At 40.5% G+C, this 576,716-nt stretch overlaps 3 protein-coding genes across 6 annotated transcripts; 1 reads left to right on the top strand and 2 right to left on the bottom strand.

Annotated features, from left to right (window-relative positions):
• Positions 1-10,387: 10,387 nt before the first annotated feature.
• LOC126345465 (CCR4-NOT transcription complex subunit 3) lies at positions 10,388-109,248 on the bottom strand. The gene is made up of 12 exons (XM_050002104.1): positions 105,716-109,248; positions 104,989-105,221; positions 103,262-103,417; positions 102,979-103,158; positions 102,782-102,901; positions 102,509-102,691; positions 102,267-102,387; positions 102,066-102,179; positions 92,095-92,660; positions 30,864-31,178; positions 26,855-27,064; positions 10,388-13,299 (listed from the first exon to the last, which is right to left on the bottom strand). The coding sequence occupies exons 1-12, from the start codon at positions 105,738-105,740 to the stop codon at positions 13,201-13,203; spliced, it is 2,322 nt and encodes a 773-aa protein (XP_049858061.1). The 5' UTR covers positions 105,741-109,248; the 3' UTR covers positions 10,388-13,200.
• Positions 109,249-233,593: 124,345 nt separating this feature from the next.
• LOC126345439 (centrosomal protein of 131 kDa) lies at positions 233,594-356,164 on the top strand. 2 transcript variants are annotated; one of them, XM_050002103.1, is made up of 13 exons: positions 233,594-233,688; positions 241,730-242,431; positions 242,534-242,663; positions 264,506-264,596; positions 275,620-275,745; positions 277,957-278,197; positions 310,925-311,128; positions 322,304-322,521; positions 327,565-327,790; positions 327,867-328,090; positions 330,355-330,526; positions 353,756-353,973; positions 354,066-356,164. In XM_050002103.1, exons 2-13 carry the CDS (start codon positions 241,871-241,873, stop codon positions 354,196-354,198), a joined length of 2,544 nt encoding a protein of 847 aa, XP_049858060.1. In that variant the 5' UTR covers positions 233,594-233,688; positions 241,730-241,870; the 3' UTR covers positions 354,199-356,164. The 2 variants fall into 2 exon arrangements, with proteins under 2 accessions (XP_049858060.1, XP_049858059.1); XM_050002102.1 differs by having other exon boundaries at positions 233,607-233,688; positions 241,730-242,663.
• A 1,724-nt stretch (positions 356,165-357,888) lies between these two features.
• LOC126345402 (uncharacterized) lies at positions 357,889-575,810 on the bottom strand. 3 transcript variants are annotated; one of them, XM_050002099.1, is made up of 10 exons: positions 575,611-575,810; positions 413,491-413,676; positions 406,506-406,577; positions 403,739-403,936; positions 403,337-403,477; positions 392,511-393,494; positions 390,287-390,362; positions 380,697-381,481; positions 360,134-360,240; positions 357,889-358,164 (listed from the first exon to the last, which is right to left on the bottom strand). In XM_050002099.1, exons 3-10 carry the CDS (start codon positions 406,566-406,568, stop codon positions 358,056-358,058), a joined length of 2,463 nt encoding a protein of 820 aa, XP_049858056.1. In that variant the 5' UTR covers positions 406,569-406,577; positions 413,491-413,676; positions 575,611-575,810; the 3' UTR covers positions 357,889-358,055. The 3 variants fall into 3 exon arrangements, with proteins under 3 accessions (XP_049858056.1, XP_049858057.1, XP_049858058.1); XM_050002100.1 differs by lacking the exon at positions 575,611-575,810 and adding an exon at positions 515,499-515,649; XM_050002101.1 differs by lacking the exons at positions 413,491-413,676; positions 575,611-575,810 and adding an exon at positions 412,895-413,274.
• Between the last annotated feature and the right edge of the window lie 906 nt (positions 575,811-576,716).

The raw sequence follows: 576,716 nt of genomic DNA, 5'->3' as shown, positions 1-576,716 counted from the left end.
AGAGGAAGCCTTCTTGTTTACCCAGGCCTGCCAACCCAAAGTTTGGTACAGATTTATTGATGACATCTTCATGATCTGGACTCACAGTGAAGAAGAACTCCAGAATTTCCTTTCCAACCTCAACTCCTTTGGTTCCATCAGATTCACCTGGTCCTACTCCAAAACCCATGCCACTTTCCTTGACGTTGACCTCCATCTGTCCAATGGCCAGCTTCACACGTCCGTCCACATCAAACCCACCAACAAGCAACAGTACCTCCATTATGACAGCTGCCACCCATTCCATATCAAACGGTTCCTTCCCTACAGCCTAGGTCTTCGTGGCAAACGAATCTGCTCCAGTCCGGAATCCTTGAACCACTACACCAATAACCTGAAAACAGCTTTCACATCCCGCAACTACCCTCCAGACCTGGTACAGAAGCAAATAACCAGAGCCACTTCCTCATCCCCTCAAACCCAGAACCTCCCACAGAAGAACCACAAAAGTGCCCCACTTGTGACAGGATACTTCCCATGACTAGATCAGACTCTGAATGTGGCTCTCCAGCAGGGATACGACTTCCTCAAATCCTGCCCTGAAATGAGATCCATCCTTCATGAAATCCTCCCCACTCCACCAAGAGTGTCTTTCCGCCCTCCTTCGTAACCTCTTAGTTCATCCCTATGAAATCCCCAAACCACCTTCCCTACCCTCAGCCTCCTATCCTTGTAACTGCCCCCGGTGTAAAACCTGTTCCATGCACCCTCCCACCACCACCTACTCCAGTCCTGTAACCCGGAAGGTGTACATGATCAAAGGCAGAGCCACGTGTGAAAGCACCCACGTGATTTACCAACTGACCTGCCTACACTGTGAAGCTTTCTATGTGGGAATGACCAGCAACAAACTGTCCATTTGCATGAATGGACACAGGCAGACAGTGTTTGTTGATAATGAGGAGCACCCTGTGGCTAAACAAGCCTTGGTGCATGGTCAGCACATCTTGGCACAGTGTTACACAGTTCGAGTTATCTGGATACTGCCCACTAACCCCAACCTGTCAGAACTCTGGAGATGGGAACTTGCCCTTCAGTATATCCTCTCTTCTCGATATCCGCCAGGCCCCAACCACCGCTAATTTCAAGTTGCCTCTGCTCATACCTCACCTGTCTTTCAACAACTGCTTTGCCTCTGTACTTCCGCCTCGACTGACATCTCTGCCCAAACTCTTTGCCTTTACAAATGTCTGCATGTGTGTGTGTGTGTGTGTGTGTGTGTGTGTGTGTGTGTAAGTAAATGTGTGTGCGCGCGCGCGCGCGAGTATATACCTATCCTTTTTCCCCTCTAAGGTAAGTCTTTCCGCTCCCGGGATTGGAATGACTCCTTACCCTCTCCCTTAAAACCCACATCCTTTCATCTTTCCTTTCCTTTCCTTCCCTCTTTCCTGATGAAGCAGCCGCCGGTTGCGAAAGCTCGAAATTTTGTGTGTGTGTGTGTGTGTGTGTGTGTGTGTGTGTGTGTGTGTGTGTGTTGTTTTATTGTGCCTGTCTACCGGCGCTTTCCCGCTTGGTAAGTCTTGTTTTGTTGAATCCAGGAGAAGTTTCCCCAAGTTAAATTAACTGTAATGATTACTATTTCACTAACCAGCCCACATTGTTTACAGCAAAATGGGGTAACAACCTTTTAATCTAAGGATGCACTTCAATTATGGTTGCATGTACTATAGATCAGTACCAGACAAAAAGACTCAAAAAGCTCAGCACTATGCAATAAGATTCTTGCATTCAGTTACAGGGGCTATTACGCCCACTCTAAGCAACAGATTGCAAGTTGAAGCATGACATGCTCCATGAAAGCACCACAGAATATCTGGTACAAGAAATTCCTTCTAGAGCTCCATTTCAATGAGTACCCTATGTACCTGGATAATAAAATTTAAGGATTCATGTCTTAGTGTATGTTTGGAAGATATTAGATAAATAAACAACTTCAACAAGAAGTGATCAAATACAAGGGGAAGCAGAAATTAAGAAATATGTTTTGAAGACACCACTCATACTAAACTATAACAAGACATACAGAACAATAAATTAGCAAATTGGTGTTAGGATGAGCTTAAAAGTTTCAAAACCATGTTCACAACAACACAAAGAAAAGATATTCATCCACTACTGTAGTGGAACATATGTAATATACCCTGATGGGCTACATGAAGTGATGGCTCGGGACTGTTGGTCTCAGTTAAAAAAAGAACATGCAAATAATGACAGGCAACAATTGTTGGAATCTTTGTGTACGTAAAAATATCGGTACATGAAGCATGTAACAAGTACCACAGTCATACCTTAGCAAAAGCTCTTCCTGCAAAATTCTGGTCCTAAGAGTCACTAAGCAGGTCAAAGGCCTCTATCAAGTCATTCATTGATCTGTCTTGTGTTGCAACAGAATACAGCAAAAGGAGAACTGAAGTTTTAAATTCTGCAGAAGTATTGCACAAACATACTGCTCTTTAACCATCGCAGAGACTCCTGCGTGTATGAAATTGAAATAGGCATCCCTGGCATAGAGAAGCAACTGACAGAGTTGAAAACAAAGAAGTCATCAGATCTGCATGGAATCCCAATTTGGTTTCATGGAAAGTACTCTACAGCACTGGCCCATTACTTATCTTGCACTTATCACAAATCTCTCGCTCAGTACAAAGTTCCAAGCAACTGGAAAAAGGTGTAGGTGACTAGAAGGGTAAAAGACCAGACCTGCAAAATTACAGACCAATATCCTTAACATTGGTTTACTGCAGAATTCTTGAACATTTCCTCAGTTTGAGTATAGTAAATTTCCTCAAGACAGAAAAGCTTCTGTCCACAAATCAGCATCGACCTAGCTTTCCATTTTCTCACACAATATCCTGCGACCATAGATGAAGGCCAATTGGCATATTCCATGTTCCTAGATTTCCAGACAGTGTTCCAAATGGTGGTGCAAACCGTCCGGTGGATGGTTCTATGCAAAACCTCAGGAACAACATTGCAGAGCTCACTGAGAGTGATCCGCAGATCTTTAAGCATGATTTGTTCAATCTTTGGGATATTCTCTTCAGGAATTCTACATCTACATCTACGTGATTACTCTGCAATTCACATTTAAGTGCTTGGCAGAGGGTTCATCGAACCACAATCATACTATCTCTCTACCATTCCACTCCAGAAAAGCGCGCGGGAAAAACAAACACCTAAACCTTTTTGTTGGAGCTCCGATTTCTCTTATTTTATTTTGATGATCATTCCTACCTATGTAGGTTGGGCTCAACAAAATATTTTCGCATTCGGAAGAGAAAGTTGGCGACTGAAATTTCGTAAATAGATCTCACCCCGACGAAAAACGTCTTTGCTTTAATGACTTCCATCCCACATCTTGTATCATATCTGTCATACTCTCTCCCCTATTATGTGATAATACAAAACGAGCTGCCTTTTTTGCACCCTTTTGATGTCCTCCGTCAATCCCACCTGGTAAGGATCCCACACCGCGCAGCAATATTCTAACACAGGACGAACGAGTGTAGTGTAAGCTGTCTCTTTAGTGGACTTATTGCATCTTGTAAGTGTCCTGCCATTGAAACGCAACCTTTGGCTCGCCTTCCCCACAATATTATCTATGTGATCTTTCCATCTGAAGTTTTTCGTAATTTTAACACCTAGGTACTTAGTTGAATTGACAGCCTTGAGAATTGTACTACTTATCGAGTAATCGAATTCCAACGAATTTCTTTTGGAACTCATGTGGATCACCTCACACTTTTCGTTATTTAGCGTCAAATGCCACCTGCCACACCGTACAGCAATCTTTTCTAAATCACTTTGCAACTGATACTGGTCTTCGGATGACCTTACTAGACGGTAAATTACAGCATCATCTGCGAACAACCTAAGAGAACTGCTCAGATTGTCACCCAGGTCATTTATATAGATCAGGAACAGTACAGGTCCCAAGACGCTTCCCTGGGAACACCTGATATCACTTCAATTTTACTCAATGATTTGCCATCTATTACTACGAACTGCAACCTTCCTGACAGGAAATCACGAATCCGGTCGCACAACTGAGACGATACCCCATAAGCCCACAGCTTGATTAGAAGTCGCTTCTGAGGAACGGCGTCAAAAGCTTTCCAGAAATCTAGAAATACAGAATCAAATTGAGATCCACTGTCGATAGCGGTCATTACTTCGTGCGAATAAAGAGCTAGCTGCGTTGCACAAGAACGATGTTTTGTGAAACCATGCTGATTACTTATCAATAGATGGTTCCCTTCGAGGTGATTCATAATGTTTGAATACAATATATGCTCCAAAACCCTACTGCAAACCGACGTCAATGATATAGGTCTGTAGTTCGATGGATTACTCCTACTACCCTTCTTAAATACTGGTGTGACCTGCGCAATTTTCCAATCTGTAGGTACAGATCTATAAGTGAGCAAGCAGTTGTATATGATTGCTAAGTAGGGAGCTATTTTATCAGCGTAATCTGAAAGGAACCTAATCAGTATACCATCTGGACCCGAAGACTTGCCCGTATCAAGCGATATGAGTTGCTTCGCAACCCCTAAGGTATCTACTTCTAAGAAACTCATGTTAGCAGCTGTTCGTGTTTCAAATTCTGGAATATTCCATTCATCTTCCCTGGTGAAGGAATTGCGGAAAACTGCGTTCAATAACTCCGCTTTAGTGGCACAGTCGTTGGTAACAGTACCATCGGCAGTGCGCAGCAAAGGTAGTGACTGCGTATTACCGCTTGTGTACTTTACATACGACCAGAATTTCTTCAGATTTTCTAACAAATTTCGAGACAATGTTTCGTTGTGGAACCTATTAAAGGCATCTTGCATTGAAGTCCGTGCCAAATTTCGCGTGTCTGTACATTTTAGGCAATCTTCGGGATTTCGAGTTCTTCTGAACTTCGCATGCTTTTTCTGTTGCCTCTGCAACAGCGTTTGGACCTGTTTTGTGTACCATGGGGGATCAGTTCCAACTCTTACCAATTTATGAGGTGTGAATCTCTCAATTGCTGTTGCTAATATATCTTTGAATTCAAGCCACATCTCGTCTACAGTTGCATAGTCAGTTCGGAAGGAATGGAGATTGTCTCTTAGGAAGGCTTCTAGTGACGCTTAGTTGGTGGTTTCCTGCTTGTTTCCTCATCACAAATTTCAGTACGACCACCTACAAACACACTATGCCACTCGCAAACATTTTTGACATCCATACACAACTCTCCAACACTTCCGTCAACTATTGATTGATTTAACAACTTTTGTACTCAGAAACCAAATAACTTCGCACATGGCGGTAGTGACTAATGGGAACTCCATTACAACTGGCTGCTAAGCTAAGACCGAAAGCCCCAGTCGATGTGTGGTGGTTTCTGTAGAGTGAGCAAGGAAACAAACAATGTTGCTTACAGCCACGGAGTTTCCCTGTGGCACCAGCACTTTGGAGATCTTACGTTTGGGATTACCCTTATAAAAACTAAGAGTTGCACAGATACAACAGCTAACACAAACACTGACATAATGTATGGTATGAAGAGAAAACATCTCAAAATTGTAATTAATGAAATTCCACAAAATAGAAAGGTAGATGCCTTCGCTAAGCAAGTGTCTGCAAATGGGACTCGGTGAAGTTAGTTGGAACCTGTGCTGTTCAGGTTGTATATTAATGACCTATCAGACAATAAAAATGCTAACCTCGGGCAACTTGCACACGATGTAGTTATCTATGAAGAAGTACTATCTGAAAACAGCTGCACAAATATTCAGTCTGTTGTTCATACAATTTGAACCGATGAAAAGATTGGGAACTTGTTTCAGATGTCCAGAAGTGCAAAACTGGGCACTTCACAAAATGTAAAAATGTAGTATCCCATTACTACAGTATTAGTGGGTCACTGTTGGAATCAGTTATCCTATATGAATACTGTCTGTAACAATTTGAGGACATTTGAAATTATCACATACGCAAGTGGCAGACTTCTGTTCACTGGCAGGATACTGAGAAAATGCAGGGCAACAACAGAGATTGTTTATGGAACATCCACTGTGAATTGTCATACATAAATGCTCTAGTGTGTGGGACCTGTACTAAATAGCACTAACAAGGACATTGAATAAATAGGAAGAGCAGCAGCACGAACTATCTCAGGTTTGTTTAACAAGTGGGAGGTTGTCACAGAAAGGCTGAGGAACCGTAACTGGAAGAAGCTTGATGATAGATGTCAACATCACATGAAAGCTTACCTACAAAATTTCAAGAAAACTTTGGTATGTGGAACCATCTGCCACATACTTCACAGTGGTTTGCAGAGTAAGAATGCAGATTTACCCGTAATCAGAAAATAGTTGACAGAGAACTGGCAAGATGCATGGCTGAGACCATCTCAAACAAAAGGTAGTCATATGAATTTATCCAAGGCTTCCAGCTTTACCATAGTTTGATAAGACAAAAACATTAAGAAACACTTCCACCGTACTCACTTGAGTGCCACCCCGCTTGACCTGCAATAGAGACGAGTCAAATCACATTTTTTGACAATATGTTAGAATATGGAGAACGTAAAAATAATTTAATGTATCTTAAGGAAATAGGTCATTAGTTCCCAATGAGTTTCCAGACCCTGTTAGCTACTAATGACACAGCAACACAAACTACTGTACAAGGTTTTAATCAAACAAACTTCTTACTATAGAAAATTGAGCTGTTAAACTAATAGAACTTGTGCTGCACCTTCAACATTTGTAATACCTTTAGACTGAGAATCAAAATATTTGTTTCCGTATTATGGGTATGTGAATAATATGCGTTTAATGTCGACAGAGATGAAATGAAGATGTGTGTGTGTGTGTGTGTGTGTGTGTGTGTGTGTGTGTGTTTTGTACTGCCAATCGGAATACTCTGGTACCCTATTTGCTGTTCATCATCTCATCCTCTCTTTATGTTAAATACTGCACTGAAAATATGAACTTTTATAAGTTTATGTAGATTTCTATCCGAAAGTCCATTATATTGTGTAGTTTCAAAATGTTTAATATCAAAGAATAACAAAACCAGTTGTGAGAAAGACATTAATAATAACTGCAACAACCTGCAGATCAATATGTAGATGCTGTTGTCCACCCATTTCACCAACAGGGTGCTAGATATTGCAGCAAGCACTGATCAGGTAGTCAACTACATTATGTAATAATATATTAAAAACAAAGATTCCAAGACTTACCAAGCGGGAAAGTGCCGGCAGACAGGCACATGAACAAACACACACACAGAATTACTAGCTTTCGCAACCGATGGTTGCTTCTTCAGGAAGGAGAGGGAAAGACGAAAGGATGTGGGTTTTAAGGGAGAGGGTAAGGAGTCATTCCAATCCCGGGAGCGGAAAGACTTCCCTTAGGGGGAAAAAAGGACAGGTGTACACTCGCGCGCCCACACACACACACACACACACACACACACACACACACACACACATCCATCCGCACATACACAGACACAAGCAGACATATTTAAAGGTACACCTGGCCTTTTTTTCCCCTAAGGGAAGTCTTTCCGCTCCCGGGATTGGAATGACTCCTTACCCTCTCCCTTAAAACCCACATCCTTTCGTCTTTCCCTCTCCTTCCTGAAGAAGCAACCATCGGTTGCGAAAGCTAGTAATTCTGTGTGTGTGTGTGTGTTTGTTCATGTGCCTGTCTGCCGGCGCTTTTCCGCTTGGTAAGTCTTGGAATCTTTGTTTTTAATATATTTTTCCCATGTGGAAGTTTCTTTCTATTTTATTTACACTATGTAATAATGCATTCTTGGGAGCTTGAATAACTGCAAACACCACCTGAATGTTGTGTGCAGTTACAGCTCATATTTTTGCTGGGCACAAAATCTGAATGTTGTGTGCAGTTATTCCACACATTTTTGTTGGGGAGAGACCGGGTGACACTGTGCCGCATCATATCTATGTTCAATTGATAGGAAAAAAAAAACCAACTGGACAAATGACTAGATAATCTTCTAAGCTTAAACAGCACTTTCTGAAATTAAGCATGATCCATTTCTGGCAATCGTACACTACACTCATCCAAGTCTGACATCAAAACTTCTCGCACTTTGTTCAGGGTGATAATATTATGAATAGGACAAATTTCTACTCACCATATAGTGAAGATGCTGATTCGCAAATAATTACAACAAAAAGACTGTCAAACAAGTAAGCTCACAGTCAAGAATGCCTTCATCTATATTAGACAAAACACACACACACACACACACACACACACACACACACACACACACACACACACACACAAATGCTGAAGCAACTCTCACACATGTGGCCACAATCTCTGGCTGCTGAAGATGTGACTCAGCATCCATGCTACATGATCAGTAGCAAACTAACATTTAATAATACTGTCATTATTCCATCCTGGATTTTCAATTTTTTGCTTTTGTTGAGGGACAACAATTCAATGGCAACAATATAGAGGAATAAATCCAGCAGGGTGAATTTGTTGGTGGCTGGCTGCGGTACGGTTCACCTCACATTAAGCATGGTAGATCATTCAGAACCCATCTGACAGTCCTCCCAATTTCTCTTAGGACACTCTGGGTCTTCCATACCATTCTCATTTATGGCAAGTGCCTTCTCATTCTTTACTTTAAACACTGTGCAATAATGTCAACCACATGACACAGCCCTTAACACAACAGTGTTCATAGACTCACAATAATCTCTTTTTTTTTTCCCCCTATACGTCCTGTTGCTGGAAGAACACACACAATTTCCCTTCAAGACGTACACCTTTACCAAAGCTGCTCTCATGGCCAGTTGAAGCACAGACCATAGGATTTTCTTTCACTGCCACATACTTGCTGAGAAGCACACCTGTAATTGAATATGATGTGAGGCCAGCAAGATGACAGACTAATTCAGAAGTTGTTTGACACTGAACCTACTTGCAAATTGAAATAACCCAATTGATTTATTTGGACTGTAACTATTTCCATGTATGTACAATGCACTTTGCAAGGAACTGTTGGCTTTACCATTATTTTCCATTTAACCTTTCAGGTGTAGCATTTATTTTCATAATTTCAGAGACTTATATTCTCAGCCTACTTCTCTTTCACCTAATCCTATTTGTATTGCCACAAACTCCTTTTTCATAAAATGTTTGACATTTTCGCAGATTGTTCTTTTCTGCATGTTAACTATACTTATTTATTTCTCACTCGAAAACATGGGTATAATCTACCCATTTTGGCTCTAGATTACTCAGATGCTGCGGAACCTTGTCTGTAGTTTTGCTTTCCAGATGTATATGCCATTTATACAAACTTCATGGGTCCCCTGCACCTTTATATATTGTGTGGGGCAAAGCAGATAACATTTTCATAAAAATTTTACTGGAACAGCAAATGAGATCAAAACGTGTTATCCTCTACAAAAAAAATCTAGAAGCTATTTTCCCTACTATGGAAGGTTACACAATGCCAATAGCATCCTTATTTATCATACACAGCAAACTTCACTTAATGTGACTAACTAAATCATCCATTTTCATGACTTATTTTTGTAGGTTGTGACTCATTTCATCTGATTCATACAACCTTTTTTTGTGTGCAGTTGTTCCCATACTTTCATCACTAATGGAACAACCAATTCATTTCATGTAGCTGCTCCAGTCATTTCATATCATTATATATTTATGCAAATGGTATGTTAAGACAAAATTCAAATCATAATTCTAAGCACAAAACCACCAGCAACTACTACAATAATCCAAAATTTTTGCAGTACAGAAAAAGAAAGAACTTTCTGAAATGTACATGAATGTAATGTTTAGAATAGCTTCTCCTCTCCTCTCAGACTTTTATTTGTACTCATTCAGTATTCTTGCATATTCCACAACCAAAGATGTAAGGCAGTGCTCAAATAGTTAGTTTCTGGGTACCAAATGTCACTTTTGACATAATTAGATATTAATATTATGCCACCAAAGATGAATCTCTCTAAGTGTGCAGAAATCTCATTTCAAGATTTGTTTACACACAACTGATGAGTATTTTAACTAGGAACAACAAAACAGAGTGCCAGAATATTTTTACCCACTGATAAAAGCGAGAATTCCAAACTAGGTTATAGGAAGCTCCAATATTTACCCCGAGTGTCACTGACCAACACATTATTTACCAAAGTCACGCATGCAGAGAGGAATGAAAGTGAAAGAGAGAGAGAGAGAGAGAGAGAGAGAGAGAGAGAGAGATAGAGAGAGAGAGACTATTAAGAAAACTACGTACAATTAACAGGTATAAGGAACAAATGGGAGTATCACTTTACAATGAAAGCTCTTAGTACACTGACAAAAATCACTGTATTTTGTATCAGGTTATCATTTTCTTGTATTCCTTCAGTTTTCTCTCTCAATGATTTCTTGTCCTATCACTTTTTGTAGCAGACTTATTTTGAAAGTTCATTGTTATTATGACCAAAAGAAGCTCTGCTCTTTACAGTCTTTGGCATTATCTATATATAAAAGAATGACATCACTGGGTTTAATGTTACTGTAAACTGTAATAATTTCACATACTGTATCAGTCTTGAAAGTGAAACTCAGTCTTTCACCTACAGACAAATAATGAGATCTAATGACCACTGTATTACAACCACAATTCTACCAAGGTCATTTGGGACATAACCTTACAGTCAAATTTTTGATATTCTGTTCAAAAGTGGTATTCAAATACTGGTCTTCTAACACACCATTGATATTTCAAGTTCAAAATAGTCTTAACAATTCTGAGCATGTAAGGATAGCTCCCAAAATAAACAGCCTTGATGAATTAGTATTCAAAAATAATCATTTCAGGGATATTATGAAATGACAGCTAACATCAGATTAAGTCACAATATACAAAAATAATTTCCGAATTATTGCACTGCAAGAGCAGTACTTCTTTTGCAGTTTACTGCTGGAGCAGCCAGCAAACATTAAACATGTGCACAACACAATAACACGTATCTTTCCAAAGTAGAATGACTGACATCAGATTTTATGAACTACAAGTATGGGCAAACATATTTTTTTATCCAGTTAAAAGCCTTTTAAATTCTATTAAGACACAGTGGTTTTATATACGAATATATACTGCATATATATGAACTGTTGTGTATCTCTTTGCAACACAATACATAGAGACAAAGTAATCTAAGAACAACTTTTAGAATACTCTTTATAAATATTTAATAACAACTGGCTCCTCCAACAGTAATGTAGTTATGTCTTGTTCCACATTGCAGCTACGAAAGAATTCAGTACCCTGGGATCCCATAAAAAAAAGTGGTGAATGGAACATTGTAAAAGAAAGGGAAGCTTTAGAAGGTAATAAACCCACTGTGATATTAATCTGCTTTGAAATTAAAAATATAATTTAATACTTGCACAGAAATGCCGTCATCAGCATTGTAATATTTTTTTCAGTAGGATTTTACTTTTAACAAATAAAAACATTTCATATATATATATATATATGTATATATACATATACAAGACATCTGCATACATCACATTGGCTTTTATATTACAGTGTTTGAAGATCCGAGTAAGATTTTTAAAATTGCAAAAAGCTGTGAAACATTTAATCTGATATAGCAGGTCGACATAAATAAAACGAAACTAAATGTGTTGAAGTGGAACCAAGAAAGCAGCCTGAGATCATGCCATTCTCTTCTAATTGGCAGTATCTCCTGGCACAAACTCCAGATGCATTCTGAAAAAATGTTTCAAAGCTTATAGTTGAAAATGCTCATTAAAATTTTATCTGTCTCTTGAAGAGCTTCAAGGACACACAAAAACAGTATTGTTTTATGGACTGCACACTGGGGTTTGGCCAGAATTGAGAGCATGGCAACTGCTAGTACAATGAAACAACACACATAGAAACTAGACATACTATTACAACTCGACCATTATCTATATCAGTTTGTATAAACAAGCATTTCACAGAAATGTATACTGCAGAAACATAAATGCTATTTGACAGCAGATGACATCTACTGGGGAAAATGCCTCAAATTAAAGTACAAAAGTAAATGCAACTGACATTGTGACAGCAGTGGGTATAGGCTGTAAGGTAGAAAATCAAACTGGAGTTGTCTACTTATACTGCAGAACTAGAATACACTCAAAACCACCTAACATTGCTTGCACATAATTTTCAGAGACCCAAAAAATTTGGAGGGGTACAGTTATAATTTGATGATAGGCATGTACATATGAAAGTGATTTGAAAGTAAATCATTTCTGAAAATAATTCTAGGATTTGGGTCCCAGGTAGCAGCAAACAAAATACCTCAATTTTTGTAGTTCTGGGTTCCTTCTTGTCTGTAGTATAGGCGTTTGCTGTACAGACTTTTTTTGTGGTATTTTCATTTTATTAACAATAACCTCCTATACGAAATTCCCTGAACATCCAGCTGCATATAGACTGATAACCACTTTTACTGAGCAAGCACCTTCTAACCACAAGCCATGGCCTCTTGCATTCTACTCAGCTTCAAGTAGCTATAGACGTGCAAAACAATAAATGTAACATATTTTCATTTGTAATAATTATTATTCAATATTCTACACAAAATGTTCTGTACATAAGTATTTTATATCATTTCATGTACTTTTTACAAAAGTTAAGATCAACACAACAAGTACTTTGCACGGATATGAAGGCTCCATGCAGAATGCTGAGGCCATATGCTCCACATAATACTCCATTCTAGTCATTTATTTGTACTGGGGATTCATAACTTGGAAAGTGATACTGTTTAAGATGCACCATCACAAGATCTTAGGAAAAGAATCACGAACTAAAACACAGTTTCACAGTCACTTTTTTCCACTTAGGAATATTTCAACAACACACTGAGAGATCTTCATAGCATCACCGGAAAATGCACTTCCGACTGGATGCCAAGAACAGCTGAAAGAACTTAAAATAACGATAACCTGTACCAAAAAACAATGTCTTTTCTCTCCACAAAAGATTCATGAGTGTATTCACAAATCCAATTCCAGCCAAAAGTGAGAAAAAAAAAGTTGTTCTATACAATATCACTGTGGATGGCTCCACTGGGGTAAAAACCGGCATCCATATCCGGTGGAGTCTGATGTTTCAGTTCAGGTCACGATCTTCTAAGTACTTGTATTCAAAAGTAAAACCCTCTTTCTTCCTTTGGCCCCATTTCTCATAATCGAAGTAAATGTAAGTGCCCTGAAACAAAAGACAATGCATACTTAGTAATCGCTGAATAAAGCATACAAGACAAAAAATGTGTTTTCTAAAATTTGGTTAACTTACTGCCATAATGAATGCTGTAACTAATCAATGTCGTACTAAATACACTACAATATTGGTAATAATCAAAAAATCATGCGGCTACGAAAACAAGACATTGTACTACACAATACTACTCGAAACAATGCAAAAGTGGCACCCTCTATCCAAGTTTACCACTTCTTTGTCTTATCACACTATGTCAATAACTTGCAATTTTAAACGCTGAATTGAACTGCAGCTTTGCTGAAGTTCTGAGACATTTAGAAACAATTAATGGAATGCAAAGAATGGAAGAAAGAAAAATATTACTAAAAAGCAGGTGGAATAGAAATAAAGTGACAAATAATGAGAGACTGAGAAACAGAGAATGGTGAGAGTGGGTGGATGAGGGAGGGAAGGGAATAGAGTGAAACCCCGCTTTTACACTTGTCAAGGGACTTCAAAAACCAGTGTAAAATTCAGAAAAATATAAAATGTAGGAAATAACATTTTAAGCTGTAAAAGTTATGTACTACCCTTGCTTTTTCGCACTTTATGTGTGGTATATGTACGTAACAACAGGCTTCAAGAGACTTGTTTATCATCTAATCAAGGTTTATTATTAAATAAAAACTGCTGATTGAAGTGGAAAAGATAACACTCTGGGAAGTAGGAGCGTCTGACTCAATTTCATACAACACAATTGATGTTTTTGAAGGACTGCAGTTGTCGTTTGCTATTTAAATACTGAAATACTGCACTAGTTATGTATTTTCTCATGCTTAGGAAGGTGCACTTCAAGAATTTTTTCTTGTTATCAAGGGCAAAAAAGTATTTTGTGTTGCATTTGCATGTGTTGTTTTGCGTCTATCCTGTAGTCATCTTTCTGAGGTTATCAGGTAGTGTGCCTCCTCAGTTGTGTAGAAAACCACACACTCGCAAACTACCACTCACATTGTTTGTGCAAAATAAATAAATAAATATACATACATAAATACTGCTCTTGACAACAAGAATATATTCTCGAAACACATTTTGCTCTGCATGAAAAACTTGCATAACCAGTGCTGTGTTATACTAAAATGTACAAACATTTGAGCAATGCAAAAGTGAATGACTGTGTCAACTAGCACTACAAGTGGCCAAACGCCGAAACGTGCTAAATACGATTCGACAAAGGAGACATGATGATCAAAACAATCACAAAAATGAGTTTGCGCAGTAGAGACAGTTTGGAAATGGTTTTTGTGATTGGTCATAATATATTTATTCGAACAATCCTAATTACCTCCATCAACCACATTGCTAAGTAGAGCTTGGCAGTGGTAGGAGATTTGGTACAAATTGTTGCAATTGTTACATGTTTACAGGTTCAAATCCATTGAGTAAGGCACTCTGGTGTAAAGAAACTTAATCATGTACTATTCATAAACACTACTGGAGGCCAACATCATGCCAGCAACATTTTTTTTCTCCACAAACACTTTTTCGTAATGCATAAATTGCAGGAAAATTATACATATCTTGATGCAAAATCTGGCGCAAATTAACATTGTGGACGTACGAAATTTGAACGGGAACCGTAAAAAAATGTAAACAGTGGGAAAACGTTAATTCCAAGAAAGTAAAATAAGGGCTATACTGTATAAGTCTCCATATATTCTAAAGTAATTGATTATTACTGTGGATCTTCAGGGTAGTATTGAGATCACTGTAGGCAGGTCACAATGGTGAAAGAGTGGCTGTGGAAAACCTCATCTGAGAGAGGGAGGAGGGGTGTTGGTAACTGTCAAAATGGCCGTTTAGTGCTATTTTGCAAGATAGTATGGGTCAGCATAGAACACAGAGACAGCAACATATAGTGCAGTAAAAAAAAAAAATAAAATAAAATAAAAATAAAAAAATAAAAAAAATACATATAGTGTCCCACTAGAGTGCCTAGTTAGAATCTGATGGCTACAGGAGACTATTTTATACCAGAAAATACAATACACCTGCTGCAAAATAGATGAGAAAGAATGACGGTGAACACTTACATACTGTATCTTGGATTATTTAGAACTCAGGTTATACAGAAGATCTATCTAAGCAATAATGCAGCTATATATTTGGTCTCTTATGTATAATACTTCTGACTTTGGACATTGATTCTGTATCTGTACTGCATACGGATGCTCCTGTAGAAGTTAGCCTATGGCTGACATTGCTTTCTACATGTGCAAAACAAATTCAAAACATATAAATAATTGAGTAGGATTTCACTTCTAAAAATAAGATGATTTCAGCAGATTCAAAATCTCGTGAGTATACAGTCACATTATTTTAACTCAAAATCTCCACAATGAATAAAGTTGTGGAAAGCTGTCCCTGTGGACACACAGAATGAACAATTTTAGTAACCTGTGTTTTATGTTCATATAATTCACTTATTGTTCTTCAATACATTTAACACATTTCACAGTTCGATAGCCAGAACTGATTCCCTGGGGATTATTTCCCTGATACAATTAAACCACTAAAATGATCCCTCACACAATGTTAAAATCACACTGCTTTTGCCTCATTTGGTAACATTCTCAAAGAAAAATAGAAAGTATTAAGCAGCAAATTCATGAAGGTGATCAACCACAGGTGCACTGCTTATCAGAGAAAGATGTATTTGTAGTGAGCAGGCCATCATGCATACCAGATTGCACGTCAATAGAAAACTATCCCCTTCTTGGATGATTCTCATTTTCGACTGTAAATTGAAAGCACAGATTTTTTAATCTGCAGGAAGTTACACATGCTATAATTCACCAAATGTCAGTAAAAAGGATGATTTTGGATGATTATCTGTGAGCTGGTGTATCATATGTTTATTTGGATACAAAAGAAACGTGGAATTGTGATTGCTCATGTCTGCAGAGGCTATATAGTTGCATGATTATTTAGAGCCTTATGCAGGTGTAATGGATGGTGTTTTCATCTTACACTATGTCAACAATCAAAAACACTTACACTACACCAGCAAACAACAACACAATGCTTATGAATGAAAAACCTTTACCAGCAAACAATTCAATGCATGGAGCAGTCAGCTTGACTCATCAACCTGAATCAAACGGTACAACTGTGGGATAAAAATAAATAGCTAAATAAATATACTGTGTAGCACAACAGCCTGGGGCAAGTCTTTCAATTGGATGTCACTAGGACGAATTGCATGTCCTTAAAACCAAATGGCACCAATTTTTCCCAGACGATCTCCCATCCAAATACCAGGTGGGTGGGATGCTCCTGGGAGTTGAATTACTGCTCATAGTTTTTAGATGACAGCAACTTTGTGAGAAGAATGACAATTTCTTCCTTTGGAGGTCATTAACAGAATTCCTCATCACCACATGTGTTGTATTGTTTTCTCACAGTACTCATATTTCACATAAGTATTATTTTTTATATACCAACATTGCTCAAATATTTTAACTTCAAATATAAATTATCTGCCTCCAACTAACATGTATTCAAAATTTGGCAAAGTTGTTTCACAAATGTGTTTCATCACATTTGTGAAGTAACTTTTTAGTAGCCATATTAGTTGCATTTTTGATTTTTCCTTGGGTTACAGGGACCTGGTACTTTTATAGTTTCCCTCATACTCAGTACTGCGTTGAGAAGAAAACTGATAATTGTGAAGTAACTTTTTAATAGTTCCTCTTCTGATTTTTTCTTGTGTTACAGGGACCAGTTTATTCATGTAGTTTCTGTCACACTAAATATAGCTTTAAAACAAAACTGTATCACTACTCATAATTCTGCACTACAATTCATGACATAGCCAGCCAGATTTCACACCACAAATCTAAATGACCACTGAAACCAAATGACAGCAGTTTGATGAAAGGTTGAGACGTAACCCTACCTGTACATATAGACACCAATCAAATTGTATCACAATTTTAAAAGTAACACACACTACTAAAGTAATTATAGATATTGTACCAGCTCAAATGGACAAAGATGGAGAAGAAAATCAGCCATTGCCTTGCTGAGAGTGTAACTTGACATTTTCCCAAGTTGATATCGGGGAATGATAGAAAACATAAATAAAGACAATGTTTTCATCCATATCCCTCCATAACTGAATACATGTATAGAATCTTAAACACCACAACATCTCATTCATTCAATGTTTACTATGAATGGCACTGTTGACAACAGGGTAATTTCCATGGATAAACATGTGTTGGAATGTTAACATGAAATAAGAAACTTTAAGAAACACTGGGCGGTATTGTTTCACAAATTCAAACAAATATTTCATCGGAGTTAATACTTTGAAATAAGGGCGACAGCTCACCAAAAAGCAGAAGCATTCAATCAGGCACACACACAAAGAAAGGAAACTTGCTGGCTTTCAGACTAATCCTATTATGAGCTAAAATGTGCGCGCATACACATGCACCCCCGACAGTAGACAACATTCTGTTGGAGCTACTGATAGCCTTGGAAGAACCAGCCATGGCAAAAAATACCCTCTTACTTCAATAAAAATATTATAATTCGAATTCCAAAGAAAGTAGGCGCTGGAAATTGTGAAAATTACCAAATTATCAGTTTAGTAAGCCACAGTTGTAATAAGCTAACACGAATCCTTTACAGAAGAGTGGAAAAACTGGTAGAAGCTGACCTTGAGGAAGATCACTTTGGGTTTAGGAGAAATGCAGGTGTGTGGGAGGCAATACTGATCCTACGACTTCTCATAGAAGATAGGTTAAGGAAAGGGAAAGCTACATTTTTAGAATTTGTAGACTTAGAGAAAGCTTTTAACAATGTTGACTGGAATACTCTCTTTCAAGTTCTAAAGGTAAGCAGCAGTATAACACATGGAGCAAAAGGCTATTTACAATTTGTACAGAAACCATCCACACAGCACTTATGAAAGTCGAGGGGCACGAAATGGAGGCAGTGGTTGAGAAGAGAGTGAGATAAGGTTATTCAATCTGTATATTGAGCATGCAGTAAAGACAACAAAATAAAAATTTGTAGTATGAATTAAAGTTCAGAGAGAAGAAACAAAAACTATGAGGTTTGCCGAGGACTTTGTAATTCTGTCAGAGACAGCAAAGGACTTGGAAGAGCATCTGAATGGAACGGACAGTGTCTTAAAAGAGGATATAAGATGAACATCAAGAAAAGCAAACCGAGGTTAATGGAATGTAATTGAATTAAACCAGGTATTGCTGAGTGAGACAGATCACAAAACGAGACACTTAAAGTAGCAGATGAGTTCTGCTATTTGGCAGGCAAAATAAAATTGATGATGGTTGAAGTAGAGAGGATATAAAATGTAGACTGGCAATTACAAGAAAAGTGTTTCTGAAGAAGAGAAATTTGTTAACATAGAGTATAGGTTTAAGTGTCAGTAAGTCCTTTCTGAAAGTATTTGTATTGAGTGTAGCCATGCATGGAAGTGAAACATGGATGATAGTTTAGACAAGAAGAGGATAGAAGCTTTTGAAATGTGGTGCTACATAAGAATGTTGTATACTAGATGGGTAGACCACATAACTAATGAGTATGTACTGAGCAGAATCGGAGAGAAAAGAAATTTTTGATACAACCTGCCTAGAAGACGGGACTGGTAGGTACGACACATTCTGAGGCATCAAGGAATCACCAATTTAGTACTGGAGGGAAGTGTTGGGGGGGGGGGGGGGGGGGGTTAAAAATCATACAGGGAGACCAAGAGATGAATACAGTAAGCAGATTAAAAAGGATGTAGGTTGCAGTAGTTACTCTGAGATGAAGAGGCTTGCACAGGATAGAGTAGCATGGAGAGCTGCAACTTACCAGTCTTTGGACTGAAGATCACAATACAGTTCTTACAGGTGTCTGAAGAAAGTAGATTGGTTGTTACTGTTGTAATTTATGCTTTAGAAGAATACTGAAGTAATCATGCAGAATTAGCTTAGTACTAAATTGAGTTTTACAGCAAGTAAATAGTCTTAAAAAAGTTGTGAGTGAGTCTTCATTTTTATATGAATCGTTGAATTACAGAATTTACACATCAACATAAATTGGAAAGAAAAATGATTTTGCTTTTCTTATTAAAAAGCTTTCAGGATAAATGAAAGATGAATTTGCACAAAATGGGTTGATTTCAAAGACACGTCTATCAAAGTGGGGGGAGGGGAGGGGGTTGGTGAAGCATCATGGACATGATAAAGAAATGATTACTAAAAGGTTTTAACATTACAACAAGTTTGTAGCAATATGGTAATGAGGAGGCATAAAAAATGACAGGAGCTGAGACAGAATTCATTTAGATAAGTAAGAGAACAATAAGGACAGTAGAAAAAGAGTGGTTCGCTTAATGACAAAAGACTACTTGACAGAACTTCTGTCAATCTACATGGTTTTAATATCGAGAGGCAAGAATGTAGCCAAAATACAAACACATTTAAAAATATGGTTCTCTAGATGGTGCAATGTTAAATTTTAGGGTTAAATATTTAGCTGCTTGCTTGTGGCAAATATGTAAACTATCAAGTGTTAAGATTTTCATGTGCTGTTAAGAAGGGGACTAATGGTAATAATATCTATTCTTAATTGGAGGCAAGGGGGCTCACTGACCCAACAACGATCTTTACAGGCTGTGTATATCATGTTTAATGTGAAGTTTTGGGTATGACATAGCTTACTGTTAGAATGTTACTGCATCAGTTAACTGTCTACTAAACACACATTCAAACAAATAACATGTGAGGCAGATTTTAACTGTTTAAATGCTAATTCCAGAGAGTTACAATGAGCCCAAATTTTCCAATAGTTTAAAAATGGCTGGGAGGAATTAAAATTCACCACAAACGAGAGAGAGAGAGAGAGAGAGAGAGAGGAGAGAGAGAGAGAGAGAGAGAGAGAGAGAGAGAGAGAGAGAGACATTTTCTATAGGTTGAGCACATCTTATTTCACTGAAGCAATTCACAAAGTAGTAAAGTACTGAAATCTGAAGTAAAAACAATAGCCTGTTAAAATATTACACGATTCATCTTTTGTGAGAAAACAACAGATGAAGTGTTTCACATGCCCACACTTGGTTGGCAGCTATGTACAACGAAGATAATCATTCTAAACACCAAGCAATAAAATAGTACAAAGAAAGACAGGCATGTTATCCATTAACAATACTATGAGTCCAAACAAATGATGTGTGGTACATTTGAAACTGGTAGTGTGATGTTACTTGAATTATGAGTGGCGAGATTGGTGAATTGAGAGCCACTGATCTATTTAGTGACCAACAACACTTCTGATTTCAATAAGACAGATTACTTCCCGTGGAGCCAATGAAGTTAACAGCAGTCCCCTATGCAACGACAACTACAACTAGTGCTGACACATGACAAAATATTGAAACTTGTATTAGACAGCCTTCAGAAGCTTGCACTGAAACCAACAAACTGTTTTGCATATCACTAACAAATTAATGCAACTACTTTCATTGGGTTTTACTGTACCGTGATGTGCTTATTGTTATAGTTATAACTCCTTCAAACTTTGTGTGGTACTGTTTGTTTATTTGTCATGAATAAAAAGTGAGGTATAGTTGGGTAAAGTTCTATGCCAAAAACAATGCTAGTGTAGTATCAGCTAAACTTATATCAAAAAACATTAATCAATATTTTTCATGAACTAACAAGGTTCCAGCTCAAGGCAGTAGGAACCACAACTTCAAAATGTTTTGTAGCTGTAAGGTGTAATTTAACCATGGTCCCATTCCACAGTGCTGCCACATATACTTTATTAGATAGTTTATTAAAAACAAAGATTTCAAGACTTACCAAGCGGGAAAGCGACGGTAGATAAGCACAATGAATAAAACAGACAAACACACGTCCAGAATTTCGAGCTTTCGCAACCGGCGGCTGCTTCGTCAGGAAAGAGGGAAGGAATAGGAAAGATGAAAGAATGTGGGTTTTAAGGGAGAAGGTAAGGAGTCATTCCAATCCCGGGAGCGGAAAGACTTACCTTGGGGAAAAAAGGATAGGTATATACTCGCGTGTGCCCCCCCCCCCCCCCCCCCCACACACACATATATACAGACACAAGGAGACATGATGTCTGCTTGTGTCTGTGTATGTATGTATGGATGGATGGGTGGGTGGATGGATGGATGGATGTGTGTGTGTGTGAGCGAGCGCGCGCGTCTACCTATCCTTTTTTCCCCCTAAGGTAAGTCTTTCCGCTCCCGGGATTGGAATGACTCCTTACCCTCTCCTCTAAAACCCACATCCTTTCATCTTTCCTTTTCCTTCCCTCTTTCCTGACGAAGCAGCCGCCGGTTGCGAAAGCTCGAAATTCTGTGTGTGTGTTTGTGTGTTTTATTCATTGTGCCTATCTACTGGCACTTTCCCGCTTGGTAAGTCTTGGAATCTTTGTTTTTAATATATTTTTCCCATGTGGAAGTTTCTTTCTATTTTATTTACATCATCATTTATTAGATAGTTTCTCATAAAACTGGACCTTTGACATATTACTAGGGAAAGTCAATAAGTGGAATGCCATTTTCTGCTGATCCACATGTTTACAGGGCTGACTCACCAATGGCATGCCTTATTTTTATTGTCATTCTTGTGCGTTAGCTGTTTTGGTTCACTGAATAGTTCTATTCATAATGATTTCAAAGCATTTCATTAGAGTGCCCTGCTCTCTGGCACAAAAGGTTTAACTGAGGGAACTTCTGCTTTCTGTAGTCTGGAGGGACTAAAGCTGTGCAGTCTATTCAGAGAATGCAGCTGCAGTATGGTGATAGCTGCCTAGGTCAATAAAAATTTATGGTTGGATAAATTACTTAATAAGTAGACAAGTATCTGTCGGCAAAGAAGAGCACTCAAGTAAGCTACTCACTATTGGAAACAGAGAGGTGAGCAAAACAATTGGTGATTATTGTAATCCTACAATTGATGATATTGCACATTAGTTGAACACTAGCCACAGTTTAGAATCTGCAATTGTCCACGAAACTCTGCCACATACCACAAGATGACTTGCAGAATAAAGATGTAGAATCTTTACACTATTGGAAAAATGGGCTCATTGAGTACCATGTCAAGTGAAACACACATACAAAAAGATTAATCACTGCATTGGTGGGATAGAAGGCTGTGTAGTGCTGGAGCGGGAGCAAGAAATGGGGCAGGTAGACAACACAGCCACTAGTTTCTTTTTTCCTCCTCCTCTATTTGTTTCCTTATCATGAGCAGTGGAATCGACTTCAATGGGTACTCCACCACTGACCAAATATACGCACATATATGGTGACTTGCGCGGTAGAGTTGTAGATATATTTGGCGAGTACAGAAGTGTGTAGCATCTTTCTCCTTTTTTGTGTTATACCATATACTTAACATTTTCTGATGGATTGCAAGGACGTTCATTGATCAATCTGATTAAACTTATCAAAGTGAACAGGCACATTTCAGGGTCAGTAGAAAAGGAAAGAAGGTTATAACTGTGCAAATATAATTTGTTCTAATTAATCCGCAGGGGAAGTCTTATGGTTCACAGGGGGAGGAGGGGGGGGCAATCATAGCATTCTTTAGCTAGTGCCATAGCGTAATAGAAATATCAAAACAATCTACTAAAGCAAGTGCTATGAAAAAGAAATGCATGTCACATAAAGGCTTGTTTTGAAGTCTGAAGAACACATTTTCAAAAACGACTGAAGGAACATGCTAACTACTTCAACAACGATGACAGTAAAACTGCTCCCAAGCACCACTTGTAAATAGAATAAGAAGGTAGTAATGTGATATTTGTACATTACGAACTGGTTGATGTGGTTCAAATGGTGGTTTATGGAGTGTGGAATGATGTCACATCGAGGACAAATTTTAAGGTATCATAACTGTGAGTGGAGCCAAGTACAATTTTCGAAATGCAAGCAGTGACCTCTATAAAAACATTTTATACAGGAGACATTCTTCCATCTTAGTGACAGTAGCGATAACAACTAACCAAAAAATAGATTCATGGCATACAATGCACGTCCATAAGCTAAGATACACTCGGAATCAATTAAAAATGGCTGAATGTAACAACTTTGTGCATATTAAAGTGTTTTGAACACGAAACAACAGGCATACGTGGTACACGAATACATGACAACTTAGTGTGTTCCCTTAAGTTGATGCTTGCAGAGATGTTGGATATAGTGGTTCCACTTGACTGTTGTGAGCATTTGGCACCACTTGTTTGAGTCCTATGGAAGCAGATGATTTGAGGCAGACCAGTAATATAAAGTTGGCTGCAGCTTCAGTTTATGTCCGACATGAAGATTCCAAATGGCAGAAACATATGATGACAGTATGGGAAAGGATAACTACAGACTGATTAAAATTACTTGACGGTTTACATCTGTCACATGCTGCTACAGTTTTGCTTGGTTATAGATGACACATAAACATGGCAGGTCACTTCACAAATGCTGCTAATGTGTAAGAAGGAGCAATGTTGCAATTGACCACCACAAGGTACAATGGAAACGGAAATGCCAACGGCTAATTTTACCTGATTAATGACTTAACCACAAACTCGTGAAGTGTAATGTATTCGAGAAATGGTGAGCACCAACCTGCAGGAGAACAAGAATCACAATTGCTTTGCCCACAGCACTTAAAGCTAACCTCTACGGCCAAACTCAAAACAGAAAACTTCCAGTTTCAGTTGTAAAAGCAAACTGAAATTTATCACTGCCAATAGTTACCTGGCACACAATGGCTACCCAAGCTGCTACATTACCAACCAATGAGCAGTCCTGCTTGGCAAATGGTTGCAGATTATACTTGACACAAGCAGGTTCCAAATGGAAAAATAAGGGTGAATAAAACAGTCAATACAATGATGAAAATGATGTGGAAAAATGTCAGAAATATGACCTTTCACAAATCTGGTTGATACACTAACCCCTTTCCTATGCCAGCGCACTGCAGAAAATTGCTGTATTTACGACTCTGGAGACCCAGTTGCAACAATTCTTTGCACCTTTCCGAAAAATTTGGCTTCACGCTAAGTCATGTAAAACTTATCTAGTGTCAGCTGACCTCTGGGATTAGAATAACTGTATACGTCATGCTGAATCGCATCCTGTGCGAAAGGATTCAGTATGTGTGTATGTGTATGTGTGTGTGTGTGTGTGTGTGTGTGTGTGTGTGTGTGTGTGTGTGTGTGTGTGGTGTTTTTTTTTTTTTTTTTTTTTTTTTTTTTGGGTGTGGCTGTCATGTGTGATGATGATGAAGTATGAAGTAACAAAGCCCACCCAGGATTTGGAATCAAAACACATCAAGAAAGTGACAGTGAACTGACACATTGATTGTGGCAGTTTGGCACTGCCAATTTAGTCATGACATAAGCATTATGATTGGACAAAACCAGCTACAATGAGTGAACTGTCAATATCAATTAATTTTCATCATCAGCGCACAAGTTGCCCAATGTGGTGTCGACTAAAATAAGACTTCCACTTGGTGGCCAAACTTCCCCAGATGAGGCCTCCTGGCCAACGATGCCATTCACTCATTTTCATTTTTTTAAAAAAATTCTAATTGGACTGCACTTGCCACAATCCTGTATCAAATTTTATCGATTTATCCAAAGTGCCAAAAGACACACAACATGCACAGGAAAAATGACCACTTTACAAATATGACATTTCACATATTTCATCAAGAATGATGTTGAATATTGTAAAATAATTAGTGTGGCATTCATAGAGCTCTCCACTACCTATGATACTGTACCCTCACACTCCTGACACATAATATCTATCTATATTGCAACAAAAGACTACAATTTGACTGTGGCTACTGGAGGCCAGCTTGAGAAAACCATGTGGTATTTGTGGATTCCCATGAAGACAGAAAAATAACCTAGATCAGGGCAGTGTACTGGCTCAACACTTTTTAATATTTATACCAAATAACAACCACTACTGAATGACAGCACAAACTTAATATACATTAATGACCAAGCTTTGGGTATCCAAAGTGGTGTGGTTCATAAGGCTGAAGCGATACTCACTATAACACCGACAGGCTTGAAGAATAGTATATCTGGAACCAACTTGAGCCTAACCCACACTTCAGTTTGCACATTGCATCTCTACATCAAGCTAGTGTCAAAAGCACTCCAGGTTACGTGAAGGCAAACACTGTTGGAGCACTGACCTCATGTCAGATATTTGGGTATTACCTTACACAGGGGCCTGACATACAAACAGCACTACATCAACACAGAAATGAAAATCAGCAGAAACCAGTAGCCTCACTCTGGGCTGCTAAACCATGCACCCATTAAGCAAGCTATGCCACATTCAACAAATCCTGCTGCCCTGTACAGTCTGTCTGAAAACTACTCCAAGAGATAAGATCTACCATATGGCTGGGATAACTGCATTTACAATTTGATAGAGGACAACTACCTACAAACAAAACCCACTATCTGGCATCTGACACATGGGTTACGCATAGTTACAATTTCACATCATCAAATCAATAACTAGTTTCCTCAGAGCAATGGAGGACTACAAACACCAAAGTCAACCTGAAGAGGATATGTGGTTGCCTTTTAAGGATGAAAATTGGATTGAACCATTAGAAGAATTAGCCCTTGGCCATCATGAAAATTGGGAAGTCTCGGAATCCATTAAAAGGCTTTGGAATAGGAATAACAAGATGCAAAGCAAATCTTGTGAAATGGTGATGTACAATATTATCTAACGCATGCAATTTTAGGGAGGTCCAGGCAAGCCAACACACATTCCTGTCCTTATTGCCTCACCAAGTGCAGCCTAGATGACCTCATGTCAGAAACTCATAAAGCAATTGATGTTCCACACTTCGGGGGGCAAAACTAGTTCAAGTTACACTGTGTGCTTTGTAATTTGTAATTTCTGTTACACTATTCTTCGTTTTCTTTCTCTGAATTTGTAATCTGATTCTACTGACACAAATAAAAAAATTTAGATTTACTGTTACAATTTCACATTATCATTTGTCATTTGATTTTCATTTTAAAGATAAAAAAGAAAGACTGGTTACAGGAAGCCACAAAGAAACTGCCTGACACAAGTTAGAGGGGGAAAAAAAAACAGAGAGAGAGAGAGAGAGAGAGAGAGAGAGAGAGAGAGAGAGAGAGAGAGAGAGAGAGAGAGAGAGAGAGAGAGAAGTTCAAATGCGTGTGAAATCTTATGGGACTTAACTGCTAAGGTCATCAGTCCCTAAGCTTACACATCCTAATGACAAACTCACACACCAATGCCCGAGGGAGGACTTGAACCTCCGCCGGGACCAGCCACACAGTCCATGACTGCAGCGCCTTAGACCGCTCGGCTAATCCCGCACGGCGACACAAGTTAGAAGTGATGTTATTAATGAATACTAATTTTTCACTAAATAATTTGTATACTGAAACAAAACAAGTGTTGTCAACACATTTTAATATTTCATACAGGCGAGAGATTCAGTCATACCTGTTCATACTCTTCATTGATTATCTTGGGCTCTTCATGTCGCTGGAACCACATCATGTACTTTGTATGGAACCTCCAGCTCTGTTTTTTAAGGGCCTTCGCTGCTAGGTACTGTGCCTTTGTTCCCTCCATATAATAAAAAATAAAGAAGAGCGTTTCCGTCGACAGCCGCTGGAAGAATTCCACAGTGTCCGAATGTGGCAACGGAGTCTGCAGTAATAAAAAACAGTATTGTTAGTAGTTGTTTTTGCATACAGTATATTGAAAAGTGCATGTACTTGCCCTTGGCCTAACACAGAATAGGTTATGAAACTGGTCTTTAAATAAATTACTTAAAAGAGTGCTCAACCAGTTATTATTCAAGACAGAATAAAATGATGACAATGAGGTAAATATTAATGAAACAGTGGGTGCATGAAACTGTGAATTTAAATGTTGAAATTTTTACAGTGTTTATCAACAAAATTACACCTTAATTTAACATTTTTGCAATGATACATACAAATATTTAAAGAATTACTTGCTATACACACACAAATTAATGAACTGCAGTTTAATCTTACATTAATCCACAAGATTATGAAAGCAATATATGTTTTTTCTTTCTTTGACAGGCAGAACAAACCAAGCAAAATGGCTAATAAGGGCACACTGGCTCTCAAGATACAGTGAAATCTGGGCTGATGGGCAACAACCCATTACTGACATTGTATCTTCAAATATGCTCTACAAGTACACTATAATCAAATGTTTTTGGTAAAATGATAGGAGTTTTTTTACATAGGAAAAAAGAAATTACATTCTGCTGAAGTTAATAGTGTATAAATAACCAATATACCAATCACACAAACTGTGAGAGGTTTCAAGATTAAAACTTAAAAGTTGAAACTTAAACGGTCAGTTGCATGCAAGGAACTACGCAAAATGAGGTCTTACTGCATAACAGGCTGGGATTGTTGGCAATAGGCTGTCAATTTTATTCAACTTTGAACAATTGTGATTAAATTTATATAATCTATTGCTTGTGGAACACCATTTCTTCTTTTTAAAGCAAGTGAAAAAACTATGTAGCAGAAAACTCTTCCACAGTATACATATTTTGTGATTTGAATAATCTGTACATTTTTCCAGTTTTTCTTATTACTGTCATCAGTTTTACACTGATTGAGACCTCAATACCACTTTTGTTGCCATCACCATAAGATCATAGTCACTACGTTGAAAATATTCAGGTAAACATGACTAAAAATGATATTTTATAGAACTGAACTGAAGTGTAACCTGTTTGGAGAAGATTATGCACGCTACGGTTCCTCACATTATTATTTACCAAGTGAGAAGACCGCAACACACACCAAATTTCAAGTGTAATTTCTGAAAGTGGCTTTTCTGCACTGTAATTGCATTCATGGTAGAATTGATAACTCCCAAGAGTGTCCTTTGCAAGCACTTAATGAAAACAAAATAATTATCTCATCTTGTGTATGCGCCCTTTAGTAAATACTATGACTATTGTAATTGGAAAATGATACAAGCATCTTCTTGTGAAGAAAGCAGTACTATAATGCGCATAATGCTGAATGTGTTGGAGGGGCACATCATGCCCCTCCAATGTCCCCACACACAGTTTCAAGGGGGGGAGCCCTATTCATGTTACAGCTACCACTGGATTTGGATGTATGAAAGATTTCCCCATGTACAATACTCACTACTTATATTACATTTCCAAAACACTCTGCAGTAGGAATCACAGTTTTTATTAAAATTAATGCGATACATTCAGATTTCTGTCACTTCTGAAATAATTACGCCTAGTAGGTCAATGGGTGCTCTTGTAAATTTCATGTTATTTAATATTTCACTTTCTTTTGTTGTTAGTAATCTGACATACAGTAATATTAAACAAAGCTGTCAGATCAAGGTTTTACGTTGAAGATATCCAAATTAATCTGTGCACATTCATTTTTTACTTCCTTCCAGTAATTACATTGCCTTCCAAATCTATTTTCCCCCTGTATTCCTTGTTAGTCCAATGCTACATGTATCAGTCTCCAACGTGAACACAGTTGTCAAACACATCAGACTGACACCTAAATTCTTATATCTGGAAATGTATGATTACAGATGATAATGAAAACCGCAAAACTGGGATGTGTCATATGTGTACTGATTGACAAATAGTGTTGTAGTAGGATCTTAATTATGAACACAGTGTCACTTCACCTTTTTTAAATGCATTTCAACCAAAATAAGTCACTTGGTCTGAAACTTTGAGAGCTATCTGCTACTCCTTGACTGCCAAACAACTGTGGTAAACATGCTCACAATCTTTGTTAACATGATTGAATTACTTCATTCTTCTCACCTTTCAACTCATAGACCTCTCTTTCTTATTTTTTTCTCCCATTTATTATTTATGACTCCCTTTCTTAACTTTTTACAAGGTGCGTTTGGAACGCAATGCAGTTTTTCCCAAGCATTCCTATTTGTACCAGTTTCACATCATTTGAGGTATATGGGGCAGACACTAACTTTACATCCCTGCCTACATCAGTTTGATACAAGCACCGGAAGTATCTGCACCGCTGTGGCTGTGAACTTTTCGATAGTGCACACAGTATGATGCACAATGCAGTCAACACTCTGACACAGTACATGAATAATTTTTGTGCCATACTCATAAAATGTTATGATGACAAGTAGTTGAAGAGTCAGCAAGCCTAATGGGACTCTGCTTTGTCATATTCTCAAGTTTCAAGATAGCTGACGTCATTTAAGGAGGACTGGGAAAAGATGGACAATGAATTCCATTCAGGATGGCCATCAACCAGTAAAAGTCATGAAAATGTGTGTCATATTTGGGATCTTGAGAACACTGACAATGGAATATATATGCAGGTGCTAACAGAGTGTCTCCATGTTCCAAAAACAACTGTATACAACACCATTAGTGACAATTTGACAATGTGGAAAGTGCAAGCTGAGCTAGTTCCCAAACTGATGACTGTCGAGCACAAGAACAACTGAGTCGTGATCATGAGAGAACTTTCAGATGCACGCAAACCAAACCTCACTTTTTTTGGATAATATCATTATCAGTGACACAACACATGCAATACAGGTGTATGGTTACAAACCTAAGAAGGAACTCTAATGTTCTGACAAGAACATTTTGGAGTTCCATTGTCCATCAGACAGCAAGAATGAGAAAGTTGAAAATGAAAACCACACTAACTGACCTATTCAACACCAAGAGTTTGGTTTACATGATTTTGTAGATTGCATGGACAAAGAAGGAAACGGTTGATATCTGCCAGTCACACCTCAACAACAATCCTAGCCACATCTCTTTGCTTTCAGGAGTTTCTGGCGAAACCCATGTTAGCAACCTACTCCGCCCCCTGCAGTCATCATGTGGCTCCTGCAGCTTTTTTTCCTGCTTCTACAAGTCAAGCCTGAAAGGTGTTCATTTAGTGACCACGAAATACAGTCAGCACAACACACCAGCTACAAAATTTATTTCTGTCAACAGTGTCCAGGATGCATACACTGCATGGCCGAGTTGTTGGAAAATTGTATAGATGTCTCAGCTGTCTTTCGCTCTTTACCTCAAACAAATTTCTTTATGATTATCAAGCCAAATTCAAAGTAACTGAAAAGATTCAACAAACTGGCCATGCTACAAACAGTTCTCACATTGTTGTTGTCTCTCTCTCTCTCTCTCTCTCTCTCTTTCTTTTTCCTTCTTAATGAAAAGACAAATAAACAAACTGCATAATTAAATAATGAACAACTTTCTTGTACAACATTTACAATTATCAGGTGGTACTTTAACAGTCCCATCCGTGATACACCACCCTAATAAACATTTTAATATTCAAGTTGGATAACTTCTTTCAATACTTTCACCAACAGATATATTAATGTTAATGAATGAAGATGTGTCTCATTTAGGTGACATCAAATAGCATAACAAGTTTATCAATATGTCTAACTGCAGTTTTCATACCTGGTTGTAATACGCAGGTGTTGGGCATGGATTTCTTGGCAAATATGGCCTTAACCGCTCTGAATCTGATGGATGAGGCATATGGTAATATGCAGCTTCCATCATCTGGAACTGGCACTGGTGTTCTTTCTGCAAAGGTACTGGACCAAGAGGAGCGACACCCAGCAATGGTGGTATGTGTGCCTCAGATGTTTCCGAAACTTGCGATTTACTATCAAACAATCCCCTGCTAGGTTCAGATGGTGGAATTTCCAGACCTGCTCGATCAATCACCTGCTGCGCAATTGACTTTAGGGATGACATACCTTCAGGAACCTAGAATACATTAAAACAGTATAATAATGAATACATACATATTTGATCACACACAACACAACAGTGATGGAAAAATTTATTAAATTCACGAATAAGACTGAATGGATAGAGTCTTAGCTTGTTGGTTTCAATCCAATTGCATAATGATTTTGCTATAATGGATGTTCAAAACACAAGGATACACATTTTCTTCGTGTTACATTGCAAATGTTCATCTTTCAACAGAAGCAAGTTAGGTCAATGGTGCTACCTCTTTTGTAAACTATTGCTTGGTTGATTTTACAAACCAAAATGGTCTCAATGATCTTATTTTAAACTATGTATCAGTTATATTATGGTAAAAAACTTTCAACACCCAAGATTGCATAAATTAGTCTTTATTTTTGACAACCAGTTTTGAGAGACATAACAGTCATCTTTCAGTCTTCAAAAAAACTTATGTTACCATCATTCTGTATGTCAAAACCGGTTGTCAAAGATATGACTGAATATATGTTATCTCTGATATGGAAAGTTTTTTATCCAGTAAAACAGATCACTGCTCCAAATTTCTTAACAGGAGAAAATTCAGTGTATTATTATGTCATACATAAATTATAGTTTAACAGATGAATGAAATATTTTGAGTCTAATACAAACAATAACTGAAAAGACCACCACTCACTGCATATACGAAAGGAAGAGTAATTCCTGTTTGGTATATTTGAGTCACAGTCAACTTCCTAAACTGAACTTCTCTTGGCAGCAGTATAAACTTCAATCTAAACTACATAGTAAATAAGTGAAGCACAGTGAAATAAGGAATGTATCTCCTCTCCTCTTTTTCAAATGACATCATTGCCCTTATCTGACTAGCAAAAATTATCAATAATAATATACACACAGGCATTTTCATTTTTAGGATATATGAATAGACTAAATATTTAACACAAAACAGGAGAGTTCAGTGCTGACTTAAATAATTAAAATATAATATTGTGTTGGTACAGAGGGGTGGGGGATAGGATCCAAATGGTCTCAGTTGTGCAGTAGCCACTGTCGCCAATCCCACTACAGGCTTCCACTGCCGCACTGCCACAAGGTGATCAACTTTGCTTCTCGCCGTAGTTTGGGTGTGGCCATTGATTTGGGTCAACAGTTCTGATTTCGCATGTACCTGCCTCTGATGGGGGAGGACTGGTCTCTGAACTATACAGACGAGTCTGTCTTTACAACATAACCTTCAATTCCACAAACCTACTGGCCTCATCCTCCGTTAACCATTGTTAAACCACCACCTCCATCTACCCCTGTCCCATTGAACCCCCCCCCCCCCCTTCCACTCTATTTTGAGCCAACTATCCATTAACTTACTGTCACATTGTGCTCTCTGTGTTCTACCTCTTCCTATGTTCTTTCTTGCATCACTATACTTTCTGTCCATTTTTCTACTACATTGCATGTCACACACAGCTTCCTCAGCCTGCACCCTAACAATCTTACTGGAGCTACATCCCTATCACATTCCCTTGCTGGTTCTCTGTAGCTGTCACTGTCCATTCCCTTCCTCTTCCCTTGTTCCTCTCAATTACTGCACCCAAAACAACCCCTCACCTCAACCAGTCTACAGGACTAATGCAAGGAAGGGGGGGGGGGGGGAGAGAGGGAGGGAGGGAGGGAGAGAGAGAGAGAGAGAGAGAGAGAGAGAGAGAGAGAGAGAGAGAGAGAGAGAGAGAGAGAGAAAATCTGTTTGTAAACTTGAAATTACATGTACCAAATTTTAGTGCAGTGTATTCTGTACAATAACATCCAGTACCCAGTTTCGAGTCATAGTCGACATACAGTTTAAATCTGGAATGAAGTTTCAACGTGGAGAATAACATTTTTATTGTGTACCAGAAAGTTACGAGAAACTGAAGAACAATAATGCAAAGCACGCAGGTCACACCCCACAAACATTAACTATGTAGGTATCTCCATTTTAATTTCAGACTAATATACTATGCTATGTTCCTAAAACAAATTAATGTTTATATTAATTAGAACACAAACAGAAGAAACATTAAATTTAGGCATGGGGGACAGCTGTAACATTTGAATTATCACCACCAAAAGATAAAATTATGTGAACTGTATTTTGTTTGTTTTCTGGTGCATGTCTGCAGTCCTGGCACACACTGAAAACCCCATGCTGCACTAACGCACAGCATGCCACTAGAGGGAAAGCCCACTGATACAATGGAGTGGAGTGTGCCATTTTGTTTTGGCTCCTCTGGTGGCATGCTACAGAGAAACGGTGTAAGGATTTCAATGCGTACCATGATTGAAGACGTTTACCTGGGAGAAAAATCTTTATGACTACACCTCAAACATTGTGACTATAAATGCTGTCTGTAATGATTTTCAAGTAACCACATACATACATACATACATGAAAAAGGAAGAAAGAGAGAGAAAGAAAGAAAGACAGAAAGAGAGAGAGAGAGAGAGAGAGAGAGAGAGAGAGAGTGTTCCCGTCTCCTACTGAGACACTGGATTGATTTCAGCCATGTTTGGTGTACATACTACTTACTATCTTGGAATTAATAAGATCCAGCTAGCTCCCACAAGGCTGAAACACAACAACTGGTTCCCCCAACATCTAGGATTTCCCCACACAACAAGCATTTTATGTGAGTAGTGTCAGATTGCATTCCAGGGGGTGCATATGTGGTTGGATATAGATGAGCAGACAAGGGACAAGGAGGGGGGATGAGGTGGACAGAGAGACAGGGGGAGAGGGACATGGTCAGAGAGAGATTGAGTGAGAAGCAGGGGTAGGGCTAGGGGTAGGGGTAGGGGTAGCAGGCATGTAGAAAGTGGAGAGGTATAGTGAGTAGGTGGAAAAGGAAAAGGGTGGTGGAAATGGGCTAGGGGGGAGGGAAAGGTGAGGCGGCAGAAAGGGGGAAGAGGAAGGGAAAGACGGGCAGGGGCAGGGGCAGGGGCAGGGGGTGAGGGCCAGGTCGGTGGGATGAGGACCAGACTGGCTGGGTGAGGACCAGGCCAGCAGGGGGACGACCAGACCGGAAGGGGGAATGGGGCAGTCTGGAAGAGTGTGGGGGGGGGGGGGGGGGGGGCCCAGTCAGGCTGTGAGAGTCGGGGGGGGGGGGCTAAATGACGGGCAGGAGGGGGAGGGAGAGGTAGGGAGGAGGAGCCAGCTCATTGGGGGGGGGTTGGCTGGGTGGGTGGGGGTCAGGGTCAGCTGGGTAGGGGGAGAAGTTAGTTGGGTGTAGGGGGGTTGGGCCAGCTGGGTGGCAGGTTGGGCAGGTGATGGTCTGGATGGAGGGGGAGGGACTAGATGGAAGGAGAGAGACAGGGTGGATGGGGAGGCAGGGGAAGGGGAAGGGGAAGGATTAAGTGATCATGGGGAGGGGATGGGCAGAGAGGGATGGCAGGGGGTGATGGGGAGGGAGTGGTGGCAGAAGGAGTCTGGCAATGTGGGGTGGGAGGAAGAGACGGACAGAGTGAGATTTAGGAGGAGGAGATGGACAGAGGGAGGTGGGAGGAGATGGAGAAAGATAGGAAGGAGGAGAAAACAGAGAGAGTGGTAAATGTGTGCTATGTATGTGCTGTTTGCAGTAACAGGTGACATCCCATGTGTATAAGGCTAGCGCGCACACTCGCCCGTGGCCCCCCCCCCACACACACACACACAAAACGTACGTACGTACACTTGAGTGTGTGTGTGTGGGGGCGGGGGGTCACATAAACGTCTAAACTGATTTCAACCTAATTTTGTACACTTATTACTCATTATACAGAAAGAAGAACTAAGGGGGTTACTACCACCTAGTTCCCATGGGGTGGAGCTGAGGTTAAAAATAGTTGGTAATGTCCGACGTGTACAGTGCCCTGTATGACTGGCATGTTGTGCAGGCAGTATTAAAATGTGTTGCAGGGAAATACTTGCAGATAGGAATGGATGAACAGAAAGAGATGGGAGGAGGAGATGGGTAGTGAGGGAGGAGGACGAGATGGAAAGAAAACGGGGGCGTAAGAGATGGACACAGAGAGGGGACAGGATCAGAGAGAGAGAGAGAGAGAGAGAGAGAGAGAGAGAGAGAGAGAGAGAGAAGGGGGGGAGGGGGGGGAGGGAGGAGGTGGAGACGTTTGCAATATATGTGCTGTCTGTAGGTGAAGTTGTGGGTAAAAGGCCAGCAATAAATAATCTGCAAAGTGTTATATCATGTATAAAGAGTAGATGGAATTTCAATGCCAATGGTCTTATAAGCAAGTAATTAATCTTCCTACATTAAGATACCATTGAGATATTTGGTATGGCACAGTCATATCTTATGAGAGTGTAGTAACACTGTTACTGTTTACAGCTTATAATCATGGTCTACAGGGTAACACTAAAGACTCTTTGAGACTATTCAAAGATGATGCTATTGTCTACGGGAAGATTGAAATGCCAGAAGAGGGTAGTAAAATGGCAGACTTGCAGAGAATTCATGATCTGTACAGGGACTGGTGATTGACTTTGAATGTAACACAAATAAATAAAATATGATGTGTATAAATTGGCAATGAGGTCCACAACTCTTTGATTGTATGAGGGTCATTCAATAATTGAAGAGACGAATTGGTCTGGGGAAAAAACTGCTAGTAGGGCAAGTTTGGTACTTTTATGGCTGTAAATTGGCATCACTGGGAGGACCTCTGGTCAGCTGATGTATCAACATTGTTTTGTTTATAACCTCAAAAATACATTTCAAGATGGCGAGTCCACTTGAAATGTCCACATTAGTAGAACAATGTTCTGTTATTTAGTTTTTACTTGCTGAAGGTGAGAAACCAGTGAATATACAGGGTGTACATAAAGTCCGGGAACACTTCCATTTATTTATTGCACAAGAACTAAACATTGTACAGATGTCATACATATTGCATTTTGAAGAGAAACTCTGAAAGTTATTTTACAAACATTTGATATGCAAACCATGAGTGACCCGGCAGACATTAACATGGTAATCGAATTCTTGACACACCCGTCCCAGCATGGCATTGTCGACTGTGGCAGTCACTTCCTGTATTCTCTCCTGGAGCTCTGTTATGCCACGTGGTAGAGGCAGTTCATACACCAGATCTTTAATGAGTCCTCACAGAAAAAAGTCACACGGAGTGAGATCTTATGATCGGGGAGGCCATTTCATGAAACATGTTGTTACCTTCTGTGGCATGGCAGATCCATTGATGCGGCTCCAATTGGAATGGTTTCATAGGCAGCTTTTGTCAAAGGTCTTTACACACTGTCATTGGAGCCATTTCGAGTTCACGGGATGCACAATGCACCAAGTTCTTTGGACTCCTTATGCGTGTCTCTCATATGCACTCCACATTCACTTCACTCACACTGGGACGTCTGCTTCTCTTTGCGAGGCACAAGTAACCCGTCTTAACAAATTTGTTGTGCCAGTGGTAAATGGCCTTACTTGTTGGTGGATTCTTTCTGTACTTGGTTCTAAACATCCACTGAATAGCTGTAGCACACTTGTTTCTATCGAACTCCAACAAACAGAAAGCTCGCTCTGCACCTGAACTTGCCATGTTTGTGACTAGCTCTGACTATCGGCAAATTACCAAACTACGCTGTGACGCTATACATGAAAAAAATAAATAAATAAATAAATAAATAAATAAATAAAAAAAGAAAAGTTTCAGGGTTTCTCTTCAAAATGTCGTATGTATCATGTCTGTATAATGTTTGGTTCTAGTTAAAATATCATTGTAAGCGTTCCCGAACTTTATGTACACTCCGTTTACTGCAGAATGTCTTATAGAAGGTGAAGGTTGTATGAATCATGGAAATTTTTTCAAGTGGATAGAGCACTTCAAAAATGGTCGCGATTCAGTGACTGGCCGACTAGTTGCTGTTTCATCTCCCTCACTTGAAAGTCGAATTGATGACATAATTTGTGCCTACCACTGTATGGCTGTGGAAATGATAATTGATAAGGTTCATGTTAGTACTGGTACAGTTCATAACATTACCTGTAACAAGCTGAAGTACCACAAAACATGTGCAAGATGGATCCCAAAGGAGTTGACACGGCTACACAAAGAAACGAGGTTGAGAGTGTGCACAGAGCAAAAGGATTGTTATGAAAGTGAAGGTGTGCACTTCCTCAATAAAATTTTAACTTGTTACAAAACTTGGGTTCACTATTATGAGCCAGAATCAAAAAGACAAAGCATGTAGTGGAAGCACACCAACTCACGTGTCAAGAAAAAAGTCAAACCCAAGCATCAGCAGAAAAAGTAATGTTGACAGTGTTTTGGGATGCTGAAGGTCCAGTTTTTTGTGATTATTTCAAAGAGCAGTGTACAATGAACAGCCAATACTACTCAGATTTGCTTTTAAACAAGGTAAAGCCAGCCATGAGATAATGACATCGTGGATCTCAGAGGAATGGTGCGATTGTCCAGCAAGACAACGCACACCCTCATATTGCTCAACTAACCAATGGAACCAATGATAAATGGGCTGGGAAGTACTGCCTCAGCCTCCCTACAGTCCTGATTTAGCACCTAGTGATTTCCATTTGTTTGGTGCACTGAAGGAGGCATTGTGTGTGAAGAGGTTCCAGGACAAGGAGTACGTGAAAAAGTTTGTGGGAAATTGGTTCAAACATAAAGAGTTCTTTGCAGCCAGAATAAGAAAGCTTGCAGTCCGTTGGGAGTGCATATATGTTCAAGGGGATTATGTTGAATAGTAGAAAAGCATTGTTTTGTAAAAATAAACACTTTTTTCTCCAGACCAATTTGTCTCTTTAATTATTGAATGACCCTCGTACTACTGGAAACAAATCACTAGAAACAATAACTAACATAAAACACAAGGAGAAAACATTACACACCACATAAAATAAATAGTAGAAAAGCATATGAGAGTCTGTGATTCATTTGTAAAATCTTAAGGAAATGTAATTCAGTTATGAAAAAAGTCACCTAAGAAACATTTGTTTGACCAGTTCTTAAATACATTTCATTGGTAGCATTTCTTCATTCTAATCTGTTAGCCCTACAGTTAGTTTGTGTGATTAACACCTCAGAAGTGCAAATGAATGAACTAAACCTATTCTTGGAAAACCACGAGTTGGATAAATAGAAAGGATACAGAAGACCCAATGAAGAGCTGCATGTTTCGTCATGGGATTGTTCACTCAGTTTGAGAGTGTTATGGAGACACTAAATATGCTGCAGTGAAAGGTGCAACAAGTGAGGTGCTATGCTTCAAGAAAGTGCACGCGCCAAGAAGATGTGAACAACATAATACTTCCTCCCACATGTCTTATATAAGCAGTTAATTCTTGCCATGTGCAGTGCCACATACCATAAGGTGTCTTACAGAGTGTAGGCCTACATGTATTTGTAGAAACTTCACCAACACACTATAAATAGTACATCGCCCTTGTATAAACCTTCTATATACTCCTTCCACCTTCATCTACATCTACATCTACATCCATACTCTGCAAGCCACCTGACGGTGTGTGGCAGAGGGTACCCTGAGTACCTCTATTGGTTCTCCCTTCTATTCCAGTCTCATATTGTTCGTGGAAAGAAGGATTGTCGGTATGCTTCTGTGTGGGCTCTAATCTCTCTGATTTTATCCTCATGATCTCTTCGCGAGATATACGTAGGAGGGAGCAATATCCTGCTTGACTCTTCGGTGAAGGTATGTTCTCGAAAGCCCGTACCGAGCTACTGAGCGTCTCTCCTGCAGAGTCTTCCACTGGAGTTTCTCTATCATCTCTGTAATGCTTTCGTGATTACTAAATGATCCTGTTATGATGCACGCTGCTCTCTGTTGGATCTTCTCTATCTCTTCTATCAACCCTATCTGGTACGGATACCACACTGCTGAGCAGTATTCAAGCAGTGGGCGAACAAGCGTACTGTAACCTACTTCCTTTGTTTTCGGATTGCATTTCCTTAGGATTCTTCCAATGAATCTCAGTTTGGTATCTGCTTTACTGACGATCAACTTTATATGATCATTCCATTTTAAATCATACTAATGTGTACTCCCAGATAATTTATGGAATTAACTGCTTCCAGTTGCTGACTTGCTATTTTGTAGCTATATGATATGGGATCTATCTTTCTATGTATTAGCAGCACATTACACTTGTCTACATTGAGATTCAATGGCCATTCCCTGCACCATGCGTCAATTCACTGCAGATCCTCCTGCATTTCAGTACAATTTTCCATTGTTACAACCTCTCAATACACCACAGCATCATCGGCAAAAAGCCTCAGTGAACTTCCGATGTCATCCACCAGGTCATTTATGTACATTGTGAATAGCAACGGTCCTATGACACTCCCCTGCGGCACACCTGAAATCACTCTTACTTCGGAGGACTTCTCTCCATTGAGAATGACATGCTGTGTTCTGTTATCTAGGAACTCCTCAATCCAATCACACAATTGGTCTGATAGTCCATATGTTCTTACTTTGTTCATTAAACGACTGTGAGGAACTGTATCGAAAGCCTTGTGGAAGTCAAGAAACACGGCATCTACCTGTGAACCCGTGTCTATGGCCCTCTGAGTTTCGTGGACGAATAGCGTGAGCTGGGTTTCACACTACCATCTTTTTCAAAACCCATGCTGATTCCGACAAGAGTAGATTTCTAGTCTCCAGAAAAGTCATTATACTCGAACATAATATGTGTTCCAAAATTCTACAACTGATCGACATTGGAGATGTAGGTCTATAGTTCTGCACATCTGTTCGACGTCCCTTCTTGAAAATGGGGATGACCTGTGCCCTTTTCCAATCCTTTGGAACGCTACATTCTTCTAGAGACCTACAATACACCGCTGCAAGAAGGGGGGCAAGTTCCTTCGTGTACTCTGTGTAAAATCGAACTGGTATCTCATCAGCTCCAGTGGCCTATTCCTCTTTTGAGCGATTTTAATTGTTTCTTTATCCCTCTGTCGTCTATTTTCGATATCTACCATTTTGTCATCTGTACGACAATCTAGAGAAGGAACTACAGTGCAGTCTTCCTCTGTGAAACAGCTTTGGAAAAAGACATTTAGTAGTTCGCCCTTTAGTCTGTCATCCTCTGTTTCAGTACCATTTTGGTCACAGAGTGTATGGACTTTTTGTTTTGATCCACCTACCGCTTCGACATAAGACCAAAATTTCCTAGGATTTTCTGCCAAGTCAGTACATAGAACTTTACTTTCGAATTCACTGAACGCCTCTCTCATAGCCCTCTTCACACTACATTTTGCTTCACGTAATTTTTGTTTGTCTGCAAGGCTTTGGCTATGTTTATGTTTGCTGTGAAGTTCCGTTTGCTTCCGCAGCAGTTTTCTAACTCGGTTGTTGTACCATGGCGCCTCTTTTCCATCTCTCATGATCTTGCTTGGCACATACTCATTTAACACATATCGTATGATGGTTTTGAACTTTGTCCACTGATCCTCAACACTATCTGTACTTGAGGCAAAACTTTTGTGTTGAGCTGTCAGGTACTTTGTAATCTACTATTTTGTCACTTTTGCTAAACAGAAAAATCTTCCAACCTTTTTTAATACTTCTATTTACGGCTGAAATCATCGATGCCGTAACTGCTTTATGATCACTGATTCCCTGTTCTGCGTTAACTGTTCCAAATAGTTCGGGTCTGTTTGTCACCAGAAGATCTAATATGTTATCGCCACAAGTCGGTTCTCTGTTTAACTGCTCAAGGTAGTTTTCAGATAAAGCACTTAAAAAAATTTCATTGGTTCTTTGTCCCTGCCACCCGTTACGAACTTTTGAGACTCCCAGTCTATATCCAGCAAATTAAAATCTCCACCAAGAACTATAACATGGTGGGGAAATCTAGTCGAAATATTTTCCAAATTATCCTTCAGGTGCTCAGCCACAATAGCTGCCCGGCCAGGGGGCCTATAGAGACATCCAATTACCATGTCTGAGCCTGCTTTAACCGTGACCTTCACCCAAATCATTTCCCATTTCGTATCTCCGTCAATTTCCTTCGATACTATTGAACTTCTTATCGCTATAAACACGCCTCCCCTTTCACTGTCCAGCCTGTCTCTGCAGTATACATTCCAATCTGAGATTAGGATTTCATTACTGTTTACGTCTGATTTCAGCCAACTTTCTGTCCCTAGTACTATATGGGCTTTGTGACCGTTTACTAATGAGAGCAGTTCTGGGCCCTTTCTATAGACGCTCCTGCAGTTTACTATTAGCACATTAATATTGTTATTCCTTGTTGCATTTTGCCCACTCCTACCTTGCCGCGTCTCAGGAGGCGTCTTGTCAGGCCTAGGGAGGGAATTCTCTAACCCAAAAAAACCCCATGTTAGGTTAAAATGTATCATATTTTCCATCTCAATGCTCAGCTGTTGGTTGCCAAGAAAGCAATTTCTCTGTAATAAGAATTTTATCACCTTTGAAGAATACTGGGAACAGAAATTGGCATTAGTAGAGTAACATAACCTGCCAATGCAGTTGTCTTCTGGATTCAACATAGTGCCAAAGCATTCCAAAGAACTGTTTTTAATTTAGATAAGATAGCATTCCCAAGACCAGAAACAAACTAGGCTACTAGAGAAATACTACATTGCACATCTTGTACACAGTGGTGTATAACAAAATACAGTATAAAGACATTTTTATGTAATAAGATTTGTCACTGGAAGTACAACCATATTTTCACACTGAACTACAGATGATTAGTTTCATCCTGAGAAGACCAGGTCAAGAAATTGGACATGACTTTGTTTCAATATGGTTACAGCAGCATGCAACTACTGTGATTAAATGTTGAAGCCTGTCTTGTCAATAATTGTAAATTGTTATTGAAATTTATGATCTGAAAGTACCACAGCTAGGAAACGTGAAATGGTTCTGTTACTAGATATCGCCTGCTTCCTATTATTTCTAGTGATGGTGTTATAACTGCACACCGACACATACCTAACTGAAGATCTACAAGAACTTAAGAATCTGAGACACACTACACATCGGACATACAAACTGCGCAGCACACCTGAAAAGCACACTGCTTGCATGCATAAGCAAAACAGAGTCATTCAAGCCATGAGAAACGCAAAACTCACGCGTTCCCATACTCTAAATGGCAACAAAAATAGACCAGCTGTCCTATGGAAAAACCGGCGTGAACTTTGTATAGGTAAAGTAAAAGCTGCAGCTGTTCTCATTGTCCTAGCCAAAGAAATAAACCAGTACTTCACATTACCTACAACCACAAATGAGACAAGAGACTCACTAACTATTTCAAGGAGGTAAATGACTAGCCATGAAAAATTCTATCTACAGCATGTTACATGCAATATTGTCAAAAAAGCCATCATGTGTATTGGTCAACAAGATGGTATCACAATCCAAATGATGAAGCTTATTACTGAGATACTACTGCCTGCTGTAACAGATATCTTCAACCACTCCTTAACCACAAGTGTTTTCCCTGAGGCTTGGAAACAGGGGCTAGTTAAGCCACTACCTAAAAAGGATGCTGTCACAGCAGTCTCAGATTATGGACCTATTTGCATTCTTCCTTCACTGTCCATGGACTAAGAATATATAGTTCATGACCAACTAACAAACTACCTAACTACAAACAACCTACTAGAGGAATACCAGTCATGTTTCCATTAATACCGAAGCACAACATCTGCCTTAATAAAAAGGTATCAGATGACCTGAAGCTTGCCATGGATGCTTTAGAGGGGACTATCATGTGCTTCATAGCTTGCAGCAAAGCCTTTGACACTGTTGACTTTGACATTTTCTTGCCAAGTGCAATGCAATGATTTTGCTCATACCTGACGTCTTACCAGCAATATGTCATGTCTGGCACCATCTTGTCACAGTGGAGACAGGTGCTCCCCAGGCTTCGATATCATATCCTATACTCTTTCATTGTACGGCAATGATGCGTCCTCAGTTTTTTCCTACCAAAAATACCACATCTACGCTGATGACCTCCAGTTGTGTGTAAATGCAAAACCAATAAACTTGAAGACAACTACTGAGACTCTCAATACGGACCTGTGTCCACTAACAAAGTCAGTGCAGGATATAGGGTTAAAGCTCAACCCATCCAGTACCTAAGCTGTACTCGTTGGTCACTCGAGGCTCATTAGCCCAAAATATTAGGAATCTCTACCAAGTTTAACCCTAAATTGGACAAATATCAGCTTCTCTCTTTCAGCAAAGAGTGTGGGAGTAATAATGGATGAAAATAAAAATTGGACTGAGCATGTAACTGCAATGTGCAAGAAGGCATCAATATCTCTCCGTGCCCTACAAAAATATGTAAAGTTCTTCCCTATTGACCCAAAAAGAAAGTTCTACAAACACTTATATTTCCAATTATTGATTACACTGATATTCTCCTCCATGACCTTTCTCAGGAGAGCTCATGGCACTCCTGGAACTAGTTATGAATGTTTGTGTTCAGTATAATCAACAATGTAGGAAAAGACGGATTGCTACTTACCATACAGATGACGCATTCAACTGCAGACAGCCACAATTAAAGACACACAAAGCTTTTGGCCACAGCCTTGTTCGCATCTTAAAGTGTCATCTTTACCATAAGTAACAACCTATCTTTTCTACACTGTTTATATTTCTACCTGGAGTTTCCACTGTTTGATTCTGTGTTCAGTATATCTGTGTTGGTCGACTCTTTGATCATATTTCGCCATCATACGCACAGCTCTGTTGAGGTTGAGGTTTGCCGATGACATCGTAATTCTGTCAGAGACAGCAAAGGACTTGGAAGAGCAGTTGAACGAAATGGATAGTGTCTTGAAAGGAGAATATAAGATGAACATCAACTAAAGCAAAACGATGATAATGAAATGTAGTTGAGTTAAGTCGGGTGATGCTGAGGGAATTAGATTAGGAAATGAGACACTTAAAGTAGTAAAGGAGTTTTGCTATTTGGGGAGCAAAATAACTGATGATGGTCGAAGTAGAGACGATATAAAATGAAAACTGGCAATGGCAAGGAAAGCGTTTCTGAAGAAGAGAAATTTGTTAACATCGAGTATAGATTTAAGTGTCAGGAAGTCATTTCTGAAAGTATTTGTATGGAGTGTAGCCAGGTATGGAAGCGAAACATGGACGATAAATAGTTTGGACAAGAGAATAGAAGCTTTCGAAATGTGGTGCTACAGAAGATTCGATGGGTAGATCACATAACTAATGAGGAAGTATTGAATAGGATTGGGGAGATAGATCACATAACTAATGAGGAAGTATTGAATAGGATTGGGGAGAAGAGAAGTTTGTGGCACAACTTGACCAGCAGAAGGGATCGGTTGGTAGGACATGTTCTGAGGCATCAAGGGATCACCAATTTAGTACTGGAGGGCAGCAAGGAGGGTAAAAATCGTAGAGGGAGACCAAGAGATGACTACACTAAGCAGATTCAGAAGGATGTAGGTTGCAGTAGGTATGGGGAGATGAAGAAGCTTGCATTAGATAGAGTAGCATGGAGAGCTGCATCAAACCAGTCTCAGGACTGAAGACCGCAACAACAACAAACGCACAGCTACTCTGACTGTGTGCAGACAAGTGCAGAGATTTTCATACCCTCTATCTTCTCTACCGTTTTATCAATGCACACTGTCACTCACATCTCTCCTCGACCTTAACACACTTGGCTGAACAACATGGTAGAAACTCCTGTTCCCATCAGAGCAAAATCCTTTCTGCACCATTCCATGACTCAGTCACTTTCTCGAAGTCCTTTGACTCTGCTATAATCTCACACATTATATTACAGAACTGAATAACATCTGCAGCTTCAGTAGACAGAGAATGACATACCTACTAAAGCAACAATAATGATTACCATTGTCCCTTTACATCTTTCTTTCTTTCTCTGTATTCTTTGCTGGCGCTGTATCCTTAAATTTCCTTTCCCCAAGACTCACTATAGCAGAAAACAACTATTTTGTACACTATAAAGTCTTTCTATATCTGACACTAACACTATTGTTACTATTGTCGTCATATTATTATTATTATTATTATTATTATTGTATTAGTGACAGCAGCAGTAGTAGTACAAGTACTGCCAGTATTGACGTTAGTAGTTCATAGGCAGTATTATTTACTTACATTGCCACTTAAATCATTTTAACATTATTTATCATATTAAGACTGTTATTTTGCTAACTATGACATAGAAAAGTTACTGTATGTGTGAAATTCTGGTCCAATGTAAGAAGGGGCCCGGTGGTCCTACTCAGATCAGGTTAAATAAACAAATACTTATTTAGCAATCTTATGATTTTGGTCTCTCTTGTTTGTTTTGAGATAATGCCCTTTCATGATACATTTAATTTCAGCCAGAGCAAATTTAATGCATCTTGTAATCTTACTCTTTTGTTCATTAAATGAATGCTCTGGCTTCAATACATGTACTAAATCCAAACCTCCCGCCCCTTTTCTTAAAATAATTTAAATGTGAGGAAAGCTATAACAGCAATTAACATAAAAATTGAAAGATTGTAATAAATAGTCAATTGGTGTAATTATAATTGAAAATTCACAATCATGAAACAGAAGTCTTTGTCTAACATTACCATTTGCTAGTAATGACCAGACGTAAATTGAGTGAAGTGTGTGTGTCCCACTATGCAACAGCTGAATGAAAACCATAGAAACATATATTTAAAAAGGATCTATAACTGCTCTCAAAATAAAATAATTTACAATACATAACTGAACAGAAATGTCCCTGTTGAAATAAGGGGAGTATGCAGGACATCACATTCTCCATTTCATTATTTATAATTAATTCTTATGTTTACTGCCACACTAATGAAGTAATCACTGAATTTATGGGGCAGTGATTAGTGTCAATGGCATCATTTGTTCTCTGTTTAATAATGCTTCAAAATGTTTCTACTACCTTCTTGGAGTATTTCATATTTTTACCTACACTGTATGGGTTTTCTTTTTTTAGATAAAACAGAGTGATTTTACCACAGTATTGGTAATGTAGAAAAACCCTTGACTACCAGTTATTTAAGTCTGAATGTTGCTCCTTTTCCCTCATTGCTTCTGCCTAAATTATACCCTTAATATTATGGAAAGAAGATTCATAGTCGTGTACTAATCAATGCATGACAGAGCAAAGTACCAATATGTTTCAGAAAGCTGCACGCAAAAATGTGATTTTTATACCTTGGTTCTATTGACCACAGAGATAAGCAGTCAAATGTTTTGCTTAGTCCTTGGCCTATTGGAAGAACAGGTATACTGTTAGCTATCCTACAGCACAGGGTCAAACGTTAACCATTACACACTTCTGTCAGCCCAGGCAAATTAAGTGAATTGGTTGGTTCTTTTGCATCAGGTGTGGTCTACGGTGGACATTAGAGGGCTTATCAAAGCATCATTTGTTCATGGGTAGTTCCTGAGAAGACCCCAAACACCAGGATTTTTGGATACCAATAGCATCAATTGTAGGGATGGTCACTTTTAGAATTTGTATTCATCGTAAATTGCTGACATTTTTACAATATTTTTTAAGATGATGTTCATGAGAAGCCTCAATTCTTTTTCAGGTATCATTAGCAGTTACCTAGATCCAAAGGTTCAAAGTTACCGTACTTATGCACATAGTAGCTGGTCTGGGGAATATATATAATTTTTAACTGTTGCAGTGAACAAAGCAAGGGTTCTGGGGTAATTGCATGGGTTCTGAGTCATCAGCCTACATTTTTATTTGCCATGTTTTCATCAATAAAACTTTTATAATGTGCTGTCTCTGTATAATGGACACCTCATTGCTATAATGGATGCCTCGGCCTGGAAATAATTAGGTAGTACCACCTGGCGGCATAAGCACCTTACAAAAACTTATTTTGTCATACGAAATTCTTTGTACTTGCAAGCACATGCCACTTTTTTGTTTATCGTAGAAGTAGCCTAAAAATATTGTGTATTTTTATGTAAAGCGAACATGCATTGAATGGGAGAAAATTTTGTGTTAACTTACATTATGCATACTTATTCATGCAGTATGTAAATGTGTCAAAGTATATAAATAAACTGACAAAACTTTACAAACCTACAGCATTCATTTTGTTTGAGCAGCACACCCTGCTTTAACATGGAAATGAAGGGAACCAACTGAAAAATGCATCTGTCTGAGCACAAAAAAGACAAATATGCTTCTCTCTAAAAGACTGTCAGAAAAATGGGGAACTGGTTGCCTTAATTCTCATTCCACCATCCTCACCAAAATTTTCTCATCCAAACATATCCAGAGTTTTTTGTCTTGAGAGAGATTAGCAGAGACACACTGATAGTGGAAGAGAGGTGACAGAGCCAGTGAGAGAGAAAGACAGACGAGACAGTGATGACGGGAATGACAAGGTGACAATGAAGGAGAGAGAGAGATGGGTGAAGACAATAGCGATGAGAGCCAAAGAGACAGGAGATAGTGATGGTTACTGAGGGATAGTGACACTGAAAGAGAAAGATGAATGGAAACAGTAGAGAGAGGAGGCAATTTAAATGATGAAGAGAGATGAGTGGATACCATACACAAACTTGGGGGATCTGGACCATTCCAAACCAGTGAACTTCAAAATACAAAAATTCGCCTTCTTTATCCCATCCACTACACCCATGCATTAAAAGCTTCTTGGTCTAACAGTCAAAACAGTTAGCAACCATCCCCAAGGACGTGTGGAGAGGAGACAATGGTGGTTGAAGAGAAAGACAGAAGGCGGTAAGCAAGAAAGCGACAGTAGCAATGGGAGACAAAAAGACTGGGACAAAAACAATGGCAGTGAGTCATAGAGACAAAGTGACAGAGAAGGTGGCAGTGGTAAGGGAGAGTGAATGTATGGAGTGAAGATAGTGACTGTGGGAGAAACAGATAGGAGAAAATACCAATACAAGAAAAAGGATACAGTGGGACACACACACACACACACACACACACACACACACACACACACAGTGGCGATAAAAGGGAGCTGCTGAGTACAAGGCTTTCCTACAAACTGAGAGGCTAATAGGATTTAGAATGTTGTGTGTTAAAAGAGTGTGAATATGTTTGCATGCCATAATTTTTGGTGAGGAAGATGACATGAGGATTGAGGCAGCTGGTTTTCCATTTTTCTGAGTCTTTTGGAGTGGAGCATATTCAGTTTTTTTGCAGCTAGTCAGCAATTTATCTAAGAAAGCATGAAGATTAGGGGTTAATTCCCAAGTGAAGAAGTTCACTGGAGACATGGTCTTTAGAATGGAACCATTTGCACTAAGTCACTTAAGGAAACAATGGAAAAATCACATCTGGATAGCATGATGGAGATTTCAAACCTGTTCCTCCCTAATGTGCGTCCAGTGGCAAGCCGTTCACAGTCAATTCATGTCATAAATTTAATGTTCAATACCATATAAAGAAAATGTTTTCAAATGACATAGTTTATTTACAAGGGAAGCTATGCTACCAGACATATAAATCACTGTTCAAGAATAGTGCAATGACATTAGTTGGGAGAAATTCATAAGCTGAAAGACAACAGTGCCTGTCACTTCGAAAAGAGTAGCCTCCAGCAGCAGATTAGTAGTTTTGTTATACGGTTTTCAGAACTGAATAGCAATGGTTTGTTGATCTGTTTTCAGTAGAGTTATTAATTTTGTTCCAAGAGTGTGTATTTTGTTATTGTTAGTGGCACATGATCTGACTTCATAGTGCAATCTAAGTACTACTGTACTTAGATTGTATTTAGTAGGTACACTGTTAATAGTATATATATCTTGATTTATTGCTCAGTGTGGATTAACAATGATGGTGACTGCACGTGTTGTGTGCAGATGCCATTTTCAGAAACAGACAGAAGCTGTGTTGGAAGGTTTCAGGCTGTTGTTAGTGTGGAGGCACCTATGGCGAAAGTTGTGGCACATTCCTGAAGCCATTGCACCTTCCAAATACACTCAACCTGACTTGGCCTGGGAAATGTTCACACACATAAGAGGGAATTATGAATAATGGTGTGATTTCATCTCACAGGGAAGAAGGAGAAAATGGGTCCTGGGGAGCGCCAGTCATGGCTCATGTTGGTACAAACGATGCCTGCCGCCTGGGTTCAAAGGCCATCCTTGGTTCCTACAGGCTGCCTTGCATGTGGGGGTGGAACCTGAGCTAATGTTTCTGCAGTATCATTTTGAGAACTGATCCTAGTTCTATGGCTCAGAGGGTTAAATCAAAGGCTCAGATGATTCTGTGATGATCTTTGGTACAGATTTCTCAACTGCTGCTGCTGCTGGGTGGACATTTATAAATCGCATACTACTTTGATGGATATGAACTCTACGCAGGAAGCAGCTACTAGGGTAGTGAAGTAAAAATGGCAAGCACATATTTTTATAGGTTAAAGAAAGTTTGTCAACTGGTCTGATAAATTATGTACTGAGAGAAAGCAACCGGTATTGTAATTGTAAACTGTCGAAGCTGCGTTGGTAAAGTACCGGAACTTCAAGCGCTGATAGAAAGCACCGAAGCTTAAATCGTTATAGGTACAGAAAGCTGGCTGAAGCCAGAGATAAATTCAGCCGAAATTTTTACAAAGGTACAGACGGTGTTTAGAAAGGATAGATTGCATGCAACCGGTGGTGGAGTGTTCGTCGCTGTTAGTAGTAGTTTATCCTGTAGTGAAGTAGAAGTGGATAGTTCCTGTGAATTATTATGGGTGGAGGTTACACTCAACAACCGAGTTAGGTTAATAATTGGCTCCTTTTACCAACCTCCCGACTCAGCAGAATTGGTGGCAGAACAACTGAGAGAAAATTTGGAATAAATTTCACATAAATTTTCTCAGCATGTTACAGACTTAGGTGAAGATTTCAATTTACCAGATATGGACTGGGACACTCAGATGTTTAGGACGGGGGGTAGGAACAGAGCAGCGAGTGACATTATACTGAGTGCACTATCTGAAAATTACCTCGAGCAATTAAACAGAGAACCGACTCATGGAGATAACACCTTGTACCTACTGATAACAAACAGACCCGAACTTTACGACTCTGTATGTGCAGAACAGGGAATCGGTGATCATAAGGCCGTTGCAGCATCCCTGAATATGGAAGTTAATAGGAATATAAAAAAAGGGAGGAAGGTTTATCTGTTTGGCACGAGTAATAGAAGGCAGATTTCAGACTACCTAACAGATCAAAACGAAAATTTCTGTTCCACAACTGACAATGTTGAGTGTTTATGGAAAAAGTTCAAGGCAATCGTAAAATGCGTTTTAGACAGGTACGTGCCGAGTAAAACTGTGAGGGACGCGAAAAACCCACCATGGTTCAACAACAAAGTTAGAAAACTACTGCGAAAGCAAAGAGAGCTTCACTGCAAGTTTAAACACAGCCGAAACCTCTCAGACAAACAGAACCTAAACGATGTCAAAGTTAGCACAAGGAGAGCTACGCGTGAAGCGTTCAGTGAATTTGAAAGTAAAATTCTATGTACTGACTTGACAGAAAATCCTAGGAAGTTCTGGTCTTACGTTAAATCAGTGAGTGGCAAGAAACAGCATATCCAGACACTCCGGGATGATGATGGCATTGAAACAGAGGATGACACGCGTAAAGCTGAAATACTAAACACCTTTTTCCAAAGCTGTTTCACAGAGGAAGACTGCACTGCAGTTCCTTTTCTAAATCCTCGCACAAACGAAAAAATGGCTGACATCGAAATAAGTGTCAAAGGAATAGAAAAGCAAATGGAATCACTCAACAGAGGAAAGTCCACTGGGCCTGACGGGATACCAATTCGATTGTACACAGAGTACGCGAAAGAACTTGCCCCCGTTCTAACAGCCGTGTACCACAAGTCCCTAGAGGAACGGAAGGTTCCAAACGATTGGAAAAGAGCACAAGTAGTCCCAGTCTTCAAGAATGGTCGTCGAGCAGATGCGCAAAACTATAGACCTGTATCTCTGATGTCGATCTGTTGCAGAATTTTAGAACATGTTTTTTGCTCGAATATCATGTCATTTTTCGAAACCCAGAATCTACTCTGTAGGAATCAACAGGGATTCTGGAAACAGCGATCGTGTGAGACCCAACTCGCTTTATTTGTTCATGAGACCCAGAAAATATTAGATACAAGCTCCCAGGTAGATGCTGTTTTCCTTGACTTCCAGAAGGCGTTCAATACAGTTCCGCACTGTCGCCTGATAAACAAAGTAAGAGCCTACGGAATATCAGACCAGCTGTGTGGCTGGATTGAACAGTTTTTAGCAAACAGAACACAGCATGTTGTTATCAATGGAGAGACGTCTACAGACGTTAAAGTAACCTCTGGCGTGCCACAGGGGAGTGTTATGGGACCATTGCTTTTCACAATATATATAAGTGACCTAGTAGATAGTGTCGGAAGTTCCATGCGGCTTTTCACAGATGATGCTGTAGTATACAGAGAAGTTGCAGCATTAGAAAATTGTAGCGAAATGTAGGAAGATCTGCAGATGATAGGCACTTGGTGCAGGGAGTGGCAACTGACCCTTAACATAGACAAATGTACTGTATTGCGAATACATAGAAAGAAGGATCCTTTATTATATGATTATATGATAGCGGAACAAACACTGGTAGCAGTTACTTCTGTAAAATACCTGGGAGTATGCGTGCGGAACGATTTGAAGTGGAATGATCATATAAAATGAATTGTTGGTAAGGCGGGTACCAGGTTGAGATTCATTGGGAGAGACCTTAGAAAATGTAGTCCATCAACAAAGGAGGTGGCTTACAAAACACTCGTTCGACCTATACTTGAGTATTGCTCATCAGTGTGGGATCCATACCAGATCGGGTTGACGGAGGTGATAGAGAAGATCCAAAGAAGAGCGGCTCGTTTTGTCACAGGGTTATTTGGTAACCGTGATAGCGTTACGGAGATGTTTAACAAACTCAAGTGGCAGACTCTGCAAGAGAGGCGCTCTGCTTCGTGGTGTAGCTTGTTCGCTAGGTTTCGAGAGGGTGCGTTTCTGGATGAGGTATCGAATATATTGCTTCCCCCTACTTATACCTTCCGAGGAGATCACGAATGTAAAATTAGAGAGATTTGAGCGCGCATGGAGGCTTTCAGACAGTCGTTCTTCCCGCGAACCATACGCGACTGGAACAGGAAAGGGAGGAAATGACAGTGGCACATAAAGTGCCCTCCGTCACACATCGTTGGGTGGCTTGCGGAGTATTAAAGTAGATATAGATGTAGATGAAGAAGTGGGGAGAATAACAGCCCTGTTATTTACAAAAGATAGCATTCATCACGGTAGATCAGAGAAAGAAAATGTTAATACAGTATTGATTAATTGCACGACTGTCAATGGTGAGGTCGCAGAACTAGTATCACTTATGAACAGTAATAATGTCCACATAGTGCTAGAAACAGGAAGCTGTCTGCAATCAGAAGGGAACAGCAATGAAACTTTTAGTCCAATTGGTACGTATATTAGAGAAGTCCAACAAGGACCAACTGGACAGAAAGAAAAACCAATGAAGATGTTTAAAAAGAGAACACTGGGCAGAGAATCCTCTCAGCAAAAATAATAAAAATTGCCAAAATTATCAAGAAATGAAGAATACAGCACAAAATAGGGGAGAATAGTTTCAGCTACAAGACATGGCCTTAGAAGAACAAGAGAACAAAAGGAAATGAAATGTATATCAGATAGCTAGGCTGACTGTCAGTAGTGGTGGTGTCATCAAGTGAGGACTGTTTCAAGTGTCTTGACCAAAAGAAAGTTGCTCTGAAAACAAACAGAACTTAATCCAGACTTAAATACAGCAAAAACTTTCTTCACAAACAAAAGCTGAATAAGCCAAAAAGATCACAAGGAGAGCAATGCAGGTGGTGGTCAATGAATTCAAAAGCAAAATTCTATTTACCAAACTGATAGAAAATCCTATGAAATTTTGTTCTTAAAGTTAATTAATTAAATGGATCAAAGTCATTAATCCAGTTTCTTAGGTGTCAAAACCGACGGCGATAGAGAGAAGGCCAATATACTAAATTTCTCCTCACAATTGTCACACTAACACCAAAACAACTTACTTGAGATGAGTGCTCCATAATAAAAATTAACTGAAACTGCTCCACAGAACGAAGGAAACTGGGTATTATGGGATACCTGTATACAATATAGAGAATGTGGAAGAATTTGCTCCAATTCTAGCAGCAATCTATCACAGGTCGACAGAGAAACAGAGTATTCCAATTGAAGGTGTTTGTAGAATGTATATTATGAAAGCACTAATCTGGAACCAGTTGCAGGTTACCTTTCTAACAGCTTCCAGGACACCCCCCCCACCTTCCTGTCCACGCGTGCGCACGCACGCACGCAGTCATAACCTACTCATTAAGAGGTATAATCTTGTGTTAAATCTTTACCACACTAAGGCAAGCATTACAGTTGTAGACTATCGGTCTGTCTTGAGGAATGACGGCATGCAAATTACACTAAGTACATTCATCCACTACTTGAGAATGAGAGTACTTCGTGATTTCCAGAAAAATTTAAACATAATTTTGAACCTTTCGCTCATTTACATGGTTAATGTCAAATATTTAACACATTGACTCATTTGTAAAGTAAACAGATGTTTGAAGCTGATTTATAAATGGATGATCAACTTTTTAAAGAACTGGGAGTTTACTTGTAAAGCACTAACGCACAAGGCTGTATTTTGAGGTATTTCATGTTGAATGCTAGGCTAAATTAAAAAACAAGGACATAAATAGAATAACACAATACAATTTATATAGTAGACAGTGCTGGTCATCTAACAGATACAGAAAACTACAAGGTCTACATTGCTGACATCAATCTATTGTAGAATCTTGGAACATGTTTTACACTCTCGTATTGTGACCTTTCTGAAGACCAAAAATCTCCTCTGGAGGAATCAAAATGGATTCCACACAAAATTATTGCTAAACCCAGCTCACTCTGTCCACAAAAACCCAAACACCCAGAGGTCAAAGTTGATGCAGTGTTCTTCGCCTTCTAGAAGGCACTTCACAGTTCCACAGTGTCTCCTAATGAACAAAATACGGGTGTTCAGAACAGGAGACCAGCTTTAAGATTGAACTAAACAGTTCCTAGCAAATAAAACATTGTGCTATTTTTAATGAAGAAAAATCTTTAGCCATCAATGTTAACATCCGCAACACTCACTCAAAGGAGCGTTAAAGTAACATCATTGTTCATTACATATGTTACAGCCAAAGCGGGAACTGGCTGGCTAAGTCATGAAGAGGCCAATGTTGCTTTAAATTGGCCAGCCAGTTTGTGAAGGGGCTGGGACCGATCGGCCAAACTCTGAAAAAAGAAGCAGAGCTGATATGATTGAACAATTTCAAATTGTATAAGTCAGGAAATGGCCAACATCACTGTAAATTGACCTGCCAGTGTCTGATCTTTTCTTGAGTTCGTGATCCAGCCGGCCAGTTTGCAAAGTGGCGCAGACAGATCGGTCAGAGTCTGAAGATAGATAAAGAGATAAGCCAGAGTTGGAAGATAAATAGAGTGTGGATGAATGTGTATAATTTCAAGTTGTATGTAATCGATTTATTTTATCAAACTCACTTATAAAAACATAAACTTTATAAAAATTTTTAATACAATTGACATTCACTTATTAAAAGTTAACTGTTTTCAGACGTTTGGATTACACAATATTTTCGTATTTCTGCATTTGCAGTGACTTCTGGCACATTTAGTAGAGCAACTGCATTGATTGTATCCTTGATCTCTGGTCAGTGGCTGCAAAGATGATATGGATCGTAATGATTTTTCTTCTCTGGCCATGAATTCCAACATGAGCAGTTTCTCGTGCAAAATAGAGAATTCATTTCTGGAGTACAGTTGCTTGCAAATACCATGTTCTGTTCCCAGCTTGTAGGAAGTGCCTTCGATGTTCATGACAACTGCAAGAACACTTTTGGGATCTCTGCGACCTCTGTCAAAATCTGGTATACAGAGGTGAATATTGTCTACAACTTTTGCAGTTGTGAATTTTGCATCTGAATTTTTAAGAATCTTTGCACCTTGTGCTTGCAAATTGTTGTGAGCTCCTGTCCTCTTCTTCCTGATTTATTGTTTATTATAACATAATTTGCAAATAATTTTCCCTCCACATCCTTCCTCTGCTTTATTACTTCTTCCACGCACATCTTTGCTGCAGTATATACAACAATGAGATAAATTACATTCTTCTTCATTAACCACATAGAATATTTTCAGCTTATTATTGTAAGGTAACTGGTCTCGACTTTCCCATGATTCGACTTACACAGCAGCAATTTCATTGCTGGAACAGTACTAACATTTATAGCATGCTCCATTTCTTGTTTGAGTCTCTCAAGGTCTTCCCCTGTCACTATGTTGTCAATCATTTCTTCAGACAGATTTGAAGTACTCAGCCACTTTTTCTTTACAGCCAAATATTGCCTCATATGGCGATTTCTGAATTCCTTGATGAACAGAATGTTTTTTCATGAACTGGATGAACTGAAGACTCTCAGCCCATTGTGCTGAATTATTTGTATGCATCCATGACAATGTGGTACTCTGTATATCCTGACTGGCCCGTTTGATGGGACCTTCGCTATGCCTGGGTTGATAGTGGCAAACAGATGGAACAGCCTGGGTTCGCCACTATCACCATCAATAGCGAATTTTTCCATGGAGGATTTTGAAGAACAAGCGGTGACCAGTGCTCACTTCCGCCCATCATGCTTCTACAGATACGTCAACGACACCTTTTTAATCTGGCCACATGGCAATGACACGCTGTAGCAGTTCGTCAAACATTTGAATGGTGTAGATCTAAACATAAAATTTACAATGGAGGTAGAGAAGGAAGGGAAGTCACCTTTTTTAGATAGCGAAAACCGGATGGATGACTGGGCCATTCTGTGTACAGGAAGCCCACACATACAGACTTATATCTGCATAGCCACAACTTCCATCATCTGTCTCAGCAGATAGCTATGCTGAATACTTTAGTACACAGAGCCAGGACTATTTCTGACAAGGACCACCTCAGTCCTGAGATTAACCATTTGACGGCTGTTTTCAAGAGGAATGGTTATTCTGCCGGTGAAATTAAATCAGTATTGCCCAAGAAAGTAAGACACGATGCCGTCCATAAACAAGAAGAGGACCAACACATAGCACGGCTTCCATTATGCGGTGCTACAACAAGCAGGATAGGCAGAGTCCTATAGAGGCAAGGAATAAAACCAGTTTTCCGACCACCTAGGAAAATGAAAGAAATGTTGAGACCAGTCAAAAACAGTCTTGGCTTAAGGGTGCCGGGAATTTATAGTATTCCTTGTGAATGCGGCAAGAATTACGTGGGCCAGTCAGTAAGAACAGTTGCCGACCGTTGCATCGAGCACCAGCGCCACCTGAAATACAGGTATTTGGAGAAATCAGCGGTGGCTGGGCATAGCCTGCTTAACAAGCGTGAGATTTTATTTGAAGAAACGAGAGTAATAGCCCATGCATCGAATTACTGGGACTCTGTGATCCGGGAAGCAGTCAAAATTAAGACTTAGCGATAGTAACTTTAACAGAGATAATGGTTATGCACTTAGCAACACCTGGAAGAGTGCACTGGATAAAGAAAAATCGCACAGGAAAACTTCCCGCACTTTACCTCCTGATTCAAGGGATGGCGCTGCAAGCAACGCGTGATAGAAACTACATCTATGGAAGTAGAGGGCACCACTCCACTACACCCTATATCGCTGTTGCTATGACTTATTCCAGCCAATCAGAAGCCGTCCTTCGCATATGAAAGTGGGAGCCTCGCCAGTTTACGACAGTCAGTTTTAGCCCTGACGACGATCATGGCGGTAGTCGTCGAAAGCTTGGAGTTTTATCCTAAATCGACGCGGCATGTACACCGAGATACTTTTATTCTAGTCTGACAAAGTTTGCATAAGCAAACATAGAAAGTAATGACCTTATTGGTGACATTTTTGTACATAAACTGCAGGTCCTTTTCCATCCATGCGCGACGTCCGTGTCTTATTTTCAAGTGATTACCATGCTATACTTCAAACAGTTCTTCTGCATGGACAAGTACAAAATGGTGATATTGTCTCCTGTTACTGCAGCAATAAGTTTTTTTTTTTCCATCAACTTCAATAATAATGCATTTTCTTAGTTGACAATAGTTAACATTCTTTTTTCTCTGCTTTTCTTTGACTCATTTGATGTCCTTTTCTTGCAGCAGTATATTCAAAGTGCCCTGAAGAATGCATTTCATATCAAATGTTGTTTCCTCATGTGCGTGTATCTCATTTTCATCATGAATATAGTTCCCATGTGAAGTAGCCAGGGGAAAGCCTACAGAACAATGATCCGAACAAGTTAAATTGAATACCATTACATGTGATATGCCTAGATTCTCCTGTCAAATAATTAGTACTGGCATGCTTAATTGCTGATTTAGGGCACTTCCATTAATTACATGGGTCCAAAATGGAGGAAATTAGTCTGGCAAAACCTCACCAATTATCATTTAAAATGGGGAAGTCAATTACAATCTCATGTTGACTTTTTAATTCAGAAAACCTCCATTATTATAAAAGACAACATTTTGTTTTATAAAATTAATCCCGAGCATAGACAATATTAAAGTACACACCGGTCTTCCTATGTAGACTGTGATTTGAACTGAATGCATTACGTGTGTGCATGCCCAGGATTCCCCAATCTGCAAGGAGTGCCACACAAGTGCCAGATTTCATTTGCGAAGTTCCCTACCAGAGAGACCGAGTTCAAGCATGTCAGTTGAGAAAGAGTCATGATAATCTGCAACTGACAAATGTATGTTATTGTGTTTGAGGTGAATTTTTGCCAACTGTGTGTTAACTGACCTGCTGACAAGTCGAAATGAACATCCCACAGAGAGGTTAATCTTTCGTGAAAGGAAGCTAGGCTCAAGTTCATTGAGAAGAATTCTCTTAGTGTTCACATAAATTTAGAAATTGAGAAGGTATGTAACAATAAGTCTCGGAACACGGTACAAGCAATATTGTTTTTCATATGTATAGTAAGGTTCAATCCCATCAGTCTATATCAGTAGATCATTTTTTTAGTGATCTGTTAACAGTTAGGCCTACTATTTTCAGGAACCATTTTGTCGGTCTGTCTGATGGTTCTATGACGCCTGCTCTGGTTCTGCACTTGAGACTGCGGCCCACACCTGGCCGCTTTCAGCTCTACATTACCTCTTCAGGGGAAAGGCATTTAGTATCCCTTCCAGTGGACATCATAATTGAGGCAGATATGCTCGCTTGGGTAGAACTGTGTAGTAGTCCAGAAATTTTGCATGGGTAGAGCAGCGAAGTAGTTTGGACACCTGCCACAGAAGGTGCATGCATAGTATTGTATGGGCAGACATGCCGGTGTAAGTGTTTACTTGCTACAAGCGGTAAGCAGAGCAAGTAAGTTCTCATGTGGAGCTAACCCACCATGGACATCACTTTGTGCTTCATGCAGAGTGTTGTTATGTGCCCAGTTGCTAGCTGTTCACACCAGCTGTGTGCTGAGTATATTGCCATGGGCATATCTAGGTGACTTTGGACACACTTCTACCAGTTTATAAATTCACACACCGAGTTTGTTCCTCTCATAGGGTACTATTTCTCCGTTGTTACTGAGCCACTATCGGCTCGTGAAGTACTCATGCCGACAATTGTTGAACAGCGGCATTGTCACGCCTTCTGCAGATACTAAATATCACTTACAGGGAATATTGTCCACTAATGCACAATGTGAACAAAAGTGTGAACTGAATGATCATGACAGTCACTTAAGAGGACTGCAACAAAAATTAGAGGATAACAGTAGCAAAAGTCACTGTAGAGTAGAATTTTGCACTCGCAAACCTTATCAGAACTAAAATACAACAAAGGGGGCTCCATAAGTAGCGTACTGCACAGTAAGTCGTAATTTCAAACCAACTTATTTATGATGCTAATGACCATAACAGGAAAATGTGCTGCCGAGACATAAAACCCGGACTATGCAGCAGTGGATAAAAGTCATTTGGTTGGGCGAGTCTTGATGCACATTGTTTCCAACTTCTGACCACATTTATGTCACAGGAGTGAAAATGTGGGGGGTTCGGTAATGATTTGGGCAACAGTATTGTGGTATTCCATGGGTACTCTACAGGGTCGCATTATTGCAAGGATTATGTGATAATTTTGGTTGATCAGGACCATCCCTTGGTACAATGTTTGTTGCCAATGGTGACATGTTCCAAGACAACAAGGGCCCTGACCACAAAGCTCACATCAGTAAGACTAAGTTTTGAAGGCATGAAGATGAATTGTTGCATTTGCCCTATCATAGTCACCAGATCTCAATGTTATTGATCCTTTGATGGGAAAGGTGGGTGGTAAGCTACCACCTCCATCATAATTACCTACATTTGTCACTATTTTGCAGAAAGAATGGTGTAAAAGTCCCTAGAAAACCATACAGGATCTGCATTCATCCATTATGACATGAGTGGAAATGGATTTAAATGGCAACGGTTATACAACACCATATTAGGCATGGTGTTTCCATATTTTTTTCCATCTCCATATTTAAATTGGAAAGCCACTTCCCTTGTTCGACCAATACTTTAGCATCACCCCTCAGCGTGGGACCCTTATCAGGTTGGTTTGCTCACAGGAAATAGAGAATATCCAAAGACGATTAACACATTTTGACATGGTTCATTTAGTGTCGCCAAGATGATCGTCCAACTCCTGTGGCAGAAGTTAGGGAAGAGCTGTTGTGTCCCAAGGTATGTTTTACTATTAAATTCCAACACTCTACAGTGTAGAAGAGTTAACCACCATCTCGTTTCCTTCTAAATACCTCTCACAAAAAGAACATGAAGGTAAATTAGAGACTGAGTTCACACTGAAGCTTGCTTGGTTAGCAACTGGGACACGTAGTAGTACACAAAGTATCTTCCGTCGCATACCGTAGGGCGTCTTGCAGAATATATTTGGGTAATTGACAGCACAAAGAGTGATAGCAATTTTGCAATACACTACTGACCTAAACTAATCGGAACAAGCTATTTTTCTGGGTTATGTTGAGAACACACAGAAGAGGGATTAATACTTGAAATGTTACTCAAAACTGTTACTGTCTGGTTTTTAGACCCACATATTCTAAGAATTTATAGAAATTTTTCTCCACATGAAATACACTTTACTTGTTACACAAGATGTTTCTCTTAAGAGTCATCGGGAGCATTTTCTCTGGCGTTTCAGCAGTTATTTGCAATATAGTTTTTGTGTTGTGTAGCTGGAGTTGGCCCAAACAATTACTGCTCACCATGTCTTTCATGCAACACCCATATCAGTCCTTTTCCCTTTACAAGAAAAATTATTTTTAAATCAGAATTTTACATTCCCATTATATAGAGCATCCCAAATTAGCCTAGTGAGATATTCGTTTTACCAGTATTGTAGTAAAACATGAAGAATAAATAGCATTCCAGCAGTGACCAAACAGCACTGCACGCTTGGCAGTAGCAGTCATCTCAGGCCAGTGTGGCAGTGTCGCTGCTCAAGTACTGGTTAGTCTACAAGTGTTATTGTCCCTTTTAACACATATTGAAAAGACAAATATTGCACTGGACTTATCTGGGAACACTCTATCGGATACACACATAAAATTCTGCTTTAAAAATAATTTTATTTGTAAAAGGAAATAACTGATGCTTTCCACTGACACTGGGCATCGTGTGAAAAGAGTCATGAGCACTATTCATTTTGACTGGCTCCAGACAGAGAAAATGTGCCTCACATCTTTTAGATAAAATGCAAAGACATTATCCAGGAAAAAAATTTATCAGATCCAATTGCAACTTTTTTTTTTGTCATGGAAGACGCATACTGTATCACTACTCACCACACAGAGGAGCCTCCAAGTCGCAGACAGACACAATGAAAAGACTGCAAAATGTTTAACTTTCATACAAAAAAGTTTTTCTTCAGAACACACACACACACACACACACACACACACACACACACACACACACACACACAGTTACTATCTACAGCCACTCAGGCTGTAGACAGCAAGTGTGTGTGTTTTTTTCCCAAAACTCTATCAGTCTTTTCACTGTGTCTGCTTGTGACTCAATGGTTCCTCCATGTTGTGAGCAGCAATCCATATTTTTCATATTTTTATTTTTCGATCCCAGACTTTCCATTATTTGAAGGAAGTAGTAGTAGTAGTAGTAGTAGTAGTAGTAGTAGAAGAAGAAATGAATTGATTATACCATAGGCCAAAAGAAGATTATCAAAATCTTATTATTCATCAGTTATTATAGGTTATCTGTCTTGAGCTGACTGCAATGTAATTAAAAAGAATTCCACTATATGCATTTCACTTTTATTTACAAAGCCATCTTCTGTGGTATTGGTGTTTCTTTTCACAGCCTGCACCCTCCCCTCTTGCTAGCAGTGGTTGATGTCAGCAGGTTTCATTTTACATCTGCAGCTTTTGGCATTTTGCGTTATTTCCTGCACTGCACTATTTGTAATTGACTTTCTTAACTGTTTTTCATTCATCACCGATGGATGAAAATGAAAAACGGTTAAGAAAGTCAATTATAAATAGTGCAGTGCAGGAAAAAATAAAATAATTCATCATGCATATTGAATTATAGGGTACTTTGCTGCATGCCCATTTCTTTCACCTAGTAGCTGCAAGAAAAGAAATGACAATTAAACTAATCAAGATGTGTGACAATTAAACTAATCAAGATGTGTCTGTGCCTAATCAGTAAATGGTAAGAGTACTTTGATATTAATGTGAAACAATGTGTTGTTATTACCTACAACTGTGTTATTATTACCTATATTATTGTATCATCCTTTAATTATTGCACAAAGTGAAGTTAATCTTCAGTTTATCATATCAGGTTACTTCCATTCGGAAAGTGGGTGCACTCGGTGACTTCGGCTTATAAATTATAGAGAGCAGCAATCAGCCGAAATTTGAATTTGCTTAATAAAATCTAAAATTGGACGACTGACTGCCGCACTCTATAATTTATAAGTTTTGTTATACTTTCAATTATCCATATGAAAAACAAAAAGGTGACTGAACGCATTTTAACCTTTGAGTCCTAGTCGATATGTAATTACTCTACTGGCTGTGGCACCTTTCCAACTGAAAGTACTTAAGTGTTCAAATGTGCTACCTGCTGACATCAATTATTTCAATCTACTCTCTGGTGAATGAAACAATGTTCCTTTTCTGGGGGTGAAGTGAGGTGAGGGGTGAGCAAGACATCAGATGGTCGGGGAGGGAGAGTTGGAGCAGCGAGGGGGAAGGGGTGCTGGCCAGCCGTCAGTCTTCGGACTGATTTGATGAAGGCCACAAATTCCTCTGATGTTGCAACCTCTTTATATCAGATCAGCATTTGCACCTAAATAAATTGTTGGGTGTACAGGGTATGTCTAGGAAAGTACTGTGTTGCGACTGGTAGGGGAAAAGTTGGTTGGGGGAGGGGCCTGGGAAAGTAATGCGTTCCTCACCAGTTGCATGCTGCCCAATGCCCACTGCATATTTCCTTGTGGTGTTCAAGTGACATATTAGGGGATCAAATACCACAATTCACTAAACGGTGACATGCCATTAAATTTTAAGCTAAGTAAGTGACATCAGGCTCCAAGACTATCACAATGCTTAAATGAGCTTATTTGGAATAATGTGACCACAACCAAGTTCCAATCTGGCACAAGCGGACTTTCATCGAATAAGGTGAAGCTTAAAGGGCTATCATTTTGTGTCCGTAGATGCCGTGAAAACCGCCGTGACGTGGTGTCTGAAGGAGGTTCCCATCAACGTGTTCCAGGAAGCTTATAAGAGCTGCCATAACAGCTAGAAAAAACGCACTGATGCCCAAGGGTTCTATTTTGAAGACTACTACACATTTGTACTTTTTATTTCCAATAAATTATTTTTTACCGATTCATTCAGCCTATTTTCTACACGCACCCTGTATTCCAAGCTCTACCTTTCTTGACAGTTTTTACCCTCTATAGCTCCCAGAAGTACCATGATGTCTTAAAACATCTTAACAGCCTGTCCCTTGTCAGAGTTGTCCACATGTTTCTCTTTTAGCCTTGTCTTTTGCAGTATTTGGTGGGATTTACTGCTGACCATATTTGAATGCTGAAAATGAAACCTTATTTTTCATACACACTACCTTTATTACACCATGCATATCACACTTGTTTACATTACACTGACTTGAAAAAGAAAAAAAAAATGTAGGCCAACCGAAACGTATGGTACCGAGCCTTGGCTTTTACTCATGATGCAGCAATGTTTTGTTGACTGGGCAGAGTAATTAAAAAGGGTGTTTCATAGGTTGTGGTGGAACACCCTAGTGTTGAATTTCAATGTTCTGAAACTTGTTTGTCATACAGTTTTAGGCGAGTGGTTGCAACCAAAGATAGATAGCGGCGAGTGCTTTGTTTTTAAGTTTGTAATCATTAGCAGTTTGTCAAATCATAGCCCAAGGCCTACATTAGGTTTGAATGTGGCAGTCTGGGCATCAACTAACGGCAATAACTGTTAAAATGCTCAAAAAGCTGGTAGGGTACTTTCAGAAAATTCTGATTTCTGAGCTCGTGCTTAGGCAAGAACCTGCGAGTACACATTAAATTTTACAGAACATTCAGTTCTATATTACAACATTTTGCACAACTATACTTCATTGTGCCATCACATATTTTAAGTCACTTGTCATGATGGCATTTATTGAATTATCCACCATCTTGGGTAATCAGAGGACACTAGCAGTTGCTCAACAGCTCTCCACATTTTGTGTAGTTCTCTTAAAATATAATTTTCAGTGCACTGTATGGCAATTTTTACTATTTACATTAGCAGGTGTACTTTTTACCTATATTTTAGTAACATATATATGATTTGTTTGTTTGTTTCACTAGCCCAGATTTCCTTTGTGTGATGCTGGATTTTGACTTTTAATTTTTTGTTTATATTAAGAAGTATGTTGTTTATAAGGTGCCACAGCTTGCGATTTAGATGCACACACAAATAAATGTTAGAAAATATCTGTGCACTTGTAGGTTGCTTTCTTCGGTCTGTCAGTTAATAATGTTTACTTATGGTTGATGGGTATCATGAAGTTCATTCTAGTTATATGGGTCAATTGAAGTTTTTTATACCGGTTTTTGCAGTGTGTTTTGGTTTCTTGGTAATGATGACTATGTTCTAGCTATATGGGACAAGCGAAGTCTTTGGTACTAGTTATTTTGCAGCGAGTTTTGGTGTCTCAGACTACGCACTTTGTTATAGCTATGTAGATCAATTGAAGTTTTCGATAACACAACTTAATGCAAAGTTTGTTTTTGGTTAGTGGCTTTTTCAATAACCTTTTCTGCAGTTTTACTCATTCATTGGTAGCAAGTAGCTCAGTTTCTCCCCACCCAGGACCTCTAATTTCGATGGGTGTCCTGTTGGTGTAATATTGTTCTACAATTTATTAAGATCAAACTTTGTATTTGTTTTAATTTGTTAATTTTATGTGACTGTCACCATACTGGACTGAGGTGATATGGCTGTGTCCTCCATCTTTAAGATGTCTAGTACAAAGCTGACTGCAGGTATCTTACGTTTCGGTATTTTAAACAAATGTATTACTTTATAATTCCAGTAAAATATAAAACTTTAAGAGAAGTATATTTACAGTCAAATACTACAGAAAGTTTTTCAAATGACAGCATTGTTGATTTCCAGAGCATCTTCTGATGGATTTTGCTGGCTAATCTGTCAACATTTCACGGTAGTTAGGAAATAACCTCGCACTGACTATATTGGGACACGGAATCCAAATAACCTTCAGTGTCACAACCGCAAACTGCTGATAATCAACTCCTACAGTCCGCAGACATCCCTTCAGAATACCTGTACTACTGAGACACGCCATTCCAGGTACAGGTACAGACTGCAACAGCCTTGTCATGTTTACATTAATGGGATTCAAGCTTGTTGCCCATGTGTTTAAACATGACTCTAAAGCTTAGAAGTCTGATCTGCAAGGATGTGTGACCATGGGACTTGACAACCTCGTCTTAAGATGAAACAAGTTTGCATCAATCCCTCCTTATCTTCTGCATGAAGCACTTGCAACTTTAAATTTTTTAGTATTAAATTTGTTTCATCACCAAAAATTTTCTTGCACTGAAACATTCTTTAAGCTGTTTTAGCTTTCAATAAAACTGCAGCAAAATGAGATACTTTTATGTCACTAAGAAGGGAGTCATAAGTTTTTAACGAACATGGCCTTCACCAAGAATCAAGTTCAATTCATCATCTGACAATGATTTGACATACTCATTGTATTCATTATACTGTTCCCAGGAACAGCCTCTGAGGAAGAGTTACATCAGTTCTTCAAAATGTACCACAAACAGAAGTAGCTGTGGAGAGCCACGAGTTTCAGCATTTTAAAACTGAAAGAAGGAAATCTTTGCATTCTGTTCTTTTCTTTCAGAAGATGCAAATACAACTGACACTCTTCCTGAAGTTCAACAAAGCACTTTTTAAAATTGGTTATCACAGTGTTCAACTTCGTAAGTTTCTTTGAAGGAATAAATAAATAAAGAGTTCACAATAAGATTCAATTTATGTACCCTGGGACAAATATGGTTTAAATTACCACCTTTGATTGTTTCCAAAGAGTTGATACATTTATTCATGTATCTGGCACTGTCATTCACTACTGCACATTAGTCTTCATGGAGTTCCCTGCAGCCTTCGAGTTCTAACACTCCACCAGCCTCATAGGTCTTTTGAATCCCACACTTGTTGGATGCAGTTATAGTATCTCTCTTTGACTGTCCTCTGGTTTGAAACTTTTGGGATGGTTTCTTTTCTAGCATCGGCACAGCAGGTGATGGTCAGCAGGACGACTGACTGTGTGTGTGTGTGTGTGTGTGTGTGTGTGTGTGTGTGTGTTTTTGTCCTCTGTTCGATCTTGACCACCACGCGGTAGAACATTCTTGAGAGGACGGCAAGCGGGCTGCCGATGTTGCAACTTCTCGCTGAATCCGTAGCTGGGAGCTGCGTTGTTGCGTAACTGCTGTTACTGCCTTCCACAATGTCTGTGTCCCACCTGGTCTTCTTCTCTGCTGTGGGCAGGGCATGTGCCTCTTATTTCGCCTCCACTGTGGCGGGTGGTGCATCCTTCATTTCCACTTTGTGTGGACTGCCCATCAGTGGATACAAAGTGCACTTTTTTGCACCATCTTCTCCAGTGGTGTCATTCACTATGGCTTCCACATTATCGTGCAGTATTTCTATCCCTGAAGAGCCCCCAAAACTGCATGAGCATGTTGCGTTGAGTTTGCCTGAGAACCCATATACTTGCAACAAAAACCTTCAGCATGGTCTCAACAACACTGCGAAAACACAACAGCTTCTTCTGTCAGTGGTCTTGTTGGCTAACATGATGACTCTCTTTCAGTCGGCTGCTCCATTACATCATTTTACACCATTGTTGTATTGAACGCACAATAGTCTCCCCATGTTTACACATGTGGAATTGGCATGTCACCAGCACCTAAAAAGGAATAATTAGTTATTTGATCTTTCAAAACAACTTGATACCATACTAGAGTAATACATTACTTTATTAAATATTAAGTTTTACCTTTCAATAGCATGAAGGCCAAACTATATAATTACTGTTTAAAAAAAATGCTGCTCACCTTCAATGAATTTGTTCATCCTCTGCTGAAAATCTTTATTTTCCAATTCGCTGAGTGCTGTTGGGCTTCAAAACTCGTTCCATAATCCCCTCGCGCAGATATCCACAGTCACTTTTTTGCAGCTTTAAAATGCTGCAGCTAACTGGAGACTGCCGCTTTATTGGCAAATTCCACTGCTTCATCCTTTTTGTCCTTACTTCTTTTCACTCCACACACATTTCAAAATTGTATCTTTATGCTACGATGAAGTCTGTTATTGCACCGGAGGGAGAAGAAAAAAAAAGGAACAGACACACACACGAATCCACGCTTATTTTTTGGAACTGTAAAATCGTTCAGTTTCAAATTCCCATGTCCTGTTGGCAGCAGTCACTGCAGGCTTTAGCATTTTCACAGCACACGCGTTCATCACTGGGACACCATAGTGAGATGAAATGTGACTTGATAAATAGTTTTATAGATTTTTCATGCAGAAAATCTTCCAATGGCTTTTGAAAAAAATATCGAAACAATTATAGAGCTACTAATAATATTTTTGTATGTTAGTATGCTTTACATGCATGCCGAGTTTAAATTGCGATGGATACAGTTTGTTCTGCTTTTACCCCCCATGACAAATGCCCCCCCCCCCCCCCATGACAAATGCTGAAACGTTTTGTCCAATGAAAATTTAAATGATATATTTAGAAGTTCAATAATGGTACCTTTCTTACGAAGATATCCATTAGCAGCAATGGAAAACACAATTAACCAAGACTAACACATTGCTACTGTGCACAATACTGTTTAATCATTAAGGTTGGCAGTACAATGCTGTACTCCAAATCTCATTTTCAGAAATTTCTTCCTTAAATTAAGGCTGACATCTGATACTAGAAGACATCTTTTGAGCTGTTTTTTATGCCTTCTTTGCTCTGTACCTCGTGTGTTATTTTGTTTCCACTTTGTGGTTTCCAATATTTAGGCAAAGTTTATGGCTGATTTCAATTCTCTTATTCCTCATTAGTTTCGTCTTACTTTCAATCCATGCTGTATGCTCACTATACTGTTTCTTCCTCTGAACAGGTCCTGCAACTTTTCCCTGCTTTCAATGAGGATAGTAATGTCATCAGCAACTCTTACCACTGATAGCCTTTCACCACTAATCTTTCTTTTATTTCCATTTTGACGTATAGGTAGATTGAACAAGAGGAGCAAATGGCGTCAATCATGTCTTACACCCTTATTGTTCTTTCCCCTCCATTTTTAATGTTTCCTGCTCGTTCTTGTACACATTGTATATTACCAAATGTTAAAAAATAGATTGCACCTATTTTCCTAAGCATTTTTAACATCTTGCTTCATTTTACATTTGCAGAAACTTTTTCTATGTTGACAACTTCTATGAATTTGAGATTTTTCTCAAGACTTGCTTCCATTATGAAGCACAACATCATAATTATTCCTCTCTTCCCAAAGCCAAAGTAATCAGCATGTAACATATCCTCAACTTTTTTTCCCAATCTTCTGTACACTATTCTTGCTAGCAACTTGGAGGTACCAGATGTGAAGTTGGTTGTATGATAGTTTTTGCACTTATCTGTCATTCCCACTTTTGGGATTGTGAATGATATTTTTTCTCAACTCTTATGGTAAGTCTCCAGAACCATAACTTCTACAACCCAACTTATATCGTTTGGTTGTCAGTTCCCCAAAGAAATGTTATTTATACTTCCTGCTTTTCTTGATCTCAAGTCTTCTAAAATTCTTTTAAACTCAGACTCTAATACTGGATCCCCTATGTCTTCCATATCGACTCCTCTTTCTTCTTTTATCGATTCATCAGACAGTTTCTCCCCTTTGTAGAGGCTGTCAGTACACTCTTTCCACCGACCTACTCTCTCCTCTGCACTTAACAGTGGAATTCCTCTTGCACTCTTAATGTTGAGGCATTTGCTATTAATTTCACCTAAGACTTCCGACCTTTTTATATGCAGAATGAATCCTTCTGACAACTATTTCTTTTTGCACTTCCTTTTTATTTCACGTTTAAGTGACATGTTGCTGTATTCTTGGCTTGTCCTGAACATTTTTCTACTTCCACCGTTTGACAATCAACTGAATTACTTAAAGAAATCATGAACATATACATCAATAGACATCCTCCCTAATAAGAGTCCACTGTCCTATTTCAGAACTTTAAACCCTAGATCGGCTGACTAGTACATGTCACCAAACACATGCAATACTCTCATAGTTACCCTATCCCATCAGAGGCCACACTATCCATCTTGTCAGATACCAACTCTGCTGCAAACACTGTACAGCCTTTTACATTAATATGACTACCAACTAGCTGTCCACCAGGATGAACGACCACTGCCAGACTGTTTTCAAGAACAAAGTTGACCATCTGGTGGCACAATATTAAACTGAGCATAACATGATCAATTTCAATGGCTGCTTTATAACCCACGCCATCTCGATTCTTCCCTCCACCACCAACTTCACCGAAGTACAGAGATGGGAATTATCATTGCAACACATCCTCTGCTCCCGTAACCGTCCTGGTCTCAATCTGCCCCCACATCGTCCACCCAATAATTTCCCCTCTCTTGCATCCTGCCACCACCTCCCAATTCACAGCCACACATTACCATCAGCACGCACTGCTCTGACACCTGTGATCACGTGTCCAGTCTGTGTACCTGCCATACTTGCCTCCTGCATTCCTAGCCAGAGAACCAACTGCCTCGCTCTGAGCTGCTGGCCACCCACACCAAACCTCACTCTCTGCCTCCTGTGTCTTTTCTCTGTGTGTCCATCAATTACTGAATGCATCTGATTTTTTATGATTGGCCTCCTTTAGTCCTAAAGTATTTACATTTCTGCAATGTGTCTCACATGCAGTCATTTAAAGGCCCAACTGATGCAAGCTGCTACTTGAATCAATAAGCTAGAGGGATGTCACAGATGCCACAACAGTAAGATCTCTATACAGGACATATCACAACTAGTAGTGAGCCCTTGGGGTGCCAAGATGAGAGGGGTGCTCAAATGCAACATTTCTGCGAAAAGTATAGAGAGAGCACCAGATGATAAGTCACTTGTGTGAAAAAAAAAAAAAAAAAATTCAAACTGGCCCTGGTCACATGGCACATATTAAGACAAAATAATTTATCTTTTTCTTTAAATTCATCTACCTTACAATGCTGAGCAGTGTTGCAATCCAAAGCAACACAAAAATTAAAAAGTGTAAAGGAAAAGGAAAGGGTGTGAGTGTTGGTTAACAAGTTCCTGAGATTTTCACATTTTCATAACAATGGCAAAGCACAGCAGTTTCATCATAATTTGTAAGTGCGGGTGATGGGAGGAACAGAATATAGATGATACATATTGAAGGGGATTGGAATGAATCACAAATATCTTCCCATTACCCAAACTGTCAACCAATTTTCTCCGTTGTGGACAGTGGAGGCTCTTAGCACTGAAGGAACTTTAAATATCAGGCTCTCTTGTCAATTCGTTACACTAACATTTCTAGCTCCTCCGTTTCCACCTTTTAGTAATGATGTTGATCTTCCAAATTTCTTTCTGAGAAAGTGGTGAGCAAGAAGCAGCACAACAGTTTCCAACAGACCTTAGGATACAGTCAAAATACAATTTTTTCCAGTAGGATTTGAGTTTAAAAAAGTGGCAGAAACAGGTCTGTGGCATCTAAGTGAAAGTGCCCACATGGAGCCAAAATTTGTGCCACAGCTGCAGCACAAGCGGGTTGTCTCTTCAATGTTGCACACAGTACACTGTGCCCTGGCTTATTTCTGTGCAGGAATTCTAGTTGCCTGAGCAACCACACAAGCAGTTTTTCACATAAATTTCAGTGCACTACATGTTTCTGATCACATTTCAGTGTTGGTGTACAATACAGATTATGTAGGCAGGGAGATGTTAATTCTGGGGCTACAAAACTGTTTATTTACAATATAAAGTGCTCCAATTATAAAAACAAGGGTACAAAAACGAGTCTTGGCTAGCAAGTACTGCAAGACTTATTGTGGGAGAATGGAACTGGGAAAAAGAAAGAAAGTTGACACATATGGACTCCATAAAAGGTTTTACATTTTACCTCACATATATTAAAAAGCAAGTTTATCTTAATAGTGCAATTAGAACTATGATTTAAGTTTATTCCTTGCAGTAGTTTTACCACGACACTAACGCATAGAATAGGAGCAGACTGAAAAGCTGAAATTTTCTACATCTACATCTACGTGATTACTCTGCTATTCACCATAAAGTGCCTGGCAGAGAGTTCAATGAACCGCTTTCGAGCTGTCTCTCTACCGCTCCCCTCTCGAACGGCATGCGGGAAAAACGAGCACTTAAATTTTTCTGTGCGAGCCATGATTTCTCTTATTTTATAGTGACGATCGTTTCTCCCTATGTAGATGGGTGCCAGCAGAATGTTTTCACAATCAGAGGAGAAAACTGGTGATTGAAATTTCATGAGAAAATCCCGTCACAACGAAAAACGCCTTTGTTTTAATGATTGCCACTCCAATTGACGTATCATGTCTGTGACACTATCTCCTCTATTTCACGATAATACAAAAGAGCTGCCCTTCTTTGTACTTTTTCGATGTCATCCGTCAGTTCCACCAGATGCAGATCCCACACCGCACAGCAATACTCCAGAATAGGGGGACAAGCATGGTGTACGCACTGTCTTTAGTAGACCTGTCGCATCTTCTAAGTGTTCTGCCAACGAATTGCAGTCTTTGGTTTGCTCTACCCACAATATTATCTATGTGATCATTCCAATTTAGGTTATTTGTAATTGTAATCCCTACGTATTTAGTTGAATTTACAGCCTTCAGGTTTGTGCGACTTATCGCGTAATCGAAATGTAGCCAATTTCTTTTAGTACTCATGTGAATAACTTCACACTTTTTCTTATTCAAGGTCAACTGTCACTTTTCGCACCATACAGGTATCTTATCTAAATCATTTTGCAAGTCGTTTTGATCAACTGATGACTTTACTAGATGGTAAATGACAGCATCATCTGCAAACAATCTAAGACAGCTACTCAGATTGTCTCCTATGTTGTTAATATAGATCAGGAACAATAGAGGGCCTATAACACTTCCTTGCAGAATGACGGATATTACTTCTGTTTTACTCGATGACTTTCCGTCTATTGCTACGGTGTCGAAAGCCTTCTGGAAATCTAAATATATGGAATCAATTTGACATCCCCTGTCGATAACACTTATTACTTCATGAGTATAAGGAGCTAGTTGTGCTTCACAAGAATGACATTTTCTGAATCCGCGCTGACTATGTGTCAACAAATCTTTTTTCTTCGAGGTACTTCATAATGTTTGAATACAGTATATGTTCCAAAATACTACTGCAAATCGACGTTAGTGATATAGGCCTGTAATTCAGCGGATTACTCCTACTTCCCTTTTTGGGTATTGATGTGACTTCAGCAATTCTCCAGTCTTTATGTATGGATCTTTCTGTGAGCGAGTGGTTGTATATAACTGCTAAATATGGAGCTATTTTATCAGCATACTCTGAGAGGAACCTGACTAGTATACAGTCTGGACCGGAGGCCTTGCCTTTATTAAGTGATTTAAGCTGCTTCATTACTCTGATGATATCTACTTCTATGTTTCTCATCTTGGCAGTTATTCTTGATTGGAATGCAGGAATATGTACTTTGTCTTCTTTGGTGAAGGAGTTTCGGAAAACCGTGTTTAATAACTCTGCTTTAGTGGCACTGTCATCAGTCACTCCACCATTGTTATCTCGCACTGAAGGTATTGATTGCGTCTTGTCACTGGTGTGCTTTAAGTATGACCAAAATTCCTTTGGGTTTTCTGCCATGTTTCGAGAAAGAATTTCATTGTGGAAATTATTACAAGCACCTTGCATTGAAGTACACGCCATATTTCAAACTTATGTAAAACTTTACCAATCTTGGGGATATTGTGCACCTTTAAATTTGGCATGCTTTTTTCGTTGCTTCTGCAACAACAATCTGACCCGTTTTGTGTACCATAGGGGATCAGTACCATCACTTATTAATTTATGTGGTATATACATCTCTCAATTGCTGTCAATACTATCTCTTTGAAAACATTCAACAACTTTTCTACACTTACATGATAAGATCGGAAGGAGTGAAGACTGTCTCTTAAAAAGGCGTTAAAAGCATTTTTATCAGCTTTTTTAAATAGATATACTTTGCGTTTCTTTTCTTATGGTTGTAGGTGTTACGGTATTCAGCCTAGCAGCAACTGCCTTGTGGTCGCTAATCCGTGTATTCGTTACAATACTCACTATTTGGCCAGGATTATTTGTTGCTAAAAGGTCAAGTACGCTTTCGCAACCATTTACGCTTCGAGTCTGCTCATGAACTAATTGTTCAAAATAATTTTCTGAGAAAGTATTCAGTACAATTTCGGAAAGCGTTTTATGCCTGCCGCCGGCTTTAAACGTATAATTTTTCCAGCATATCGAGGGTAGATTGAAGTCACCACTGACTGTAATTGTATGAGTGGGGTACTTATTTGAAATGAGACTCAAGTTTTCTTTGAACTGTTCAGCAACTATATCCTCTGATTCGGGGGGGTCGGTAACATGATCCTGTTGGTGTTGCCTTTAGTTTCAGTATGAAAACATATTTATAAGTGTCGATTGTACCTGTCAACAATCCTCCCATAATTGTGAAGTACACAACATATTGTAACTACAATGTCAATAAATTCAACAATCATATTTATCAGCTGCTGCAAAATCTACCATTTACTTGCTAAAATGCTAAAACACCTTCAACAGAACACCAAAGTCTTGATGATCTGTGATTGAAAACTTTTTTTTTGAAGTGTGAAGCTTTTGTATCGAAACGTAGGGCAAATGCTTCATTGGTCACAAACACACACAGAAGAGTTGTACGGGTAGGGAAGTTTGAAAGAGATTTGAATTAAGGAAAATTTAATAATTCTACTAAAATTCCTTTGTCTAAATCACTTGCTTTGAATAAATTTGAATTTCATTCATACATAGTTTTCCACACAGTAATTGCTATTTGTCACAGCTACCAGCAGAAAAGAAAAGAACAATTCCTGTTCGTTATGGTGCAGTGTTGAGTGCATTGATAGAGGGCTTATTAGATGCTGAAATAGATAATTGCAAGACAGTTACTAAAATAATGGAACAACCCAGTCAGAAAAAAGACAAATTTTTGAACATCCATTTAAATTGGAGTGGCAATGTTCTTATTTTTTTGTTAGTTGTGACAATAAAGCCAAATGTCTAATCTGCAGTACAGTAATTACATGTGTAAGAAAATCATCTACTGAAAAACACGACAGCAAATTGCTTTCACAAAAGTATAGTGAAATCATCTCCATCTACACTGATACTCCACAACCCACAATACAGTGTGTGGCAGAGGTTACACTGTACCACTAATTTCATTTCCCCTCCTGTTCCACTTGTAAACAGAGCGAGGGCAAAACAACTTTACGTACACCTCTGTATCTTATCTTCATGGTCCTTATGCGCGAACTAAATTTTCATAATAGTGTTTCCTGAAAAGAATGTCGCCTTCCTTCCAGGGATTTGCATTTCAGTTCCCAAAGCATCTCTGTAACACTTAAGTTTTGTTCAAACCTACCAGTAATAAATCTAGCAGGCCTCCTCTGAATTGCTTCGATGTCTTCCTTCAATCCAACCTGGTAAGGATCCCAAACACTCCAGCAGTATTGAAGAACAGGTTGCACCAGTGTCCTATAAGCAGTCTCCTGAACCACTCTTTCTTAAAATTCTCCCAGTAAACTGAAGTCTACCATCTGCCTTCCCTCCCAGTTTTCACACGCTCATTCCACCTTGTATTGCTGTGCAATGTTACACCCAGATATTTAAATGACTTGACTGTGTGAAGATGCACATTAGTAATACTGTATCTGAACATTGCAGGTTTGCTCTTCCTACTCATCTGCGTTTTTCCACATTTAGGGCTAGTTGCCATTCACCAGACCAACTGGAAATTTCATCTGAGTCATCTTGTATCCTCCTACAGTCACTCAAATTCAGCACCCTACGGTACACCACAGCATATCAGCAAACAACTACAGACTGCTGCCCACCCTGTCTACCAAATAACTTATGCATATAGAGAACAACAGTGGTCCTATCTCACTTCTCTGGAGTACTCCTGGTGATACGCTTGTCTCTAATGAACACTCGCCATCGAGGACAACATACTGAGTTCTATTATGTAAGAAGTCTTCGAACCACTCGCATATCTGTGAACTTCTTCCACATGCTTGTACCTTTGTTAACAGCCTACAATGGGACACTATATCAAATGCTTTCCAGAAATCTAGAAATATGAAACCTGCCTGTTGCCATTCATCCATAGTTCTCAGTACATCAGATGAGAAAAGGGCAAGCTGAGTTTCACATGAGCAATGCTTTCTAAAACAAGGCCGATTCATAAACATTATATTTATATTCAAACTGAGAATATGTTGCAGGATTCTCAAGCAAATTGAAGTTAGGCATACTGGTCTGTAACTTTGTGGGTCTGTTCTTTTTCCCCTTCTTATATACTGGAGTCATCTGCATTTTTTTCCACTTGCTTGGAACTCTGTGCTGGGTTGGAGGCTCATGATTCTCCTGTGTGAACACTTTCTTGAATGTGAAATTTAAAACTCTGTCTTTCGTATTGCTATCTTCAACTGGCACACCAGACTGGTCAACAAGGAACTGAATGGAAGCCTTAGAACAGCTTAGCGATTTTACATCACATTATTATAGAAGACACCAGAGACAAGGAACTACAGAAGTTGCAAACTCTTGCAGAAGAGACTTCTGTAGCCAGGAATGAGATTACTACCAGTACTATAGCATGTTTATTTTGGTTAACAGACGTGCAAAATGAACTGAAGTTTATTTACATTCCTCTCAAATGTATATTTTTTTTTTATTTCAAACACAATCTTTCTTCACTAATTTAGGGTGAAGAAGTCCACCTCGGTAGCATAGCACTAGCATTACCGCCTACCACGCAGGCGGCCCAGGTTTGAGTCCCGGCAGGGGACTGGGTTTTGTGAGTCCATCATCATTGACTTGCAAGTTGCTGAAGTGGTATCAACTAAAAAGGACTTGCAATACAGCGGCCGAACCCCCCCGAATGGGGCCTCCCGGCCAACAATGCCATACAATCATTTTCATTTTAGGGTGAAGAAGATAAAGGATGCTGCAAAATGACTCTTAGAGCTAGTTAGTTCCCCTATATTTAGCAAGAGCTGGGAAGCCGTTTATGGAAGAACCATTAATAAAGAAGACTTTGCTGCACAACAAACCACACAATAGCTCTCGCATATAGCAGAAGACCACTTTTCCCAGTATGACACTGTGCGAATCAGCGAAACTGATGGCAATTTGTGTGAACAATTAGCATGCAAAATTGAAATCTTCCTAACGTACTCTGTAGCACTTGAGAAATTCAAGGATATTAATGACATGGATCAGTTAGCCATTCTTTTGCATCGTGGGGACGATGATTTACATATAACGGTAGAGTTCCTGTATATGCTTTCGATGAAGTACACTGCTACAGGGGCAGATATCTTAGAAGCGGCTGAAATGGTAGCTGAAGGAGTACGACTCACTTGGAAAAAGTTGTTTTGCACACTCACGCAAAGGGTGTCAGCAAGGAGTGGTAAGGTTAAAAAATGGTTCAAATGGCTCTGAGCACTATGGGACTTAACATTTGTGGTCATCAGCCCCCTAGAACTTAGAACTACTTAAACCTAACTAACCTAAGGACATCACACACATCCATGCCCGAGGCAGGATTCGAACCTGCGACCGTAGCAGTCGCGCGGTTCCGGACTGAGCGCCTAGAACCGCTAGACCACTGCGGCCGGCGAGTGGCAAGGTAAAAGGTTTTATTGGTCCGCTACAGAAAAAGCTTAACATGCCAAATTTACCTTCCGTTCACTGTTTGGCACTCCAAGAGACACTCTGTGCAAAAGTTACTGGTCTCCAAAATGCCGTGGTGTGTAACATGACCTACGTTCATTCTCACAGGCTCATTTACCGTCACTTCAAAGAGTTTTTGATTTTATTTGAAGAGGAATATCCAGATATTCCCTACCACACTCAGGTACGCTGGTTAAGCAAAGGGAAAGTGATATCAAAAGTTTCTTGACTACACCCTGCGAAGGCTCAGTTTTTGTATGACAAAGGATGTCTGGGGCCAATTCTGCATTACCCTGAATGGGTAGTTGATTTAGGATTTTTAGCAGACATCACAGCTCATCTAAATTGAGTCTGAAACTTTAAAAATAACCTCATGAATGTGGACTGGTGCCAACATTCTGAGAGACTCAGGCTTACACTATAGATAATAATTTTTCGAATGGACTGACATTCATTAATAAAGACAAATATCATGATATTCCTTCTGTTCCTAAATTATATGGTGTTGTTGTTGTTGTTGTTGTTGTTGTCATCAGTCCTGAGCTGGTTTGATGCAGCTCTCCATGCTACTCTATCCTTTGCAAGCTTCTTCATCTCTCAGTACCTACTGCAACCTACATCCTTGTGAATCTGCTTAGTGTATTCATCTCTTGGTCTCCCTCTACGATTTTTACCCTCCACTCTGCCCTCCAATGCTAAATTTGTGATCCCTTGATGCCTCAAAACATGTCCTACCAACCGACCCCTTCTTCTAGTCAAGTTGTGCCACAAACTTATCTTCTCCCCAACCCTATTCAGTATCCCTCATTAGTTATGTGATCTACCCATCTAATCTTCAGCATTCTTCTGTAGCACCACATTTCGAAAGCTTCTATTCTCTTCTTGTTCAAACTAGTTATCGTCCATGTTTCACTTCCATAGATGGCTACACTCCAAACAAATACTTTCAGAAACGACTTCCTGATACATAAATCTATATTCGATGTTAACAAATTTCTCTTCTTCAGAAACGCTTTCCTTGCCATTGCCAGTTTACATTTTATACCCTCTCTACTTCGACCATCATCAATTATTTTACTTCCTAAATAGCAAAACTCCTTTACTACTTTAAGTGTCTCATTTCCTAATCTAATTCCCACAGCATTACTCGATTTAATTTGACTACATTCCATTATCCTCGTTTTGCTTTTGTTCATGTTCATCTTATATCCTCCTTTCAAGACACTGTCCATTCCGTTCAACTGCTCTTCCAAGTCCTTTGCCCTCTCTGATAGAATTACAATGTCATCGGCGAACCTCAAAGTTTTTACTTCTTCTCCATGAATTTTAATACCTACTCCGAATTTTTCTTTTGTTTCCTTTACTGCTTGCTCAATATACAGATTGAATAACATCGGGGAGAGGCTACAACCCTGTCTCACTCCTTTCCCAACCACTGCTTCCCTTTCATGCCCCTCGACTCTTATGACTGCCATCTGGTTTCTGTACAAATTGTAAATAGCCTTTCGCTCCCTGTATTTTACCCCTGCCACCTTCAGAATTTGAAAGAGAGTATTCCAGTCAACATTGTCAAAAGCTTTCTCTAAGTCTACAAATGCTAGAAATGTAGGTTTGCCTTTCTTTAATCTTTCGTCTAAGATAAGTCGTAAGGTTAGTATTGCCTCACGTGTTCCAATATTTCTACAGAATCCAAACTGATCTTCCCCGAGGTTGGCTTCTACCAGCTTTCCCAACTGTCTGTAAAGAATTTGCATTAGTATTTTGCAGCTGTGACTTATTAAACTGATAGTTCCGTAATTTTCACATGTCAACATCTGCTTTCTTTGGGATTGGAATTATTATATTCTTCTTGAAGTCTGAGGGTATTTCGCCTGTCTCATACATCTTGCTCACCAGCTGGTAGAGTTTTGTCACGACTGGCTCTCCCAAGGCCGTCAGTAGTTCTAATGGAATGTTGTCTACTCCGGGGGCCTTGTTTCGACTCAGGTCTTTCAGTGCTCTGTCAAACTCTTCATGCAGTATCTTATCTCCCATTTCGTCTTCATCTACATCCTCTTCCATTTCCATAATATTGTCCTCAAGTACATCGCCCTTGTATAAACCTTCTATATACTCCTTCCACCTTCATCTACATCTACATCTACATCCATACTCCGCAAGCCACCTGACGGTGTGTGGCGGAGGGTACCCTGAGTACCTCTATTGGTTCTCTCTTCTATTCCAGTCTCGTATTGTACGTGGAAAGAAGGATTGTCGGTATGCTTCTGTGTGGGCTCTAATCTCTCCGATTTTATCCTCATGGTCTCTTCGCGAGATATACGTAGGAGGGAGCAATATACTGCTTGACTCTTCGGTGAAGGTATGTTCTCGGAACTTTAACAAAAGCCCGTACCGAGCTACTGAGCGTCTCTCCTGCAGAGTCTTCCACTGGAGTTCACCTATCATTTCCGTAACGCTTTCACGATTACTAAATGATCCTGTAACGAAGCGCGCTGCCTTCCCTTCTTTGCTTAGAACTGGGTTGCCATCTAAGCTCTTCATATTCATACACGTGGTTCTCTTCTCTCCATAGGTCTCTTTAATTTTCCTGTAGGCAGTATCTATCTTACCCCTAGTGAGATAAGCTTCTACATCCTTACATTTGTTCTCTAGCCATCCCTGCTTAGCCATTTTGCACTTCCTGTCATCTCATTTTTGAGACGTTTGTATTCCTTTTTGCCTGCTTCATTTACTGCATTTTTATATTTTCTCCTTTCATCAATTAAATTCAATATTTCTTCTGTTACCCAAGGATTTCTACTAGCCCTCTTCGTTTTACCTACTTGATCCTCTGCTGCCTTCACTACTTCATCCCTGAGCTACCCATTCTTCTTCTACTGTATTTCTTTCCCCCATTCCTGTCAATTGTTCCCTTATGCTCTCCCTGAAACTTTCTACAACCTCTGGTTCAGTCAGTTTATCCAGGTCCCATCTCCTTAAATTCCCAACTTTTTGCAGTTTCTTCAGTTTTAATATACAGGTCATAACCAATAGATTGTGGTCAGAGTCCACATCTGCCCCTGGAAATGACCTACAATTTAAAACCTGATTCCTCTGTCTTACCATTATATAATCTATCGGATACCTTTTAGTATCTCCAGGATTCTTCCATGTATACAACCTTCTTTTATGATTCTTGAACTAAGTGTTAGCTATGATTAAGTTATGCTCTCTGCAAAATTCTACCAGACGGCTTCCTCTTTCATTTCTTAGCCCCAATTCATAATCACCTACTATGTTTTCTTCTCTCCCTTTTCCTACTTACGAATTCCAGTCACCCATGACTATTAAATTTTCGTCTCCCTTCACTACCTGAATAATTTCTTTTATCTCATCATACATTTCATCAATTTCTTCATCATCTGCAGAGCTAGTTGGTATATAAACTTGTACTACTGTTGTAGGCATGGGCTTTGTGTCTATCTTGGCCACAATAATGCGTTCAGTATGCTGTTTATAGTAGCTTACCCGCACTCCTATTTTTTCCTATTCATTATTAAACCTACTCCTGCATTACCCCTATTTGATTTTGTATTTATAACCCTGTATTCACCTGACCAAAAGTCTTGTTCCTCCTGCCACCGATCTTCACTAATACCCACTATACCTAGCTTTAACCTATCCATTTCCGTTTTTAAATTTTCTAATCTACCTGCTCGATTAAGGGATCTGTCATTCCACGCTCCGATCCGTAGAATGCCAGTTTTCTTTCTTCTGATAACGACATCCTCCTGAGAAGTCCCCACCCGGAGATCCGAATGGGGACTATTTTACCTCCGGAATATTTTACCCAAGAGGACGCCATCATCATTTAATCATACAGTAAAGCTGCATGTCCTCGGGAAAAATTACGGCTGTAGTTTTCCCTTGCTTTAGGTCGTTTGCAGTACCAGCACAGCAAGGCCGTTTTGGTTAATATTGCAGGGCCAGATCAGTCAATCATCCAGACTATTGCCCCTGCAACTACTGAAAAGGCTGCTGCCCCTCTCCAGGAACCACATGTTTGTCTGGCCTCTCAACAGATACCCCTCCATTGTGGTTGCACCTATGGTATGGCCATCTGTATCGCCGAGGGACGGAAGCCTCCCCACCAACGGCAAGGTCCATGGTTCATGAGGGTGGGTGGGGGTGGGGTGGGGGGATATATGGTGGGCTCACCATTTTTGCTGCTGTCTTTGACTTCAATGATGCTGGTAATAAGCACAGCGTGAAAACAGAATTTTTGCCTAACAAAATACTGACCATCACAGTTCCTGAGAAGTTGATCCTCCAGCATGTGTACCAAGCTATATGACTGCCAATGCTCAGCAGTTCTTCCTGCTCTATGAAGCTGGGCCACTTGCAAAAATTCCTGCTGCATTTTTTCTAACTTGAATTCCACTAAAAAAAAATCAGGTGTGGTGGTAACCTTGCAGTGTTGCTCTCTAGCAGAAGTCATACATGAATCATGTATGTTTATAATTATAGGTAATGAATTCAGTTTTTGGATTTACTTTCAATTCTTATTGCATGTACATTTTTCATTATCAGAAAAACAAAGGTAACAAGGAAATGGAGAAACATTGTTTAACTTTCATACCTGTCAATAGCTATGCTGTATTTTGGAGGAGGGGTTTATATGCAGTAATTGTTACTTTTATTTGTGGAGAAGTGTTAGTATTTCTTGGAATGCCTTTGCAAGCATTAAGTAAAAAGACAGCAACACTTGTTGTGGCACTTTTAGTGTTTTTTGTCTTACGGACTGAATGAGACGACAATTATTTTTTCACAAAAGAAGCAAATAAAATGGCAATACTAACATTTTCTAAGTTTCAAGAGCTACTCTGTCTCCGGAGGTGGTACCATTCATATTTTTCAGTTAGAGTTTTACTATTTTGTTCAACACAAACTACACAGTCCTGGCTGTTTAAGCTGGGCCTAACTGTAGACACTTTAAGCAACACAAGTTATACTGCGAGTGTAAAATCTACATCAACACTCCTGACTTGTGCATTAAACATCATAATGACAGATTTCCTCTATTTCTGTACCACCATCATATGACAAACATTAAATGAAACAAGTCTGTTGACATAATTATCATAGTGCTGTCACTGAGTTTGTCTAATTACATCACACATGTAGCTGCATGTTGCAGCGGAGTGTCATTTAAGTTTCTTTTCCAATTACGTAAAAGTAATGAAGCTTTCCAAGGTTTTATCTGTTAAAAAAAAACAATTATTCTTTTTTAACAGATGCCGTCTTATCAATAATTTACAATCTTTACAATCCTCATATCTAATATTAATTAATTTTACAGTCTCTCGGTGGTGTGGGTGTTCATACTCACTAAGTGCCCATACCATTTACTGTGACGTTGACTGTTTTGCAGAGATGTCTCTGCTGTCTCATTTGAAATTATGAAATCAAATTACTTGCCCTGAAATAGCTTCACACAACTTGCTAGACTGATATCTGCAACATACCCCAGAAGTCTCTCAAAACTGTGTGTTCTGCCTTAATTCCCATTTATATCACTGATTTGTTATGAGTCATTATGGTGACTGCCTTTTATGAAGATCCTCATAGTTTACAAACAGTCAATACCTCCAACTCTACATAATATGTGACTTATAGATGACGAACAATGGAAAATACAGGATGGAATAAAGGCAATAGTATGAGGAGGATACATTGCTACATGTATTTAGCCTACTTTAAAAGAAGGCCTTTTTACTGGAAGCCCACACATTTAGCAGTTTTTTTTATTGTACCTGTCAGTGACTCAACATCGCCTCCATATGGTAAGTAGCAATCTATCCTTTTAACGTATAGAAGTCGTGTTGAAAGAGGATGTAGGTTTGTACGTAGTGTGTGTGCTCCAAAAGTAATATCACACAAAAAATATTTTATGTAAATCAAGATCAAACATACTTTGTAGTTATCAAAGAGGACCCCACTGAAGTTTATGCACTGAATCTTCATAACAATGTTAGTCGTCTTCAGTAGAGACAATGTTCATAGTTTTTTGTCACAATTAATTTGATATTATCCACAGATCACAAATGGTTTTTCATGCATTTGTTATTAAGGAATGAAACAAAGTATTTTGACAAATCATGTCCAAGTAGTAGGGTGTCTGTGGAAGTTTTGAAATGTTCTACATCAAGTATTGGGATGTTAAATGATATAATTACTGATACTCTAGGCAGTACAAACATTTCGTGGATGCATCCTTTAAAACCATGTCAATGACAATGGAACTTTGACCTCCATACTTTTTTATTGCAGTGGAGTAGTGCATTTTTTGGTTAGGATGCATTTATACCAAGGTCCTTTGCTTGTAATTACATGCTATAGAAAAGTATGTTAACTTATAAAATGATGAGCAAGTTTGATGAAACTGATGGGCAGTGGGGGCTGAATTTTGGACTTTCAAACTGTAGTTCTATAATTTTCTTACCTACAACACTAACTGAAACAGAGGTTGCACAACATTATGGTGACTGAAGGGGAAAACAATCTCTCTCATTTTTGGAGCAGGGAATTTTATAAGTCAGCGCTTTGAGATATACACTTGCTAGATTTGAACTCTGTCATTCTGACCTAGCCACAGGAATGCTCTACATTCTTTAGTATCTGTGGAAAATGAATGGATGGAAAAATACTTTTACTATGACATGGACAGGATTATCACAGAAATATTCAAATATTACGGGAAGAAGCTATCAGAAAATTACATGGAGTTTATACATGAATATCGGGGTTTTAACACTTCATAATATTTACTACATTAAACTTACAGTTATAACTGATATGTCAAATGAAAGAGCAACTCAAACAGTTGTGCTTCGCACCAGTGCGCATGTGCAGTGCACAATGTTTCCACCGCAATCCACTAGACTTCACTGTATCCAAGTGCTGGATAGGCCGCAAGGGGCCCAATGACAGAGCTTGTTTTGCATGGCCTCCACGTTCACCCGACCTAACGCCATGTGATTTTTGTCCTTTTGGGTTTCCATCAAGGATTGTGTGTACGTGCCTCCGCTACCAGCAGATCTCCTTGAATTAAGAAACTGGATTGAAGCAGCTGTTGCTACAATCACTGAAGACACACTTACCAACGTTTGGGAAGAACTTGGCTATAGACTTGATGTGTGACTGTCACAAATGGTGCTCACATTGAACATTTATATGGTTCATGGTAAAACTGTTTGAGTTGCTCTTTCCTTTGACATATCATTTATAACTGTAAGTTTAATATAATAAATATTATAAAATGTTAAAACCCCGTTATTCATTTATAAACACCCTGTATTCTCTGACACTTCAAGTTACCACAAATACCTCCTTTAGAAAGTGTCACACTATTAATTCTATGAATGAAGAAAAAAAGCATTAATGGAATACTTTCGCCATTGAAAATTTTTGCCATTTAATGTTATTGGTTATAATACTTGAAATTAAATTTAACGGTATGTCTTCATAGGCCAGCAATCTCCAGTTAATATACATTACAGATTCCGATCCGAAAGAAAGCAGGTGTTGACAGATGTGAAAATTACCAAACTATCAGTTTCATAAGACGCAGGTGCAAAATACTAATGCAAATTCTTTACAGACAAATGGGAAAACTGGTAGAAGCCGACCTCGGGGAAGATTAGTTTGGATTCTGTAGAAATATTGGAACACGTGAGGCAATACTAACCTTACGACTTATCTTAGACGAAAGATTAAAGAAAGGCAAACCTACATTTCTAGCATTTGTAGACTTAGAGAAAGCTTTTGACAATGTTGACTGGAATACTCTCTTTCAAATTCTGAAGGTGGCAGGGGTAAAATACAGGGAGCGAAAGGCTATTTACAATTTGTACAGAAACCAGATGGCAGTCATAAGAGTCGAGGGGCATGAAAGGGAAGCAGTGGTTGGGAAAGGAGTGAGACAGGGTTGTAGCCTCTCCCCGATGTTATTCAATCTGTATATTGAGCAAGCAGTAAAGGAAACAAAAGAAAAATTCGGAGTAGGTATTAAAATTCATGGAGAAGAAGTAAAAACTTTGAGGTTCGCCGATGACATTGTAATTCTGTCAGAGAAGGCAAAGGACTTGGAAGAGCAGTTGAAAGGAATGGACAGTATCTTGAAAGGAGGATATAAGATGAACATGAACAAAAGCAAAATGAGGATAATGGAATGTAGTCAAATTAAATCGAGTAATGCTATGGGAATTAGATTAGGAAATGAGACACTTAAAGTAGTAAAGGAGTTTTGCTACTTAGGAAGTATAATAACTGATGATGGTCGAAGTAGAGAGGATATAAAATGTAGACTGGCAATGGCAAGGAAAGCGTTTCTGAAGAAGAGAAATTTGTTAACATCGAATATAGATTTATGTATCAGGAAGTCGTTTCTGAAAGTATTTGTTTGGAGTGTAGCCATCTATGGAAGTGAAACATGGACGATAACTAGTTTGAACAAGAAGAGAATAGAAGCTTTCGAAATGTGGTGCTACAGAAGAATGCTGAAGATTAGATGGGTAGATCACATAACTAATGAGGGATACTGAATAGGGTTGGGGAGAAGATAAGTTTGTGGCACAACTTGACTAGAAGAAGGGGTCGGTTGGTAGGACATGTTTTGAGGCATCAAGGGATCACAAATTTAGCATTGGAGGGCAGCGTGGAGAGTAAAAATAGTAGAGGGAGACCAAGAGATGAATACACTAAGCAGATTCAGAAGGATGTAGGTTGCAGTAAGTACTGGGAGATGATGAAATTCGCACAGGATAGAGTAGCATGGAGAGCTGCATCAAACCAGTCTCAAGACTGAAGACAACAACAACAACAACAACAACAACAACAACAACAGATATTTCCCCCACCGTAGTCTCTTCCAATTGTTTATTTCATTATTACCAATTATTAACATCCATCTTTTCACTGCCCACTGAAAAACCTCTCAGGTTGTCTATAAAAGGCCACATATTACTGCTTCAAGTCAAATGACTGTAAACTTTCTATTTCAGACCTACATGAAGCTTGGTTTAAAAAACTCTGTTTAGTTTATTGAAAGCACCTTAGGAATTTTTTTACACTATTTATTTATTTTGCTGTTCCATCCAGTCATTATCTTCAACTGCCATGTATACAACAAAACTCATTAACTTGTTATGTGACATCACTGTTTACTTGCACAGTTTTCTTTTCAATGCACTGATTAGACTTTATTTTCATCCAAAGATAATTGATATAAACACCTACCATCAAATTGGTTCTGCCACATTCTTTCATTAGTTGTTAAGCTAATCGGTACTAGAGAAACACAACACAACATCAACAAAGTTTTGTGCCATTAACAGTAACTTGTTCTCCTTTTTCAATGAAGAATAGATAGCTTGTTTTTCACGGGTTGTTGTCACATACTTAGTTGAAATTAAGTCAAAAGCTTTTTCAAAATCTATAAATCCCAGGAAAAAGGGCACTTCATACTCTATGGTCCTTGCTACAATTTCAGTATTAGGCAAGCACAATTAAAAGATAGCTATATATTTAAGCTTTTGGCCAAAAGGCCTCCTTCTGAAATAGTAAACATACATAGACATGCAAGACCACTGTCTCTGGCCATAGTGGCCGTGTGTGCGTGAGAGAGAGAGAGAGAGAGAGAGAGAGAGAGAGAGAGAGAGAGAGAGTGTGAGTGTTGTGCTTGCGTGAATGTGGGTATGTTTTCTACTTTGGAAGAAAGCCTTTTGGCTGAAAGCTTAAATGTGCAGCAGGCTTTTCATTGTGCCAATCTGCAATTCAACATTTCATGTATATTGTGGGTAGCACTGTATTATTACCATAATATTGTTGTCATTCCGCCCTGGGCTTTTCACTGATCCATTCTGTTATTTTGTTCACGACTTGCAAATTATCCATCATCTGTTTCTAAATCCAGCCTTACATTAATTAAAATCTAACATTCTTTGCTATGCAGTTGGGTTAATTTTAGTGAACATTTAGAAAATTACAGATCAGAGGCTGATAGCCCTATGTTTTCTTGCGTCATCTGTACCCTCTCTTGTTAAGTATAATAATTACAGCATTGCTACAGTTAAAGTATATTATCTTTCTCTGCAGATATTCTGTAACAGTTTTTATAAGTTCATTTTACATCAATTTACTTCTGGCTTTAATCATTTCTACAGAAACAGTGCCATATCCTGAGACCTTTTCTTTCTTCACAGCTCAAATGGTTTAATATACATCACATGACATTAATTTTATTATGACCCCTTTTCTATGTTCTACTACACAAAACATTTAAAGAAATCTTTTAATGCTTCTGTAGTTTTCTGTTTATTGGTATTTACTGTGCTGTCTGAAGCTTTAATTAGTGAAGTGTTACTTCTATCCAAATTAAGTTTCTGTTTTGGTAGTCAGCGGTTGCAATTTTTTATGGTTGTACCTCGAACAAATCTGTAAACCCTAGTGAAGTCAACTGAGGAATTGCTTGAATGAAGAAGCAACTTTTTTGGGATGTTTAACAACCCAAGGGTACTTCTCTCTTTTCCAAATTGATTCTACTGATGCTAGTCTCACTCTTAATGAATCACCCGATATCACTTTTCGTCGATAATTGAGCAGAGCAGTTGTCAGTGTTTGTCGGAGAGCCCCCCCCCCCCCCCCTTTTTTTTTTTTTTTTTTTTTTTTTTTTTTTTTTTTTTTTTTTGCTGTAGTTATCAATTATTCCCAATTCTTTACACTAATGGATTCTTACAAAACATTTGTTATTTTTTTAAATAAACAATATACTCAGAAAAAACTAGTCATCCAGATATTTTGCATTTAACTTCAACAAAATTGGTGTAATGCAAATTATATTTTAGAATAATGCATGAATCTCTACTTTTTTTAATGTACAAAATTATTGTCACAGTATAGATCAATATCGATTCTTTGACAATTATTTGTGGTGTATTATGATTTTTGGTCACTTGTTGATACCACGTCAAGCAGTCTGCGTAGAAAGGTGGTTGTGGTTATCACACTGCTTGATTAACTCACATATCATATCTGTCTTGTGAAGTTATGGCGTACGTATGTTGTCGGTTGTGACTGTTACAGACATGAAGAGCTATGCAAATGCAAAAATTACTATGTGATAGAAATTGTGACAAAAATGTGTTTCCAATCTAGAAAATGGTGAAATAAATCAGCAATAGCAAATACTTAGCATTCAATTAGTTACAAAGTAAAACACAGATCTCATATTCCAAAGTTTCGATAAATGTATTTTAGCCCCAGGACCACTGAAGCATTTAAAAGATAAGTACAGGTCGACTTTTATACTACCTCTCATGGACTATTTTTATTCTGCAGGAATCTGATGACTCACTGAAGTAAAAGATGCACATTTTTCTGATTATTGTCAGTTACACCACTTTGAAAAGTACTTATAGGTGGGGGTGGCGGCACAATGAAATGCATCACAGCCTCACTCAAAATTTCAGCTGCGATCGAGTAAGAACTGTGCTCTGTCAGTTCATATGAACTTGCTATTTTGACAGACTTATCTATATAATCAATTGATGACTACTTCTATACAACAATTAAAAAATTGAAAAATCAACTCTCGCAGCAGAATTATACAGCATATCAGTTCTCTCTCACATTTTAGCTCATCATTATTATTACCAATTTTTTTTTCCAAGATTAAAATTAGTTTGCCTGTAATGAGTCATTATAGAACTGATTTTCTCCAGTCAATAATCTCATCACCATCACGAACGGTTCACCACTGTTAATGCCTCACAGTGAAGCATCAGTTTACTTTCATAGCTTTCTAGTGTGGTGTACACACCGGTACTGTCTTCTAATCATTTGGTTTGCTTTTCATACAATACCTTATTTTTAATGTTGTTTGTAGCGTGTCTATTACATCTGATGTAACACAAAATTGTAGAAGAGGAAGAGTGAGGATTTTGCATCAAGACATAACAAGGAAGAAAGCTGGACAAGGAATTGGCCTTCAGGAACTGTTGCACCAATTCTGCAATTAGTGCAAATACTTTGAGAGAGAAAGAGAACATGTGAGACCGCTCAAGTTAGCCATGCAATCAGTGTTTACAACTGATGTGTGTAAAAAGCTGAGGGAGGTAGGTAGGAGGGTGGAAATAATAATAATAATAATAATAATAATAATAATAATATGCTGGCTATTAGATATGCTACTTAATAAGAGAAATTTATTCAGAAGCTTATATGCATTCCTCCTCACAAGAGACTATGCTCAATAATCATCAAAGAGAGCACTCACTTCAGGTAAGCCCACATGACACTGTAAAATTCTGAACTTTCTGAAGTCAGTACAGAATTGTTGTGGCTGTTTCTCACTAGTCTCTATTTAGAGTACCAAAGTATTTAAGGCCGGACAATGTCAATACAGTGAGATGTTCTTTTAACTGTACTCAAGGCAAAGTCTTAAATGAAGCACAAAACATTAATTTTAAGGATACAGTCTGAATTAACAATACGTTTGTAAAAGTACGACAACATGTGAAAAAATGTTGGACTGATGACAGAGTATGCTACTCCCCAGTAGCACAGGTGGTAGAATTATTCTTTTGCATCTTGATACGTCTCATGACTTTATTCCCAGCTGTCAATCTTGACAATTTATAGATCAGTTTATAAATTCTTTGCTACCAAGTTTAGGAATTTCTTGGCACTGATGAAAAGCCCTCAACTTCCCAGTAAGGTGGCAGTGTTAAGATACTATGATGTTTTGATGAATGTCAAACACCTTCACCAGAAGACATTTTGACAAATGACGTATTCATCATCTTTACGAGAAGATATTTTGATTTGTAATGCTCACTAACCAGAAAAAATAATGTGGTATCTCAACATTGTCATCTGGACAGAAACCCAAGCACTTCACATCAGAAGCACACACCAGTGAAATGTATGTACATTTACACAATTCCTAATGACGTTTCATCTCTTCTGAGGATATGCTGTTCAGTTATAACAACACCGACTAACTGCTGACAACATACTGAAAAGAGTACAGGTACTAACTAAACTCTTTTTCACTTCAAAGTCATAATTCCTTAAGCAGAGTTCTTGTGATGCCGCTTACAAATACATACAATATGTCATATAGGCCTAACTGTCTCCTTATTAATTAATCTTTAATAAAACGGTACTCTTTGGCACAAATGAAAGGATATGTTGCAAGTGAAACAAAAAGTTTAAAGCTCAGTAAAATAGTGTGTGAGCTTTTCATGCAAGCAGAATGTGCTTTTGCCCATTACGGCCAGCAGGGCCAAAGACAGTGTGGGTAGGGTCCAGTGTTCCAGTTACCAAATGGTGCTTGTCGTGACTGAGTCAGCTGCTGTGCAAGAAACATGAGCAACAGATGATGATCTGTTGCTTTCATTTGCACTCTCTTCACGGAAACAAAGTGGTTATATTATATTTATAGTAAATGAGGAAACTATGGCAATTTCCAGCAGTTTTGCAAGGACTTGTATTCTTGTGAAGACATTTCTCCAGTTACTTTCATATGTCTCATGAACAATCCAAAGCATTACGCAAGCTCACTGGACAAAAATCTTGACTAACTTAGTAGTGCATCATTAAGCATCTAGTTAAAAGATAGAAAGGATAAATAATTAGACATCCAAGAATTTTATTAAAAGATCCTCCAGAATGGTATTCTTACTATTAAGGCTAATCTGTGCATAGGAATAACTATGATATAGAATTATTGGCTTTAAGTTCATGCAAGCAATACGCCAACTACCCGCCACAGAAAAGAGCAGTCTATCACTGGTGCCTGCCTTTTGCTTGACCAGGATGATGCCACAGTGTGGAATGGAGAACTATGGCAGGCACCTCACTGTCTGATTAACTGATCCTTTATATCAGCAAAGCTGAAAAAATAATGTCACTGAAACGGAATGGAGGCCTTCTGTAATGCACACAAAGGAAACAACTGACAAAGTACAGAATTACAAAAGTTTCCTTGAAGCCAGAATTGCTTCCAGCAGCTCAGCTACGTTTTCAAGCCCAAGTGATTCGGAGTTGAGGAGTGTGTGTCCATTTCAGGGCAATGTTCATGAATGTATGTATGTGTACAACATATGTTTCTTTTAATTTAAATAGTATTTCCTTACATTTTGATCTTGTTGTCTACCTCCATAAGACACGCCATAGTCGCAACACTGTACTTGCCGACATCAATTAACATGCAATTTCAGGTAACCTATAGTAACAGAGAATCTGCAGAATCAGAAAGTATGCGAGAGATGATGGCAGATGTAAGTTCTGTTTCGGGATGTAATGAAGACTAGAAAAAACAATTGCCACAGAAAACAAGATTGAAGGTTTAAATAAAGTCTACTGACCACTGTAATTCAACGATTCATTTCAAAGTTGATCCAGTGGTTGTATGTGAGAAATGACTGATGTCTTTTAAAGGAGTCTCCAATTTATAAAATGTGTAAATTTCTAGTTTTATTTTATTTGTAAAACAAGTTTCAGCATTACATTATGCCATCTTCAGATTCCGTGACCGACACGTAGGAGGAATACCACCTCTTGTCCAGTCGAAATAGGGGCCAGCATTCAGTAACTGGTATCCGCAAATGTCTTCTAAGCACAGCAATCTCTTCAGTGACAGGGATTGTTGTGCTACTAAGAAATTTACGGATACCAGTGACTGAAGGTAGGATTCTTCCTACACACCAGTCAGAGGGCCCGACGATGGTGTAATGTAATGCTGAAACTCGTTGCACACATAAAATAAAACTGGCAATTTAGATGGCTAAATGTGTTTTCATTTGACATTTTATAATAAATAGCCAAAATGGACTTAACAGTGTCTCTAATTTATCTTCTCAAGTCACTACTATATACACAACAGTGACAGTACCATGCGGAAAATCTGGAATATACTAATATACTTAAAATTTTTCATGTGCCGGTGAAGGGTGAAGTGATTACCTGTATTCCACAGACCTGAGCATTAAGAAAAGTTGCCAAACAGTAACAAGAGAAAGCGTATCCATTGAACGTACCTTTGCAGAAATGGGTCCATTGAGCGTCGGCACCTGATGCGATGGTGCTGGGGAGGGAGTCGAGGTTCCTGGAGCTGGCAGCGGAGATGGAGCACTGCTCACCGATGATGGTGGGGATGATGAGTTATTGTTATTGACGTTACTGCTACAACTGCTGACATTGTGCTGGTGCTGGTCCAGAGAGTTAACAAGGCTTTGCTGTTGTTGTTGCTGCTGCTGCTGTACAGCTTGCTGCTGCTGTTGCTGTTGCTGTTGTGACTGTGGTTGTTGCTGTTGTTGTGGTGGCTGTTGTTGCTGCTGCTGGGGTTGCTGCTGCTGTTGCTGTGGCAGTTGCTGCTGTGACTGCTTGCCACTCGTGACAGTTGTCGAGGATGAGGACGGTTGCTGCTGTTGCTGCAGTGTAGGCGGCGGGACAGACTGGGATGCCTGACTCCCAACAGCTCCACTGCTGCTTGCCGCGCCTGCTGTGTGGTTGTGATGATGGTGGTGATGATGGTGGTGGTGATGTGTTGGAGGAGAGCTGCCCAGTGAAGACTGGCTGACACTGCCATTTTCAGAATTATGCGCTATAAGTGGAGAAAAAATAGAATTTGTCAGAAGATACCAAAGAGGCAAATGAGGCCAAATTCAGAATGTGTCCATATAAGGATAATAGTGGGTCAATGTAACAAAAAACTACCTATAATTTAGGATGCCATATGCACATAGCCAGTAGTTTCTTCTGCAAAACAACATTTTATTTTGAAGCTTTAAATAATAAATGAAACTTCTCCGACATAAAGCAGTATACCTTTTCCTTTCTTTATATGCTGTCATTTTACAGTGGCAATACATGGTACAGGTGTATCTTATTATGTAAATATCATGAACTTGACATATCATCAAATAAAAACCTGACAACTTTTGCAGACATAGTGACCCGTGTTCATTCTACTTACTGATGTAAATCCGCGAAGAAACTTGGCAAACATGGTACCTAGATTACTACTGACAATGCTCTTTAGAATTGGTTTGTACATGCCTCACCCAATGAAAGTCATATTGTACAGTCAGAACAACACACACTTTGAAGTATGTGAATGGCATACAACATGGTAAAGGTCTACCAGCAGCCTTTCCGTAGTGCGCATTATTAGGAAAGCTACTAAGTGATTGCCAGTCAAGCACGGGATGGGGAGCACAATCTGATTGTGGCAACAACATCTGGGTGCTTCTGTTGTGGATACATCCAAACACTGTCAGTTAATGTGCTGCACTGGATTTACTTAGCAGGATGATAATAAGCAGCACTGTTCTGTGCGTTTTTGGAACTAGTTTAGGAGATTCTCTCCAATGAAATAAATATCTGCATAGAGAAACAATGCAAATGAATCACAACTGTTATGTTACCAGTTGCAAGCACAATGTGCAACTGGCTAGGCAACAGGTACCCGATGTAGGAGAGAGAATGATAACAGTGAAAAGAATAGAAGGCACCAAAGCTCACTCACTGATAGGCTGTTGCAAAGGTAGCTGTAAACAACATGCTGTCAGTAACTTTTTTAAATTCTGAACCAAATGTACTTAAAATGGTATTCCTCTAACCCTTTTCCTCTAACTAGTGTTAAATGTCAAGAAGGAAGACAACAAAACTGTGATATCATACAATTGGCATGAAGGTGCACTGAAATTAACACTTCCAAATTTTTTTACCATGTCCTCAATAACAGTTGAGGTATTACTTGACACGCATATTACTTGGTCATCTTTCACGTAACTAATTATATCTGCGCATGAGAAAAGTGTGCTACAATCGAGGTTCTAATCTCAGAAAACGTGTCTCCAACTGAAATCCACAGACGAATGAAAGTTGTGTACAGCGATAATTGTATTAGCGACAGTAATGTTCAACACTGGGTTGTCCGTGCTCGTAATGAAGGAAACAACATGCTAACCTCAAAGTATATGACAGAGCTAAAGTTTCCAGAACTTAAAGAACACTTTTGGAAGATTCACTTTGATATATTTGAAGCGGTGCAAGCAGAGCTGAAATTATGGCTCCATCAACGAAACATTCTTTGTGCTAGTGTCAACATACCAGTTTCTCACTGGGAAAAATGTTGAGAAATAAATATACAGACATGAAGAATAAAGACGTAGAATGCTATTAAAATTTGTTTTGCTTAAAAAGCTCTAAGAATTTTCACATAAAAAATTAAGAGGCATTACTTTTCAGTACACACTCATAGTTTTGGTGTTAAATTCTGGGGTAACATGAACTAGTATAACTTATCCCCTGAAGATGATTCTTGCTTGTTGTCCGTCAATGGTATTTTTTCCTATTTGTAAAGCTTTTACAGCTGCAGTCCTCAATTATTAAGTATGACTGAACTACAACAGAGAAACACAGAACTAAAAATGTGGATAAGTGAATAAAGAATTTCTCACCTGCTCAACTGTAAAATTTAATTGCACCACACAATTTTTGAGAGCTTTCAGCTGTTTTCTGTGCGTTTATTTACAAGCCTACAGAGCAATATTTTCCAGAATTATCACCTTTAATTGCCACAACTGCCCCTCAGATTTTTATTTGAAATCTGTCAGAGCCTGAATCCAGGATGATTTTATGCCGTTGATTTTATGATAGCTTTTCTGCTACATAACAGATGTTGAAATCCAATGTCAATTGAAACGCATCTAAAACTTTACTCTTACAGCAACTCTAGAGTAAATAGTTATCATGTACTGGCATTAAGTAAACTTAAAAATCTTATGTTTTACTATTGATTTCAGTTAGCTAGCTCTGTAGTTTTCTGCAGTTATTAATTCAGTCTCAGATACCTAACTCAGCTGCAGACTCCCAAAAAAGCTAATTAATCAACTGTTTAAATAGCTGTTTCCACATTAAGTTTGTCACAATACTGATTCACACTTTACTTGATAACATAACATCTCTGTTATAAATGTTCTAGTTGGTATTCAATTCATAGGTGTTCCTAAAGACACTAAATTGGAGTATAATAGTGTGGACACATTACAATTTTGTAACTGTTAATTACAGCATGTTCTTTCAGTAGTAATTTCTTGGCCCTACAAACCTCTACAAAGAAGGGCTGATCCATCATGTAAATCTCTATGGTTACTGGTAGATGCAATTCTTATAGCAGATTTCTTAATACTTTGAAGCAGCAGCTATCAACTAACTGTGCATATTTACCAAAAGGAAAGTTGCTACTCACCACAGAGCGGAGATGCTTAGTCTCAGCATCTCCGCTATATGGTGCGTAGCAACTTTTCTTTTCAAATAATATTGTTACATTCCATCCTGGATTTTCCATCGTTTGAACTGTGCATATTTCACAGAAATGAATAATGGTAAGTACTGCAAAGTGAGAAAAGCTTTTTAAGTGGCCATAATATAAACAGTTGGAGAAATTTAAAATTTGTTGGGGGTTCTGGTGCAGCACTCATGGCTGTTCATTACAGGACAGGGTCAAGCTGTAGTGTCAGAACAATGTAGTTGGCTAGGACAATGAAGTCCTCCAGGTGTGTGCACCTGGCCTGTGTTCTGATGGATGATGGACCTGAAAGCTAATAAAGTTCTCAGTGCTATTTATGTGCCTGAAGACAACTATATAGTGAGTTGCTATCCCTACCTTTTTCAGTACTTATTACTGGATAAATGAAGCGGGGCACTTAAGTGTAGCAGAATGCCTTTGCTGTGTGTCAGATACCTCCACCATCAAATCTTACAACAGTGATCTCACACAATAAAAGACACCAATTATCTCAAAACAATGCCCAAATCTCACCAACCACTACTAAAACCTTTAACCCACAATTGCCAATCACTTCAATCCCACTATTCATCACACCCCAACTTTCACAAGTTTTCTAAAATTGAAAAATCCAGTACAGCTAATTGCTATCAGTCAGTTCACTCTCACTCAAGGGACTTCAGCCTTCGTGGACTAGAATCTTCAGCCATTTGCTGCTGCCTACCATCTCATATTAAAGGCACCAATCACTCCCTCCCAAGCAAATCCGCAGTGCCCATCTCAACACCTGTTCACCACTGTGCGGCTCCCTTGTCAGACACAAAGGTATTTGAATCTTTGCTGCCACGGAACACAAACTTTAATTTCAAACCCAAACTCTTCATATAAACAAGACTACTTATCTACTAATTATTACTTTTTCTTTGCACACCATGTGTATAAAAAAACTCAACAGCACAGCCAGACTCTAGTGCAGTATCTACATATGTGCTCTTGTTTGAGGGCTAACAAGAATTATTGTTAACCAGCTAAATTCCTGCTGGAGATTCAATGATCAATAACTAGATCTAGACTCTTGGTACAGACTCAGACTCTCTCTCTTCATCCCTTGAGAGACTTACTACCTTCTCCCAAATCCATTTCTGTATGTTACACCCTGACAAAAAAAAACAGCTTTCCCATGGCTGATAAACATATCTCTTATATTTCCATAAAGATCAAGTTTCCACATTAAAACTGGTAACAATATCAACTCTCACCCCGTCCATACCTGCAACTTTTATACCCGTGAGTGTTGCAACGTAAAAAGTAATTCCTTTTCATATATGCTGAAGATCTAAAAAAGGTTTTTACTGACAGTACCATCTTTAGCTGGTCCTCCACCATCATATTTGCAGCACCATTGTCAACCAGCCACAAACAGCATCCTGCATTACACATTGCCATCACATTTTTACAGGCCTATTGAGGAGATGATTATGTGAGCAAGAGCAGCCACACTTGCTCACCACTTAGACAGTGAGCACTTTCATCAAAATGAGGTTTAGCACAGGAGGAATACAGGCAATGGGCTGTCTTCAGACAAATGACAATAGTTATTTATGTCTGTTGTAGCATTAGAGGTGAGTGTATATACTTATGATGCATTTCTTAAAGTGGCGGGTAGCTCCTTTTAAGTTGGAACAAAGTAACGTGATCAAGTCAGGAACTTCAAAGAGAAGATCAGACACGCCAACATCAATGTACAACATGTCAGTTTTACATATGTTTATGATATACAACATTGTCTTGAAATGCTTAGAGTGCTTCAAACCTCTGAACACAATGAAAAAATTCAGTTTACAATGACATTACGATATCTTCCATACAAAAGATTATGACATCTGGACGGCAAAGAATGAGAAATGCACGTGCAAAAATTGAAGAAAGTACTGTTAAGCAATGTGACTGAAGTAAATATTTATCAACGGGAGCAGGGGAATACATGTCTGAATTTTCCCCAACATTTGCATGATGAAAATATACATTTGTTTTCAGGTAAATTACTCAAAAATTGCATCTGTAGTTCATTCAAGTTACCATATTACTTTTGCCAAAGAATTGTGTAGTTTCACTGAAGCAAGTTTATAAAGACATCTTTAGTATCTGAAGCTGAGCATCTCCTCGAGAGACTTCAGGAGTTTCGGGCGCTTAGTCTCTCATTCACTGATTTGATGTATAATTAAAGGAATAGCAAATAATGTAAGGTGATTGTTCTTGCAAAAGTACTCAAATGAGCGTACAGATGTTTCTGACACTGCTCAGTTAGAATTTTGCATTTGTTGAGTACATAATATCCTCACTATCACAGAATAGTTACTGGACTTGATTGCAGGAAAGACACTATAACAGGGGCAGATATAATCACAAGGTAGTGTTGATAATATGGGTCTGCAACGCAAGGATTTTGCTTCTCCAAAAGCACAACATCCTTGTGGTTGGCTGAAACATTGGTTTCGTGGCCCTTTTAAGAGGGATGCTAAGGCTGTTACTCATTCCACATGACATTTCTGCAATACACTGCAGTCTCCATCAAGAGTATTATTGTGTAAGACAGTTAATATGAGAAAGTGATGAGCGTGATGATTCGCACAACAAAATTTCATCCATAGTTATGCTCTCAAACAACACAAATTCAGAGCCTTTTTGGAAAAACTGGAAAGCAGTTATGGAAATGTGCAATATCACAGTGAAACATACTGGCCAAGTTGAGGTGAAGTCCTTGACAGATTTTTTTTTTCAACTACAGAGTGATATATACATATTTATAGAGTGGTAAGCCTGTTGTAAAATTGAAAAATTAATGGTGAAGAGCAGATTTGATCTTCCTTAGTGAAACTGTGCACCATATATATGTTTGGAATTTAGCATTGTAGGGTAAAAACTTGTTAGTTTAACAGACGTACAACTGCCTTCAGGGCTTTGAGATGAAACACTGTGTAGAACAGTCAGCTAGGTTATGAACAATGCCACTGCTCCAAGGAGAGCGCCAATTTTCAACAGTATCAAAAGAAATTCACTGATCATCTCCACAAATCTGAGACTCACCCCAGGATTTTGAAAAGTTAAATGTCTTTTCACTTTTGCAACTGAAGTTGACAAAATGGAAACAGAGCTACAATTCGAACTTATAGATCTGTAGTGTGTAAGTTTCGTAATGAATTTGGTCTCGCAAAGTTGTACAAGAAGTTTCCTGAACATAAATGCCCTTCATTTTACATTTCTGCTGCTATGATTATGTCAGTGTTCAGATCTACACACATGTGAAAGCTTTTCTGCAATAATGAAACACAATATTCTCACAGAGGCTACTGGTAGAATTCAACTTAAAAGCTTGTCCTCAAAATAGCAGTGCTCAAAAATTGATGCCAAACACTGATGCTTTTTACTTAATTAAAATAAGTAATATCCATTGACATCCTGTGTTTTTATGTATAATGTTCACATAAAATTGTCACAAAATACAAGTTTACGTCAATGTAAATTTCATCCTAAAACGGTACTCATCATGTGGCGCATCAATCATACGGAATATAATGTTTTGTGCTTAGCTGCCCCTTGTTCTCCATTTCATCAAAATATTAAGAGAGATGCAAATTTAATTTCGTTGTCATTTCTTATTAATACAACTGTCTTACAAATTGCCACAACATGCATTAATGAGCTACCTTGCAGCAATACATCTCCATATAATGTGACACTATTTGCTGTAGAATCTGACTCCTTGACAATTATTTCTTTTGCTGAGATGTCTTGTTCTGATTTGCCCTCCCCTCCTTTCCCCACTATTAGTTTGCACCAGCTGTGTCATGACTGCGAGCCAGGTCACAAAAAGGAGAACAACATACAGGTTTGGTTTAGCAGATAAATATATTATCTGTGACAGAAAAGACCAACTTTAAGGTGTGCTTGAAATAAGGAATAATTTGCTCGAGATCATTCCCACACTTCCAAAACTGAGTCGATGCACACAAAAGTAATCACAGGGAACTGCCTTCCTGCAAGCAAAGGCACATTATTGACAGGTTATCTTATGCGATGCCTTGGCTGCATGCTGTTTTGAATCAAGTGACTAGCCATCATTGATACAGAAGCAACCGACTGATTAGAGTGTCAATTCTTTTGCTTCACATAAATGTAGAAATTTATGAAAACAGGCACTTAGACTTAACTGATGCTTCAATGTGAATGACTCTTGGTAAACTGATTTAAAACAGTGTGGTGTAGAACTCAATAAAGGAACCTGTCACCACTGCTGCCCCCCCCCCCCCCCCCCCCCGGCCACCATAATATTACTCATCTGTTAGCCTAATCTGTTATTTTTTAACCATCCCGGCACCCCTCCTGGTAGCAATGGGTAACAATCAATGTGAATGATGCAGTTTTTTGACTCAGTTCCTGGAGCCAAACACTGTTTCCATATGGAACGCACCTCTAATGGCTCCAGAGGCAAGCAGCTTCTAATAGCGACAATGACTTTCCCATTATACTGTACTACATTCTATATGGGAACTGCAATGGACCAGTTCACCAATCTAATTAATGACAACTGACAATCACCGAGGGTAAAGCAGGCTACGACAGTCAAATATAAGTTTTTTTGTTTTATGTACAGATAACAATACTTTAACTTGCACTTTGCACAGTGTAGAATTCACTTTAAAGTTCTAACACAGCATTCAATTAATCTGTAATATGCATCTGTGCGATTGTTAAGAAGCCTGCGGGGGAGGGGGGGGGGGGGTTAATTATACAGGCAAATGGTAGATAACTGATCCTGAATTGAAAACTTTCATTGGCACTTCACTTTTCCCCCTTCTGCTTTGTGCTAATGCAAAAGAGTGAATATATTGTGTTTCAGAAAGAACTGGCTGGTTGAACTGCACGCAAGCATACCACCTCCAACAGATCAATCCTGCCTAAATACTATTATATTAAAATTGACTTTCAATTTGCTCACTGCCTTGCTTTTACGAGATGTAAGCGATGTATATGCAGCTACAAAGAAGACACTTGGATTCAGGGACAGGAAAAAGGCATGAACATTCACAAATAATAAGAGAAAAAATAAAAGGGTTTCAAGGAGACAGACTATGTGGAACTCTATATGAAGATTCAGACTAAACTTCAAAATGGCTTTCTGAAGGCCATTTGGATACATGTCTAGATCAGGGCCAAGCATTTTGTGCAACAATGCTGTCAGCGCTCACCATGATGTACAATGGGAAGGAAATACAGGATGTTTTTACTTCTGGGTCTCCACAGCCAATTAGAGAGCGGCGAACAGGTGATGTGTTGTTTTGGAGGACTCCTGTCACATACTCACATCAACATATCGCAACCTCCGAAATCGTAACACATTTAGAAGAAACAGGCAAATATTTTGACAACAAAGATTATTCACTTAATGTAAACTGTACTATTAGCTCCGAACCTAACCACAACCTTGTAAATTATGAAATATTTGGGATAAACAGACATAGGTGGCAACAAAGATTAATAATTTAATTTCTCTGAGTAAACCTTTCATTTATTTTTAAAAGAATGTCATCATCTTGCTTCCACCTTTTAGAATTTTATTTTACAATTGCAATTTTAGCAGAAACTTTGGCATTAAGCCATTTTAAAGCTTCTACTCAACATAGACAACATAATGAGGATGATTTAAAGTGGGATTAACAGCATGCACAAGCAATTTTGTAGTTAGTTGACATATGTATACTGTAATTACAAATTTTGATATGTAGGTTTACATTAGGCAGAGAGAACAACATAATACGCACATCAAAGAACAACTAGTTAGTGATACTAGTCAATGTTCCATTGTATGTACTGTGATTCCGAGGAGACTACACACCACACTTCTAAGAGTGTGCTCTTACAATATGTAGAGTAAATGTCTAAAACAACCAAGAAAATTTTTATTTGTGAGATTTTCTTGTTCATCAAGTGTATACTGCAGTTGTTCTCTGCAGGTACTATACATTTCAATTTCTTCTAAAGCACCCATTAATCTGCCTTTTACTACCCTATGCAGTACCTTCAAAGATTCCTTGATGCTGAAAAAAAGGTGATGTCATTTAAAAAATTTATAGAGGCTGTGGCCCATATTACAAGAAACTAATTAAAATTATTGTGTTTCAATCTAGACCTTGAGCTAATCCCCAGATTAGTTTGTCACTAAAATCAACTTTATTAGCTTTCACATGCAGTGAACTGCCATACTCTAAACTAACCACAACCTTGCAATTCATGACCTATTTGGGAAAAAAAAAGGTCAAATATTTTGAGACATCAGTGAAGACGAGAATGGTTTCTAATTTGGTGCTAGAAATTCATTTTCTCACCTTTCACCATTATGTGAAGGTATTGTTCCATTGGCTACATGAAACTGACACATTATCAAACTTTGAACACTAGAGAAGCTATGTCATCACCTCCACCGGCCCTAATCTAGACTTCCACTGACAATCCAGGTTTTCTAGTTTTAATAGCTTTTTTTATAAATTACAAAAGAAGATGTGATAAACAGAACTTTTCAAAAGGGCAGCTTATTATTAACCAAAGATTCAAGCAAAGTGAGTGCTACATAGGAACAATAGAAGAACTGTGTGTCAATATGCAGCCAGTCATTTAGAGATGTGGTAAATTCCCATAAATAATTGCAAAACTTACATGAAACTTTGCTGGTACCGGAGGATGACTGGGTATTTGCTGCAGCCACTGCAGCAAAGTTGCTAACATGATTACTCAACCCAGAACTTGGAGAACTGTTGTTAGGTGTTGAACCTGGAACACAAAAAGAAAGTAACAAAAATATGATTTGCCTTTCAATATTCTGCCCTTACTTGACGATATTAATTGCACTGTGCATACCTGATACAGGTTTACTAGGTGTACTAGAGTTTAGGACTGGTTTTAATGCAACTTGTGAACAGTTGCTGGAACTAATTAAGGAATTATTGTTGCTGGCTCTAACTGCTGTTGGTTTCAGAGGCTGTAAAAATTCATCAGTGACTCAGGAACTCAAATTGACAGATATCCACAGTTTACAATCATAAAGAACACATACACACACACACAAAACAAATAAATACATATATATGTTGTTGCAATACCTTTGCAGAAACCTCATCCTTAACCCTTTTCTTGTCTTCATTAGAACTATCACTGGAATGATTGTGCAATGTACTAAGAGGAGGAGAAGGTGCTGGTGAATTGCCTGATGTGGTGGAAGTTGGAGTGCCTCCAGTGTCATTGCTGTTGTTGCTATCAGTCGTCGCGGAAGACGGCAGTCCCGCCTTTTATAACAAACAAATTGAAAGATGTGAGACACTTTACATTACTTGAAAGAAAAGTAAGGAATAAATGCGAATTTCTTAAATACATACTCCAGTCAGTTCAACTTCATCTAGACCACTAATGTCATCATAAATATATTCATTTTCTTCAAAATCTGGCTCCTGGGAAGATTCAATGTAATATTCTATGTCATCCTTTATTCTCCTTATCTGAAATTATACAAGGCACAATGTGAATGGCAATTTAATTATAATAAACTTATACGTGTCACAGATAGTCTATTTACCTGATTAACCTCCACAGACATATTATCAAGCATTCGTAACAACGTCTCAAGTTTCCGGATATGATACCGGTGCTTTTCTACTTTGCTTTTCAACTCTTCTACCCTATCTTGTTTATCCTTGTCAAGCCTCTTTTTTTTGCCAGCTAAGAGAGACTCGATTTCACATTCATACTGATCCAACTATGAAAAGAAAAGTTATACAAATGAATGGTAAGTCAGAATTTCCATATGGGAACAAAAGTATTCTTTATCTGTAACTGGAATGTGTAACTGATATGTTTACCTGAAGGTTAAGAGCAGCAATTGAAGTTGCTAACCATGCAGCTGTCTCATCCCGTTCCTTTTGTGCAGGATCCAACTTCTGTGCTGCTCCCAAACCTTCTTTGGAATACGCTTTGGTCTTTGTTTCTCGTTCCACAACCTTGAACCTTTCCATTTGCTGTGAGAGCCAAACGTAAAAATGTTATTTCAGCTCAAAATTGACATCCGAAATATAAAACTGTCATATAAACTTGCAAATGACAAGGGCCACTTAAAGAATGTTCAAAAATGCATGCAAATTGCCTTTATTTGTTCCTTGAAAAGGAGTCTGCAATACATAGGTAACGAGGAATTCCAAATGCATCACCTACCAAGAAGAAGAGAGATAAGGGGTCAATGTCCTGACAATGATGAACTGATTAGCAATGAAGTACAAGCAAGAATCATGGGCAATGGTGAAAATCTCCAGCCCCTTTCAAAGGAATCGTTCCAGCATTTGCCTTACACATGATTTGCATTTGTATTGTGAGCCATTTAAATAAATTATGGGAAATCTCAATTAGATCTTCCCGAACACGAGGCCAGTGTCTTACCGCTGCCCCATGTTGTTCAATCTAATTGTCTAACAAATGTATTTATGAATCAAGAGCTGTCAAATTGAAATATTGTTCACACACACAAAAATCTCCTGGTGAAATAGTATAAGGCAAAGGAACAACTTCCAACTAGCCTACAAAGAATCTGCCCCATTAATGATATTTTCCTTATACAACACAAAGCTCACTGGATGTTACATTTATGAACTGCGAAACCATCATAAGCAGTCCGATAAAGTAGCCGACAGTTAAAATAAATGAAAGTCACTGCAGCAAGTGAAGTAAAGGCATTTCCTATTAAGTGTGTATTAGTGAGGTAAACAATAACATCTGATCATAAGTAGATGAAGACTGTTTTACTTCAAATTTTTAGTCTATTTTTCAATGAATTTGAAAATTGTGACAAATTCAACCAATTGTTTGAAACTGCTTTGGTGTATTCCTGTAAGGTCAGTTTGTATTACCCAAAATTCACACCAATGTGAAAAAATCAATGCCATGCTTAAATTGCATAATATTTCATGTGTATGATGAAAATGTTGAAGATTACAAAAACTATTTGATTTCATACTTATACTTATTGTGGCAAAGGCTCAATGCAACTTGTGTTTTGCAAGATGAAATTGGAATAATATACATGGTGAAACAGCAGCATTTATGCTAAGAATACAGAGATGCGAAGAATATACGGATGTGCTAAGAAAGTTGATGAACGAGAGATAGAATCAGTAGCATACATATGCTTCATAATATACTTGGGAAGATGCTTTAGTTACGAAATTTGTTGTAAGTAGTTGAATAGACGGTGAAAAACGAAATTGTATGAAATAGAGTTATATGCAACTGACTAACATGTGAACATAAGGAACTGATATTTAACAATTCCTTCTGGATCTACTGTAGAATTCACAAAAGCTATTCTGTCAACACAAAATCTCTTAATTTTGCACCACAATAAAATTTGAAATAAAATTTTAGAACTCACCAAACAGCATTTTGATTCCTCTTAATTTACAAATGCAGCTGTCAAAACACTGCAATTATTTCAGCCACTGAAAGCCATCACTCATGGATAACTTGGGAGAGCTCTTTGATGTGAATGCACGCTAGTGAAATAACTAAATAATTTCCACTACACTCAGATATCACTAACCGTTTCTATCAGTTTGCGAAACTCCAGAAGTGTGCTTTTATCCTTAATTTCTCCCGAGGCAATCCAACTCTTAATCTGGTCACGTAGCCGCTGTAACTTCTTAATCTCTTTCTTAAGATCTGCCTCATACTTCTCCTTCTGATTGCTGTTGGTGGCATTGTGAACCTTCTGCCAAATGTCTTCAAAGGTTTCAACTCCTTCTGTCACTTTTTTGAGACACCTATCAATTTCTCCTGAAAAATGTTTCATTCAGCTTTAATGTATGTAAACATGCTGTTGCCACAGTATCAAAACATTTACTTATAATGAAATCTCATGTAATAGTTGTAATGACATTCTATGACAGATAAACACTTCCAATAACCTCATGCGAATAAACAAACAACCTGCCAGGAACACGCAGTTTGACCGTGTATCACGTTTAGCACATATATTTCCTTAAAACTCCACAATAGAATACGACGCCAACTCCTGTCCACAGCATACACATTAATAACATCACGGGGAACCCCACATAAACAACAATCAAAACAAACCACAGTCCGGCGTCTGTAAAACATTCGCCTGTAAACATTATGTGATGCTATCGGTCACAAGAGTCTTGTAAGCCTGGTACGACAACCTAATGAGTTTTTCTGGTGAAAACAACGCTATACATACGTTAAGAAACTGTAAACAGGTCGGGAAGAGGTCATATATTTAGCAATAAAGGAGGTTTATCCCTTACCTTGAAGCTTTCTTGTAGCAGCCATAGCTAAGTAAACATCTGGGACAATAATTCGTGCATAGTCTAAATATACAAGTGAATAACACAAGGCGAAAATGTACAACAAATATTTTAATAAATTCTATACAGCTGAGGCTTTGTTCATTTGCAAGATGGCCGCCGCACTATCCTACAGTCGATGAGCAGAGCCCAATTTCATGTCCTTCCGCTCGAAAAACAAGTATAATTTTTAAGTATCGACATAAATGAGAAGGTTGGTATGAGAAAACTATCCGAGGGTTTCCAAAACCTTCAGAAGATGTGAAATGACTTCTTCATTGGGTACATGTCATTCAAAATTTCGTAAATCGCGTCATATCTTCGGGATACCACATCCCCGATTGAATGTGTCTACATACGCTCGGCCACGAAACTGCGCAGACTCCACATTTTTTTCCATCGTTTTGAAAAATAAACAAATGAGTATCGCGAAAATCAGCTGATCGAAATGCGCAAAACCAGCAGACGAAAATAAAATCCATAACTGTGAAATTCTGAAGTTATGTTTTGTGTATATTTTTTAACATACATTGTTTTGCATCATAGCTACAATGTGTTTTGATTATAGTGGCTTTAGGTACATGGTAATGATGAGTTTGACGGCGTGTTTTGGGTATTGATTTTCACCATTATTTTGCGCGCTGTGTATAACCTTTCAAAGTTTTAACGAAAAATGTATTGTCTTTGTTTACAAACGTTGACAGTCTTTGATGCTCAGTAGAAAACGTACAGATTATGTGTTTTAAAAACTGTTTAGCAATAGAATGAGTTGTTTTATTCATGTAGGTAGTAGCAAGACGTAAGTTACATGAAATTAAGCGTTTATTTCTACTCCTCAAGTGTGTCATATAACATATCGCAATGAATGTAAGACGATTTTAGCAAGGAGAGAGAAAAAGAGATTAATTTTTGCTGACACCTGTGGAAATTGGGCAAGGAATATGCGAACTACAGCTAAGTGTGCTTCAGTTCTGTTGTGCTTCATTATTTTCATCGTGTTCTGCAGTTACAACCCCATTGTGGCTGGGCCACTGGTGACGACTTAATTGATTGCTTGATTTATAATTTTATTTCTATTATAGGTTTACACGGCAGGCCACAATCACAAGTCAGACAATCTTCATCTGTCGTTGCTCACATAAGACTCGTGTTCAAACACCCCAGAAGCTTCTTTATGTCATTCATGTAGGCACTGAAATATTGCCCTACCTGTATCTATTTTAGCATACAGTATATTTTACCTATTATTAAACTGGGAAAAAATAGAGATTTGGGTAGAAAAATGATCAATATCCTGTTACACGTATTTCCGTTCTTTCACTCTTTTCAACTGTTTCACATGGCAGGCAGTACTTATACTAAAGTGTGATGCAGACTAATGAAAACTAAGCTGCACTCCCACTTATTGAGTTTCATTCACTGCAAAGGTGAATGAAACTGAGATTAGTGCCGATTCTGCTGAAAGATAGTGCATTTGTTTGGTTAAAAGAATTAAAACAAAACTATATTGTGTATAGTCAGCAATTTTTCATATGGAATTTTTAATTAAGTCCTGTCCTCACGTGTAACTTTCTTAGATGTGACACTGTGGTTTGAGAGCATGACAGAATGGATGTCACACTAGTCTGCAGAATGATATGTATCACACTCACTGCATTATTGACAGGAGACAGAACTATAAACAGAAATCTATTTCAAATACAATAGCCTAATCTGTTTTCAATAACAGAAACCAGGGAGGATCATGCCTATGAAACTTAGTTTTCCAATCACTACTAAGTCAAAATACAAAATTGACAGTCACTATTTCAATTTCTTGAGAACAGATGATGCAGAAATTGCTCCGTTGTTACTTAAGCTCCAAAAGCACATTTCTGTTACAAGTTAGTTAGATCTTGGTTGAACCTGGCAACACTGAGGTTTCTGCATCCTCTGGGGAACTTCTGTCACCCTTGATGCCTTCCAACCTTCATTCGGTCACATAGTCCCTCCGTTTGGAAGCTTACCCCCTTGTCACATACTGCCAGCTGTGGTTTCTTCTAATCCATTAGTTTTGTAACTGCATTGTGTTTGGAGGATTTCCAGGTCTCCAAAGGACACAACTCTAGCCAGCGGCAACTTCCACCACTATGTTACAATATTTCAGCTTTGTGTAGCACGACGAGTGCTTGATCTGTATCGTACTGCATTTTATTCATGACATACTGGTTTTGTAGCAAGATTTGGAACATATGTTTTTAAGAGAGTTGATAACACTGAAAAATTCTTTTGGAGATGCACAATGTTGTTGAATTTTATCAAACACTGTTTTGGAACACTCTCTTTGAAACTATAAGTAATGAAATGTTCTGAAGTAAATTATCTGCTACTGACAGAAAAAAATCTTTTCACATCTTCTTGTGAGGTCCTCCATTTCTCTCACAAAACTAGCATCATATTAACATGTCTTCACTGTTCAGACTACATGACTGGAAACAACATTCATTTAAATCTGTGGCAACGACTCATCCCAAAGTGATGAAAATAATATCACCATAGGGGCTTTATTCTTAAGAAAACAGATACTTCCAAATTCCTAAGTGTTGTGCGTTGCAGTCTCGCACTGTAATTGCACGAACAGAAGTAAAATTTCTCAAGACTAAGAACAACCATAGTAGCTAGAAGTCCGTTATTAAAATAGCTTCATTAAGTCTGTCACCTTGTAGCAACCACTGAGCAATAAAGTCACTTCAAAACAGAAAAAGACTATTTATAGGTTGACAGTTACATATTTTCGAACAATAAAAATATTTTTCACAAATTTGTTAGATTTTGATTCACTTACTGTGGCTTCACATATTTTTAAAGACTGTTGTATATTTTCTGTAAAAATAATTTGAAAATTACTATTTCTATTTTATTCAACTCATTCTTTGACCACCTGTCACATCACCATAGCTCCTGTCAAATACAGTGCAGAAATAATATCATATATAAAACATAAACATATTAGTATCAGTTTAGGTGAGAAAAGGCTAGGAAGTCAGCTGTAGTCTTTTTGATGGTATCGTCCCAGCAGTCACCTTAGCAACTTGAGGAAACAATGAAAAACCAAAATCAGGATGGCCAGATGGGTGTTTGAACCCCACTCTTCCCAAATATGAGTCCAGTGTCTAATACTGCTGTAGAGATTCATTTGGTAAATGATTTGGAAAAAAAAAAAAAACCACTTGTGCCTAGTCTACAAGTAGCATGCATCAAACACAAGATGTATAATCAATGATAATCATTAGTACACGACACTTTGTTATATTATCCTTCTGAAAATGTAGACATTTGACATGTCTCAATACTATGTCCTTCGCAACTATTCTTGCAACAGTTTCCCTTTGCGAAGGTGGTGGTGTCCACTTCATTGGAAACAGAAAACAGGAAACCAATAACCAAAACATTCACGTGTAAAGATGTACATTACATAGATGGTACATCTGTTAACAGATTAAAGACTCTCTTAAACATCCCTCAGCAAGAAGTATTTCAACTCTCCTCTTTTTCCATTTCTTTTCCAACTTCTTTATATATGCTAGCAGTGTGTTATAAAGTATGACACTAATGTGATTCACACGTCTTCGAGTATGAGGTGTTCGTGCCCACACTACATGGAGTTGCGTGTGTTTTAACTATTGTGGTCACAATTAGTTTGCAGATCTTAACGTTTATCCCTTGTCTTCAACACACATTTTTATAAGTAAGGAAACACAACTTTTTAAATAGGTGCTTGCCATTTGCCCTTGAGAATTTTGTACCAAGGTTCAAATAGACTTTTTTTGTAATGTAAGATTTTCATGTAATAGATTATTAGTTTTACCCAGAGAAACAATCCATAAGCTACAAGGGCTGGAAGTGTCCAAAGTATCCATTATAGCACCTTCTAAAGAGCATACTTTGGAAATGATTCTCAGAGCGATAAATGCCGAAATGAGCCTCTGTGGGAGTTTTTTCACAGGATATTGCCAGGTTAAGTTTGATCAACAAACATTTCTGTTTTTTGTACAGTGTACACTTTCTAAGTCATTTCTGCCCCAGCAGTGGGTGGAGATCTCTTGGTTTCGGTTCATTTTTCAAATTGCTTATGCTGTGAACTGGTGTAACCAATATTGGAGTACAAGTATAGTCTTAAGACAAATAATAAACACATCACTGGTTCCAGTACGTATTCTACATGCCACAACTATGTTGTTTGTGTAATTATGCACCCTATGAAATAATTCTATCTCAATATACATCCTTATTGTTGGCCTTTTGTAAATTAATAATACTATTGGCATAGCAAGCAGTGGAGTTCCTATCATAAATTGTAGAATTTTGTATTTATGTAAGGATTAATCAAATAATTACAGTTTTAACTATAAATATTATATATTTATGTACTGTACTGACCTAGGGTTTGGTATTGCCTTGTGATCAGGAGCTCAAGTGAAGGGAGAGAGAGTGAATGGTCCAGTGCCTGCCTGGAGATATCAGCGATACAGCATTATTTGTAACAAAATTTATTAGTCAAACAGAGTTTACAAAGGTATAACTGACATCAGACCTGCAAGTGATGGATGGGCGTAGGCACACGTGCTGTGAAGGAATGGTGATGACTCATTAGTGAATCATGATGCCACTGCTACAGATCAGTGCCACAGCTGTATCCTGTACTGGCAACAGTAGCTGTGTGAGGAATGTGTTCTGCACAAACATACTGCAATGACCCAGTGCGGCATCCACTTTATTGCTCTCAATAACAGCTTGTCATGCACCAAGGTGGAGACTGCTGACTGTGGTCTAGGATGCCAATTGTCATGAAGACAAGGACCTAGTCACCCATCAGGGATCGGCCAAGACTGTAACAGATGCTCACGAGTTGGCCACGAAGCTGTGTGGTCACTTCTCACTTAGTTGGTGTGGGGATGGCAGCTTGCAGATCATCTGTGATGGCCCAGTAGTGGTGGAGGGCTGGCTGCTAACCAGTCTCCTCCATCCACGATGTCCTAGTAGACAGCAGTGGCAGACCACAGCTGTAGTATGCATCAGGTTAGTAGCCCCTCAGTGTTGAAGTCAACAAGCAAGTAGCAGGTTGGCCATCATTGATCAGTGTGTTGTAGTTTCATTGAAACTCAACTCAGTCTCTCTGGTTCTAGCGTCACGGATGGAATGGAGGCATGACAGAATGTGCTCTTGAGCTCCAAAAGCCTCTCTGTTTATTTGGTTGAGCCTGCACCTATGCCGTAGTAGCTCTGCTTGTATGAGTGTATTTGTCCCCATTTATCAGACCCATCTGTGCTCCATGCCTCACTGTGTTAATTTCAATAACTCATCAGGGTCACTGAGTTTGGTGCTTTCTGTCTATATTTGACTTTGTAGCAGCCCTCAGTCGGTGAAGTTACATGATGGTACCTCAGTGCCTCATTAAGTAGCATAGCCATGCTTATGTTTCTGTGTTACACGGTCTGTTGCATCGGTGGTACGATGCGTTGACATAACGATTGTCATACCAGCCCTGTAGTAACCTACTCTGTCCAATAAAATTATTCTGATGTGCAACATTCTTCTCTATTTCAAAAAATTCGTGCTGAATTTTGCCTCTGCTTATCTTCTACACTATTTTTTAGATCTACTTATATAATTGTGCAAAACTTTGTTGTGTGTGGGAGCTGACTTACATCCATTGTTTCCTAATTCCATATTATCATTCTGAAGCTTTTGCTTGCTGAGCCTTTTTTTACAGTGGCAGCCCACTGTCCCTTATTCCCTTTCTTACCAGCTATAATAAATTTACATCCTATGAAGTGGTTTCTTAACACTCTGTTTTTTATATCATTTGGACACAGAAGTTTCCATTACATTTTCTGAAAACACACAGTCTTAAAACAAACTGAACAAAATAATTACTTGCAATACTATGACAGTGACTGGTAGCTCCAGGTACGTCTCTTATTTTACAGTTACTTGCAGATTGACTATGCCTTGCCATTCCGTGCTCCTATACATTTCTTTTTTGAAACCAACTTTCTTGTGCTCTTCAGCACTTTACCATGTGCACTAAATCTTAGTGATGCCATAAGCGGTTATGTATGTGACTTCCATGATAATAGAGCCTCGTGTCTGTGCTGCACTTGCAGCTTTCTCTTTTGGCTGAATAAATGTCTCCTCTGTTTTGACTGTGCTTTTAAGAACATTGCACAATGATTTCTCTTACCTATTTTTCATATAACATTGCAAGTATCATCAAATTTACTCTGATCGTCAGACACACGTTCCTGAAAGGATTCAGTCTTGTCAGCTCAGCCTTCAGCCTTGCAAGCATTTTGCCCTTTACCTCTCATCTTCCTTCATCTCTTTGGAGACAGTGGTGCCACCGCAAGTGGTGATGAATCTGTGTACTTTGGAAATAAATGTCTCTGTACTACTTCATTATCCAGAACATTCACAATACAATTAAATTATCAATAGTTTCCTGTGAATTCACCTTATTATCTACCTTAAAATCACCATCAGCAGTTTCTCTCTGCTCAACACAAAAATCAGTGGTACATGTATGAGGGGTATACAATAAGTAATGCAACACATTTTGTTCCTCTGCCACTTTCAGTTGAAATAATGTCACTTTCAGTTGAAATAATGTGGACTTTTTCGTGAAGCATTGTGGTATATTCCTGCTTCAGCCCCTACAGGTTCATGAAGTTCTGATAGGTGGTGACATTATACATAGCCTTCAAATTGGCACATGTAAAAGAGGTGTGTTCAAAGTAGAAAGCTGTGATTGAATTTCTTTTGACGGAAAATTAGAGAATCACAGATATTCATAGGAACTTGCCAAATGTCTACAGAGGCCTGGCAGTGAACAAAAGCATGGCGATTCATTGGGCAATGATTTTGTCATCATTGCAACAAGGTCATGCAAACCTGTCAAGTCCCATGCATTGTGGCTGGTCACACACAACTGTGACTCCAGCAATGTTGGAATGTGTGACACTCTCATTTGACGTGATCCTGAATCACAGTCAAACATCTCACTGCATAGCTGGGCATCTCTGTTGGTAGTGCTGACACACTCATTCAACAAAGGTTTGTGCCCACTTGATTCCTAACTGCTCAATAGAAGACCATAAAGAGAAACAAAGGACCATCTGCGCAGAATTGCTTGTGCATTACAAGGTGGACTGTGACAATTTTTTCTGAATGTAATCACAGGCAGTGAAATGTGGGTTTATCACTTTGAACTGGAAACAAAATGGCAATCCATGGAGTGGCGCCACACCACCTCTTCTCCAAATGAAAGTTCAAAGCCACATCCTCAGCTATTAAAATCATGGCGATGGTCTTGTGGAACTCTGAAGGCATTATTCTGTTCGTGTCCTCCCTCATAGTGCAACAACTCGGAAGTGTGTTGTGCTATCCACAGATAATTGAAAAACAACTTTGGCGTGTTTGTTGGCACAAAAATGCAAATGAACTTCTCCTTCTCCATGACAATGCGAGGCCTCACATAAGTCTGCACACCCAAGAGGAGCTCAAAGAACTTCATTGGACTGTCATTCCTCATCCACTCAACAGCCCTGATCTCACACCTTCCAAGTTCCATTTGTTTGGACCAATGAACTCTGCAGAAAGCAGTACATGAATGATGGGGAGGTTATTGATGTGGCATGCCGTTGGTGCCAACATTGACCAGTAGAGTGATACCATGTGGTCATGCAGACCCTTCCAGTAAGGTGGAATAAGACCATTACATTGAATGCTGATTATGTTGGAAAATAGGGTTTTGTAGCCAAAGGAGTAGGGAATAATATGTTGTATTGGAATTGTGGATAAAAACAACCTGCTTCCAGAAAAAAGTTGTTGCATTATTTATTGAACATTCCTGTACATCTGGCCCAGGCTCCAAAGCCTCAGAACAATAGCCATTATCGATGAGGCTCACAGCCAGCCACAGTGGCCGAGGGGTTCTATGTGTTTCACTCTGGAACCGTGCGACTGCTACGGTCGCAGGTTCAAATCCTGCCTTGATCATGGATGTGTGTGATGTCCTCAGGTTAGTTAGGTTTAAGTAGTTCTAAGTTCTAGGGGACTGATGACCTCAGATGTTAAGTCCCATAGTGCTCAGAACCATTTGAGGCTTACAAGAAAGACAGACCATGGCAAGTAATTTACAGCATGTGGCACTACAGGTCTTAAGAGAGCCAGCAGCTGTATCCGGGAGGGAGTGAGTCAATATTTCAGATAATTTAGTAATTCTTGACTGTGTGTTTAAGTGCTTGGAAGTTCTCAATAGCACACGACAAAGTGAAGGTCTTTATCGGGTACTGTTTCAATTAAATATTGATTTCCTGTGGGCCCTGCTTGGAGCTGAACATTCAAGAAGTGTGGCAGACAAGCCAACTAGTGTGACATCACAAGTTCATTGTAGAGCCCTTATAACTCGGTGTCCCCAATTATCACACATTAATGTAGATATTACTTCACCTGAATCAGTATCACCTATATTGCTATTCACAGATCTTTTACTTCCATACAGCACACACTTTTCCATATGGTGCATCAGATATTTCAGACACTACATTTTCACAAGAAATTGGCATGGATACCTTTTCACTACCCTCTCTTACATCACAATCGTAGTACTTTGCATCACAAGTAAAATTACAAGAATTTACGAACATGTCTTGTCTAATACTAGCACTTTTCATCTGTAATTCCTGCTTCCTGCTCTCTGCTTCCTCTCTATGCCTTCTTTCCCTCCTTGTGTTCCTTACATTTCTAGGCCTGTTTTTGATCAATCAGTACTCACAATTTCTCTGCTAACTCTGGAGTCTTATAGTAAACTGTTTTCATTTTCCTCTTTTCTTTGATTGTGTTTTCCTCCTCTACAGCTGTGCAATCTGTAGCTGTAGTCTTTACTTTGCTAAGCATATTCCTAGTGCTCGCAAATTACTCTGCACTACTTCCATTAAAAGTGCTCTTGCAGCTGACAAAATTCTCAATGTTTCCTCCAGAGTAGCATCCTTTTGAATCAATGATGACATTTTTGACCTACTAAGAATTATACAAAACTAAACACAAGAGAAAAACCTAAAACAATGATGCAGACATTTAAATACGCTTATTTCATCTTAGCATTCTGCCAGAAGGGCTACCAATGAATATCACTACCACATACTTTGAAACAATGAGTGAACTAGGCTCACAAGAAAATACAGTACTCTTTGAAACCTGTAGCAATTACTAAAACACATGGTAAAAAAAACTCATCAACTCCCTACAAACCTCACAGTCAAACAAAAACTCAAAAATAAATACTGCCATCCCATGCCTCTTGTTGACGAAATTACAACTCTGTAACAGTCAAGCCATCTTCCCATGAAGGACAGCAGGCTTGGCTCCACTATCACCAAACTCTTGACGTGACAATCAATTCAAACATCAGTTGAAGTGTGTCACATCATCAGAGGACTATTTCTGATACCAATTGCTGCCACTCAGTGGTCAAATAGAGTGGGAAAAAGCAGTAGTAGGTCAGAACACAAACACAAGGGTGGAAATGAGGATGAACTATTTTGAACATCTTTCTGGAATGAGTGATGAATGGTTAATGAACTAAAATGTTTAAAAAAAGACAGTTCCTTTGCTAGTTGCACTCTTTAGTTGTTGCTAATTTACTAGTTCTTGTCTTCCATTTACATGGGTATACTGCTAACACTTGAACGCCAATAGTAATGCCACATGGAGTGGCAGTTAGCATTGCTGGTTGGCATGCTATGAGTTGTCAGTTCACATCCTATTACCGGCAGACATTTCTTATTTAATACTGTTGCACCATGGCATCACCTCAAGTAACAAAAGGTTATTGTGTTGCTACAGCAGAATGATTTCATGAGGATGGAAGCACATCTTCTTGATAAGTAAGCGCAACGGCATAATATGGTGTCTTCAGTATGCAAGGCCATGTGTTCAGTATGCTGGTGACACAGAAGACATCAGTAAACTTTGCTGAAAGTGAAAGTTGTAGCACCTCACTGCCCCAGCAGCTCTTTTGGAAGAGCTGGCCAGATGGTAAAACCAGAACAGATGAGGACATAGTCTGCCAAAGATCACATCTGGCCACCCCAGCTTGTTGTGACTTACATGCCAGAGCCCAATTTAGAGCCTCAGTCTACTGAACAGTTGTGCTCAATAGTGTTCGGTTGTGCACAATATGCCCAGCTATGCAACAAGTGCCAGCTGCTAGTCACAAGACAAAGTCTGAGTGCAGTCTGAGATGGAGATGCCAGCAGACTTTTCTGCCAGTAGCTGCAGGCCTGTGACTGATGTGAGTCCATATGGAGCTTGCCTGATGCATTCCCACTTTCGAGTCACCAGATAGGTGACTGCTATTTGCTTATGGCCACCTTCCCAGAGGGCCATGGGTTCAAGTCTGGGCCATCCAGTTGATCATGTGCCACCATCCTGTGCAGACACATTTCATCGCTGGTTCATCACCCAGAGTTGGCACATGCCATTATCATAAGTCATGCTGTTGTCTGCAACTAAACCCCACCTGCTGCAATGTTTTTGGGTGAGCTACAAAAGTGGGCCAGCAGCTGAGGCTGCATCATGCTGTTCTTAGTCAGTAGCCTCCATTGCCTTGCATCAGTGTTCTACTGCTATGCTGATTGCAGCATGGTGCTGTCAGCCACCATCGTTTTACACAACCACCTTTTGGCAGACAATTGCTGATGCCACAATAGGCCTATGTCTCAGCAGACATCTGCTGACTCCCACCATATGTATACATCACAGAGAACAGCTTCTTCATTTCTGATTCCATCACTGTCACCATAATAAAGGAGTTTCTCAACAGGAAACTTTATCTGACCAGTCACTGTTCTACATCTGCCGCCACCGTCACCTTGCGTGATTGATTGAGCTCCTACTACGTCAGTTACCAAGAGATTTGGGTCATACACCGAAGCACCAAACGAACTGGTATAGGCATGTTTATTCAGATACAGAGATACATAAACAGGAAAATAAGGTACTGCTGTCAGCATCACCTGTATAAGATGTCAAGTGTTTGGTGCAGTTGTTAGATCAGTACTGCTGCTACAGTGGTAGGTTATCAAGATTTAAGTGAATTTGAACATGGTGCTGTAGCTGGCACAGGGAGCGATGGGACACAGCGTCTCTGAGCTAATGATGAAGTGCGGATTTTCCCATGTGACCATTTCACAAGTGTACTGTGAATATCAGAAATCCCATTGAACATCAAATCTCCAACATTGCTGCGGCCAGAAGAAAGATCCTGCAAGAACGGGACCAGTGACAACTGAAGGTAATCATTCAGTGTGACAGAAGTGCAACCCTTATGCAAATTTCAATGTTGGGCCATCATCAAGTGTCAGCTTGTGAACCATTCAATGAAACATCATCAATATGGGATTTTTGAGTTGAAGGCCCAGTCATGTACCCTTGATGACTGCACGATACAAAACTTTATGCCTTGCTTGGGCTCGTCAACACCGACAATGGACTCTTGATGACTGGAAACATGTTGCTTGGTCGGATGATTATCATTTCAAATTGTATAGAGCAGATGGAGTTGTATGGGTATGGAGACAAACACATGAATTCATGGAGCCTGCATGTCAGCAGGGGACTGTTCAAGCTGTTGGAGGCTCTGTAATAGTGTGAGGCGTGTGCAGTTGGAGTGATATAGGACCTCTCACATGTGTAGATACGACTCTTGACAGCTGACTCATACATAAGCATCCTGTCTGATCGCCTGCATCCATTCATGCCTATTGTGCACTCTGACAGACTTGTACAATTCCAGCAGGACAATGCGACACTCGACATGTCCTGAATTGTTACAGAGTGTCTCCAGGAGCACTCTTCTGAGTTTAAACATCTCCGCTGGCCACTAGACTCCCCAGACATGAGCATTATTGAGCCTACCTAGGATGCCTTGCAACATGCTGTTCAGAAAATATCTCAACCCCCTCCTTATACTCTTACGGATTTATGGACAGCCCTGAAGTATTCATGGTGTCAGATTCCTCCATCACTACTTCAGACATTAGTTGAGTCCTAGCCACATTGTGTTGCAGCATTTCTGGGTGCTCGCGGGGGCCCTACACAGCATTAGGCAGGCTCTTCAGTGTATTAGGGAATAGTGCTTAATCAGTAAACAGCTAATGAAAAATGAGTTTGTGCTGAACTAGAGAAGAGAGAAGTGGAGAACATTCTATAGATATGAAATAAGTATTGGAATTTTCTTTAGAATTATAAACAGATCACAATCTGAAGACTGGATTTATCAAAGGGGAAAGAAGTGTAGCACCACAGAGTCACCTGGTGTAACAAACAGAATCTGTGTCAACTCAGCAGGATGACATCATGAGGAGGGAGGTCCACATCAGTTTGATGTATGGACATGTTTTCAGTACACTGGCAATGCAGACAACACCAGCCAGCATCTCTGAAAGCCAAAGTTGTGTTGTCTCACAGCTCTGACAGGGCTATCTGAGGAGCTGACCAGACAGAAAAAAAGGGGGGGGGGGGCGAATGAAGTTTTATTTCCCAATGATTATGTCTGGCCAACATAACCTGTTGTGACCCAAAGGCCAGGAGTGCTGCCATTTGAAAAAAAAAAACACTAACAAGCCTGGTTTGTATATAAATCATTTAATTCAGACCCTCAGTCTCAATAGTGTTCAGTTAAGCACTATACGCTGAATTATACAGTCATTGTCAGTCACTAGTCATGAGAAGAAGTCTGCTTCCATTCTGAGGTGAAGCAGCCAGTTACTGTCATCAAACTTTGCTGCCATTGGCTGCATGCATCTACCTGAGCAGTGTCTGTGTGCCGTCTACTTGGCACTTTTGTGCCTTCAAGACACGTGCTTGATGACTACCACCTGCTGATGACTGTCTGTTCGTTTGTGGGCTCAAGTTTATGCCATCCAACTGCTCGACATCCACTGCCCCATGCGGACATGCTTCATTGCTGTTCATCACCCAGAGCAGGTGCACGTCATTGTTTTCAACCATGTCTCACACGAGAGCTTAAACCCAGCTTTTCCATATTTTTTTGTCCATGCTATGAACGCAAACTAGCAGCCGCAGCCACTTTATATTGCTCATTACCAGTAGTCACCCATGCCTTGCATGAGCACTCTGCTGTTGTGCTGATTGCAGCACAATGTTGCCAGTTATCATTGCACCACAAGCCACCCTCCTGGCAGACAACTGCTAATGCCATCATGTTTCAGCAGCTATGACCACCTGTCATGGAGGCCAACTATTGCCTTTCCAGATTTGATTCCATCACTATAATTAAGAAATTTCTTTGGACCTGCCAACACAACTATGACAGACAAACCTGGCTATTACACTAGCAACATAATTCTCCCACCACCATGGGGATTATCCTCCTGACCCGTAGAGCATTTATTGTTTGTGGAACAACCTCAGAACTTCTTTTGTTTGTAATATTTGCATATTTTTGAATATTCTGTGGTTGGTATATAGCAGCACTCTATGTCTAAGAATTCAGTTGTGTTCTTGCTGTAGTTGTTTGTATTAAATGTGCTGTCAGTGTGAAGTGTTGTAGTTCATTTACTACCCTGCTTTCAGATTCGAACTCTGTTGTGACTATACTGTGACATTGTTTGGCAGACATGCTAGTTACTTCAGAGCATATACTTCTCAACATAAAAGCCATTGCCTACAGATGCAGGAATTGGAGTAAAAGCAGATCTGTATGTCCAGGAGACCAGTGGATTCCAAACCAGCAGTAAGTCAGCTGCACATGGGCATCCATCGGTGTTTTCTGCAGAAGCTGATCAGGACCTGACAAAATTACTGAAAGGATCTTCCTGAATCACCATATACCACAGGTAGTGTTATATGATGTTTTTGCCAAATGTGTACTTCTGCTTGGATGACACAGCCCAACAGAGGTTTGAGCGCAACAAAGAGAAGTTCAATCATGGAGGCAAATTTTAGATTGAACTGAAGAAATTTTTTTTTTCAGTATCTACAGAAAGTAACAGAAGAACAAATGAGGAATGGCCCAGCATCACAGTGAAACAACACAGTTGTACATGTGGAATGTTTTGTTCCTCAGTAGCATTGTAAATTCAAATATGATTGAAGCTGACAAAATCCCAAGTTTGATTAAAGGTGTGGCAGAAGATGTACCAAACTCGTGTTGTAAAAGATGGCACAACATCAGAATAATTCAGCAAGTGTGCCAGGGCACAAAGAGTCAGATGAAAGTGATGTGACTGATTCCCAAAAGTAGTCTTTATGGCAGTTGCGGAAGACCACTATTTCCTCACCTCTCTCATACACCAGATAATAAGAGAAGAGTTACAGAAGCTAGAAAGATGAGACTGAGTACACCAGAGATAGTGGCTATGAATGCTTATGCCATACATCAGGGAGTAAAAGAGAATGTCGATGAAGGTGTGTGTTGATGTTTAGCACCAGTTGAACATGCCAACAAGATCTACACAGACTTATGACACAGCTGTCAAATGACAAACCAACATCTGATCTGCAAAGGTACAACTACCTCCTTTGCCAATTATAAATCCACCCAGAAGAACTGACATTTAGAGGATGAAGTACATTATGTCAGCCTGTTTCCACTGTAGATTCCTTGCACATGTACATTGCTGCACAGTAAGAAAATGAGTTTTCGATGACTACTACACCATAAGTAGCCAATCATCATGACAGTCATCATACAGAGGTGCCATCCACATGCCTCTCTGCTGAATTTAGGAAAACTGTGGAAAGCAACTATCTATGGAAGTGAAGCCATCACCGATGGGTGGCAGTTACTAAGATGTCAGGAAATCTCATCAACAACCAAATTGCCCAGCACTAGTCTACTCAGAGGCTTCTTTTTATATAATGTCAAATGCTTATTGCCACCAGCTAAAGAAGATACATAAGTGATTATACTGAAGGTCACAAATGTGGGAAATATGTCCAGCCAACTAGGACATGTATTGCAAGAATAACATTTAGTAACAGAATGCAGTCATTCGAATTTGTTGTTCAAAGTGAATGTAGGTATGGTGTTATTCTCAGATGAGACTTCTCACAGGCGTCACAAACAGTTTTAGGCTATGGAAGATCACAGCTCCAAATCTACAAAATTGTTCCAAAGAACACATATATCGAAGACTGTTAAGGTGATTGGTTACCCCTGAAGAGTTGTTGCCCCTTTGGTGTCATAGATATGAGACCCAGTCGTAAATTTAGATGCTCAGTTAAACTTTGATGCTTTTATTGATTGCAAAAAGCTAGTCATGCTCACAAAAACTGTATCAGTAGTTGAGGTGGCCAATAAATTTTGTCAGGCATCTACAAAAATGTAACATAATAGTAAATTTATTTACTCCATGCACACTTAATAATTGAATTATGACTCTGGATGCTGTAGGTTCTTCTGTGGTGCTGAGTTACATACAAATGATAGTAATGTTCTTTATACAAGTAAATAAAGCTAATACATAAGTCTCTGAATATTAGTAATGCTTATAGAGCATTATGCTGTGAAGAGGTGTTGTCCTTACTGCAGTCTCACACTAATGTGGATAAGAATATAGATGCACTAGATCTAAGAGTGAGCTCTGAACAGCAGATGTTTTGAAAGATGCACCAGCCAGTCGGAGTTGCGTGAAATGTGGCCATGCGATATTAATGTCCTGTGATGGCATGTATGCGTGGTGCCACCTGACAGAGAACAGCGAGCCATAGATAAATGATGCTTGCCCAACAGCACACTAGCAGGGGTTCAAAGGTGCCGTCACTTGTGTAACTGTGAATGAAATGCTGGATACTGCTGATGAAGATGCCTTTGATACCACATTCCTCACCTTCAATACTGTAAACTGGCATTGCATAGTGAGGGTGCAGGTGACTGGTGGGAGGTCTATGCCATGGTGTTGTTGATGGGGTCAGATGTGATAGTATGGCAGTTGGCACCAGCCAATCCATTAAATGACATTTGTCTTGTGAAATTCTGGGAACACCTGCCGAGGAGCAGAGGTAGAACCGCCATCCAATAGTACAGGAGGATGCTGTTATGGTCACAAAAGGCTGGGCAGCAGGTGCAGGCTTGATATCCATAACTACCATCACTGTGAATGGCGACTGGTGTGGCAGCTGCAGGAGTGGTTGTGGAGGTGGCAGCAGCTGTGGAGGCAGCTATGGAGTGCCCAGGGGTCAGATACCAACAGTGGCTGCTCTGAGGCAGCAGGCCAGATTGCAGGCGATGTGCCTGAGAATGTGAAATATACAACAGGACCACAATAATCATGGAAACAAAGTTTGTTTTACTACCAGATTAGCTACGAGTGGTATAATTAGCATGGCTAGATGTGTGAGTGATACCACTGGAATCATAGTTGTGAGACTTGTCGGAGACATGATAGAAATCTTTCCTTTTTATGTGAAACTTTGCTGTGCTCTTAGCATTGGAAACAGAGTGCCGAGAGAAAAAGAGGTCCTGCGTGGTTTGGTGGTGGTGATCATGTCAGAATTCTGCCAAAGCATAGTGAGCAAGCATAGTGCAATAGCAGCCCGCTGTTCAAGTAAAGAGAGATTGATGCCATTCAGATATGTTGAATTCCATTTTTCTGGCAAAATTATTGAAATTCTGACAAAGAAAATTGTGGACCATTGTCCAAAACAATTGTATGTGGCAAACCTTCTAAGCAAAAGATAGAAACCAGTGCCATGATGGTGTTAGCATTAGTAGTTGAAAGCAGTGGAAAGACCATAGGATATTCGGTGTATGTCTCAATGTTAGTCACCTTGTGATTCAGAAAGCTCAAGCAAAATCAGTATGAATGTGTTGCCAAGGACTGTCCAGTGAAAGTTTAAAAATACTAGGCATGCCACTGCCTGGAAGGCCATGCATGCAGGGCAACAGGTGGTTATAACTTCTATTTGTTTATCTAGCTGTGGTCATGTGCAGCTCTGGTGCCATAGCTGCTGAGTTCTAGCAATTCCCCAGTGTCCTCTGTGTTATAGTTTCACTACATGTTGTTGCAAAGATGTGAGCATCAGGACTCATGTTTGTTCTTTAGGAGAATACAATAAAATTGCACCATTCTGAAGAGAAAGTCTGTTTGGTTGAAAGGGTTTTGGTTTGTGCACGGTATTTGTGAACCACTGCATCTGAATCTGAATTTAATTGTTATATTGTGGATGTACTTGAAAACATTAATAAACAATAAGATAAAGATACAGACCAGAAAGAGGTTAAGGAGAAACAGATTGATTAAGACAACATTGCAGTTAGGCAGGTTTATTTTGGTGAAAGATGATATTTTGTGTAAGAAAACTTTGTGAAACATGTTACTTTCTTAATACAGTGGAGCACTTTAAAAGGTTTTGAATTCATGTATCCCTTTCACAAGACATCAGTGGGTCATATCATGCATCTTTATTTCCAGTTATTCCGTCAAGATTGAAAGAGTTCTCTGTAGTTGACCTCTGTGGTCCTCTCCCAAGAACTGCTCAAGGTTATTCCTACGTTTTGTTGTTTTGTAGTTATCTGCTACACTTGTTTCACTAACACTGCTAAGGAAAGCCACCAGTTGGTATGCTGTATGAGCATTTCTGTCCCATTTTCGATTCAAAGTTGGTGATATCTGACAATCATCCACAATTCAGATCAGTAGTTTGGAAGCAAACTTTGCACAGTAGGTGAATACAAACAATTTTTATTTCATCTCATCGTCCACTGTCTAATCCTTCTGAGAGCATTGTGAAGGAGCACGGCAAAATGTGTAGGCTGCATTGCCGATGGTGTCATAGATGTTGGGACTCATATCAGTATATGTGTGAGGAAGTAATCAATGAATTGCTAAATGATTCAGTGTGTTGCAAGATGGGCTGTATAAATCATTAACACCCAGGTACATGATGTAACTTGGATTGGCAGATGTTTTTTTTGAACATCTCACTTATGGACACATTGGCAAAGTCTTCCACAAATTCTGCACCGAAAAAACATTTTGTTTACAGTGGTCAGAAGTTAGAATTCGACAGCTGTTACTATAAGCATAAAATGAATCATAAAATGTGGGATCCATCTAGCATGTCCCAAGTGTACATTATGGAACTGTTCTAACACTTCTGCTTGGAGCCATACAATCATGCCCATATAAAGGCTTGCATACCCCCCTAATTAGGAATAGTGAAGTCCCACCAAACACACACTGATTTGCCTATATATTAAATTCGTTGTAGCATCTTCTGTAAAGTTACTGGAGAATGTAGAGATATTTCTGTTGAATTCAGATGTTCATACATTAACACTCATTTCTTCATATGAGCTGAAACTGTCATCACTTCAGCAACATATGTGGCTTGGGTGAGATGCATATCCTCCTGACACATGGGTTCAACAATTCCTGAAGTGGTGCTTGCATGAACTGTAAAGACTCCAGGAAATGCAGTGTTATATTTTTGGTACCTCTCCTGGAAAATAAACTGTATTTCTCTGTGATCTCAGCTGGGATACCAATCTAGTTGTTTAACAAACTAAAACCAGCTAAGTTCTCAATAAAGAAATTAACAACATACCCTATTAAGATGTGAAAAAACGGGTATATGACATTATAGTTTATAATTAAGGTGTGCTGCGCCACGGAATTTGCTGGTCAGATGATTCCAATGTAGCTCTGTAGCTTTATTAACTAATGGCAGTCCACAAATAGAGCAACCAGCTGCTTTCTCATACAATGATCCTGTGTGTCTGTTATACAAATGTTGGTGTGATAATTCACATTTTTTCCAAAAGTTCTTGCATTTCAGTGAGCAACTATTTCACAGAGTCTTCCTCATCATACAATGTAAAGTAATTAGAGCTTGAGTTGTATGAACGCATAACCTGATATGCTGCCACACTGGTGTGCATAGTTCTGTTTGTGAGTGAGGCAGTGGGGTCTCCCTCACAGCCTACCACAGGAACCAGAAGACATTGAAAGTCAGCATAGGCTACTAAGGGCACTCTCTCCTTATGTAGATAATTGTTGAACTATAATAAATTTTTATACTCAGTAGTCATCTATAAGTGCACCGGTGGATATTTTATGAACCAGCTGTAATTCCATGACATTCTTACAACGATGTTGTACCATTTGGTGAGATTGCTCAGGAATTCCTTTGCCCATAAACGCTCAAAAACGTGACGGTGACTTTCTAACAATTGTGAAACCACATTCAGTGACATGCATTTATTTGTATATGACACAATAAGTACTGTGGTTGCGCTCCTTTCAAAGATATGCTCTGACTTTCTCAAAAACATCAATAGATGTCTCTGTTATCAAGGTAGTGTCATGACTTTGGCAGCCATTCTCACAGGCGAATGTGTTCAGGTGGTTCATTCATTGCCTACTTCACACTTGTTAATTACATAGCGGTATATAGCTTGCAAAGTACTTAAGAGTCTCCCTTAATCCTATATAAGTGTGCTTGTTGTGTGAAGTTGGTTTAATTTGTGTGAAAAATAACAACTGTTGCTGTATTTTCTTGCTTTGGAAGTGAGAAACTGTCAACTACGTTCTAGCTATTTAGATAGTGGTATGTATTATGGAAAGTACTGAAGGTGAAGCTCCCCCACTGCTAAATAAATATGCTGGTTGTGTGAAGTATGTTCTGATTTGTGCGAAAAATTACAATTCACCGCCAGGAACGTAAACTTCCTTTGCTCTTGAAAGTGACTGAAACGCCAGCAGAAAAATGCCTGAACTAGTAACAGAATATATTAGTCTGCATATGTTTTTAATTGGAAGACATTGTTGTTTGGGAAAGAAGTCACCTAAAATAATTAGCTTTTAAATTTTCTGTTATACTTCATAGGCAACTGGCAGTGAGAATAAGTCAGCTTTTAATTCTTTCTCACATGTGTCAGTCTTTTTTATGTTTCTTGTTCTGATGATGGGTCGATGTTTGCTTTTAGCAGAAAAATTAACTTGTTTTGAAAATTCACTTGCATTTCCATTATTCAGTATTAATTTGTAAATTTTTGATAGTGACAAGTCCAAGAAGATCTCAGAATTGTAAGTGTGTGCAAATGAATTGGCAGGACTCCAACTATAACAATCAAACATGTAATTCAACCACTTTCTTTGCTATTACAGACGTTATCAACTACATCACAGTGATCAGCAGCAATTTAAAACTTTGACATGTTTTACACATCTTCTGAAACTTTTAAATGCCAATAACTAATTATCTGATATTTAATACCAGTAGATTGTACCTTTTTGATAGATTCTGAATATATTAGTTTTTTGAAACAGCATTTGTACTTTTAGGACATAAGTTTATAATGTAATAATACAAACACACCAAATACACACTTGATGAAATCTAATATGGCATCACACAGGTCTGCTTCAGCAAAGTACATCTTCGAAAAGTACAAAGCCACAGTACCTCTTGTAATGTATATACAAATAAAGGCATATAATTTTTAGGTAGGCCAACCAGTGGCCCTATTCTGTATTATTCAACCCATAGTGCTCAGAGCCAAATTCTGCATTGTCCATACTGGTTGCTGTGGTATGGTACTCTCGGTTGTGACGTCATTTATGGTGGTTAGTTTTTGGTATGGCCACTCGTTCAGTTTGGCATGATTTATTTACAGCTAGAATTTGTTATTTTAGAATTATTGGGTAGTTTTAGTTTTGGATTTAGTGATTATATTTTACTAAAGAATGACCAGGACTCATCTGAGTGGAAAGTGAGTTTATATTAGATCATTTTCCTTGGTTAGAAATATTTTTGTGTTGTTGTTACTGTGAATGATTATAAAAAACATTTTCAGTCAATATTTTCACAAAATATCTGTTATTTTTATGTAATTAAGAGTTTAAAAAAATCATTAAATCTCAAGATGTCAGCTCTGCTTACGTATATTACAAGAGTGTTAGCTGAAATTACTGTTGACTTTGCGTACTTTTTCCCGCAAATAGTTTAGTTATTAACTATCGAAACTATGTTTACAACTTTTAAGTGAAAATGGAAAGGAAATTTGTGAAGGTTGATAGTGGAAACCTTTCAAAAATTTTCATGCATTTACAGCTTACGCTCGTATCATTCAGCAAATAAAATCAGTCTGTGTCCTTCTCCATTAGAATAAGTAGGAATAATGTAATCAAAGCATACGAGTCATTGTGGCCAAGCAGCAGTTTGGCTTGTGCAGCCTTGATGTGCAGACATCTTCTGCGCTCTGCCTTTTGTAGAGCTCGAGCGTGTGTTGTTTACTTCTTGCCATCGTTTTGTGTATTGAGTCCCTCATTTTGAGAGAGCCATAGCACACTCTTACCATTGAACAATGATCAAGATCGCATTCCAAGCTGAATATGCGCGACTAAGATCATACGAAATTGAGAACTTCATCTCCACGTGGATCCACAGGATGTCATTGGCATTCACTTTTCCATGACTGGAAACATTATATGAGGCGTGTTTTCTAAGTAAGTACCGTTTTGAAATTTAAAAAAAGACATGCTAAGATATCTCAATAATTTTATTTTTACATGAAAGCCTGTACCTTAATCTTCTTTGCCACATAATTTCTGTCAATATTGAGGCACTTTTCATAATGTTGTACCAGTTTTTGAATACCCTCCTCAAGTTCGATGATTCTCAATAACATCTACATATATGTGATTACTCTGCTATTCACAATAAAGTGCCTGGCAGAGGGTTCAGTGAGCCACCTTCATACTATCTCTCTACTGTTCCACTCTCGATTGGCACGCGGGAAAAACGAGCACTTAAATTTTTCTGTGCGAGCCCTGATTTCTCTTATTTTATCGTGATGATCATTTCTCCCTATGAAGGTGGGGGTCAACCGGATGTTTTTGCAATCGGAGGAGAAAACTGGTGATTGAAATCTTATGAGAAGATCCCGTCGCAATGAAAAACGCCTTTGTTTTAATGATTTCCACTCCAATTCACGTATAATGTCTTTGACACTGTCTCCCCTATTTCGCGATAATACAAAACGAGCTGCTCTTCTTTGTACTTTTTCGATGTCATCCATTAGTCCCACTTGATGCGGATCCCACACCGCACAGCAGTACTCCAGAATAGAGCGGACAAGTGTAGTGTAAGCAGTCTCCTTGGTAGATCTGTTGCAGCTTCTAAGTGTACTGCCAATGAATCACAGTTTTTGGTTTGCTCTTCCCACAATATTATCTATGTGATCGTTCCAATTTAGGTTATTTGTAACTGTTATCCCTAAGTGTTTAGTTGAATTTACAGCCCTCAGATTTGTGTGACATACCGCGTAATCAAAATTTAGCTGAATTCTTTCAGTACTCATGTGAATAACTACGCAATTTTCTTTATTCAGGGTCAACTGCCACCTTTCACACCATACAGATATCTTATCTAAATCATTTTGCAAATCGTTTTGATCATCTGTTGACTGTAAATGACGGTAAGTGACAGCATCATCTGCAAACAATATAAGACAGCTGCTCAGTTTGTCTCCTATGTCGTTAATATACACTCCTGGAAATGGAAAAAAGAACACATTGACACCGGTGTGTCAGACCCACCATACTTGCTCTGGACACTGCGAGAGGGCTGTACAAGCAATGATCACACGCACGGCACAGCGGACACACCAGGAACCGCGGTATTGGCCGTCGAATGGCGCTAGCTGCGCAGCATTTGTGCACCGCCGCCGTCAGTGTCAGCCAGTTTGCCGTGGCATATGGAGCTCCATCGCAGTCTTTAACACTGGTAGCATGCCGCGACAGTGTGGACGTGAACCGTATGTGCAGTTGAGGGACTTTGAGCAAGGGCGTATAGTGGGCATGCGGGAGGCCGGGTGGACGTACCGCCGAATTGCTCAACACGTGGAGCGTGAGGTCTCCACAGTACATCGATGTTGTCGGCAGTGGTCGGCGGAAGGTGCACGTGCCCGTTGACCTGGGACTGGACCGCCGCGACGCACGTATGCACGCCAAGACCGTAGGATCCTACGCAGTGCAGTAGGGGACCGCACCGCCACTTCCCAGCAAATTAGGGACACTGTTGCTCCTGGGGTATCAGCGAGGACCATTCGCAACCGTCTCCATGAAGCTGGGCTACGGTCCCGCACACCGTTAGGCCGTCTTCCGCTCACGCCCCAACAACGTGCCAGCCCGCCTCCAGTGGTGTCGCGACAGGCGTGAATGGAGGGACGAATGAAGACGTGTCATCTTCAGCGATGAGAGTCGCTTCTGCCTTGGTGCCAATGATGGTCGTATGCGTGTTTGGCTCCGTGCAGGTGAGCGCCACAATCAGGACTGCATACGACCGAGGCACACAGTGCCAACACCCAGCATCATGGTGTGGGGAGCGATCTCCTACACTGGCCGTACACCTCTGGTGATCGTCGAGGAGACACTGAATAGTGCACGGTACATCCAAAGCCTCATCGAACCCATCGTTCTACCATTCCTAGATCGGCAAGGGAACTTGCTGTTCCAACAGGACAATGCACGTCCGCATGTATCCTGTGCCACCCAATGTGCTCTAGAAGGTGTAAGTCAACTACCCTGGCCAGCAAGATCTCCGGATCTGTCCCCCATTGAGCATGTTTGGGACTGGATGAAGTGTCGTCTCATGCGGTCTGCACGTCCAGCACGAACGCTGGTCCAACTGAGGCGCCAGGTGGAAATGGCATGGCAAGCCGTTCCACAGGACTACATCCAGCATCTCTACAATCGTCTCCATGGGAGAATAGCAGCCTGCATTGCTGCGAAAGGTGGATATACACTGTACTAGTGCCGACATTGTGCATGCTCTGTTGCCTGTGTCTATGTGCCTGTGGTTCTGTCAGTGTGATCATGTGATGTATCTGACCCCAGGAATGTGTCAATAAAGTTTCCCCTTCCTGGGACAATGAATTCACGGTGTTCTTATTTCAATTTCCAGGAGTGTAGATCAGGAACAATAGAGGGCCTATAACACTTCCTTGGGGAATGCCGGATATTACTTCTCTTTTACTCGATTACTTTTCGTCTATTACTAAGAACTGTGACCTTTCTGACAGGAAATCACGAATCCAGTCGCACAACTGAGGCGATACTCCGTAGGCACGCCATTTGATTATAAGACGTTTGTGAGGAACGGTGTCGAAATCCTTCTGTAAATCTAAAAATATGGAATCAAGTTGACATCCCCTGTCGATAGCAATTGTTACTGCATGAGTCTAAAGAGCTAGTTGTGTTTCGCAAGAATGTCATTTTCTGAATCCGTGCTGGCTATGTGTCAACAAATCGTTTTCTTTGAGGTACTGAATAATATTTGAATACAGTATATGTTCCAAAACACTACTGCAAATCGACGTTAGTGATATAGGCCTGTAATTGAGCGTGTTACTCCTACTTCCCTTTTTGGGTACTTGTGTGACTTCAGCAATTTGCCAGTCTTTATGAACGGATCTGTCTGTGAGCGAGTGGTTGTATATAATTGCTAAATATGGAGCTATTTTATCAGCATACTCTGAGAGTAACCTGACTAGTATACAATCTGGACTGGAGGCCTTACCTTTATTAAGTGATTTAACTGCTTTGTTACACCGAGGATATCTACTTCTGTTTTTCTCATTTTGCCAGTTGTTCTTGATTGGAATCCAGGAATATGTACTTTGTCGTCTTTGGTGAAGAAGTTTCGGAAAACCATGTTTAATAACTCTGCTTTAGTGACACTGTCATCAGTGACTTCACTGTTGTTATCGCGCAGTGAAGGTATTGACTGCGTCTTGCTGCTGGTGTGCTTTATGTATGACCAGAATCTATTTGGGTTTTCTGCCAGATTTCGAGACAGAATTTCGTTGTGGAAATTATTAAAAGCATCTCGCATTGAAGTACGCGCCATATTTCGAACTTCTGTAAAACTTTGCCAATCTTGGGGATTTTGCGTTCTTTTAAATTTGGCATGCTTTTTTCGTTGCTTCTGCAACAACGATCTGACCCGTTTTCTGTACTATGGGGGATCAGGTCCTCTGTTGCTCCTATGATTTTCTGGTGTCTTGTATGTTCCATCCTTGCGGAGTTCCAGAGTGCCACCATCTCGTACACTGATGGTTCTAAGTCGATCGATAAGGCAGGATACATTTTCATGTCTCCTACTGGCTTAGAACATCATTTATTGCCAGGATCATGTAGTGTGTTCACAGCAGAGCTCCTAGCGATTCTCAGAGCCATCCATTTTGTTTCTCAGGCCTCCGATAGCAGTGTTTTAATAGAATGAGATTTTCACTCTGCAGCGGAGTGTGCGCTGATATGAAACTTCCTGGCAGATTAAAACTGTGTGCCCGACCGAGACTCGAACTCGGGATCTCTGCCTTTCGTGGGCAAGTGCTCTACCAACTGAGCTACCGAAGCACGACTCACGCCCGGTACTCACAGCTTTACTTCTGCCAGTACCTCGTCTCCTACCTTCCAAACTTTACAGAAGCTCTCCTGTGAGACATGCAGAACTAGCACTCCTGAAAGAAAGGATATTGCGGAGACATGGCTTAGCCACAGCCTGGGGGATGTTTCCAGAATGAGATTTTCACTCTGCAGCGGAGTGTGCGCTGATATGAAACTTCCTGGCAGATTAAAACTGTGTGCCCGACCGAGACTCGAACTCGGGCGTGAGTCGTGCTTCGGTAGCTCAGTTGGTACAGCACTTGCCCGCGAAAGGCAAAGGTCCCGAGTTCGAGTCTCGGTCGGGCACACAGTTTTAATCTGCCAGGAAGTTTCAGTGTTTTAATAGATACTGACTCAATGAGCAGCCTGCAGACTATCGAATGATGCTACTCCTTCACCCTTTGGTCTCTGATATCCATGACCTTCTCTCTGCCCTTGGCTTTGCCACCTGCTCAGTTGTTTTTCTCTGGGTCCAAGTCAGGTGGGCATCCCGGGGAATGAACTAGAGAATGTTTGGCTAGAGAAGCAGGTACTTACCCCATTTCATTTCATTTCATGATTCTAGCTGCAGAAATGCGGATCTATATCAATTCTCTATCTGCTCAAAAGTGGTTGCACTACTGCTCTCAGTAATAAACTCTGCACAATCAAGGAGTCTGCTGCAATTTGTTGTGCTTCCTTCAGCACGTTTCGAAAGGAGTCAACTATCTTATGCCATCTATGCATTGTTCATACTAGGCTCACTCATTGTTTCCTCTTGTGACACTAACCACTTCCACAATGTGGTTGTGAAGCCAGACTGATGGTAACCCATATATTGGTGGAATGTCCCCTTCTTTTGGCTCTTCACACTAAGTCTAGTCTTCCACATTCCTTAAATTTGATATTAGCAGACGATTCATGGATGTTGAACTGGTCCTCAGTTTCCTCCACGAAAGTGGTTTTCATTTTCACATATAAGGTTTTGCTTTACACCTGGAGTAAGAGCAGGATGGTTGTGGTTGGCGCCTCTATTTATGCTTTCTCAGCCTGGAACCCATGACCACTCTCACTTGCAAAGACCCCTCTTTTATCCCTCTGTTTTCCCAGCTTTTAGAATTGGGCTGCACTTTTATATATTCTATTGTGTGTTTTAGCTTCCTTGTTTTATAGTTTGATTCCTCTCCACTTTTAGCGGACCGTCTGTCATGCGGGGCCCAAGCAACAATCGATATTGTAATTGTAAACTGTCGAAGCTGCATTGGTAAAGTACCGGAACTTCAAGCGCTGACAGAAAGCACTGAAGCTTAAACCGTTATAGGTACAGAAAGCTGGCTGAAGCCAGAGATAAATTCTGCCGAAATTTTTACAAAGGGACAGTCGGTGTTTAGAAAGGATGGATGGCATGCAACCGGTGGTGGCGTGTTTGTCGCTGTTAGTAGTAGTTTATCCTGTAGTGAAGCAGAAGTGGATAGTTCCTGTGAATTATTATGGGTGGAGGTTACACTCAACAACCGAGCTAGGTTAATAGTTGGCTCCTTTTACCGACCTCGCGACTCAGCAGCATTAGTGGCAGAACAACTGAGACAAAATTTTGAATACATTTCACATAAATTTTCTCAGCATGTTATAGTCTTAGGTGGAGATTTCAATTTACCAGATATAGACTGGGACACTCAGATGTTTAGGACGGGTAGTAGGGACAAAGCATCGAGTGACATTATACTGAGTGCACTATCCGAAAATTACCTCAAGCAATTAAACAGACAACCGACTTGTGGAGATAAAATCTTGGACCTACTGATAACAAACAGACCCGAACTTTTCGACTATGTAAGTGCAGAACAGGGAATCAGTGATCATAAGGCCGTTGCAGCATCCCTGAATATGGAAATTAATAGGAATATAAAAAAAGGGAGGAAGGTTTATCTGTTTAGCATGAGTAATAGAAGGCAGATTTCAGACTACCTAACAGATCAAAACGAAAATTTCTGTTCAGACACCGACAATGTTGAGTGTTTATGGAAAAAGTTCATGGCAATCGTAAAATGCGTTTGAGACAGGTACGTGCCGAGTAAAACTGTGAGGGACGCGAAAAACCCAACGTGATTCAACAACAAAGTTAGAAAACTACTGCGAAAGCAAAGAGAGCTTCACTCCAAGTGTAAATGCAGCCAAAACCTCTCAGACAAACAGAAGCTAAACAATGTCAAAGTTAGCATAATCCTAGGAAGTTCTGGTCTTAGTTAAATCAGTAAGTGGCTCAAAACAGCGTATCCAGATACTCCGGGAAGCTGATGGCATTGAAACAGAGGATGACACGTGTAAAGCTGAAATACTAAAACACCTTTTTCCAAAGTTGTTTCACAGAGGAAGACCGCACTGCAGTTCCTTCTATAAATCCTTGCACAAACGAAAAAATGGCTGACATCTAAATAAGTGTCCAAGGAATAGAAAAGCAACTGGAATTACTCAACAGAGGAAAGTCCACTGGACCTGACAGGATACCCATTCGATTTTACACAGAGTACGCGAAAGAACTTGTCCGCCTTCTAACAGCCATGTACCACAAGTCTCTACAGGAACGGAAGGTTCCAAATGATTGGAAAAGAACACAGGTAGTCCCAGTCTTCAAGAAGATGCGAAAAACCTTAGACCTATACCTCTGATATCGATCTGTTGTAGAATTTTAGAACATGTTTTTTGCTCGCGTATCATGTCGTTTTTGGAAACCCAGAATCTACTCTGTAGGAATCAACATAGATTCTGGAAACAGCGATCGTGTGAGATCGAACTCGCTTTATTTGTTCATGGGACCCAGAAAATATTAGATACAGGCTCCCAGGTAGATGCTATTTTCCTTGACTTCCAGAACACAGCATGTTGTTATCAATGGAGAGACGTCTACAGACGTTAAAGTAACCTCTGGCGTGCCACAGGGGAGTGTTATGGGACCATTGCTTTTCACAATATATATAAATGACCTAGTAGATAGTGTTGGAAGTTCCACACGGCTTTTCGCGGATGATGCTGTAGTATACAGAGAAGTTGCAGCATTAGAAAATTGTAGCGAAATGCAGGAAGATCTGTAGCGGATAGACACTTGGTGCAGGGAGTGGCAACTGACCATCAACATAGACAAATGTAATGTATTGCAAATACATAGAAAGAAGGATCCTTTATTGTATGATTATACGATAGCGGAACAAACACTGGTAGCAGTTACTTCTGTAAAATATCTGGAAGTATGTGTGCGGAATGATTTGAAGTGGAATGATCATATAAAATGAATTGTTGGTAAGGCGGGTACAAGGTTGAGATTCATTGGGAGTGTCCTTAGAAAATGTAGTCCATCAACAAAGGAGGTGGCTTACAAAACACTCGTTCGACCTATACCTGAGTATTGCTCATCAGTGTGGGGTCCGTACCAGATCAGGTTGACGGAGGAGATAGAAAAGATCCAAAGAAGAGCGGCGCGTTTTGTCACAGGGTTATTTGGTAACCGTGATAGCATTACGGAGATGTTTAGCAAACTCAAGTGGCAGACTCTGCAAGAGAGGTGCTCTGCATCGCGGTGTAGCTTGCTGTCCAGGTTTTGAGAGGGTGCGTTTCTGGATGAGGTATCGAATATATTTTTTCCCCCTACTTATACCTCCCGAGGAGATCACGAATGTAAAATTAGAGAGATTCGAGCACACACGGAGGCTTTCAGACAGTTCTTCCTGCGAACCATACGCGACTGGAACAGAAAAGGGAGGTAATAACAGTGGCACGTAAAGTGCCCTCCGCCACACACCGTTGGGTGGCTTTCGGAGTATAAATGTAGATGTAGATCTCTCTGCCACAACTAATCAATGCCTTCCTATGAGCTGGCTTGGTGCATAGCAGCCGCCCTGTGAGTGTGATAGGGTAAGCCCCTCACCAATGGGCACATGATATTCACGTTGCCTCCATGAGCAGTCGACATTCAGGCGAGTGTGTGTGTCGTTCAATTTCCAGGGGCCTTTCCCGTGCCATACCATCTGCCGGTGCAAGGTGACTGTGCGTATATAGGCCACGAGGTTAGAAACAGCAAGTAGCCATATTACAGTGGCCTGTCTGCCACAAACAATAGTGCATAAGGGATAGACATAGTCATACGACTGGAGGAGTGGCTGGTACAGTGTGTGAAACGAACCTTTATCCATGTATGTACTCCCATGTGTCCACGAGGTGAAGGTCAATTGATTAATGAATTGAGGGGGTTATGAGACAAAACAGTGAGGTCATCAGTCCCACAGTTTCACATCGAAGACAGACGGTTCGCAAAAAGTGGAGAGGAATCAAACTATAAAACAAGGAAGCAAAAACACACAATAGAATATATAAAAGTGCAGCCCAATTCTAAAAGCTGGGAAAACAGAGGGATAAAAGAGGGGTCTTTGCAAGTGAGAGTGGTCATGGGTTCCAGGCTGAGAAAGCATAAATAGAGGCGCCAACCACAACCATCCTGCTCTTACTCCAGGTGTAAAGCAAAACCTTATATGTGAAAATGAAAACCACTTTCGTGGAGGAAACTGAGGACCAGTTCAACATCCATGAATCGTCTGCTAATATCAAATTTAAGGAATGTGGAAGACTAGACTTAGTGTGAAGAGCCAAAAGAAGGGGACATTCCACCAATATATGGGTTACCATCAGTCTGGCTTCACAACCACATTGTGGAAGTGGTTAGTTTCACAAGAGGAAACAATGAGTGAGCCTAGTATGAACAATGCATAGATGGCATAAGGAAGCACAACAAATTGCAGCAGACTCCTTGATTGTGCAGAGTTTATTACTGAGAGCAGTAGTGCAACCACTTTTGAGCAGATAGAGATTTGATATAGACCCGCATATCTGCAGCTGGAATCATGAAATGAAATGGGGTAAGTACCTGCTTCTCTAGCCAAAGAGCCAGCTCAGTTCATTCCCCGGGATGCCCACCTGACTTGGACCCAGAGAAAAACAACTGAGTAGGTGGCAAAGCCAAGGGCAGAGAGAAGGTCATGGATGTCATGGGCAAAGGGACCTCTTGCAGACTCCTTGGCACTGACTGGCAATAAGTTTCAGGTGGGAACCACTGCTTTGTTTCGCCACATTCTCTCCTCAACATATTTTATGTTCAACAAAGAATATTTTGAACAGATTGGCGGCGGCGCCATGGGTAGCCCCTTGTCTCCCTTGGTGGCCAACCTTTTCATGGAGGATTTTGAGGAGAGAGCACTTGAATAAGCAGCCCTCAAACCAACTGTTTCTTGGAGGTTCGTGGATGACACTTTCGTAGTGTGGCCTCATGGAGGGGGAGAATTAATGGTGTTTTTAGATCACCTCAACTCCATTCATGAGAACATTCGGTTTACCATGGAATTAGAGAAAAATGGTTGCCTCCCTTTCTTGGATGTGCTAGTTACATGGAAGAGTGATGGCTCTCTGGGGCATTCAGTTTATCGAAAGCCCACACATACTGATTTGTATTTAAATTCATCCAGCTGCCATCACCCATCGCAAACAATGAGTGTACTTAAAACACTTGTACACAGAGCTCATGTAGTGTCAGATGTATATAGTTTGCCTGAAGAGCTTGCCCATCTGAAGAGGGTTTTAAAAGAGAATGGATATTCTACCTGGCAAATTAGCAAGGCACCTGCAATTAAGCCAAAGAAACATGGAGTGGAGAAAAAGATAGCACGCCTACTACATCTTTCACTTTTCTTCCCTTTGTTGGTAACATTTCCTTCAAAATTGCAAGAATCCTCCACGGTTTCGAAGAGAAAGTAATTTTCCGTCCACCATCGAAGATTTCCGACCTGCTGGGATCAGTGAAAGACGATCTGGTATTGCGGAAGGCGGGAATTTCTAAAATATTTTGTCAGTGTGGCATGTCATATATAGGACGAACATTGCGAACAGTAGAAGAACGTTACACTGAACATCAACGCTGTACTCGCCTTTTGTGACCTAGCAAGTCAGCAATTACTGAGCATTGCATTTCCACTGGACACTCAAGGGAGTATGACAAGACAACAATTTTTGCCAGAGCAACATCCTTTTTGGGACTCTGTCATAAAAGAATCAGTGGAAATTCGCATAACAGACAATCTTATCGACCGTGACAATGGCTACCAGCTAGATAATGCGTGGAACCCCGTCATCTCTAAGATCTACTCCAGACAAAGACGTCAGAGTACTCCGATGGCAATGGCAATTGACAACGCCGAAGACAGCTGAGTTCTGCAGTTCCACCAGCGAGGGCGCTGCTGGCAGGAAGTGTGGTTCGTCTTTCCATATGATTTTGAAGCATGCGCGGAATACTCGCTGCAAACTATATATTATAGAACGGAGGGCGTCTTCGTCAGTCTTCGATGGCTCACCTGAGGATGGCTGGCAGCTGTCGAGTCGAAATCTAATGGATGGAAGCTAACAACGACCGGCTGCAAGCCCAAAATATTTTTGAATATGACCAGACACATGTTTGCTGCATTGGGTTGTTTTGTGAGTCAAAGCCTGTTATTTAAAATCAGCAATGAGTCCCTCACCCTTCCAAAGGACAAATGAGACTTCAGTCTCTGTCACATCTACCATTGGGCAACAAACAGTCCTGTTTGTAAGCATGCATGTCAAGATGAGGTAACACAGTCTGATATGCCTCACCAGCCTCCTGATGAGAGTCCATAACCCTAGCTCACTTATTGCCCCAGTGCTCTTTTTCTGCTTGAGCTATTTCTCTCTTGAATATAGCTACATCAATTCCATGCTTCTCACTCCACTTCTACTGACAACTAAGGTAGTGTATGCCTTGCTGCTTTAGATGCATCAAGATCAAAGGATCATGGGCGAAGCCAGTCATTGTTTGGTTCTTCAGTTGTGATACTGCGATGTGGAAATATTATCTTGTGGACATACTATTATGTGTCCTGAATGTCGGAAGATGAATAATAATGATGGCCTTTCCTGGAGTAGAAAATTTTGGAGGTAAACTTCTCCCCCATTAGGATCTCCAGGTGAGCAGTACTTCAGCGGATCTTATCAAAAGAAGTGGACATATGTGAAGTGATCATAATAGATTTAAATGAAATGAGGTGGGTAGATAGTGGTGAAATGGTGTCAGGTAACTGCAGAACACACTATTTTGTTGGAAAGAGTTTTGAATGTGGTGTAGCAATAGTGATGGGAAATCAGATAGTGAAAATTATAACTAACATAGTGTGCCACAGTGGTCATTTAATGTATGTGAAAATAAGTGAAGAACCAGTGGACGTTCTGATAACTCAAATGTACATGACAACACAGACCATGACGATGGAAAAGTGGGGACAATGTACAATTCAAAAAATTTTCAAATGTGTGTGAAATCTTATGGGACTTCACTGCTAAGGTCATCAGTCCCTAAACTTACACACTACGTAACCTAAATTATCCTAAGGACGAACACACACACACACACACACACACACACACACACACACACACACACACACACACACACACACACAAGCCCGAGGGAGGGCCCAAACCTCCGCCAGGACCAGCTGTACACAGTCCATGACTGCAGCGCCTTAGATCGCTCAGCTAATCCCGCACGGCAAAATGTACAGTGAAATAAAAGACATAATCTGCTCTGCAGACAGGGAGCAGTAAATACCGTAATCATAGGCGACTGGAATAGTTTGGCTATATAAGATAGTGATGCAAAGATTGTGGGACAGTAAGGGTTAGGAGAAATAATCGACAGAGCATGGATGCTACTGGAATTCTGTCAGAGAAACAACATGGTGGGGATGAACACCTGGTTTAAGAAAAGGATGTGTGAATTGTACACATGTAAGAGCCCCGGAGATATTAACAGATGTCAGATAGACTACATATTCCTCAAACAGAGTTTTGTGGACTGTGTGAAATACATCAGGACTATGCCAGCTGCTGATGTCAACTCGGATCACAACCTTTTGGTTGCAGACATCAGTACAAGGCTGAAGAGGATCTGGCAGTGTTGGAGGAGAAAGCAGAGATGGCACCTGGAAGAGCTAAGAGAGAAGACTGGGGCAGTAAGAAAATTCTTGGAGCAACCATTTACCGAAGTGAGATGTAAAAATGCAAGCATGGAAGTGCAATGGTGTAATAAACTTGTTATCTTGAATACTTTAAAGAGTGAAGTTGGTAGGAAAGCAAGGAGAGTGAGAAAACCCTGGACCACCAATGATGTGCTAGACAGTATAGAGTAAAGAGGGAAGTGTTAGTGAAGAATAATACAGAAGACTTAACAATGCACTGAGGAGGGAAGCAGACAAAGCAAAGGAAAAGAAGTAGAAGAAAAGTGCAATGAAGTAGGGGAACTACAAAGAAGAGGAAGGTTCGACCTCCTGTACCAGAATATCATGGAGCTGGGAGTGAGTGAGAATAAAGGTGTAAGTACTTTCAGAATAGAAGACTCAAGAGGGTAAATGGTTACTGATCAAGAGGAGGTTCCGAAAATATGGGAAGAATACACAAAGGTTATTTCTTGTTGATGTAATGTCACCTATGTACCATTTTCGAAGTGCAAATAAACTGTTATCACAAATAGTGTGTTCTTCGTTACTTCATAAACCTCTTATTGTAACATAGCTCAGTCGATAATATGATTGCAGTATAGTGACTAAAAATATTATTGAAAGTGTTGTTTTCCTGTAGAAGCTCATTGCACATCAATACCCGATCTAAAGAATATGAGATTTATGGGATTCAAGTGATTGGGAACACAGTGCTTTAAGCCAAATGACAGATACAATGTTGTGATAGTCCTATAGTGGTGAAGAAGTAGAATATGTGGCCGTAAAATTTCAGCACAAACGATAAACTATGAGTGGAGTAGTTGGTGTTGCTAGATACACAGACCGCTCAGACTGACCTAGCAAAACAGAGATGTTATATGTAGAATTCATGCGCCAACAAGGTCTGACATTGAAACACATTTATATTTATTTCCAACTGGATCCATAAATACCAAAAACATGTTAAACATCGATGATAGAAAAAGGACTCATTTTTCGAGAGTATTAACACAGTGCAAAATTGCTAAATGACAGAACGTTATTTTCCCTGTAAAATCTTTCCCACTCCTTATGGCATTCGATGTACTGACATCATGATTTCCCAGGTCAGATCCATACCTCCCTTACAAGAGAACGTAGCTCCACCAATTTCATTTTCATTGCACATGTCAGAACACTGACCACAGTAACTTGACATCCCAACACATAATTTATAAGCCTGGGGTTTACAGTGAATCTAACGCACAACCTCTACCAAGTATAATAGATCGTCAATAACTGAATGCTGCTGGCACCAAACAGTGGAGAGCGAAAATTCTGGGGTGGATGGACATGCTCCACTTCCTTTTTTTCCGAGTGATATCAGTGTGTGTTGGGAAGAGAGACTATCTTTTAAAGATACGATCGCTGCAATGATTTTACTGTCATCCAGCATAAAAAGTAGTCTTGATTCTACAGGCACACACGAGTATCATTAACAATATCCATGTCAAAAACTATACATTCTTTATAAATCACTGACTGCCCTACATACATACACATAGAAACTGTGCACACAGATTACCAGTCACGAAATCTCGACTTCAACCATTTGTACATTATCTTCAACAGTGCTACAGCCTTACTAATAGCGAAATATCTACGAAAAGCGGTTCTACAATGGTTGTAAGCACATTTAGATTCATCCTGCTACAGAAAATGACATTTTCGATGTAATTTATATTACCAATATTTGTAACAAGACTGTCTAATGTTAACAACCATCCAAGTCATTCCGCTGTGTCATGACATCGCCTTTTAATGTCTACAGATCCATAATGATGGTACATGATTATCCCAGTCACACTATTTTGTGTGCTAGATGTCTGTTGGATGGAGGGACATAGTCCTTCATGAGTATGCTTCTTAAGTATGAGATGTAACAGCACACTAGTCATATGGTGTAGTATAACACTATAATCAAATGCATCCAGTCACTTCCAACAAAATGTGTACTGCTGCAGTGCATTTGCTCTATTTTCTGCATATCTGTGTCTGTATGTGAGTCACAGATGGCTTTCACAACTCAGAGTAGACCCGAGTTAGTGTACAAGTGTGGATCTGCCATGTGTTATTTATGGAGTGATGTTTGCAGGCAATTCCACAATATGCTATATCTGGGTTTGAAGTTGGATCCACCATGTGTTATATCTGAAGCAATATTCAGAGATGGATTCACAACACACTACATCTGGGATATGGTTTGAAGTTGGGTCCATTACATGTTATATGCGGAATGGTGTGTAGAGGTGTATCTACAATGTGTTAAGTCTGTTATAGGGTTCAAAGGAGGCTCCACCATGCATTACATCCAGAGATGTGTTCTATGTCCAAAGGTGGATCCACCAGCAGGGGCACTGGGTCACGTTTATTGGAGACTTATATGACACACACACACACAGACAGACATACAGAAAATAGAACAAATGCAGAGCAACTGTAGAATATGTGATTGCAAGTGACTATACACTTTTGAATACAGTTCTATATTACACTGTCTGACTAATGTGCTGTTCTATCTTTTACATAAGAATGGTACTTAGGACTGTCTCCCTTCATCAAATAGACATCTAGCACACAAAGTAGCCTGACTGGAATTATCATGTACCATCATTGAGGATCTTCTGCGTGTAAAAGGAGGTGCTATGGACGCAGTGGAATGCCTTGGATGGTTGTTATTGCTGAAGAATCTAGACAATCTTATTACATATACTGATAATAAGAATGATATCTAAGACGCTATGTTCTTTAGCATGATGAATGCAAATGTGCTTACACCCACTGCAGAACCGTTTTGCATAGAGCATTTCGCTATTTGTAGGGCTGTAACACTGTCGAAAATAACGTACAAATAGTTGAAATCGAGACTCCACAACTGGTAATATGCGTAAATCATCGAGAAGACAAGAAGTCTTAAGATTTTTTGGTAGGTTGGTGTAGAAGACACGCAAATATTTATGTAGAAAATCAAACAACATGTGGCTATGTCAGCAATATGGCCATATGCATAAAGAAATCTGTCGAAAAATATGAAAAATGACATAAAATCGTTAAAATTCAAAGAAAAGAAGATATAATAATGTAAAATTGATGTGAAATACACAAAACTGAGGGAAATATTATGGAATATGTAAAATTGTGAAAACCTGCCAAAATTATTGAACCAGAATGAGAATACGTGAAATTGGAGAGAAAATACGATGACATGAGTATTGACTGAAATCAATAAAATTCCATGTCCTGGAGGAGAGTGGACTAATGCTGCATACACACATTTTAGTAGTGGAAAAAAGAGGCATTCTAGAAACGTGTCAAGACGAAACGTCCATAGTAACCCAGACATGAGCAATACAACAAAACATCAGATCTTGACTTCTGTGTGCAATAGGAAGATTAGCAAGGACTGTGGTAAACAGCGATAAGACTGATACATTTCTTTTGACTACTGATCATGCTGTTTATTTCCTCTTAAAATGTCATTGTTTCTTGGTATGCATTTTCAGTTGCAGGCAATCATTTTATAGGACTCTTGTGAACATATCATAATTCATGAACCATAATTGGGCTTGAAATTCGTCAATAGCAGGTGTCATGCAATCTGGAAACATATGTAATGTTTTTGTTACAAAGAATTGATGTTTTCTTTGGTGTGCAAGGTAGCTGTTTTATCACCTTACGGTTTGACAGTTTATTGGAGAGAAACTTGCAGGCAGACTGTATGTCATGTGCTGGAAAAATATTTCCTACATTTGAATATTTACAGCGTTGTATTCCACATGACTAATAGGTCAGAAACCACACAGCTCTAGCATTATAGTGTGTTTAAGTGCAGAACCGTGTAGTCATTGGCTTATAAACTGTAGCTGTTTCATGAATTTTACGCTGATGACAATCAATTTATAGGACCGCTTTGAGCATAGCATAATTCCTGAACTGTAATCTGATCTCAAAGGACAGCCACTACAACTTGCGGCAAGTTATATAGTGCAAAAAGCGGGTAGTAGTGAGTGAGGTACAAAACTTGTGGGGTGAATGTATTCGATGTGTTTGATATGTATTCCCATTGAGCATTAGATCAAAAAACTACACAGCTTTAAGATTATAGTGTGTTTAAGTGCAGAACCCTGTAGCCTTAAGAATGTGTGTTTATGCTCTAAAATCATTTCTCTCTTTCCAGTACCTTCTTGGCATAGTCTCCAGATATACTCGAGAATTGATAGGATAAGTGATTTATGTAAAGTGTTTCGAACTCCATCCATTTGGAACCCCATTATGAGTAAATCAACAGTCACACCACCTCAAAACTCTCAAATGTTACAGGCTCACATCTGTTATGCATGATAAAGAGTGCTAACCTCCTTATTAAGCACACATGTAGAGAGATTGTGCATACCTGGATTTGTGCTGTGAGTAGGACTGGCACAGAACACTCTTCGCTGGATGATGGTTATGGTACTGGGATGAGAATGCCAGTTTGTATCACTGGTGTCAATCAGTTGTGCCAGTGTGGAACATGCGTTATGCTCTTTTGAAAGCAGAGTATCAGAATGTTTGATTATATCTTCCCAGTTACCATACGTTGCAGTGTCTTCCACATTTTGTCAATAAGAAACATCACCTCTGTCTTTTTTTCTATCTCCCTGTGTGCATTGTGGGAGCAGCTCGCCTTTTGCTGTGCAATGTCCAGCTTTCTGTGATTGCGAATGGATGAAACCGTATTACTGTCAGTTTAACACCTGACACCCATCTCAGTGTCATGGCAGGAAAGACAAAATGTATGGCACAGTACAAAGCTGTTGTCATTCACTGCTTGGCTGTGCTACAAAGAAAAAATAAAGTGTGAAACTGCTTAGAAAGCTATAACACAACAAACCTCTGTAACGAATGATACTCTGTGGGATATGGTCTTCCAGTAAAGGCGATGAAATACAGATCTGTGGAAGCAACTTAGATCACTTGCTTCCTGGTCCAGTGAAGCAGTATGTGTGCATTTAATGGGATTACCACATACGCTAGATGCCAACATGCAGACAGTGTTTGTTTTCGATGTTCGGAAGAGAGAGGCATGGTAAAATCTCATTGAGTTCACTACCATGCAATGTCAGCAAAGTACTATTACAGGGCACCGTATGGAGCAATGAAGTAGCAAAATCCATGTGTAAGCGTATTGTAATATCGCTGGCTTAGTTGTGGACTATCTTTGCAGGCAACCGCGTCTGTAGAGAGTTGAGCATGGGACACGGAACTGGTATGTTGTGTTGTGGGTAGCTCTGCATGTAAGAAGCATTGTTATTATGGAATTTAAAGTGTTGCTGCAAGTGCTATTACAGTAAAGTGCGTCAAGATGTAATTAAAAATAAGCAGTGCCACCGATAACGTATTTGTGCATCCTCTCGTTGCGTGTCGCACAGCATCAATCATCTGCGCCGTGTTCGGTCTTCCAGAATGAACTGATGTGAATCAGTAGAAATTAGTTACCATAGAAGAGTGCAGTCAAGTGCCAGTGTTTTGTAGCGAATGTGAGAACGTGCGTTCGATCATCGTGTTTCCACATTATCAACAATCAGCCGCGCCGCGACGGTTACTCACACACTCGTACAAGTGAGAAATGAAAAATTAACTTTACAGACAGTGTTATATCATTATTAGTGTCAAGGACGACTGGTACCAAAAGAAATCAGTGTATGTGTGATGAGCGTAAGAACTTTTGTTTGATTATTTGGCTGTCGCAGCATCAACAATCACCCGCATCGTGTCGGTTACGCGTATGCTCGTCTGAGTGATATTGTGGACTTTTAATCACTCATCAATTGGGATAGACACTTCACAGTGCAACCTGTGACTTTCTTTTATCGTCTCAGAATATAATTGTTCGCACCAGACGTAGAACAGTGTTGTGTTTTGATGTTGAGTGGCTCCCCTAACTCGCTTGGGTATTTCGATAGATAATTTCAGGCAAGCCAGCAGCAGTGTGGAGCAGAACAATATGACCGCCGCCGGATTACCAGGTACTTGGTGTGGACAGGTCACATGGTCGAAATGACAACCAGTTTAAAGTTCCGCCACTCATCGGTACTCCCAGGCGTGTTACACATGTCCTTCCAGTTCCTGTACGATGTGAAGTCTTCATGATTTTACCTATAAGAAACACCGCCATAACTGCTCATACTGTCTGCATTAGCTCAGCTCACCCTACTTCCTCACAGGATGCAGAAGGAAGTAGATATAGCACTCCCCAACTCCCACTGAGTTCCGACTTACATTGGCATGCTCTCATGGACAAAGCTGCAGAGAGGGCAGAGCAGAGACTGAGGAGCCACACTTATAAGATGCAGAGAGACTGTCTAAAACCATGCTGGAGTTTTGTTGTATGGGATCCTTGACAGGTACGTTCGGAAAAGATTACTCGTTTCGAGAGTGCCATGACTATGATTCACCCATGACTGCATTCATTAAAAAGTGTAATACTGTACATACGAAAATCCATTAAACCTATTAGTCATACGACTTCAATTTAGCGATGCATTTTTGAGTGATACACAGTACACCATTTACTGTATGTAATCACTCTCAATCAACCATCATCATCTCTCTATAACGCCATGGATATATCGCAGAACCTCTGTTACACTGCCTAGATGGCAACATGATAGACTGCATTAAAAATAACTGTTTGTTAGCGTGAGAAATATCTAACAGCGGCATTAGGGAGTTGCTAGTATCGCCTCAATACCACGTTTATTAGCCGAAAAATCACTTTCGGTGAGAAGGATGATTTTGTCACAAGCTGACACCGCTGGCGGCATGCACCCACACTTTCGGTCTGTTAATACACACCCCAGCGACCAGTGCATATGTTCAATGTTGTGGTATTTGTGCAGAAGAGCACTTCATTCGGAAGCAGTACCATAATTCGATTTATGAGGCATGTATAGTTTTTAACACTGATAACGTTAGCAATACTTGTTTGTGCCTGTAGAACCAAGACCGCTTTTTATGTAGGGTAACAGTAACATCGTCATAGCGTTCGTGTTTTTCATAGATGGTCACTTATAAGACGGTTATGTCTCTTTTCCTACACACTGGTATCACTCGCGGAAAAAAGGAAAGGAGCACGTCCTTCCATCCTGGAATTTTGTCTCTCTACTGTATGGCGCCAGCAGTATTTAGTTATTGACGATCTGTTATACTTAGTGGGGGTTGTGTGATAGATTCTCTGTGATCAGCAGGTTTATAAAGTGAGTGTTGGAATGTCAAGTTAATGTGGTCAGTGTTCCAACATGTACAAAGAAAATGACGTGGGTGGAGCTGTGTCCTCTCATAAGGGAGGTATGAATTTGATGTTGGTAATCACGATGTCAGCACGTCGATAGCCATAAGGAGTAGGAGAGATTGTATGTGGAAAATTACGTTCTGTCACAAGGAACTTATAAATTTACGTGAGGAATTGCTGTCCCCAGAGCTACAGCCGCCATGAGGGAGTATTTGATCCTAACGAGACTCTTGCATTGGTAATATTTTGTTGTAAGTACGTAGCGTTTCATTGGTGTATCACATCATGCAGGGACAGTTTCAGGTGCGTGACGGAGGGTGCGGTGGAGGATTATACCTGGCAATGGCTGGTTGGTTGGGAGGGGAGGGGTAATGCGTTCATTGTGGTCTCGTGCGATTTCCATTTTACCCGCTAGGATTCGCGAGGAAACAGTTCCCTACCTGTCCTACAGATTGCGTTCTTGTTAGTGGATATAGAACAGATGGCTGTTTTCGTGCTGAAAATATTAATACATTTATGCAGTGAGTTAATACTCTGGAAAAATGTGTTTCTTTTTCTATCAGCGATATTTAGCATGTTTTGACATTCAGTCGTCGTCGCTATCGCCGCAGCCTTCCATCGCCACCTTCCTGCATCTGTCTCTGTTAGCATCGCTGCCGCCGCCACAGTCGCCACTGCCCTCTTGCCGCCTCCATCTCCTCGCCTTCATGATCACCGTAGCCGCCGCCACCGAGGCTCCTCTTTCGTCGTCATCACATCATCTTGGTCATCGTAGCAGCCATCGTCCAACATCTTGGTGACACTCTGTCGCCAGTACGTATCAGTACCCATAATTCACACCTCAACCCACATTGGACATCCCAAACACACCGTCATTTGCTCCACCCTTTCCCCTGCTCCCATCGCTACCACTTGGAGTGCTTCCTTAGCCGACCATCATTTGTTCATCCTCTTTTTCCTACAGCTATCTCCCCATCAACAGTGACATGTACCACCTACCCTCCCTTTCCCATGACACTCTCTCCAGCCCCCACATTTTCGTTTGGCTATCCTCCACTCCCACCCTTTCTCACGCTCACCACTGCCTCTGCAACACTGCCACAGATTACTTCCCACTTTGCCACCATTGCTACGACAGATACCGCAACATCATCTACCAGGAGCCACAAGGGCTCCAGCCTGATGCAAGGCCCTGCCCAGTGCCATATTCTACCCTCTTTAATTCCTCGACGTCCCCAATGCTACAGATGCCAAAAATGCAAATTGTAAGAATCATCCCACCTTTCCCCACTGTAAGCAGTCCCACTTCCTTAAGCAACACCTGGCCAGTTGCAACACCTGTATTGATGCACACCTTATGTACACTACCAAGTGCAAGGCCAAACCCTCACTAATCAAACTGTGCCTGTCTGTCCTACTGATCATCCCATCCATCCTAACAACTCTGCCCCCCACCTCGCCTCCCCCCTCCCACTGCTGAGGACATCATTCATTTTCTTACTAATGTTCTCCAAAATATCCACGCCTTCCAACACCCACACGTGCTTCAGCAAATCTCTCTTTCGTCATGCTCAATACTCCACCTCAACACCCAAGCCACATACTCCTGAAAACAAGTCCACTTTGTATTCACCCACCCTCGTATAAACCTCTCTACCCCTAACCCACACAACTAGCTCCCCCGCCTCTCATCATGGCACAACAGCACTACAGCATCCTATATAATAACATCTGCTCCCTCCCCACCAACAAGCCCCTCTTATGCATACACTTTCCCAGCACAATATTGATACTTTCATCCCCAATGAAACGTTCCTCCGACCACACCACACCATCTGTACACCTCCCTGTCTCCTCCACCCCAAAGATAACCCCTTTCCCTTGGCCTGAGGTAGAGTAGCGATTGACCATCACAGAAATATCCCCATTTGGCCACAACCTTTACTCAATAATCCCACTAAATATTTGATCCTCAGCCTCTTTTCCAAAATCTTAAGCATTACCTGCACTACCATCTACATCTGAGCTAATAATTTCAAAAACAGACATAATGTCTTATGGGATAACAGTAATCAGTGGTTTTATAATGTTACTTAAAAACTGTCTTCATTGCAATTTTTTTTATTCATATGACCGGTTTCGGTTCATTCAGAACCATCTTCAGATTTGTAAAAATAATGATACTAATTTACTATTTCACCGAAGCAAATCTTTTTCATCCTATCTAATCAACATCAAATGTACCAGAGCGTACCTGATGTTTCAGTTACAGTAGTAACCCCTCCAAATCCAGCAATTTTCACATGCTAAGTCACATAAAATTGGTTGGCAGAGTGCACGTCATTTATATTAATTATAACATTATTACCAACAGGTGGCGTCTTGTACATTTGTTACATTCCATTTGCCCATACTGTATTCAGTAGATCTTTTTTTTAATTAAAATACTTAATTAAAATATGTAGATGTCAAGGTTAAAATCTGTACTTGTCAGCATTAAAAAACAGTAAAATTATCATTTTTATACAATCTAAAAAACATAGGGCGATTTATATATCTATGGTGATGGTGTGAACTCGTTTTCCTCTACGGTCTGCTTCCGTAGTTCCCGCCATTTCGGTGTTGTGCCGCGGTCCGCTCAGTCGTCTAATGTCTATCGCCGTGGGCAAGAGGGCCGCACAGGAGGGCCCCGTCAACGACACCAGGCACTGCATGCGTCTTCCGGCTTCTCCACCGCGCACCATCTCTCATCCCTCGGCCTGGATCTCCACACGCAACAGTTGTCATCTTAGTAGGTCGTCATAAATGCTAAAATAGGCGTTATGATTGAATTCGCTTTGCTCATTAAGGATTAAATCCGGATCTTTATTTTAGTGGGTGTATATTTCAAATTCTTCTAAAATGTTAAGAAACCATTCCTTATGAGCTCTATGCAGGATGTCTAAATTGTGCTCAATGTTCGTCACTGAGTGCTTTGTCGCAGCCATATGTGCCCCAAAAGCTGTTTTGTTTTGAGAGGAGGTGTGCTCCCTGAATCTGGTTTCAAAGTTCCTACAAGTCTGCCCTATATATTGTTTACAGCAGTCATTACATTTGATCTTATATACACCTGAATCCTGAAATTTATTCCTACTATTACATATTCTATGCCGGAGCTTCAATTTTAACATGTTATTTGCAGATCTGAAGATGGTTCTGAATGAACCAAAACCGGTCATATGAATAAAAAAAATGTTGCAAACAAGACGGTTTTTAAGTAACATTAACTAATAATTTCATCCGCTATGATTTCCTCTCCCACACTGACAGCACCTTTTCCACCTGTATTATTGCTGATTACTTCAACATCCATAGTCGATCCACAGCAGAATTCCATTGGTGGTCTAAGTTTATTGACTCCCTCCAAGGTGATGTTGCCCACTGTCCCAGAGCACACTCGTCCTGAAAGCAACACCGTGCCAGATACCATAGTGTCTTCCAACCATGTTGGATGCCTCACTGCAGAAGTGTATAACCCAATTGGAAATGACCATCTATCTGTTCTCCTCACCATATCCCACACCTACCGCAACCCATACACCCCATCCCAAACTTGTCCATGGCTGTGCCCATGCCAACCGGAATGCCTACTGGGAATCCATAGATATCCATATATGAAGTCACTGCTAACTATCTGGCAACCCATGCCTCAGCCTTCCTGCAGAAGACCTTGTCAGATACTATCTCCACCCATATCCCCACTAAATCCATATGTCTTCATCACCCATCTCTCTCACCACAGCCTGTACTCCTTCTCTGTGGATCCCGTCACATATATGCTCCTTCCTATAGACTTGAGACTGGGACACACTCACACGCCACAGGTAGATACAGTGACACATTAAAAATTAACTCAATGTCAAGAGTCTCCAAAACTGTGTAAGGTATCCATGATCCCACAAACATAGATTCTAGTATCCGACGCCCAGGTCGATAGTAGACAGGAGTCGATTGTCAAGTGCTGCAGGAGGCACTGAGACCTATTGTAGAGTGGGCAGTACTATTAGAGAGTGTTGAGTGCGGAGTAGCACTGGAGTGTGTTGAGTGAAAAGTAGTGCGGGAGAGACAGGCAAGAATGGTGGTCAAGTAAATTCACAGAAGTGTGACAGATGAGTGCGGCACCCCTAATCGTCTTGGTGTGAACCCTCATTGATACCGATTCGCGAGTGATATGACACCAAAAGCGACAAGTGCCGAATTACGTGTTTCGCGTCAACCGCGTCGGCCGGCAACAACCATGGATTGCAGTGAGGATTATTGTGAATGTTAACCATAATCATTGTGTGTGACGAAGTAATTAAAGTCAGCAACCAATAAAAGATATAACTGTGATTAGATGTGTAAGGCGAAGGTAGCAACTGCCTCAGAATTTGTGTATTATTATAGAAAATACAATGCAGTTTGTACATCACAACCTTCGTGGTCCTTAATAATGGACAAACTTTCAATCATTCCACTATTCAGTCTCAGAATAGCTGCACTCGGTTGGAATATCCCCAAAACAACAGCAGGAAAATCGATAGCCTTTCATCCATTAAGTACACGGTCATTTAATCATAATAATTAACTGTTTGGCGGCTTCGGTAAATTACACAAAACCCAATAAAGCAATTTAAAACGAGGGTGTTTCAACTGGCAACAGACATGCACCAGCCTCTATGCTACACTCCCCTTTAACTCCTTGAAGTACTGGAAAGCATTTCACTGCCTTACTGTCACCCATCCCGTCCTTCACTACCTGATCCTGCACAACAATCTTCCCTTACCTGATGACCTTCGCAAAGCCAGTCACTTTGCATCCCACCTTTCTGACATCTTCTCCATCCCTGTAGATCCTACTGTCCATGAACATACAGATAACACCGTCCCACCCTTGGTCCCCAGGATCCAGTACTTGAACAACTTACCAGATACAGAATTAGACACCCCAATCACAGCAAGGACACAAAACGAGTGTTTTACTGAAAGCTCAATCCTGTGGTCACGACTATATAACCTATGGCCACCTCAAACAATCCCCTCTCTCCTTTGTCATCGCCCTTGCCAACCCGTGTGCCACCTCCTCACACCACCCTATGTGCCTCACCTCAGTCTTCAGCAAGGTATTTGGATCCATTCCCTCCCAACACATCCACTGCCATTTGCACCCACACTATCTGGTTCCTGCTACCCAGGGTGGCTTCCATCCCTCCTTCTCGACTAATGATTAACCCCTAGCCTCACCCATCTATTCCAACAGCTCAACAATCGTAAATCCACCATCTTTGTTTCCCTTGGCCTAGAGAAGGCATAACCACATATGGTACACTGGTAACCTTTTCAAACTTCCGACACATGGACTCCCAGTCATCTATGTCTACCTTATTGCATCCTTTCTCTCCAGTTGTCTGTCCTTTGTAATTGTTAATAATAACATTTCCTGCACCTTCCACCCCACTGCAGGAGTGCCCCAAGGTTCCATTCTCTCCTCTCTCCTTTACCTCTTATACACTGCACAACATGACCAAACCATCTCCTCCCATCTACCTCTTTTGGTGATTTGCTGATACCAATTTAATTGTCCTGTATCTTACACTCCAGAAGTCCCAAAGATTCCTCCAACTCCACCTCAATCAGTTTATCTCCTGGCTCCTCAAGATTAACCCCTTACAAACTTAGGAAATACACTCCTGGAATGGAAAAAAGAACACATTGACACCGGTGTGTCAGACCCACCATACTTGCTCCAGACACTGCGAGAGGGCTGTACAAGCAATGATCACACGCACGGCACAGCGGACACACCAGGAACCGCAGTGTTGGCCATCGAATGGCGCTAGCTGCGCAGCATTTGTGCACCGCCGCCGTCAGTGTCAGCCAGTTTGCCGTGGCATACGGAGCTCCATCACAGTCTTTAACACTGGTAGCATGCCGCGACAGCGTAGACGTGAACCGTATGTGCAGTTGACGGACTTTGAGCGAGGGCGTATAGTGGGCATGCGGGAGGCCGGGTGGATGTACTGCCGAATTGCTCAACACGTGGGGCGTGAGGTCTCCACAGTACGTCAATGTTGTCGCCAGTGGTCGGTGGAAGGTGCACGTGCCCGTCGACCTGGGACCGGACCGCAGTGACGCACGGATGCACGCCAAGACCGTAGGATCCTACGCAGTGCCGTAGGGGACCCCACCGCCACTTCCCAGCAAATTAGGGACACTGTTGCTCCTGGGGTATCGGCGAGGACCATTCGCAACCGTCTCCATGAAGCTGGGCTACAGTCCCGCACACCGTTAGGCCGTCTTCCGCTCACGCCCCAACATCGTGCAGCCCGCCTCCAGTGGTGTCGCGACAGGCGTGAATGGAGGGACGAATGGAGACGTGTCGTCTTCAGCGATGAGAGTCGCTAATGCCTTGGTGCCAATTATGGTCGTATGCGTGTTTGGCGCCGTGCAGGTGAGCGCCACAATCAGGACTGCATACGACCGAGGCACACAGGGCCAACACCCGGCATCATGGTGTGGGGAGCGATCTCCTACACTGGCCGTACACCTCTGGTGATCGTCGAGGGGACACTGAATAGTGCACGGTACATCCAAACCGTCATCGAACCCATCGTTCTACCATTCCTAGACCGGCAAGGGAACTTGCTGTTCCAACAGGACAATGCACGTTCGCATGTATCCCGTGCCACCCAACGTGCTCTAGAAGGTGTAAGTCAACTACCCTGGCCAGCAAGATCTCCGGATCTGTCCCCCATTGAGCATGTTTGGGACTGGATGAAGCGTCGTCTCACGCGGTCTGCACGTCCAGCACGAACGCTGGTCCAACTGAGGCGCCAGGTGGAAATGGCATGGCAAGCCATTTCACAGGACTACATCTAGCATCTCTACGATCGTCTCCATGGGAGAATAGCAGCCTGCATTGCTGCGAAAGGTGGATATACACTGTACTAGTGCCGACATTGTGTATGCTCTGTTGCCTGTGTCTATGTGCCTGTGGTTCTGTCAGTGTGATCATGTGATGTATCTGACCCCAGGAATGAGTCAATGAAGTTTCCCCTTCCTGGGACAATGAATTCACGGTGTTCTTATTTCAATTTCCAGGAGTGTAGTTATAGGACACACCACCTGCACCTTCCGTCTCCTTGATTTCTAACTCACCATTTCCAACTGTCCTATGCAGCTCACTAGCACATTACAATATCTTGGACTAATCTTTGACCAGCAACTGTCATGGAAATCTCACTTACTAACCCTCTAACAGGAAGCCCACAGTAGTTTGAAACTACTAAAATTACTAACTGGCGAAACATGGGGACTACACCCCTCCACTATCCTTCACACATACAAATCACTGATCCACCCCAACCTATGCTATGCCAATGCTGCGTGGATATCTGCCCCATTCAAGTCCTATAAGACCTCCTGATCCTCGAACACCATGCTTTCTGCCTCATTTTCCGCATCTGCTTATCTTCCCCCATAAGGATCCTTTACCAATTCATCACATACCTGCCTATCCTCACTCACATAGAACACCTCCGGATAATCTACCCCACCCACAAACTCAACTCCAAATATCCTATTGTGTCCACATTCCTCTCCAATTCTACAGTGCTGCAGTGCCTCTACCAACACATCCCACCAACACTTGACCTGCACACACTCCACATCCTTACCCAAAGAAATTTCAACCATCTCCATCTCTCAGATCATGAACTCTATTCCAAAATGAACCCCTCCTACCAGCTCTGAATCCACTCCACCCTCACAACCCCCTGTTAGCTCCCTCCTCCTTCTCTCCTCCTTCCACACCACCTCGATTTCCCCCTCCAATCGCACCTCATTCTCTTTTCCTTTCAAATTGACAGAACCAAATGCCAGCACCCCTCTCTCCCTGCCTCCCCACGGCCATTCCCATCGCTTACCTCCCTCAGTTCCCATGCCCATCACTCTCCTCTCTCCCTCTGCAACTACTTTTTATTTCGCCTACCACCCCACGGCAGGACCTTTAAGTTTTAGTGGAAGTGTGCTGTTCATTTTTATCCCAGTGTTTCTTTGAGTGTTTTTAGTGTTATAAATGCGTTTTTTAAACTGTTCTGTTTGACCATATTTTTATTCAGCCAGCCTTATTGCTTAGACTTCCACAATCTCACATTTCGCCACTATTTTAAAATCATTGTAATTACGTCTTAATGCTTATATATTAGTTCCTATGTGTGTGTTATACCCTGGCTGAAGGGCCAGCTCAGTGTACTGCTGCCAGCCCACTCCCCACACATGGGAGTGAAAGGAGATGAAATTACAACAAAGGAAAAACAAAAACAGGTATGTCTGAGCTTCCTTTGAGCTTAGCAGCACCATCGTTTTAGGTCATTCCAATGTAAGTCGGAACTGGGTAGAAGTTGGAAAGCTCTACCACCTTCACAATCTGTGTAGAAACAGGATAAGCTGAGTTAGCGCGACAGGGCTGTGTTTTGACCATTCGATGGAAACGGGAACATATTGCCATAGCTCCGCCAACAGTGCACGTTGTTTAAGGTTAGTGCCAAATAAATCCCACTCCTGCAACACGAAGTGGTATACAAGACATTGCGGGAACTGGGAGACGGATGAGGATTTTGCTACTGCATTGTGGTGCGTCCCCAAACTACATCAGATCCGCGCCCCTCAGAGCCCATTCACGTCTATCATTCCAACATGCTATCTTCGTTATTCTGTACCATCCAACAGAGAAAAATTACGAACTATAAGAGCTCCACTATATTCATGCGATAGAGAAATCGATAAGATTTTTACCGCATCTCTCTCCTCCCATAAATCGAAGGTGCATCGCCTGTCTGTAGGAGGATGGGGGACATAATATGCTATAAGTCGAAGAGACTCTCCCTGTGAATCTGTATGACTGTTTGACGCATTGTTTTTTTCTGCTGTAACACGCTTTGTACACTGCCATACATTTTGTTTTTTTCCGCCACGACTTCGAGGTTTGTGTCAGGTTTTAAACTGACATTAACACATCGTGACCTACTGCTTCTCACGGAAATCAAGATGTCGTATGGTGTAAGTCATGTTGTTACTGCTGCTACCATAACACACCACACACACTGAATAAATACAGTTACAACATAAGGAAACTGGAAGAGTTTGGCAGCGTTGTGGAGAGTTTCCAAACTGCTTTCCGAAGGTGATTGACGACCTCTACATTTAAACACATCTGTCACAGTGATGGAATAGCTGATGGCTCTGCATTCCATTTCGACTGATTCCTCATATGGCAGTAATGTACGCGATCACTGTTTCGGTGCTAGCCATCCCCAGAAGGTGTTGATTCTCCACCAAAACTCTTTCTCCAACTCAAACAAGCGATGTCGGTCAATCATTATGTGGTAGCCAACAGCGTACCAGTGGACATATGGGGTGGAAAAGACACCGTCGATGTACTGAAATAATAAGCATCACAGTTGGTAGTGCGAACAATTTCAGCAATTTTGCAGTAATTTCAACACCGACCAATGATGTGACAGCATGTTTCCCAATTTCAGTGTCATAGCTAAACCGTCCTTTCTCTAGTTTGCGAGTATTATTGTGAATGTAGATAGACGACTGTGCAGTACATCCATTTCTTGTTACTTCTCGAACATATACTTCATCAAAGTATCCCACAGAGTGTTGTACATATTTCCAGTACCTCAAGCATAGTGCTTAATTTACGATCTATCTCTGTGCGGATGGGAGTCACAGAGCATTCTCACAGTCTTATGATAAAATTAGAGACTGAAAGACCCTCTCGCAGTGTCTCTGACCAACCCGCCCTGCGCCACCTTTACCGATTTAATGTGCAGCTGACCAGACGTAGACCGCTACATTCCATTTCTCGTGAATGAATGGAGCTTGCCGAGTCCTCACCCATCCAAATGTACAAGATTTCTCCAGATGCGCCCATGTCGAGAAGGTTTGCACTCCTTATCGATGTATAGTAACATATTTGAAAGTGTTGTGATGTACTAGAAGACGATTAAGAAGAACAAGAAACAGGTGATTTTTGCGCATCATGGAGCTCCAGACGGATGGAGTTCGAAGCATTTTATGTAAATCAAATACGCTATCAATTTAAAGTGTTGTTCTAGTGCCTGGGCTCAGTACCAGGAGGATATTGGTAAGAGAGAGCATAAACACACGCTCTCCTAAGGCTACACAGTTCTGCACTTAAAACAGGCTATAATATTAGACCGCTTGAGTTACTGACCTATCATTCATGTGGAATGCAGCGCTGTTAATAGTACAATGTAAGAAATATATTTCCAGCACATGACATATATCGTTCTTGCAGGTTTCTCTACTATAAGCTGGTAAAACTAAAAAATCTACTTCCTTAAAGCAGTGGCTCTGTGTGATACATGCACAATATAGCTTTCCAGAGATGTATAGAGTGCACTGTTCACATCCCATCACAATTCAGAAATTATAATAAGCCTACATCAGTCCTATATAAAATGATCGTTATTAACGGAGAATACCTCTTATAAGGAAACAGATAAACATATCGCAGCAGCGTCCGCCATGTGAAATTACAAGTCATGCCTCCACTAACTCTGTAAACAGCACATCTGTTAAACAGATGTATACACGGGGATTTCAGTGTCTCACAAACACCTATCGCTAACTTAGTTATGATACTGAAGTGTCGATTTCACACCCAAGATACTACAGGATAATGGAGTACATCGCATAAATCTTCGTTCGTTTAGAGGAATGTGTCACGTTTCATCACAAATGAGGTGGAACTCTTCTGATGACCGAGAGGTTTACTGTTAACGACCGCAAGTAGGCACTGCTCTAATACCCACACAGAATACACGGTTGTATACGAGTTGAACGGAGGCTATGTCTCACAGCTTATGCATCCTGACAGAACTTCAGGAAAATTATCAAATGACCTGCAGCAACTTCTCCCTCTCCCTCCTTCTCTCCCTCCCTCCCTCTCTCTCTCTCTCTCTCTCTCTCTCTCTCTCTCTCTCTCTCTCTCTCTCTCTCTCTCTCTCTCTCTCTCTCTCTCTCTACAGTGCATCATCATTCTACCATTAAATCGTATATCATTACAACCGCATCTCAACCGACCACTTGATCGACTCTGTGCCATCCTTTAACGCAGATGCAAGTAAGTTTAGATGCAGATGGCTCTCTGTCTTCCTGAAAAGCGTCAAATACAGTAGTCATCTCACGTGTATCACTATTATCTCAATAGACATACAGTAGAATGCTCCCTTGACGGAATAAAAGCGACTGTTTCCCTGGTTCCCTTCGCTTGCATGTTGATGTTTTCTCAGATTCCTCTTGCTGTCACATACTTGTTACCATGTACATACTATTCTGCGCCAACCAGAAGACATGCAAGTACTTCCCCATTTCCCTACATTTCGGTGTATATTCCCTCAATTTATACGATTTTCCGCAATTCTATCGACTTTCTTATGTCAGTTCTACCCATGCGATCTCGTTCCATGTTCTAAAATTGCCTTTGAACATAGTACAGCTGCCAACACGTAGCGAAAATGCACTGATCAGGAGGTATAATATAGCACAGCACTCGATTGCATCCAGTTGCCTCCACCCCACATATTCCACATTTGAAGACCATTTGTTCTGTTTTCTGTATGCCTGCGTATGTGCATGTGTTGTGGATGGCTCCCAGGACCCACGGTAGACCTGTAAAATTGCTAAAATTGTTCGCACTATCAACTGTGATGCTTATAATTTCAGTACATTGATGGTGTCTTTTCCATCCCATGTGTCCACTGGTACGCTGTTGGCTACCACATAATGATTGAGTGACATCGCTTGTTTGTGTTGGAGAAAGAGTTTTTGTGGAGGATCAACAACTTCTGGTGATGGCTAGCACCGAAAAAGTGATCGCATACATGACTGCAAGATGAGGACTCAGTCGAAACGGAACACAGAGCCATCAGCTATTCTGTCACTATGACAGATGAGTTTAAGTGTATAGGTCATCAATCACCTTCGGGCAGCAGTTTGGAAACTCTCCACAACGCCGCCAAACTCTTCCAGTTTCCTTATGTTGTAACTGTATTTTATTTAAAATCATTCATTGTGTGTGGTATGTTATGGTTGCAGCAGTAACAACATGACTTATACCATTCGACATCTAGTTTTCCATGAGAAGCAATGGATCAGAATGTGCTAATGTCAGGTTAGAACCTCACGCAGACCTCGAAGGAGTGGAGGAAAAAAAACAAAATGGCTGGCAGTGTACAAAGGGCATTATAGCAGAAAAAAAATGTTTTAACCAACGACACAGGGAAGGTCTCTTCGACTTACAGTATGGTTTGTGGGATACGGTCATGCTTCTACAGTACAGGCGATGCACGTTTACACTGATACATGCACTGGATCAATAGTTGTATATTTAATAGGATCGTCACATATGCTCGATGCTAGCACGCAAGCCGTATATGTTTTCGATGTATGGGAGGAGTTCTCTATCTGATGAAGTTAGTGGAGCTTTTATAGTCCGTAATTTTTCTCTGTTGGATGGCACAGAATAACGAAGATAACATGTTGGAGTGATGGACATGAATGGGCCCTGAGGAACACGTACCTGCTTTGAACAGCAGTACTTGTATGTAGTTTGGGGACGCACCACAATGCAGTAGCAAAATCCTCATCCCTCTCCCAGTTCCTGCAATGTCTTGTATACTACTTCATGTTGCAGGAGTGGGCTTTGTTTGGCACTGACCTTAAACATCGTGAATTGTTGGCGGAGCTAGGGCAAAATGTTCCCGTTTTCCATCAAATGGTCAAAACACAGTCGTGTCGCACTAACGCAGCTTAACCTGTTTCTACACAGGTTGTGGAAGGTGGTAGATATAGCTTTCTCCGGTTTCTACTAAGTTCCGACTTAAATTGGAATGATCAGATGCGTAAAGCTGCAGAAATGGCAGCGGTTTAAAGATGCATAGGGACTACCCAAAACGACATTGGAATTTTACTGTAGCAGATAGGTTTGAGAAAGGTGACTCGTTTCGAGATATGAGAGTGCCAAAAATATGATTTACTAGTGGTTGTATTAGTTAAAGGACTTCTCCACTGGATCCAATGCAGGTATGTGGTTGAATGGAGAGACTTGATTCCAAATCCCAGAAAGCATTTCTAGTGGATAGCGTAACACTAGAGATCTGAAAAGCTAGTGTACATTCCTTATGACCTCAATCAGCACACTATCTATTGTCTGTGATCCTACTCAATCAACCAGCGCCTATAACCCAGTCGATATATCACCGAACCTCGAACAGAAAGGTTTAGGTGTTCGTTTTTCCCGCTCGCTGTTCGGGAGTGGAATAGTAGAGAGATAGTATGATTGTGGTTCGATGAACCCTCTGCCAAGCACTTAAATGTGAATTGCAGAGTAGTCATGTAGATGTAGATGTAGATGGCATCGAGGGAGAATGTGTTACAAATACTCGAGAATTATCTAGCGGCAGCAGCGTGAGTAAGGTGCAAATACTGGTTTCATACCACGTTCCTTAGCTGAATCACTTTCTCAATTCGGTAATTTTATTACAAGGTTGCACCGTCGGCGACGTGTAGCTGTCGATCTGATGCTACACACTCCGACGATCACCGTCTATGTTCAGTGTCATGGTATTTGTCTGGAAAAACCACTTCATTCAGAGATAATGCCATATCTCGATATACAAAGCCAGTATAGCTTTTAACATGGACACTTGTATGCACCTGTAGAACCAAGACCACTTGTGACAGTAACATACAGTTGTTGTTGTGATTGGGTTTTTTTAATATCTGGCAGTTTGTAAGACGATTACGCCTCTCTTTGTAAGACACAGTGGTGCCACTCGCAAGAAAAACTTATAACACATGTCAACCCACCACTGAATTTCGGTCTGTATTATTTCGAATCGCCAGCAATCAGTTATTGACGAAGTATTATACTTGGTAGTAGGGGATGCATGATAGGTTCACCTTGAGCATCAGGCTTATGAACTCGGTGTTTGTGTTCTGACATGTGCAAAGGAAATGACTACGTCCAGTCGTAAGGAAGGAGTGGTTTAGACATGGAATACTGTGATAGCAAAGTATGTCAAGTCATAAGGATGGTACAGATATTTCTAATTCCAGAGCCACAGCCGGGTGTATTACCAATACTTCCCTCATTGTCGAATGTCATTCAACTGAGACCGCAATTTTAACATTTAATGTTAAGTATAGTGATCAAATAGGTTGTTGTTGTTGTTGTTGTTGTTGTTGTCTTCAGTCCTGAGACTGGTTTGATGCAGCTCTCCATGCTACTCTATCCTGTGCAAGCTTCTTCAGTACATACTGCAACCTACATCCTTCTGAATCTGCTTAGTGTATTCATCTCTTGGTCTCCCTCTACGATTTTTACCCTCCTTGCTGCCCTCCAGTACTAAATTGGTGATCCCTTGATGCCTCAGAACATGTCCTACCAACCGATCCCTTCTGCTGGTCAAGTTGTGCCACAAACTTCTCTTCTCCCCAATCCTATTCAATACTTCCTCATTAGTTATGTGATCTACCCATCTAATCTTCAGCATTCTTCTGTAGCACCACATTTCGAAAACTTCTATTCTTTTCTTGTCCAAACTATTTATCGTCCACGTTTCACTTTCATACGTGGCTACACTCCACACAAATACTTTCAGGAATCACTTCCTGACACTTAAACCTATACTCGATGTTAACAAATTTCTCTCCTTCAGAAACGCATTCCTTGCCATTGTCAGTCTACAATTTATATCGTCTCTACTTCGACCATCATCATTTATTTTGCTCCCCAAATAGCAAAACTCCTTTACTACTTTAAGTGTCTCATTTCCTAATGTAATTCCCTCAGCATAACTCGACTTAATTCGACTACATTCCATTATCCTAGTTTGGCTTTTGTTGATGTTCATCTTATATCCTCTTTTCAAGACACTATCCATTCCATTCAACTGCTCTTCCAAGTCCTTTGCTGTCTCTGACAGAATTACAATGTCATCGGCGAACCTCAAAGTTTTTATTTCTTCTCCATGGATTTTAATACCTACTCCAAATTTTTCTTTTGTTTCCTTTACTGATTGCTCAATATACAGATTGAATAACATCGGGGAGACGCTACAACCCAGTGTTACTCCCTTCCCAACCACTGCTTCCCTTTCATGTCCCTCGACTCTTATAACTGCCATTTGGTTTCTGTACAAATTGTGAATAGCATTTCGCTCCCTGTATTTTACCCCTGCCACCTTCAGAATTTGAAAGAGAGTATTCCAGTCAACATTGTCAAAAAGTTTCTCTAAGTCTACAAGTGCTAGAAACGTAGGTTTGCCCTTCCTTAATCTAGCTTCTAAGATAAGTCGTAGGGTCAGTACTGCCTCAAGTGTTCCAACATTTCTACGGAATCCAAACTGATCTTCCTCGAAGTCGACTTCTAGGAGTTTTCCATTCGTCTGTAAAGAATTCGCTTTAGTATTTTGCAGCTGTGACTTATTAAACTGATAGTTTGGTAATTTTCACATCTGTCAACACTTTCTTTCTTTGGGATTGTTATTATTATATTCTTCTTGAACTCTGAGGGTATTTCGCCTGTTTCATACATCTTGCTCACCAGATGGTAGAGTTTTGTCATGGCTGGCTCTCCCAAGGCTGTCAGTAGTTCCAAAGGAATGTTGTCTACTCCAGGGGCCTTGTTTCGACTCAGGTCTTTCAGTGCTCTGTCAAACTCTTCACGCAGTATCGTGTCTCCCAATTCATCTTCATCTACATCCTCTTCCATTTCCATAATATTGTCCTCAAGTACATCGCCCTTGTATAGATCCTCTATATACTCCTTCCACCTTTCTGCTTTCCCTTCTGTGCTTAGAACTGGGTTTCCATCTGAGTTCTTGATGTTCATACAAGTGGTTCTCTTTTCTCCAAAGGTCTCTTTAATTTTCCTGTAGGCAGTATCTATCTTACCCCTAGTGATATAAGCCTCTACATCCTTACATTTGTCCTCTCGACATCCCTGCTTAGCCATTTTGCACTTCCTGTCGATCTCATTTTTGAGACGTTTGTATTCCTTTTTGCCTGCTTCATTTACTGCATTTTTATATTTTCTCCTTTCATTAATTAAATTGAATATTTCTTCCGTTACCCAAGGATTTCTAATAGCCGTCGTCTTTTTACCTACTTGATCCTCTAGTGCCTTCAATATTTCACCTCTCAAAGTTACCCATTCTTCTTCTACTGTATTTATTTCCCCCATTCCTGTCAATTGTTCCCTTATCCTCTCCCTGAAACTCTGTACAACCTCTGGTTCTTTCACGTTATCCAGGTCCCATCTCCTTAAATTGCCTCCTTTTTGCAGTTTCTTCAGTTTTAATCTACAGGTCATAACCAATAGATTGTGGTCAGAGTCCACATCTGCTCCTGGAAATGTCTTACAATTTAAAACCTGGTTCCTAAATCTCTGTCTTACCATTATATAATCTATCTGAAACCTGTCAATATCTCCAGGCTTCTTCCATGTATACAACCTTCTTTTATGATTCTCGAACCAAGTGTTAGCTATGATTAAGTTGTGCTCTGTGCAAAATTCTACCAGACGGCTTCCTCTTTCATTTCTCTCCCCCAATCCATATTCACCTACTACGTTTCCTTCTCTCCCTTTTCCTACTACCGCATTCCAGTCACCCATGACTATTAAATTTTCGTCACCCTTCAATATCTGAATAATTTCTTTTATTTCATCATACATTTCTTCATTTTCTTCGTCATCCGCAGAGCTAGATGGCATATAAACTTGTACTACTGTAGTAGGTGTGGCCTTCGTATCTATCTTGGCCACAATAATGCGTTCAGTATGCTGTTTGTAGTAGCTTACCCGCACTCCTATTTTTTCCTATTCATTATTAAACCTACTCCTGCATTACCCCTATTTGATTTTGTGTTTATAACCCCGTAGTCACCTGACCAAAAGTCTTGTTCCTCCTGACACCGAATTTCACTAATTCCCACTATATCTAACTTTATCCTATCTATATCTCTTTTTAAATTTTCTAACCTACCTGCCCGATTAAGGGATGTGCCATTCCATACTCCAATCCGTAGAACGCCAGTTTTCTTTCTCCTGATAACGACGTCCTCCTGAGTAGTCCCCACCCGGTGATCCGAATGGGGACTATTTTACCTCCGGAATATTTTACCCAAGAGGACGCCATGATCATTTAATCATACAGTAAAGCTACATGCCCTCGGGAAAAATTACGGCCGTAGTTTCCCCTTGCTTTCAGCCGTTCGCAGTACCAGCACAACATTGCCGTTTTGGTTTTTGTTACAAGGCCAGGTCAGTCAATCATCCAGACTGTTGCCCTTGCAACTACTGAAAAGGCTGCTGCTCTTCTTCAGGAACCACACGTTTGTCTGGCCTCTCAACAGGTACCTCTCCATTGTGGTTGCACCTACGGTACGACTATCTGTATCGCTGAGGCACGCAAGCCTCCCCACCAACGGCAAGGTCCATGGTTCATGGGAGGAAGATCAAATACGTATGTGACCAATTTCCTAGGACGATTCTCTCTAGGGGTGCGTGGCACGCTGGTCTTGGCCTGTGGCGGGAATGATTCACGTTCCCCAATAACGGCAGGATCTGTCCAAATGGAGAGGCCTGTTGGGATGCAGGAATGTAGCTGACTTAACCGTGTCGTCCTCTAGACGGCCGAATAGCGAAGTAATACTTAGTATGGGTTGGACAGCTTTCGTGATCGCGTTGAAATTTGAGAAGATTCAATATGGACATGTGTTTTCGCTGGGCCATTATTCCCTCCCATGTAAACTGTCTGATTGACTGCTCCTTTACATGTCCCGTCTTTATTTGGTTGAAAGAACATCGATTGTGGTATGTGCTGAGTGCATCTAGCACATGAAAGACAGGTGGAGGACACGTTTGCTGGTTTTCTACCGACTTTGTAAGTTATAAGGACGATTTGGAATCTGTTATATCACCGACATCGGTACACGCTCCACCTCGCTAAAGTTTTGGGTCTGTAGAGAAATAATTTCCAATCTATATGTTCACAATTACACTGTGCAAGCAATTGGTAGGGTACTGTTATGTGCTTGATATCGGAAAGTATTGTGAAAAAAATGCGATGATATTCTGACAAACCATGTGAAATTACATGTGTTTTTGTAATTCCAGAGTCTGGAGACTGGTGTAGAAAGCAAGCAACCAAGCAGGTCGGGACCTGAAATGGTGACATCTTTGTGCCAAGGGGAACTGACCCAGCCTTTGTACAACGGTTTTCACGGTATATGTGAGAGTGTTTGGTGGTCGTTACTGTGTGTCCTATCGTGAGAGAAGTATAGATTAAGCACATCGATAAGCATAAGGGGACTGAACTATTTTTTTTCATATGGAAAATTATGTGCGCTATACAGGGTGTTCCATTGATAGTGAACAGACCAAATATCTCACGAAATAAGCATCAAACGAAAAACTACAAAGAACGAAACTAGTCTAGCTTGAAGGGAGAAACCAGATGGCGCTATGGTTGGCCCGCTAGATGGAGCTGCCAAAGGTCAACCGGATATCAACTGCGTTTTCTTAAAATAGGAACCCCCATTTTTATAACATATTCGTGTAGTATGTAAAGAAATATGAATGTTTTAGTTGGGACACTTTTTTCGCTTTGTGATAGATGGCGCTGTAATAGTCACAAACGTATAAGTACGTGGTATCATGTAACGTTTCGCCAGTGCGGACGGTATTTGCTTCGTGAAACATTTCCTGTCTTAAAATGGACCGTTTACCAATAGCGGAAAAGGTCGATATCGTGCTATTGTGATCAAAATGCTCAATGGGCGTGTGCTATGTATGCTGCTCGGTATCCTGACGACATCATCCAAGTGTCCGGACCGTTCACCGGATAGTTACGTTATTTAATGAAACAGGAAGTGTTGTGCCACATGTGAGACGTCAACCACGATCTGCAACAAATGGTGATGCCCAAGTAGGTGTTTTAGCTGCTGTCACGGCTAATCCGCACATCAGCAGCAGACAAACTGCGCGAGAATCGGGTATCTCAAAAACGTCGGTGTTGAGAATGCTATATCAACATCGATTGCACCTGTACCATGTTTCTATGCACCAGGAATTGCATGGCGACGTCTTTGAACGTCGTGTAAACTTCTGCCAATGGGCACAAGAGAAATTACGGGATGATGACAGATTTTTTGCACGCGTTCTATTTAGCGACGAAGCGTCATTCACCAACAGCGGTAACGTAAACTGGCATAATATGCACTATTGGGCAACGGAAAATCCACGATGGCTGCGACAAGTGTAACATCAGCGATCTTGGCGGGTTATTGTATGGCGCGGCATTATGGGAGGAAGGATAATTGGCCCCCATTTTATTAAATGGTGCAATGTAAGCTGATTTCTTACGTAATGTTCTGGCGAAGTTACTACAAGATGTTTCACTGTATGACAGAATGGCGATTTACTTCCAACATGATGGATGTCCGGCACATAGCTCGCGTGCAGTTGAAGCGGTATTGAATAGCATATTTCATGACAGTTGGATTGGTCGTCGAAGCACCATAACATGGCCCGCACATTCACCGGATCTGACGTCCCCGGGTTTCTTTCTGTGGGGAAAGTTGAAGGATATTTGCTATCGTGATCCACTGACAACGCCTGACAACATGCGTCAGCGCACTGTCAACGCACGGGCGAACATTACGGAAGGCGAACTACTCGCTGTTGAGAGGAATGTCATTACATGCATTACCAAATGCATTGAGTTGACGGACATCATTTTGAGCATTTATTGCATTAATGTGTTATTTACAAGTAATCACGCTGAAACAGCATGCGTTCTCAGAAATCATGAGTTCACAAAGGTACATGTATCACATTGGAACAACCGAAATAAAATGTTCAAAAGTACCTACATTCTGTATTTTAATTTAAAGAACCATTTGAAAAAAAAAACGTTGTTGATATCCGTTTCACCTATGGCAGAGCCATCTAGCAGGCCAACCATAGCGCCATCTGGTTTCTCCCTCCAAGTTAGACAAGTTTCGTTCTTTGTAATTTTTTCGTTTGACGCTTATTTCGTGAGATATTTGGCCCGCTCACGATCAATGGATCACCCTATAGATACTGAGATTCGTTCCAGAACCACAGTCGTAAAGAGGAGACATATCCAGTTTATTCCTCGGTGTCAGACTGCGACAGCAATCCTAAAATTTAATTGTAGTTACATTGATAAAAATGTGTCTGGTCCCCAATATTCTTGTGAGTCTGGAGATGGCTGTAGAAAGCGTAGCAGCAAGGAAGCGTGCCACACTTTGTACGCCTGTTGAGAGAGTTCAAAATAGCTTTTGACTTATGATGCTTATCCACGCAGCTCCCCCTGGATGGATAAATAGTGAACAAATACCCAGTTTGCGTTGAGTTGCCTTTGGGACCATGTGTGTCGCATGTAAGCTCTGCGGAAATATGAGAAAATTCAATACGACGAGTGTTTGCACTCGGAGTATTGACAGCGTTCAAACTCCTACTACTCACATCCTCCTGAGGTAAGGGGTCGTTCACAGCCAGCTGGCCTCTCTCAGGCTGACACGCCCTTCTGCGGCTGTGGTAATGGGCTGCGAATACGGTGGGAGTTTCCTCCGTCGGCACTGCACTGTGGCAAAGTGAGTACATGGGATGTATTTGACGATCTTTTCAGGGCTTAACTTTCAGTGCAATATGGCGATCTCTACAAAATAGTTTAGCCACTGAACGTCTTTTCTGCAGAAAGAAAAATGCGGACAGTGCTTCCACACCAGCAGCATCAGTAATTTGGTGCGTAAATTAAGTAAGAGCCCATCAAAATGCTCCATTCATTCACAAGAAATCCCTTGTGCCGGTACGTAGGAGCCTCTACATAGCGGTGAGCACATTTGCGTTTCGGAGACATATGTTGAAAGCAGGACTTGACGATTTCTAGGAATGGGAACACATGATGGACAGGAGGTGCCACATTAGGACCATCAGGAGGAATGCATTCGGCGTTATTCTTGGCTACTTTAAGACAAGAATTTCCATGCAGATAAACTTCTACAAAAGCGACCGTTAACTATTTCTGGGACACTTTATGATTTCCGTGAGAGGCTGTTGTGCGATGGATGGGTTATGCTGTTAGGAGGATCAGGAAGAATTCAATTGGTGTTATTCTCCACTATTTTCGTTAACAGTTTCTGAAAGCATTGCAGAAGATTTCTATGGCTCGTCCAGAGGGGGGCTTAGCTGTTATTTACATAGACATAAGACATTAGTATAACACTGAGAGCATTTAACTGTGCCTGTGCAGGTGAGTCACTATGCAGACATCTCTCACTTGGCAATCAGGCCTGCACTGGACCAGCAGGTTAGTGCAGGTAGCCCAATTGATCTATCTTCTCATCAGAATTCGAACTTCTCTCCATGACGTCATTGCCACGTTGCCGTATCTATCTCCGCCGTCTTGGATTCACCATCTCGAATAAATTTGGCAGTAATGGAGAGTGAGGTGACATGAACTTAGTTCCACTACTAACATGCACTCTTCGTACACTTCCTGTTTGTAAAAGTATAACCAAGGTGGAAATGCTTATCTCAGTAGCAAGGATAACGTCAAATAGTATCTGGAGATGGGAGGGTAGTGCTCTAGATAGTCGCCTGGAAACCACATTGAATCTATCCAGCAGAACCAACGTAGAACGACCTGGGTCGAATAGAGATAACGTTTGTCTCCCGTGATCTGATTGTCTTGGCAGTTAGGACATAGTCGCTTCAGCAAGTCGAAAATTTACTTATTGCGAATTGTCACTAAATACAGAATGGCTTCTATTTACTTGACTTCATTTCCTTGCCATTTGAATATAGATATGAAAAGTCAACTGAGAAAAGTTTGTTTTCATGTCTGGGTTAAAGTTCATTATGATGATCAAATTCCTGTTAAAAATCAAAGATCGTAGCGTCTTCTAGTGCATAAATAAGTAAAATTAAGCTTTATCACACGTAGTATCACATATAATATGAAATTAAGACAGTAAATTTATAAAATATGAGTATTGTCATGCTCAAAAGTATCCGAACGACCTGAATTGCGTTGCGCCTGATTTGCATTCAGGTCACATAATGTAACTGCCTTGCATGTTCTCCAGTTTCTTCCCGGTACAGTCGTTTGAATATGCGGAATGGTTACCACAGTTGCCCACTAGAGAAGACCTCTCCCTACGGCAATAACTCCATATGCAAACAAATACCCCGATACAGCAAATATCGAGGAGTCGTTATTAGAGATGTGATAGTTCCTAACACTTGTAAGTGTTACCATTGTCATTAATATCTGAGACAACCAGTGCCCTTAACTTAGCCACATACTTCTGTAATCTTTTTCCAAAACTTTTTTTTGCGTTAAGAAATTTTTGAAGAAAGGCTGGACTCTCAGAGTTGGGTATAATCAGAAGTATTCCCCCCTCTATGGGTTGAAGGTTTTCCACCCACTGTCGTGTGCATAAACCGGTTAATGAACTAATCAGTTAGAAAACCGCGATCAACAGCGCCAAGTACTCCTAGGAAACCTCACCTGCTCTCGTTATCTAATACAAACTGACATTAAGAACCATGAGCAGCTAGTTGTGTTGGACGAAAGTTCGAACCCAGCATATAATAGCACAATCAAATGTTACATACAGAATTTTTCAGCAGAACCAGATATTTGAAATTGAAATGAAGAGATTAATTAATTATTTTTGACTTCCCAGGGTACGAACCCAGCATCTATTGCCGTTGTTTTGTTGCGAAAATGGACGTTTAATATAGAAATCTTACAGCAACAAGATGAGAGTGTGCTTGAACTAGAAATAACTTGAATAAGAGTTCTGTGTTGGCTGTGAATCGAACACCACACATGAAGAGACGTTAAATATCGAGTGAACATAAAGCGATGTGACGAAAAGTTCTGCGTCTTACTGGGAGTAGCCAACGAGTGAAGGAACTTAAAAATCAAAATTATTTTCCACCAACAGTAAGGTGTGCACGTGAAAAGACATGAAATTTTCTGTTCTGAAATACGATTTTAACCCAGACTTCCGTGGAGACACTGAGGAGATTGGAATCTTGAGCAGACAAAGAAAAGATGGGACTCTATCGCCACGAACCGATCAAATCCTGCGAAAGGGAAAATCCGCGATTGAATCCCAGTCCAGAAACAATAAATCAACATCTGAAGCTCAGACAAAAGGTGGAATACGTGTCCTGTGACTTTACATATTTTGGTAAATTAACTAAAATAAAGTGACAAGTGTAAGAAAGGTTGATGGTGGCAGAGTTTCTACACAGTGACACTTCTTCTTGTGTTCGGTTGTATTTTATATGTAGTCAATAGTATCGAAGAAATAACGCCAGAAAATAGTTTTCTCACTCCACGTAGTACCATTTTGAAATGAATTACAAAGGCCAACGATGGAAAAACTTTTTACTGAAAATACCTTATTCTTTTGTTTTTTAGGGTGGAAAATCAAAACATGATATTTAAAAAACTGTATCACCTATCATTTCTTCACATTTTACAGTTTAATTAAGCGATTTTTTAAAGAATTTAACGGCTTTGCTATAGTTAAAATAATTTTAAAAGGAGGTGTAATGAATGTAGATGACATTGGTAGCACTACTGAAAAACATTTGCTGGTAAAAAACGTTCGATTCAATTTTAATGTTAACAGATGGTGTTTTGTTTGCTGTCAACCTAACCTCACTTTCCCATTTCCTGTACATGTGCTCAGTACAATGTCTGATTGTGGTTGTAAAAACTCTGCTGACAGTTTTTGTTATATCTGTGGTGAATTTGTGATTAAAATACACCAAAGGAACATTACAGACTTTTTCAAAAAGGTTTATCTATCATACTTTGCATCTAAACTTGGTGATCAAGATAAATCTTGGGTGCCACATAAGGTACGTTGTGTGTGTGTTGAAGATCTGAGAAAATGGTCCAAAAAGGAGAAAAAGCCTTTAGATTTGCTGTTCCTATGATATGGAGAGAGCCAAGAAATCATTCTGGTGATTGCTACTTTTGCAGTGTTGATATTACTGGTCATAATTCGAAAAACAAAAAGGTAATAAACTACCCTAACCTTCCGTCCGCCATCCGACCAGTAGGGCATGGTGTAGATTTGCCGGTTCCTCCACCAGACGATTTAAATTCTATTGTAACAGAAGTATTTTCTGATGTACAATCTGATTTATATGAACCAGATGATGATGAATTCCATTGTAATACAGAAAGTCTAGATCTCAAATTGTTTACACAAACCAAGCTTTACAATTTGATTTGGGATCTGGGTTTAACGAAACAAGAAGCTGAACTGCTTGGCTCTAGATTAAAAGAAAAGAACTTATTGGCAGTTAGAGACAGTATGAACAAGAAAGTGATTTAGTGTACTGCTCAGACATTCCCAGTCTGTTGAGTGATTTTGGTACTGAATACAAAAAGGAAGACTGGAAGCTGTTTATTGATTCATCCAAAACTAGTTTTAAGGCTGTTTGATTAAACAATGGTAAAATGTATGCATCTATACCTGTTGGACATTCTGTACATATGAAAGAAAGCTACGAAATTTCTGGTGAAATAGTGCTTAATAAAATAGGCTATTCTGCTCATGGTTGGGTGGTATGTGGCGATCTAAAAGTAACATGCATGCTCCTTGGTCAGCAAGGTGGCTTTACCAAATTTCCATGTTTCTTGTGTGAATGGGACAATAGGGCTAGGGATCAACACTGGTGCAGAAAGAACTGGCCAATGAGGAAGTCTTTAAAACCTGGCGAGAAGAACATTCTACACAAAAACCTTTTAGATCCAAAAAACCCACTCCTACCACCTCTACATACAAAGTTAGGCCTAATGAAACATTTTGTAAAGGCTTTGCCTAAACATGGACCATGTTTTAAGTATCCCTGCTAAAAGTTTCCACTCCTTTCAGAAGCTAAACTAAAAGAAGGCGTCTTTGTCGGAGCTGACATTAGGAAATTGATGTTTGATGTTAACTTTGAATCCATAATGACCTTAAATGAGAAAGAAGCATGGATATCATTCAAGCAAGTCGTTACAAAGTTCTTAGGACATGAAAAAGACCCAGAATATGTTTCTACTATAGCTACAATGTTAAAGAAGTTTAAAACTTTAGGATGTTTAATGAGCCTGAAAGTTCACTTTAAGAAGAGTCACCTTTATTATTTCCTGGACAATATGGGAGATGTTAGTGAGGAGCAAGGAGACCGTTTTCACCAGGACATTAAAGTGATAGAAAAACGCTACCAAGGGTGCTGGAACACCAACATGATGGGGGATTACTATTGGTCACTTCACCGAGAATTTCAGCAAGCGACTCATCGTAGAAAAAGCTACAAGAAGCTACAATGAAAAAAGAGAAATAAAATACGAATCAATTCCAGCTGACAAGAGAAACCTCTATTAACACAAATTATTGTTTTAAGTAGTTTACTGTAAATGCAAACCATGCTTATGTTGTAACAAAGTGTTTCGTTAATTTCTTCTTCTACTGTATAGGATAGGATTTGTATGCTATATGATAAAAAGCACTTCGCTCTAAGACTAATGGTGATATAAAAAAAATTAAGGCTAGATTTGGATTCAGCTCATAAAAATCTATAAGGATCAGCTACAAAAGTAAAAAAAGGTTTTAAATAATTTTTTTTTCGTTGGCCTGTGTTATTCACCATCTTCAGGAAGTCCAGCGAGTGTAGCTCTGTCTCTTACGAGATAAAAGGCTGTCTCGTGCAAAGACTTCAACTTAGAACCAACGCAACCTCCACTTACAGTGCAATGAACTAGCGAGCAGCTGGGGTATTCATTGCTCCCTCATTGTCCTAGAACTGGCTAAGAGAGATAATTCGCTACGAAAAAGATAAAAATAACTGTAGTTTCTACATGAAATGATCTTCCTGAACAAAACAGATGCATTTGGTAGATGACACACCATAAATGAAAGTAGTTTATAATGTAGGGTGTTTATGAATGAATATTGGGGTTTTAAGGCTTTATAATATTTATTACATTAAACTTACATGTATAAATGATATGTCAAATGGATGAGCAACTCGAACAGTTTTACCAAGAACCTTAAAAATGTTCAATGTGAGCACCATTTGCCACACGGCAGACATCGAGTCTATAGCTGAGCGCTGGATAGGCTGCAAGGGACCCAATGACCGGGCTTGCTTTGTATGGCCTCCATGTTCACCCGACCTAACGCCAAGCGATTGTTCCTTTGGGGCTTCATCAAGGATCGTGTGTATGTGCCTCCACTACCAGCAGACCTCCCTGAATTAAGAAACTGGATTGAAGCAGCTCTTGCTACAACCACTGAAGACACATTTATCAACGTTTGGGAAGAACTCGGCTATAGACCTGATGTGTGCCGCGTGACAAATGGTGCTCACATTGAACATTTATAATGTTCTTGGTAAAACTGTTTGAGTTGCTCTTTCATTTGACATATCAATTGGCTCTGAGCACTATGGGACTTAACATCTTAGGTCATCAGTCCCCTAGACTTAGAACTACTTAAACCTGTCTAACCTAAGGACATCACACACACCCATGTCCAAGGCAGGATTCGAACCTGCGACCGTACCAGCAGCGCGGTTCCAGATTGAAGCACCTAGAGCCGCTCGGCCACAACAGCCAGCATTTGACATATCATTTATAACTGTAAGTTTAATATAATAAATATTATAAAGCGTTAAAACCCGATAATCATTTATGAACTCCCTGTATTTAATTGATATACGAAGAAAATATCAAATGAATTAAGTAGAATAATTCTACTACACGTCAGGTAGTACCTCGACCATCACAGGGTAACCAGACATATTCTACAATGTTCCAAAGTACCATTTATACTTGTAGTAGAAAGAAATATGTTTCCACAGCCAATGCGTTTCTTGAATGGTGTAGTAATCCGGGAGTGAAGACTGTGCCTCAAAGACATGGGGGAACAGCCACCGAATTGACATATACCTAAAAATGGCAGTTTAAGCAAATGTGTGTAAGTAAACTGAAACACTGTAAACTAAAGGCAGGGGAAATTAATTGGACATAGCTTTCAATATTTCAATTTAGTTTTAGTCTCTAAGTTATCAGAATATTCAAATGTGAAGTATCGAAGAACAGTAGTTAGAATCGACTTCTGTATTAAGTGCAGATAAGAGGATAAGTAATCACCTAAATGAAGAGCTCAATGAGAGCAAGTCCTTCAATAAAAATTTTAAAAAACTAGCCTGGAGTGGCGTTTACACTCAGTATCCCACAACAACACTTGGAGATACAGTGTTTGCGCGTGGTGCACTGTCAGTGCTTACTGGCACACACTGGCACTTAATTTAATAAGGAAAGTAGTCGGGAGTGCATTGGAACAGAACGCATATTTAAGAAATTTGCACGAGGTTAGAAACTGGGCCACACGTTATTTATTTATGCACAAACAACACATAACCAAAATACTTAATAATTGTTTAACCATCTGTTTACTTACTGACACCATACTTGAATTGGGGCCTATAATGACAAGGTGTTTGCATTAAAATAGGTAGCTGCACATTCGAGCCATGTCAGCGAGTATGCCACTGATCCTGTTTGGTAAATGAGGTGTCTGCAAGCTATTTGCATAAATACGATGCAAGGCTGACTCACCTAAATATTCACTGCCGTCGAGAAGCCATCACGCTGCAGCAATCACAAGCCTTTGTGCCGTGCCCAGATCCTCACTAAAAAACACTGCCCATTCACTGAATTTGCAACCGATACCCATGTGTATCTACTATTACTTCTGGTCAGCGCGCACACGCACGCGACAATGACGGAAAATCCAGCGGATCCCACGTGGTGGTGGAGGAAAAGACACCCCCGTCGACAGCTGCCTATCGCACATGGACTCTCTGGAGAATGTCCAGGTGGAGCTACATGAATAGAGTCGTCTGTTGGGGCAGATGTTAGCGGTATCGAAATTTGGAATTTAGAGGCACCACACAGTACCCCCCTCCTGAAACGCAGATGTTGGGGTGGTGACGTATGAATGCCACTCTGGGACGTAGGTCACTGATGATATAAGCGTCGCCAATAGAGGTGCACAGAGAGGCTAATCTGATAATGGACTGTATGGGCGACATCCACCACACTGGCATAGGGGCGAGGCGCTGTGGTGTGCAGTGAGGAGAAGCAGCTGGGCTGCTGCCACTGACGACCATGGTGATGGGGCGGTGGCATTGGGGAGGTGGTCACAGCTGGTCTGTGATCACGGCAGCTGCCAAGCCGATGCCCAGTTGTGCTGGCACGGTGTGCCGTGAGGGAAGGCAGCTGGTAGCTACTGCCAGCTGGTGTGGTGGGGCGGCAGTGGTGGGGAAATGCTCGCAACTGGTCTGTGGCCTTGGCATCCACTCCATTGATGTCCAGGAGTGCCAGTGCAGCGTGCAATGGGGGAAGGTTGCTGGTTGCTATTGTTGGCTGTGGTGGCATGGTGACAGCTTACGATGGGATCGATGGTGAACACATAAGCTGGCTTTAGTCTATCAATGGACACCACTGATGGAGTTCCATAGAGGCATCCAGTGACTGTTTTGTCACTTTGCTGTAGAATGCGGTGAGGACTTGAGTAATTTGGTTGGACTGGGCGCTGATAGGCATCAGCACATAGCATCATGTGATTGCACGATGTGAGGTCACAGTGCATGAAAATTTTGTGCTCGCCATGGTGTCATGGAGGCATCAGCTGCAGCTGGAGCATGTAGTTTTGCAGCTGTTGAATGTAAGCTGGGACATACAACACAGTGGGGAAAGGCGGCGACTTGATAAATGCATCTGTCCATGTACAAAGTCGGTGGGGGATGCCTTCAAGTCAACCTCATGCCTGAAAATCTAATAAGCCAAGTGAAAAAGCAGTGGACCATTTTCCACCACAGTAGGTTACAGCAGATTTCAATATGTGGTGGAAGTGTTCCACCACACCGTTTGCTGTAGGATGATAGCTAGTGGTAGTACGGAAAAGAGTGCCACAGGCCTCAGTCAGGGCTTTGAACAAATGGGAAGTGAATTGGCGCCCACAGTCGGGCGTTATGTGATGGGGCAAACCGAAACATGAAACCTATGTGTTGATGAATGCAGCAGTGACTGTTTCGGTTGAAATGTCTGGGACAGGTATGGCTTCCAGCTAGTGTGTGAACTGGTCTGTCATGGTGAGAAGAAAGTGGTAGCCCTATGAAGAGGAGAAGGGGCCACAAGGTCGAGGTGGACATGAAGAATGGGTCTTCAATAGGGGGAAAAGAGATTGTCAGTGCATGAATGTGACAGCCCACTTTGACGTACTGGCATGGAATGGAGATGCAAGCCCGTGTGCGCCAGTCTTGTTGGATGCCTTGCCGAAAAAACGTTCCTGGATGAGAGTAGTGGGCACGCAGATGCCAGAATGTGTTAAACCATGCAAGCTGTTGAAAACTGGTTTGCAAAGAGCTGGGGGAAGCTAGTGGCAAACACAGTCTTTGGTGCCAGTGGTGTGCATAGGGTCAGACATGAGCTCACACCAGACCTGCTTTTGCGAAGGCCTCATAGTCTAGCGAAGGGATGATAGTACAGGAGCAGCTGAGGCAATCAGTGACAATCTTGTAAATGCTGGCTATGTGCTGAGTTGCCAAGGCGAAATTTAATCACCGTCTTTCTGATAAAAACCTGTCGTGAGTTGCTGGTGGTCTGTAAAAATGTGAAATTGCGCCCCTCAATGGAGGAGCACAAATACTTCCCTGCCACATACACTGCAAGCAGGCTCCTGACTGTACACAGCCTGTTTGCATTACAGTTCTGACAGCTTGCCTGAAAAGAAAAGCAGCAGCTGCCAAGCATCCCCAACACAATGTGCGGGATCATGCCAGTCATGGACTGACTCACATCAGTGACGATAGTGAGGAGGTGGAGGGTTGCTTCGGCAAAGTCCCATTTTGTACACTCAAAACTGGCTGTTATACTCGGCGTCCATGGTACGAGTCTGTTATCTTTTGATCAGCTGCCTCGCAGTGCAGCTGTGAAGGGTTCCAGAATGGAGACTGGTTCTTTTAGGAAACAGCGAAAAAAATTTGCCATCCTCAAAAATCTGCGTTGTTCCTTGTGTTGTGGCACGCGGAAACTCGGTGACTGCACAGACTTTTGCAGTTAGGGGGTGCAAGCCAAATGCGGAAATGATGTGTCAATGGAACTCAATCTCAGCTACCCCCGAACACACATTTGTTCCCATTGAGGATGATCCGTGTTGTTCAAGGAGGGTTAAAACCTCCTTGAGGTGTTTGTGGTGTTTGGCCAAGTTCTGGAAGTAAATAAGGATGTTGTCCAGATTGGCAAAACATCCCTGTTCGGCGCAGAGGACGTTGTCCAGAAAATGCTGCCACATTTTAGCAGCGTTACAGAGGCTGAAAGGCATAAAGGGACTTTCTAAGAGACCAGAGGTGTAGAAATGGCCATCTTCTCTGTGTCGTCCACTGCGACTGTGATCTGCGTAAAAGCTTTTGCTTACTGAATATGGTAAGCCCGAAATGTCGTTACTATAGCTTCGCAAAAGGGGGATGGGATAATGGTCGAGAATTGTTCGTTTATTCAAATGCCGATAGTCAACACAAGGGGGCCAGGTGCCATTCTACATGGCAGCTAAATGGTGCGCGGAGAATCGTGGTCTTTTTGAAGGGTGCAGGATTTTGGCGGCAGTGGAGGCTTCAATCTCTGCCTGCGCCAACTTTCTTTTGGCGTGCAAGTGTACCGCGAGCCCTGTGTGGTAACGATAAAGTGCACTGTGTCGTGGTGTGCCATGCGTGGGAGAGGTGGGGCGCCGGGGGAGCGAGTGAGGAGAGGAAATTTGGAGAGGAGATCGGCGTGCAGGGTGCCATCAGGTTGCAGTAATCCCAAGACTTCATACAGCGCTCGGGTCCTCATTAAGAAACAGTGCACATTCGCTGAATTTGCAACCGACAGCCAGGCGCAGCTACTGCCATTACTGCTCAGCACACGCACACACACGAGAATGGTGTCGTCTCCAGCTAGCAGAAAATCCGGCGGAAGCATCTGTTTTCGCATGTGGTATTAAGGGAAAAGATACTCCTATCGGCAGTTGCCTATCGCGCACGGGCTCTTTGGAGAAAGTTCAGGCCTGGATGTGCAGATTGAGTCGTCTGGTTGGATAGACTGTAGGGGTCTCAGAATTTGAAATGCAGAGCCACCACAATATGAATGCAAATATATAGTAGACAGATGGGGCTGAAATGTGTGGAGACTTTCATGAATAATAATTCTACGTAATGAATGATACAATTGCTCACACAGAAGTTAAGTCTTTTACTGCTGTTTGCAAAACACCACGCAATGTGCAATTCAAAGGACGTTTCTTGAAATTAGCATCAGATACAATCAGATAGAATACTCTGACTTAAGGAACGTAAATCTCAGCTGTTGTGCTGTAAATGCGATTAAAATGGCAACAGGATCCACTGTGTGCTACGTAACTTAAATCTTGTAGATATTTGCAGACCCAATCGCAGCCTCTGCTGTCAACTGACATAAGAGATACTATTCCGTTCTTACGGTTAGCTTAATAATCAGATCATTGCAATATTTATTTCACTCTTCTGAATTTTACTGGGTGGTAAGGTACCTGAGTAGATAGGCAGTTCATTGCAATATTTCTTTCATAGCTCTGAATTTTACTGACCAGTAGTTGTACATACGCATAATCAATTCATTTCATCATTTCTTTCACTGTTCTGAATTTTAGTTACCAATACTTATTTGAATGAAAGGTGTTTCTCTTTGACTCATGCCCATTTTCATGTCAGACAGTGCTGTCACAAAACAATTACTGAGGGTAGAACGACGTAAGAGATTTCAAAATTAATGTTTCTAAATCACTCGTATTGTACCAAAGGAGAAATAATGAAATGAGCCACTTGGTGGATTGCATTTTCTGCTTTTCCAAAGGAGGCAACTTACATCTAATACAGTAGCTGTACTGTCTCAAAAAGAAAAAAACCGAGCCATTTGGCATGTTACAATTCCATTCGCTTCTGCTGAAATGACGAACTCTTATTTGCTATAGTAAGATGGTAGCGGCCAGTACTTTAAAACGGACATGTCTGCAGTGACTGACAGTTGGTGCATACTTTCTACTATTACCTCATACTACTTGAACTTTTTCCAATAACATGATACAGTTTGTAAGATTTCTTTCTGCTTGCCTTACAACTGTGAATCACTGCCTCTACCACACATGATACATTTCTTAGCAAAGAAGTTCTGAATGCTGAGATGCTAGCCACCATCGATGTTCTACAATCCTAGAAATAGGCCTATACTGTCTTTACCATAGGATTGGCACTTTCCAAAAATTTTACATAAGGTCTTTCAGCTTACAAAATTTTAAACTTGGCTCAAGCAGCAATTGTTGAAAATCTTCATGGCAAATTACAACAGCCAAACAGTTGCAGAATAAAGATTTATTGATATCCTTGACCACGGCTCCGGTATATCTACATATACCTTCATCAGAAGCAAAAAGACACCTTCATTAGCACAAAACCTAGCACCATAACTGAGATAGAAGGAAAAAAAAACACTTGTAGCTGTAAGAAACCATGAAAAATACCAAAGTATTACAAGCACAAAAACATTAGTCACTTACTGAAAACACATCCTGCAGTGGAGATGCATAAAACAATCGTACCAAAGGCGTCATCAGTAATTACAATTAAAATATCACCTCCATCTGTACAGCATAATTAAAAAGAGATGGTCGATACAAACATGGCATACAATCGGTACTTAGCCTCTGAACTAGCTTAAAGAGGGTATGGGAGCACTAGGGCAGACAATTACAATTAAAATATCACCTCCATCTGTACAGCATAATTAAAAAGAGATGGTCGACACGAACACGTTTTTTTTTCTTTATTGTGATTTCATCCCCTGCCCCATATGGGCAGGGAAGGGCTGTCAGCGGCACAATCCGCCGCTCTTCAGCCTAGTGACACTACAACTAAAACAAGAATAAGATGATTCATACATAAGGAGATAAAAAAGGGGAACATAAAACAGAGTAAGGAGAGAAAATGGAGGTAAAATATACACTGACATAGAGGCGTTCATGGGGGACAGTTAAAAAAGTCACCAGAAAGTTAAGAACACAGTTGGCGATTCTTAAAACACAGAGAAGACACTGAATGCGCAGGCACAGGTTAAAAGTCGGCCACAGTAGTAAAAACACTCCAGAACAACACACTTCAAACCCACTTGGAGCACACAAAAAAAATGGTTCAAATGGCTCTGAGCACGATGGGACTCAACTGCTGTGGTCATCAGTCCCCTAGAACTTAGAACTACTTAAACCTAACTAACCTAAGGACATCACACACATCCATGCCCGAGGCAGGATTTGAACCTGCGACCGTAGCAGTCGCACGGTTCCGGACTGCGCGCCTAGAACCGTGAGACCACCGCGGCCGGCTTGGAGCACACACGACCAAGAATAAAACTGCCAGGTGGGACCTGACGAGGGAAAAGGTCAGAGAGGATGGAAAAGGAGGGGAGAGCATGGGGCAGCTGGGGAAGCGGTGGGATGAAGAGAGGAGGGGCACCAGTGGGTTCACGAAGAGGCAGGAGTGGAAGAGGGAAGACAGGGCAGGAGGAAGCGCAGAGACACTGAAAGGAGGCACAAGAGATGGAAGGGGAGTACTAGGGGGAAGCCACTCAGGAGGAGGGAAGGGGAGGAGAGGGAGCCCTGAGGAGGAGGCAGGAAGATGGGGTTAGAGTTGGTAGGAAGGGTAGATGTCAGGATGAAGCTCATGATCTGGGAGGTGTAGACATTGGAAGTTGTGTTGGGAAAGGAGATGGAGGGTGTGGAGATGGAGAGAGGGTGGGACACAACGGTAAAGGCGCGGCAACTGGTTGGGGAGGACAGGATGGGAGAAACCAGGGGGTGAGGGGGATCAAGGCGTCTGACAATATATAGAGTGCGGATGTGTTCAAGGAAAAGGAGAAGGTGGGGGAAGGAGATTACGTCATAGAGGATGCGCATGGGGGTTGGAAGGCGGGTGCAGAAGGCGAGGCGGAGTGCATGGCGTTCGAGGATTTGGAGTGCTTGATGGAACCGGGGAGGGTAGGAAATCCAAGCGACACTGGCATAACAGAGGATGGGGCGGATCAAGGATTTGTAGGTGTGAAGGATGGTGGAAGGATGCAGACCCCACGTCCGGCTGGACAGGAGTTTCAGGAGGCGGAGGCGGTTGTGAGCTTTGTTTTGGATGGTAAGGAGATGGGGAGTCCAGGTGAGGTGTCGGTCGAGTGTGAGGCCAAGGTATTTGAGGGTAGGAGTGAGGTGGATAGGGCGGCCATAAATGGTGAGGCAGAAATCAAGGAGGCGGAAGGAGCGTGTGGTGTGGCCTATGATGATTGCCTGGGTCTTGGAGGAATTAACACGGAGGAATCACTGGTTGCACCAAGTGGTGAATTGGTTGGTGAATTGGTCAAGGTGAGTTTGGAGGGTACGTTGGGACCATTGAAGGGTAGGATAAAGGGCTAGGAAGGCGGTGTCATCAGCGAACTGAAGGAGATGAACAGGAGGGGGAGGTTTGGGCATATCAGCAGTGTAAAGGAGATAGAGGAGAGGGGAAAGGACAGAACCTTGGGGCATGCCGGCAGAGAGGTAGAAAGTGCGGGAATTGGAATTGTGGATAGTCACATAGGAGGGACGATGGGAGAGGAAGGAAGCAACGAGACGGACGAAGTTGATGGGGAGAGCATAGGTCTGGAGTTTGAAGAGGAGCCCGGGATGCCAGACACAGTCATAGGCGTTCTGGAGATCAAGGGAAACAAAGATAGCGGACCGACGGGAGTTAAGTTGGAGGGAAAGCAGATTGGTAAGGTTAAGGAGCTGGTTGTCGGCAGAGAAGGAAGGCTGGAAGCCACATTGGGTAAGAGGAAGGAGGTGGTGCTGGTTAAAGTGGCGGTGAATACGGCGAGAGAGGATGGCCTCAAAGACCTTACTGAACACGGAGGTGAGGCAGATTGGACGATAGGAAGAGGTATCAGAGGGGGGGTTTGTTAGGTTTAGGGAACAGCAGGACACGGGAAGTCTTCCACAGGTTGGGGTAAAATCTAGTGGAGAGGAGGATGTTGTACAGGGTAGCAAGGACAGACAGGAAGGATGGAGGAGATTCCTTGAGGTGACGCCATCCTGGCCAGGGGCAGTGTTGCGTTTGGAGCAGAGGACAAGTGTGATGTCTTGTGCAGTGATGGGAACGTTGATGTCTGAGGGGGGTAACCGATCCAAGTACTGGAAGCTAGGGGCGAGCGGGGGGACAGAGGTGTCAGTGCAGTCAAGGACAGTGGGGAAGAGGGAGTAATCAAAAGGGGGATCCTCGGGAATGGAGAAGACCTCGGATAGGTGGGAAGCAAAATGGTTAGCCTTACTGAGGTTGTCAGGAAAGGGTCGATCGTCATGGAGGATGGGGTAATGCAGGGTGGGATGGCTACCAGTAAGGCGATGGAAGGCTGACCAGTACTTGGAGGAGTTGACAGGGAGGGTGGAGTTGAGGTGTGTGCATCTCTGGCGCCAGTACCGGCGTTTCTTTGCTGTAAGGAGGGTCCGGAGATGTCACTGTAATTGCCAGTGGCGGGTGAGAGTATCCCGGTCACGAGTGCGGAGGAAGGAGCGGTAGAGCCTGTGGAATTCACGCAGAAGAAGGACGGCGTGTGGATGTGCTTGGTAGGGACATGAGCCTCCACAGCGTCAGTGATGGTCTTCTGAAGGAAGGAAGAGGCATGGGTGATGTCATCAGGGTGGTGAAAGGAGAGGGGGTGGCTTTCGACCTGTAAGGCAATGGATTCCTGGTAGGCATCCCAATTGGTAGTCATGGACAGACTTCGGAGGGGCAGCTGGGCAGGTGACTGCAGTGGCGGGACGGGTAGAAAAGATGGTGAGAAGGACAGGAAGATGGTCTCTACCAAGAAGATCGAGGACATCAACGGCGATGCGACCAAGGAGGTTGGGGGAAGCGAGGATAGCATCGGGGGTGGAGTTACTTTCAGGACGGGTGTGCTGTGAGAGACGAACAAGGTCATCATGGAGGGTGGCAAGGAACTGATGCCACCGCCGAAGGGTGGCAGGGTCACGGCTGTGGATGTTGAGGTCAGCGGCGATCACATAGGTAGAGAAGGGGGAGAGGAGCTGCAGGGCGGATATAGATAGTGGCACAGGTGACGGTGAGGGAGGGAAAAAATAGGCTGAGGAGAAGGTGTTCAGTCGGGTCATTGAGGAGGGGTTGTGGCCGGACAGGGAGATGCTGGAGGTGGCCTATAGCGACCCCGACTCGGGCTAGGGGAAGGGGATTGTCATGCGGTGAAGGAGATAAGGGGAGGTGTGGACAACATGGGGGGGTTGGAGGAAGGTTTAATTAAGGATGAAGGAGTCAACCTAGTGCTGGGAGAGGGTATGCATGAAGAGGTATTTGTTTTTCAGGGAGGGAGCGAATGTTAAGGTAGAGGAGACGATACTGTTGATGCGCCAGGAGGTTGGAGGTAGGAAGGGTGCGGGAAGGGGAGAGAGGGGCTTAAACGAGGGTGTCTAGACGGGTGAAGGTAAAGTGGGCCTGGTTGTGGGAGTATGTGGCGAAGGTGATTAAGTGGAAAATAGAGCTGGCTGCAAGGGAAATCTGCTAGAGTGTGTGGGGGCACAGACATGGCATACGATCGGTACTTAGCCTCTGCACTAGCGTAAAGAGGATATGGGAGCACTAGGGCAGACAATTTTACCGAGAGAGGGCACTTGCACACATTAAAACACCGGTATACATACTCATGTGCATCAAGATTTTAAAGGTTGTGCTAATTTGAACTCTCTGTCTTACGGTTTCGATTTACAACATTTCGTTTGTTTTCGCTAGTACGTATCCTAGCCTTCAATTTGCGCGAGATCCTCGCGCATAACACTAGTGGCCTCTCTCTTGGGATAATGTCCCTCAGTGCTTCCCACTAGGACACAGGCAAACTGGTGTTCAGATTTTCTATTGTAAGCAGGTGTTTAAATGGTGCTGATATGTTCTATTTATTAAGACAGACGGTTTTCTCAGCAATTTTGTAGTAATTTTGCATCATTCTGATTAATTCTCTTTTGGAACTACTTATTAGTGCTACATCAGCTGCATAGGAAAGTCTTGTAATGTTCACATCCTATAGCTGGATCCTTTTTGGACTCGTTTTGGAAAATTCTCTATCAGTCTTCTCTAGGACAAGGTTAAATAAAATAGGTGAAATGGCATCACCTTCTCTCAGTCCACTGTACACCTTAAAATCTTCAGTTTCTCCTACCGGTGTCTTTATGCGACATAAAGTTTCATCGATACATACACTCCTGGAAATGGAAAAAAGAACACATTGACACCGGTGTGTCAGACCCATCATACTTGCTCCGGACACTGCGAGAGGGCTGCACAAGCAATGATCACACGCACGGCACAGTGGACACACCAGGAACCGCGGTGTTGGCCGTCGAATGGCGCTAGCTGCGCAGCATTTGTGCACCGCCGCCGTCAGTGTCAGCCAGTTTGCCATGGCATACGGAGCTCCATCGCAGTCTTTTAACACTGGTAGCATGCCGCGACAGCGTGGACGTGAACCGTATGTGCAGTTGACGGACTTTGAGCGAGGGCGTATAGTGGGCATGCGGGAGGCCGGGTGGATGTACTGCCGAATTGCTCAACACGTGGGGCGTGAGGTCTCCACAGTACATCGATGTTGTCGGCAGTGGTCGGCGGAAGGTGCACGTGCCCGTTGACCTGGGACTGGACCGCAGCGACGCATGTATGCAGGCCAAGACCGTAGGATCCTACGCAGTGCCGTAGGGGACCGCACTGCCACTTCCCAGCAAATTAGGGACACTGTTGCTCCTGGGGTATCGGCGAGGACCATTCGCAACCGTCTCCATGAAGCTGGGCTACGGTCCCGCATACCGTTAGGCCGTCTTCCGCTCACGCCCCAACATCGTGCAGCCCGCCTCCAGTGGTGTCGCGACAGGCGTGAATGGAGGGACGAATGGAGACGTGTCGTCTTCAGCGATGAGAGTCGCTTCTGCCTTGGTGCCAATGATGGTCGTATGCGTGTTTGGCGCCGTGCAGGTGAGCGCCACAATCAGGACTGCATACGACCGAGGCACACAGGGCCAACACCCGGCATCATGGTGTGGGGAGCGATCTCCTACACTGGCCGTACACCTCTGGTGATCGTCGAGTGGACACTGAATAGTGCACGGTACATCCAAACCGTCATCGAACCCATCGTTCTACCATTCCTAGACCGGCAAGGGAACTTGCTGTTCCAACAGGACAATGCACGTCGGCATGTATTCCGTGCCACCCAACGTGCTCTAGAAGGTGTAAGTCAACTACCCTGGCCAGCAAGATCTCCGGATCTGTCCCCCATTGAGCATGTTTGGGACTGGATGAAGCGTCGTCTCACGCGGTCTGCACGTCCAGCACGAACGCTGGTCCAACTGAGGCGCCAGGTGGAAATGGCATGGCAAGCCGTTCCACAGGACTACACTCAGCATCTCTACGATCGTCTCCATGGGAGAATAGCAGCCTGCATTGCTGCGAAAGGTGGATATACACTGTACTAGTGCCGACATTGTGCATGCTCTGTTGCCTGTATCTATGTGCCTGTGGTTCTGTCAGTGTGATCATGTGATGTATCTGATCCCAGGAATGTGTCAATAAAGTTTCCCCTTCCTGGGACAATGAATTCACGGTGTTCTTATTTCAATTTCCAGGAGTGTATTTTAACTAATCTGATTAATTTTGATGGTATTTTAAATTCCTTCATTATATTTAGGAGTGTCCGTCTGTGTATGCTATCGGAGGCCTTTTCAAAATCTACGCATAATATGTGGACATCTACACTGAATTCCCACGCGTTCTCAGTTACTTGTCTTTGGGCGAATAAATGATCTAATGTGGATCTGTTTCTGCGGAAACCGCATTGGTAGTCCCCAATCAGTTCTTCTGTTATTGGTATCAGCCTGTTTAATAGACAGCTTGATAAGATTTTGTAGGTGACATCCAGTAAGGCAATTCCTCTGTAGCTATCACAAACTAGTGGATCATTCTTCTTAAATATTGCATTTTTCTAATCTGCAGGAATGGTTTCCATCTCGCAAATTGTTTCTATTAACGCCTGTATTTCTAATTCCAGTTGTGGGCCTCCATTCTTTAATAAGTCAGCGTATATCTTATCCTCACCACAAGCCTTGTTATTCCTTAATTTCTTTATTGCTTGCTGTATTTCATTTACTGATGGGGTAGTAACTGTATCAGCTGTATCAACTGTATCAGGTTCTTCCCATTTAAAGTAAGAGTTTGGGTCATTGCAGTTGAGAAGTCGTGAAAAGTATGTCTTCCATCTGTTTTGTATATCACTTTTGTTGGTTAATATTTTCCCATACTGATCCTTTATAAACTGTTTCCTTTTATTGAATTTAGCAAAGGACTTTTTTTATATTTTGATCATCTGCCTTGTGCTGTGATGTTGGAAATCGTCCTCTGCTGCTCTGATCACATTGTCATAGTATTCCCTTTTCTCTTATCTTAGGGTTCTTTTCGTTTGTTGGCGGAGTTTATAGTATTTTTCCTTCAATGTCGTATTGTCCCTTTCTTTAATCCATGCATTCCTCGCATTTCTTCTTTTCAGCACTTTTTCTTGACACTTTGTGTTAAACCAAATTTTATTAGGTCGTTTTCTTTTACCTACGAATTCGGAAGCTGCTTCAAGAATACAGCCCTTAAGGTGTCTCCATCTTTTTTCGACATCCTGTGTTTCTGCACTGGTCAGTCTCGGTTTTGTTAGGTTGCTTCTAATTTATTTTGTAAAATTTTCTTTTATATCTACTTTCGGCAGATTTCCTATGTTATATCTTGTAATTTTTTCTCTATTTCTATTTACTTTCCTTTTGAGTTTCATTTTCATTTTTGATATTATTAAAATGTGGTCTGTGTCACAATCCGCTCCCCTAAAGATTCTGACATCTTTAATGCTGGTTTGGAATCGTTTCTGGATAGCTACATGATCTATTTGATTGACTACCTTTCCATCCAGTGATATCCATGTCCCGACCTTTAGCCAGAAAAAAAAAAAACTGGCTTAGCTGGAGCATTGGACACATAATCACCCTCAAAGTAGCTCCCTCAGGACCCCACACGCTTCTCCCAGCGGTGCCCCAATAGTTGGAAGCATGCCGAAGAAGTCTCTTTCGGAATGGACTATAGATCGGATGTCGTTGTTGCCATAATGTCTTCTCTTGTCTGAAATTGCGTTCCCTTCACTAGCTTCTTGTGTCAGCCAGGAGTCGCAGAGGGCCATATCAGGAGAGTAAGGACCATGTCGAAGCACAAGAATCTGGTTTGTCGCCAAGAAGGTCTGAAACAAGAGCGAGGAATGTTTGGAGCATTGTCATGATGAAGGCGCCAATTTCCTGGTGACCGCAAGCCTTTGCTGTTACGCCGCACAGCATCACATAGGAGATGGAGGACAACTCTTTGGTGAGTGTTTGACTCTGTGATGCGAAATTGAGGTGTACCACACCACGGAAGTCAAAGAAGGCAGTCCCCTTCACTTTGATATTGCTGTGCACTTTGTGTACCTTCTTCGGTCTTCGTGAAGAGGAATGCTTCCACTGTGATGATTGGGATTTGGTTTCCAGGTTGTATCCATACACCCAGGACTCGCTGTTTGTGGAGTCCAGCGTGTCTTTCGAAACACTCAACAAGAAGTTGCTTTTACTCCACCGTCAGCAGCTGAGGCACGAATTTCGCCAACACTCTCTACATGGCCATCTTCGGTCACATTGCAGTGTGCTGAAAAAGTGCTGCCCCTACCTCTTCCGCAATTTCTCTGATAGTCACACGACGGTCCCACACCTATACAGCGTTCACTTTGGAAATGATCTGGGCATGTTGAGCGTGGTTCGCTCTCCAGCGATGTGCAGCCCTCTTTAAACCGGATATGCCACTCCTTAATCTGTGTGAAGCCCATATCTTCGTCATCGAAACCCATCTGAATCTTCCCTATGGTTTCCACGTACATGTCGCCCAGTTTCTGGAAAAATTTGATGCAATAGCGTGCTCCAGCCGTTCCGTCGTTTTCCTTGCAATAAAAAACGGACGCGAGCACTATTCACTATCTAACTCATCTGCTGCTTGCCATCAACTGACGCTATCGGCAGGCGCGCATGCACCCGAAGGTTCAAGGTCGGCTCATGCAGGCGTGCTAGATTCATATTCATCAGGTGTTAGCAAAAAAATATAAAGTTGGATATTTTTCTAACAGATCTCGTACTAACGCAGTCACATGAATCACAGGATGTTTTATTTAGATTTGTAATGTTTCTCTGACATTATACATTTCAGATAATTTAATTATCAGGTAGAATCGACGTAAAACGTGTTTTTTAGGGAAGCCTGCCCTGAAAATGGTGTCCGGTAGCCCAGAGATCCAGAGTGAGATTTTGAGATCATTACAAAAGTATATTCCTGCTGTTGGAAAGGTTGGGACTTGCAATCATCACAAAGTTGTTTGACAAATCTGTGATCTTCGACTTATTTTCGAGACTGGAGCTGAATTACCCTTCCAAATTCAATGGACTTTTTCTATAATTTTCATGAATTATTCTGAACAGTTCTAATGTAATAAGTGACAATGAGAAAATTTAATTTTTCGGCTGCAAGAAGGTCATTCCACTCTTACATTACAGTAATTTCTCTAATTTCTCACTTTGTGAGTTATCTGTAATTCTTTCTGTCTTAGCAGTTACTACAGCAATGAGAGAATGTTCCCGATCGGCGCCTCAGTAGCTCTGTGTATCACACTCGTTTACTAAAAGTAATTCACAATGGGCGTCACAGCACCGCCACATCACGGCAGCATCACATCATGCTGTATTCGCACTGTCCGTGACGTTACAGCATTTCAGTTCAAGTCACGTGATCTCAACTCGCATGGGGGGGGGGGGGGGTCTTCAACTGTTTCATTCGTAGACCTGCAATCTTCGCAACATGATTATTAACTATCTACGCGTGAACTGCTTGTACACAATGTGGTAACTAATATACGTGGATGCTGGAGTCCACATTTGTAAAATAAATAAAAAAAGATATTTATTCGACTCAAATGGTTTGCAAAAAAAAAAAAAAAACGGCTCTGAGCACTATGGGACTTAACTTCTGAGGTCATCAGTCCCCTAGAACTTAGAACTACTTAAACCTAACTAAACTAAAGGCATCACACACATCCATTCCCGAGGCAGGACTCGAACCTGCGACCGTAGCAGTCGCGCAGCTTCAGACTGTAGCGCCTAGAACCGCTCGGCCACTCCAGCCAGCAAATGATTCGCAGCTTGCAGGGATAGATTTTTTATTAGAGAAGGAGGACAAAAGTGCACAACATTGCAAAGGTGTGTGCCTGAAAAATGTCATTACGTGGTACCGAAGGGGAATTTCACACACTATACAAGGAGCTTGAGGAAGAGGAAACTGCACTTTATAAGCATTTTAGAAAATCGGAGCACCAGTTTCTTTCATTTGTTTCGTCACATTGCACCCAGAATTACTAAAAGAAACATAATGTTACGAACTACCGTCATGTCTCGTGAAAAACTGATTTGTTAAAGGTTAAGTTTAGTTGCCAATCCAGTGCAAACTTTTGTGCAATAGTCATACCTCCTTCAATACATTTCGCTTCAGGATTTGCAGGCTTTCTACACATCTTGTATTTTGCGTCTAGTAGTATATGCGCCTTATTTGTATTGAGGTTAGCTAGTGAAACAACATAAATATTGACCACTAATGCTTGAAAAACTGCTTCACACACAATCAAGAGAGCTGCTTAAAAATAAACAAGCCCGTCGCGAACTCATATTTAAACAAACATTACCTGATGCGTACTTCACAAAATAAAGCAATTTGTCACTGTTTCAGTGTCTGAAGGTTTGTTCACTTCTTTTTGAAACATTACAAATGTCTGACAACATACAACCAAATTCAACCTACTAATGAATCTGGTTCTAGCCACAATACTTTTTTTACTTCAAGTTGCAGTCACATTGCAATCCATTTCATTGTAAAATATTAAATACCGTACCGGCATGCAGTAGATAACAAGTAATTTAGGACGCTCAAGTGGTACAATTAAAACTGTTGCCTCATTGCTTCCATTAACCATGTATCAATTATTATAAAATTATGAATTTTAACAAAAGAAATAACGACACGAAACAATTTATAACAAATAACAAAAAAACACAACACGAAATATGGAGATGTGCACATTGCCGTGTAGAGGAGGGAAGTGAACGTGGAAGTTACATGATCAGCAACAGATGGACAATAACTTTCAAAACTTCCCGAGGGACCGTGATGGTGCTGTGTTGGGCTGGAACAGCCAACGTGGCTGCCACCGTTTGAATTGGATTCCAGAATGTTTTGACAGGATGTAACAGACGTGACTTAATGGCCTGTGAGAATTCAGGTGCTGCCGTAGAGCCGAGCATAGCTGGAACAGTGGTATATGTAAAATCAGCTGTTTTTTTTCGATTTTGTAATGCAACTGAAAAAGACTAGAACGATGAATGGAATCTTAACAAAATCTCTGAGTTCGTACTGCAGGATTCATACAGGCTGAACAGGCAACTTTCGATAGTCATCAGCTGAATGATGGAATGCGCCAAACTTCTTTAATTATAACTATAATAGTATTGTTACTGTTATTTATTCGTTCTTAGAATCTTTTATGTCGCTTATTGACATTATTTTTTAATGATGAGTTGGAAAGGGTAAGCACTGTATGTTCGCCAAACGCAATATTGTCCTTTACCATTGCTGTTCACTTAATTTTCAGAATATATGGAGACGATCCAGTCAGAAAAGCTGATAACAGAAAGTAGGTACGGTAGGCATAAATGTAGTATCACTTTTATGATTTATTATCACTTTTATGATTTATCAATTTGACGATTAAGCAGTTCACGTCGTAGTTTGTTAGCCAACTAGAGAATGAGCAAATGCTCTAAATCTACCAGCAGGACACGACTGCGTGGCCCTAATTAATATGTAGTGGTTTTCTGTTGTTTCATCTGTTGGTTCCATTGAATTAACTTGAAATGGAAGAATTGTTTCGTGATACTGGGATTCTGATACATTTGTAACAAAGCATGAAAAGGTAAAAATACTGAGTACGTTCTCCTTTTGGGTAAAAAAATCACTGTTATCGGTTAATAGTTGCACGTGTTGGGCGTGATACTGAAGACAGTTCATAGGTGCCTTAGCAACCACGATTCAGACTATTTAGCGAGTAACCATAGTTGACTGCTTTGAGAATACCGAGTTACTCTGTAAAATTTAATTTAGAAGCCTATAAGAACGAGTTGGTGGAGGAGGGACTCTTCCTGATCAGCGTATTATTTGTAGCTGAAAAGTGATTTCTCTTAACAACGGAAAAAGGTTCGAGAGCTTAAGTGAGTTAAACTGAAGCTGAGGGAACGCAAGTTGGATGCATCCATTTGTATACAGCCCTTTTGTTGCCTGTCCTCTAGTTGATGTAAGGGTTTCTCATGATGTCAATATATATTCACAGTGAGTTACTTAAGCTTTGTAGAGTAGTGGTTTTAGGGCCAAAGACACAGATGCCAATAAAACTGTACCTACTGCGCCGACTGACGAAAATGTATAGATCATAAAAAAAATTTAGTGACTGTTCTGAACTTCCGGAATCTAGGAGACGGTGGTTACGCTTCGTCGAGGGTAGAAGAGGGGCCGTGACTCCCACGGGGAGGCAAAAATGTAAATTATTTTCGGTAGTATACCAGTTTCATACGACAGACATTTGAGATCCATACGAAATTACCGAGCTTCAAGTTGTTGCTGTTGTTGTTGTGGTCTTCAGTCCTGAAACTGGTTTCATGCAGCTTTCCATGCTACTCTGTCCTGTGCAAGATTCTTCATCTCCTAGTACCTACTGCAACCTACATCCTTCTGAATCTGCTCAGTGTATTCATCTCTTTGTCTCCCTCTACGACTTTTACCCTCCACGCTGCCCTCCAATGCCAAATTTGCGATCCCTTGATGCCTTAGAACATATCCTACCAAACCGGTCCCTTCTTCTTGTCAAGTTGTGCCACAAACTCCTCTTCTCCCCAATCCGATTCAATACCTCCTCATTAGTTATGTGATCTACCCATCTAACCTTCAACATTGTTCTGTAGCACCACATTTCAAAAGTTTCTATTCTCTTCTTGTCCAAACTATTTATCGTCCGTGTTTCACTTCCATACAGGGCTACACTCCATACAAATACTTTCAGAAACGACTTCCTGACACTTAAATCTGTATTCGATGTTAACAAATTTTTCTTCTTCAGATACGCTTTCCTTGCCATTGCCAGTCTACATTTTATATCTTCTCTACTTCGACCATCATCAGTTATTTTGCTCCCCAAATAGCTAAACTCCTTTACTACTTTAGGTGTCTCATTTCCTACTCTAATTCCCTCAGCATCACCCGACTTAATTCAACTACATTCCATTATCATCGTTTTGCTTTTGTTGATGTTCATCTTATACCCTCCTTTCAAGACACTGTCCATTCCGTTCAGCTGCTCTTCCAAGTCCTTTGCTGTCTCTGACAGAATTACAATGTCATCGGCGAACCTCGAAGTTTTTATTTCTTCTCCATGGATTTTAATACCTACTCCGAATTTTTCTTTTGTTTCCTTTACTGCTTGCTCAATATACAGATTGAATAACTTCGGGGAGAGGTTACAACAACGTCTCACTCCCTTCCCAACCACTGCTTCCCTTTCATGTCCCTCGACTCTTATAACTGCCATCTGTTTTTTGTACAAATTGTAAATAGCCTTTCGCTCCCTGCATTTTACCCCTGCCACCTTTAGAATTTGAAAGAGAGTATTCCAGTCAATATTGTCAAAAGCTTTCTCTATTTCTACAAATGCTAGAAACGTAGGTTTGCCTTTCCTTAATCTTTCTTCTAAGATAAGTCGGAAGGTCAGTACTGCCTCACGTGTCCCCATATTTCTACGGAATCCAAACTGATCTTCGCCGAGGTCGGCTTCTACCAGTTTTTCCATTCGCCTATAAAGAATTCGTGTTAGTATTTTGCAGCTGTGACTTATTAAACCAATAGTTCGGTAATTTTTACATCTGTCACCACCTGATTTCTTTGGGATTATTATATTCTTCTTGTAGTCTGAGGGTATTTCGCCTGTCTCATATATCTTGCTCACCAGATGGTAGAGTTTCGTCAGGACTGGCTTCCCAAGGGCGTCAGTAGTTGTAATGGAATGTTGTCTACTCCCAGGCCTTGTTTCGACTCAGGTCTTTCAGTGCTCTGTCAAACTCTTCACTCAGTATCGTATCTTCCATTTCATCTTCATCTACATTATCTTCCATTTCCATAATATTGTACTCAAGTACATCTACCTTATACAGACCCTCTATATACTCCTTCCACCTTTCTGCTTTCCATTCTTTGGTTAGAACTGGGTTTCCACCTGAGCTCTTGATATTCATACAAGTGGCTCTCTTTTCTCCAAAGGTCTCTTTAATTTTCCTGTAGGCAGTATCTATCTTACCCCTAGTGAGATAAGCCTCTACATCCTTACATTTGTCCTCTAGCCATCCCCGCTTAGCCATTTTGCACTTCCTGTCGATATCATTTTTGAGACGTTTGTATTCCTTTTTGCATGCTTCATTTATTGCATTTTTATGTTTTCTCCTTTAATCAGTTAAATTCGATATTTCTTCTGTTGCCCAAGGATTTCTACTAGTCCTCGTCTTTTTACCTACTTGATCCTCCGCTGCCTTCACTACTTCATCCCTCAGAGCTACCCGTTCTTCTTCTATTGTGTTTCTTTCCCACATTCGTGTCAATTGTTCCCTTATGCTCTCCCTGAAACTCTGTACAACCTCTGGTTTAGTTAGTTTATCCAGGTCCCATCTCCTTAAATTCCCATCTTTTTGCAGTTTCTTCAGTTTTAGTCTACAGTTCATAACCAATAGATTGTGGTCAGAGTCCACATCTGCTCCTGGAAATGTCTTACAATTTAAAACCTGGTTCCTAAATCTCTGTCTTACCATTATATAATCTATCGGATACCTTTTAGTATCTCCAGGATTCTTCCATGTATACAACCTTCTTTTATGATTCTTGAACCAAGTGTTAGCTATGATTAAGTTATGCTCTGTGCAACATTCTATCAGACGACTTCCTCTTTCATTTCTTACCCCCAATCCATATTCACCTACTACATTTCCCTCTCTCCCTTTTCCTACTCTCGAATTCCAGTCACTCATGACTATTACATTTTCGTCTCCCTTCACTACCTGAATAATTTCTTTTATCTCATCATACATTTCATCAATTTCTTCATCATCTGCAGAGCTAGTTGGCATATAAACTTGTACTACTGTAGTAGGTGTGGGCTTCGTGTCAATCTTGGCCACAATAATGCGTTCACTATGCTGTTTGTTGTAGCTTACCCGCACTCCTATTTTTTTATTCATTATTAAACTTACTCCTGCATTACCCCTATTTCATTTTATATTTATAACCCTGTATTCACCTGACCAAAAGTCTTGTTCCTCCTGACACCGAATTTCACTAATTCCCACTATATCTAACTTTATCCTATCTATATCTCTTTTTAAATTTTCTAACCTACCTGCCCGATTAAGGGATGTGCCATTCCACACTCCGATCCGTAGAACGGCAGTTTTCTTTCTCCTGATAACGACGTCCTCCTGAGTAGTCCCCACCCGGTGATCCGAATGGGGACTATTTTACCTCCGGAATATTTTACCCAAGACGACGCCGTCATCATTTAACCATACAAGAAAGCTGCATGCCCTCGGGAAAAATTACGGCTGTAGTTTCCCCTTTCTTTCAGCCATTCGCAGTACCAGCACAGCAAGGCCGTTTTGGTTAATATTGCAAGGCCAGATCAGTCAATCATCCAGACTGTTGCCCTCGCAACTACTGAAAAGGCTGCTGCCCCTCTTCAGGAACCACACGTTTGTCTGGCATCTCAACAGATACCCCTCCGTTGTGGTTGCACCTACGGTATGGCCATCTGCATCGCTGAGGCACGCAAGCCTCCCCACCAACGGCCAGGTCCATGGTTCATGGGGTGGACTTCAAGTTACGTTTTTGTTTGTGGCATCACAATTTGTGAGAAATCCAATATAGAGTATTGGGTGGGAAGAGTAGAGGGGATGTATCGCTTCCAAATGAGGTGACTGTCTGCTACGAAGAAGTTAAATTGTCTACAGAAAGGTGTAAACTTTGGGCGTGTACTGTGATTAACTAGAATGTGATGGGGTTGTGTTGTGTGTGCGATACAAAAGTGCTGACGATCTTCACACACTACTGAGCAAATATTTGCACAGCAGAAATTAAATTTGAGTTAGAATCTGGCTAACAACGAGCTCTGTTAAAGAACCTTGGTAGTTTGTCATAACGAGTCAGCAGCATCTGCATGTACTTCACACATCCCAACATTGTCTGCCCATCTGTACCATACAGTCGTATTCACATCCACAGGAACTGTTGTGAACTACTGTGTGTAAACGCCACTCCAGGCTAATTTTGGAACTTTTTTTTTAATTTAAAGACTTGCTATCATTAAGCTCTTCGATGGAAAGATTAGTTATTTTCTTATTAATACTTAATGTAGAAGTCTATACTAGGAACTATTCGTCGATAATTGATTGGTGAATATTGTGATATCTTATAGACTAAAACAAAAATAAAATAATGACAACTACGTCAAGGGGACTGTCCACTTAATTTTCCCAGCCCTTAATTTATGGAATGTTCGATCTGACAACGCTGCTATCCATTCTTTACGTTGGTCGGTTGCTGAGGACAGAAGGCAGATCGCTATGTGCGTTTGTGAGATACATGTAAAAGTAATGTGGGATCTGCCTTGCAGCAGTTATCGCCACTTATTCAAGTGTCCATTCGGCCGAATAGTTTATTGAATTTTAGTATCGGTAATTTAAAACATTTTCACCTGCCGATTTCAGCACACACTCGACCAACATCAAGCATAGCTGGAGTTTAATTAGTGTGGTTAGCCATAAAATGGTGTAGCAAGGTCAAACTATAGCAAGAAGTGTTTTATATAACTCGTGCCTACCTCTTCCTTCACAATATTCCATCCAGTCCTACATTTTTACCCATTTATTGCCTGTGTGTAATTATACCATCAGTAAAACAGAATCTGTTTTCAGCTGTGTGCCAGTTTTTGTCTTTTTCAGTTCACATCACATTATTCATTGCTATTAATGTCGTAGAATATAAGCATTGCAATGCCACTTAACCAAGGTTGTCAGTTTTCGGTATAAAAAAGTAGAATGCTGAGAAATTCTTAAAATTAACAAGACAGTGTATGCCTATTGGAGTAATACAGTAGTTACAAAGTGAGAGTCTCCAGCACTTTTTATGCACTTGCACGCATTGGAATGATCATTTTTTCCAAGAAAAATATTTCAAAATTTCCTGCTCTGGTATTTTGGAAAACAAGTTCTTTATTCTACTTTGACTTTAAGATGATGCTTCAGTAACTTATACTCAATAAAGCACGTATAAGAATTTCATTCTTTTATATCAGTTGTGAAAGAGAATGAAATGGCAGAAATTCTAGCAATGCCAAAATCTACCAGACTATAGATTTCTTTGTTACTTAAGTTTACCTCCAACAACATAACGTAATGACGTCTGAATTAATAATGTTATGAGAAAAAACGTCTTGAAATTTTCCTATGTAAGAGACTGCTGCTGGGAGAGATAAAAGATGAAACAGCTCAGCATTACCGAAATAAGCACAGAATCTAGAAATTTGACAATCAAAATTTGTTTGTCAATTGTAAAATACTCAAATTCTTGAATAGAGAAACGTTATGTGCCTACAGCAGCGACTACAGCTGGCAAAAATCAATACAGTTATGTGCCTACAGCAGCGACTACAGCTGGCAAAAATCAATACACATCAGCTCTAAATTACAGCAACGGTCAGATAAGATTAAGGTAACAGTACAGAGGATATATTTAAATAACGAAATGGTAGTGGTTACGTTTGTCTTTATTTTAGCACTGTACACCAAGAACATTGTACATTACGTTAGAGTGGGAAGCTTTATTTACCAAGCTTCTGTTATACAACTGTCATTCCTTAACTTAATGTAATTTGAGATACGAATATTGGCAAGTTTGGTATCATCACGTTGAGAACACTGAAAAATGAGGTAGAGCAAACCCTAACGGTTAATTTTTTACATATCGGTATCAAACTTTGGGGTACTATAGCACAACAAAGCGACAGAAAAAAGGGGGAGAAGTCTCTGAATAGATCATTAATGCGCTGTAGCATTAAGATTACGTATTTGCGCAATAAGGAACAATAAATACTAAATCCACCGAATACGGAATAATAGCTTCGGAAACTGTGAAAACCAAGATTGCGGTGTACGACGCGCTTTTGTTACACAATCTGTGCACAGTACACTTGATCTAGTTACTCAATCCAGCGAGCACGGCAGATCCGATCTGTTCAGCCCACAGCAATGTGACTATTTCGGCGAGCCAGCACACTTAATATACGTACAGAGTAGAAAAAAGTAGAGCTATGGCTTCGCAGATAATTTTGATTGTCAGAAATATTGACTGCTTGTTTTTCGTCATAGTTGCGAGAAATGTATGGGTCATTTTTCCCGAATTCGTCGTGGTCTTCATGCCGTGATATCCGAGAGTATGGTACAGCTTGGACGTAAGAACAGAATTTAATCCTAGAACACTAAAGGGGAGGGGGGACAAGGTGACTTCGGTACTAAACCATCGTCAGTTTCACTACTCCATGATTTATTCAAAAGAAGTCATAATTTATAGTTTACGCACTATTTAATTACAGTTATAAGGTCTCCAACGGTATGTCACATGCAAATTAAATACAAAATGCACCGTTTTCCACCCTATACTGACTATTATACTGCTCAAATTATTGATAGGAACCCCAAGAAGTGGTACCAACTCCAATCGTAAATTTTTGGAGGTTTTAGTATTCTAAGCTCAAACAGCTGGGATTGAAACAGTGGCGTTTATATTCTTCGTTGTTACAACGATTTAGTTATTGTTCTAAGAATAGGCCGCGATTTCCACGAGTGTGGTTAAGATGTTTTCGGCTGTATTTTCAAATATTTCGCGATTTCCGATGGTGTGTCTACGCTGGGAGGTGTGAGGAACAGTCTCAATCGGCACAAAAAGACAACCTGACTGTGGTGACAAAATTACGATTAGATTGCGTCACAGCAGTGAAATGTATAACCTGGTGTCGTGAATAATCAGCTATTTTCGCGAAGATGTCGAGATTTCCAGTAGCGTGAGTAGGCAGGAAAGTAAGAGCATAACTTAAATTTAAGTACGCAACTATTCGTTATAACCTAGATTACAAAGTTCCTATTTCAGGGAAGTGTGAATTTTTCACCAGCTATATAGGGTGGTCCATTGATAGAGATCGGGCATATATCTCACGAAATAAGCATCAATCGAAAAAACTACAAAGAACGAAACTCGTCTAGCTTGAAGGGGGAAACCAGATGGCGCTAAGGTTGGACCGCTAGATGGCGCTGCCATAGGTCAAACGGATATCAACTGCGTTTTCTTAAAATAGGAACCCCCATTTTTATAACATATTCGTGTAGTATGTAAAGAAATATGAATGTTATAGTTGGGCCACTTTTTTCGCTTTGTGATAGATGGCGCTGTAATAGTCACAAACATGTAAGTACGTGGTACCACGTAACATTCCGACAGTGCGGACGGTATTTGCTTCGTGATACATTACCCGTGTTAAAATGGACCGTTTACCAATTGCGGAAAAGGTCGATATCGTGTTGATGTATGGCTATTGTGATCAAAATGCCCAACGGGCGTGTGCTGTGTACGCCGCTCGGTATCCTGGACGACATCATCCAAGCGTCCGGACCGTTCACCGGATAGTTGTGTTATTTAAGGACATAGGAAGTGTTCAGCCACATGTGAAACGTCAAACACGACCTGCAACAAATGGTGACGCCCAAGTAGGTGTTTTAGCTGCTGTCACGGCTAATCCGTTCATCAGTAGCACACAAACTGCGCGAGAATCGGGTATCTCAAAAACGTCGGTGTTGAGAATGCTACATCAACCCGTACCATATTTCTAAGCACCAGGAATTGCATGGCGACGACTTTGAACGTTGTGTACAGTCCTGCCACTGGGCACAAGAGAAATTACGGGACGATGACAGATTTTTTGCACGCGTTCTATTTAGCGACGAAGCGTCACTTACCAACAGCGGTAACGTAAACCGGCATAATATGCTCTATTGGGCAACGGAAAATCTACGATGGCTGCGACAGGTAGAACATCAGCGATCTTGGTGGGTAATGTATGGTGTGGCATTATGGGAGGAAGGATAATTGTCCCCCATTTTGTCGTTGGCAATCTAAATGGTGCAATGTATGCTGATTTCATATGTAATATTCTACCGATGTTACTAAAAGATGTTTCACTGCATGACAGAATGGCGATGTACTTCCAGCATGATGGATGTCCGGCACATAACTCGCATGAGGTTGAAGCAGTATTGAATACTACATTTCATGACAGGTGGACTGATCGTCGAAGCACGTTGACCGGAAATGACGTCCCCGGATTTCTATCTGTGGGGAAAGTTGAAGAATATTTACTATCGTGATGCACCGACAACGCCTGACAACATGCGTCAGCGCATTGTCTGTGCATGCGGGAAGGCTGTTGAGAGGAATGTCGGTACATGTATTGCCAAATGCATTGAGATTGACGGACATCATTTTGAGCATTTATTGCATTAATGTGGTATTTACAGGTAATCGCGCTGTAACAGAATGCGATCTCAGAAATGTTAAGTTCACAAAGGTACACGTATTATATTGGAACAACTGAAATAAAATGTTCAAACGTACCTATGTTCTGTATTTTAATTTAAAAAACCTACCTGTTACCAACTGCTCGTCTAAAATTGTGAGCCATATGTTCGTGACTATTACAGCGCCATCTATCACAAAGCGAAAAAAGTGGCCCAACTAAAACATTCATATTTCTTTACATACTACACGAATATGTTATAAAAATGGGGGTTCCTATTTTAAGAAAACGCAGTTGATATCCGGTTGACCTATGGCAGCGCCATCTAGCGGGCGAACCATAGCGCCGTCTGGTTTCCCCCTTCAAGCAAGACAAGTTTCGTTCTTTGTAGTTTTTTCGTTTGACGCTTATTTCGTGAGATATTTGGCCCAGTCACGATCAGTGGACCACCCTGTATTGTCGTGCGACCAGTGTCGATACCGTATCAAGTACTCTGACGTATTATGAAATTTAGTCCCATTCGAAGGCGACTATCATTGTCTAGTCGTAGTACAGGCTTCAAGATGGAGTGCAACGGTAGCCCTCTCGGTGAGGTTGCGTTTTACGGATTGAGTAAAGCCGAACTGTGTCGTGATTGGTCACTCGCTCATAATGTGCTTCCACGGTCGTTAAGAGTACCCCAAACGCAAGGTATCTAGCAATTTCTTGCTGAACAAGGATTCGTTTCGTTGCTGGCATTGGCGGAAGGTGCAGAAGGGTAGTAGCATCGTCAATGTGCAGTGCACATTCAAGCGCAGTGCCTGGAGCGGTGCTTGTTATTCGGTGATTCGCAAATGACGCTGCGAAAAATCTCCGACTCCTGTGCCATGGGTCTCCATGTGTTATCCGAAGATAGGGAGACGTCTCACAAATTTAAGCTTGTCTACACGTACGGTGACTGACTGGGCTTCCTTCTGTCGTGAAGTGTGTCGAGTGGATGATAAACAATTCACAAGAGTTAGGGGGACCAGGAGTTATCGTTGAAATAGACGAGTCGAAATTTGGGAAAAGGAAACACAACAAAGGTTGTATAAAAAAATAATTGGGTGTTCATTGGAATTCGGCGAAATCGAAAAAAAAATGCTTTCTTGAGCCTGTTGAACTTCGGAGCAAGGAAGTGTTGTTCAGAATGGTAAAAGAAAACATCCTTCCTGGGAAACAATCATTAGTGACTGCTTCAGTTCATACATCATTCAAGGTACTGAAGGTTTTCAGCACCTTAGAGTGAGCGGTAGTCTGAACTTTGTAGATCCCAAAGATCGTTCCGTTCACACATAATGTGGTGGGACGTCAGAAGCGCCGTCCCACGATATGGCAGAAAGATCAAACATTTCGCGGGTTGCGTAGCTGGGAACATGTTCCGTCGAGCACATCGCCAGAATGAAATATTTCATCACCTTTTTGTTGAAGCAGGTAAACATTACCCGCCTGTCGGAACAGCGATGCAGTAATAATTCTTTTAAACAATGTTGCAAGCTCGGCTAGCGACTACAGTTCCTTGCCTTTCAGGGAAACCGGTGTCCTCAGTTTCCTCAAAATTAGAAATGTGTTACAGAATCGCTTTGCTTGGTACTGTACATTTTGTACATTACTTTAAAATATCTACGTTATTCATATTTCATGCTTAATATTTTGAAGTTGTTTGTGTGTTCGCGCCTTGAAAATTCAGTTGCCTGATTACCAGTGATCTGATTGCATATCGTTTAATGCGCTCTGATTATGTGTTCTAATCGACTGAGGAAATCACGTGTCCTGTGCCCAGATAGTGTAACAAAAGGACATCTCTCAACAAAATTTCTGTTTTACAGTTTCCGAAGCTATCGTCCCGTACCGGTATTTGGTGGATTTCGCATTTATACTCGCTTAGTACACAAATTTGCAGTTTCAGTGCTACAGCACAATAAAGGTCTATCCAAGAGACGTCCCTTTTTTCTCGGTTTGTTGTGCTAAAGTGCCAGGAAGTCCGAATCCGGCACATAAAAATTCTACCACACAAACAGTTTCGTTTTGTAGAGCTGGTACCACTTTTTTAAGCTCACAACACATTCTCAGATAGAACAGTTTGTGATAATTTTGCTGTAGAAATGAGTGTTCAAAATGTGGGCTGATCTATAGTTGGAGTACTTTAAACATACATAACTCCACCCTCAACGTCACTTTTGATGGAACACAGGAACCACCTCTATTAAGATCATTGAAATAGCTGTCTGTAGTTGTATCACTAGTAATGTACAAGGAGCACCAACAAGTCAACAAATTTGTGCAATATGTGCAACATAACCACCTAACATAAATATCATCATCGAAATCTATTGTGAAATATGCAGTTGCAACTGAATCCGAAAAATCTTGCTCTGTGGTCACAACTTCAGTAGGTTCCCTCGCATTTACAAATTCTAGTGAGGTGACTTCAAACTTCATTCACCCATGCTTTGCAGAATGAATTCCTATATGCTTTTAGATCCTAATTTTCTTTTCAGAGTCCAAAATCTGTTCCACTGAAACAATGGGATTCCCACCTGACAGCTTCCGATGTGAATTTATGCGGTTTTCTATCCCATCAGTTTCAAATTTGGCAGGTAGAATAAATGGCACCTTCAGTTCAGCTAACCTGCGTACAGTTATTTCTATTATTGTTTTAGTTGTGTGATGCACTGCACTGCAAATAATGTGTCCTTTGTCAAGAAACCTCCAGAGCCATTACGGTACATGCGACACACATTTTGTTCCACACTTCTAACCACCTGAGAAAATTCCTGATGAAGTTGAAATGCTCGTCATCTGCAGATGAAAATGACAGTTCCAACAGGTTACTCTTTAATGTTGCTTTCATTGGACTGAGAATTTTAACAATTTTCTACCTTTTGTGAATGATATCAAGGAATGTCAGAGTACCTGAGTCACTATTACTTAATTTCAGAGCGAAGATAGTGGTTTCATGAAAAATATTATGAACTACACCAGCTTTCCGTCTCTATATGTCATTGGGACACACAGTCTTATGACTGAGTTTTGATGTGGTTCTAACTAACTTATTTCTTTCCCGTTTGGACAGGTCTCTAATCACAGAAAATTTTGCTTGTAGACGTGCACTTTCTACTGGATCATAAACGTCATGTATAGTTAAATGTTTTGTCGACATCTTTCACGTTCAACCAGTTGTTACTGATACACTTGAATATATATATATATATATATATATATATATATATATATATATATATATATATATATATATATATATATAAACAGGAGTGTTAAAGTTAACTGAGGGTTCATTGCTCAACAAAGCAGACGTATTTTGTTCAAGAGATTATTATCATAAATGGCTATGAGTACTTTGAAACTACACGTAGAAAATCATGTCAGTACTTTTGAAGTAAGCTCCAATAACTCTGAATGTGTAAGATTTCTTACTGCAAATAAATTGACAATTTCTTTCAAATGAGCAAAATGCAGATGAAATCATGAAAGCCAGCATAGTTCTTGCACTATAAAAGCTTGATTTTAAGCAAACCCCATTACAGTGCCATTACGAAATGAAAGCTTCTCATTAACGTAAATTTCGTTTATCTGAACAACAATATACTTCTCTCTGTCACTTACCCTATCGCAAACTGATTCCAAATAATCCCTGTTTTCACTTGCAACGTTAGGAGGCAAACAGAGCTTTTTTGGCACATTTCACATGTATTTGGGATAGAAAATTGTTTCACAACTGTAATTTCTCTTCTTTTTGAGGATAAGCACTATTTGTTCCAGTAGAAAACCAGTTGCTTATTAGTTTCCCTTCTGTTTGTTCACTAGACAGAAGGTTCATGTATGAAAATGTCATTCTTTTTAAGTCAGTTTACTAGAATCAAAATTTTCTGTCAACATACCTAGCCAACAAGTTCTGCAACTGAGATTATCTCTGCAGTTTCTGATCAGGAAGTACCCATGGCAGCTGTGGTGCACTATAAATTTGATATTTAATACAAACTTGAACTTTTAAATCCTTTTATACAACACTATCCGGAATTATGGATATACTTTTATATTGTGAAACAGAAACACACTGAAGAATTTTCTACACACAGTTTCCACTTGGAGCTGTAGTCACTTTCGTCATTGATCTTACTCAAAAAGTCTTTGCATGATTTAATTGAAACTTATTCCAAACACTGGTTCTGTATTTCTTCAAATATATTGTGTCTCTCTTCTCACAGCAGAATCAATACGAGATGAAGTGCTGGGATTGTTAAAACGTTTTGGTAAACCTGGGAATTGGGTTTCAACAAGTTTCCATTCCTAGCGAATTCTGGAATATTTCCTCCCTTGTTGCAAGAAACGTCTGTATTACGTATATAACTGTCTTCAAAACGTTTGACGCAAGTAGCTGCATATTTTGAAGATTTCAAGTCTTTCGTGGGATACGAAAGTGTATGGGGATAATGCAACTGGACAGAGCAAGGCAAGAAAATGGTTTTCTGATTCGGAACGATCTGCACGGTTTCATGAAGATCGTTTAAAAGCATTGATCCTCAATGATCCACGTCAGTGTACTCGAGAACAAGCAAATGTGATGAACGATGATCATTCCACCATCATACAGCATCTGCATGCAATGGCGAAGGTTCAAAAATAGGGAGTATTGGTACTATATGCCCACAAAAATCAGCAGATGGCCATATATTTATTTCTGCTCGGTCGTCATCAATTGCCTCTTGAACGACACCAATCATTCATATCCTGTATTGTTACAGGCGACGAGGAATGGAATCTTTATGCTAACATGAGCCCAAAAAAAGCAGCAGCTCCTCGTACATAGACTGTCACCCATCGACAAAAGATAATGTTATGTTTATGGTGGAACAGTGGCGGTGCGGTGAACTACGAATTGCTTCCCCGAAGTGTAACTATCATTGCTGACATTTATCTTTAACAACTGAGCTCTACTGCAGACACAGTTCAGGAACAAGACTAGGAAGACTGCATGAAGTGATGCTATAGTACAATAACGCCCGCCCACATTTTTCTAGGACTGTCCATAAACGCTGTACAAAATTTGGATTGAGAAGTCATTCCGCACCGACCTTATTTCACCTGATCTTGCGCTCTCAGATTTTCAACTTTTACGCTCTCTACCGAACTTCAAACAACTTGCTTTCCAGATGAAATTGTGCACCGAATGTAGCTCGACGAGTTCTTCGCCTCAAAAGCAAGTAATTTCCACTGTCGCTGTAGAAATAGCACCATTGGTCAGAATAACGTCACACTGCAACGGAATATTATCTGAGAAGGGGAAAGTGGATGACAGAAGAAAAAAATAGTGTGAAAATTCATAAACAGAGGGTGTGTCAGAATTCGTAAATGAAAACATCTGTCATGCGCCGGCCGTTGTGACCGAGCTGTTCTAGGCGCTTCAGTCCGGAACCACGCTGCTGCTATGGTCGCAGGTTCGAATCCTGCATCGGACACGGAAGTGTGTGATGTCCTTAGGTTAGTTAGGTTTAAGTAAATCTAAGTTCTGGGGGACTAATGATCACAGCTGTTAAGTCCCATAGTGCTCAGAGCCATTTGAACCTGTCATGCGCACGACCCATTGAAGTTGGTAACACGCCGGGTACACGGCTTTTCCGCCTTTCGCGTCCGTGACGTTCGCCATGACTGTCTCAACGCAGGATTGCGCTCTGCTTGTAAAGTTGTATTACAAGAATGATGACTGTCCACACGTAGCTCTGCAGAAGTTCTGAAGGGTCTGGAAAAAAGCGTTGGTCCGATGACTGCCGTAGGTGTGGAGAAAATGATTCGGAAATTCGAAAAGACGGGTTCCTTTGGTGTGCAACCGGGTAGAGTGAGGAAACGAATTGATTCGACGTCAGTGGAAGCAGTGGCCACAGCAATGCAGAGGGAGACGAGTGGTGTTGTACAAACGTGCAGTGCACGGAGAATTGCCCGAACATTAGACGTATCCGTGAGCATGGTCGTAAAATCCTACGAAACATCTTTCTTTGGCATCCATTCAAAATCACCCACGTGCATGAATTGTTTCCTGTTGACCTGCCAGCAAGAGAGACCTTTGCTTTACAATTTCTTTCTCGCATGAAAGTGGATAATGATTGGCCGTGGTAAATTTTGTGCACAGACGAAGCCCGCTTCTATCTGACAGGCTATGTCAATGCACAGAATTGTCGAATATGGCCAACGGAAAATCCACACGCAAATCAACCAGTACCACTTAATTCTCAATAGGTTATTGTGTGGTGTGGGTTACTGCATCATTTATATAGGGCCATATTTCTTCGAAGAGACAGGTGCTTCCTATCCTGTTACCTTCTATACCGTCACCGGTAAGCGCTATGAGAGTCTTTCCACAAAAGAAAAAAGATGGCCGCCGAGTGAGATCACAAGTATTTTATCCGTCCGCTAAAAGAACTTATTTAAGAGGAAATAGAGTCAAATTTAAATTTTCTTAGTTTTGTATACTTGCTGAAGTGTCTGTTCTTGTCACACAACTGAATATTAGCGTCCCAGCAGCGCTTGTTCTTGAAAAAACTTGTTCCTTAACTGAAGTCCCGATAATCATGACATAACCCGAAATTTTTTGCGTGACATAAACACAAAAAAATTTATTTAAGTTTTCTTTATAGTGAAAAATTGGTTTAAAAAAGACAGCCACTAGTTTCATCAGTGTCTATTGTCGCAATAAAATTGTAATTAAACGTTTCTAAATCGCATTTAACTAACATATTTTGTATTGTTTACTAGATAGACGTGATCTAGACCAAAATTTTCAGAGTTATAAACGTTCAAAAACGTGACAAACCACGCCTGATAACGTAAATTTTCTACAAGCAAATTAATTACAAATTCATTCTTCAGTCGTTGTATCTCTACATCAGTACTAAAACAACAACCACCGCACATAAGGCCTTTGTGTCGTTCTTTGTTTACACACAGCCAATCTCGCGTCCTTGAACTTAATTATTCTTTCGAAACTGACCATGAATGAGAAATGTGGGAGCTGTTATAGGGTAGTGAGTAGAGGGATTTGTTGAAAATCTTGTAGGAAATATTTTCACTGGGGGGAGGGGGGGGGGGGTGCAGAGGGGGGAATGTTGGGAGAACAGAAGAGACTCTCTCCTGGAACTGCAGGGTATGAACATTTTGACTGGGGAACAGGAAAGGAAAATCTGCGCCTGAAGGAAGCAAGGAAGGAACTCATAAAGATCAAGGGGGATAGGGTGGAGAAGGGTGGTTGGGAACTGGCAGTTGGTAGGAGGATAGAAAGAGAGCGCGATCTGATCGTTTTATCATCGGCATGAAAAACAGGTATTTACGACTGCCAGAGTTAAGTGGAGAAGACCCTCATGTAGAACGAGGAGCAGGAAATGGGCAGCAGACTTCAACCAAGGCCAAGGAGCCTGTACAAAGTCTTAAGAAGAAGAAAGTGCTGCTATTAGGTAGTAGCCATGGGCGAGGTGTAAGCCCTCAGTTATAGGAAAGTTTAGGGGCGGTGTACCACGCCACCAGTACCTTCAAGACAAATGCAGGAATAATTCATGTGATAGAGGACCGAGGGTCTTTATGTAAGTACTTTACAAAAGAGGACGATGTAGTGATAGTGGGTGGACCGGGAAACAGTTTGGACATGGATGGGGCACATGACATAGGTGGTGACCTGGACAAGATAGCTTCCCTGACTCATAGCACCAATGAACACTTTGTTGAGCTGTTCCGGCGTCATGGTCGACCACACCTTGATGGAGCTGTGAGACAAATCAATGTGGGGTTAGGGATGGCCCTGAGAACAGCCAATTTTGCTCATGTTTCTCTGGTGCCCATTGGGGTTTCACTAGGCATGGTCTACACCTAAACAGGACTGGGAAGGGAAGATTGGTATAGCTGATTCATGAAAGTATAGGGGGTGGATCTCGGGCCACACACGGTCAAATAGCTGTTGTTATAGATAGGAAAAGTAGGTCTTTTTTTTAGGATAAATCAAGACAACAGGTTCTCCTGCCTAAAGAGTACCTCCAGCACTTTAAAAAAAATACTGAAACAATCACTCACAAGACAGATTTTAACGCCTCAAATATCACATATACCGGATGTCACAAAGAAAAACAAACCATTGAAAAGAGTAACATGGGGCATTTCACAGACTTAATAGTCCTCCATCAAAACATGCAGTCAATAAAAAATAATATACAGATATTAGAAGCTGAGCTCCAATCTTTGAAATGCACAGTAGTTTGTATTATTGAGCAATGGTGTGGAGACACAGAAATCCAACATGTAGTATTATCATTGTGTGAACAAGTAAACTCTTACTGCAGAAATTCTTCTAGGGGTGGAGGATCATGCATTTATATAAAAAAAGGAACACAATTCAAATCAAGACGTGACCTCATTATATTAAGTGAACACAAACACTTTGAAATATCAACTGTTGATTTAACAGGGCTTGATGTCACCAAGAAATTAATCATTTTGTGTGTGTATAGATCTCCCAGTGGTAGTGTGGACACTTTTTTCAATAAGTTAACAGAAGTTCTAGATAAAGTCTCAAGTACAAAGGTCAACATAATTCTGCGTGTGGAAATTAACATCAACACTAATATCATAAACGAATGCAACAGCAGCTTCATAAACATCCTTCAAAGTTTTGGCATGTCTCTATTGGTCAATAATGCAACAAGGATTACTACAAGGATTGCATCAGTAATTGACCATGTGGCCACAAATATGGACAGAGAAAATGTGATGTAGCTGTAAAGGATCTTGGACTATCAGACCATCTGTGTCAAATGACAATAGTAAAATCAGGCATCGAATCATTCCCTACACTACAAGCCTACAAGCGACATCCATCAGAAATCAAAATAAAAGGTTTTTCAAAAGAACTAGAATAACAAAGGTGGGATTAAGTGTATAAGTAAACCAATGTGAATACGAAATTCTCTAAATTCTCCACATTGTTCAAATTGATCTTTTAAAGGGCATTTCCAAAAGTATCTATGCCTGTATCAACATCTCACAAAAACAGATGGATAACAGCACGTATTAAGAAGTCCTCTTAAACACTTAAGCACCTCAGTTCTATGAAAAAGATTTGCAATGATCCAGAATTCTTAAATTTCTATCATAGATACAAAAAGATCTACAGGAAGGTTCTGACTGCTGCAAAAAAGTCATTTAATGACAAAATAATATATAACGCAGAAAATAAAAGCAAAGCAGTCTGGGATGCTATAAAAAAGGAAAGGGGGAGAGGCAAACAAATGCAGAATAATATACTGCTGATGGAGGAGGATATGGTAATAAATGATAAATGACCCACAACACTTAGCAAACTATGTAAACGAGCATTTTTCAAGTATTGCGGAGAAGTTACAGCAAAAATTCCCCCATATAAATATAATACCTGTTACTACTGTTGCACTAAATACAGTGATGTTACTTCCAACCACAGAGAATGAAGTCAATAAAACTGTTCAAAAACTAAAAAATAAAAAAGGCCCATAAGCAAATATAAGTAATGAATCCTTCACATCATGGATATTTCCAGAGCAATTAAAACAGGCAAGAGCTGTACCCTTGCTTAAGGAAGGTAATGCAAAAGACATAGAAAATTACTGGCCCATTTCCCTGCTGTCAGCATTCTCAAAGATAATAGAAGCAATTATGAAAGATTAATGAATTACCTGAATAAATACAATCTTTTAAGCGAATCACAGTTTGTTTTCTGAAGTGGCAAAAATACAGAGTCATCCATAGTAGATTTCACAAAAGTTGTACTTGATGCTCTTGATAAAGATGAGTGTTTCACAGGAATATTTTTGGATCTTTCTTAGGCGTTTGATACTGCTGACCACAAGATTTTATTAAATAATTTAGAAGCGTTAGGAAAAAGAGGAGTAGCTAATGACTGGTTTTGATCATACCTAACAGATAGGGTACAAAGAGTAGAGGTAACACATACTTCAAATAGATTTAAACATTTACTAAAGCAATTATCAGAACCAAAATACATTAATGTAGGGGTTCCCCAAGGTATCGTGTTAGGACCAATACTGTTCCTGATATATGTCAATGACTTACCCAGTAGTGTTACTCATGGTGAAAAAATTCTCTTCGCTGATGACAGTTATATTATAGTCACTGGGAAAACAAGTGAACTCTTTGCTGAGAAAGCAATTGAAACTCTCAAAGGAGTTTGTGATTGGTCAAAAAGCAATAAAGTGACATTGAATATTAAGAAAACTAATTCCATGAATTTCAGTTTGAAGAGGAAAAACGATAATGTTAAATTAAATGTAGATGGCGCCTCTATGGACTGTGTAACAAATGCAAAATTTCTAGGAATGAATATTGATTCTCAGTTGAAGTGGTGTAAACACACAAAGGTACTTGCAAACAGAATGTCATTAGCATGTTATACCCTTAGAATCCTGTTATCAGTGTGTAACACACAGCGTCTTTTATTTATGTACGAATTGATGTACACTCAATTCTTAGCTATGGCATTCTTTTTTGTGGAACAAATGCACAAAATATGAACACAATTTTCGAACTCCAGAAAAGAGCCATAAGAATAATAACCAAAAATACTAGTCGAGCTCATTGTAAAGATCTGTTCAAAACACTGGGGATTTTAGCTGCACCTTGTGAATACATTACCAATCAGTTGTACACATCAAAAATAACATTGGTAATTACTGCACAAACAGCTCTTCCATGACCATACAAGAAGGTAGACTCAACTTACATTTACCAAGAAAAAATAAACATCAAACTCAAAACAGCATTTTCTACCAAGGAATAAAACTGTACAATAAATTATCAACAGAGATTAAAGAAATAGCAAAAATACACTTATTTAAAAAGGCAGCTAAAAAGTACCTGTTATGCAATACATTTTATACGTTGAAGGATTACTTAGCTAAAACAGAGCAGGGGTTTGATAAAAAAGTTATACAAATAAAGAATAATAATAATAATAATAATAATAATAATAATGATTATAAAATATCCAACATTCCCCATAACATGTTCACTTTATGTTTTTTCCTCCTTTTTTCCTTTCTAGAAATACTTACCCCCAAGCTATGCATAGCAAAATACTAACACCTTTTCCTCTTTCTGAGCTCAACGTCTCACTCATTATGGGGGGATGCTGAATCAATTTTTCAGTATAGCAAATGGGAAGCTGTAGTACAGAAAATGGCCCAGAGATAATCAGTTTGTGTGTGTGTGTGTGTGTGTGTGTGTGTGTGTGTGTGTGTAGTGAGTGAAGTGTTATGAAACAATGTGTGTATGGTGTGTGCCGTAACTGATAGTGAGATATGAGTGAACAGTGTGGCATTACATTGTTTAATAAGTTATTTGTAAGAAAAGTATTTTATACTAGAAGTAAATCTAATGATTGTCTCTAACTAGAAGTCTGTAAGAATATGTGTATACGAATCAGATTATTTTAAATTTATTTAAATTTTTAAATACTTTGACATGTCCTATATCCTTGTAAAAGGAGATCTACGGATGCATAAAGCTACTACTACTACTATTGCTACATCATTCCAGGTATCAACAGCGTGGATGTGTGGATGGGATCATTTTTATGACTCATCTCCGCACATTTAAAATCCAATTAAGCAGCTGCTGAAGCGCCATTTCGGAAATACTAGAATTATCAGCCGCCATTTCCCTACAGCCTGGCCGTCCCGATTACCTGATCTCAATACGTGTGACTACTGGCTGTGAGGCTATTTGAAAGATGTGTTCAGTGTTCCGATTGTAAACTTAGCTGCGTTGAAGGCAAGCATTGCGCAACACATTCTGAACGTGACCCCGAAAACACTTCGATCAGTTGTGGAACATGCTGTTTCTAGATTTCAACTTACAGAAAACGGTGGACATCACACTGAACATGTTTTGCGCCAGTCACAAGGAAATTAATAATCCGATTTGATTTTGATTGATGCTGTTTATGCGGTTTTGGCCTCACGACAACTAAAAACCGATGTAATTGATGCTTTTTAAGCAATTTTTGGCCTCAAGACAATTAAAACCCGATTTTTCGCATCCGATGTGATGACCTTGCCGTGGTGGAGGGCTTACGTAAGGAACAGTATCACACCTTTACACCCATGTACACTGTGTAGCACAGTTTGCTTAATGTCAAACGTATACCTTAGACATTGTTGTATGATTCATTTATCATTTGTAGTCAACCACTATTAAATTATGATGCTTACAGCGCCATCTATTGCTACATTTTGTAACTATTTATTTTTCTGTTGCCATACATTTCCCCCTTCTCCGATAATATTTCATTGCAATTTGGCGTCATTCTGACCAGTGGTGTTATTTCTACAGCGGTCTCAAAGTTAAACTTTAATTATAATCATTCTGTAAATTATTGATGACTTAAGTCTCTTTTCTGTGTATCTGTTGTGTTTATTAAACTTATGAAAAAATGCTGCGAACTTACGCACCAACCCAATAAAGATTTGACCAGGTGCGATGATTCGCGCTCTCAGGTTTTCGTACAAACTTAATTATGTATACAGACATTTCATCCATCCCAGAAATCGAGAATCTCGACGATTTTTGCCTGTTATCGAAATTGACATTGGCAATATATTGGTCTTGCGAATTCCAAGAATTTCTAGAATGTTTTTAATTCGGGTTTGAAACCGGGTAAAAAGGAGAGAAATTTTTTTTATTGTGGTATAATTACAAACTAACTATTTTATGATTGTTTCATTACTTGTACTGATAAAACATTTTCTTGCAAAATTTCATGTTTCTAGGCCAGGGGGAAGTAGATTTATTATATAGCGAAGGGATTATAGACCCTAGTGACATAAATAGAACTTGATGCATCTACCCTCACCTAAGAAAAATGGGTCTTAACAGACTGCGGAACAGGCAGTCGGATGACAAATGACAAAAAAATTGTTTTCGTGAGATGTAATTACAAATTAACTACTTTTGGACTTTTTTGCTATACTTGTACTGTGAAATCTTGCTTCTTGCCAGATTTCATGACTGTACGCCAAACGGAAGTACAGTACCCTACGGGTATTGATGGAGTTTGCATCAAAATATGTGACATAAATGGCCGTATGTGTTGATTGCGTTGACTTATAAGCTTCAATTTTGTACACCACCAACGTACCGCAGTATTTAGTATGTGTCGTACATTTCAACTTGATGCATGCGCTCTTTTCTAAGGAAAAATGTTTTTAACAGTCAGAAGTACAGAGAGGTGGAAAACAACGTGATCCCATAAGGGTTCCGTTTTTACCGATTAATGTACGGAATCGTAAAAATGACGACTGACATATGTACTTATAGCAACGAGTGCCAAACAAAACCGCTTCGAACATATGCACAAATCTCTTCTTTCCGGATAAATATTGCCAAAAACTGTTGAATACAAACTTAGCATGTCTCACGTCATATATTGTGTGAGCACTGTTACAACGTAGTTGTTACTGCATGGTATGTACTCAGTTTATCAAAAATATTTCACGCTGAAAACAGAAGTACAATATTAAATAATCTTATGCTTGCCAATATGAGAAACGACCGCTATATATCATAAGCTCCAGACGCAACGTGTCACTATCACCTCGACTATCTCCGGTTAGCGTAAGGCGGCCGTAGGCCAGTCGATCAGAAATAAATCTGATGACAGGTAGCCACGGTTTTACTATTACTGCCGGGTTACAAAATGAAGAAAATTATCTCTGAACTCCCTACGGATCGATGCTGTTAGCAGGCAGACTAGGCGAGTTTTTCTGAAAATCGGGTTCAATAACATTGCTTATCTTTTGCACCGGGCGACGTTTGCCACGGACGCCAGTGCAGCAGAGTAACTCAGGAGAAAGGCAACAATTTCGGCGAAAACTTCGGTATCCTACTGTGTTGGCTATGTGTGTAGATGGCTGTTAAGTGATTTTATTTCAGTCATTACAAAAGCAAGTCCAGTGTACGCATTGGGTAGCTAAGACCGCGAGTTAATGGCTATTCGATCAACGAAGGAAATGGATGTACTGGACAGGCTAAAGTCACTCCTGAGAGTCAGTCAATAAGAATTCCCATCCAGTGTGGTGCACAGACGTTAAGCCAAATCATTACCAGCCCACAAGTGGATTGTGGTGATGTGGTGGGTCGAGGGTAGGTTAGTATACTTAGGACTTCGGTTCGGTACCCACTTCAGGCGACGGTTTTTAATAGGTACAAGCAGATCCTGTTCACCACTGGTAATGCCAAGCGAGCAGCGTAAGATTCCACAGTAGTTCGAAATTCACATAAAACGTGATGTCCGTTCGCTATTGACTAGTGATTAGGTTGGACCACAACACAGGGGGAAGTGTCAGTATGAAAATTTCTACCACCAATGACGTTTTTTTATACTTGTAACTTTATTTTAGTTAATGAAGCAAGTGCCATGTCATGTTGCGGGGCATTTATTCCACCGAGATGTTGAGTATATTGGTTCTTGATTGGGATTCGATCTCGGATCTTCCCTTTCACAGAATTTGTTGCCTTCGTGAAGATACAGTACCATCAATTCTTTGTCTGCTCAAGATTCCAACCTCCTCAGTGTCTCCATACAAGGCATGTGTCTGGGTTCGAATCATAGTCCAGGACAACAATTTGCATCATGTCTTTTCAAGCTCTAGAATGAATACACATAATTACTTGTGGAAAATAATTGTGATTTTTAACGCCTCTTCATTCGTTGCCATCAGTGACGGTATGGGACGGTTTCGATTCCCGATAAGAGAGAGAGCATTCTACACGTCATTTAAAATTTATACATGCCACTCCTAGCTGCTAGTGGAAAAGAATTCGATAGTTAACATCTCTTCATGTGTAGAGACGAAATGCGGGGGACTTCGATTTCCTGTCAGCATCGAATTCTTATTCACGTTATTTTAAGTTCAAGCAGGCGTACATTTCGCTACTAGTGAAAGATGCCTATATTTAACGTCCTTTTTAGATAGAAAAAAACGGCGATAGGTGCTGGTTCACACTCGGGAAAGCAAAAAGTATTCGTTCATCTCTCCGTTTCAGGTTAAAACATCTTGCCACCACTGAAAAATTCTGTATCTAAATTTGATTTTACTTATTTAATAAACCGATTAAGTGCTGGGTTAGAATCTCCATTCAACACAAATCATGTTATTTCAAGTTTGTTACTTACGAATGAAAACTTATTTAACATCTTTCGTGATTAAGGGACAATAGTTGCTGGATACGAGTCCAGTACAAAGACTATCATCATGTGATTTGAAGTTCAGATTTACTGTCTAATACTACACTTCTGGAAATTGAAATAAGAACACCGTGAATTCATTGTCCCAGGAAGGGGAAACTTTATTGACACATTCCTGGGGTCAGATACATCACATGATCACACTGACAGAACCACAGGCACATAGACACAGGCAACAGAGCATGCACAATGTCAGCACTAGTACAGTGTATATCCACCTTTCGCAGCAATGCAGGCTGCTATTCTCCCATGGAGACGATCGTAGAGATGCTGGATGTAGTCCTGTGGAACGGCTTGCCATGCCATTTCCACCTGGCGCCTCAGTTGGACCAGCGTTCGTGCTGGACGTGCAGACCGCGTGAGACGATGCTTCATTCAGTCCCAAACATGCTCAATGGGGGACAGATCCGGAGATCTTGCCGGCCAGGATAGTTGACTTACACCTCCTAGAGCACGTTGGGTGGCACGGGATACATGCGGACGTGCATTGTCCTGTTGGAACAGAAAGTTCCCTTGCCGATCTAGGTTGCGAATGGTCCTCGCCGATACCCCAGGAGCAACAGTGTCCCTAATTTGCTGGGAAGTGGCGGTGCGGTCCCCTTCGGCACTGCGTAGGATCCTACGGTCTTGGCGTGCATCCGTGCGTCGCTGCAGTTTGGTCGCAGGTCGACGGGCACGTGCACCTTCCGCCGACCACTGCCGACAACATCGATGTACTGTGGAGACCTCACGCCCCACGTGTTGAGCAATTCGGCGGTACGTCCACCCGGCCTCCCGCATGCCCACTATACGCCCTCGCTCAAAGTCCGTCAACTGCACATACGGTTCACGTCCACGCTGTCGCGGCATGCTACCAGTGTTAAAGACTGCAATGGAGCTCCGTATGCCACGGCAAACTGGCTGACACTGACGGCGGCGGTGCACAAATGCTGCGCAGCTAGCGGCATTCGACGGCCAACACCGCGGTTCCTGGTGTGTCCGCTGTGCCGTGCGTGTGATCATTGCTTGTACAGCCCTCTCGCAGTGTCCGGAGCAAGTCTGGTGGGTCTGACACACCTGTGTCAATGTGTTCTTTTTTCCATTTCCAGGAGTGTAGTTAATGCCAAGTCAGCATCGAAGATCAGTCCTGTGTTCGAGTCTTAGTTACGCACAAAAGCTTTGCTGGTTTTGAGTCCATATCCAGAACAAGACGCTGACTTATGTCTCTTAATCTTCAAACATACGCACAACGTTCTGCTATTTTTTTTCTCTTTTATGTTACTTAGTGTTAGATAACAAGGGCGACATAGAACTGCACATAGATCCCTGTGACATCTTCAGTACAGTGAAATTACCAGTGGTGCTTCGAATTATATCGAGCTCTGACAGTTCACACATTGCTGAAAAGTTCCTTATTCATTAAAAAAAATGGTTAGTTCTGGGGAAGTACTATGGGATGATCCCTGTAATTGAGTTACAGACATTAATTGTCTCGTATACTAATAATAATGGTAACATTTTAGAAATGTCACTTATCATAATAAATTTGAGTTCACAAGCGTTAGGAACAGACTCATCACTAATAAAGTGTTCCCTGATATTTGCAGTACCATGGTATTTATTTACATCTGGAATTACTGCCGTACAGAGAAGTGTTCTCCAGTGGTCACCTATGGTAACTTTTTCGTGTAGTCAGACGACTGCACCGAAAAGAGAGTAGATAACCACAAGACAGTCATATTTTGTGGGCTGCTACCCCACGCGGCGTAAGGTTCAGGCTGGAGGAGGTTGCATTGTTGTTGTTGTGGTGGTCCTCAGTCCTGAGACTGGTTTGATGGAGCTCTCCATGCTATTCTATCCTGTGCAAGCTTCTTCATCTCCCAGTACCCACTGCAACCCACATCCTTCTGAATCTGCTTAGTAGTGTAGTCATCTCTTGGTCTCCCTCTACGATTTTTACCATCTACACTGCCCTCCAATACTAAATTGGTTATCCCTTGATGCCTCAGAACATGTCCTACCAACCGATCCCTTCTTCTGGTCAAGTTGTGCTACAAACTTCTCTTCTCCCCAATCCTATTCAATAATTCCTCATTAGTTATGTAATCTACCCATCTAATCTTCAGCATTCTTCTGTAGCACCACATTTCGAAAGCTTCTATTCTCTTCTTGTCCAAACTATTTATCGTCCATGTTTCACTTCCATACATGGCTACACTCCATACAAATACTTTCAGAAATGACTACCTGACATTTAAATCTATACTCGATGTTAACAAATTTCTCTTCTTCAGAAACGCTTTCCTTGCCATTGCCAGTCTACATTTTATATCCTCTCTACTTCGACCATCATCAGTGTTATTTTTCTCCCCAAACAGCAAAACTCCTTTACTACTTTAAGTGTCTCATTTCCTAATCTAATTCCCTCAGCATCACCCGACTTAATTCGACTACATTCCATTACGATCTGGGAAAAGTTTTCGTGGCATTCCCTTGGTGATATTGTCATTTTTGAAGACGCAATGTATCATCATAATTGTGCATCTATTCTTGGGGACCATGTCCAACCGTACATGCAGTTATATTTTCCTCATCATGGTGACATCTACCAACAGGACAATGCAACATGTCACACAGCTCGCAATGTATGTGTGCAGTTTGAGGAGCACCAAGATAGGTTTACTGTACTCCCCTGGCAACCAAACACGGCGCGTTTAAAAAAATGGTTCAAGTGGCTCTGAGCACTATGGGACTAAAGTTCTGAGGTCATCAGTCCCCTAGAACTTAGAACTACTTAAACCTAACTAACTTAAGGACATCACACAGATCCATGCCTGAGGCAGGATTTGAACCTGCGGCTGTAGCGGTCACGCAGTTCCAAATTGAAGCGATTAGAACCGTACGGCCACACAGGCCGGCACGTTGCATTTAAACCCATTTGAGAAACTACGTGATCACCTCAATCACGCTGTTTGCCCCATGGATACTCAACCGAGAAACGTAGCGCAGTTGGCCATGGCATGGTGTCGGCACTAGAGATGGATCGTTCACGAACTAACGTGTCTGAAGGAACGGGTCACCAAGATGAACGGAACGAGAGAGGAACGAATTCTAAGGAACGGTCTTTCATAGTTCACTTCTGTATCGGATTTTTACTTACTGTTCCCGAGAACGGGAAACGGTTGATCTCGTTCCCACAACGGCACGTCGGTCAGTCTCGTTCCAGCCTCGGTCCCGTTCCCGTCCGTCTCGGTCTTGCTCGGGCGGACTCGTTCTTCTTCGCATGGCCACTCGTCGCTGTTCCACTACCGACTGCTCATAGTTCACTAGAGGTGGGCCAAACGGTTATTCTGGAGTAACCGTTATCACAGTTCCAGTTATTCTTTGATAACCGTTATCGTTAACGGTTATTAATAACTGCCAAGTTATTTTTCGCTAGCGAATACCGAATACTCCGAGGGACTACAGTTAAATAACGACATAGTTGGAATCCATCAGTTTAGTTATCAGTATAACTGTGAGTGGTGTGAAATGGCAGAAATGTCATATGAATCGTGTCATAACCTTAACTTATTAACTCCGGGTACATTTTAGTTGATGTTAGAACGATTATTAGTTTTTCATATTATATGTTTGTAGGTTATCGGTCGCAATTAGAAATACTGGGTGATTCAAAAAGAATACCACAACTTTAAAAATGTGTATTTAATGAAAGAAACATAATATAACCTTCTGTTATACATCATTACAAAGAGTATTTAAAAAGGTTTTTTTTCACTCAAAAACAAGTTCAGAGATGTTCAATATGGCCCGCTCCAGACACTCGAGCAATATCAACCCGATACTCCAACTCGTTCCACACTCTCTGAAGCATATCAGGTGTAACAGTTTGGATAGCTGCTGTTATTTCTCGTTTCAAATCATCAATGGTGGCTGGGAGAGGTGGCCGAAACACCATATCCTTAACATACCCCCATAAGAAAAAATCGCAGGGGGTAAGTTCAGGGCTTCTTGGAGGCCAGTGATGAAGTGCTCTGTCACGGGCTGCCTGGCGGCCGATCCATCGCCTCGGGTAGTTGACGTTCAGGTAGTTACGGACAGATAAGTGCCAATGTGGTGGCGCTCCATCCTGCTGAAATATGAATTGTTGTGCTTCTTGTTCGAGCTGAGGGAACAGCCAATTCTCTAACATCTCCAGATACTGTAGTCCAGTTACAGTAGCACCTTCGAAGAAAAAGGGACCAAAAACTTTATTGGCTGAAATGGCACAGAAAACGTTCACCTTAGGCGAGTCACGTTCATACTGAGTCGTTTCCTGCGGATTCTCAGTGCCCCATACACAGACATTGTGACAGTTGACTTTCCCGTTAGTGTGGAAAGTTGCTTCATCACTAAACACAATCTTTGAAATGAAAGATTCATCTGTTTCCATTTGAGCAAGGATAAAATCACAGAAATCGATTCTTTTAATCTTATCGGCTGCAGACAGTGCTTGAACCAATTTCAGACGATAAGGTTTCATAACTAACCTTTTTCGTAGGACTCTCCATACAGTTGATTGTGGAATTTGCAGCTCTCTGCTAGCTCTGCGAGTCGATTTTCCTGGACTGCGAACAAATGCTTGCTGGATGCGTGCTACATTTTCATCACTCGTTCTCGACCGTCCAGAACTTTTCCCTTTGCACAAACACCCATTCTCTGTAAACTGTTTATACCAACGTTTAATACACCACCTATCAGGAGATTTAACACCATACTTCGTTCGAAATGCTGAACAACTGTCGTCGATTCACTTCTGCCGTACTCAATAACACAAAAAGCTTTCTGTTGAGCGGTCGCCATCTTAGCATCAACTGACGCTGACGCCTAGTCAACAGCGCCTCAAGCGAACAAATGTACAACTAAATGAAACTTTATAGCTCCGTTAATTCGAAGACAGATAGTGCTTAGCTCTGCCTTTTGTCGTTGCAGAGTTTTAAATTCCTAAAGTTGTGGTATTCTTTTTGAATCACCCTGTATTATCTTCGCAGTTGCGACAATGTATGCGGAACTTCGCCACAGCACTGTTTAAGTAAAATGTTAACAACGTGCGTTTTTAAGTGTGACGTAATATGTAAACTGAGTACTGTAGGTTAAATTCGAAGTTTAATTTCTTGTGCTGCTCACATAATAGAATAAAGTATACAGCCTTGTAATACAACAAAAATATACGTAATGTGACAGATTCGTTTACTCCTGTGCTGTAAAAGCTAGTCCTATTGGGAAAAGTGTGAGTATGCTAATCCAAGTTTTATGTCAGATTTGGAAACTGCTCGATTTCTCCAGCTACAGCATGTTTATAACATATGAAGACATGCAAATTGAAAAGGTTGACAGTGTTACATTTCTGGGAATACAACTCGATAATAAATTCAGTTGGGAAGGGCATACCACATTTTTTCACTCTATTATTTCATAAGGGAGCATGTTCTGTGTTAACTTATCAAACGTAGCAAAAGTTTTTCGCATGTAAAAGCGTGTAATAAAAATCATTTGTGGTATAAATTCAAGAACATCATGTAGGAACTTGTTCAAGGAACTTTGTATTCTAACTACTGCTTCCTAGTATATTTATTCCTTAATGAAATTTGTTACAAGTATTTGCAACCAATAGCTCAATACATAATATCAGTACTAGAAATGGGAACAGCAATCTACATAAAGACCTAAAATCACTTATCTTGGTCCAAAAGGCGTCCAATTTTCAGGAACATACATTTTCAATGAACTGCCAGCAAGTAACCGAATACTTCCCTTGAACAATACAGGTCAACCATAGGTGCCCATACCAAAACACCAATACCCACAACTAAAAGTACGAAAATTGGAATCGGACATTTCCCTTGACCTACATAGGTCAACCTCAAATGACGATACTAAAACATCACAACTATGAAAATGGGAATCGGACATTTCCAGTGACCTATATAGGTCCACAACAGCTACTGATGCCAAAAAACCAACACCTACAACTGCGAATAATAAAACCACAATCCCAAAAGTCCACAAATCAATCATCTCTACATAAATTAAATCACATTCAATACTCCATAAATACACAAAACATCACAGCTAGAAAAAAAATTAATTACCACCAGCAAATTCCGGCACTGCAAACTAGATCGGCAGCCCTCCCCCCCCCCCCTCCCCCCCCCCCCCCCACACAAAAAACCAACTCATAAACACCATGCCGTAATGACATTCACACACCGCAACACCTTTACGTCGAAGCAGACGGGTGGAATCAGACGCTTCCATTGACCCCTCCTTCACCTCTGTAGATGAATATCGTAACAGAGACTGATATACCAGCTTAGGTAAAAATTCTGCTATATTTCAGTTGTGACAGCACTTGGTTGCAACAGTCAAGATCGGGTATTCTGTGTATGATAAATTTACTAAAAGTGCGTAACTGTGTTTTATTCTGACAGCGCATCAATTCTGTAAATATTAGCAGTTACTGTGATATATTCACATATTTTGACAATCTCCTGACAAATGATGAGGATAATAATTACTATATTCAACTGTATTATGTTACTCTTTCTGACATGTTATTTGTCATTCGCGATGGCCAGCGGCTATTTCCGAAGAAGTACATAAATATTTGTTCGCTCCAGTAACTATCGTCTCTGAAATATCACTGGAGTCACTGTATCACGAACACAGATATTCCATTACCAACTTCCAGGTTACCTGCAATGGTAGCCCGATAACTGCCAGAGAGCGAGAACTGTGAGCCAATAACGATAACTGCCAGAGGAAAATACCGATCTCTGACAGTTATTTCCATAGTCGCTCGAATTCCTTATGGTACCTCTCTTTATACAGCCCGTCCAAGCTAAATTGACATATGAGGCGGTGGCTTAAGGGAACGACCGTACTTGTTAATGCTTGTACTGCAGCTCCTATCAGCCACCGCTCGGACATTAACTTTATTTAATTGTTTGTGCTAAAAGTAACGAAGGCGCATGATATAGTACACAGTTCTTATCAACAGATAGCGCGCAGCCTCACAGTTATTCCCATGGCCTATAGAACGCCTTCCAAATGGTCTACCCTCTCCCTAGTTCCTAGCCAGATCTCCGATGAGTAGATGGGAAAGCGTAGTACGATCTTCGGTCAACAGATGGCGCGAGGCACTGTTGACATTAGACAGTTATTGAAATAACTGCCTGTATCAGAGGAACGGTTATCGCAGTAACCGTTACTTTTCAGTAACCGATTATTTCTATCAGTTACGTTATTTCTTGCCTCCTCTATAGTTCACTATCGAGCAGCTCGTTTCGTTCGGTGCGCACGCCCATTCAAGATCAGTTTCAAGCCTTTTTTGAACTCTGAACTTCTGGTTCCTGTTGTATTCTGTTCAGCGTCCATGATCGGTAATTAAAATGTATGTTATAATTACATAAATTACATGGTATGTAATACAAACATTTTTTCGGGGAACAAAACGGTATATCAGCTTACTTCATTATATCGTTAAATAGCAGAGGAAATACTTGTAAAAAGACACGATTTTCTTGTTATTACACATGCACGGCGTACACGAGTGGCCATTTTCCGTCTTTTTGTGATCCAAAGTAAAAGGGCGTGTTCATTGTTATGGAAGGCGGACCGACTAACAACCGAATGAAGCCTGGGCTCCATAATCGAGTGTCTGGTGTCACATTTTGTAAAGAGCATATGATAACTCCTACAATATTATTTCAGTGGTAGAGGGTGACGCAAGCAAAATCGGCCCCAAGTACTAGACTGCTTATTGTCGCCCATCAGTCATCATCTATTATTTCGAAGTTAATTGCATCAGTTTATTTGTTATTTCTTTACTGCCTAATTATTACATGTTTATCTATTCTGCTTTTAGCGGCCAACAAATCGAGCGTAATTGGCGAGCAGTCTGTACTTGGGGCCGGTTTTTCGTGCACCACCTTACATTATCTCACTTCGATTAGCCACATAATGCTACAGTTGATCTTCAGTCAGTCATTTTCAATTTTTCATAAGAACCATATAACATGCACAAATGAACGGTGAAATAGCAAAAATGAACGGTTCCCAAAGAAGAGCGATCACCAGTGGACTATCAGCAATAGTCTGCACTGCAAAAGGTGATTATTTAAGCTTTTGACAGGTGGTCACATTAACGTGAATGGACAGTGTAGTACACACTTTTGAAAAAGGATCCCACAGGCCTTCATTGATACGAGCTATCTGAAACCAGCCCTCCTAGCAATGAGACTGTATAACTGAAAACGTAAGGCCCAGTCTGAGATAAAATAGTTTCAGAAAAAGAGGACCAAAGTCACATAAAAGGTCCATCAGATCTTTGTAACAATTATTTTCCTCTGGGCCTGCATACGAGGGGTGCTTGAGAAGTCCGTGCAAAAATAAAAACTAATGACGTGCTTGGGGTAAACCTTTTTTATTTTTCGCCATAGTCTCCTTTTAGACTCATACACTTCGTCCAACGCTGTTCTAATTTGTTGATCCCTTCCAAATAATAGGAACTGTCCAAGTCTACAAAATAGCTATTAGTTGCTGCAATCACCTCCTCGTTTGAATAAAATCTTTGTCCCGCCAAACATTTCTTCAAATTCGGGAACAAACGGTAGTCTGAGGGAGCCAAGTCTAGAGAATACGGGGGATGGAATCTTATTTCCATTGATTTTGCGGCCACAACTACTGAAGTGTGTGCTGGTGCACTGTCGTGATGGGAAAGGACTTTTTTGCGTTTCAATCGCCGGCGTTTTTCTTGCAGCTAGGTTTTCAAACGGTCCAATAACGATGAATAATATGCACCTGTAAGAGCTTTACCCTTTTACAGATAGTCGATGAGGATTATCCCATGCGAATCCCAAAAGACAGTCGCCATAACCTTTCTGGCGGAAGGAATGGTCCTCGCCTTTTTTGGTGCAGATTTTCCCTTGGTAACCCATTGTCTAGGTTATTGTTTGGTCTCAGGAGTCTAGTAATGTATCCACGTTTCATCCACAGTGCCGAAACGACGCTTGAAGTCCTGAGGATTCTTCCTGAACAGCTGCAAACCATCCTTGCAACTCTTTACACGATTCCGCTTTTGGTAAAGTGTGAGCAATCGCGGAACCCATCTTGTGGATAGCTTTCTCATGTCCAAATGTTTATGCAAAATATTATGTGCCCATTCATTCGAGATGCCCACAGCACTAGCAATCTCACGCACCTAACTCTTCTGTCGTCCATCACCATATCATGGATTTTATCAATGATTTCTGAAGTCGTAACCTCCATCGGGCGTCCAGAACGTTCAACATTACTTGTGGCCATATGGCCACTCTGAAAATTTTGAAACCACTTATAAACTGTTCTAATCGAAGGTGCAGAGTCACCATAATGTTTACCAAGCTTCTCTTTAGTTTCCTGAGGTGTTTTGCCTTTCATAAAGCAATGTTTAATCACCAGACGAAATTCTTTTTCGTCCATTTTTTTGACAATCACTCGACTTCCTTGATTCACACGAATGCCAAACACAAAGAAATAGACCAATATGGCTGAAACTTGGTGTGCATTCTTTCCAAAGATGCTACCAACTAAATATAACCTCGATACGCGCCGGTGGTGCCATCTCTCGGACTTTTCAAACGACCCCCGTGTAACTGAAAACGTAAGGCCCAGTCTGGGATAAAATAGTTGCAAAAAAGAGTACCAAAGTCAGATAAAAGGACCATCAGACGTACGAAACAATTGTTTTTCCCTGAGCCTACATATACAGGGTGAACATTAGGAAACCCGACAAACTGCAGGGACGGATTCCTGACTGGAAATGGAGGAAAAAAGCCCTATGAACACGTGTCCAGAAAAGGACGGTGTGCGTGTAATGACAACAAATCGTCCCGGAACATAGTACAGAGCTGCATTGCATCCATATCACAGCAGATGGTCAAAGTGACACACATTCACCCGTCGCATCATGGTTGCCACACTGTTTAGCACGTTCCATAGTCTCTCCCAGTGGTTTCACATGTGTCTGAAAACGCTGTTGAAGGGTCTGCACATCAGCAACTGCTTCAGCATACACAATGCTTTTCAGCTGTCCCCAGAGATAAAAACAAAGGGGGTTTCAGTCCGGTGATCTAGCATGCCATGCTACAGGGCCTCTGCGTCCGCCAGCGTCCAGGGAAAATGTGTTGAGACGTCGGCAAACTGTAATGCGGAAATGTGGTAACTTAGGCAAGTCTTCCGCTCCAGATTGTATACCAATCAGGTTCCTTTCAGAGTATACGCCTTTCTTAACAATCATTTACAACCGCTCACTTGAGGAAAGGTCTGTTTCTAAAGACTGGAAAGTAGCACAGGTCACACCAATATTCAAGAAAGGAAATAGGAGTAACCCATTGAATTACAGACCCATATCACAGACCTCAATTCGCAGCATATACTGTACACAAACATTATGGTTCAAATAGCTCGGAGTACTATGGGACTTAACTCCTGAGGTCATCAGTCCCCTAGAACCTATAACTACCTAACTAACCTAAGGACATCACACACATCCATGCCCGAGGCAGGATTCGAAGCTGCGACCGTAGCGGTCGCTCGGTTCCAGACTGTAGCGCCTAGAACCGCATGGCCACTCCGGCCAGCCAAACATTATGAATCACAGTGAAGAAAATGACTTATTGACACATAACCAACACGGATCCAGAAAATATCGTTCTTGTGCAACACAGCTAGCTCTTTATTATCATGAAGTAATGAGTGCTGTCGACAAGGGATATCAGACCGATTCCATATTCCTAGATTTCCAGAAGGCTTTTGATGCCGTTCCTCACAAGCGACTATTAATCAAACTGCGTGCATATGGAGTATAGTCTCAGTTGTGTGACTCGATTCGTGATTTCCTCTCAGAGAGGTCACAGTCCGTAGTGATAGATGGTAAATTATCGAGTAGAACAGAAGTGATATCTGGCGTTCCACAAGGTGGTGTCATAGGCCCTCCGCTGTTCTTGATTTACATAAATGATCTAGGAGATCGTCTGAGCAGCTCCCTTAGATTGTTTGCATATGACGCTGTAATTTATCGTCTAGTGAAATCATCAGCCGATCAATTCCAATCACAAAATGATCTAGAGAGAATTTCTGTATGGCGCGAAAAGTGGCAATTGGCACTAAACAAAGAAAAGTCGAGGTCATCCACATGGGTACTAAAAGAAACCCGATAAATTTTGGATATACTATAAATCGCACAAATCTAAGAGCTCTCAATTCGACTAAATACGTAGGAATTACAATTACGAGCATCTTAAATTAGAAAGACCACACAGATAACATTGTGAGGAAGGCGAAACAAAGACTGCGCTTTGTTGGCAGAACACGTAGAAGATGCGAAAAACCCACTAAAGAGACAATCTACATTACACTTGTCCGTCCTCTGCTGGAATATTGCTGCGTGGTGTGGAATCCTTACCAGGTAGGATTGACGGAGCACAACGAAAAAGTGCAAAGAAGGGCAGCTCGTTTTGTGTTATCGCTCAATAGGGGCGAGAGTGTCACTTATACGATACGCGAGTTGGGGTAATAGTCACTGAAACAATGGCGGTCTTCTTTGAGGCGAGATCTATTTACGAAATTTCAATCACCAACTTTCTCTTCCGAATGCGAAAATATTTTGTTGACACCCACCTACGTAGGGAGAAATGATCATCACAATAAAATAAGAGAAATCAGAGCTTGAACGGAAAGATTTTGGTGTTCCTTTTTCCCACACGCCATTCGAGAGTGGAATGGTAGAGAAGTAGTATAAAAGGTTCGATGAACCCTCTGCCAGGCACTTAAGTGTGAATTGCAGAGTAACCATGTAGATGTAGACGTAGAACCACATAACCTGTCCTATTGCCGAAAGCACATTCTCAAGCAGCCCAGGCAGAGTTTCCACAGTAAGTCCAGTTACATTCCTCCATCAAGGTGTTGTGGAATAATAACCGGTCGAAGTATATGGTTGTCAAGAACCCCTGTCCACACACTGACGCTCAACAGTCACTGATGAGACATCTCAACCATTCTCCCAGGATTGTCTGTATCCCACAGATGACGATTATACAGATTTATGACGCCAGTTCTGGTAATTGTTCCTTTGTCGGTAAAGAGGATTGATGACAGATATCCCATAATCGTGAGGGTCTGGTGCAAAAACCATCAACAAAATCCTTCCCGTAGAAGGAAATCCGCGCTTTGGCTTACACCATGCTGGCGGGCCGCTTGCCTGGGGCTTGAACTTGGGTTTGTGTCAATACCCGGCAGAACCCAGTCCTCCACATCTGATGTAAGCACAGTCGGAGCGCTTCTAGGCGCTACAATCTGGAACCGCACGACTGCTACGGTCGCAGGTTCGAATCCTGCCTCGGGCATGGGTGTGTGTGATGTCCTTAGGTTAGTTCGGTTTAAGTAGTTGTAAGTTCTAGGGGACTGATGACCTGAGAAGTTAAGTCCCATAGCGCTCAGAGCCACAGTCCGCTGCCTCCCTGGACGTTCGTCTGTCTGAAAGGTCCCATGATCGCACAAACGGCCAAAAAGGGCTTGAAATGTTGTGTAGTGTGGCTGGTGTCTGTAAGGGTACTTGTTTCGGTATAGCTGTGTTACCGTTCGACTATTTCCATCTGCTTGGCCGAACACAAACACCATCTTGGGCTGCGCCGACACGAATAACGGGCCATTGTGCTGCTTACAGTACGCTGCATCAATCACACAGCTTGAAACACGGAAGGAACAAACATCACGTCGGCAGAGGAAGTTCCATTCGCCAGCGCTATCTACCGTGGCGACGTGCATTTTCGGACACACGTTCATAGCAGCTTTTTTCCTCCATTTTCAGTCAGGAATCCGTCCTTGCAGTTTGTCGGTTTTCTTAATGTTCACCCCTGTACATCCAGTTCAAGTATTTACACTGTTCGAAGTTCCTCTTTTTATATACCTATGAGACAGAACGAGCTTAGATCGTCTGTATAAATTTCCCCATCGTTTAGGACATCCACACCCGAGCGACGGATCACTGGCGAAATTGTCTGCAATCAATCCCTCAGTTACGATCCCACCACACTCGTGCGATTTTGCAACCAATTTCACTCAGTATTTCGAACGCCACTAGTCGGAAAGCTCTACTGTGAATACTGAAATGATGTGTTTGGTTCAAAATGGCTCTGAGCACTATGGGACTTAACTGCTGAGGTCATCAGTCCCCTAGAACTTAGAACTACTTAGACCTAATTAACCTAAGGACACCACACACATCCATGCCCGAGGCAGGATTCGAACCTGCGAGCGTAGCGGTCGCGCGGTTTCAGACTGAAGCGCCTAGAACCGCTCGGCCACTCCGGCCGGCAATGATGTGTTTAGCAGCGGTAATAGCTGACCTATGTATGTAGATTACTACTTGCAAAAGAATAATAATAATAATAATAATAATAATAAGCAGAATTGAAATTTGTTTCGAAATGCTTTTCTTGGGAACTATGGACTGCGTTACAGAATATATTACGTTTTTCGCTGATCCCAAGTGTATTGTGTAGGCTACATCTTTCCAGTCTGCATGTCCCATGTACATTTTCCAGCCGCGTGGGGTAGCCGCGCTGGTTGAGGCGTTTTGTCACGGTCCGTGCGGCTCCTCCCGTCGAAGGTTCGAGTCCTCCCTCGGGCATGGGTGTTTGTGTTGTCCTTAGCGTAAGTTAGTTTAAGTTTTCTATTTTCCAGCCCCCAACTCCTTCTTCATTTACTAGTCTTGTAGGGTAACTACATGTACTATGCAATCTCGGTAATGTATATCTATAGAAATGCCGGCCGGAATAGCCGGGCGGTTCTAGGCGCTGCAGTCTGGAACCGCGCGACCGCTCCGGTCGCAGGTTCGAATCCCGCCTCGGGCATGGGTGTGTGTGTTTGTCCTTAGGATAATTTAGGTTAAGTAGTGTGTAAGCTTAGGGACTGATGACCTCAGCAGTTAAGTCCCGTAAGAGTTCACACACCTTTGAACATTTGAACTTTTCAGTTGCTTCCCACTTGGATAAACTTCCATCCTAACCACTTCTGGAAAACTTTCCTGAAGCACTAACTTGTCGAAATGAGTTGGAAACGACCGCATTACCCTCATTTACAAGATGATAAAGCCATAAATGGTTGACCTGTGTTCACGGTCATAGTGTTAAGGGAAACACTGATAATAGTGAACATCCACATCGGTTTTATATTGTAAGTCTTTTGATGTTGTCAAAGTTGTGAAAATTTGCTACTATTATACTTTTTAAATCAAATGCATGAAACACGTATCCTCAAATTTTTGACCGAATGCTTTTCAAATGCTGTACTTCTCTTAACTGCAATTTCTTGGAAGTTTTACTAAATGAATCTACTATCCGTTGATGGAACCAAATTATTAAAATTATATTAAAATATTGTTATTATCGTTATCTGTGACACATGAAAAGTGATGGGGACGCCTAGTTAAATTTGGGAAGGAGAGATACTGTAACGGCCTCTGGCCCCCTCCAGAACCAACCGTGGATCGGCACCTGGCTAGAGCCCAATATATTTTGACTTGAGCTCAAGCTACAAAATGCTCCCCACTGCAACATTTAAGAGTATCATCAATCTTGTAAGATTTTTGTTCCTTCATAATACTAGAACCGCCTCTGCCTTTAACTTCACGTTTCCGAGTACACGTGCACATAGCGAAAGCAACTACACAAAATAACTAACAAGTAAAAGAGTCGTAGCGAGGCAGCCATCCGTCGTATGCGATTTCTCAGGTTGCTTGGGAATCACGAGCGATCAGCGATCGATTCCTGCGATCTGCCCGCAAATCGATCGTCTTGGACACACACTTCTACCTCTTTTTCTTGTGCCTTTGTCCAGTATCGGCGCAGTGTTGGCATGATTATTAGCGGCTTTGGCACAGTTGATTTAAGGGTTGGCCGGATGATCTTTCTGACGCCACCACGTTAGCCGCTCAGACGGAACATGCGTACCTAGAGTTACAGAACTACCGTAGACTGTCGTAGGTAAGCGTAGATTACGCCGCGCGCAGTGGCCGCGTGGTTTAAGGCGTCACGTCACGGACTGCGCGGTCCCTCCCGCCGGAGGTTCGAGTCCTCCCTCGAGCATGGGCGTGTGTGTGATTCTTAGCAGAGGTTAGTTTAAGTAGTGTGTAAGTATAGGGACCGATTACCTAAGCAGTTTGGTTCCTTAAAAAAAAAGTGTAGGCTACATTAGGTTTCCTAGTTGTCTGGCCAATTAAGATAGTAACCGATTTAGGTGTGTTACATGCCTATCGGGCTTTACTTCACTTCGATCCAGTGTGCGATTTGTGCTTTTACCACTGGGGGGGGATGTCTTAGGGGGTTAGTATAATTGTATATGTGACTATCTTTGACCGTGGCGTTAATCATGGTTAAACAGTTATTTATAAATAGATGTTAATGCCGAAACTCACTATTCACGCGTATGCACTATCAGAAAAGCCATCCCTTGTTATATCTTTAAAAGTACATTATAGGTTAAGTGTATTTACAAAATCATCTACATACAGGTATACGATGTGAATTCAAAAAGTAAAGGCACATTTGTGAAAAGCTGCACTTATTCTGATGATAGAAAACTGAAACATGCGTTATTTTTCTAAGTAACCTCCCTGGAGTTCAATGGAGTTCTCTAGACGTTTTACGAGTTTTTTTATTTCATCAGAAAATACGTTTATCGGTTGCATATGTAACCAATTTTGCACCGTAGCAATGACGTCTTCATCACTTTCAAATCTTCTTCCCTGTAGTGCTTTCGTTAAGGGTCCAAACATGCGAAAATCGCTTGGAGCCAGGTTTGGACTATATGGTGGATGTTGCAGAACCTCGAATCTCACTCCTTTATTGCGTCGGCTGTCCGTTTGGCAGAATGTGGGCGAGCGTTATCTTGTTGCAGGATGACACCTCTTCGCAGTTTTCCACGGCGTTTGGATCTGATTGCAGGTTTTAGTTTCGTACGCAACACATCACATCCACCATACAATACAGACCTGGCTCTAAAGTCTCGTTTACGCTGGGGCGACGTCTTGCAACATTGTGGCATGCTACGGAAATGTGGCGTGCGTCGTCTTGTCATTTAGTTCTAAATGTTTTGAAATGCTCACACTTTTTCAAAATTAATAAGCAAACATATTAATAGTAAACTTTCAGTGTTCGGCTCCACAAATTTAAATTATATGTAAAGTTTTACTCCAGTGCTTGGGAAATAAACATCCCAGGTTGGGATGCATAAATTAAACCAGAGAAGAGGATGGTCTGATGTTGAGGAGGGAGGGGGGGAGAAATCCCCCTCATCCGCACCCCCCTGCAAATCGCACACTGCTTCGATCGCCATTGTTTGCGAGTATTCTGTCACTGTCTTACTAGATTTCCTTAGAAACCGAAGACTAGCATCACGAAAATACACACATACATGCAAATATATAAACCCAGAAGTTCACATCAATGAAATGAGGTAAAATAGTAAAAAAAATTCCGCAGAAGAAAATTACCTAACTTAAGAAAATGAAGAATGATGGATCAACCCCAAAAAATCCAAATCAATATTTTAGCCACCCCAATCAAACCAACCCTTCTATTTAATTAGTTACTCCCACCCCCATTGCCAACCAGAAATTAACTAACAAATTTTGGACGATACATTTTCCCAACCCGTTTAAGGAAACACTTAAATGGGCAATATGTATCGGGTACTCTACGCCTCCATGAATAATCATCTAAATGGCTCTGTAGTGTCGAAAAGCCTCATTTCCCCCTCTCTACAACAGAGTTTATGGCTGACCAATAACCTTCTGTACTATTGGTACAAATCCCAGTTGATGAAGATCTGAATTCAATGTTATGAATGACAACAAGACGCTGAAAACCCCTATTCCTCAAATCACTATACGAAGAAAACCCATCGGAAATCAATACAGAACCCTCTGCGAAATGATTTTCAATTAATTTTCAGCAACACTTTCCTCGTTCGATTAGGAGCTAGCTTAAAAATTACATCATCACATTCTGGACCTGAAATTACAGCCCCCTAAACCAATAATCCTACCACAGGTTACCCCTTGTTTTGCTTGGTTTTGCCAAAATGACACTAATCTATTTCGACCATAACAACCCCTCCCCCCCCTCCAAAAGGCACTCTATACTTTATATATTCCCCATAAATTTCCCTACAAAACGATTACCAATCTGAAACGGTACGCTCACTCCACGACATTCGACACACACAACCACACAGGATACCTCAAACACCAACAGTACGGAATTTTTATTGTATCTCTCGAGGCTAGCTTCGATTTCTCAAACCATGTTCCTCGTCTAATTGAGTGCCATAGTCAATCCTTGCTACACCTCCATACGAATAAATCGTTGAGTACGACAAGCAACGCACTTATAAGGTGCATATGCTCGCCGCATTCACGACATCGAACGTTATCAGCAAGACCAGGCATTTGCGAAAATCGAATGGTTGTCATCATGTCTACGCCCAGAGCCTGCTTTAAGTCTCCATATTGATGGGAATAGATAAATCCATGCATACAAACGAAAATGAAAATTATTTCAAACTCGTTAAGAATGAAATTAAGTAACGAATGCATTGGGAAGAACCAATTATTTAAATCAGTGCAAACGAAAAAAATCTTACGCAGTGTCTAGCACTTTCTTTTAAAACCACGTTTTTTTTTCCAATTTACAGTTATGGCGCTTATCCGCAGCAGACAACTGATTTTTTATCTATGGCTCGAAAGTAAAGCCATTAATGAAACTTCCTGGCAGATTAAAACGGTGTGCCGGACCGAGACTCGAACTAGGGACCTTTGTCTTTTGCGGGCGTGTGCTCTACCACCTAAGCTCCCCAAGCACGACTCACGACCCGTCCTCAGAGCTTCAATTCTGCCAGTACCTAGTCTCCTACCTTCCAAGCTTCACAGAAGCTCTTCTGCGAAGGACGAGTCTCGGTCTGGCACACAGTTTTAATCTGCCAGGAAGTTTCATATCAGGGCACACTCCGCTGCAGAATGAAAATCTCATTCTGAAAGCCATTAATATTTATGAATGACCTATGACGTCATTGGTCAAAGCCGACGGGTTGTGCCCGTTCTTCAGATTTTGCCTATTTGAGGTTTCGAATAAACTTGCCATTTCGGCCCATGGATTCCAAACTATGTCCGATTATGGTATTTTAATCCTCAGGATGCTACAAACTCAATCCTTCTTGGACTAAACTTATCAGTTTCTCACGCTCCATACTACGTGTGCTAGAACCGTGGTCGATGTGACCGAAGAAAACAAACAGATTTGAATGTCATCAATTGTCGTCCGAAGACTGTACCTTCGGGAGATAAGTTCGGCTATAGTGTGACCGCGCACATAGTGGCGTACTGATTTGAAAAGACCTGTCACCTCCGGCTAATGTCGGCACTGTGATCGCAGCCTTAGTCACCGACTGCTGCTGCCTGTCTCTTGAGTGTGGAACTCATTAAAATACTGTAGTCGTTTCATTAGCTGCTGCACATGACTTGCAACTGAGGTCGCTCTTCCTTTGTCAAGTTGTTTGTTTCCTCGGCAACGATAAAGCGCCCGTCCGCCAACAGCTAGCAAAAGCGCGAGACGCCGTGTGGAGCGAAGCGGCAGAGCTCACTTTGAGGTTGGTAACGCAGCTTATTTTACCACTGTTTCTATACCTATGTCTAATCGCTTTGCTATCGAACAAAGAATCGAACAGTATGGAAAGGGAGCACAGTTAAGTAAGCTTTATTCAAACACATTAGTCGGTATTTGATACATAACATTCGATGATCAGTCACTATTGTTTATGTATTATTTATTGATCATGGATTGTAAAACTCATCATCTTACTTACAGTAAGTTTGTGTATATCGTGAAAAAAACCTCGTTGTTGTTTTATATGAATGTTTCAATTTCAAATTTACTTACAGGCAAGAGGGTACTTTTATATTTTAACAGGATGTCCCAAACCTTTTGTGATCAGAATGAAACAGACAGACAGTTCCCTAGGGGAAAAATCATTGTACCTATCCACTGACAACAAGATAATGACAGACGAGTACGTATCGCTGATAAAAGTAGCGCACATGGGTTAGAATTCTAAAATCGTGGCGTACGGTGAAAAAGAAAAGGCTTCTGTTCAGAAAATTTGAGCTCTAAGATGGGCTGTATTAATACTCGGACTATTAAGAGCCCCACACGCGAGCGAAAGATGGCAGCAGTCTGTCGCCAGGTCCAATATCTGTTCCCAGATCGCACGAGTATGCGCAAATCCCAACAATGATTCTATAATCGCTCAACGTTCGTAAACAAAAGATCCTTTTGTTCCGAGGCAACGGCACAGACGAATTATCCGGTGGCTGTCTGTGATACGCCTGCCTATTAAGCGTAGTTGTGAAGTTTTGTTTCGTTTTGATGTGGCCCCATGGAGTAAGAACTGCACGTAAGAATTTATCAGGGAACACGAACCACTTTGAAAACTGAAGTCAGATGTTTTAAATCCAAAACCGAATGAAGAAATATTAGGTGGAGAATTAAATTTAAAGCTTTAGAGCATATTTTTTTTAGATCTGTGCCTAAGTCCCTAGCCATTTCATTTAATATATATGTATAATCAAAGTAGTGCCAGCAGCACTGCTACTAATAGAATTTTGATAGAAAGTTCGAGGTTATAAAACTGTACTGTAAATATCTCTAGTCCGACGTTAAGATGTATTTACGAAATACATGCCGTTCTGAATAGATGTAAGCAACACACTCGGCGTTAATAAAAAAAAAAATGTAACATAGGCGTCCCCACGAAAGGCGTGCCAACACAAATTTAATGCCTCCTTTTTCCGGGTATTAGTCGACATACACTGGCCAACTGTCACGACTGCTAATCACAGCCGTTCATTTTACATCGCCGAGATTCACAACACAGTTCAGATTGAAATACTGCTTGAAACTGCTTGGTAAATCGCTTGTATGTGACGGTGTCGAAGGGAGGAAGTGCCATGCCGGTTGCAGACAATATTATTCCCCAGAAAGCTAGAGATTTATCGCTCATGCGTAAGACCCATTAAACATCTAGGCAACAGAAGAAGCCAACAATTGCATCTGATTGTTGTATTCCACGTTAAACTTGATGTACTGCGACGTGTCAGGTTAAACTAGAGGAGAGAGCTGCGGGTCTTTCAAGTCAAATATTTTGTTTTTTGTTCTCGGCTCATTAAATATTTAAATGAATGTTAAAACTGGAGGGCTGCACATAATACAAATGCCTGTTTAATCGTTGTAGTCAATTAATAATTGTTTTTATTAAACGTTTATTCAAGACAGACACGTACGGTAATAAAAGTAATAAATTCCATCACCTTACTCCATACCAGTATGGTGAATTTTCCATAAAGTGTATACTATTTTCTTCGTGAAACACCTGAAAAATAGAACTGCTAGTCACAATTTTGGTAATGAGCACGTCTGAAAGTGCAGCTGTATCATGCTGTCATTTGAATATTTTGTGAAAATCAGTTTCGTATACATATGTATATTATAATAAAGCCCAATTTTCGATATCTAGAATATAATTACGTGGACATTTTCTATGTATCTTTTTATAAATAATAATTGAATGAATAAATAAGAAACCAGAAAAACGAAGATAAAATATCATACATTTGTGTTAATTTGCGTTCATCTGCGCCACAGTCGATGTAACAAGGAGGGAGATTTTCGTCTTGTTAAAAAGTCACCTGTCAGATAAACTGCAACTGATTATTGGGAACTTGGAAGAGTCCTTGCCAGAATAGAGTGGAAGTCCCATTGTAGTGACGAACAATAAGAGGAACATTATTTCAGCTTTATTTATTGAGCTGAAGGCCAAAATTCAGGAGGCAGCGAATCTGTAGGATTGCTTTTTTAAAGAAGTGCAGCAAGTGGATGGATGGTGAGGCATCACTTACTTGTGATTGGAATGCAGGAACGAAACTGTCAGATCAACCTCCAAAAGATTTTGAAGAATTAGTCAACAAGTTAAAACGAAGTAGAACCGAGTAACTTTGTGTGACTTACAATCACATAACCATCAAAGTACATATCACACACTGCACAAATGAGTCTCTGAGCTCAAGGAAAATATGAAGCTTCAAAGGTAGTGCCACAATGTTGATGTGATAGGCAGTTGTTTACAAAGCTGTGCCTTATATGCATTGATCATTTTAAATTTAGTATTCATTTCCAACCATTGATCTCAAAATATTATGTCCAGAAGAATAGACACCATGCATTCATATAACTGATTCGCCACAATGGGCAATGGATGCACCACATTCAGTGCGGATGCACAATTACGTCCGACTTTGTGCAGGAATCTCTAAGTATCAATCATGGAGGTCATATCCAGGGACTGTGGATAGGTAGCGTCAGGTAAGAATGTGGGTTGGCTGAGAGGCATGCCAGGGTAGTTTGTGATGTTGTGATAAACACTGTGTCTGGGTGGCACAGTGGCTAATGCAACTGCCTAGTAAGCAGGAGATCCTGGGTTCGAATCCCAATCTGCCATATATTTTGACTCGCCACTGCTGATGATGCACAAAGTCCTGATACAATGTATTCCCTTCATTTTCCTTTCCTTTCTGCCCCTCCTCCTTCTATTTACATAGTTTGTTTCACAGCTACAGACTGCATATGGTGACTGTTCTTTCGGTCATGTCAGAGGAACAGACACCATGCATTCATATAATTTCTGCTTATATTCAAAATTGAGGCCTTTTGCTGATAGTTTATCCAAGCTATTATTTTGTTTCCATGTAAGAGTCATGCCTTTAGTCTTCATTTCATTGCTAACAAGGCCTGTAGATTGTGTGTGTCCTTTTAAGCTAACACATTGTTCTCTCCAGTGAAACTCTTCTTCTACTGATAATTCCTACATCACCAGCATATGCACATATCTCAGTTGAATTTATTGTAAGTTACATATCTAAGAATGACAGAACACACTTGTGGTTTTGAAAACTGAAAATGATATTTAATAGGGAATAGATTTGAAAAATTCTTGAAAGATTTTTTTGTGAAAGCACCAAGGAAAGTGAATGTTTAACACAGAACATATTAAAATTATACATTATTTGAAGCTGTCCTTCACATGATAGTTAAAAACACCATAGTGCTCTACCAGGCATTTTCTTATATTGATACTACCTTACACTTCTGCAACCTTAGAACTGACTTAACCAGTCAGCTATTTGGGAACCATAGTTTTATGTGGTCTCCAACCACAGTGACACTTGACAGTTTTTGCATCAACAAATCATTACCAGAGGTGAATGAAGGGTTCGGTAACAGGGAACTGTTTGAGTACTGAATCTTGGACCACTGGATTTGTATTCTGACACTTATTCAGTTAGCCAATGAACCACAATTTTTCATTGCTTATGTCATAATTAATACTTTATTTTATCTTATTTATTTAATCACACATAGTATTGATTAACAGTATAGTAATTTATTTTTTACAAAATTTACTAATTATTGATGTTCTTATTCTTCAATAAAATGTATTTACTAAAATTACTTACTTAAAAAATTATGAGCATATTAGGAGATAATTTTAGAAGGAGGCTCGAGACTTTGACTGTTCATGGCTTCACATAGTTTAATCAGGGATTATGCATGGGACTTCATGCATTATAACTTGCCACAGTTACTAGAGTAAGTTCATGTAAGTGTAAGATTAGGCATTTTCCTTTAAAATCTTGAAATCCCAACATGTTGTACCCCTTAAGTTTGAAATTCCATTGATAGTCCATCTGAATACATCATGTTGAAATATCATCAGGTTTATGACTTATATAATACACTGTTGTTGCTTACAGGAAGGAAGGAAGTTATAGAGTGTTAATCCACAGTAATTTAGGCCCACCTGCTTATCTGGGTGATAACGTGCTTGCCTCCCATGCACTGGGCATGGGTTCAATTCCTGGTGGGGTTGGAGCTTTTCTCCTCTCGGGGACTGGGTGTTGTGTTGTCCTCCTTCTCATTTCATCCTCATCACCGGCCCAATGTGGTGCTGATTGAAATAAGACTTGCACTTGGTGGCCAAACCCATCTGGGACATCCCGGCCAACAATTCCATACGATCATTTCATTTTTTTACAGTAATTTAGGTGATGTGCATTGTATTTATAATTGGCCATGTAAAAAAGTTTATAATTTTTTTCTCAGATGAGTGAGGAATGTTGTATGCAAAAACTGAATTTGACCTTCCTTATGAAACAAGATTTTTGGGCCTATGGATCCAGGATAACTTAAAATAGCAAACACACATTATCAAAGCTAATATTAAACTTAAGAAAGTGTGCTACACCTTATGTATTCTTGCTTACTACACAAGTTCAGAGGCCGTTCACCTTCTTTACTTTGCATAAAGATGGTGGAAAACCTCATGAATTGTTACACTATGTACCAACTCAACAAAGCCTGGAATCTTGCACTGCAGCCATTAAAAATGCAACAGTTTCAGCATTTAGTCCCAACAAGGAGAAGAACTTACAATGTGGACATGAGGAATGAACCACAGACAGAGCACCAGGTGTACCATATAGAGAACATAAACCTAGATCACTGTCAGGCGCACCAAACCGAAACAGAATGTCAGCTCACAGCCAGGCACATTGATCTAAGACAGAATGTCTCAGGTTATTTCTAGGGGGAACAGGTTGAAGGTGGAACCGCCAGAACTAAACGCGGATGTGCACTAGGCTGAAAACAGAACGCCATCTCATGGCCAGTGCACCAAAACATCCAGTGGGACAGACTGTAGACAGAATTTTCTGTTATGTTGTTAAGTCTTGAGTTGCTTGCACTGAGCTATAACAGTGAAGTTGGAACATGATGTGAGTGCTTTCACAGATGGTACTGCCTTTGATGGTGTAGGAATGCCAGTGACAGTTTGAATAGTAGGTGCTGTGTGGTTATATGGTGCAGGTCTTGCTCCTAGCTCTTCCACAGAGGTACAACTCATAAGACAAGGGTTTTTGTGTAAAAAACAGACAGGTGTGAGAGGAGTGTTAGCATGTGTAACGACACTGAATGGGAGAGTTGTTTTTGGACAAGGCTGGGAAGGTAGATTTGGTCTGCAAATACTTCAGTAAGACCTTCACTATAATGTAAGAAAGACTGTCATTGAAAATATGGCATCTACCATTGAACATGTGGAATGTATGGCAGCTGTTGGAATGGAGATATTGACAATGATATGCAGGTTTGATATGAACAAAGGTTTTTATAGTATCATCAATGTGATTGAGGTCACATATTTAGCATTCTGAATGTGTAGAAGGATTCTTCAAGATAGGCTGTAAATAGATTGCCCATGCTATGTTGCAGATTTACTTGCAGGTGATAACTTCAAAGTAAAGTAGTGGTGCATGAGAAAGCAGCTAGTTATGGTTATTGGTAAGGTTCTGGTTTTGGAGGTAAATGGGCTGGCAAGACCCGGGCATTTGGGATATTGGTAGAATCTACCCTAACAAGCAGAACAAAGGTAATAACAGAAAAGGAATTATGGAGAGCTAGTGGGGGCAATGATTAGTATCTTTGTGGATCAACAATAGGTCAAAGGTGTTGATCTATAAGAATGGAAATTCTTTTAGTTTGGTTATAGTGACCAGTCATATTGAGTTTATGAATGTTGAGAAGCAAGTAGAAAGTGCATATGCAGAAACTGTTAGGAGTGGGGAGGATGACAGAGTTCAGGATGATAATTTGGGAAAGTTTTGTGAATAAAACTGTCTAAATCATGTAATAAAGTTTTTCTTTATTTATTTTGCCATATCAATTACTGCCCTCATCAGATATCAAGAAGCTTAGAACTTGATGAACAAGGTTCAGTGTTACTATTAAAAACTTGTACCTAATCAGAGTGTCAATTTATGTGTCACTGTACATTGTTTTATATAGGAATGACAACTAGCAAACTAATTGAGTATATGAATGGACATAAAAGAACAGTCCACCGTGGACACACCAATTATCCAGGTATCGAGAATGCTCTTCACCATGCTTGAAGGCTCTGACAGCCTGCTACATCATAAGGGCCATTTAAATCCTCACTGCTGATAGTGGTTTCCCTGACCACTGGTGATGGTAACTTGTCCTTCAACACACCTCCACACCTCAAGCCACTTCTCTGGACCTAACCTCTGCCAATAGACAATTCCTCCTCTAATTTTCATTACTATTATTATTTTGATCATTATTATTTAGTTTTATTTATTTACTCAATTATGTTCTTTATTTAATTTTACTTTTCATCTTAGTTCCTTCCCCCTCCCCCCTCTCCCCCTCCTCATTCTCACTGAACTGAAGCAGGAACAGCAGTTACCAGTGTATTGACTTTGACCTCTTACTCTCTCTGATATCTGCCCCCTTTCATCTTTGTCCACCTTATTCTCGTAACTGGTGGGTCCCTCCTATTGCGTGGTCTGTGTGACTTGCTCCTTCTTTCTAACCTTGCCGAACCTATTCTTCTTTCCTCCTTGTGGAGGAACTGATAGTTCTAAAGCTAGGATAGTTTCCTGTGTGATTATGGCATTTGGAAGTTCTAAGATTTTTACTTTCTGAAGGTAAGTAATGCTCAGAACCTCCACTATTTATTGTGATCAATCATCATATATGTATTGTATTTTATCCCGGATTTCCCATGAATTCATATTGCTTAATATTCTTATGTGTTCAACATCTATCTGCACTGTTCCAGGATTTACTTTTCTCAGTTATTGAAAAATAGATACTGTTGTTCAGTGTTAATTAATGTTTCTGTTTTTGATAAATATTAATCTATTCTATGTACAGAAAATTCCACAGCAACTTTTCAAGCACCTGTGCAAAATTCACATTAATTTCAGATGATCCTTGAATTTTTTAGCAGAAATCAATCTCTTAACTTTGACTGAGTGTAACAGACTTCCATAGTTTTGCTGACATGAAATATTTCTTTAATGGTAAATAGGACATGGATGAAAAGTATGAATATTTTTGGGTTTTGTGCTGCAGTCCCACTGATTCTGTCGAAAATTTTGTTTTATTGCAATTTGCACATGACAACTTCAGGACGATGAGGAGATCTGTCTTTGAAGCATGACTGGTGTACACCATACTTTCCTATTACCTAAAGTGAATTACTGTTGCAGCATACTTAACTGTTGTTAAAATACAAGTGCACCTACAATATTGTTGGCTATTTTTTGTCAGTACCATTGTTGCCTTAAACTGCCTCAATTATATTTTACAACGGCTTACAATAGGTGCATCACAATTGCGTTTCAAAAGCAGAAAACTTCATGTCACTCCACAGAAGTTTGCTGCTTTGATCGGTTACTCATAGTATCAATCTGTAGTGCATGTAAGGCACACATCATAACCACAATGACACCTGAAGAGTTCTACCCAGACATGAGCCAAAAGTTGGCATTTTCAACAGAACCCATGGGACTGCAGTGTAATAACTCAGGACAGTTTGGTTTGTTTAACAATTCCTGATGAAAATATTTCGGCGTCCAAATAAAACCACTGTTGCATGAACTGTTAACTGTCCAAGTTATTTTATTATAAAGTTTTTCTTCACTTTCATACATAAATTGTGTTTTACTTGTTTGCAGTGGAGTACAAAATTCAATTTTTGCTTTTTAATTTTGCAGTGAAACTGTTGCTGGAAGCATCACATTCCACAGTTGTAAAAAGCAAGGAATATGGTTTACACTCACATTATAGTTTAGGCCAAGATACTGTGAAAGGGCAGTTGATAACCAAGCTTTTTATGCCTCTCTTTTCTGTGGATTATGCATGTAATGCCACCTACAAGCAGAAAATTACAGACTGAAACAAATCCTTCAAAATCAGTCCTCTGCGATGAAGAATGTCATATACATTATTTAAAAAATGGAGACCATATTTCATGTGTGGATTGTAATGACAACCTCCAGGAGGCATCAACCCAAGAATATGCTGTACTGTTATCACAAAATGAGCCTCTTGTGCAGTGGCATTCTTCTTCAGACTCTAATGCTGATGTTCTGGGAAACAACATACAACAGGCTTCTTATGGAACCAGATCCAAGATGAAAGAAGTGGACATGCACTCTTCATATCTGCAGATCTTCAGTGGACACCAAGACAATAATTTGGACGCTTCTCCTGTATGTTGCTGTGAATCACACACAGAAATGCAGTATGCAAAAACACATACTAATATGAACTGCTCAGGGCTTAATATATATGAACACCAAGAAGAACCTACTTGTAATGACCATGAAGGAACCCTTCTGCAAATGAAGAACGTTGAAAATTTGTGTCACTTTTTAGATCTGCCTAACAGAGATCACGAGAAAGAATTTTCTCAAGTATGTGACAGTGCTGTTGGCAATAGTAGCAATAATTTAAAAACTGTAGTAATATTTCAATCTTCTGAATACTCTTTATATGACAATGCTGCTTGCCTTCAGATCAACAAACACAAGAATCCTGAAACTGCTTCAGGAGTTTGCAATGTGGAACAAACAGAAAATATAAATTCTAATCTGGAAGACACACCGTTTGACATCTCAGTTCAAACATCAGCATCAAATCTTACTGGTAAGCATTGTTTTCTTTTGTGATTAAGGATTTTTCTGTTATTATCTGTTGTTGTAGTTCATTAAGGCTGTGAAAAATAATCCACGGCATAATGCAAATGATAGAATCTCGACAGTTATTCAATTAGTTCCCAATTGTGTAAATCACAAAGCTATTTTTCCACATTGGCTGCACTATGTCATAATTTATTATTCTATTTGTCCTAAACAAGTTTCAGATAAAGAATAATAACTTATGACATTGGACAACCAAAATGTAAATACGCTTTTATTTTAAAAAAAATCTTCTTTTCTCAGACTCACATCATCAGTACATTTCCTTATCTTTCTTAATTGCAATTCCTGTTGTTAATGTAGCTGTTTGTCATTTGCAGTACTGCTGGTGTTGTAGTACAGTTTGCATGTGCTACTTTTGTGGTTTCCCCATTATCAGGACTCTGTGAAACTTTATTGTCAAACACAAATTTACTGAAAGGTATCAAACATAACAGTAAACTAAATTATTGTTATTGATAATATTTCAGTGATTAGAGTGGCAAATATTAAGAATTTTCAAATTTTTACAGTTGTTTCACTACTTATTTATGAAAATTTGTTGCATATACAGTAACAACAAAGTGTTATATTTAAAGCTGAAACATTTATGGGGATACTTAGCAGCACATATAAGTGGATTTGTATATAACAAATGTGGAATATTTGGAATAGTGCTGGAAACTATAATCTGGGTTGTTTGTATGCCATGTCTTACAACTAAAGAGGAAAATTGGATACATTAATTTTTTGATGTGCCAGTTATTTTACATTTCATAGAAATACTTTGAGTGCAACCAGTTCATGAATTCCTAATCCTAAATTTAATATTAGAGTATCTGAGCCTGATTCAAAAGCATAATCTGTAGACAAACCCAAAGTCATGTGCAGGGCACTGAATAAACACCAAGAACACAAACCAGCAATTATTCTTACAGCAAATGGGTGAGAATAAAAAGAGCTCATAAATATACTACAGCAGACTGGCCGGTGGTTGTTTGCTTAGCTCCATGCTGCTGTATGGTTGGCCCATGTTACTGTATGATCGTGCCTTTGATAGTGTGGGACAGATACTAACTGTAGTGCTTCAGATTTACTACTGATACTCCCTACTGACAGGGATAATAAATCTAGCCCCCTTCAAAAATTGGCATTTAGGACTGAAAATGTCCTGGGCAATGGTTTCTGGAGGGGAGGGGGAAGCTGTGCAAGCCATCTCGAGTTTCTGACATCTGCAAGGCATTTCCCATCTGAGTCTTGAAGTGTGTACCATCTGCTCAACCTTTGCAGTGTAGACAGGGTGGAAAGGGAAGGTGGTCAGATGGTTGATGCTATTAGGGTGATAGGATGCTGTGAACTGAGTTGACATAAATTGAGACACATTGTACAACACCAGGTTGCAAGGTGCTCCCTGATGATAAAAATCCTCTCAAGGGCACAAATGGTAGCATCTGCGATCTTCAAATGAGAAGATACACTGTGCATCCCTAGCCTAGCTGCAATTGTGTGAAAGCCCTATAAAACTGGAGCAGACACACACTGTCTGCCTTTCAAGGCCTGGGCTTAAAACATTTTAAGATTTTCAACACCTTCTGGGTCCTAACTTTCAGTCAGATCCATGATTATGGGATAAGGCTGACCACAGGTGTTTACAGGACCAGCCCCGTACCCAGTCTGTATTCTGAGGCTGGACAACTGCCACTCACTGTCTGACAGAAACTCCTCATGGTGCGTCAGGCATGTAACTTCCTTGCTACTCCCAGTTCACCACCTTACCATACTGCTGCTCATCCATCACTGAAACACCTTTTCTCCATTCATCTGTGAGCAACAAGACTGTTTGGATTCCGTGTGCAGTATGTGCTGAAATCACTTGGTGTGGAGCAAGTAAAATGTCAAATCCAGGGTTTTAGCTGCCTGTCACCTTGGTTACTCCAGAGGGCCAGAGTAATTTTAGTGCATTATTTGAGAGGCATAAGTTTTTAATAAATAGTTTTGTGATATTGTAACTGAGCACCACAATTTTGCAGCTGTATTTACATATGGGTCTAAACAGGGAGACTCCATTGGTTGCTCTGTTCTTTTCCCTGATCATGTTCTCAAGATCTGCCTGCCTGAAGACTTTATTGTCTTTGATGTGGAATTGTACTTGATCTTCCAGGCACCAGAGCAGATGAGGTTTGTTGCAAGTGCTAAATTTCCTTGTCTGTTCTGGCTCCCTGAGTGCCCTTCACTTTCAACAGTGCTTGTACCCACCAGATAAAGTTGTCCAGAATATCCAGGACCTGTCCTCCACCTACAAAGACTGGGGAAGGATATGTCTTTCTGCTGGATATTAATGGGAACAAAAGAGCAGATGTGGCAGCCAACGATGTGTAACATGATCCCAATACTTCAGTGTGCCATTCTCCTACATGCTATTGCCTTACTGTTGCAGTGCAGACCCATGCAAAGATTGGAAGAAGAGTGGCTGGAAGTGATGGATAATAAGGTGCATCCAGTGATATGAACACCACGGTTATGATGTACCTTCTTCCTGTCACAGATGCAGGATGAGGTCCTCCTTATTCATCTTTGCATAGGCCACACCCTTATAAAGCATGTTTTCTTGCTCCAGGGAGAGGATTCTCCAGTGTGTTGTGTTTATGGCACGTAGATCACAGTGCTCCAAGTTTTCCTAGACTGTGTTTTTATTTTCACACCATAGTCCATCTGCCCATTTACTAACAGATTTGCCCTCTGTTATAATTGGTGATCAAATAAATGTTGCTTACATTTTAAGGTTTTGTGATTTGTCTGATATGTTCCTTAAAAATGTAGGGCAACATTTTTAATATGTTATCAGAGTGGCTGGTTCATGCAATTTTTATAAGTGATCAGCAAGCCACACAATCCTTTGAATCTGTTTTAGTTTTACTTACTTTTCCTTGACAATTTTAAAACATCTGAACAATTTTTATACTATTTTCCATGATGTGAACTGGTATGACTGTGCAGTTGATCATGGATGAACTGGGCTAAAAAAGGTCTAGATTGCAATAATATTTTATTAATGACAAGTTTTGACTTCTTGTAGAAAATGAGCACCAACTGAGAGCTTCTTGTGGCTCCTTGGATGCCCATGTGGCAACACGATCTTTACTATAGTCAGTGGGGCTTATTTTCTAAGGTGACGTCTATATGAAGTTGAAAACCATCATTAATAAAATATCATTGTGATCTGCCTTGTTGTTTCAATCTATTTATATCACCAGATCACTGTTACTCCTCTGGGCCACGTTCTTCAAATTTATGGGACTGGGGGCTAATGCTATCTTATCTCCGATTGCCTTTATTTCTTTTCTCACATTTACTTCAGTTTTACCATATTCATTTCTATTAATTCCATATGGCCTCAGACAGCCTTGCTTTTAGTGCTCGTGACTTGCAAACACACACACACACACACACACACACACACACATACACACACACAGAGATGGTAGCAGGGGTGGTGGAGGGATAGCATATATGTAACAAATGGAAGGTTTGAGAGGATGTTCACCACCAGCAACCATACAGAACATTGTAATTGATGTAGACTCTCTCCAAGGGTGATTGGGATGAGGCTATGGCGAGAAGTGTTGAGCTGGTAAAGCTTGATTGAGAGAGAAAGCATGGCAGGACCAACTCACATTGATGCTGGGCCAATAAACTTGCTGACTGGGTAATGCCTCAAATGCATCATCTCCCAATGTGATGCATGAAGGAACTATAGGATACAGGACAGGAGTGGACGCAGAATTATGACCTGGCAGTCAGGGACCCCTGTGGCCAGCATTAAGATGCCCTGCATGGCATTGAGCATGTAGCACAGTGCAAAATAATTTTGAAGAGCTGGGTCAGCCTGATGGGAGCCCTGGCCACTCTTTTTGGACTGCTGACAAAAACTTGCTCTGGACTATGTTGCCACTTGACGTCAAACTGACCTTGTGCGTTGCTGGTGGGAATTCGTCGAAAGTTGTTTGCAGCTGCTGTCCAGGAAAAAAACAATTTCCTGGTGATTAAATAATGTGTCATGACCAAGAAGGAGGCAGACAGGGCATCTGCATTGATTTTTTGGGCAGTAGAATAAAAATGGATTTCATAATGTTACCCACTCAAAAACAGTGCCCAGTACTGCAGGTTCTGCACCATCTTAACTAGAAGCTTAGATCAACACCTGAACAAGGATATTGAGGGTTTGTGCTCAGTCAACAGGTGAAATTTGTTCCCATGCAAATATGCATGAAACTACTTGACTCCATAAATGATCACTAAACACTCCTTCTCAATCAGGGGATAATTGAACTGCACAGCTTTTAATGTGTTAGAGATGAAGAAAGTGGGGTGTACTAATCCACACTACAAATTGTGTTACAAAACCCCTTCACTGCCATTCCTGAATGCATCCATCACCAACGGCAATGGCACACTATGCGTATAATGCATCAGACACAGAACCACCTTGAGACCCTCTTGAAGGTGCTGGAAAGTCTGTTAACAGGCAGCCAACCACATAAATTTGACATCCTTCCTCCACAACTGATTGAGGGTGTGAGTTGGTGTAATACATTATTTTCCTTAGAAATGTCTGCAACTGTTGAAGGTTGGTTGCCACTGCCATCTTTATGATCATCTCAACATGGTTGCATGTGGATGTGACACCTTTATAACTAAGAATACACTCCATGTGTTTCATGCTGAGGACAAAGAAACTGCTCTTTTCCATTTCGCAGTGCAAACCATGATTCTGGAGTTACTGAAAACGAAATTCAAATTCTTGGTACATATCAATGTTAGACTGTGAGTTAACTGTGGGCTTAAAATCATCACAAATATGTAATGAACCATTCACTATTTTAATGACCGCCATAGGTGTCACACTTTGACTGCTGGAAACTGGAGATCTTGGTCCTGAAGGCATACAAGTTCTGCCTGAACAGCCTCACAAATTACAAACAGAAATGGGCGAGTTTGTCAGAGTTTAGGCACTGCTGAAGGCTTTGTAGAAATATGGACTGTAAAGTTACCAGAACACCCAACTTCAGTTTGAAATTCTCCATATACAACATGCACAGAACATAAAGACCAGAGAAAGGCACTTTGACTGACACTAAATGAACTAGGTTCTTCATTACAAATCCAAAACTGGTCAAGGCACCTAAGCTGAAAATGTCAGCAGCAGTATGTGAGTGCACAACTAAGAAGATTAATAAGCATTGAACATTTTTTTACTTAGCTGCCAGCAACAGTATTCTGAGCAGAGGAATGGATATGCAGCAGTAAGATAGGACATGGTGCCAGAACTAACACAACAGATGTGAGCAAAGCCTGTGATTGTGTCCTCTTCAATTAAAGACAAGGCTATGGTGGTGTCTAGCTGCAACTCCATGGACTGGTAGAACAGCATCAAAGTGAAACTTTGCTGTGTATTTATGTATTGCAACATTGACATCATGCTGCTGCTGAGCTTGTGGGAAGTGGGCTACTTGTTGACAGCTGACACCCAGGTCATTGTGCTAACTGCAGACCCAGCAGTTTGCTGCACGATGCAGACATTGGCATGATGCAGTTTGCTACTAGATTCTGGACAGAACTGAAGGTTCACTGACATGAGTGACATATGTTGCAACACTAAGGAGGGAGGGAATTTCTTATACACTGGAACATCACGAATAAGGTCTTGTGATGCAGAGGAGGGAGCAGAATCAGCAACATACTTAAGTCTCTCACAAAACTTTGGCAATCTGGATGTCTGTGAACTTGTATGAAACTTAAGGGCAGAAGTACAAGATGATGAGTCAGAATCATTAGTTAACATGTACTTGCAATGGCGACTAATAACATGGGAAACCTAAGTGCCATTTTCAAAAAGCTGCTGAGCTCAAAAAAGCTGCCAAGCTCCCAAAACCTCAAAAGATTAAACAATCTGAAGTACTTCACCAAGGCTAGGATCAGACTTACCTAATCTTTTTTAGTGACCAACCTGTCAGAGGTAAGGTGCACAAGCACTTTTCAAACCAATAATTTTGCATAAGAGACTTTGAAGTCTGACATGTGAAATTGCACTTGCATGTGAAACCCTGCAAGTCAGCAACACAACCTGCATACAATTGTCCGTGTTGTTATGACACTGATTAAACTGGAGTCTAATCACGACAAGGTGCAGTTGTTGATCTTGGTATTTGGTTAACAGAATACAGAGGTCTTGGAAAGACAATTCACTAGGATCCAAAAAGGATTTAAATTTTTGCATCATATTGTAACAAAGACTACTAGAAGACTAAAGTAAAGTACTGCACACTGTATAGAATGCAGCAGATGGTGGTGGGGGTGTAGCCACTGCCACCGACTGATGTGTTTGTTGCTGCTGAGATACAAGCTGAAGAATCACTGCCTGCTCCTCTCTGTGCCTCTGTTCTTAAACTGAAGACTATTGCTCTTGAAAGTACTGCTGCAGCATTGATGAAGGTTGCTGCCAAAATTCTGTAAACTTGGGGTCCACAACACAGGAATTGGAGGTGATAATGTTGCCATAAACATGATAGGGTAAGAACACATCACCACTAAAGTGCCTGGGCATGATACAAAAGTGTAATCTGTAGACAAAGCCAATGTTGTCAAGACAGAGCACTGAATAAAGACCAAGAACACAAGCCAGAAGTCAAAGTCCAAAGAAGGGTGTTGGGTTGGCAGAAGAGTGAACACCGTGTTACTAGAGGAGGCCAAAATGCACGCGGTTTAGTTCACGCAGGCTGGCATAGGGAGGGAAGAACTATACTGACATGAGGTCTGGAAGATGACAAGGAATTAGAATTCAGAAAGCGAACGTAGCTAGTTTGATACTTAACTTTAATCCATTATTGATGAACGTGGCTCTTGATGGTACATTATTCACAATATTATCTGTTCAGAATACATGGTAACTGAATATGGCGCCTTGGTAGGTTGTAGCCAATGACGTAGCTGAAGGCTATGCTAAACTGTCATCTCTGCAATTGAGAGCATCTGTAGTCAGTGAACCATAGCTAGCAAAGTCGGCTGTACAACTGGGGCGAGTGCTAGGTAGTCTCTCTAGACTAGATCTGCTGTGTGGTGGTGTTCGGTCTGCAATCACGGATAGTAGCGACACATGGGTCCGACGTATACTAGCGGACCGCGGCCGATTTAAAGGCTACCACCTGGCAAGTGTGGTGTCTGGTGGTGACACCACATTCCTCCCCCACAAATCGGTGGATTGTTGTGGTATAAGGCCTCCGCAGCTGTGGGGAGGACCCCATGTTGACATTTGTGACGAGGTGGGGAGCCTAACAACAGGTGAGGCTGTGGCACCCGCACCCTGCCATTCAGACCACGGGGAGCTAGGGAACGCCTGAAAACCTAGTCCAGGGTGCATGCCAACATGCGGTGTATGTGCCCGTAGAGAGGCAGGAGGGGCCGAAGGGTCAACCTCCATCAGGCCGGGGTACCCGACAGGCGAAGACAACATATGGACCGGAGCGGGCAAGACAACTGGTCCTGGGCAGCAATCAATGGCGCGTGACGCAGGGGGGCGCCTGGCGGCTGCAGCGACACATCCACTGCGGGCGTTGCCAGCGGGAGAACATGCGGCGGCAGCGATGACGAATCGCCATGGGGCAAAATGGAAGGCAGCTGTGGTAACACCTGGGGCTGAGGCGAGCCAGTAGATGGGTCCCCGGGGCGCTGACCAGACAGCACCGTTGCTGAAAGCAGACGGCAAGCGGCAGATCCAGTGTGATGACAGAGGCGCAGCTGATTGAGATGCCAGCGCACATCACCAGAGGCCCCCAAAACCAGATACATAGCGCGTCTGAGGCAGTGAAGAATGCACCCTTCGAGCCAACGCCGTGAACCTCGATAGTGGCGGTAGTAGACAATGTCGCCTGGGGCAAAAGCAGGTGTCTGTCGGTACACAGGAACTTGATGCGGCGGATATAGCAAAGACATCAATGTTCGATGAGGGCGATCGTGGAGCAACTCTGCCAGCGAGCGACCATCTCGGGGCTGAGAGTGATATGAGGGCAATAACGCATTCTCCTGAGAATGCGACTCTTTCAACTTCAACATCAGTGACTTGAAAGTCCTGACCAATCGTTCAGCGGCACCGTTGGACTGTGCCAAAAATGGCGTGGACGTCAGATGTTGAATACCATTGGCCTTGCAGGATTATTGAAATTCTGCGGACATGAATTGCGGGCCATTGTCGGAAACAATTGTCTGTGGAAGACCTTCAATGCAAAAGGTAGCAGATAACGCTTGGATGGTGGCAGATGAGGTCGTGGAAGACACCCAGACAACAAAAGGAAAATTACTGAATGAATCTATCACAACCAATCATCGAGCATTCCAGAATGGACCAGCAAAATTGATGTGTAAGCGTTTCCAAGGGATAGTGGCTTTTGGCCATGCAAAGAATTTCCGCGGCGGTGCTGATTGTTGTTTCGCACACACCATGCAAGAAGAGCACATATTCGTAATCGCGGCATCGATTCTGAACCAAGTACAGTGCTGACAAGCAAGTTGTTTTGTTCGCACTATACCCCAATGTCCTTGGTGGAGAAACTTTAAGACAGAGGACTGTAACGAATGTGGTATCACGATCCTGGACTGATCATTATCATAATGCAACAGCAAAACGCCACATTTACATTGAACAAAAAGTCTCTCCTTCTGAGCAAAAAATCGGTGAACCAATGGGTCCCCGATCTGTGACTTTGACAAGGGCCATTGCGTAGCAACAAAACACAGAACAGTAGCAAGGACAGGGTCGACAGCTGTGGCTGTAGCTACACGACGAAAATCAATCGGAAACGATTTGACCATGTCATTGGTTTCTGAATCAATGAACATGCAAGCAAGTTCGGAGGAATAGAATGCCCTATCCTCAGTAACAGGCAAATGGGACAATGCATCAGTGTTTCTGTGCTTAGCAGTGGACCGATACAAGATATCATAGCGGTACTGCGAGAGGAAAATAGACCAGCTAATGAATTTATGCGCTGTACGTGGAGGTACAGGCTTGTTCGGATGAAATCGCGATGTTAAAGGTTTGTGGTCTGTGGTTATGGTAAAATGACAACCATACAAGAAATCATGAAACTTTGTAACACCAAATACGAGAGCCAGTGCTTCTTTCTTGATCTGTGAATAATTTCTTTGCGCAGACAAGAGCAATTTGGACGCAAAGGCAATAGTGTGATCATGCGATCCATCTTTGTACGCAAGCACAGCACTGATCCCAAAATCCGATGCATCCCCCATCAACAAAAGGGGCTTCTGGGGATCGAATGACGTAAGGCAAGTATTGGAAAGCAACACCGATTTCAACCGGCGAAAGGCACATTCGCATTCCGTCCTCCAGACGAATGGAACACCTTTACAGCGAAAGCAATGAAGCGGAGCTGAAATGGAAGAGGCATGCGTCACATATCGGTGATAATAATTAATTTTTCCCAGCAAACTCTGTAGCTGCTTCAAATTCTGCAGTGAAGGCAAGTCTTGTATGGCATGGAGGTGCGTGGGACTGGGATGTATGCCTTGGGCATTGAGTACATGGTCCAGGTATGGCAAGTCACGAGCAAAAAACACACATTTGTCCTTCCGTAAGCGAAGACCATTTTGTTGCAAAACCTAAAATAATGTTCTGAGATTGGCTAAATGTTCTTCTTCCGTCTTTTCGGAGATCACAATATCGTCCAGATAGTTTGCTGCAGTAGGGACTGACGCACAAACATTTTGTAGGTATTGCTGAAACAATGCAGGGGTGGATGCACACCTGAATGGCAGTCATTTGAATTGATACATACCAAGATGCTTGTTAACCACCAAAACGCGCTGGGATTCTTCATCCACCGGTATTTGCAAGTACGCAACTGCTAGGACCAACTTCGAAAAATATTTGCCCGGGCACAGTTTGTCAAACAGATCTTCCGGGCAGGGTAAAGGAAAAGTTGCAATCACTAGTTGTGGATTCACTGTTGCCCTGATGTCCACACAAAGTCTCAATTTTCCTGAAGGATTTGGCAAAACTACTAACTGAAAAATTTCGGTTGCGCATTTACTTTCAGTTCCAAATGTGCTTCATAGTTCTTAGTGCAACTGAGGCCTGGTGCAGAAATGTCTGCAAATACTTCACATAGATGAGAAACACTGTCTGAAGGCACAGTCTGGTTCACTGATAGGACCTGATTTACTATAGACAAGTTAAACAACTGAAATAAATCAAAACCAAACAAGTTCACCACAGAAGAAGAATGAAGGACATAAAATGACACTAGTTTTGTTTGTCCTTTGTATTTTGCAAGAAGGCTGCACTGTCCTAACACAGGGATCTCTTGACCTGAATAGCTAGTTAACGTAACATCAGCAGCACACAACTGAGGTGTGCCCAGCAGTATGTAAGTGTCTTGATTGATCAGTGAAACTGCAGCTCTGGTATCGAGCTGGAATTGTATCACTTTGCCGTTAATGTCCAAGTCTACAAAAAGGTACAGAAACCAGATGGCAATTATAAGAGTCGAGGGGCATGAAAGGGAAGCAGTGGTTGGGAAGGGAGCGAGACAGGCTTGTAGCCTCTCACTGATGTTATTCAATTTGTATATTGAGCAAGCAGTAAAGGAAACAAAAGAAAAATTCTGAGTAGGTATTAAAATTCATGGAGAAGAAATAAAAACTTTGAGGTTCACCGATGACATTGTAATTCTGTCAGAGACAGCAAAGGACTTGGAAGAGCAGTTGAATGGAATGGGCAGTGTCTTGAGAGGAGTATGTAAGATGAACATCAACAAAATCAAAACGAGGATAATGGAATGTAGTCGAATTAAGTCGGGTTATGCTGAGGGAATTAGATTAGGAAATGAGACACTTAAAGTAGTAAAGGAGTTTTGCTGTTTGGGGAGTAAAATAGCTAATGATGGTCAAAGTAGAGAGGACATAAAACGTAGACTGGCAGTAGCAAGGAGAGCATTCCTGAAGAAGAGAAATTTGTTAACATCGGGTATAGATTTAAGTGTCAGGAAGTCTTTTCTAAAAGTATTAGTATGGAGTGTAGCCATGTATAGAAGTGAAACATGGACAATAAATAGTTTGGACAAGAAGAGAATAGAAGCTTTCGAAATGTGGTGCTACAGAAGAATGCTGAAAATTAGATGGGTAGATCGCATAACTAATGAGGAATTATTGAATAGGAATGGGGAGAAGAGAAGTTTGTGGCACAACTTGACCAGAAGAAGGGATCGGTTGGTAGGACATGTTCTGAGGCATCAAGGGATCACCAATTTAGTATTGGAGGGCAGCGTGGAGGGCAAAAATCGTAGAGGAAGACCAAGAGATGAATACACCAAGCAGATTCAGAAGGATGTAGGTTGCAGTAGGTACTGGGAGATGAAGAAGCTTGCACAGCATAGAGTAGCATGGAGAGCTGCATCAAACCAGTCTCAGGACTGAAGACCACAACAACAACAACACAAAAAGGTTATTTTCCTGCTGACGACAAGAGCGACTGTCTCTTGCAACGTGAACTGACACTAGTACAAAATCACGTGCAACTTGACGGGAGTTCTGGCAATGTCAACACACACTATTTGTGGGGCGAACACAGTCACTGTTAGAGAGAGTGGCACTGGGCGGAGTGGAATGAACGACATGAATTTCCGTGGGTGAAGTTTCACGAGCCTGAGTATCCTTGGTTTGATTCCGATTCCAGTGCGAAGCAAAGGGCTGGGAATGGGTTTGAGTTTCCGATCCGAGCAAACACTCTTAACATGTCCTTTTTTTATTACAGTAAAAGCAAATAGCTTGACGTGATGGGCAATTCTAACGCGAATGTTTATTAGCACACCACGGGCAGCACTGCATTTGCTTGCCGGAGCGACACACGTAGCTGAGAGCATGGCGGCAGCGGCGCTGCCAGGAATGAGGGCTGTTTTCTGCTTCGTGCAGCTCGCTCGGCAGGCCAGTTAACCTGACACATGGCTGGTGAAGTTTCAAATGATTCCTGAGCAAAGTCAAGTGTGTCCTGCCAATCCAATATGTCCATTACTTGTTGAAGGGAGGGATTGACTAGTCTCAAAATCTGTTCCCTTATATGAACATCAGAAACGTTCTGTACAATTGCATCACGTACCATAGTATCTGAATATGGGAGTCCACATTGACACTCAAAAGCACAATCCCTAGTAAGGCCTTGTAAGTTTGCAACCAACTCCTGATTAGTCTGACCTGCCATATGTTTTGTACGAAAGAAGGTATACCGTTTCGCAACGACATTGACTGACTGCTTGAAATATGCATTTAATGCAGCCCAAATTTCGTTGTAGGACAGAATTGCTACGTTGCGTCAGGGAAATAATTTGACTATCACATGGTAGGTGTGCACACTGATGGATGACAAAAGAAAAGGCTGCCAGTCGTTACGTTGAATTCTGTAGGCGGCGAGATGGAATCCAAATTGGCGTGACCACTCTGTCCAGCTTTCCAGTGCAGCATCAAAAGGTCTGAAAGTCGGTGCAACGGCGTGTTGTGGCTGCATTAGCAGAGGAGTGGCGGGTGCCGCATCGTTTTGCATTGCATTTTGACCCTGTATGAGCTGTCCAAGGGCATCTGCGTCTGCTGATTCTGTAAGCGATAAAATTTGGATAGTACATCTGGAGATTGTGGCGAAGCCGTGACGCAATGAAATCAGGGCAGTATAGATAAAAACACCGTTTTTACACTCGTCACCAATGTTGGGTTGGCAGAAGAGCCAACACCGTGTTAGTAGAGGAGGCCAAAATGCACATGGTTTAGCTCACGCAGGCTGGCGTGAGGAGGGAAAAACTATACTGACGTGAGGTCTGGAACATGACAATGAATTAGAATTCAGAAAGTGAATGTAGCTAGTTTGATACTTAACTTTAATCCATTAATGATGAATGTCACTCTTGATTCATAATATTATCTGTTCAGGAGACATAGTAATTGAATATGGTGCCTTGCTAGGTCATAGCAAATGACGTAGCTGAAGGCTATGCTAAACTGTCATCTCTGGAATTGAGAGCATCTGTAGTCAGTGAACCATAGCTAGCAAAGTCGGCTGTACAACTGGGGTGAGTGCTAGGGAGTCTCTCGGTCTGCAATCACTGATAGTGGCGACACGCGGGTCTGACGTATACTAGCGGACCGCGGCCGATTTGAAGGCTACCACCTAGCAAGTGTGGTGTCTGGCGGTTACACCACACAGGGTTATTGTTACAGCAGCTTGGAGAGAACTGAAAGAGCTGATAGTGCATGCTATAGAAGATTGGCCTGCAGTCTCGTGCTTAGCTCTGTGCTGCCATTGTTGGGTCAGTCCCTATGACACTGTGACCATGTTTCTGGTGGCACTAGGCAGATGCTAATTGTAGTGCCTCACATCCTCTATTGACATCCTCTGCTGTTGGGATATTAAAAATATATTTCCAATGACAGTAGAAACCCGATTTTTTTACTATGTGTGGAGTTCCCTTTATATATGTAGGGAAAAAAATCAGATAGCATTATTATTTCTAATGATTTATCACAATTTTCTTATCCCAGTTTAGGAATTAGTACAGTGTATGGGAAACTGATGATATATCAGTGCACATGGAGTAAATCTTAATTAGACCCAGACCTGAAGGAGAGAGCAATAATTTAAGATGTAACCTCAAACAATGATATTAAGCATTATAACTGCACACTGTGTAGAATCGTTGCTAATCGTAACATAGGTTCATAACAGTATCTTGATTATTGTAGTTCAGCTATTGAGCAAGGATATTGTAATCCATGTTATGGCAGCCAGTGTGGCACTTACTGTTATTTAAAAACTCAAACTCTTTTATGAGCCCACACACCACTCAATGCCTCACGGTATGGTAATCTTTTTAAGTTGCTTTGTGCCTTGATACAATTAGTTATGTTCTTTACAGTATATCTCATAAATATGTTGATAGTAGACAACACATTATTTATTTTGATGTATAATAATTATTAGTTACACAATAAACTACAATTAAGATATCAAGATCTCTTCACAATTTTTAGTGTGGTGGACTGTTGATTGAAAATGATTAAAGGATAGATCAGTGTGGACATAATGTAAAAATCATTATTGTCATTACCAAAACAGAGCAGTCAAAATCCAATTTTGATGGATCAGGTGGAATGTTATTGTCAGGTCAACTGTTATTTGCATAAATTTGGACTTGAGAGGCAAAATAGACATTGTGATGTTCTTGCCTCCATTTCAATACCTACAGCATTCTGGCAAGTCAGAGGATTTGTGTATGTCTAATGTAATGTTCATTGGCTTATGGTGGTGTCTAGAGGAAAGTAATACACTTGTTTGATCACCCAATAAACGGTTCTGTTAGCTCCTTAATTATTAAGTGCAGTAAGGGTTATGGTCAGTGGCATACACAAAAATGGTCTAAATACCATCAGATTATTGTTTATATGGTTGCTGACAGTTGACTCAGGGCAGGGAACCATTAATGTTTAGAAATAAAAAAAAAAAAGTTTAACCCTTACTTTGATGAAAGAAACACACTAATAGGTACAGTCACTTTTTATTCCAAGTGTGTTAAGAACAGCTCATCATGTTACTGTTCAAGGTTAAAGTTCCTGAAGCTAATCCTCATAAAATTCACAAGTAAAAACCCAGTTCACCAAGCAAATCATCATAAGATTTTTGAGAGTCCAAGTGCAATTCTCTTCAGAGTCTAAAAAGCTAGCTGCTGACAAATTTGCAGCTCAAACCATGTTGCAGCTCAAAGTTAGAGTCCACGACACTAACCATATATAAATTGACAAGTCCAAATGTGATTCAGCTAAAATATTTTTGTTCATCAGTCTAGCTGTCTAAATATTTGCATGTCCCAACATGTAGCTGCTCATAGTTACTTTCTGCAAAACTTACAGTTGAAATTTTTTAAGGTTTTAGAACTTCTGCACAAATTTTTCAAGTCCTCAAAAAATTTCAATGATTTTAAATGGCAATCAACCCTCCACCTAATCAACCATACATCCACTCTCAGCTAACTCTCAAAGAAAATTGTCCACAGCCAGTATGACCACCACCTTTAAATAGACATAATGTGTTATTGCAAAATTCTCAAATTTACATTTAACTTACTGCTACTACACATAATACATATGAATTAAGAGCTAATTTCACCAGCTTTCCTGTGGCTCCATTAATTTTTTTGCTCCTTGGTTTCCTTGTTATTTACATTTTAATAAGTGAGGTAGTACATTTACATTTATTTTCTATTAATTATTACTAAATGTAATAAAAGTTATATGACTACAGGTAGCTACAATAATACACTGTCTCATAGTGCTGCTACATTCAGTGATTTGTGATTCAGAAACATTTTTTACTTCTTGAGATTAACATTTCTGGCTCATAAATGTATTACATTAATAAGAATTCTGAAACTATGTTTCAACAAAGTTATTCAAGTGCTGTCTGTGGCACATGGTTTTTTAAAATCATTGAAAGCAGTTAGAATTATTAATTTCTGATGCCAATAGGTATTTTGAAGTCTAACAAATACAATATCTATATTACTATTCTGCCTGTTGAGTGGACATTTAGATATATTTTGTAGTCTCATTTTTATCTTTCAGTAGGTGGTTTTGCCCAACTTGCTACTATAATGGTTTAGATTTTGTGTATTTTGTTGCCATGAAATGAATTTTGACCTCTGACTCTGCCCTTTGATGGCACCTCACCTTGCAAGTATTCTATAACTATGAAGCACATAGGAAAAACCCAGCTTGCATTAATTATACAGGCTGCCTGCTACCCTTGTGTTAGCCAGCCGTCTTTGTGGCCTCTTGTTCTGCCATCTGCAGCAACTGAAATGTTATCTGCTGCTAGCAGAAAACTCCAGTCACTATCTTCTCACAAGCGGTGTTAGCCTATATCAGAATTCTTGCACACTACCCCATCACCTGTCAAAACCAGTGCACATCTTGCCATGTCTATCTTTAACGTCTCAAATTTGGAAATTAGACACCACTTTCAAGTAATATTTACTCACTGCACAAAAATTAATTTGCTTAGGAGGCCTGCCAGAAAACAATCAGGTGGTAAGGTCTAACATTTTTTGATTCTTAGAACAAATTGTTTAAATAAAACTAGTCAAAGAATGTATGTTCACATGTTTGAAATGTGCAAAGTTTGTGATTGTTTATAATACAAATACAAGAAATGATTACCCAAAGAAATATTTTATCAGTGTGTGGTGCTATTGATGATGCATCTATGAGCACTGTTGGAAATGAATACCATTCGTCTTGCAGATCTGGTCTTAAGGAAGGGGGCTGTTTAAGAAAACCTGATTTAACCAATTGTTGAGTGTTGTTCATTGCCATGACTCTCTTGCAAGCTGGATTAATAGAAGTGACAGCAAATATTCAAAGAAGAGTTGCACATTTTATCAAAAGTTTGTTTAGCTGGTGTGAAACTGTCACAAAAATGTTCGATAATTTCTGACTCTAGTCAGAAGAATAAAGAAAACAAATGCCCACTGCTAATAGCCTTACTTTCAAAATCCTGAGTGTCTGTGTTCTACATCTACATCTACATCTACATCTACATTCATACTCCGCAAGCCACATGCTGGTGTGTGGCGGAGGGCACTTTGAGTACCTCTATTTGTTCTCCCTTCTGTTCGTCTCGTATTGTTCGTGGAAAGAAAGATTTTCAGTATGCCTCTGTGTGGGCTCTAATCTCTCTGATTTTATGCTCATGGTCTCTTTGCGAGATATACTTAGGAGGGAGCAATATACTGCTTGACTCTTCGGTGAAGGTATGTTCTCGAAACTTCAACAACAGCCCGTACCGAGCTACTGAGCGTCTCTCCTGCAGAGTCTTCCACTGGAGCCAATCAATCATTTCCGTAATGCTCTCATGATTACTAAATGATCCTGTAATGAAGCGTGCCTCTCTCCGCTGGATCCTCCCCATCTCCTCTATCAACCCTATCTGGTATGGATCCCACACTGCTGAGCAGTGCTCAAGCAGTGGGTGAACAAGTGTACTGTAACCTACTTCCTTTGTTTTCAGATTGCATTTCCTTAGGACTCTTCCAATGAATCTCAGTCTGTCATCTGCTTTACTGACGATCAACTTTATATGATCATTCCATTTTAAATCACTCCTGATGCGTTCTCCCAGATAATTTATGGAATAAACTGCTTCCAGTTGCTGACCTGCTATATTGTAGCTAAATGATATGGGATCTTTCTTTCTATGTATACGCAGCACACTGTGTTCTGATATGATTAGGAAATATATTATTTCCTCCATCATATGACTCATTTAATGGCCATGAGGGAAAAGATGGAGAAATTTTTACATATACAGAACCATGCTGACAATCCTTCTTCTCATGTACCATCCAGACATGGCACAGAACAAAGTGATTTGGTATGTCGTGTGCCTTTTGCCACTCAGTGTACAGTGTGTTGTGAAATGCACGTATACACTTAGAACATAGCAAAAGTCTGGTCAAGAGACTGTGAGCAATGATAGGCCTCTCAAGAGCATTCACCAATCAATCATTTCACAGTCATGCTCTGCAGGATTCAGGACAGGAGCTGAGCTACCCACTAAATGTGCCCAATTGTTTGATGTTTAAGAAATAATTTCTTTTCGCTTGAGCATCTTCTGCAGTGAAACATTCAGCTGTTTTACCAGCATAAGGACATACATAAGCATCATGAACATAATGTCTGCAGATTTGCAGTCACAGTTCCCAATGGGAAAATACATGGAAGTATGTGCAGAAGATATGGAAATCTGTGTATACACAAGCTCCAGGAACAACACTACATAGTCCAAAGACATCTCCAAGGGGTGTAAAGGTTTTTAGTCTCTTTTTGTATCAGAATAAATCTATTTTTACTTTCCAGTATTGCAAGGATTCATCTGTCACTCTTTCAGTGGCTGCAGCACAGGAACAGACTAAAGCTAAGATGTGGTCATGGTTCTATTCCATATGTCATTCATCCATTCATCCATTCATTTGCTATGCTCTGTGTATGAGGTGTGATCAAAAAGTTATTGTTTTTGTTAAAGACTTTTCATTTATTCATCGATATCAACTTTTGTAATTGAAGAAAACAATGAGACGAACCTTCACATGTGATCAAACGTGTTGAATTGTTTTTGGTCTTGATTCTTCAGGTAGTTTCCATTAGTATAACTTGGCCTTGGTTTCAACACCATACCTGTGCACCAATGTTTCATAACATCTTATAACTTTCTTTAGATGTTCTGCATTGTTGTCATCTCAATTCAGAAATTTCTGAACAATGTCTACATGCAGTTGTTTTTGATTGAAATTCAACATTTTCAGAACAAACTTTGGTGCTATGTGTCTTATGCCCAGGCATTCAAAAAATTGCTTGACATGAGCCAAAGGATATGCCCAACATCATCAACAACCTCTCTGATGGTGATTCAGCAATTTTCCAGAATCATTTCTTCCACACTGTCATCAATAATTGACCTGCTACGGCGTCTTGGGTGGTCATCATCTTCAGTGTCTTCTCAGACCTCTTTGAAATGTTTATACCAAACTCTTTTCTCACTCATAGTAGATTGGCCTGGCCGGCTGGCCATGCAGTATAACGCATGGCTTTCTGGCGGCAAGGAGCGCTGGTCCCCAGCACGAATCTGCCCAGTGGATTTGTGTCGAAGTCTGGTGAGCCAGCCAGTCTGTGGATGGTTTTTAGGCAGTTTTCCATCTGCCTCAGCAAATGTGGGCTGGTTCCCCTTATACCGCCTCAGCTACACTATGTCGGCAATTGCTGTACAAACAAGTTCTCCACATATGCGTACACCACCATTACGCTACCACGCAAACATAGGGGTTACACTCATCTGATGTGAGACGTTTCCTGGTGGGTCCACTGGGGACTGAACCACACAATAACCCTGGGTGCGGTTTGGGCAGTGGAGGGGTGAAGTGGACTGCGGTAGTTGTCATGGGGTTGCGAACCACTGCGACTGCAGTGGGGACGGTGCCTCTCTGTCGTTTCTAGGTCCCCATTTAACATAACATAACATTGTAGATTTTCTGAAACCAACAGTCAACATTTGGAATGCAATGTTGCACTTTATTCCATTTTTTCAAGCAAAAATTAATGCAAATTTTTTGAGCCATCTTTTTCAAAAGTAAAAATTTGTTGAGCAGCTGAAAACACATATAACCTTTTCGACTGTCAACAATAAATTAAATATTCAAAACAGGTGAAAATGCAAACATGTCAGGAATACGTGTTCCAAAAAGATGATTAAAAAAACAAAAATGGAAATTGAGAACTGAATGCATAAATCTCACAAAATTAAAAAAAAATCCTCTTACTTTTTTGACCATTGCTCATGTATCATCAAGAAGGAGAACCTACATGTATGTAGTATGAGCCATTGTGTATATTAACAAAAGAGAAACAGCTCTTAGGAACTAAGTCTCTGCTCTGTTTTAACAGGACATGATCGCTGTACTGGTTAATATTATTTGTGTTTACATCAGCAAATTGGATCATAATAAATTTGCAGGAAAACTGTCACTCTGAAAAAAAAAAACCTTATTGCTTCCTCATTTTATGTAATATATGTGTAGCGATGTACACCTTTAACTACAAAAGCATGTTATTTGAGTGTTGTGGTAACCCCCTTTCTTTAAAATGAAAATGAAATGAGACTTGAATCTATTTTATGGTATCTTTAACTTTGCCACCAATCCTGAGCACTAAATTTCATATGATTTAAGTTACTGTAGTTTGCCTCAGATGATGAACTGCTGAAGACCTAAAACAGAAATCTCTTGAGAAGCTTAATTTTCCAGTATAAAAATGATAACTGGGATCCTATACTTCACATCTGACTGCGTTCTACAATGTTCCTCTAACTGAATGTGCTGCTAACTGAAGAATACTAAATCACAAAACAAAGAGTAAATAATTATCTCAGGATCTTGCAGTAATTTAATAACTGCACACTGCAATAATTGATGAAAACAAAATGAAAATATTTCCATTTAAGTTCCCTGTGTACAATAAACCACTGATCACTGAATTAAAAACATGTACATTTCCAATATTATTACAAGCAAAGTACTGTGTAGTCATAATTTTCTGACAGTTTTTTTTAACTATCAGTGTTAACTGCAATTGTTCTCATGGCACAAATTTATCAGTCACTCCAGAACAAATACAAAGCAATAACTGACTATACAAGGCTGAATTTATAGTCTGGTTTTTGGTAATCATCTGCAAGTTTAATTTGCATGCCTCTGTTGCTTCACATCAGACTTGCAGATACTGCATGCCCCAAAACTCAGTACTGGTGGTGGCTCAGAAATTTGTTTCTGATTACATGAAACATTTTTTTTTTTCAAAATTACTAGTAAAAGCATTTTCCCCAGTTGCCACCCTTTTAAAACCATTCAGTAGCAGTTTGAAATTAATATTGTCCTAGCCTAGTATTTGAAATTAATATTTTAGTGGGAAATAAAAAGATGTATGTGTCTGGACTGTTGCAGTGTATATTTTCAAATGCTGAGACTCAGAAAAGTGGCAGAATAAGTAAAGCAGTGGTGTGTTAATCGCTTTCTGGCCATCCAGATTTAGGTTTACTGTATTTACCTAAATCAGTTGGCAGATCCCAGGATAATTCCCCTGTAAAGCTCATGGCTGACTTCCTTCCACATCTTCAGCTATCATAAGCTTTTGCTCCACCTCTGATGACCTCATTGCAAATCAGATGCTATACCCAAATGTTCTTATGTTCCCTTGTCATTGACTGAAATTTCTGCATGCTGGCCTAGTGCTTAGAAAGTATTGTCATAGCCTACAAACAACGGAAATGTGAACATTTCGTATCTTACCAGCTATGCCAGAATTTTGTTTGCCTCTAACCTGCCTATGATCCTCGATTTCAACTCATCTGCACAATATAATCACAAGGTCATTGACCAATTTGGCTATCTCTCCTGTGTTTTCTGAGTTCCACTTTGGCAACATCCATCTTACTCTTTTTGTAATCTGCCATGTTAAGATGATGCAAGCAAATTCAAGTAAATTCTAATGCTGCTGATTTGTATGTGATGGTTTTGTGCAGTTACATAATGGGAATACTACATTCAATTTTCCTTTCAGTTCTTTATGCTTTCCTGAGTTATTGATATTTTGCAATTTTCTCCCCTAGTTTATGGATATCTGTGTTTAACCACACAACTGCCATATCTACTGGAAATGTATAATATTAATGGAAATTCCTGGATGGAGAAAAACGTAACATAAGGGAAAGGCAATCACTCATCTATAGCAGACCATTTCATGGCACCCAGAGTTGTGTGACAGGAAAAAGCAGTCATCATTTACACTAGCTTTTGCTCTTTTTCCAGCAAAAGTACTCACATTCATACACACAGCCACTCAGACACCAAAACATGCACTCCCATGGCCATGGCATTAAGTCTCCCATGACCACAGGAGGGTGCATTTGGTTAACTGTGTGGGTGTGCGTGAATGTATGTAGTTTTCCTAGAAAAAGAGCTAGAGCTTGAAAACTAGTGTGAATGCTGTTTCCTGTTGTGTATTTCTGTGCTCCACATTGGTCTGCTGTAGGTGAATGGTTACCTTTCCCTTATTTTATGTACAGCTAATGAAAAGTTTATCTTACTATTATTTGTGAGTTTTAACATAATAAATGTTTGGAACACTGAAATTTCAAAGATTTAACTGTTTTAGAAATCAATTTGAAGATCTCAGATGGTACTGCAAAAAGAAAAGTGGAAAATAATGTAAATGGACAGGAATGTCAACCACGAGGAAAACTAAAGTAAGCTGCAGTGTTTGTTGTTATTTATAGAAAGATCTAGTTTTGCATGTACTGTACTGATTGAAGTGGACTGTAGAAGTCTGATTGAAAGGCAAATGAAAACATGAAAAAATTGACGCGTTCTGTGAACTTTTAGACAAAATATTCAGATATCAAAAGTTAATCAGAACAAACAGTAAGGAAAATGTATAGAAAGATGGTTGAGTCATGGAGACATGTAGATTATGGCAGCCATATCAGGTAAAGAAAGGAATTTAACACAAATAGTGAACTATGGTGTAGTAGATTCAGATGCCAGAGAAATTTGTGGCATTCTGTGGCATGGTAGTCACTTAGATGACAAGGGAACACATTCTGAATCAGGCGGGGAATTAGATAAGACTGACATACAATGTACAGTATAACTATACTGACATACATGACACAGAAAAAAGTAAGAGTGTACTATGTGTTACAAAAAGGGAAGGAGGAGGGGGATTCTGATTTAGGGTACAGGGATGAGGAAAGTAAGGGAAAAGGGGGAGGAGCAGGGTAAGGAAAAGAAGTGCAAGTGAGGAACCAATGTCTTTTCAGGTTGGCTGTAAGAGAAAGACATGCATATGTCAAACAATGGAAAATCCAGGATGGAATGTAACAATATTACAAGAAGGAAAGTTGCTACTCACCATAGAGCGGAGATGCAGATAGGCACAACAAAAACACTTTAACAGTTAAAGCTTTCGGCCATTGGCAATACACACACACACACACACACACACACACACACACACACACACACACACACACACACACACACGACTGCAGTCACAGTCATCTGAAACCACACTGTGAGCAGCAGTGCATGATGGGAGTGGCAACTGAGAGGGGGGGGGGGGGGGGGAGGGTGGAGTGGGAGGGATAGTATGGTGGGGTTTTTGGACAGTGAAGTGCTGCAGGTTATACAGTGGGCAGGGGAGAGGTGGGGAGGGGGAAGTAGCGGAAAAGGAGAGAAATAAAAAGATTTGGTGTGGTGGTGGAATGATAACTGTGTAGTGCTGGAGTGGGAACAGGGAAGGGGTTGGATGGGTGAGGACAGTGACTAACGAAGGTTGAGGCCAGGAAGGTTATGGGAATGTAGCATGTGTTGCAGGGAAAGTTCCCAGCTGCGTAATTCAGAAAAGCTGGTGTTGGTGGGAAGTATCCATATGGCACAGGCTGTGAAGCAGTCATTGCAATGAAGGATGTCATGTTTGGTAGTGTGTTCAGCAACAGGGTGGTCCACTTGTTTCTTGGCAGCAGTTATTCAGTGGCTATTCGTGTGGACAAACGACTTGTTGGTTGTCATGTGTACATAGAATGCAGCACAGTGGTTGCAGCTTAGCTTGTAGACCACATGACTGGTTTCACAGGTAGCCCTGTCTTTGATGGGATAGGTGATGTTAGTGACTGGGCTGGAGTAGTTGTTGGTGGGGGGATGTAAGGGACAGGTCTTGCATCTAGGTCTATTATAGGGGTATGTGCCATGAGGTAACAGATTGGGAGGAGGGGTTGTGTAAGGATGGACGAGTATATTGTGTAGGTTCGGTGGACGGTGGAATACCACTGTGGGAGGGGTGGGAAAGACAGTGGGCAGAACATTTCTGGCCACAACTTTCATTAGTCACTGTCCTCACCAGTTAAATATTGGAGGGAAATGTTGGGGACAAAAAACATAGAGCGAGACCAAGAGATAAACACAGTAAACAGTTTCAGAAAGAAGTAGGTTGCAATAGTTTTTCAGAGATGATGAGGCTTGCACAGGAGAGAGCAGTATGGAGAGCTGCATGAAACCAGTCTCCAGACTCAAGACCACAGTGACAACAACAAGGCGAAAAAACTAGGAGTGTGAAGATCAATGATGAAAACTGTTGTGAACTCATTCTTTGATAAAGCTGCACCTGATGGTTTTTTATAGGTAGTGACAAATAATGTTCTCTTTTGCAATCTTTGTCAATAGCTTAACATGCCAACAGATTGAATAACTGACAGTTTCATTACTACCAGCATTACAAGCAGGTTGTGCATTTCTTTACTTATATTTAAGTACCATCTATCTAATAGCCCTAAATCATGTGTTCAGTACCTAACTGGCTCCCTGTATATGTAGTTGAGCATAGTTACACACATTTCTACATAATATAGCATTTTGCATTTCATGTCTGTAGGATGAGACTTTTTACACTTTGCTTTTTTTGTGTTAAAATATTGCTTGATGGTGGTACAGGAGGAGATTTAAATAGAGGTATCTATGAAATGTTTTCATATTTGAGTGGTCATACAGATTTGAAATTTATATTAATATCAAAGCATAGTCAAGATGACTGTGAAAAATAAGCAGACAAGTCAAAATTACTGTAAGTGCAGTTAGCGTTGTTATGAAACCTGCTTGTAAGTTGTGAATGAAAGCTAATATATCTTTGATACTAAATATGATTATAATCAGTCTGGATTATACCTAGTATTATGTGTAATATTTGTCTGTTATTTGAACATGGAACTGCTAAGTTTAGGTGAATATGAGATGGGAGGAAAATTATTGGGTCTTTAATCTAGGCTGTGAAAATATGGTAGTTGTAGTTCATATATTGAAAACTGTACTGATGAATTTATAATTAGGGCTGATATGAGGTGAAAAAATATTGGATTGTAAGATATGGCCACTGATAAACTATGGACATTTTACATTGTTGGCATTTTAGTATGTACCAAATCACAAATGTAAATGGTAGCAGAGAACTGTTCAATACAAAAACAGTACATTTACTTGGAGAAAATCAGCTGAACTCTTTGAAGAACAGTGAAAATTCAAACTGTTTTACAAATTTTACTGATGAGGCAGTTGTACTCCACTGCCTTCCTATTTTTGGTGTATTTGAAATTAAAAGTGGCTTATTCTACTATTCCAAGTATACCATCTTTCTACACTTTTCCTTCTATTCCTTATTATCATTAAGAAAAATGAATTTCCATTCCTGAGTGCATTAACACAGTTTTAACTTTCTGATGTATTGTGTTACTGTGCTTACAAATGCTGTGTTTATTGAATATTCAGTTGAAAGTACATTTGATGTATTCTCTGGAAACATTCAGCATGTGATAGAACAGAACACAAAATGAGATACACAACTTCTTCAGTCCACATCATGTTGCACATCATAGATAATAAATGCCACTGTGATCAATGCATTCGCGGTATTTAGAGCACATGTAAGCTTACATTATTAGTGTTTTTAAAAGAAAAATTATACATACAAAATAATAAGGTTCATTTTGGTTGTTGAGTTTTAGTTTAGCAGTCATCTTTATTAATGTCTTTAATACATTTTGTTATCAAACAATGGAAAATCCAGGATGGAATGTAACAATACCAGAGAAGGCAAGTTGCTCCTCTCCATATAGCGGAGACCTGAGTCGCGATATCTTTTTATTGTGCCTCTCGTGACTCAGTGTATTTTGTTATCATTGTTAAATGCTTTTGGAACATGTAATACCATTACTTTTCCTTGGTCAAAACACTTTTTATTTCTTTCTTCACTTAACATAAAGGAGAACAAAGTTTTGAATCATTGTAGTTGGCACATTGACTGTAGCAAGTTACATGAAAGTAAGATTAGAATTTGATATCTGACTGTAGTATCACTTAATTGTCCAGCACTAACATCTAAAAAAAGAAAAGTTTTTGAACATTAATGCAACATATTTTTCACTGCTTGTACAGTTATAGAACCTTTATGCCTTTGTAAATACAAGACATTAGTTGAAAATGTAATGTACAGATTATATATTTTTTACAAAGAAAATTGATGGGTTTTAGTCCTTTGACAGTAGGTGTACTGATCATTTTTGTTTTGTGAATAATGCAACACCTTGTATCCTCAGTTGCCAGAATTGTAATATCATCACTATAGCTTTCATTAATATGGACCTAAGGGACAGAGCGGCAGGGAGGGTTGTGTAATGGTAACCAAATGGTAATCCAATGCATAAGCTGAAAATAGTGGTGCTTCCATAAAATGTTCTCTCAACATCACTCTTGTGCAGCCTGCTATGAAGTACCAAACATCGGAGGTACTTAATATAATAATAATATTTTATTCAGCATTAAATGATTCAGTGCGTATGTACAAAAACAGCAATGGTTTGTTGTCAAACACAAGACAGTCTTCTGAGTAAGTTATTGACTGCCATTGGATAACCATACACATGAATAGTTTGCTGCTAAATTCAGGCAATTGCATACATTAAAAATGTGAAAATTTAGGTATTTTTAGACAATGTGATTGTGTTACAGGTACCCTGAACAGGTGTTGGAAGATCAAAGAAAATATGAAGTTCATTCAGTAAACAACATTTTGTTGAACACTTTTTTATAGTAACATATTCATTCTTAAGAGTTAGAATTTAATGATAATATCAATGTTTCTTTTAGATGTACTACTTTTTGACATAGTCTCCATCACTTTCTCTGGACTTACTCCAGCTTTGGTAAGGCTTGTAATCCCTGTTGGTAGACCCTCTTGTCCTGTGCTCATAGCCATGTTTTCACTGCATACCTTACATTTTCATCATCATCAAATTGTGTCCCATTTAGAGAATCCTTAAGTGGCCCAAACAGATGGAAGCCCAAAGGTGTCAGATCTGACCTGCAGGGTGTCTGAGGCAATGGTGTCCAACCCAGTTTGGTGATGTCTCTCTGGATTCTGAGACTTGTGTCTGCATTTTTATATTAGAGCAAGATTTCTTTTGGATTCTTGGCAGATCAAACATGATCAAAACAGTTCTTGAGTTTATCTATAGCCTTCACAGATTCCTCTGAATTAAATGTTGACCCTTTTGGCAACAGATCCATTAGCCATCAGTATCCCAAAATACTGTCATCATGACTTTGTCAGTAGAGGGAGCTGCTGTGAATTTATTATTATTTTGATGATTGCTGAATGTATCACCTCAGTGATTGCATTTTGTCTCTGGTTCTAAGTGGTGCACCCAGGTTTTGTCAGTTGTAATGATCTGTCACAAAAAGGCCACACATCAGCTTCAAATTGCCCCAACAATTCAGATGAAACGGCTTTTCTTTGAATTTTGTAGCCTGTTGCGAGCATTTGTGCAACCCATCTTCAGCAGTCATTTAAATAACCCAAAAGTGTCAGCCACTGCTCATGCTCTTTTAATGCTCACCAATATCCATGGAGCTAATTGTCAAAGTTGTGTTGCACCTATCTGCACAAATAATAGTGTCAGTGCGATTCACCATGTCGGAAGCAGTGGCTGTGACTTGTTGAGCCAAGTTTCTGTCTTTCCTGATGCTAATCTATTTACCCATCAGCCAACACTACTTTTATCAACTACATCTTTACCACACTCAACATGCTAATGTTCATGGATGTTCACCGTGCTTTCTTTGCCCACAACCAATTACAACACATTTCTTGCAATGAGTATCTTGCATGGATGCCATTCTGATGGTTCACTATAGCTCTGCCATCTGTTGTAACAGTTTGAAACTTCCCACATGTGCAGAAGAAAAGTCAAATTTGAAGATATAAATGGATGTCTGCTGTATATAATAAGAGCATTAAAAAGTTTGGGACATTATTTATTAAGAACAGTATTCCCTAAAATAATTTGAAGTTTACATCACAGAATACATATTCATTTGCAATTACTTATTTTACAGAAAATGTTAAATGTTTTTGAATCACAAGAATAGCTTTACAAATAAGATTACTCAACTATTAAATATCAGCATTTCAACTCTCATAATATAACAAAAATGATGACAGCGGTCGGCAGTCATCAGTGTTGTTTACATATTTTATTATGCCTCTTGACAATATCAGGAAATCTTCAAATGGATCCTTGTTGGCACCTGCAAGACATGTTGATAAATAATCTATTGTCTGTTGTTCCACATCGCAGTCACAAGATGGTGATGAAGATTTGCCCCATTTGTCGAACTTGTCTGTATATCTTCCACGACCCATTTGGATGTGTTTCAGGACAGCCAGATTTTTCACTCTACAGGGAATATGTCATTCAGCTATGGAAATCTGGGGTTTTCAATAGCCTACTATTCCATTGGATATCAACAGGTGGAATGTGATTCAAGATGTATGTCAGTATGTCAGAGGTGGATCATATTGACCTACTAACAATATGTTGGATTTGTTAAGTTGTACGGTACATCTATCTTCTTCACATATAAACTATAAAGATAGACAGACACACACAGTACTCTGCTGTTGAGGGTACCAGTTTGAGTGCGGATACTTGAAGAGTGTCTGCTGATGATTCCCAACTAGTGGCACAGAGCATATAGAGAATGTTGTTTCTACATTTGAGTTTAGTAGAGGTTCATGTCAAATGCTTCTTAAAAGAAAGTGTTCTGTATAACATGGTCCCAAGATATTTTGGATGCATATTTTGATGAAGTTTTTCTCCCACAAGATAGACATCAGGGGCTCTGTGCTCCAATCTATTGGACAACTCCTGTTTTATGTAAGTCTGCAGGCTTTTGTTGCCATTGTCACTAAAGATAAAATCTTCTGGGTTTTTAGGCTACGTCAAACTTCCTTCTAAAATAATCAACATTTCAGCCCCTCTGCTAGGATCTTCTTCAGGATGTTTTGGTGTCCCCTATTGTTAGAATACTGTCAGAGACCAGTGTCACATTCTCTTATAAAGGGGAGTTTTCCTGCATTTGTGCTGGAGAAGTGGGAGTATGGGTTAAAATTCTTGTGGCTATCATTGGTGGGCCATGGTCGTAGGTTAATATTTGTGCACTGATGCAGAAGAAGGGATGTTATTGGTTAAACTCATATGGATACTATTGGTGGCACATCATCATTGGATATAAAGGCACTATTCCACCCTTACTCTGGAGTAGTATAACAGTCTTAGGGGTTGTTTTACTCATTGTATCTGGCAATCTGTGGCAGCATAAATCCTGAAACAGTAACTGAAAAAAAACTGTAAAGCTGTTTTTTAAATAATTAATCCTGTTTTTTGTTTCCACTAAACATTTATTATAATCTCAAATTAATTAAAAGCATCTTGACAAATCTAAAACAAGTTGTAATATACTAACAATAATGAAATAAATCATGCACAAAAAGCTACATGCTTTCTGTCTAAAATCCAAAACCAGACTGACTCCTATGCCAATATGGCTACCCCTGATTACAGGAGATTCATATCATATAAAATGTTCCTACCAATTAACAGGCTTCTACACATTATTTTATTTAAGATTCTATAATCATTTCCTTCATAACTTTTTCACAAGTACACAGTTCCATAGACCTCTATTTCAGAAACTACTGTTTATGGTTAAAATTTATGCATTTTTATTAGTTTTAATTGGACTGTTACGTTTCAGTAGGCTTATTGGTTGAAATTCCTCCTGCTACTGGTTGGCCACCATCATTGGCTAGATGTGAAACAGACAGAGAAGGAGAGGGGGAATGTTTACCCGAAATATTATTGTCCACCGAGGTGACTTGCAGCAAGTTGTTTATCTCACTCACATATCACTGCCACATATTTACTTCCTTGATGAAGGGAGTCATGATGCCGGAAGCCTATAGCCATCCTCTCTATTGAAATAACGTACATTCTTGGAAATTTCAACTGCTTCTCAGACCTTTTTTCTATAAATGTTAGTTTCCTTAGCCAGCACATGCACATTATTAAAATCAATGTCAGAGCCACATGATGTTCTGCTACTGTCGATTTTACACTTTGCTTTAGCCACATGTGCTATTCATGTTCCTTAATGCTTTCTTTAGCATTTCTTCCTGTTTTGCCTATATACACTTTGCCTCAGCCACATGTCGCTTGATAGATGCCTGCATTGTGGAGGCAAACAGGTGCATCCATTTTTCATCAGAAAAAATCTTTTATTTTGTTTTGACTTAAGAAAGATGTCTGGATACCAGTTTTCTTTAGAATTCAGCTTATGTGATCAGTGACCTCAGAAATGAATGGTAACCTAATCGAGTAAGGAGGTGGTTGGTCATTATTCTTCTTAGCATGATTAATATTCTGCCTAAAAGCCATGTTGATCGAACAACTATTATAACCATTTGCCTTCACTGTCATCTTTAAAAAATTCAACTGCAGTTACAGGTTGTTGTCATTGCTGATATGGAAGTGACGTGAGGACAAGTGTTGAATACTGCTTGCTTCTGGGTTGTGTGGTGGTGCGAAGTGACATCTAAATATATGTTTCTGTTGGTTGGCTGTGACCTAGAGTGTTATCAGATCTCCTGTATACCAACACATCTAGGAAGGGAGACTGACCTCACTCTCAGCCTCCAAGGTAAATTTGATTTTGGGGTGAATTCCATTTAAGAAATTGTGGAATGCATGAAGTTCTTCACTGTGTGTCCATATAATAATGTATCATCCACATAGCGGAGCCTACAAGAAGGCTTCAAAGGATCCTACTTAATGCCTGTTGTTCCATAAAAATGTCAGCTGCAACTGGCAATAGGGATCAGTCCATAGAAAGCCATCAGCCTGTTCATAGAATTCACCATAGTATTTTTTTTTGTGACTTAATTGAGTTATGTCTTCATTCAAGCTATTTTAAATACAATGTAAATTTTCATCTGATACATCTTGTATGATGAGTTTTACCCCTTTGTGCTCTTGATGTAGACAGTAAATGTGACACGATGTTTTTCCTTACTTTTATGTTGAATGCACCCAGCTTCTCTACTTGATATTTGAAAATCGGGTGACTCAGCAGTCTGTATTCATCTAGTACATCTGGCTGGATCACAATTATGAAGTAGCTTATCTGCTTTTCCTGTTTCATCGCTTTTTAGAGATCCATCATACAGTTTTTAATTAGTTTTTTTCCAGCCTGGAATATATTGCCTATAGTAGCCCCTAGGCATCACATTCATTTGCTAAACTTATCACAGCTCCAACAACCCTCTCATAGTTATTTGCTTTGGTGGAAATCCAACCAAGATACTTGTCCAGATTGTTAGTAAATGCATCCCATGTTGCTTCTCTGAAGTTCCATCTCTGTCATGGAAAGTATGATATGAGTGGGATACTTGTCCCAATTTCAATCAAGATTGGAGGGTGTTGGCTGTGTGGGAGGTCTTGTAAAACTAACTGGGAACTTGGAAGAGGTAGCTTACTTTCATTAGTTGTTACAAGGCTTAGATCAGGATTATACTCTTGTCTGCATGCTGTGACAAACACCAAATATAAATTGTTGTCTTCTGCCCAGTTTACAATAGTTTCTCTGGTTTCATCATTTTCATTATATTTTCATGGTGGCTGTTAAAATCACTGAGATGTACGGCAGGATGGTGTGATATCAGAATGACCTGTTGAGGCCAAGAGATAGCTGAAGGTCTGTATGTATTAATTACTGCTATTTTTTCAATTCTTGGAGCAATTTTGTGGACGTCATTGAGAACAGATATAGAGCACAGTTGTGCATTATTGACTGACAGTCATACATAATTTATAGATGTATCTAAATAATAGAGTATAGAGTCTTTAATCTATCAAAGTTTCAGTTTTTCAACATTCGACAATAAAATAGCAAGGTTACTTACTGCACAGATGAAATAAATATTATCCTCCACAGTATAAAGTTTATGGTGTTCACACTGAGGTGACAAAAGTCATGGGATACATCCTAATACCTTGTCAAACCTTCTTTTGCCCAGTGTAGTGCAGCAACTCGACATGGCATGGACTCAACAAGTTGTTGGAAGTCTTCAGCAGAAATGTTGAGACATTCTGCAAGTGCAGATATCCATGATTGCAAAAGTATTGCCAGTGCAGGATTTTGTGTACCAATTGACCTCTTGATTGTACCCTGTAAATCTTCTATGGGATTCATGTCATGCGATCTGAGTGGCTAAATCATTCACTCAAATTGTCCAGAATGTTCTTCAAACCAGTAATGAACAACTGTGCCCCAGTTACATGGTGCATTATCATCCATAAAAACTCTGTCATTATTAATGAACATGAAGTCCATGAATGGCTGCAAAAGGTCTTTGAGAAGCCAAAAATAATGGGGACCCAGCCTATTCCACGTAAATGTAGCTCACACCATTATGGAGCCACAACCAGTTTGTACAGTGCCTTGTTGAAAACTTGGGTCCATGGCTTCATGGGGTCTGCACCACACTCAAACCTTAACATCAGCTCTTACTAACTGAAATCTGGTATCATCTGAACACGCCATGGTTTTCCAATCATGTAGGGTCCAACCAAGGTCATTAGCCTAGCAAAGGAACTGCGGGTGATGTCATACTGTTATCGAAGACACTTTAGTCGGTTGTCTGCTGCCACAGCCCATTAACACAAAATTTTGCCGCACTGCTCTAACGAATACATTCATCATGTGTCCCACATTGATTTCTGTGTTTATTTCACCCAGTATTGCTTTTCTGTTAGCACAGACAATTTTATGCATATGCCACAGCTCTCAGTTGTTCAGTGAAGACCATTGGCCAGTGCATTGTCTGTGGTGAGACATAATGCCTCAAATTTGGTATTCTCGGTACACTCTTGTCACAGTAGATACTGGAATATTTAATTCCCCAATGATTTCCAAAATGGAATATTCCATCCATTCAGCTACAACTACCATTCCCCATTCAAAGTCTGTTAATTCCTGTCATGCAGCCATAATCATGTTGGAAACCTTTTCACATGAATCATCAGAGTACAAATGTGAGCTCCATCAATGTACTGTCCTTTTATACATTGCGTATGCAATACTACCACGAGCTGTTTAAATGTATATCACTCTCCCATGACTTTTGTCACCTCATTGTATGTGGAGGTAGTTAGTTTCTCATCATTATAATCCATGTCATGATTTAATAAAAAATAACATTTGTTTTATGTAAAGTGATTCTCTAATTTTGTTTTGGACGGGAGTCTCTGTAACTGTTCCACGAAACAGGTAGTATTTTTTAAGAAATTGAGAACTTTATTTAAGAGTGTTCCATTTCTGTTTCAGAGATATAATATCTTATCTGGATGAAATAGAACATAGTAGTACGGAAGTAAAAGATTTCATTAGCCCAAGTCAGTGCACTTTCAGTGAAAGACAGAAAGACAGAATTTTCCTCGAGGAAACTTTAAGGTATGGCAGATGTGAAATAATTATTCAGTTTGAATTTTAGAATATTTTGAATTATATTTCATAACTTTTTCTTCAGGTACAGGCAGACCAAGAAAAAGATGGCTGTCACAGCTGGAAAATGCCTAATGCTTGAAATGTATTAGAAGAGAAAGAAGAAGAATATTTTGTTCCTAATTTTCTGAGATTTCATGTATTTTCCAAAGTTGGTGGAAGAGATTTGTTCAGTTATCTATTGAATAGATGGAATAATATATAGTACTCTTTACATTTGTTTAAAATAGTATTTATGCTTAGCCAAATTACTCAATTATGTATGAATCAAATCATACTTTGTGGCTGCTGAGAAGGCATAAATTTTAGTAGCTGTATAACTGTTCTTTAGTTATTATGTAATGTATAGAATACTTGGGTGGTTATAATAAACAGTGAAAAATGTGTTTGAACACAATACAAAACATTGTGAATGTTACAGACAATTTAGATGATGTAAAGTATGTCTGATGTGGAAATATGACTTTTCTGCATTGGTCACCCATTGTAAAAAATACATAAGTGAAATGCCCAATTTTGAAACCTCCACCAGTGATATAAATTTATACACAGTGTTATAAAAGAAATACAAGATGAATTTACAATATTTGCACTTTAAAATGCCCATCACTTGAAAATAACTTCTTCTTGGATGATGTGTGGTGGGTCACACTGGAAGATCTGAGGTTTCAAATGACCGCAAAGTAAGAAATCACACACTGAAAGATCAGGGGGTTTGGCGACCAGGAAATACCCCCATTCTTGGAGATGAGATGACCAGGAAAAATGTTCTGTAGCACATTAATGGAATGCCGTGAGATATGACATGTGGCACTATCTACTTGGAAGAATGTGTTTGCAGTTAGAGGAAGATCAGCAAGCTATCTTACCAGGAAATGGTTCAAAAAATGAACATAGCATTATGTGTTCACAATAACAACGCTTCTGTGATTGTCTTAAAAAAATAAAGCCCTATGTTTCCAAACAATCATTTGCCACACTGCATGACAATTTTCTGACTGTGAAATGTCTTTTGATGAAGCCTTTCAGGATTTTCACACAACCAGTATCTACAGTTTTGCTTTTTAACAAAGACTGGCACATGAAACTTGGCCTCATCATTAATGAGCAGATTGTCGCACAGGCCTGGGTCGTTGCTCACAAATTCCAACAATTACCAGCAAAAGCATAATGTCTTTGGGAAGTTGTCCAAATTAAGTTTTTGCACTCTGAATTTTGTGTGGGTGGTATTGCAGCTGAGTGTGCCATATTCACTGTACTTTGTGATCTGGCGTGTGAAGTTGTAGCACATGCTTGCATTCAAAACACATGTGATTGTGCCTGAAGGCTTCTTCCACTGTTGCAGCAACTTCTGGTGTTTGCTAGGATTTTGACTTCCTCCCCTCTTTTGCACTGTATCACTTGTTCCCTCAAAGTTCTGTACACTTTTTCTCATAGTATGTGCCGATGCGATGGGGGCATGACATGTGAGATTGTAATGAGCATGAAATATCTTTTTACGGCTACATAGCTGTTGTTATTTTTGTAATGTCTTTGTGGCAACAGTGCATTGCTCAGAGGGCCATTGCACCATCTTGACTGAACATTGGCATCAGGGTCAATGGCAAAGGTTTGTTGTCCAAATGGCACCACTCTTGTTTTCTGATTCCTAATGTAATGTGCTATTATCTGGGTCACCAAATCACCTATTCCACTGCCACACCTGTTACACCATGCTTTGTAACTCTAAGTGTGAAGGAGAGAACATAAGGATGCATCCAAGGAAAGGAATGCATTAGTAGAGACAGAGAAAGTAGAAACTGACGTTCTTTACACTTAACTGTGACTGGTGGGAAAGCCCTTAATTACTTCTTAATTAGAATTAAGGAGGCCGACCTGACTACATCCTAATGTCCATTCCAGCCATGCTTACCACGCCATTCTAAACATTCACACCAAGTAATTGATGCTACCCACAATGTAACTCTCTTCATGGGTGTTACAGGAAGGAAGGAGAGAGAGAGAGAGAGAGAGAGAGAGAGAGAGAGAGAGAGAGAAACAGAGGGAAAGGGGGGAAGAGTGGTGCAGCAGTTAGGCATGCAGATATGTATATAACTGAAATAATTTCATTGGTTTTTGTGAAATATATTAAAATATTCTCAACATTCTTCCTTCATGTAGGAATAATTATAAAGAAAAAGAAGAGACAACAAGTAAAGATGAAGCCAGATTAACACAACATGTGAAGACTCTAGAACTGCAGTTGGAAGACCGTGACCGATGTCTTTTACTGGCACGCCAAGCCATATCTCGGCAACAAGAGGCCCTGAAGCAATCAAAACACAAAATGGAGCTGAAGATACGTTCTTGTAAAAAAGATTATGAAGATGTTGTCCTACGTCATCAGAAGTTCATAGATCAGGTAACATTAGGTATATCAAATGGAAAAATGAGTTAAGTTGTCCTTAACTGAAATGTTGGTTTGAATAGCCCAATTCAAATAAGCTCTTGCTTTCATCTAATTTGTAAAATAACGCCCAGAAAAAGTCAGGTGTCAGTCTAATGTAAAGAATAAATATTTAAACTGATGACAATTCAAAGCTTTGACTCAGCTGAGGAGAAATGTTTGGATGCACTATTAGTTACACACTCCCATTTTAGGAACCAGAATGTGTAGTGATTGCAGTGCTGAACATATGCAGAAAGCAAGTAAATGCAGTTAACGCACACTTTATTACCAATTATGAACATACATCAATAATACACTCCTGGAAATGGAAAAAAGAACACATTGACACCGGTGTGTCAGACCCACCATACTTGCTCCGGACACTGCGAGAGGGCTGTACAAGCAATGATCACACGCACGGCACAGCGGACACACCAGGAACTGCGGTGTTGGCCGTCGAATGGCGCTAGCTGTGCAGCATTTGTGCACCGCCGCCGTCAATGTCAGCCAGTTTGCCGTGGCATACGGAGCTCCATCGCAGTCTTTAACACTGGTAGCATGCCGCGACAGGGTGGACGTGAACCGTATGTGCAGTTGACGGATTTAGAGCAAGGGCGTATAGTGAGCATGCGGGAGGCCGGGTGGACGTACCGCCGAATTGCTCAACACGTGGGGCGTGAGGTCTCCACAGTACATCAATGTTGTCGCCAGTGGTCGGCGGAAGGTGCACGTGCCCGTCGACCTGGGACCGGACCGCAGCGACGCACGGATGCACGCCAAGACCGTAGGATCCTACGCAGTGCCGTAGGGGACCGCACCGCCACTTCCCAGCAAATTAGGGACACTGTTGCTCCTGGGGTATCGGCGAGGACCATTCGCAACCGTCTCCATGAAGCTGGGCTACGGTCCCGCACACCGTTAGGCCGTCTTCCGCTCACGCCCCAACATCGTGCAGCCCGCCTCCAGTGGTGTCGCGACAGGTGTGAATGGAGGGACGAATGGAGACGTATCGTCTTCAGCGATGAGAGTCGCTTCTGCCTTGGTGCCAATGATGGTCGTATGCGTGTTTGGCGCCGTGCAGGTGAGTGCCACAATCAGGACTGCATACGACCGAGGCACACAGGGCCAACACCCGGCATCATGGTGTGGGGAGCGATCTCCTACACTGGCTGTACACCTCTGGTGATCGTCGAGGGGACACTGAATAGTGCACGGTACATTCAAACCGTCATCGAACCCATCGTTCTACCATTCTTAGACCGGCAAGGGAACTTGCTGTTCCAACAGGACAATGCACTTCCGCATGTATCCCGTGTCACCCAACGTGCTCTAGAAGGTGTAAGTCAACTATCCTGGCCAGCAAGATCTCCGGATCTGTCCCCCATTGAGCATGTTTGGGACTGGATGAAGCGTCGTCTCACGCGGTCTGCACGTCCAGCACGAACGCTGGTCCAACTGAGGCGCCAGGTGGAAATGGCATGGCAAGCCGTTCCACAGGACTACATCCAGCATCTCTACGATCGTCTCCGTGGGAGAATAGCAGCCTGCATTGCTGCGAAAGGTGGATATACACTGTACTAGTGCCGACATTGTGCATGCTCTGTTGCCTGTGTCTATGTGCCTGTGGTTTTGTCAGTGTGATCATGTGATGTATCTGACCTCAGGAATGTGTCAATAAAGTTTCCCCTTCCTGGGACAATGAATTCACGGTGTTCTTATTTCAATTTCCAGGAGTGTATATGCACATACAACAGTTGTTAATAGCAAACTGAGCAGACTAGAGTGTCACAGATATTCTTCCCTGTGGGAAGACTTAACTCACATTTTTGTCCAAGGGTAGTGTAATATTTTACATCATCGATGGTGAAGTTTATTGATTTGCGTTGGTGTTTATGCACACTTGAACTGTTTTGTGCACACAGTTCCATGAAACACCAACATATGGTAGTGTAGTCCCTTTGGACCTATGCAGCCATGGTATTCAACTTTTACTGAGGCACACTTGATCAATCAGTGCTCCAGTAGCCTGACTGTCTACTCTGGGAAAGGGAGAAAATCAATTTTTGTGATTTTCGCACTGTAAAAAACTTGAAAGTGTATAAGACTATGTCATATCATTTTCTGAACTTACTTTTTCATCAAAAGTTTTAATTGCTTTGTGAAAAAAGAGAACTCATAATTTTGGTTTCACATGATTTTTTAGTTCCATAACATTTTGAAGAAATTATGCTGTTAAAAAATTTGCTTTTTTTCACTTGTGATAGTATGGCCTTCTTAATAAACCATTTACCTTCCCACAGTTCATAACAGTCATTGTGAAATGATGTGTGCTTGATTTATGAATCTTCTACTGAAGAAGTTACATAGTGTGCAGCTTACCGATCACTCCCTTTTAAACCATACGGTACTGTGAGTGAAACACAGCTAAAAATACCAAAGAATTTTTGAAATGGTAGTGACACTGACATCTGTGTTCTTTCATGTGTGAGTTATTAAATGGCTTCCGTGCCACACTCTGAAGCCAACAGGGGGTTTAGTTCCATTCATTCTGCTAGTTTAAGCATTTACTGTAACTTATACCAGTAAAATGCAGTGTGTAATATTTTCCACAATCAATTGTTCATAGAAAATAAGTATTTGTATGCTGTATAAAATGCTCACACAATTTTGTAGTTCACTTGACTTGTCCTATATTACTAGTACATCCTTTTTAAAATATGTAATCAATAGGAACAGAATAAAAATAAAATCAAATCAAATGTAGTGACAAACTGCAGGAGAGAAAAATGAATTAAGGGCAATCAGTACAGGCCTAGTATTGGACCCTTTTGCGATTTTAATTCTTCCACATTTAGTGTAGTGTCAAATGATGCAGGAGGGAAAGACAAATCACTAGCAACCAATGCAGGCCTAGTATTGGACTCTCATGATTTTAGTTCTTCCTTGTTCAGAAGACTCCACATGTATATGGATTTTTCCCTCAGCAATGATGATTACACTGGAGTGTCATTTCCTGTGGTCTTACAATACCTCATGCTTCACATCATAAAAACAATTAATTCTTATCCGTTTCTTAGGATGTCACAAAAATAGATCCACTCAAACTCTTCCTGGCTTCTCCCACCCTCCCTAAACGACTGTTGTAGTTCATTCCTTGTTGCTAACTGGTAAGCCATTCAACATAGTTCACTACATGTGAAGTCATGAAATTTCTCTTCTATGTGAAGCAGGCAAGACACTAGTTTCTTTTCCATTTCTACACACAATACAAGTTTTCTTCCAATTTGCCATGAAATAAATGGCATTCCCTTAGGGGTGTGATAGCTCTGTTACTGTTAACAATGTATGCATGTATACTAATGGGACATACTGGAAGCTCCACTAGGCTATTCACAATGCTGTTGGCTATAAGAAGGTAGTAACACCAGGGAATTGTAACATAAAGCGGGAAGACCTGCAGAGGATTGAGGACATGTGCAGAAACAGGCAGTTGAACCCGAATGTAAAAAAATGCAATTTATTGCACATAAAGGCAAAAAGATTTTACATGTAAATCAACCAACAGTAATAACATGTAAAATAAGGGTAAGTGGCCACTCAACTATAGTGGACTGATGTGTGGAGTTTAGAAACACGTAAGAGAAAACAGTATTTACACTAACACCAGCTTTTGAGCTCTTGCTCTTTTTCTAGTAAAAGAGCACAAAACCACACAGATGTCCAAATGTACAGTCCCGCAGCCATGGCAAGACTTATTATTGATTATTTAAAGCAGTTGCCTGGGCTGATGGTGGTGGGGAGAGGGGGTAGGAAAGGATGCACAAAGGAAGGAGGGGTTAGTGGGATAGAGTGAAACAGGTCTTATGACACATGACTCAGTGACTGCCCAACAAGATGAAAGCAGTGCAGAGAATAGAGCATCAAAAGGAATAGAGAGGAAGGGAGGAGAGAAAGGTGGAGATGATGAAGAGGTAGACAGAGAGAGGAGAGAGAACTGGAGAGGGGTGGGAAAGGGAGATATAGAGATAGATATACAGACAGATAGAGAGAATGCCCACATGGGGGGAGGGGGGCGGAGAGCTTTGGGAGAAGTCAGTGCATGATCTGGATGGGTAGAGAGTGTTGTGGATGAAAAAAGGGGAAAGGTGGTGGAAAACAAGGAACAAGTTAGCAGAGATTTAGGCCATGGGGATTGTGAGAGTGCTGATATCCAGGAGAGACAATTCCCACCTGCATGCGTAGAATCTTATGCTGGAAGATAATATCTGAATGACTCCCATAGTGAAACAGCTTTTGAAGTCATTTGTGTTGCATGTTTGGCAATTGGATGCTCAAGTTTGTGGTTCACCACAGTTTGATAGCAGCCATTCATGAGAGTAGATAGTTGGTTACTAGTCATGCCTACATGGAATGCTGTGCAATAAATGGCAGTATAGCTGGTATATAACATGGCTTCTTTCATACAAGGCCCTGCCTTGTATTGGGTAAGAAATCCCTGTGACTGGACTGTAATATGTGGGTGTATGTGACATGTCTTGCACCTGGGCCAACCACAAGGGAATGACTAGTGGGTGCAGGACTGGAATAGAGACAGTCAAGGATATTCTGATTCTGTAGGTTGGGTGGGTGCAGAAGACTACTCTGGGTTATGGAGGTTGGATATCTCTCATCTCAGAGCATGATGAGAGGTAGTCAAAGCCCTGGTGAAGGTTGTAGTTGATTTTTTTGAGGTGAGAGTGATACTGGGTGATCAGAGAAAGGCTGACTAGTGCCTGGTTTACAGATTTACTGATGCCATAGGAGAAGATGGCATAGAAGACCTGTTTGTGGGTGAGCTGGGTAGGATACTGTTTGTCAATAAAGGCTCCAATAATGTTATCATCATATTTTGACAGCTCCTGCTTTCCACTACAGATGTGGTGTCCACAGGTGCCATGGCTGTAAGGAAGAGAGACTTTTTACTGTTGATGGTTGGCATGCTTTGTATGAAAAGAAGTATTTATGGAACCATCTGAGTGATGGAGATGACATCCAGGAAGGTTGTTCATTGAGTAGAAAAGGACCATGTGAAGTGGATTTGGGCATAGTTTGTGAAGTTATGGAGGAAAAAGCAAAGGTTTTTCTTGCCCATAATCTGGATAATGAGGAAGTCATTAATGAATCTGAACCAGACAAGGGGTTTTAAGTGGTGACTGGATAGGAAGGATACCTCCAGATACCCCATAAATAGGTTGGTATACATGTTTTTACACTCCACACATCAGCCTTCTGTGGCTGAGTGGTTGCCTTTCCTTATTTTACATATTGTTCCATCCAGGAATTTCCACTATAGTAATAAAATAAGCTCAGTATGATCAGCTGCTGCATACTAGTATTACAGCACCACATGCCAACAATGAGTATAAAACTATTAAATTATTAAACCTCAAAACAATTTAAATATTTGTCTTTATGTCACAGGGTGATTAGGTCTGGGTCCAGTCAATATAGAACACTTGACACTTTTTCAGCTTTCATTTTTTTCAAGAAATACACAAAGCAGTCACAAACAGTCTTCTCCTCAAATCATCCTCAAAATTCAACCCTCCTGTGGCCTCTTTCATACATATGTTTATAGTTTTGTAACAATCATTACAGAATATTTCATTATTACAAAATGAATCACAATGGAACTTCAATACATCACAGTAATTTCATGTAGTTCTTCATATAGCAAATTTCTCAGTTTCTTTAGTTGATATACATTTTTTTTGCAGAAATTGCTTTTTTTCAATGTAAATCAATTTTTTCATATTGTTCTATGCTCGGATACTTTATGTAGATTTTTACACTAGTATTAAGCTCCATCACTTGCCCATATTCACACAATAACAGTTTAATGAGTTTTCATGTAAATAATTTGTTTCCACTAAATAATATATTTTTTGCACAAATACATATAATTTATGCCATATACACTCCTGGAAATTGAAATAAGAACACCGTGAATTCATTGTCTCAGGAAGGGGAAACTTTATTGACACATTTCTGGGGTCAGATACATCACATGATCACACTGACAAAACCACAGGCACATAGACACAGGCAACAGAGCATGCACAATGTCGGCACTAGTACAGTGTATATCCACCTTTCGCAGCAATGCAGGCTGCTATTCTCCCATGGAGACGATCGTAGAGATGCTGGATGTAGTCCTGTGGAATGGCTTGCCATGCCATTTCCACCTGGCGCCTCAGTTGGACCAGCGTTCGTGCTGGATGTGCAGACCGCGTGAGACGACGCTTCATCCACTCCCAAACATGCTCAATGGGGACAGATCCGGAGATCTTGCTGGCCAGGGTAGTTGACTTATACCTTCTAGAGCACGTTGCGTGGCACGGGATACATGCGGACGTGCATTGTCCTGTTGGAACAGCAAGTTCCCTTGCCGGTCTAAGAATGGTAGAACGATGGGTTCGATGACGGTTTGGATGTACCGTGCACTATTCAGTGTCCCCTCGACGATCACCAGAGGTGTACGGCCAGTGTAGGAGATCGCTCCCCACACCATGATGCCGGGTGTTGGCCCTGTGTGCCTCGGTCGTATGCAGTCCTGATTGTGGCGCTCACCTGCATGGTGCCAAACACGCATACGACCATCATTGGCACCAAGGCAGAAGCGACTCTCATCGCTGAAGACGACACGTCTCCATTCGTCCCTCCATTCACGCCTGTCGCGACATCACTGGAGGCGGGCTGCACGATGTTGGGGCGTGAGCGGAAGACGGCCTAACAGTGTGCGGGACCGTAGCCCAGCTTCATGGAGACAGTTGCGAATGGTCCTCGCCGATACCCCAGGAGCAACAGTGTCCCTAATTTGCTGGGAAGTGGCGGTGCGGTCCCCTACAGCACTGCGTAGGATCCTACGGTCTTGGCGTGCATCTGTGCGTCACTGCAGTTTGGTCGCAGGTCGACGGGCACGTGCACCTTCCGCCGACCACTGGCGACAACATCGATGTACTGTGGAGACCTCACGCCCCACGTGTTGAGCAATTCGGCGGTACGTCCACCCGGCCTCCCGCATGCCCACTATACGCCCTCGCTCAAAGTCCGTCAACTGCACATACGGTTCACGTCCACCCTGTCGCGGCATGCTACCAGTGTTAAAGACTGCAATGGAGCTCCGTATGCGACGGCAAACTGGCTGACACTGACGGCGGCGGTGCACAAATGCTGCGCAGCTAGCGCCATTCGACGGCCAACACCGTGGTTCCTGGTGTGTCCGCTGTGCCGTGCGTGTGATCATTGCTTGTACAGCCCTCTCGCAGTGTCCGGAGCAAGTATGGAGGGTCTGACACACCGGTGTCAATGTGTTCTTTTTTCCATTTCCAGGAGTGTATAAATAATTCAATTTCATCATTTTAATTTCACAGTTTCATGTTAAATTCAACTAACAACATTCACGTTATTGAAAGGTATTTCTAGTTATTGCATAAAAACAATAACGTTTACTTTATTATAGTTATTCATAGTTACTGCATACGAACAAAAAATCAATCATCAATTTTACAAGACTAAGATGTGGCAAGAAATGACTACACTGCATTAGATATGTGTGGGTGTCACAAACTAAAGTATTGAATTCATATTGAATACTTCATTAATCACTAAAATCTGAATAACATATTAATATCCAATGCTGCTTTGTTTGTAATACTGCTGACAAATCAGTGAAAGCAATAACTACTACAAAATACCTAGAAGTACCATACAGAACAATATTTGACCACATAAAACAGATTATAAGAAAAGCAGATGCCAGCCTGTGATTCGTTGGAATAACCTGAAGTAAATTTATTTCATCCACAAAAAGAGTGTAACACTAGTTCAACTAGTATTGCTGTCAGTCTTTAAGCCATACCACATTGACCAAAGACAGAGAAGATCCTACAAAGAGCGGCATGTTTCATTATGGGATCATTTAGTCAGCACAAGACCATTAACGAAATCAGCTGCTGAACATTCACAACAAATTGGCAGAGTCAGTTGGTCTGGTGGGAGGGGACCAAACAGCAAGGTCATTGATTCCATTGGGTTTGGGAAGGATGGGGAAGGAAATCGGCCATGCCCTTTCAAAGGGAACATGCTGGCATTTGCCTGAAGTGATTTAGGGAAATCACAGAAAACCTAACTCAGGATGGCTGGATGAAGGTTTGAACCGTTGTCCTCCTGAATGCGAGTCCAGTGTGCTAACTACTGCGCCACCTTGCTCAGTAAGTGGCAGAGTCCAAAGCAGTCCTAAAAAGCAGTGAAGCTGATGTAATGCTTGAAATACTGTGCACACACTTGAAAGCCATATGCATTAGCATGTATTGTCATCTGCGAGAGTGTACCTTGAAAGAGGAATACTGTGAACTTCTGATAAAGACTGCCACAGGCAAATTCTTATTTAAATCCTGTCATGTTACACTCACATTCAGTTATCATGTTATTACTGCATTCATACATTTGCTTTATCTTATTATGTTCAGTGTATGTTATGGTGGTTGGTGTACACGCCGCAGTGTAATAAGTTGTACTAACATTCATGGTTGTATTATGTGTCCATGTTACAAGAATGCTAGATACAGAAAGCTGACTAAAACCCAAAATTGACAACATCAAGATTTTTGGGTTAAATCTAAGTGCCTATCAAAAATAGGCCAATGGGAAATGGAGGTAATATTTTCATTGCATTAGACAAGAAATTCAAATCCACTAAGATAGAATGAGAAAGTGCTTGCAAGATTGTTTGGGTGTGACTCAGTACTGAGAGTGGACATAAACTTGTAAATGGATACTTCTGGTGACCACCAGACTCACTGCCAGATTTAACTGCTAACATTAGTGAAAACCTCATTTCCGTAGTACGTATGTTCCCCACTCATACTGTCATCATTGGAGGAAACTTTCATTATCCAACAATTGATTGGGAAAATTACAGTTTCGGAAGGTGTGAGTGCGACAACATCCCGTGAATCCCTACAGAATAGCAAAGTTAGGCAGTTGATGCCAGGATGGGAGGAAGATTTAGGGCTAATAAGAATGCATGCTTAACACACAAATGGTTTATTCAGAGAAGGTTACATGGGCTGTGGGGAGGCATAACACATGTCAAGATTTAGGATTGATTGAGGCCAGGAATAGAGAGTGTGAGCAGCCTTCAAATCTCACTTTTGGCAAACCTCAAATGATTTTTCTGGTGCTGCTGATTGGTTGTTTGTGCAGCATCACACTATCAGTGCTGGCACTGCAGCATCAACACTTTGGTACTGCTTGTGAGCCCCTGCTCCCCTGCCCTGTCTGGATAGTAGAATCTGAAGGCATCAAGACTAGTGCAAGCTTGTTATCAATAGTAATTATACATTTGCATTCCTTGCCCTTGAAAATGGTCCAAGTGGCATGATGATTTTGCCGTGATTACTGGCTTGCGCCTAATGGGAGAAGGATACAAGAAAAAATAAATTATTGATTGTGTTACATTCAAGTGCAATACAACATTTTTAAGGCAATTAAAAAACAATAGCATTTATGAAACTGGCTGTCCAAAAAGCAGTGGCTGTGGCTTGGCAACATGACAGAGCCTGCTGGACTGGGCAGGTGGTAGTGGATAAACGAAGATGAGATCAAACTCATACAGCTTGTATGAGTTCAATAATTGAGGAGTTACTACATTGACATCCTACAGGGAGGACTATAGAATACTAAGGGTTCAAACTTGCACCTGATCCACTTTTGTGAGCTTTTAGTTATTTAGTTGAAAGAGATACATCATAAATTTTCATTACTAACACTAATTCCTACATTCTTCTTTGAAAATTGAATGAAAACATGTTAAGAATAAGAATGACAAAATCTTAGTTCAATAAATCATATACCTTTCCTGGCATGGTGGGAAAATGACATGAACTAATACTATTTAATCCATCATAACACTGCCATGACTGCGAGTAGCCAGATATCTGTGCATATGTCAGATCCCAGGAGAGAATGGAGGAAGATGTAAGGCAGAAGGGGGCTACCTGTGGAAGAGAACATGACACCAAGTATTAGTTGATTAAACACTCCTGACTGACGGTGGACAGGACACAGACAAGAACAAATCAAAAGCAACCTATCAAACAACAAGATTCAAGTGAGTCCCTCACCACAACTAAAGCCAAAGGCCAAGAGCAAAGAGAGTTACAATCTGAATTGTGACCAGAGAGAAACATGAAGTGCTAAGTGAGATTGCTTCCAAATAGTCCATATTACAGTGATGGTAGTAATTGACAATATCAGACATAAATACAGTGCTAACTGGCTATTTACTGGGTAGCCATATTTACATTGGCTGCAAAGAACATTATTGGGCAATGTATTCACGTATTGAGATGGGTGGCAAGCTTGCAGTGCAAGTGCAGCACTGTAGTGGTATTATGCCCTCTAATGGACATCTAGGTCCATTTCCTTCCATGGAGCCAGATATCAGATCCCTTCCGCCAAAAGGCTTCATGTATGGGTGGAAATGTCCTAAATGGTGCAGTGTGGGTGGAATGGAGGGACAAGTGAAGAGACCTGGTCGCATCAACTGCTGACTGTGGGAAGGAAGAGTGGTGGCATCCATCTGGACATCACTGGTGATGAGCATGCCATTGGTTCCCCCAAACCATGTGGATGCAGAAAGGATCACTGGTTCAGCATCGGGAGTTGTAGGCAACTGCCAGGGATGTTGGCTATGGTTCCACATTGTCACCAGAAGAGGGTGCGGGATGTGGTGGCCAATGTAGTGTCTGCACTTGAGGCCATAGCTGGTCATTGTGGCAGTGTTTGAGTCCCTTCTGTGTTTGGATCAACATAATTTGCCACCCATGGGTCACCACCACTGTTGCTGGCAACCACACCTCAGTAAACCTGTAGGAGCAGGCCCACACACGCATGGCAGGTTCATAACAATGGCAGTGACAGGAGCAGGACTCTGAATAGGGTGGCAGCAGAAGATGAAGCAGGATCTGTGGTTGCCATCAATGGAGTACCTCAGTGGGGCTACAATTGTGAATTGGCATTGTTTGATAAGTGCTAAAAAACAGGATGTAGGCTGATGTAGTGGCAGAGAATTCAGCTGGTTTCTTCATCTGCTGTTTAAAAGTCTGAAGATGTTCAATTTCATCATTTGAGGAAGGATGGAGTGGAGGGCTGCAAATATATGTCATGCCATTGCTCTCACAGAAATCCTTGTAGGCAGGTGCTGTGAATTGCATCCCATTGTTGGAGACCAATGTTTGAGGCAACTGTTGGATAGCAAAGACCTGGGCCAAAGTGATGGGGTGACATTAGTAATGATGGATGCTTTAAACACAACATATGGGTACTTCGAGTAAGCACCTACAATGAGTTACCACATTGATACCAAAAATGGGGCCATAGAACAGATGGATATGGTCCCAGGGGAGATGGCGAGTAGGCCAGAGTCTGAAAGGTTTGATGGTGCTGCCTGGTACCATGCACATATCATTCAGCCACAGACCATTCTTTTGATTTTGCTGTTGATCGCCAGTCAGTACACATGATGGCAAGCTAATGCCTTCATGTGGGACATTCTCCTGTGTCCTTGGTCCTGCAAGCTCAATACCCATAGGCACAATTCTGCCGAGATGACCACCCAACATGCATCAGTCTCAGTGTCCAAAAGAAGACATCATCAACAACTAAAAACTAAGTAAATTTCCAGAAACTGAACTTGTTCACCAACAGGTGGGCGAGGTAAGTTGGCCAGTCATGAGTCACATACGTCACATAGCGGAGAACCTGCTGCAAGGTGGGATCCTAGCACATGGCGGAGTCACCTTAATAACTATATATATTCCCAATATGTTGTTGGATTTGAAATGAATTTCTCCAAAGCACACTAATAAAACAAATAGGAACTAGATTGATCTGTTTCACATGTCTAAGAATAGGCTAACACAGCAAAAGTGATCAGTTTTATATGTATGGCTTAAATGATAAAAGGGAGAGAGGCTTCCTACTATAGGTATGATAATAGCCAGAATATCCTTCTCTAGTGACTCATACTCACAAGAAATCAATCTTGAAACAACATATGGAATGTATAGAAATGGGCTCTTCAACAACCAGTTGTTGTAGGAAAGCATAGAGATTCAGATATAAAAGTCCCAAGTTAGACCAATGTTAATATGAATATAAAACTCGAAGATATTCCTACATGCCTGTGATGGAGTCTGCAGAGAAATAGATAATATAAAGCTAACTTAAATTTTTCGTACTGTATATGTAGCTTTAAGCATACCCTACTCTCAGATAAGTGTGCCAGCGATGTGGCGTAAGGGAAATCAAAAGTCATTCAGCACAGTTTGTTTCTTAACAGGCAGAAACATATGTTAGGGAATAAAATCTTCTTCTTCTTCTTCTACTTCCTTGTGCTTTCAAGGGTCAGGGAAACCTTGCTGCTGTGTGAGGCTACTAATATTTCTCTGACTTACGTAATTATTGACTGAATGGAAAATTTAAAATGCTGTCATAATCTACTCATTAAGAGATGTAATCTTGCATTGAAAGCTTAACACAATTACTTCACATACTTTATTTTGAGGCAGTGTAACTGATGGTGCTCAAATACCCAGCTTATGTTCATCCAGTATCTGAAAATGAGAGCCCTTAGCAACTTCTAACAAATTTTACACAGAATTTCAAACCTTTACAAAAATTTTCTTGCTGACAGTCCCCACTAAATGATGAACGAAAAAAAAAACTTCTTACACTATTTTGGCTGTTCATGCAGTCAGACTTCAGCATCAGGCACGACATTTTAATTTATTACTCCATTACTACCATTTCTATTTGCAACACAGTTTGCAGACAGCATCCACATGTACCACTGAGTGTACCTGCAGAAAAATATCATTGTACAACCCATAATTCAGGATATACTGTACTATAAACAGTAGTTATCAGAAGAAAGAAAACTGGCATTCTGCAGATTGGAGTGTGGAACGTTAGATCCCTTAATTGGGGAGGTAGGTTAGAAAATTTAAAAATGGAAATGGATAAGTTAAAGTTAGTTATAGTGGGAATTAGTGAAGTTCGATGGCAGGAGGAACAAGTCTTCTGGTCAGGTGAATACAGAGTTATAAGTACAAAATCATATAAGGAGTAATGGAGGAGTAGCCTTAATAATGAATAAATAGATAGGAACACAGGTAAGTTACTACAAACAGCATAATGAATGCATTTTTGTAGCGAAGGTAGACATGAAGCCCATGCCTACCACAGTAGTACAAGTTTATGTGCCACTTTGTTCCGCTGATGACAGAGAGTTTGAAGAAATGTACGACAATCTAAAAGAAATTATTCAGGTACTGAAGGGAGATGAAAATTTAATAGTCATGGGGGACTATAATTCGATAGTAGGAAAAGGAAGAGAAGGAAGAGTGGGGGGTGAATATGGAATGGGGGTAAGGAATGAATGAGGAAGCCACCTGGTAGAATTTTGCACAGAGCATAACTTAATCATAGCTAACACTTGATATAAGAATCATGAAAGAAGGTTGTATATGTGGAAGAGGCCTGAAGACACTGGAAGGCTTCAGACAGATTGTATAATGGTAAGACAGAGATTTAGGAACCAGGTTTTAAATTGTAAGACATTTCCCGGGGCAGATGTGGACTCTGACCACAATCTGTTGGTCATGTGCTGTATATTAAAACTGAAGAAACTGCAAAAAGTTGTGAATTTAAGGAGATCAGACCTGGATGAAGTGAAGGAACCAGAGGTTGTAGAGCGTTTCAAAGAGAGCATTAGGGAACAATTGACAAATTCGGGAGAAAGGAATACAGTAGAAGAAGAAAGGGTAGTTTTGAGAGATGAAATAGTGAAGGCAGTAGGGGATCAAGTAGGTAAAAGATGAGGGCTAGTAGAAATCTGTGGGTAACAGAAGAGATATTGAATTTAATTCATGAAAGGAGAAAATATAAAAATGCAGTAAATGAAACAGAGGAGGAACCAGGGAGAACCCAAGATAATACACATAGCACCTCTAACCACTAAATTTGAAGTGCTGTCTTCCACTGAAACTGAAACTGAGCCATTCGAACTCAGTTCACCTGTTGGGAATCATACTGCATCCTGTTTCAAGGGTAGGCATTCAAAAATGAGTAGCGGTCCACTAATTTTTGGCACTTCAAACATATGATGAATAATGGGACCTCTCAAGGAAATAACAGCAAGGGACAGGTAGGAACATGAGGTGCACTCAGTGTGTATGCCTGCCTCATTCAGCATGTTGAAGGAGCTATTCTCGCAACCATTGAGGGTACAGTGTGCAACCAATTGCAGACTGTGATGTATGTTAGGACAAACGATGCCTGATGTTTGGCCTCTGAGGTCATACTTGGATCTTTCCTTTGACTGGCAGAGAAGATTAAGAAAACCTACATTCCACACAGAACTTCAATAAAGCTAATACTCTGTAACATTGTTCCCAGAACATATTGTGGCTCCCTGGTTCTGAGTCAAGTTGAAGGCTTGAACCAAAGACTGAAGGTTGTGCAACAAGCTAGGTTGTAACTTCCTAGACCTGCACCAGAGTGGTGAGAGCTTTAGGGTCCCCCTAAATCAGTCAGATATCCACTACACACCAGAGGCTGCTATACAGATAGCTGACTGTGTGCAGAGTACACAAAAGGTTTTAGATTGGGGAACTCCACATCCAGTCCAGATAAGGATAGCTCTCAGAGATCCGGAAGGATAAGTATAAGGGCAAAAAAAAAAAAAAAAAAAAAAAAAAAAAAAATCCCCCCACAGGTGAGAGTATTAAAATCATAGTGGTTTACTACTGAAGCATTTGCAACAAAATGACAATGTTGAAAGTCCTCCTAAAACATAACAATAGGCACAGAAAGCTGGTTAAAACTGAAAATTGACAGCAGTGAGATATTTGGGAAAAATATAAGAGAATATCAAAGGAATAGGCTGATGGGGAATGGATATAATGTATTTGTCACAGTACACAAGAAACTCAAATCCACTAAGACAAAAACTGAAGCTGCATGTGAGATTAACTGTCAGTGATGAGCATAAAATAATAATTTGGTCCCTCTATCAACCACCGGATTCACATCCTGGTATATCCAAGAACTTTAAATAAAATTGCATTCACTAGTGTGTAAGTTCTCCAATCATACTGTAATCATCAAAGAAGACTTTTATCATCCAACAATAATCAACTATGTCAATTACTGTTTTGTTCATGATGGGAATGACAAGATGTCCAGTGCCTTTTCTGGACCCTACCTGGAACAAATAGTTCAGAACCCCACTCATGATGGTAATATATTGGATCTAATGATGACAACAAATAGACCTGGGCACTTTGAGGATGTCCACACTGAAACTAGTATTTATGATCATGAGGAAATTGTGGCAACAATGATTACCAAAGTACAAATGGCAACTGAAACAAGTAGGAAGACTCATATGTTCTGTGAATTTGGTGAAGGAGCAATAGTGTCATATTTCAATAAGGACTTGAAACTTTTAGTTCAGGACAGGAGCAAATAGAGGAACCTTGGCCACATTTAAAGGAATGGTTAACCATACACTGGATGAGTATGTACATAAGTACGTAGTACTGTGATTCGTGATGGGATGCATCTTCTGTGGTGTACAGTCATTGTAAAGAAACTTCCAAAGGAATAAGGAATACTGCAGAACAGGCATAAAACAACACATAAGGCTATGATGCTGAATGAAATGCTTTCAAGAAGGAAATACATGGAACTTTCAGTGACTAGGTAGCAGAATATTGTTGCATGATTTTTTACAAAACCTGTAGAAATTCTGATTGGATGAAAAGGCTGTTAATGGTACCAAAGGGAGTGTCCAGACACTCGTGGATGAGGCAGGAACTGAAATTGAGGATGTTGTGTTCTGCCCACTTATCTAATATAAGATGCCTAAGAAAGCTGCTTTCTCAGATGGCTAGACAACAATTCAAGCAAATCATATTAATAAAGTTTATTAAAGTAATATAAATGACAATACTTAACACAAAGGTGTGTCGCGAGCAAATGGCAACATGCAAGTAATCAATGTTCTTCGGTATATACAACTCCAATGCAAGCAAAACAATACAGTTCATAAGTCACTCCTGTAGCATTCGGAGGATGGGTTGTCTTCAACTCAGGCCACAACCAGGTGGAGTGGCACTTATATTCTCTTCATGTAGAGGCCCTCCTGTCTCATTGTCATCCTAGAGATTGGTCTGCCAGCGTTACCTGACATCGTCTCACAGCTCTCTCTGCTCTTCCATTCTTGACCATTGTGTGGGCACTTGATGTTACACTGGAACAGTCCAGCATTCCAAAGCAAAGGACTGTCATTGTGTAGCGAGTGTGACAATGGCAGAGGAAGCAGGAGTGTAGATGCTGTGATGGACCGGAAGCCATGGCTGCAGAGGATGTCAGGCTTCTGGTCATACTCTGCCGTCCGGCCTTCACTCTGGTGGAAATGTCCCCCGGAAAATGACCATAAGGGTATGCATTCACCTCCTCAGGCCAATAAAAAGATGTCAAAGGCGTCAGCTGCTGCAGCATGGGCGAGTCCAGCTCCATCGGTAGGACAAGAGGAGGTGGACAAGGCGAAGGCTCCGTCTCCATGGGGTCATCCGGTGGTGTCGTGATGACACCCACTGGCAGCTGCTGAGGCTGCACTGTCCATGGGCTCCATGAATCTAGGGGAAGGGAGACAGAAGGATCTCCATGCACATGTCAGTGCTGAATGCATTGGGGAATGAAATGAGATCCATGCATGTGCCAAGTTGACAAACGATCTTGCCTCACACCCACCATCTGCTGCCACTAAAAACCCTGAAAAACAGAATATCACATGGTACAAAGTTATACTTGTGGCCTTTCTTTGGCGCTGGATGCTGAGGAGGGTGGAGCTGTGTCCGATGGCGGCGGCCCTGAAGCAGTTCCACCGGCGATTGATCCCTGGTGTGTGCAGAGCAAAGTTTGGCCATCTGCTGATTGTATGTTCTGACAAAATGTAGTGCTTTGCCATTAAGCTGTGGATGGAATGGTGCCATTCTTAGATATGGTATGCCATTGTGTTCACAGAATGTTTCAAATTCATTCAACGTGAACTGAGGGTCGTTGTTCAACACTATGACTTCAGGTAAACCTTCAAGGCAAAAAATAGAGGACAACACCTGAATTGTGCTACATGATGTTGTCCCGGTCATTGTCACAGCAAGAGAAAACTTGTTATATGAGTCATCCACAATCAGCCAATGTGTGATCCAAAAAGGTTCTGCAAAGTCTATCTGCACACATTTCCATGGTGATTGCAACTTAGGCCAAGCAAAGAATTTTTGTGGCAGAACAGATTGCTTTTCTGCATCTGCATTATACTGTGACATCATCTGTTCTATTTGGGTGTCCACACCCTGCCAATTACAGTGTCGACATGCTAACTGTTTTGTACGAACGATCCCCCATTGCCCTTGGTGAAGTAACTGCAACACTTCTTTTTGCAAAGCATTAGGGATGAACATACATGACTGTCCCTGGCATTTTGAACAAGAATCACGCCTTTCCGTTTAGTGAGGTTATGCTGACGTGCAAAGTATTGGCACACTACCAAATTCTTTATGCTATACAAGGAACAAGGCCAAGATGTGTGAATGTATTTTAGCAAAATGTTCAGACCTGAATCAGCTTCCGTGGCCTGTGCAATTTTTCTATGTTCAGTGGAAAAGATTGAAGCAGTTCAGAATCCTGAGCATTGATATGACAACAAGATGCAGCAGAAGCGTCAGAGTCTGTCAGGGCCAATCTGAAGATGTAAAAGTGTGTTTGCATTACCATGTTTAGTCATCAGATGATACTCAATGTTGTACTGGTATTGAGACAACAGCATAGCCCATCTTTGCAATTTTTGGGCAGTTCATACAGGGAACATCTTCATTGGATGAAACAAGGACTGCCATATAAATAGTGGTGGAATTTGGTAACACAATACACAATAGCCAATGCCTCTTTCTCTATTTGTGAATAGTTACACTGCACTTTGTACAACACTTTTGATGTCAAAGCAATAGGTCTGCTGTTATCACCAAATCTGTGTGAAAGCACTACACCAATTCTGGAAGAAGAAGCATCAATTTGTAACACAGCTGGTTTTAGCATCAAAGTACACCGAACTTCAATCACTAAGCAATGGATCTTTAAGTTTTCAAAAAGCTTCTTGGCACTCATCTGTCCAAACAAAGAGGACATTCTTGTGACGCAAGCAAAAAAATGGAGCTGCGATTTGTACAGCATCCAGTATGAACTGTATATAACAGTTCATTTTCACTAAAACTGACTGCAATTCTGTGACATTGTGAGGAACTGGCATGTCTTTTATGGCTAACAAGTGCGACTGAAGAGGATGTACACCTTGACTGTTTAAGACATAACCAAGATAGTGCAACCCAGGTTTAAAAAATCACACGTGTCCTGTCTACACTTTAGTCCTGCATCAAATAGCACACAAAACAAAGCAAGCAAATTTGCAATGTGATTTTCAGGTGTACAACCTGCTATGACAATATTGTCCAAAATAGTTTGAACAGTTTGGAACTTGAGCAGTCAGCTGTTTGAAATACCATTGGAAAATGGCAGGTGTAGAAGCACTGCCAAATGGCAAACACAAATATTTAAACAACAATATCGTCCAAATAGTTTGAACAGTTTGGAACTTGAGCAGTCAGCTGTTCCAAATACCATTTGAAAATGGCAGGTGTAAAAACACTGCAAAAAGGCAAACACAAATATTTAAACAAGCCCAAATGAGTATTCACTACACACACATTTTGAGATTCTTCATGGAGTGGTATTTGAAGATACACGACTCGCAAATCAATTTTTGAAAAATAGTGACCATTGCCTAATCTGTCCATCAGATGCCCTAGGTGTGGCAATGGGTAAGTATAAATCACAGTTTGTGGGTTGACCATTGACTTAAAGTCAACAGAGAGGTGAATGCAACCTGAAGGTTTGGGGAGCAAAACCAATGGACTTGCCCATTGACTCTTTCAATTCTTAAAGTTCAGCAGTGACTTTGTCACATTATGCAATGGGAACAGCTCTGACCTAGCAAAATTTTGGCTTATCATTGTCTTTCATGGTTATATGTGCAACAAAATTATTAGCCTTGCCTAAACCTCCAGAAAAGAATTCAGGGATATCTGTATTTGGCATTGAATGCAGTCACTGACAACACATTGTCTTGAATGTTAAAGTCAAACAAATCCAATGAATCAACACCAAATATGTTCTGACAATCACATGATTATAGCACTACAAAAGTCACTGTTTACGTATGCGAGTGATACATGGCAGGCAAAGTATATTTTCTGAGAACAGGAATGTATTGTCCACTACAAGCCATCAGGTGCCTGCTACTTTTAGACATGGATGGGGAGCCTAACAGTTCATAAGTATATTGAATAACAGAGGCACCCATATCTAAATGAAAGTTCACACATTTTTCACAAAGAAACAAATGAACAAAAAGATTGTTGGACTGGTGTAGCACTGAATAAACTGCTTGCTTGCTAGTTTTGCTAATGCCTGTTGCAGGCTTTGAATACACTGCATTAACTACATGGGCCATGTGACTAGATTTTTGTGAGTGGGCAGAATTTTTGTTTGTTCCATTGCAAACATATGGATTGTACATATCCTTTTCTTGCCACAAACGTAACACTATACTTGTTGGGAGGGGCAGTCTTGGCATTTTTGCCATGAATAACACCAAGGGCACTTAATTTTGTTCACCTGTGTAACCACCTTTTTAGTGATCTGCTTACGTGGCATTGACATCAGTTACATTGTACACAGTCGCATCACACAACATAACATTTGAATATAAAGCACAACGAGCATGGTTGAATTTGCATTTCCTCGTCATACACTGCAAATCTAGGACCCATTCGCAATAAGTTTGCTCTGACCATTTCTTGCAATTAAAGAATTGGTACCTAGCTGCTACCACATTCACTTGTTGGTCATAATAATTAGTTAGCGAATCCCCAACTTGATCATATGAAAGTTCACTCGGAGTTGCACTAGGAAAGAGTTTTTGTACAAGGCAAGACACTGTGCATCCTACTGTGGACAACAAATAAGGCAATTTCACATTACATGGTACATTGTGAGCAATTACGTGGGCTTCAAACTGTTGCAACTACTCAAGCCATTCCTCTTCTTGTTCATGAAACTGGTGAAAACACGGTATAGCACTCGGAACTACGGTAGATGCTTGGTCTGTTGGGCACGCATTGTTGGCCAGTAGCTGCTGCACCATGTTTAGCAGTGTAGATATTTGCTGGGTCCGGAACATCTGCACTAGCTGCATTGCATCTAACACTTACAACTGAAGCATCAGAGCAGGGGGTGGGATAGGTGGGGTGGGCATGGTGGAAGAGACAAATGCAATAAACAGACAAGGTAAGCAAGAAAATTTCTGCAACACCCGCCTGAAAACATTGATTATCAAAAACAAATTAAGAGACTGTTAAAGACCGAGCGAGGGGGCGCAGTGGTTAGACACTGGCCTCGCATTCGGGAGGATGACGGTTCAATCCCGCATCCGGCCATCCTGATTTAGGTTTTCCGTGATTTCCCTAAATCGCTCCAGGCAAATGCCAGGATGGTTCCTTTCAAAGGGCATGGCCGACGTCCTTCCCCATCCTTCCCTAATCCGATGAGACCGATGACCTAGCTGTCTGGTCTCCTTCCACAAAACAACCAACTAAGACTGTTAAAGCAAGGACAATAGAGATTTAAGGTGCCAGCAAAACAATATCCCTTGAGAAGTCACAACAGGGAGGCAGTGTTAGCTGTTGGCTAATGGTTCATGGTACACCTTGTCACCAGTGTTTTGTTCTGCCCACCTGTCCAATATAAGGAGTCTAGGATAGCTGCTTTCGTGGATCACTAGACAAAATTTCAAGCAAATCGTATTAATAAAGTTTATTACAGTAATATAAATGACAATACTTAACTTTGCATATTCACAAAGATGTGTCACAAGCAAATGGTGACATGCAAATAATCAATGTTCTTTGGTATGTACAATTCCCATCCATGCAAAACAATACAGTTCATAAGACATTGCTGTAGCATTTGAAGGACTGCTTATCTTCAACTCAGACCACAGCCAAGTGGAACAGCACTTATATTCTCCTCATGTAGAGGCTACTCCTCTGTCGTCATCCTAGAGAAGGGTCTGCCAGCGTACTATCGGCTGACATCATCTCACAGCCCTCTCTGCCCTTCCATTCTTGATCCTTGTGCTGACACTTGATGTTATGCTGGAACATAAGATATCAAAGTAAACACATAATTGTTCCTTTACAAGTAAAATCCAGGTGTATTGCCCAAGTTTAAATCTCATACCACTGCAAAGATGAGTGAAATGGCTATTAGTGTCAGTAGAATTGGAGAACATCTACATGATACTCTGCAGTTCACAACTAAGTGCTGTGCAGAGGGTTCACTGAACTACTTTCGAGCTATTTCCCTGTTCTTCCACTCTTGAACAGTGTGTGGGAAAAACAAACACTTAAATATTTCCATGCAAACTCTGATTTCTCTTATTTTATTATGATGATCATTTCTCACTATGTAAGTGGGTGCCAACAAAATATTTTCACATTCAGAGTAGGAAGTTGATGATTGAAATTTCATGAGATTTTGCCACACTGAAAGACACAGTTGTTTTAATGATTACGACCCCAATTTGCATGTCATATATGTTGCACTATCTCCCCTGTTTCACAATAATAAAAATTAGCTGCCCTTCTTTGAACTTTTTTGATGTTTTCCATCAATCTTATCTAATGCAGATCCCACACTGCACAGCAACACTCCAGAAGTGGACAGGCAAGTGTTATGTAGGCAGTCTCTTTAGTAGACTAGTTGCATTTTCTAAGAATTCTCACTAATGAATATAATCTTTGGTTCACTTTCCCCACAACATTATCTATCTGATCATGCCAATTTCAGTTATTTGTAATTGTGATCCCTAAGTACTTAGTTGAATTGACAGCCTTTACATTTGTATGACTTATCTTGCAACCAAAATTTAGTGGATTCCTTTTAGTACTCATGTGAATGACTTCACACTTTTCTTTATTTTAAGTCAATTGCTACTTTTTGCACTATACCAGTATCTTGTCTAAATCATTTTGCAAGTGTTTGTGATTATCAGATGACTTTGAAATCTAAAAATATGGAATTAATTTGTGATTCCCTGTTGATAGCACTCATTACTTTGTGAAAATAAAAAAAGTAGTTGTGTTTCGCAAGCACAATATTTTCTGAATCCATATTGGCTCTTTTTCAATAAATTGTTTTCTTTGAGGTAATTCATAATGTTCAAACACAGTATATGTTCCAAATGTGTGCTGCAAATTGACTTTAGTGTTATGGGTCTGTAGTTCAGCAAATTACTCCGATTTCCTTTCTTGAGTGTTGGTGTGAACTGTGCAATTTTCCAGTCTTTAGGTACAGATCTTTTAACTAGCAAGTGGTTATACATTGTTGTTAAGTATTGAGTTAATATATCAACATTATGTGAAAGAAACCTAACTGGTATACAGTCTGGACCAGAGGCCATGCTTTTATTAAGTGATCTAAGCTACTTCGCTACACTGAGGCTCACTGTCTAAGTTACTCATATTGGCGAAATCAAACAATAGAAAATCCAGGATGGAATATAACAATCATCCTCCCACCACCACCTACTTCAGTCTGATCACAAACATCACCTATCCCATCAATGACAGGGCTACCTGTGAAACCAGTCATGTGATCTACAAGCTAAGTTGCAACCACTGTGCTTCATTCTACAAGGGCATGACAACAAATAAGCTGTCTGTCCCCATGAATGGCAACCAACAAACTGTGGCCAAGAAACAAGTAGATCACTGGTTACCGAGCACGCTGCCAAGCATGACATCCTTCATTTCAATGACTGCTTCACAACCTGTGCCATATGGATCCTTCCCACCAATGCCAGCTTTTCTGAGTTGCGCAGGTCGGACTTTCCCTGTTACCCTCCTGGCCTCAACCTTTGTCAGTCATTGTCCTTACCCACTCAGCCTCCCTGTTCCCATTCCAGCACTATACAGCCCTCATTTCACCATCACACCCACCCTTTGTACTGCTCTCCTTGTACATATATTGTTAAGCATGTATAGAAATGAGAGCAGGTCACAATCCAGAAACCATATCTCTTAAAGGGGAGAGAAGCATTGCCCCATAGCTTTGCCTGGTGTACCAAATTGCTCCTGCATCAATTTAGCAGAAAGACATCAAGAGGAGGGAACCACACATTAGCTTAATAAGTAGGTGTCATGATATAAGAGGGCATATTCAGTTGCAAGATACTGTGATCTATCACACAACCAGACTGTGCCATAACCATGTAAGCCGAATATGCATAAGCTGGAGTCCAGTATTGCATATAAATACATACAAGTTATGTTCAATTGGGACCAAGGACTAAAGAAAACAATGTAATTTAAAAGAAAAATGTTTAATAAAATGTTCAACAATTAGAAAAATTATATTACAGTACAGTATTATGCATTGCAACAATACAAACCAAAATTCTTGTGGTGTAGAAAGCTTCATAAAATCTGTCAATGTCATCTGATGAGTCAATGTTTTTTTTTTCTTCTTGTGCAAAGTGTCCTCAGTGCATGGTAATAAATCTTCTACTCCCTGTTTCGTAGCAGAAATGTGCATTTTGTTGGAGTGTCCGTTTTAGGAAATTTGTAACCATTTTCAGCTTCCATCAAGACTACAGCCTTCATTTGATCTTCTGATTGAACAGCATCTAAAGAATCAGGTTACTCAATGTTCTGCTGTATTTTTGTAAGCTCATCAATTGTCAACTCCTGATTGTGTGAAGCCAGAAGTTATTGATCATCATCCACCTCTAAACTTAATTGTCTGACTAGATCAACCACTTCTTCAGTCACATTGTCAATTTGATCAGCATCTGCTGCTGATTCCCATGGGTTTCAGTGGTGAAAAACAATATGGACACAGTTTTCTCCAGATGCCACTTTAAGTTTTTTGTGAAATTTCATTCCAAGATTGTACTGTAATTCCCACAGCATCTAAAACATTGATTTGCTTCCATAGGTCTTTAACAGAGAGCTTGTTGTTTTGCCTCATAGCTTCATGTAGCTGCACAAATGATTGTCTCAGGTAATAAGGTTTAAACATTTTAATGACTCCCTGGCCCATTGGTTGAAACAAGCTGGGTGTATTTGATGGCAAAAATACAACTTAAACACATGGGTTGAAATTAATTATAGTAACAGTAGGATGACCTTTTGCATTGTCAATTAATAGCATTACTTTAAATGGGATGTATTTTAATTGGCAATAATACTTTAGTATTTGACTTGCAAATCATGAACAACTCAGCTTTAGATGTGCTTCTTCAAGCTTTTGGGTTTTTTGAGTGATAAACTCAGAGAGGGTTTAATTCACAATAACTATTTGCATTTGTGCCAACCATCACTGTTAGTCTATTTATGACAGCTTTAAAATCTGGAAAGGATCTTCTCCCAGAATAAATCAGTTTCATCTTTGTTGAATATGGATTAGCTGCTATAGCCACTTCTTTTATCATTGTCTTGATTATCTCTGGATAGAGCAATGTAGTTTCATTATCAGCACTTGCTGCCCCTCCACTTTCTGTGATGCTACAGCAATTACAACTACTTTTGTACCTGCGAAACCAGCTGTTACTAGCTGTCACCATTTCATCTTTGTCCTCTTCTCCACTTTCTTCTTTCACTCTCTTAAAAGTCAGCTTAGCTTCAAGCACACTGTGTTATGATCAACAGGAAAATATTTTCACTCTCACTTGATTATCACACCATAATTTTAACATGTTTCCATCTAAGTGATAATACCAACCTGTATATATGACACATGAATTCAAAAATTGAGCATTCTCCACAGATTTGAGATTTTTTCTTTACATTTTATAATTGTTCTGACTGTTGATTTGAGTAGATCAAACTTCTTCACCAATTTACAAATTTTTGTTTTTGTATTGAAGTCTTTGATAGTATTAAGTTTATATTCCAAAGATAATGATTTTCTTGTTTGATGGAAATGAATCAGTTCTGCTTCATTTGGATGGCATAGTGAGAGTCTTATCAGTCAAGCCAGCTCCATGATTAAATGATTCTTCACAAAATATGCCCAAACCTGTCATAAGCTGAAGAGTGTGGAAAGTTCACAGAATAGAGGTGCATGGCACTCAGACTGATGAATTGCATAGCTCCATGTTTGTGTAGAGTGGGTTAACGTAAGTTGGGATATTACTTTACACTGATGATGGAGAAGATGCCAGGCAGCATCTCTGAGAGTGGAACTTGTGACACAACACAGCACCAACAGGGCTTTGTAGGAACTGACCAGACAGGGAAACCAGGGCAAATGAAGTCATAGATTCCAGGTGATTATGTCTTGCAGTCACAACCTGTTGTAACTTACTGGCCAGGAATGCTGCCATTTGAAAATGGTTCAAATGGCTCTGAGCACTATGGGACTCAACTGCTGTGGTCATTAGTCCCCTAGAACTTAGAACTACTTAAACCTAACTAACCTAAGGACATCACACACATCCATGCCCGAGGCAGGATTCGAACCTGCAACTGTAGCAGTCGCACGGTTCCCGACTGCGTGCCTGTTATTTGAAACTAGCCCAGCTCATATGTAGGTCACCCAATTTAGATTCTCAGTCTCAGTAGTGTTCAGTTGTGCCCAATACGCCCAATTGATCAGTTAACTTTAAATGCTAGTGACAAGGTGAAGTCCACTTGCAGTTGCAAGATGAAAAAGCCATCCATCACCATCACACTTTCTGCCTGGTGCCTTTGCATTGTCAGGCCATCTGGGTAGCTACCATCTGCCAACAGCCACATTCCCATTGAGCCACGAGTTCAATTCTAGGCCACCTAGCTGCCCAGCCACCACCATCCTGTGTGGATATATGTCATTGCTGTTCATCCTCCATTACCATCAGCCATGCTGGAGGCCATATTTTAATGTGGCATGCTCCAGTGTTTTTTTTGGCCAAGTTAGAAAAGCAGTGCAACCAGTAGTCGTCATGACCTTGCCTCAGCAGTCTGCTGCTGTGCTGATCACAGTACAATATCACCAGCCACCATTGTGCTGTGTGCTGTCCTCCGGCCATGTAAGAGCTGATGTTGGCATGCTTCAGTGGCCATGGCCACATATACCATGGGGGCCAACAACTGCCTCTCCAGCTTTGATTCCACTACTGTAACTTTTATGAATAAAAGACTTTATCAACCAGGAAGGTTTATCTGACAGTCCACCTGTAACTCTACCAGGCACAGGCTTGGCAGAGCTGAGCAACATATAGCTGCCGAGTGAGATGGCTATATAAAGTGAGTGAGATATATGCCAGAAGCAAGATTGGGACAGCTGAGCCACAGTCAGCTGCGCAACTACTTCCAGGAAACCCCAGGTCATTAAGCACATTACTTGGCTGAATGCTGGTCATATGGTGAGGTTATGCGTATATATAACACTAAATTATATATCCTCCATAAGAAACACAAAAAATTGCAATAGAATGAGGATTATAATAAAGTTATCAGTAACAATGCTCTAAAAATAATTTGGAAATGATATTAAAGTTTATGTATAGATGTTATTTATGATAAGAAATATTCATGATTACACCCTTTCCAGGAAAAAAATGATGTCAGGAATAAAGGGAAATGAAGGCAGCTGTAGAAAGAGCCAATATGACATACTGTTACACCAAAAGAGGAATTAGTTATAATCATAAACAATGCACTACAATTGTTGTGCGCAAAAACAGAAAGTCAGCCACAACTACACACTGAAAGATTAACCTCTGCATAAATGGTTTATATGATTTTCTTTTATTTATGCATATTATTAAGAAATTCTAGTACTGTTGTGAGTGTGTCATTTGACTAAAGCAGTTGTGCAGGGCATATAGAAGTAAGTTGTGAGCTAGACTAGGTTCCTGCATTTCCGATTCCTGATTGTCTAAAAGACATAATATCAGCTACATAGAACATTAGCTACCACCTGCTGCTTTGTTCACATGGACTGAATGCCTGCATAGATTCTTTTTTGTTTTGTGTTTCTTTCAGTGAATTTTTATGTCGTTCACAAATTGCAACACCTTCTAAACTTTTCAAGCTGATTAGGGCCATATAAGCAGGATCTTTTCCAAATGTACTTCTGGCCAAAAAGTGATTCTGGTAGCCAGAGTCTAAGATCTTTATTAATGATGCATTTTGCTTTCTTATGGAGATATTCCGCAGAAACTTTCCCCCTGTAACACATACTTTTTTATATCTAACCATGAAATGAAGTACCAGTTTTCACAAATTGAGCTTTAATATTTTTTTAATGTGTTGAATTTTCACCCCCATTGCACCCCCTTAGGGGTTGAATTTCCAAAAATAGTGAAACGTATTTTTTCATTTCTAACCGAGAAGCCAAATACCAATTTTCATAGATTTACAAATGCTTTCACAATGAAATATTTTCACCTCCTATTTCATCCCTTAAAGGTTGGTTTTCCAAAAACAGTGACATGAATATTCGTTATTTTTTAACAAAGAAGCTAATTACAAATTTTCATAGCATTAGTTTAAAAAATGCTCATAATGAAATATTTCCATAAAATCTTTCATCCCGTATTCTGCACCCTTAGGGATGGAATATCAAAAAAATCCCTTCTTAAACAATGCCCACAGTATAAGGCCAATACCCTCTGCAAATTTCAAGTTTCTATCCTTAGCGGTTTGGGCTGGGCGATGATGACTTAGTGAGTGAGTGGGCCAATACCCTCTGCAAATTTCAAGTTTCTATCCTTAGCGGTTTGGGCTGGGCGATGATGACTTAGTGAGTGAGTGAGTGAGTGATTCAGGACACGGTCTTTTATATGTAGAGATTAATGTGTGTAACATTGGAAAGCAGATGTAATGTAAAATTATATCTTATTTGTTGAATGTGAAGTATGTTAAATAATTGTAAAAATTTCAACTAGTGACATAGAAGTAAAGATTTAACTTTACTCAAGTAGTGGCTGCATGACCAAGTTGAAGAGGAAGACAGCAAGTCTAAAGGTCCTTTGTGAGTGTTCTTGGTTGGGGTAGAAACTGTGCAGCTAAGAGCCACTGGTGAGCTTGTAATAACATGGTAGGCAATTTGAACTTTGTTCATTTTAGGTGAAAACAGTTTGCAATTCTCGATATGCATTTTATTCATTGTGAGTTAGCACGAACAACTGCACTGATCTTTATTTGAGACTCTGCCACTCATCACACTGTGCGAATTGATTAAATGTAGAGAATTAACCAAAATTAGCAAGTCTGATTATGGTACCATGCCACTGCATAAGTAAAACATTATCTGTGTAGGAAATAATTGTTTATTGCACTGCTATGCTAAAATCATGTTTAATTATTTCAAGTATTATTTATTGTATGACCACCAATTGAGGAAAAGTGTTTGTTTACTGTGATAAAACTAAAGTGGAGTCAAAACCTATATTAAGAGGATGCATCATTATCCCCAGAGACATAACTACTGGTTGCTCTAATCAGGGAGTAATCAGCAGTAGCACTTAACATTGCCTGCATTTCATCCTGACATACAAGCAGCTCAATTCACCTACAACTGTAGGAGTTACACTACTAAATCCTACAACTCAAATGTAATGAGTCATGTAGAACAGAATGACCTCCTCCATGCCAACAAGCATGGACTGTGAAAAAATCAGGCATGTGAAGCCCAAATTGTGCTTTCCTCGCATGACATCCTTAAAGCCATCACATCACGTAGATAGTGTTTTTTGACTTCCAAAAGGCATCTGATTTAGTACCACATACACACATGCACAGTTATTATTGAAAGTATGACCATATGGATTATCAATATACATATGTGACTGCATTGCGGATTTGTTGCACTGTGGTAAACAGCTTGTTATCTTGAAAGGATAGTGATCAACAGATGTAGAAATAACATCTGGTGTGCTCCAGGGAAGTGTGTTGGGACACTTATTGGTCACATAGTATGTTAATGATCTTTCAATCAGTATTAACAGTAACCTCAGATTTTTCACAGATGATGCAGTTATCCATAATGAAGTACTGTCTGAAAAAAGCTGCACAAATATTTAGTCAGATGTTGACAAGATTTCAAAGTGGTGCAAAGATTGGTAGCTTACTTTAAATGTTCAGAAGTATAAAATTGTGTGCACCACAATACTAAAAAAAAACATAGTATTCTATGACTACAACATCAATGAGTCACAATTGGAATTGGTCAGCTCAACATTTTGTGAGGGTATGAATGGGAATGATCATGTAGCCTCAGTTGTAGGTAAAGCAGGTAGCAGTCTGTGATTCAATGGTAGAATACCAGGAAAAGCAATCAGTCTGCAAAGTAGATTACATACAAAATACCCATGTGACCATCCTAGAATATCACACAAGTGTGTGGGACTCATGCCAGATAGAATTAATAGGGGGTAATTAACAGATACAAAGAATGACTGTACAGGTCTTTTTGACCCTTGAAGAAGTGTCACAAAGCTTCTGAAAGAACTGAACTGGCAAATGCTTGAAGATAGATGCAAACTATCTCTTGAAAGTCCGCTTAGAAAGTTTCTAGAACTAACTTCAAGTGATGAATCTAGGAATATATTACATGTATTGCTCTCATATGGATTGCAAAAACGAGATTAGACTAATTGCAGTGTGCACAGGGCATTCAAGCTATCATTCTCTCCATGTTCCATATGTGAATCGAAAGAGAGAATGATACAATGAAACAATGGTACAATGGAATGTACCTTCTGCAATACACTTCACAGTGGCTTGCAGGGCACAGATTGCATTCTATGATGTGTCACAAAAACTTTGACGACTGTTTATGTAGTTATGTCCACTTGAGGAACCATAATAAAGAAATGAAAAAGTGATCAGTAATTGGTAAAACATGTTTATTAATTTGTGCTGAAATAGGGAATCTTTCAACTGTATCTAAGGCAGCCAAGTTAATAGGTTTATTGGTTTCTGAAAGTGTTTGGAGAGGAATTTTTGGTTTTACATATTGTGTCCTTGGTCCACATAGAAAACAAGTCTGTACACAACTTTTGAGGTCACATTTATGCATAGGCTACCAGTACTGTGAGGCTACTTGTGCATTTGCTGCCTTCTTCCCTCTCATGTAAGTGCTGCTAGATTCTTTCTCTAAGGAATTTAAGAATAACCAATGAATTGCCTTGGGATGTTTCGCGATAAAGGATTTTGTCAGTGACCATAAAGTTGGGTTGGAATTACTGCATCGCCACAATTTAAACTCCTAATAATAGCTAATTTTTTCTGTTCCTTTCCCTAACCTGGCATAGCTACCTATGTGATTTATATATGGCATACACATAAATATTTCAAAATAAGATCTAGACTGAATTTAACTTAGATTTATTATTCAGGTTATTATTTTTAATGTACTGATTCTTGTAGTGTGTGTAATTTTTACTAGAGCTTTGCTAATCAAAAGTTAGTCCTATTGAAAATAATACTACAGCATGTCATGAGAAATTTCTACTAATCTAATCCACATATTTAGAAAAGTTGACATACTCCATTAAAAAGACTGGCATTCCAACATTTCAGTAACATATTCCAAATTTCACAAAGTTAACTAACTTATGAGTTAAGTAACAGTGATATTCCAGACCATCATAGTTTTTCACTGCAAATTTTTCCTCTTTACTTATTAGCTTCTGAACTTTGACTTTATATCATCATACCTTTGTTGCCATAATTTTTATGAGTGAGGTGACATTCTTCACTAAATGATTGAGCCACTAATTTAGAATTTGCATAATTTATTATAATTAAAATATTTTGAAAATGACAACCATATTTGTAAATGCATTGAAGATGGTTCTATATAGTATTCTAATTTCTCAACCTATAGCATATTTCATAAACCACATAACTCCCTTAGTATACAGTCCATATGGATGATCAAACTTTTAAGTTAGCTAGTTTTCAAATGATTATGTAGTTCCTGTAATAAGAGTTTGTTGATGTGGCCAGCCTTTCAATAGTTTGATGTCACTCAAAACAGTCAGTCCTGGTTGAATAAGTAAATGAGCAGCACCTATGTTGAGTCCGTTGTCCATTAGCAACCACACAACATGTATGTGAGTCCCATTTTTGAAAGTCAGTTTGAGTCTGCAAGAGTCATTCACAGTTCTAATATCCGTGTGTTACCCTCTCAAGAGTGAAGCCTGCAGTTATTTATCAAACACACAACATCTCTGTGTGATTTTTTTTGTAAAAATTATGGGCTTGAATATCTACCATTGAACACTTGGATTTGTACAGTGATTCTTCCATTGATTCTTTCATTGATATTATTTTATGTGCATTGTTCTTTTCATTATGCTGCCACTATGTCAATCTGTGACTGTGTTCACTATTATTATCCCACTTCACTGAAACCATATAACTGAATTTATGTTTGGAGGTAGTAGTGTGAGGTCTCTACCGTGTACAAAACATGTGAATGTAAAACTGTACCTGATCATTACATGATTTACAGTACTAATACACGTGGAAAGAGAAATTTAAATATAACAGTTGTAGAGTGTACTTCATTTGCATGATGTCAGAAAATGACTGGTTAATATATCCACTAAATGAGTTTCTGAGAATGTAACAATTGTCTGATTTGAAAGGTTCTATAAATACAAATTCAGTGAACCAGTAGATACACCTATGTCAGCTTAAAACTGAATCAGGATATTCATTGTTATGGATGGTCCGGTGATAAGTTTCAGCAGAGGGCTTTGACCTTCTGGATCAGTCACTAAGCTACTTAGTTGATGAGTTCTGTAGTAGACTTGTGCCTCCCTATATCACATACCTGTGACTGATCAAACCCAGGGTACCATGTGAAGTTGACCACACAATTCTTCAGTCTCTTCCTAATCCATCACCAGTAACAGCACTAGAGGATCATGTGAGCAGCATACAGCTCTTGTGCTGACCAATGCTAGTCACTGAAACTACTTGTCCCTCAAAAAACTCCACAACTGTCTTCAAAGTGTTGTCTGCAGGATCACATGCAAAATATATTAAAGGAGCAGTGCGTGGTAGCAAAATGTAGGGTTTGTTTCCTGTGCAGTATGTATGTTCGTGTGAGGCTGAAATAAGTATGATGTTCTATGTAACATCATTCAGCCACCAGAAACAGAAATCGATAGCTGTCCTAAGGTATGAGAGATGTTAATAGATAAAGAAGAGCTTCAGTCAGTGATGCTGATTTTGAATTTGCTTAGCTTCCAAAGCACAGACTTTGGAACAATAATTGTCACTGTTTGTATGTGTGTGAGAAGCTTGTCTCTCCATACTTGCTTGTGCATGTTTACATGATGCTTGTACACACAAACCAGAATTTTCACTGGATGCATGTACACACAAACCAAAATATGCAATCATCAACAAAATATCTAGGAAAAAGTACCATATGCCTTGGTCATAATCATTCACTGGAGCAAATTTATAGCTTATTGCAGATAAAGAGGCCTTGAATGAGAAATGTAAATCACTATTGCATGAACTAAAAGTAGCTGAATCAAGATACACATCAAATCTAAAAGCTGCAGAGGAAAGACACTGCATTGATATTAAAAAAGTACGTGAAATGCATGCAGCTGCAGAAAAAGTACGACGTGAAAAATGGATTGAGATTAAAACTAAGAAAATAAAGGTATTTCACACATATTTACTTTATTTTTTTTGATTCTGTAATCAAGCTACTTACATTTGTAAATTACTCTAAATGCAATCCTATTAAAAGCTGCTGTCATTTGTCTACTGTTGTATTGTAAATTTATTTCATGTATTTGTTTTATTGAGCACCTACCCATAATGCTTTCTTGGCATTGGCAGAAGAATTAATATTTCATTTTTTGTAGATTTAATTTTCTGTATTAATAAATGGAAAAATATTAAATTATCTTGTAGCAACAAATACTTGTGAAATCTAAACATATATAATATGCTTTCTTCTCTGAATATATGAAACTGAATGGATGTATAATTACAGGTAACATTAATTTTTTTTGTTAATGATGCTGTAATGTACTGGGATTTTGCATATAAAACACAACTCTATTGAATGGTACTGCATGATACGTAACTATAACTTTTAGTTTTGCTGTCATAATCTATACCACCAATTTCAACCTTGAACAACATTAAATCTACTGCACTGCTGTGTCACTCACAGACCTTATAAAACTTAGTACATCCATGAAGGCAAGCAGAAATGGTCCTTCCTAGGTCACTGTCTATTTATTTACATATAGACGTTCTGTTTACTTCATACTCATACCTTGAATTAGCATTACACTCCAGATACCCTGATGCATTTTCTGTTAGCATCTTTTTGTCAAAACACATATGCATTTAGTTTTATTGAAAAACTAAAGTTTGAGAATGTAACTGTTACAACAAACACTTTCTTGTGTGTGTTGCACAGTACTTATTCCAGAAGATAATACAGAAAATGCTTGGTAATGAAAGACTGTTTCTTATGTCAAAGATACACATATTTTTGGCGTATTCCCTGTTTAAGACAATTAAAAATTTTTCCTACAGAATATATTCCCTGTCTGAATTGCAGTTCTGGAAAGCTTCAACAAGCATAACCTTTAATTGAACTCAAAAAGTTTTTTTTGCTGCAGTTCTTTGGACATGGGAACAGGATGAAGACAGAGGATGACAGATCTTGTGAATAGGGTGAATATTTCAAAAGATATAAAGATATCTCTGTTTTCAGTGAGTGAAGTGGAGCAGTAGTACAAACCTGAACTCATATTTGTGGAAGACAGCTACATGCATAACAGGGGCTGTGTGGTATAGACTGGGCAGTTTTTTAGGTTAGAGGGTCTCGGGAAAACACGAGAAGGGCTACAGTCACAAAGGGTGCAGGCTGAACACAGGAAGAACTTAGATACTGGAATCATTGGTATAACAGTTGTAAATCATCGTAGCTGTGTTGGGAAAATACCAGAGCTACAAGCAATAATAGAAAGCACTGATGCTCAAATCGTTACAGGCACTGAAAGCTGGCTAAAGCCAGAGATAAGCTCAGCCAAAATTTTTGCAAAGAACCTAATGGTGTTTTGGAAGGATAGGCTAAACACAGTTGGCGGTGATGTGTTTGTTGCTGTTAGAAGTAGTTTATCTTGTTGCGAAATTGAAGTAGATAGTTCCTGTGAGTTAGTATGGCCAGAAGACATTGTTTGCAACTGGAATAAAATAATAATTGGATCATTTTACCGACCTTCCAATTCAGATGATACAGTTGTTGGAAGGTTCAAAGAAAACTTGAGTTTGATTTCAAAAACGTACCCGACTCGTATGCTTACAGTTGGTGGTGACTTTAATTTACCCTAAATATTTTGGCAAAAATACTTGTTTAAATCCAGAGGTATGCATAAAACATCATCCAAAATTATGCTAAATGCATTCTCTGAAAATTATTTTGAGCAGTTAGTTCATGAGCCCATGCAAGTAGTAAACGGCTGTGAAAATGCACTTGACCTCTTAGCAACAAATAATCCTTAGTTAATAATGAAGATCAAAACGGTTACAGGAATTAGTAAACACAAGGTTGTCATAGTGAGATTAAATACTGTAAACCCCAAATCCTCCATAAATAAGCAAAAATATACCTATTTTAAAAAAGGAGATAAAAATTCGCTTGACGCCTTTCTGAGAGACAATCTCCACTCCTTCCAAATTAATAATATAAGTGTAGCGCAGATGAGGCTTCAATTCAAAGAAATAGTATCAGCATCAATTGAGAGACTTATACTAAATAAATTAAAAAACGATGGAGCTGATCCTCCTTGGTATACAAAACAGGTCAGAACACTGTTGCAGAAACAATGAAACAAACATGCCAAATTTAAACAGATGCAAACTCCCCAAGATTGTCGATCTTTTACAGAAGCTCGAAATTTAACGTGGACTTCAGTGCGAGATGCTTATAATAGTTTCTGCAGTGAATACCTGGCAGAAAATCCAAAGAGATTCTGGTCATCAGCAATAAGAAACAATCAATGCCTTCTCTGCACAGTAAGAATGGAGATACTACCATTGACAGTGCTACCAAAGCAGAGTTACTAAACACAGCCTTCCAAAATGCCTTCACAAAAGAAGACGAAATACATATTCCAGAATTTGAACCAAGAACAGCTGCCAACATGAGTAAAGTAGAAGTAAATATCCTCAGAGTAGTGAAACAACTTAAATCACTAAATAAAAGCAAGTTTTCTGGTCCAGAATGTATACCAATTAGGTTCCTTTCGGAGTATGCTGAAGCATTAGCTCCATACTTAACAATCATTTACAACTGTTTTCTTGATGAAAGATCCATACTGAAAGACTGGAAAGTTGCACAGGTCGCACCAATATTCAAGAAAGGTAGTAGGAGGAATCCACTGTACTAAATACCGTATCATTAACATTGGTATGCAGCAGGATTTTGGAACATATATTGTGTTCGAGCATTATGAATTACCTCGAATAAAATGGTCTATTGACACATAGTCAACATGGATTTAGAAAACATCATTCTTCTGGAAAACAACTATCTCTTTATTCGCATGAAGTGTTGAGTGATATTGATGAGGGGTTTCAGATGGATTCCATATTTCTGGATTTCTGGAAGGCTTTTGACGTTGTACCACGTAGGCAGCTTTTAGTGAAATTGCGTGCTTATATAATATTGTCTTAGTTATGTGACTGGATTTGTGATTTCCTGTCAGAGAAAGTAGTTGATGGAAAGTCATTGAGAGAAACAGAAGTGATTTCTTGTGTTCCCCAAGGTAGTATTATGGCTTTTTGCTGTTCCTTATCTATATAAACGATTTGGGAGACAATCTGAGCAGGCATCTTAGATTTTTTGCAGATGACACTGTCATTTATCAACTAATAAAGTCATCAGAAGATCAAACCAAACTGCAAAATGATTTAGAAAAGATATCTGAATGGTGCAAAAATTGGCAGTTGACACTCATAAAATGTAACAGATCTACTAAGGAGACTGCGTACACTATGCTTGTCCATCCTCTTTTAGAATACTGGTGTATGGTGTGGGATCCTTACCAGATAGGATTGATGGAGTACATCGAAAAAGTTCAAAAAAGGGCAACTCGTTTTGTATTATCGCGAAATATGGGAGAGAATGCCACTGAAATGATACAGGATTGAGGATGGACATCATTAAAAAGAAGACGTTTTTAATTGCAATGGAATTTTCTCACAAAATTCCAATCACCAACATTCTCCTCTGAATGTGAAAATATTTTGTTGACACTAAAATGGTGAGAAATGATCACCATGATAAACTAACGGAAATCAGAGCTCGTTAAGAAAGATATAGGTGCTCATTCTTTCTGCGCGCTATACGAAATTGGTATAATAGAGAATTGTGAAGGTGGTTCAATGAACGTTCTGCCAGGCACTAAAATGTGATTTGCAAAGTATCCATGTACATGTAGGTGCAGAAGATGGCAGTTCAAATCTCTGTTTGGCAATTCAGTCTTAGGTTATTTGTGACCAGGATGAGATCACCAGTGCCACATTCCTATCCCATGTGCCTTCTGCCTCTTTTTCCTACCTGTCAACCCCCTTCCCCAACCCTCCATCCTAGCTCTCAGCCACCCTTTGTTAACTCACTGACCTACCAGTCCTGTTCCTCAGTAAAGGTCTTCTTTTCAAAATCTAATCATAGAGTGATTAAAGATTTTGAGGTAATCACTCATCTCTCTCTGTCTGTCCAGCTCCTCATCCCCATCTCTTTCTGTCTCCTCTACCCCCCCGTCTATATCAAACTCTTCCTCCCCCCCTCCCCATCTTTCCATTGCCTCCTCACCCTTCTCACTGCACTTCCATCTCCTCCTATCCCTCTAGCCATCTCATCTTCAAACTCTCTGTGCCCATCTCCTCCTCCCCCTCTCCATCCATCTCCTCCTCCTCCTCCTCCTCCTCCTCCTCCTCCTCCTCCTCCTCCTCACTGTACACCCTCTCCTTCCCCTCTCTCTGACCAGCTCCTCCTCCTCTCTCTCTCTCTCTATTCATCTTGTCCTCCCCCTCTCTGTGTTGTCCATGTCCTCCTTCCCATCTTCCTTTTTCTCCTGCCCACTACCTATCAATGTCTTCCACCATCTTCCTACAGCTGCCTATCCTTCTCCTCTCTCTGTCAATTTCCTCTTCCCATCTCCCCCCCTCCTCTTACTTTTCTGCCCACCAACTACCCCTCTCCATTTTCCACTCTCTCTTTGTCCATGTCCTTCTGCCCTGTAGATATAAATCTCCTTCTCCCCTCTCTCTGACCATCTCCTCTTCCCTCCACTCTCTGTCTGTCACCTCTTCCTACTCTGTCTGTGATCCACTCCTACCCCTCTCTCTGTCCATCTCCCCTCTCTCCCACACTCTCTCAATCTCTTCCTCCCCTTCTCTTCATCCATCTCCTCCTCTACTTCTCTCTGACCATCTCATCCTCCATTTCCTTTGTACATTTGCCACTTCTCTCATCATACATCTCCTCGTCCCATCTCTCTGTCCCTCCCTCCCTAACCCGCTCTCTTTCTATCTCCTTCAACCCCCCCCCCCCCCCCCCCACCCAGTCTCTGGTCTCTGTTCACCTTTTTCTCTACCTCTCTCTAACCATCTTGTTGTCTCCTCACTGTGTCGAACCCCTTGTTCACCTCTCTCTGCCCATCCCATTCCCCTCTCTCTGACCATCCCCTCCTCCCTCTTTGTGTGTCCATCCACTCATCCCCCTCTCTGTAAATCCCCTCCTCCATACCTTTTCTCTGTGCATCACTTTCTCTTACACACTGTGTCCATCTCCTCCTACCCCTCTTCCTGTCCAACTCTACTTCCCTCTTTCTCTAACCACTTCCTCCTCCTCCTGTATCTATGCATCCCTTTTTCCCACTATCTCTCTGTCTATTCCTCCTTGACCTCTTTCTGACTGCCGCATCCTGCCTTTCTCTTTGTACATCTTCTTCTTCTCTCTTTGCACATATCCTCTTTCCCTTTCTCTCTGTCCATCCCCTCCTACTCCTCTCTCTGCCCATCTCTTCTTCATCCCTCTATGCCCATCCCCCCCTCTACCTCTCTCTGTCCACCTCATCCTGCCTTTCTCTCTGTACATCTCGTCATTCTCTCTCTGTACATATCCTGTTTCCGTCACTCTCTCCATCCTCTCCAGCCCCTCTCTCTATCTGTCCCCTGTCCCCCCTCCCTGTGTACATCTCCTCCTCCATCTACTACTCCCCTCTCTCTGATATTCTCCTCTTTCCCTTTGTCAATCTCTGCCTACCCCTCACTTTGTCCATCCATCCTCCCACTCTCTGTACATCTCCTCTGCCACCCTCTCTCTCTGCCCATCTCATAATTCCAACTCTATACGGCCACATTATTCTCCCCTTCTCTGTTTCTCTGTCTGATCTTCCCCCTCTCTCTGTCCATTTTCTCCTTCTCTCTCCATCATCTCATACTCTTCTCTCTGTTCATCTCCTTTTGCTCTCTATGTACATTCCCTCCTTCCCCTCTCTTTGTACATCTCCTCCTCTCTCCTCATCGTCTCATACTCTTCTCTCTGTTCATCTCATTTTGCTCTCTATGTACATTCCCTCCTTCCCCTCTCTTTGTACATCTCCTCCTCTCTCCTCTCCCTATCTGTCCATCACCTCCTATTCGCATATTTGTCCATCACCTCTTACTCATCTCTCTGTAGATCTCCTCCTCCTCCTTCTCCTTGTCCATCTCTTCTAATCCCCTCATTCTTCATCTCTACCTATCCCCTCTTTCTTCATCTCTTCATCTTCCCTTGATGTTTGTCCATTTCCTCTTCCTTCTCTCTCTGTGTCAGTCACATTCTCTCCCTATACATGTTCATCTTCTCCTCTTCCCTCTCTGTCCATTCCCTCCTCTTCCCTCGTAAGGACTGCCCATCTTTTCCTCCCTCTCTCTCTATGTCCATCTCAGACTCCCATCTCAATCTGTCCAACTTTTCCTTCTACCTCTCTGTATGTTCTTCCCCTCCAAACCTTTCCTGTGTCCATGACCCCTTTCCCCCTCTCACTATCTATGCCCTCCTCCCTCTTCACCCTGCTCAGCCATGCCCATCCGCATGTTTAATCACTGGAACGCATCCAATAGTACTCTCACAACTTACCCTTTGTGCAGGGCAGCCTAGATATCTGGGTTTACTAACATTTCTCACCTGCACCCCCATGCCTATGAGAGATAGGTGGTTCTTACTCCTGCAGTACTTCTTCCCAAATAATAAATACCATATATACTCGAATAATCCACGAATGTTTTTTCCCGAATTTTAGGACGAAAAACTGGGGTGCGCAGATTATTTGAAACATTGTTGGTACTGCTCCGTCCCCAATAATACATCCCATTATATTATTGCATTGTTGTGGCCTCAGTTTATGATGCATCAGTAGCACGTTTGGAGTGAAGTATTAACGTCTCCAAACTTGTTAATCATGGCTACAAGTTCTCGTTATTGCTCGTACAGAGCTAAAGAAAACGTGAAAATTATTGAAGAAGCCGAGAATATTGCAGCAGGAAGAAAGTACGATGTGAGTGAGAGTTGTATTCGCGACTGGTGAAAAAATAAAATGGAGCTTCAAGAAACTAATAGTAATTGCTGGGCATTTAGCGGCCAAAAAGTGAAGCATACGGACTTCGAGAAGGCTCTGCGATTATGTAGATGAGAAGTGACAATATGGATGTGCGGTGATGAGTGAAATGTGCCAACTTAAAGCAATGTCTTTAGCCAAAGAACTAGGCATTAGCAGTTTCAAAGCTAGCCGGGGCTGGCTATCAAGATTTTTCAGCTGAAATTAACCGAAACGGTTTACGATTCCGGAGAAAAACTACTATCACTCAGCAGATTCCAGGCGATTACGAGGAAAAAATAGTGTATTTTCAGCGTTATGTGATAAATCTGTGCCGTAAACAGTCCTATATATTATTGCAAATTGGTAATGTGGATCAAACGCCAGTCTATTTTGAGATGCCGCTCAACAACACAGTGAACAGGAAAGGAGAATCCAGCAACATCATACAAACTGGCGGCTGTGAGAAACAAAGATGTACAGTGATATTGTGTGTAACTGGTGATGGACAAAAGCTACCACCTTACGAGATATTTAAAAGCAAACCAATCTGAAAATATCAGTAAAAGGCATACCGGTATTAGTGAGAGCAAATCCGAAAGAGTGAATGGACAATGAACTTATAATTGACTGGGTGATACGTTTGGCAACGTAGTCCTGGTGCGTTGCTCAATTTATGCAACATGTTGGTCGTAGACAGCTTCCGCGGACATACAACTAAGGAAGTGCGAGACAAATTACAAAAAGTGAAAACTGACATGGTCACTATCCCTGGAGGCCTAACATCCATCCTACAACCACTAGATGTGTGTATAAATCGGCCATTAAGCTGCACTTAAACAGTGATACATGCAATGGATGGATGATGAAAACCATAAGTTCACACCTAGTGGAAAAATCAAGCGGCCGAATTTGTCGCAGATTTGTGAATGGGTGAAAAGTAGATGGGACTCCATTCTGCAACCACTGGTGGAAAATTCCTTCAAAAAATGGAGAATAACAAATTCACTGGATGGAACAGAGGACGATGCTCTATGGGAAGATGCAGGAAGACGACAATGATTCTCCCGCTAGTGATGACGATGAAAGTAATGAATAGAGTGGTAAGAGAGGAAATGTACCAGTATTGACTAAAATATTTTATTACACATACCGTATTAACAAATTCTTAAACAAGATAATTCACATTTCTTTTTTTGCTATTGTAGGTATGTGTAGACTCCCGGCTGGCAGTGATAATGTTCCCCGCCCGCCCGTCCATGTAATGGGCGAGCTGGCCAGCTGCACGCCGCTGGCCACCCGCCTGCCAGCTGGCCAAGTGCACGCCACTGAATTTGTTGAGTTTTAATGATGTATCAAACTGTACAGCAGTGTTGCTCCAAACCAGTAGTTATTATACATACTTTTGAACACATCATAACATTGGAACAATTTTTTTGTAAATAAAACAAATTAAAGCAAAAAATAAAATTTTTTTTCCTCTTCCTCAAAATTGGGGTGTGTGGATTATTTGAGGGGGCGGATTATTCGAGTATATACAGTAGTATGTGTACTGCTTTGGTTGAAATTGATCAAGTGGTTTGGGAGGAGATAAGGGAAAAAACAACACACACACATGCATGTGCCATTTTTTATATAGTTATATGATATGATAAAGTTCTGAAAAATATAATTTGAGCAAGAATTTGATGATTTCATTTATTCACAGTAAATGTCTTGTGATGAAACTGAGTGCCCATGGTGGGGGCCAAACCATAGTGCTTGTACAATATAATCATCTGGGTCAATGTAACAATGCAGGTATATATATGTGTGTATGGATACTCCATAGCTCAAAAGATAGATTTATTTGAAATTTAGCAACATTCTCATCTTGTTTACATGCCTATCAATAGCTCAGCACCTGAACTGTTCAGTGAGTAGTTACCTTTATTCCTTCTATTATTTATTTACATACATTACTTTGTACATGTGTCATTTCTTAGTAACAAAATCACATAAATTTTGCATATGCTTTTGGACATCTATAAAATGTTTATTATCTGTAGATAGATACACAAATAAGTGAAATAAACATCTTCTTGTTCAATTCCTCAATATTTCAGATTTAAAAGTGGTACAAAGATTTGCAACTTGCTTTAAATGTTCAGAAATAAAGAACTGTACACTTCACAAAATGAAGAAAATAGTTTCTTATGACTGTGGTATCAAGGAGACACAATTGTAATTGGTGAGCTCATATAAATACCTAGGTGTGACACTTTCTATTGATATGAAAATGAGCAATCACCTAGGCACAGTCAAAGGTAAAGCACATCGCAGAGTTCCATTTATTGATAGAATACTGGGGAAAGGTAATCAGTTTGCAAAAGAGATTGCTTACAAATCACTTTTGTGACTCATCCTAGAATATTGTGTTGAACTCACACCAAATAGGGCTAACAGGGGTATTGAATACAAAGGAGGACATCATGAATAGTCACAGGTTTATTTTTCCTGCAGGACAGTGTCACAGAGATGCTGAAGAAGTTAAAGTGGTAAACACTTGACTATTCCAAGAAAATCTACTTGCAAAACTTCGAGAATCAGCTTTAAATGATGATTCTTTGAATATTCTGCAACCCTCTACAGACCACTCCCATAGCAATTGTGAGGGCACAATTCACAGAGGCATTCAAACAGTCATTCTTCCTGCACTACATACATGAATGGAATTGGAAAAAACCCTTATAAGTACAATGGGATGCACCCTGTCCCAAGCAATTCACAATGAGTTGCAGAGTATCGATGCAGAAGTAGATGTAAATTTTTATCTGTGGCTGCAGTTCTAGGTTGTATTTTGTATGAAATGTTCAAGGGAGGTATTGCTGTATCTGGAGTCAGCTGTCTGTTTCTTAACTTTTGAAAATGAAGTGATAAACTTCTTATAAGCCTTAAACTTTGGACTGACTTTCATTGGCAACAAACTTTCCAAAACAAAGAATTTTATTGTGTCATCCATTAGAGCTTATTAATTTGAACAAATCTTAAAACAACACTACTTTAAAAGAGCATGTAAGTCAAACTGTACTGCTGATCAAGTTAACACCTGCCTTATATTATTACAGAATAAAATGAAAAGAAAATTTCATTGACATTGAAGCCACTTCTGTATCTGTCTATGGCATTTTTTCTTTGCCCCAGAGCAGTGTGATAGGATTGCTGTTATTTCCTATATACATAAATAATCTGACAGGCAAGATGATCAGCAACCTGTGACTGTTCACTGATGATGCTGTGGTATATGGGAAGGTGTATCATTAAATGACAGTCAAAGGATACATGATGTCTTGGACAAAATTTCTAGTTGGTGTGATGAATGGAAGTTAGATCTGAATTTAGAAAAATATAAATTAACATAGGTGAGTGGGAAATTAAAAACCCATAAAGTTTGAGTACAGCATTAGCAATGTGCTACTTGACACAGTAATATGGATTAAGTATCTAGACATAACATTGCAAAGTGATATGAAATGGAATGAGCATGTAAGAATTGTAGTAGGTAAGGTGAATGGTCGAGTTCAGTTTATTGGAAGACTTTTAGAAAAGGGTGGTTCATCTGTAAAGGGAGACCACATAGGACACTAGTATGTCGCTTTCTTGAGTACTGCTTGAGTTCTTGGGATTCACACCAAGTCATATTAAGAGACAGACACTGAAGTAATTCAGAGACAGTCTGTTATGTTAGTTACCTGTAGGTTCAAGCAGTATGCAGATAGTATGAAGATTCTTAGGAAGCTTAAATGGGAATCACTGGACATAAGGCAATGTTCTTTTCAAGGAACACTATTGAGAACAACATCTGAAGCTGACTGCAGTATGATTCTCATACCACCAATGTACATTTTGGGTAAGAACCATGAAGAGAATATGCGAGAAATTAGGGCTGGTTCATAGGCCTATAGATAGTCGTTTTTCCCTTGCTCTTTTTATGAGTGGAGCAGGAAGGGAAATGACTAGTAGTGGCACAGGGTACCCTCTACCATGCACTGTGTGGTGGATTGTGGAGTATGTATGTGGATGTAGATACTGCTAGTGGTTGTGTTTCCTCATTCCATATTTTATTTTCCATCCACATTTTTTAAAATTATTGTCATAAGATTCCTTCTTATCTTTGATCTGCAGTGTCTTACTGTATTTATTGAACTAGTTTGTTTTGGCTTTCTTAAGTGAATATTTTTTCACAGGAAATGACTGTGAAAGGATTAGAGCCAGAATTGAATCGTATGTCAGAACAACATGAAAAAGAGCTGTCAGATCTTCGTGCACAGCATGAGAAGGAAATGTATAAAGCCCAGCAGGATGCTGCCCAGCAGCTCAGAGAGCACACCCAGCTGCTTCAAGAAGAATCAAGGAGACGTCAGTTGGAAGAAACAGCACATGAAGCTGCTAGAATAAAGGCCAGGTGGGCTACGGTTGCAAAATGAGATATCCTCTTAAAGAAGAAAGTTAAATTATAGGAGCACACAAAATATATTAAACATGAAAACATTTAACTATACAGATGACCAGAAAAAATATAGAATGCTTCATGGAATTTAACTAAAACTTTCCCCATTATCATTGTTTTTGAAAGGATCTTGAGCAGAATTTCTTTCTATTTCTTATTGTTAGATCAGTTTTAATTAAATTTAGAAATGCCAGCTCCCTCAGAAGGATGAGACAATAATGTTTGAGCATCTTCCAGGCTAGTACATCATGCATGACACAATCACCTGGATCACATCATGCTAGGTGATGAAGATCTGAGATATATTTAAATGTGATGCCATAAACAGAACTGCCCACATCAATCATATACTAAATACAAATAGGTGGATTGTGAAAATGGATAAAGTCCAAAACTACTCCACAAGTAAATACATAGCAGTTTTAGTAACAAATATATAAAAAATGTCTTTTCTTCAAGAAAATAAAAATAAATAAATAAATAAAAAAGTAATTTACTTGCAGAAAGTCATGGGCTCAATACAGGATCTTTCTATTTGTCCAATTTCATCTAGCCTGCTTCTATATTAGAACAGGTAACTTCCCACCAAAGTGAAGAAATTGGTGCAACAGAGAAGTATTGTACTGTACTGTGATTCAAGAAAAGATCATTTCAATCTCAGCTTGGTTAGCATGATTAAAACTTTTTGTCACTTCTTTAAATCACTATAGATTAACATGGAATCATTTGTTCAATGAACAAAGAGATGTTTACTTGGACAAAGTAATTATTTGTGAACAAACTATCTAACTTAGAAAAAAACCAAAAACAGCAATAGAAAGCTGAGGAAAGTTATGTATTAATGAATGTATGATATGTGTATGTAACATTAAGTTTAAATAAAATAGAAACTTCCACAAGGGAAAAATATATTAAAAACAAAGATTCCAAGACTTACCAAGCGGGAAAGCGCCAGTAGACAGGCACAATAAAATAACACATAAACACACACACAAAATTTCTAGCTTTCGCTACCAACGGTTGCTTCTTCAGGAAAGAGGGAAGGAAAAGGAAAGATGAAAGGATGTGGGTTTTAAGGGAGAAGGTAAGGAATCATTCCAATCCCGGGAGCGGAAAGACTTACCTTAGGGGGAAAAAAGGATAGATATATACTCGCGCGCGCACACACACACACACACACACACACACACACACACACACACACACATACATATCCATCCATACATATACAGACACAAGCAGACAAGCCTTAGAACGAAGAGGTAAAATTGAATGCTGCAGGTAGAAATGCATGATACACACTATTCTGTCCAGTACATTTATTAACTACTGGTTTTCATCATGGACCATCTTCACATTGAAAAAATATCTATTTTCAGAACTTCACATGTAATGTTATTTAATCAGGAAAGTATATGCAATTGCTGACTTGAAAACATAAGAAAATTGAGCTTAACACCATAATACAGGCTTAAACAAGAAGAACCAATGGAGGAAACATGAAAACATGTAAGAGTAGTAAGTGCGCAGTGGGGAAAGATAAACACTGCCTACAGGAAAATTAAGAGGCTTTTGAAGGAAAGAGATGTAGCTGTGTGAATATCAAGAGTTCAGATGGAAAACCAGTACTAAACAAAGAAGGGAAAGCTGAAAGGTGATGGATGAGAGAAATGAACTTGAAGGCAATGTACAGAAATGGAAGAAGAAATAGACAAAGAAGGCAGGGAAGATATACTGCAAGAAGAATATGACAGAGCACTGAAAGACCTAAGTTGAAACAAACCCCTGGAGTAGCCACCATTTCCTCAGAACTGCTGATATCCTTTGGAGAACCAGCCATGACAAAAATTTTCCCCACATGGTGCACGGGGTATATAAGGCAGGGGCAATAGCCTCAGACTTCAAGAAAAATGTAAGGATTCCAAAGAAAGCAGGTGGTAACAAGTATGAACATTACTGAACTATCAGCTTAATAAGAGATGTCTGCAAAATACTGACACACATTATTTGCAGGAGAATGGAAAAGCTGCTAGAATTTGACCTCGGGAAGCATCACTTTGGGTTACAGAGAAAGGTTAGAACAAACAAGCCAATACTGTGACCCTAAGTTATCTTAGAAGATATGTTAAGGAAAATCAGTCCTACATTTATAGCATTTGCAGAGGAGAAAACTTTTGACAGTAACAACTGGAATACACTCAAATTTCTGAAGGTAGCAGAGGTAAAATACAGAGAGTAAAAGGTTATTTACAACTTGTACAGAAACCAGATGGCAGTTATAAAGAGTTGAAGGGCATGAAGGGAAGCAGTAGCTGAGAAGGGAGAGGGACAGGGTTGTAGCTTATTCCCAATGTTTTTTAATCTGTATAGGAAGAAAAATTTGGAGAAGGAATTATAGTTCAGAAAAAGTAAAAACTGAGTTCTGCTGAATGGAATAGACAGTGTCTTGAAAGGAGAATATGAGATGAACACTAACAAAAGAAAAATGAGGGGAATGGAATGTAGACTAATTATATCAGGTGAAGCTGAAAGACTTACATTAGGAAATGATCCACTAAAAGTAGTAGACAATTTTTCACTATTTGGGCAGTAAAATAACATATGATGGCAACAATAGAGAGGATATAAAACGTAGAATGGCAATGGCAATAGAAGTGTTTCTGAAAAGGATAACTATGTTAACTTTAAATACAAATTTAAGTGTAAGGATGTCTTTTCTGAAGGCATTTAACTTGAATGTAGCCTTTTATGGAAGCAGAATGTGGATGATTAGCAGTTCAAACAAGAAGGGAAATGTAGTGCTGCAGAGAAATGCTGAAGCTTAGGAGGTAGTGAACAGAAATAAAAATAAATTTGTGGCATAATTAGGCTAAAAGAAGGGATCAGTTGATAACGCACATTCTGAGCCATCAAGGAATCATCAGTTTAGCATTGGAGGGAAATACGGTAGGAGGGGAGAACAGTTAAGCAGGTTGAAATATGGAGATGAAGCGGCATACAAAGGATAGATTAGGGTGGAGAGTTGCTAGAGACAATAACAGCATATCATACTATGCAGTTTACACTTTTCTCCGATTCTGTTTGTCAGAATCAATTTACAGAATGTTTTTGTCTCCAATGCAGCAACATCCCACCATATTTGGGAAGAATTATATTCATCTGTTTCTTACTCTATTGTTCTATTAAGTTTTCAGCCCAAAAATCTACTGTCTTTTAATGAGCTCGTAATCTATATCAAGGAAGTGAGAAATGCTCAAATTCTTCACAGCAAAAGGAAACTAAAAATGGCTGACAATGTAAACTGACTCACGCAGATAAAAAGTTTACAGTTGGTTATTTTTGAAGAGTTAAAAATTTGTCACACGAAATGTGAGAGGTTTATGTGTTAAAGAACCTGCTAAGACCCATTAAAACATTATAGGTGCTCATTTTGATTCAGTGTCACTGGATTGTTACCACTAAGGGTTGACAGCACCACCAGATGTGTCTGAGAATAGTTTTACCAGTATCTTTCAAAAAACTGGTAAGTGTTTCTTTTTAAGGAATAATATTGAATACCACTGACTATCAGAAAAGTGGTTGATGTGTGATGTCAGTCTCACAGTTTTGCTACTGAACAGTTATATTCATAAAGAATTAGATCTTTAGATAAAAGTACAGCTTTTATTTAACACTATTCCTGAAGACTTCAATTTAAGCACATGATAAAGAGTGAACCTTGTAGCCAGTAACAGAATAGATCAAATGATAGATAACCAAATTACATAAAACCAGTTATTGGAAATTATGTAAACATAACAGCTCATGAAACAGTCTCTTTGATATGTCTGTTATGAGAAACCATTTCTAAGTCTCTGAAGCTTTTTGGTCTTTTTTCCCCTAGCTGTTTTATGATTGAAAGTGAATATCATCCTATCTTATACTCATATGCAGCCCTGAATAACAACTTACTTTTGTGTAGTAACCTCTTTAGGGAAGAATTTACTGAACTGATGGTAGTTGTCCAACAGATATCTAAATCTGTAATGAGTATCTTTTCATGAAGACTTCTTGCTTTTTGAACATCACACAAATTAGCATGGATTGATCTGGAGACTTTACAGAATATTTGCATAGCCATTAACTAAAAAAACAAGGGAATTAATAATTTCCATATTCATCAAAACACTCATCATGTGTGTGATATAACATAGAGATCCAAAATATTTCTTTCCTCTTGATGTGAACAGGAAAATCTGGGCAACTTGTGTGTAGCTAGAGACAGTTTTCATGTCTAATTAAGAAAAGTGCTCTTTGGAATGTTTAATCCATGATTGTAATAAAAAATAACAGAATGTGATACAAATTGAAACTTTGTGGTAGATTAAAACAGTGTCATACCAGAACCTTTTACAGGCAATGCTCATCCTAAGTAAGCTATTCTGAGATGACTCACAACCTACTCTCACAGCTTCATCAAATGCCAGTACTTTTCTTCTACTTTCCAGACTTCATGGAAGCTCTCTTTCCTCCTTAACTGGATTCAAATTGATGGAAGAAAGGAAATTGCAGAGAGAAGGCTTAGCTACAGCCTATGAAAGTTTTCTAGGTGTGTGTCACAGTCTGGAGCACAGTCCTAATCAGCCAGGAAGTTTCAGTATACCACATATTTCACTACATGGTGAAACATGGTGAAATATTCATTGTGAGAGTAATTAATACACTTTGTTGCAGATAGCCTATGCTAGCATTATTGGCATGGTTGGAATCTCTATGAAAAATGGCATTGGCAGCTACAGCTTTGCACAAGCATGTGTACTCCCCCTAACCTTTACACACACACACACACACACACACACACACACACACACACACACACACATACACACCAGTGTGAGAGACTTGTACACTCTATAGTGGCAATGTTAAAATAATTGATGACTTCCGATGAGTAAATTGTCTTGAGTGCAGTGTATTGTCACCTAAACTTTTATTGCATAATTAATGCTTTTTTGGTAGGTATGAAAAACAACTTGAAGAGCTGGAAGAATTGCAACAACAACAAAGAAACAAATTACTTGCAGAGTTTTCCATGGAGAAGGAATGTTTTACCAAAGAAAGAAAGAAACATATGGACGAGTTGAGAAAGCTTAAAGAGAGCCTAAATTCAGAAAAACTGGAAGAAATAAAGCAGCTAGAATGCAAATGGAGTGAATCTGTAAAACAGCTAGAAATAAAGCATCAGGTTGGCAGTAAAACTATAATTTTCAATATGTAACCTTTTCTTTGCCAAATTATAACACTCGTCCTCAAATTTCCAGACAGAACTGCAAATAGTGAGAGAAACATTGGAAATGCAGAAGGCTGCATGGATGCATGACTGTGAAAAGACGCAGAAATTGTATCTTCTGGAAAAGGAAACAGAGATAAGAGAAGAATATAAGAGAAACCGAGATAGAGAAATTGAAAAAGCAATTGAAAAACTGGAAGAAGACTGTGAAAGAATGAAATCAGAAACTGAAAAAGCAGCAGAAGCAAAGGCATTGTATGTTACTTTAAATAACTATGTAAACGTTCATTAAACTTTCTAGAGCTTTGTCTGTTGTATTTCATTTCCATTTAAGAATGTATTATAATTGAAGAGATTAAAAAAATCTACTCACCAAGTAGCAGCACGGGAAAATACATATAAATGTTAAAGAAATGTGCAAGCTTTCAGAGCCAATGGCTCCTTCTGGCTGAAGGGTTGAAGGGGCAAGAAAGGTGTGAAGGAAAGGTACTGCCAAGGTTTAGGAAATCGGGAGAGTTTGGAAAAGTCACCCACCAACCTGGTCAAGGGAGGCTTACTGGACAGGAAGAGAAAGAAACATTGATTGGTAAGTCTTTCCAGAGATGGTGTTCTGGGGAATTTTTCTGTAAATCCCTCCATTTCCTAAACCTTACAAGTCCTTTTCCTTCATCCCTCTTCCTTCCATTTTAATCTTTGTGCCAGATGAAGGACCCACTGTCTTGAAAAGCTTGCACATTTCTTTAATCTTTGTATGTATTTTCTCCTGCCACCATTTGGTGGCTAGATTTTTTATCTATCTAGTTATATTTTCAAAAATTGCATATTCTCACCGATAAAGCTACATTTCAGAGTATTTCTTGCATTGTATTTGATTCAAGCCATAAGGAGTCACTCCAGTATTTTAATCAGTGACTAGGCATGGTAGTAAAACTACAGAATAACATTTGTAAGGAACCAGTCTGACTGTTGATAGGAATCAGAAGGTGCAGTTCATTTAACAGATTGCATACTACTTAACTCTGCAAACCAATTTTTTGTCTATGTATCATCTGCAATTCCTGCTCCTTCTTGTTGAGTTAGTGGTGTGATATTTTCTGTTTATGAAAGTTTAAGACATGTGATAATCTATAGGCTATCTTATTGATAACTGTTTTGAATTTTTTTTAATATGTCATTTTTTATGTAATGTAATTAGCTCTTCAGTGCTTGATGTTCAATGACCTGTCTTCAAAACAGATATTTATCATTTATTTTTTGTAAGTTGCATCTAATCCCTCATCCACATCTAGAGTTATAAAATATTACTTATCTCTCTATTTCTTTGGTGCACTTATTGTCTTCTGTGGGATATGATGCTGATTTTGGATCCTATTTCTGATACAAAGAAACATTAATTGGTGAATTATCATGTTATTCAAGTGGCTTCCAATGATTACTGAAAGAAATAAAGTTTCTAAACTTTGAGACAATTGTATTCACTAATATTTACTCACAGTGATCTATTAAGAATAGATACTTCTGTCTTCTGCAGTATTATAAAAACACATTAGCTCCATGTAGAATAGCTCTGTCATTGAGACTGTCTATTTCATATTGTTCCCACCAATACTGTCTGTTTCACATCACATTTCTGCCAAAACTGTGCACAACAAAGAAAACCTGAAATATCCTATAAAATCAAAGAGTTACAGATTCCAATACATGTGTGGATAAAGAGCACAAATATCATCTCATTCTTCCATTTTATACCACAACACATATTGGAAATGCATGTTAGGACCCTTCTTATAAATGACAATTGTTGGTGAAAAGTGCTTACTGTATATATGAAAGAGAGGGAGAGAGAGAGAGAAGTGCGTGCAAAAGGCACCATTGTGAGGGCAGGGGGGGGGGGGGGGGGGGCATACATAGAAACTTAACTCAATTTTTTTCCATTTCTGTCAGTCAGAATACAAGTTCTTCTGGCTTCAGTTGAGAACAACCTAGCAATCTGAAAATCAAGTTTGTATCAAATCATCCACCAGTTTAGTGAAGCATGTAATAGACAAAGGATGAATGCAGCTGACATGTATGCAAAACACTAACACAATACAGAGCTTCAGCAAACAAATCAAATTAAATGTCCAAGAGCACTACATGCTTGCTTTAAATAGAAGTTGACTGCAACAGGATGAAAGCAGTCTACTCTGTGAGATACATAACCAAATGAAAGTTCCCTACAGGCTCTACAGATTAAAACTGTGTGCTGGACCAGGACTTAGACTTTACCACTTGACACTTGTCTGCATGGACAATGCTCTTACTCACAGGACTCCCCAGGTATGCATCACAATCCAGCTGAAAGCACCAGTATGCCAGCACCTCTCTCCTACTTTCTATATTAGTTACATTGCATGAGAAATATTTTATCCAGTTTTTATTGTTGGAGAGAACTGGAAAGAATGATTACAAAATAGTGGTTGTGCTATGTGAAGTGGAATAAGTGCTGTTTCCTAAGGAAATGTCATCTTAAATTTTAGGAGACTTAAGGAGCAGTATGAAGCTGATGTTAGAGAACTTGAAACTGTGATTTCAACTCTGAGAAGTAAGTATGATGATATAAAAGAGAAGCTTAATGAGAGAGAAGGTGAGCTTGCCCACCTTAACACAAGCATCAGACAACTGCAAAAAGAGCTTTCAGAATCTCAAAAGGTAAGCAAATGTTTTTGATGTTGTTGAGCAACAGTTATACAATAATTTTTAAATAAATACACCACCATTTGATTGCATTGTTGTTTATTTAATTACGACTCAGGTTTCAGCCTTTTAAGCCATTTTCAAGTGACTGAGTTTATGTCATTAACATATACTGCAGAACATCAAACTCAAAACTGGCCATAAATTAAAAAAATATATTTTTCTTGATTTATAATTATTATAATTATATTTATAATTATTTGATTATATAATATTTATAATTATATAGTATTTATAAAATTATTTATTAATTATTCAATATTTATAATTATATTTTTCTTAATTTATGGCCTATTTTGAGATTGATGTTATGAAATGTTTCTTAATGAGATAAACTCAGTCACTTGAACATGGCATAAAAGGTTGAAACCTGGGTTGGAATTAAATAAACAACAATACAGTCAAATGGTGGTGTGCTCATTTTAAAAGGTCCATGTATTCAGGTAAACAGAATTATACGTGCTGTGTGCACAACTAATCAAACTATGAATTTTCAAGAAGCTCTTAGCCAGTTGTGTTCTTACAGGAAAGAAGTTACTTGTGGGAGGGGACTGGGGTTGGATGTTCATTCTGTTAATAATCATTTGGTGATGTTCTGTTTTGGATGGTAGGAAAGATATAAGCTCAAATGACTTTACTCATGTGACTGCATCAAATCTTCAGTTGTTATCATCCTAATATCTGACAGCAAACTCTTATCAAGCTGCAGTAGTGTAATTTTGTAAGAACTAAATTACTCACTGAGGTGGTGTGGGAATTGTGCTATCTAAACAAAAATAGTGAAGCCCAAGAAAGGGAAGAGGAAATGAAATGAAACTTCAAGAGTTGAGAAGGTATGTGATGTTATTTCAGTGATTACAAAAACAAGTCAGATTTACAAAAAACTTGGAAGTATGAGCCCACCTGTCAATGTGAACCTGCACCTGCTCTAGTCTGATTGGATGCACCGATTTGGTTGACAATGGTGTCACAAAGCTATTTTACCCTTTCCTGAGGCTTGCTGGTCTACAACTGTTGTAACTGGTCCTTGATAACTTGCGTATTGGCACCAGGATAGAATTGCTGTCTGAGCTGAGCTGGCTCTACACATGTTCTATCAGGCAGATCTGGGAATCTTGATAGCCACAGGGGTGCCTCACACAGACCATTTACATTGTCCCATTATACAATGACACCATAACAATTTCACATGATAGGTAACACATGCAGATATGGGATGTCAGTGATGTACCACTGTGCCATCAGAGTTTCCTCAGTCACTACCAGTCAGGTCATACTCGGTGGCTCCCCACACCATTGTTCTTTCCAAAAACATTGGAAGAATGGGACCTTTCCCCAGGATGACCCCATACTAACCTCTGATGGCCATCCAGAGTAGTTTAGAACTGTGATTCTTCAATAAACACAATGTGATGCCATTCATCAACTGTCCACGCTTCCCAGTCATGACACCACTATAAACACACCATTTTGTGTTGTGGTGTTAATGGCAGCCTACACATGGAACAATAATTCTCAAATTACACTGCTGTTAGTTTTCAACTAAAATGTGGGATGACACAAAATACTTGTTCTCAGAAGGCACATGCAGATATGAAGATGTAATGATATGCTTGGTGCACAATATAGCAAACCTCTCATTGTGATGTTCAAATATGGTTGACTGGAATATTGACAACAAATCTGCATATTTATGTTCCCGTGTAGTCCAGTATCGGGCCACTGTCACATCCAAATGCCCCAAAAATGTGGATATTACACAATTAGTCCAACTGCTCAAATGGAGATCCACCATGAGGCCCCTTTGAAACTCTGTGATATGCTGCAGACGTGGTCTCTACACAAGTATGCGACATCTCCATGTCCTTCACAGCGATCATTCAGTATCTTACTCTGTTGCCATCCCTTATGTATTCTACAAGGCCTGGTAACAATGCTAAACACAAACAACACTAACGCACTGTGGTGGCTGATCTGCCTGTCACAGGGTATTGTAACTCTAATCATTTACATGTCCATTTGCTGTGTACATGTACAAAGTTACAATGGTGTCTGACACTGTGTTCTGCTTGCTTCAGTTACTTTGTCAGGCAGTGCATATAAGTTCATTTATTAATGAGATGTTTCTTATAATGAATACAACTGAAAATGAAGCAAAATATTTTATTTTAAAACGGATATTCCACTAATTAACAATCATACTATTGTGACATTAAGCAGCAATAGAAATCATGTAGTTTGAGAAGCAGTGTGTCATGTAATGATTTTATTAGATTTTGTAATGAATTAATTACAAAATTTTTCCCAGAAACTGATAAAAATGAAAATAGACAAAGCTGAAATTGCATACCAGTGCCATGCAACAACATGAAATCTGATTCGGAGCACTATGCACCATGAAGGGAAAGTATTTATTTCTTTCTGATTCATTGAAATATCAAACAGAAACAATTAACCATATTAAATAATTAGAAGTGAACATTGCTGCAGAACTTCACTGAAAGGAACACTATAAAATGTAATGGTATATGCACATATAAATGTAAAATGACATACTTTGTCAGTCCAAAAAATTCTGGATTAATAAAAAGTGGATAAAAGTTAAGATGATGGTTTTAATGCTTCACATGTTCTACATACAAATGAGTATGTCCTCCAGAAGAATGTTGTGTGCATTAGTGCACATAAGATCCTGGTAATCTCATTAGATTTTTGCTATTGTGCTATTATTCTTCTCATAGCTGCAGGACACACACACACACACACACACACACACACACACACACACACACACACACACACACACACCAATACTTTCCTCCACAGCAAATCCCTACTGTATAGTCATTGTGAAAATAGACTGATGGTGAAAAAATCAGGTACTGAAGTTGTAGTAATATTAAGTGAAGAACTTAGTGATTAAAAAGAATAAAAAGTGGAAGACTACTGGGAGGGACTCATATGATATGATGTTCAGTATTAACAACCAACAACTAGTAATGACAAACAGGAAGAGTAGATTCCCTCCCCTTTTTGAATAAGCAAAGAGCAAAAACAACAAACAGGATACATTTATTATGTCAAAATATTTTAATTTTTTCAAAAGAAAAGAGAGAAGTTTTGAGAAAGTATGTTTTATAAGGGCTTACAATATATGATCAGACCACTCAAATCAGTGAAACATCTGCATTGAAGAAACTTCTACACACTGATAGATTATCCATTCCCCAAAAGAAAAGCACACGGTGAATATCCAACAACTGCAGTTCATACAACTGTACAGTATTCTGAATTACAGTAAGGGTGTTATAGTTTCTACACACTGATAGATTATCCATTCCCCAAAAGAAAAGCACACGGTGAATATCCAACAACTGCAGTTCATACAACTGTATTCTGAATTACAGTAAGGGTGTTATAGTTTCTAAAAACATTATGGATATGAGTATATGGGAGAAGGATATTGTCACTGTAATTTAAAGCATTATGAGGAGGGTAAATGTGAAATTTTAAAAAATCTAATGTCTTTAATTCTCCCGTATCTGAATGTCTTAAATTCTCCAGTGTCTGATGAATATATTAATTCTTTTCTCATAAATAGTTACTTAAATAAGAGATTAAAAGCTACCTTTAAATGTTTCTTGTTGTTATAAACATAACACTAATTACATTAGTGTAGGTGTTAGTGTCCTGTGAAATAAGGTAAAACAGTGTAAAAGTATAAGATCTTATTGTGCCTACAATCATAATTTTATGCCTACATTTGTATGCGAGAACCACACAAAAAATTTCCTTTTCATTTGTTTCATTGTATCAAACATTACAATCAACCAGCCACGTATGGTAAGGGGTAGATATTGCTGCAGATTAATTAAAAAGGTAAGAGTTTTGTGAAAACTCTAGGTTATAGTTTCATTAGGGCAGCTGCAGTGGGAAAGAGAATGGAATTACCAATGCAGTTCTTCCATGGAATTGTAGGTTATGACAGAAAGACAGGAAAAAATCAAGGAACAGGAGGTGAAGATTTCTGCCCTTCTGACACAGTTAGGAAACGCAAAATTTAAAAATGACAGCTAAAAGGTGAAAAAGACAAGGGCGTTAGGAAAATATTTACCTTTGTGCAGTATTGGAAAATATTGCAGAGCATGCATGGTGATCACACACTCTGTAAGAACTATGCCCTGCCTTTTGTAATGTCCAGGGGATCAACATAAATCATGGTGACTTCAGTGTAATTAAAGTGGCATTTCTGTTCATCTCATTGGGTATGTCTTTCAGTTAGCTTCTTGTTCTGTACTGTAGCAGTTCTTTCTATGTATGGTCCATGTTTCGCTTAGCTATGATTCTTGGCACTGACATAATATGTGAAATTTACTTTCTTCCTTAAGTTTTGTACATCAGTGTTTTAGAGAAGTCACGTTTTTGTGGATTAAGTCCATGATTTTCAATCTTTTTGAGTTTAGGGCTCCCTGAACAACTTTGTTATTTCTATGGCTCCCCAGTGAGACACTTTGTAAAAATTGAACCTCAGTGCAACATCTGAGCTTGCTTCTGGTTACCCAACTTCCCAAATCTTGGCACCTTCATTTCATCCTCCACACAAAGCCTTGATGTGTACTTGGTTTTAATGACAGCCACTGTCTAAAACTGACTCTTGCAAAGATAGGTAGTTGAAAAAATAATTCATACCTTCAGTGATTTCTTGTTCAAGCTTGCAAGCTCTTTTCATACTGAATACCAAAATGTTGGCAATGTCATTTATGGCAACTTTGCTTTTAGTGAAGAATCTGATGAAAGCTCTATCAACACATCCTATTCTGCAGTATTGACCTCAGAAGAAGAATTATTAGTGATGGGATTTTGAACCCATTGAAACCTACCACAGTTTTCAGGAAAACTATTTTTTTAAATGAACATGAAGTTCAGATCAATGTCTTTCAATTATAGAAAAATATCTGCAGTAAGGCATATCTGATTGTTGTTTATAAAATCCTGGAACCATGTAAAGTAGTCCATTTTTCCTCTGTTGTCATTTTTCTCTTGCAAAGAAGAAGCTTCTTTTTGAAGGCCGAAAGAATAGTCGATAAGCTGTATGAAATGAGTTTCATTACCTGGGAAAGACTTATTCAGTGAATATAACTTCTCAAGTATATCATATAAGTGGACCTTTAAAAGGAAGTCAGTGTATAGAAAGTACTTAGCACTCATATGATTTTCTCCTTCCAGGTAAGAGCAGACTTCTCACCTAAGTTAAGAAATGTGCAATAAAATATTTCCTCAGAAAAACCAATGAATTATGCTATAAAATAAGGGAGATGTAAGTTTAGCCCCCACATCATGACACATTTGTCTAAAAATATAGTTTTCTGAAGATAAATTTTAATAATGTTCACCACATTTATGACAGTTTTAAGTACTTAGTTCAGGTCAACACTCAAATATCATGAAGTAAGTACTTCTCTATAGATAATGCAATGTGTCCGCATAATATCAGGAGCTTTGTCATGGATGAGTGCTTGTAGACCACTATAACATCCCGATATGGATCACACACCATCAGTACACATACCAACATAGTGAGGCCAGTTAATTTGAGTGTCTGTCATGAAGTTGTCCACCAGTTTGAACAAATTTATTTCCTTATAAAAAAGATCTTCCACCATTTCATTACTTTTTTCATATCACACATAGCAAATTAAATGAGCATCTCTTTTGCTGTCGATAGACCCATCTAGCTGCAAACCAAAATATCTCCCTCTAATTTTTTCTATAATTTTTTTTGTGACAGACAAAGGAATGTGCATAAACCGTGTTGCCATGGACTCACCAAGTATGGCAGACACCATGTCAATAGCACACAGTAAAATTAGTTCTTCTGCAATTGTACTGGCTTTCTTATGTTTTCCTACTTGGCAAGCTACTTTGCAAGAAGTAGAAGCACTTTATCTGAGATTTTCACCTGCTTAGAAAATGATGATTTTTGTTCTTTCCTTTGATTCAGTTTTCTAGGAAAATATTCTTTTGGTTTGATCACATCATTCTTATGAACACTTTCTAAATGGTGCTTTAATTTTCTAGGTGGCATACATTCAACAGAAAGTACTTTCAAACAAAAAACACATTGTTGATTCTCTTCACTGTTTGCAACAGTGCATGTGAAACCAAACTCTAGTAGCTACTGGTTTTATTGTAGTTTCTGTACTTGTGTTTCCTATCTTCTTTACCACTATCCTTGTTCCCACTTTTTACTTCCACTTGACAAATTTAAAAACTTTTTGCCTTTATCAGCTTTATAACAAAGTCACAATATAATAAAAACTGGTTGAAAGCACAGCAATAACTATTGGTGCTAAGTGTAACACGTGATGTAGGTAACTTTGAATTTATGACTGCATCCATTCCTCTGAGACCACACAGGTTGCCACCAGAAATGAAATTTCCCACCATTGCCTTTTTTGCCACTAACAATGAAATGACACGTTCCATATCCTTGTGATTGACTCACTAACTGGATCTACGAAACATGAAATAAATAAATAAATAAAATAAATAAATGAAATGCACAGAGCCCTAGATGCTCATTTGTGATGAACCAAGGCACTGTGGCACACAGGACAGGTTTAACACCACTGAAATAAGTAGCTCAGCAAACGCCTGGTTTAGTTCTTACTTAAGAAATAGAATGCAAAAAGTTGCCATATCGAGTAATACAAAGAAGGATGCCAAATCGTGTGCATGGAGTGAAATTTAGAATGAAAGTCTCTCACAGTTTGATGATTGGTCCAATACTGTTCTTGCTTTGTGTTAATGAGCTGCCATTTCATTTTAATCAGGTGGCAGAATTAGGCCTGTTTGCAGAAGATACAAGTATCATTATGAAGATGAGTAAAGAATCATCACCAGAGAAAATAGTAAATTATGTTTTTGTGAAAGTTGTGAATGGTTTTGTACATATGGATTAGCTTTGGTCTACTGGAAACACAGTTCACCCGCTTTGTACTGTCAGAAACATTCCAGCTCCTATAAAACTAACATACCAACAAGAAATAATAAACACAGTAAAAAATTGTAAGTTCTTTTGTTGCATATTAATGAAAACTTTAATTGGAAAAACCATGTAGCAGACCTGATACAACACCTAGATTTGGCTCCTTTAGCCATAGCCAAAGACCTTGCCACAGTGGTAACTTTAGTTTCCATCAGATCATCGAAGTTAACCACTGTTGGGCTGGGCTAGCACTTGGATGGGTGACCGTCCAGTCTGCTGAGCACTGTTGGCAAGTGGGGTGCACTCAGCCCTTGCGAGGCAAACTGAGGAGCTACTTGATTAAGAAGTAGAGGCTCTGGTCTTGGAAACTGACATACGGCCGGGAGGGCAGTGTGCTGACTACATGCCCCTCCTTATCTACATCCAATGATGCCTGTGGGCTGAGGAAGACACGACGGCTGGTCAGTACCGCTGAGTCCACCAGGGCCTGTCGACAGAGTTTACTACTTTTTACTTTTGTCATAAGAATACTTGCCGACTTTGAGGATATAGAATTCTATAAGTCAACATATTTTGCATATTTTCATTAATTGGTGCCTTCTGGGACAATATTCTGGGATAACTTCTTGCTTAGGCAAAAAATATTCATTGTGCCAAAGAAAGAAATTGGAATTATGTCTGGAGTTCACTCATATCCATCATGCATGCATCTCTTTAAGCATCTGGTAATATTAATCATAGCCTCAAAGAACATTTAGTCAGTTATGAAATTTGTTATTAGAGATACTCACAAGTACATCACTAGAAGGAAGAATGATCTGTATTATCCTTTAATGAATTTAACTTTGGTACAGAATGGGGTGAAGTATGCAGCTATAAAACTCGGAGACAATCTATCCATGGAAATAAAATGTCTGACAGATAGTAGGAATGTTTTCAAATGTTGATTAAAGAGCAATCTCCTTAACAACTCTGCAGATAATTAGTCATATAGGCTTATAAATATTATTTTTTGATTTAGTTGTATAAAAGTGTTCTATGAGTGCTTTGTCAACCTGCTCCTCTTCATAACGTTTATTGTGAAATTAATCTATAAAATCCAATGAGTTATTACAAGTGCCAAAAGTTAAGTCACACAATATTGGGATTCAATGACTAAACAACGTCAGAGGTGAAGCAATGTAGTTCAAGAAACTGGTGGTCCATCTATTTCCTTAGAAAAAGATGATAGCAGTTTAGATGACAATAAAGCCTGGAACAAACAATGGCCACTCTTTATACAGGAGAAGAAGATTCAACAAATGAAGGTGAGAAAACATATACTCTACGCCAAAGCAAGGAAGCAGTATGAAGCAATACAGCTCTCACACAGTTCACAGTACTGAAAATTGCAGCAGTAATGATGAGTGCCTCTGTGCAAACCCAGCCATTAGCAAGTGCAAGTCCCACTTGTGCTTGCAAATGTATGAGTATATGGAGCCCATTTCCATTTGTGTCATGATCAAGGAAAAGACTGATCTTTCAAAAATGGAGATTAGGTTCCAAACCAGACAGTCCCCACACAGGGAACAGTGTGGCCTTTTTGTGCTGCAAGAGCTAAAGGCTGAAGCATGCTTACCAAAAGGGCTAAGAGAACAAACAGGAATGTCCAAATGTGAGTTGAATAATACATCCCAGAAGTTTCAGAGTGAGAGTGTCACAGATTTACTCAACACTCTAGTGACAGCTGTTACAAAAAATATGTCATGCATCACAGAAAGGAGTGCTCTTGTAACCCCAGGATCCCGTCCGTTGAATTGAATAAGGAAACCCACATATCCTTACACAGAACCTAGAATTGAGTACTAGTTACAAGAGCTGGATCATCATCAAGGAGTAACACTTTACACTGGAAGCATGGAAGTACAGATGGAGCTGAACTACCTGCCTCGGCAGAGACTGTTCCAATTTATATATACCCAGAATGTTTTAGTAAGCCGGCCATTGTGACCGAGGGATTCTAGGTGCTTCAGTCTGGAACCGTGCTGCTGTTATGGTCGCAAGTTCAAATCTTGCCTTGGGCATGGATGTATGTGTGCTGTCCTTAGGTTAATTAGGTTTAAGTAGTTCTAAGTCTAGGGGACTGATGACCTCAGGTGTTAAGTCTCATAGTACAAAGAGCAATTTTTTGTTGTTCTAGTAAAGTCCCGTGTTCCATAAAAAAAGTCCTGGGACCTTCCACAAATCAGAATTATAAATTAATTTGATTAATATGAATTGATTTGGGATTCCACATCCCACCAGCTAGAATGAAAGATACAGGCCCTGAGTCTGAGTAAAGCTCGTAGGTTTGCTCTTGATATTTAAATTTATGCAACTGTTTGCATTGAACAGTGCAACAAGCAATAGCTCGGTGCATTCCGATACTACAACCACTATGCCATGGTGGATGATGCACAGCATGTGAACTTGCTCGCTCTCCTGGCAGAACAGCAGTGGGCTATAGCTTCCTGTTTCTGGATATAGTCAGTTGTGCTGGTGCTGCTTATATTGTTATATTCTCATGATCAGTGTGATTTACAAATGAACTTAGTTCCACTGAGACAAAGTGGTCATTGTGCAGGTCTTCATGCTTATTGTATTGGAAGTCCCTATCATTGATCTGAACCTCAGGACTATGATAGGAATTCATTTGAAGAATGTGGAAGACCTTTCTGCACTTTTGTCCCCTCACTGTAGGATTACCATTTTTAACCTTGTAGGTGACTCTGGACAAACATTGTAGGGTTTGGTATGGGTCAAAGTAGCAATTGGCCACCTATAACACTCATAACACTCAGCGGTTGGCTGCCCAGAATATACAGTGACCCCAGCTGCCAGTTCCATTAACTATGGAACCTTATGTAATGCTTCCACTGAAATCTACAAGCCAGGTCCCAAGGTGCTATGTTTCTACACTACATCATAGAAGTGCTACATTACGGTGGAGCTGCTGTTCGATGTTGATTCATCTGCACTCTGGAGTTAGAATCCAAATGCTTTACTGGTACTTGGACTTCAACGTTCATTAAGTGTAGTTTGGATGTTAAGGAGAGTAACATAGAAGTAGTGTCTCCAATATCATGTGGAACTATGGAGTTTGAAGTAGCTGTAGAGCCTGTAAAAGTGAGAGTGTACTGTACAGATATAAGTCAGTGAATAGCAATGTGGATGATTTAAGTGCCATATTATCTGCCCCATTGGGTGATAATGGGTGTTGTTTAGAGGTCGTCAGATTCAATCAAAAGGAAGATGGCGCCGAGTAAAGGTAGTGAAAAAGATCGTCTCTCAGTTTCGTTGTTATGTGATCGCTCTGTTTGTAATATGTGCTCCAGAAAGGTAGTGAAAGGTATCCTATGCACAGAATGCAAGTGTTGGTATCACGATAAGTGCGTGAAAATAAACCTTAAACTCATAAACGATGGAGACCAGTGGCAATGCCGAACGTGTGTTGAGCGTCTAGCAGAAAATAAATTAAAGGACTCCCTAACACTACAGGAAAAGGAATTCAATACAGTGAAAGAAGAGCTAGCTGCATTACGTTGTAAGCACGAAGAACTCCTGAAGAATCACAAAATAGTGACGGTAAAATTATCTGCTGAGTGCTTACAAGTAAGCAGTCTCGAAGTTATTTTGGCGGCGCAGAAGAAGGAAATTAGTGTGCTGAAACAAGATCTGGCTGCAACACGTTCGGAATACGAAGACCACATGGAAAAATGCGTACAAGTAGAGAAGAAACTGCCCGAAAGTGAAAGTGATGGGCGCAAAGACAGTGTATTGTGTTCGTGTTATCCACGTATGGCTAGGAATCCCAGTCATAAAAAGCATGTTACTGTAAACCAGGACCATGATTCTAGTGCTGCAAATAAGAATTACAGGAAAAATATGTGTACCACCCCAAACGGTAAAGTGCAACCATGTCTATTGTCATCTAAAACTAATATTCAACCAAAAATGTCGCAACCACCGCCCACAAACCCAAAGTTACTTATTAGTACTTCCCAAAACAAAGCGGAAGTAAACACGAAATCTGATGAAAAACAAAAATCGTATGGCCAAAAGCTGAAGGCTGTTATCTTAGGTGACAGCCAAGGACGCAATTTATCTAAACTTTCAAATGAAAACGCTCAGATTGAATGTTTAGGCTACGTTTACCCTCAAGCCAATGCAAGTTTCGTACTCAAAAACGTTAACCAAAACACCCCCAAAACTTGCACCTCTGACATTGTGGTAATTGCAACAGGAACAAACGATGTTGCTTGCAACAACAGCCAACATCTAATAAAAACTTTAAAAGCCAAATTACCGTGCATTGTATCGAAGAAAGTGTTTTTAGTGGATGTGCCTTTCAGACATGATCTTACAAACTGGTCATGTGTAAACACAGAAGTAACCAGCGTAAATTCGCAGATCTACAAACTGTGCTCAAAATTGGCAAATATTACGATAATTAAAGGAAGCGAATTTCACAGAAAGTTTTATACACGAAACGGGTTTCACCTAAACAATCTTGGGAGGAGAGAAATCACAAATTTCATATTAGAGACTGTAATGAAAGAAAAATCACTAAGTGGGCCCATAATACCACTCAGTTATAGAGAACCAAACATCAGTGAGGAAAACATTGTACCCAAAGACAAATACAGCGTGAAACATGCTGAAAATGCAAATGAGTGTAGCATGTTTAATTGCAAAAACTTTTTATGGCCAAACCACCTATCCCATTTTGTGGAACCGACATCATCATCAACTGAAACAGCAGCATCATCCGAAATAGCAGTGCCTTCAGTACGAGAACTAGCAGCTGAACCACACACAGCGGAAGCAGCAGCTAGTCCTACACGAAACAGAAAGGTAACTCAGCGTTTTTTATGTTGAGTGACACGAGAGAAAAACAGTCAAAATCATGTGAAACATCTCTCTCGTGTATTAAACATGGGACTCCAGCGCCACAAGCAGAACTAACTAGTCTACTGAGAAAAAATACCACAAACAAATATACAAATGTAAAGGTGAGCAAGTCTCAAACTTTGTCTGTATTTCATCAAAATATAAGAGGTCTGAAAAATAAAATAGACCAACTGCTAATTCACCTAAGTGATGAAGAGTGTGGAAGTGAACCTGATATATTGTGTTTCTCTGAACATCATATCACAGACGGAATCAACATGGTACAGATTGAAAACTTTTGTTTAGCTGCCCACTATTGTAGATCTAGTAATGGAAATGGCGGTGTCGCAATATTTATTAGGAATAATGTAGTGTATAAATCTCTAGATTTAAGCAAATATTGTGTGGAACAGCACTTTGAGGTGTGTGGTATTGCGATACAACAGACAGTGCAACAGTTATTGTGCTGTCAATTTACAGGGCTCCTGCTGGATATCTGAACGTTTTTATGGGAAATATTGAATCACTCTTGTCCCGCCTGTCTAGAAAAACTAAATCAGTCATTGTAATGGGTGACTTTAATGTGGACTTTTTAACAGAAATAGAACAGATCTTGAACACCTGATGTGCTCTTACAATTTAGTGTCAGTGGTAAACAGTCCAACTAGAGTAACAGCCAGTACATTAATACTACATTAATAGATAATATATAGTACATTAATAGATAATATATTTATAGATAAAGATGCATATAATAATTTAAGTGTAAAAAAATGTTACAAATGGCCTATCTGATCATGATGGACAGTTCCTCACCATAAACCAAGTAAATGTACAAAGGAGAGTAAATTTCATTTGGAAAAACATTAGGATTCCAAACACACACAACATGGAAAACTTTAAACATAAACTACAGCACATGGACTGGTCTTCTGTGTATGCTGCTATTGATGTAAACTCCAAATTTAATATATTTATCAACGAGATTACAAGTATTTTTGAAGAAACATTTCCTAAAAAGTTAATTAGAGAAAATCTGTATAAATCAGATCACAGGCCTTGGGTTACTAAGGGCATCAAAATTTCCTGTAGAACAAAAAGGGAGCTTTATGCAGGAGCCAAGACATCAGATGATTCACATAAGATTAAGCATTACAAATTGTACAGTAAAATTCTTAACAAAACCATACAGGCATCAAAGAACATGTTCTTAAAGGCAGAAATTGATAACTTAAACAATAAAGAAAAACTATTTGGAATTTTGTAAAGAAGGAAACAGGGAAAAGTGCAGTTCACAGTGAAAATATTCAAATAAAAAATCAGGATCATATTGTTGTTCAACAAACATTTTTTAACAGTAACAGAACAAATTGGATCGCAAGGCTCCATAAATCAAGCCATTAGTTTTCTGCAAGCCAGCGTACCTGGCACAGTACCATAAATCAAAATAACAACAGTCACTATTCCAGAAATTGAAAGAATCATTAGATCCCTGAAAAGTAAAAACTCCACTGGAGTTGACAACATATTTAGCAAATTATTAAAATACTGCTGCGGCCACTTAAGTAGAATCTTTTGCCACATTTTTGATATGTCACTTAAGCAAGGAATAGTGCCCGAAAGACTTAAGTATGCAGTTGTGAAACCTCTGTATAAAAAGGGAGATAAGGCAGATACTGCTAACTATCGGCCAATCTCACTACTGACGAGTTTTTCTAAGGTTTTAGAGAAACTAATGCATGCCAGGATTGTTAATCACCTCATTGAATATAAGATCATCAGTAAAAGTCAGTTTGGATTTCAGAAGGGGTTATCAACAGAAGATGCAATATTTGCATTTGCTGCCAATTTGCTGCCAATGACCTCTCAAAAGCGTTTGACTGCGCCAGTCACCAAATACTTTTGCATAAAGCTTCATATCTAGGCATAAGTGGGGCAGCAGGGAAGTGGCTCCATTCTAATCTTTCAAACAGAAAACAGAAAGTTGTACTGGATAGTCAAGAAGGTGCATCAACATCATCGGAATGGGGAACAATCACCTGTGGAGTGCCTCAAGGCTCCATTCTGGGCCCCCTACTTTTTATTATTTTTATTAATGATCTTTCTTTATGTACTGATTTTTGTAAATTCACCATCTTTGCTGATGACACTACGCTACTGGTTGATAACTCAGTGGATGAACTTGAGGTGACAGCTAATAAGGTTTTTAGTGATATTGTGAACTGGTTTAATGTAAATGGTCTTTCTATTAATCACAGTAAAACAAACTATGTCCAGTTTCAGACACTCTCTAAAGAAGATGAACAAGAACAAAAACTAGGTGACATGCAGATAGCTAATGTCGATAGTACAAAGTACCTTGGCTTACATATAGATAGCAAACTAAACTGGTCAAACCACATCTTGGATCTCTGCAAAAGGCTGAATTCGGCAACTTATGCTTTACACATTATCTGCTCTTACAGAAATATGGAAATCAGTAAATCAGCTTATTATGGTTATTTTCATGCCATTATGGCATATGGAATCATATTCTGGGGAAATCAGCCACTTGCTAGGAAAGTGCTATCTGCACAGAAAAGAGCCATAAGAATCATGAGTGGAGCCCACCATGCATGCAGAAATATTTTTAAAGAACTTCAAATCTTCACATCCATTGCAGAATATATATTCTCCTTGATGTGTTTCATAAGGGAAAAAAAGCCCCTCTTCAAACCTAATAGTGTTTATCATAATCATGATACTAGACGAAAAGATGATATCCACTATGAGCATGCAAACCTGAGTAAGGTGCAGAAGGGGGTCCACTTCAGTGGTTGTAAGATTTTTAATGCTCTCCCTTCACAAATAAAGTGTTTAGTAGATAATGAGTTCTCGTTTAAGAAAAGCTTAAGGCAGTTTCTATTGCAAGGGTCATTTTATACTATAGAAGAGTTCCTGAACTATGATGAATAGTATCCTAGTACCTGTATGGATAAGTCTCAGATACATTTCCCACTCTTCATTTGTGATCCTGTATATCTATTACTTGTAAACATCTTAAGTTTTCAGTAGTATATTTTCTGTATGTACGTGTATAGAGTCTGTAATACTTAACTTTGTAACATTTATTTTTTTGTGATTTTAATTTGTAATGTTAATCTAAGCCATATAATTTTAATATGAATAATAGCAATACTTACAAAATACCATAAAAAGTTTGTAAAACTGACACGTTCCATATCCTGTGATGTATTCACAACATGGATCACCGGAACACGAAATAAATAAATAAAAATAAAATAAATAAATGTCAACAGACTTATGATTTCCACTGGAATTTTGTATTTCACTTGTACTTTGTGGACATTGGTATAACCACCATCAATTTATATAATTTTTCAAAAACTGTTCATCTACAACTTGGCACTTGGTGACAGAATTATTCTTCTCAGTGTTGTGTCAATAAACCGTAGATTGGTAATATATTTATTGCATCATTCCTAGATATAACAGACAGTTTAGTCATTGATATGATGTCATTCCACCCCATGAACCATGGACCTTGCCGTTGGTGGGGAGGCTTGCGTGCCTCAGCGATACAGATGGAGGCTTATCTGTTGAGAGGCCAGACAAATGTGTGGTTCCTGAAGAGGGGCAGCAGCCTTTTCAGTAGTTGCAGGGGCAACAGTCTGGATGATTGACTGATCTGGCCCTGCAATACTAACCAAAATAGCCTTGCTGTACAACAGCTGAAAGCAAGGGGAAACTACAGCCGTAGTTTTTTCCAAGGGCATGCAGCTTTACTGTATGGTTAAACAATGATGGCATCCTCTTGGGTAAAATACTTCGGAGGTAAAATAGTCCCCCATTTGGATCTCTGGGCGGGGACTACTCAAGAGGACGTCATTATCAGGAGAAAGAAAACTGGAATTCTACGGATCTGAGTGTGAAATGTCAGATCCCTTAATCGGGCAAGTAGGTTATAAAATTTAAAAAGGGAAATGGATAGGTTGAAGTTAGATATAGTGGGAATTAGTGAAGTTCGGTGGCAGGAGGAACAAGACTTTTGGTCGGGTGAATACAGGGTTATAAATACAAAATCAAATAGGGGTAATGCAGAAGTAGGTTTAATAATGAATAAAAAAATAATAGTGCAGGTAAGCTACTACAAACAGAATAGTGAACGCATTATTGTGGCCAAGATACACACGAAGGCTACACCAACTACTGTAGTACAAGTTTATATCCCAACTAGCTCTGCAGATGATGAAGAAACTGATGAAATGTATGATGAGATAGAAGAAATTATCCAGATAGTGAAGGGAGACGAAAATTTAATAGTCATGGGTCACTGGGATTCGATAGCAGGAAAAGGGAGAGAAGGAAATGCAGTACTGTAGGTGAATATGGATTGGGGTAAGAAATGAAAGAGGAAGCCGCCTGGTAGAATTTTGCAAAGAGCATAAATTAATCATAGATAACACTTGGTTCAAGAATCATAAAAGAAGGTTGTATACGTGGAAGAACCCTGCAGATACTAGAAGGTATCAGATAGATTATATAATGGTATGACATAGATTTAGGAACCAGGTTTTAAATTGAAAGACATTCCCAAGGGCAGATGTGGACTCTGACCACAACCTATTGGTTAAGAGCTGTAGATTAAAACTGAAGAAACTGCGAAAAGGTGGGAATTTAAGGAGATGGGAGCTGAATAAACTGACTAAACCAGAGGTTGTACAGAGTTTCAGGGAGAGCATAAGGGAACAATTAACAGCAATATGGGAAAGAAATACAGTAGAAGAAGAATGGGTAGATCTGAGGGATGAAGTAGTGAAGGCAGCAGAGGATCAAGTAGGTAAAAAAAAAAACAAGGGCTAGTAGAAATCTTTGGGTAACAGAAGAAATATTGAATTTAATTGATGAAAGGAGAAAATATAAAAATGCAGTAAATGAATCAGGCAAAAAGGAATACAAACGTCTCAAAAATGAGACTGACAGGAAGTGCAAAATGGCTAAGCAGGGGAGGCTAGATGACTAGGGATAAGATAGATACTGCCTACAGGAAAATTAAAGAGGCCTTTGGAGAAAAGAGAACCACTCGAATGAATATCAAGAGCTCAGATGGAAACCCAGTTATAAGCAAAGAAGGGAAAGCAGAAAGGTGGAAGGAGTATATAGAGGGTCCATACAAGGGTGATGTACTTATGGACAATATTATGGAAATGGAAGAGAAGGTAGATGAAGATGAAATCGGAGATACGATACTGCATGAAGAGTTTGACAGAGCACTGTAAGACCTGAGTCGAAACAAGGCCCAGGCAGTAGACAACATTCCATTAGAACTACTGACGGCCTTGGGACAGCCAGTCCTGACAGAACTCTACCATCTGGTGAGCAAAATGTATCAGACAGGTGAAATACCCTCAGACTTCAAGAAGAATATAATAATTCCAATCCCAAAGGAAGCAGTTGTTGACAGATGTGAAAATTACCAAACTATCATTTTAATAAGTCACAGGTGCAAAATACTAACATGAATTCCTTACAAACAAATGGAAGAACTGGTAGAAGCCAACCTTGGGGAAGATCAGTTTGCATTCCGTAGAAATACTGGAACACGTGAGGCAATATGGACCTTACAACTTATCTTAGAAGAAAGATTAAGGAAAGGCAAACCTACGTTTCTAGCATTTACAGACTTAGAGAAAGTGTTTGACAATGTTGACTCGAATACTCTCTTTCAAATTCTAAGGGTCGCAGGGGTAAAATACAGGGAGCAAAAGGGTACTTACAATTTGTACAGAAACCAGATGGCAGTTATAAGAGTTGAGGGGCACACAATGGAAGCAGTGGTTGGGAAGGGAGTCAGACAGGGTTGTAGCCTCTCCCTGATGCTATTCAATCTGCATATTGAGCAAGCAGTAAAGGAAACAAAAGAAAAATTTGGAGTAAGTATTAAAATCCATTTAGATGAAATAAAAACCTTGAGGTTCACCGATGACATTGTATTTCTGTCAGTGACAGCAAAGGACTTGGAAGAGCAGTTGAACGGAATGGACAGTGTCTTGAAAGGAGGATATAAGATGAAACTCAACAAAAGCAAAATGAGGATAATGGAGTGTAGTCGAATTAAGTCGGGTGACGGTGAGGAAATTAGATTAGGAAATGAGACACTTAAAGTAGTAAAGGAGTTTTGCTGTTTGGGGAGTAAAATAACTAATGATGATCAAAGTAGAGAGGACATAAAACGTAGACTGGCAGTAGCAAGGAAAGCGTTCCTGAAGAAGGGAAATTTGTTAACATCGAGTATAGATTTAAGTGCAGGAAGTCGTTTCTGAAAGTATTTATATGGAGTGTAGCCATGTATGGTAGTGAAAGATGGATGATAAATAGTTTGGACAAGAAGAGAATAGAAGCTTTTGAAATAGTGGTGCTACAGAAGAATGCTGAAGATTAGATGGGTAGATCACATAATTAATGAGGAGGTATTGAACAGAATTAGGGAGAAGAGGAGTTTGTGGCATAACTTGACAAGAAGAAGGGAGCAGTTGGTAGGACATGTTCTGAGGCATTAAGAGATCACAAATTTAGCATTGGAGGGCAGTGTGGAGGGTAAAAATTGTAGAGGAAGACCAAGAGATGAATAAACTAAAGAGATTCAGAAGGATGTAGGTTGCAGTAATTATTTGGAGATAAGAGCCTTACTCAGGATAGGGTAGCATGGAGAGCTGCATCAAACCACTCTCAGGACTGAAGACCACATCAACAACATGATATTGTGATTTCCTGATGCAGTATCTTGGTAACTGTCATCCAAGGAGGATTTTCATCTGCAGTAGCCTCTCTTCTGTAGATTAATGCCTCAGTTAGCTTTCCTGACTTTGGTGGCTGGAAAAGTATTTAGGATCTTCGTATGATGGTTGTGAGTAACTATGTTTTGTTGAAGAGCTACCTCAACCAGGATGCAGTGATGAGCTTCATCCCATACATTGTCTGTACTTATCTGCAGTTTCTTGGCATAAACAGAATTGCCCTGTTTTATGTTGTCTTTTGTTTAACAATTCCTGAACACTCATCTTTGTGTACAGTAGCTCACAACATGGTCAAGATGTCTACAGTGGAAAAATACTGATGTTTTCTCCTCTGTTCTTCATATGCCTGTATCTGTTGCATGATTAACTTTGGACTCTGTATGACAGTTGCAGCATATATCTGGGGTTATTGACTTAATTCTTCCATGGTGGTCATCCTTATAGTGATTCATGCCAATGACCAACAAATATCTCTTGTTGAAATTTTGATGGTAGTTCTTTCTGGCTGGGTTAAATATTTGACACTACTCTCCAGTCATCTCGGTCTGACATCATCAACAGATGTCATAAATCTTCATATCCCTTCTCGATTTCTATAGGTGATATGAGATCCTGTTGGTCTTCCATGACTATTGTCAATACAGCATTTATAAGTCTTTTCTGGCGCATTGCTTCCAGGGGCTGGTCCCAATTGAAAACTTCTCTGCTATGGTGGCATCATTTCAAAGAAGTGATTGATAGACATATGTCATGTGAACACTGAAAGTAAACATATGAAGTGCATTGTCATGTTTGTGTAATGTAACTTTTCATATCTTTGTTCTGCAAGTGCAATAGAATCTTTGGACTGGTAAAAACAGAAATTGTACTAAGCAACCATGATTAGTAAAGCTTTTATTGTCAGCTTGAAATAAATAAACTTAACAGGTTATTGGCCCAGTCTTCAGATGCTTCAAGTTTATCCACTTGTATTTTGTAGTCATCAACACTGGCTGTCATTTTTGTTGAACAGAAGAACAAAGGGCAGATTCACATTATTTTATGAAAATTTATTCACAAGTGAAAACAAATCCTTCACAGCTGTTCAAGAACAGTCTGTAATATGGATGACTAGCAGGCAACTTGCCTCATCTGAGAATCTTTGGAACAGATGTTATGTGCATGCGAAAAGAATTTTTGTTCATAGTTTGACAATAAGGCAGTGCGTGAGGATCTGGCTGGGTAAGTGAATTACAGAAATGACTTTGGGGTCTGGATTCCATCTCAGAGGAAGTTTGTGCAACGTCACAATGTAAAATTCAAGGCTGAAGCTGTATGCAATCTCTGCACCAAGCTTACTGAATATGAAGTAGCTCATGATGAAACCATTCCACAGAGTCAACATAATCAGACTTCCAAAGAATGAAATGAATAAGAAAATGTCAGCCATGACAAGAAGACAGAAATTGAAAGTGAAGAGGAAGAAGATGTGGATATGACATCAAAGTTCTGGAGGAAGTCAAGTATTAAGTGAGAAAGAAATAAGCAAACAATGAAAGAAGAAACCAGAATGGATGACCAGTAAAGACTATGTGTACATGGCTGAAATGCCTATCATCAGGGACAAGGATCCAAGCTTGTATACTGAAGCTTTTCAGTCTAGCAATAAAAATTAACAGCTGGAGGCCATTAAAGGAGAATTAAAGTCCCTGAAAGAGAATAAACTTGGGTATTAGTTAAGCACTCAAGTGGCACACATATTTTGCATAACTGACGGTCCTTACACAAGAAAATTGCAGAAAATGGCAATGTTTGCTTCAAGGGTCAACTTGTGGCCGAGGGACAATTACAAAGGCAGCAAATTGATTATAAAGAAACATTCAGCTCTGTTGCACATTATGATACTACTTTAATCCTGTTAGCAGTGGCTGCTGCAGAATAAATGCTCACCCAGTTTGACATCAAAACAGCTTTTCTGAACAGTGTACTTAAAGAAGAAATGTGCATGAAACAATCTGAAGATTTTGAAGATGATACTGGATATGTATGTCACCTGAAGAAAAGTCTATAGGTCTCAAACAGGCAGTTCATTGTTGCAACAAACATTTCATAGACTTCATCATGAAATCTGGGTTTAAAAACATGACGCTGATCTGTGCCTCTTCTACCAATGAAGGAACAAGAATTGTTTATATGTTGCAATCTACATCACTGATGGTTTAGTTTTGGGAAGCAACAGAGTAGATTGAGGAGTTCATGAAAATCTTGAAGCTGGAGTTTCGTACAAGGGTCTCTCAAAAATTTTTGTATAGAAAGATACAGCAAAATGAAGACAAGTTAACAGCAGAAAACCAACGAGATATACAAAGGAAATCCTGAAAAGATGTGGAATGGCTGAGTGTAATGGAGTTTCTACTCTAATTGAATGTGAGGGAAGTAATTTCAGAGACAAGACCCCATACAAAGTTCCTTATTGTGAGGCAGTGGATTGTGTGATTTATTTAACTACAGTCTCATATTTTGACATTTCTTTTGCAATGAACAAAGCAGCTAGAGCCATGGAAGATCCTACTGTTCGAAACTGAAATCAAGTGATACAAATTTTTAGGTACATAAAGAATACAATGGGTTATGTAATTACCTACAAGAAAAAAATAATGTTTAAATGTCTACAGTGATGCTGATTATGCTGGTGACAAGGACACAATAGGTATAGTCCATATCTCGGTCATGGGGCTCTATCATACACTAGTCAATTACAAGAGACAGTGGCAACATACACTATGGAAGCAGAAGTAATGTCAGCAAGAGATGGAGCAAATTTTCTACCTGAAAATATTATCTATGAACTGATTGAAACTTCCAGACAACTGACATCTCCTACAGTCTACATTGACAATGCAAGTACAGTGAAGTTCTCTAAAAATCCAAAATATAACTAGAAAGCAAAGCCCATATAAATCTGTTACTTCTATACTGGAGAAAGAGTCCTTCAGTGGAGATCTTGGATTAAAACACAATCACAGTATTAATCAGTTAGCTGATGTACTAGTCAAGCCAGTGGAAAGGGTCCAACTCAAGAGCCTGCATGAAAGAATTGGAGTGTTCTCATGGGAGTGTGTGCTTGGGGTCTATGTAGTTGTGTGTGAATGTGTGTACTTTATCTAGAAAAAGAGCCAGAGCTTGCAAGCTAATGAATACTGTTTTCTGTTATTTGTGTCTGTGTGCCACACACCAGTCTGATATTGGCAGGTAGTTGGCTTTTGCTTTTTTTACACATTACTCCATTGAGGAGTTTCCATTATTTTTATTCATGACATGTTCACATCCCTTTAACCACATAACTGGACCATGGCTGGTCTCGGAGCTGCTATTGGATGCCTGAAGTGTATATGACTCACTAGTTCTTTTGCGTCCATTGGTGCCTTGACAATGCAAACTGCCATAGGGGTGTACTGTTTGTGTTCCGTTCTTGCCAGAGAAGGCAATGGATTTTGCATAGACTTATTGGAGCCATTGCGTTCTTGTATCTGACATACCCAGTATCTCCATAAAACTATATCATGTAGAATGTGGACTCAAGTGCTGATGCTGAATAAGTGCTTAAGGAGACCAAATAGCTCAGGCCATTAGTCTCCTATTCACCCCTAAGGACGGAAGCAGTGTACCCAATCTGTCTGTGTATAGAGCAAATTTGTATCCAAGTGTAATAAAGTGTGAGATGGGACTTGGTTGCCAGCCCAATATTCACACAGATGGATGTAGGAAACTGCCTAGAAACCACATCCAGGCTGGCCAGAACACTGACCCCTCATTGTCAGTCTGCTGGACATATTCAGTCTGGCATCAGGATACCTCTCTGTCCCAGAAACAGTCATTTTAACACCAAGGCAGGTGGAATGAAGCGCCAGCTACTAAAGCAGAGTGTCAACATACACACTGAAAGAAATTTTTTTATTGAGCACACACGAAGTATATATGCAGTTAAATGCCAGTTTCTATAATTTGTGCTCCTATTTATACTGTACATACATGAATATTCTGCCAAATTACAGTACATCATAAACAAGTCCCAGAACCTTCCAGAAATCAGAAATTTCAAATAATAAATAACTTCAGGGGTGAGAATCAAACCAGTGACCGACATATCACCATCCACTGACAATAATAGGTAGCCCATGGAAAAGAATGCACCACGTGCTGCAATGTTGCATAATGATTGTCACGGTTAAAATTGAGAAACTAAATTCGAATAAAATTGTTTTTCTTGCAAATCATTCATAAATGGAATGTGGAAGAAGGGGATTTTTTTAGGGGGGGGGGGGGGGGATAGTGTGGGGGGTGGACACTGCTGTAATGCTACACACCGTGTGCTGAGTCTTACAGTAGAAATTATGTAAATCAGTAAATCAATGTTTAAAGTAAAATTCTGTTGCCAGAATCTTTTATTGCTCTGAAGTATGTTTTCAGAGACACTAGGCATGTACTAACTGGATATCTTTTTTAATGCAGCTTATTGAGCAGTTTTCGAGTGAAAGAGCTAATGCCAAAGAGATTATTAGGAAAGAATTTCTATCACAAATAATTATTCTGGAGGAAGAAAACATTCAGTTAAGGGAACAAATTGCTGAAATGCGAGCATATCACCAAATGGAAATTTCTGCCAAAGAAAAGGAACTTAGGACTGCAGCTGCTGACAAAGAGCATGAGTTTCAAGAATTATATAAAAGGTAAATTAGTTACATGTATATCATCTTTATTTCTACTCAGCCTCACATTAGTCTGTATTATCTGAAGTAGCTTCTGTTTACAATCATTTCAGGGTGAAAGCAGCAATTGCAAAAAAGGAGAAAGCAATTCAGCAACTTCATTCGAAATATGAGGCAGCATTAGAACAGTGTACTCATCTTGAAAATGTTTTAGAACAACATCAAAGAGACCATTTGTTTCGATAGCTAAGTATTATTTTTCGTTTTGGTCATTCCTTACAGTATTTAAGTTATTGACATAGATAATTTTTACAAAACACAAATTGCAAAAACAAATGACAGCTGCAATCTGTTTCATAGTGATATTTTTATAATTGCATTCTGCCATGTATTGAACACTTCACTTACTGTTTCTGTGAAACATGTAAGTCCTTTTTGAAAACAGCTATGTTTTCAGGAAATAATGTATAAATTTACAAACAAACTGTGCAGAAGTATTAATCAGATTTAAGTAATTAGTGTAACAAATTTTAAAAATCTGGTAGAAACACGTTCTTTGTGAATTCTTCATTGTCACAGTGAAGCATGCCAGGAAGATGTTCAAAAATACTGAGCAATACTGCAACATTTAAATCAAAGAGCTTTCCACTGTATGCAAGCTTTATTGCTGTCAATAAGAGATGTATGGATAGGATCTTCCTATATCTTTCCTTATAACAAGTCCATTGTGACAGTGAAGTGTCTCGAGACTTTTGAAAGCTAGTAGCCATGTTATTATCTATTAGAGACCTGCTTTCAAGACCACCGTTATGAATGATTTACTTATCCAAAGTTTTTGAATAATTAATGCAAAGGCTAAACTGTATGACTTACTGCTGCAACAGATAATACATTTGACTATACAATGACATGGACAGCAAAAGTCATTCGGTCTCCATGAGCCAAATAAGTCAATCATATGCTTAGCAGTCCATGTCTGGTTTTTATGTAATTTTTTCTCATTCCAAAAAAAGCAAGGAAAAATTGTGTAGAAGTCATTTTGAAAGTCTAGAAGATGTTGAAATCTACAAATAATGGGCTCCAACCACTGGACAAAAGGACTAGTGCCAATAGAGTGAGACATGTTTTGGAAGGATACAACTGAAGGTATATAGTGTGTAAAATGTGTAAATATCCAAAACATCAAGTATACCACAGACATAAAATCAGAAAAGCTTTCATAATGCCCTCAAATTACTTCCTGCAAGTGCAGTCACAAACTACCATGTTGTTGAATAGAAACTTTGAATTGGTGGGCATTTAATTTTATTATTTATAGAGAAGATAAAAAATTAACTATGCAGTGCAATGCCAAATTATATCTTTTACATGTAAGACTTAAAGTTACAAAGAAAAAAAATTGGAGATGGGAATAGCCTCATAAAGAATGAGGCTCTAAAACACTCCACATTATAGAGTGAAATCTGATGTTTCTTGAAAGAGAGGTGTTTACAGCTTAAAAAATAGGTATTTCATACCTGAATATAAATAAAGAGTTCTCAACTCTCAAGTTAAGCATATTTTTGGGCACCTATGTTACTGTGGTTGTTTTTGTCATCCTCAATCATCTGCTGTTTGAGACAGTGGTGGTGTGAATAGAATTAGTGTAAATTCACCATCCTGTTGTAAGTGCAGTCCCACAATACTACTTCCCTAACGTGCACTAAGAAAGGCAACAAATGTAGTTTGCTGTAAGGTGGTCATTAAAAACTTAGGACCTGCTTGACAGTCTTACATCATTGTAAATTCTAGAACTTATTTTAACAGAAACATTCAAAGAGAAGGCACTTGATTCATACATTTGGCCAGGTACAGTTAATGGAAACAATAGTCTCACATCTCCAAGTAATGTATAGCAATTGTAGTTGTGAGATAATGAGAATAAAGCTGGTGATAACAAATGTAAATGTTTCACAAAGAAAAGTCAGTATGTAACTGCCATTTGATCGACAAAAGGAATTTTAACTTTGTTTTAGTCAGAAGCCATATGGACACTGGGAAATATTTGTGAAACAACTGTTAGTGATGACAGATGATGGAGGCTCTGTCTAGTTATTTGTAAGAAATGCATTTTGGTGCTGTGACCCAACAAGTACTAACAAGTTAGGTATATGTTGTTGTTGCTCTGTCCTTTACATTTTTCAATAGCTATCTTTTATTTTTTTGTGAAAAATACCATATTCCATTTTTGTATTGATTCTGATATTCAAATATTTAAATAATAATATTTTTATTAATAAGTATTTAGTATGATTACAACAAACAAGAATCACAAAAAGAAATAAAGATCTCATTATAGAAATATGGGATTTATGAAAAGATAAGTTTGCTCATCATCATCATCATCATCATTTAAGACTGATTATGGCTTTCAGCGTTCAGTCTGGAGCATAGCCCCCTTATAAAATTCTTCCATGTTCCCTTATTCAGTGCTAACATTGGTGCATCTTCTGATGTTAAACCTATTACTTCAAAATCATTCTTAACCGAATCCAGGTACCTTCTCCTTGCTCTGCCCCGACTCCTCCTACCCTCTACTGCTGAACCCATGAGTCTCTTGGGTAACCTTGCTTCTCCCATGTGTGTAACATGACCCCACCATCTAAGCCTGTTCGCCCTGACTGCTACATCTACAGAGTTCATTTCCAGTTTTTCTTTGATTTCCTCATTGTGGACACCCCTCCTGCCGTTGTTCCCATCTACTAGTACCTGCAATCATCCTAGCTACTTTCATATCTGTAACCTCAACCTTGTTGATAAGGTAACCTGAATCCACCCAGCTTTCACCCCCACACAACAAAGTTGGTCGAAAGATTGAATAGTGCACAGATAACTTAGTCTTGGTACTGACTTCCTTCTTGCAGAAGAAAGTAGATCATAGCTGAGTGCTCACTGCATTGGCTTTGCTACACCTTGCTTCCAGTTCTTTCACTATGTTGCCATCCTGTGAGAATGTGCATCCTAAGTACTTGAAACCATCCACCTGTTCTAACTTTGTTCCTCCTATTTGGCACTCAATCCGTTTATATTTCTTTCCCACTGACATTACTTTCGTTTTGGAGATGCTAATCTTCATACCATAGTCCTTACATTTCTGATCTAGCTCTGAAATATTACTTTGCAAACTTTCAATCGAATCTGCCATCACAACTAAGTCATCTGCATATGCAAGACTGCTTATTTTGTGATCACATACCTTAATCTCACCCAGGCAGTCTATGATCCATAAATAAATTACAGCCTTGTCTTACCCCTGAGACTACTCTGAACCATGAACTCAATTTACCGTCAACTCTAACTGCTGCCTGACTATCCATGTAAAGAGCTTTAATTGCTTGCAAAAGTTTGCCTCCTATTCCATAATCTCGTAGAACAGACAATAACTTCCTCCTAGGAACTCGGTCATATGCCTTTTCTAGATCTATAAAGCATAGATACAATTTCCTGTTCCACTCATAACACTTCTCCATTATTTGCCGTAAGCTAAAGATCTGGGAGTTCTGACTTAATCAAATACAGTGGAATTGAATTTAATTTTCCAGAATTCTTAGGTGATTTCTGTAATATGAGCTGGATGATAAAGGATATCAAATTTAGTCCTTAATAAGAAAATGATTTATAGAATTAATTACACAAAATGATGTTTTTGATGTTCTTGTTTTGCACTGTTTACACTTAATTGTATTCTCACATCTGAAAGAAAAAAACATAAAATAAAATTTCAGTCCACAGATTTATAATCTTTTAATGGTGCCACAACTATGTGTAACATTGTAATAAAGTGCAGAGCAAAGAATTTTGGGGGAATTTGCTCCTGCTCTCCTATATAGAATAAGCTTCCAAAATGACTACAACTATGAGTATAAAATGACTGCAACTATGTGTATAAAGAACAGCTTTTATTTTTAAATATCTCATTTCAAGTTTAATGTTCTATACTATTAATACATGATTACATACATTATTTACAATCATATTAGCTTTATACAGTCTCTGAATTCAGTCAATGCAACTGAGCATTTACAAATTTACACTTCACACAACTAATCACAAATAGTTCTTTATCAGTGACTCGGAACTGGTTCCAGTGAATCTGGACTAATGCTTAAATTGCAGCTAACAGCATCCTCACACTGGTGGCGTTCTCTATGCTTCTTGTCCAAATTTGGTGATCTATAACAGAATAATAATATATAAAATATTATTATGACATGATAAATTATATTATTTATTAATAATGAAAACTGGACACATTTTTATTCTTTTAAAATTTTTCCTGATTTACTGACAATGGAATTGCAATGCAGGAAATTCAATATTCTGAGCTTTTTTGTCCTTGACTGGAAGTCATAGATTTAAGAAAAAGCCAGTTTTTTCTTGGTCAGTTTCTGTTTTAAATATGCTGGACCATGTACTTTCCATTTTAGTTTTGCACTTGAATTGGCATGGATTCTTTTTTTATTGCTACCAGTTAGAAGCATTAAGACCATCTTTTTATCTATGCAGTGATGTAAAAATTGTGTATTTTCAGTTCAGTCTTGTACTCATACAGGTGTACTGTGACCTCAGACAGATAAAGGGAACATGTAACTAGGGTGTAATAAGAGTTTTCAATTATTTTTCCAGAACCGGATTACTGGAACAGTACTTTTGGGAAATAACATTTGTTTGTTATTAATGGTGAGGCCTGCTTCACAATTATCACTAAGTGATGTAAAAAACAGAAAATAAGATTCAGAAAGAATCGAAACTGCAACAACTGAAACTGAACATGAACTTCGAAGGCCATGATGTTGTTCTGCATAATTATCATAGAATTATGTAAATTATCTTTGTATCTTTTAGACATTCCTTTTCCCTTTAGATTATGTGTCTTGCTCATTTATTCCACAAACCAGAGTTTTGTTGTTCACTTATATGCAATGCCGTGAGCCTGATGATTAATCCCAAAATATTGTTGTCAGATGTAGCTATCGTTCTTCAGTCACTACTTCAGTTGTTTATCTTTTGCAACTGAATGTTTATTTTTCAACCAAACATGTTTTCTCTGTTCATATATTATCAGTGTTTTTTCCCCTAGTCTTTTCATGCACCTGTTGATAGTTATGCAGACAATAGATGCACACAATCCAGATTCACCCCTACATTAACTGAGTAAGTCTGTGTGCAACAAGAAATGTTTATGTACAGTAAAATGCCTAAATGTGACATATCAACAACTGGAAACATATACAGTGTGCATCTAGTATCTACAAAAGAACCAATGGACTCAAGCAAAGAACAGAAAAAATAAAAATCTGATTCTAGTTTATATGAATGTGTGAAATATATTTGGTTACAAACAAACCAAAAGGTCTTTGTACATTGTGATTGTGCTATCAGCCAGCAGATCCACAATGTGGAGGGACAGAGAGAGAGAGAGAGAGAGAGAGAGAGAGAGAGAGAGAGAGAGAGATGTCATCTTTCAGAACTGTAGCTGGATAAAAAAATTTAATTTTTTGGTATTAATGAAAAATGTCATTTCCATGAATGGTGCCTCGGTGGTAACTGAAAGTTTGTCCTGTGTGAAGAAGGTGAACATAAAATTACAGACATTCTTGAGTAAACAATAGAGTGTTTGACAAATGAGAACTGAAAACATGTACCAACAGAATTACTGTTCAAAAATACATTCAGTCCAATTTTGCTCCTCTTTATAATGCTTTTCATTTCTGATGATATATCAATGGAGTATGAAATAGTATTTTCCAGTGAAGTAGAAGTGCCATTAACTGCATTTAAAATGTTTAAGATCTAATTTCTTGAATTAGTAGAGCAGGTTGTGTGTATAATTTATCACATACAAAGGTGCAAAACACACACTTATAGAGAAGAATGAAAAGCAATGACTGACAGTTTGTTTAGTATGTTCATTCTGTGCTAATAAAACTGTAGATTAGCAGGATTAAAATATCTGTTAGAAACACAGACTTTTAGTTACTGATATTACAGTTGCTCTAACTGCTTTATTAATCTGTCTCTCAAATAGTAACTGTACTTGTAAATAGACCTGTAGCCATACCAGTAAGTGACTATTTCATTCAGTGATGAAATGTACAAGAATCTTTTCATATCATACAACAGCAAACAATTCAAGACTTACCTTTCAGCATCAGAAAGGGGCTGAATTAAGAAGGGTTGATGTGGCCGAGGAATATCATAATCAGGTTCTGAATGTCTCCGTCGCCGTATGGGCTCCATCAGTGCCAACTGAAGTCAGGAAGTCTATTGTCACTTGTTTGTAATAACAAGAAAAAATGTTCATAATGCACTATACAGGTTGGTTGTCTGAAAAGCTTGTAAGGCTGTCTAGGTGGGTTGTGCTGAGAAATAATTGTTCAGAAACAAATCTGATGTGTTGCACTCTTTCTGAGTTAATTAGCATTGAAGTTAGTGAATCAGGCCCTTAAACATGCAAATTAAGCAGTCCACCAGATAAAATTAGTATCAGTTGTTCTCAAAGCATACATGATAATGTACAAGACTGCTTAGACTTTGGTTTGAGTGCAACTATTACTACCATCCTCGTCTAATTTTTGTATCACTGTCTTTTTCAGTTTTACGAAACTAAATGAAGAACATATTTGGCAACACCATCTGTGGTGTGCCACTTGGCATGCACAGTGGCTTGATTGTCTAATTTCAATGCTAGTTAACTCAGAAATGGCATAATGTATTGAATTTTTTTAACAATTGTTACTCAGCTTACACTGCATAACCCTTGCAAGTTTTTCAGGCTGGTTTTGATGGACCTGTATAATATATTAGTATTGTAGCATTTCTGTTAAAGCCACTATCATCAGCTTAAACAATGTATTTGAAACAAAGGACATATTTGGAGTTTGTGCTGTACAAAGGCACAAGGTATTTCATATTCTGCAAGAAAGCTGGTTGTTTACCATTTCTTTGTATTTGTATATCTTACATTTACTTGTACATGAAATAATAAAGTTTAAAGAGTAAGAAATTTCACTAGGAGTAAATATAATTTTCTTTGTGTTTTGATGAACATAGTTATATGATATGTTTCTCAGGACTACAGGATCCTGAACTTTTGTTGAGATGAAAGCTAGGCCCCTTCTGCTCTATGGTAAGCTCTGCAAAACTGATGCAGATTGAGATGCTCCTAATATGGGAGAGGCAACTTTGTGAAAATATTATTTAGTACAATGTATGTTGAATTGCAGAATAAAGTCCAATTGATTGTACTGGCATGATGAATACTTATTGTTGTTTTGCCACAATGCATAGATAAGTCCTATAGTCCATGAATATAACATGGCATCCAACTGAGGACAAAAGTACTGTATTACTTCATACATTGAAAATAACTCTTCGTGGTTGTAAGCACTCCTGTTCTGCTGTGAGAAGAGCTTGTGTGAATAAAATGTGAATGGCTGCTTATGCATCTTTAACTTGATGTTATGTTCCAGTAGCAAAGTAGCTGGCATCCAGCACCAGTGCAAGTGACACATCTTGCACAAGATGAGGAAGCAGTGATGCCATATCCATTTCTTGTGTCCACTGAATGGTAGTAATTCCTTCTGTCATGGAACCTGTGAGTGCAGCAATCTGTGGTTTTTACAGTGCTGCAGTGTGAGGTACAGGCTAATGATAAAACTGAGTGCCCCAAGAAAGCATTGTAGCTCTTTAATTGCTTCTGGCTGGCAAATTCGAGTGGTATTATCCACCTTTTCTGGTAAGAGTGAAGATCTTGTTGAAGAAATAAAGTGCCCCAAGAATGTGACCTGTGGTTCACTGAAATTTAGTGTACTAAAATGTTCAAGGCATTGGAAAACTCTTGTTAAGTACTTTGGTGCTGTTCTTCCATGGCTGAGAAGCAAGAACATTGTCCAAGTAGGCAAAACAAATGGAAAGTCTTCAAAGAATTGAGTTGATAGATTGTTGCCACGATTTTGCAACGTTTTGTAAGTTGAATGTAATAAATAACTCTCAAAAAGGCTAAAGTGGCTGTTTTCGGAATAGCTTTCCCCGCCACTGGGCACAATTCAGATCACTGAACACAATTGCGTCATCATATTCTCTCAAATGTGGCACTTAATATCAGTTTGGTACTGTCTGTGCATTTAGCATATATTAAGTGCCAAATGGCCACCTTGTGCCAACCTGTTTTGGAACTACTGTAAGTGGACTTCAATAATCGAGGGCTGCCTGAGATCCAGATGATACCTTTATGCAATGTTCCATTGAAGTCACCCTTCACTATAATTAAGTAGTCTGGCAAAAGGCATCACTTGGTATGAAACAGGCAGACCAGGTGTAGTTTTAATATAATACATTGTGCTGTGGTATAATTCTTGTGGTGCACCAGAGAGCCAAGTAATTGTCAGACATTGGCCCAGTAATTTGAAAACTTGCCTATCTCTTGAATAAGTTTAATATAGGACAGTAGAGTCCTGATGGAATCCTGTGATGGTGAACTAGTAATTATGTTATGTTGGTCAGTCATAACCCAGCAAAATCTAGCAGCAGCTGGTAACGCAACAAAAAGTGAGCTCCAATGATAGGCTGTATGATGCCGTGACAGTGAAATCCCAATTGAAAGCACATAGCAAGCCAAAATCAATCTGCATCTGTTTTTTACCATAACTATGGAGGAATGATTGCCAGCTAACAGGGTAAATGATGTTAGTGGTAAGTAATTGTCTAGAAGATGACATGGAAAACATGTTAGTCTGAACATTTATCACAAGGAATTTCAATTTGAACCTTCTGAAAGGCTCTTCGGAAAATGGATGCACCTGCATCTGGATGCTGTTGGCTTTTTGGCATGCACAAGGTGATATACATTTCCTTGCCTAAACCACAAACTTTCTCTGGAACCAACAAGTTGCAGAAGACTGAGCTGTATCATCAAATGGCAGTGAGTCGACTTTCAAATGAATACGAGAAAATGAGTAGTATCCACTTGTATAGTGGCCAGCAGTTTGATGTGTTAGCAGCTCACTCACTTTATGCAGCTTATAGGATCTACCTTACTGGATGAGCAATCAGAGACCAATTGTGTAATAATAGGCTGTTACACACTTACAATGGGTGACTGCTATGCTGCTGACAGGCAGCAGAGTTAGAGCATGCTGAATATGATCAGCTAACTCCACTACTGTGTCCAACGGTTTCTTAGTCTGACTTGTAATTACCACCTATCATTAGGCCAGAGGTAGGCCAGGCCAGAACATGCAAGCAAAACAGAGTTTCCAGGACAGTTCCCATGGCAACCACTCTGCAAATGTAAATACTTGCAATACCTGCTGTTCCTTGGATGTGGTAACATGTTGAATTAGTTTGAATTTAAGCTTGTGGCAACTAAGTTTCCAGAAGTGCTGGTACATATAACAGCAAAACTCACAGCACCTGAAGAAGATGACTGGCTCAGCTGTCAAAATATTGTGCATAAAATAGAATAAATAACTTGGCAGAATGTCTGGAACCACACTATTCAGCAACTGGCTGAAGAAAATTGAGAGATTACTCTGGTTTCCTGATATCCACACTACCTACTACTGGAGATAACTAACGTCCACTTCATGTATGAAGTCAGCACCTCAGTGTGTAATTCTTATTACAGAGGCCACAATTTATGGGAGATAAGTTCTTAGAAAATATTCAAGAGCCAACCAACACATTTTTTACATTGAAATATTGGATTACCCCCACATAGCCTCTGCATATCAGCAGTTTTTGATTACTTGTCTTGTATTAAACTCGAGTGCAGTTGGCCATTGTCAGTTGATATTTCCTCCATTACTGTTGCCTCATGGTGGAGGACTGCTGCACATAATCTTCGTTATTATCCAGACACTATTCAGTTTCACACCCTCCTCCTTTTCATTAAAATTATTAGGATGTTTAGTAATGCTATTGCCTCTCTACATGGCTTATTGTAGTACCCTCTTTCAGGAGTCAGGAACTGAATCTTATCGAATGGAATCACAGTCTCCTGAGTGCAAAATGTATTCCACAACAGATAATCTGTCTGATTCTCCCATTGCACAGTTGTCAATATGGCCTTCTAGTCATTTTTCCACCGTTCTGTTTGTAGTAACCATGTACATCTCCACAGTTAACATGGTGTCCTATAAATCTCAAATTTTTTGGCAATTTGTGACAATCTTTGGTTGACATTTTGTGTTACAGTATATTTTGGATAAGTTTGCAGACCACAGCAAGCTGCATCCTGTGCAATCAGTAACACATTTAATGCAGTTTGCAGATGGCTGTACAGTGTCATGATCTTTACATGATAGTGTTAATACAGTTTTTGTCAGCAAATGAATACCCATTCTTGAACAAAAGATTGGTGAGGTATTCCAGTTGTGCATCGAACAGCTTCAATTTACATGTTTCACTCTCTACTGATAATGTTTTTACACCACCACACTTGATTTCTTGAAGACTAGCTCATCTGGAAAATGTAATCTACCATCTATCACCACTTCCATAGTGAAATAAATCATCTTTAGATTAATCTCATTGAGATATATATATTCACATAACAGAAATCGATGTTTGGTTTTTTGGTGGCAGAATTTAAAGTATATATTTGTGAGACAGTATTTAAACAAATCTGCAGTATTGAAGGAAAAAATTAAACTGCCCCCAGTACTAATTTTCATTGCACAGTGTGCTCTGGTTTGTAACCCCATGGTAGATTAAAACTGTTTGCCAGAGTGGAATTCAACCATGAGATTTTTGCCTTTCACCGGTAAGTGCTTTACCAATAGAGATAATCAAGCAAGACTCACGACACATCCTCACATCTTTACTTCCACCAGTACATCATCTTATATCTTCCAAACATCACAGAAGTTATACTGCATACCTTGCTGGACTAACACTCCTCTAAGGAAGGATATAGTGGAGGCACAGCCTAGCCACAACCTACAGGCTTGTTTCCAGACTGAATGTTCACTCTGAAATAGAGTGTGCACTGATTTGAAACTTCCTGGCAGAGTAAAACTGCCATACTGGGACATTTTCCTTTCAGAGACAAGTGCTCTACTGACTGTGCTATCTAAGCATGACCTGTGACCCATTCTCACAGTGCTACTTCCACTAGTACATCATCTCCTAGCTTCCAAACTTCAGGGGATTTCTACTGAAATATCTTAATATCTTGTGGGACTAGAACTCATGGAAGAAAGGGTGCTGCGGAGACATGGCTTAGCCACAGTCCTGGTGTAGCAAACAGTTTTAAACTGTTTGGAAGTTTCATATCAGCACACATCCCACTGTAGAGTGAAAATCATCCTGGAAACAACCCCCCAGCCTATGGATAAGCCATATTTCTGCAGTATCCTTTCTTCTAGGGACATGTAGGAGAACTTCTGTGAATTTTGTAAGGTAGGAAATGGGGTACTGGTAAAAGTCAAGCTGTTACACAGTTTTAATCTGAAAGTTTCAAGTTTCAATTAGACTGCTACTTTGGGATTGAGGAGGCAAGGGGGGGGGGGGGGGGGGGGGGGAGTGGATGATAACTGGTTCCTCAGTTATATTGAGTAGCTGCTAATGGTAGCTTAATGTGTTCTTGATTGTATTGAAAATTTGTTGAAGAAAATATTTAAGTACATTTGCAATGATAGATCCCTGCTGACAAAATATTACTGCATGTCATGCAGCTTTACAATATATACCACTATTTGCCCAATTGGTGCAGATTCCTAGTTTCTTGTCCCATGTTAGATGTTAGATTGATTGAATGTCTACCCAACACCACTCTGAACCCTGAACAAGAAGGAAGAATACAAATGATTTTTTTTAATCATTTTTGTGAAAATACACACCATTGGAAAATATGTGTACTAGGAAGTGACTATCAGTCATTAAAAAGACTTCTGCTAGATTACATTTATCTGCTTTACACAATATTCTTGCTGCTGGATAAATAGAATGTTATTCTAAATGATGAACACATTTTCAAAACTTTGTATTTATTCAAGTACAAATCAAAAATGAACAAGCTTTATACCAATGAAAAGAGGAAGTTCCAAAGTTTTTTTTTTCATAATGTTTGATACCAATTAAATAAATTTAATAATTTGTAATTAATTAGTTTATAATAATTATTTAATAATTAGATATGTGGTAAATATTATAAATATTCAATGTGGCCACTGTTGGCAGCATTACAAACATCACTGCAGTAGCCAAACTCATCCCACACACCCTAAAGCATATCTTAGCAGCATGATCTGGTTTCACAGATTGTTCAGAGTGGTTGGTAGAGGTGGGTCATAAACAGCTTCCATCACATAACCCCATAAGAAACAGTGGCAGGGTGTGAGGTCAGGAGATCTCAGTGGGCAGAGTGCAGAGCCACGTCCTCAAGTCCCCTGTGACCAATCCAGCACTGAGGAAGGGAGTCATTCAAGAAACCTCGTACATCTTGGTGCCAATGGGGCAGAGCTCCATCCTGTTGGAAAATAATGTCCCGGAAATCTTCCATAACTTGAGGGAACAGCCATTCTTCCAACATGTCCAGGTACGTGATTCCCCTTACAGTACTTTCCGCAAAGAAAAATGGTCCATGAACCTTTGTACAGGATACGGCACAGAACACATTGATCTTCAGTGAGTCTCTTTCGTGTTGCAGTGGTGAATGTGGATTTTCTGAACCCCATATGTGAACACCGTGTCTGTTGACTTTTCCACTAAGGTGGAATGTCCTTCATTGCTAAAAATCACACATTGTAGAAATGCATCATCCTCCATCTTTGCTAGCACATAACCACAAAATGCGAGAGGCTTCTCTTTGTCATTGGGGTTGAGAGCCTGCACAATTTGTAATTTGTAGGGCTTGTACAGCAAACACCGTCTCTGAACTTTCAATGCAGTTGGTTGGGGGTGTTCTAAGTTCTTTACTGCCTCTGTTGGTAGACTTACTGGGACTGCGCACAAAACTTTCTTGAATCTGTCGAACATCATCCTCCAACACACGTGATTGGCCTGTGCTTTTTCCTTTGCACACACTCTCAGTCTGTTTAAATTGCTTAAACCAACAGCTAATGCTTTTGCAAGTTGGTGGTTGAATACCAAATTTGGTATGAAATGCCTGCTGCATTACAATTTGTGACTCACTTTTTGCAAACTCAATAATGCAGGAAAACCTTGTGCTCCACATTCGCTATCTCACACACAACTGACAGTGAAACAGAATGAAGGCCCTATTGCTACACAAACTCTACTGGCTGCTCCTGAAAACATCACTGCCCACCCGCCTCCACCCACCTAAAACTTTGGAACGTCCCCTTTTCATTTGTATAAAGCTTATTTGTTTTGGATTTTTACACAAATACATATGAATTTTTGAAAATGGGTCCGTCATTTAGAATAACCCTGTATTTTAATTACTTTAGGTATGCCTTCTCAAAAGAATTACATATGGTAACAGGGAACCAAAATATACAGAATAAGTCAACACTTTTGTCTTTAGGTGAACATAATGATTCCTCAAGAGCAAAACAGGATTAAATGAGCTTCTTGTACGGTAAGTTTCACCGACTCTAATTGTGTGTCTAGTACTTTGGAGCTCTGTTACAGATGAGAAAAAAAAATCTTGTGTTTTTAAGGTTCCAATCTAAGATAAAATATTGCTCATGTATAACAGAAAGACTATTTTTGGGTTATCTTTCTTATAGCCACTTTTTGTTTCATCAGTCCAGGTCAGTGTTTCACATGAAATATTTTACTCAGGATACTGTTCAAGCAAAAGTTGATGTGTAAATGACTAAACTTTTCTTTTAAATGTTCTGGTCCAATCTGGTTCTAACAACTTCAGTACACTGTTCTGCTCGATTGTTTGTATGTACAGGCTTTCAATAAACACAATGACCAAATAATCAATATTTTTCATACACATTTCTCCACCTGTATGGTGAACTGAGTTGTAGAATGATACAGAAACACATAAAGTGTAGCAGTCTCATGAGACTAAAGACTGGGAAGCCACAGGTCAACCAGTTGTTTTAGTTGACAGAGAGTTTCACGAAGCAACAATGGCAGTGTATGCAAAATTTTACTTTTTAAATCTAAAAAATAGATTAGTGTTAAGCAAATATTTAAAGTGGAACACAGTTTACTTTCAAATTAATGTCCAGGTATTGCAAAAACTCCTCCAGCATAATTTGCATGAATACGAAAACAACATCAAAGCTTACCAGAATATCGATAAGTCCAAGTTCTTCAGGTGATGTATGAAATCCTCTGAGCTACTTTTCTATAACAGGTGGTAAGAAAACTGACTGTCTTGCAATATATTTTTCCATAGTATGATTATCAAGATTTTGCAAGGTAAAAAAAAATCCCATCAAGAAAACAACAGTGGAAGAAAAAAAAAGTTATGTCAACACAATTAACTCGTCATGATTGGGGTTCACAGTCATGTAGAATTTTTTTAGAGGGCTTTATATCCGTCAATAACTGTAGATAATGTTTATGTCACAATTGCAGTTTTGGCCTTAAGGGCAGTAAGTAGTAGTACAGCCATTATCTAGTGGTGCTGTGTGCTTCAGCACGTCAAACTATAAATCGTCTGGTATGTATATATACCGTCCAAACTGAGTCTAAAAATACAGCAGCATTGAAGGAGTGTGAAGCTCCTTACACCATGAAATGATTTAAATTGCATGAACTACTGCCAACACTAACATCATTAACACAAACTACAGTACACTGTTGTTCTTACGTACTGTTTACATGTGAATGAAGACAGTTGGTGTAAAAATAAAGTAACAAAATATGCAAACATCAGTTTACTGTGATTTGTGTTAAGGATGTTAACACTGGCAATAATCCATGTAATTAATATCATTTCAATTTGTAGAGCTTCATGCTAGGTCAATGCTGCTGTATTTTTACAGTGAAAAGGCTCAGTTCTGATAATTAAATGTGTACATGTCAGAGGATTTTTGAGTTTGGCTCCAGCTGCCAGAGACTATACTCGTGTGTGTGAGTTGCATTTGTGTGAGTGTGTGTATGTTGTCTAATTTTGACAAAGGCCATGTTGGCCAAAAGCTTACTTTCCGACAGTTTTTTGTTGTGCCTTTCTGCAACTCAGTATCTCTGCTACATGGTGAGTAGTAACTATCTTTTTAATTATATTGTTACAGTCCATAGAGGTTTTTAAAGTCGGAGATGTGTTGAAGCAAAATCTTTTGCAGTACCACTTGATAATGGCCTTAAGACCAAAATTGGAATTGTGAAATAAACAAACTCTGCATGTCATTTAAAAATGTAACAACATGCTTGTGGTTGAATGCAAGGATGATGTGTAATACAGAAGATTATATCAAATATGTTGAATGAGAAAGGTTTTGAGAGTGAGAAAGCATACACAGAGTAGATTTCACATTTGGAAAGTAGCACTACAGTGGCTCTAGAAAAATGAACTCAAGGAACATAATAAAGTAATATATATCACCATACTGCCTGTTTTTTAACTATGATTACTTCTACAAATATTAAACATTTGATTCATAACCACTATTATTTGTCTTAGCTTCCTCATGCAACACGTTATTTAATGTGAGCACATACTTGTCCATTTAATGATAATACTTATCCACTTAATGATAATATTGCCAGTGCCTGGAACAAGGTGTTATTTAGCCTAAATGTTAACTACATAATTAATACACATTACAACAATACTGACATTAAGTGAATCAGTACTTGGTTATTTTAACTAATTTTTCTATGCCAGTAATTGCCTGATGATGAAGAAATGTTGAAATGTTTAACACGGACAAGTTATTCAATATTTGTGAGCAAACTGCAACTTTCCATATTTTTATGTGCCTATTGACTGATCAAGAAATGTGCAAGGATGAGAAGTGGTCACAATTAGAGAGTATTAATTGCTTCTTAATACTTTGAGAGTTTTGATTACAAACATTACATCAACTAGCTCTAAACAGACATTTGGCTAGGAGTATCTGCAGGACATTCCATGTTAAATCAATCACATTCTCCAATTAATCAATCATTAATCAGTTGTTAATCAGTCATCAATCAAGGAATGAAATAATTATGTAAAACTGAGTGAAGAGTTAAGAAGTAAGAATCTGGACGGTATGAGATGAGCATTTCTCAACTCCCAATTTTCTTATTTGGATAAACCAAACGGTGAAATATTTTGTGCTTGACAAACCTTAAAGAGATAAGAATATAAAATAATATGGAATTGTTTGTTACTGTCTGAAAGCAGGAGCTACAGGATAGTTCTTTAGAAATTAAAGGCAATGAAATTTGGTGTGGACAGAAAATTATATGCATTTAGAATAGAATTCCAGTGATTTGATGTCAGAGCTGCATATTACCAAAATAACATACCTTTTCTCTGAAGAAAAAGTGATCCTGTATGCCATTTGAAATTATCATTGGATCAATCACACAATCAAGAAGTCGTCAGATAGAAAACACTCATGTACAGTGTATCCTAGGAACTAAGTGTGGTGCTCTATAGATTGTTGGAACTCATGGAAGTGACCATTGCAACACTTTGTTAATTGTAGCATTTCCCTTGTTTTCCTGTGCAGGTTCAAGATTAGTATAAATATTTCAATAAAAAAGTGAAATGAATGAGAACCTTAAAATTAATAAGATCACACTCAAAACTCAACACTTGAAGGATTTCCTTCAGTGAAAATAGGTTATCAAAAAAAGTATACGTGATCTTCAGATGTGCATATGATTCATAAATCCTTCACTGCTTGTGTCAGGTTGATGTAACCTGAGAGTTTTTTCTTCCGTAACTGATCTTTGACATGGTGAGAAATTCTTCCTTTGTGTGCTTTTCCCTTGAGTGCTACTTAATATCATTGCTGTCCTCAGTGCTTCTTGTTACTGTGTGTTTCCATCTATTTCACTCCATATTTCAGCAATGTGACCAAACATGTCTGCCTATGCTGCTCAGTATTCCAGTGAAATGATCCAACATGAGCATTTACATATGCTTTCCGTCATTGTCTTCATGTGCATCAAATCACAAGTAAATCTGTTGTTATCACTTTTCTGTCTAGTTACATGCTCTTAGGAAGTATTCATTAAATACACAGAAGTTTTAAACATTGTTTATCATGTCCTTTCAGAAAATATCTAAGTTTCTTATGATGATGAACTCCCATACTCCTTGAGAGAGTGTAGGGGAGTGATGCGGGAGACCCACACCGCCGTACTAGGCAAGGTCCTAGTGGAGGTGGTTTGCTATTGCCTTCCTCCAACTGTGATGGGGATGAATGGTGATGATGAAGACACAACAACACCCAGTCATCTTGGCACAGGAAGCTTCAGAATATGGAGAAGGCACACCCAATGTTGAAATAAATTAGCATGATATGGCTTCAGATGTTGTTGCTTCTTCAGATGCCAAATCTTTGAATTCAGTTGTGACAAAAGATTGCTGTATGAGTTGGCAGACTTAATTGCATACAAAATGAGTCAGTCATAGATGAAGATCCAAAAGCCATAACATCATTTCTCATAAGTTCTTTCACACTGCTTGTAGCACCAAAGACTCCAGCGGAAGTATTTTCTCTTTATTTTGATGATAAATTAATGGATTATACTGTTGTGTACACTAATATGCATGTAATGAATATTCGTGGACAGTCTGAGAGATCTCATGATACGCAAAATACAGCCTGTAAGGAGATGAATACCTTTCTGGATCTGCTGCTATAGGCAGGAACTTACAGAGCTTGCAAACTCCATTTCAGAGACAAATAGGATGCAGATGGGTCTGATGGATTTGCAGTTAGTATTCCATATAGAAGATTCCTGTATATGCTTTGATGATAACAGCACAAGAGACTGAGAAGTGTGAACTTGCAAGATAAATGTTTGAAGCTGTATATTCCTGAAGGAGATGTGACAGTTGATGAGCAATTAATTCTATTTTGAGTGTTATCCCTCTGACAATATATGCAAAAATAGCCAAAGAAATAAGGTATGAAACATTTTGCTTCATTACACTCTACAACATTTTATCTTAAAAACTAAGAAATGTAGGCACACAGCCAAATGTTCCTTTCAACAAATTGAACAAGCCTTCAGATATCGTGCAACATCTTGTTATTCCTGTAGAAGGTGCACAAATATAACTGTACCATGCTTCTTGCAAGAATTCTATTAGAAAATGGTTGAAATTAGTAGGAACATTATGAAAGAACAAACCACATATTCCCCACAATTTTTGCCAAATAAAGAACTGTAGCTTTAAACCTGTTTGGTTTTATGCAAGACATAACAATGGTGTGGCATGTTCCAGCCAAATCACAATCTGCTGTACTCATGTCCATGGTGCATAATGATGGAAAGACTAATATAAACTCTTAGAAAAAGCCATAAATTACATCTTTTACAACCATAAAAATAGTGGAACGTACACTTGTGATCAGTTATGTAGTAATTAAAACATTGACAGTAGAACAAGAAGATGGCCTGAAGCAGTGTTCTTTCATTTGGTAAATGTGTCTGCTCTGAATTCATATAGCCTTTAGAAACAGCTCTTGTAGTGCATTTACAAGATGTGAATTTTTGAAGAATGGTTAAGAACTTAACTAATCAGCTATGCTGTCCAAAGGATGTACATTTCTTAAATAGTCTGAAATCTAAAAAAAAATTATGCTTTATCTAGCAGAGAAAGGAATTGGTTCCAGCACACGAAAGTATGTGAAGAACAAGACCAGCTACCATTCCCTACCAAGAGAAGATGTGCCCAAGTGTGAATGACAGCAAACATTCCACAGTATGTGTGACTGTTTCCAGACACACACACACACACACACACAAAGATTCCAAGACTTACCAAGCGGGAAAGTGCCGGTAGACAGGCACAGTAAAATAACACACAAACACACACACACAAAATTTCTAGCTTTCGCAACCGGAGGGGGAAAAAAGGATAGGTATATACTCGCGCGCGCACACACACACACACACACACACACACACACACACACACACACACATCCATACATACATACACAGACACAAACAGACATATTTAAAGGCAAAGAGTTTGGGCAGAGACGTCAGTCGAGGTGGAAGTGTGGAGGCAAAGATGATGTTGAATGACAGGTGAGGTACGAGTGGCGGCAACTTGAAATTAGCAGAGATTGAGGCCTGGTGGATAACGAGAAGAGAGGATATATTGAAGGGAAAGTTCCCATCTCCGGAGTTCGGATAGGTTGGTGTTGGTGGGAAGTATCCAGATAACCCGGACGGTGTAACACTGTGCCAAGATGTGCTGGCCATGCACCAAGGCATGTTTAGCCACAGGGTGATCCTCATTACCAACAAACACTGTCTGCCTGTGTCCATTCATGCGAATGGACAGTTTGTTGCTGGTCATTCCCACATAGAAAGCGTCACAGTGTAGGCAGGTCAGTTGTTAAATCACGTGGGTGCTTTCACACGTGGCTCTGCCTTTGATCGTGTACACCTTCCGGGTTACAAGACTGGAGTAGGTGGTGGTGGTGGGAGGGTGCATAGGACAGGTTTTACACCGGGGGCTGTTACAAGGGTAGGAGCCAGATGGTAGGGAACGTGGTTTGGGGATTTCATATATATAAAATCACACTAAAGTGATATGCACATCCTGTGAAGATTACAATAAATAATGAACATTTTATACCTTCTAACATGCCCATTTTAAAAGGACACTGAAGCTTCATCTTAAAAAAATCAGTTATTTGGAAATAAAAGATGACCAAAATATCACTGAAATCAATTATTCTTTTAAAAGGATGTAAAAAAGTATATTTTAAATAATTATCTCAATGGTATGCTGGAGTATTGTGTTCCTTGTGCTTTAGATTCAGGTCAAATAGAGCAAACATGAGTTTTTGTGTATTAAAATATTGTGCAACTGCTTAAGGGTTAAACAGTAAAACTGTTAATGCCATAAATATTTAATTACTGGATATTATAAGAAAATATTCATTTCTTAACATAAAAAAGTACATTTTGGTTTTCTCAAGTCTGAATTAAAATGGAAATCTATCTCGTGTAAGAAAATCAACAAACTAACTCTCTGCTGAAACTAAAAACATTGCAATAACATACATGCATCACTATCTAAGAAAACTCCTACTGGAAAAACTACTTGACTGGCCATTAAAATTGCAAGAATAATTAAGGCAGTGCACAAACATTTCAACACACCTGTGCAAAGTAGATAGGAGTAATGCCAGCTACAGTGTGTGTACTAGAAAAGATTATGCAGCAAGTTTATCATTCGGAAATCACATTTGAAATTTGTTTCTTTCTGAGAAGACTGTACATTGTCCCTAGTCTAAAAAGGAAAAAGTCTACCAGCAAGTGTCAGAATTCAACAGTAGTAGGGTCACAGCATATAGAGACTGTTCTATCATTTCAAAATATTGCTACTCACATTGGTCAGGGTCCCATGACTGTGATGTGAATATGGAAGCAATGATCCAGGAGGGCCATACTTGACACCATGCAACATCTCAGCAGCCTCATATTTACAGCAAGGCAGTTTTCACCCCGATAGACATGTGTGGAACATCACAGCCAGGCAGCATGACAACCATTGTTGCAGCTTCCTTTGGTATAGTGGCAGAGACTATGGTGCTGACAGTAGTGCATCCAACAACACTAGACACAGGAAAAGTGTCATGCTGTCTTCATGGATGAGTCCTAATTCTGTGTACAGCATCACAGTGGACATATCAATATATGGAGGCTCCGATGTTAACAAACTGACAGATTGCATTTGACGTCGCAATTTGGACCCAACACCTACCATAATGGGGAATCAGTGGATATACAATGTGATTACCTCTGGTTCACATACCCAGCGATTTGGATAGCTCAGCTATAACATTTTTGATGTTTTAAGGCCAATGTGACAACAAGATAAGGACATGTGCCTTCCTGTCCTGAATTAACCCTCTAAGGAGGTTGTTCGACTGTTGCTCTGGCCTGCACATTCTTCTATCTGTCTCTCTGGTCATTTCCCAGTGACTGCAACTGATGAAACCTGGCATTAACTGAAAGGAGAATGTATTGAATTGGTCATATCTGTCACCCAAGCTCAGTTTGACTTGATGTCCGTCCAGCAGAGTTACGATCACTCTTCTTGCCAAAGGTTGCAACTCCCTGTACCACATGTCATATACCCCCCCCCCCCCCAAAAAAAAAAAAAAAAGCTAGAAAGTTTGTCATGTATTCTTCCTACTATATCTTATATGCACAGCAGCTAAAATTTCATAATTTTCTGTCCTTTTTGTTCGGCAATTTTAATGATTAACATGATATTTGCACACTAAGCCAGTATTCACATGTGTTACTGTAAAGTAAAAGAATTGACCAATTAAATATTTATTCACAGTGGTATACAGAAGCAACTGTGCAACATACCCAAACTAAATTTAAATTTGCTTAGCACAGTTCTTTTTAATATTGTTTGATATTATCCTGTTGTTGTTGTTAAGACTTCAGTCCAGAGACTGGTTTGATGCAGCTTTCCATGCTACTCTATCCTGTACAAGCTTCTTCATCTTCGAGTAACTACTGCAATCTACACACTTCTGAATCTGCTTAGTGTATTCATCTCTTGGTCTCCCTCTACAATTTTTACCCTCGATTCTTCCCTTCAGTACTAAATATGTGATCCCTTGATGCCTCAGAAAATGTCCTACCAGACAATCACTACATCTAGTCAAGTTGTGCCACAAATTCCTCTTCTCCCAGTTCTGTTCAGTAACTCCTCATTAGTTATGTGATCTACCCATCTAATCTTCAGCTTTCTTCTGAAGCACCACATTTCAAAAGCTTGTATTCTCTTCTTGTCTACACTATTTATCATCCATGTTTCACATCCATACATGGCTACACTCCATACCAGTTTCAGAAAAGATTTCCTGTCCACTTAAATCTGTACTCTGTAAATTTCTCTTCTTCTGAAATGCTCTCCTTGCTGTAGCCAGTCTCCATTTTATATCCTCTCTACTTTGACCATCATCTGTTATTTTGCTCCCCAAATAGCAAAACTCCTCTACTACTTTAAGTGTCTCATTTCCTAATCCAATTCCCTCAGCGTAACCTGATTTAATTCAACTACATTCCATTATCCTCTTAATCATATCCTCCTTTCAAGACACTGTCTATTACACTGAACAACTCTTCAAAGTCATTTTCTGTCTCTGACAGAATAACAATGTCATCAGCAAACCTCAAAGCTTTTATTTCTTCTCCTTGGACTTTAATTCTTACTCTAAATTTATCTTCTGTTTCCTTTACTGCTTGCTTAATATATAGATTGAATAACATCAGGAATAGGTTACAACCCTGTATCACTTCCTTCTCAAGCACTGCTTCCCTTTTGTGCCCCTCCACTGTTATAATTGTCATCTGGTTTCTGTACAAATTGTAAATAGCCTTTCGCTCCCTGTATTTTATCCTTGCCAACTTCAGAATTTGAAAGAGAGTATTCCAGTCAGCATTGTCAAAAGGTTTCTCTAAATCTACAAATGCTAGAAATGTATGTTTGCCTTTCCTTAATCTATCTTCTAATATGTCAGTATTGCCTCATGTGTCCCAAAATTTCTATGGAATCCAAACTGATCTTCCCCGAGGTCAGCTTCTACCAGTTTTTCCATTTGTCCATTAAGAATTCGTGTTAGTATTTTGCAACTGTGATGCATTTAACTAATTTTCACACCTATCAACATTGCTTTCTTTGGAATTGGAATTATTAAATTATTCTTGAGGTATGATGGTGTTTCACCTGTCTCATACAGATTGCTCACCAGTGGAAGAGGCTGGCTCACCCTAGGCTATCACTAATCCTAATGGAATGCTGTCTACTCCAGGGGGCTTTGATTTGACTTAGGTCTTTCAGTGCACTGTCAAATTATTCATATGGTATTATATCTCCCATTTCGTCTTCTTCTACATCCTCTTCCATAATATTGCCCTCAAGTACATCACCCTTGTATAAACCCTCTATTCCACCTTTCTGCTTTCCCTTCTTTGCTTAAGACTGGGTTTCCATCCGAGCTCTTGATATTAATGCAGGTGGTTCTCTCCAAAGGTCTCTTTTAATTTTCCTGTAGGCAGAGTATATCTTACCTTACTGATATATGCTTCTACACCCTTACATTTGTCCTCTAGCCATCCACACTTAGCCACTTTACACTTCCTGTCAATCTCATTTTTGAGACATTCATATCACTTTCTCTTTCTTCATTTGCTGCATTTTTATATTTTCTCCTTTCCTCAGTTAAATTCAGTATCTCTTCCATCACCCAAGGATTTCTACTAGCCCTCATCTTTTTACCTACTTGATCCTTTGATGTCTTCATTCTGTCATCTCTCAAAGCTACCCATTCTTCTTCTACTGTATTTCTTTCTCCTGTTCCTGTCAATCATTTCCTAACTCTCTGCTGGCCGCGGTGGTCTCGCGGTTCTAGGCGCGCAATCCGGAACCGTGCGACTGCTACGGTCACAGGTTCGAATCCTGCCTCAGGCATGGATGTGTGTGATGTCCTTAGGTTAGTTAGGTTTAAGTAGTTCTAAGTTCTGGGGGATTAATGACCACAGCAGTTGAGTCCCATAGTGCTCAGAGCCATTTGAACCATTTGAAACTAACTCTCTCTGAAGCTCTCTACAACCTCTGGTTCTTTCAGTTCACCCAGGTCTCATCTCCTTAAATTCCTACCTTTTGCAGTTTCTTCAGTTTTAATCACAGTTCATAACCAATAAATTGTTGTCAGAAGTCCACATCTGTCCCTGGAAATACCTTATAATTTAAAACCTGGTTCCTACCTGAAACCTTCCAGTGTCACCAGGCCTCTTCCCAGCATACACCCTTCTTTCATGATTTTTAAACTAAGTGTTAGCTTTGATTAGGTTATGCTCTGTGTAAAATTCTACCAGATGGCTTCCTCTTTCAGTCCTTACCACCAGTCCATGTTCAACTACTACTTTTCCTCTTCTTCCTTTTCCTACCATCGAGTTCCAGTCCCAAAAGACTATTAAATTTTCATCTGTCTCAACTAACTGAATAATTTCTTTTATGGCATCATACATTGCTTCAATCTCTTCATCACCTGCAAAGGTAGTTCGCATGTAAATTTGTACTACTGTGATGGACAAGGGCTTCATGTCTATCTTGGCTACAATAATGTATTCATTAGGCTGTCCCTAGTATCTTATATGTGTTACTATTTGTTCATTCATTAGTAAACCTACTCCTGCATTATCCATATTTGATTTTGTGCTTAGAACCCTGTATTCATCTGACCAAAAGACTTGTTGCTCCTGCAACCAAACATCAGTAATTCCCACTATATCTAACTTAAACCTATCCATTTCCCTTTTTAAATTTTCTAACCCACCTGCTCAATTAAGCGATCTGACATTCTTCACTCTGATCCATAGAAAGCCAGTTTTATTTCTCCTAATAATGACATCCTCTTGAGTAGTCCCCGGCCAGAGATCCAAATGGGGGACTATTTTACCTCCAGAATATTTGACGCAAGAGGATGCCATCATTATTTAACCGTGCAGTAAAGTTGCTGTGCACAGGAGAAATTATGGCTTTAGTTTCCCCTTGCTTTCAGCCATTCACAGTACCAGCACAGCAAAGTCATTTTGGTTTATAGGTCAGACCAGTCAATCATCAAGACTGTTTCTCCTGCAACTACTGAAAAGGCTGCTGGCCCTCTTCAGGAACCACACATTTGTCTGGTCTCGCAACAGATACCCCTCCGTTGTGGCTGCAGCTGTGGTACAGCTGCCTGTATCGCTGAGTCAAGCAAGCCTCCCCACCAATGGCGAGATCAAGGTTTCATGGGGGATAGGTGGGATATTATCCTAACAATAGCAAAATTGTGGTAGATTGTTGTTGGCAGAACCAACTGAATGTGCTAATTACTATATTAGCTAGAAGTTATCAAAGGAAACCATGGTGGGTGAAATTAGGGTTCCTAATTGGGACTGGGACACAATTTCAATTATACAAGTATTACTATTATGAAACTTCTTAACTACAAATATCTGTGTTAGTCATTGAAGGAAGAATCTCCAAATATGAAGTGTAAAAATGGCGAGAAATAAATTAAGGGGCTTATTAAAGAGAAATTTGTTAGGACACTGTGGAATAAGCTGATTTTAAATACTGTGTATGCACAGTAATTTCTGTTAAACTTTCTTCTATTATGCCCCATCTGATTTGTTCCGTTAAATGAGCTCTTGGTATAGTAACTTTTGAAACATTCCCATTAACATATGCTATCAAAGTTCTTCGCTACACTCTGCTGGTCTTCGGTATTATTTCTGCTGTAGTCTCTCTCTCTCTCTCTCTCTCTCTCTCTCTCTCTCTCTCTCTCTCTCTCTCTCTCTCTCTACTGGGGAATTGTGTTGTGTTTTTTTAAACAAATACTGCAACTGCACATTTTTAACAGCATGCATTCCCCTTCATTGTTAAATTTATTTTACACAATTTGTTTCTGATTTTTTTCACCTGTGATTATTAATCATATTTCAGTGCTGACTTATTTTGAAAGACTGCACTTTTCCTAAAGGAAAGGATGATTATTGTTTAATATCCCATAAGTAACAATCTCACTGAAGATGGGAAACACACTTGAACTGGACAAGAACAGTGAAAGAAATAGCCTGTGTCATTCAGAAAGGAACCAGACAGGCAGCCTGGCCTTGGCAGCCAAAGACTGTGGTCATATCAGTTGCATTTGTCTAATTCCAAAGTTTATTTGTGCTTGTCTGTGACTCAGCATCTTCGCTTTATGGCGAGAAACGACTATCCTTTTCATAATATTGTCATTATTGCGTCTTGGATTTTCCATAGTTTGTAATGCTTCTTATACTAAAACTGTATGGCTAAAACATAATCAGGTTCTCCTTAATTTATGAGTTCACAATATTTACAAAATTCAAAAACAATGCTATGAAATTGCCATGTGTCTTCAGAAATAAAGTTTATATTTTGTTCAGTATGCTGTGTGCTTTCTATGGTCTATCATTACAAAAAGAAGCAAACCATATCCATTCACAAGCAAACAGTCAAGCTGTTTATTTTTTAAAATGGGCAAGGAGTTTCCTGCATTTCAGTACATTCTGAACATTTTCTTTAAAATGTAATATTTTACAGAGTTAAATAAAATATTTATGCACCACTCTGAGTGTTCAAACCCACACTTCAATTATAACTGAATAGCTATTTGTTTAAAGTAGTGTGCTCCTGCACAAGCATATGTGTCCACATGCACATGCACCCACCCACCCACCCACACACACACACACACACACACACAAGGAAAAAAGAAGAGAGAGAGAGGCAAAGCGGAGAAAACCTTTCATACGTTAAGCCAGTCAGCACTAGTAATATATACTTCCTTGTTACTTTAGTTCATATCATTTTAATTATGTATAAAAAGTGATAGTGTTATAACAATACATACAAAAAGTAACAAAATAAATACACACAGTTGTACTATGCCTAAAATAGTTAAGTATACATTGTAATAAATCACAGCCAATTGATAAGGAAATGCCAAAATAGCCTGATTTCTGCATTTTTATAAAATGACAGGTAATTTCTAGTTCATGTTTAATATTAATTAATGAAATTGTATTTAGTTTTGTGTCATGTATACCTTGTCGTTCATATCTGAGTGTGGATAGTTTACAAGACTGCTAGTTGCTCCTGGTGTCAACAGGGGAGCTGTAGTAATTTCAGCAAGTTGTGCTAGAAGAATATTTAGATCATTAGAGTTCCTGTTATTCAGTTCTTGAATGTGCCTCTCATTCTTCTGATCAGCAGGTAACTCTAAACTCAGAGACTTATCCTGCAATGAGTCACGAGATATGATGTATTCTTTGTCACTTGAGAGACAGCTCATTAAACTGTCTTGTTGAAAACTGTCTTCTTCCTCTTTCTTTGAGTCTTCTCTACTTGTATGCATCATACCATAGTCCCCATCTAGTTGTTCCTCTCTCACATCAGTCCTCGTGAATGGTATTTTATGTGAAGGTGACACTGGTATTATTAACTGTTGTTCTCCAGGCTGAAAGTTTAGTTCATGTGAGTCCATTTTATCCAAACCTGTCTTCGACTTCTTGTCAACCTTACTATATAAGTGGCTAAGACTGGGCATAGAATCAGAATCCTCTTTCTTCATGTCTTCATCAGGTGACTGCAACAACTTAAGGTGATGTAACTCTGGGTTCCACTCACCACCCCTTTCTGCTGCCTGCCACTTGCTCTTAAGTAGTGCAAAGCCTTGAGGAGTGCCAAGCAGTGAGTCCTGTTGTTCTTGACTAAGTGTTAATTTGTTGCTATCACCATCCACAGGTGAATTGTTTGTAGGAACATCGTGCCACGGAGAACTTGGTCGTCTCTCAATACTTCGGCGTGGGGGCAGACTGGGAGGGCTGCTCTCTAAAACACAGTAACAAATACAACATAAACTAGACTCACCAAATGTAATAATGTATTTACTATATTTAGTCATAACTCCTCTGTATATCAAATAATCAAAGAGTAATTACAGAAGAATATAATAGAGGGAAACATTCCACATGGGAAAAATACATCTAAAAACAAAGAAGATGCGACCCACCAAATGAAAGTGCTGGCAGGCTGATAGACACACAAACACAAAAACACACACAAAATTCAAGCCCTCACAACCAACGGTCGCTTCGTCAGGAAAGAGGGAAGGAGAGGGAAAGACGAAAGGATGTGGGTCTCAAGGGAGAGGGCAAGGAGCCACTCCAATCCCAGGAGCGGAAAGACCCACCCCAGGGGGAAGAAAGGACAGGTACACACTCGGACACACACACACACACACACACGCGCGCACACACACACACACACACAACACACATCTATCCACACATATACAGACACCATATATGTATATCTGTATATATGTGGATGGATGTGTGTTGTGTGTGTGTGTGTGTGTGTGTGTGTGTGTGTGTGTGAGTGTTTACCTGTCCTTTTTTCCCCCTGGGGTGGGTCTTTCTGCTCCCGGGATTGGGGTGGCTCCTTGCCCTCTCCCTTGAGACCCACATCCTTTCATCTTTCCCTCTCCTTCCCTCTTTCCTGACGAAGAGACCGTTGGTTGCGAGGGCTTGAATTTTGTGTGTGTGTTTGTGTTTGTTTTTGTGTCTATCAGCCTGCCGGCACTTTTGTTTGGTGGGTCGCATCTTCTTTGTTTTTAGAAGTAATTACAGAAGCATTTATATAAATCAGTATACTGAAGCAGCTCATTATAGTGTTAACTGAAGAATAAATAGGAAAGATTAAAAAGTTAAAAAGCTAGTTATACAGGTAACAGAATGAAAGTGCGACCGACAAAATGGTTCAAATGGCTCTGAGCACTATGTGACTTAACATCTGAGGTCATCAGTCCCCTAGAACTTAGAACTACTTAAACCTAACTAACCTAAGGACATCACACACATCTATGCCTGAGGCAGCATTCGAACCTGCGACTGTATTGAGTGCAACCTTCCCATATTAGCAATTACACTTTACAAAATGTTGTGATCCTCTTAATTCTTCATTGAATCCTGTCATCCTATTATTTCTTCATCAAAGAATCTCAAAATTACTAGAAAGACATGATGAACAGATAAATAAATGTGAACTAAACTGTTACAGGTGATTGCATATAAATAAGATTTAAGAAAAACTACCTGAAATTTAGTATTTCATGAGTCATATCTGGCTGTGTACCATCCTTAATCTTGAAAAATGGTTGGATGGTGCATGGAATTGACATCAAGTATCTGACAGTATTCCTCAAGTCCCCAAGAAGTTAATCTAGCCCTTCCTAAATTGACCAACACTGACAGTGCCGACTGATGTATTTACAAAAACAGAAAAAAATGAATTCATAAATGAAATTGGAAAGGTAAACATAAGAATTCTGTATAATTTCTGAGGTCATAATAATTTTTTATTTTGACAGGTAATTGTAATGACTACAAATGAAAGTGAAAACAAGTTGTTAACATGCAACCTGGAATATCTTGCTCTAAAATACACTGTTTATCCAATCTCAAACATTAAAGTGGAAATTACCAACATCTGGAGTACTATTTCATTGTAAACAAATATGGTGAAACAGTGTTTGTGTGAAACTAATACAGGTTTTATGTATTTATTTCTCTCTCTCTCTCATCTTTTTTCTTTTTAATTATAAAAAAGCCAGCAACTGAATTATTTAATTCTCTGGGATATATTTCCACAGGCAAAATGTACTTTAACTGGCATAACATTTGTAAGCAAACTGTAACTGCATTTGTTATTCATATAAGGCAGTGCCATAAAAACGCCCACTTGTCAGATCTGTTTGCCATGCCATTTTCACCCTCAACTGATACCTCTCATGTTCTGCTTCTCTCCAGGCATCTACATAATTTGCTCCAGACATCTCTTAGGCACCTGAATGTTAATAAAGGTACTGAACATATTCCCTAACTTTAAACACTTACAAGCTATGAGATGTATTTACATAACTCTCTTGATGATGTGATGCAACACAGTTCATTACAATGGGGAATTCAGTCATAACCTTAATGGACTACCTTGGTATGTGTATTCCACACAGAAGTCAAGGTCTTGAAGTATGCAGATGTGTGCTTGTATACATTGTATCCATTTTTAGACATTATTCACTAAAGAATACAGACATTCTCTGAATGGACTCACAATAATAGCATGGATTTATCATCAAATAAATCCGTAATTTTCATTTTACTCATTAGAATATTACTCACATACTGTCACTAACTTGGACCTTTTTAACTACCATGTCATGTCAGACTTCAGTTAGATTTTTATATTTTTGTTTGGATTGACTGATATGGACACAATGTAGAAGATACTTAGGCAGTCTTAATTTGGATTTCAAAAGAAGTTATTTTTCGATTCAAATATCAGATTATACAAAATTTAAATAACAAAATTTTGCAGCTAGTATTTTCTGTGACTTGCCCTTCTTCTAGTCAAGTTGGGCCCAGTTCTATTCAGTACCTCCTCATTAGTTACGCGATCTACCCATCGAATCTTCAGAATTCTTTGGTGTCACCACATTTTGAAAGCTTCTATTCTCTTCTTGTTTACACTATTTATCATCCATGTTTCACATCCATATCTTCCTACACTCCATACAACTACTTTCAGAAATGACTTCCTGATACTTAAATATATACTTGATGTTAACAAATTTTTCTTCTTCCGAAACACTTTCCTTGCTGTAGCCAGTCTACATTTTATATCCTCTCTATGTCGACCATCATCTGTTATTTTGCTACCCAAATAGCAAAACTCCTTTACTACTTTAAGTGTCTAATTTCCTAACTGAATTCCCTCAGCATCACCCAACTTAATTCGACTACATTCCATTATCCGTGTTTTGCTTTTGTTGATGTTCATCTTATATCCTCCTTTCAAGACACTGTCCATTCTGTTCAACTGCTCTTCCAAGTCCTTTGCTGTCTCTGACACAATTACACTGTCATCAGCAAATCTCAAAGTTTTTGTTTTTTCTCCATGGATTTTAATTCCTTCTCCAATTTTTTCTTTTGTTTCCTTCACTGCCTGCTAAATATACAGATTGAATAACATTGGGGATAAGCTACAACCCTGTCTCACTCCCTTCTCAACAACTGCTTCCCTTTCATGCCTTTTGACTCTCATAAATGTCATCTGGTTTCTGTACAAATTCTAAATAGCCTTTCGCGCCCTGTATTTTACCCCTGCCACCTTTAGAATTTGAAAGAGAGTATTCTAGTCAACATTGTCAAATGCTTTCTCTAAGTCTACAAATGCTAGAAATGTAAGTTTGCCTTTCCTTAATCTATCTTCTAAGATAAGTTGTAGGGTTAGTATTGCCTCATGTGTTGCAACATTTCTACGGAATGCAAACTGATCTTCCCTGAGGTCAGTTTCTACCAGTTTTTCCATTCGTCTGTAAATAATTTGTGTTAGTATTTTGCAGCCGTGACTTATTAAACTGATAGTTTCATAATTTTCAACCCTGGCAACACCTGCTTTTTTTGGGATTGGAATTATTATGTTCTTTTTGAAATCTGGAGGTATCTCATCTGTCTCGTACACCTTGCTCACCAGATGGTAGAGTTTTGTCATGGCTGGCTCTCCCAAGGCTATCAGTAGATCTAATGGAATGCACTGTACTCCCTGGGCCTTGTTTTGACTTAGGTCTTTCGGTGCTCTGTCAAATTCTTCATGCGGTATTATATCTCCCATTTCATCTTTATCTAGGTCCTCTTCCATTTCCATAATATTGCCGTCAAGTACGTCACCCTTCTATATACCCTCTATGTACTCCTTCCACCATTTTGCTTTTCCCCTCTTTGCTTAGGACTGGTTTTCCATCTGAGCTCTTGATATTAATGCTGGTGGTTCTCTTTTCTCCAGAGGTCTCTTTAATTTTCCTGTAGGCAATATCTATCTTACCCTAGATATATATGCTTCTACATCCTTACATTTGTTCTCTAGCCATCCACGCTTAGCCATTTTGCACTTTCTGTCGATCTTATTTTTGAGACATTTGTATTCCTTTTTGCCCGCTTCATTTACTGCATTTTTATATTTTATCATTTCATCAATTAAATTCAATATCTCTTCTGTTACCCACAGATTTCTTCTAGCCCTCATCATTTTAACTACTTGATTCCTCTATTGCCTTCACTATTACATCTCTCAAAAGTACCCATTCTTCTTCTGCTGTATTCCTTTCCCCCATATTTGTCAATTGTTCCCTAATGCTCTCTCTGTAACTCTTTATAACTTAAATCCTGCTTAAATTCCCACTTTTTGCAGTTTCCTCAGTTTTAATCTACAAGTCATAAGCAATAAATTGTGATTAGAGTCCACATCTATCCCTGGAAATGTCATACAATTTAAAACCTGGTTCCTAAATCCCTGTCTTACCATTATGTAATCTATCTGAAACCTTCCAGTGACTCCAGGTCTCTTCCATGTATACAACCTTCTTTCATGATTCTTAATCCAAGTGTTAGCTATGATTATGTTATACTCTGTGCAAAATTCTACCAGGCAGATTCCTCTTTCATTTCTTATCCCCAGTCCATATTCACCTGCTACTTTTTCTTCTCTTCCTTTGCCTACTATCGAATTCCAGTCTCCAATGACTGTTAAATTTTCATTTCCCCATCTGTGGAACTAGTTGGCATACAAACGTGTACTACTGTGGTAGACGTGGGCTTTGTGTCTATCTTGGCTACAACAATGCATTCACTACGCAGTTCATAGTAGCTTATCCGCATTCCTATTTTTTTATTCATTATTAAACCAACTCCTGCATTACCCCTATTTGATTCTGTATTTATAACAATGTGTTCACCTGAACAGAAGCCTTGATCCTCCTGCTGCCAAACTTCACTAATTTCCTGTATGTCTAACTGCACCCTATCCATTTCCCTTTTTAAATTTTCTAACTTACCTGCTTAAGGGATCTTACATTCCATGCTCTGATCCATAGAACACCAGTTTTGTTTCTCTGATAATTAAGTCCTCCTGAGTAGCACCCACCCAGAGACCTGAAGGGGACTATTTTACCCCTGGAATATTTTACCCAAGAGGACACCATTATCCTAGAGCAGCTAAAATATTATGGTGTCACAGATATTGCTAAGAAACCTTTTTCATCCCACCCAAGAAAAAGGATGCAGAATGTTGCATTATGAAACTCGGAGTGTACACAGTCATTGTCTTCAGAATGCATAATAATCACTACTGGTGTATTGGAATTTCAGTGGTGCCAGCTTGGATATCAATGTCCTGGCAGCTGTGTCAAGTGATACTGCTGGGCCATACAGGGAGTGCTGTTGTCGCTGCACTGCCTGAGGTGGAAGGACACTCACCACAGCCATGGAATTTTGGGCCTGAGTTGGACACATATGTTCAGGACTCTGTCTAGGCAAAAGACTGTAGTTTTACCTGACAGTCAACTTGGAAGTGTTGACAAATGTGGTGGGTCTCCACCACAACAGTTATGTATAGTCTGTGCCGATTTTGTTGTGTAGGTACCAGCAAAGCTTCTTTTGAGGAAATTATGGAGCAGTATTGTATTGTTATTAGAATTTAACAAATATTTTATTTGCTTAAGGCACCTGATATTGTTTGTTCAAGAAATATGGTATCTATTAAATATTATGGAATGTAGTGCATGTAATCAACTCAGACCTGCCACTTCCCTGCTGCCACTTCCTGCCACAAAAGGGACCACTCTCTATCATCAGTGATTGCATCAAGCAGTCTAAACTCTGAAGTAATGGGTGTCTGGTCAAAACAAAAACCTAAGCATCTTAGCTTTATGTAGCTAGCAGTGAAGTGGATTACATGAAATGTCTTTAATGACTTTGTCAGTGGAAGTTTAGTATAAAGTTTATACTATGTTTGAAGGAATTCAGTTTCTAACATAAGCTGCTTTTAGTGAATAATGCATTATTGATAACTATTGATCATAAGGAGGTGTTATTCTCAGATCAACCTACATAACAGAAGGACTACCACAAGAAAGAACAGAGGTGTGTGATTTATTTTATGTTAATGACAACTGGAACAGTAATATCAAGAAAACTGTGTATAAAAACATCTTAGTAGGATATAGTGATTTTGTTCTTTATGTTGTACAACAAAACTGTTTTGTTATAATGACAAACTATAAGATGCAATATTTGTACTGTTCAGTTGTGCTTGGTTTAGGCAAATGTTACTGTCATTACCAGATGTTCAGTTCTGATATTTTAAGTGAATGTGGTTTTTATCAGATACTTTGTTTTGGATGAATCATGAGATGTAGCCATTCTCTCACATACAAGTCACTCTAAAATATTATACATTGGGCTCTGTGACAGAGGTCACATTACAATCACTAGGCAGTATACTCTTTGAAATGAACATCCTGTAACACTTTTGCTGTCATGCTTTGCATCAGAAGCCCTGTTTGCAAATGTTAGACCTATCGATGTATGTCATACAGTGGTGACAGATCTATGTTGTTATGTGATGTTGAGAAAATATGACACCAGTACAGAAGGTACTCTATCATTTTATGTAGATGTAGCATGTATACTGTGCACAAATCAGGTTTTTTTTAATGTGTTTCATTTTCATTTTATTAAGATTATGGATCATATGACACTAATCCTTTGATCTAATGTGGGTTCATTTTCCACACATATGTAGTGCAATGCATACACATGCTGGCACTTTTCTTTCCAGTTTTGATGCAAATTGTCTTGACAAAGACAACTGTTGACTTGAATATGTCATTTTACGTGTCATCCTATCCTGCCAAGACATGTTTATTATAATATATTTAATGTGAGTACTTATACTCCATTTTCCTGACATTACTGTTATAACAGTCATTTACTTAAAAATAATTGTACCCATCCATTTTTCTTGTGATATTCTTTTTGTTATGTAGGTTGACTTGAAAATGGCACTTCCTACCAAAACTAATAATAAATAAAGCATTATTCACTAAAATCAGCTCAAGATAGTAACATGAATTTCTTCAAATATATTATGTACAAGGGCATGATGAAAAGTTCTTGATCTGGCAGTAAAAGACCGAACCTATTACATCAAATATGTAATTTTTACCAGACATATTCATTTTCAGGGTCAAGGCAATTTCACCAACCTTTTTCCAGTTTACCAACATTTCCTATTAGATTTTTAAATTTGTAAAGTCTGCTAAATACCCACCTAGGTCTGTTCCTCTTCTTCACTCAATTTGAAATTTTTTCAGGTATAAATTTCTTTAGAAGCAGGAACAAGTAGTTAGAAGATGCAAAATAGACGAAGTTGACAGGTTCATATTTCAGAACCTTCTGGTATGTAAGTAAATTTGTTCCTTTGTAATTCAGGCTTATTTTCATATACTTCTTCATACATTTGATTCAGCAGACTTGCATAATAATTACTCTCTTTATTACTTGCAAGGCAAACAATACCACAAAACACAGGCCATAATTTTTGTGCAAATGAAATTAACTTCACATTTTTTGACAAAGGGTCATTGCTTTCCACTCACTAGTCTGGTATTTCATTACTGTCATGAAGTGGTCTCATACACAGTAGCAAATCAGTGCATAAAATCACTTGACTGTTTTGGAACAATCTTATTTGTATTGAGCTGCCTATTTTAAATCTATAAAAAATTTCCATTCACAAAAACCTAGAATTTTGATCGTGATATTCCAGCTTATCCGTTAATACTTAAAGTATCAGTATACATAAAACTATTTCACAGATTGAGTTGACACTTTTGTTTTTGATCAGTAACTACCAATGTGCTAAAAACAATATTTTATTGCTCTGAATGTTTTATCTGCATCTACTGTAGCACTTTTCTCCTTACCTTGTAATGATATTTTTATTAGTAAAGCATTTGGTTAAGATCAAGAAAATTACTTAAGAGTCTATGGATGAAACCCCAGTTGACACTATGATTTTTATAGCATTTAACATAACTTTTATTCTGATTAAGCCCTTAAAACATGACTAGCACACAATTTTTCAGATTCCTTTTAAAGTGTGATCCTAATCATCCTGCCTCCATTCCTCTCAAAAGGTTGAGCAAACAGGTTTCCAGCTTAAAGGTAGGCAAGAATGTGCAATGTCTAACAGTGCTATTTCTTTTGAGTATCACATGAATTACTATATTGATGGTTGCTCTACTTGTTTTGTGTGGTTGCTCTACTTGTTTTGTGTGATAATGACTACTGCCCACTGAAATTCCATTTAAGAATTCAAATGTTAAATGTGAAGGAAAAATTGTGCCTTCATCTCTGGATAAAAATATAGTTGATGTATTTGTGGACCTCATATTTCACAAAAAAGAATCATAAAAAAGTTTTGCGTAATTATTCATGCATGGTAGTCATTCATCAAAATGCTATCATTCAAATTCCCTGTACATCTGTACTAGTTGTCCAAATATTTAAATACAGCTAGTTGTCCAGGTATTTAAATACAGCTATGCATCCAATCCCATACCACACAGCATCTGGTCACATGCTTAATGTTTGTGTACCTTAGTAAAAGAAACACCTGACAGAAAAGTGTAAATGATGATCAAGTTATTCGTTGGGTGAGAAACTGTCTAACTGTAATTTATCACATGTAATTCTTGCCATTTAAGTTTTTAGAACAATCCTGGGAAAGACAAACCTGATGATTTTTCAGGGTGCTCACCGTCTGGAATACCATTATTGCCTTTATTGTCTGCATTAGATGTTTCAGCATCCTGAAAGAAACACCTTCATATTACATGCATTATATTGTATAAGCACTGCAGATGTCTTTCTTTCTGTGTTACTAACAGTTAATGTGATTACTGCTACATTACATATTAATTAAAAGTGAGTATTTGTACGAAGTTTCAGCATAAGAGATTTTGACTGATTGTAGATATGTTAACAGCTTTTCTTAGGACAACTTAACACAAAAGATTTATTTTTTCCTCACACACTTTACAACACTGTAGTCCCTCATACAACAGTGATAATCATAAGTATTGAATGGAAAATATATAATTATCATGACAAACAACCATATACCTTGAAGATAAAATATTTCTGAGCCTCATGACACTAAATATCTAATCTATCTTTACATCCCCCAGCATCTTCAACCTGAATGATGATCTATCACAATAAATGTATATCATGACTTTAACAACTACTGCCCAAGTTATCAACAATAGCTTGCTTGCTGCTTTCTTGTATGTAAACTCCTGTATATTTGTAACAGATACATAACTTATAATCATCACATTAATTCATGTTCTCTCATCTCATATTCTCATAATGCTGACTTGTCCCATCAAAAATGATGAAGAGGGTCAATAAAACAATACCATGCACTACAATACAATATCTTATGAATCCACACTGAAAGTGCCTAACGAACTGCCCAGTTTCTAAGATCGTCCCATAAGGTTACAGCTGGCTGTCCACTCCAAGATGTTCCCTAACTTTAACTGGGTTTGTGTGTCATGTCCCTGAAATCTATTTTAATGTCCAAACACCACCAGCTGGCTGTGCAGCATCCAGTTTCTCTTCTTGAGTACCTATGGTTTTATTCATATTAGAAAATGGTATAGAAATGCAGGTAATTCAACACTTTCCAATGAATAGTGTCTGTGACAGTATATGCGGTGCCCACGTCGGGGTAACGTACATTTTTTGTTAGTAAGAGGCTCTCAAGAACTTGACACCTTAACAATGCATTGTAGAAGCTAACAGTATGCGGTATGCATTAAAGTTTCTTAACAAGTGGAATGGATGGGGGACTTTCACAGTAAGTTGAATGAGAACCTATCACAGAATTAGTAAATGGATAAAATGAACAAACTGTTACCAATTTTGGAACATTCACTGCCACTTGTACTACTCATAAATCATTGATATGGATTGTTGAAGATTAGTGACTTCTCCCAGGTGATGTTATACATTCTGCAGGAACTATTTAGCTCAGGGCAACCAGTAAATCTGAAAAGTGTTCCCTGAAGGATCTTTTTTTGTCCTCATTATCTTTCCATTCAGTTGCAACACCTACTAAGGATAGTGATTTAAATGCGGAACTAAAATGACCCCTGAGGCATACTTCATTGTTATAACTTCTGTAGTAGTATTCATACTTGTGAGAAAAAACTAATATTGAATGGTCTGATAGATTTTAACTAGTTTTCATAGGAGTCTAATTTTAAATTTTCAGAGGTGATAATCATGATTTTATAACCAGCACATAATGATGTATTCTTATTATCTGTCTAGCTGGTTAGCTTTGTATTAATGAACATGTAGGCTGTCTGGAGGGAGCAAAACTTTTACAATTACATTTGCAGCTGGAAGTTTTGATGCTTGTGGCGCTTACCTCTATGTTAATAATTGATGAGGGAGATTTCAAAAGTGTACTATGTTATAATGAGATTGCTAACAGCACTAGCCTTCAGAAGACAAAATGTATAGTACTGCCAACAGACACACGTAAAAGGAAAAGTGACACACTACCTAGCAGTAGTCCTCCATCAGAGTGGAGAGGAGGTAGGTTGGGGAAGGTTAGAAAGGAAGAGCAGCTCACGTAGGTACTAGGATGAGTGTGACCAACTAAATGAAAAAAAAAAAAAATCTACTTACCAAGCAGTGGCTAGGGAATACATACACAAAAGGGTTTAACTTCTACAAGCTATTGGAGACGGTGGCTCCTTCTTCTGGCATAAGAGTTGAAGGGGAAGGAAGAGGGGTGAAGGAAAAGGACTGGAAAGGTTTAGGGTAAGGGATACAGTTCAGAAAAGTCACCCTGAACAGGTAAAGGAGACTTACCTTGTGGTAAGTGAGCAAGTAGATTTTATCTATCCATTTACATTAAAGTAATTTTAATGTATTCATACCTTGTGGTCATCATAGGTTTTAAGTTTCTGTTGCAGTTCCGTTAAGGTGTTACTTGGCAGCAAACTTCTCTTGCAAACTCCTTTGGTTGGTGATACTTCTGACAAATCAGTCTCTGAAACATCCGCAGGTACGGCAGGAGCAGGTATGGCAGTAGTGCATTCAACGGACTCATATGCAGGTTCTTCAGGTAAATCTGTTATTGCCTGATCTGGACCACTACTTATTTTTTCTGTCTCTGCTTTTTTGCGGTAGTGCCCAAAAACTGATTTAAAGAAACTGCTCTTTCCATTTTTGCTGTTCTTTTCTTTATTTAATGGCTCCTGTTTCAGTTCCTTGTTTTTGCTCTTGACCTTTTTAGAATTTTTCTTCTTGATTTTTGCTTTTTCTTTCCCACTCCCTTGTTTATTTTCATTAAGCCCCACCTCTTCATAACACTCTGCATATTCCAAGTCCTCCTCTGCATCAGAAACATGTTGTTTACGTTCGGAGGGTGAACGTGGAGGTAATTCTGGTTCCAGTATAGGGGGTCTGTTTCCCTGTATTGTTGAGGCAGTATGCTGCTCTCTTTCTAAACAGTCAGTGCGTCTCTGCTCATGTTGTGCCTGTTTTTTTAAGCTATCAACGGGAAGTTGTTCATATGCATCATCATCATCATCATTATCTTCATCCTCAGATATATTTTTTACCACAGCAGCACTAGATGATATATTTTGTATACTATCACTTTGTGATCTGTGATAGAGTTTATTATCTATGTATGCATATTCTGAAACATAGCTGCCATCTTGGGAAATTCTATTGTCCACTTCTGCACCATTCTCAGTCTCCTGTGCTGCTTGATGGGAAATGCTGTGTCGATGAATGGCAGATTCAAAACTTCCTGTTCCATATGATCGACCTCCCAGTCTATTTATCCGGGCTATAATGCTGTCCTTGCTTTCCCCTACAGTTGTTGCACAGTTGTTATTGTCAGCAGTTTGTACCTGAAAATACAGTAGGAGAGGCGTTACAAGCACATCTACTCATGCCACAAGTTTAAAAAAAATATATTTTTAAAATAAAAAGTACTGGAGGTGAATTTAGAATTATACAAAGGAACAAGATGCATACAGAAAAAAATGTAAACTTCGTTGTTATAAGAATGGGAATTTAATGCATTTAAGAATCTTGCTGTTAGTATATGAAAATGGTCAAATGGCTCTGAGCACTATGGGACTTAACTTCTGAGGTCATCAGTCCCCTAGAACTTGGAACTACTTAAACCTAACTAACCTACAGACATCACACACATCCATGCCCGAGGCAGGATTTGAACTTGCGACAGAAGTGGTCGCGCGGTTCCAAACTGTAGCGCCTAGAACTGCTCGGCCACCCTGGCCGGCTGTTAGTGTATGATATGCTAGTTGTATGGAAAGGTAGCAAGATTTATTATGATTTTGTTAACGCTTGATGCCTTTAACTGATGTAAATTGATACTCATTATTTGCCAACATTACTTCTTAGCTAATACTATGTGCAGATTCTTCACCCAAATTGTACAAATGGAGAGAGAAAAACGAGTAACGACTGCATCAACAATGCATTCATTGTGTTTGGTGGTGGTGGTGTGGTGATGATGATAATAATGATAATTTAAAGTGTCATCTCATATAGAACAAATTGTTCTATTACTGTGTCACCAAGCTTTTGACAATAATTACCACTGTATTTTGAGGAAAGCAATTTGATCAGATAATCATGAGATTTGATTGCTGTCATGCAGTATGCTTTAGTTTTTTAAGTTTCGTATACCTATTTCCTCTGCCTGCTTCATTTTACTAAAGAAGGATTAAGAGGTTGAATCTGTGGATACTGTAGCCTCAGTAGTGGCCATAAAGTAACTCTGAGAGTGTGAGATAGTTTGATTCCATTGAAAGTTGCACACAGGGACTATGGTATATTTCTAAAAAGGAAAGGAGTTAAACAATCATCACAAATCCAGTATGTATTTTATTGCTGATCTGAATTCCATCTAATGAATAACTATTCTCGGAGCAAAAATGCGAGATATATACAAGAATCAGTTTTCAAAAAAATGTAAAATAAAAACCACATTGTATAATAATAGTGACAACATTAGTTAACATACTGTTGAAACCAACTCGTGTAGTCTCTTCAGGGTGGTGACAACATATGCTATTGTATGATTTTAAGATGTACCTAGCCAGATTCTAACTGGGGCTATTGTTCATGGAGTAGTACAAGCAGTCACGCTTTATATCATAAGGGTAGGGCAACACCCTGTATACTAAAATTATCAGTTCAGTTTTTTTAATAATATTGGTATTAAAATTAAAAACTGCACCAAGTAATCCTTATCACAATTAATACTTTTGGCATATAACAGATCACTTGTCAAAACATTACAGTTTACAATTAAATAATGGAAAATGCAATCATCACTAGCTTCAGTGAATTACTTGATAAAATCAAGTTAACATTTGAAGTAGAAATGAACAGTTCAATTAATTTTTTAGATTTGAATTTCAGAAATGACAACTAAAAACAAAGTTTTAGGATCTTTATGAAAAATAGTATTGTAAACTATTACTCAAACCATCCAAGCCAACATACAAATGCAGTCCTCAGTTTTGTTATCGGTTGTCTATTCAAGCTCCCAGCCTAAAAAGCTGAGCAAGAAACAGAGCTAGATATCATTAAATATGTTAAAGCAAATGATTTTCCTTCCCATTATGTAAGAAAATTTATAGCAAAATTACAACTAAGTATCAACAAGATGTAAGACCTGATATTAGCAATAAATTGGAAGACAACAATAAATACCTATGTCTGATAATGGTAAAATTAGTGCGCAAGCAGCATCAAATTTTAAAAAGCATTAAATAGTGGTTTCATTCCAAACTACAGATAATCTTGGGCCTATTTTAACTAACAGTGTTTACAGAAGCAGTATTTATCATGAATCAGGTGTGTATAAAATTAAAGGTTCAGACTGTGACACCTATTATGTAGGACAGACAGGAAGAAGACTTGAAATCGGATTTGGTGATTATGTGGCTTGGGATAGGTGAGATATAGTTGAAAAAACTAATTTTGCTGCCCGTATTATTGAGAGCGCACTTGGTGTCACATCCTTACAGTCAGATGTGAGACTGCTACATAGATCTGAAAAATGCAGATTTATAAACCTCCTGAAGGAGACAGAGGTTTTTTCCCATCTGAGATCCTCTGGTCTCTGCCTGCTCAGTGGGCAGATGGTGATGAAAAGTAACCATTTTTGGGAGCTTCTTGGTGGCCACCTTTGCATCATAATGCAGGAGGGACTTAGCATTCCTAACAGCTTTCCTTCTTATATAACATTTGGCAGTCCACCAAGTGAGAACAAAATTGATTATTATTGTTTCAACCATTACATTTTAAATGGATCTCTTAGTAGTTCAGGTATAAGGCAATTTGTGTACATCTTTTCTTCTCTGCATCTAAGGCAATGCAAATGAGGTGATGTTTTTACATTAATTAGGATAGGTATATTATTTTAAAAGATGACACTGAAGAGATAGTCAACAGGCATGACTAGTTACTGAAGGCTGTTATCAAGATAAGATTTTAAAGAAAAAAGGTTTTATAGTATTTTAAACTTTTTTCCACCCCTATTTAGCAGACCAATTTTTCCATTAATTCTGTGTAAACTGTAACGTTTTGCCATGTAATCTGTTTTATGACAAAAGTGTTAATTCTAATAAAGGCTACGTGGTTTAGTTTGTAATTTTAATATGAATATTATACCAAAAAAAATGAGCTGGTAATCTTAGTATAGAATTCCCATATGACGTAAGGTGTGGCTGCTTGTACTAATCTGTAAACAACAACCTCATTTAAAATCTGGCTATTTAGGTGTTCAAATCTTATAGTAACATGTCTTGTCACAAATTTGACAAGCCTACTTTACTTGGTTTAAATGGTATGTTACCTAATGTTGTCACTACTATTACTATTGAACAATGTGGTTTTTATTTTTATTTTACATCTTTCAAATAATGATACTTGTATTTTAGCACTGAAGATAACTGTTCAACAGCTGAAATCCAGATTTGCAATAAAATACAGATTGGATTTGCAGCTGATTGTTGAACCCCTTTCCTTTCGTGGACTGAGTGTGTCTCCATGCACCCACATGTCCATGTGTACAAAGGGTATGATAACCATGCTGTGAAGAAAAATTTGAGTTTGTTTTGTACAAACCAGCTTTTGCACATGTATCTATCAGTATGATGTTTCCTGATAAATGGAGACTTCCTCAGGTTGAACATTCATTTTGGAAATCTTCCGTATTAAATATGATTTTAGTCAGGGTGATATTAAATATGATTTTAATCAGGGTGAGAATTTCACAGGTATAGGTAACATAATACAGTGGGAGTCATTAAAGCAAAGAGACACATTATTTTAAATAATGAAGGTAATGACTCACCCATTAGGCTCATAATCACTAAAATCTTTACAACTTTTCTGACAAATCCTTTCTTGAGCTAGAGCACATTACAAACACACACACACACACACACACACACACACACACACACACACCTCTGTGCTGGCCGATTACACTGTGTCAGGACTGCAATTCTGCACCTAGACTGAGGTGAATGGTTGTTTTGGGTGGAGTGGGTGAGTCAAGGAGGTGGGAAGTGGGAGGAAGTATTGGGGAACAGTAACTGATGGCTGGGAGGAAGGCAACATGTGCATGCGATAAGAATGCCGAGGGTGGGCCAGTAAATACAAAGGAATGCAACACAAGCACTGGCAACGGTCCATTTGTGCAATCCATGATGATGACCAAGTGGAAGAGCAGACTGAGAGGAAATGGTAGACAACAGGAGGAAGAAAATGCAAGGAAAATTGCGTGGGAGTAGGATGAATGAAGTCAGAGAAAAATGCAAGGAAAATTGCGTGGGAGTAGGATGAATGAAGTCAGAGAAGGAAGATTAGGTTTTAGCATTCCATCGACAAAGAAGTCATTAGAGACGGAGCACAACCTGGGATTGTTGCAAGATTGGGGAAGGAAAGCAGCTGTGTCCTTTCAAAGAAACCACCCCAGCATTTGCCTAGAACAGTTTCATGGTGGGATGAATATTTGAATCTTCGACCTTGCAGAATGAGTCCAGTATGCTAATTACTGCTCTACTTTACTCAATGTGACTATTTGGGAAACATGCTTTTAAAAATTTTATTTTTTACAACAAACAAAATTCTGTTTGCATTTATAAGACTATTTTGAAAGCTGAGTGAACTGTGCACTACTTGTGAAAGACAAAGATTGATTTTTTGCAGCTGTTGAAGATGCTCTGTTGATGCTGTCCATAAAGGCCACAAATACATTGTTTACAGTCACTGTACATCCATAGGAAGAAATGGAGGAAGGAAGGAAGGTAGAATCAAATCATGACTGAAAATAAAAAATCAATCCACTGAATTTGGAAGTTGTCTCATGGCAAATGCCAAGATCCTAAGAAAACTATTCTTCATCTATCCTGCTTAGACTCCCTGACAAACATTCTATAAACTTTTCTTTTTAATATTATTTTCTCTCTTCATACATTTATGCAGATAACTTTAACAAATCTTTACACTGAGCAAAGATCATGCTAGATAGTTCTCATTTAGTATGCTGGATATTTTGCAGTTGTTTAGTATCATACTGAGTAACTGGCAATCTACATGTGGAATGTGGTACAAATGGAACAAAATACAAAATAATCACAGGTTAAGCTATTAACATGCATCCCCCCTCCTTCTCTCTCTCTCTCACTCACTCACACACACACACACACACACACACACACACACACTTATAGTACTGCATGTTCAGAAATTCTACAATAGAGTGGTGAATTATTTTTATGACTGGATCCTTTTTTTCTTTATCTTGTTGACATGATAAAATTAGTTTCTTTTGCAAAAGCACTGTGGTGTGATCCTTTATTGTATGATTATATGATAGCGGAACAAATGCTGGTAGCAGTTACTTCTGTAAAATATCTGGGAGTATGCGTGCGGAACGATTTGAAGTGGAATGATCATATAAAATTAATTGTTAGTAAGGGAGGTACCAGGTTGAGATTCATTGGGAGAGTCCTTAGAAAATGTAGTCCATCAACAAAGGAGGTGGCTTACAAAACACTCGTTCGACCTATACTTGAGTATTGTTCATCAGTGTAGGATCCGTACCAGATCGGGTTGACGGAGGAGATAGAGAAGATCCAAAGAAGAGCGGCTCGTTTTGTCACAGGGTTATCTGGTAACCGTGATAGCATTACGGAGATGTTTAACAAACTCAAGTGGTAGACTCTGCAAGAGAGGCGCTCTGCATTGCGGTGTAGCTTGCTCGCCAGGTTTCGAGAGGGTGCATTTCTGGATAAGGTATTGAATATATTGCTCCCCCCTACTTATACCTCCCGAGGAGATCACAAATGTAAAATTAGAGAGATTAGAGTGCGCACAGAGGCTTTCAGACAGTCATTCTTCCCGCGAACCATATGGGACTGGAACAGGAAAGGGAGGTAATGACAGTGGCACGTAAAGTGCCCTCCGCGACACACCATTGGGTGGCTTGCGGAGTATAAATGTAGATGTAGATGTAGATGGTGTTTACACAGTTTCACCTCGCTAACAGCGCAGTGCTACTAGAACTGTGACAGAATCCTGAAACAGTGTTTTATTAAACAGGCGAATGATGACAAGTGAGGTCAATAGCTCATGTTAACTACACGAGAAAATACTCTCTGCTTTGTGTGCGATCAGTTGTCTCAAATTCGTTTCAGCATCACAAACCATTTATGAGATATAAGGGATGTTATGAATATTTCACTTTCTATTGTTTGCACAGGCAATCAGAAATGAGAGCACTACATACAATCCATTTTCTCAAGGTTGAAGACAGATATAAATCTTGTCTCAAATTTAAAGAAAAATGCCATATGCTACCTACATTTTGTATGCAACAATATATGATCTAATGTCCATCAACTGCAAAAGCATGGTGACCTATATTTTCCATCGCAAACTATTAAAATTTCAAGCAGTATCTTACTTAATACAGAAATATCAAAATAAGTATAACTGTTAATGAAATGTTAGCCAATTCATCATGAAGATGACAAATGAGGTTAACCCCTGAGTACAGGCTTCCATTCCAACAGTATAACTGAGGTGGGGGAGGATGCTTCTTAGTACATAACATATGAAATGCACAGCTCAGTAGGCGATAGCAAACAGAGCTAGTTGCCCCTTCAGAACAGAAGGGCAGATTGCCCAGCACTGAGAACAACAATGAGTTTCTGCACATGAGCCACGTTATCTTGTCTGAGCTCTTAACAGCTGCTATCTCTTGAGCTCTTGATTCAATTTCAGTTGTTATGTAGTTTTCAGTGGTTAGTAGAGTGCCAAGATTATTCAATACATTGGTCTTTGGAAGACAGAACTCCTCCCTTTTAACTGTGCTCCATTAATAATCATATTACATTTTCAATTATTACTTTGTTAATAACATTATTTAATAAAACTGGAGATAGTGAAACCTCTTACTGAGCTCATGTTTTGACCTCAACATTTTCATGTATTTTACTTGCAACTTTTATTTTTGATTTTTGATTTAATGTGCAGAATTTGATTAAATTTAACAGTTTGTTAGCAATAACAAGTTACTACATGCATTTCTCTATTAATACCATCACTGCCAAAGGATACATTTTATTTAAAAATCAATGAAAAGTATATGTACATCTTAGATCAAATTTGAATTAATTTTCTCCCAACAATTTTCACACATAAATATTGTCAGTTTAGCTAGGCCTAATATGTTGTAACAACCATGCAGGAAATCAGGCTACCAGATGATGGCTCAGTTCAAGAGGAAAATTACACATTTATCTGGTAGGGAAAAGACACTACCAGTCCCAAACAACACAGTGTTGGCTTTGCTGTTTGAAATGACCTATTGTGCACCACTGAAAGTGTGATTGGGAGAATAGAATGCATTTTGACTTTGCATTTGTCAACCAGCAGCAGACCAATGACACTGACAGCTGTGCTTACCTCAACTGACAGAAGACGAAGTCATTGTTACTGTTATATTTGGCACTACATTTGGTACTTCAAAAGTGAAATCCCAGGATTGGTTTTTTGAGAATACTGATGTCTTGAAACTCATCCTTGACTCTAAACATCAGATAACTTTCAACTGGCAATGGCAATCAAACAGTTTCAGTGCTGATCCAGGCAAAGTAAAAGCAGTCATTCAGTGTACCACTCATAACACTTACTGGGAGACAGGTTGCGCAAGTATACAGGAATGTGTCAATGCCAGGAACATCGATGGTGAGTATTCGGGTATCAAAAAGGCCATTGGGCCTACCTGTAAGAAGACTGTCCAACTTAATGAGAGCAGTGGAACAGTCATCACAGATTGTAATCAAAAACTGCAGTGGTGGGTAGAACATTACTCCAACTTTAACTCACATCCTGCAACATCAGCCCATGCGCAATAGTAGAAATTTTTCAGTTTTCAGCTTGACAAGCTGGATGCTGTGCCTGCTAAAGAGCAGCTTCAAAGAGCTGTTATGTGACTTCAGGGTGGGAAATGCCTTGGTAAAGATGACATCCATGCAGAAATTTTCAAGTGGATGTTTTTCCTCCCAGTGGTCTACAACCTTTTATTGAAATCTTGGGCTGGAGGTACTGTGCCACAGAACATGCATGATACCAACATCATCACTCTACACAAAGTGATTGCAATTGCTGCTGTGGAAATTCACTGCCGAGTGTTGGCGGAAAGCATTCACCCATGTGGTGGTAGGCACACTGGGGTAGCTTGCGAGAGTATGTACACTGAATTTCAATGTAGGTTATGTGCTCAGGGATCTACTATCGACACAATTTTCATGCTACAGTAGACTCAGTAAAAATGCTTTAAGCAGATGGTCCCATTGTTCATTGCTTTCTTCAACCTAAATAAGGCGTTTGACAGTCAGCAAGGAGGGACTGTATACTAGTGTCCTCCAAATCTCCTGAAGATGATAAGAACTTTTCACGTCAATTATGAGCATGCTGTGATGTCTGAATGAAGCACTGAGATTCTTTTGTTGTGCCAAGAGGAGTTTGTCAAGGCTGTGTACTGGCCCCTACTTCTCTTTCTCTTTTTTTTTTCTTTTTTTGTCTGTATATTACTATATTTAACTTCTGTACTATGCAGATTTGGGCTTTTATGCTGTTCTCAAGTACAATGGTAAAAGTTACTAGACCATTATTATGTCATACCAATGTAGGCAGTTCAGAGCCTGCTTTGGAGCATCATAAAAGCCACATCCAGGATTAGCACAGAAGATAAATATAGTAATATGCAGTCAAATGGTTGTTGACTCTTTTAAAAAATATTACATGACTGTGGCTCAACGCCATCAAAACCTCTTTACTGGCCCCTACTTTGTTTGGTATATTATTCTTGTTACTACTCAAAGTTGCTTCTGGTGAAAAACCTGGGCATCCATCTATGCAGCAGGGCTGAAGGGAAACTTTACATCATGTTGCTGCTCAAATCAAAATACTATCATGAAGACTTATTTGTAAGCAACATTTTATTCACTGATGGTGCAACATTTGTTGCACATACTCAAGATGACGTCCAAAGGCTTGTGGACAAATTTCCTGCTGTTTGTAAACCCTTCTCTATGCCTGTGAATGCAACAAAGACTGTGATTATAGAGCAAGGATGCATGGATATGGCTGCCATAATATTGGATGGCTCCTTGTTGAATGTATTTGACAAATTCTGCTTCCCTGGCCAACTAGTGTCAGAAGATCTCTTTCTCTTTTGATGATGAAATAAATGTTGAGAACTGACAAAGCAGTGAATACTTTCAGGAAGTTCCGTAGAAGATTATGGGACAACAAACACCTGAAAGTGACCACAAAAATACTCACCTAACAAGCTCATTTGCTAAGCACCCTCTTGTAAGGTGCTGAGACCTGGAGATTAACTTTTGATAAACAAGAATGTAAGTTAAACACCTTTCATATGAGGTGCTTACTAAATATTCATTAACATAGAGGAATAATGTATATGCACTATCACCGCAACTGCCAAGGAAAATCACTTGTGGTGGCAAGGACACTTAGATTTTTAGGGGCCACCCCCATATTTTCTGATGCACACTACTTAGTGATGTAACACTTTCCAAGAGACCATCTGGAAGACATGCATTGCACTTCAAAGTTTAGTCGAGTGTGATAAGAATAAGTTTAATACTAACTCTGACAAATGGGAGGAGCTCGCTGTTGACTGCATCAGATAGATGAAACTCATTCAGGATGGTAGCAAGTGCCAAGGCTGCACCTGGCTCAGCAACTCAGCTGTGAAATGAGCATGTAGACAAGTGCCTGTGATGAGCCCCTCTTTCAGGGTGAAACATACTTGCCTCACTTATTAGCACCTGTTGGGATCTCGTATTGGTCCCTGAGTCACCAGTAAAAGTGCCTGCAATATGCTACTTGAATCTTCTAGTAATAAGTATAGATCATTGATTGATTAAGGTTTATGTATTGCTCTGGAATAGTTGCAGTGACATTGAACAAGGACAATGATTCTCAGGTTTTACAATACGGGTAAATCTGTCATAAGTTATGACAAACAGAAAATGTGGCAAGAGAGGTATGCATTAGGGATCAATGGAAAATACATTCAAAAAGTAAATACTAACTGAATATAAAAGCTAAAGGCTGTAGAATCATAATTTTATGGTAAATGGTAACAATTTTCTTCTTTGCTTACATCTTTCGATACAACAGGTAAATTGTCTAAGGAGTATCGCATATGCATAGGCACAGTGCTGTTTCGTGCCGACTTGGGAACTGCCATTGATTCCAGCATAGCTTGAAGCCATTGTTCTTGTGTGCTGCGATCTTTGGTTCTCTACAAAAGATGAGCAAAAAAATATGATTACTACTTGGCATAAGTACTGTGGTGTAGTGGTATACAGACAACTATTTCAACATAGTTTCATCACAAACACAAGAAACAATTTGTAAAACACTGCCTATGTGCATCAGTTTTAAGATTTGCAATGTAACAGCCAAATTTAATACAAAATCATCATTTCACAGGGCCACATATCCTCTAGTTATTTTATGTAGAAAATCTGCCAAAGTGCATTTATATCTGTGTGGCAATTACCAGTGTGATGATCTGAGTGCGAGTAATGATCTCTATTATATTTGGTCGGTTTAGTCCTGGACGTACATTAGATGCTAGTCCCATGTTTATAGATCCCTTGTGTACAGAGATATTTAGGTAATCAGCTTCAGATCTGTAATACAGCAGCAGCTGGCCTTTTAGAACAAACCAATATTGCTTCCAGGCAGGTATAAGTTTCTGAAATGAATCCAAAAATTCTTACTTTTTACACATAATGTCACTTGAACTATAACTAAACATTATGACTAGTATATTACCAGTTATTTTAAGTATATTGGATTCCCTTATTATTGGGTAAGTTGTTTTTTGTATCTATTTTAAGCATTAACAAGGTAAAGTACCTACCATGGTTAATACAGCACAAGAATGCTATCACTAGCAGTAGTTAGTCATCACTAATGACATTGTCATTGACTGGAGGCTAAACTCTAAAATGAGAGATTTTCTAGATTCATGTTTCCAAAATGAATAATTAATGCTGCAGCCAGTTATACCTTCTTATAAAACTTAACAGGGGGATTACAGTTGTTTTCTATCTCACACTGGGCTATGAACCTGGGCCCTAGTTTTATGTGGGATATCTTGTTACTATCTGAACTATTGGGGCAAGACAGCAAAAAGGGGTTGCTCCATACTTTGCTAGGCCAGTTCTGTAGTATAGTCGATGAGAGATGATTTCTGACAGCAGATAATGCTGTTGCCAGTTTTCAGGTGTGAATCACAAACTACTGCAGGCAAAAATAAGTCACCTATTGAGCTGTAATACACATGTACAAAATCCGATTATGTAACTGTTTGATGTAAATGCAGGAAGCAGCCTTGCTAAACTCACTGCCACTGTCAGGCAACTTCTTTTTCTGACTCTACAGTAGAAAAAGAATACAGTTACTTACAAGTAGCCTAGGGATACTTCCACAACAAATCATTCACTTTGCAATGGCATATGCAATATAATATAGCTCCATAAAGGATTAAAACAGTCTGTTGGAATGAGGAATGAATATATGAGAAAGGTACAGGAAAATCTGTAGCCTGTGAGGTGTTGTGAGTTGTGCCCTAGATAGTCCAACTGGTAATAAAGGCCTGGCTCCAAGTTCATGTCAGAATACAGTACACATTTTTAATCTGCATAGTATTTCTTAATAGACATTACACAGTGTGATATGTTCCTCACTTGTTAAATATCATGTATTATTTAGTGTAATTTATTGAAGCATTACTTTGCTTATGTTATTTTAGCTTCATTTCCAACTCTAAACTAGTTTCAAACTGTCATGTTAGAAGACAGTTCAGGGACTACAGACGAATACCATGAGTCTCCTCAGTCTTCATTTGCTCCCTTCTTTCCATGTTATTTGGTTATAAATGTTGTTGCTTGCAAATTTTTAATACTGAATTTCTAATGCCTGAGTCAGCAAAAATGTAAGATAAATGTAGCTACAGCTATTGTTTCGTATCCTCAGTTAAATTACCTCTTATGGCCTGATGAATTATTTCTACATATTTATGTAAATTTTATTTACTTAAAACGAATTTAAATGTGTAACTGAACAAGGGCTGTGATGAGTTGTTCATGAAAATTATGGTATTCTTGTAAACAAAGTTGGTAATTACAAGGCGTATTCAAAAGTAAGGGTCATTTGGCATAAAACATATATTCTTCAGAAAATTTTTTTAAAGGCAGTTTTGGTTTTCTATAAATCTACTTCACTTTTTCACACAGCCAATATTCATTAGCACTTTTTGTGATGGTGCAATATGATCTTCAACCCAGTTCTCACCAGAAGTCTTGAAACATTCATCATCTTCAAACTGTCATTCACCAGGCTATTGTTTCATGTGCAACATAAAGTAATAGTCACTGGATGTGAGATCGGAAATGCTAAACATCATCCTCGATATAGGCAGCATTGTGTGGATAAATGTGGTCTTGGAGGAGGACTATCCTTTTGGTGAGCATTTTGAAGTACAAATCAGCTGTAATTGTTGACCTACAGCCATCATTTTCATCTAGACTAGTAAGATAGTTTGCACTTTTTGGTTTCGCGAAGTTGTATGGCTCCACTGTATTGGTAGTTGATTTGATTCTGATTTGGTGCAGGATATCAATGTCATGGCACACGTAACAATGTGGAAAAACAAATTATCTCCATCTTATTGATAGTAGATCAATAATACTGCCTGACAGTCTTTGATATTTGTATTAGTCAGTAAGCATTTTTGGTACCCACATTGCACAAGATTCACTGTATCTGAGGTTTTCCGTGACATTCCTCCTCTGTATCAAATGAAACTAATTATGGATGTGAAACATAATATTCTTTATTCCTGACTCAATATAACATCCAAAGACTTCCACATGAGAATGAAGGGCTATACAACTTTATGAAATGAATACAACACTGTATAGTATAGCTACAGCAGATTGTGAATACAATTACTTTTGATTAAATAAATTACACTATAATATGTTTATACTGGAATTATGGTGGATTCATGATCTGATATGAACATACATTTTCAATCAAATGACAATGACTTTAGAGGTACTGAACAGAATTATTAAAATAAATCAGGATGAATTTATCTGACAAAGGGCAAAACAGGTAATTGTTTAAAATACTCACAATTACATTCTCTGTCTTTGTTGCGGGCAATTGTCCACAAAAAAATACACTTACTTAACACTCCCTCTCCCAACATAGACACATTTATCTGTAGTTTGTATGCAGAGAGACATACTTACCATACCCCCTTTCTTTTCTAAATATCCAGACAGACGAACTCCTTCCTTGTTTTGTTCTCCCATTTTGGTTTTCTGAATACATAAAAATACAGATAAGGTTACACAAATCAGTATGATGTAATATGAAAATACTGGAAGACAGTAGTCATAGTGTAGTGTCAACATCAAAAACTTAGTGTCTGTATTACTATAGAGTACTCTTCACACATTTACATTAGTTCACATTTCCATTTCAATTAAGTCTGAGTAACCATGACAATAATTGCCTATTCAACAGTCATCATGTAATTTACTTAAAGGATATGTAACAAAAGTAAGAATGAAATGTTCTGATGTACAAATGTTATACAATTTTAGATAAGTGTAGCTCATCTATAAATGAGACCATGCATAGGACACAAGTGTAACGTACTCTTGAATACTGCTTGAGTGTTCAGGATCCACATTATGTTGAATTAAAGAGAGATATGAAAGCAACTCAGAGTCTTCTGTTAAATCTGTTACTGCTAGTGACAATAAACACAAAAGTATTATAGGGATGCTTCGTGAACTCAGAAATGGGAATCACTGCAGGCAACATGGCATTCTTTTGGTGAAGCACTACCAAAAAAATTTAGATAACCAACATCTGCAGCTGACAGCACCATGATTCTACTGCTACCAACATACATTTTGCATTGGCCAGGAACACAAGATAAGAGAAATTAGGGGTCATATGGAGGTATATAGACAGTTGTTATTACCTCACTTCATTCACAAGTGGAACAGGCAAGTGAATGACTAGCAGAGGTACTGCTATAAATCATGTGGTGGCTTTTGGAGTATGTATGTAGATTTAGATTTTGATACAACATACAAAAATATTTCAGAGCTGTAATGAAAAGCACTATTCATACAATATTAACAATGTGATGTTTTTAGAATACTAACTTTTGCACTTGTTGAGAGCTCTAGTAGGACACTGTCCGAACATAAATGCATTCATAATTGTGGAGATGGACTACTGTCAGCTGCATAATGGAATGGTGACAATGAAAATTTGTGCTGGACCGGGTCTTAACCTGATTTCCCATTTATCGCAGGTGGTTGCCTTAGCATTCGGCTATCCGAGTGCCAGCTCATGCACAGACCCAAATGCCCACATGTTGTCCACCATGTATCTGCAACCAGCACTGTACATCTATCATGTATCTTCCTGTACAGGGCAGACATTTTACTTGAAAGTTACTTGGCTGGGTTTGGTGGATAAATGCGATATTGCAGTGCCTGTATTATTCCCAACTACGATGCAAAGTTCCTTCAGACATGTGTGCATGCATGCAGGCGCTTAGGGAAGTGGGAAATATGGGTTTGAGTCGCATTCTGGAACAAATTTTCCTTGCCATCATTCCATTATAGAGCTGATGGTGGTCCATATTTGCAATTGTGAACCATCATAATTTGTAATAACACAGGCATTGCAATATCATATTTATCTGTCAACACCGGGCAATCAACTTTCAAGAAAAAAAATGTCTCCCCTGTACGGGAATATACATAATGGATGTAAAAGTACAGGCTGCAGTCATCTGGTTGATGACATATGGAAGTTTGGGTCTGCCCTTCAGTCATACTTTGATAGCCAAATGGTACGATGACTGCTCACGATAAGTGAGAAATCCAGGATCCAGTCCCAGTCTGGCACAAATTTTCATTGTCGTCATTCCATTATACAGCTTATAGTAGTCCATATTCACAACTGTGAATACATTTTATGTATTTCATAATAGCTGTAGTCACTGTAGTAACTGTTTCTTTGGACATGCATGCATGTCCAAAGGAACTTTGCATCATAATTCAGTTAAAGCACATGCACTGCAATATCATCTTTATACACCGACACTGAGAAAGCAATTTTCAAGTAAAATGCCTCCCCTGTATGGGAATACACATAATGGATGTAGAAGTACAGCCTGCAGACACTTGGTTGATGACTTATGAAAGCTTGTCTCTGGCCATGAGCTGTGATCAGATAGCCAAATGCTAGAGCGACCGTTCACAATAAGCAGTAAATCCAGGTTAAAATTCCAGTCCAGCACAAATTTTCACTGTTTCCATTACACTGTACATTATACAGTAGTCCATGTTTGGAATTGTGAATACATTTCACTTATTTCATAACAGTGTAATCACTGCAGTGCCTGTGAATATGGAAGGGCATGCAGTCACCACAGCACTTTCCCAGCCATTTTAAGTTTTCAGGATCGAAGCTGCCGCTTCTCCACCAAGTTGCTCCTCAATTGGCCTCACAAGGGCTGAGTGCACCTCACTTGTTCAGCAGACCCAGATGGTCATCCATCCACCTTCTAGCCAAGCACGATAGCTCTTAATTTCGGTGATCTGCTGGTAACTCGTGTTACCTTTGGCACTGTAGTAGGAGACTTAATGAAATGTTGACTCCTAGTACGTCTTGATACAGCCACTGGACAACCAAAACATCTGACCTGTAGACAATGACTAAACAGCCAAAACTGGTACAGGCACTAAACAATTTTGAAAACATTGACTGAAATAAATTTTACAGTGAAAAGTAACATGCTCATGGATGCTATCCACCAATAACATGCCAAATTTGAACAAAAAAGTATTTGAAATGCTACATAAGTGTGTAGTAAATGTTCTTCAGCAGATTATTTAGGCTTTGGAGAATATATCATGTGAACAATTGATCAAATAAATTAGTGATGGTATTAATAATGTTCTTGACATGTTCTCTGTTTCTGGCAGTTTTGCTTCTTATAGGGATTCATGGGCTAGGAGCGTGATGTGTGTTTATGTTTCAACAGAAAATTATTTTGCTGTTGCTGGTTTTATACAATGCTAGGCATAACATTTAAATTGCAGATTTTTCAATATATTCTTTCACAGTTTTACATTGTTACTTTATATTCTTGCACATTTTGCTCATTTTATCTTCTGATTTAATGAAATTTATTTTATTTTATTTGCAATTTTTTAATTCCATTTCTTACTGTGGACCACCCAATTTTATATTATAGGTTAACATCTCAACTTGTTCATCGTTAATGATAGTAATTGTTAAAGTAGTCTACAGAGATAGTCTAACATAGTCCTATCTCTCAGATAATGTTCTGTAACACTAAGAACTCTTTTACATGCTAGGATCCACTTAATCTAATGTGTGGCAGTTGTATGTATCACACTCTTAGCTCAAATGCCAAAGAGAAATGAACAAATCTTTGTTGCTGTCAAAAGTTAGTTAAAGGAATAGGTGATGAAATATTACTGATGAAACTCTGTTTTCTTTGTAGGCACAAAATAATCACATACCACACCAAAACACGTTTTACTGACAAATTGCAAATCTCTAAATGTGTTTTGCTTTTTCTGTTTTGCACTCTAAATGTAAGCCAACAAAAAGCATACATTTTTAAAATTTCAATTGGATGGAAATTAGGTGAAACTGTTTATTTGTTTCAAAAAATTGCAGATAGACCTTACCAAACACAATCACTACATTCCATACCAGTGTTATATTACCTGCAATCAGATTAAAATGAGACAGATGGGAAAAAGTAAGTAGGGAAATCAGCAAAACTGTTAATACATTTATTTCACTTGGAGACAAGTCAGTTAGTGCCTTCATGGAAAAATGTTTCTGCTTGCCTACAGAATTTTGTATCTGGTTATGCCGCTCTTCATCCAAAGCAAACTATAAGTCATACACGTATTTCTTTGAGGCTCCAATAATATGGAAATTGCATGGGGAGAGTTTGGGACTGTGTGGAGGATTTATGAGGGCTTCTCAGCAAAACTTCTGCAGCATAGTCAAAACAACCTTGGCAACACATGGGCAGGCATTATCCTGCAACAGAATGATGTTGTCTGCTAATATTCCTGGGCATTTGGATTTGATGGTGCACTTCAATTTTTACAAAGGTCCATATACTGATGTGCATTAATTGTGGAGTCATGACCCAAAAAGCCAGTGAGCAGCAGCCTTTTGCAGTCAAAGGAAACTGTTTTGACAGTTCTACAGAAGTTTGGCTGGGAAGACCTTACACACACACCATACAGTCCTAATCTCTCCCAATATAGTATCCATAGTTTTGGTGCCCTGAAGAAAGATATCGTGGCCATCAGTTTGCTTTGGATGAACAGGTGCATGTCTGGGCCCAATCACGATTCCACAGGCAATGGCAAACATTTTTCCATGAAACAATGACCATCTTCTCTCACAATAGGATAAATTTATTAACAGCAATGGTAATTACTTTCAAAATAATAAACAGTTTACTTAATCAAACAATGGAAAATCCAGGATGAAATGACAACATTATAAAAAGGATACTTGCTACTCACTGCATAGCAGAGATGCTGAGTTGCAGATAGGCACAACAAAAAGACTCTCAGAAAGTAAGCTTTTGGCCATGAAAGCCTTGATCAGAAATAACACACACACACACACACACACACACAGTCTCTGGCTGCTGAGGCCAAACAGCTTACTTACTTTTTTCCATCTGTCTCATTTTCAATTGGCTGCCACTTATTTAATGGATTATGTAAATAAATATATGGTTTCTTTCCACATCAGAATCAGTGAATAATCCCAATAACAAAGACCCTGTATATATTATGCATGTTTGAATAGAATATCAGATTCTTGATTAGCATTTACTTGTTGATTGTTACTGTGAAGGACTGGTAGAAGTCCACCATACTAAAAACCTTTTGTTTTTTAAAATAAATGCTCTCTTTATAGAGTACTGAAAGCAGATCAAAGTAGGACATGGATTTGATCATCAAACAATAAAAGAAGAAAGTTGTATCAGAAACATCAGGAGAGACCAGTAAGCCAGAGAAAAGAAGCTACACATGACTGTGGACAGTAACATATTCTGTGTGACTAACATCTTTAATTTAAACATTTCCTTTGTCCTAGTCTGCCTCAATCTCCTTGTTGAAAGAAGTACCAGTATAAAAATCTCTGTCATATTTATTCTCTCATTATTTCATGTTTTTCTTTGCCTTTTCCCAAGCTTTCAAATTTGTAATTGATTATAAAGTCTTCTTGTGCTTTAATATTCTTGATACCCTTCATACACAATTTGTCATAATTATTACAATATCAGAAAACTTAGAACAGTGCATAAAATTATTACAGTGATAGAAACAGCGAAAAAGTCAATGATTATTTACTATACAGATATACTGAATTACACAGAAGTACAAAGAATGCTTATGTACATGTATAAAACACAAGAAAGGCAAAGGAAGCTTGAAATACCATGGAAAATTATCTTGCTGGTATGAATAAAACTCGATGAATGAATATCTGGGCTCCTCAATTGGATGCCAAAATTTTTACATTATTCATATTCTGGATGTAGCCGACAAACTGCAGAGCACGAGCAAACCAGTTGATAATGGGCTAATGATAGTCATTATGCTGAAAGGTTTACCAAAAGTTCATCTACCACAGGTAAGGCATTCAATACAAAAAGATAAAAATTTCAGCTCAGAAAACATAAAAGCGAAGTCGCTAAAGGAAATTGTGGAATAATACCTTAAATGACAACAGTACAGTTTTTTTTTCAAAGAAAAATGAGAAAACAAATAATGTTTAAGTTACACGAAGTACGGCCACTTCAAGTCTGACTGCTACCAGAAGAAAGAATCATCAAAGAAGGATTCCAGGGGATCAGCCAAGTCTTTGTTTTGTACACTTGGTGTGTATGGTTTCAACCAGAATAAGTGGATCATTGACTGTAGAAAATCATCACATACGACTTCAAGAAAGTAATGGTCTTAAGATTTTGTACTACAAAATTGAAAACAAAAAATTGTGAGCTTCACTGATAATGTTGAATTATTAAGTAAAGCGAAAAGAAATGTTACTGTCAGTTAACTAAGTATGTCTTTCCGTTGTTGTCCCTTTGTTGTTCTGATATATGAATACAAGCATTATGAATGATGTAATTGTTATTTATCTATACCAACATAAACACCAGCATATTCTAACAAAAATGAACAAATAATGCACAATTCAATAATTTCCAAACTGAGATGAATCAATTTCAATTGCATGAGTCACAGTTTCCTTTACTGTGAGAGCCATTAATAAGTGGACTAGATCTTGAGCACATTGCCATTTTAAGATATGTGATTGGTATAGTCACAGAGAGAGTAAAAATTAAGTTTTGTTGACAATAGACACAAATTCAGTTAATGTGCTGGTATGTGATTGAAACATAATGCAGGTACAGACTGAAACTGTGTTCTGTAAAGCAAAATTATTGAAGCAAATGTACCAGATAGAAAATGTAACAGATGTAGCTGAGTTTATTGATAAAAGGTAATTTTTGGAAGGATTTAAAGTTACTTACATTAGTTCAGTGTCAACTTATTTTTACAGTTGGAATTTATGTTACAGCTTCCAAAATGCAATAAAACAATGAATAGCTGAAATCTGATATTCACTTCACATACGGCAGAAACCACTGGCAACATATTAAGTAACTTTAGACTGGACAGAACTGTCACACCTCATTTCACCTAATTAACAGGTAGCTTCAAAATGTGAAAATCTGTTACAATTTCTGTTCCCATTTCTCATTCTTATTCACTTTGCTTAAAATGAATGTTTGTGAAAACATTACAAAAGAAACATCATTGCCACATAAAACAACATTATTCTGTCAATTTTGCCCTTTAACTCCATCAGAATATAATGCAGCTCCACACTGGCAGATGCTCTGCACCAAGTGAGGAAGCTGGTCTCAGGAAGCTGGCAGTTGATAAGACTGAGACAACAAGGAAGTGACGTCATATTCATCACTTATCTGGCTGTCCTATTAAAAATGGCTTAACATGTGTACATCACCAGAAATTTTTTTTTATGTTATAGACGATGAAGAAATTAATGTAATTCTTTTTATCTGCAAACCTTTGGCCATATAGACAAGACAAACATAGGTAATACCTGCAGAAAATCCAGAATTTCTCTGAATGTAGTGCCACATTGCTCAAGCAGGTTTCATGTTTTTCACACACCACACATGGCTGTTTTCCACCTGCTCTGAACATCAGTTTGCAATGTGGAAAGTAGTATTGAAGACTGCTGTTACCACTTAGGTGCATCTGTTAATGTTCTCCATTACGTTGATACCTGCCAAATGAGCAATTATTAATCACAAATTAATTGAAAATATATGAGTACATTCAAGAGCAAACACTTGCTTATCATTAGTGTTTATATCATTCTTCATCAGTTACTTCATGTAAAAGCTAATGACATTGAAAATGCTGTTCTGGAGAGGTGGACTATTCTGACAGAATAACAGATCATGCCCACCACTATGCCACAAGGAGTTATTTTCTGAGGAACTCTTCTGTTATTCAAAAATTCTCAGAAAAGTGTGATCAGAATCATTTTCAGACTAAGCCCCAGAATCTCCTGCCACAAAGTGTTATGGCAACTGTGAAAAATTTACCACTGCTTCCAAAAATATATTTTGGCTTATGTGCTTTGATAAAAAGAAGACTACTCTCTATTAATGCTACTCGGCAGTAGCCATGCATGGCTATAGAAATAAGAAGACAATACACCACTAATAAAAGAACCTGTCTATGACATAAACAGGTGCTAAATATACTTCAAATCCTATAACGTTAAGGAGCAATGGACCATTTTTTCAAAGTAAATCTTGTCATTTTCTGTTCTTTCACTCATTCAGCTTTGTTCAGGAAATTGTTCTTGAAACCTTACTAAATATATGAACCTAAACAATCTTGTGTCTGTAAAGTATTAATGTGAGAAGAACTATTACTAACTTGATTACTAAGTACAATGTTAAGAATACTAAGTAGCATGTTAAGAATCAGACTTGTTAGCATGTCACTGTGATGTGGAAGGCTAGGGTTCAATGCATAGAACAGCTATGGAGTTTTACTAACAAGTGAGTGAGAAGAATGGAATGAGAGCACTCAGCACTGTGATGACAACTGAGGGGTAATTGAATGAGTAGTGGTGTCTCCAATGTCTGAGAAGCTGACAATAGTTGGAAGAGCAGTATGTCCGTCTCTTACCACATGCAATAGATGCCATTTGATGAGGATAACACAGCAACTGTTTATCACATGGTTCTCTGGATGTAAATGTGGAGTTGCTTTTTTAATGTCTTAATTTAAATCTATTTTGTGCTCAGTTGCATTCTAATGTACGTATAAATATATGTAATTATAATCTTCAATCTGTCACAATGAGAATGAGCTCATCATTGTATGGATTCCTTTGGCTTGAAGTTAGGTTTGTTTCCCGATTTGATTTCACTGCCTGGTGGTGAGGGTTTCAATGAATGCACTTGGGAGCTTCACGCAGAGTTCTTGACCTCAACCCAACCAGTAATGCAATTAGTAAAATACTCAAAATCAAACCCACTCTATTAACAATGAAACCTGAAGATGTGAGATTTAATTTTAAATAAAGATATTACATTCACAAGTGGATAATCATATTTAGGGAATATAAATCATAAACAAAATTGCTCCACATGTAATGCAACATCTGCAAAACTGCACTTACAGTACTTACAGATGCCAAGTTAACAATTTCCGGAAAACTAAATGTTCTGCTTACCACAACTAGTGAATGAATCACTCAAATACAGCCCTAGTAAGCATTCTGCACAAGTTTAAAAAAACAAATACAGCAAAAGTAATTTATCTAAAGAAGAACTCCATGATCTACAGTGTCTGTGGTCTCTGTGTTTACTTTGGAAGTCCATAACTACATAAATATATGCTGTTACAGCACGCAACTTGCAGCAACTGTAGTAACTCCTCATTTAGTTTTTTTGAGAAAAAAGTAGAGCCCAATTAACAAGGCAATTAGTGGAACTCAGAAACTGAATATGGGAGGAAATATCCACTGTGTGTCCTTCACCTAAACTTCGGAGGGTAATAGCTTAATAAATATTCACTGTCACATTATGTCACCTGTAGCATCCCTAGTAGATTACATCCTTAGTGTTGTGTGAGACAATATAACTAGATAAACGAGTTGATTAGGTGGAACTGCCAGCTGAGTATCACAGGAAATATGTACCTTGTACCTCCATTTTAACTTCAGAGGTCCACAACTAAATATAACATTCATCATCGCAGCATGACACTTGCAACACATATAGTACAGATTACATATTTAGTGCTGTGTGAAAAAATCAACCAAGATTAACAATCATCAGCACACATGATGATGGTAATGTGGTCATTTGCTGAAATATTACGCCTAACCAGCATTATTTGTAAATGCTGCAAGTGGTATGTCGTGGCAGCAGATACTTGTTTAGTTATGGACCTCCAAAAGTTATTGTTGAGGCCACACAGTGCATATTCTCTGTGACATTCAGTTGCCGGTTTTTCCTAAACATTTCATCAATCTGGCTTCATTTTTTCACATGGCACTACAGAAGGAGTCTACTTTTGATGCGGTAGCTGGTATGTGCCTATGGCTGATAATTTTTAGCAATGGCTCTCTGAATGTAGAATCTGCTAAAAACAGTGTCTTGATGTAGGTCTTCTTGTGTATTTGACAGATTTTGTTCTTAACTTCTTTAAGGTTTCCAACTGCAGTTTTTCATTATGTGATGACAGTTCTGTGTCTTGCATTAATTGAGTATGTTACCACATGGTGCTGTGTAAGTAACTTACACTTAATGTTTGGTATGTTTTTAATAGCTGGCAGTATGCTGTTTTCTGCCTGATGGTTACACTAATCTGTAAAGGAAAATGAACTTAACTCCACGCAGGGGGCCCGGTTTCGATTCCCGGCAGGGGACTGGGTGCTGTGTGTCCTTCATCACCATTTCATCATCACTGAGACGCAAGTCGCCGAAGTGGCGTCAACTAAAAAGCACTTGCATAAGGCGGCTGAACTTCCCCGAATGGGGGCTCCCGGTCAATAATGCCATACAATCATTTCATTTCATTGAAAAACATGAAACTCTATCTTCAACAAGTACACAGAAGTTTATCTACCATTAAAACTACATTTTGTGCATTGAAAATGAGCAGCTTTCTATCCTTGTATAAAAAGTTTGCTTTATTTATTGCACTGGAGTATTTCATGTGCCCATTTGTTGCTGATGTGCATCAAAATTTCTGTTCTGTGGGCTGTCCTATGACCCACCAATTCATTTTCCTGGCATACTTCAACAACTCAGTATTTGTGGTGCTAATTATCAGGGGAGTAAACAATGTGGACTGCATATGAATGTGCTGAGTGCATGGCAAAAGAAATGATGAGCTGGAAATGAGGTGGCAGCTGACAATGGTTGCTCTTCAGCTAAAAGTGTTTTCAAGTTTACAGTGGTAAAAAATATAAAAAATTCATAATTGTACCTTTATAACTATACATGGATCATGTGCTTATGATAATCTGAGAGTTTTTTTTAAAAAACCTTCATAGACTGGGTATTTGAACAAGAGTTACAAACATATAAGATGACGATGATGCTTCAGAACAGAGCTATAGCATGTGTAGACATGCTAACAACATTGATGTGGAGGGAAGACTTGAATTTTCCAGAGAGTGTCAAACATGTATAGATGCTGGGTAGTCTCTATTGTTCCAAACTGCTGCTAACTGATGACAGCTAGTCTCTGTTGCTCCAAATTTTCACTTCACAGGCTCAATGCACACCACTGCACCATTTCTAGGGATCACAAAACATTATAATCTGTGGACTGTTTTTATAGCATTCTCATTGACTAACAATCTCTGTGGAAAGCACCCTAGACCAACTTGTTCATAGATCCACTGAAAAATGATAACTGCTTTTTTCCCTGTGAAGATGGGAATTTTCAGTGTGGGTATAAGTCTATGGAAATGGCTGCAAGAGTATTACCAAAACTTTCAACAAATTCTCCAATTTCCAAATTCTGTGAACCTTAATCCAGTTAAATAGGTGTCAGACATACTCAGTTGACACATTTGCTATGTGAGTTGTCCACTGTGTTTTATTCAACACATATAGACAGAAAATATGACTGAAAATACCCAAAGCTGTGTATAAATTTCAGCTCATCTAGTTGCTGTGTACTGCAAACAGTTCTTACTGTGAACGCTTACAAGTGGTCTTATGAATGATATTCAGTAGTGTATGATATTAGTAATACTGACAAGGGAAGCTCCCCATCACATCCCCCTTAGATTTAGTGGTAAGATGGCCCAATGGATAGCCTGTCCAAAACTGAACACAGATAAAACACAAAAACAGGAAGATGGTGTACTGAATTGTGAAAAAAGAAGCAAAACCAAAACAGGCAATGGTCCAAGCTCAAGATATGCAACACTAGGTGAAGTTGAATAGCTGCAGTGTCATGGTTATGTTCTCATAGTGTTGGAGTGTGTTCAGATCTCCCTTGTGCCCCATATTTTTCCTTTTCATAAAATTACAAAATGTCCATTCTGTTCACTGTATTCAAATTTGTGTCTGTGTCATGATGTAATGTCTGTCTGAAACAGTGAGGAAGAGACCTCCAGACATGAATATTGTAATTATTCTACACAAGTACCACATAGTAAGGCTCTTACATTCTGCACTGGAAGCTTTGACTTTTGAATTCCTTTGCTGTAACGTAGTTCACTCACATTTATTTGTTGTTTTCATTTCAGTGAGAGGCTGATGTGGCATCTCGACTGCTCTCACTATTCATCACATTTATTTGTGATAGTAATATATTCTGCTGAGAGGTCAATGCGGCATCTTACTATTCATCACATTTATTTGTGATGGTAATATATTCCTACCATATGACTCATAGTCTATAACCAATGTACATATGAGAATTGCCAAGACTGCAGAAGGAGAACAGACATGTCAATAAGCAGACAGAAAGTTCATATTTTGTGGAAGGGGCGAACGGCGGGGGGCAGGAAATGGATTTTAACACAGATCTCCCACTTTGCAGTCCAACACACTGGCCATACAATCACAAACAGTGATTCTTGCAGTTCTCCCGATGTTGAAAAACTTGAATTTGGACTATTCACTATTTCTGTTCTGCACCTTCTTTCACAGTTCAGTATACCTGCTTCCTCTTTTCATGCTTGATCTACGTTCAGTTTTTGGTGGGCCATTTTACCACTAAATCTGAGGGGGGTACAACGAGGGGGAAAAAAGAGAAAAAAAGGCATTTCTTGGATGCTATGCCATTTCATTATTAGCAATGGAAAATTTCAAGTTGAAGATGAGATTATAAATTCTTAAAAAATAAAAATAAAATAAAGCCCAACATGGATGGTGTAAAGTTAAAGGTAATGCAACAGTTGTTAGTGACAGATGAAAACAAAACAAAAATGAAACAGTGAGGTAGTAATCCTGGTTACTTTAATTCAGTAATTTTTAGAGAAACTCCTGTCTGAAGCCAAGCTGAATCTCTGTGTCCAGAAAGAGTCAATACAAGTTATTTGTAGGGTGTATTTCAGACGATCCAGCAGAAACCCATTCACAGAATTGGGTAAGCTAATCACTAATTCTCTGCATATTTATTCCTTAACTAAATGTACTGAATTCTGATTATTATACCAGCAAGTCAGTACACTGCATGGACACAGTAAGAAAAGTGTACATCATGACTTCTTTTGGTTCAAAAAGGCATGCATTATGCAGAAACACATTTTTTACTTAATTTGCCAGCAACCACAGAAAGTATAGCTATAAAGCACAGTATAATAAGCTTTACTGGCAATAGTTTATCACTTACTACCTTCTTCTACTCCAACAATGAAATTCTTAACACAACTAATTGAATTTTAAATATAAAATTCAATGAGTTTTATACAGTACAAAACATCTATATACATGAAATGTAGTGATATGATCAATATTCTTAAACAATTTAGTAATTTTTATAATTTGGTAACAGCCTAATAATTATTGTATGAATTTCATTATGTAGCAGGAACAAGTTTATAAGAATTTTAAAACAACTAGCTTAGAAACATAGTGTTACCTGGGTATTCATTTATAGCTGTGCCAGTGATTTCATATGTGTAGAGTTTACTGTTGTTTTATGAAACTTATTTGTATATAACATTTGAAGTAGTATGATTGGGGACATGAATGCAGAATGCACTAACATGGGAGAGAGCCTCATAGAGCTGGCTATGGAAAAAAGCAACAGGCACCAAGGAACACAGTGACTGACCTTGTACTTTGTTTACGATCAAGGCATAACATAAGCTCCTCAGCAATTGTGCATGTTTAAAACAAATTGATAATTTGTTTTAATGAGCAGGATTCTGTGTACAAAAATAGCGTGGCTGCATTATTCCCAGTCAAAATTCCACTTCTACAATGTTAAGTTGGAGGGAAGTAACTTTAAGCTTCTGTGATTCAATGGTTCTGAAGAGTGAGATAATGCATGATGCTCTTGATCAGAGTCACATCACACCTCTCTTTCAGAAGGAGTTACCAAAGAACAAGTTAAAGCCTAATGTTCTGAAGCTGCAGCATGTCTCTCTTGAAAATCATGGGATTCTTAAGACCACATAGCCATCAGGCTTCTGTTGTGTTCAGAATGACTCACCTGCTTTCTGGGAATTTTTATTAATAAACAAAACAAATTCAAAATGTAATGTGTGCTAACTCAAATCACAAAGAATACCTAATAAATTCGTTTTTCCTAGCAAGGATATAAATTACATCTATCAAAAGAAACAAACCATTGTTAAGTTATTAATATATAAAATTAAATCACTAAGTATGTGTATTCAAGCCAAGTAAATGCAAAGTTAGTTCGTATTTTGTAAAAAGAAGCTTATGATGCTTAATTCTACCACTGACTTAACTTTAAAAAATTCATCAGTTACTGAGTTAAAAAAAAACTAACAAAGCCATCTATTGGTTGTTTGTGGCCACAAAACTATTATAGCCATCTATTGGCTCTTTGGTGTACTACGCTGTGATGATTAAACATCAAAACTACGAAACTGAGCAGATGATTTTAGATAAAACTTTAAATTATGATATATTTTTTGTGTTCCAATTTTGATGCAATAAAGCCTATACATTTCATCGAACTATGCTCAAGTTACCTGTGAAAACTCCATTAAAATTCGTCAAGTAGTTTTGGAGATCACCATATTTGGATAGACAGGCATCACAGTTTTACAATTTTATTGTTAGTATATTGGTAAACCTCCCTCTAACAACAGGATCAATCACATACTCCATTCTCTACCATTCCCTGTCATCTACATAGGAGATTTTAATACCCAACATAAACAATGAAAATAAAGAGTATGAAACCCAAGATGTAGAGGACCTAGTATGGCTGAAGCACATAATTTTCATCTTGTTTTCAGTGTTAAATATCAAAGCACCTTTCTGTTGGCAGTTAGAAAACTGAAAGAAATCCTTGTAAATATTTTGTCACAACAAATATCAACAGTCTATCTTAGTAAATCTACTGTAAAGTGTTGGATAATTTTCGTCACCTTGTAGTTTCAGGCATAGGAATCAGTATTCCCATAAGATCATTAAGCCTCCATCCTACATGAAATTTCACCTTTATGGACGCTGCAATAGCCCTTGCAAATGACAGCATCCCACGGGGCTTTAGATGGGAATACATTCTGAGCTAGTATGAACAAGAAGAGGAACAGTACAGCTAATTCCTTGAAGGTGGAAGCACAGCTTAGATGAATTTGTATATGGCCTAGACAAATCAGAGCAAACAAAATGGCTGAAAACAATCAAGATCAAGAAGGAAAGTCTGGTCTCTATCATGCAGACTGTAAGTCAGAAATCAGTGAACATTTTAAACTAAACAGTATCGCGAAACACTGTTACACTGTCGCAAATCGTATCATGAAAACGTCCACCACTCTAGCAGACCAATCTCACAGACATAAAACAAAGACATAAAAAGCTAAATATCGTTATCTGATAATAACTCGCCTTTTGGCAACCTATTTTGGTTGAGTAAATTACTGTTACACTGAAATAAATGAAACTGGGGAACCCTCAGTCTTAATGGTATCCATTCAGGAAACATACCTCTAGTCCTCCACTAAGCAAAAGTTATCACGATCCTTAAATCAAGTAAATAACATGCCAAACACTTTGCCTGATTGTTCTGCTCAGAATTATGTAGAAACTACTGGAGAGGGTAATTTATAATCTTGTAGGTCCTCTCGTATTAATTAAGACTGGACAAGCAGAAGCCTAAAAGAAGCTGCGAAGACCAAGTACTGGCACTGACCACCTACGCAGAGGCTCGCGTCCAGAAATGACAAAACTTGGCATTATCTAGGGGGTATGTTTTAATTTGCATTATACCATGTCAAAGTGTAGTTCAAATACTGATAAGCTGCTCAACAACAGACCATTCTGAAGTCATAAGAAATTGAAGAAGAAAACAAGTGAAACTTAAAAATGTGTTGCCTCAGTGATTCATCCTAGCACCAGTTCTTTTCAATCAGTACACTGTCAACATGTCTAAAACAGAGTCTATAAAAGTTGGGTACGTACAGCTATGGCTGGACAATAAATGCAGAGGAAGTATTTTTGAAGGACTCAAGCAGTCTAGCTCAATACTTGCACAACCTAGTCCTACCAAAACAGAAGTCACGTGTTTCCACTTAAAAACCAGCCTGGCCTACCACAAACTTATAGCACATTGTGAGAACACTGTTCTTTCCTACAATGAAATTCCAACATACCTCCGTGTGACACTGGCAGAATTTTAATGTGTAGGCAACATCTAACAAAGATTAACATGAAAATATGTACCCAGAACAAACTTCTGAACTTCAAAGTAAACATTTATTCTCGATTTGCTAACTGACTGAAGGTGTGGAAACTGACAAACTGCACTCCACTACAACCCCTCCATATTCGAGCCAAAGTACAACTATGACAGAACTGTGGAAAGAGGCCTTGCCAGTACATGCTTACTACCTTTTCTGTTCTATAGAAAACACACTGGACTTCAATTTACCCTGGAAAATATGAACCAACCTCAACAGAATAAGAACAAATCATGACATATGTATGGACTAGTTGTATCAAAGGGGAAAGGCAGACTCACCAGAATGAATAGTTGTACACAAGGAGGGGTAAGAAGGGGCAATACTCTCCTCCCCCTCCCCTCTCCCACCTCTGGAATTTGGAGTAGAGAGATTTTATTCATAGACAGAGTGGATTATCATCAGTTCTCTGGTGTAATAAGTTGTTTGTGTCACCTAAAAAATGTAGTTCTTATGGCACGATATGGTTTAACAAAAAATTTTTAACGATTATGAATCTGGTAGAAGAATTCATTGAAACGATAAATATCTTTCAAAATTTTAAAATATAAAGCACATGATTAGATTACAAATTTTGAAGAGGTGGACATAAAGAAACCACGCACCCTTCAGTTGGTACTGTGAGAGTTAACCACTGTGGCACAATTCTGGCCTTGTGACATGTAAAGTTATCCAGAAGGAAGATGCTATCCTCATTGGGGAGGACACAGAGCATAAAGGGATGCAAGTGGTCCACAGTTATGTTCACATAGGCCACAGCTACCATTGTTTCTTTGATCATTACCACATATCCCATGGAGGCCAAGTTGAATGTCTCCACAGTGTACTACTGATCCCTCCAGCCAGCCTATGTTGCATCGAAAATGTTTTGAGTAGCCGCTTGTCGATGATGTTCTGGGACACAACCATTGACCTTGTGTTATTTCCATAATTTCCAAGAATGATTGCCTCTCAGAGTCGTGGGGTCCAAACGATACATATCGAACGTGCGATCCTAAAACGATCACGCGCGACTTGTGGCGGGCGTTATGATGAATTATTTGTGATCGTCATTTTTATCTGTTTTCCGTCGTTCTATTAGTTGTTCTAAGTAAAACCCTCCGCAAAGTAATGGCAAAAAGGGAACTGTTCCCGTAGCGTACACATCACATGGACTTTCACACGACAACACCCACAAAGAATAGAGTAAGTCGTCTCCTTTGAAAGTACAAGTATTTTTGTAACACTCTTATTTTGTCGTTGCTGTAGTGACCACCGTAAACATACTCATAACGCCCGCCACCAGAGTCGCGTGATCGATTTAGGGTCGCACGTTCGATAAGCATCGTTTGGACCCCGCGACATCGAGAGGCAATCATTCTTGGAAATTACGGCCGTTTCACCAAGTTTCATTGATCTACGGTCCAATCTCCATGATTACATTACATAACAGAGACTTTAACGATTAATAATATATCCTCCATCGCTATTTACATCACCCCAACAGTGGAGTAACTTTTAGATTCCGCAACTGCAGAAATTTGAGGCGACTAACTCGTCGAGCCACATCCGGAGCGCATCTTTGTCCAGAAAAGAAGTTCCTTAAAGGTTCTGCGATAGAGTGTGGAAAAGGTGAAAATCTGAGGGCGCAAGATTCGATGAATAAGGTGGATGCGAAATGACTTTCCAACCCTACTCCTGTGTAGTGTCCTTTGTCAGTCTAGCCGAAGTGGGTGGACGTCGTCATGGAATAGCATCACTTCACGCAGTTTTCCTAGTCGTTATGTCATTCTTGGACTGCGTCTGCAAAACGTCTCTTTTTTTGTTAAGTTCCTATTGGACCAAACTGCTGAGGTCATCTGCCCCTAAGCTTACATATTACTTAATTTAAGATCGTCCGCTAAGGACAACACACACACCCATACCCGAGGAAGGACTCGAACCTTTGTAGTACACTACACCGTCCCTGTTCCACCAGATGCATAACATTACCTTCTGTGGAAGCGCGCAGTTCTTCATCCGGAGAGCTGCTGCTTTTTTGGGACTCTACCATTCCTTTCTTTTCTTTATTTTAGCATAAAGACATCATTTCTCGTCACCAGTAACGATACAGATAGGAATGGTCGGTGATGTTCACGAGCCAGTTGATGACGACCAAGCAGAGATGCACATGTAGCCACCAACTGAATTTTGTGATTTTCACTTAGAGCATGCTGTTCTTGTCACACGATTTTTGAATCTTCCAAATTGCATACAAATGTCGCACGATGGTGGAATGATCATAGTTCATCACATCTGCCAGTTCTCGAGAACACTGACATGCATCATTATCGATTACTGCGTTTAAAACCTAAAGGGCTTCCTGTACGTGGAGAGTCACTAATGACAAAACGAGCCTTCTTAAAACGAGAAAATCATTTTCTTGGCGTGCTCTGTCTGATATACGTGTACACGGAGCAAATTTTTTGTTCTAGTTTAGCAGGGGATACAACCCGTCGGCTTTGACCAATGACGTCAGAATTGGCCAGAGAGCAGTATTACAAAGATGAAAGAGATGAGAAGAATGTTCAGAAAAAAAGGAATGCAAGAGAGAAAAACTGTACTTCACATATATAAGGGGCAGTAGTATTTTCACATTAACGATATCGCGTGTTTGCATCTGAGTATTTCTCCGCAAAATACAATGGAAAGAAATGAATGAAATACATTACTAGCAACGAATACATCACGTGACATGTGTGTCAGTTGTATCTCGAAACTCTTTCGAACTGTATTGCTTAAGTGCATTACGGGATACAAGTTCAGAGTACGTCGATTTCTTCGTTTTCACTAGCATTAATGTCCTATTCTTCACTTGAACGATGTATCAAACCCTAAGTGGAAAACGGGATACAAATTGTAGATGTGGTGTTTATTTCGTCCCCGCTATTACTAACAGTCGTTTCTTACGTACATATGAGTACTACTGATGACAGAAGGACCTACGTATGTAATATATGTATACCAGACTTTCGTCGACCTCTACATATGTACACTGGTAACGTAAAGGTGGAAATCGAGGTAAGTTACATTTACAACCTGTACCTCAATTGAACTACACAGAGACAAGAAGACGATACATGTACAATTTGTATCCCGTACTTCACTATGGGGTACAGTTTTCTTGTTGCCTTGGACGCTAATAGTATCCCATTCGTTATTTGAGCTATATAGCTATACGCAACATTTGTATCTTGTTCGCCAACTGACATATATAGTGTCAGTGTAAAGGCGAAGTGAAGGACGGGATACAAATTTTAGTTGTGTTGTCAGTGTAAAGGCGAAGTGAAGGACGGGATACAAGTTGTAGTTGTGTCAGGGGTTTCGCCTGTAATACAGCAATTACACATTCGAAAATGTCGTACTGATACTAGTGCTGGGAAACGAAAGAAGATCGACAGATGACAAATTTCTATTACGTACTTCACAACACGAAATTACACATATTGGTGGAATAAAACAGTGAAATATGTCAAAATAGCCGACTGGTTGTATCCCCTGCTTCACTAGACCCGAAATTTCTATTACGTACTTCACAACATCAAAATACACATATTGGTGGAATAAAAAAGTGAAATATGTCAAAATAGTGAAATACAGTGAAAGAAGCAAATGGAAAAGTGAACTTACCACACGGAAATATCAAGGAATAACCGAAGCCCGCGTAGACAGACAGTAACGAAAATTACATACCCACAAACAGACAAATCCATTCCTATAATGAAAATAAGACACTAAATATTGTTCTACAGTAACAGACTAATACTCCAAATTACCTCAATGACATTACGAATAATTATTAACGATATGTACAATGATAGCGCTTAATCAGAGCACAGAACTGTTTTGTTATCTATGCCTCGAGGTGAGGACATCACTATGACTAATGTATGACATCATTGGTCAAAGCCGAAGGGTTGTATCCCCTGCTTCACTAGCCCCAATTTTTCTAGCTGCCTCCGCTGCTGACTCCCCTATGCTGAACTCAAACAGAAGAACACGTGGGAAACTCCCCGATTTCTCCACTTGGAACTCCATTTTCTAGCGTCCACAGCTCCACTCACTATCTCCAAATGACAAAATGGCAATATGTAAACTCAAATAGGAACACTGAGCTACAAATAAAAAATGACAATCGATAAATAAACCCATAGCAACCGGAATAACTACATGCAAAACAAAAACGCTACGAACTTATGCACCAATCTAATAGTAATAACTGTCTATTAAAGCGGGACGTTGACCTCACCAGAGTAGCATACTGATGTACCGTTGGTGAACAACATTAATATATGGCATATACGCAGTGCTTGCGGAATTAGCGTTGTAAAGTCCTGGTGGAATCCTTGAAACATAAGATTAAAACGAAATAGAATACAAGCTTCGTCAGTAATGGTGTGATCTATTAAGAAGTGAAAACGATGTACAATGCAAACTGGACGAGAGCCACCGGTATTTGCGCATTTCTTCCACAACAGAGTATTTTTTGCAATAGTTTAATGTTACTAACGGTTCTTTAATGGAAAAATCTACGTATTATCTGAGAAAGATTGCCATTTAGAGATAGAATAACGGCTAAGAAACGTGTCGCGACTTATACATACAAATTTTAGTAGCTGCTTACAGAGTGTTTTTGATGTTTTAATAATGTAACACACAATGACGTACACAAGTGTCATAACTACATATGATTGGCTAAAGAAAAAGAAAGAAGGAAAACCGCAACTGTTTGCTTCCGACCTGTTGCAACCGTTGCCGCACGCATCTAGTCGTCAACTGTTCAGTAACGACAGGAAATATTCGCTGTTGCGAATATGATCCACCTTCGGCTGTGTATTGGAGTGACGACAGTGATAATTTGCGCCAGACCAGGACTCGAACCTGAATTTCCCGCTGTTGGTGAGCGGTGGCGTAACGATTCGGCTATCCGTGCACGAATCACGACCAGACCCCGAACTTCCATATGTTATTAACCTGCACTCGCACGCTGCGTGCACTGATGAGCCAAAACATTATGGCCAATGCCCTCCGTTCCCTCCGTGCGATTGGATACCGCCAGGTGGTGATGCAGGTGAGTGACACGGTAACAAAAGTATGTAAGCGTAGCAGAAACGGATGGGGCATCACACTAGCGAAGATACGGGCTGAAATGGGGAAAACCATTGAGACAAGCGACTTTGACAAAGAGCAGATTATTATTATGCAGAGCCTGTGCTCGGAAACGGCGAAGCTAGTCGAATATTCACGTGCTACTATCATGAGAATCTGGGGAAGATGTAGAATGACAGTGAAACTATCACTAGGCTCTAAATGGTTGGACGTCCGCAACTCTTTACAGAATATGGGGTTCGGAGTCTTGTCTGCTCTGTAAATCAGGATAGATTGTGATTTGTGGCATCTCTCCCGAAAGAGCACAATGCTTGTGCACGCACAAGCACATGTGTTTCGGAGCATATTGTTCATCGTTCATTGTTGAACATTTATACCCGCAGGAGACCACCCCTACACATGTTGACACAACGACGTCGCCAGTTACGATTGCAGTGGGTGCGGGACCATCACAATTCTACCGTCGATCAATGGAAACTTGTCAACTCTTTGGGTGAATCAAGTTTTTGATACGCTAGGTCGATGGACGTCTCCATACATGCCTTCATACAGGTGAACGGTGGCTCGAAACGTGCAGCACGCCACGGAAGCAGGCTGGTGTGAACAGTATCACGCTATGGGAGACATTCTGCGCTTGCATGGGGCCTGTGGTACTGCGCTTGCATGGGGCCTGTGGTAGCAATCGAAGACACGCTGACAACTGCGAACCGCCTGCAGCCCTTCATGCTTGATGTCTTCCCCAACGGTGATGTCATCTTTCGGATGTATAATTGTCCGTGTCTCGAGGCCATAACCGTGCTTTCTCTGCCTCGTGTTGACTGGGTGTTATGTGATGTCCTTAGGTTAGTTAGGTTTAAGTAGTTCTAAGTTCTAGGGGACTGATGACCATAGATGTTAAGTCTCATAGTGCTCAGAGCCATTTGAACCATTTTGAACCAGAACCGTGCTACAGTCCTTACAGCAAGAGTATAGTGAACTCACGTTGATTCTCGGAGACCAAATTCGCTTGATGTATTCGTAAATCCAATGGCATCCATCTGGGCCTCTATGGGGTGCCATCACCGCGTACGCAAGTCAGTGGCCCGTTATTTACGCGAATTACATGACCTGTGTGTAGACATCTAATGCCACATTCCTCCACAAACTTACCAACAAACTGTCGGAGCCGTGATACGCAGAATCAGTGAAGTGTTTCGTTCCGAAGACGGACATACAAGCTATTAAGCAGTTGGTCATAATGTTTTGGTTCATCAGTGTATATTTCCATCCATGAACGACATATTTATTGAAAGCTGAGGCTCTGGTATTGGCAAATAAATATGAATGAGGAGTGCCGGTGTTACTAAGGAGAACTATTCAACGTTCTTTCGTACATGCATGCATGTCCGAAGGAACACTGAGTCGTACTCGTTAGTACCACAGGCGCTGCTCTTTCGTGCTCTAGCATAGTTTAGGAGCTGGGGGAAGACTGTGGCAGCATCTGAGTCACAGGTATTATGAATACAGTCGTCGCTCCTTACTACGAGGGTCACCCTTAAAGTAAAGAACGTTTGTTTCTCCAGACATTTTTTACTCAGGCTAATGAAAAAAAACTTATTTTACGAAGTATTTTGAGGTCTTTGCAGTTTTTCTAAGTAGTCTCAGTCAGATTGAAACAACTGTCTTGGCGATCCACTCGTTTCCCCACGCCTTCTGCATACTCAGCTACTGTCAAGCTGTTGAACCAGTCAATAAAGTCCTGTTTTATTTCCTTATTTCCACAGTGGTTTCCGCGCAAGTAGAAGAAGCGAAATACCAATAGATAACATCCAAGCGGCGTAGTTGATGAAGGGTCTGCTGATATTAGACCGCTGTATTTATGGTTTATCCTCTAGACATAAGTAGGGCGCCCTTCAGATCTCGAAATACTGTGCTCTCAACCTTTCTGGCGCTCACAATTCGTTTGTTTTTTTTGGAGATTTTGAATGATAGATGCCATTCCATTGATTGGCGCTTTGTTTGTGAACTTTTATGCGAAACCCAGTTCTTGTCACCGGTAATAATGTGATTCAAAACCTTCTCGTCATACTTGCTATGCCTCGTGATGGCTGGGTGTTGTGTGATGTCCTTAGGTTAGTTAGGTTTAAGTAGTTCTAAGTTCTAGGGGACTGATGACCATAGATGTTAAGTCCCATAGCGCTCAGAGCCATTTGAACCATTTGTACCATACTTGCCATATCGAGAGAGAAAAGTCATTGCAACTCTAATTTTGTGTTCATGCGTCAAAGGTTGAGGAACCCACCTGCAACACCCTTTTCTATTGCCCAAGTCATCAATAACAATCTGAGAAAGAATGGTCGTTTAATTTCAAGAAAGCACAAGCGCAGCCATTGATTAGCGAAACTTCTATTTTGTTGTTCCTCGATCCTTGATCTTACTTCGTTAGCTATAACTGAAGGTCAGCATGATCGTTCATCATGAATAGTCTTCTGTCCGCCATTACAAACGATGCACAGTTTTCGAAATGAAGCATCAAACATCACATTTTCATAAATTTCGTTTATCTGTCCGTAAATTTCGATGTTGTAGTCATTCCGCATTCAGAAACCGTATTACACTTCGGACATTTGCTGGCGGGATAGTTAGTTTTGTCATGTTTTTCAAAAGCGCAGGAATAAATAGTAAACTACCGTTTCTGCTCACTGTTCATACTGGCGCCAACCATAGCGAGGTGGCGGAGGGAGGAGGGGGAAGAGAATCACAAGACACGCCAGCTCAAAATGTTCTGTACTTTTAGAATGAACCTCGTGCATATTAAGTCCGCTTCCCTCTTTTGTCCCTAATATTCTCTGTTTTGACAACTCTTTCTCTTTGCTCCTCAGTTTGCATAACACACTACGTATGCCATTTGTGAACTTAACGTGTCTGTACAAGATAACCCAGACGGAATTGCAACCTGTTGCACATACAAGATATAGCTGTATGTTACTTTCTCCTGGGTGAAAATTGAGTACTGCGAAAGCGGCACGTCACTTTTGGCACTTTTTCTATACGACTCACATTAGACGCCTTTTTGTCAGCAGCCTCATCTATCTCGTTAGTCAGCTCGTTTAAGAGGTGTCAGGAGATCAAGTGTTTTCTGAGTTTTTGCCGCGAGTACAGTTTCCGGCGAGCTTCATCACGACCCATAGGCACCGACCCAGTCAACGCTCAGCGGAGGGTGTGCCTCTATCTCAAGTCACAGGGCTGCATTTTACAACGAGCAAGATTTGTCATTGTATTTGCACAAATGCTAGGCCGTTATCTATTGAGAGACACTCTCTCGGTCAATGCGACCAGATACATATTTTCAGGCGGATGTGTTGTTCTGTTTTAAATCACGATTTTTTTGTATATGCGCAGGATCGTGGAAGATTCAAGAGACCACCAGCACATTTGGGTGCGTTTATAACACAAAATCTAAAACATTTATAGCAGTAACAGAAATTTAAAATCTTCTCTGCGTGTCGGTTGTAATTCGAAGATAACCCAAACAATTATGGTCGTTTAATATTATTTCCAGTTAAATGCCGGCTCAGTTCTGGCACAACGGTCGCAGAGGTTTCAGTCGACATTTGGATAATTTACGTACGCTGTACACATATAATTTGCAATGAAATATTTCACGTTATTAGCACAGTAAGTAATAGAACAATATTTCATAATGTTAGTCATTTCACAGTACTGCACTTAAATAAAATGTAAGTCCTGACTTCTTTACACAGCCTAGAGACCCCTCTCCACAGCTTCCGTGAAATACGACTTATGTAACCTAACACCTTCTACATAATTCAATTTTTTGGATGTTGCTTTGCTATTACAGCGAGTCAAACGCAAAATGTTCCAAACATGGAGGGAGAAGTTTTTACTTATTTATTTAGGCATTTGGCCATTATGACCATACGCAACCAAGTAGAGACGAGTTATATGGGAGCAGGAATGCTGGGCTGGATATTGAAAGATATTTTAGGGTTATAACGTTCAATGTATTTAAAAGAGGAACAAAGGATCTAACATTTGCTTGTTCTATCTGACAATTTATAGCAGCGAAACATATCGCTTTACTTGTAAGCTACAGTAAAATATACTATTCGGAACAAATCATGAAGTTGCAGATTCGAACATACGCCAAAAGAAAGAGAGTTAGGTGTGTGGTCAAACTGCCGCACCTGATAAATATACAAATGCATCACACCTTATGATACAACCTAAGACAAATAAAAAAATATTTAAAAAATATATAAAAGAAGCACCATAGAGGAATTATCGGAATGGGAGGGAAATCGGTAGATGTGTTGTACATGTACTCACAAACTAATGATTACAATTTCAGAAAAATTGGATGATTTATTCAGGTGAAAAAGCATCACAATCTGAGTAAGCCAATAATGTGTCGGTCCATCTTTGGTCATTATGCAAGCACTTACTCGGCTTGGCATTGATTGATAAGGTTGGATGTCCACCTGAGGGAGGTCGTGTCAAATTCTCTCCAATTGGAGCGCTAGATCGTCAAAATCCGGCGCTGGCTGGAGGATCCTGCCCATAACGCCACAAACGTTCTCAATTGGGGAGAGATCTGGTGACCATGCAATCCAAGTTAGGGTTTCGCAACTACGAAAACAAACAGTAGAAACTCTCGCCGTTTGCGGGTGGCCATTATCTTGCAAGAGTATGAGCCCAGGATGGCTTGCCATGAAGGGCAATAAAACGGGGTATAGCATATCGTCGACGTACCGTTGTGCTGTAAGGGTGCTGCGGATGACAACCAAAGGGATCCTGCTCTGAAAAGAAATGGCACCCCAGACCATCCCTCCTGGTTGTCGAGCTCTATGGCGGGCATCAGTGAGCTTGACAACCAGAGGTGGACCACCGCATTATTGACTTTCTCATTTTGTGATGCTCTCTCTCTTGACATAGACCATCCAATTCTTCTAAAACTGCCTGCCGCTGTGGCCGAGCGGTTCTAGACGCTTCAGTCCGGAACCGCGCTGCTGCTACGCTCGCAGGTTCGAATCCTGCCATGGGCATGGATGTGTGTGATGTCCTTAGGTTACCAGAATGAGATTATCACTCTGCAGCGGAGTGTGCGCTGATATGAAACTTCCTGGCAGATTAAAACTGTGTGCCCGACCGAGAGGCGAGATACTGGCAGAAGTAAAGCTGTGAGTACCGGGCGTGAGTCGTGCTTCGGTAGCTCAGATGGTAGAGCACTTGCCCGCGAAAGGCAAAGGTTACAAGTTCGAGTCTCGGTCGGGCACACAGTTTTAATCTGCCAGGAAGTTTCAGGTCTTTATGTTAGTTAGGTTTAAGTAGTTCTAAGTTCTAGGGGACTGATGACCTCAGAAGTTAAGTCCCATAGTGCCCAGAGCCATTTGAACCATTTTTTCTAAAACTGTAATCATTTTTGTCTTTTTGTTTTTTGTCTTAAGTGTGTACTTGAGCGTACTTCTCACTATTTGTTATTATTCCCATATTAATCAGTTTCATGTTTGATTATTTGAGGTTTGATTCTAAATGAGAAGATAACATTTTTTGAAAACGATACCCCAAGATGTTAAATTCCCAACGAGCAACAGCAAAATGAGGGTATTGTATTGTATTGTACTGTATGTCAACTGGGGACCTAGGAACGACGGAGAGGCTCCGTCCCCGCCACAGCCGCAAGTGGTCCACAACCCCACGACGACTACAGCCGCCCCACACCGAACCCAGGGTTATTGTGCAGTTCGGTCCCCAGTGGACCCCCCAGGGAACGTCTCACACCAGACGAGTGTAACCCCTATGTTTGCGTGGTAGAGTAATGGTGGAGTTCGCGTACGTGGAGAACTTGTTTGCGCAGCAATCGCCGACATAGTGTAACTGAGGCGGTATAAGGGGAACCAACCTGCATTCGCCAAGTAGATGGAAAACCGCCTAAAAACCATCCACAGACAGGCCGGTTCACTGGACCTGGACACAAATCCGCCGGGCGGATTTGTGCCGGGGACCAGGCGCTCCTTCCCGCCCGCAAAGCCTTGCGTTAGACAGCACGGCCAAAAATGAGGGCTGTAAAATAACCGCGTAATAGTATATAGTATTTTCCGTAACGCAGCGAGAGAAAGAGATGGACGGCAAAGATTTTTTTACGGTTTGTAGCATCATCCAGTGCACACTGATTAGCAGTTCTGTGGCGGTCTTGTAGTAACTTTACAAACTAGTTACAGTTCAGCCAGCTCTTGCCAGAGTCTTATCTCTTTGCTATTAGTCTCACTCGCTAAAGGGGCCAATCTGGAAAACAATGAGAGTTCTGAATCGAGGTGGCGCAGCGGTTAGCACATTGGAGTTGTATTCGGCAGGATAACAGTTCAAATCTCCATCCAGTCACCCGGATTCAGATTTATCGTGGTTTGCCTTAAATCGTTTCAGGCAAATGCCGGCACGGTCCTTCAGAAACGGCACGGCCGATTTCCTTCCCCGTCCTTAACAAGCTGATCCGACCTTATGTTCCATCTCAAATATCCCCGTTATCGCCACAACGTTAACCCAACTCTTTCTTCTTCCTTTCGAGAGTTTTGAAAACTGCCTCCTCTGTGAGAGAACATTTCCTTAGCATTTATGCTGTGAATCGCCATCAGGGATATGCCTTGACCAAAACCAAATTAATGTGGTCGTTCCACTTCGATATTTTATAGTTTTAACTGATTTTCGTGACTAATCGGCGATCGCGTGGTCGAATAAAAATGTGCGTTACATTACATTTGCTTATATCCAGGGTCAGCAACCAACCCTTTGTGAAGGCATTGATTACGCATATAAAAATTTTTGCCATGATTTTCTTTCGTCTTCTAATTATTTTCTTTTGTTACTACCGACTTAAGTAATTACGATGATGTAACGTACTACTGTGGTTTTTAAATGTAAAGATGTAATCGTGATTATTTCGTTTGTCAATGGATAAATATGTTTCTTGCTTTGTAACTGTGGAAAAGTTTGTAAATTTCTTTTATAACATCTGTAGACAGGGGACAGCGACAGCGACATCGATAGTCGAACAAGGATGTGTAGTAGAAGGTCTGGTGGACGATGCGTCTGTGAAGCGTGCGCGGGAAAAAGATACTTTTTTTTATGAAAAGCACCCGGAATTGTATGGACAGTGATACCGAAAAATGAGAATGTCAATTCGCATTACCACTGCGATCGTAATGCCATCGCCAGCGAACTTTAGGAGGAAATAAACCGGACTGTGGAAGTGCCCCTAGCAAGACTTTGTTGTGACCGACACGAACAGTTCTTTTATGCGAATGAACTTGGCTGGCATTGATATTCGGGTGGTGGAACCGTTGTCTTTCACATTCTATCAAGCGTGAAAGTGGAGACTTTAATGAACAGTGCAGTATGTCTGACTTTTCAGTGACGTTCGGAAGTTTGAACTGCGAGAACAAAGCGTACATTGTTTACAGTGTACATCACGTAAAATAACAATTCTATGAACTGTGTATTTATGGTTACGGCTATATGAAAGTGACGAACTGTGTAGTTATGGACGAAAGCGTCACGGACAGTGCATAAAGTGTATGAACGAACGCTGTCTACGTAATGTGCTTTGCAAGAGGGGACATGTCAACAACGGTCGCAAACCAGCGTCTTGTGGTTTGTTAATCGCCACTGGGTTACTAATACAGCTGTGCAGAAACTTTGTTCGCGTTTCGCTGTCCAGTGTAACGCTTTGTATGCAACGAAATGTTAACGTATTTCGCCGAACGCTATCCTCTGATCTAAAGACTCGCTTCCTCTATTAAAAGTAGTAGAATTATGGACTCTATTCAGATCAGTTCTTTGCTTATTTATGTTTGCTTTCAGTTATCAAAAATAAAAATATCAGTGGTGAACTAATAGTTGCACGGTAGTCATTGTTTAAATGTGTGGGAATTCCTAAGGGGAACCAAACTGCCGAGGTCATCGGTCCCTAGACATATACACTACTTAAACTAACTTATGCTAAGAACAACATATACACACGCATGCCCGAGAAAGGACTCGAAAGTCCGGCGGGAGGCGCCACGCAAACCGTGACATGGCACCTCAAACAGCGCGGCTAGTCATTGTTGAAACATCAGTAAATACAAACTTCTTCCTCTCATTAGAACTACACTCCTGGAAATTGAAATAAGAACACCGTGAATTCATTGTCCCAGGAAGGGGAAACTTTATTGACACATTCATGGGGTCAGATACATCACATGATCACACTGACAGAACCACAGGCACATAGATACAGGCAACAGAGCATGCACAATGTCGGCACTAGTACAGTGTATATCCTCCTTTCGCAGCAATGCAGGCTGCTATTCTCCCATGGAGACGATCGTAGAGACGCTGGATGTAGTCCTGTGGAACGGCTTGCCATGCCATTTCCACCTGGCGCCTCAATTGGACCAGCGTTCGTGCTGGACGTGCAGACCGCGTGAGACGACGCTTCATCCAGTACCAAACATGCTCAATGGGGGACAGATCCGGAGATCTTGCTGGCCAGGGTAGTTGACTTACACCTTCTAGAGCACGTTGGGTGGCACGGGATACATGCGGACGTGCATTGTCCTGTTGGAACAGCAAGTTCCCTTGCCGGTCTAGGAATGGTAGAACGATGGGTTCGATGACAGTTTGGATGTACCGTGCACTATTCAGTGTCCCCTCGACGATCACCAGAGGTGTACGGCCAGTGTAGGAGATCGCTCCCCACACCATGATGCCGGGTGTTTGCCCTGTGTGCCTCGGTCGTATGCAGTCCTGATTGTGGCGCTCACCTGCACGGCGCCAAACACGTATACGACCATCATTGGCACCAAGGCAGAAGCGACTCTCATCGCTGAAGACGACACGTCTCCATTCGTCCCTCCATTCACGCCTGTCGCGACACCACTGGAGGCGGGCTGCACGATGTTGGGGCGCGAGCGGAAGACGTCTAACGGTGTGTGGCACCGTAGCCCAGCTTCATGGAGACGGTTGCGAATGGTCCTCGCCGATACCCCAGGAGCGACAGTGTCCCTAATTTGCTGGGAAGTGGCGGTGCGGTCCCCTACGGCACTGCGAAGGATCCTACGGTCTTGGCGTGCATCCGTGCGTCGCTGCGGTCCGGTCCCAGGTCGACGGGCACGTGCACCTTCCTCAGACCACTGGCGACAACATCGATGTACTGTGGAGACCTCACGCCCCACGTGTTGAGCAATTCGACGGTACGTCCACTCGGCCTCCCGCATGCCCACTATACGCCCTCGCTCAAAGTCCGTCAACTGCACATACGGTTCACGTCCACGCTGTCGCGGCATGCTACCAGTGTTAAAGACTGCGATGGAGCTCCGTATGCCACGGCAAACTGGCTGACACTGACGGCGGCGGTGCACAAATGCTGCGCAGCTAGCGCCATTCGACGGCCAACACCGCGGTTCCTGGTGTGTCCGCTGTGCCGTGCGTGTGAACATTGCTTGTACAGTCCTCTCGCAGTGTCCGGAGCAAGTATGGTGGGTGTGACACACCGGTGTCAATGTGTTCTTTTTTCCATTTCCAGGAGTGTATTTCTCTTTGTGTCAAAATTATTGCATCCGAATTATTTTAGGTGATTTTATGTGTTGTTATGAGTACAGTAATGTGATAGCACCTAAAAAGAGTGTTTTGTCGCGAAATACAGCTGCGCGAGGAAATTACGGCGACCTGAGATCCGACAAATGATATAAAAGCTGCTGTTTCACCATTGGTGTTTTTTCTACCGTGAGCGCAAATCATATATGTCAGTTGTAAAAATACGTGGAGAGTGTTTACACAGTATTAAAAGCTTTGATACTGTGTTGGTACGAGTCATAGTATTAGAGATTCTGGTTGTATTCAAAAGTGGGTAGATGGGTGGTGAATCCCACCAGTGTTCATGTAATTATTAACAGCGTTGTATGTCATTCACGTAATTTTGTCACCTTTTCTAAATTCTGTCAGATATTGTTTTTGATGTTTTTGAAGTTTTGGAGGGTAGATAAATAATTTTGTTGACACAGGTTATTTTCAGAGCAGTTTCTCGTAAACAATCGGTTTTTCAGCTCATAAAGTGGCCAACTAGAATTTTAGGTGGCTTCATAGTTCAGATTATGATGATTATTTTTCCTCTGGGGTGAGGTCATCACACCTTACAAGCAGCATGGATCATCTTCTTCCTGTATTTCAGCATCGATTGAGGTGATGCATAGATAACACAGAGGTGTTCCATTCGGGAGGTCGGCGGTACAAATTCCCTGTCTGTCCGTCCAGACTTAGACTATCCGCGATTTTCTTAAATCGTTAAAGAAAAATGTTTTATCTGAAAATGGCGCTTCCTATTTGTTTCGTCATCCTTTCCCGACCTTGGCACTATTTTATAGCGATGCGACTTCCATATATGCAACTGCGTCGCAAGTAGGAAGTATTCGAAGAAGACGTTGTTCACCCACGTAGGAAATACAGAGATGGACAAAAATATGGGAACACCAAAATCACAACACATTATCCCGTCTAATATGGTGAAGCCAAATCGCAGGCTTTCGAAATAGATTCCAGCCGTCTGAATGGATAAACACAGCTCCTGAGTGGCTTCGCAGGGAAATCTTACGCAATTCTTCCTGCAAAATGGTGGCAAGTTCAGGTAATATTGTTAGAGGTGGATAGCAATCACCTACCCATCTCGCCAATATAGACAACAAAGGCTCCATAGTATTTAGATCGGCAACTGTGGCGGTCAGGGGAGATATGATGGTTCCTCCTAATCTTCACAAAACCAGTCCTTGCCGGTGCGAGCAATGTGAAAAGGGGCTCTGTTAGAACATAACATCACTACTGGGGAACAAACATTGTACCATGGGAGGGAGCTGATCAGTCAAAATAGTCACGTAATCCTTGGCAGTCATGTGATGAAGATATGGCTGCCCGAAATCACCGACTTCAACCATGTTTCACTCTGGGATGCAAACTCGGCCAAAAGCTGGCAGCAGTGTAAAACAAGACTTATCCGAACAAATTACTTTCTTGCTTTGCTCCGTAGAGCAGGAGTTATGGCTTCTGCATCAAGTTTTCCTGTTAAAGGCATTTGCATCTATGATATATGGCCCTGGAAGTCCAGGTCATCCTGCGATTCCCAACTTATGGGGCTCCCCTCGTGTTTTTCGGTGCTCGCGGTATTCGCGAGTGTGACATTCAGTTCTCCATTGACTTTTCCAGCTATGTCATCCTCTTATTTATCGTCACAATCCACTCCAATGACCATCTATCACGATCACTCAAAACACACTTTCGTCCGCACTGTGAGTTATCAGATGATGTTTTTCGCTTTCCCTGCATGCTGTACAAATCTTCGATGTGGTGCCTCTTGAAACATCAAACACTTGGGCTCCCTTGGTTACGGAAGCACCCGCCACACGAGCGCCAACAAATTGCCCACGTTCTACGAGATGCGACAGTAAAGTAATGAGACTGATTTTCTTTGCAAGATGTGGAAACCCTGCACGCTTGCGTAGGCACAATATCTTTGACCTTGTTCTATAAGGTGCTTTTAGTCCAAGTGGCACACCGATGCAACTGCTCAGTCGTGAGTTGTGCGGTAATAAGTTAACACATGTTTGTGTCTCTCGTCACGGAAATGGAATCGCTTAACATTGCGCAATGGTATGTCATTTCTTTTTGTGTTAAATTGGGTGAAAACGCGATGATAACTTACGGTAAGCTTCAGAAGGATTTTGGTGAGGAGGTTATGTCAAGAGCTCAAGTTTATCGTTGGCATAAAACGTTTAGTGAAGGCAGGACGAATGTTGAAGATGAAGACAACAGTGGGCGACCACAGCCTCACGGACGGATGTCAACGTGTCAAGGGTGCGTGAACTCGTACGATCTGATCGAAGATTATCAGTGAAAAGGATTGCAGAAGAACTGAACATCAATCGAGAAACGGTTCATATAGTAATAACTGAAGATCTTGGTATGAGAAAGATTTGGCAAAAATTGTCCCTAAAAATCTCACGCCACAACAGCGAGAAACACGGAAAAATGTGGCAGCCGATCTGTTAGAGCGAACGGAAATCAATCCAGAATTGTTGTGATGTTTGAAATTTTCCCGGCGTACTGGTTGTTCCATAACAACACGGGAGAACTGCCGTAAGCCAGTATCATCTTGCCACGATATTTCGGCACAAAGACTTTTGGCCATCATCAGAATTGTGCATTTTTTAAATACTGCTGCTGCTAACAACATCAAACGTAAAGCAATCATGGCATTGGTCAGAGAACGGATTCGTTTCAGTCGGCGTGAATTAGATGCGGTGTCAAAGGATATGTTCTATATACATCTGGAATTGGCAGCAAGATTATCTTCTCTGTCACGGGATTGGGTCGACGGTGTGACATGGGCTAAAGCAAATTGGAGCCATGACAAGGCTGTGACGAGGCAAACAACCAAGATAAATAGACTTTCTACACAGATGCAACAGGAAGCTCCTCGACGATCTGTTGTTAATTTGACAGGGAATGATTTTGATGATGCGACTATGTCTGTGTTAGAAAAAGGCCTGAATTTTGCCCCCACACCTGTTTTACCGCCATTTGTAGACTTCGTCAGTGCCATTGAAGAAGCTGCACGTCGTCTTGATACAGATAAAGCGGAGGAAGTGCGACTTGAGTCTTGTCGTGTGCTGACTAGAGGTGCACCTATGAAGAGTAATATCTCACATACGGAAAGGAGAGCTCTCCGTAATTTAAGAGCATATGTGGATATAGTTGTCTTAAAATCGGACAAAGGAAATTCTACGGTTCTTATGACAAAGGATGATTACGTCAATAAGATCAATGTTGTATTATGTGATTCCACCTATCACAAAATTGATAAGGGCCCCACGAGCCGAGTTATGCGAAAAACGGCAGAACTCTTGTCAAATAGTTCTCTATCGAAGGAGGTCATCAAGAGATTGAAACCAAATAGTGCGGTTCCTCCCAGGCTATATGGACTGCCTAAGATCCATAAGGAAAATGTACCATTACGTCCGATCGTGAGCAACATTGGGGCAGCCACCTACGACCTAGCAAAATTTCTGGCATCACTGCTTAAACCAGTTATAGGCAAATGCCCTCATCACATAAAAAACTCTAGTGATTTTATCAGTCGTATTCAGTCTTTACAGCTGCATAGTACCGACTTGCTGGTCAGCCTGTACGTGGTTTCTCTCTTTACCAAGGTGCCTCTTGTAGATTCATTACACCTGATCGGTAATATGTTTGATGCAGATATTACAACGTTGTTCGAGCATACTCTCTCTTCTACATATTTTACATTCAACAATGAATTTTATGAACAATCTGACGGTGTCGTCATGGGGAGTCCTTTGTCTCCCCTGATGGCAAATCTTTTTATGGAAGATTTTGAAGAGAGAGCTCTCAACTCTGCCACTTTTAAACCGACAGTGTTTTGGCGTTACGTGGATAATACCTTTATAGTATAGCCTCATGGTGTGGACCGTCTCCAGGAATTTTTACATCATATGAATTCCATACATGAAAATATTAAATTCACGATGGAAACTGAAAAAGATGGTTGTTTGCCATTTTTAGATGTTTTGGTACCGCGCAAGAATGATGGCACACTTGGTCATTCGGTGTATAGGAAACCGACCCATACATATTTGTATCTGCAAGCTACCAGTTGCCACCATCCGGCACAAACAACGGGTGTCCTTAAAACTTTAATCCACCGTGCCCATACTATTTCTGACGTCGACAGTCTTCAAGCGGAACTGAAACACCTGCAAAAAGTATTCCTGATGAATGGTTTTTCATCTAAGCAAGTGAATAGAGCTATGCAGTCCAACAAACGACGCAACAAGGAAGAAGAAGAGGTCTTCAGGTCAACGGCTTATCTACCTTTTATTGGGAACATCTCGTCACAGATAGGTAGAATATTGAGGAAGCATCAAGTTAGAGTCATCTTTCGCCCTCCTCCTAAAATATCATCACTGGTGAGATCCGTTAAGGATGACCTGGTCCTACGTAAATCGGGTGTCTACAAGATTCCGTGTGACTGCGGCAAGTCATATATAGGGCAGACAACAAGAACAGTGCAGGAACGTATTGTGGAACACCAGCGGCATACTCGCCTTCTACAACCCACCAAGTCCGCCAATGCTGAACATTGCATTTCTACTGGCCATTCAATGAATTACAATGATACAAAAATTTTGGCTCAAACATCAGATTTCTGGAGTTCAATTATAAATGAATCCATAGAAATAAAATTGTCAGACAGCGAGACTCTTATCAATCGAGATCGATCTGATATCGAAATGCCAAGTTTTCACTGCGGAGGGCGCCAGGCGCAGCGCACGGAGTTGTGAACGCGCACGCCCAACAGTACATGTGCAGCGCATGCGCAATGCAGCCCTCTTTGGCTTTAAATAGCAGAGCTCAGCGCATATTCGCCAGTACTTCTCCAGCTGTACTCACCTAAAGATGGCCAAAAGACGTTGTGCCGAAATATCGTGGCAAGATGTTACTGACTTACGGCAGTTCTCCCGTGTTGTTGTGGAACAATCCAGAATTGTTGAGCCGTGTTATCACTGGTGATGAAAGTTGGTTTTTTCAGTACGATCCAGGGACAAAAGGCCAAAGGTCGCAATGGTACTCAAAGGGATCACCCAGACCAAAAAAAGCTCACATGTCAAAGTCAAAAGTGAAATGCATGCTTGGGTGCTTCTTTGATTCCAAGGGACTTGTTCATAAACAGTGGCTGCCTCCTGGCCAAACCGTTAACCAATATCACTACAAAGAAATTTTAAAAAAAGATCTTCGTGTCCATGTCAACATTGCTAATAATTGGATTCTGCATCACGATAATGCTCCATCACACACTGCTCTGTCACTACAGCAGTTTCTATCCTCAAAACAAATTTCAGTACTACCACAGCCACCTTATTCACGACATATCACTCTGTGCGACTTTTTTCTATTTCCAAGAGTCAAAACGGCGGTCAGGGGACACCATTTTCAAAGATCACAAGATGTCCAAAATGCTGTGACTAGGGTCTTGGAGGATATTACAGAATATGAGTTCCAGAAATGTTACCATCAATGGCAGAAGCGCTGGAAAAATTGTGTGCAATGAGAACGGAACTACTTTTAAGGAGACAACACTAAGCTTGACAAAAACAGTAAGCAACATTTTTTTTTCGCATCAGTTTCATTACTTTATGTCGCACCTCGTAAGTCACCTAGCTCCGACATACGCATTCACAACTACACAGAACACTGTTGTGACCAGACTGACACTAGCAACGTATTGAGGACATGGCGCAAGTGTCGTTCGTAGTCGCATCTAACAGCGCAACCTGCAGGCAAGGCCAGGATCTGCATGTATGCTCGAGCATGCATGTCTCACGTGTTTCCATATTTTTGTCCAAGCGCTGTATCTAACATTATCTTCTTTAGACAGCTTCATGATTGTTGGTCGGGGTCTGGGGCCCTTACAAGGTAGGAGTAACGCAGGGTGTAGAGATTTTACGAGGGTTGGAACTTAAACAGCGGCAACTATTTATTCACAACCATTATAAAAGGGTTACATGTTTGCACCTGTTACTGCCCGTCAAAGAACTCACCAGCATTCTCTAGAAACCGTTGCCAGCGATTTGGGAGGCGTAGTATACCGTTAGCAGAACCTGTTCTGTTGATGGTGCGAATTGAGCGGTCTACTGCCTGTCGAATCTCTGGAACAGTTCTGAAGCGAATGCCACGAAGTGGTTCCTTCATCTTCGGAATAAAATCAAAGTTACCAGGACTTAAGTCCGGCGAGTATGGTGTATGGTACAGTACTTCCCAGTCCCAACGGCCGAACAAAGCAGCCACAGCTTGCGTTGTATGTGCCCGCGCATTGTGGTGCAAAATGATGGGTGGGTTGCGCACAGAGTGTCGCGGCTTCTTTCGCGAAGCTGGTCACAGGTGATGCTCCAAAAACGAACAGTAATACTGTGAATTGACGGTCTGCCATGGAGGAACGTAATGCGTTAGGATAACACAATCACAGTCGTACACGAGAATCACCATAACTTTAACCATACTGGGGCTCTGACGCACTTTCGACTTTCGCGGCGACCCATAATGACTCGTTCCCCACAAACACTGTTAACGAATTGAACTGAGAACTTCGTCATACGAAACTAAAGATCGGGAAATAAATATTTAGATTCTTACTAACATAAACAAGCGACACCTTACAGCAACAACTCACGCTCATAGTAACAGGTCAAAGAAATGGCCGCCAATCTCAATGCAGTCATTATAACACTCCACAAATCCACTGATATAGGTGAACTCTGGTTACGTACTCGCTGGGTTCTAGTGTGCGCTCTCATTCATGAGAGTGATTAATTGCTGCACGACCAGTTTTTTTCCACGCTCTACTCTTTGAAGTATATATTTCACTATCAAGGTCATCATTCTTATTGATTAACCTACTCACATTAATACGAGGAGACAAAAGTAATGGCTGCGCGGGGTAGTCGCGCGGTCTTGGGCGGCTTGTCACGGTCCGTGCGGCTCCCCCCTTCGGCAGTTCGAGTCCTCCCTTGGGCACGGGTGTGTGTGTGTGTGTGTGTGTGTGTGTGTGTGTGTGTGTGTGTGTGTGTGTTTTGTCCTCAGCGTAAGTTAGTTTAAGTTAGATTAAGTAGTGCGTAAGCTTAGGGACTGATGACCTCAGCAGTTAAGTCCCATAAGACCTTACCACAGAGTTCCCAAACTTTTCAACAAAAGTAATCGGATATTTGCTAATATCGTGTCGGACCACCTTTTGCCCGGCGTAGTGCAGCAATTCGACGTGGCATGGGCTCAACAAGTCGTCGGAAGTCCCCTGCAGAGATGCTGAACCATGCAGCCTCTATAGCCGTCCATAACTGCGAAATTGTTGCCGGTGCAGGATTTTGTACAAGAAGTAAACTCTCGATTGTGTCCCATAAATGTTCGATGGGATTCATACAGGGCGATCTGGGTGTTCAAATCATTCGCTCGCATTGTCCAGAATGTTCTTCAATCCAGTAGTGAACAATTGTGGCCCGGTGACATGGCACATTGTCACTCATAAAAATTTAACTCTTGTTTGTCTGCAAACGATTTCCAAATAGCAGAGGTTAACCATTTCCAGTCAGTGATCGATTCAGTTGGACCAGAGGACAAAGTCCATTCCATGTAAACACAGCCATACCATTATGGAGACAACACTAGCTGGCACAGTGTTTTGTTGACAACTCGTGTCTATGGTTTTGCGGGCTCTGCGCCACGCTCTAACCCTACCGTCACCTCTTAACAACTGAAATGTGGCTTCATCTGACCAGGCTATGGTTTTCTAGTCGTCTAGGGTCCAGGAGACTCTCTGCTCACGATGTTGTGCTGTTAGCAAAGGCGCTCCGTTCGGTCCTCTGCTGCCATAGCACATAGCGCCATATTCCGCAGCACTCATCTGATGGATACGTTCATCGTACGTTCCACATTGAGAAAAAAAAGTCTCAGAGTACTATGGGACTTAACTTCTGAGGTCATCAGTCCCCTAGAACTTAGAACTACTTAAACCTAACTAACCTAAGGACATCACACACATCCATGCCCGAGGCAGGATTCGAACCTGCGACTGTAGCGGTCGTGCGGTTCCAGACTATAGCGCCTAGAACCGCTCAGCCACACCGGCCGGCGTTTCACACTGATTCCTGCGGCTATTTCATGCAGTTACTACTGACAACTCTATGCAAACACCGCTGCTCTCTGTCATTAAGTAATGGGCCTCGGTCACTTGTCCGTTCTGAGAGATAATGCCTGAAATTTGGTATTCTCGGCACACTCTTGACACCTTGGATCTCGGAATACTGAATTTCCTAACGGTTTCCGAAATGGAATGTCCCATGCGTCTAGCTCCAACTACCATTCTGCGTTCAAAGTCTTTTCATTTTCGTCGTTCGGTCACAATCACGACGGAAACGTTTTGACGTGACTCACCTGAGTACAAATGACAGCTCTGTCCTTTTATACCTTGTGTACGCGATACTACCGCCGTCTATAGACGTGCATATTGCTATCCCATGACTTTTGTCACCTCAATGTATACAGTGTGTACAGTTCGTTATGCAAAACATTGGCCTGCCTTCTGTTGCTTGAACTATGCAAATTCTAGTAAATTCATATCAACAGCGATGAAAATACACCCCTGTTAAGATGACGCATGTTCATCTCTGTAAATTCATTCTGATTCCTGGCACTAGATCCTGATGCAATATATATTAAATGCTGGTATCGCTGCATCTTCGACAAACAGCCAGAACTGTAATTAGTGATAAATCCACTATGGACAGAGCGCAGAGTAGTGCCATCAACGATTATGCGACTGGCAGTTGTTTTGTACGTAATATAAGCAATTTACAAAAACACGCTTTGCCCGTTTCAGACCTTGTACCGCCTTACTTGCGACTACTAGTTTCTTTTCTTGAAATTGACCATTTACCATCATCTATCGTCTGTATACGTTTGACATACAAACTTACAACTATGTGAGGGGGAAAACATATGAATATTTGAAAATGCTCAGACTAAGAGGTTTGTTTTAATATTCTTACAACATACGTCCTCTATTTTTAATATGTGCAAATCAACGTACTTTTATTTATTTATCGAGTTCTGTGGGGCTATGCGAGCAAACGCTACGTGATCACGAAACGAGACAGTAAATAGTTTACAGAATACTGATTAGACAATTTACGAACAAGAGAATTAATAAAACCCAAAGGTGAGGGAGTAAACAACACATTAAAGAGAAAAGTTCCCAACTACTGCGAGGAACTCCTGTACAGAACAGGAGTGTACCACAAGGAAAACTTTCAACTCAGATTTGAATTCTTGGGATTTATCACTCAAGTTTCCCAGTTCTGCTGAAATCCTGTTGGCACTGAAAACATCGGAAAATATAAAATTCTTTTCTTAACAACAATGTCGCAGCACAACCTACCCTGCTACAACCTTACAAGCTATGCAGACTGATCCTGACCACTCTGTCTCACAACCCATCGCAGTTCTTATTCTGTTCTTCGCCTCATCTGTGTCACAAGGAAAAGGGGGGATGAAAATATTTTCCTTCACATATTCCCACAAGCAAAAACTGCAGGAAGTCAAGCGTGAAGAACTTGGAGGCCAGGAATGTGAAGCAGTGTCTTAGGGGTCTAGTGCGCCTTATCCAGTGTTGAGGCAGCTTGTTATTGAAGAATTATTGTGCAGTGTTGCCCCAGTACGATAGAGTTCCATCTTGTTGGAATATGAAGTCATTAAAGTCCTCTTCAAGTTGAGGGAAAAGCCAAGTCTTCAGCATTTCAGGATTGCTCAGTACAGTTACTGTGTTTTCCTCAAAAAAGAAGAGGGCATAAGTATTTTCATAAGAAATTACACAGAAAAGTTCATTTTAGGTGAGTGACCTTTTTTTTTTCAACAGTTGCATGAGAGTCCTGAAGTCCTGATATACACACAGTCTGTAGTTCACTTTACCACTAACAGCAAATGCTCATCAATGAAAAATAACCGTGATAAAAATCTATCGTCTTTCATGTCTTCCAACAGAGTATTACTGAAGTCATCATGTTTCGCTTTATCGCGAGTCCGAAGAGCTTGCACTAATTGTCGTCTGCGTAATTTATAGACCAAACGTCGCCTTAACACTTGCCAGACAGTCATATGAGGAATTGTAATTCCTCTGCTTGAGCGTTGAGTAGACTTTCGTGGACTCCGCACAAACGTTTGCTGAATCCTTTCCAGCGACCTAGGTTCTTATCTTTGCGTAACCATCCTTTTCAAACTGATGGTAGCAACGGCGAATGTTTTTTGTCAAAGGTGGATCAATCTCAAAACGTCGATGAAACTGACGCTTGATTGCAACCGACGAATCACTCTTGCTAAACTGTAGTACACAAGAAGATGAGTGACTTAGTATTCGGAAGCTTGTACAGGCATGCAAGTCGAGTCACGTAACATCCCTCACTCGCTACTTTGCAGACGCCATGTTGGATTTCATCGTATTTCTTTATTTATGTATTGTAACTTACGTGTTATAACAATATGACATTTCAAGGCAATAGCACATTGAAGGTGTATCAGTTACGTCACTCTTGATAGATCTGTAATAATTAATGTCAATTAACGACATATCGTTGGTAAATAACATTTAATGTAAATAATATTAATGCTCTAAATTGAACATTGTGGTGTTGTAGTTAAAGACGTGTGGTTGTGGAGTCGAAGAAAGTGTCCTGTTACATGCTAACATTTTTCCTCATCTTCACAGATCCTGTTTCTGTCTTATCATGCAATAGAAGTACAGGGTGTTTCAAAAATGACTGGTATATTGAAACGGCAATAAAAACTAAACGAGCAGCGATAGAAATACACCGTTTGTTACAATATGCTTGGGACAACAGTACATTTTCAGGCGGACAAACTTTCGAAATTACAGTAGCTACAATTTTCAACAACACATGGCGCTGCAAGTGATGTGAAAGATATAGAAGACAACGCAGTCTGTGGGTGCGCCATTCTGTACGTCGTCTTTCTGCTGTAATCGTGTGCTGTTCACATCGTGCAAGTGTGCTGTGGACAACATGGTTTATTCCTTAGAACAGAGGATTTTTCTGGTGTTGGAATTCCACCGCCTAGAACACAGTGTTGTAGCAACAAGACGAAGTTTTCAACGGAGGTTTAATGTCACCAAAGGACCGAAAAGCGATACAATAAAGGATCTGTTTGAAAAATTTCAACGGACTGGGAACGTGACGGATGAACATGCTGGAAAGGTAGGGCGACCGCGTACGGCAACCACAGAGGGGAACGCGCAGCTAGTGCAGCAGGTGATACAACAGCGGCCTTGGGTTTCCGTTCGCCGTGTCACGAGAGACATTCGCTAACGATATAGTCCACAGGATTGATGACGGCGATATGCATGTGGGCAGCATTTGGTTTACTGACGAAGCTTATTTTTACCTGGACGGCTTCGTCAATAAACAGAACTGGCGCATATGGGGAACCGAAAAGCCCCATGTTGCAGTCCCATCGTCCCTGCATCCTCAAAAAGTATTGGTCTGGGCCGCCATTTCTTCCAAAGGAATCATTGGCCCATTTTTCAGATCCGAAACGATTACTGCATCACGCTATCTGGACATTCTTCGTGAATTTGTGGCGGTACAAACTGCCTTAGACGACACTGCGAACACCTCTTGGTTTATGCAAGCTGGTGCCCGGCCACATCGCACGGCCGACGTCTTTAATTTCCTGAATGAATATTTCGATGATCATGTGATTGCTTTGGGCTATCTGAAACATACAGGAGGCGGCCTGGATTGGCCTCCCTATTCGCCAGACATGAACCCCTGTGACTTCTTTCTGTGGGGACTACGCCATATTATTGCTATGCATGGTGGATATGTGGAAAATATCGTACTATAGAGTTTCCCAGACCGCAGCGCCGTCTGTTGTTGACAATTGTAACTACTGTAATTTCGAAAGTTTGTCTGCCTGAAAATGTACTGTTGTCCCAAGCATATTGCAACAAACGGTGTATTTCTATCGCTGCTCGTTTAGTTTGTATTGCCGTTTCAAATATACCGGTCATTTTTGAAACACCCTGTATGTTCTGCAATATTGGAGCGCGCTCTCTCAGGGACGAGTTTATTTGATTTTGTGATTCATATATATTGAGTGATAATTATTGAACTATATGAAAAAAACCTAAATTAGTTACAAACTACACTTCAGTCAGTATGTAAATGTTATTGCAGTCATTCAGCTTTAGGTTATGAGATGTTCGATATGCCTGTCAGCATTGGTGCTGATGTGGCGTAGACGAACAGCAAAATTCTGCATGACCTGCTGAAGTGTCGGGACATCGATGCTGTCGATTACCCCTGATGGCTGTTTTCAGCTCAGTAATGGTTTTGGGGTTATCGGTGTACACTTTGCCTTTAATACAGCCCCACAAAAAGGAGTCCCATGTGGCCAGATCCAGAAAACGTTGAGACCAATCTAGGCCCACGCCAATGGCCTCCGGGTACCCCAGAGCTAGAATGCCGTCCCCACAGTGCTCGTCCAGGACATCAAACACTCTCCTGCTTCAATGAGGTCGAGGTCCGTCTTGCATGAACAACATCTTGTCTAAATCAGGATTACTTTGGATAATGGGGATCAAATCATCTTCCAAAACCTTAACATACCGTTCGGTGGTCACCAAGCCATCGTCAAGAAATATCGCACCACTTATTCTGTGACTGGACATTGCACACCACACAGTCACACATCGATAGTGTAGGGACTTCTCGATCGCGAAATGCGGATTCTCAGACCCCGAAATGCGCCAATTTTGGTTATTGACGAACCCATCCAAATGAAAATGGATGCATGCGCATGAGCATACAAATTCCTATCACGCCCCGCGACCAAGCGTGCAGTTCGAACGACCTAATACAAGCCGATCAGAAGTTATGACGATTTTATTTCATACAGTTCAATAATTGCCACCCTGTATAAACGAAAGACAGAACTCTAGCAAGTGGAACGACCATCAATGATATTTGCATTCTTGACTGTCACAAATGTTTGGTCGCTCTTTTTTCCATGTCGCGATTTCCGAGGGTGTGTTTATGTCGGGAAGCTAAGAACATAGCTTAAATTGCTGCAAGTCAAAAGAGTAGCAATGGCATTTCAATTCTACCCTGTCACAAATGCTTTGCTGTTTATTCCGAATACGTTACGATTTGCAAAGGTGTGGATAGGCAGGAACCTAAGAGGACAGGTTAAGTAACTGCGAGTGAAACGAGCAGCAATCGTATTCCTGGTCTTGCTTGCCAGAAATACTTTGCTGTTCATTCTGAATATGTCAAGATTTCCGAGGGTGTGGTTGGGCAGGAACCTAAGAGCTCGGCTTAAATCGCTACAACTGAAACTGACAGCAGTGATAGTACGTTCTTGCTTCTCACAAATATTTAGCTGCGACCGAATCGTTAAAATTCTCTCGTAAATTCGGTGGTCAAGACAAACGTCGCACCGTACAGCGAAAGAGGGATATCAAGTGGCCCGAATACCAGCCAATTATCGAATGTAAGTTGTAGCTTCCGAATGTTAGTCACTTGTCACAAAATGCTTCCTGTTGAGCGAACGCCATTTAACTTCAACTGACTGAACAGGAATATGAACCGGACGGACGGTATCGAAGGGCGATCGATACACCCCTAGGCCAAGCCCATTCAATCAACACACAACTCCTGTTTGATACGGACCCTCTTTTGTAATTATTACACTCTAAAATGAGGTTATTCTTTTTGATACTCCCCTTATATGAAGAAAAATAACTGCTCCAGAAAAGAACCCTGTGACATCTACAACCTTACATAACCCCACAATCGGATTCAAATCTCTTCCCAAGTTGTTAACATTGGTGGATAACTTTCTGGTTCCTACTTTTCAGATGAAGTGAACAATTGTTGAGCTCCAAATCCCTCGATGTTCCATCTTAAGATGAAGTACAGCATGGCGCACACAACCAAATGCTTTTGTTATATCAGAGGAAATACCTACAGTCTTCAACCTATCGTTTAATTACTAGTGCCTCACAGTGCCTTAAATGTGTGGTAAATAGGAATCAAACTCACTTAACAAACGACGTTGTGGTCACGCTTTACGAATAGATTTAATCTGCTCTCGTAACATGCATAACGATAAAAGATGTACAGTCTTTAAAATATCGCCATTCCTTTCGGAACGCAGGGTCTGTTGAGCAGAGGGCTTCTCTTCTGTCCTCAGTATCCAGAATTTTGCAACCAGGGGCAACTGTGACGTCCCGCGGAGGCCAGCTCAAGGCGCGAATGGCAGCCGCTTCCATGACGAATGCATTAGGAAGCTGGTGATGCGCTGTGACGCCACCTTCCTTGTGGCGCAACAGCGATGTTGAAGGCCCGCCACGTACTGTACATTTAAAACTGACACAGTAATTCAGTGTATGGACGCTTTGACAGTTTGACTGAACATCTGCTTGCGCATATAATCACGTGCTCGTCTTTGCATCATCCCTGATTTTAATCATAAACTAATAGTTTACGGCGCTAGTCGCAACTTTTACAACGCCAGCAACGTGCTTGATTATTAGCAAAGATCGGACCTTTGGCAGAATGCCTATTTAAATACAATAATTGACGTAGACAAACGAAATTTTGGGAATATATTTGTGTAGGTGACATATTTAAGTGATTAAAGCACGAGCCATTGTAAATGTGAAATACTGTATAGTAATTAACTGGTGTAACCGCCAGAAAGTTGAATGCAAGCTTGCAAACGTGCATGCATTGTGTTGTACAGGTGCCGTATGTCAGTTTGTGGAATGGAGTTCCATGCCTGTCGCACTTGTTCGGTCAATACAGGGACGGTTTGGTTATGGATGACGCTGGAGTTGTTGTCGGATGATGTTCCAAACGTGCTCGATTCGAGGCAGGTCAGGTGATCAAGCAGGTCAAGACAGCAAGTTGACTCTCTGTAGAGCATGTTGGGTTACAACAGCGGTATGTGATCTAGCGTTATCCTGTTGGAAAACACTCTCTGGAATGCTCTTTATGAATGCCAGCACAACAGGCCGGATCACCAGATTGACGTACAAATTTGCAACGATAGTGCGTGGGGATAACCACAGAAGTGGTCCTGCTGTCATACGAAAACGCACCCCAGACCATGACCCCACGTGTCGGTTCAGTATGTCTAGCACACACACACAGTTTGGTTGCAGGCCCACAACTGACCTCCTTCCACGCAACACGGCCACCACTGGTACCGGTGCAGATCCAGCTTACATCAGAAAACACAACAGACTTCCACCCTGACCTCCAATGAGCTAGGTTTAAGTAGTTTTAAGTCTAGGGGACTGATGACCTCAGATGTTAAGTCCCATAGTGCTTAGAGCCGGTTTTTTTTTTTCAGGTTTCGCACCAGTTGCATAACAGTGGCGCTAGTAGCGTCAATGCGCGGATGCAAATCAGGTTTGCCTTAAATACACGCTGTAACGGTCGTGTGGTTGGACGTGGTGAGTTGGTTTGGGGCCAGTGCAATGCTCGCTATAGGGCCTCTGGCTCTGAGCTATCCTTAAAGTAATTAATCTTCAGCAGTTCGTTGTGTCACTGTGGTGCCAACTTCTGCTCAGATCGCTGCTGCAGATGGAATACATTACGCCACAGCATTTGTCAACCACGATGGTCTTCCCTCTCGGTTCTTGCGATCGTATATTCTCGTGATCACCGCTGCCTGGCAATCATGTACAGTGGCTAAATTCCTGCGAAGCCTTTCGGCAATATCGCAGAAGAAGCATCCAGCTTCTCGCAGCCCCATTACACGACCGCGTTCAAACCCAGTGGGGTATGAATGACAGCGTCTTTGTCACCTTAAAGGCATTCTTGGCTAACATAAACTCACCACGTCCAATTGCACGACCGTTACAGCGTGTATTTAAGGCAAACCTGATTTGCATCCGCGTAGTGACGCTACTGGCGCCCCTATTATGCAACTAGTGCGAAATCTGAAAAAAATGGCTCTAAGCACTATGGGACTTAACATCTGAGGTCATCAGTCCCCTAGACTTAGACCTACTTAAACCTAACTTACCTAAGGACATCACACACATCCATGCTCAAGGCAGGACTCGAACCTGCGACCGCAGCAGCAGCGCGGTGCCGGACTGGAGCGCGAAATCTGAATAGACATCATCTTTCAGATGTAGAAACATGTCTACCAAACTTTCGTTATGTCACAAAATTCCTTCTCGTGTTGCGACTTTTTTCCCGTTACTGTATGTTAATTTTATCTTCAATTTGGACGTAGATCTGTACGATTTACATCTTTGTGATGGAAGCGCGGCAGTTTTATGTTTCTTTTTTTTTTTAGATATTTGCTCTTTTGACCATTGCTTATTCCTTTATTATTACAAGCAACAATAAGTGCCGTCGTAAAAAGGGGTAACAGTAGGTAAGGTTTTTAATTATCACTTTTGTTTACTTGGATTCCTATCGGATTTTACCTGCTTCAAAGCAGTTCATTGTAACGTACCTGTCCAAGATAGCTAGTAACACGTTGAAATTTAGTGTTCCTTTACGCCGTAAATTGCACAGTTATATTTATACTCTCGAATCCGACGTATTTGCTGCCGACGATAAACTACTTACGCGCAAAGTATGTTAGCTGTTCACGAACTGCGAAAAGAAATATTTCAATCACCAATACATCAGTACAACCACACACAAACATACATTTTCAAAAGAAGTTAATATTTCAACTATTAGGCAGTTATTTACCAGTTCATTACAGTTACTGTGGGCTGATGACAGTCAATAAGGCTATGCATTACTTTTCACCTCAGGCGCTGCACCATACATAAAAAAGACCGAGACAACTTTAAAGAGTGCTATTTAAAAATATGCTTCAAGTGATCTAAGTAGCACGTGGTTTTCAAAGGGTGTCTGAAGATATATGAAGGTAGTTTCCGGATGTCGACAAATTGATTTTCAGTATCACACTACGGAGATCTTTGTGAAAGCTGCGTTAGGGATTCAGATATTTAAAGACTCTGCATCAGATGTATCTCTGCCCCCTCAATCTTTCGCAACGACATGGAGGACACAGATTTTAGTAACAGTTTACTACACTTCAAATTTCACGAGTATATAACTAAGGTGGTCAACGCTCTGGAGTATAAGAATCTTCAATTATAGCAGCAAAGAAGTTATTCGAACCTTTGGAAGTGAGAAATGACTTTACTTCCATTGCGGCCGAGTTCAGTTTTCTGTCAGAAGTGCTCTGACGGTTTCAAGAAACATGGCAGCCTTTGACGAGGGCACTGCCAGGGAAATAGAGTTAATTAGTTGGGAAAAGTGTAAAATGGTGTTTTCGAAAAATTATGATTTTGACGAACGTAGAAACATTTCAAAAATTGTATAGCATGACAATTATGTTGCAGTAGGAATGGACCCTATGATAATTCACTGTTTTACATTTGCTTCATTTATCTCTGCAGATATTGAGAGGTCATTTTTTCGGATGCGAAATGTATTATCGGACAGCGAGTTCAATATGACTCCACAATGTCTTTTAAAGAGAAATGAAAACGTGGTTGTCATGCGCAACTAGTGAACGAACAATGCATCGTAAAGCAGAGGCTTTCGAGGAACGTTTTTATTTTCCCGTCAGGTACAATTACAGTTCTGTTTAAAACTTCAGTTACTTTAAAAATATAATACAACCATCATGTTAACATAAATATGCTCATTGCTTAATTGTCTGAATAGGCGATCTAGTAAACAAATAGGCATAATGTAAGGTTTTTCTGTATTGCTTTTTATTACCTATTTTATCTTTTTGTAATGCCTTTTTCTTGGCTGTTTTAATCATGTGTAATGCCTAAACTTCCGATAATGCCTTTTTTTTCGCTGTTTTAATCATGTGTAATGCCTAAACTTCCGGTCTACCAATAGTAGGTTCCTCCCTTTTCTGTGCATCTTTACAAGATAAGCGGCATTTGGCAGCAGCAATTGAAGCAGCGAAAGGGATGAGTTTTTCCTGTACGTGTAAGAGAATACGTGGGCGGACTGACACTTCTGGTAAATTTCTACGAAATATCGGGATAATTTTTGTTGGTAAGCCCAAGTCTTGTAACTGATTAGCTAAAACATTCAAAAAGGCGCAACAATTTTTTAAGCGATCGGCGTCACACGTTTCATAATGTTACATGAAGACGAGGTTCTACAGTGACAAATCGCTTTTTCTTTTAAAAAAAATTGTTGCTGTAGAGGTCCAAACTCAAGTGAGGGATCACAGTGAATGTGCACGCTGTTAATAGAACCGTACCCTGTTTATTACGAAATGAATTTAAACGACGGAATAATATTACAAAATAGCTTCTTTCTGGACACGCCCCAAACTTACCCATCTACCCTCGTCTGTGCCTGCTTACCAACTAAAGATCTTCACCCATGATGCAACACGAAATGGTTTTGTTTGTTGGTCAGATTTCATGACATTTACGCCGCGTTTCTAAGGTCACACCGTCTTATACAGATGGGAATAGGAGTTTCTTACAGTTCAGTTTTGCTTAATGACAACTACGAGTGATATTTTATAATACGGCCAAGTGAGGTGGCAGAGTGTAAGGCGCTTGCTGCATTCTCTTAGAAGCGGCCACGCGTTCTCATCACTGCGAATCAAAAAATGGTTCAAATGGCTCTGAGCACTATGGGACTTAACTGCTGAGGTCATCAGTCACCTAGAACTTAGCACTAATTAAACCTAACTAACCTAGGGACATCACACACATCCATGCCAGAGGCAGGAGTCGAACCTGCGACCGTAGCGGGCGCGCGGTTCCAGACTGTAGCACCTAGAACCGCTCGGCCAACTGCGAATCAACACAACATAGTTTATGCTCATACATTATGACGTTCTTGAAGATCGAAAAGCATTTCTACAAAAATCAATATGGATCTCGCAAAAAATGATTTTGTGAAGCACAGCTCGCTCTGTCAGTCCATGTGACAAAGGCGCTCTGCTTGCTAGAGTGTTCCTTGAATTCCGGAAGGAGCTCCACACTGTTCCTCACTGTCGTTTAGTGAGAAAAATACGAGCTTACCGAGTATCGGACCAGATTTGTGATTGAATATAGGACTACCTTGCTGATACAGCTCAATACGTCGTCGTTAACGGAACAAATTCGACAAATGTAAAGGTAATTTGAACTCATTCCAGATGTTGCAAAAGAGACGCTGTGCATCGCAGTGAAGTTTGCTGTTGAAATGTCGAGAGCTTATGTTCCATAAGAGTCGAGATACACACTGCTTCCTACTATATATAACTTGAGAAGTTATTAGGACGAGAGAATTAGAAAAATAAAATGTCATACGGAACTTAATGCAACAATAACTTCTCCCACGCGTCATTCGTTAATGGAAAAGGGGGGAGGGGGGTGGAGGGAAGATGGTGGTACGGGAAGTACCTTCCGCTATACACCATAAGAAAGTTTTCGTAGTATAGATACACGGGGGCGGTTTGATAAATCTGGTAAAAAGCGAGAAATTTTTTTTTTCGTAAACAATCGTCTTACTTCTCCACATCGTCCCTTTTGAGGGATACATACCTAGTTCAGCGATCCTCCAGCATTCCTCATCTGAAGCAAATTTCGTCCCAGCAAGCCAAAGTTTCAAGTCAGGAAACAGGAACAAGTCACTTGGGGCTACGTCTGGTGAACAGAGTGGATGAGGAACCAATTTAAAGCCCAGTTCATGCACTTCCGCCGTTGTTATCGCTGATATGTGGAATTGTGCATTATGCTGGTGAAAGAGAACTTTTTCGCCCGCCAACCTTGGTCTTCTTTCAGACAGGACAGGTTTCAGACAATCCAAGAATGAAGCACAATAGTGCCCAGTTATGTTTCTGCCATTTTCCAAGTAATCAATGAGGATTAATCCCTGGGAATCGCAACAGTGGCCATCACCTTACCAGTTGACAAAATGTTCTTTGTCACCTGTGCTCTTGCAGCAGCATTTTTCCATTGTTTTGACTGACCTTTCGACCAAGGTATGAAATCATGGGTCCAAGTTTCATCAATAGCCACAAATCGGCGCAAAAAGTGGTCCGGAATGTGATGAAACATCGCCAGACATGTGCCGCATGTGCTTTTGGTCGACATCGCACACAGCTTCTTCATAACCAATTCTCCATGCAAAATATTATGCACTCTCTCAGTTGACATGCCTAGTCTCAGCAATCTCATGAATTTTTATTCGGAGGTCTTGCATTACCATATCATAGATTTTGTCAATCTTCTTTGTGGTGACTTGAATGGGACAGCCGGAGCGCGCGTATTTTTCAGTGCTTGTCCGACCACGTTTAAATTCAGTAATCAAAAAGTTAATGGTGTTCAATGATGGCGTGGGGTCCACGTGAATTTCATTCAGTTTTGTCTTAATTTTTGCAGCAGTCCAATCCTTCAAATGAAAGTGTTTAATGTCAGCACGAAACTCGGTTTCCGCCATTTTCAGTCGCAGGTGACATATTGATCAATTCAGGGTGGCTGTCAACAATGAACTGTACGCTGTACATTGTTGCAATTCTTTATACGATCCTTGGAATAATCAAGCTTACCAACCACGACGACGCAACAAAAATTTTCCATTATTTCTTGGAAATTTACCAGACTACACACGTAGATGTAGAACGGAGTGTGACCAAATGGTAGGTCAACAGTGAGTGATTAATTGGTTTATTCGCGGAAGGTGCGTGTAATTAACACGACCACCCCCCCCCCCCCTCGCCCCCCATGAACCATGGACCTTGCCGTTGGTAGTGAGGCTTGCGTGCCTCAACAATATAGATAGCCGTACCGTAGGTGCAACACAACGGAGGGATATCTGTTGAGAATCCAGACATATCTGTTGAGAGAGGCAGGAGCCTTTTCAGTAGTTGCAGGTGCAACAGTCTGGATGATTGACTGATATGGCCTTGTAACACTAACCAAAACGGCCTTTCTGTGCTGGTACTGCTAACGGCTGAAACCAAGCGGAAACTACAGCCGAAAATTTTCCCGAGGGCATGCAGCTTTACTGTATGGTTTAATGATGGCGTCCTCTTGGGTAAAATATTCCGGAGGTAAAATAGTCCCCCATTCGGAACTCCGGGCGGGGACTACTCAGGAGGATGTTCTTATAAAGAAAAAGAAAACTGGCGTTCTATGGGTGGGAGCGTGGAATATCAGATCCCTTAATAGGGCAGGTAGGTTAGAAAATTTAAAAAGGCAAATGGATAGGTTAAAGTTACATATAGTGGGAATTAGTGAAGTTCGGTGGCAGGAGCAACAAGACTTCTGGTCAGGCGGATACAGGGTTATAAATACAAAATCAAATAGGGGTAATGCAGGAGTAGGTTTAATAATGAATAAAAAAAATAGGAATGCAGGTAAGCTACTACAAACAGCATAGTGAACGCATTATTGTGGCCAAGATACACTCCTGGAAATGGAAACAAGAACACATTGACACCGGTGTGTCAGACCCACCATACTTGCTCCGGACACTGCGAGAGGGCTGTACAAGCAATGATCACACGCACGACACAGCGGACACACCAGGAACCGCGGTGTTGGCCGTCGAATGGCGCTAGCTGCGCAGCATTTGTGCACCGCCGCCGTCAGTGTCAGCCAGTTTGCCGTGGCATACGGAGCTCCATCGCAGTCTTTAACACTGGTAGCATGCCGAGACAGCGTGGACGTGAACCGTATGTGCAGCTGACGGACTTTGAGCGAGGGCGTATAGTGGGCATGCGGGAGGCCGGGTGGACGTACTGCCGAATTGCTCAACACATGCGGCGTGAGGTCTCCACAGTACATCGATGTTGTCGCCAGTGGTCGGCGGAAGGTGCACTTGCCCGTCGACCTGGGACCGGACCGCAGCGACGCACGGATGCACGCCAAGACCGTAGGATCCTACGCAGTGCCGTAGGGGACCGCACCGCCACTTCCCAGCAAATTAGGGACACTGTTGCTCCTGGGGTATCGGCGAGGACCATTAGCAACCGTCTCCATGAAGCTGGGCTACGGTCCCGCTCACCGTTAGGCCGTCTTCCGCTCACGGCCCAACATCGTGCAGCCCGCCTCCAGTGGTGTCGCGACAGGCGTGAATGGAGGGACAAATGGAGACGTGTCGTCTTCAGCGATGAGAGTCGCTTCTGCCTTGGTGCCAATGATGGTCGTATGCGTGTTTGGCGCCGTGCAGGTGAGCGCCACAATCAGGACTGCATACGACCGAGGCACACAGGGCCAACACCCGGCATCATGGTGTGGGGAGCGATCTCCTACACTGGCCGTACACCTCTGGTGATCGTCGAGGGGACACTGAATAGTGCACGGTACATCCAAACCGTCATCGAACCCATCGTTCTACCATTCCTAGACCGGCAAGGGAACTTGCTGTTCCAACAGGACAATGCACGTCCGCATGTATCCCGTGCCACCCAACGTGCTCTAGAAGGAGTAAGTCAACTACCCTGGCCACCAAGATCTCCGGATCTGTCCCCCATTGAGCATGTTTGGGACTGGATGAAGCGTCGTCTCACGCGGTCTGCACGTCCAGCACGAACGCTGGTCCAACTGAGGCGCCAGGTGGAAATGGCATGGCAAGCCGTTCCACAGGACTACATCCAGCATCTCTACGATCGTCTCCATGGGAGAATAGCAGCCTGCATTGCTGCGAAAGGTGGATATACACTGTACTATTGCCGACATTGTCCATGCCCTGTTGCCTGTGTCTATGTGCCTGTGGTTCTGTCAGTGTGATCATGTGATGTATCTGACCCCAGGAATGTGTCAATAAAGTTTCCCCTTCCTGGGACAATGAATTCACGGTGTTCTTATTTCACTTTCCAGGAGTGCCGATTTGAAGCCCACACCTACTACAGTAGTACAAGTTTATATGTCTACTAGCTCCGCAGATGACGAAGAGCTTCGGTAGTAGGAAAAGGAAGAGAAGGAAACGTAGTAGGTAAATACGGAATGGGGGTAAGGAATGAAAGACGAAGCCGCCTGGTAGAATTTTGCACACAGCATAAAATTAATCATAGCTAACACTTAGTTCAAGAATCATAAAAGTAGGTTGTATACATGGTAGAAACCTGGAGATACTAACAGGTTTCAGACAGATTATATAATGGTAAGACAGAGATTTACGAACCAGGTTTAAAACTGTAAGGCATTTTCAGGGGCAGATGTGGACTCTGACCACTATCTATTGGTTATGAACTGTAGATTAAAACTAAAGAAACTGCAAAAAGGTGGGAATTTAAGGAGATGGGACCTGGGTAAACTGAAAGAACCAGAGGTTGTACAGAGTTTCAGAGAGAGCATTAGGGAACGATTGACAAGAACGGGGGAAAGAAATTCAGTAGAAGAAGAATGGGTAGCTTTGAGAGATGAAATAGTGAACGCAGCAGAGGATCAAATAGGTAAAACACATGGGCTAATAGAAATCCTTGGGTAACAGAAGAGATATTGAATTTAATTGATGAAAGGAGAGAATACAAAATGCAGTAAATGAAACAGGCAAAAATGAATACAACGTTTCAAAAATGAGATCGATAGGAAATGCAAAATGGCTAAGCAAGGATGGCAAGAGGACAAATTTAAGGATGTAGAGATTTGTCTCACTAGGGGTAAGATACATACTGCCTGCCTACAGAAAAATTAAAGAGACCTTTGGAGAAAAGAGAACCACTTGCATGAATATCAAGAGCTCGGATGGAATCCCAGTTCTAAGCAAAGAAGGGAAAGCGGAAAGGTGGAAGGAGTATGTAGAGTGTTTGTACAGGGGCAATGTTCTTGAGGACAATATTATGGAAATGGAAGAGGATGTAGATGAAGATAAAATGGGAGATATGATACTGCGTGAAGAGTTTGACACAGCACTGAAAGACCTAAGCCGAAACAAGACCCCGGGAGTAGACAACATTCCATTAGAACTAATAATGGCCTTGGGAGAGCCAGCCCTTACAAAACTCTACCATCTGGTGAGCAAGATGTATGAGACAGGCGAAATACCCTCAGACTTCAAGAAGAATATAATAATTCCAATCCCGAAGAAAGCAGGTGTTGACAGATGTGAAAATTACCGAACTATCAGTTTAATAAGCCACGGCTGCAAAATACACGAATTCTTTAGAGACGAATGGAAAAACTGGTAGAATCCGACATCGGGGAAGATCAATTTGGATTCCATAGAAATGTTGGAACACGTGAGGCAATACTGACCCTACGACTTATCTTATAAAATAGATTAAGGATAGACAAACCTACGTTTCTAGCATTTGTAGACTTAGAGAAAGCTTTTGACAATGTTGACTGGAATACTCTCAAATTCTGAAGGTGGCACGGGTCAAATACAGAGAGCGAAAGGCTATTTACAATTTGTACAGAAACCAGATGGCAGTTATAGGAGTCGAGGGGCATGAAAGGGAAGCAGTGGTTGGGAAGGGGATGAGACAGGGTTGTAGCTGCTCCCCGATGTTATTCAATCTGTATATTGAGCAAGCAGTAAAGGAAACAAAAGAAAAATTCAGAATAGGAATTAAAATCCATGGAGAAGAAACAAAAACTTTGAGGTTCGCCGATGACATTCTAATTCTGTCAGAGACAGCAAAGGACTTGGAAGAGCAGCTGAACGGAATGGACAGTGTCTTGAAAGGAGGATATAAGATGAACATCAACAAAAGCAAAACGAGTATAATGGAATGTAGTCGAATTAAGTCGGGTGATGCTGCGGGAATTAGAATAGGAAATGAGACGCTTAAAGTAGTAAATGAGTTTTGCTATTTGGGGATCAAAATAACTGATGATGGTTGAAGTCGAGAAGATATAAAATGTAGACTGGCAATGGCAAGGAAAGCGTTTCTGAAGAGAGAAATTCGTTAACATCGAATATAGATTTAAGCGTCAGGAAGTATTTTCTGAGAGTATTTGTATGGCGTGTAGCCATGTATGGAAGTTAAACGTGGACGACAAATAGTTTAGAAAAGAAGAGAATAGAAGCTTTAGAAATGTGGTGCTATAGAAGAATGCTGAAGATTAAATGGGTAGATCACATAACTAATGAGGAGGTATTGAATAGAACTGGGGAGAAGAGAAATTTGTGGCACAACTCGACTAGAAGAAGGGGTCTGTTGGTATGACATATCCTGAGGCATAAAAGGATCACCAATTTAGTATTGGAGGGCAAAAATCGCAGAAGGAGACCAAGAGATGAACACACTAAACAGATTCAGAAGGATGTAGGTTGCAGTAGTTACTGGGAGATGAAGAAGCTTGCACAGGATAGAGTAGCATGGGGAGCTGCATCAAACCAGTCTCTGGACTGAAGACCACAACAACAACAACATATGTGGACAGGTCAGTAGGGTAAGGTGCTGCTTTCTGAATCACGGGGCTATGTGTAGAGAAAAAAGAAAATATTTTACTGCCCTGCCTGTACGAATATTTACCAGACAAGTCATGCACAAACTGCCAAAAGCGTTTCCCAAATATATTTATTTAACCCAGACAGCAAACATCCAGAAAGAAATAGAAGAGGTAAGAGATTACTGCTTAGAAAAATCACATTGAAGTGTTTTGTCTGTTGCCACATACTACGCAAATTTTGCAGCCGCTGGACAGAACTGTTTTCAAGCTATTGAAGACACATTACCACCAAGAAGCAAATTCTTTTATACACAATAATCCGTCAGCCTCCACCAGAAATTTGTTTTTGATAAAATTTTCGACGTCGTCTTGAGGCGTGAAGCTAGTGTAGGAAATGCTATCACATAAATACTATCACATAAATTCCTTCCTTCGCCTACATTCACTAATGATGTATCCTGTTCTGTTACCACAGAATCTGGAGTAAAGCCAGGCCCTTCAAGTCCTTCTAATCCTCCAAGCCAGAACTCATAATCATCATCATCATCATTGCTAACCCCAAAGAAAATTACCGATTTAATTTTTGATTGGGTGTCCCAGGCCATACTGGACTTGTATCACATTAGGTTGAGCAGATATCTCTTGTTGGTTCTCATAGTTATTAAACAAAAATTAGGCTCGCTTGGGGAACCGTGGACCCATACTACTGCTTATCTGACGATTCTCTAACAGCGCCACTTATTCATAGACAGGGAATGTTAGGTCCCGTCCATGTCGGAAGTTTAATGTCATGATTTAACACAAGTAATTTGCTCTAATTCTCAGTATTGATTGTAACTATGACTTGACCACAATTGTATTCTTCTAATTTAACGGATCTAACCCATGATGTGGCTTCTAGGCTGCGAAATCGGTCGTGAAAAAAATTATTTACAAGAACAGCCAAGTGGTTATTATTTAAGATGTCTACTTATTGCTACAGTTTAACTTAAAATTGAAGAACATTAATATTCGTTTTTGTTTTAGACAACACGATCAAGTTTCGTATGAATCCCGCTCTGTCTGACATCCATCCCCTCCCCACGTTCGATCGCCACAAACAAAACTGTTTCAATTAGGAATCAGCTAAATATAAAGAGGGGGGGGGGGAGTTCACAATAGAAGTTAAATGTGATAACCATTCAGAATCTGAGGGTTGCTCGGACGAGAAACGAATTGCTAGGATATATAGGAAACAAGTAAATGGGATCAGGGCACAGACTGGAGATCTGCGCAGGATTCCAAGAGAATAGAAAATACCGTATGATGACCTAATCGAATCTTCCTGGAGGACATTAGAAGACTCGCAGGAGCGACTGTAGATCATGGGAATGTCTAGAGCAAGCCTTTTGCAGTAGTCGACATCTACCCGCATCTCGTGGTCGTGCGGTAGCGTTCTCGCTTCCCACGTCCAGGTTCCCGGGATCGATTCCCGGCGGGGTCTGGGATTTTCTCTGCCTCGTGATGGCTGGGTGTTGTGTGATGTCCTTAGGTTAGTTAGGTTTAAGTAGTTCTAAGTTCTAGGGGACTGATGACCTCAGATGTTAAGTCCCATAGTGCTCAGAGACATTTGAACCATTTTTGAGCATTCGACATCAAATGACTGACAATAAAGATGATGATCACTATTCTTCAGACACCAGTGGACTCTTGGCTTAGTAACTGATCCTCAACATAAACAAATGTAACGTACTGTGTGTAAATTAACAGAAAGACTCAGTATTGTGAGATTACATGACTGCAGAACAGTTACTGGAAACAGTTACTCCCATAAAATATCCAGGAGCGATTCAAAGTGGAAGGACCACATAAAACTAATCGCAGGGAAGGCAGACGCGAGACCGAGATTCAATGGAATAATCATCAGGAAATGTTGTCCACCCTCAGAGGAGGTAGCCTACAAAACTCTAGTTCTACAAATACTTGAATATTGCTCGTCAGTATGGGATCCGTACCAGATAGGACTGAAAGAGGAAACGGACAAGATCTAAACAAGGGCAGCAAGTTTCTTCAAAGGTTCATTTAGTAAACGCGAAGGAGTCACGGGGATGCTCAGCTAACTTTAGTGCAAGAGAGGTTGGGGTTGGTTGGGTTGATATGGTGGAAGAGACCAAACAGCGAGGTCATAGGTCTCATTGGATTAGGGAAGGATGGGGAAGGAAGTCGGCCGTGCCCTTTCAAAGGAACCATCCCAGCATTTGCCTGAAGCGATTTAGGGAAATTAGGATTTAGGGAAATCAGGATGGCAGACGGGGGTTGAACCGTCGTCCTCCCGAATGCGAGTCCAGTGTGCTAACCACTGCGCCACTTCGCTCAGTGCAAGAGAGGTGTTCGGCTCTCGGTATGGTCTCCTATTAGAATTCCAAAATCTTACATCCCTAGATGACTCAACTAATGTGTTGCTTCCTCCTTCGTATATCTGCCGAAAAGACCATCAAGATAAAACTAGAGACATTCGAACCCAAACGGACGCTTACCGGTAATCGTTCGTCAGTGGAAGAGCAAACAAGTGGAGGAGGAGGGGGGGGGGCGGGAGGGAGAGAGGGGGGGATACACCAAAGTAGCACCACAGGTTGGTTTGCGGAGTACAGATGCAAAATTCGACGAAACGTTTCTGAACGCTAAGACAAGCACCGATAACATGTGTCTGCACGTTACCTGCTAACCAGTACGACGCGCAGTCTGTTCTTGGTAGACTGGTTGGGGCACACAGCGTCATATTGGCTGACACACTCCTATCTCAATTAGCAGAGCAGCGACGATAATGGCGCAAAACGGACACAGCGTAATGAGTCACCGGACCTGAGCAGAAAGCTGAGAACTTATTGATAGCGTCACCCGACGCCTGTTCGCACAGCGGACGTGCACTCTGGCAAAAGCAGAGAGCTGACATTTATGAAAGGGCGCACGGCGATACATGACACGATCTTTCTAGCGTTTTTGCGAGTTTTCCGAAGGAAGCTATCAGATGAACATGAGGACTGTTCCTAACAATAGCACAATTCAATAAACAAGCGATTTTATATTCTTCCGCCGCGTTAACATATTTATGGTGAAATCAGTATATGCGAATAGAAGAGGTCACGCTGGATTCATCTTTCTTTCACCAACGTCCAATTCGAGGATCATGCATGATAGGAGATATTCGTTTGCAACATCTTCTAGCATTTCTCTTGATCTAAATACACGTCTTACGCGATACAAACGAGGGTCATTCTAAAAGTAAAAATTGTTTTGATATCAACAGCCACGCAATTATCCCACCATTCCCGCCGCCTTGTCAGAGACTTTCCTAATCGTTAGTGCGAGAATCACGCTAACAGCGAGAAGGAACGGTCGTTTACTGCTTATCTGTGCGCTTTTAAAATGTGTGGCAATATTAATGATGTAGCCAAGTGAGATAAGTTGGGTAATACAGTTTCTGAATGCAAAGAACTCCAGCCTCTCGAAATTTACAAAGAGATAACCCAAGTTCACGAAAATATGAAGAAAGAAGCTCCAGTTCGAGAATGGTCCATATCTTTAATGACAGACAAACGAGCGCTCATGACGAACGATGAGGTCGGATTTCAGCTACGGCTGAAGAAGTGAAATAAAGGACTGAGAAACAAAATTCAACAGGACAGATATTTCGCTATTGAAGGACTGAGCTTATTCTTCCCTGAAATGTCATTATCGGATCTTTATCATATTGATAGTGCTGATTCGGGCCATAGAAAAGTGTATGTCAAGTGGCTTCCCCCTCAACCTTTGACAAATGAACATAAAATGGAAGTTTGCAATGACTTTGCTCACTCAGTATGGCAGGATTCTTGAATAACACTGTTACTGGTGGTGCGACCTGGGTTTCGCATAAAAGTTCACAAAGTGTCAGTCTGTGTAGTCGCTTCATTTACAATCCCCATCAAAAACCAAACAAATTCTGAGCAGCAAAACAGTATGTCCACAACGCTTCGGGATCTAAAGAGCTTTCTGCTTATCACTTTATGCCTAGAGGATAAACCATAAACACGACGGCCTAATGTCAGACGCCCGTCATTGACTACGCCGCGCTGTTCGAAACAAACGGCTTGGGTTGTTAACTACCGGAACGTGCTTCTTCATGGAAATGCTCAACCACATTCTGCTATGTTGAAGGATTTGTTTCAGCAATTTCAGTGGGTAGTTTCTGAACATCTACCTCATAGTCTCCACATACCCCGTGTGATTACCATATTTTCCCAAAATGAAGAATTTTTTGGGTAGAAATGACAACGAACTGAAAGATCTGTTAGTGACCCGTTCAACAACTTGGCGGCAACTGGGCATGTAGAAGGGATAGGGAAACTTGTGGAGCGCTACGATAAATATTTCAATTTGAACAGCGAATACGTAGAAAGATCGCTAAGATATCCAGATAATGGAGACGCGACAAGAAGTCGTACATTTCTAACATTATATTGGCTAAGTAATTTTTTGTTCGCCACAGCCACCTATCACAAACTTCCTTTGTCTTCTTCGGGTTCTACTTTATTTTAAATTTGACTAATAATGCATATTCCAAGATGTCATATACTTCCGGTGATCTGGTATAAATATTCATTTTGGCGATTTTATACATCTGTTACTCTCTCAACAGTACATGCATTGGGGCACCGAAAGGAATGTAATCATTAAACTGTACTTCTCGTATTTTTAGAATGCCATATTAGAATTACTGTACCCTTGGCAGAGCCAGCCATGACAAAACTCTTACATCTGGTGAGCAAAATATATGAGACTTCAAGAAGAATATAATAATTCCAGTTCCAACGAAAGGAGGTGCTGATATGTGTGAAAATTATTGAACTCTCAGTTTAACATGTTATGGTTGCACAATGCTAACATGAATTCTTTATTGAAGAATGGAGAAACTGGTAGAAGCCGAATTCGGGGAAGATCAGTTTGGACTCCGGAGAGATGTAGGTACACGCGAGGCAATACTGACTCTACGAGTTCTCATAGATGATAGATTAATGAATGTAAGTCTACGATTTATTATCTGTAGACTTAGAGAAAGCTTTTCACAATGCTGACGGAATACTCTCTTTGAAACTCAGAGTGGGATGGGTGAAATACAAGGACGAAAAGACTATTTACAATTTATTTAGAAACCAGATGGCAGTTATAAGAGTCGAGGGGCACCAAAGGGAAGCAGTGGTTGAGAAGGGAGTGAGACAGGGTTGTAGCCTATCCCCGATGTTTTTCAGTCTACATATTGAGCAAGCAGTAAAGAAAACAAAAGAAAAATCTGGGGTAGGAAATAAAGTCCATGGAGAAGAAATAAAAACTTTGAGGTTTGCCGATGACATTTAAATTCTGTCAGAGACAGCAAATGACTTGTGACAGCAGTTGAACGGAACGGACAATGTCTTGAAAGGAGGATATAAATGAAGATCAACAAAAGCAAAACTAGGATAATGGATGTGGTCGAGTTAAATCAGGTGATTCTGATTGAATGAGATCAGGAAATGAGACACTGGAAGTAGTAGATGAGTTTTGCTATTTGGGCAGCAAAAATCTTATGATGGCTGATGTAAAAAATTGGAAATTTGTGGTAAGGACTATGGGACCAAACTGCTGGGGTCATCGGTCCCTAGGCTTATGCACTACTTAATCTAACTTCAACTAACTTACGCTAAGGACAACACAAACACTCATGCCCGAGGGAAGACTCGAACCTCCGACGGGAGAAGCTGCGCGAACGTGTGGCCGAAGTAGAGAGGATATAAACTATAAACTGGTAATGGCAAGAAAAGCTTTCATGAAGAAGAGAAATTTGTTAACATCTAGTATAGATTTAAGTGTCAGGAAGACTTTTCTGAAAGTATTTGTATGAAGTGTAGCCGTGTATGAAAATGAGACATAGATGATAAAGAGTTTAAAAAAGAAGAGATTAGAAGTTTTTGAAATGTGGTGCTACAAATGGTTCAAAAGTACCATAGGACCATAGGACTATAGGACTTAACAGCTATGGACATCAGTCCCCTAAAACTTAGAACAACTTAAACCTAACTAACCTAAGGGCATCACACAACACCCAGCCATCACGAGGCTGAGAAAATCCCTGACCCCGCCGGGAGTGGTGCTACAGAAGAATGTTGAAGATTAGACATGTAGACCACGTAACTAATGAGGAGGTATTGAATAGAACTGGGGAGACAAAAAAGTTGGGGCACAACCTGACTAGAAGAAGGGATCGGTTGGTAGGACACGTTCTGAGGTGAAACTTCCTGGCAGATTAAAACTGTGTGCCCGACCGAGACTCGAACTCGGGACCTTTGCCTTTTGTGGGCAAGTGCTCAACCAACTGAGCTACCGAAGCACGACTCACGTCCGGTACTCACAGCTTTACTTCTGCCAGTATCCGTCTCCTACCTTCCAAACTTTACAGTAGCTCTTCTGCGAACCTTGCAGAACTAGCACTCCTGAAAGAAAGGATACCGCGGAGACAAGGCTTAGCCACAGCCTGGGGGATGTTTCCAGAATGAGATTTTCACTCTGCAGCGGAGTGTGCGCTGATATGAAACTTCCTGGCAGATTAAAACTGTGTGCCCGACCGAGACTCGAACTCGGGACCTTTGCCTTTCGCGGGCAAGTGCTCAACCAACTGAGCTACCGAAGCACGACTCACGTCCGGTACTCACAGCTTTACTTCTGCCAGTATCCGTCTCCTACCTTCCAAACTTTACAGTAGCTCTTCTGCGAACCTTGCAGAACTAGCACTCCTGAAAGAAAGGATACCGCGGAGACAAGGCTTAGCCACAGCCTGGGGGATGTTTCCAGAATGAGATTTTCACTCTGCAGCGGAGTGTGCGCTGACATGAAACTTCCTGGCAGATTAAAACTGTGTGCCCGACCGAGACTCGAACTCGGGACCTTTGCCTTTCGCGGGCAAGTGCTCTACCAACTGAGCTACCGAAGCACGACGCTCGTCCGGTACTCACAGCTTTACTTCTGCCAGTATCCGTCTCCTACCTTCCAAACTTTACAGAAGCTCTTCTGCAAACCTTGCAGAACTAGCACTCCTGAAAGAAAGGATACTGCGGAGACAAGGCTTAGCCACAGCCTGGCATCAAGGGATCACCAATTTACGAGGGTCAGTCAAAAAGTAATGCCTCCTATTTTTTTTTCTACGTTTAATTGTCAGGAAATTTAAATGCAATTACATAGGTTGAATACCACAACATTGAGGATCATTTTGTCATTTTTCAATGTAATCTCCGCCCATCTGTACAGTTTTGGTCCATCTTTGAACAAGGGCATGTATCCCAGCACGGTAAAAATCACAGCTCTGCTTCCTAAGCCATTGACGCACGGATGTTTTGACGGCCTCCTCATCTTCAAAATGAATCCCACGATGAGCTTCTTTTAGTGGCCAGAACAGATGGAAGTCTGATGGTGCCAGGTCAGGGCTGTATGGGGGATGAGGCAAAACTTCCCATCCAATTTTGACAATCTCGTCAGAGGTGTGACGACTCGTGTGTGGTCTTGCATTGTCATGCAAAAGAAGAACATCTGCCATTGATTTTGTTGGGCGAACTCGCTGAAGACGTGCTTTAAGTTTTTTGAGGGTTGTGACGTATTGAACAGAATTTATTGTGCATCCCTGCTCCAAAAAATCAACCAGAATCACACCCTCTGTATCCCAGAAAACTGTTGCCATAACTTTCCCTGCCGATCGCACAGTTTTGAATTTTTTCTTCCTCGGCGAGCTTGTGTGACGCCACTCCACTGACTGCCTCTTTGATTCGGGTTCAAAAAAATGCACCCATGTTTCGTCCCCGGTCACAATTTTTTTCAGAAACTCATCTCCCTCCAAACGGAAGCGCTGCAAGTGTTGGGAGGCTATTGTTTTCCTTGCCTCTTTATTCTGATCGGTTAACATTCTTGGAACCCACCGTGCACAAACTTTTGAGTACCCCAATTGTTTAATAATCGTGATCACACTGCCTTTACTAAGAGAAATAATGCGACACACTTCATCTGCAGTCACCCAACGGTCACCACGAATGATGTCATCAACTTGCTGAATGTTGTGTGGAGTCACTGCACTCACCGGCCTGCCGCTCCGCTTTTCGTCAGTCAACGGTGTTTGCCCTTCAGCTTCCTTACAACGACGAACCCATCGTCTAACAGTGCTGACATCCACTGTCACAACACCATACACCTTCTTCAGTCTTTCATGAATGTGTATGGGCGTTTCACCTTCTGCATTCAAGAATTCAATCACACAACGCTGTCTCAAACGAACATCGATGTCGGCCATCTTACAAACTTCTGCTGTGCTGCCACCTGTTGACACAGAAAGTTACTACTGCAGTGGATTGCAGAAGAAGGTTTGAGGAATGGCGCCAAATTCAAATTTTTCACTTAACTTAATTTTTTTAAGTAGAAAAATAATGGGAGGCATTACTTTTTGACCGACCCTCGTAGTATTGGAGGGCAGCGTGGAGGGGAAAATCGTAGAAAGAGACCAAAAGATGAATACAGTAAGCAGATTCGAAAGGAAGTAGGTTACAGCAGTTACTCAAAGATGAAGAGGCTTGCACAGGATACAGTAGCATGCAGAGCTGCATCAAACCAGTCTCAGGACAGCTGCATCAAACCAGTGTTCGGATTGAAGGCCACAACAACAACAACATATGAAATGATTAATTTGTATAGTGATTGTACATTTAAAAAATTTCACTGATGTACAATTTTGACCGGTTTTTAGGTCTGCTACATTGACGCTCATACTTATGCATTCATTTTCTAATGTTGCTCTGTGGATCATAAGTTGAAACTTTTGTAAATGCCTGAACATTTTTTAAAATTCTCGTATTTTACTTAATGTAAAATTGTTTCAAGGTCTTTATGTCTGCTCTACAGGCGATTACAAGTCGCCAGTTGATCTAAATAAATATATATGCAAACGTTCGTTTTCATAAAATCGTGAATCTCTGAAAGTTCTTTACGGATTAATTTTAAATGTTTGACGCAACGTTGCATTCGAATACATTCTGGTTTTATACAGCAACTGGAGCGCGTCCGCAGCTCGTGGTCGTGCCGTAGCGTTCTCGCTTTCCACGCTCGGGTTCCCGGGTTCGATTCCCGGCTGGGTCAGGGATTTTCTCTGCCCCGTGATGACTGGGTGTTGTGTGATGTCCTTAGGTTAGTTAGGTTTAAGTAGTTCTAAGTTCTAGGGGACTGATGACTAACAGATGTTAAGTCCCATAGTGCTCAGAGCCATTTTGAACCAACTGGAGCGCCACTTATAATATACACTCCTGGAAATGGAAAAAAGAACACATTGACACCGGTGTGTCAGACGCACCATACTTGCTCCGGACACTGCGAGAGGGCTGTACAAGCAATGATCACACGCACGGCACAGCGGACACACCAGGAACCGCGGTGTTGGCCGTCGAATGGCGCTAGCTGCGCAGCATTTGTGCACTGCCGCCGTCAGTGTCAGCCAGTTTGCCGTGGCATACGGAGCTCCATCGCAGTCTTTAACACTGGTAGCATGCCGCGACAGCGTGGACGCGAACCGTATGTGCAGCTGACGGACTTTGAGCAAGGGCGTATAGTGGGCATGCGGGAGGCCGGGTGGACGTACCGCCGAATTGCTCAACACGTCGGGCGTGAGGTCTCCACAGTACATCGATGTTGTCGCCAGTGGTCGGCGGAAGGTGCACGTGCCCGTCGACCTGGGACCGGACCGCAGCGACGCACGGATGCACGCCAAGACCGTAGGATCCTACGCAGTGCCGTAGGGGACCGCACCGCCACTTCCCAGCAAATTAGGGACATTGTTGCTCCTGGGGTATCGGCGAGGACCATTAGCAACCGTCTCCATGAAGCTGGGCTACGGTCCCGCACACCGTTAGGCCGTCTTCCGCTCACGCCCCAACATCGGGCAGCCCGCCTCCAGTGGTGTCGCGACAGGCGTGAATGGAGGGACGAATGGAGACGTGTCGTCTTCAGCGATGAGAATCGCTTCTGGCTTGGTGCCAATGATGGTCGTATGCGTGTTTGGCGCCGTGCAGGTGAGCGCCACAATCAGGACTGCATACGACCGAGGCACACAGGGCCAACACCCAGCATCATGGTGTGGGGAGCGATCTCCTACACTGGCCGTACACCTCTGGTGATCGTCGAGGGGACACTGAATAGTGCACGGTACATCCAAACCGTCATCGAACCCATCGTTCTACCATTCCTAGACCGGCAAGGGAACTTGCTGTTCCAACAGGACAATGCACGTCCGCATGTATCCCGTGCCACCCAACGTGCTCTAGGAGGTTAAGTCAACTACCCTGGCCAGCAAGATCTCCGGACGTGTCCCCCATTGAGCATGTTTGGGACTGGATGAAGCGTCGTCTCACGCGGTCTGCACGTCCAGCACGAACGCTGGTCCAACTGAGGCGCCAGGTAGAAATGGCATGGCAAGCCGTTCCACAGGACTACATCCAGCATCTCTACGATCGTCTCCATGGGAGAATAGCAGCCTGTATTGCTGCGAAAGGTGGATATACACTGTACTATTGCCGACATTGTGCATGCTCTGTTGCTTGTGTCTATGTGCCTGTGGTTCTGTCGGTGTGATCATGTGATGTATCTGACCCCAGGAATGTGTCAATAAAGTTTCCCCTTCCTGGGACAATGAATTCACGGTGTTCTTATTTCAATTTCCAGGAGTGTATAAATATACACTGAGGTGACAAAAGTCACGGGATAGTGATATGCATATACACAGATGGCGGTAGTATCATGTACACGAGGTATAAAAGAGCAGTGCATCGGTGGAGCCGTCATTCCTAGTCAGGTGATTCATGAGAAAAGATTGCCCACATGGTTGTGGCCGCACGCCGGGGTTTAACAGACTTTTAACGCGGAATGGTAGTTGGAGCTAGACACATGGGGCAGTTTGTTTCGGGAATCGTTAGGGAATTCAATATTTCGAGGTCCACAGTGTCAAGAGTGTGCCAAGAATATCAAACTTCAGGCAGTACATCTCACAACGGACAACGCAGTGGCCGACGACTTTCACTTAACGGCAGAGAGCAGTGGCGTTTGCTTAGTTATCAGTGCAAACAGGCAAGCAACAATGCGTAAACTAACCGTAGAAATCAACGTGGGACATACGACGAAACGTATCCGTTAGGATAATGCGGCGAAATTTGGTTTTAATGGGCTATGGCAACAGAGGGCCGGCACGAGTGCCTTTGCTAACCGTACAAGACCGCCTGCAGCGTCTCTCCTGGATTCGTAATAACATCTGTTGGATCTGACACGACTGGAAAACCGTCGCCTGGTCAGATGAGTCCCGATTTAAGTTGGTTCGAGTATGGCCCAGACCCGCGAAAGCACGGACCCAAGTTGTCAACATGGTACTGTTCATACTGCTGGTTGCTGCGCAATGGTGTGAGCTGTGTTTATATGGACTGGACTGGGTCTTCGGGTCCAACTGAACCGATAACTGACTGGAAATGGTTACGTTCGGCTACTTGGACTTCATGTTCCCAACCAAAGATATCATGTCACCGGGCCACAATTGTTCGTGACTGGTTTGAAGACCATTCTGGACGATTCGAGTGAATGATTGCACAATCCAGATCGTCGTTCATGAACCCTATCGAACACTTACGGGACACAATCGATAGGCAACACTTTTGCAATTATGGACGCCTATAAAGTCAGCATGACTCAATATTTCTGCAGGGGACTTCCGACGACTTACTGCGTCTATCGTCTCGAGTTGCTGGACTATGCCGGGTAAAAATAGGTCCGACACGATATTAGGGGGTATCCTATGACTTTTGTCACCTCAGTGTAGATATATGTATATATAAAGAGGTAACGTTATCTTCAAAAATCTCTAAAAGCAATATAATATATATGTATGTATAATTTATAAATAATATTTATATTGGAGAAACATTGTTACCAAAAATCTCAAAAATACTCGACCGATTTACTTCAAATGTTAACATGTTACTGTAATAAACACACACGTGTGTGTGCATGTGTGTGTGTCTGTGTGTGTGTGTACAGCCATAGAAAGTTGAAGGGAGGAGACAGAGAGAAAGAGAGAGCGGGTGGAGCTGGAGGAGATCGACCGAGAAAGTGGTGGGGAGGTGATGGACGGAGAGAGGGAAGTGAGAGGGTGCAGGAGGAGATGTTGTGTATGTGTGTGTGTGTGAGAGAGAGAGAGAGAGAGAGAGAGAGAGAGAGAGAGAGAGAGAGAGATTGAGGGAAGAGGTGACGGGAAGGAGAGCGGGATGCGGGATTAGCCGAGCGGTCTGGCGCGCTGCAGTCATGGACTGTACGGTTGGTCCCGGCGGAAGTTCGAGTCCTCCCTCGGGCGTGGGTGTGTATGTTTGCCCTTAGGTTAATTTAGGTTAAGTAGTGTGTAAGCTTAGGGACTGATGACCTCAGCAGTTAAGTCCCATAAGATTTCACACACATTTGAACATTTTTTGGTGAGCGGGATGGAAGAGGAGATGGATGAAGAGAGGGGGAGGACGAGACGAACAGAGGCAGGGGGAGAAGGAAATTAAGACGTATATCTAATGCCTATGCGTATTAGAAACGTGTGCTTTCTCATTTCTTTCTTTTCCATTTAACCAGACTGAGCCACAACAACGCGCGGCTGGCAGCAGCTAGTCATGTAGGTATTTTATATTGCTGTTTGGATCTTTCTGCTTATAAGTCTTTATGTATTTTTAAAAAATTGTAGCATGTAAGTATCCTTTGACACACGACGCTGTGTAAATCCACTAAGGTTATACTACAGTCACCAAACGGCAAAATTTTGTTTCATGGTGCGGTTAGCACTGTGGAAACGACAGTGTGCTAGTTCATCTGTACAACTCGATGAACTTGTACCTGTTTTTCCTTGTAAGTTATGGATTTTTTTTATGTGTCATTCTTTGATCTGTCATCACATGACCATGTATCCTATATTTCACAGATATCTAACGACAGGATTAATATTAAAGTCATACATTCACCAGCTGTCGAAAGTTTACTAAGTGACCTATTCAGGATTTGCGCAGTCCTCTTCCAATCTTATACAGATTTGCTGCAAAACAAATATTCTTTGATTTGCTTGCGTAAAAAGTCTGGAAACACATTTACTGTTAGAATTATACTCGGATTTCATAACTTCCCTCGATTTATTTTTCCATACCCCTTAATTTTGGCTCTTAAGAGTCTCTCGCGTCTCAAGCGATAGTTAATAGTCTACAGTGCAATGCACAAACATTCAACATAATTATCTATATATTGCATAAAAACATACTGATACATTTCACAGAGAAATGAAAATGATCGTATGGCGTCAGCGGCCGAGAGTGCCCAGACGGGAAGTTCGGCCGCCAAGTGCAAGCCTTATCCAGTGCGACGCCACATTGGGCGATCTGCGCGTCGACAATGGGGATCAAATGATGATTGAGGATAGCACAACACCCAGTCCCTGAGGAGAGAAAATCGCCCACCGCCCACCCCAGTCAGGAAGCGAACCCGGCCCCTGTGCGTGCCAATCCAACGCGCTGACCGTTCAGCTATTGGGGCGGAGATTCCACGGAGAGAAAACGAGGCGCAATAATTAAGTATTTCAGCATTTTCTGCAAATGCTCATGAAAACGAATGGCAACGTTCGCGTCCCAAAACTGAAAGAGGGGGAGCAATGTGTCAGACACTGGACTTGCTTTCGGGAGGACGGCGATTGAAATTCCCGTATGGCCATCCAGATTTACGTTTTAGTAGTTTTCCTAAATGGCTTGAGATAAATGTCGACATGAAATTTTTGAAAAGGACGCGGCAGATTAGCTTTCCCAGTTTAAGATTTGCCCCGTCTCTAATGACCTCGTCGTCCATGGGACGTGAAACCCAAATTTTCTTTCCTTCTTACTAAAAGGGTTTTCCTCAAACTTCTCTTTTCGAGAACTATTCTAAGGGTGTCATCATTTGTAAGTTTCTCTACCTATTTGATTTCAGGATACGCCTTTAGGGCCAAATGTAGAAAGAATCCAGTCCTTGGCGTGCCGTACTTTGCCACAGACCTTCACAAGTGTTTTACATGTATTTATTTTCCCACATCTCTTTCCAATATATTCAACATAGCTCCAAGATGATGTTCGCGCTAAAATAAAATAGCTGCATCATCAGCACATCTCAGCATATCACTTCTTTTTGCCCTGTATTATTATCCATATCTCTTACGCTTTTTTCTCTATTTTTCAAGCGCTTTCTGTTTGAATAGTTTAAAATAAAGTCGTGACAATGTAACACTGGATTAGCAGGTCAAAAATGAAACACGTGTGGACGTTGGACATTATAACACGCCAGAATAAAGCATTGTGGGTAAACGGCCACCTATGCAAAATGGCATCAGTTCGCAACGAATAATAGTATGCTGTTTTTGAATTTTGTTTCTGGTAGCAAAAATGCTGTCGAGAAGCTAACAAAATGGATTTGTGACGAGAGTGTTTTCACAATGAACCACACGTCAGTTGGTCGAGCAGTTCAGGAAGGATCGTATTTCATATCCGATGTAAGACTATATAGTGCTCCGGTCATCTGTACAGAAGGATGCAGAATTTTGATTTCTCCGAAGGTGAAATAATTCTGAAAAATGTTCAAATGTGTGTGAAATCTCATGGGACTTAACCGCTAAGGTCATCAGTCCCTAAGCTTACACACTACTTAACCTAAATTATCCTAAGGAAAAACACACACACACATGCCCGAGGGAGGACTCGAAACCTCAGCCGGGACCAGCCGCACAGTCCATGACTGTACCGCCTAAGACCGCTCGGCTAATCTCGCGCGGCGAAACAATTATACCGTGGTTTCTGGGTTACTCATTTTTTGTTATGTGATAACTGATTTCGAAAACAGTAGCTTCAGTCTCAAACGTTCATAAACGTAAGTTCTGGAACTCGAGAGTTGCAACGTACGATGAGTATCTGAGAGTGTGACCACTTTTATTCACACTGGTTATGCATATTAAAGTGTCAATATCCCGTATTGAAACTGGTTATGGTAGAATGAAGTCAGTAGCCCAACAACTGAGAAAGGATTATTTAATATTCATCTACCATTAGCAACAGATCCAAAAAAACTTCTTTAAAATTGGGAAAATCAAACTCTAATACTCTTCCGGACACACTGAACAAATTACTATGCTGACCTGTTTACCACAAACCCCAGTGTATTGTCTCTTTATGAGGGATATTGCAATGTGAAAGATACGAAGCGCAGAAAATATTTCTGATTTAGTATATTTCCGTATTAATTTGATGCATGTTTAGAAATGTTCGTACTCTGTGAAGATTTGCCAGCAATGTGTATTCAGTTCATGAGTCAAGATGTCAGTTATTATTCCATCGCGACACAAATGTTCTACAAATTCCGTCAGACACTTCATGACTATTTATCGCCACCTGCCTTGGAAAGAAATTGAGCTCTCCGTGTACAAGATAACGACTGTGCCACCGAAATCTGCTGTGCTATATACCCTCGAGACAAAAAAATGACTTGAAGCGCTCCTTCTTATTTCTCTTCCCTTCCCACAAGCAGCGGATGCCATAATTTTACGGTGTGAAGTTGCAATTTTGAAATTTTTGTGTTGGTGAGAGTGCACAGCGCCACTCCTTTGCCTATTGCTTGTTCTGAAGTATGTGGGAATCTATCTTTGTTTCGGTGACTGCGTTGTTGTTCTTTATAATGCGCGAGGACAGTCTGTACCATAGATTCTGCCAGAATTTTTGCCATTCAGCATGTGCACGAATTTTGATAATTTTATTTGCCTGTACCCATTAGATAAAGAAATATTCTTGACACTTTTAGTTATTGTTCATCACATTCTCTGATGGTTAAACGCTTGTCAATTCTGACCTTTCTTTCAGTGTTCAGTCAATTTCAACACTGACATTTCTGCATTTAGAAAGAACACAACATTTCCCGTACCGAAACTCTAGTCTCCATTGCCTAACGTTTCGCCCATTCGCAGCAAGTTTCACGATTAGCAAAAAACGAGCTGACGATGAATCTCATTACTTGTTTCTCTATTTGTGAGCGAACAATGAACTTCGCACTTGGTATGGGGGGCGGGGTCTACGAGCCTATTTTGGACTCGCTTTTCGAGTAACAATATTTATGTAATAAGGGTTTGGTGATTTGTGGCAGCCAGTATGAGAAATAAGAGTGCCATCAATTTGAAAAATAATGTATCTTAATTTTTCACAGTCATATTCTTAGTCACCAAAGAATCACGAGAGGTGACTACCATAGATTTGTTCTGAGACAGCTACAGCTACTGCTGTTCTGAGTAAGCGAGTGTCAACTGGCGATCAACGCGCGACCTGCAGAGTCATCATTGACTTGGTTGTTATACATCAGACAAACCTACCACAAGATTATATATGCCTTTAACACATCGAAATACATTTCCCAAGAGGAAACAGTCAGCCTGTCTTGATTTACATTGCCGATCACAGTGCAGAGCGGTAAAATCAGTTTTGTCGCGGCCTGCAAATGATGACTATAGTTTACTCACAATGCCCTGAACGAATTGTCTAACGGGTGAGGGGTGCGGCAAAGCAGACCATGGGCAGTTGAGCGGTGTGGTGCTGGTACTGCATTGTTTTGGCATGGCATGGCAAACACTTCATTTGTAACGGCGACAGTGCACAAAGCATATTTTTAGATCGCCAATGTTGGCAGTGATTGGACACAAAGCATGAGGGGGCCGAAATCGATCGACTTCTACCGTATTGTACTGAAATGCAGGAGGATCTGCAGCGAATTGACGCATGGTGCACGGAATGGCAATTGAATCTCAATGTAGACAAGTGTAATGTGATGCGAATACATAGAAAGATAGGTCCCTTATCATTTAGCTACAAAATAGCAGGTCAGCAACTGGAAGCAGTTAATTCCATAAATTATCTGGGAGTACGCATTAGGAGTGATTTGAAATGGAATGATCATATAAAGTTGATCGTCGGTAAAGCAGATGCCAGACTGAGATTCATTGGAAGAATCCTAAGGAAATGCAATCCGACAAGGAAGTAGGCTACAGTACGCTTGTTCGCCCAATGCTTGAGTACTGTTCAGCAGTGTGGGATCCGCACCAGGTAGGGTTGATAGAAGAGATAGAGAAGATCCAACGGAGAGCAGCGCGCTTCGTTACAGGATCATTTAGTAATTGCGAAAGCGTTACGGAGATGACGGATAAACTCCAGTGGAAGACTCTGCAGGAGAGACGCTCAGTAGCTCGGTACGGGCTTTTGTTACAGTTTCGAGAACATACCTTCACCGAAGAGTCAAGCAGTATATTGCTCCCTCCTACGTATATCTCGCGAAGAGACCATGAGGAAAAAATCAGAGAGATTAGAGCCCACACAGAAGCATACCGACAATCCTTCTTTCCACGTACAATACGAGACTGGAATAGAAAGGAGAACCGATAGAGGTACTCAGGGTACCCTCCGCCACACACCGTCAGGTGGCTTGCGGAGTATGGATGTAGATGTAGATGTAGACTTCTGCCGATCCAGAAATAGATTTCATTTATGAACTTGTAAACAAACAACACAAAAGCTATTCCGGCCGTAATTCTGTTGGGTATTTGTCATTCAGTGTACAGAATACGGGGTTAGAATCGCATAAAACAACAGAAGTTCCTAGACTTCGGGTAGTGGTCTCTCTCCATTAACTGTTCTGAAATCGTCGAAAACGCTAGGTAGTTTTATGCATTGCTGTCATTATTATTATTACTATTATTATGTTTAAAATGTTACAACGTGCAGTCACTACAGCGGTGCAGATAGCTGAAGCTGCAATATTTGTTTCAGAGTGCGGAAAATAGCGATGTTTCCGCCACAGACATCTAGCAAGAGGAAAAAAGAAGTTAAGTGCATTGTCCCGAATGAAATAGTTTTGAAATTTCATTACAAATGCCTCATCTGGTGCCCTCAATAACCATTATACGTTTTAGCCGATACTGATTTGATACGTCTCTGCGTTTGGAGTGGCAGGATATGAGTTCGGTCCACGAGTTACCCAATTTGTTTAATCTCTTGAGAGAACGCCTCTTTTGAAAAAACGCAATTTGAGTAGATCGCGGCGAACAATATATTCAAATTTAGACACGTGGCTTGCGTATAACTGAAATGATGCTGACCCCAGATGTAAGAAATAAGAGAGACGACTGGAAGTCAGGAAATCTGAGCTAGTTCTACTACGCCATAACGAAGGTACACCATAATTTCTATGCACCGTGACTAGCAATAGCAGCTTTATGTCCGTTGATGAGTTATTTTGGTTTCTAGGAAGCAACATTCCTTCACTTTGTGTTCTGCATGGTCCTCAGCTTTGATATGAAGTTTATCTCTAATCTCACTTCTGCTGCTCCTCACTGCCGTCGTCTTTCAATGATTTGCTCTCAATCCATAGCATGTGCTCATTAGACTATTCATTCCATGTAACAGGTACTTCTTCCTCACTTTCACTCAGTATAGCAACGTCGTCAGTGAACGTAATGATATCCTTCCACATTGAATTTTAAGCTCACTGCTGAAGGTTTCTTTTATTTACTTCGTTGCTTTTCAATGCACCGATTGAACATCCATGTCTTCCACTCTTAGGAGAGACGTGATGGTCGAATTGAACTTGTGCAGCCGGCCGGAGTGGCCGAGCGGTTCTAGGCGCTGCAGTCTGGAACTTCTGACCGCTACGGTCGCAGGTTCGAATCCTGCCCCGGGCAAGGATGTGTGTGACATCCTTAGGTTAGTTAGGTGTAAGTAGTTCTAAGTTCTAGGGGACTGATGACCTCAGAAGTTAAGTCTCATAGTGCTCAGAGCCATTTTTGAACTTATGCAGGAGGCTTTTCAGTCGTGCTTGGTTACCTCAATCTGTAACATCACTACTCGCTAATAGCAAGGGTTTCGATTCTAGTCCCAACAGCGCACACGATGTTGCAGACATAAATAATTGTTATGGAAACGATGTAATTCTTTTGAGTTATTGAAACCGATTTTGAGAACGTAGAAACAATTCTGAATAAGCAAGTAAGTGAACTCTAATGCGTCTTCCACAATTGGTGGAAGATGACTACTTAATTGTAATTACGTAAACCTGGCACATATCGGATTTGTTTCCTGGTTGAAGAAAGTAATTCTACCTCTTACTGGGTCACACTCGCACGTTCCGTCGTTCTTTCCTTTGTGGTCATCGTTCGATTGTGGGCTGCCTCTTCCTGCCCGCTGCATTTCCCTTTCCTGTTTGCCGCAGATCTGTGCTTGCGAGACACTCGCAATCCTCTGCCTAGAGGAATGGTAGCTTTAATCTGTGTTTTCTTAATAATTCGTTCAAAGATAGAAAAAAGAATATTGCTGTTTGTCAGATTTCTTTCGAGTCCATATTATTAAAAACGCTGCAACGTCGTGTTATTATTGCTTTGAAACCTGCGTAACTGATTGTGTAGTCACTCGATGCCAAAATCTCTCTCCTTCCACGAGCCATTATTAGAAGATTATGTATCTCGCACATAGTATGCAGTTTAATTCGATATCGAACTATCGTTTCTAAAACTTGTTTTTATATTCCTTCTCGACTTAATATCAAAATTTAATCAGGCTGTGTAAGTAATGCAGTGAAAGAAAGTACGGTTTAGTAAATGTAAATTATTATAAGTACATCATGTTCGAGACGAATCAGCATACAATGCCGTAACATATTATAACGAGTTCGATCAGACATTAGCTAATGAGAATTCAAAAAAGGATGGAGAAGTTTCCCTGATAAACTTTAGATACTTAGAGGATTGGTGCTCCACCTCACAGGCGGCTGCACATTTGAGACGTTAACGAGATACCATATTAACAGAAGCTCGGGGTTTTTTCCAGAATAAATTTTTCTATATACACTGGGATGTACAGTCTTGTTTCATCAAGAGTTTTGTTAACGAGATATTACGAACCACTGATACAACTTGTGGGGAATTCTACCCAGCGAGAAGCAACGGAACAGTAAAAAGTATCGATATAGACAATTTTGGATAGAAAAAAAAGAACTGCGACTGGTGTGATATCTTTAGTAGTCATTAAGTCTGGTTTTGTATGGCATTGAGAGCAGACACTCACGTGTATATTGGTTAAACATAAGTGCAATAAAATTATGTTTTACTATCTATACCTGTTCGTACTTCATTCAGTACGAGTCCTACGACGGGTTAACTTCAACGATGACGCCGTATGAGTTCAGCAATTTGTTCTTCCGTTTTGGAGTCGTACGCCGCTGAAGCGCAACCGCAGCGATGGATACAATTCACGAACATTATTTCCTTCAATAACTTGTGCAAAATGATGGACTACTAGTGCTTCGCCGAACATTTTCCTGCCTGTCGATGATTATCAGATGGAACTAAAACAAGAAAGTGCCGTCACGATGCAATATGCAGACAATGCCGTTAATGGCGGATGTGGGCGGGAACGATATGCGCCTCAGTAAATATCGTCCAAAGACCGCCAATACATTGAAGCGAGTGCTGTGGACCATCGGAGTCTTACCCCGACAACATACCGTCATCCGTTCGACAATCGCGTAAGTCTCCCGTTCGGTTCTACCGCGTCGGTGCCGTTCCAGACGACCCCGTCCGTGTCACAAGGCTGTGCTCAACCGGTTGAGTGCCGCTTCACGTACCCCACGCTCCCTTCCGCGTCGCGAGTGTGTAACGAGTTGTCGACCGTCGTGACTAGGTAACAAACTCAACCGTTCTCATGCATACTGACACATATACGGTTAGTGCTTACGAACGTTACACTGATATCCTACAGCATTCTGTAGATTACATATAGTTTTCTTCTCTTTCTATGTGTATATATTTATATGTATGTATAGATTTTACTGTTCATGTATGTCATGGAGCCGGCCGGTGTGACCGAGCGGTTCTAGGAGCTACAGTCTGGAACCGCGGTTTAATTAGTTCTAAGTTCTGCGGGACTGATGACCTCAGAATTTAAGTCCCATAGTGCTCAGAGCCATTTGAACCATTTGTGTCATGGACATTTTCACCAGTTAAGTGTTCATTTTTTTGTGTTCTTTCCTAACATGAAGACTTGTATCTAACACTACTGAATACGTATCCTTGGTGGCAGTTTCCCAGTGCTGCACACAGGGGAGGAGTGGAGAGGGGAGGGGACGACGACGGCTCTTTGGGGTCTTCCTCCGAGCAAGAGAGAACGGAGCAATAAAAAGTATCACTATGGACAATTTAGGATAGTGAAACTAAAGAGCAGTGATGAGTGTGATATCTTTAATAGTCTTTCAGTTTGGTTTTGTACGCCTATGAGAGCGCATGCTTACGTGCATATTGGTCAGATGTAGATGCAATAAAATCATTATTCACTTTTCATATCACTTGCTACTTCATTCAGTGCAAGTCCTACGACGGATACCTACAAACCGATGATGGCATTGATAGGATGACTGTCAGGTTGAATGCTAGTTTTATAACGCATCACATAAACTTATAAGGGTTCCTCAGAGAACATGATTCGCTTGATTCAAGGAATTTGTCGGCTGGACGAATGACTTATGGTCGTAGGCGTGTTGGTCTCGCAAGTTACCCGGCAAACATAAGAGGTCATGTATGTCGTCAACGAGGTGTGACAACACATCCACCGCGTATAGCATGTTCAGTGCAGTGGATGATGGTGACTGATGACGCAAGTGTGTGGCCTGTGCTTCTCCCAAAGAGAAATTCACGGCTAGTTTCCAGCTTCACTGTCTCATAACACAAAAATAAATAAAATAAAAAGGAAAATCAAGAATTTAATGTCTCATCGACGACGAGGTCATTAGAGATGGAGGGTGAGCTCGAATCAGGAAAGCAAACAGGTAGTATACTTCTTAAAAGAACCCTCCCGATTAAGAGAAATCACGGATAACCTTTATGTAGATTACTGAAGAGGTCTTTGAACTGTCTTCCTCCCGAATGCGATTTTAGTGCCCTATTACTGCGAGACCTCGATAGGTGTAGTCTTCCTAGGGGATGTGAGATCTGACATCGTTGCCCTTTCCCCGGAAATACAGTGATGTGGATAAAGATGTCAACGACCCTACGCATGACGGACGTCAGGAGCAGGAAAAGCGTGATCTGTACTGTGCAGTCTTACATAGCACGAGAGCCTCGATGGTAAGCTTGTTACTGTCGCTGGCTGCAAACTCCGAGGTCTTTGATTCGACTCCAGCTGACCATCTCGGATATTTCTGAAATGATATATCTTGGCATTGTGTCCTATGTCAGGTTAGAAAGTGACTGAATAAATAAACTTCAACTGAATTTTCTGTTGGTTGCTTGGCAGAACATGATAACAACGTTCCATAGGAAAGACACCCTGATATCTCCAAAGTTAGTTATTTGGTCACGAACCGTCTTTGGTCTTCTCATTCCACCGTCAATTGACAATTGAATGTCGCAAACACAGATAATGTGCGACTAACACAGGTATTAGTTATACAGAAAACACAAAAATGGTGATATGTAGTGCATTTACATAGGAAAGTATTAATTTTATGTAAACCAGGAATAGCTACATTAATTAAAATAGGAAACAAAAGATTTTTTGTGTGGAGATGTTTCTTAACATATGGTGAAAAAAGTTAAATTAACAGTTTTGTTCTGACTGAATTTGGTTATTTAATGCTAAGCTAGTATTCTGTGTCATATGTTTGCTGATTTTCAGTGAGGCCATATTTCTGCTTTTCTTTTAACATAATGTAAAACTTCACAATCTACATCACATGAGTGGCTTTTTGTTAAAACTAGTCAGCAAAAGCTGAATACTTCTTTTTTAATCTCCAGCTTCTCACATATCCAGGTAAGCTATTTGCTCTCTCTCTCTCTCTCTCTCTCTCTCTCTCTCTCTCTCTCTCTCTCTCTCTCTCTCTTTTCAAGCATTTATCCCGACTTGCGGAGTCTGCTAGTTAATCGGATGTGGCATGTTAATTTTAAGGGGTGGCGGGATGCCCATCCTGTCGCCACCCCATACCCCCCGGGAAAGAAGTGCGAATCTGTTCAGATGTCAGCAAGCTGTGTAACTGATGGAGAACGTGGGGACCAGACCAGTTTTCGTCGCGGCGAGATCTATTTACGAAATTTCAGTCACCAACTTTCTCTTCGGAATGCGAAAATATTTTGTTGAGCCCAACCTACATAGGCAGGAATGATCATCAAAATAAAATAAGAGAAATCAGAGTTCGAACAGAAAGGTTTAGGTGTTCGTTTTTACCACGCGCAGTTCGGGAGTGGAATGGTAGAGAGATACTATGATTGTGGTTCGATGAACCCTCTGCCAAGCACTTAAATGTGAATTGCAGAGTAGTCATGTAGATCTAGATGTAGATTCACCTAGTAGGATGTGGAAAACCGGCGAAAACCACATCCAGGCTGGCCGCCACACCAGCCATCATCGTCAATCCGCCGGGCGGATTCTATCCGGGGCCGGAGCGCCTACCCGAGTCCAGGAAGCAGTGCGTTAGCGCTCTCGGCTACCTGGCGGGTCAGGTAATATATTTGTTACAGAAACAAAACTGACACAGAAGCCATCAAGGTGACGTCAATTCGAAAGCCTTTTTGCACAAATTTCTGAGCTACATGACACATACAGCATTTATTTTTATAATTCTGAGAAGCTCACAAACTCACTATAAATATTGTTGAGCACTTGTGGAACACTATGGTGTAGAGCAACTGTTGTATGCCGATAGGGATGGGACGTTACATGGGTAATTATTCTATATAGATTTCCAGCCAGTTGTACCTTCATATGGCGAGAGGTGGCAATAAGAGATGCACACAGGAACATTGTCGAATAAGATTGTTTTGATGCTCCAGGTTTTATCGTGTGGGGAGGCATAATGTTGACTGGGCGTACTCACTTCGAAATCTCTGGACACTGTACAACCACCGATCACAGGTCAACCTTATTGTGACACTGCACTGCTTCCCCACGGGCGTCTTTTCAGGGGTTCGTTCGACCACGACTTCCTTTTTATGGATTACAACGCACGACCGCATCGAACTGCGCAGGAGGAGGAGCTCTTGGAACGAGAGGATATTCGGCCAATGGACTGACCTGCCTGTTTCTCCGATTTAAGGGGGGTGGGACGTCAAACGGGCCGACTTGGAGCAGAAGAGGCACTACAGGACATTTTAATTTCCAATGTCTATAGTTTTACAAATAAATTCACAAAACTTTGTCAGCATGATCAGGAACGATTCAGGGTTCACACTCATAGCAGTGGAAGTTCAAAACCATAACAAAATAATTTTTTTTACATCTGAAATTTCATCATTTTTTCACTTACTATTCGCTGCATTTGTTGCTATAGGTACACTTTTCTTCATAATTAAGAAAGATTCTTCGATAAATTTTGCACAGCATACAAACCGTACTTACAAATATATGAAAGTCTAGAATTTATTTAATTTATGAAAAAATGAATGAGCTGTTACATTTTAAACTTCATGTTCAAAAACTCAAATTTTATAGTTAATTATCTCAATTTTTACCACAGTTTTAATAGATTTGGAAAATTCTAGAATTTCCTACACCTATAAGTATGGTTCGTATGCTGTGCAAAATTCATTGAAGAATCTCTCTTGAGGACAGGTTCAGCCGCCTACTGGGAAAAGTTTTCCCTGTCCTTCGCGCCCGAGGGCACCTTTACTTTGCGAAGTATTGGAGCTGTGCGCGCAAGTGTGTCTGTTACGCGAAGGTGACTGTAAATGGGTGCGTGTCTTGTGCAGTGTCACATTTGTGTTGGAGATAAGAAGACAAGGAAGAGGGTGGAAACCGGTGTCGGCACATAGCCTGCCCCTCCCGAAGAGTATCAATGGGGATATTGAGCTCCACGTCCCCATCCGACCGACGGATCACCATCAACAGTATATCAGAGAATCGGTGTATTCAACTACGTACGGCCGTTGGCAAGCATTGGGATGAGAAGCAAGAGTAGGATTTGTTCCCCAGCTATCTTCAGACGTAAGCACTACGTTCCACGGCAGAGTTGGAGAGAAGATTTGAGTGACTACTTAGGAGCAGACTAGCGGCCAGTGGAGGCGCTCCAGTTACGAACAGCAACGGCAATTATCCTGGGCAGCAGCGCGAGCAGGCACGAGGCGCCAATAAAGCTCTGGAGCACGCAGTAATGAAGCGCCGATATCCAGCAACTCTCCCGCTCTTTTGGACAGCGTGGGGTGCCACGTAAAAGCGCATGTTTGGCATAAAGGAATTTTTCATTTTCAAACATTCATACAAACAAAATAGTACGGCTCATTCGTTTCAAACTTTACACTGTTACTGCAGCATCCGTCAGTTTCGTTACGGGTTACAAGGACTCGATATGAGCACCTCGAGTAGCACGGCAAACATGGAAACGATATTCACACTCTTCTCAAACTCCGTGCAACACGTCATTGGTGATGTATACTACACCACAGATGCGATTCACCGTCGTAGCTGGGGCGATGGTTGGGGAAGGGACGAGACATACATTTTATTTTTCACCCCCCCCCCCCCCAGAAAAAAAAACACACACACACACAGGGGCTTAAATCTGCTGATCGTGTTGACCATCTGCACCACACGACATCAGCACCTACGTGGCTAATGCGTGTTTAGCTGTTCCCATACAGTCAAGTGTAAGTGGGTAGGTGCACCATCTTGTTGCTGTCAATATACAATGTCGATTTCATTCTCTCCAATATCATTGGCTGGAATACTTTTCACATTATGATCAGTGTCAAATGCGTCACTCCAGCCTCACCTCTCCCAAAGTCTGAAGAGGCCCAGAGGCTTAAATTGTCTCCCTCTCCAACAAAAGTAGGTCACCTAGATTGTATGGAACTTCAGATATTTAAATATAAATCAAGTAGTTGGTTTGGGTTCTTTGGGGAAGGAGACCAGACAGCGAGGTCATCGGTCTCATCGGGTTAGGAAAGGACGGGGAAGGAAGTCGGCCGTGCTCTTTCAAAGGAACCATCCCGGCATTTGCCTGGAGCGATTTAGGGAAATCACGGAAAACCTAAATCAGGATGGCCTGACGCGAGATTGAACCGACGTCGTCCCGAATGCAAGTCCAATGTCTAACCACTGCGCCACCTCGCTCGGTATTAAACCACGTAGTGCATTAAAGTAGTATACTGTTCTAGATTCATTCTATCAGACATATTCACAACCACCTTGGAAGATATTGTGGATTTGTGGTAAGTGGCTCTATTCAGCACAGGCCAATCTACAAGTGCCAGCAATTCCTGTATGTAAGAGACTTATGCAGTCGACTAGTAACACAATTAATGGTGAGGTAAGTGCTGTGTCTTTCTGATCAATCACTAATTCACCACCAAGAGACTAAAATACAGGCTTCACAATATGTTGTCAACGATAGACAGCAGCAAGGTACCACATTTACCAATCCAATTCCTTTCCCATCTCCGCGCAGCTCCCACCGTCGGAGGTTCGAATCCTCCCTCGGGCATGAGTGTATGTGTTGTCCTTAGCATAAGTTAGTTTACGTTAGATTCAGTAGTGCCTAAGTTTAGAGACCGATGACCTGAGTAGTTTGGTCCCATAAAACTTAGCACAAATTTCCAAATTTTCCTTTCCCACCAATACTACGTAGGTTACTGACATCACACTTACAAATTAAACCGTAGGTACGTATTTTACATAATAGCTCACTTAACAAACTTCTAGTACCGTTCAAATGGCTCTGAGCACTATGGGATTCAACTGCTGTGGTCATCAGTCCCCAGAACGTACAACTACTTAAACATAACTAACCTAAGGACATCACACACATTCATGCCCGAGGCAGGATTCGAACCTGCGACCGTAGCAGTTGCACGGTTCCGGACTGCTCGCCTAGAACCGCGAGACCACCGCGGCCGGCTAAACTTCTAGTAAGTACTCACTTAATACACTAACGATAACTCCATCATACAAACACGAGCTTAGCGAAGTTATTTGGCCGCGCGGGATTAGCCGAGCGGTCTTAGGCGCTGCTTTCATGGACTGTGCGGCTGGCCCCGGTGGTGGTTCGAGTCTTCCCTCGGGCATTGGTGTGTGTGTGTTTGTCCTTAGGATAATTTAGGTTAAGTAGTGTGTAAGCTTAGAGACTGATGACCTTAGCAGTTAAGTCCCGTAAGAGTTCACACACATTTGAACATTTTGAAGTTATGTTGTCTGGTCGCGTACGAGAACAGGGCAGAAAATGCTGGAGATATCTAGTCTGTAAACCGGAAAGCCAGTAGAGTACATGGTAGGTGAAGTTTCCATTCCCGGTAAAGCATGCCCGTTGGTGGCCGAGCGGTTCTAGGCGCTTCAGTGTGGAATCGAGCGACTGCTATGGTCGCAGGTTTCAATCCTGCCTCGGGCATGGATGTGTGTGATGTCCTTAGGTTAGTTAGGTTTAAGTAGTTCTAAGTTCAATGGGACTGATGACCTGAGATGTTACGTCCCACAGTGCTCAGAGCCATTTGCACCCGGAAAAGCATTACAGCTGCCGCACAGGGTGACTAAGACTAAATCTGTCCTCTAACATTGTAGAACAGTGTGCAGAAATTTACGTGGATTCTGTTTGTAGGTATTACATGCATTACTGTTATTAGTAACTCGTTTGTACATTCCAGGAATAATTAGCGTATTTTGTGCAAAATAAACGTACCCCGGGCATGTATGCGCACTGCGTCGCCAGTGATTCATAAGGCGCGATGTGGAGGGCCATGTAACTCTGTGAAACACCCTGTAGTTGCTTCGTGTCATGTACTGTTCGACCTTCAGTTTGTAGACCTATGAAGGAAGGCAGTGCATGAAGACAATCCGGCAACCTACCTCCCACCGCGCTTCTATTGCACACATCTGCCCCATCCACCTATTACATCCCTGGAACACAATTTACCCTTAATACAGTTCTACTGCACTTAGATGTAGTGCACACATTTAATATATATTTTTAACTCTCATCATTTAAAGACAAAAATTAATTTTATACCATCAGACAATAGTTTTACTAAAAGCGATTTTTCAATTCTCTGAAAGCGGGAACTATTAGTCCTAGAGAAAAAACAAGTAATACCTTTCTTGTGGGAAATTTAATGAAGCTTAATCTTGTACTAGAAACATTTTCGCTAGAATCTGTGGTTTTCGAGTTATTCCAGAAAAACATCAGAAACGCATGAGGATGGCAAGAAGTCGGCTTGTCGAAATATCGAGCCTTCTGGACGACGCCGCCCGGCTGAATACACGAGAGATATTCAAAATTTTTCCAGGAAGGGAAAGCTTAAAAACACACATCAATTTTTCCTTGCCAATTACTTTCCCATTTAGACGAATTTAAAACGACTTGCATTCAGCAATTAGTTTACGATCATTCTATGTGAAACGTACTACTTGCCTTTAGCAGTTGGTACAATCCGGTAATACTAGCTAATGCATATTGGAAGTCACGCTTCAAATTTATTAGGTTTCTCGTTTTATTTTTCGCTGCTAGTGAACAAGAAAATATACTTCCCGACTAGATGATATGGTGAATGGAATCTGTATTCTTAAATCGTTTTCAGACAGTAATAGATAATCCACATGTATCTCTTGTCAAAATTATGTCAGTTCTGTTATACCAAACATGCGTTTTCAGTGTGGCGTCTTCTTGGAGACAATTTTCCAAATCAGGAAAATAATTTCTAATAAAATTTATTACTGGTACCAAGTACTGACTGTTGTGACTGCATGTACAGGAAAAGAGTAAAAATAGCCTGGACTAATTTTCGTAAAACAAATGGAGCTTTAAAATGTAAACTTTTGGTGTGCCTGAAAACTAACCTTTAAAACCTACATGTGTTAGAAATTTTAATTTACAACAGTGAGGCATGGATTTTAATGGTTAAAACATTCAAAAGCAGGAAGTTGCTCAAAGAACAAAGGAGAAATGCATGGTGAGAATTGGTGGAAGAGAGAAGGTAAAAAACAAATCGATCAGGGAACAGAGTTGAGTGCCATATGTATTTATGACTATAATGGCAAGTAAATCGACGTGGGTAGGATATATAGCCACGTGAACAAACCAAGGAAATTCAAGTCCATAAAACAAGCCAAACAAATAAAGCAAAACACCACAGAAATCCAGGGACACACAGCACTGGCCACAAATACACTCACCAACACCACTTCTACACAAGGGCACAACACTGCAGCTCATATATAGAAGCAAATAGACATGCAGAACTGATAACATCCTTAAGAAAAAAAGAATAAAACTATGTTGCTAAACTAATAACTCAATACAAAAATGTTTAAATAAGGAGGATGACCCATATACACATCTACCAATTTTAGTGTAACATGTGTGTATCACAAACCACAGTACCATGGTAAAGTAGTCAACAAAGTAATAATTTGTCACACAGAAGTTAGGACTATCATTTCTCTCTCTCTCTCTCCCTCTCTCTCTCTCTCTCACACACACACACACACACACACACACACACTGACACACACAAGCCCGCCCGCGCGCTCGGAAACAGGAGGAAACAGCAGGCTCTGCCACTACCACAGAAACAAAACAAAAGACATTGGCATGTTTAGGAACTTAATATTTAGACTGCAGTAATAACAGTCTACCCTTGCAATGTCCAATGCTATTTATGCTTACGTCAGCTAAATGTAATGAAACATAAGAGAAAAATTTGTATTACTCTGAAAAAACTTCAGCTTCCTCGTTATTTTAAATGCTCTCTGTTTATCACCTTTTGATAGTTTAATATTTACTTGATTACACTGATATTTTTCAAATAAAATAGTTACCAAAATCTGTTACAACATACATAGGTATGTTGACATATATAACTAATTGTCACGTGGCTTCACAATGAACACTGCTACTACCCACTGATTTAGGTTTCCGTGATTTCCCTAAATCGCTTCAGGCAAATGCCGGGATGGTTCCTTTGAAAGGTCATGGCCTACTTCCTTCTATAATCCGATGTGATCGATGACCTCGCTGTTTGGTCCCTTACCCCCAATCGACGAATCGAGAACTTTGCAGATTGGCATCCATCCCACAGAAATTTTCATGCTTTGAATGTAGACTATTTGCAGGAGTGTATAATGAGCGATATTTTTAACTTTTATTTGAATCAGTAGTGGTTCCCAGTTTCTTACTTTATGTTACATTGGAGCTTTTACAATGCCTTTGCACCAGAGGACATATCTGCACTCTTAACTACTCTACACATGGAAGTAAAGCAAACGTGAAAATAATTTTTGTAACTTATATTGTGATTGTGCAAAACACAGTTCAGCTGAAACTGATTTTTGTTATCAGCAACGAAAACCATTAAAAATTAGCTGCCGGAAGTGAGAGTAACAATACCAACATCCATAAAAAGATCTCTGCAAGAAGAACACAATAGTTTCCGTACTAATCTAAATTATTATTTATAGGGGACACTCTAAAGAGTCTATTAGTTCATTTCTTTGTGTGGAAACAGTTGACGCCCACGAGGTAACCAAGAACAAAAGCTCGATAATGGGACTCTTTCTCTTTCTAATGCATCAAATATTTGTGCAAATGTGGAAGAATACAATACTTTTGTGGGTGATACAACATTTCTGTCAAGTGCTGAGAACAGTGATGGACTAGGACAATCTGTGAACTAACCTACAAAGCAAATGAACAGCTGGGCAAACTATGCCCAGTCAATTACAAGTAACAGTAAGGAATTTATTATGAATTTTCATTCACACCAAAACAAGAACCCAAATAAACCAACTGCTTCCAGTAACGACGAGTCCGTACAAAGCAGCAGAGAAACAAAAGGTGTGGGTGGGTGGCTGAAAGATAGTCTAAAATGGGTTGATTTTCTTAAGGATGTTAATGGCAATATACGTACAGGATATACTTCTTAAACATTTTGACACAGTTATGAGAGTGTACTGAGCTTCAATTTGCCCTCATCTAAAACATGGAATAATATTCAGAGGAAACTCTATGGCAGCTTTCAAAATCATCAGAATTCAGAACAAGCAGCAACGTAAGGGATTTATGTCTGTGCATCTGTAGAGCATTTAATACACTTCCCTTACCATTCATTTATATTCTTCAAAATGGATTAAATAGAAAATCACAAGGGCTTGTAACGAAATCGTGATGCTCACAAACAAAATACCAGATTTAACGAAAACCTTCAATTATTATAATTAAAAATTTTCGTGACTTTATAAAAAACTGTCGTAACTTTATAACAATTATTATTAATTCCTGACTTCATTGGCGCATTACCTCAGTCTCTAGATTAATTCCTACGACAGCACCAAAAACAATTTGTTTACGAGTCGATGCGATAAGGGTAAATAACTATTCGCCAGTATCCTAGCCACTTGTTGTAAGACCTGAAATACCTCATGGATATTTGAAATGTTTCGGCAAGATCTCGTAAGCCAGCTAAAGTTGGTAAGGAAAAATGAAGGAAGATTAGTGTGCAGTACTGCCTTCATGCAGGTCACTGAAGACGAAGCAATTTCTCAGATGTCATTGTATGTGGGATGAAGTTAAGTTGGACGTGGCCTTGTTGATGCGCCAGCCTGGCATTTGTTTTTCGTTTCAAGCGGGGGGGGGGGGGGGAGGGGGAACTGAATTTTCAATGGGAGGACGGGGACTCATAGACTGATCGTATTGAGTATAAGTCCTGTTAACCGCTTTGCCTCATTGCTCAGTGTTAAGGTTGATGAAGAGTAGAAACTGGTACGTTGATTACTCATATCTGCGAATGTTGTTATAATAATTTACAGCGTTATTAAACGTGTATTGTAATTAATTACGCATACATAAAAGTAAAATTGGCTTACCGTTAACGTAACTAATAAATTAATAAAATGAAAGAAAAATAAAGACCTTGGAAGGTAAGAGAGGGATACTGGCGAAAGTGAAGCTGTGAGGACAGCTAGAGCGTCGTGCCTAGCCAGATCACTTGGTAAGGACGTTGCCTGCAAAAATCAACGTTCTGGTTACGAGCCCCGATCGGCATACTACTTTACTCTGCCAAGAAGTTTCAAGGTGTTCATTAGTTAGCAATTCCGGCAGATATCTTACAGCTGGTTATGTCCCATAACGTCGTCAGTAAAATTAAACAGTGTCAGTCCGAAGGTTTGTCTGATCACCACTGAGCTTGTGATGCTTGAGACTTTCGCGGCGAACTAGTTGCAGAAAATGTTCTTCGGCGAGATGTTTGGATGTCGTCGTGAAATTTCCTCAAACACTGAGCTATCTAAGCGTTGTCATAGATAAGGGAATAGACTATTACTTCTCTTTCAATTTGAAAACTGTCTCATCTTGCCAGTTATCGGGAGACTTACAGTACACACTGCGACTTGCAATTTGTCGTACATAGGCTACAGTACTATTGATTTGAGCACGTATACACTGAGGTGACAAAAGTTATGCGATACTTCCTTTTATCGTGTCCGATCGCCTTTTTAGCAGCGTAGTGGAGCAGCCCGACGTGACAAGAGTCAACAAGTCGTTGGAAGTTCCCTGCAGTTCTGTCTTTGTAGCCGTCCATAATTGTGAAAGTGTTGCCGATGCAGGAACTGGCCTCTCGATTATATCCAATAAATGTTCGACGGGGATTATGTCGGGCGATATCGATGGCCGAATCATTCACAGGCAAACGGTCCAGAATGTTCTTCAAACCAATCGCGAACAACTGTGGCCCGGTGACATGTCACCGTTGTATGGAATCATAAGGTCTATAAAAGAGTGCTTAGGGTCTCCAAGTAGGCGAACATAACCATTTCCAGTCAATGATCGGTTCAGTTGGACCAGAGGACCCAGTCCATTCCATGTAAATACCCGTCATTCCATTATGGAATCACCACCAACTTGCACACTGCCTTGTTGAGAACTTAGATCTGTGGCTTCGTGGGGTCTGCGCCATACTCGAAACCTACCATCAGCTCTTACCAACTGAAATCAGGACTCATCTGACCAGGCCACGGTTTCCCAGTCATCTAGGCTCCAATCGATATGGCCACGAACCTGTAGGCTGTAGGCGATGTCGTGCTGTTAGCAGTGGTATTCGCGTCCTTCGTCTGCAGCCATAGCCCATCAACGCCAAATTTCGCCGCACTCTCCTAAAGTCTTGGGCACACGGACCGTTCATCCGAACGTTGAGCATTGAGCGTGCCGAGTTTCTGACGTCATAGCGCGGAATAACACGTTCGGGAGTCTTTCCGAACGCGCGGAGCAATATTTAGCATGTCAGATATTCTGAGCGTGTGTCTGAGCGTTGACCAGTGAGATGGCACAATGCCAATTACGTCACATGCACGCCATCTTCCTTCAGCACAGAGTTGTGAGCCGCCATATTGGCATTCATTCCAAGCCTATACGTATACATGCCGTTTCTGAGCACCAGCAAATTGAGAATCACTCGAAAACCCGCTGTTAACTGTATGATTAATTGCAATAAAATAATGATAAACGTCATATTCGTGGCATTCTGAGAGCATGCCCTTTGAAGGCAGCGACACACTGAGGATTCACCAAAAACGCATTGTTCTTGGTACAATTTGTTATAATTAAATTTCAATTAGTATCAAGGTTACCATTAAAGCCTTTAGGAAGTCGTAACACGCTAGGGTGGTTTATACGAATGTGTTATTGATTTAGGGTAGTGACTAGCGTCACAAAATTGCGTCATAACGCGTGAAGGTTCGCGTCTCGAAACGTTCAAATTTTTTTCTAACATTTGCGTTTTTAATAGGCACTGATGCTTTGTCGTTAGTTTTATGTAAGTATATACTATAATATTTGATTTTATGTAAATATAAATTCACTTATATTCGAGGAGTGAATTTGTTCGAATGGCTTAATCTACAGGACAACTTGCGCTACTTGTATGAAGATATTTTGCTCCTTTTTCTTTTACGTTTCGTAATTCACATGATGCAAAGATTCTGCTACTGGGTAGGTACAGTGATCAAGTAAGAATGATCTTGGAGTTTTAATGAAATGTGGGGCCGGCCGGAGGGCGGGGCGGTTCTAGGCGTTCCAGTCTGGAACCGAGTGACCGCTACGATCGCAGGTTCGAATCCTGCCTCGGGCATGGATGTGTGTGATGTCCTTAGCTTGGTTAGGTTTAAATAGTTCCAAGTTCTTGGCGACTGATGACCTCAGAAGTTAAGTCGCATAGTGCTCAGAGCCATTTGAACCATTTAAAATGTGGGAATGATGAAATAATGTTTATCTTTTGTGGAGAACTATTGCAAATTTGTATCGCACTGTTTGTAATGGAACTTTTATAAGCCTGTGTCCTTACTGTTTGGACAGGGTACTTTCCTTTTCATCTTAAAACAAGTACATGGATATTGAAGTTTTTATTTGTGTTTGTTACATATAGAACAACGTGACTAGCATATGTACAATGGAGGAAATGTGCGTTTAAATAGAGCTAAAGTAGGAATTTTACGTGCGCCCGTTTAGTAAACAGTGTGATTTAAGAACTAAAAACATCCCGAAACTACCGCTGGAGTGCGTTGCGATCGCATATACCACGTTGGAGCCCACGTACCGTGTGCACAAGTCGCATCATTTCTGAGCGTTCAGTAGCACGTTGAAATCGGCACGCTCAACGTTGACGTTCGACAGCACGGTCCGGGTGCCGACGGCTTTACGAATACGTCCGTCGTACGCCCCACATTGATTTCTGCCGTTATTCCACGCATTGTAGCTTATCTGTTATCACTGGCAACTCTACACAAATGCCTCTGTTCTCAGTCGTTAAGTGAATGCCGTCGGCCACTGTGTTGTCCGTATTGAGAAGTAAAGTCTGAAATTTGGAATTCTCGTGACACTCTTGACACTGTGGATTTCGGATCATTGAATTCTCTAACGATTTCCGAAATGGAATTCCCCATGCTTCTAGCTACAACTACCATTTTGCGTTCAAATTCTGTTAATCCCCGTCGTGTGGCCATAATCATGTTGGAAACCTTTTTAACGTAAATCACCTGTGTTCACTCTGCCAATGCACTGCCCTTTTATTCGTGTACGGAATACTGCCGCCATCTGTATATTGCTATCATATGACCTTTGTCTCTTCAATTTGTAGAGACCTCCAGTAAAGTTCAGTCGCCGGCCGCGGTGGTCTAGCGGTTCTAGGCGCTCAGTCCGGAACCGCGCGACTGCTACGGTCGCAGGTTCGAATCCTGCCTCGGGCATGGATGTGTGTGGTTTTCTTAGGTTAGTTAGGTTTCAGTAGTTCCAAGTTCTAGGGGACTGATGACTACAGATGTTAAGTCCTATAGTGCTCAGAGCCATTTGAAAGTTGTCTGATCATACAATGTAGGCTTTCACGGCCGGTATTGTCTTCACTCAAAACTTCCGGGCTCATAGGCCGTGGTCGAAGTATAAAACTCTCTCCTAACGTTTCGTCTCCGACTGCGGGAGACAAAACGTCAGGGGAGTATTTTATACTTCAACCACGGCCTATCAGCCTGGAAGTTTAAAGTGAAAAAAAGAGTTCAGTCTCTAATGCTTTCATTAGTTACGAAACTTTAAGCCCTAATCTTTCTTCATTCCTTCTCCTGTAGTACAGGCGGCGTTTTCAGAATGGAGATGTATATTGCATGACCAGTTTCAGTGACACCTGAATACCGCTTCTTGGGAGGCTCTCTACGAGCAATTGAAACCAATGACTAGCTAATTGCCAAACAGTGTGATAACAAGGCAATTAGTGCCAACTGAAGTAAATGACTCAAGGCATTTAAACCCTTTAAAGCCATTCACGACGATGATTCACAACTCACTAAGCACTCTACTCGACGGCGGTGACTGTAAAGTTACATTCGAATTTCGCCAGAATAAATTATCGGGCAATTTTGGTAGTTATTCTCTCACTTACATTCAGTTTGCAGAAAGGTGAGACTGATGATGGGTAGATTATGTTCCTTATTTACTAATTTACAGGTAAGACGTTTGTACATACTGGATTGTGACAGAACGGCACATTAAAATAAATTCTTGTTTTACGCCTTTCGCTTGGTCTCGTCCCACATTTGTCGCTATCTAAAGTAAGAGTCACATGGAAACTTCAGATCCAGTCTGTCTCTTCCTGACTTTTATATGCATCATCGACATCATTATCATCATCATATGCCACAGCTAAATAGAAGCCTGGTAATTCAATTTTCAGCTATGTCGGTTCTGCACATTTTCGTATTCGATGCATATAGTCTTGGCTCAAATGTAGCTTTTCTTAGGTAAATCTGACATCGGCCACAAAATTAACGTTTTATACCCACAAATTCAATTTTTTCTTTTCAAGAAATAAATTGAACGTCATATAGAATATATCTGTGTACAAAAGGGTGACTCAATTACTTGGAGATAGTGAATTTGAAGAAAGAGATGAGTGCCAATGTGAACCTCCAGTTTATTAAAGACCACGTTCTGTGGAAAACACAAAGGGAATATTTTATGGTCAGGCCGCATTATTGGCAAGCTTAATTTATAAGAAAAACAGCACTGCCAGCTGTCAATGCGCTTAGTATTTTCCCATAAAGGAGTTCTAGTCACTTTTGCATTTCCCTCATATACAACTGCAGTTCGTGTACGTTTGAGGTAAGTCTTTTGTTTGATACCGTCCAGTTACTCGGAATATTTCACAAATTAGTGGCACCACATTTTATGCACTGTTGATAAAGGCGTTTTAGAATAAAAACGCAGCCTTTACGTTATTACAGATTAGTTGGACGTAAATAACTTTGCAGTAAATAACTTTCGCACAGTTTCTTAGTTTAGGTTTTAGACGCTGTGAATTTTTGCAGTCCTTCTCCTACCACTTATTTCTCTTAACATTACTATTCTTATTTACAGCGTTCTCCCTCTTTTTCTAATCGCTATGGCTTACGATGCCCACGAGAACAATTTACTAGCTGAAATTCGGCAAACGGGTTTTGCAAGACAAAAATAAATTCCGCACTTTAGTAGAAATATAATTTATAGCTAGAGCTGCTTTCGTTGGAACAAGCACTGTGAGCAAGTATTATTAAGCCCATATACCATACACAGTAGTGACGTATTACTTCCGTAATCAAGATGATGTCAACCCCTTGAAATGTAGATGTCCTCATGCTGCTCTTGATATTCGAGATTGCCTGAACTCAATCCACGTGAATGGTGATTTCTTAATTTAGGCAACTGGCAAGTTGCCAACCTTGTTGTTAAGAATGAGCCACTCTGACATCACTGTACACACCTTTATTTGTAGTTTGCTTCGACACTGCAAATCATTGAGACACATGCCTGACGGCACCTTTTATTGGACCACACCTGGTCTTCCTGTTCCATTCACGAATCGGACGTGCAATGAGAAACTCGCTGTGAGATGATAACATTTTACATTCATCTAGACAGCTGGAAATTATTTGTTATCCCGAACAATCCACTCTGGCAAAGACGCCCACAATCGATCAGTATTCCGATGTACGACGCCTATGTTCTTTTTAAGAAACATTGTAAGCGTCTCTCGTAATTAATGTTACGCTGGTGTTGTTTTTTTTTTATAACATCTGACCGCATTGACTACATAATGTAAATGGTACATTACGAAATAAAATGTGTGTGGTGCATCTGTATGTTCATTAACGTGTAATCAGAACATTACACAGTTTATATCAATCAGTCACCTTCTGACGGTACACAGGCTGCAACCACCCCCACTGTCCACACAGCAACAGACTGTACCTGAAAGTGTTCAAAATAGTTCAAATGGCTCTAAGCACTATGGGACTTAACATCTGAGGTCATCAGTCCCCTAGACTTAGAACTACTTAAACCTAACTAAACTAAAGACATGTCACACATACATGCCCGAGGAAGGATTCGAACCTGCGACCGAAGCAGCAGCGCGGTTCCAGACTGAAGCGCCTAGAACCGCTCGGCCACTGCTGCTGGCACCTGAAAGTGTGAGCTACGTAGACAGCAAAAGGCAAACTAAAATAAAAAAGAAAGAAACTCTCTTACATTCTGAAAATTCTTCAATGAAACCAATTGCACTCTACATTTGATGTTGGTTAATCACATCTGTGAGACCAAAACTAATTGTTGATTCTTCATTGTTATACGAGTAAGTTCAGAATATTTTGCGGCCAAGTACTGCGATAACGTTCATAAAGAGCCAGAAAATGATTACACACAAGAAGCACATTTCAGGAATAGTAATGTCACCGAAGTTTCGCCATGACATAGTAACAAATATCTTGATAAAAATTCATGTTCGCGTTTACACAAACACTGCGGGCAACGACACTGTTCATTTATTTGCGAATGCAGTTCAAATACTTATTCTTCACAATGTTCAAACCACACTGCAACAAAACATTAGTAGAAGCATTACCACATTGTGCATAACGCGATTTACATTCTGATACTGCACTGTCTAACTGAATATGCGGATCCCGACACACGCTGACCACAACCTGTCCGTGCTAACGACCACGGCCAGCTCCGGCGACAATGCCTCTAATCAGTTTAGTAGACCCGGCATGCTGTTTAAATATTCAAATATAGCGTAAAGTGTGATGACAGTGCATCCATATGTGGACATTAACGATAGCATGTTAATGAACCGACGCATAGCTCCTGTTTCTTCCAGAACTGAAAGTACGTTAGTGAAGAGAGACAATAGTGAAATTTGTGATGCAACCAGCACTATTCACAAACCTTAGGTAGGCAAAAACTGGAAGATAAAAAATTGAACACGCAGTAAATATGCACTTGTTAAAAGGATCAGCGGAGCTATACCTCTGCTAGGAGAATGGATAAAGCAAATGTTGATCTGCTGAACAGTACCGTCAATGTGTCAATGTAAGTTTTAAACCGCTGTTTCCTAGCAAAATACCTCGGCTGGTATATCTCAGTGTGTTTCAAGCGTGTTTCAGTTCAGGCAGTCACACTGGCGTGGTTCAGGAAATTGCCCCTGAAACACGGAAGTCCGCGGATGTGCATGTCACGCCCTAACGAACGGAGGTTCCGTGGTCATTTACAAAACTGGGTTCCACGCTTCGCTCCCACGCCGCCGTCTGGTGCGCTGTGTGTGCGCCTCATAGAGTACTGCACATGTCGTCAACGTCAAATCAAACTAGTACCGTCGTTTGACGCTATTGTTTACATTTTACGCTAAGACAGGATGTTTAATATTACACGTTTTAGCCATATTTACATACATCTATATATTAGTAACATCGTGGTTCTGAATTGCTGCTGTTGCGAATGCAAATCGAAATACGTCAGAGGAGAAAATATCACTTTTCATAGGTAAGTCCCACTAGTAACAGCGCTCTATGAATTGAAAAACATCGAAACGGAATGCAATACATAATTAATGTCGCAGCGCTCATTTATGTGACTCTAGTCATACATTTAGGAGACATGGGATGGAAAAAATCGATACTGTGCTGACAGTTAATTTTTAATGCACATACATTTCGAGAAGTGTTCATCAGCAGATTTTATAAATCACAGTAAGCAGCTATATTAGTACCTGTAATTTGGCTGATGGTTATGTGTGGTCAGTATTTCAGTTTCCCCAAGGAAATTTTCCTAACGGAAATTAAAAATATGGTATTAGAAAATAAAGAAGGAATAAATTCGTCTCTAAAAAATTTGAAATTGTGGTAAAAAGTACATTGAACTGTCATGTAATATTTATTCTGTATTGCAATGGAAATTGCAAATAAAATCAGCCTCAAAAGTACGTAAAATGTTTTTATGGACTTACCTCGTGTACAAGAAAAAAAACCAGACTAGGCCGAGTAGGACTCTCGCTCTGAAAGTTCCGTGTAAAGTTAATAAATAACATAATCACCAAGAGGTGAATCCACTAAGCAGATTCAGAAGGACGTAGGCTGCAGTAGGTACTGGGAGATGAAGGAGCTTGCACAGGATAAAGTAGCATGGAGAGCTGCACCAAACCAGTCTCAGGACTGAAGACCACAACAACAACAACAACAATAATTTCAAGTGGCTCAAGTGGCCTGGTGCATGTCTTTCGACTGGACGCCATTTTTGCTAATTGCGTGTCTCTAACAAAGGTGGCCAACAGTTAAGCGTGGAATCCAATCACGTATTGTTTCTGGCGACTCCTCACATCGTTAAGAGACGAAGGCAAGGTCCAACCACCGTTCGATCCCGCGTCGTTTAGGTTTCCAGACACGTATTTTACCACTATACCACGAGGCCCAACATGTACGTATACAGGTAGTCCACCTCTAGTTTTTGATGAGTGAGTTTACGAGTATCAGAATATGCGACGTACAGGGCCGTAGCTTTTGATTGCATTGACTTACAAGGTTTAATTTTTGTCACCTCCAAGAGACTAGACCCTAGTGTTTGAGGTAAATTTATGCTTGATATCTCTACGCGTTCCTGAGAAAAAAACAGATCTTAATAGTCGGACTGACAGACACGCCGAAGGACAAGAGACTGATCCCATAAGAGTTCCGTTTTTACCGACTGAATTTGGAACCGTAAAAATGAGTACAGAAAAATCGATAAAAATGGTTAAGCATTAATCGCTAATTTGTTCAAATGATTCAAATGGCTCTGAGCACTATGTGACTTAACATCTGAGGTCATCAGTCCCCTAGAACTTGGAACTACTGAAACCTAACTATCCTAAGGACATCACACACATCCATGCCCGAGGCAGGATTCGAACCTACGACGTAGCGGTCGTGCGGTTCCAGACTGAAGCGCCTAGAACCGCTCGACCACAACGGCCGGTGCTAATTTGTTCACGTCACAGCTGCAAATTCGGTAGTCAAATATATTCTCTCTGGCTTACTAGGAAGCTATTTTGGAATGCCATTGCAACATAATTTATTAAAAGTGAGAGTCAGCAATATGATCAAGTGTAGCAGAACACATAGCTGTGGTTATCCCTGACTTTCCTCTCAGAAACAATAGCAACATCAAGCAGTGACTCGTAACGCAAACTAACAGTATGACCTTCTATTTATCTATTCAAAGCTATAAGCCAAGTTCAGTCCAAATATCGCGTGTAAAATATTAAAATGCCTCTGAATGCGTGTACTAAGTCCATTATACTTTTAGTTCAAATGGTTTAAATGGCTCAAAGCAGTATGGGACTTAACAGCTCAGGTCATGAGTCCCCTAGACTTAGAACTAATTAAACCTAACTAACCTAAGGACATCATACACATCCATGTCCGATGCAGGAATCGAACCTGCGACCGTTGCAGCAGCGCGGTTCCGGATTGAACAGCCTAGAACCGCTCGGCCACAGCGGTCGGCGCATTATACTTTTGAACAGGTTGCAGTTGTATCAGCGATTTAATGCCATTCAAAATCTTAAAACTGCCTACAGACAATCATCACGCCGCCCTATAGTTATCTGACCTTTAGAGTCAATACGAGTATAATTACGCTGGCGACAGAAACAGTTTCGCGCATCGTAAATCTCTCATTCATACTCTATGGTACGCCGGTTCAGCGTCACATACAGAACGAACAAAAATTGCGGATAAAATTATCCGCGTTCTATGGCAAATCTGTTAATGACAGAAATTTTTAAAAAAAGGCGATGCATTATACACTATTCATATTTACTTTGGGAACTGTCAGAAAACGTGACACTTCTTTAATGTATAGTTTTGATTCTGTGGAAGAACTGAAACAGAAAAATGATTTTCCTAATAGCATCTCTTACAAGCGGGCAGTATTACGATATTCGATACATTTTATTTCTAAAAAGAACAGCTGAAAAAAGGTTATGACAAAAATCCATTGTTCTTGTCGACAATTGGAAACGAAGCGATTGTGGTTCATTGTCATCTTATATCAAAGTCTTAGTGTGAATAGTATTTAGTTACAGGTCCGCTTTTTTGTGTATAGCATAACACAAGACAATTACACAATCACTTACATGATCAGCCAAACATTATGACCACTGCCCACAACGAGGTCAGATGCCGCCTGGTGGCGTTGCGGAAACTTAATGCAGCAAGAAAACTATGTAAGCGGAGCAGAAACGGACGTGGGGTTATTCTAATAGCGATACGGTCGCAAATGGGGAAATCACTGACATGTGACTTCGACAAAAGGGAGATTGTTGTTACCCGGAGCCTACGAACGAGTGTATCGAAAACGGGGAAGCTGGTAAAATGTTCATCTGCTACTGTCGTGAACACCTACTGACAGTGGTAGAAATGCAGTCAAACTACAATACGTGCTAAATAGTTAACGTCTACGACTCTATACAGAACGTGGAGTTCGGAGGCTTGCCTGCTCTGCGAATTAGAATGGGCGGGGGTCTATGACATCTCGGCGAAAACGCACTATGCTTGTATACGCATCATTCACCGCACGTTGTTGAACATTGGACTCCGCAGCAAACGACCTCTACGTGTTCATACATTGACAGAATGATATAGTCAATTACGTTATAGTGGGCTCAGGATCAACGGGATTTGACGGTGGATTAATGAAAACTTATCACCTGGACGGATGAACATGTATCTTATTACACCAGGTGGGCCATCTCCATAAACGCCATTATCGAGTTAAACGAGAGCTCTAATCGTGCATCGCGCTAAGGGAGCAGGCCGGTGGCAGCAGTATTATGCTACGGGAGACATTCTTCTGCTCTTTCGTGAGAGTTGTGGTGTCAATTGCAAACACGCCGACAGTTGCGGGCCACCTGCATCTCTTCACTCTTGATATCTTCCCCGACGGCGACGTCGTCTTTCAGCAGCATAACTGTCCATGTCTCAAAGGCAGAACCGTCCTACAGTAGTTCGAGGAGCGTTGTAGTGAACTCACATTGATGCCCTGGCGATCAAATTCGCCTGATTTAAAATCCTATGGAACCCATCTGCGTCCCTATCGGGCGCCGTCACCACGTACACAAACCAGCAGCCCGTTATTTACGGGAATTGCATGACTTGTGCGTAGACATATACCTGAAAAATCCTACCAACAAACTGTCGCATCTGTGATAAGTTGAATCGGTGACATATTGCGTTTCAAACACGGACCAACAAGCTATTAAGCAGGTAGTCATAATGTTTTGACTCGTCGGTGTAAATGTACATGGTCCTTCCACACAGTACCATGGCGACTGACGGGTTTATTATAAGTCCATGAGAGGTTTCTCTTACTTTCTTGAGAAGATTAAAATAACAAAAGAGAAACAAAACAGTGAGAATCCACTGCTTTTAAGTGAATAAATTGTTCTCTCTCTATTAGCCGGGTAACATCGTAGTTTTGATGTACATTTTCGAGTAGTTTAGCCAAGAGAAGTATCCTGAATGTGTACGGGCTTCATAATAAAAGATAACCCCATCCTTTGTTGTAAAGCTGTTCTTTCTGTGTGCGGCACAAATCTATGGCAGAGGAGTGGGCTTAGCAAAACGTCTCCGTCTGTGACATCTATAGGAGTTACGTTGGGACACGCTAAGCTGTTAGATGGTGAAGATACGCGTCCATGAAGCAGGGCTTGAATTCAGGAGTTTTGTCATACGTTACATCGTGACATACAGGATGAAGTGTAACCAAAGGCCCACTAATGGACATACCTTTTTAATAGTCATTAGTATGTGTATTTATTTCAAAAGTCGTACAAATTTTTATAATCTTTAGAATTTGCATTTCTTTCAGAAGGGCAATTTTTTTAAACGAAAAAATCTCAATTGAGGTTAAAATAAACAGTGTAAATTAGAATATCAATGACTTTTTTCAGGATTCTGGTACAAGCAGTCCGCAAGCAATTGCAGCACGAAAATGGCAAATACCGGCAATTGCCTGATCCATGTGTTAGCACTAACTTGCGGAAGAAAGTGAGTGAACAAATACTTTGGATTCTAGAGGAAGAGAATTGTACTTAAGAGATGCTGTTCAAAATGAACGCCATCAGCTTCAATACAAACTTCCAGTCTTGCAGCTAGAAGACTGAAGGAAATATTCTGGCACTTCATCAGAAACTTCAGCGCAGGCAGCAGTAATATGTCGTTTTATATTATCTGGTGTCGTTAGCATGTCCTTGTAAACACTTTTAACTTTCCCAAGAGAAAAAAAATCGAAGGGGGTCAGATCCGGTGAACGGGCAAGCCATGCTACCAGGTTCCCTTTTTCCAAGCAAAAAATTCAGAAGCAGTCGGTGAACAGGGTCATTTTTCTGATACAGTTGCTGAGGTTGTGTATGGAACTGACAGAGGGAATCCCTCCTCAGGTTTGATTACCTTACCTATGAAAAAATCCGCGAGAGACCTGCAATCGTGACTATTCCAAACTTACTACTGTGCTTTTGTGTTAAATTCTTTGTTTTTCTCCGAGTAATTCCTATTGCCGTCATTTTGCCTAATTTATGCTAACCATAGTAGATATTAACGTGTATGAATGCGGACGGACATATCAGCTACCGCCCGAGCAGAGCCTCACTAAGTAGCTAGCACCTGTGCGAGAACATTTAAAACGAGTTCTGTTTCCGCGGAAGTCACACCCGGTGCGCACAGATAAGAATAGCCGTGATGTGTGGAATACGCGGGGCCCGTTACCCAACTTCCGCTGATTACGGACTCCACTGCACCCTACTGCGCACCAAAATGATTCTGTCCTTGTGTCTTGCTTCGTTGTCGAAGAACTGATGTACAAAGAATGCCAAAACGTGTGTGCATATTTCGAGAAGAAAAATTTAGAGTAAGCATGATAGACTTCGTACAGTTTATTAAAGTTATGACCACCAGTCTATTCAGTTTTGATTACGGTGAACTGCTGCAAGATCAGCGTTTGTCTCACCCTGTATTGCTCTATGATCGGGTGAAATATTATCTAGAGAGCTTTTCTTTTTTTACAAATTTTATTTCCAATTTTTTTTCATTTTTCATCGAAATGTGCCAGCAGGCTGGGAGTGAGGCAGAGGGTATCCCAGTAGGGAATATTTGGAGGGAATTTCAAGTTCCGGCATTCGCCTGATAACCAAGGAAAAATTTCCCGAAAAACTTGGTCCGTCTGGTGAATTGGAACCACCTTATTTCTTGGGAAATGTTGGCCACTGACCCAGACAATAATTAAAATTTTGGTCATATACTCGGCGTGTAACCTGTCCAGTGTATTCGCAAACTCTTAGGTCTATGACTTAGCTGGTGAGGTCATATGCCAGATAAAAATACCCATAAGCGCCCTAGAAATCTACTCGTGGTGCAATAAGGGCTTGATAAGGACTTTTAATTGTCCATTATGACTGCTGTATGTTTTATATGAATAGATTTTTGAAGCTCTGTTAAAGTTTCTACTTTTGTACAGTGTATCAAATCCTTTAAGAAGAAGTGCAGCTTCTCTCATATCGGTGAATGACCAATAAAAGCGATAACATCTCGAACATTCCGCCTCGCTGGTGTACTGTCATCAGAGCACGTTGCTACGTCTCAGCAAAATGTGGCTGCGTAATATATCGTGCAAATAAAATTTATAAAGATGGCTGTCCGTAGAACATTTAGGTACGATTGGCTAATAATTAAAATGGTTCAAATGGCTCTGAGCGCTAAGGGAGTTAACTTCTGAGATCATCAGTCCCCCAGAACTTAGAACTACGTAAACCTACCTAACCTAAGGACATCACACACATTCATGCCCGAGGCAGGATTCGAACCTGCGACCGTAGTGGTCGCGCGGCTCCAGGCTGTAGCGCCTAGAATCGCTCGGCTACACCGGCCGGCGCTAATAATTAAAATGCCTCTAAAACAAGTATCTAATTAGACCCCCAGATGATAACCCAAACGGTATAGCAATTCCATGTAAATACATTTCTTGTTTCTCAAAGACATTTCCATTGTGCGCACTCTATTACATACAATTACGTCCGTACACTATTCCGTTTATGTCGGTACATTATTCCGTTCAACTTAAATAGTATCTGGTGGCACCAAACAATTTTCCCTACCACATGGTGATCAGGGTGCATTATATTCTGAAACCACTTTAAGTACTGCTCTCTAGAATCAAGCTTGCGTTGATAAATGCAAGTAAAATTTTTGGAATATATACTCTAAATCCCATAAATCCCCCTTTTTAAAAATTGTGGCGCAACACGATTATTTTAACCCAAAAAGGAACTGACGATCACGGCTTAACGTCCATCGACCAGAAGGTTATTATAAACGGAGCACAATTTAGAACTGGAAAGAACGGGGAACGAAACTGATCCTGCGATTTTAAAAGGACCATCCACGAATAACCTCGTGAACAGCGAGATGGAGATTTGAAGTGAAACTCTTGGGAATGCGAGTTCATTGTATTACCACTGAGCCACCTTCCTTAGTTTCTGTGACCCCCATTTGCATGTGCATGTGCAGCATATTGCGATGAAAGTGAAGCAGGGCTCTCGCGTTTTGATGTGTCCCAAATCACTCCTCGGCACACCACACATTGTACCATGAGTTTCAAAAATACGTGAAACTGTGAAATGTGGAGGTAGCTCCCTGCATCATAGTCAATGTTTCAACAATCTCAATTTTCCCATAACACTACAAAATCCCTTTTCCCTTTCGGATAATTACTGCAGGTTCGCTATTGTTATTGTTTTGTTAGTTGCACGGCAACTCTGTTATGCCGCAAATTAGTGATATTTACAAACCTAATACCAACCGATGAGTTTCATTTCATCTTCCAAAGATATTGCAAACACGTTACACACTAACAAGCGTAAACACTTTTCTGGTGTCCTTGGGTTTAACCTCTTTTCTTGTGGCAGTGCTTTCAATGACTTTGAAACACGCTGTGTAATGATGAGCAATTCTAAACGCTTAAGTACCAGAAACAGAAGCAAAAAACACCTGCAGTAACATGAAATGTGCCCGGTAATAATAATTTAGTTGGTCGCCATAAAAAGATAGGGCGTGTTCGGTGGGTCAGGAGGAAAGTTATATGTTTTGACGGGTGACTGTATTAGTGATTCTGAACAAGAAACGTCATGTGAACATATGTCCTGTTCTTAACAGTTTACGAAGAAACGAATGAAAACAATGTGTAGCAGGACAAATGCAGGTGATAGAAATTGAAACATGATGATTTGTTTAATTGTGTACATTTCCTCACAAAAGACGTTCAAACATTCCACCATCAACTGCAATGCATTTTGCAACTCATGTAGGCAGCTGCTGAGTTGCTCATTCGGACGGCCCTTCACGTGAACACACGCTTATCAAATAAGAGCCAGAAGTTCCTCCTTTGCGTCCACTCTGCGTTTTTAGGCTTCGCCCTTAATCCAACCCCACAAACAGTAATCTAATGAAGTAAGATCGGGTGACATTAGTGTCCAAGAAATGACTCCACGGCGACCATTCCACCACTTACGATATGTTTCAGTGAGGTACTGTGTCACTGGCTGTACGGAAAGTGCGCATTGAAATGGCTAGTAAAGAGAACACTAAGTAGCCTAATGATGGTTTGGGTGTAGTTGCACGTGAGTGGTGGGGTGGAGAGACATGAGACTTACGCCCGTGATTTTCAAACAGCTTTATGTCGGATACGGTTAACAAAAGGGCATATGGTTCATTTGAAACCTTTTGTTCTGAATCACCAATACAGTCACCCATCAAATCACGTACGTTTCCTCCTGATTCACCTTGTATATTGAAAAATATGTACTTCCGTGAAAAAACTGTGGCACCAGTTAAACATACGAGAGTAATCCCAAAAGTAAGGTCTCCTATTTTTTTTTACATAGACCTGTTTATTTCTGCAATGGTTTACATCAGTTTAAAGCTTGAACATTTAGCTATTTTTCGAGATAATCACCATTTCTGTCGATGCTTGTTTGTAGGCGCTGTGGCAATTTTTGTATGCCCATGTCATACCAGCTCGCCGCCATGCTGTCCAGAAAGTTATGAACCTCTTCTTTAACCTCGTCGTCGGAGCTGAATAGCTTTCCGGCCAAATGTTCTTTTATCCTAGGGAACAGGTGACAGTCACTGGGAGCCAACTCAGGACTACAGGATGGGTGGGTGATTATGTTCCACTGAAACTGTTGCAGGATAGCAAGTTTGCCGAGCGACGTGTGGGCGAGCGCTGTCATGGAGAATGTGTACGCCCTTGCTCAAATTCCTCTTCTGTGGCTCTGAATTGCCTGTTTGAGTTTTTTCAGGGTCTCACAGTACCTGTCAGCGTTAACTGTGGTCCCAGCGATTCAGCTCCGACGACGAGGTGAAAGAAGAGGTTCACAACTTTCTGGACAGTATGGCGGCGAGCTGGTATGACATGGGCATACAAAAACTGCCACAGCGTCTGCAAAGATGCATCGACAGAAATGGTGATTATGTCGAAAAATAGCTAAATGTTCAAGCTGTAGACTGATGTAAACCATTGTAGAAATAAACAGGTCTATGTACCTATAAAAATATAGGAGACCTTAATTTTGGGATTACCCTCGCAACAACTCCATGCAGCTTTGAGTCCAGTGCCCATCTTTCAACTGGTGTTATTCGCAAACTTGAATACGACACCGTCTTATTGTTGCACGCAGCTCCTCACACAGCGTAAAGAGGATGAAATAACCTTCAAGCATAACATCTCAGGAATCTTGCACTAATCGTTCACCTATTATTGCAAGTAGACAACGAGTAGCACAGCACCAATGATTGCAAGATTAAATACACAGTATTATGCATACAAAATGTCTTACAACAACTGACAAGAGCGATATTGCAAAGCCTGTGTTGTTAAGAAGAACGAAGCAAACCTCCTTCGTACATGCAAGCATGCATGTCCGAAGGAGGTTTGCTGCTAATAATCCAGACAATGCAGTATCGTATTTATCCGCCGATACCAGGCAGTGACTTCGAGTTAAAATGGCCTCCCCTGTGCGAGTATTACATCTGTGTGTACGAGTACAGGTTGTGACGCAGGAACGACGACATGGAAGCTTGGATCTGGCCATGGGTCGCGCACGAACAGCCAAGGCAGTTACGGCGACCGCTCGCATAAAGCGGGAAATCCGGCTTCAAGTTCCGGTCCGGCACAAGTTTTCACTATCGTCATTCCCTTACACAGCTGATGGTTGTTCGTATCGCAACTGCGTGTACATTTCATGTAACTGACAAGACCATACAAATATTTAATTGCTATTCTTTGATGTATACAGTGTGGTCCCTTGATCGTGACAGGGCCAAATATCTCACGAAATAAGAGTCAAACGAAAAAACTACAAAGAACGAAACTCGTCTAGCCTGAAGGGGGAAACCAGATGGTGCTATGGTTGGCCCGCTAGATGGCGCTGGCACAGGTCAAACGGATATCAACTGCGTTTTTTTATTACATATTCGTGCAGTACGTAAAGAAATATGAATGTTTTAGTTGGAGTATTTATGGTAGTCCAAATAAAATTGTCAAAAATCCCACAAAAGTCTTTCAAATTTTACTTCTCTTAAGCAACATTACGTGTAGTTCTTTTGAGAAACTCATGGTGTACTTTCACGACGGCACCGATGCTCGGGATACGAACAAGTAATTCGTTTCCACATATGGACATGTGTGTCGCAGCTGCAAAGTTACTGGATTCGTTGTCAGAAGGTATGGGGTTCTCACCTCCATCTAGCCGTTAATGTTCATGTCAAATTAGTTTCCGCAATCCGTGACAGTGAGCCTCGGTTGTTTCCTTTCCCATTTCTCTCAAACTGTAGGCAGCGCTCCAAATATAAGGCTCACGATGTCGACAGGCAGTTTTAGAGTTACACGCAGCGCAGAGCTAACGAACACGAACAGTTCGGCCGACCCATCACTCAGAAAATCTCCGTATATGAGAGTAACTGAGAAACAATTCAGTAACTCAATAGGCCCGAATAATAGACTGTCTGTCACAGTTCACCGTGATTTATAGTGAAATAACGATGGAAATGTGTCTCTACAATATAAGTATGTACCGTTGATGTGAGCCAGCACATAAAATGTCGAAAACACGAACATTCTTCAATTCGAAACTTTTCAGTCAGGTAGTCGTTTTTAATTTTCCTCTGGTAATAAGAGAGTTGTTATTATAAAATCTGTATATTAATAACTTGTCGCCATATTCAGCATGTATAAAGATGTGAGGCATTATTTTAAATACACTCGATTACACGCCGCAGTTTCGTTTGCTTCATACACAAAAGTATGGACTGTTAGTACACCACTGGCCATAAAAATTGCTGTACCACGAAGATGACGTCCTACAGGCGCGAAATTTAACCAAAAGGAAGAAGATGCTGTGATATGGAAATTATTAGCTTTTCAGAGCATTCACACAAGGTTGGCGCCGGTGGCGACACCTACAACGTGTTGACATGAGGAAAGTTTCCAACCGATTTCTCATACGCAAACAGCAGTTGACCGGCGTTGCCTGGTGAAACGTTGTGATGCCTTGTGTAAGGAGGAGAAATGCGTACCATCAAGTTTCCGAATTTGATAAGCTCGGACTGTAGCCTATCGCGATTGCGGTTTATCTCATCGCGACATTGCTACTCGCCTTGGTGGAGATCCAGGGGCTCTTAGCAGAATATGGAATCGGTGGGTTCAGGAAGGTAATACGGAACGCCGTATAGATAGACGTCAAAGCGATAGGAGCAAAAAAACTGAGATATTTTGAAAAAACTGAAAAAAAACGAAATTTTCCAAGTTTTTTGACTGCAGAAAGTTTTTTCAAGCGAAATTTTGTTGGCAAAACTCGGTTTTCTAATCTTTCCAACCATATGAATGAGTTGAAAAAGTAAACTCTTCTACCCCACCTTTTGCAAGGTATATCTGCTATTTGACTGGACTAGGGGGCAAATCGACAAAAATTGTTTTACGGGACATATACGTAACTTCTATGATAACTGCATCAAGTTCCTACAGAAGTATATGCATCAGTACAATGAATTAAAAGCAAATGACTGGATTGAGATAAAAATAGTCTGAAATGGGCTGATGTGGAGCAGACGTACCAACAATTAACTGTGCAGATGCCAACGATGGCAACAACAATAGCTGAAGATAAAAAAAAATCAAATGGCTCTGAGCACTATGCGACTTAACTTCTGTGGTCATCAGTCGCCTAGAACTTAGAACTAATTAAACCTAACTAACCTAAGGGCATCACACACATCCATGCCCGAGGTAGAATTCGAACCTGCGACCGTAGCGGTCGCTCGTCTCCAGAGCTGAAGATAGATTGTTTTACGAGGTAAACTACATTTCAGGTTACGTCAGTCACGGTGTTCTGAAGAGATGGGAAGATATGAAGAGCAGCATGGAGGAACGGTGGTTAGAGGTGTTCAACGAACTTAATGAACAGCACATACAACTTTCGAACTGCCTGGCCATCGTCGAATATGTACTCTGCTTACCATGGACGAATGCACTTTCAGAACGAGTATTTTCGTTGATGAATATTATGTTAACATTGGAAAAAACTTCACATAAAGTTGAAACACTACGTGCAATGCTGACAGTAAGATTCAATATGGGAACTTGTGAAAATTTTTAGGAAATTCTAAATGAAAACCAAGATTTTGTAAAAAAAGTCACTCAAGTCAGAAATATGATTTTAAAAGTAAATGAAAAATTAATAAATTATGTTTCATTTCTAATTTTAGCGCAGTCAGGATACATGGTCACTTACTCTCAATTCCCATCCGCATGCCCCACATTGACCGCGGCCGTCTTCAGCAAAAACCATTCAACAATTGCCAGACTAAAATATTTAATATAGGTGCTTGCGAAAATATTTATGAAATTGTAATATAGATCTAGAATTAAAAATAGAACGTCCTTAAAATAAACTAAATGAATTCTTTTGTCACCTACGCTTCTTTCCTAGTTTCAGAAGATCTGACACACTGAGTCACGTGTTCATAGTCCCCATCCACATTCTCTAAACGTCCCGCATTGCGATTTGAAAAAGTTCGCCGCCTTAAGTCAGTTGAGAATAATTTTGATAAACTCTTCGTGCATCACAATATAAATGACATCTATACCCTCTTTAGCTCAAATAGGCTACCTAATGCGAAACACAGATATTTGAATATTCCGAGTGTCACCATATAATCTTTAGTTCAAGTTCTCATGTACGGAACGAGTAACACAGATGTCACTTTAAAAACAAATAATTTTGCTCCAGAAATTGTGTCACAACATGACGAAGTTGAGAATATGATACGTAAGTGACTAGTTCAAAGGCGGATAATTTAATTTCTACCTATTAGATGGATCGCAATCTCAGTCTTAGCTACATAGCCCAATTAGGCACTGCGGTGCACAACGACCATCATAGAAGAGAATAATTTTATTCCTGATTTTTTTTTTTTTTTTTTTACAAGCTCAAGTTCAGATATATAGCACAGGCAAAGGACTAATACGTGCTTACATACCCCACTCCACAGCATTATATGTATCACAACCTGAACCCCGCGGTCAGGTCCTGAAGACAACGAGATAGTCGACCCATCGCCGTGTCATTCTCGACTCATCATCGGATGCGGTACGGAGGGCATGGGGACAGCACACCGGGAATCAATCCCGGATCCTCCACAGGACGGTCTGTCACGTCACGTTGACCACTCGGCTATCGGCGGACTATCACAAACTGGACTAAAATATTATACCTCTGTTACAGAGTAGACCCACACTGTACAGTTACCTAATACAGCAGTGAAAATGTTATTCCGCAATTATTCACGAAATCTCAATCACACCTGAAGCTTCATGATTAAACTTCCCAGTGCAATACACAGGAAAATGTATCCTAATGTGATAAGCTTTTGCTATAAATTGTAGATATTGCAATCAGCATTATCCCTATATCGTTATAATGCAGAATGTGATACGTAACTGCCTCTAACAAAACCAGTAACAAAACGATAAAACATTCATTGCTACTCACCAAAAATTATCTCTGAACTTCCGTTCTAGAACAACCTCACAGCGTCAATACAAACCAAAACCCACTCAGCAACAAATACGGAAACAAAAGCTAACAGAAAAAACCGCTGTTCAAAATGCCCGGCAACGAAACACGCGGTTCACTGTTTTTCAAACACCAGAGATATTAATTACAATAGCTTGGACCATAGATATATACTGAGCGCACTACCATGGATGTAATGATTTGGGCTACGTAGGATGGTGGATGTCGGCTTCAAGTTTGTGACGTAGTGACAACTCCCTTCTTTTTTTATCTCCATGCGCACCATACAGGCCCCTTATTATACCTCCATGACACGCTCCTATTTCTACCGTGTTGTGCTTTGAAACTAACACCACAGTCGCGTGATGGACGGGATAAGGCCGAGTACTTGTCATTAGACGCGGTGTTAAATGCACATGAGAACCTAATTTTTGAGTGACCCACTGTAATTTTTACGTAGCACTACAACGAAAAAAATTTCGGAAAAATTCTTTACATTAATGCATTAGTTATCGTTCTAATATTTGGTCAGAAAAAAAGCGTCTCAAACTACACTCCTGGAAATTGAAATAAGAACACCGTGAATTCATTGTCCCAGGAAGGGGAAACTTTATTGACACATTCCTAGGGTCAGATACATCACATGATCACACTGACAGAACCACAGGCACATAGACACAGGCAACAGACCATGCACAATGTCGTCACTAGTACAGTGTATATCCACCTTTCGCAGCAATGCAGGCTGCTATTCTCCCATGGAGACGATCGTAGAGATGCTGGATGTAGTCCTGTGGAACGGCTTGCCATGCCATTTCCATCTGGCGCCTCAGTTGGACCAGCGTTCGTGCTGGACGTGCAGACCGCGTGAGACGACGCTTCATCCAGTCCCAAACAAGCTCAATGGGGGACAGATCCGGAGATCTTGCTGGCCAGGGTAGTTGACTTACACCTTCTAGAGCACGTTGGGTGGCACGGGATACATGCGGACGTGCATTGTCCTGTTGGAACAGCAAGTTCCCTTGCCGGTCTAGGAATGGTAGAACGATGGGTTCGATGACGGTTTGGATGTACCGTGCACTATTCAGTGTCCCCTCGACGATCACCAGAGGTGTACGGCCAGTATAGGAGATCGCTCCCCACACCATGATGCCGGGTGTTGGCCCTGTGTGCCTCGGTCGTATGCAGTCCTGATTGTGGCGCTCACCTGCACGGCGCCAAACACGCATACGACCATCATTGGCACCAAGGCAGAAGCGACTCTCATCGCTGAAGACGACACGTCTCCATTCGTCCCTCCATTCACGCCTGTCGCGACACCACTGGAGGCGGGCTGCACGATGTTGGGGCGTGAGCGGAAGACGGCCTAACGTTGTGCGGGACCGTAGCCCAGCTTCATGGAGACGGTTGCGAATGGTCCTCGCCGATACCCCAGGAGCAACAGTGTCCCTAATTTGCTGGGAAGTGGTGGTGCGGTCCCCTACGGCACTGCGTAGGATCCTACGGTCTTGGCGTGCATCCGTGCGTCGCTGCGGTCCGGTCCCAGGTCGACGGGCACGTGCACCTTCCGCCGACCACTGGCGACAACATCGATGTACTGTGGAGACCTCACGCCCCACGTGTTGAGCAATTCGGCGGTACGTCCACCCGGCCTCCCGCATGCCCACTATGCGCCCTCGCTCAAAGTCCGTCAACTGCACATACGGTTCACGTCCACGCTGTCGCGGCATGCTACCAGTGTTAAAGACTGCGATGGAGCTCCGTATGCCACGTCAAACTGGCTGACACTGACGGCGGCGGTGCACAAATGCTGCGCAGCTAGCGCCATTCGACGGCCAACACCGCGGTTCCTGTTGTGTCCGCTGTGCCGTGCGTGTGATCATTGCTTGTACAGCCCTCTCGCAGTGCCCGGAGCAAGTATGGTGGGTCTGACATACCGGTGTCAATGTGTTCTTTTTTCCATTTCCAGGAGTGTATGTTCACTGTATCTACATTTGTTTCATATACATTTTGTACAACCGCATTTTTCCTTCCATGGAATCACAGGTTTTGCTACAATGTGCATCATTTAGTTTGCGGTTCTTGGAAGACGACATAGAAAGCATTTCGTTCCCATTCAGTTCTAGAAAAAGTACTCGTAAAATATTATAAAGTGCTTTAGTAAGAAATGATATCAGTTTTATCCATCACGTAGCCCAGTTTTCAACGGCGGTTCTCAAAACGAAAAATAGTATAGCTGGTAACATCTACAGCTGCATACATACATGGGTATCAGTAAAAGTACTCTGATGTGGAAAAATCGCAACATCAAGAAGTTGTACGCGACATAAACAAAAGTTGATAGGCGTATTTCTACATCTGAAAGATGATGTTGTTGTTGTTGTTGTCTTCATTTCTGAGACTGGTTTGATGCACCTCTCCATGCTACTCTATCCTGTGCAAGCTTCTTCATCTCCCAGTACCTACTGCAACCTACTTTCTTCTGAATCTGCTTAGTGTAGTCATCTCTTGGTCTCTCTCTACGATTTTTACCCTACACGCTGCCCTCCAATACTAAATTGATGCTCCCTTGATGCCTCAGAACATGTCCTACCAACTGATCCCTTCTTCTTGTCAAGTTGTGCCACAAACTCCTCTTCTCCGCAATTCAATTCAATACCTACTTATTAGTTATGTGATCTACCCATCTAATCTTCAGCATTCTTCTGTAGCACCACATTTCGAAAGCTTCTATTCTCTTCTTATCCAAACTATTTATTGTCCATGTTTCACATCCATACATGGCTACACTCCATACAAATACTTTCAGAAACGACTTCCTGACATTTAAATCTATACTCGATGTTAACAAATTTTTCTTCTTCAGAAACGCTTTCATTGACATTGACAGTCTACATTTTATATCCTCTCTACTTCGACCATCATCAGTTATTTTGCTCCCCAAATAGCAAAACTCCTTTACTACTTTAAGTGTCTCATTTCCTAATTTAATTCCCTCAGCATCACCCGACTTAATTCGACTACATTCCATTATCCTCATTTTGCTTTTGTTGATGTTCCTCTTATATACTCCTCTCAAGACACTGTCCATTCCATTCAACTGCTCTTCCAAGTCCTTTGCTGTCTCTGACAGAATTACAATGTCATCGGCAAACCTCAGAGTTTTTATTTCTTCTCCATGGATTTTAATACCTACTCTGAATTTTTCTTTTGTTTCCTTTACTGCTTGCTCAATATACAGATTGAATAACATCGGGGACAGGCTACAACCCTGTCTCACTCCCTTCCCAACCACTGCTTCCCTTTCATACCCCTCGACTCTTATAATTGCCATCTGGTTTCTGTACAAATTGTAAACATCCTTTCGCTCCCTGTATTTTACCCCTGCCACCTTTGGATTTTGAAAGAGAGTATTCCAGTCAACATTGTCAAAAGCTTTCTCTAAGTCTACAAATGATACAAACTTAGGTTTGTGTGTCCTTAATCTTTCTTCTAAGATAAGTCACAAGTTCAGTGTTGCCTCACGTGTTCCAACATTTCTACGGAATCCAAACTGATCTTCACCAAGGTCGGCTTCTACCAGTTTTTCCATTCGTCTGTAAAGTCGCGTTAGTGTTTTGTTCGGTAATTTTCACATCTGTCAACATCTGCTTGATGATATCTATGTAAATTTCCACCAGCCGCATAAGAGAGGCGCTAACAGCTCCAGTAAGAGGATGAAAATCAGGTTTGCTTTAAATGTATGCTACAACGGAAACGCACGTTCGCTAGAAGACCGGGTTCCAGACAGTCACGTGGCACTACCGAGAGGGAAGGCCGCCGTATTCGGGTTGTGGCTCTGGCGCATCGCACTGCATCTGCAGCAACAATTTGAGCAGCAATTGACATCGCAATGACACAACGAAGTTTTACGAATCGGTAACTTTAAAGGACAGCTCAAAGCCAGGCGCCTGCAGCGTGCATTCCACTGACCCCAAACCACCGCCATTTGCGACTTCAGTGGTGTCATACGAGAGATCATTGGAGGGCAGGGTGGGGGTTTGTTGTGTTTTCTGATAAAAGCTGGTTCTCCCTCGGTGATGGGGGACTGCAGCCAACCTGTCTGCACGCTAGACGCGCTGTACCTACACCTGGGAGCCATTTCGTATGACAGCAGGAGTACTATATTGGCTATCCCACGCGCTCTGATGATTCGACCTGTCGTGCTGGCAATTACGAACAGCATTCCACTGGTGTTTTCCAATAGGATAACACACGACCACATACTGTTGTTGTAACCCACAGAGTGTCGACATGTTGCACTGAAGTGTTCAAACACCAGATCTGTTTCCAATTGAGGAGACATAGGACATCACCGGGCGACAAGTCCAGCGTTATCCACGACCAGCCTTAACAGTCCTTTTATTGACCGATCAAGTACAACATGCATGAAAATCCATCCAACAAACTGACATCTGGCGCTCGTACAATACAATGCATGCACGTTTGCAAGCTTGCATTCAACATTCTGGTGTTTACATTGGTTATCGATGTACCAGCATTTACATTTACAATGGCTTATCTCGCGCTTACATTAAACTATGATCTTGCAATGTTAATCAATTAAACATGTTACATATACAAATGTATTCTCGAAATTTCATTACTCTACATTAGTTATTTTTTGTTACGGCGATTTTTTCTGTTAGTGCATTTTTTTCTGTTGGTGCATATCCAAGAGGAAGGAAATTTCTATGATTATTCTTTTTGATATACTTGATTGTCTGGACCATGTGCAGTTAGGCGCTGTGGATGCCACGAGGTAATACAATCAGCACGAAGCACAGTGTCTAGCTAAACACAGCACATGGTTCAGATAATTTTCTGCGTCACTCCCATCTGATGATGAGCCGGCAGTGGCTTGAAAACTGGTTAAAGATACAGAAAATAAATGGTATCAATAATTTAGAAAAGTGACTGGTTGCACATTTATACCCAAATAAATCGCAAATTTATATCATAGTTGCAGTTCATCGTCTGTAGTGGATATGCAGAAACTGACAGGGAAATGATTGAGGACACTGATTTGGCACGGTTCTGTAAGGTTTCGCATCCAGCTTGATGCAGAACAGCACCGAAATCGCCCCTGCATCTAGGAACCTGCATAATTTTCCAAATCCAAGATACCTGTATTGTGACAGCTAAAGTCACAGTGTCTTTCATCGGGCTCAGCCGTGCTAAACACACTCTGCTGTTGAGTTGCCGATAATCTTGCCAGAAACGCGAGAGGATTCTGCCTTTAATCAGATTCCATCAGATTCCATCTTGGTCCCAACCCCGCCCCCTTTGTATGTATATACAGGGCAGGAAGAAGTCTGGAAAGCTTCGTAGGGATGTTGCAGGATAGATTGTATTGAGAAACAATTGTTAAGAAAAAAATTTTGATGCGTTGGCCGTTTCCGAGTTACTTAGCACTGAATTTAGGCAACCAACTCGTTGAACAATCAAATTCGAGTTTCAGCTAACCAAACAAAGAATACGTTGGACGACACCACCTCTGGCAGGCTGCTTTGAACGAGCGCGCTCGATGACCTGACTGGCTTACTTCAATGCTGTCCGAAGCCGGCACGGTAGCTCAGCGTGTTCGGTCAGAGAGCTGGTTGGCCTCTGTAATAAAAAAACTGAGTGAAAGGCTCAACAACGAACTAGAAAGGATGCCATGTGACGTTCGCAACGACCAAACACAAAAAAAAGTAGTCAGCGCGACAGAATGTCAATCCTAAGGGCCCTGGTTCGATTCCCGGCTGGGTCGGAGATTTTCTCTGCTCAGGGACTGGGTGTTGTGTTGTAATAATCACCATAATTTCATCCCCATCTACGCACAGGTCGCCGAAGAGGCGTCAACTCTAAAGACCTGCACCCGGTGAACGTCCTACCCGACGGGAGGCCCTAGCCACACGACATTTACATTTTTACTTCAGTGCTAAATAACTCGCAAACATTTCACAATTACTTCTCAGCACTGCCTCCCCTGCAACACCCTTACAAGTTTTTCAAACTTTTTCTGCGCATCCCGTATGTCACATTCTGCAGTTGAAGTTTCCCTGTCATTGCCAGTATCCCCACAATGAATGGTCTACTTATCCTGATATTCAACAACTCTGACCATAGTGTTTCTCATAGATTTTATATGGATTAATCAAACTTGGATTAAACGTATTTCTAGATGGAGCGAAATTACACGTTTAAGGGGTTAGAACTAGAGCACAGTTACAATAATTTTCTTTAGAGTCATATACAGGGTGTTTTACAGCACATATTACAAGTTCCATATTCAAATGGATGTAGGTTGCAGTAGTTACTGGGAGACGAAGAGGCTTGCACAGGACAACGTAGCGTGGAGAGCTGCATCAAACCAGTCTTAGGACGAAACACCACAACAACAACATTTTGGGGGTTTTAGAGAAGAATTATAGGTTAGTAGACAAAGTTTTGATAAGGAATCTGTTCCGGAACTGTGCAATGTGCATGTAAAGTGTATCTGAAGATCAGATCACTGTCAAACTTCTCGCTTCACGATCCGCACAAAACTGAGACAAATAGTTCGAACGTTGAAGTTTATCGCAGTCGCTGTTGTCGCACTAAAATGGTATGTAGTGTCATAATGCCACATGCACTGACGACGGGGGCCTCTTCTCACTTTGCGTACGTACCGTGAAGCGGGAGATTTGAAAGTGGACTGATCTTCAAACTTGTTTCCATCCGAACGGTATATTCGCAGAATTTGATCTTTAGGAAAACTTTATCTACTAAGTTCTCTCTACAAACCCAGGAGCCTGTAATATAAATTGTTAAACTCATTAAATATACCATTATAAGAAGACTGAATAACAAACGAAACGTCCAGACGTCTTAGAGTGGTAGGGAAGGTAGAAAAATATGGAAAAGAAATGCGAAGGTATAATTTAGTTTTAGTGAGGGTCATTGAAGCGAAATGGAGAGAACATAAAGATTTCTTCTCGGATGAATATACAGTAATATCAACAGCAGCAGAGGGTGATATAACGGTGAATAGAGAATGAGTTACTCAGAACAATTCAGTGATAGGATTATTCTTATCAGAATCGATAGAAAGGTAACTGCAACAACAACGTAATTCAGGTTTACACGTCGACGTTAAAAACAGAAGATGAAAATCTAATAACCATCATACTGGAACGCAGTGGGGAGGTAAGGACCTGGAGACGATGTTACAGGAGAATAGGGGCTGGGTAATAGGAATGACAGAAGAGAATGGCTAATTGCGGTCTGTAATAAATACGCTGTTCAAAGATCACAAGAGGAGGAGGCATACTTCGAAAAGGCCTGGAGACACGAGAAGATACCTGCTAGATTGCAGTAACGCGAGACAGAGATTCCGAAATCAGGTATTGGTTTGTAAGGCGTACCCAGGAGCAGGTATGGACTTATATCACAATTCAGTAATGGTGAAGAGTAGAACAGGGTTTAAGAAAATCAAAGTGGAAAGAAGAGGGTACGGGAGTAGTGAGGAATGGTGACGTGTGTTGGGAGTTCTCTGAGGCTGTGTCACTGTGACAACGAATAGCACAGTAGGCAGTTTTGGAATGGACATACCGAAAAACAGCAATCACAGAAGCTGACCAGACAAATACAGATACAAAAGAGGTAACTGGGAAGAAACCATAGGTAGCATGAGAAATAAGTTGGAAAAAAAGTGTGTGAATTCCTAACGGACCAAACTGCTGAGATCATCGGTCCCTAGATTTACACACTACTTAAACTAACTTAACGATAAGGACAACACTCGCACCCATACCCGAGGGAGGACTCGAACCTCCGGCGGGAGGGGCCTCATGATTAGTGACATGTCGCCACTACACGCGGCAATAAGTTGGAAAGTCTACTCACCACGTAGAGAAGTCTGCGACTCATCGTCCCCTCTTGTACAGTGAGTATCAGTCAGCTCTTTTTATTATACTGCCATAGAAGAAATACAGGTTGAGCACAAAGTATTGCCCTGATTATAACAATTTATTACAGAATATTCGTTTGATATAATAATTTACATTTGATGCCGCTACATAGGTTAGTGTTACTAGTTTTTTTTAAGACCACTTACGTTAGTAAACCTCAACGTGTGCTCCCTTGGTAGCTCGGAGAATGTCGAGGCGGTATTCCATTTCCCGCCAGGTGTTTCGTAACATGTGTTCTGTCACAGTACCCACAGCAGCTTGTCTCCTAGCCTTCAGTTCGTCGACGTCAGCAACTGGTGTGACGGAGACTTTGTCCTTGATATAGCTTCAGAAAAAAAGTCAAGGGGCGTAATGACTGGAGAGCGGGATGACCAGGGTGTTGGACCGTTCCTTCCAGTCCACCTATCCGGAAATGTTTCATACAGGAAATCACGCGCTATCAAAGCCCAGTGGGAGGGGGAGGGGTGCCAGTATCAATGGTTGATATTCTTCTAACTGTGGGGCAATTCAACTGTTTCAAAAAGTCTAAGTAAATGTTAGCGGTAATGGATTTTTCCGTGAAGAAAAACGGTCCAAAAACCTTGTTCTGCATGAGGCCGCACCAAACATTCACTTTTTCGATGTCTCGCTGTACCTGTAGAGTAGCATGTGGATACTCTGAACCCCATATACGGGCATTATGCCTATTTACCATTCCACTGACATGAAAGTGGATTCACCGGTAAAGCATATGCGATTTAAGCAATCGTTAGCGCCATCAATCCTGTTGAGTATCTCAGTTGCAAATTCAGCATGTGACGGCAAATCATTCGGTTGAAAGGCCTGCACGATTTGCACTTTGTAAGCATGCAACCAAAGCCTTTCATGGAGAATCTTCACCACACTTGCTTGCGGTATTTGAAGTTCACGTGATGCTTGAAGAGTTGATTTAGACGGACTCCGTTAAAACGATAGCCTAACACGATCAGCAGTTGCATCACTCACACGAGGCCTGCCACTTTGAGGACTATCTTCAACGATGCCAGTTTCGTTAAACTTTGCATACCATCGCTTTACTGATTTAACGTCAGGAGGGCTGCGCCAATAAGAAGCCCAAAATTTACGCTGGACACTGATGGGCGATTTCGTTTCGTGAAACCAAACCACACATTGCGCTTTCTCGTGCTTCGACGCCATTTCGCCAGCAACTAATGTGACCTAACAGACCGCGTCGGTGTTGTGGAGCACTAGCGCCATCTATTTATTGGTCACAACTAACACTAACCTATATAACGGCATCAAATGTAACTCATTACGTCAAACGGTTACCCTAATATAAATTTTTATAATCAGAGCAAGACTTTGTGCTGACCTTGTACTTTAATTAATCGAAAAAATAAGGAAGTGCAAACATGATTGGGAAAAGACAGGAATACAGCAATAAAAGTCACTTAGCAATGAAATAAATACGAAGTGCAAGGAAGCCCAAGAGACATAGCTAATGCAAAAACGTGAAGAAATAAGAAATAAAAAAAGAAAATATCGTCGGAAGGATATATTTTACGTACAGAAAACTCAAAACAAAGGTGTAAGCTATGGGAAAAGACGTGTAACATACAAATGTTAAGAATGAAGAAGGAACAATGAGAATCTAATACCAAGAACTAAGTTCTCGCATTAGAAAGGATGTAAGACGCTGTCACAGTTGTTCTCCCATACTGCTCAGTCCGTACTCTGAAGAAGCAATGACGGAAATAAAAGAAAGGAAAGGAATTAAAATGCAGAGTAAAAGAATATCAACGATAACATTCTCTAATGTCTCCATTGCTATTCTTAGCGAAAGTGAGGAGGAATTACAGGTCACATTGAATGAAATGAACAGACTACCTAACTTAGAATACGGATTGGGAGTAAACCGAAGAAAAACGAAAGTAATAAGGAGCAACAGAAATGAGATTAGCGATAAACACAACATCACAAGTGGTGATCACGAAGTAGACAAACTGAAGAAATTCTGCTAACTTGGAAGCAAAATAACGGGAATTATCGTGTCGACCGTGTGAAGACATGGGATAAAGGCAACGAAAGAGAAAAGGAGGATAAGATAAGGACAGACGATGGAAATCAGTTAGCACTTGACACGGGAAATTGAAGTAACTCCCACATTGAAAGGGACAACTCGCATGTTTTGAAGAACAGTAAAGAAGAAGAAAAGAGGGAAGTTAGGGTTTCATGGATGATCAACTGACTGCTCATTAAAGACGAAGATTTGATGGATAAGGATGAGGCCGGAGACCGGAGGTGGCCTTTTCATAGGAATCATCTCGCCGTTCTCCAAATCTAATTGAGAAAAATCTAGTGGCTAGAGCGGAATTTTAACTCAGCATCTCCTGAATACGAGTTCTGTGTCTTATCCACTGCATCATCTCCCCTAATTAGGGTAATGCAAATGCAATAAACAAATATATCATTTGAAACTTCGTGGCAGATTAAAACTGTGTGCCGGACCGAGGCTAGAACTCGGGATCTTTGCCTTTATCGGGCGAGTGCTCTACCAAGCATTTGCCCCGGAAAAGCAAAGATCCCGAGTTCGAGTCTCAGCGCGGCACACAATTCTGATCTGCTAGGAAGTTTCATATCAGCGAACAGTCCGTTGCAGAGTGAAAATTTCATTCTAAAAAAACATCCTTTATTTATTAAAAATGTAGGAACTATGCTGGAACATTTCAACTCCACTTTTAGAATGCTCTAGTGGTTTATTACTAATAACACATTGTTTACCTGTTTACGAAAGTCCTCCTTAGATTTGAGGGTCATTACTGAGCTTACGTTTAAGTATTCAGATACCTTTTGGAATTAAGCAGCCGCTGGTGAAGTATGAGTGCAGCAGCAGTGCAGTAGCGAGTCGCATATTTAGCTTTCATATTTGTTTTGTAGTTTGAGTCTTAATTTCTCTCCGAGTGTCTGTGCGGTTGAATGTTTAATTACATAAGATCCTTGCGTATTCCCGTATTTGAGAGGAGTAATATTGCTTATTGATAGCTGTAGAGTATAAATTCGCGGAGTCGTTAGGCAGTTGTTTGTTTTGGACAGCCAGTGCGCTTTTGACACAGCTCAGTGAGCCTTGAGCAGCCGCTGGTGAAGTATCAGTGCAGCGGCAGTGCAGGCTAGAACTCGGGATCTTTGCCTTTATCGGGCGAGTGCTCTACCAAGCATTTGCCCCGGAAAAGCAAAGATCCCGAGTTCGAGTCTCAGCGCGGCACACAATTCTGATCTGCTAGGAAGTTTCATATTTAGCTTTCATATTTGCTTTGTAGTTTGATTCTTAATTTCTTTCCGAGTGTTTGTTCGCTTGCATGTTTAATTACATAAAATCCTTCCACTTCGAAAGCCAATCTGTTCTTCACATAATCGGCAGTGTGCTGTTTTTTGTATCCATTTTAGGAGAACGAAGCAAAAGACTACAGCCGGGAAAAGCGTGGTACCTCTCCAATTTGACATTCGGTTAGGTTTTCTTTCAACAACGCCAAGTTGAGCATGTCACTACTTAACATTGTAGAGTAGGCTTTAACAATGCTTAGTACAAGACGTAGAAATTGTATTCCCAATGAATATGTTTAACATCCATAAGCTGAATGACTACATTCAACATTTTTTTTACTTTTTTTTTTAGCTCTGATTCTATGGCTGCATAGACAGCCTGCGCGAAATTACGGCGCTGGCTTCACCACAGACATTCCTCATAGTGATACGAAACACAGAAGGGTGGCTTTCTGCATAGAATTGTGACGAGAAATGAAATCAGGGCAGTTTACAACGCATCTGAGAATAAGCTGAAATGAATACGTGCCTTCCAGCTTAACAAAACTTATGAGATTACGCTATCCGAGAAGATCACTGTCCTCCAATTTCCACTGATGGCGGAAGCTCTACGCCCCTGGCAAAATTCGCCCGACCACATGCAACTCTTCAGGAACATCTGTGCTCGTTAAGAACGGTGAGTCAGGATAAATCACAGGCAAGACACCACCACAATGTATTTCCTAACAGCTGCAGAGAGAGAGAGAGAAAAAGAGAGAACCACTTCCCCGGTGCCAACAGACCATGTGTGTTGTTCTCTAACAGGAAATCGCGTGCACAATATGACACGAACGTAAATTGCACGAAATGTCACAACTGTTTCTTAACAGTGTATGATACGAGTACTATGTCGTATTATCGTACACTATGGTCCAACGTTTAAGCATAGCTGAGAAAAGAGGAAAATGAAGTGGAGAAAGGTGAGCAGTTACTGTAAATGGTCGAAGTGCTTTCCCAAAAAACCGGAATACGCTCGCTTACTTTACTTTAATCTCTCCTTCGGCCCAAAATTTGGCTACTCCAATGCTTCCTTACTCCCCTGCCACTGTTCGTCGAGGGTACATTTACTTTGACAATAGAGACGGGTTTGGGAGACATCCATACACTGATATTCGTCACTATCACATCTGTGGTCATAGTCCCCTGTAAACCTCTTTTGATTAGGTTTGCCTTCAATTGTGCTATGCCCGCCGTAATGTGTTTCAGGCTCGTCCTAATCTTCCATATCAAGTAGTCGCCGCTGGATATCTCCCGTGGTGAAGGGTATTCTTTTGGTGGCCAGTTAAGTTCTTTGTTAAGGAATCTCTTGCCGGATCAAAGTCTTCCAAGTCCACGGGAAGCTCCAAATCAGGCGTGACACTCATCGAAGATACATTTAAGCACCTCACTGTGTTCGTGACCGTCTCTTCGGAAACTGAGATCCGAAATCCAGCCACTTTATATGGTACATAGAGCGGTGTGGGTTACCTGCAACTAGTTATTAATCGGCGTGTTTCATTGAAGCTAAAACTGACATTCTTGGCATGTACAAATGTGGACTATACCAGGCAACCATATTATGCGGTGGAGAAGCAGATTGCCTGGGATGTGGTTGTCAGTATCTTGGATCTAACTCCTTATTTGCTGTTAGCTATTTTTTTCAGTGTAGTATTTCTTAAAGCGACTATATGACAGGTCTTCTCGCTGTAATATTTGTACGTCAGCGACCTATTCAGTTCAACACCCAAGTATGTCAGTTTATCTGCAGAATTGTACTATGTGTTACTTATACACGGTTCTCGGGAATTCCTTTTACAAACTTCTACGACTTGTAGAGGGGAGTGAGTACATAACATTTTGAATAGGAACCCAGGTACGGAAACGTCATCCAACGACATTACAGACCGTCAAAGTTACAGGGACCGGCGCCTGCAAATGTATGTCTATACAGGGTGATTCTGTGATCATGTTACTGACTTTATATAATGATGAAGAAGGATAAATGTATCAATTTGGGGTAAGGATCTGTGTACCGGAAACGAATGAGACGAAAGCTACAAACGGGAAACTTTCTGATACATATGGCAGTACTGGTGCTGTTGTTGATAAGACTGTAGGTTAGGCAACTTTTAGAGGTGGTAGTATGGACCAAAACAAGGAAAAAAAGTCTGGTAAACATGCGCTTCAAAACGCATACCTTAAAGAGTTATCAGCACTTGCTCTGTAGAGGAGATGTGTTTCACTAATATCGAAAATGAACAGGTACGCATCTTAGAGCCCATGTTTACTAGACATTTTTTTCTTGTTTTAGTCCATACTACCATTTCTGAAAGTTGCATATCCTACAATCTTAGCTACAAAAGTACCAATGCATGAATTCCACTGTCAGAGAAAACATAACGGTTTTCGTCTACAACTTTCGACTCGTTCGTTTCCGGGTACAGGGGACCTTACCTCAAACTCTAAGACTTATCCTTCTCCATCATGTTAGGAAGTTTGTAACACCATCACGGAAACACTCGGTATATACATACATTTACAGGCGCCGGCGCCAATAACTTTCACGCATTGTAGCATCGCTGTATGACGTTTCCGGACATGGGTTCCCATTCAGAATAGAATATACTCAATACCGTCTGTAAGCCGTAGAAGTTTGTAAAGGGAATTTCCAAACACCCCGTATAAAGGAAAGGTGCTCTCTGCTTCGAATAAGCATCTGATTCAAAGGTAACGGAAATAAATCCACAATGTCTCAAACGGGTTTGCTGATTCGTTGTGAGTCCGTCGAGGAAGCAGTGAATGAGCTGATGCACTTGAGGAAGGAGTGTCCTCGTCCGGCCCTCCACATTTAGCACACTTAGCTCCTATTATAAATCTGTTAAGGCTGATTTCGTGACGTTGCTTCGAGAAAAGACAAGGCTGAATTCCTTCCCCATTCTCGATGTTTCCAAGCTTAGGTTTCGTCGACGAAGGGACGCGTAACACCAATCTTCGGCGTGTCAGTTTAGTAGCGAGTGTATAACAGCGACCCACGAGGTACGCCGGATAATGATACGGCGGTCTATAGACGTGGCATCGGTGCGTAAGAAAGGGCGTGTGGCGCTCCAAATAGGAACAAATCAGGCGAACGTGGCCACCCTCATGATGATCACTTGCACTGATCTCTCTTTAACTCTGGTCTAGGTCTAAATCCAGTGGACGATAACTACCATCACTTGCAGAATGTCCAGTCCGACTCTTCTTGGCGACGACTGCAGGCACGTTCATGACGCTGCCTTGCGGTACTGTTGACACAGTACTAACCTGAGCTGTGCTTATATCTGCGTTTAGTGGCTGGATGTCCTTTCGGAAATTATTTTAGTAACCTACGGTGGAAGTACACAATATTCTTTGCCTTGTGGCGCCCTATTTGAACGCTAGCATTATCTCATTGCTGCCAGATCTGAGGGCAGCTCGGCGCTCTTATACGAGGGTCATCCCAAAAGTAAGGTCTCCTATTTTTTTAAAAGTACAGAACTCTGCTTGTGTGGCAGTTGCTCACACATTTATTAAGAGTGCTTCACGCGCTGTGTGTAAACAAGCGCACGCCGCGCTGAGGCGCTCAGTCTAGGCTTGGCAGCCGTTGAGAATGGAGCTCCCGTTGGTTTACCGCCAAGTGCGAATTGGGCGCAGTTATTCGGCTTTTGAACGCAAAGGGCACTGCGCCGATTGAAATCCATCGCCAATTGACGGAAGTGTAACGTGAGTCGTGCATGGATGTCAAAAATTGCAGTTGGTCGGACCAAAATTCACGACGAGCACAGGAGCGGGAGACCGTCAACTTCTGAGGAGACAGTGTTGAAGGTTGCGCAAAGCATGCGTGAAGATAGGCAGATCACTCTGGACGATCTGTGCACGTTGGTTCCTGAGGTTTCCCGAAGCACCGCTCACAGAATTTTATCGGAAACATTGAACTTCCGGAAGGTGTGTGCAAGATGGGTGCCACGCGTGCTGACTGAGGACCACATGCGGCAACGAGCTGATGCTTCCCGCGCATTTCTTCACCGCCTGGCAGCCGAACAGGACAACTTTCCGGACTCACTTGTCACGGGTGACGAACCTGGGCATACCACTTTACACCTGAGACCAAACAACAATCACGCCAGTGGCGGCATCCTTCTTCGCCAAAGCCGCGGAATTTCAAACAAACACAGTCTGCCGGTAAGGTCATGCCAACCGTTTTTTGGGATCGGAAAGCGCTATTGTTGGTCGACTTTATGCCCACTGGGACCACAATTAACGCTGACAGGTACTGTGAGACTCTGAAAAAACTCAAACGGGCGATTCAAAACCGGAGAAGAGGAATGTTGAGCAAGTGCGTACGCATTCTCCATGACAATCGCCCACACATCGCTCGGCAAACCGTTGCTCTCCTGCAACAGTTTCACCGGAACATAGTCACACACCCACTGTATAGTCCTGACTTGGCGCCCAGTCACTATCATCTGTTCCCTAGGTAAAAAGAACATTTGGCCAGAAAACTATTCAGCTCCGACGACGATGAGAAAGAAGAGGTTCATAACTTTCTAAATAGCATGGTGGTGAGCTGGTATGACAAGGGCATACAAAAACTGTCACAGCGTCTACAAAAATGCATCGACAGAAACGGTGATTATTTTGAAAAATAGCTAAATGTTGAAGCTGTAATCTGATGTAGACCATTGTAGAAATAAACAGGTCTATGTACTTATAAAAAATAGATTACCTTACTTTTGGGATAACGCTCGTGTATATGGCTCTGTCTCATATCTTTCGGAGGGCACAGCGGGATAATAACTTCAGAAACTGGATTGGGAGACGAGAGTCTCAAATACTGAATTCAGGGTAAACAAATATCAGCATAGATCAATTCCTCTGCCTTGTTCACAGTATAGTCGGAGTAAATAGAACCCAGCCAGTTGCAGTCGGCTGGGCCACGCCACTTTGCTCGCCTACCTCAACTGCACGTTTCGAGCCGCCGTTTACCTCGATGACGTCGTTTGTGGAGACGACCAGCAACCTAGTGTGGCAAAAATGTGATTCACCCGACAATAACGGTACCACAATCTAACAACGAAAAACACCCCCAAACCGCAACACCACCTGCTCACTGTTGGCGCAATACATGATACGGCATGTTAAGATTTCGAGGCAAGTCACCCACTGTCCAGTGGCATCGCTCTGTCACCATCTGAAACGTTGCTTACCACTCACTACAGTAATGTGCGGCTTGTGAGAAACTGCTCGGCCATCGTAGCCCATTCTTTTTAAAATCCTACGCATAGCTACTACGCTAGCTGGGCTGCTGGCGGCACTTTGAAACTGAAGAGTGATTCCTTCCGCTCTTTTCATGCGGTATTTTACAACCACGCTTCGCAATGCTCGACGGTCCCCGTCCAATAGCACATGAGGTCTGCCTGACATCTGGTTGGCTATGGGTGTTCCTTCGATTTTCCACTCCACAATCACATAATCAGCAGTCGATTCGAGCACCTTTAGTAGGGTTGAAAATCTCCCTGACAGAATTGTTACTCAAAAGACATCCAATGACTAGCGACGTTGGAAGGCATTCAGCTCTCTTGATTGGCCCATTCTGCTGCTAGTGCTTCTCTACTAACAGCTCAGTACTGCCCCTCTCCTTTTTTACTGGCGGGTGTGTCTCTCTTGAAATATAGTGACCAATTCGGTATTACGCAGGGGTGTATAACTATGAAGTTGCCAACGGCCTTGCCGAATTGGTAATACCGGTTCCCGTCCGATCACCGGAGTTAAGCGCTGTCGGGCTGGGCCAGCACTTGGATGGGTGACCATCCGGTCTGCCGAGCGCTGTTGGCAAGCGGGGTGCTCTTAGCCCTTGTGAGGGAAACTGAGGAGCTACTTGGTTGAGAAGTAGCGGCTCCGGTCTCGGAAACTGACCTACTGCCGGGAGAGCGGTGTGCTGACCACACGCGCGTCCAGTGACGCCTGTGAGCAGAGGATGACACGGCGGCCGGTGGGTACCATTGGACCTTCGTGTCCTGTTCTGGAGGAGTTATGTTTTAGTTTTTGTAACATTATACATTATAACTAGCTATACTATAAAACTTCTCTAATTATGCAAAGAAAAATAACCTTAAACTCGTATCTTCTCACAAGTTGGTTCATATAATTCGTAATTTTATAAAGAATCTTACTATCAATTTTCATAATGATTGCTTCTGTACTTTTTTAATTAGACTGTACGCAAATGTGAAAAAAGTCATTTCTAGATAACCGCGTTTGAAAAATAAATTCTCGGGAACTAGAAGTTCAAGAAAGTTAAAAATAATTCCAGCACCATATCGTAATCCTTCTTCTTCCTCATAGGCTTCGTTTTGTGCTGTCAGCAGTGCATTCCGACCTCCCCTCGATTCCAATAAACTACGTCGATTCTGCCGGCTCACGCGCTGGTTATCCATTTGTTCGGCACATTTTAAGCTTTGCGTGCTTACTATAATTCCTGTCCCGTTCATGATCATCAGAAGGAATGAATTTCCTTCATTGAACAAGCCCGCTGCTAAATACGATGCCAATTCAGCGACTTTTAGTCCGGAGTGCAAGTGTTAAGGAGCTAATTGCCAAATAGTGGAATTAAAACTTTCATTCGAATTTTGTGTGTGGCCACCTAAACATCTCTCCAGTAATTCACCCTTGATAAATCTTCATATATTGGAAGAATGTCCTTCTGTACTTCGATGTGCACTCTGTTCTATGCTTATAAAATCTAAACGAATGCGAATTTCGCTTTGAAATTTTGACAGCATATTTTTGGATAGTTAAGCTAACGATTTATGCAATAAGAAACTGGATTCTTTTTACCTCCTAATGTCGTTTCCCTTCTTAAAAGGAAGTTTCGCTGTAGCCCTGTATGTGCAAATATCTTGCACAAATTTCTGGATCAACACTTAAAATAATGTCTCACACCTGATCTGCCTGTTTACCGGTACTTTCACAGCCAATTCTTACGACTGTTGTTTCGTGATGTCTGCCCACTTGCTATCACACATAGTTCCACGTGCTTGATTTTAACTAGACGTATTGAAGATAAAAAGAACCTGTGCACAGCATTTCGCTAAGGTAACGAGTTTGCAAAGCAGCCTTCACTCTCCAGATTTCACACGCAGCGAAAAAATATCCCTTTTTGTGTACATAAGGAAAGAGTTTCGCGTAACGTCACGCAGCAGATGGCAAGTAGTGTGTGCATCTTGGCGTAACAGAGCCAGCCAGCTCCACATTCCAGAAATTTGCAGCAGCTAGTGGAAGACGAGCTCTGTTGGCGGAAGGCAGAGTTATCTTTCAGATTCCCTTATTTCCCTTAAATATAGAAAAGCTTTGTGATACGGAGGAGTGCAAGGCAGACTGCAGCAGTGTGTAACTGAGTGAATTCAGGCATTCCGCTTTTCTCTTATCTACACTGCACAGCACAATTAAAGGGTTACTTTTTCGAAACCGCATTGTGACACAGGAGTTTGAAATTTGACTGAAAGGAGCGTACAGCCTTCCTCCGTAATGGTGCAAAAACGTTGGTACTCTGTAACCTCACCTTCGGTCTCGTTGACGTTGCGGACTCTAAGGTGTCGACACACGCGAAAAATAGGCCGAGGCACAGAAATTCATATGAAGTGTAAGATGAGAAAATGATAAACTATTGGTAACAAATTTCACCCTAATTTGCCCAATGCCTCCGTGGGCGTGTCACACGATGGGACCGAGTGAGGTGGCGCAGTGGCTAGCACACTGGACTCGCATTCGGGAGAACAACGGTTCAATCCCGTCTTCGGCCATCCTGATTTAGGTTTTCCGTGATTTCCCTAAATCGTTTCAGGCAAATGCCGGGATGGTTCCTTTGAAGGGCACGGCCAATTTCCTTCCCCATCCTTCCCTAACCCGAGCTTGCGCTGTGTCTCTAATGACCTCGTTGTCGACGGGACGTTAAACACTAACCACCAGCACCACCACCACCACCACACGATGGAAGGATCTTAGCCCCTTTGGCCGGCATTACACTATCATATTTCTTTGTCAAAGTTGATATGTCAAATATTTATGGCAAAGAAATTTGTCGAATCTCGCTTGTCGTCAAATAAATATGATCAAATCTAGGACCTCGCTGTAGATTTGATCATAAAATTCGCTTGCCTTCTGTTCACTGCAATGTGAAATGTTACCACTTGGAGCGCTAGCATCGCTTCAGTGTTCTGTCAAAAGTAGTGTGTTTGTAAATATGGTTGCGAAGTTTAATTCGTGTGTGCCGTCAATTACAAAATTAATAGAAATGTGTGAAACTGATGAGGCGATTTATAACGTGAGGCACCCTGAGTACAAAAATAGATTAAGAAGACTTGACAGGTACAAAAAAAAATTGTGGGTTCATTAGCCGTGAGATACGGCCCGGGTGCTGAAAAGAGAAAATTAATGGCCTTTGCGCAAGCTACTCTCACACGAGAAAGCAACAGTACGTATAGACATACTTATTTCATTGTAACAAAATAGATTAAGAAAACTGAAGAGCTAAGAATATGCCTCACATTGTAAAGCACCTTATCAGCTTTCATATATTTCTACTAATTTTGTAGTTGTGGGACACAAAATGTAATTATTACTTAGATCAACAATAAAAGTAGTTCTTAATGCACATAAAGTGTATTGAACATTTATTTACTTTCGGATGTTGGTCATTTAGTGCTTTATAAATTGCTTCACACGTTTTGGGTGTTAGTTTAGTTAATATGCACTGTAGTATTTGAGTGCTGAACTGTAAGGTAGAGTAACAGCGCGAGTGCAATTTTTGCTCTCCTATGCATGTTGGCATCACAAGGAACCACTAGGGACAGATTGAAAACTATTCCACTAAAGGCCGGTCGGAGTGGCCGTGCGGTTCTAAGCGCTACAGTCTGGAGCCGAGCGACCGCTACGGTCGCAGGTTCGAATCCTGCCTCGGGCATGGATGTGTGTGATGTCCTTACGTTAGTTAGGTTTAATTAGTTCTAAGTTCTAGGCGACTGATGATCTCAGAAGTTAAGTTGCATAGTGCTCAGAGCCATTTGAACCATTCCACTAAAATTAACAGTTTATGCTTTTTCAGCCTTACTGTTTCGCGCCCTTCACTGGGAGGTGGAGGGGGTGGGGAGCGACATGGACACGCATTTGATCAAAATGTCAAAAGGTCCCTCTGAAACTTCCCAGTTGACCGAATCCTCCGTGCCACCCGCGCACCTTTCTTTCTTAGGCATTTTTAAAAATATCCCTGTACGGAGACAGCTATTCATTCATTCCTAGGTGCCGATGTGACAGGCAGCCATTTCGATAAACCTTACAACAGTGGCGCTATGTCGCTGAACTAGCGCCTGCTGGCCGCATGCGAAACCTAAGGGGTGTCGAAAGGGATGCCTGCCACATCGACGCCTATATTTCACGGTAATGGCTGTCTCAGTACAAGAGTACTTTTAAAGTAACTAACAGAGGTGCACAGGTTGCACCGAGGGTTTGCCAAAATGGGTCTTTGAGGGTCCCTTTGCTGTTTTATTGCCCCCCCCCCCCCCTCCTCAACACACTCTGTGATCATCACGCCACAGGACAGCTGAAAAAGCAAACATTCTTTACTGCTTCGGATCACGTTCAAATTTCGTCGAATGGTTTTAAAAGGTCCTTAGTTGTTCCAGGGTCACACTGCACACATAGGAGATGTGTCGTGGCCAGCTCGTTCGCTAGACTTGACACCTCTGGATTTTTTCTTGTGGGGATTCGTAAAGGACATGGTTTATAAAGATGTTCCAACTACACCTGATGTAATGCAAGAGAGAATTTTCGGAGCATAAGTGCCGATGTGATAAGGAATGCCGCTCAATCCATGTTAAGAGGACTGGAGTACTGCATTGACACCAATGGTTATCACTTCGAACCCTTTTGTAAATGGCCGTTCATGCCACCTTTGTGACCTTCGTTGACCTTCAAAGAACTTACTGTTAAACATCATTGGATTTGTCTCGATAACCGCTATCAGAAAAAAGTACCAAACTATAGCATCCCATTTTAAAAAAAGAAATCTGACCTTCATATCTCTGAAGCGACCCCACCTAGTAAAAAAAATCCCAAGGTCATATTATGGCCCCCGTTGTTTCATGCAACATTTGTCCCACAAACTTTTCAGCTACTATCATACTTCCGGAATTATTCTAGGTGGCAATAGCTAGTGACCCACCCTGTATACTGTGTACCGGCATGTTTCCATGAAATGACGTGTGTGTCAAGTATGAAATCTTCATTATGTTACAACTGGCGTGTATTTGAAAACACAGAACCCCTTATATAGGATCCACTACATAATTAACTTCATATTTCTGCTGTAATGAATATAAAATGTTCTTATGTTATAGACACTGGTATGACTACAGTTATTTGTTTGTCTTTTGTATTAGATATCACTTTTGATGGGCTGTATGTCCGGACATCGGTCTGGCGACTAGCTATTTTACACGCAAACCATGGCGTACACCAAGATAACTTTTGACAAATGCTTACAGGCGAGATTTTTCACTTTGTTATTCTGATGCAAGTACAAGTCGGCCACAATATTTATTTGCGTTGCACTGGTAGTGTGGAGCCTTCGGTCGGCTCATGCGTTTACTTGTACGCTTGAAGCCCATTAGAATGTGCTCTGCTGTTTAACTAGCGGACAATATGCTCGTTAATCTAATATCCACAGTACATACAACAGTGGAAAAAAACAGATATGATTTTTATTCAGTGTAAGGTCACCGCGCGTTCCCAATAGTGGCCACCGGGGGTCAAGTGCAATAATATCGTGGGTGACTAGTATAGTTAAACGAACAAGTGTCACAGAAATGCTCAATAAACTGCAGTGGTAGACACTGGGTACGAGAAACAGGTTGCACATTGCGGAGGTCTTCGCACACGATATTTCGAGAGCCCACATTCTAAAACAAGATTTCAAGAAGCGTCTCATGTGATGGCCAAGCCGCTAAAGTGGGAAAAATTCGTGCTTATGAAGTGGGATACTGACAGTCTGACGGACAGGTTAAGCAGCAGTTTGCGGCTGTTTGCCGAAGACGCTGTAGTGTAGGGGAAGGTGTCATCGAGTGACTGTAGGAGGATACAAGGTGACAGACAGAGTTTCCAGTTGTTGCGATGAATGGCAGCTTGCTCTAATTGTAGAAAAGTTTAACTTAATGCACATGATTAGGAACAACAAACCTGTTATGTTCGTATACAGCATTTGTGATGTGCTGCTTGAGACATTCACAGCGATTAAATATCTAGGCGTAACGTTACAAAGCGATATGAAATGAAACGAGCACGTAAGGACGGCATAAGTAAGGCGGGTGGCCGATTCCGGTTTATTGGGAGAATTTTAGGAAAGTGTAGCTCATCTCTAGGGAGACAACGTCTATAGCGTTAGAGCGACCCATTCTAGAGTACTGCTCGAGAGTTTGGTATTCCCACCAGGTCGGATGAAAGGAAAACATCGAAGCAATTCAGAAATGGGCAGCTACATTTTTTACAAGTAGGTTCGATCTACACGCGAATATTAGAAGATGCTTCGTGAACTCAAATGGCAATACCTGGAGGGAAAACGTGTTGTTTTTTTTTTTTTTTTCGTGGAAACACTAGTGAGAAAATTTAGAGAGCTGTTATTTGAAGCTGACTGCAGAACGATTCTACTGTTCCCAAGGTACATTTCGCGTAATGACTACGAATATAAGAGGAATTAGCGCTCGTGCGAAGGCATATAGATAGCCTTTTTTCCTCTCTCTATTGCGGCTGGAACAGAAAAGAAAATGACTAGTAGTGCACAAGAGCTGTACGTCATGCATTATACGGTGGATTGCGGAGTTTAGGTGTAGATGTAGATACCCCTTCAAACCTGAAACGTGCTGTCTTTATGGGAAATGTGTACTCAGTGCTTTCAATAGGCAGCTGATTCGGAGATAAAAGTCAGAACATTATAATCGTAATGTCACGTTCGAGTTCACAATGCCGTTGGGAAGGGAGTCTGGCCTCTTTACATCGTAATGTCAAGCAGATATCTTCTGGCCGCTATTTTGTAAGAGACAATCTCCGAACGCTTTGAAGCAGGCCAGACACAGACTATAGTCTCAGTGGCGTTGATTACGCCACAGTCAGTCAGTTTAATATTTTGGTGACCGTTATGAAACACAGGGAATGTACGTTACAGGCCTATATAAATTTGATATTGAGTAACCAGACCGTAGAAAGACCGATATCTGCTCTTATACTGAAAAAGACTGATGTCTGTAGAGCTTATATCTCTCTCAGGAATTAGTGTGTCCAGACCACCTACGCATCAGAGACTCAGAAACCGATCGAAAGCACCATTAAAAACAATGCTATTGCGCATTAGCTAAGGTAAGGGAATACACGAGATAACTACTGTTAGCGCCACCAACGAATACTAGTTAAAATTTACAGGCTGGATACCTGACAGAGTTAGTGGGGCCCCACTGATAAATAAAGGAAATGTATTTGCAATTGCGAATATGAACCGCCATCGGCTGTACATTGGAATGGCGAATGGCGAATGGCGGATTTCCGCTTTAAGCGAGCTGTCGCCTTAGCCGTTTCAGCTAGCCGTGCACGAATAACGGCCAGACTAAAAGTTTCATATGTCGTCGTCCTTGTGTCACAATCTTCACCAGTATGTTCTACATCTACATCTACATCCGTACTCCGCAAGCCACCTGACGGTGTGTGGCGGAGGGTACCCTGAGTACCTCTATCGGTTCTCCCTTCTATTCCAGTCTCGTATTGTACGTGGAAAGAAGGATTGTCGGTATGCTTCTGTGTGGGCTCTAATCTCTCTGATTTTATCCTCATGGTCTCTTCGCGAGATATACGTAGGAGGGAGCAATATACTGCTTGACTCTTCGGTGAAGGTATGTTCTCGAAACTTTAACAAAAGCCCGTACCGAGCTACTGAGCGTCTCTCCTGCAGAGTCTTCCACTGGAGTTTATCTATCATCTCCGTAACGCTTTCGCAATTACTAAATGATCCTGTAACGAAGCGCGCTCCTCTCCGTTGGATCTTCTCTATCTCTTCTATCAACCCTACCTGGTGCGGATCCCACACTGCTGAGCAGTATTCAAGCATTGGGCGAACAAGCGTACTGTAACCTACTTCCTTTGTTGTCGGATTGCATTTCCTTAGGATTCTTCCAATGAATCTCAGTCTGGCATCTGCTTTACCGACGATCAACTTTATATGATCATTCCATTTTAAATCACTCCTAATGCGTACTCCCAGATAATTTATGAAATTAACTGCTTCCAGTTGCTGACCTGCTATTTTGTAGCTAAATGATAAGGGACCTATCTTTCTATGTATTCGCATCACATTACACTTCGCTACATTGAGATTCAATTGCCATTCCGTGCACCATGCGTCAATTCGCTGCAGATCCTCCTGCATTTCAGTACAATTTTCCATTGTTGCAACCTCTCGATACACCACAGCATCATCTGCAAAAAGCCTCAGTGAACTTCCGATGTCATCCACCAGGTCATTTATGTATATTGTGAATAGCAACGGTCCTATGACACTCCCCTGCGGCACACCTGAAATCACTCTTACTTCGGAAGACTTCTCTCCATTGAGAATGACGTGCTGCGTTCTGTTATCTAGGAATTCCTCAATCCAATCACACAATTGATCTGATAGTCCGTATGCTCTTACTTTGTTCATTAAACGACTGTGGGGAACTGTGTCAAACGCCTTGCGGAAGTCAAGAAAAACGGCATCTACCTGTGAACCCGTGTCTAAGGCCCTCTGAGTCTCGTGGACGAATAGCGCGAGCTGGGTTTCACACGATCGTCTTTTTCGAAACCCATGCTGATTCCTACAGAGTAGATTTCTAGTCTCCAGAAAAGACATTATACTCGAACATAATACGTGTTCCAAAATTCTACAACTGATCGACGTTAGAGATATAGGTCTATAGTTCTGCACATCTGTTCGACGTCCCTTCTTGAGAACGGGGATGACCTGTGCCCTTTTCCAATCCTTTGGAACGCTTCGCTCTTCTAGAGACCTACGGTACACCGCTGCAAGAAGGGGGGCAAGTTCCTTCGCGTACTCTGTGTAAAATCGAACTGGTATCCCATCAGGACCAGCGGCCTTTCCTCTTTTGAGTGATTTTAATTGTTTCTCTATCCCTCTGTTGTCTACTTCGATATCTACCATTTTGTCAACTGTGCGACAATCTAGAGAAGGAAGCACAGTGCAGTCTTCCTCTGTGAAACAGCTTTGGAAGAAGACATTTAGTATTTCGGCCTTTAGTCTGTCATCCTCTGTTTCAGTACCATTTTGGTCACAGAGTGTCTGGACATTTTGTTTTGATCCACCTACCGCTTTGACATAGGACCAAAATTTCTTAGGATTTTCTGCCAAGTCAGTACATAGAACTTTACTTTCGAATTCATTGAAAGCCTCTCGCATAGCCCTCCTCACACTACATTTCGCTTCGCGTAATTTTTGTTTGTCTGCAAGGCTTTGGCTATGTTTATGTTTGCTGTGAAGTTCCCTTTGCTTCCGCAGCAGTTTTCTAACTCGGTTGTTGTACCACGGTGGCTCTTTCCCATCTCTTACGATCTTGCTTGGTACATACTCACCTAACGCATATTGTACCATGGTTTTGAACTTTGTCCACTGATCCTCAACACTATCTGCACTTGAGACAAAACTTTTGTGTTGAGCCGTCAGGTACTCTGTAATCTGCTTTTTGTCACTTTTGCTAAACAGAAAAATCTTCCTACCTTTTTTAATATTGTATTTTGAATATGTTACGTATATTCCCGTCCAGGAAGGACAATAAATTGAGAGTCGAGGTCCTGGCACTGTCGGATCAGTACGATATAGCAGTGCCTGTATTACTAAGAAGGATCATGCAAAATTTTTCCGGACATGCCTTCTTATTGACACAGGCACTGCTGTTTCGCACACTGATAAAGGCCCGTGAATATACTCTTATGCCGAACAGTCGAGACCTGGTGCATCTTTTGACAGGACACTGTGCTTATCTAACTCATCTTGAGATACTCACGCGCAGGCAGGGAGGTGTCTGTGAGTGAGGGGACAAAGCAACTTTATATGTAGACTTCCATCTCGAATTATGTAACGCATTTAGACAAATCATTCTGTTGGCAGCAGCTGTAAGAGTTCTCGGAAAGTGGTGTAAACTAAATGACATAGCCAATGAAACCTCGAACATACTGCAAGTCAAATATAAAGAAAGGTATCGCCGTGGACTTTCTAGGGTGCAGTGGGTGCAAGATAGACAGTAGGGCACCACGAGTGTGGCGGAAGAGGGAACAGCAGTTTACGAAAGGGGAGTGTTCGACGACAACTTACGAGTGTGCAGCTTATAATTCCATAGTTACTTGTCTACACCCACTTACAACGTTAGTTCAGCCACAGAAGAAACAAGTGCTGTTCGCACATCTGGAGCAGGTCAAACATATAGGTTTGGTAATTACTAACTTTACATTAGTGATAAGAGCGAAAGAAACCGGTACACTTGCCTAATGTCGTGTAGGGCCCCCGTGAGCACGTAGAAGCGCCGAAACACGACGTGGCATGGACTCGACTGATGTCTGAACTAGTGCTAGACGGAACTGACACCATGAATCCTGCAGGGCTCTCCATAAATCCGTAAGAATACGAGGAGGTGGAGATCTCTTCTGAACAGCACGTTGCAAGGCATCCTATATTTGCTCAATAATGTTCGTGTCTGGAGAGTTTGGTGGCCAGCGTAAGTGTTTACACTCAGAAAAGTATTCCTAGAGCCACTCCGTAGCAATTCTGGAGTGTGGGGTGTCGGATTGTCCTGCTGGAATCGCCCCAGTCCGTCGGAATGCACAATGGACATGAATCGATGCAGGTGATCAGGCAGGATGTTTACCTACGTGTCACTTGTCAGAGTCGAATGTAGACGTATCAGGGGTCCATCTGCACACGCCACGCACCATTACAGAGCCTCCACCAGCTTGAACAGCCACCTTCTGACACGCAGGGTCCTTAGATTCATGAGGTTGCCTCCATACCCGTACACGTCCATCCGCTCGATACAATTTGAAACAAGACTCAGCCAGCCGGGCTACATGTTTCCATTCATCTACAGTCCATATCGGTGTTGACGGACCCAGGCGAGGAGTAAAGCCTTCGGTTCCGAAAGCCCATATGGATGATGTTTCGTTGAATGGTTCGCACGCTGACACCTGTTGATGGCCCAGCATTGAAATCTGCAGCAATTTGCGGAAGGGTTGCACTTCTGTGACACTGAACCATTCTCTTCACTCGTCGTTGGTTCCGTGAAGTGATCGTATGGGAAAATCCCCAATTCCTCGGAGATGCTGTATTGCATCGCTCGTTGGCTTACTGTAACACTACGTTAAAACTGACTTAAATATTGATAACCTGCCATTGTAGCAGCAGTAACCAATCTAACAACTGCGCCAGACACTTGTCTTACATAGGCATTGCAGACCACAGCACCGTACTCTGCATCTGAATATGCGCGGCAATATCAGTTTGTTTGGCGCTTCAGTGTCATATACAGTACATACAATAGCTACAGCACATCCTCAATGCAAAATACAATTGTTGCCGTATAAAGCATCATAATGTTTGTTACTGAGTATTAATATTGACACTGTATCGGGAGCAAAGCCTCCAGATCTTTAGAGCCTGAGCCATAGCTGCAGGACTGCACACAAAAGGAATAGTAATAGAATGCAAGCAGATAGTCGTGGCTTGTAAACTCGAAGTACATCACATGGCGACAATCCCCAGCGGCTGCATTGAGGGTCCAACACTTCTCTCTTCTTATTTTCTATTTTTTTCCTCTTATATCTTTCAGTTAAATTGACTATAATTTTCAGAAGAGTTCATATATTTCAAATTTAGGAGTGATAGGCTACACCATTAGCAGAATGGTTATTCACCAAATCATTCTTGTTCTTTTAAATCACATTGCATATCTGACACTGAATACCAAAAGTGTACATGATTTCACACGGTATAGTCACATTAATGTGATCATCGCCTATGTTCGATGTCAACGTGCAATAATGACTCACAGACGGTAGATGGCAGCACTAGCAGTGGAGCGTGTATAAAGCATATCGAGGGGATGCAGAAAAACGGTGCAGTCGTTGTAATGCGGAAATGGAACGATCAAGGGTGGAAGTATTCCCAAATTGACTAAGTTTGTAAACTGTGTGTGTCCTGTTGTGACTAAAGTATATGTGCATAGCAAAATGGCACTATCCAAAACCCACCTCCTCCTTTTCCTCGAACATCTCCGCATCCTTACACTGTCTGCAGGCTTGATCCCCACCCCCTTGTTTCCTCCATCCTCTCCACACACCACCTGTTGCCGTGCCTCTCTCATTGTACCCCTCCCTCTCTCCACCTCCACACCCTCCATCCACATCATCAAGGCAATTTTCAGCACCTCCACCATGACATGTACCCTTTCTTCCAACTGTAACTTGTCCTTGTTCCCCCGTCCCCAGGGCCCCCTTTTTCCTGTCCCCTCCTTCTTCCAGAACGGATTTTCTTCCTTCCCTCCCTTAGTTCCTGCACCCCCTCCTTGGCTGTTTCCCTCTCCCATCCCTTGCCTCCCCAGCCCTTCTTCGGCGCGCCCCCTCCCTCATCCCCCTTTCTCTCCCCTCCTTTATTCTTCTCCGTTCCCCCCCCCCCCCCCCCCCCGCCCCAGCAGAACCTCCTAGGTTTTTATTCATTATCCAGTGTGCTGTGTTAGTATTGTGTTCAGTGTTGATATACAGTGGCATCTAATAATGTGATTTTAATTGTCTGCCCGACCTGCATACAGTCCATGCTTGTTTTGTGCTTTTTATACTGTGGCTGCCTTTTATGTTGTTTTTGCCTTAAGTGCACTTCCAATTGTCAGCTGTGTTCTTTTAACTTTATGTCGACTTTTAACTGTCTCCCAGAGCGTGTCCCCATTGTTGTTGTTGTGGTCTTCAGTCCTGAGACTGGTTTGATGGAGCTCTCCATGCTACTCTACCCTGTGCAAGCTTCTTCATCTCCCAGTACCTACTGCAACCTATTTCCTTCTCAATCTGCTTAGTGTATTCATCCCTTGGTCACCCTCTACAATTTTTCCCCTCTACGCTGCCCTCCAATGCTAAATTTGTGATCCCTTAATGCCTCAAAACATGTCCTACCAACCAGTCCCTTCTTTTTGTCAAGTTGTGCCACAAACTCCTCTTCTCCCCAATTCTATTTAATACCTCCTCATTAGTTATGTGATCTACCCAGCATTCTTCTGTAGCACCACATTTCGAAAACTTCTATTCTCTTCTTGTCCAAATTATTTATCGTCCATGTTTCACTTTCATACATGTCTACCAGAAAAGACTTCCTGACACTTAAATCTATACTCGATGTTAACAAATTTCTCTTGTTCAGAAACGCTTTCCTTGCCATTGCCAGTCTACATTTTATATCCTTTCTACTTCGACCATCATCAGTTATTTTGCTCCTAATCTAATTCCCTCAGCATCACCCGACTTAATTCGATTACATTCCATTATACTCGTTTTGCTTTTGTTGATGTTCATCTTATATCCTCCTTTCAAGACACTGTCCATTCCGTTCAGCTGCTCTTCCAAGTCCTTTGCTGTCTCTGAACAGAATTACAATTCATCGGCGAACCTCAAAGTTTTTATTTCTTCTCCATGGATTTTAATACCTACTCCGAATTTTTCTTTTGTTTCCAGAGGCTAAAACCCTGTCTCACTCCCTTCCCAACCACTGCTTCCCTTTCATGTCCCTCGACTCTTATAACTGCCATCTGGTTTCTGTACAAATTGTAAGTAGCCTTTCACTCACTGTATTTTACCCCTGCCACCTTTAGAATTTGAAAGAGAGTATTTCAGTCAACATTGTCAAAAGCTTTCTCTAAGTCTACAAATGCTAGAAACGCAGGTCTACCTTTTCTTAATCTTTCTTCTAAGATAAGTCGTAAGGTTAGTATTGCCTCACGTGTTCCAACATTTCTATGGAATCCAAACTGATCTTCCCCGAGGTCCGCTTCTACCAGTTTTTCACATTCGTCTGTAAAGAATTCGCGTTAGTATTTTGCAGCTGTGACTTATTAAACTAATAGTTCGGTATTTTTCACATCTGTCAACACCTGCTTTCTTTGGGATTGGAATTATTATATTCTTCTTGAAGTCGGAGGGTATTTCGCCTGTCTCATACATCTTGCTCACCAGATGGTGGAGTTTTGTCATGACTGGCTCTCCCAAGGTTGTCAGTAATTCTAATGGAATGTTGTCTATTCCTGGGACCTTTTCTTCAGTCTTTCAGTGCTTTGTCAAACTCTTCACCCAGTGTTGTCTACTCCCGGGGCCTTGTTTCGACTCAGGTCTTTCACTGCTCTGTCAAACTCTTCACGCACTATCTTATCTCCTATTTCGTCTTCATCTACATCCTCTTCAATTTCCATAATATTGTCCTCAAGTACATCGCTCTTGTATAAACCCTCTATATACTCCTTCTACCTTTCTGCTTTCCCCTGTTTACTTAGAACTGGGTTTCCATATGAGCTTTTGATATTCATACAAGTGGTTCTCTTCTCTCCAAAGGTCTCTTTAATTTTCCTGTAGGCAGTATCTATCTTACCCCTAGTCAGATAAGCCTCTACATTCTTACATTTGTCTTCTAGCCACCCCTGCTTAGCCATTTTGCACTTCATGTCGATCTCATTTTTGAGACGTTTGTATTCCTTTTTGCCTGCTTCATTTATTGCATTTCTATATTTTCTCCTTTCATCAGTTAAATTCAATATTTCTTCTGTCACCAAAGGATTTCTACTAGCCCTCGTCTTTTTACCTACTTGATCGTCTGCTGCCTTCACTACTTCATCCCTCAGAGCTATCCATTCTTCTTCTACTGTATTTCTTTCCCCCATTCCTGTCAATTGTTCCCTTATGGTCTCCCTGAAACTCTGTACACCCTCTGGTTTAGTCAGTTTATCCAGGTCCCATCTCCTTAAATTAGCACCTTTTTGTATTGTCTTCAGTTTTAATCTACAGTTCATAACCAATAGATTGTGGTCAGAATCCACATCTGCCCCTGGAAATGTCTTACAATTTAAGATCTGGTTCCTAAATCTCTGTCTTACCATTATATAATCTATCTGATATCTTTTAGTATCTCCAGGATTCTTCCATGTATACAACCTTCTTTTATGATTCTTGAACCAAGTGTTAGCTATGATTAAGTTATGCTCTGTGCAAAATTCTACCAGACGGCTTTCTCTTTCATTTCTTCCTCCTAATCCATATTCACCTGGTATGTTCCCTTCTCTCCCTTTTCCTACTGACGAATTCCAGTCACCTATGACTATTAAATTTTCGTCTCCCTTCACTACCTGAATAATTTCTTTTATCTCATCATACATTTCATCAATTTCTTCATCATCTGCAGAGATAGTTGGCATATAAACTTGTACTACTGTAGTAGGCGTGAGCTTTGTGTCTATCTTGGTCACATTAATGCGCTCACTATGGTGTTTGTAGTAGCTTACCCGTACTCCTATTTTTTTTATTCATTATTAAACCTACTCCTGCATTACCACTATTTGATTTTGTATTTATAACCCTGTATCCACCTGACCAGAAGTCTTGTTCCTCCTGCCACCAAACTTCACTAATTCCCACTATATCTAACTTTAACCTATCCATTTCCCTTTTTAAATTTTCTAACCTACCTGCCCGATTAAGGGACCTGACATTCCACACTCCAATCCGTAGAACGCCAGTTTTCTTTCTTCTGATAATGACGCCTTCCTGAGTAGTCCCCACCTGGAGATCCGAATGGGGGACTATTTTACCTTCGGAATATTTTACCCAAGAGGTCGCCATCATCATTTATCTATACAGTAAAGCTGCATGCCCTCGGGAAAAATTACGGATGTAGTTTCCCCTTGCTTTCAGCCGTTCGCAGTACCAAAACAGCAAGGCCGTTTTGGTTAGTGTTACAGGGCCAGATCAGTCAATCATCCAGAGTGTTGCCCCTGCAACTACTGAAAAGGCTGCTGCCCCTCTTCAGGAACCACACGTTTGTCTGGTCTCTAAACAGATACCCCTCCATTGTGGTTGCACCTACGGCACGACCATCTGTATCGCTGAGGCACGCAAGCCTCCCCACCAACGGCAAGGTCCATGGTTCATGGGGGGAGGGGGTGTGTGTCCCCATATTAGTGTGTATTTTAACTCCCCTCATCTCCATTTTCAGTGTTTATATGTCCCCCTTTTTCATCCCCCTTTTTGTGTAAGAATCCCCCTTAATCCCCCTTTCAGTGTTTTATAAAGCTATTTGGCGGAAGAGCGGCGGACTGTGCCGCTGCCAGACCTCCCCTGCCCATGTGTGGCGGAGGAATGAAATTACAATAAAGAAAAAAAATCCAAAACCAGTGCCAAGGCAACGGTGGTGCACAATGGGCCATAGATGACAGGGGTGAACGACGGCTGTGGAAATGTGTACAGTCAACGAGACGTGCAGCTGACTGCCCAGATGAGTGAATCAAGAAGCTACCAATAGTGACTTCTAATGAAATTTCAGTGTGCCTTGCTGTGTATGGACCTTTGCACCAGGCGCCTGGTTCATGCACTCATATTCACTGCTGTTCATTGGCGACAAAGGTTGAAATTTGCACGGCAGTATCACAAGTGGAGGTCCACTGAGTGGCGACAGGTGGCCTTTTCAGATTAATCACGTTTTATACTCCATAGCACAGATGGCTGTTGGCATGTACGGCGTGCAACATTTGAAAGCAAACACCCTGCAACAATCGAGAGAGCGTTATGGTCTGGGGAATATTTTCGTGGCATTCCCTGGGTGCTATCATCAATCTGGAAGGTACTGTGGATCAACACTAGTATGCATCTATCAATACCTACATGCAGTTTGTTTTTTAATTTGTCGTTTGAAGAACACCTGGGTGAGTTTACTGCTTTCCTCTGGGCAGAAACTCCCTAGATTTAAAACAAATCAAGAATTTGTGGGACGACATTGATTGAGCTGATTGTGCAACGGATGCTAAGTGGAGAAACCCACCGCAGCTGGCCATGGCGCTGGAGTCTGCACTGTTCCACATCCCTATCGGTGCCGTCCAGAGCCCCAATGACTTTCTTACTGCACGTCTTGCACCGATCTCCTCTGCAAAAGATGGTTGTTCAGGCTTTTGATAGGTGCTCACATTAATGTGACTGGACAGTACATTAAGGTTCGTCCCGTGATACAAGGAATGTACGATCTGTCATAGTATCTAGATGGTGCACCTTAAAGGCCTTCCACGGAATACATAAATAAATAAATGAAATAATGTTGTCTTTCATATATTTCCGGTATTCTGTGTTCTAAGGTTGTGAATCAGAGAAAATTATTTCATAGAGCTTACTTAGTTAGTTTATTTGTTAAGTACGTGTTCCATAGATCAGTATAAAGATTGTTTTATCGAAATGATGTGGAACGATTCAGTTTACAGTATATGGATAAATGATAAGTTTTAACATCAATTAACAAATTATTTTTTAGTTCTACGCATGCAGCTGCATTTAAAAGTTAGGTTTTTTTTACAATCTACCAATTTTTAAATAGAAATTCGTCCCTGGAATAGGACTTGCATAACAGAAATAATTTTAGGTTAGATTTGAAACTTGCTTTGCTAACTGTCAGATATGTTATTCGAAAAATTATCAAAAACTTTTGTTGTTGCATATTGAACTCCTTTCCAAGCCACTCACAGCTTCAACAATGGTTAATAAAGGTCATTTTGTTCCTCTAGTGTTGTAGGTATGAATATCAGTATTCTCAAACTGAGATGAATTATTTATAACGAATTTCACTAGCGGATATACACTGAGTTGACGAATTACGTATTGGGTGATTCACAAAAAACGGTCTCCGACGCGGTTATGGCTGCTCGACGGGAACTAACAGACTTTGAACGCGGAATGGTAGTTGGGGCTAGACGCTTGCGACCTTCCACTTCGGAAATCGTTAGAGAATTTGATATTCCGAGATCCACAGTGTCAATAGTGTACCGAAATTACCAAATTTTGACTATTCTTCCAAGTCCTTTTCCGATTCTGACAGAATTATAATGTCATCGATAGACTGCAAAATTTTTATTTCTTCTCACTGAACTTTAGTTTTCATTCCTAATTTTTCCTTGGTTTCCTTTACTGTTTGTTCAACAAACAGGCAGAATAACTTCGGGTACACATTTAAACCCTGCCTCACTCCATTTTCAACTATTGCTAGCTTTTCGTATTCTTTGAATATTTGTAACTGCAGTCTGGTTTCTGTAAAAGTTGTAGGTAACCTCTCGCTACCTGTATTTCATCCCAACTGTTCTAGTCAACACTGTCAATACTTTTTTTCTGAATCTACATATGCTATAAACGCAGCTGTGCCTTTCCTTAACCTACCTTCTAAATTAAATCGTTGGGTCAGTACTGCCTCGCTTGCTCCAACATTTCTCCAAAACCGAAAATGGTCTTCCGCAAGGTCGGTTTCCAGCAATTTCTCTATTCTTTTCTAAATAATTCGTGCCGTATTTCTCAAACCAGGACTTATTTAACTAATAGTTCGGTAAAATTCTTACCTGTTAGCAGCTGCCTTGTTTGGAACAGAAATTAGTACAGTTTTCTTGAAGTCTAACGGTATTTCGCCTATCTCATATACCTTGCACGCCATGTGCCAAAGTTTTGTCATGTCGGGCTCTCCGAAGCATCTCAATAATCTGAGAGAACGTCATGCATTACGGGAGCTTTGTTTCGACTTACATCTTTGAGTGTTCGGACAAATTCTTTTCGTATTCTCATCCCAACTTCACCTACGTCCTCTACTGTTTTTGTAATATTGTTATCCAGTTCAAGACGTTCTCTTCTTTGTGGAAGCTAATGCTTGTTCGTGTGAATGAATCTCTTGCAGATGAAGATATTCACCATATGGACTGAATTCTAAACAGAGTGCCTGGGATGGATTGGGGAGACGAAGTACAGCCCATCAATCGCTAACAGGGTACTCGCGGACAGCACTGATTCAAATGGCTCTGAGCACGATGGGACTTAACATCTGAGATCATCAGTCCCCTAGAACTTAGAACTACTTAAACCTAACTAACCTAAGGACATCACACACATCCATGCCCGAGGCAGGATTCGAACCTGCGACGGTTCCAGACTAAAGCGCCTAGAACCGTTCGGCCACACCGGCCGGCGGGCAGCACTGACTTCGGAATAAAGTCGGCTAACGTTGGAGGTATTGGGCCAAGCATGAGTGGCAGCTAGGAGTAAGGCTATCATCTAGTAACTGAATTGTTTTTGAGAAAGAGGTTTTCTGGTTTCGTTAGTTCAAAATGTTTATTTTTGTTATCTGAACTTTGGTATCAATTTTTTTTTTGCTGAAAGATTTGTAACCTAGTTTACATTAATCGATACCACTTTCGAAATTCTATTACGGAAAAATGTTCTCATTTACTGATTAATTTTAACTTCTCCACTGTAGTGTGAATACCTCTCACCAGTGCTTGAGGAGTACAGATGTAGAAGAGAGTGCTGTGGAATATCAGTACATGATCCTTCGTTTAAAAATTGCAACGTTCTTTTTGTAAGAAATATTAGTAAAGAGGGAATTGCAAATTTGAATCACTTACGCCAGTCCCCATATCAGTGTACAGAGATTTACAAATTTTTCGAAAGTCCATTGGTTTCCTGATGAAACATTATAGTGAACGACTGCCCTGATTATACACTCCTGGAAATTGAAATAAGAACACTGTGAATTCATTGTCCCAGGAAGGGGAAACTTTATTGACACATTCTTGGGGTCAGATACATCACATGATCACACTGACAGAACCACAGGCACATAGACACAGGCAACAGAGCATGCACAATGTCGGCACTAGTACAGTGTATATCCACCTTTCGCAGCAATGCAGGCTGCTATTCTCCCATGGAGACGATTGTAGAGATGCTGGATGTAGTCCTGTGGAACGGCTTGCCATGCCATTTCCACCTGGCGTCTCAGTTGGACCAGCGTTCGTGCTGGAAGTGCAAACCGCGTGAGACGACGCTTCATCCAGTCCCAAACATGCTCAACGGGGGACAGATCCGGAGATCTTGCTGGCCAGGGTAGTTGACTTACACCTTCTAGAGCACGTTGGGTGGCACGGGATACATGCGGACGTGCATTGTCCTGTTGGAACAGCAAGTTCCCTTGCCGGTCTAGGAATGGTAGAACGATGGGTTCGATGACGGTTTGGATGTACCGTGCACTATTCAGTGTCCCCTCGACGATCACCAGAGGTGTACGGCCAGTGTAGGAGATCGCTCCCCACACCATGATGCCGGGTGTTGGCCCTGTGTGCCTCGGTCGTATGCAGTCCTGATTGTGGCGCTCACCTGCACAGCGCCAAACACGCATACGACCATCATTGGTACCAAGGCAGAAGCGACTCTCATCGCTGAAGACGACACTTCTCCATTCGACCCTCCATTCACGCCTGTCGCGACACCACAGGAGGCGGGCTGCACGATGTTGGGGCGTGAGCGGAAGACGGCCTAACGGTGTGCGGGACCGTAGCCCAGCTTCATGGAGACGGTTGCGAATGGTCCTCGCCGATACCCCAGGAGCAACAGTGTCCCTAATTTGCTGGTAAGTGGCGGTGCGGTCCCCTACGGCACTGCGTAGGATCCTACGGTCTTGGCGTGCATCCGTGCATCGCTGCGGTCCGGTCCCAGGTCGACGAGCACATGAACCTTCCGCCGACCACTGGCAACAACATCGATATACTGTGGAGACCTCACGCTGCACGTGTTGAGCAATTCGGCGGTACGTCCACCCGGCCTCCCGCATACCCACTATACGCCCTCGCTCAAAGTCCGTCAACTGCACATACGGTTCACGTCCACGCTGTCGCGGCATGCTACCAGTGTTAAAGACTGCGATGGAGCTCCGTATGCCACGGCAAACCGGCTGACACTGACGACGGCGGTGCACAAATGCTGCGCAGCTAGCGCCATTCGACGGCCAACACCACGGTTCCTGGTGTGTCTGCTGTGCTGTGCGTGTGATCATTGCTTGTACTGCCCTCTCGCTGTGTCCGGAGCAAGTATGGTGGGTCTGACACACCGGTGTCAATGTGTTCTTTTTTCCATTTCCAGGAGTGTAGTATTACAGCTAGTCTCGAAGATCTACTAGGAACTGTTAGGCAGAACTTGTTAACGGACGAGTACTTATATTCGCGTGCGAAGCCCTCATGTAAATTGGCTGACGCCTTGCAGTGTTGAGAGGAAGGTGGGGCGACACAGCACTTTACGTCGTGAAACCTGCAGCGTGGACACTGCTTTTATGAAGCCATAGTTGCAAGACACATCAGTCGATAACAACGTGTTAACGAAATTCTTAGGGTACCTGCTGGTTCCAGTACATGCCTCGATGAGATGCAGTGGCTTCCATTTTTAAAAAAAATTGCAAAACAACTATAACTGTGGAAAACATAATACCACTGTCACTACAACAGAGTACGTTTTTAACGTAGTAGTGTTACGGTATCAATCAAAAGAGTTGAAAACAAGTAAGTCTCCACGTCTGGATAGAATCCAAATTCGATTTTATTGGCTTTGGCCACTTACTTAGCTTGCATTCATCGTGAATCTCTCACCTAGGACAAAGTACAAAGCGACTGGAAAAAAAATCCACAGTGGACTCTTGTACAAGAGAAGGGTAAAAGAACGTATCTGCGAAACTACAGACCATTGTACCTTACAGCGGTTTGCTGCTGAATACCTGAACATATTCTTAGTTCGAATTATAAATTTTCTCGAGGCCGAGAAGCCTGTGTCCACGAATCAGCATGGTTTCAGAATGCATCGCTCATGCGAAACTCAAAAAAAAAAAAAAAAAAAAAAAAAAAAAAAAAAAAAAAAAAAAAGTTCAAGTGGCTCTGAGCACTATGGGACTCAACTGCTGTGGTCATTAGTCCCCTAGAACTTAGAACTACTTAAACCTAACTAACCTAAGGACATCACACACACCCATGCCCGAGGCAGGATTCGAACCTGCGACCGTAGCAGTCGCACGGTTCCGGACTGCGCGCCTAGAACCGCGAGACCACCGCGGCCGGCCATGTGAAACTCAGCTTACCCTTTTTTCACATATACAAGGTGTAAATTTTTAGTTGGCGAACCAGAATAACTCGAAAAATAAGCTTCACACGAAAAAATGTGTAGAATCCAAAGTTGATTATTTTCGAGGGGGACATCTGCTGGCGCTAAAATTAGCCCGCCACCCCAGCCCCCTAAAATTTCAAATGGGAACCCCATTTTTTATTGCAGAAACAGATTCTGGGTGGGCAGGAATCTGAGTTGTTTGCTGATTTTGCTGTACTGTACGGGAAGGTGTCGAAGTTGGGTGATCATAAAAGAATACAAGATGACTTAGACGAAACTTTTAGTACGAATGATGAATGCCAGGTACCTCTAAACGAAGAAAAATGTATGTTAATGCGGATAAGTAGGAGAAACAAACCCATAATGTTCGGAGACAGCATTAGTAGTGTCCTGCTTGACATAGTCACGTCGTTCAAATATCTGGGCGTAACGTTGCAAAGCGTGTGAAGTGGAACGATCGTGTGAGGATTGTGGTAGGGAAGGCGAATGTTCGACTGCGGTTTATTGGGAGAATTTTGGGAAACTGTGATTCATCTGTAAAGGTGATCACATATAGTACCCTAGTGCTACCTGTTCTTGAGTACTGCTCGAGTGTTTGGGATCCGTACGAGGTCGTATTAAAGGAAAACTACGAAGCAATACAGATGTGGAGTGCTAGATCCGTTACCGGCAGGTTCGAACAACACACAGATGTTACAGTATGCTTCCGGAACTCGAATGGTCATCCCTGGAGGAAACGCGACGTTCTTATCGAGAAACACTGTTGAGAAAACCTAGAGAACAGCCATATGCAGTTCATTGCAGAACGATCCTACTGCCGCCAACAGACATTTCGTGTAAGGGCCACGAAGATAAGATACGAGGAATTAGGGTTCATACGGAGGCATATAGAATAGCCATTTATCCTTCACTCTATTTGCAAGTGGAACAGGAATGGCAATGACTAATAGTGATATAGGGTTTTCTCCGCCATGCACCGTACTATAGCTTGCGGGGTATCTATGCAGATGTAAACAATCTGATGCAAACCGGGTTCGAGGCACTATTTACCAGAAGAGCTCCGATGACAGCCATTGGTAAACTGGATGCCCGTCAAACTCGGACAAATGTGACTAGGATTTTATCATAATACTGATATCCATGATAAACTGCACCTACTTCTTATGTTTAAAGACTTATTCATAATTTTGTCTGAAATACGTAACTTTAATTCTGGTGATAGGCTGAGCTATAGCCTAAGTCAGATTGCTCAGAGTCAGGGTAGGAGAAATGAGCCACAAAATTACCGTCAAATATCCCTGACATACATTTGTTGTACAATATTATAACATATTCTTAGCTCAAATGTAATGAGGTATCTCGAACAAAATTATCTCCGTGCCCAACAACTTGATTTCCGGAAACATCGATCACGTGAAACCCAACTCATACTTTTCTCACACGACGACCTGAAATCCCGTGGATCAAAGCATTCAGGCAGATGCAGTATTTCTCCATTTCCGGAAAGCATGTGACTCAGTACCATACCTACTTGCTGTAGAAAGTTGGATAGTGTGGGGCATCAAGCGAAGTTCTGAGATTTCTTGGTAGGCAGGGCGTAGCATCTTAGTAGGATGGAATGTCATCGACAGGTGTAGATGCAACTTTAAGTCTGCTCCAGGGAAATTTGTTGGGGTTCTTGCTGTTTATGTCGTACATTAATAACATTCCACACAATATTAATAGTAACCTGAGGCATTTCCCAGATGATGCACTTGTCTACAATGAAGTACTCTCAGAAAAAATACTGCCCAAATATTCGGTCCAAGCATGATAACATTTCAAAATGGCGTAAAGATTGCCATCTTGCTATAAATGTCCAGAAACGTAAAATTCTGCACTCCACAAAACGATAACAATAACTGTACTGTATCCTATGACTATTCATATTCGCCGGCCGCGGTGGTCTCGCGGTTCTAGGCGCGCAGTCCGGAACCGTGCGACTGCCACAGTCGCAGGTTCGAATCCTGCCTCGGGCATGGATGTGTGTGATGTCCTTAGGTTAGTTAGGTTTAAGTAGTTCTAAGTTCTAGGGGACTGATGACCACAGCAGTTAAGTCCCATAGTGCTCAGAGCCATTTGAACCATTTTATTGACTGTTAGTCAATACATAGATCGTAATAATACTTATAAAGTTTATTTTTTGTGCAGATACACACTTTTTAAATGAACAACGCCTATTGACATTAACAAACTAAAAGCAGGGTAAACTAAAATGTCAGTGGATGCGAGTCGTGTACGAGGTATCGTATTTTGAAAAGTTCCCACACCGACCCTTGTTTGTGCCATTCAGCTTGCCTAGTTGCTTGGTACGATGTTGTTATATTTGTTTCCAGTGTGCTTCTGTGTTCCTTGAGTGCACTGCGACTTGGTAGTCTGTGTGTGAAAGTCCAGGTAGTAGGTCGCGAGTGGACGATGGAATTTACCAATGCAGAGCAAGTGGACATGCTCGTGCTGTATGCAGAGTGTAGGAAGATTGCAGTTGGTTCTTGTACGGTGTATGCGGCATGCTATCTCAATAGACGTCAACCATCTCGACAATTATTTATCAAAATCTTGAACCAGTTACGAAAATTGGTAGTCTAACATCTAGACAACGTACCAAAAGGAAACAAGTGACGATAGTAGAGGGAAAAATTAATGTTCCTGCTGCTGTCGCAGTTGATCCGCATGATAGCTCCCGCGCAATCGCACAAGGAAGTAGCGCAGGTCAGGTAAGTGTCCTGCGCATTCTCCATCGACATTGTTCCACACCTATAACATTTCTCTCCATCAAGAGTTGCAGGGAAACGATTATGAGAATCGTGTTAACTTCTGTGCATGCACATCAAGACAGGATACTCCAGATGTACCATGTATCTTGGGGTTCTTCAGTTTCTCCCGGCGAATTTGTCGATCGAACAGTCCACGGGTGTACTGCCGGTTCACAGTGTCCATCGGGCACAATGCACAGTTGCACAGTGTACATAAAGTCCGGGAACACTTTGAATTATTTATTGCAAAAGAACTAAACATTGCACAGATGTCATACATATTGCATTTTGAAGAGAAGCTCTGAAAGTTTTTTTTACAAACATTTTGAGTTCACGGGATGCACGACACAACAGTTCCTTTGGACTCCTCATGAATGTCTCTCGTATGCGCTCCACATTCACTTCACTCGCACTGGGACGTCCGCTTCTCTTTGCGGGGCCAGCACAAGCAACCCATCATAAACGAATTGGTTGTGCCAGTGGTAAATGGCCTTCCTTTTTGGTGGCTTCTTAGCGTACTTGGTTCTAAACATCCGTTGGACAGCTGCAGCACACTTGTTTTTGTCGAACTCCAACACACAGAAAGCTCACTCCGCACCTGAACTCGCCATGTTAGCGACTAGCGCTGACTATCGGCAAATTACTAAACTACGCTGTGGCGGTATACATGAAAAAAAAATAAATAAATAAATAAAAAGAAAAGTTTCAGGGTTTCTCTTCAAAATGACATATATATGATATCTGTACAAAGTTTGGTTAGTGTGCAATAAATAATTGAAAGTGTTCCTGGACTTTATTTACACCATGTATTTCGGCGGCCAGACGTGTCGCCAACGTCAGGTGCGCTGGCGAACTCAGCTCCTTAGGGCGGGCGGCCTCCTTGTATCCCCTCCCCCCACTGGCCGTTCCCTTCCCACAAAGAAGATGGAGAACAAGGCAAGGGTTCCTCTCAAGGAAGCGGATTTACCAGAGGGGGTCGCCAAGATATTGTCACCTCAAGGACCTGTACCGCCAAGACTTTATGGACTCCCTAAAGTCCAGAAAGAGGGAGTGCCGTTACGCCCGATTGTCAGTAATATTAGGGCACCTATATACCTACTGGAAACATACCTGGTGGAAATACTAAGCCCTTACGTAGATAAATGCCCTCATGGTACCCGTAATTCTGTGGATTTTGTAAAACGTCTCGACTATTTCAGGCTGCAAAACTCAGATATCTTGGTGAGCTTCGACGTTGTTTCGTTATTTACCAGGGTATCTCTACGAGAGTCAGGCGAGCTTATTGGGCAGGCGGGTACCAGGTTGAGATTCATTGGGAGAGTCCTTAGAAAATGTAGTCCATCAACAAAGGAGGTGGCTTACAAAACACTCGTTCGACCTATACTTGAGTGTTGCTCATCAGTGTGGGATCCGTACCAGATCGGGTTGACGGAGGAGATAGAGAAGATCCAAAGAAATGCGGCGCGTTTCGTCAGAGGGTTATTTGGTAACCGTGATAGCGTTACGGAGATGTTTAGCAAACTCAAGTGGCAGACTCTGCAAGAGAGGCGCTCTGCATCGCGGTGTAGCTTGCTCGCCAGATTTCGAGAGGGTGCGTTTCTCGATGAGGTATCGAATATACTGCTTCCCCATACTTATACCTCCCGTGGAGATCACGAATGTAAAATTAGAGAGATTCGAGCGCGCACGGAGGCTTTCAGACAGTCGTTCTTCCCGCGAACCATACGCGACTGGAACAGAAAAGGAAGGTATGACAGTGGAACGTAAAGTGCCCTCCACCACACACCGTTGGGTGGCTTGTGGAGTATGAATGTAGATGTAGAATTTGACGAGAAGGCCACCGATCTTTTAAAACATGTCCTGACCTCTACTTATTTTATGTTTGATGGAGAGTACTATGAATAAACGGAAGGAGTTCCAATGGGCAGCCCACTCTCGCCTGTGGTCGCGAATTTGCATATGGAGTACTTCGAGGAGGAAGCCTTGGCGCCATTCAGATGGAAACCTACTTGTTTCTTCCGTTATGTGGATAACACGTTCGTCATTTGTCCCCATGGTAGGGATAAGGTCCTGGACTTCCTTACACATCTGAACTCCATACATCCCAACATCCAATTCACAATGGAGACCTAAGCAGCAGGAAGATTACATTTTCTGGATGTCATTGTCAAGAGAAGAGCTGATGGCACGTTGGGTCAGTGTGTGTACAGGAAGAAAACGCACACTGATCTGTGTTTGCATGCAGGCAACTGCCACCATCCTTCTCAGAGAAATGAGGTTATAATAAAATTGGTACACTGAGAGCGCAGCATCTCAAACGCACAGAGTTTGAACCAGGAGGTGGAACATCTCAGAACCGTATTCCGAAAGAACGGGTACTAGGAATGGCAGATTAGACGCTCTCTCCGCCCGACCGCTACAGTACAACCTTTGGAGACGGAAGAAGTCACGGAGGAAGAAGCAGCCACTACATTTATTCCGTACAATGGCGCACTATTGAGGAAAATCGGACGCATGTTAAGGAAACGCCGAGTTAAAACTGTCTTTTGACAGCCCAATAAAACAGGAGCATTTAAAAAAGTGTATGTTTGCACAAAAAATACACTTTCTAAGTGTTATCACTATCTGTTAATTGACTGACAATATGAGCTCCTGACTACCAATGCACTCTGTGAAAACCGCTTTTAGGTGGTTCACCCTATATATTAAATATACTATTCGAGAATAAAAATCTTCTTTATTCTGGAGTTTGCAGTTACTGTTTTTGAAGGAAACTAAATGTACCTGTTTCATAAGATTGGAATAATGCGTGCATCTGTATATCATCTACATTCCCCAGAGAAATACGTACTGATTACCAGATAGAAAAGTGAAAGCGAATCTACAACGTTATTCAAGTCCTTAAAATACACATTTCAAGCGCATTCTAAATACTGAAGCTTTCCACGTGTTACGAAATGAAGGAGGTTTAATGTTTACAATAATATCTCGCCGGTAACGAGGTCGTTAGAAACGGAGAACAAGCTCTTTTAGTTCGCGTTATTCATCACAAATAATGTAGCGATCGTAAAAGTTGAAATGACAGGCACGCAATTGCGAACCTCCTCTCCAGAATGAGTGTCCAATTTGTCGGTCGCTGCGCCACCATGCTCGGCAAGCCGTTTCCACGTCAGCGATATTGGTAGAATCAGAGCCCTAGACAAGGAGCTTCTTTATTTTAACGTCCTTGGTTCATGCCGTAGACTGTAGAGATAATTGCTCTTCCACGTTTCGCACTGAAGAAAATTAACGTAGATGTTTGGTTAGTAACCGAGGAAATAGGATTGCAATAGTTAATATCTCATTTTTTTGAAAAAAAAAAAGCAGGAAAAAGTTATACATACAAGTCGAGTGTGTTAAATAATTACGGCAGTAACAAAACAATAAATATGGAGAGTTGCCCATTCAGTGAGGCAGTACGTGTGCTCCCCTCACTCCCCCCCCCCCCCCCCCCTTCCCGACGTAGAGTTATTACAGAGAACGGAAGCTCTGCTGAAAATGAGTCAGGATATCGAGCAAGCGACAAATACTGCAGCAAAACTCACGTTGGAGCGGAAGGAAGAATTAATGAAAGAGAAGAGACGAGCAGTCACCTTTCAACAACACCAGCAAAAAATAACAAAAGGAGGTAAAGAACTCGACAGCGCTCATATCAGGTATGTCTGACAATTTTAATTCAACTGAAGGATCAAGTTCTCTTCCCAAAGGGGGACTTTCAGGACGATACTGCATGGTACCACATTTCACACACAACTGACGTAAGGAAAGAGTAATAAACCAATGGAAAATCCTTGCAAACAAATGTGCAGCTAATATGTGATCAGCACGAAACTAACAGATATCATAGTCATGCAGTAGGGCCATTTTAAGAATTGGTTGAGGAATTTATTGTTAATATAAGTAAATATCACCCCATGGCCTTGGGGAAGATCCTGTTTACCTCAGATTTTGAGTACAAGTGGAAAACCACAAATCTCAAGGTTGTGGGCAAAACCAGGATTGATATCAACAAGAGAGATTGCAAACAGGTTTGTGAAGGACAACCTGCTACACCAAAATAAATAAATAAAGGTAGGATACATACCGAACGACAGAACACATCGGCAAGGAGTTATTAGAAACGTAGATCCCGAGTTAACAGAGTTACAATTGAAATGTGCTATTCAATCTACAATTATCACCCATGCACGGAATAATGATCAAGAGAATAAGTAATTTAGAAACAACTAACTTCATGCACCAAGAAACGTGTGTGGTCACATTCGCATCGCAGTTCCTGCCAGAATATGTGACAGTATAAGGCATGAAGTGTAATGTTAGATCGTACTTATCGCTGGTGAGGCAGTGTTTTAAATGCTTTCGGTATGGCCATCTTAGTATTTAATATAGCCACAGACTCGTTGCAATCAATGTGGAGGGAGCCATGAGACAGCTCAGTGCACAAGTGAAAAGATGTGCTGTGTCCACTGTAAAAGGACCAACACATCGAGAGATAAGTCTTGCCCAGTATATCTCAAACAACAAGAGATTAAGAAAGCGTTAGCTATATACAATATATCCTTTAAATAAGCTGTAGAATACGTAGATCAAAGACCTTATGCTGCTGTGGCAGGGAATCTTGGTGGGAAGAAAACAGAATGTGAGAAAGAGTTGTCCCCCTGCAGAAAATATTCAACATAGATTGACATCACAGTAGGCCAAAAGAAAGACTACGTCCACTCCAACTACTCTTTTTGTAAATATAAATTTCCTGCTAAAGAGAATCCATATGCACCACGACCACATACTTCTGGACCACAAAAGCAAATTATAGCAGCAGTAGGGGATAAAAATATAGCGATAATCAAACAGCTAGTGGCTAGGATAACAAATCTAGTAACACAGGGCACCTCATTAAACAAAGACAGTTTGGACGAAGCTGATATACACGATATGGTTGCTTCTATACCATCAAAAAAATAAACATGGATCAGGACAGAACTAGTTCATACTTACATTCTACTCATATAAACAGAATAACGGATATTAAAGTTCTCCAGTGGTATGCCACATCCTTACGTGCTAAAAGAGAGTCGTTCAGGCACAAACTTTACATTAATGACTACCCTATCGCTGTTATAAGTGAGACCTGGATTAAACCAAATATGTCTATCAGATGTCGAGGATATCAAGTAATAAGACCGAATCGAGAAGATGGAAAAGGTGGAGTAGCCCCATTGGTTAGTTTCAAGCAATAGCTGTAGAAGTAAGTACTAACAAATTCCTATTCTCCATTGCACCTGTATATCGTCCCTCAGCATGTAGGAATTTAAAACAACACATGCACACAATGTTGCAACATATGCCAAAACCCTTCCTAATCTGTGGGGACTTTAATGCTTACCACACAGCATAATGCTGTCATATGAATAATGAGGCAGGGGAGTACATAATGTCTTGCATTGATGATTATAACATGATCATATACGCTCGTGGAAATTGAAATAAGAACACCGTGAATTCATTGTCCCAGGAAGGGGAAACTTTATTGACACATTCCTGGGGTCAGATACATCACATGATCACACTGACAGGACCACAGGCACATAGACACAGGCAACAGAGCATGCACAATGTCAGCACAAGTACAGTGTATATCCACCTTTCGCAGCAATTCAGGCTGCTATTCACCCATGGAGACGATCGTAGAGATGATGGATGTAGTCCTGTGGAACGGCTTGCCATGCCATTTCCACCTGGCGCCTCAGTTGGACCAGCGTTCGTGCTGGACGTGCAGACCGCGTGAGACGACGCTTCATCCAGTCCCAAACATGCTCAATGGGGGACAGATCCGGAGATCTTGCTGGCCAGGGTAGTTGACTTACACCTTCCAGAGCACGTTGGGTGGCACGGGATACATGCGGACGTGCATTGTCCTGTTGGAACAGCAAGTTCCCTTGCCGGTCTAGGAATGTTAGAACGATGGGTTCGATGACGGTTTGGATGTACCGTGCACTATTCAGTGTCCTCTCGACGATCACCAGAGGTGTACGGCCAGTGTAGGAGATCGCTCTCCACACCATGATGCCGGGTGTTGGCCCTGTGTGCCTCGGTCGTATGCAGTCCTGATTGTGGCGCTCACCTGCACGGCGCCAAACACGCATACGACCATCATTGGCACCAAGGCAGAAGCAACTCTCATCGCTGAAGACGACACGTCTCCATTCGTCCCTCCATTCACGCCTGTCGCGACACCACTGGAGGCGGGCTGCACGATGTTGGGGCGTGAGCGGAAGACGGCCTAACGGTGTGCGGGACCGTAGCCCAGCTTCATGGAGACGGTTGCGAATGGTCCTCGCCGATACCCCAGGAGTAACAGTACCCCTAATTTGCTGGGAAGTGGCGGTGCGGTCCCCTACGGCACTGCGTAGGATCCTACGGTCTTGGCGTGCATCCGTGCGTCGCTGCGGTCCGGTCCCAGGTCGACGGGCACGTGCACCTTCCGCCGACCACTGGCGACAACATCGATGTACTGTGGAGACCTCACGCTGCACGTGTTGAGCAATTCGGCGGTACGTCCACCCGGCCTCCCGCATGCCCACTATACGCCCTCGCTCAAAGTCCGTCAACTGCACATACGGTTCACGTCCACGCTGTCGCGGCATGCTACCAGTGTTAAAGACTGCCATGGAGTTCCGTATGCCACGGCAAACTGGCTGACACTGACGGCGGCGGTGCACAAATGCTGCGCAGCTAGCGCCATTCGACGGTCAACACCGCGGTTCCTGGTGTGTCCGCTGTGCCGTGCGTGTGATCATTGCTTGTACAGCCCTCTCGCAGTCTCTGGAGCAAGTATGGTGGGTCTGACACACCGGTGTCAATGTGTTCTTTTTTCCATTTCCAGGAGTGTACAATGATGGATAAATCAAGGGACCATGGATGAGACCAACTGCAGTGGATATAACATTAGCCTCATCCTATATGAACCAAATCACAGCTTGGTTGGTTCTGCGCGATACCATGGGATCGGATCATTTCCCTATAACTATGAATATGCAGTGCGATGAATGTAACCGAGTGCATATTGCTAACAAAGTGACTTGGAACATGAGCAAAACGGATTGGTGTAAATATCGTCAAATTCTTGAATTAGAGATAAAACTAATAGAAAAAAACCAACCTCCACACAGGTCCTATATGCAACTATAGAACAGCATATATCATGCAGCAAATGAATCCATCTCAAAATGACCTTTATTAAGAAAAGCAAAACAACCGGGTAATCCATGGTGGAATAAAGACTGCAAGAAAGAAATACAAGACAGAATTGCAGAGCGTTATATGAAAAATGTTAGACAGCCTAGTGTGAACGGCTTTTTGTTCTATAAATAAACAGCAGCTGGGACCAAGAAAGTACTGAAATCTATTAAGAAGAGTAGTTGGTTGAAATACTGCAATAGTTTGACCATGAATATAAATTATCAGAGATATGGCAGAAGATCAACAGGTTTAGGAATATCGTTCCTGCAGCCAATAACATACAACCATACGAGTGGATAGAAGAATTCTGTGACCTTATTGTCCCATCAAGTGTTCGCAGTAAGCTAATCAGGAGAGGAAAGGATACTGCTGCTACTCAACATGTGCTAACTACACAGTTCAGTATTGAAGAGCTGACATTAGTCATCAAAGAGAAACCCAACACTACTCCAGGAATGGATCAGATCACATATTCCAGAAACAAAACATGCCTGACAATGCTGTAGAATTACTTCTTCAAATCTATAATGGAATTGGGATGCGTCAAGAATTGTACTCAGAATGGAAGACACAGATCATAGTCCTCATATAAAAAAAAGGGAAAACATTGCAAAGGCTAATAAACGGGCGATTGGAATGGTGGGTAGAATCTTCATCCTTACTAACTGGATCGCAATTCGTCTTCCGTAAAGGTAGAAGCTGCATGGAAAACATTTCAGTATTAGTCCCCTCCGTGTTAGCTGGCTTTGGTGAGAGAAATTATACAGTAGCACCATTTTCGGATATTGCAAAAGCATTTGATGATATTCAGACAAATATACTATTAGATAAGTTGCTACTTTTAGGAGCTCCACCTCAGTTTGTAGAAGGTACATCGTCATTAATCAGTGAACGAACTGCATATGTTAGAAAGGATACTGTATTCAAAGGCCCACGCTTGGCGGACAATGGCATACCACAAGGATCGGTATTCAGCCCACTACTATAGGTAATGATACCGCGGATATGGAAAGGACAATAACTCCTCCAGTTAGAATTATATAGTTTGCAGATGACATATGTGTATTTACTTCCCATGTAGTATTACAGAAGGCAACGAACAATCTTCCCTAAGGGGTTACTGGTCTCCCAGTCCCCCATTGGACTCCTTCCCAGATGCGGATAGAGGAACGCTCACCAGATACAATGGGTACTGGGAAAATAAAATACATACCCGGGGTGGACCAAAACCAGTAACTGCTGCCTTCCAGGGAGAGAGGACCCTCAAAGGCTAAGGGAGAGAACACCAACAGAAAACTCCTGTGGGCTCGATTGCAGTCACGGGAGCAGCCCTCCCATCGAGATAGGGCGTATGGGTCGATAACCCACGAACTCGAAATCAGCATATCACAGAAACTGCAACAGCGAATACCAACAATCGGACGGATTTAAAGATGACAACCTTGAAAAAGATGACACGAATAGAGTTCTGGAACGTGAGAACAATGTGGCAAACAGGTAAACAAACAGAAGTAGTACCAGAAATGGAACGATACAGATTAGAAATTTTAGGATTAAATGGAACAAGAATAACTGGACTTGGAAAAAGAAGAATAAAGGAAGCGCACATCCTCCTCTATTCTGGAGGAAAGGATGAAACCCATAGTGAAGGAGTGCATTAATACTAGAGCGGAGAGCAAAGCAGTATTTGATAGACTGGCATCCACTAGTGACCATTATACAATGTTGCGCAGAAGTGTCTGAGAATGAAGGGAAAGAAAAGTTTTACAGCAAACTCCAAGAAACACTGCAAAAATGTCGAAAAAGAGATATCCTCCTGCTGATGTGTGGCTTTAATGCAAAAATTGACAATGACAGCCATGGGATAGAGCAGATTATCGAGCAGTATGGATTGGGCACCCGAAATGGCAATGGAGAACGTCTCGTACACTTGTGCAGCATGTTTAACCTGATCATTGGGCGCTCCATATACTCCCATAAACGGTGTCAAAAATCTCGTGGGTTTCGTCAGACAGCATAACAGAGAGTCAGACAGACCACTTTGCAATTAGCAGGACCTGGCGAAAATCATTCCTAGATGCGAGGAATAAAAGAGGAGCATATGTCGGTCGTGACCATCACCGCATGCTAGCAACAGTCCGTCTAAAAATAGCTGCACACAAGAGGATTAAGTTTAATTTTGGAAAGTTGGACGATGCTAAAGTGCGAGAGGAGTTCTCGATCCAACGGAGAAGTCGCTTTGAAGTGCTTAGCAGAGGAATCGGAGAGAATGACATTGAGGGTCAATGGCATGCAGTGAAAACGACCTATGCACAGACAGCTGAAGAAATTCCTGAAACGAAAGACCACGGCGGACAAGACTAGATCTCTGACCATACTTGGGATGCAATACAGCAGAGGAGGAAGGCAAAACTTCGACTATATTGCCCACAGACAAATGAAGTAAAAGAAGAAATCCAACGGGAACTGTGCATATGAAACAGGATGGCGAAGAGGAGTTTCAGAAAAGGTAAAACAACCTTCATAAATAATCGCGCAGCTAAGGTGAGGCATCAGCTGACAGGGGAGATAACAAGACATTGTATAACATCACAAGGAAACTGTAAAATAAGAAATTTGGGTGTGATATGCCCCCAAGGACAAGCAAGGAAAACTACTCCAGAGTTACTTAAAGTTGATCCTTCTATAACAGCAAAATTTTACATCCACTCCTGACAGCTATATGGATGAATGAAAAAGTACCGAATGATTGGAACAGAGGCTTGTCCATCAAGCTCCCCAAGAAAAAAGACCGATCGGTTTGTGACAATTGGAGAGGAATCACACTGCTGTCAACCCTGAGCAAGAACCTCTCGCGAATAATCCTAAACAGGGTAAAAGCATATATAGATAAGAAAATAAGAAGAGAACAAGCAGGATTGAGGGAAGGTCACTCTTGCATTGGCCAGATAAACACCCTGAGAATATAGCTCAACATTTATATGAATGCCAGTCACCGCCTTACGTGCTGTTTGTAGACTTTGAAAAGGCCTTCGACAGTATAACTGGAACAAAAATATGGAGTTCACTGCGGACTTTTGAAATTCACAAGAAAAATAATTGCTCTTCTCAAGTACATGTATGAAAATTACACGTGCCTGGTTAAACATCAAGATCTGCTTTCAGATCCAGTAGCAGTGAAAACAGATGTTAAGCAGGGCTAATTGCTCTCACCGATACTATTTAACATAGTACTGAATCTTGTAGGGGCGCAAGCAATGGGTAAACTGAGAGGAATAAAATGGAGCAATGGAACACATCTAGAAGACCTAGATTTTGCAGATGACCTTTGCTTTCTATCCCACAGCCTCAACGACATAAAAGAGAAACTAGAAGAGTTGAAATTTCCGGTGAAGAAAGTCGGTTTGAAAATTAATGCCCAAAAAACAAAAGACTTTCGGGCAAATTATAACAACACGATAGAGCTTAAGCTTGGGAGCCAGGTAATCGAAAGGTTGGATAAGTTTTGCTACCTTGGAAGCATGATTACACCACATAGTGGTGCAACAGAGGTCATTAACAGCCGCATCTACAAAACCAAACGCGCTTTAGCAACTCTCCACTCTATAAATAACACTGAGGACCAAATTTCGTACATTTGAAAGTAATGTTAAATCTGTGTTTCCGTATGGATGTGAAACACGGAAAGTGGCAATGCAGCTAATCCATAAGCTGCATGCATTCAACAACAGATGTCTGAGGAACATGCTGGGGATACGGTGGCCAAATGTCATCTCTAACGAAACACTCTGGGAAAGAACCAGCCAGAAGCCAATCGAGCTGCAAATAAGATGCAGGAAGTTGAGATGGTTAACACATACACTTAAGAGACCAAATGAACAAATCGCGATGGAAGCATTTCATTGGATCCCGGAGGGACGACGGAGACGAGGCAGGGCCAAAATGATGGCGATCTATTGTTGCCGCCCTATGCTCCAAATAAGGAGTTAAAGGAATCAATAATAAATAAAAATGAACAATCTTACACCATCAATAAAAAGGCCAATCGGTGGCTTTGTGGAAATGGTCTGACGAAGACACATGAGAAATCTTCGGTAGTCATATTCACCATGAATGGTTATACAGGACGATGTTTTCCACCGTGCACAAACTCTAGGAACTGATCGATGAGAGGATACAGAACAAAAAAGGTCTAATGAACTTATGTTCGGAAATGCGCGGTTTCCATGCTAGAGACCATTTATTCAATCATACTTTGTTACAAAGATTCCGGTCTAATACGCGCTGTACCATGCAACCAGTTACAGTATGAATGGTTTCTTCCTGGACGGTGGTACTGTTTCTCATTCTTAATGCCCTAGCACCTCCTCCTGTCATAGGTATTGTTAATGTTGTATCAGATTCACTTCTCTTGCTGACTAACCTCGTAGTGGATGCGATACAGCGTTGTACACAATGGTTCCGTATTCGAATCGAGAGCTTGCCGATACGGTGTTTGCTTACGGAAAGGCAAATGGCAACGGGAGGCGGCAGCTAGGTTATATCAGGAGACCTATCCCCGCCGACAACAACCACAGCCTTCAATGTTTGCAACAATGTTTCCCGTTTGTCTGAGACAGGGTCGTTCAGGAAGCAGGAAATCACAAAGGACGTACCCGAAATGTTCGGACACCAGAGTTGGAGGAAAATGTGATTAACACTGTGGAAGGCGACCGCCGTGTCAGTACCAGGCAGTTGGCCTACCAGTACATGGTAAGCCAGACGACCGTGTGGAACAATCTCCATGTCAGTTGCTACTACCCCTATCAGTCACAGCGTGTGCAGGGCTTACTAGCGACAGACTTGTCACGTCTGGAGCAGTTTCATCACTGGTTTCTTCACCAGGCAACCACGATTCCGGGATTTGTGTCATCCATCCTATTCACAGACGAGACCACCTTTACGTGGAGTGGTATCTTCAACTTCCATATCAGTCATCTGCGGTACACTATGCGGAATCCCCGTGGTATGGTGACAGCGAATCATCAGCATCGGTGCAGCCGGAATGTGTGGGCTAGATAATTGGCGACCGTATTTTGGGACCAATCTTCCAACCACGTCACCAAACAGGCGGTAACTATCAGCGCTTCTTGCGGGTGATTTTGCCTCCCCTGTTGGAAGAAGCGCCATTGATGATTCGAAGGGTTATGTGGCTGATACTTGATGGTGCTCTAACCCACTTCGCCCTTTAACGTCCGGACGAATCTCAATCGTGTCTTCCCTGGTGGATGGCTCAGATGAGGGGGGTTTAATTGCATGACCTGCTCGTTCACCGGATCTCAACCCGTGCGATTTCTGGTTATGGGGCCATCTCAAAAGTATCGTCTACGCGGAGCCCATTCCAGATATGGAGACACTGGAGCAGCGTATTCATGCTGCCTTTGGCACTGTTCGCATACAGCCTGGCCGATCTGAATGTAGCGGTCGGAGTGGCCGAGCGGTTCTAGGCGCTACAGTCTGGAACCGCGCGACCGCTACGGTCGCAGGTTCGATCCTGCCTCGGGCATGGATGTGTGTGATGTCCTTAGGTTAGTTAGGTTTAAGTAGTACTAAGTTCTAGGGGACTGATGACCTGAGAAATTAAGTGGTGGTGGTGGTTAGTGTTTAACGTCCCGTCGACAACGAGGTCATTAGAGACGGAGCGGAAGCTCGGGTTAGGGAAGGAAATCGGCCGTGACCTTCCAAAGGAACCATCCCGGCATTTGCCTGAAACGATTTAGGGAAATCACGGAAAACCTAAATCAGGATGGCCGGAGACGGGATTGAACCTGAGAAATTAAGTCCCATAGTGCTCAGAGCCATTTGAACCATTTGATCTGAACGTGAGACACAACTGCTACGGAGGTAGACACATGAACTGAAGCACGAGGAAACCATTTTCAACACATCTGCAACTGCGGCTACATGGTACTCGTACAGCGCGTATTAGACTGCAGTCGCTGCAACAATGCATGACTGAATAAAAGGTCTCTAGCAGGGAAACCATTCATTTCCGGACGTAAGCTCTTTATACAATTTTGTTCTGTATCCACTCATCGATCAATCCCTAGAGTTTGTATGCGTTGGAAAAACTCACCCTGTATACCAAGAAACTGTCTAATACAAGTAGACGATAAAGTAATACAAGGTAAAGCACTTTTTCGGTTCTTAAGAATGACACAGCAAACTTACTTGGGAGACACACATTAAATGTTTAATATTATTCGATCACGTACTACACAAGAAGGGGAGCGCATCCTGCAGTGCTGCTGATCCTATATCGCCCCCTAATTAGATCCAGATTCGATTATGCCTGTATATACAGTACTACGATACACAAGACATGCAAAATGTTAGAGAAGGTCGATAGATTGCAGTACCGCTTTATATGCGCGTGCTGAGTAATTAAATCCACACCAACAAATGCAGTCCTGGTGGAAGCGCAAGAGATGCCCTCCCTATACCATAGTCACAGCATCCAATTTATCAGATTTTGCGACTGTACTGTCCTGCAGGAAATCGGGGCAGAAAGCCTTTTGATTTCATTCCGGCATAAAATGACTTGGCGGATGAGTGCAGAAAGTATATGTTGGCCTGTTTACCAGTATGAGTACTTGATAATCAGGAGTCGATAGAGAGAAAGTCTGATTTCTTGGAGGCAATTACAGCACTGCAGACACAAATGGAGGAAACAAGACAATGGGTAATCCACATATACACAGATGGATCAAAGAGAGACGGAGAGGACAACACAGAATGTGTTATATTTAGTTCATAACTGTAGATGACCCGGAAGTATAAATTACCAGCAACTATTTCTACCTAAATGGTCGAAACAATCGCAGTGTTCAAGTCGATACAGTGGTGTACGAATGAGAAATGCACAACGTATGTAATATTGTTGTTGTTGTTGTGGTCTTCAGTCCTGAGACTGGTTTGATGCAGCTCTCCATGCTACTCTATCCTGTGCAAGCTTCTTCATCTCCCAGTACCTACTGCAGCCTACATCCTTCTGAATCTGCTTAGTGTATTCATCTCTTGGTCTCCCTCTACGATTTTTACCCTCCACACTGCCCTCCAGTCCTAAATTGGTGATCCCTTGATGCCTCAGAACATGTCCTACCAACCGATCCCTTCTTCTCGTCAAGTTGTGCCACAAACTGCTCCTCTCACCTATTCTATTCAATACCTCCTCATTGGTTATGTGATCTACCCATCTAATCTTCAGCATTCTTCTGTAGCACCACATTTCAAAAGCTTATATTCTCTTCTTGTCTTAACTATTTATCGTCCATGTTTCACTTCCATACATGGCTACACTCCACACAAATACTTTGAGAAACCTGACACTTAACTCTATACTCGATGTTAACAAATTTCTCTTATGCAGAAACGCTATCCTTGCCATTGCCAGTCTATATTTTACGTCCTCTCTACTTCGACCATCATCAGTTATTTTGCTCCCCAAATAGCAAAACCCCTTTCAGACTAGAAATCATGGGTGTACCCAGCGAGGGCAGGGGGGAGGGGGAGGGCAGCTGCCCCCCTCCCGCCCTAGAAGATATTCGCAGTTTTTCACTAGTTTACTGTTTTATTCAATAAGAAATGCTGCATGTTTTCTCGGATTGTATAAATGCATTCTTGTATTTAAAATGTTTATTGAAAGCAGTTTTCCACTGGTTTACTGTTTTATTTAATAAGAAGTGCTGTATGTTGTCTCGAGTCCTTGTTTCCTGAGACTAGTATGACCTAGTCAGATCCTGGGTACGCCCTTGCTAGAAATGTGTACTTCAAACGATATCAAACTACTCCAAGTTCGTTATTGGTATTACGAAAGTCTCAGAAAGCACAAACAAATGCCCTTATGTGGATGAAAGCCCATTGTTGAATCCCAGACAATGAAAAAGCAGATCAGTTGGCAAAGCAGGCTACGAGCAACGGGACACCAATAGACATAAAGCTTCCCTGTACGGAACATGGACAATTTATTTGGGAAATGGCATTCCATTCCAGGCAGGAAGAATGGACTCAGAATTCACGATACATAGGAGGTGGTTATGCGCAAATGCAACCACAAATTCCGCAACGACCTAGGTTTGAGTACGTTTGTGGACCCCAACAAGCAACATGAACATTGATTAGAATATGGCTCAATCATGAGACATTTCCAGAGCATTTATGTCGACTGCATATAAATCAAACACCAGCCTATGATTACGACGATGCTACACACGGAGACGCAAACCATATATTATTTCAGTAAAGAAAATACAGTGAGGCGAGGAACAAGTTCATAGCATTTGTTATCAAGAATAAAATGCCGCAACCAATGTCAGTCAAGTCTTTGCTATCTGAACCCAACATTAAAACCTATAAGAAGATACTCGAATTTATATGTAACGAACAGATAAGGATATAAAGTTTAATAGTCATCTGTAAGGAACAGGGAAAACCAACAATTTATATTAAAAGAAGCGGATATTGAGTGAACAAAAATATTGTTATTACGCAGCAATGACTGAATGGTGCCCGAAAAAAAAAATACTCTAAAAGTCACAGTGTAAACAACACGTCGTGTGCGAGACTTACTTCATTTCCGTAGTTGTGAAAATTTACAAAATACGCCTCCTCGAACAGCGGAAGCGACGTGTCGTGGATGCGAAGTTCTTTTGTGATGATAAATTCGTGCGAACCGTACTGGTAAGTAAATCCGTTATATTCCAGATGCATGCATAAAACCAAGCTTTTGAATTTAACCAATGAGAGAATTGTGCTTGATCATGACGGTACCAGTAGGAAGATACGTGGCAAAGTAATGAAATTAATTTCTCGCATGATGTGGAGCGGAAATTTTAAATTGTAGCTGTGCTATGTCTCAATCTAACCATCTCATCGGAAATCCGACGGTATTCCGAAAGAACTGCCAAACGTACGACAATCGTTATTGTAAATGTCATTGCTGTTCGTTCCACGGTATTCAAATGGTTCAAATGGCTCTGAGCACTATGGGACTTAACATCTGTGGTCATCAGTCCCCTAGAGCCTAAGGACATCACACACATCCATGCCCGAGGCAGGATTCGAACCTGCGACTGTAGCAGTCGCGCGGTTCCGGACTGAGCACCTAGAACCGCTAGACCACCGCGGCCGGCTCCACGGTATTAAGCTGTGCTACTTGTTCCAACCAAACCACCACCTCCGAAATCGCTACATATTCAGAACAAAACAACATGCCATACACAACTTGATAATGCCTTTCTGCAAATCAATATTCTTGCATTTTGTTATGAAATAATGTCTCAACAGATCCCATCTGTAGTTCACATATTTTTGTCAAAGGCGCAGCATCCATAACGGCCCAAAACTAATTCGTACATTATTCGGAAGAGGCGCTGCCACAGTCGTTCTTATCGCTGCCAACTGTTATGTTCGGATGAATGCCACAGTGAATACTAACCTTTAGCCATCCACATATATTTCGTGTAATTATTGAAACTCGTAGAATAGCAAAATAAGTATGATCTCACGGAAAAACATCTTGTATCGATCATTGCAAATCGCCACTTGAACATGGATACGTACGTGGAAGTAAACAATTATAAGTAACACATGGTTCGTCCGTTAAACAAGAAACTATGTAGGGTTGAACAATGAGGTCGGTGCTATTTACTAGCGTGATATTTGGTGAGAATGTTTAATTGTTATTGACGTAATATTACGCGCCACGTCCGAAATCTGCTAATTTGGTGTTGCGGAATTGATAGTCAAAGCAAAAGTCTTTACTGTGTGTGTCCGTTTCCCCGTCCTTCATTTACTCATCGCTCCTCACGTTAACTGAAATCCCTTTCTGAATAAGATAAATGTAGATACCATGTGAAACTCAAACTACAGTTTCCGCTGCTTTTTATTGTATTCTTCGTTGCTTTTTGTAACGTTTCAGTCTTTCGCTATTTCCAATTTTTCGATAAAGCTTTAAATGTAAGGTAGCATTGCATGGTAAGCTTCCTATGGAAAGGCCTATAGCCGTTACAGTAAAGGAAACATGTAGTGTTTAATATCTCTTCGGGAATTAGGTTATTGGAGGCGAAACATAGCTTGTTGAATACGATGAGTAGAATGAAGCGGCCGTGGCTTGCTTGAAGAATCATCTTTGAATTCGATTGAAGTCGAAACACAGAGCTGTATGCACGACATGGATTTGAAGAATGTCCATCCTGAATATGGATATATGAAGGGCTTATTTCAATAGTGGTACGAGTCCATTTTTGTTCATTCTGAGATACAGCGTGCTATAAGTATATACAGGTATACATGAATATTTCTGAAATCTCAATTGCAGATTTTTAGCGCTCTTTTATCTTTAGGGTTCTATATCTCAGAATGAACAAAAATGGTCTCGTATCACTTTTGAAATAAGCCCTTCATATGTTAGTAGAAATGAAAACAAGTGCCTCAATCTTTGTGGTCACTGCAAAAATTTATTCCGAAGCGTTGTAAGAAACCATTGGAATTCATTGTTAGAATTACGTAGGAGTTCGAAACACTTGGTAAGCTTCTTGTCAGCAGTAAAAACTCCATAATATTAGTGAAGTACTGAGAAGCACTGACAATAAGAAGTGTCCAGAATATGAACTAGGTGGGAGAGGCCCTAGTATTAGTTTCGTTGGAAAGGGGAAGGGTGAAAGAAACTAAGTAAAATGTCTTAAAAATAATATTTAAAAGTATTAAAAAATTCTGTTTTTTAATCATCAGACATACTAATGCTACTGCTTTACAATAGGTACCTAATGCTCTGAACTTAATTACAGCATAGTTTGAATGAAATTTGTTCATGTTATTTTACTCTCAGGCATGCAACCCTCAAACACGTGGAAATACTTGCCATATAGCACAGTTTTAGTATGGCATTGTCGTCGGGGATATCACGAGGAAAAAATCGCGAATGGAAGATACGTTGCTACTGGATGATTTTAGAACCAAGATCATTTGACATTTTCAGATACAAAGAGAATAGCGACGAATAGTGAATTCATTTTGATAATTCGTAACGAACGTCTCAGGGTTCACTTGCTTCTATTACATGTCCTGGATTTTTTCAAAACGAATTGCTATGTGTGTGTGGTGGAGCAGGATACGAATTGTGTTTCTGAATATCACGTATTTCCTCGCCGGGTGCGCGCAACAATGGAGCCAAGACTTAGTTTCCTCTTGACAAATGTTAAGAAAAGTTAGTAGGTATTGATAAAACGTATTTTTCTTTTATAAAGCATGACACTCGTTTCAGTTCCCAAATGTGATATTTAATAAGGAATGAAACTGCATTTTAGATCCAGAAATATTATAGGATCAGCCAGGATTCGAATGCAATTGTTGGGCTCTCAAAAATGTCAGTGAATCATGCAGTGCTAATAGTGAGCATACCGCTATCGAAGACTGCAGCCGTCGGAATCGCTGCACCAGCCAAGGCACTGACAGCTCCGCGCAATACACGCACGCACACCTCTACTTACAACTACACGCTCCCGTAGCGCACCGCGTACTGCGCTGCTGCCAGGAAGCGGCGCGTTAACTCCACTTCCGGAGTTCGCCGCTTGGGTGCGCAGGGGTCGCGCCGAGGCGAGCGCAGCCGCCGCCATTGCACGTCGCGCCGCGTCGGACACGGGAAATTGTCGTTATCGCTTCGAACAGCCCTACATGGCCTTGCCGTTTGACAGTTGCCATTAGCGAAGCCCCACCGTGCATTGGCGCCACGCCAATTTCTCTCGCCCAGCTGAAGCAGATGGTGGAAAACTTACTGGAAATCTTTTACCTCTTACCAAGTCACATATTTTGACATGGATAAAGATTGATTTTCGAAATATGAAATCTTCTTTTTCTTGTGAAACCCAACAAACTGCAGTTCTGCACTTCAGCCTGTGAATTTCATATATGTTCCCAATAAGACTGTAGGAATCATCATACCATAACCCAATGGATCTATCATCACACTGTACACCCACTACTGCAATTTTTAAGGCCAACTTTTCAAGTGACAACCGGATCCTGCACCTTACACACCTTATCTCCCATCAAAAATCCAAAGAGAGACTGTAGTAAACCAGACTTGGTTTACTATGAGTTTCACAGTCTTAAGTCTAGCTTGCTACAATCTTCCCCCATGTATATCCAAGGGAGACAGAATGAGTGCTCTGATCCCTCCTGCCTCCTTACCCAAAAAACATGTACTGTAAGCATTTATATTTTTACATACCGGTATATTATATCAATTCCCAAATTTCTGAGCCAACATTGAGAATACAGTATATCGTAGACTGGAAACTAAGAGTCTTGAAAATAACAAGGAATTCTACAAACTTTTCATTGGTTGCCTGAGTGCTTAGTCACTTAGATGGATTTGCAGCCCAACCAGCAGGAGAAAAAATGGTTCAAATGGCTCTGAGCACTATGCGACTTAACTTCTGAGGCCATCAGTCTCCTAGAACTTAGAACTAATTAAACCTAACTAACCTAAGGACATCACACACATC

Source organism: Schistocerca gregaria, chromosome 1 (assembly GCF_023897955.1).
Source record: "Schistocerca gregaria isolate iqSchGreg1 chromosome 1, iqSchGreg1.2, whole genome shotgun sequence".
Taxonomy (NCBI): Eukaryota; Metazoa; Arthropoda; class Insecta; order Orthoptera; family Acrididae; genus Schistocerca; species Schistocerca gregaria.
Note: the sequence above shows the minus strand (reverse complement) of the source record. Positions and strands in the feature narration are given on the sequence as shown.

What these genes read in the sequence shown, in the direction of transcription:
- LOC126345439 (XM_050002102.1), top strand. Translation starts at nt 241,871, where the DNA reads ATGCATGTAATGCCACCTACAAGCAGAAAATTACAGACTGAAACAAAT. An exon ending in CAACCACGAGGAAAACTAAA is followed by an intron (nt 264,597 to 275,619) that starts GTAAGCTGCAGT and finishes TTTCTGTTTCAG; the next exon opens with AGATATAATATCTTATCTGG. An exon ending in GCTGCTAGAATAAAGGCCAG is followed by an intron (nt 322,522 to 327,564) that starts GTGGGCTACGGT and finishes CTTTTTTGGTAG; the next exon opens with GTATGAAAAACAACTTGAAG.
- LOC126345402 (XM_050002099.1), bottom strand. Translation starts at nt 406,568, where the DNA reads ATGGGAGAACAAAACAAGGAAGGAGTTCGTCTGTCTGGATATTTAGAA. An exon ending in GCACCCTGAAAAATCATCAG is followed by an intron (nt 381,482 to 390,286) that starts GTTTGTCTTTCC and finishes ACTGTGTTTTAG; the next exon opens with AGAGCAGCCCTCCCAGTCTG. An exon ending in CCCCTTTCTGATGCTGAAAG is followed by an intron (nt 358,165 to 360,133) that starts GTAAGTCTTGAA and finishes ATTCTGTTATAG; the next exon opens with ATCACCAAATTTGGACAAGA.
- LOC126345465 (XM_050002104.1), bottom strand. Translation starts at nt 105,740, where the DNA reads ATGGCTGCTACAAGAAAGCTTCAAG. An exon ending in TTCGCAAACTGATAGAAACG is followed by an intron (nt 103,418 to 104,988) that starts GTTAGTGATATC and finishes TGGCTCTCACAG; the next exon opens with CAAATGGAAAGGTTCAAGGT. An exon ending in AGGATGAGGTTTCTGCAAAG is followed by an intron (nt 102,388 to 102,508) that starts GTATTGCAACAA and finishes GAATTTTTACAG; the next exon opens with CCTCTGAAACCAACAGCAGT.